The sequence below is a fragment of the Podarcis gaigeae genome, assembly GCF_964106915.1.
Source record: "Podarcis gaigeae genome assembly, chromosome: 4".
Taxonomy (NCBI): Eukaryota; Metazoa; Chordata; class Lepidosauria; order Squamata; family Lacertidae; genus Podarcis; species Podarcis gaigeae.
The window spans coordinates 32818196-33326618 of NC_139677.1; the positions used below are offsets into that span (position 1 = coordinate 32818196).

At 43.0% G+C, this 508423-nt stretch overlaps 15 protein-coding genes, 4 long non-coding RNA genes and 2 pseudogenes across 48 annotated transcripts; 9 read left to right on the top strand and 12 right to left on the bottom strand.

Annotated features, from left to right (window-relative positions):
- Window positions 1-39984: 39984 nt before the first annotated feature.
- LOC310843102 (acetylserotonin O-methyltransferase-like) lies at window positions 39985-52959 on the bottom strand. Of its 2 annotated transcripts, none has more exons than XM_083735657.1 (9): window positions 52849-52959; window positions 51085-51232; window positions 50465-50639; window positions 49240-49369; window positions 43077-43145; window positions 42239-42357; window positions 41829-41969; window positions 41329-41451; window positions 39985-41202 (listed from the first exon to the last, which is right to left on the bottom strand). In XM_083735657.1, exons 2-9 carry the CDS (start codon window positions 51154-51156, stop codon window positions 40994-40996), a joined length of 1038 nt encoding a protein of 345 aa, XP_083591783.1. In that variant the 5' UTR covers window positions 51157-51232; window positions 52849-52959; the 3' UTR covers window positions 39985-40993. The 2 variants fall into 2 exon arrangements, with proteins under 2 accessions (XP_083591783.1, XP_083591784.1); XM_083735658.1 differs by having other exon boundaries at window positions 51085-51244; window positions 52849-52952.
- A 7853-nt stretch (window positions 52960-60812) lies between these two features.
- On the bottom strand, window positions 60813-65631 carry LOC310842809 (acetylserotonin O-methyltransferase-like; the record flags this gene model as incomplete). Its single annotated transcript, XM_083734948.1, has 6 exons — window positions 60813-61021; window positions 61239-61361; window positions 62272-62412; window positions 62672-62790; window positions 64460-64589; window positions 65619-65631. The coding sequence occupies 6 exons, from the start codon at window positions 65629-65631 to the stop codon at window positions 60813-60815; spliced, it is 735 nt and encodes a 244-aa protein (XP_083591074.1).
- A 2845-nt stretch (window positions 65632-68476) lies between these two features.
- Window positions 68477-87661, bottom strand: LOC310842810 (acetylserotonin O-methyltransferase-like; the record flags this gene model as incomplete). The annotated part of the gene is made up of 14 exons (XM_083734949.1): window positions 68477-68933; window positions 69151-69273; window positions 70320-70460; window positions 71515-71633; window positions 73471-73539; window positions 73750-73879; window positions 74653-74839; window positions 80101-80297; window positions 81620-81742; window positions 82077-82217; window positions 82946-83067; window positions 85437-85505; window positions 86802-86931; window positions 87490-87661. 14 exons carry the CDS (start codon window positions 87659-87661, stop codon window positions 68725-68727), a joined length of 1932 nt encoding a protein of 643 aa, XP_083591075.1. The 3' UTR covers window positions 68477-68724.
- Window positions 87662-97745: 10084 nt separating this feature from the next.
- LOC310843103 (acetylserotonin O-methyltransferase-like) lies at window positions 97746-108529 on the bottom strand. Its single transcript, XM_083735659.1, has 8 exons — window positions 107818-108529; window positions 105689-105863; window positions 104619-104748; window positions 104047-104115; window positions 101995-102113; window positions 100871-101011; window positions 99479-99601; window positions 97746-97996 (listed from the first exon to the last, which is right to left on the bottom strand). The coding sequence occupies exons 1-8, from the start codon at window positions 107887-107889 to the stop codon at window positions 97788-97790; spliced, it is 1038 nt and encodes a 345-aa protein (XP_083591785.1). The 5' UTR covers window positions 107890-108529; the 3' UTR covers window positions 97746-97787.
- On the top strand, window positions 102013-152371 carry RFX8 (regulatory factor X8). 5 transcript variants are annotated; one of them, XM_083735587.1, is made up of 16 exons: window positions 102013-102139; window positions 115374-115497; window positions 116226-116287; window positions 121040-121126; window positions 126651-126714; window positions 127719-127811; window positions 128206-128283; window positions 129199-129312; window positions 131198-131348; window positions 131499-131557; window positions 132369-132525; window positions 133706-133800; window positions 135059-135173; window positions 137428-137708; window positions 138589-138862; window positions 152202-152371. In XM_083735587.1, exons 2-15 carry the CDS (start codon window positions 115435-115437, stop codon window positions 138757-138759), a joined length of 1590 nt encoding a protein of 529 aa, XP_083591713.1. In that variant the 5' UTR covers window positions 102013-102139; window positions 115374-115434; the 3' UTR covers window positions 138760-138862; window positions 152202-152371. The 5 variants fall into 5 exon arrangements, with proteins under 5 accessions (XP_083591713.1, XP_083591712.1, XP_083591711.1 ...); XM_083735586.1 differs by having other exon boundaries at window positions 102050-102139; window positions 115379-115497; XM_083735585.1 differs by lacking the exon at window positions 102013-102139 and adding an exon at window positions 113034-113266.
- A 10688-nt stretch (window positions 152372-163059) lies between these two features.
- Window positions 163060-181181, top strand: RNF149 (ring finger protein 149). The gene is made up of 8 exons (XM_083735631.1): window positions 163060-163821; window positions 169259-169509; window positions 170365-170433; window positions 172486-172568; window positions 173448-173544; window positions 175419-175614; window positions 176213-178148; window positions 180006-181181. Exons 1-7 carry the CDS (start codon window positions 163362-163364, stop codon window positions 176269-176271), a joined length of 1215 nt encoding a protein of 404 aa, XP_083591757.1. The 5' UTR covers window positions 163060-163361; the 3' UTR covers window positions 176272-178148; window positions 180006-181181.
- Window positions 180678-194056, bottom strand: CNOT11 (CCR4-NOT transcription complex subunit 11). Its single transcript, XM_083735602.1, is given in 8 exon segments — window positions 180678-183418; window positions 184399-184495; window positions 186009-186211; window positions 186379-186581; window positions 188222-188374; window positions 190184-190348; window positions 193322-193880; window positions 193882-194056. Coding segments are annotated over 8 exon segments (1599 nt in total). The 5' UTR covers window positions 193903-194056; the 3' UTR covers window positions 180678-183220.
- Window positions 193306-199159, top strand: LOC310843128. Its single transcript, XR_014563508.1, has 3 exons — window positions 193306-195487; window positions 195766-196060; window positions 196270-199159. It is a non-coding gene; the product is annotated as an uncharacterized lncRNA (long non-coding RNA).
- Window positions 199160-202604: 3445 nt separating this feature from the next.
- On the top strand, window positions 202605-252994 carry TBC1D8 (TBC1 domain family member 8). Of its 6 annotated transcripts, XM_083735439.1 has the most exons (22): window positions 212471-213789; window positions 214762-214808; window positions 216803-216911; window positions 220792-220902; window positions 229036-229154; window positions 230159-230387; window positions 232978-233218; window positions 238110-238317; window positions 239603-239797; window positions 240520-240690; window positions 242783-242933; window positions 243911-244125; window positions 244956-245073; window positions 245795-246080; window positions 246476-246605; window positions 246804-246902; window positions 247606-247674; window positions 248406-248649; window positions 249274-249339; window positions 249677-249766; window positions 250139-250239; window positions 252097-252994. In XM_083735439.1, exons 7-22 carry the CDS (start codon window positions 233037-233039, stop codon window positions 252544-252546), a joined length of 2775 nt encoding a protein of 924 aa, XP_083591565.1. In that variant the 5' UTR covers window positions 212471-213789; window positions 214762-214808; window positions 216803-216911; window positions 220792-220902; window positions 229036-229154; window positions 230159-230387; window positions 232978-233036; the 3' UTR covers window positions 252547-252994. The 6 variants fall into 6 exon arrangements, with proteins under 6 accessions (XP_083591562.1, XP_083591561.1, XP_083591565.1 ...); XM_083735437.1 differs by lacking the exon at window positions 216803-216911; XM_083735436.1 differs by lacking the exons at window positions 212471-213789; window positions 214762-214808; window positions 216803-216911 and adding an exon at window positions 202605-203271.
- Window positions 252995-253233: 239 nt separating this feature from the next.
- On the bottom strand, window positions 253234-259390 carry RPL31 (ribosomal protein L31). Of its 2 annotated transcripts, none has more exons than XM_083735701.1 (5): window positions 259329-259390; window positions 256701-256807; window positions 254690-254815; window positions 253651-253763; window positions 253234-253302 (listed from the first exon to the last, which is right to left on the bottom strand). In XM_083735701.1, the coding sequence occupies exons 2-5, from the start codon at window positions 256805-256807 to the stop codon at window positions 253271-253273; spliced, it is 378 nt and encodes a 125-aa protein (XP_083591827.1). In that variant the 5' UTR covers window positions 259329-259390; the 3' UTR covers window positions 253234-253270. The 2 variants fall into 2 exon arrangements, with proteins under 2 accessions (XP_083591827.1, XP_083591828.1); XM_083735702.1 differs by having other exon boundaries at window positions 256701-257349; window positions 257690-259350.
- A 2923-nt stretch (window positions 259391-262313) lies between these two features.
- Window positions 262314-356563, bottom strand: NPAS2 (neuronal PAS domain protein 2). Of its 10 annotated transcripts, none has more exons than XM_083735508.1 (21): window positions 355089-356563; window positions 340117-340186; window positions 299355-299408; window positions 295081-295229; window positions 294687-294778; window positions 291898-291987; window positions 291451-291571; window positions 289668-289781; window positions 285877-285995; window positions 284286-284368; window positions 282479-282585; window positions 281201-281348; window positions 279287-279368; window positions 277367-277508; window positions 276442-276539; window positions 275268-275414; window positions 270529-270723; window positions 269845-270032; window positions 268246-268338; window positions 266732-266945; window positions 262314-263557 (listed from the first exon to the last, which is right to left on the bottom strand). In XM_083735508.1, exons 2-21 carry the CDS (start codon window positions 340161-340163, stop codon window positions 263375-263377), a joined length of 2466 nt encoding a protein of 821 aa, XP_083591634.1. In that variant the 5' UTR covers window positions 340164-340186; window positions 355089-356563; the 3' UTR covers window positions 262314-263374. The 10 variants fall into 10 exon arrangements, with proteins under 10 accessions (XP_083591634.1, XP_083591630.1, XP_083591635.1 ...); XM_083735504.1 differs by lacking the exons at window positions 340117-340186; window positions 355089-356563 and adding an exon at window positions 314767-315674 and having other exon boundaries at window positions 266732-266756; window positions 266790-266945; XM_083735506.1 differs by lacking the exons at window positions 340117-340186; window positions 355089-356563 and adding an exon at window positions 314767-315674 and having other exon boundaries at window positions 263419-263557; window positions 266698-266756; window positions 266790-266945.
- On the top strand, window positions 315862-348388 carry LOC310843132. Its single transcript, XR_014563515.1, has 6 exons — window positions 315862-315944; window positions 341442-341544; window positions 343269-343381; window positions 344732-345250; window positions 345701-345827; window positions 346072-348388. It is a non-coding gene; the product is annotated as an uncharacterized lncRNA (long non-coding RNA).
- Window positions 356564-358906: 2343 nt separating the features above from the next.
- On the bottom strand, window positions 358907-368456 carry PDCL3 (phosducin like 3). Its single transcript, XM_083735686.1, has 7 exons — window positions 368259-368456; window positions 366017-366149; window positions 364082-364172; window positions 361815-361958; window positions 360548-360756; window positions 359339-359525; window positions 358907-359237 (listed from the first exon to the last, which is right to left on the bottom strand). The coding sequence occupies exons 1-6, from the start codon at window positions 368262-368264 to the stop codon at window positions 359380-359382; spliced, it is 729 nt and encodes a 242-aa protein (XP_083591812.1). The 5' UTR covers window positions 368265-368456; the 3' UTR covers window positions 358907-359237; window positions 359339-359379.
- A 1483-nt stretch (window positions 368457-369939) lies between these two features.
- On the bottom strand, window positions 369940-370350 carry LOC310842811 (histone H2A-like; the record flags this gene model as incomplete). Its single annotated transcript, XM_083734950.1, has 1 exon — window positions 369940-370350. The coding sequence occupies one exon, from the start codon at window positions 370348-370350 to the stop codon at window positions 369940-369942; it is 411 nt and encodes a 136-aa protein (XP_083591076.1).
- Window positions 370351-374318: 3968 nt separating this feature from the next.
- LOC310843123 (histone H2A.J pseudogene) lies at window positions 374319-374732 on the top strand (annotated as a pseudogene). Its single transcript has one exon. The product of its transcript is annotated as a histone H2A.J pseudogene (transcript).
- Window positions 374733-377461: 2729 nt separating this feature from the next.
- Window positions 377462-397669, bottom strand: NMS (neuromedin S). 2 transcript variants are annotated; one of them, XM_083735692.1, is made up of 12 exons: window positions 397540-397669; window positions 389060-389279; window positions 388078-388490; window positions 386858-386913; window positions 385827-385886; window positions 385698-385724; window positions 385558-385611; window positions 384356-384430; window positions 383412-383447; window positions 381986-382027; window positions 380601-380631; window positions 377462-377641 (listed from the first exon to the last, which is right to left on the bottom strand). In XM_083735692.1, exons 3-12 carry the CDS (start codon window positions 388319-388321, stop codon window positions 377565-377567), a joined length of 702 nt encoding a protein of 233 aa, XP_083591818.1. In that variant the 5' UTR covers window positions 388322-388490; window positions 389060-389279; window positions 397540-397669; the 3' UTR covers window positions 377462-377564. The 2 variants fall into 2 exon arrangements, with proteins under 2 accessions (XP_083591818.1, XP_083591819.1); XM_083735693.1 differs by lacking the exon at window positions 389060-389279 and having other exon boundaries at window positions 397540-397601.
- CHST10 (carbohydrate sulfotransferase 10) lies at window positions 397610-420612 on the top strand. 5 transcript variants are annotated; one of them, XM_083735654.1, is made up of 6 exons: window positions 397610-397880; window positions 406503-406643; window positions 410584-410681; window positions 413005-413239; window positions 414436-414541; window positions 416170-420612. In XM_083735654.1, exons 2-6 carry the CDS (start codon window positions 406544-406546, stop codon window positions 416705-416707), a joined length of 1077 nt encoding a protein of 358 aa, XP_083591780.1. In that variant the 5' UTR covers window positions 397610-397880; window positions 406503-406543; the 3' UTR covers window positions 416708-420612. The 5 variants fall into 5 exon arrangements, with proteins under 5 accessions (XP_083591780.1, XP_083591781.1, XP_083591777.1 ...); XM_083735655.1 differs by lacking the exon at window positions 397610-397880 and adding an exon at window positions 397934-398406 and having other exon boundaries at window positions 406412-406643; XM_083735651.1 differs by lacking the exon at window positions 397610-397880 and adding an exon at window positions 397937-398406 and having other exon boundaries at window positions 406500-406643.
- A 5476-nt stretch (window positions 420613-426088) lies between these two features.
- Window positions 426089-430473, bottom strand: LOC310843144. The gene is made up of 2 exons (XR_014563529.1): window positions 428661-430473; window positions 426089-428541 (listed from the first exon to the last, which is right to left on the bottom strand). It is a non-coding gene; the product is annotated as an uncharacterized lncRNA (long non-coding RNA).
- On the top strand, window positions 429266-469132 carry LONRF2 (LON peptidase N-terminal domain and ring finger 2). The gene is made up of 12 exons (XM_083735525.1): window positions 429266-430467; window positions 450587-450705; window positions 450855-450977; window positions 451833-451994; window positions 452523-452745; window positions 454699-454798; window positions 456410-456524; window positions 458084-458205; window positions 458540-458698; window positions 459400-459562; window positions 462936-463085; window positions 465402-469132. Exons 1-12 carry the CDS (start codon window positions 429690-429692, stop codon window positions 465558-465560), a joined length of 2373 nt encoding a protein of 790 aa, XP_083591651.1. The 5' UTR covers window positions 429266-429689; the 3' UTR covers window positions 465561-469132.
- On the bottom strand, window positions 437519-438205 carry LOC310842725 (U6 snRNA-associated Sm-like protein LSm3 pseudogene; annotated as a pseudogene). Its single transcript has one exon. The product of its transcript is annotated as a U6 snRNA-associated Sm-like protein LSm3 pseudogene (transcript).
- Window positions 469133-474597: 5465 nt separating the features above from the next.
- LOC310843136 lies at window positions 474598-507807 on the top strand. 3 transcript variants are annotated; one of them, XR_014563519.1, is made up of 6 exons: window positions 474598-475061; window positions 492177-492305; window positions 494068-494226; window positions 494931-495111; window positions 504488-504623; window positions 506187-507807. It is a non-coding gene; the product is annotated as an uncharacterized lncRNA (long non-coding RNA). The 3 variants fall into 3 exon arrangements; XR_014563520.1 differs by lacking the exon at window positions 506187-507807 and having other exon boundaries at window positions 504488-505808; XR_014563521.1 differs by lacking the exons at window positions 494931-495111; window positions 506187-507807 and having other exon boundaries at window positions 474759-475061; window positions 504488-505808.
- Window positions 507808-508423: the final 616 nt, after the last annotated feature.

The window sequence follows — 508423 nt, forward strand, 5'->3', positions numbered from 1 at the left end:
AATAGCCCCCACTGTTTTTGTTTTTATTTTAGTGACAAGGAGCTGCAGGAAGCTGCAGATTGAAGCAAACAGCAAAAGCAATAAAAGAAATACCCCTCTTCAATTCTCTCTAGTTTGCAGTACTATGACACCATGTTATGTACCATGTATGTTACTGGTCTGAATGATGCTGTAGAGATGCATAGCACAGTACAGACCTGGGAGATCCACTGCATGCCACAATTTTTTCCAGTTGGCGCATAACAACACTCTTGAGATGAGATAGCCCTGAAAACTGTTCAGCCTCAAATCAACTTCATGCAAATGGAATCAGTCCCATAACCCAATTTAATTTCCTAAATGAAGCTTCAGTGAGTGGGGGCCAGTCACACAGTTTCACAGATGAATTAATTCTATGATGACTTCGAAACAAACTTTGTATGTAAACAAGTGCATCTGTGGGTAAGCAGGATGTGTTCATTTTTCTTAGTGTCACTGTTTTAGCTGCATCTTCCTCTCATTTGGTTACAGAAATACAAGCATGGCAGAGATAAACCAAAAGCACAATGAAGAAAATAGAGCACTTTTCAAACAGTTTTTAACCCACCTTTTCACTGCACTATTTTTTATTTCTTGCAGTCTGCTAACAGTTGTGATAAAACATCCTTTACTTCCTTATTAATATTTTTAAAGGCTAACACAGTTGTGCAATTAATAATTGTTGAGTTTTCTGTTTCTCATTCACCAGTAAGCAACAGTGCAACGCTATACATGCCTACTCAGACGTAAGTCTCCTTGAGTTTAACCTGTATTACTTTCAGGTAAATGAGCACAGGATTGAAGCCTAAGTGGCTTTCATTCAGAGAAGGATTCCTCTGTAAGTACCGGTAGTTCTGGTGAAAGACACCTGCATGGTTATTAAATGACTTCCTTGATAGCCATTTTTAGTAATTAATCTCTGCTTAAAGTATCCCTCTGACTCCGTAAGTCCCACTGTGCACATCACTGAGCAAACCATGCATGGTCCCAAGACAATCAGTAAGAGGAAATGGGAAAAGTCCTGTTGCACAAGAACATGGTTCTTCTGCCCCTCATTTTATCCTCACAACCACCCTATGAACTAGTCAGAGATTCTAACTTTCCCAAAGTGAGCTTCATAGCTAAGAAGAGATTTTCAGGCATACATGGTCAATATTGTTTTCATGTATAACTTGATTTCTCAGTTTGGATTTCACATTAAGTTTCCGTAATATTGAAATCAGGTGTTAGATCACCACAAGAGCAAACTGGGGTATGACTGAACTCTTATGTCAGGGATGTAAACAGAGCCATCTGCTTGGCCACCTGTGGCAGCAGGATGCTGGACTAGATGGGCCTGGTGTAGTAGGCCCAGTCTTGTGTTCTTCACCTCCGCTGTCATCATCCACCCTCTCAACTGACGCTCCTGAGGAGGGAAAATAGATCTGTCAGGAATGGTTCAAAGGAGGCATTGAACTTATAACCACATCATCCCCCCAAAAAAAAATCCCCCCAAAAGTACAACAACTCATCCACAGGTAGCATTGTTATCAATTTACAATGGAGTGGAAGGTTTGAAAGCTATGAAGGACTTACTCACAAATTTATTGACAGCTGCACGAGTTATTATAGCTAGGAAGTAGAAGGGCAAGGTGAATATAAAATGGAAGAATGGTATAAAGAGGTGTGGGGGTATAGCTATGAATGATAAATTAACATGTACTATTAAGGAATATGCAGGAGAAATGATTCTGAGGAGATATGGAAAGTATTTCTAGAATTTGTACTGTTAAAACAGAAAAGGGTCAAACCATCGCAAGAGGTGTTGACATTTTTGGAGGTTGGATAGTTACAGTGGAATGGTCTCAGGGGTGGGGTGCACATTTTTATTCTTATTTATTTATGATTATCCCTTCATCAAAATAAACAAAACAAAACAAAAGTGCAAGAAGTCAGGAGCCGGTGCAGTGAATTTCCCTCCTACCAGAACCAATTGGGAAGAAATAGCAGGGGAAGTAAGAGAACTGGCATTAACCTTAATAAAAATAAAAACAAACAAACCTCTAAAATATGGTATGGTGGTTCCTCTATCATGAAGTCTCCTCTACCCACCTCGGTAGGATTGCTTTGCCTGATCAGATCAGCTTTGCACACAGAGGGTTTAAGGATTCAATTTGGCAGCCCCTGATATAAGCTTCCTTTTTTACTTTTCACCGGGCACATATTCCCAAATGCTCAAAGAGGAGCAACCTGTGGTTTTGCGGAACTCTTTTGGCTGTCTTGCCTTCTGTCTGGCAGAACAGAGGGCAAGGATGGCAGATGGTGCCCGACAAGGTTGTAACGGTTCACCTCAGACACTCAGAAGTGTGCCACCAGTCACCAAAGCAGATACTTAATTTAAATGTTTCAGGTTGTTAAACAATGTTAAATGACCCGGCGGTGTAGTAGTCTATGAAAAAGAAAGCTAAATTGGTTGCTCTTGCCTTTTTTTTTAGGCAGACATTTATGCTTTCCATGGGAGCCTTTATATGGTAGGCCCAATCCATACACAGATTAAATTAAGAATGCCTGGGTATAAATGGATTTTTAGTCCCAGTCCTGTTGATGGGGTTCGGCAGCTTTATCCTGAACATGTTTGCACAAAAGTAAGTCCCACTGACTTACTTGCTAGAAAATAGGCTTAGGGTTGGGCCCAAATGTATATTTCTTATTTAATTTGTGCTTCTCCTTTTCTCTTGAGTTTAAGGCAGCACACACAGAGTTATCTCACTTTTGAGCTGAAGACATATGTGGTAAAAGGACCCAGTGTTCCCATTTTAGTTTCCTAGCTGTGCAGGGATTTGAACCTTGCGAGATCTGCTCTTTAGCATTAAAGAATATGAAGAAGACTTGCAGAAGGGACCTGGAAAAGAGTTAAGAGCCTCAGACATAAGATCTCCAGGTTGATGGACTATATAGATTTGACGGAAAGGACAGGCAGAATCCGAAACCAGGGAGAGGAGATGGCGGAAGAAGATTGGAAAATTTAAAGTTTATATATAGAAATACTGTAAAATTAATGAGTGATAGAAAAATGGTGGAATGGAATTTTATGGCCTTAGCAGAAATGTTATAAGGAGTTAAGCATATATAAGTATTTTAGTTTTAATGGAAAATAAGGTTAAAAAATATGTTAAGATATTTATAATATGATAGAAAATAGAGAAAGATGGAAAGGATTTGCTGAAACAATTAATAGAAGTGGAATACAAAAAGGGAGGTGTGAGGAGGTCGAGGAAACAAGGGAATGAAAGATAGAGTATGGAAAAGGTGTGATGTATGTTTTTAAATTGTTTTTGTTTTGTTTTATTTAGGGTTAGGGTTGGGGATAGGGTTTAGTTTAGTTTAGTTTAATGTGTTTAGGTTAATGTGCTTAGGTTGTGTTTTGTATTGTCCATATATTGTATTGTATTGTTTTTTTTTCTCACCTTCTCTTCTTTTCTTTTCCTTTTTTGTAATTTTTGAACCTTGATCTTCCTGTTCCAAGTCCCACACTATATCTATGCTCTTCTTTCCTTTTAATCCAGATTTACAGGTACCGATGTGGTGGCCAGGAACAACAATCCAGAAAACTGTTGTGCAGTCCACCACATCTTATTGAGCTACTTATATTGTGAATAGAAGCCCCAGAGTCATGTGCCTAGATATATGGGGAGGGAGGCAGGTTGGGGAGAGAGAGGCTTATCAAAGAAAAAAATGCTTTTGAATTCCCCTGTTTCTGAGGAAAACAAGTGAGAAAAGTATTGTTCCAGGGCTTTTCTTCATATCATCAATTCCAACTATGCACCTCCAAACTACTTTTATACAGCACAGCTGTTGTTGTTTTTTAGGGCTATTTTTTTTTTTTTTTTTTAGTTCATAGAAGCTTTAAGAGGTTTGGAGGAAAGCACCGGTTTAAAATACGATGCAAGTTTTTAACTGTTCTTCTCGATTTAGTCTAGTCCTCAGAAATATCATGGTGGTATAAACCCTCTGCCCTTTCCAGAATCTGGGTGTAGATATTTGAGGATAACATGCAATGCTGTCAGATACATATTGTAAGCCACCAAGCCAAACGCAGCCCACCTACCATACAGTCTTATTTTTTAACAGGGAGGGAAAAAGCAACAGGTGGTCTGTTGAGACCCAGACGGTTGCAAAGGGCTTTGGAGTCTGGTGAAGACATGAGTGTCTATCAACCTGCTTTGTGTGTGTGCAGCCAGTCGGACTTCTATGGCTTAGGAAATGTGACACAGCAAGTTTACCACATGCAGGAAGGCCTCGTATTATGCCTGTTGCAACGCTGGCTACCTCTTCCCTCTTCCAATTATCAAAAGTTAGGGCACTGCCAGGATGCTGTCCGTATGCTGCTAATGCCAATTTGTGTGTACATCTTCCAGGCACTCTTCCATGCTGATGCATTATAAGTAATCCAAGCAAAACTCCCCAGACAGTTACTAAGGTGCTTTTGTAGATGCTCAGACGTGGTTAATGGTGATTGAATGAATCCAGGAGATGTTACACAGATAGGAGCGTCTTGCTTCTTAGTAACAGTGAAGATGCCAATACGAGCAACAGACTCTGAAAGCATCCCAGGTCATATATAGAATAAATTCAAAGTAGAGGGTTAATTGTAAGAATGCAATTAAGGTGCATAGTGTTGTTGTTGTTGTTGTTTATATAGCAGCTGAAGGGAGGACCGTGATGGGGAAGGGAGGTTTAACTATCTCCCTGCCATGGTTGAGGGAAAAAGTCCCTCTCCAGAGCTTCTATTTGCATTTCAAGGGGCACTTCCTTTGGTGTTCCTTGAGTTTTTAAAGAAACATTCAAGTAGGGATTCATGTATCTCTAATGCAGCAAGATCCATAGGGTCCAGGAGAGTCAATGTCAGCACCTAGCATCTTGAAGAGCTGCCTGGGCCCAATTTCATCTTGGCAGGGCCCATCATTAATACTTTCCATGGGCACCCATTAAAAAAAATATCTGGCACATTACTCTGACTAATCTGGGTGGCTGGCCCACCATTTAAATTTCTCACTGTGCCCCTAAGTTATGCAACATGTGGGGAATAAAATGGTGATTAGATTCAGCTAGTGCACCCTGGCACTTTCATTTGGTAGAAGCTCTAAAGAGCAACGCTGTGTTTCCCAAACTTGGGTCTCCACCTGTTGTTGGACTACAACTCCCGTCATCCAGAGCTAGCAGGAGCAGTGTTCATGGATGGTGGGTTTTGTAGTCCCAAAACAGCTGGGGACCCAAGTTTGGGGAGCCCTGGTCCACACACAGAGAACACTGCAGGAACAGGATTCTAAACCTGCACAGGAAGCTTGTTGGAGTGGAGAAGGCTCCACTCTTCAGTCTTTTCCTCCAAACACAAGGATATGATACAATACGATACGATAATCTTTATTGTCATTGTCCCATACAGAACAACGAAATTGAAAAAAATCTACATCAGACATTCAAAAACCAACAAGCCTGCTATCCCAGCTATCCCAGCCTGGTTAACCCTCTAAAAACTCTGATACCCCATAATTAAATACAATATACTCCCACAGAGACTACCTTACACTGCGTTTAAAACCAAAATCGCATTGGTTAAAGCTGTTTCTCAGGCGGCTAGTCCTAGTCTTTATAACCCTGTACCTTCTTCCAGAAGGCAGAAGCTGAAAGAGAACATTTCCGGGTTGTGCACTATCCTGCACTATCTCTGCAGCTTTCTTATGACACCTGGAAGCATAGATTTGATCCAAGGTGGCAAGGGTGCACCCAATTATTCTCTCCGCAGTCTTTACAACCCTGGACAGCATTGTTTTTTCCATGACCATGCAGCTCCCAAACCATACACACAGACCATAAGTTAATACACTCTCAACAGTACAATGGTAGAATGCCATCAACAGGTCCTTTGAGAGATTATTTTTCTGTATAATGAAGCGGGGAAGGGAATGTAAAAGTGGGAGATGCACCAGGAATCACCCCCCCCACTCTCCCTCTCATCCCCAGTCATGTGCATATGAATAAACAGGGCTTCCTCACCCTGGTGCCATCAAGATGTTTTACACCAGAGGTGGAAAGCCACAAGGCTAGGGGCCAGATGTAGCCCTCCAGGCCTCTTTACCTCAGGGCTCTCCCCAGTCCCATCACAGTCCCTCCTTTGCACCCAGAGTGTTATCGCCTGGCAGGAATGGGTCCTTGAACTCCAGTAATGCCCCTTGCTTCTCTGGATGGAGGATGGAGAAGACATGAGTGTAGAAGCCAGCCTACTCAACAAAGGGAATAGTTGCACACATGCCTCCTGCTCCTCAGAAGGTTGCCTGGAAGGGAATGAGGCCCTCAGGTGACTGGAAAATATTGGCTTTCCCTGTTTTAAACTACAGCTCCTATCATCCCTTGCCACTGGCCAGGCTGCCTGAAGCTAATGGCCACTGCGTTCCATGCTGAGGGCACCACACTGGGAAATGCAGACTTAGAACTATGTAGGAGAGCATGGAGAAAATGGCTGATTCCCCTCTTGTGTTTAGGGTTGCCATATTCCCAAAAGTGAAAATCCGGACAAGGTTGTTGAGTTTTTATTTGTTTGTCAAAGTTGTTCAGCTTTTTTGGTGTGGGGCAGAGTGGTTGAACTTGTCTTGGGAACATCTGCAATCTCCACCCCAAAATTAAGTTTGGGGGCTTTTTTTGGGATTCAGCAGGGGGGGGGGGAAACATGGCTGGACGGCATTTTGGGGCAGCCCGATTCCCAGATGTGTCTGAGAAAACCCGGACGTAAGGCAGCCCTAGTTTATATTCCCCCTATCCCAGACATGGAGGACCTGTGGCCCTTCAGACCTGTGCCACCATTTCTAACCATTGGCCATGCTTGCTGGGGCTGATGGGAGTTAGCTCAGCAACTTCTGGAGGGCCTGCCTTTTTATTCCTGTTCCTTCCCTGGCAAACATTTTCTTTGCTGCCTTTGTAATCCCCCCAATACAAATTTGTTATTGGCATTATTAAAAGCAGAAATAAGTTCCCAAGGGTACTGCCTCTATTTGTGTTGCACTATTGACATCACAAGACTACATTCTCAGCTTCTCTTCCAAGTCAGTTGTGCAGTTTGGATTGGTCCGAACCAGGCGTATTTTCTGCTGTTTTACTGGCAGGGTCATGTAGCCAGTATAAGAACCTAAAATGTAAAATAAAATTGTAAAACTGGGGGGGGGGGGAGAGGGGGGAGAGAGTAAGCATGCACAAGCAACAAATGTGACATTTACGAAATTAGGCTGTATTGCCACAATGTCGCATCTGGGATTTTCGGCTTTGTTTTGCTTTTAAAATCCAATTAGTTTTAACTGTGGTTACTATACTGGTCCTAATTCAGTCCCAAGAGAACTATTGCATCAGATAAGAATGTAATGCAATTACCACAAAGAGAGCTTCTATAGGACGCTTGACATCAGTGGTCTTCCTCTCCATCCCCAAGAGCAGAAAAAGGAAGGAGATCTAGATTTGTGAGCGAAAAAAGAACATGCACATTCTGAATCCCACTGATTTCAATGAGTGAAGTACCTGCTTAATTTCCCCCTCACTGAAATAAATGAGAATTCTAAAAAAAAAAAAAAAACAACCATTTTTGGCTGAATTGTGTTCATAGTGAACAGCACATTTCAGTGCTGCAAATTAAAACATTGTGCTAGTCTTCCTAATCCAATCTTAATTCATTCCATATTGTGCTATGGTAAGAATGTTGGAGTAGGACCTGAGAGACCAGGGTTCGAATCCCCACTTGCTCATGAGGCACACAGAGTAACCTTATAGGTCAAGCTGAGAGGCAGTGACTGGCCCAAGGTGAGATATATATATAAAGGTAAAGGTACCCCTGACCGTTAGGTCCAGTCACGGACAACTCTGGGGTTGCAGTGCTCATCTCGCTCTATAGGCCGAGGGAGCCGGCGTTTGTCCGCAAACAGCTTCCAGGTCATGTGGCCAGCATGACTAAGCCACTTCTGGCGAACCAGAGCAGCGCATGGAAACGCCATTTACCTTCCTGCCGGAGTGGTACCTATTTATCTACTTACACTTTGACATGCTTTCGAACTGCTAGGTTGACAGGAGCTGGGACCGAACAATGGGAGCTCATCCTGTCGTCTGGATTCGAACCGCCAACCTTCTGATCGGCAAGTCCTAGGCTCTGTGGTTTTGACCACAGCGCCACCCGCGTAATATATATATATATATATATATATATATATATATATATATATATCAGCACAACTTATTCATCTACAGTGTTGTGGTTTCCTGTTCACTATGGGCACAACCCACAACATCAGAGATCTCATTGAATCCAGTGGAAATTATTTAAGTCGATGAATAACATGTTGTAATCAGTCTAGACACATTTACAAGGTAGTAAGCCCCCCTGAAGACAATGGGGCTGAATTCCAAGTAAAACTGAATGGGATTTTGGCGGTGTTGCACTCTTTTTTTCGTTCATGATCTTTCATTTGTTTCGGTTTAGCTGTGACCTGCTTTGAGTAAGTGTTTGAAAGTCAGAGACTTGCATTTTAAAAATAAATAAACGAAATTGATATTCAAGAACACCAGAACTGAGGTGTCAGCTTGTTTTTTCGGACAGGTTCTTTGTGCCTTTAATAGCAAGCCAAAATATCCAGTCATGGAGACAAATTGATAGGGAAACATTCACCTGCTTAATTTCCAATTGTCAGGCTGCTGTTAAAAGAACAGAGAAACAGATGGCGCCCCTAAGCCTGGGGGGGGGGGGGGCGGTGTTCAAGTGTTGTTCTCCTGCCCCGAATTGGCAAGACTCATTTGGCAACAAGAAACCCAGCTTTAGTTTCATTGGTCCAGTGTTGTGCAACACTCTGCCAATAGAGATTCAGCAGAGGCGCCTTCTGTTTTCCATTTCAGCAGGTTTATGCCGGCCATCAAGAATACACCTTTCCACAATAGCTACCTGATTTCTGATTTTAGCTTTTTGATTACAGTATAGGGTTTTTTTCATGTACAATTATTATGGACTGCTCTGTTTTTTAAAAACAGAATTAGCAGCGAATAAATATTTTTAAATAAATAAATAAATAGAAACAAGAATCTCTGATCAGAAACGATCATGAAAAAGACAGTATGTCAAGAGTCCAGGTTCCCAGCTTGATAACACAGTAAGTGTAGCTAATTAAAAAGGTGGATTTATTGCAAAAACAGATAGCTCCAGGTGGCTCTAACAAAGCCTCTGGCACCATTACTCAAGATGACCCTTCTGAAGCCTGCTTCCGGTATCTACAGAAGATATTGAACTTTTGCTTCTTACGTCTTACATTTTGCTTCCTATCTTGCAGGTCTCCCATTCGCTGAGTCCTCAGACTGAGGGGGTCAGCTCCCACCTCTTCCCCATTCTCTGAGAGGCTGTCTCTTAACCCTTTCCCACCTGTTTGTGCTTCTGGTGAGCTTTGACTACATTCTAGCCTGCTTTCCGCTACTGTCTTATTAGCTTGCACGTCAAGGTCAGTAGGAGCCGGAGTATGCAGCTGTTGGCTCTCCCCTGTCTGACTAACATCAAAGCAGCCTCTCTGTTCCTGGCTGCTTTCTGCAGTTGGCTGCAAAACTTTGCTTGGAGATGGCTCATTCATGACACAGTATTTGCTAACTGCTATAGTGGACCCCACTTCCTAACCCTTATCATTATTGCCAGTATTTTCCCTAGTACCTTTGCCTTTGTGTGGCAAACATTGAGTTAAATGGGGCTTTTTCACAGGTACTGATGTCTGTCTTGCAAGCTGTCATAGGATCATAGAGTTGGAAGGGACCCCAAGGGCCATCTAGTCCAACCCCCTGCAATGCAGGAATCTCAGCTAAAGCATCCATGGCAGATGGCCACCCAACCTCTGCTGAAAAACCTCCAATGAAGGAGAGTCACCTGACCTCCCTCCAGCTGATGTTGCATGCTGGGACTGAAAGGGAGAGGGGCAAGGCAGTGGCAAGTTTAAGGTAAAGGGATCTCAGACCATTAGGTCCAATTGTGACCGACTCTGGGGTTGCGGCGCTCATCTCGCTTTATTGGCCGAGGGAGCCGGCGTACAGCTTCCGGGTCATGTAGCCAGTATAACTAAGCCGCTTCTGGCGAACCAGAGCAGCGCACGGAAACGCCGTTTACCTTCCCGCTGGAGCGGTACCTATTTATCTACTTGCACTTTGACGTGCTTTTGAACTGCTAGGTGGGCAGGAGCAGGGACCGAGCAATGGGAGCTCACCCTGTTGCGGGAATTTGAACCCCCAACCTTCTGATTGGCAAGTCCTAGGCTCTGTGGTTTAACCCACAGCACCACCCGCGGGCCAATGGAGCCAATCTAGTGTTCTTGCCTGCGTGTTTGCACCGCAGTGACCTCCCACCACCTTGCTCTTCCCCCTTTCTGTTCCAGTATGCAACAGAGATTCAGCCAGAGGGAGGTTGGGTGAGCGCCACAGCCCCACCATGCCCCACCAACCACCACTGTGCACATTGTGTTGTGTTTATTATCACTTGGGGTTGCAGCCAAAAGTAGTCATACTCAGAGTAGACCCATTTAAATTAATAGCTATGACTAACTTGGGTCCATTAAGTTCGCTCTGTGTCCTCTGCGTATGACTAATGCTGGATTCAACCTTTACTTTCTGCGTGCTTGCTTTTTCTGAATGAACACAGAGATGCACTTACAGAATGAACTCACCCGTCATTTCAAACTGCACCGCCTAACATGTTTCCATCGTTGAACCCCAGAAGCAAAACAAACCAGCAACTGTAATCCATGCGTGGGGAAATTAAACATATGTTAATTCCCATTTGTTACCTCTGTAGTTCATACTAAAGATAGTTCCTGCCTCTGAGAACGTAGGGAAAAAAGCTCCGCCCTTTCAGTAAAAGAAAGCAGTGTAGGGGAGGGAGAGAACTCAATGACAGATGAATATTTGAGAGAGAGAAGTTGTTGGGTATTTATTTGTGTGAGTATTTGTGGTTCGCCCAATGGAAAACACATTGCATTAAGTTGGCAGGTTTCAATTGTGCCACCGCCTTGCTAAATGGCGATAGAGCCCTGCAGGGAGCTCCAGGATAATTACTCTCTGGTCTAAGAATGACTAAGTAGACCCCACCCAAAAAACAAGGAAGGTGAGAGTAGCTCTGGGCCAGAGAAAGGGAGAGTTTGCAACAAGAGTCAAGTTTCATGATGAAAGCTAGTTAGAAATAATTGTAAGGTCAGATACTAGGTTCCTGTCTCATTCAGTGTTTTGAATTTTTCAAGGGATATAACTGAGTCCCCAACATTCTTCTTTTTTTAGGCTCTTAATGGCTTGTTTCATTCATTCATTCATTCGTTCGTTTGTTCGTTCATTCGTTTGTTATTCTTTATTCTTTATTTTAATGGATCCCAGCAAGAATAATCTAACCAGAAGTAAAATGCGGGGGGAGGGCAGGATCCACCAAATTTATAAAATTGAACACAGTGTGCTGCCAACTTCACCTGCCAACTTCCTGCATATATTTTGTCCTGTTATTCATCAGTTTTGCAGAATGCTAATTGAAGTAACTGAATAAATCATTTATTCTTCTATGCAGCAGGGCCAAAGGGTCTTCTAATCCTACAGTGCTAAAGACTAATTCAGAACTAGTGGTTTAGCATGTTGACTGATCAGCACCGCAAGCGACTGGAAAACAGAAGATGCTTCCCCAAACTCACATTGGTATTTGAAAATCCTGTTTGAGGCACTGAAACAATGTTATTTCTTGAGGAATCAAGAGGAGGTAAACTGGTGGATTTACAAAAAAGTAAATTTTCTTTGTGGCATTTTGAAATGATGTATTCCATGGCGTTCTGCAGACATTTATTATATACTGTTGTATTTAATAAGTCAATAATAAATGTTACATGAGTTGTAAATAACATAAGTAGTTCTGTGTCATTTGTATATTTCTGTTATAAAAAAATAAAGCACCAACAGTATGTAGAGAAAGGGAAAGGACTCTGGTGGAATCTCTATGGTTAAGTCCAGTCAAAGGTGACTATGGGGTTGCGGTGCTCATCTCGCTTCACCAACAGTATATAGGGAAAGGGAAAGGGCTCTGGATGAATCTCTAAGTCAGTCAAAGGTGACTATGGGGTTGTGATGCTCATCTCGCTTCAGGCCGAGGGAGCTGGTGTTTGTCCACCGACAGCTTTCCGGGTCATGTGGCCAGCTTGACTAAACCACTTCTGGCACAACAGAACACCATTATGGAAGCCAGAGCGCACAGAAATGCTGTTTACCTTCCTGCTGCAGCGGTACCTATTTATCTACTCACACTGGTATGCTTTCGGACTGCTAGGTTGGCAGAAGCTGGGACAAAGCAACAGGAACTCAGCGCAGCACAAGGATTTGAACTGCCGACCTTCCAATCGGTAAGCCCAAGAGGCTCGGTGGTTTAGACCACAGCGCCACATGCATCTGTCTACGGTATACGAATAGGAATAAAAGTCAGCAGGCCATGCCCACAAGTTCATAATCTTCTTCCTTTGCCTATATGTTTTGGGGTAAGAGAATTCCTTCTTGGGACACAAATATGAGGTTTGCTCATATGTTATCTTCTTAATATATTATGCTTGTGGTGGAATTGTTTATTTTCCAGACTGGAGTATTTTTGCCTCCATTTTACCCACAACAAAGTGGTCAAAAAATGGTTTTGCCACAGCCTCAGACCACCTTTGATTAAACAATCACCAACAGTTTAAATAATGGTGCGTTACTCAACTATCATCTCAAGCCTGCAGTCACATCATTCATAAATATCCTAGGCCTCTTTCCCAGACCCTTGATCATCTGGGTTGCCCTCCTCTGCATACATTCTAACTTGTCACTATCCTTCTTAAATTGTGGCACCCATTATTCAAGAAGTGGTTTGACCAAGGCAGAATGTTCATGAGTTAGAGCAATGAGCCTTTTCCACAAGACGGACCTCTTCCTGCCTGCCTCTGAACAGCAAGGTTTCCCATGCTGCATTGCAAGCCCCTTTGGACGGCATCTCAATGTTTGGGCAATGCATCATGGTCAGGCCAGGAAGCTGCTGTTCAGAAGAAATAATCAAAGTGTTGCTGTGCATATGGCTTTCTCTGCATACTCATCAGGCTTGTGACTAATATGTTTATGACTGCAGTGTCAGTCAACCGTACAAATGAGAAGTCTGAAAATCTCTTATTCACAGAATAAAAATGTGACCTTCTGCATCTTTTCTGATAACAAATTTTATTAACTTGCTTGGGGGAGGGCATACCCTTGGCAGGGTCTTCAAGGGTCGAAAACACTCAAGTGCATCCCAGGGCCTTTCCCATAATTTAATTTTGGCTTTCATTTGTGTGTCGTCATATAAGGAAAGACATGCAAGCAACCCTCTACCAATTTGCTCAGTCAGAAGAAAATCTGCTCTGCCTTGGTGGGCATGTGACATTTCTTTTTTTAATTTTATTAAATGTTTAATTTTGTTACCATTATTACATTACATAACCGTAAAAACTCTTAGACCGATGTACATTAGGCCCAGTTTTATTTTATCACTCGGTGAGTTGTTGTCATCTTCCTGTTACCATTGTTTCCCAGCTTTCTGTCTAGTAATGTAAAAAACCTAGGTAGGGGAATGATGTTCAGCTGCACGATGTCACTTAATCAATGTTCAATTCACTGAGGTTGCAGCTATGACAATTAACACTATTTCCATTCACAATTATTGTTGATCGGCATGGTTGAGCCAACATTAAGTGCCTCTAAGGCCCACTGACTTCAGTGGAAGAGTTAAATCTTGCCTACTGAAGCTTTCTTAACTTAGACTAAATTGCCTTCTGCATGCTTTGTTTTTTGAAGGGGATGAGGAGAAGTGTGAAGAAGGGACAGATAGATGTACAGTGGTACCTCTGGTTACGGACTTAATTCGTTCCGGAGGTCCATTCTTAACCTGAAACTGTTCTTAACCTGAGGTACCACTTTAGCTAATGGGGCCTCCTGCTGCCGCCGTGCAATTTCTGTTCTCATCCTAAGGTAAAGTTCTTAACCCGAGGTACTAGTTCCGGGTTTGCGGAGTCTGTAACCTGAAGTGTTTGTAACCCAAGGTGTTTGTAACCCGAGGAACCACTGTATATCACATAAACCATTGTGCAAAATGGGACACTACAATAGTACACATACGGAGATGCACTTGCACCTCAAATCTCTCTCTCCTTTCTTTTTACTTCTCACTTACTCCAGCTCCAATCATCTTTGGCCACGCTAACTGGGGCTGATGCAAGCTGGAGTCCCACAACTCTGCACACCCTCCAACATTTCTCCAATGAAAACAGGAATGTCCTATTCCATCATCATCATCATGATTCCCTGCCCATCAGACTCAGTTGCCCCAGCCACTCTGGACAGCTTCCCACATATATAAAAACATTTAACATTAAAAAAACTTCCCTAAACAGGGCTGCCTTCAGATGTCTTCTAAAGGTTGCATAGTTACATGTCTCCTTGGCTCAGTGGTTGCATAACTCCATACCCTCCAACACTTCTCCAAAGAAAACAGGGACATCTTAAGGAAAAGCAGGACATCCTGGGGTCAAATCAAAAAATGGGGCGGCTTCTGTCAATCTGGGACTGTGCCTGGAAAATAGGGACAAATGGAGGGTCTGCATCTGAAGGACCACTGTTTCTTCATTCTTGCTTTAGACTGTAAGCTTCTCGAGGTGAAGACCTGTCTTATGAACAATATCTTATGATACTGTTACAACACTTCTTCTAATGAGGGCCTGGCTTATTACAGATGCCACTGTAATAAAATAGTGATGATGATAATAACGAGGATGGAGCTTTCAGAAGCACACAGAAGCAGGCATCCATTTAAATGTCAATATACTTCATTGTCAGTGGTGCCCTTGGAAGCTTTGGAAATCCCAGTTGCAGGGGTGGGGGACTGAATATTTATTTTATTTAAGCTAGCAAATGCAATTAAAAGAGATCACTAGCTCTACAGAGAACAAGGAGCCATGTATATTTAATTACAGTGTAACACCATGTATACGAACTGAACTCTACAGTTAAACCATTGTTGGCAAAGCAGCGTGGCCATGTTTACAAAAGTCCTTTCTGAGGGAGCCCCTAAAGGGCTGATCAGGTGACCTGGCCATTACAGTCAAGTTCCTTTACTACTATTCCACATAAATAGATAAATTAATCTTGAGTACCTTAATTATGTTATTGTTGTTTAGTTGTTTAGTCGTGTCCAACTCTTTGTGACCCCATGGACCAGAGCACACCAGGCACTCCTGTCTTCCACTGCCTCCCGCAGTTTGGTCAAACTCATGCTGGTAGTTTCAAGAACACTGTCCAACCATCTCATCCTCTGTCATCCCCTTCTCCTTGTGCCCTCAATCTTTCCCAACATCAGGGTCTTTTCCAGGGAGTCTTCTCTTCTCATGAGGTGGCCAAAGTACTGGAGCCTCAGCTTCAGGATCTGTCCTTCCACTGAGCACTCAGGGCTGATTTTCTTTAGAATGGACAGGTTTGATCTTCTTGCAGTCCAGGGGACTCTCAAGAGTCTCCTCCAGCACCATAATTCAAAAGCATAAATTATTTTGCGATCAGCCTTCATTATGGTCCAGCTCTCACTTCCATACATCACTACTGGGAAAACTATAGCTTTAACTATATGGACCTTTGTTGGCAAGGTGATGTCTCTGCTTTTTAAGATGCTGTCTAGGTTTGTCATAATTATACTAGTGTCATTTCTAGGGAAAAAGTCTGGAGCCATGCTCCATTAGGTGAGCACCACTGTTTTGACACCAGCCTTTTAGGGGAAGCCTAGATCCCACACAGATGGCTAAAGTACCTCAGGGTAGAGTTCCTTCAGGCCCAGGGTGCTTTAGGCATCCATACCACCTTCCAACTAGTAAGGAGAATTTTGCACACACCTGGGTGGTTGAATATAGTGTAAAGTGTCATCGGTACCCACCCTGAGATGAACACTCAGTCACATGTTGTTGTTCTTCCTGAAGAGAAGATGAGTCAAATTTCCATAGATATTTAAGCCACAATTATCTAGAGAAAGCCTTAGAAGTCAAGATCAATATTATCTTAACTTGATACTTAAGGCTTGCTTCCAGAGATAGTATTGCAGTCATACAATTGTAACATGTATCCATTGTATATCCTAGGCTTTAATTCAAAAATGTATAAATGATAAAAACATTTTAAAACTAACTTTTATTTTGTTTCTTACATAGCTATCAGAGGCCTCATTTGCATGTCACCATAAACCATAGTTTGTCAAAAACCATGGTTTATTGTGAAAGTATTCCTCAGACTAACATACAATGGATTGCTTTGTCATGACAAACCATGAGCAGTAAAGCCAGAAATAAACCTTTTTGAAACAAACCAGTCACAGTCCTGGTTCAGACAACATGACAAGCCATAGTCCTAGCCACATGGACCCCATGCCAGGAGGGAGGGAAAGAAGCTGTGCAGCATGCTCTCAAACAAACAATGGTTTAAGACAAAATGTGGCTTATCATGACATGAAAACAAATTGGTTTGTCCTGTGCTAAAGAATGCCAACGGATCTGAGTGCATCAGTGAAACAATTTGGCTGCTGGTACTGCAGTTTCCTGCTTCTTCAGTTTCTGGGTACTGTTGACAAAACCTGGCAAGTCAAAAATATGATGTAGTAGCAGTTTTATTCATTATGACGCATTACCACAATGAGCTTGCTAAGTCCAGCTTGACTAACGCTACACATCACTCAGCATTGCATAGGTCATGGTGTCTGGGCTTTCTCGCATTGAATTGGGGAAGAAAAAAATGTGGGAATGTTCAGGGATGCAGGAGAGGATATATTGTTTGATTATATCCTTTCCAACTTGTGTTAACAAGTTATGCAGTTTAGCAGAGTAACATTCCCCTTTTTAAACTTGCACAGCGGATTCGTTTGCTCAGGCTGCTAAAGCCTCTAAAATTCCCCCTTTAGTCCCTCATAAAAGAAATTGTGATGGCCTGGGATTCGGACTCGGATGCTGAACCTGAGGGATCCCAGCCTGCACAGGACTCCCTCCCACCAGAACCAGCTGAGCCGGGGCTGGGGCTTGAGCCTGAAGGGTCCTCACCTGTGCTGGATCCTCAGGTGCAGGCACCAGCTGAGTCTGTTCTGGCTCCTGAGGTGATGGAGGACCCATTGCCTGCAGGTGCTCCACTCTTAGCCCCGTCAGAGGAAACTGAGGTTGCCTCTGGGTCCAGTAACCCTCCGTCCTCTCCTGAGCTGCAGAGGCTCAGGGGCAGAGAGGCGGAGGGAACTAAGTTCCCGCAGGAGGAGTGCTCACCTCCAGGCCAGGAGGTGCAAGACACCAGAGGATCGGGGCCACCCTATGCCTTGGGGCAGATAAAAGCTGGCCAGCCCCAGTTCCAAGTTGCAGGAGCAACATTGTCAGTTGATAGTTCCTGCCTGAGCTCCTGACCTGCCTGCCTGCCTGGCCTCCCTGCTTGCAAGCCTGTTCCTGACTTCACCCGACTCTCTGCCCTGCACCCAGCTTCAGCTACTACAGACTGCTTCCACGTTGCACCTTTGACCACGGACCGGACTTGGACCTCGTCTCTTGGGTAACCCACGGGACCAGCACAGAAATAGACACAACACAGTCTTCTATAAAAGTATAAAAGAGTTCACTCACTCACAGTCTGTTCACAGATGGATCCCAGAAGGCAGACTTAAATTACAAAAGTAATATACCTGGAAACTATCCCATAAGGAGACAGGTCCTTTGTCCTCTCTTGGAAGCCAAGAGACCATCTTAGGCTAAGCAGATGTTGCTTCTTTGATGAATGTAGTTACAGAGAGAGAGATGGCGGCCAGTCCTATGCTTTTGTTACCTGCATAGGTGAGGCCATGCCCACCTCTGGTCACATATAGAGGAAGTCTGTCCCAGCCTAGGAGGAAACAGGAAGTTCTGACTGGCTGGTCCAGATATCCCCTTTTTATGTCCACTCTAGGGATGTTGTACTTGATTGCTCTGTGTTTCACATCCCACAAAAAAAAAAAAAAACACCTTTGTCCAGCTATACACCCAAATGGGACTTCATTTGTTTAGGATTGCAATCTTGGTTCCCTTCCAGCCACTCCTAGAGGTGGGGTGGGGATCCGAAGTACACCTTTGCCCTTTATCACATTTTCTGTCCCTTTCCAGCCACCATAATGTGGCAATTATACTTTCCCTATTGGGTAAGATAGCAAGGGGAAAGAACTGGAGATTTCACCAAGTGATGAAATTGGCACAACACTCTCTACTTTTATATTCTAAAGAAGTGTGTGGCCTATAGCACTGGAGAGGAGGAACTCAATGATTTCCATAAAAGAGCAATTTAGACTGTAAAGCTCATTTGTGGCAGTGACTTTCCCACCTGCTTATGAAAACCTGTATTTTTTTGCCTGTACATGGACATATTGTTTGCATACTGTAAAGCAGTAAGTACTTGGCTGGTTGGGTCTCTCTTACATATTCACGGATGTCAGGGGCTCAGGAGCAGAGGCACAGGAGAGGGAGGAAATGGAGAGCGAGGGGGAGGAATCCGAGGGGAGCGTAGGCGGTGACAGTGGTCCGAGGGATTCCATGAGCCTCTCCAGCGAATCGGAAGATTCACAGAAGGGAGCGCCGATGGCCAGGGCAAGGGGGGTGCCAAGGGGGAAACCCCAGAAGGAAGCGGCCAGCGGGGACTCCCAGAGCAGCAGTTGGAAATCAGGACCAGCTTCCCCACCAGAGCGCAGTGGGGGGGGGGAGTCCCAGGCATCGGGACCAGTGTTCTCACCACCAGCGAGAGGAGATGAGTCAGGATTGACCACGCCTCCATCGGAGAGCGGGGAAACGGTCAAGAGGAAAGTTACCGGCTGGGCGCACGCGCCAAGTTCAAATGTACAGGCGAGCGGCACAGCAGGTAGCCCGGATAGGGAGCCAGGTCCTAAAGCCCGCCGGAAGGAGGGGCAAGACTCAGGGGGGTCAGCGTCAGAAGAGTCCAGAAAGGAGGAAACCCCAGGGGGCAGAAGGACCCAGAGGAGGAAAGAACAACGGAAGAGGTGGAGTAAGGCTAGAGTCTTAAACTGGTGTCTAGGAGGCGGAGACTCAGATGGAGCTTCGCCGGTCTAGGTTCTAAGACGTAGAGTTGCACGCTGCGGTTTGGAAATGGAAACTAATCTTCAATAAAGACTTTTATACGTTATTACTGACTAGCGTTGGTCCTCTGTGAGCTGGGACCTAGAGGCAACTCTGACAACAGATATAGTAGAAAGGAAAGGGGGGGGGAAATAAAAATAAAGTTAATATGTTGTTGGATGCCCCAAACTATAAAATGTGGTTGTATCTGGATAGCTCAGTTGGTTAGACCATGGTGCTGATAACACCAAGGTTGCAGGTTCGATCCCTGTAGGGACCAGCTGCATATTCCTGCATTGCAGGGGGTTGGACTAGATGATCCTCAGGGTCCCTTCCAACTCTACAGTTCTATGATTCTATGATTCTATGATTCTATGATTCTATGATTCTACTCTGATTATCCCCTTCATGGATCACTGCCTTGTCGTGGTGAAGGGGCTTGAATAACTCCAAGAAGCTCTGAGCTATGCCATGCAGGGCCACCTGAGATGGACAGGTCATAGCCGAGACGCAGGGGTAGGCAACCTAAGGCCCGGGGGCCAGATGCAGCCCAAGCGCCTTTTCAATCTGGCCCACGGTCGGTCCAGGAATCAGCGTGTTTTTACATAAGTAGAATGTGTGCTTTTATTTAAAATGCATCTCTGGGTTATTTGTGGGGCATAGGAATTCGTTCATCCCCCCCCCCCAAAAAAAAAAAATATAGTCTGGCCCACCACATGGTCTGAGGGATGGTGGACTGGTGCACGGCTGAAAAAGGTTGCTGACCCCTGGCCAAGAGTTTAGACTAAATGTGATCCACCTGGAGAAGGAACTGGCAAACCACTCCAGTAATTTGCCAAGGAAACTCCATGGACATAAAAAAGGAGAAGCTTTGAGAAGCAAGTGAGAGTTTCCAAGGCATGCTCTGGTTCATGGGGTCACGGAGAGTGGAACACGACTAAAGAACAACACTCTGATTATGTCTTAACTGGATTCAGTCCTTTGTCTTCTAAATGTGATCATGTACAGTGGTACCTCTGGTTGCGAACGGGATCCGTTCCAGAGGCCTGTTCGCAACCTGAAAATAACGCAACCCGCGTCTGCACACGTGCGGGTCGCGATTCGCCGCTTCTGCGCATGCACATGACATCATTTTGCGCCTCTGCACATGCGCAAGCGGTGAAACCTGGAAGTAACCCTTTCTGGTACTTCCGGGTCGCCGTGGGATGCAACCTGAAAACGCTCAACCTGAGGCAAACGTAACATGAGGTATGACTGTATTTGGGGTGGGCAATACCTCAAAATTATATTACTTAACTTCAAAGTGTATATAGAGTTTTTACCAAATCTCATGGAAATGACTTAATTTATTTCCCTAGTCCCTCACTTGTCGACTCCTTTGCATTACAAACATATACTATTACTTTAAAGTAACCGTTTTGTGCTGCCAGATTTGGAGGGAATGAGATACCTGCTGTGTTATGCACTTGTGGGATAGATCACAGAGCATTGTGTATTGATTTATCTCAATAAAGGATTTGTAGAAGGGTCAGCATCTGTTGACAAAGCTGTATAGCTGTTGGCAGGCTTGTTTCTTTCTCTAAACCTTATTCTAGGTAGACTTTTCCTTTGTTCATAGCAGTCCTTGACCCAGTGATGAGTCAAACTGATGGCCTCATTGCACAAACATTTCATCCAAAGATTGTTTGCAGACGATCTGATCAGACACAGGAAGGAGGTGGGGAAAGGCCAAGGGGACACCTTTACCCAACATCCTACAATTCAAACTGAGTCACTGTTTTCTGTTCCCACTCCCCAAATAATGTTTTTTTGTGTTGTTGTTTTCTAATTTGACTTAGAGTCACAACTACACAGCTCTGATACTTATTTTTGCAGCACAGACAATCAATGATCAACTGCTCATTTCATTGTGTGTGTGTGTGTGTACACATACATACATATACTTAGGAATAATAATTTTAAAAGCAGCCACCCAAATGCACACAACCAAGGAGAGAATAAAATGAACATTTATAGTACATGGAGGAAAGAAACCGTGGGAGGAATTTAACGCCGTGCCAAGTTAAAGTCCCTTAGCAGTGCCATAGTTGCACGAGTGGCATGGCTTGCACCAAGCAAGGGCAGGAAGCCAGTCACATGGCTGGTTGTGCAACAGATTGCAGTAGCCCCTATTCTTCCTGTTGCACAACAAGCTTCTGCTAGCACAACATTGTGCCCCTTGTGCTGGTGGCCAGAGAAGGTTGAATGTGGGCCTGTAAATGTGATCCATGTAAATTATGAGCCTTTCTGATCTATAATCAACTTCATATCAACCTACAGGGATGTCCAACTTCCAAGTGACTGCGATCTACTCACAGTATTAAAAAAATCTGGCAGTGATCTACCCATTGTCAGTGGAGGATGGACCAGAGTTGCTGAGCTGAGCATTTTTTGGGAAACCAAAGTTGTTGAGCTTTTTTGGGGAGGGAGATCGACCTGGGAGGTGGGCATCTACCTGGGACACCCCCATGATCTACCAGTAGACCACAATCTACCTGTTGGACATGCCTGAACATGATGGAACAGACCATATCCGTCTCCTAGGCCAGCCTACCAACCTGGTAAAGGTAAAGGGACCCCTGGCCTTTAAGTCCAGTCGTGGCCGACTCTGGGGTTGCAGCGCTCATCTCGCTTTACTGGCCGAGGGAGCTGGCATGCAGCTTCCAGGTCATGTGGCCAGCATGACTAAGCCGCTTTTGGCGAACCAGAGCAGCACACGGAAATGCCGTTTACCCTCCCGCCGGAGTGGTACCTATTTATCTACTTGCACTTTGATGTGCTTTAGAACTGCTAGGTTGGCAGGAGCAGGGACCGAGCAACGGGAGCTCACCCCATTGCGGGGATTTGAACTGCCGACCTTCTGATCAGCAAGCCCTAGGCTCTGTGGTTTAACCCACAGCGCCACCCCTGTCCCTTACCAACCTGGTACCCTCTAGGGAATTTGGACTCCAAGTCCTATCAGCTCCAGTCATCAGAACACTGCCTATGTAACTTTCACATTTTGTTAGGAGTTGCAACAGGAACGTACAGCTTGTGAGCTAAATGCACTCTACCAACCACTTATGCTGCCTCAAGAAGCTTCCGAATTTGACACCCACCTGGGTTTTCATACACAGAGCTTTCCTCAGAACACGGCAGGCTACATTGCACTGCTGGTTGATACCAAGCTTGGTTGCACAGTGCTCCTGTGTAGAGCACACGCTGTTGAAGCAGCTATACCCACAAGTGCCCATCCGTTGAGAGGACATACCTGTAAAGGAACCCCTAGGCAGGAGCAGTTGTGCATACAGAGGGAATCCATGCAGTTGGGGTGCCCTTGCACTCAACACATAGACATTTGGGCCAGAGCCAGTCTGGGGATCCAGGACCAGCACAGCAGCCCCACTCCTGCTGCAACAAGCGAGTCACCTTTGTGTGAGTAATTCCAAAATAAGGGCTTATGTTTGGCTGGCTGGACACACGCAGTGCAGGCCTGGAGAATTATTCCAGCCAAAAGAAAGACACTAATAAATCAATTTCCTGCATTATTAATGGCTTGCCTGCCATTATTGATCTTTTAATTGAGGAACCCCTCGGTTTCTTTGGAACACAGCTTGCAAAACACAGGCAGGATGTTTTTGGAACGAGGAAACCCTTAGCTGGGCTTGGTTTTAAAATGTTTTCTTCAGCAGGGCGATTTGACATACAATCAGCCCCTCCCCCCTTTTAGTTCAGATTCAATAATGCAGCAAGGAACATTCTTCAGGCTCCATATATTTACACGTCTTAATATTAGATTTGCTATTTTTAGGCTACAATCCTTTATCTACCTGGAACTAAGTCCATTGAACTCAGGAAGGCTTGTTTCTGAGGAGACAGGCATAGGATTGCACTGTTAACCAATTTAAGGATTGTATAAGCTTGTGACTGAGCAAAAGGCAACTCAGATAGTCAGGGAACACATTTTTATAAGGTACTTAAATTTAGCACAGGCATTTGATGTATCAGCAGCTAGTGGCAGACACCATCTCTGAGGAAGCCATACAGTGCGTTCCTGCTGCAACATCCTGGATAGCTCAGTTGGTTGGAGCGTGGTGCGGATAATGCCAAGGTTGCAGGTTTGATCCCCGTGTGGGACAGCTGCATATTCCTGCATTGCAGGGGGTTGGACTAGATGATCCTCAGGGTCCCTTCCAACTCTATGATTCTATGAAATACATGCACCATTCAAAAGAAATATAGTATGCCCTTTTCCTTTGAAAATAAATATTTTTATTCACATCAGATTTGCACAAATGAGTTTTAAATTGCAATCCTAAAGTGGGAGGGAAAGGAAAAACAAAGGCAGCAGAACTGCCCATTCAAAATGGCTGCCAGGATCACATTCCTCTGTCCTTTTTTGGCGGCGCCCCCCTCCCGGCATGGTGTGCATGAGCGCCCCCACCCCGGACACCGGCAGCCGTCACTACAACACTGGCCAGACCATACATTAATGCACACAGCTTTCCCCAATAAAGCTGTTATGTACTGAAGTTCTCACCCTGGGCCAGCAGGGGGATACTGTAGATAGTTTTCACTCAGGTCCGCATATGCAAATAAGGAATGGGAAGTGACGTTCAGTGATTGGATATGTACAGAAAGTTGTTACTGTTGCTTTGTAGTTGAGCTGTTTGAAGAATCACTGTGTTGTCTGATATCTTCACCCACAACTTAACAAAAGCTATGATGTATTAAAGGTGCTGGGAATTGTAGCTCTCTGCAGAGGGGGGAGGGGACTGTTGTTCCTAGGATTCTTTGGAGGGAAGCCATGTAATTTAAGTATACAGTGTGGATGGGAATGGCAGCAGTGAGTTTTTTGGAGGATGAAGCTCCATGTGCCTGCTCCCTCTAGGCTAGCCGGCTAGCCTCAGGAGGATACTGTTCTGTTGCCACTGTTGCAGTAACAGTCTGGTTAGAACCGGCATAGGAAAACTTGGCCCTCCCACTGTTTTGAGACTACAATTCCCATCATCCCTGACCACTGGTCCTGTTAGCTAGGGTGATGGGAGTTGTGGTCCCAAAACATCTGGAGGGCCGAGTTTGCCTATGCCTGGGTTAGAACCTCTCCGTGGAAATGGGTGGGGAGGGCCTCTTGAAGCAGCGAAGGGTCTTGAGCCACTACTGATAGAGAGAGGAAATAGGTCATTTCATGGGTTTGGGTTGTGGTGCTGGGGTGTCAGAGGACTGGAAGGGCACTGGATGCCCACCACACTTTTTTATTTTTATATTTTTGGCACTACCAGAGGTGTGGCTATGGTAGAGCGAGGGCTGCAGAAGTTTCTGTGCTGGACACTTCCCACTTTAATTTTCACTCCAGTGTTTAAGGATAAAAGATCTGAAAGATCATTACCAGCTGCAGAGTCATCTGCGACCTTGGTGTTATTTCTCGTCGCAAATTGGCCAGAAAGGTGACCCTGCCTTGGCCGAAATGCTGTGCCATTTCAGCGAGTAATTAAAACTAAGGCATGGGAGCTTCTGAGAAACCACCCTGATGTCATGCAGTTCTGGCCACTATGAAGCTTTTAGATGCTTCATCTATTTGTCTTTTTCTGTTTTTGGTTTTTGTTTCCCCATCACATGCTAGCAAAGCTCGTCTTACTTAATGCACACTTGCAGCAGGAAAGTACTGAAAGTGCTTCAGCCTGGCAGAAAGCCTTCTGACATCGACACCAGAGAGCAATTCTAGGAGTACAGTGGATATTCATAAAGTCCCACTTAAAATTTCAACAAGACAATATATAAATAGTATTTGCGTATAGCTGCGGATTTATTTTTACCACCCAATTAGCTAAACTGAAGGCCTGAAGCTCATGAAGGTTCCATGAGCTGGCAAAGAGGAGGTGCTGTGTTCCCTACATAGGGGTGAGGAACCTGCGTTTCCTTCAGACACTGCTGAACTCCTATCAGCCCCAGGAAGCATGGCCAATAGACAGGGATGATAGGAGTTGTAGTCCAACAACACGGGCAGGAGGGCAGCACAGGTTCCCCACCCCTGCCTACATAGAGAATGGACTGGAGTCTGGTTTTCAGTAGCCCATTTGTCAAAAATGAATTCTTAACTGGTTAAGTCACTTAGCTGAAAAATCACCTAGCTCAGCAGGGGACTGGTTTTGCCTATGCAAAAACCCCTTGGCACTATGAAGGAGGGAGCAGGCAAATCAGAAAAATGTGCTACCATATACCAAAAATTCACAATACAGGCCATGGCAGAAAGTGACTGGAGAGCAGCACCAAACAGAGACCTAATGTTTAAAGGAATTGGGGGGGGGGGGGGAGAGATGTCTGTTTATAGATCAGAAACTTTTGTAGGCTGTTGGATGACCACTGGGAACTGAAATGAATCTATCCTAAATACCGTATTTATTTATTTATTTATTTATTTTTAATATTTTTATTAAGGATTTTCTTGTTTTACAGAAGTGTAGTGCCTCGTATTTTTTTTCTTCTTCTTCTTCCATGTAACGTTTTTACAAATCCGTTTCATTTGTTGAGGCATTAGGGGGAGACGAAAACAGAAAGAAAAAAGAAAGGGGGGTGGGGAGAGGGAGGATGGATGGGGGTGGGGTCGGGTGGCGGTGTTTCTATTATGTTTAATGTATGTAGAGTTTGGTGTCAGCGTTGCTTGTGTTGTTCACTTGTGTTCCTTTGGTGGTGAGAGAGGTTGGGGTTGGCTTAGGGTGTGATTGTTTGCTTGTGATTGGCTGTGGTGATCTTTGTTTTCGTGTGTGAGTGAGGTGGGTGGGTGTTTTGGATCAGGTTAGCCATATTGATTTGTATGCTGTTGGTGGATTATTGTCATTGTCCTGTTGGGCTGTGTATGTGATAAAGGGGAGCCATACCGGGGTGAAGGCGTCTTCTTCTGTTTGTCCCCGTGTCAGTTTCAGTTTATTAGTTAATTTTTCTAGTAGGGCTGTTTCCCATACTATTTGGTACCATTGGTCCATGCTTACTCCTGACAGGTCTCTCCAGTGTCTGGTTATGATGTTTCTGGTTGCTGAGAGCAGGTGGGTTATAAGTTCTTTGTGGTGTAAATGGGCATTGTTGTCTTGGAAGATGTTTAGTAGGGCCAATTCTGGGGTGATGTCTATTACTTGCTTAGTTATTTTACATATTTCTTGTATGGCTGTTGTCCAGAATAGTTGAATTTTGGGACACTCCCACCACATGTGGAGGTATGTGCCTGAGGAGGTGCACCCTCTCCAGCATTTTGGTGAGGTTCCTGGGTGTATTAGCGCTAGTTTCCTTGGTGTTAGGTACCACCTGTAGGTGAGTTTCAGTGTGAGTTCTTTTCTTTTTGTTGATATGGATTTAAAGGGGGGTTTAGACCACATTCTGGTCCATTGAGTGGGGTTAATCTCATAGCCTATGTCATTCTCCCATTGTTTTTTGATTGTGTCTAGGGGATTTGCGGGATTTTGGAGTAGTATTTTGTATATTGCGGATACCGTCCCTTTACCATTTCCCTTTGTTGTTAGGAGGAGGTTTTCGAAGGTTGTCAGGGGCCTAGTTGCTGCTGATTTTACTGTTGGGTTGTTTAAGAAGGCATGTAGTTGGTGTTGTGTTAACCAGGTCATTTGGGTGTCTTCTAGTTTGTCTTGTATTTCTTGTGTTGACAAGGGTTTGTTATTTTTATAAAAGTCTATTAGGCGATATAAGCCTTTGGTTCGCCAGGTTTTTGTCTGGAGGTTTTGTGCTGCATGGTAGAATAATGGGTGGTACGCCAGGGGGATTAGTGGGGATGGGGTTGGGGATAGTTTGCCTATTTGTGTTTTCCATGCTTTGAGCATGGTCTGTGTGTACCTGTTAAGTGTTGTGGGAATTTTCTTTAGTTTGTTTGGGAGGAGTGGGTATGTTGTGGTGCAGGTGTTTTCAATTGTGTCCCTCTCTAGGTGTACCCATTGTTTTGTCTCATCTTCTAGTATATATGGGATTATATGGCGTATTTGGTTGGCATTGTAATATGCTTCTATGTTGGGGATTCCCCATCCTCCTTCTGAGGTGGGGAGGTGCAGGTATTTGGGGCTTATTCTTGGTTTTTTATGTGAGAAGATGAAAGAGTGTAGTTTTCTCTGCCAACTGCGAAGTTGGGTTGAGGGGATCCAGATTGGGAGGGTTTGGAATAGGTAGGTTAGTTTTGGGAGTGTGATCATTTTGATCATGGCTATTTTGTCTGAGAGAGTGAAATTCGTGTTATTCCATCTCTTTAGGTCTTTGTTAATTTGTCGCCACAGGGGCTTGTAGTTGTGGAGGTACAGTTTATTGAGGTTTCTGGTTATTTGTACCCCTAGGTATCTGAACTTGGTGTGGCAAAGTTTTATTTTGGTGACCTTCGTGAGTTCTTTTTGGGTGTGAGGAGGGGTGTTGAAGCACATTGCTTCTGACTTTGTAAAATTTACCTGTAGGCCCGACACCATTGCAAATGTGTTGAGTTCTCTGATTAGGGAGGTTGCTGTGCTTATGGGGTCTGGTGTTGTGACCATTAGGTCATCTGCAAAGAGCCCTAATTTATAGGTTCTGCCTTTTATTTCCACTCCCTTGATGTCTGTGGCTGCTCGGATGCGGATTGCTAAGGGTTCCAGAGCCAGGATAAATAAGAAGGGAGACAGTGGGCATCCTTGTTTCGTGCCTCTTTGGATAGCTATAGTATTAGAATCCATATTGTTAGTTCTGCATTTTGCTGAGGCTTGGGAGTATATTTGTTTGAGGATTTGTAGGAAGTTGGGGCCAAATTTCATGTTAGTTAGTACTGCTAATATGTATTTCCACTCCAAGCAATCAAAGGCTTTGAGGATGTCTAGGGACATAATTGTCAATGGGAGTTTGGTTGCCTTGCTGTGTTCGATCAGGTTCAGTAGTTTCCTGATGGGGTCTGTTATATTGCGGCCAGGGACAAAACCAGTCTGGTCTGGGGCTATTAACTTGTGTAGGAAGATTTTTAGGCGGTTGGCCAAGATTGATGTGAATATCTTGTAGTCTTGGTTTATTAATGAGATTGGGCGGTATGATTCTACTTTGAGGCTGTCTTTTAGTGGTTTTGGGATGGAGACTATTTTGGAGTGGGTCCAGGTTTTGGGGATGGGGGCCCCTTTTATGATGTCGTTGAATAGGCGGGTCATGTAGGGCATCAAGGGTTCTTTGAATTTCCTATAGAATTCTGCTGTGAAGCCATCTGGGCCTGGGGCTTTGTGTGGTTTCAGGTTTTTGAGGACCGCATCTATTTCCTCTGGGGTGATAGGGCTGTCCATGAATTCCTGTTCCTCATCAGTTAGGGTAGGCATGGTCAGTCCTGCTAGAAATGTTCTGATTTCCTTCTCTGGTGGGTTATGGGAGGTGTATAGGTTGGAGTAGAATTCTGCAAATTCTGAGGTTATTTCTTCGGGGGAGAATGTTATGTTGCCGTCTTTTTTGGTGATGCAGTGTATTCTTGTTTTGAGTGCTTTTTTCCTACATCTATTTGCTAGTAATCTGGAGTTTTTCCCTCCATATTCGTAGAAACGTTGTTTAGAGTATAGAATGTTGATCATTGTTTTGTTAATTTCTAGGGAGTCTAGTTCTCTCCTTTTTTGTTCTATAAGTTTGAGGAGTTTTTTAGATCCTGTTTGTTTGTAGCGTGATGAGAGGGCTGTGATGTCTTGTTCTATTTTGCTAATTTTTGAGGAGGTTTGTTTTTTAAGGAATGTTTTCTCTTTTATGCAAGCTCCTCTGGTGACCGCTTTCATTGCGTCCCATAGGAGGGGGGTTGTTATATTGTTTACATCGTTTTCCTTGAAGTAGTTTTGGAGGGTTTTTGTGAGGCTCTCTCTAATTTGTTTGTTTGTAGTTAGGATGGGACTGAAGGACCATGATGGGGTGGTTTGTGTTCCTTCTCCTATTTTAACGATGACTTCTACTGGGGCGTGATCTGTGATTTTAATGTTACCTATGTTTGTTGATTCCACTGAGGGGATCAGACCCTGTGTGAGTAGAATGCTGTCCAGTCTGGACACTGTATCATGGCGTCCTGATTGGAATGTATGGCTGATGTCTCCCGGGTTTTGCTCACCCCAAATGTCGTAGAGACCCCTGTTTTTTAGCATTTTTAGTAACTTGTAAGAGTTCCTAGTTGTTGGGGGTTTCCTTCGGAGGAAGGTTGCCCATGGGGTTGTGGGGTGGATATCTTTCAGGGATAAACCTTTCATATTTAGATTGAGGTCCCCTCCTAGGATTGCTTCCCCTTCAGAGAAGGAGAGGAATTTGTTTAGTGTCTTCTGGAAGAATTCTAATTGTTTCGTGTTTGGGGCATATATGGAGCCGATTGTCAGTTTGATTTTGCCATCTAGTGTCCCTTTAGCGAAAATGAATCTGCCTTTTTTGTCCTTGAGGACTGTTGTGGCAGTGAAGTTCAGGTCTCTACTGAGTATTATGGCTACACCACGAGCTTTCCCTGAGCCTTGTGCGACCCACTGTTGACTGAAGCGGGGGTCGCTCAGGAGTTTGCTGCCTTTGGGTGGGTTGTGTATTTCTTGTAGGAAGGTGATGTGTGGTTTCATGGTGTTTATGTATGAGGTGATGCGTTTTCTTTTGATGGGGTTTCCCAGCCCCCTCACATTTAATGTAATTGCTTTTAGGTTAGCCATCTTGCTTATCTATTATGTGGGGCGATTCCCTGCCAACCCGTTCGGGTTGTCTTGTGTCTCTCTCTTCGTGTTGTTTAAAGAACCAGTGGGGTTGCGCTGACCTAGGGTGTGGTGGGTGGGGGGCTAGTGGGAGTAGAGTGAGATTTGGGTTAAAGAGTAGGGGGTAAGTTGTAGGGAGTTTCCTATATGTAGTCATATAGGTGTTTGTTTGGGGTATTTTGGGCCATCTGGCATTTAGCCGGTTGGTCCTAGGTCTCAGCTGGTGTGGAAGGCCATGTTCAAGGACAGGCCATCCCCCCTGTTGTCTACGATAGGGGGTGATCAGCGAGACAGTGTGAAGTGACTTTGTAACGTCGCTGTCAGGTATAAGGTTCGTAAGCAATGTTGCCAATGTTATAAGCAACATTGTTGGTGTGTTGGGGTGGGGATGTGGGTGCTGGTACGCTCTGGTGCCACCATATTGCTGGTTGGGTATCAGATTTTAGCCTGATTGTGGGTTGTGTTATTAAGGTTGGAGTTGTTTTTCCTTAGTATGGAGTATGAGGATGTTGAAGGCGTGGGTGATGGGGAATGTGGTTGAGGTCGTCTGGACTGGTGTTGAGGTGGGGGTTTCTGTGGGGGTGCGGGGCTGGGGGGGATGTTGATGGTGTTAACTAAATCTATGTTTTGGGGGGGGAGAGAGGGGGAAAGGGGGGGAGAAATCACCAGTCCTTCGGTTTGTGGGTTTTTTTTCCTGGTTGCTTCATTCAGCTGCAGTTGTTGTTGTTGTTGTTGTTGTAGGGTTGTCCATCTGCGATGAATTGGTTTGGTTAATCTTGGTCTGGTTTCTTGTGTCGTATGGCCGGCGGGACGGTTCTGAGCGTTGTGCTTGCCTGTATTGGTTTGCGTTGTTCTGCCGCTTCTGTTGTTTCTTTTTGCTCTGTACCGTCGTCCAGTTGCTTGCTGTTGTTTCCTCGTGGTTGGGGCTGTCACTTGGTGGGTTTGTCGGTTGCCATTCCGGTGGGAGGTCGAGTTCAAGGTTCTTTAGTAGTTGCAGGGCCTCAGGTATGTTGGTAACCATGTGTTGTGTTGTATTGGTTGTTACAATGAGACGGAAGGGGAAGCCCCATCGGTATTTGATCCCTGCTTGTTGGAGACGCTGGGTGCATGGGCGCAGGCTTTTCCTCCGGTTTAGAGTATCCTGAGATAGGTCCTGTAGGGCCAGAATGGGGGTTTCTCCATATCGAAGGTTGGTTGAGTTTCTGAGGTTGTTCCATACCTCTTCCTTCTTTTTGTAGCGCGTGAAGCATACAATGATGTCTCTTGGGGGGGCGCTGAGTTTTGGCATAGGTTTTAGGGCTCTGTGAGCCCTCTCCAAGTCATCTGCCTCAAGTTTCAGGCCTGGGATTGTGTTTTTCAGCCAGCGTATAATTAGGTCTGTTGGGCTTTTCTCCTCTGCTTTTTCAGGAAAGTTGCGGAAGCGGATGTTACAGCGTCTATTGCGATCTTCAAGGTCGGCTTGCTTAATTTTCATCTCTCTGTGTTCTGCTTCCATTTGGTTTACCAGTTCGTCCAGTTTCTTGTTCACACGTGCGTTCTCCTCCCGGTATTGCTCTATTATTTTTTCTTGCATTTGGTTTTTGTTCTCTAGAGCTTCCACTTTGGAGGTTAGATTGTTGATTAGTACCTGCATGGGAGCCATTGTGGCCTTCAGTGTTTCTTCTAATCTTGCTTCCATTTCCCTCAGATCTCGTTTCGTTATTGGGTGGTCATCATCTTGAAGGGGAGTGGCCATCTTAGCATTGTTTGCCATCTCCCTGGTTGGTGTCATCTCAGTCTCCCTGATAGTTTTGGTTTGAGGTTGGCTTGGCGTCCACTTGGGGTAGGGCGTGTGGTGGTTAGGAGTTGTGCCAGTGGTGATTCCTGGGTATTGTTGGGTTGTTGAGCTGATCAGGCTTTGTTGGCTGGTGGCTTTTACAGAGCGTTTGGATTAGGCGGTCATTTGTGTCACTTCTAGCCTGTGTTTTAAGAACTTCTCTTGGGTTTTCTGTAGTTGCCTCAGCGGTGCCGCCGAGGCTGGGGGGGAGGGCAGGTAAGCAGAGGTGGGTAGACTAACGGACAGACAGTTCATATAAAGGGAGGGGGGTTAGCAGGTAGAGATGCAAGAGATTAGAGGGGTGGGGCCAGGGGGAATATGTGTTTAGGAGGGGGTTGTATATACCCAAAAGGGGTACTGGGGTCCAGTTAAGGTGGAAATTGGGGTTGGGAGTGCGCTTAGAAACAGAGACAGACAAATAGGCTATATGTAAAGGGTGGAGGGAGAAAAGGGAAGAAGAAGAAGAAAGAGAGAAGAAGGGGGGAGGCGGGGGGAGAGGGGAGATTGGAGTAAGAGAGAAGAGAGAGAGAGAGACAAAAAGAGTTGAAAGAGAGGAGAGATGGTACAGTAATATCAGAGGTATTAGATTGCAGCAGTAGTTTTAGCTATAGTATGAGGGGGCAAATTATGATAGGGTGATATGAATGTGTGTATGTGTTTCCTTTAGGGGAAGGGGGGGATAGAGAGAGGGTGGAGGGAGAGAGAATGAGAGGAGGAGGGGGAAGGGTGGGGGAGGGAAGGAGAAGAAAAGAGAGGGGGAGAGGGGAGGAGGGAGGGAGGGTGAGCTGCTGCAATGGTATGGGGGAAAGTCTTATTTTAAAAGAGGGGGTGGGGGGAAAGGGCTCCCCTCTCAAAAACAAACTGACGGACAGGCTAAAAAGGGGGGGGGTTGATTTTAAAAAATAAAAGGGATAGAGAGAAAAAAAATTGGGGATGGAAAATGAAAGGTGGGATAAGGGGAAAAAATGAGGAGGGGTGAAGAGAGAGAGGGGAGAGCAAAAAGGGAGAGAAAAATAAAAGGGGGGAGTTGAGGGGGAGAGTATCAGTAACAATAGCAGTGATCTAGAGGAAATTTTTGTTTTAAAAGAGAGTGGTGGTCGTAGCTGGGGGCGAAAGATTCCCCCCTCAAGAACAAGCCAACAAATAGACAAGAACGGGCTTTAAAAAGAGAGAGGGGGAAAAATGTGTGGTTTTTTAAAAAATAAAATAAAATAGATAATAATATTTCCTCCTAATTATTGTTATTATTTTTTATTTGTAAAAAAGTAATTAAAAATGTACAGGTAAAAGATAAAAATGAGAATTAAAGGTAAAAAAAAAGGGGGGGTTGTCTTTAGATAGATAGATAGAGCTTTTTATTTAAAAAAGAAAATAAAAATGAGTAAAGTATAGGTAAAAGAGGATAGGTAAAAGAGAGTGGAAAGTCTGGAGCGAAGTGGCAGTCCCAGGAAATGGCCTGTGATGGTTCAGGGCTGTTTTCTGGGTACTGCCATTTTAATTCTTAAGAGGGGAGTTTGAGGTGAAAATAAAATGAGGTTTAAATTGAGGGTGTGTGTGTGTGGAAAAGTGTGTCTTTAAATAGTGTGTAGAAAAGATAGAAATAAAAATAAAGATTCAAATAAAGGGTGGCTGCAGCAGCAGTGGCCCCTCTTTTAAAAAGAAAAATGATAAAAGTAGGTATATGGGGGGGGGGAATAAAAAAGAATTTCTTTTTTAAAAAAGGGGGAGAGGGGTAGGAAGGGGTTAAAAAAGGGTTTTGTTTGTTGGTTGTTGTTTTTTATAGAAAAAAGGAGAAAAGAAGGGGGTAGTTTCTTCCTTTCTGTGATCTCCTTTGTCATGCGGCTTTGCATGGAGGGGTAGGCTCCGGTCGGCTCAGCCACGTGTTTTTTCGCAGCGTCCTTTGCCTTCCCGTGTTCACCTACCTCCCCTCTTCCTTGTCGGCAAAGCTAGGGCTCCTCTTTCTTTCTTTCTTTCTTTCTTTCTTTCTTTCTTTTTTTCCCTTCTTCCTTCCCCCTTCTCTTTTTCTCCCTCTCTGCGTTAGCTCCACTGTCTTCCTGGATTTGGAGCTCCTCTCGGCTGTTGGGGGGGGGGTCGGGTGCCTTTCCGGCTCAATCAAGGTCGTGGGGGGGTGTTTTGGCTCCCTTGAAAGACGCCCCGGGCACCCCCGATTCCTCTCCGTTGGCAGTGTTGGCAGCAGCAGACCTGGGAGCCCGGGAATCGGCCAGACAGAGCCTTTCACTCTGGCTGGCTTCAGGAGCTCTTTTCTGCTGCTGCAGCCGCCATGCTGCCTCCAGAAGTCCACTCCTAAATACCGTATTTAGGCGAATCTAATGCACCATTGACTCTCACACGCACCTCAGTTTTCAAAATCTTGAAACCAAAAAAGTAAAAATGCGCCATCAAATCTAATTTTCAAGATGGAATTTGGCCAAAAAAGGTGCACATTACATTTGAGTAAATACAGTACTAATAATGAACTGATACGTGGATCTCCATGTAACCAAAACACAACCATCCTTGAGGTGGAAAGTACTAGTAGGCTTGTGGAAACCCCAAGGTTTGCAGAGGTTATTTTAAAGGAGGAGAGGTTTTAGAATGATAATTTCAAAACACTTGAAGACCTCTCATTTTAATTTATTTGATTTCTGGGACCAATAAATCTGACAGATTGTGCTTGTGGAATGTTTATTCTATAAACCTTTGAATAGATGTCGATGTCAAAAAAATCTACATAGTCCTTCTGCAACTATGGGAAATTGTGGACGACCATACTGGGACGCTCAGAAATTATTGAAAAGCAAATGAGATGGACCATACCTATGACAACATGATGTACAATTTCATGACCACTCCCACTTGTTTCCTCACTTCTTGTTATGTGTTTTTATTAGAGAGAGATAATCTTCAACCATTGCTAAATTGGCTGGAAATATTGGAAATTGGAAGTTCAACAACATCTGGGAGTCCATTGGTTTCCTCTATCCCTGCATTATGTTCTAGCAAAAACATTTTTGCAGCTGCACCCTCAACTAAAAAAGACAGACAAGTCACAAGGCAACCTGAAGGAGAAAGCCCTTTACATTTTAGACTACCGTATGTGGCAAGCGTTTTGCACATTTGAACATTGTTTCGCCAGCCTGTGATTTAAGAAGGCTGGCCTTTGATGCACTCAACATCTACCCTGTACAGCGAAATCTCTGTAATTAGTTGCTTTCTTTATGAAGTGTGTTTAGTCATCACTGAAGGGACTGTAGCAATTCAAACTAATTATAACATTTTCTGTCTCTTTAAAGAGCACCGAGCCTACCGTTTAGGTTGCTTCCTACAAAAAGCTCTATTCATCCAAACCGGGAGTTATGGATGGCTGACGTCAGTTTGCTTGGACAAAGTGCTGCGATTAAATGTGTTCCGACAGGCAAAAAAAAAAAATTAGACCGGGCCATATTATTATTTTTTGTCATGCAAAGAAATAACGAAGTTGAAAGGGCAGGAAAATATGCAACACGTAGCTGCGACTCTCGGGTCTTAAAACCCAGGCGGGAAGAGATCACACGATGTGCTGAAATGGGGGGGGGGGGTGATCTTTGTTAAACCTGCGACTATTGTTCTTTGAATGCAGTTTTGGAAAAGAACAAGGAGACAAGAGTCGGCGCCAGATCAAAGCACTAAATACCTACAAGGCTCCTGGCACCTCTTCTAATGGGAGGACTGGGATGGTGGTAAAAGATTAACACGTGATCCCTTTATTGGGGCTGTTCGGCTCTCTGAACGTCCCGATCTTTTTGTCAACGTTCTTTTTAAAGCCACGCCCTTCGTGACGCGCGCCCGGCGGCTTCCACGCCGCCTCTCCAATTAGACGCGCGGCGCGGTCCCGGTTCCCATTCGCGCCGCTTCCGCAGCGGCCCCTAGCGGCAGCTCGAATCAAGCGCAGGAGGATCTCATCGCGGCTCATCCGTGCCACCCAGTGGAGCGGACGCAGCACACTCGCGCGAAATTAGCACCCTGTTTTCGCAGCAGCGCGTTTCAGCGTGCGGGGAATGCGCGGAAAGGAACGCTGAACCACAAACTCTCGCAGTTCCCGGCCGTTGTTCGTGCATGCAGGGGCTGAGGGGAGTTGTAGTTCGGCAAAGTCTGGAGGGCAAAAGTTTTCTCCATTGCAGAAGGGGCGGACCCTGATTTGGTGCTGCCAGCCGTAGGCGAAGTACGTAAAACACAGCATTCAGCTTGAAATTTATTTTTTAATGTATCCCACCTTGTGCTACACTGCGGAGGGCAGAGGTTTCCCCCATTTCCCCTGAACAACAAGCCTGCAAGGGAGGGTAGTGATTGGACACCACCCAGTTGGTGGCTGAGCGGAAAGTTGGATATGGGATCTTTCATGGTAAAAATCAGGGGGAATGAATGGAATTGATGAGGGGTGGGCTATGCATTGAAGGAATAAAAAGAAAGGTAAGATAAAAAATTTGGGTTATGGTGCTGGAGGAGACTCTTGAGAGTCCCATGGACCGCAAGAAGATCAAACCTATCCATTCTGAAGGAAATTAGTCCTGAGTGCTCACTGGAAGGACAGATCCTGAAGCTGAGGCTCCAGTACTTTGGCCACCTCATGAGAAGAGAAGACTCTCTGGAAAAGACCCTGGTGTTGGGAAAGGAGAAGGGGACGACAGAGGACGAGATGGTTGGATAGTGTTCTTGAAGCTACCATCATGAGTTTGACCAAACTGCGGGAGGCAGTGGAAGACAGGAGTGCCTGGCGTGCTCTGGTCCATGGGGTCAGGAAGAGTCGGACATGACTAAACGACTAAACAACAAACAAAGATAAAAAATGGCAGGAACAAACAGCCACATCTCACTCAAGGAGAACATTTCATACCTGTGCATCAAGGGAGAGATTTCCCCCCATTCTTTGAGGAAAAAGAATATGTTTAAAATGTGCTTTAAGGTTATAGTGGGTGCCCACCCCTCTGGAGCTAATGTGTACACCTAGCAACAAAGCTTAGAACGCTTCCTGAAAGCAGTGTGTGAGAGAGAAACAGAGCAACAATTTTTAATATTAAGTCCGATAAAAAAACAGGAAGCCACCTACTCTCAGAATCATCCTAGCCAGGCATTGAGAGACCTGTCAGGAGTAACTATGGACCACTGGTATCAAGTAGTATGGGAAACAGCCCTATTAGAAAAATTAACCAATAAACTGAAACTGACACGGGGACAAATAGAAGAAGAGGCCTTCACCCCGGTATGGCCTCCCCTTTATCACATACACAGCCCAACAAGATAACGACAAAACTCCGCCAACAGCATACAAATCAATCTGGAAAACCTGATTAAAAATATATACACAGTCACACACCCTGCTCACACTCACAAATAAATCTCACTACAGCCACCCTAGGACAACCAATCACACCCTAGGACACCCTCTACCTCTCTCATCACCAAGGAAACACAACAAGTGAATAGTAAAAAAAAAAAAACCATACAAGTAACGCTGACACAAAACCCCACACATACACTAAACAGAAGAATAGAAACATTACCACCCCACCCCACCCACCATTCCCCCTCTTTCCCCCTCTTTTCTTCCTAATCTAACATTGTATGTACAGTGGTACCTCAGGTTACAGACGCTTCAGGTTACAGACTCCGCTAACCCAGAAATAGTACCTTGGGTTAAGAACTTTGCTTCAGGATGAGAACAGAAATTGTGCAGTGGCAGCAGGAGGCTCCATTAGCTAAAGTGGTACCTCAGGTTAAGAACAGTTTCAGGTTAAGAACAGACCTCCAGAACAAATCAAGTTCTTAACCCAAGGTACCACTGTATCATTAATGTCTCATAACAAATGCAGCTGGATTGTATAAATCATAACTTGAAGAAAGAAACATCACACTTTTTTTGTATACTTAAGAAATCTCTAATAAAAAACAAACAATCAGGAAGCCATCCAGAACAGAATTACAACGAATGCATATAGCATATTCTAGTGCAGAACTTTAAGGAGTGCCAATCAATTGTTTAAATGCTCCCTTCATGAAGGGTGAAAAAGACCTATAGAGAGAATATGGTGTTTCTCTGCAGTTCCACTGGTAATCAGGTTGATCCCATATATTGAGGCTGCAATGACAGGCTTTATGATTTAGGATATTCCTTTACAATTCAGAAGTTGGTAACTTGAGGACTTGTGCTAAAGTCACACAACTCAAGCATTTCTAACAGTCTTATTGATTGCTCCAGAAGTTTCCCTTAGGGGTTCTAACAATAAAGTTGTTTTAAAAGTAAATATTTCCTTCTGGCCTCACCTTATCTGGTATCTGGCCTTGGAACCTTTTAAAGAGAGGCTCCTCTGCAAAGTCAAGCTAGACTCTCTGGTGCCAGAAGGATTGCAAAAACTCAACCCCCCCCCCCTTTCCAACTGTTTCAGTCCTAAGAGTACAATGGTGATAAGATAACTGACTCTTAACTAAAAATTCACCCCTTTTTTGTATACCTCAAAAGGCAACCCAATCCTTCAATGACAGGTATGGTAAGATAATAATTTTATTAGGACCTTCTTCCCTAGAGTTCACAAGGAATGTTTAATCAGACAAAAAGCATTCAAGTTTTGCCCATCCTCTCAAATACAAGACCCACAAAATGCTATTTTTTAAAACAGCACATAGCCTCATAGCTCCCTTGAAGTGAAGTGCCATATATTTTACCAATCCGGTCCCCCCCCCCCCTTCACTGCTTTAATTGGATGATGCTTGAGCTGTGCAACTACCGAGGTAATCTTCAGGTTCATCCCTTCACACTATACTATTCTTACAATACATGTTGCCACAGTTGACTCTAGCAGCCACAGGTAGACTTGTTTGCTTATTTTTGTGTGTGGCATATGCATGCTACCCCTAAGCAGAGTCCTGAGAGTGTCTTAAGTAGTTTTGGTGCTTCACATTGGAAGCGGAGTCATTAATACTATCGCAGACCCTCCAAGTGTCCATGCTTTCCAAGGACAATCCCAGATTTACCGAAGCCGTCCTGGTTTCTGATATGATCCTGGAATGTCCTACTTTTCCTTAGGATGTCCCTATTTTCATCAGAGAAACATAGGAGGGTACAGACACTAAAATTGCCGAGCTTTTTTTAGTTTTGCCCAAAGATTTCAATCTATTTTTAAGGAAATTAACCGAAATCTACATGGACATTTAAATGATATCCACTCAAGCGCTGTTTCCAATAGCTATGTCTAGGAAATTCCGGGTGTATGGCAGCCCCGAGCCAAAGAGTTAAGTAACTATTCAACTTTTAGAAGACATCTGAAGACAGCTCTGTATAGGGAAGTTTTTTAATGTTTAATGTTTTGTTATGTTTTTAGGCATGTTGGAAGCTGCTCAGAATGTGGCTGAGGCAACCTGTCAGATAGGTGGAGTATAAATAATTTTTTATTCTAGTTACAGCTAGGTAGCCGTGTTGGTCTGCCATAGTCGAAACAAAATAAAAAAATTCCTTCCAGTAGCACCTTAGAGCACCTTATTGGTATGAGCTTTCGTGTACATGCACACAAAAGCTCATACCAGCAACAAACTTAGTTGGTCTCTAACGTGCTACTGGAAGGAATTTTTTAAATTTATTATTATTATTATTATTATTATTATTATTATTATTATTATTATTAATTATTATTATTCTCCCTATTTTCATTGAAGAAATGTTGTAGGGTATGCTATTGCACAGATAAAATGATATTGTGAAGGCAGTCACAAGGCTGAGGTTTATAACATCTTCCATTATGGCAAAGGATCCAGCAGAAGTGGCTGGTGCCCACTGAGACTTATAGGGTGAGAGGCAGGAAGGCCAAATGGAGGTGGACCCAGAGCCAATGACTGATGGAGCCAGAGCCAACTCATTCCAGCTTTGTCCCCATCCTCCTCCCTGTCGGAGATGAAAACACTGAGACCCAGTAGGAGGAAAAGGAAAGTCACTGCCATTCCCTGGTCTTCCTGCAAGTAAGAAGGCAGGCAGGGGATGGGGCCTGTCTGAATGGAGAGCAGTGCCTTATTTGCTGTACTGGTTCAGTCTCCACTGGGATCAGGCAAGCAAAGGAATTTGGCAAGCAACATGAGGGTCAAGGCAAGTTTGAATGCAGTCCTTCCTGCCACAATGGAACCTACTGTGGCGATCACACAGGGTCCCCAGACATTTCACCATCTATTGATCCCTGTGCCACCACTTTATTTCTCACTGCCACCACCCAGGCTCTACTTAGTACAATACTGAGTCCAGTCAGGGTTAAATTGGAACATGAACTTCTGTTTATTTATTGCAGTTTAACAAGCGTGTGGTATCATAAACGGTATCGGTCAATTACAATCATGGGGTGCCTATCCAGACCTATAACTTCTGCTACCTGCTCTCACTCACTAAAACACCTCTCAGATATTTACTTGTCTTCCTAGCTCCTAACAGTTCCTGACTCAGCTTATTTTGCTACACTAACTCAACCTACCCACAGACTCTATCCCAACTCACTCCCACTCCAACCACCCACCCAACTCCCAACGAACTCCTCCCTTCGCCCCTCCCAAAGCTGGTTTTATAGTCCCTCTGACTCCACCCCCTGGGGTTCTGATTGGGTAACCTGTTTAACTATTTCACCTCCAGCACTCATATGTCAACCTCACACCTACGGCTTGTAGGAATGGTCTAGCCAGAGCCCACAAGGATGATGATCACTGACTAAATCACACCTTCTCTACTTTGCACATGGGAGCTTCCTGTGGCCCTGGTCCAATACTCTAAGACAGGGATGGGGAATTTGTGGCCTCCCTAATGTTGCTGGACTTCAGCTCCCATCAGCTCCAACCAGCATACCATCTAGAAGAAGGAAACTGCTTCAAGATCTCTCTATAAATCTCCAACTTGCTGTTTTGGAACTACAATTCCCATCATCCCTGATCACTGGTAGCTGGGGATGATGGAAGTTGTAGTTTAAAAACAGTTGAAGAAACACTACTATGAAAAAATATGATAACTACTAATACAACAGTGGTTTAGATGTAGCCATTTTTATTATTGTCCTAGCTTCTCTTAGAATTCTACCGTAATGCTAAAGGGTGGGATATATTTCCACATAGCGAGGATTTGCCAAACAAACTATAGCGGTTGAACACGTTCAGTGCCATCACTTCTCAGCCTTTTGGCTGAGATCAAGGGTAGTAAGTCTGTTCAGTTATGGCTGCAAAGAATCAGGCTGAAATATATCCATTCAGTCATGGCACTCATAGAATGTTCTTGGTCAATGTTATTTTCTTCCTAAAATGGCATCAAAGAGGATTGCTTTCTTTTGCTGAATATCCTTGAAGCCGGCGGCACTGAGAAGCGCATTGTACTCTGACAGGGTCCGTTCTTTTCCTGCAGTACAAAGCAGCATAACCAAGCCATATATATGAGCTTCCAGTGGCCCCGTTCTGTCTTCGTTGAGAACTATTTCCACTACTAGAACTCCACCACCTGTTTTAGAATAGGACATGGAAGATGCACCGTTACATATTAAGAAGCAGTATGTTACTGGAAATCCAAGCAGATTAGTATCAGAATCAGTTCCCACAGGAAACACCTTTGACACCATGCACCTACCAGGCTTGCAGGCCCTGTGCAGTCTGGTTAGCAGTTGCACACACTTCTCATCTGTAAAGCAGTGTAGGGTCCTAACCAAAATATACAGGTCAGCTTCTGGAATTGGATCTTTAAAAGCATCACCTGAAATAAAACAAGTAGAGAACCGGTGAAATAATTATTATACTTCATTTTATTATATTATTATATATTATACTTAGTATAAATAATTAGTATACTTCATTTTATCTTTCTCAAATTTGTAGCTATAAGGTGTGCACTTTTGTCTCTTGGTGCTTCTACTGTAAGGAGGGAAAGCTGAACATAAGAGTCCTGGGAAGATCTGTTCTCATGGTTTCCAACTCCCATCAGCCCCAGCCAGCATGGTCAGGAATGATGGGAGTTGTAGTTCAACCATAACTGAAGGGTCCCTGATTCTCGACCCCTGCTTAGTGCATGGTTGCCTTGTTTGTTAGTGGAAGAAAACACCATAACCTTTGTAGAATAAAACAACATTTTACCTTTGTGAAAAGTAATTCTGTGTTCCTCTGAGGAGACAAAATGCTTCTTTCCTGTTTCCACTACTTCAGGTAGGTCTAAAATGGTCACTGTAGAATTTGTATACAATGAAATATATTCCTTTGCTACGGCTCCACTACATCCTTAAGGGGAGAACCAAAGGGAAAAAATGAACATGTTGTGCATATCAAAGTTTTCCCCAAAACGTCATGTGCAAAACTCTAAGATAGTATACCAAATAGGTGGCTGTCCAGTCATTTCATTCAGTGGCAAGTATTTACCACTTTTGTAGTTCTGAGGATTTGATAGTTCAGAGCTTGGGTCATTGAAGGATGTTTCCTGTTCTACAACAGCAGCCTTATGATTTCGGGGTGCCAGCATAGGAAGACATGTGAGAATTTATGGTACTTACCTCCCACATCACAAACTAGTGGGAAATTAGAGAGATCAAATGCATTGAACACATCTCGACCACAGAGGCTCCACATCTCATGCATAAACTCCATGAATTCTCGCAAGCTGCTCTCTGATCTAGTAATTCAAAATTGCGTTGTCAGTTAACAGAGGGCATATCTTTGAACAGAGGATGGTTCTAGACAGGAGCCATATTCCACATAATGCTGTTGCTTTTTAGTTGTGTGTGGATTTCCTTTCCTTTCTTCAGCCTCATCCTTCTTCCCATTGTACCGATCATGATGGGATGTATCCATAATCCATACTCAAATTTAAATACTACTACTAGTAGTAGTAGTAGTAGTATTAATATGAATAATACATCATTTACTGTAGCTGTTCCTCTCACCCGACTCAGAAAAGGCTGTTTGCTATGACTAAAAGCAGTTGTGCTTCAACCTTCCAAAAATACTGAAGGCAAACAAGGCAGGGTCTTCACAACTAGTCTGTTAGGGTATACCAACTTGAATATAATATAGTGTGCGCCCAGGTAAGCTCCACCCCTCATAACTGATCACATAACACAGTGCATACACACTATTTGAATGGGAATGCCCATCAACCTGGGGGGGGGGACCTACCCCCTCAAATATTTTATTTTGGGGCCGAAGCTCCCGTGGCCCATAGGAGTTGGCTCCTATGTAGTTTGTGTAATGTAACACCTGATAGCAAGGAATCTAATTTTAGACATCAGGTGAATACAAGTTAGCAATAGGTTTCACACAAATTGCAAAGGGAAAGCTTTGCCCATTCTTTAAAAAGAAACAAGATCTACAAAAATGCATTTTTTTCTGTACCTGTACGTAGCCTCATAGAAATCTTTTGTAGAAATGTCACTTAATCTATATGTCTGAGCCTCTCCTTCCCTGAAAGAGAATATTTGTTTTACTTTAAGAAAGAATGAGCATCAAAACTACAGAATTAAATTTCAGTCTCTTCAGCAAAACAATTAAACCAAGTTTACTACTCATACAATTACATTTGTTGTCAAAGCTGTGTCTAACACAGGTTTGTTTATTTGTAACGTCTGTGAGTTTTACCATTTTATTACCCTTTTTATCAATCTTTTAATAATCAGTAAAAAAAAATGTAAACAAAAGTGAGGAATAGTACAGTATTATAAGATAAATGCTATAAAGCTCCTTTTTTATATATTTTGCTATAGTACTAAAATATCATAATACAATACATAGAGCATTATAGCATACTACCCAAAATCCAACCTTAAATTCACAGCCATTTTAACAACATGGTTAATTGCAGCAGCTGCTATGGTAGCTGTTATGTAGTGAAGTTTCACCCTGGGCCAGCAGGGGGATACTGTATATAGTTTTCACTCAGGTCTGTAGATAGTTTTCACTCAGGTCCACGTCAGTTATTTTTGGCGGGAAACTCTGGGCTGTTGTTGCTACAATGTTGACAGCCGGCTGCTTATAAAAGCAGGCCGGCTGAGCTGTTTGCAGTCAGTTCTATTCCAGCTTACAAAATAAAGAGCTACTTGGAGAAATCGTTGTGTCGTCTGTCATGTCTACCCACTATTCAACACTGGCGACGAGGATGGGATTGATGGACATCTGAGCACAGCCAGATGCGGCCAGCCTCTGAACTGAACTGAATCACTGAGCTGAATCACAGAGCGAAATCACTGAGCGAAATCACTGGTCAGAACCAATTCAGAGCTGACTGTTCTGGCTAAGAGCACTGTGTTCCATCCATCGCCCTTCTCTCCGGCATCGGAATCATGGCTTCACTTGTGCCTCTACCGACGTTTGCGCCAGCCTCTGAATCATGGGACTCCTACCTCGCTCGGTTCGACTGCTACCTCCAAGCCAACGAGCTGACAGCAGTATCAAAGGATCGGAAGCGGCCCGAGCATTGGTTGCGCCTGAAGCAGTCCAGGCAACGCCATGGGACACGATCCAAGAGAAGCTCCGCAACCACTACGCACCAAAGCCGTCCAAGATTGCTGCCTGCCATGCGTTCTACCACCGGAACCAGGCAGAGGGGGAGTCAATCAACAACTACACCACCGCCCTGCGACAGGCTGCAATGCACTGTGAGTTCTGAGACTTAGACGATGCCCTGATGGATCGAATCGTCTGCGGGGTCCGGGACATCCATCTGCAACGGCGTCTCCTCGCCAAGCCAGACCTCACGCTACAGAAAGCCATTGAGGAGGCTGTGGCCTCAGAAGCTGCTGAACGCTCCGCCCAGGAGATCCGCAAGTCCAGCAGCTCGCGTCTTGCTAGGGAGCCAGTTCCGGTGCATCATGAAGAGGCCAGCAGTGATGAGGCATCCTCCAGTGAAGACGATGACGTGCACCAGACAAAGCGGGAGCGCAGGAAGTTCCAACAGAAGTCCAAGGGCCAACCGGAATGTGCCGGCTGCGGAGGCAACCATTCCCGTGCCAAGTGTTGATTCAGAGACGCCATCTGTAGGAAGTGTTCCAGAAGGGGCCACATCGCTAAGGTCTGCCGATCGGCTCCGTCTGACACCCCCCCTTCATCGACTCGCAAGTCCAAGTCTTCACTCCAGTCTGCCAAGGAAAGTTGTTTTGCTCTCACCAACTGCCGCTGCCCGTCTGGAACCACGATTGGCCAAACCGACTCGCCTACGCAACGCAAACTGAACGTCACGGTGCTCATTGAAGGAGCTCCATGTGACATGGAGATAGACACCGGGTCTGCCCTGTCCATCGTGTCATGGAGCACCATCAAAAGACTGGTACCCAGAGTGTCCAAAAGGCAACTCGACTCTCACCGCGTACACCTGAGAGACTACCAGGGAAACGACATTCCCGTGGTAGGCGTTGGCCGGTTCCGGATCGCCTTCAAGGATTTTTCGGGCCCGCTCCGGTTGGTGGTGGTCGAAGGTCAGCAGCCAAGCCTCCTAGGGCTAGACTGGTTTGATGCCCTCGGCCTGGAAGTCACCGGCATCAACTGCATCTCTAACGCAGAGACTGAGGGTCTGGTCAAAGACTTTGCCGAGGTTTTCGACGGCACCTTGGGGCAATATACAGGTACGCCCATCTCCTTTAGCCTTGATCCACAAGTCGCCCCCATCAAGCTAAAGCCACGCCAGGTTCCCTTTGCTCTCAAGGCTAAGGTGGACGAACAACTGGACAAACTGATCGCCCAAGGAGTTTTGGAGCCGGTTGACCACGCCAAGTGGGAAACCCCCATCGTCATGCCTGTCAAGCCAGATGGGTCGGTGAGAATCTGCGCTGACTACAAGTGCACGATCAACAAGGCACTTCAGCAGCACGCTTATCCGGTTCCTGTTGTCCAACACCTGCTGCATTCCTTGGGTGAGGGTAAGGTCTTCGCTAAGCTGGACCTTGCCCAAGCCTATCAACAACTGCCCGTCGATGATGCCACTGCTGAAGCCCAGACGATCGTCACCCACCGGGGGGCATTCCGTTGCCGCCGGTTGCAGTTCGGGGTGAGTGTGGCTCCTGGCATCTTCCAAAGCCTTATGGAGCGTCTCCTGCAAGGGCTTCCGGGCGTGGTACCATATTTTGATGATGTCTTGGTGTCTGCAGACTCACACCAGCAGCTGTTCGAGCGCCTCCGTGCTGTGCTGACCAGGTTCCAAGAGGCCGGGCTCAAGGTAAAGAGGGAAAAGTGCCAGATCGCCGTTCCACAGGTAGAGTTCCTGGGCTATCTTATCGATGCCTCCGGCCTTCACCCAACCACATCCAAGATCCGCACTATCCAGCAGGACCCCACCCCAAAGAACAAGACGGAGTTGCAGGCGTTCCTGGGGCTGCTGAACTTTTATAACATGTTCCTGCCCCACAAAGCCACAGTGGCTGAGCCTCTTCACCGACTCCTTAGCACAAAGACGCCTTGGGCCTGGGGTCATCGGGAGATGGCGGCCTTCAACGCGGTCAAGGCTCTCCTTTCACCAGACAGTATGCTGGTACAGTACAGTGAATCCAGGCCGCTGGTCCTTGCCTGCGACGCCTCACCTTTTGGCATCGGTGCTGTCCTTAGTCACCGTTTTCCAGACGGAAGAGAAGCACCGCTTGCCTACTTTTCCAGGACGCTATCTCCGACGGAACGGAATTACAGCCAGCTCGACAAGGAGGCACTGGCACTTGTGGCTGGAGTGAAGAGGTTCCATGAATACCTCTATGGCAGGACTTTTGACCTCATCACTGACCACAAGCCACTCCTGGGCCTCCTCGCCGGTGATCGTCCAACTCCACCGGTCCTCTCGCCACGCATGCTGCGATGGACTGTTTTCCTGGCTGCCTACCACTACCGGCTCATCCATCGCCCGGGGAAATCGATGGGCCATGCCGACGCCCTCAGCCGTTGCCCTCTTCCAGCATTTGTGGAAGACCCGGCTCCAGCTTCATCGCTCCTTCTGATTGAGGATCTTCCGGCAGCGCCTGTATCGGCTGCCACTGTGGCCTCCGCGTCTGCCCAGGATCGCACCATCAGCCGGGTGCTCAACTGGGTGTGGAGGGGGTGGCCACAAGGGCCTTTTGCATCGGAGTTCCAGCCCTTCGCAACCAGACAACATGAACTCTCGGCTCATCGCGGCTGTCTGCTGTGGGGAGACCGCGTCGTGATTCCCCAGGGACTCCGTCAGCGCGTCCTGGAGGCTCTGCACGTTGGACACCCGGGAATTGTCAAAATGAAGGCGTTGGCTCGGTGTTACGTCTGGTGGCCTAATATGGACGATGCCATCACTGCCTGGGTGTCCGCCTGTCAAGCGTGTCAAGAGTCGAGGCCTGCACCACCGGCAAGTAAGGGACACACCTGGGAGACGCCAAAGACACCCTGGTCGAGGGTGCACATCGATCTGGCTGGCCCCTTTCACGACCGGACCTTTATGGTAGTGGTGGACGCCTATTCCAAATGGCTGGAGGTCGCCCTGATGCCCTCCACCACTACCGAAGCCATCATCCGGGTGCTGCGAGGCCTGTTTGCAACGCATGGGTGTCCTGATGTCCTTGTCTCTGACAACGGACCGCAGTTCACGTCAGGCACGTTTGAGCGGTATCTTTTGGGACTGGGCATCCGCCATGCCCTAACGGCACCCTTTCATCCATCCAGCAACGGGCAAGCGGAAAGAATGGTGCGTTCGGCAAAAGAGGCACTGGCGCGCCTGGACCGGGGAGACTGGCATGAGCGGGTCGCCGAATACTTGTTCGTGCAACACATCACCCCTCATGCAGCCACAGGGCGGAGTCCTGCTGAACTGCTTATGGGCCGCCGCCTCAGGTCACCGCTCGACCGGCTACACCCGGACTTTGCCGTGGCTGAACCCCCAGGCTGTGCCAACGCGCCACGGTCATTTGTCCCAGGAAACCAGGTCTTTGCCCGGAACTATGTGGGGGACATTCCTTGGGTGCCAGCCACAGTAGTGGGAGTCACTGGACCTCGCTCGTACCAGGTGGCACTCGAAGACGGACGCTTGTGGCGACGGCACATAGACCAGCTTAGGCGCAGGGTTGGGGACTTGGACACTACCGTGGTGCCCCCAACTGCGCTTGTGGCTCAAGAAGAGACACGTACAGATGGCGAGGCCCCACCTACACCTCCCTCGCAAACTGCCAGCGTGGAGCCGAACCAAGCCACTTCAGAGGGTCTGCCAGACTTACCACAGACTCAGACCACTCCACTTGCGGAGGCTCCACCCACAGCAGCGGATCCAGGGGAGTTGGTTCCAACGCCACCTAGGGTCGCACCACAGCCTCAGCAAGAACTGTGTGGCCCTCCGGACTTGGCTACCAGTCCCCGGCGGTCTGGCAAAGTTTCCAAGCGCCCAACTTATTTAAAGGACTATGTTGTTGGACATGTATCACTGTTGGTCTAAGTATGGGAAATGTAACCGATATGCTTTTGTGCCTAATTGAACCATTACACGTAGTGCTGTATATAAGGAAACCATTACGATTGTAACTAACGCCTTATCTCGGTGGGGAGGGGTGTTATGTAGTGAAGTTTCACCCTGGGCCAGCAGGGGGATACTGTATATAGTTTTCACTCAGGTCTGTAGATAGTTTTCACTCAGGTCCACGTCAGTTATTTTTGGCGGGAAACTCTGGGCTGTTGTTGCTACAATGTTGACAGCCGGCTGCCTATAAAAGCAGGCCGGCTGAGCTGTTTGCAGTCAGTTCTATTCCAGCTTACAAAATAAAGAGCTACTTGGAGAAATCGCTGTGTCGTCTGTCATGTCTACCCACTATTCAACAGTAGCGGTCTCATTTTGTTGAAAATAACATCGAATCCTAATGGTGTTGTAACACACTTTCATTATAAAAAGTGTATATCTACAACCTAAGAAGTGTTTCAGCAATAAATAAACATTTTGAAGAATAAATGGGTGTCGTTAGATAGTATTCACTGTAAGGGTTATACAGTATAGTGAATATGTGCTAAGCTTCAAATGGCTCATCCCATAGTAGCTATGTCATGCCAGCTCCTACTTAGTATTTTTCGCTCTATAAGACGCACCAGACCACAAGACGCAACTAGTTTTTGGAGGAGGAAAACAAGAAAAAAAATATTCTGAATCTCAGAAGCCAGAACAGCAAGAGGGATGGCTACGCAGCGAAAGCAGCAATCCCTCTTGCTGTTCTGGCTTCTGGGATAGCTGCGCAGCCTGCATTCACTCCATAAGACGCACACACATTTCCCCTTACTTTTTAGGAGGGAAAAAGTGAGTCTTATAGAGCAAAAACACGATAGCACAGCGAGAGGCAAACAGAACAAGTACAAGATAACTGACAAAATAGAAAGGCAATTGTAATTCTGTTTGTAGCTTACAGTGGGTGAGCAGCAGGAAGGTTAGTGTTTGTGATTGCTCATCTGGAATTATCCCTACTGAGGAAGGATCCATTACCATTTTACATTTACAGGACAATCCTGTATTATATAGGACAGGTGGCAACCCTACAACACTGTGACATTAAGTTCCCCACTTCAGTGCTATCCTTCTCCTCACCTCACAGAATCAGCCAGGTGCTGTGCTCTCATATAGACAAATTCAGCATTGAACTTCAAGGAATAATACTGAGTCTTTGGGCTTCTTTTGCCAAGGTAGAGATTGGCAAGGTCAGTATTTCCATAAAGCGCTTAAAATGAAGGGGACAAAAGATTAACGTTTTCACACCTCTGTGCAAAGCCCCTTTCCCTCCCCAATTTTGCAGGGACCAAATGCTTGAAACAAGGCTAATGAGGCAGAAGACACATTTCTATGATTCCATGGCATGCTGCTTGCATTGTAAAAAAAGTGCAACACTGAGACTGCAACTCTCCAGCTTTTCTTCCAGAGAAAAGTATGGAAAGACTAGACCTCCACCTGCTGGCAGTGGAACTTCAGGGTGCAAAGCTGCCACATGGTCACCAGTGCTATGAACCAGGCATCGGCAAACTCAGCCCTCCATCATCCCTGACCACTGGTCCTGTTAGCTAGGGATCATGGGAGTTGTAGTCCCAAAACATCTGGAGGGCTACGTTTGCCTATGCCTGCTATAAGCAGCTATTAGGAGTGGCCATTCTGAGATCTGGAGTGAAGTATTAGAAATATATGAACATCAGGCAACTTTTTTCCATTGTAACACCTAAGTCAGGAGGACAGAGTATTAATGTCCTGAGCTGCATTGGTGCTTAGTAAAAAGGTAAAAAGGTAAAGGACCCCTGGATGGTTAAGTCCAGTCAAAGGTGACTATGGGGTTGCAGAGCTCTTCCCGCTTTCGGGCCGTGGGAGCCAGCATTTGCCCACAGACAGCTTTCCGGGTCATGTGGCCAGCATGACTAAACCGCTTCTGGTACAACGGAATACCATGACAGAAGTCAGATCACAGGGTAATGCCATTTATCTTCCCACTGCAATAATACCTATTTATAATTGCTTGCACTGGCATGCTTTCACTACTACAAGGTTGACAGGAGTTTGGACAGAGCAAAGGGAGTGCACCTTCTGATCAGCAAGCCCAAGAGGCTCAGTGGTTGAGACCACAGCACCACCCGCTTCCCTGACAGCTGCTTAGTGACCTGCGCTAGCTGTCTATTTGCTAATGAGCTTTCTCACTGACATTTGTAAACAACAAGGTACAAGCACATCCAACAGATCATCTCTTCTGCTTACTGGGGGGGGGGGGGAGAGAGAATTAAATGGTATTTTGACTTTATAGTGTTGGTTAAATTTCCAGATAAAGAATAAATACTTTGGTTGTCCTTCCTCTCCACTTGCAGGAACTTGTAGCCAACACAGGCGTCCAGCAGTCTCTCCATCCCAAAGGGACTGGTACCCAGACGTTCAGCAATAGACACTGAAGTCAACGGTTCCTTGGACTCCATCAGCAGATCAAATACACCAAGATCAGAGGCAGTAAACATAATCTGGATGCAAACAGGGTGAGGGAGTACACAAGGAAATAGTTACAAATGGTCTATAGTTACTGACTTTGCAAAAGGAACAAGATACTTTTGAAATACAAAAATGTTATCATATATATAATAAATATTTCTGTTGAGCGTCCCCTTGAATTATATAAAAAAAAGTGGGACATAGGTATCTTAAGCAAGTTAATTTTAAATTATTGCTGTATCCCACCTGTGCTATGGGTCCCAAATATAGACTCACAGTTCTTCTCATTTTCTTATTAATACATTCAAGTGACATTAACAATATTTGAAGTTTCTGCCTTTGTTTGTGCTGGGTTGACCCCTGTAACTGTAAGATTTGCCTTGCCATTTAAAGACATGTTTGATTCTACACATCCATTTACAAGCTGAAAGTTTCAAAGTCCTTGCAAGCATTAAATTTTGCAGACAATACTTCTACCTTTGAAATTAGAAATGAATACTGATTCCGAAATAACATTTTCAAAGCTTCAGCTTCTTCTGTAGCACTCATTGTTCTTTACTTCTCTGTCAGATACCTCACAGTTTTCCTCTGATGAGCAAGTTGTAGTCCTTTTATTCAGAATTCACTGAAAATGACACTGAAATGATAAATGTCCAGGTTAAAATCAAACTTAATGGACTTTGTAAATGACTGAGGCCAGAGATGTTTATGGGGAAGTCCCCATCTGCTAAGTAAAGGCATAGGAGGAAAAAGGATTTCTTTCTCACAAGTGCAAGAGGAAGGAAGTACCTGGAAATTATTGACTTTGCCGATGTGAGGAAAATGTGATATCAGAACCTGACAAATGAGAGAAAATCAGCTGGGGTCTGGAAATGCAAAATTAAGAAGTTATTGGAGAAAGTTCATCAGAAGAGAGAGAGGGGGTTTATGGAAAACACTCTTGCTGAAATGAGGCCATTTGGAAATTCTTAAAATACAGAAACACGTTAACAAAGAAGTGTCACATACAAGTCACATAGTGGTAGCCATTTTTGTGCCCAAGTCAACAATGTTAATGACAAAAATTACCAAGAAGTTCACTAAAGAACTCACTTCTCAAAATGAATTATTTGTGATAACGATATAGAGAAATTCAGGAAAATATACAAATAGTAAAGCTGAATGAGGATAGGTAGAGCCTGAAGAAGAAAAGTTAAGATTTAAGAGATTGGAACATGAGAATGGAAACAAGGGGATTCCAAGAGAAAGAATATGAACAATGAGGGAGAACCAGGGATGTCACATGAACTCCTTGAAGGAATGGTAAAAGGTAAAGGGACCGCTGACCATTAAGTCCAGTCGCTGACGACTCTGGGATTGTGGCGTTCATCTCACTTTATTGGCTGAGGGAGCCGGCGTACAGCTTCCGGGTCATTTCCCCCCCCCCCCTCAAATTTTTTTATTAATTTTTCAAATTTATAACAAACATAAACAACATAAAAGAAAAAACATTACAATATACAAAACAGACAAACAAACATACAAACATTTATCCTAGCTGTTATAATCATACTTTTATAACCATTATTAGATGACTTCCTCAAATCCCTCAAGCTGTGTTTCGATATAGCTCATTGTAGCAGTTTTCCAATACTAATTTCCAATAAAATTAACTTAATCAATTAACATCTTTCTTTCTTATCCTACTTCACTTATATCCATAATATTATAAAATTTAAAACATTTAAGTCCTAAGCCAATTTGGTACTCACAAATAATGCTACTTATATTATCTTAGAATATTTTGCTAAATAGTCCTTAAATTTCTTCCATTCTTCTTGGTAATCCTCCTCCTTCTGTTCATGGATTCTACCGGTCAGGTCAGCCAGCTCCAGAAAGTCCATCATCTTCATCTGCCATTCCTCCACTGTTGGTAATTCTTGTAATTTCTAATATTTAGCTAACAAAATTCTTGCTGCGGTTGTGGCATACAAAAACAGCCTAACATCTTTCTTGGGCAATTCCAAACCCATTATTCCAAGTAGAAAGGCTTCTGGTTTTTTAATAAAGGTATATTTCAACATCTTTTTCAACTCATTATAAATCGTTTGCCAGAAGTCTTTCACCTTAGGGCACGCCCACCCAGCTTCCGGGTCATGTGGCCAGCATGACTAAACCACTTCTGGCGAAACCAGAGCAGCACACAGAAATGCCGTTTGCCTTCCCGCCGGAGTGGTACCTATTAGTAGTGAAAGGACTAACCTCTATGTGGCTTGCTCCCAGGTAGCAGCTGGAATCGTATGAGGCACAGGTCCCAAGTTGCCAGTGTTGTGATGTGCAGTCCTTTGGCTACTCAGAAACCAGCTGCATTGGATTAAATAGCATGTAGCCATCCCCACCCACCAAGTTAATTGGGTTTAGGATTGCAGCTTTGATCAGGAGCTAATAATGGATTTGCTGAATCAGTTGCTCTGAGGAGAAACAAGAAGAAAAAAACCGAGAGAGTCCTGAAGCACCTCAAAGGACCACACATTTGTTATTCTGGCACAAGACGTGCTGAACTAGAGTCTATTTCATCACATACATGGCATGATTCTCAATTACGGAGGTGTGAGGTGGGCAATGGGAGGGGAGATGGATGCAGTGGGGTCAGAGGGAACTGAAATGCTAGAAACACAGATAGGAACCATTCAGATTCGAGCTACAGTGTAGGCAGGATTAGCACAGCGACATAGCCATGATAGGCTTGTTAGTGCTAAGTGAATTTACGTCTGCAAACCATTGTCTTTATTCAGACCCAAATGAATTGAAGCTAATGTCTTCAATACTCTGGGCCAAATGCTCATTTTCCACCTCAATGTCTGGCCTTTTTTTTAAGCTCTTCTGCAGCCCAAAGAGATGTTGTCTTTCTATTTATTTATTTATTTATTTACTTACTTACTTACTTACTTACTTACTTACTTACTTACTTATGATAACATTTTATTAATTGTCCAAAACTAACAAAAATAAAGACAATACAAAATCAAAAACAAAAAACAAAAAACAGATTGACTTCCCCCTAGTCCCTTCCTTGGTTCCATTATTAATCAACATATCTCATGTTCATTGTTAAATCCGAAAACCATTTAAGTTACTTATTGTCCATTCATAACAAAATTACAAGTAATCCTTGAACCCTGCTAATGTATTAACCTGTGTACAATGCTTCTGTATACAGTGGTACCTCAGGTTACATACACTTCAGGTTACATACGCTTCAGGTTACAGACTCCGCTAACCCAGAAATAGTGCTTCAGGTTAAGAACTTTGCTTCAGGATGAGAACAGAAATTGTGCTCCGGCGGCGCGGCAGCAGCAGGAGGCCCCATTAGCTAAAGTGGTGCTTCAGGTTAAGAACAGTTTCAGGTTAAGAACAGACCTCTGGAACGAATTAAGTACTTAACCTGTATATGGAATAAACATCTTCCATTCTTCCTTAAATTCATTTTCGTCTTTTCTTCTTAATTTCATTGTCAGTTTTGGCATTTCAGCATATTCCATTCATTTAACTTGCCAATCTTCTTTAGCTGGACTCCTTCTTCTTTCCAATATTGTGTTAGTAATGTCTGTGCGGCCGTAGTTGCATACATGAATAAATTCTTTTGTGATCTTGGTAAGTCCACTCCTGTAATTCCTAATAGGAAAGCTTCTGGTTTTTTAACAAAGGTTATTTTAAACATCTTCTTTATTTCATTATAAATCATTTCCCAATATTTCTTTATAATTTTACAGTCCTACCACATGTGAAAAAAATGTCCCTTTACATTTCCAACACTTGCTTTCCTTAGTTTTTTACATTTTTTCTAATTTGACTGGAGTTCAGTACCATCTATACATCATTTTCATATAATTTTCTTTAATCGCCACACAAGCTGTAAATTTTAACTCATTCTACCATAGTTTTTCCCATTCCTCCATTTGAATATTGTGTCCCACATCTTGTGCCCATTTAATGATAACTGATTTAACCTCTTCATCTTTCGTTTCCCATTCCAGCAACAGATTATACATTTTTGATATTAATTAAGTATCATTTTCTATTATTTCTCTCTGAAAAGTTGAAATTTCATATGGAAATCCTATCTTTTTATCATTCTTAAATATTTCATTTAACTGAATATATTGTAATCAATCTGTTACATTCTCTCTAACTTTGTTAAATTATTTCAATTTTAATTGGTTTTCTGATTCAATTAACAACTTTCTATATGTAGCCCATTTAGTGTCCATAGTTAATTTTCCCCCTGATATTGCCTCTAATACAGAAAGCCACCATGGTGTTTTTTGTTCTAATAATCCTTTATACTTCTCCCAAACTGCTTTCCTTATAATATTTCAAAAGCTTTGATGTACTCTTGCCTTTTCATACCATAAGTACACGTGTCAGCCAAATCTATTGTCATGGCCTTCCAAATCTAATAAATCTGTATTTTTAAATTCCATCCATTCCCAGATCCAGCAAATACAGGAGGCTTCGTAATATAATTTCAGATCTGGCAGGGAGAAGCCTCCTCTATCGTTAATATCGGTTAATAAATTATACTTTATTCACAGCTTCTTGCCCCGCCATACAATTTTTGAAATATCCTTTTGCCAATCTTTGAAGCATCCCATATTGCTTGTTACCAGGATTGCCTGGAACAAAAACAACATTTTTGACAGTACATTCATCTTAATAACTGATATTCATCCTAACAAAGACAAGTTCACTCTATTCCAAATTTCCAAAAAGATTTTCTCAGTTCTGACAGCTCCCATGGAAATCTGCAGCTAACTGAAAAGAGAGGCCAGCTTGGCACTGATACCGGGAGGGAGCTTGGGGTGTAAGAAGAGTCACCATGCCTAACTGAAAGGGCTAAATCGGCCCCAGCTTGGGTGTGCCAATGCCAGCATGCATTACATAACAGAGGGATGTCAGCATCAAGGAGGCCAAGGGGCCTTTCAGAGCAACAGGAGCAGGTGTGACCCAGAGTGACCCTTGGATGTGGAAAGAGGTGTGGGGTGGGCATTGGAGTTGTATGCAGTGGGGTCAAGGGAAATGGAATGCCAGAAACACAGATAGGAACCGTTCAAATTCGAGCTACATTGTAGGCTGGATAAGGACAGGGACCCTTTAGGATAGCGATGATAGGCCATGAAGGAAACCGACTTGGTAGTGCTGAGTGAATTTACGCCTGCAAATCATTGTCTTTATTCAGACCCAAATGAATTGGAGCGAATGTCTTCAGTACTTGTGATGTAGCAGTTTCACTCCGGCAGAGGCGTAGCGTGGGCAGGCTGAGGGGGGCCATTGCCTCAGGTGCAGTTTTTTTGAAGGAGCACTTTGCTCCTCACCAAAGCAGCGTGGGGCTGGCAGGGAATGAGGAAGAAGCAAGGGTCTTGTGCTCTTCCCGTTGGACTGATTGGAAGGCGGCATGCCCTGCCTGTCGTGTCCTCCTATGTTGCCCTCCATGCCCCCTGGGGCAACCATCCCGGGCGCTATGAAGACATGCTAGGACACTGCACTTTGGGGTTTCCCTTTGAAATTCCTCTCTAAAAACAATCATTGACCTCTCCACAACAGCCAGCAATGCCACCTATTCTGTTAAGTGAAACCTCAGTTTGACAACCAAGAATTACAGGGCTAAGTGAGGCGCCTCATGTGGTATTTAGAGTAAACCCCCCCCCCAAACTTCAAATACAGTGGTACCTTGGGTTACAGACGCTTCAGGTTACAGACTGCTAACGCAGAAATAGTACCTCGGGTTAAGAACTTTGCTTCAGGATGAGAACAGAAATCGTGCAGCGGCAGCCCCATTAGCTAAAGTGGTGCTTCAGGTTAAGAACAGTTTCAGGTTAAGAACGGACCTCCGGAACGAATTAAGTACTTAACCCGAGGTACCACTGTAGTATTATTACCTCCATATTACAGACATGGGGTGTGTATGTATGAAGGCTGGGAAAAAGAAGCTTGCCTAAGGCACCTTAAGGATGTTTTCCAGATTGTAGCTCAGTGTGGAATCCTGCACACACACACACACACACCAGGGAGCAAGCCCTGTGAAACTAAATGGGACTTACTGTAGGTGGTATGATAAATAGCGCATTTCACATGTAACGAGAATCAGGGAGTGTGCTTTTAGAATTGTAGAACTGTAGAACTTGAAGGGACCCCAAGGGTGGTCCAGTCCAGGAATCTCAACGAAAGCATCCATGACAGGAGGCCAGCCAAGCTCTGCTTAAAAACCTCCAAGGAAGGAGAGTCCACAACCTCCCAAGGGAGTCCGTTCCACCTTTGAACAGCTCTTACTTTTAGTTTTCCCTCACACACCAAGCCCTTACAAATCCCCACGACATATCTGGTATGTCACCTTCTGGCTTCGTCTCCTGAGCTCCTCTCAAATCAGTTTATGGGACAGTTGGGCTACAGGCTGAATGCTTGTATTCCACCCCAACCTCCAGCCTTGCTCTTCTGCAGCCCAAAGAGATTTTGTCCGTTCTGACAGCACCCGAGGAAATCTACAGCTAACTGAAAAGGGATGCCATCTTGGCACTGATACCGGGAGGGAGCCTGAGGTGTAAGAATATTCACCATGCCTAACTGAAAGGGCTAAATCGGGCCCAGCTTGGGTTCACCAAGGCATTACATTATGTAACAGAGAGACGTCACTGTGAAGGAGGCCAAGGGGCTTTTCAGAGCAACAGAAGCAAGTCTGACCCAGAGCGACCCTTGGATGTGGAAAGAGGGAACATTTTAAGGAAATTTAATTTCAAATCCCAGGCAGTAAACAGGGCAGGACAGCCAGCTTCAAAGGTTCTGAAATTTCAAACCTGAACCCCCTGGGAGAGTACATGATGGAGTTCCTGGAAATAATAGTAATATAAAAACTGGAACGCCTGGTTCCTGGGGCTTTGGGTTAAATGGGGACTTGGTCTGTTGGCAGGTTTGTGCTCCAGTTCCGTTCTGGGCAGCGAGTGTCCCCAGACGGTGACGGATAGTTGGCATACGAGTGCTTATCCCATTTGTCTCATGTTGCTGCAAAGGCCAGCGAGGTTATCAAGTGTGACTCCCTTGGCAGAAGAAGAGAGAAGGTTGACTTGCAGAATTTTCTTCGTTGCAGAAGAAGAGAGTTCAACTCCCTTTCAGGATTTGTCTGATTTGCAGAATAATTCAAAGTTATCTGTTGGTATTTCACACAAATCTCTCTCTCCCCCCCCCCCCCCGTTGTCTGGCTTGCATATCATGGTAAGCCAAAGTGTAGCTTACTGGCACTACACAAGCAGGCAGGCTTGTAGCTGTTTGTACCCCCCCCAGTCTATTTTACTCCTGCACTGTGCTGAGCTTGGCTTAATGTGTTGTCCAAAGCTGCAGCCAGTTCTGTTGCCATAATTAGGAACTAATGAAGGCAAGAGTTACCCACGTTGTAGACATTAAGACCTGAGGGTTTTGCAGGGAAGAATCTAACCATTGCAGTTAAAGGTTATTGACAGGTGTGGAAGTAGTTACTCATGAGTAACCAGGCAGGACGCCAACCTGTCTTTGCAGATTTTTATTGGTGCAAACTATTTACAGTGCAGAACCCCAAAATTCATGTCCGTCTTAGTCACTTGCAGATTCCGGGAGTGCCCCCTTCCGGTTTCTCCCCCAGCATAAGAACTTAGACACCCCAAATCTCCGCCTCCCCTACTTACGTTTTACCCTTCTGCACAAGCAGGGCAACGGAAGCAGCATGGGTGCCTCCTGGCCGGCTGGGCTAGGTGAGGTGCTTGGGCTCTCCATAGCATCTTTGAGCCTTCCCTTCACCTGGCTACCCCCTTCCCCCTCTGCTTCACTGGAGGTGTGGCTTTCTCCACTGCCAGATGAGGAGCTACTTCTCAGAAGCGCTGGAGACTCTCTGTATCCCCCTGCCTCCCTCCCCCATTCCGATGGCAATACCCTGACAGTTATTTATATGTTTAAAGCTGTTTCACCCTCCTCTTTGGCCAAAGAGGTTGCCAGAGCTGGTTGCATAAGAGGGCCTGCAGGTTTACAGTCAAAAATTCATGAAGCAAAAGGAAAATTTGCAGGGAGGGAAGAGGAAAACCAACCAACCCTGGCCCCTGTTTTTAAAATTCTGAAGTTCTTATAACGATGGAATGGAGAGTTCAGCAAGAGGGGGAACTAAATGGAGCTACTCTCTCAGGACAGCTTGAATTCCCAGATGTGGTTGGACTACAACTCCCATCATCCCTAGCCAGCATGAGTTGTAGTCAGCGATGAATCTACCATTCTTGGGCAAGGTGATTGAGTGGGTGGTTGCTGAACAACTCCAAGCACGCCTGGAGGATGCGGACCATTTGGATCCCTTCCAATCAGGTTTCAGGCCTCACCATGGGACTGAAACTGCCTTGGTCATGCTGGTTGATGATCTCCGGCGGGCTATGGACAAAGGTGAGAGCTGTTTCCTAGTTCTGCTGGATCTCTCAGCGGCCTTTGACACCATCAACCATAACAACCTTCTGGATCATCTAGAGGGGCTGGGAGCTGGGGGAACTGTTATACGGTGGTTCCACTCCTTTCTCCTGGGCCGTGACCAGAAAGTGGTGTTGGGGGATGAGTGTTCAGACCCCTGGGCTCTCACTTGTGGGGTACCTCAGGGTTCCGTCCTCTCCCCCATGCTTTTTAATAGCTATATGAAGCCGCTGGGTGAGATCATCAGGGGGTTTGGGCTGGGTGTTCATCAGTATGCAGATGACACCCAGCTCTACCTCTCTTTTAAATCAGAACCAGTGAGGGTCCTGTGTGAGTGCCTGGAGGCGGCTGGAGGATGGATGGCGGCTAACAGATTGAGGTTGAATCCTGACAAGACAGAAGTACTGTTTTGGGGGGACAGGGGGCGGGCGGGTGTGGGGGATTCCCTGGTCCTGAATGGGGTAACTGTGCCCCTGAAGGACCAGGTGTGCAGCCTGGGAGTCATTTTGGACTCAAAGCTGTCCATGGAGGTGCAGGTTAATTCTGTGTCCAGGGTGGCTGCCTACCAGTCTACCTGGTATGCAGGCTAAGACCCTACCTGCCTGCAGACTGTCTCACCAGAGTGGTGCATGCTCTGGTTATCCCCCGCTTAGACTACTGCAACGTGCTCTATGTGGGGCTACCTTTGAAGGTGACCCAGAAACTGCAATTAATCCAGAATGTGGCAGCTAGACTGGTGACTGGGAGTGGCCGCCGGAAACATATAACACCGGTCCTGAGAGATCTGCAGTGGCTCCCAGTACGTTTCCGAACACAATTCAAAGTGTTGGTGCTGACCTTTAAAGCCCTAAATGGCCTCGGTCCTGTATACCTGAAGGAGCGTCTACAACCCCATCGTTCAGCCCGGACACTGAGATCCAGCGCCGAGGGCCTTCTGGCAGTTCTCTCATTGCGAGAAGTGAGGTTACAGGGAACCAGACAGAGGGCCTTTTCGGTAGTGGCGCCCACCCTGTGGAATACCCTCCCTTCAGATGTGAAGGAAATAAGCAGCTATCCTATCTTTAAAAGACATCTGAAGGCAGCCCTGTTTAGGGAATATTTTAATATTTAATGCTGCATTGTTTTTAACACTCGATTGGAAGCCACCCAGAGTGGCTGGGGAATAAATAATGAATTATTATTATTATATTATTATTATGATGGGCGTTATAGTTCAACAACATCTGAGGACTCAAGATAAAGAGTTAGTCAGGAGTGACCTGTGTGCAAAGTTTGAGAAATGCTCCTCTCAAGCCACACAGGTTGGTGATCATAGCTTGCATATTATCTATATTTATTTTGAAATATGGATTAGTAGCTCTCATTGTTTCCAGCAAGTTCTGATTACCACAAAAATCCTGATGCAATATGGGATACAACCTCTTTCTTTTTCCTGGTTTGGCTCATGTGCTCCCCACACTCCAATAAAAGGCAAGCAGGCAAATAAAGGTAACGATTACTACTATTACAATGGTGTTTAACATGTAACTATTATTATTATTATTATTATTATTATTATTATTATTATTATTATTATTATTACTTCTCTTCGTATTCAACCATAATGAGAAGCACGGGGATGAAGGAGATATTTCCACAAGGTGAGGATTTGCGAAAAAAGTATAGCGATTAAGCATGTTCAGTTATGGCTGCAAAGAATCAGGCTGAAATATATCCATTCAGTCGCGACGCTCACAGAATGTTCTTGGTCAATGTTATTTTCTTCCTAAAATGGCGTCAAAGAGACCTGTTTTCTTTTGCTGAATCTCCTTGAAGCCGGCGGCACTGAGAAGCGCATTGTACTCTGTCGGGGTCCGTTCTTTTCCTTGAGTACAAAGCAGCATAACCAAACCATATATATGAGCTTCCAGTGGCCCCGTTCTGTCTTCGTTGAGAACTATTTCCACTACTAGAACTCCACCACCTGTTTCAGAAAAGGACATGGAAGATGTATCATTACATATTACAAAGCAGCATGTTACTTTTCCCAGGTGTCCTGGCATCAGAAGCTCAAGAAATAAAGGAACGCAGCTGAGCCAGAGTGGGACACAGACATAAGGGGAAGGGGCCATGGGGAAATCCACACGGCTTGGAATGAGAATCAGTTCCCACAGGAAACACCTTTGACACCATGCACCTACCAGGCTTGCAGGATTTGTTCAGTCTGGTTAGCAGTTGCACACAGTTCTCATCTGTAAAGCTGTGCAGGATCCTAGCCAAAATATACAGGTCAGCTTCCGGAATTGGATCTTTAAAAAAATCACCTGAAATAAAACAAGGAGAGTTTTAATTTTGTATTTCTTAGTATAGAAAGTATTGATCTGATGTGTAGAGTTCTTTTCTATTCTAACTAATTCAAGAGGGTTCTGGAAGCTTCTCTGTGTGAAAGAAACAGTTAGAAGGTTCATGATGTTTGGGTTATTCCTTCAGAGAAGAAGAGTCCAGCTGGTTTATACTGGTTCTCTTATATCTTTCTGTCAAGGTCACGCTGAGTATAAAAGTATGGTTAGAAGGAGCCTGAGTTTCACTATACTTTCTATCTCTTTTCCTTCTGGTGTGGTGTTCTGTACATAGTATGCTATAATATCAAGGTTTAGACTAATTATATTGTAAATTTAAGTTAAGTCTGCTGCAACTGGATTTCTTATGGACAGGGCCAATCCTGAATGTATTGGATTTGTCATCTTTATGCTTATTTGCCTTCAGTAGCAGTAAAGCTCTGTTGGATGAAATACAATCGCCTCTGGTCTATTTTTTGAAATCCTGCAAAGTTTTTACTCTGAGAACTATCCCTGCAAAGTTTTTACTCTGAGAACTATATGCTGGATCAATATTGAGTAGAATTCCATGGTGAAATAATTATTATTCTTACAGAGACTGGAGGCAGATCATAACCATCACGGCTAGTAGCCATTGATAGACTTATCTCCAGGAATTAGCCTAATTCCCTTTAGAAACCATCCAAACTTCACTGCCTCCTGTGGGAGTGAGTTCTATAGTTCAACTATGTATGTGCTCCCATCAGCCCCAGTCAGCATGGTCAGGAATGATGGGAGTTGTAGTTCAGCCATAACTAAAGGGTCGCTGATTCTCAATCCCTGCTTAGTGCATGACTGTCTTGTTTGTTAGTGGAAGAAAACGATGTAACCTTTGTAGGATAAAATAACATTTTACCTTCATGAAAAGTAATTCTGTGTTCCTCTGAGGAGACAAAATGCTTCTTTCCTGTTTCCACTACTTCAGGTAGGTCTAAAATGGTCACTGTAGAATTTGGATACAATGAAATATATTCCTTTGCTACGGCTCCACTACATCCTTAAGGGGAGAACCAAAGGGAAAAAATGAACATGTTGTGCATATCAAAGTTTTCCCAAAAACTTCATGTGCAAAACTCTAAGATAGTACACCATATAGGTGGCTGCTCAGTCCTTCATTCAATTTACAACTTTTGCAGTTCTGAGGATTTGATAGTTCAGAGCTTGGGTCATTGAAGGATGTTTCCTGTTCTACAACAGCAGCCTTATGATTTCGGACTGCCAGCATAGGAAGACATGTGAGAATTTATGGTACTTACCTCCCACATCACAAACTAGTGGGAAATTAGAGAGATCAAATGCATTGAACACATCTCGACCACAGAGGCTCCACATCTCATGCATATACTCCATGAATTCTCGCAAGCCGCTCTCTGATCTAGTAATTCAGAATTGCATTATCAGTTAACAGAGGAGATATCTTTGAACAGAGGATGGTTCTAGACAGGAGCCATATTCCACATAATGCTGTTGCTTTTTAGTTGTGTGTGGATTTCCTTTCCTTTCTTCGGCTTCATCCTTCTGTTTCCCATTTTAGCGATCATGATGGGTTGTAGCCATAATCCATACTCAAATTTAAATACTACTACTACTAGTAGTAGTAGTCGTAGTAGTCATAGTACTACTAGTAGCAAGTACTATTAGTATGAATAATACATCATTTATTTTAGCTGTTCCTTTCACCTGATTCAGAAAAGGCTATTTGCTATGACTGGAAGCAATTCTGCTTCAACATTTGAAAATACTGGACGCAAACAAGGCTAGATCTAGAAAAATACAAATTTTCTGTACCTGTACATAGCCTCGTAGAATTTTTTTGTAGAACTGTCACTTAATCTATATGTCTGAGCCTCTCCTTCCCTGAAATAGAATATTTGTTTCAGTTTAAGAAATAATAAGCATCATGACTACAGAATTAAATTTAAAACTCTTCAACAAAACAACTAAATCAAGTTTACTACTCATAAAATTGTCAAAGCTGCATCTAACAATCACAGGTTTGTTTATTTGTAACGTATGTGAGTTTTATCATTTTATTACCCTTCTTATCAATCCTTGACTTATCAGTAAAAACGTTTGTAAACAAAAGTGAGGCATAGCACGGTATTATAAGATAAATTCTTTAATGCTGCTAGTGTTTTGTATTTTGCTATACATTCGTACCTTGCTTCTCAAACATAATTTGTTCCAAAAGGCTGTTTGACTTCTGAAAACGTTCAGAAACCAAGGAGTGGCTTCTGATTAGCTGCAGGAAGCCGCATTGGATATTTGTGTACCAAAGAACGTTCAAAAACCGGAACAATCACTTCTGGGTTTCTGGCATTCGGGAGCCAAAACGTATGAGTACCAAGGTGTTCCAAGAACCAAAGTATAACCGTAGTGCTAAAATATCATAATACAACACATAAAGCATAATGCCATACTACCAAATATCCAACTTTAAATTCACAGCCATTTTAGCAACATGGCTTATTGCAGCAGCTGTTATGGTAGTGGTCTTGTTTTTAATCATTTTGTTGAAAATCACATCAAAACCTAATGGTGTTGTAGCACTCTCTTTCTCTTTCATTATGAAAAGTGTATATCTAAAACCTAAGAAGTGTTTTAGCAATAAATAAACATTTTGAAAAATAAATGGGTGTCCTTAGACAGTACTTGCTATAAGGGTTATATTGTGAATATGTGCTAATTTTCAAATGGCTCAGCCACAGTAGTTATGTCATGCAGCTCCTACTTACAAACTGAACACAGCGAGAGGACAGTTGGGAGCGATTATTTTTATTCATCTGGTGCTGAAGTGACTTCAAAGCAATCCAGTACCATCTATTGCAGTCTAATAGGATATCCCCTCTCAAATTTGTCACACACACACAAACTTGCAGTTTCATTTGTAAATCTTTCTGTGCTTGGCTACCCAGGACAAAACTTTTTCAATGCAGGACATAGCATTTTACATTTTACATTGATACGGGAAAATCCTGTGCAGGTGGCAACCCTACAATACTGTGACATTAAGTTCCCCACTTCAGTGCTATCCTTCTCCTCACCTCACGGAATCAGCCAGGTGCTGTGCTCTCATATAGACAAATTCAGCATTCAACTTCAAGGAATAATACTGAGTCTTTGGGCTTCTTTTGCCAAGGTAGAGATTGGCAAGGTTGGTATTTCCATAAAGCGCTTAAAATGAAGGGGACAAAAGATTAACGTTTTCACACTTCTGTGCAAAGCCCCTTTCCTTCTCCGATTCTGCTGGGACAAAATGCTTGAAACAAGGATAATGAGGCAAAAGACACATTTCTATGATTCCACGGCATGCTGCTCGCATTGTGAAATGTGAATCGACGAGGCTGCAATGCTCCAGCTTCTCTTCCAGAGAAAGGTATGGAAAGACTAGGCCTCCACCTGCTGGCAGTTGAACTTCAGGGTGCAAAGCTGCCACATGGTTGAAAATGCTATAAGCAGCCACTAGGAGCCACCATTTTGAGATGTGGAGCGAAGTACTGTGGACCCTCCAGATAGGAATTAAATTCGTTCGGGGGGTCCATCCGCAACCCGAAAAGTCCGTAGGCAGAAGCACCACTTCTGCACACATGCACAGTGCGATTGAGCGCTTCTGCACATGGATGTAGGCAAAACCCAGAAGTATACACTTCCGGGTTTGCAGTGTTCGTAACCCGAAAGTTACATATCCAGAGCGGTACGTAACTAGAGGGCCCACTGTATTAGAAATCTATGAACAACAGGCAACTTTGTTCCACTGTAACATCTAAGTCAGAAGCACAAACTCTGAATGTCCTGAGCTGCATTGGTGCTTAGTGACCTGCACTAGCTGCATATTTGCTACTGAGCTTTCTCACTGACATTTGTAAACAACTAGGTACCAGCACATCTAACAGACCGCCTCTCCATCTCACCCTTTACAATCATGAAAGGAGAGTGGCACCTGCATATGTATTGGAAAGAAAGCCCTTTCTGTTTATAGCACCGGCCCTCTGGAATGCTCCCCAAAGAGAGATATGGGAACTTCCATGTGCTTCAAATGTCTCTTTAAAACCTCAGATGTTTCCCTAGGCTTATTTGGATGCTATTCTGTTCAGTTGCTGGCTTGATGGTTTAAAGTTATTTACTGGGGGGGGGGTTTGTAGAAATAAAAGTAGGATACAGGTATTTTAAGCAAGTTAATTTTCAATTATTGCTGTATCCCACCTGCTGTATCCATTTACAAGTTGAAAGTTTCAAAGTCCTTGCAAGTATTAAATTTTGCAGACAATACTTTTACCTTTGGTATTAGAAATGCATGCTGATTCCGAAATAACATTTTCAAAGTTTCAGCTTCTTCTGTAGCACTCATTGTTCTTTACTGTTCTGTCCGAGACCTCAGTTTTCCTCTGATGAGAAGTTGTGGTCCTTTTATTCAGAATTCACTGAAAATGACACTGAAATGATAAATGTCTAGGTAAAAATCAAACTTAATGGACTTTGTAAATGACTGAGGCAAGAGATGTTTATGGGGAAGTCCCCATCTGCTAAGTAAAGGCATCGGTGGAAAAATGATTTCTTTCTCACAAGTGCAGGAGGAAGGAAGTACCTGGAAATTATTGATTTTGCCTATGTGAGGGAAATGTGATATCAGAACCTGACAAGTGAGAGAAAATCAGCTGGTGTCTGGAAATGCAAAATTAACAAGTTATTGGAGAAAGTTCATCAGAAGAGAGAGAGGGGGTTTGTGGAAAACACTCTTTGCTGAAATGAGGCCATTTGGAAATTCTTAAAATACAGAAACACATTAGGAAATGGTCGCAGCTTAACAAAGAAGCAGGACATGAAAGTCAAATAGTAGGAGCCGTTTCTGTGCCCAAGTCAACAAATACGAATGGCAAAAAAAAGGTGATTCCTAGAGAAAGGAAATGTACAATCAGGAGTTTCCCGGAGAAGGGAAACAACATGATAGAGTTATTAAGAATCAGAGAGTCCAGAATCAGAAAGGTTTGAGGCAGGGGTGAAGAATAAAGGACCGCTTACCTGTGGAGAAGCAGCAAAAACAGATTTGTTGTGCAGTTTCACTCCCCTTTTTATAGGTTTGTCAGTGGGAAGTGGAATGCTAGCGCCCCCCCCCCCTTCTGTCAGCTGGCTTTATAGTCTCTTCCATTTCCTTGATGTTAGGAGGCGCCCACCTGGATGGACTGTGGGTCAAGATGCTTTTTCAAAGTATAGTATTTGTGTTGTGCAATAACAACAATCTCTGTCATCACCAGTGCTCATTATGTGCCTGGTTCATGGTAATTTATCTCGCCCTTGCAAAGTAATAAATACTTCATACTACAGGTAATAAATACCTCATGACGTGTATCTGATGTATAATCCAACTTTTCAGATTACTTTGGTGCTCTCTTGCAAACAAATGTGTTAGAGGCAACTGTTTTGTTTTTTTAAAAAATCATATAAAAATCTCTAAGTGGTTTACATAAAAACACCATAGTGTTCAATACAGATTTTCTAAAACAAGATAAAAACAGAATACAAGTGTGTATTACAAATAAAACTGATCAGTGTACGAAATGGACAAAATTAGAAATTTTAGAGTTAGGATCCCTCCAAAGCTTTAATGAACCAATATTTCAAAAAGGCATTTAAATGTCATTACTTTCTCCACACCACACATTACTTCTGCAGGATATTGCCAGGGTGGGCACCATCACTGAAAAGTTCTGCTTCCATGTTTTCACTAAGTGACTATCTACTGGGAGCATGCAAAGCCGTCTTGGAAGATCTTAAAGATTAGCTTGGCCTTTACTGTAGGAGGTGATCTGCTGGTATCCTGAACCCAAGTTGTTTAGGGTTTTAAATGTCCATACACACAAAAAAGGAAACTCTTGAACTTGGCTCTGTAGCAACCACTGCAGATGTGTGTAGAGCTGGGTGCCCCACTAAGCATCATGCAGTGGCTATTGCAGAGCTTTCCAAACTGTGTGTCACAACACATTAGTGTGTTGGCTGCAATGTGTAGGCGTATTGCACAAATGCTCCCGGGGCCCCCCCTGGGGCTGGAAAGGGGTTAGTTTAACCTCTGGTTTGCTAGTAAAGCTAAATTACTGTGTTGCGAAATGATGCATGTCTAAAAAGCGTGTCACCCTCATGAAAGATTAGGGAAGATTTTAATATTTATTGCTGCATTGTTTTTAACACTCGATTGGAAGCCACCCAGAGTGGCCGGGGAATAAATAATAAATTTTTATTATTATATTATTATTATGTTGTGCGTTATAGTTCAACAACATCTGAGGACTCAAGATAAAGAGTTAGTCAGGAGTGACCTGTGTGGAAAGTTTGAGAAATGCTCCTCTTAACAGGGTTGGCATCTCTCAAGCCACGCAGGCTAGCTGATCATAGCTTGCATATTATCTATATTTATTTTGAAATATGGATTAGTAGCTCTCATTGTTTCCAACAAGTTCTGATTACCACAAAAATCCTGATGCAATATGGGATACAACCTCTTTCTTTTTCCTGGTTTGGCTCATGTGCTCCCCCCCCCACTCCAACCCACTCTGGGGGTTCCTGCCTTTCCCTGACATTTATATGTTTAAAGCTGTTTCACCCTCCTCTTTGGCCAAAGAGGTTCCCAGAGCTGGTTGCTGAAGTTCTTATAACGATGGAATGGAGAGTTCAGCAAGAGGGGGAACTAAATGGAGCTACTCTCTCAGGACAGCTTGAATTCCCAGATGTGGTTAGACTACAACTCCTCTCATCCCTAGCTAGCATAACCAGTGGTCAGCGATGATGGGCGTTATAGTTCAACAACATCTGAGGACTCAAGATAAAGAGTTAGTCAGGAGTGACCTGTGTGGAAAGTTTGAGAAAGGCTCCTCTTAATAGGGTTGGCATCTCTCAAGCTACACAGGATAGCTGATCATAGCTTGCGTATTGTCTATATTTATTTTGAAATTGTTTCCAACAGGTTCTGTTTACCACAAAAATCCTGAGGCAATATGGGATACAATCTCTTTCTTTTTCCTGGTTTGGCTCATGTGCTCAAAAAGAAAAAAAAAAGGCAAGCAGGCAAATGAAGGTAATAACTACTACTATTACAATGGTGGTTAACATGTAACAGTTAGTATTATTATTCTAGCTTCTCTTAGTATTCAAGCATAATGATAAACAGGGGGGTGAAGGAGATATTTCCACATGGTGAGGATTTGCAAAAAAAAAAAAGAGAAAAAAAGCGATTAAGCATGTTCAGTTATGGCTGCAAAGAATCAGGCTGAAATATATCCGTTCAGTCACGACGCTCAAAGAATGTTCTTGGTCAATGTTATTTTCTTCCTAAAATGGCGTCAAAGTGGCCTGTTTTCTTTTGCTGAATCTGCTTAAAGCCAGCAGCACTGAGGAGCGCGTTGTACTCTGACGGGGTCCGTTCTTTTCCTTGAGTACAAAGCAGCATAACCAAACCGAATATTTGAGCTTCCACTGGCCCCGTTCTGTCTTCGTTGAGAACTGTTTCCACTACTAGAACTCCACCACCTGTTTCAGAAAAGGACATAGAAGATGTAGCATTACATATTGCAAAGCAGCATGTTACTTTTCCCAGGTGTCCTGGGATCAGAAGCTCAAGAAATAAAGGAACGCAGCTGAGCCAGAGTGGGACACAGACATAAGGGGAAGGGGCCATGGGGAAATCCACACGGCTTGGAATGAGAATCAGTTCCCACAGGAAACACCTTTGACACTATGCACCTACCAGGCTTGCAGGCTTTGTTCAATCTGGTTAGCAGTTGCACACAATTCTCATCTGTAAAGCAGTGCAGGATCCTAGCCAAAATATACAGGTCAGCTTCTGGAATTGGATCGTTTAAAAAATCACCTGAAATAAAACAAGTAGCAATCTGGTGAAATAATTATTATTCTTACAGAGAGAATACATGATTTTATCATTCTCCAATTTGTAGCTATACAATGAGCACTGCTGTCTCCTGGTGCTTCTACTGTGAAGAAGGAAAACTTAGCATAAGAAGAGCTCACTCTCCTTTCCTCCTCCTGCGGTTTCAAGTAGCTACTATTCAGGATACTGTCCCTGATCATGGAGGCAGAGCATACACCATGATAGCTAGTAACCGTTGATGGACTTATCTCCAGGAATTTGCCTAATTCCCTTTAGAAACCACCCAATTTGGTGGCCTTCACTGCCTCCTGTTCTGTTCTGTTATCACGTTTGAATTCTATGTCTGATCTGGCAAGAACTCCCCTGGAAAGGCTGATTTATGGAGCAACTGGTCTGGGAAAATTAATGAGCAGACGCTTAGACTTTATTTCATCAGAACTGTCAAAATGGTGCCTGCCGCCCGAATAGGATTTTTGGATCAGCGTGAAAATCCACACAGGAAGATAATAATGTTTGCTTCAACTCACTTGTGGAAACAACTCAGAGGTTATTAAGAAGAAAAACGATAACAACAAGAAGATTGGAAGATGGGACTTGTGAACATCAAAGCAGCAGAAATATGAGATGATTGGACCCTTACTGAGCTTGAAGCATGGGTACCCCCAACAAATAATTTAAAAAATTTGGCAAAATATTTGGATTTTATGATTTTATGATATGTATTGGTATAATTCAGATTAATTAATGTGATATGATTGGATTGTTAAATGGAAAACTTAATAAAAATTATTTTTTTAAAAAAGAAACCACCCAATTTGGTGGCCTTCACTGCCTCCTGTGGGAGTGAATTTTATAGTTCTATGTATGTGCTCCCATCAACCCCAGACAGCATGGTCGGGGATGATGGAAATTGTAGTCCAACCATAATTGAAGGGTCACTGATTCTCGACCCCTGTTTAGTGCATGGCTGTCTTGTTTGTTAGTGGAAGAAAATGATCTAATATATGTAGGATAAAACATCATTTTACCTTTGTGAAAAGTAATTCTGCGTTCCTCTGAGGAGACAAAATGCTTCTTTCCTGTTTCCACAACTTCAGGTAGGTCTAAAATGGTCACTGTAGAATTTGGATACAATGAAATACATTCCTTTGCTAGGGCACCACTACATCCTTAAGGGGAGAACCAAAGGGGAAAAAATGAACATGTTGTGCATATCAAAGCTTTTTGCAAAATATTCTGCGCATATCTCTAAGATAGCACACCAGATAGGTGGCTGTTCAGTCATTTCATTCAGTGGTAAGTATGTGCCGCTTCTGCAGTGGCGTAGCGTGGGGGTGCAGGGGGGCCGGCCGCACCGGGCGCAACATCTGGGGGGCGCTCGCACTCGCAGCTCTCTGCCCCCACGGGTTAGGGGGCGCAAATTACTTGCCTTGCCCCGGGTGCTGACAACCCATGCTACGCCACTGCGCTTCTGCAGTTCTGAGATCTGATAGTTCAGAGCTTGGGTCATGGGTTATCAGGGGGTGAAAGAACAATATTGTACTTGCACAATACCAAGCAAAACCTTGTGCTGCAATTCTATCCTGTTTAGCAGGAGCAATGAGAATACAGACCAGAGGAATATGAGAGTGTGCCAGGCAGGAGCGGCCAGAACTAAGGCCAACACACGTCTTTTCAGTGGACCTAATTGAGACTTTGGTAATTTGAACTCAAGCTCGGTATTTATTACCCCTGCTATGCAAAAATCTCCAAATGAATCCAAACTTCAATGTCTAAAATCCCTGGTAGAGGACAAGGATCCTGAGATCACGTTAAGGGTCTGTGTGATTGCTATAAAACTTAGGGAACAAGCTGTGCTATCATAATGATTAAGGCCTTCAATGATAATTTTAGGTTATATTTTAGTGGCTAAGATTTAATTTATATATTTTTTAACTGTTGCTATATTTGTATTGTCTCTGTTATACCTGATTGCAAATTCAAATGTATCCCTATCATGTTTATGACTTCCTTGATGTTGTATGTGAGCTGGAACCGGTCTGTGACTGAAATAATAAAATTCACAGTTCACAAACTCAAGTCATCTACTGCCCTTCTCCCTACCCTATGCCACCAAAATATACAGTGGCTACAGCTCAGGACAAAATGGGATGTTCTACAACAGCAGCCTTATCATTTCAGAGTACCAGCATAGGAAGACATGTGAGAATTTATGGTACTTACCTCCCACATCACAAACGAGTGGGAAATGAGAGAGATCAAATGCATTGAACACATCTCGACCACAGAGGCTCCACATCTCATGCATATACTCCATGAATTCTCGCAAGCCGCTCTCTGATCTAGTAATTCAAAATAGCATTGTCAGTTAACAGAGGGCATATATTTGAACAGAGGATGGTTCTAAACAGGAGCCATATTCCACATAATGCTGTTGCTTTTTAGTTGTGTGTGGATTTCCTTTCCTTTCTTCGGCCTCGTCCTCCTTTTTCCCATTGATACCAGTGGACAGATCACGATGGGATCTATCCATAATCCATACACAAATTTAAATATTTATTATTATTATTATTATTATTATTATTATTATTATTATTAATACATCATTTACTGTAACTGTCCCTCTCACCAGTATGTCAAACCCTCAGTTTTTAAAATTACCTTTGACAAATTCCCTTCTCCATTTTTCTGACTGCATTTCCCTTGTGATCGCATCTTCCCCTGTGAATTGGACAACTAAGGCTTCCTCCAACTCTGCTGTGTGTGGCATGACATTGTTAAGAACTCGACTAAGGACTGTTTAGTATGCCCAAACTCTTGCATCTGAATTCCATCTGGATAAACATTGCATATCTTTGTTTCCATCAGTGGCCTAATTTGTTATTAAAAATGGAACAATTCTACAGGCTGTGGTTCCTAATATATGACCACTTAGACGAGGAGGAGGAGGAGGAGGAGGAGGAGGAAGGGGAGGAGGAGAAAGCACCCCTCTTCCAACCTGCTCCTCTGCATCCTCAGTGGAGGCACTTAATTTAATAATGCTTCACATGGAGGGGTCTGGGTGTAGTAATTGATGGGCAGAAGCCTATATTACTAGTCATCCTGAGGAATAATTAAGCATTCCATACAAAAAGAAGGGTTGAAGTGGACTGACTTCTCCTCATTATTCAATTGATATTATATGATATGATATTAATCATTTTATTTTATTTTATTATGCTATGCTATATTATATTAATTATATATCAATCCCATATTGCACTACTATTTATGCTATGTTTTCAATTGCAATAAATACTATAACTTTGAATTCTCTTTACGCATTTTTCCTTAACTCAGTTTTTTTACTGACCAGTTTCTGGCCAAGGATAATTTTGGCCATGGCATAAGCTGCCTCTTGGCAGTTGAATTTGATCAGTAGCCCCTATCCACATGTTTCAAACCTTCTTTCTTAACTATTTCCCCAACTATCACAATATTCCAACTCCAGGAATTGTTAAATAGCACAGGGTCTCTACTGCCTGTACAGGATTCCCCCGTAATGAGCAAGTGGGGATGTCTGTTGACATGTCTGAGCACACATTGACCTCTGGATTGTGGAAAACTGCACTGAAGCAGTGATAAGGCTCAGGAAAGGCTATTTGCTATTTGCTGGAAGCAGTTCTGTGTCAACAGTGCAAAGTTCAAGAGGTAAACAAGGCAGGGTCCTCACAACTAGTCTGTTAGGGTGCCAACTTGAATAAAATATAGTGTGATCGCATGATAACTGATCACATGATGCAGTTCATACACATCGTTTGAATGGGAATGTTCATCAACTTGGGGGGGGAGAGACCTGCCCCCTCAAGTATTTTATTGTGGGGGCTGAAACTCCCACAGCCCCCAGGAGTAGTGGCCTCCTATGTAGTTTGTGTAATGTAAGACCTGCAAGGAATCTATTTTTAGACATCATGCTTAAATGGGGGGGGGGGGGACCAGGAACCCAAGTCTGGCATGTAGTAAGGGATCTCCCAATATCATTAAAGATAACTATCAGAGAGGGAAGAAAGCAACACTGGATAGAAAAATGCTGGAAAGGTGAATACAAGTTAGCAATAGGTTTCACACAAATTGCAAAAGGAAAGCTTTGCCCATTCTTTAAAAAGAAACATGATGTAGAAAAACATAATTTTTCTGTACCTGTACGTAGCCTCATAGAAATTTTTTGTAGAACTGTCACTTAATTCATATGTCTGAGTCTCTCCTTCCCTGAAATAGAATATTTGTTTTAGTTTAAGAAAAAATGAGCATCATAACTACAGAATTAAAATTCAGACTCTGCAACAAAACAACTAAACCAAGTGTGCTACTCATACAGTTACATGTGTTGTCAAAGCTGTGTCTAACCTACACAGGTTTGTTTATTTGTAACGACTGTGAGTTTTACCGTTTTATTACCTTTTTTATCAATCTCCTCACCTCACAGAATCAGCCAGGTGCTGTGCTCTCGTATAGACAACTTCAGCATTGAACTTCAAGGAATAATACTGAGTCTTTGGGCTTCTTTTGCCAAGGTACAGATTGGCAAGGTCAGTATTTCCATAAAGCGCTTAAAATGAAGGGGACAAAAGATTAACGTTTAAACACCTCTGTGCAAAACCCCTTTCCCTCCCCAATTCTGCTGGGACAAAATGCTTGAAACAAGGATAATGAGGCAGAAGACACATTTCTATGATTCCACAGCATGCATTGTAAAAAACCAAGACTGCAATTCTCCAGCTTCTCTTCCAGAGAAAATTATAGAAAGACTAGGCCTCCACCTGCTGGCAGTGGAACTTCAGAGTACAAAGCTGCTACTAGGAGTGGCCATTCCGAGATCTGGAGCGAAGTACTGTATTAAAAATCTATGAACAGCAGGCAACTTTGTTCCACTGTAACATCTAAGTCAGAAGCACAAACTCTGAATGTCCTGAGCTGCATTGGTGCTTAGTGACCTGCACTAGCTGCATATTTGCTACTGAGCTTTCTCACTGACATTTGTAAACAACTAGGTACAACAAGCACATCTAACAGACCATCTCTCCTGCTATGGGACAAATCACCCTTTACAATCATGAAAGGAGTGTGTCACCTGCATACCTAATGGAAAGAACGCCCTTTCTGTTTATAACACCGGCCCTCTGGAATTCTCCCCAAAGAAAGATATGGGAAGTTCCATGTGCTTCAAATGTCTCCTAAAACCTCAGATGTTTCCCTACGCTTATTTAGATGTTATTCTGTTCAGTTGCTGGCTTGATGGTTTAAAGTTATTTACTGAAATTGATTTTTAATGGTATTTCTACTTTATAGTGTTGGTTAAATTTCCAAATAAAGAATAAACACTTTGGTTCTCCTTCCTTTCCACTTGCAGGAACTTGTAGCCAACACAGGCGTCCAGCAGTCTCTCCATCCCAAAGGGACTGGTACCCAGACGTTCGGCGATAGTCACTGAAGTCAGCGGTTCCTTGGACTCCATCAGCAGATCAAATACACCAAGATCAGAGGCAGTAAACATCATCTGGATGCAAAAAGGGTGAGGGAGTACACAAGGAAATAGTTAAAAATGGTCTATAGTTACATATGTTCTAAAAGGAACAAGATGCTTTTGAAACACAAAAAGATTACAATACAGTTCAAGTCCATTTGAAGTGTAGAAATAAAAGTAGGACACAGGTATTTTAAGCAAGTTAATTTAGAATTATTGCTGCATCCCACCTGTGCTGTGAATCCCATACACAGATTCACAGTTCTTCTCATTTTCTTGTTAGAACATTCAAGTGACATTAACAATAGTTTCTGCCTTTGTTTGTGCTGGGTTGACCCCTGGAACAGTAAGATTTGCCTTGCCATTTAAAGGCATGTTTGATTCTACACATCCATTTACAAGTTGAAAGTTTCAAAGTCCTTGCAAGTATTAAATTTTGCAGACAATACCTTTGATATTAGAAATGAATACTGATTACAAAATATCATTTTCAAAGCTTCAGCTTCTTCTGTAGTACTCATTGTTCTTTACTGTTCTGTCCGAGACCTCACAGTTTTCCTCTGATGATCAAGTTGTGGTTCTTTTATTCAGAATTCACTGAAAATGACAATGAAATGATAAACATATAATGATAAATGACTGTGAGACTAGATATGTTTATGGGAAAGTCCCCATCTGCTAAGTAAAGGGATATGTGGAAAAGGATTTTTTTCTCACAAGTGCAGGAGGAAGAAAGTACCTGGAAATTGTTGACTTTGCCTATGTGAGTAAAAGTGATACCAGAACCTGACAAGTGAGAGAAAATCAACTGGTGTCTGGAAATGCAAAATTAACAAGTTATTGGAGAAAGTTCATCAAAAGAGAGAGCAGGTGGTTTGGGGAAAATACTCTTGCTGAAATGAGGCCATTTGGAAATTCTTAAAATACAGAAACACTTTAGGAAATGGTAGCAGCTTAACAAAGAAGCAAGACATGAAAGTCAAATAGTAGGAGCCATTTCTGTGCCCAAGTCAACAAATATGAATGGCAAAAATTCCCAAGAGACTCACCAAAGAACTTATTTCTAAAAATGAATTATTTGTTATGCTGATATAGAGAATCATGTGAAAGAAAAAAGGTGATTCCTAGAGAAAGGAAATGTACAATCAGGAGTTTCCCGGAGAAGGGAAACAACATGATAGAGTTATTAAGAATCAGAGAGTCCAGAATCAGAAAGGTTTGAGGCAGGGGTGAAGAATAAAGGACCGCTTACCTGTGGAGAAGCAGCAAAAACAGGATTGTTTTGCAGTTTCACTCCCCTTTTTATAGGTTTGTCAGTGGGAAGTGGAATGCTAGCGCCCCCCCCTTCTGTCAGCTGGCTTTATAGTCTCTTCCATTTCCTTGATGTTAGGAGGCGCCCACCTGGATGGACTGTGGGTCAAGATGCTTTTTCAAAGTATAGTATTTGTGTTGTGCAATAACAACAATCTCTGTCATCACCAGTGCTCATTATGTGCCTGGTTCATGGTAATTTATCTCGCCCTTGCAAGGTAATAAATACTTCATACGACAGGTAATAAATACTTCATGACGTGTATCTGATGTATAATCCAACTTTTCAAATTACTTTGGTGCTCTCTTGCAAATAAATGTGTTAGAAGCAACTGTTTTGTTTTTTTAAAAAATCATATAAAAATCTCTAAGTGGTTTACATAAAAACACCATAGCGTTCAATACAGATTTTCTAAAACAAGATAAAAACAGAATACAAGTGTGTATTACAAATAAAACTGATCAGTGTATGAAATGGACAAAATCAGAAATTTAAGAGTTAGGATCCCTCCAAAGCTTGAATGAACCAATATTTCAAAAAGGCATTTAAATGTCATTACTTTCTCCACACCACACATTACTTATGCAGGACATTGCCAGGGTGGGCACCATCACTGAAAAGTTCTGCTTCCATGTTTTCACTAAGTGACTATCTACTGGGAGCATGCAGAGCCGTCTTAGAAGATCTTAAAGATTAGCTTGGCCTTTACTGTAGGAGGTGATTTGCTGGTATCCTGAACCCAAGTTGTTTAGGGTTTTAAATGTCCATACACATACAAAAAAGAAACTCTTGAACTTGGCTCTGTAGCAACCACTGCAGATGTGTGTAGAGCTGGGTGCCCCACTAAGCATCATGCAGTGGCTATTGCAGAGCTTTCCAAACTGTGTGTCGCAGCACATTAGTGTGATGGCTGCAATGTGTAGGCGTATTGCACAAATGCTCCTGGCGCCCCTCCTGGGGCTGGAAAGGGGTTAGTTTAACCTCTGGATTGCTAGTAAAGCTTAATTATTGTGTTGCGAAATGATGCATGTCTAAAAAGCGTGTCACCCTCATGAAAAGTTCAGAAAGCTCTGCGCTAAAGTCTGGGCATGTATGATGGACAGCAGAGGCAGACTAGGGTCTGGTGATGAAGTCCCTCAAAAATTCCACCAGAGTGCTGGAGCTTCTCTCAAGACAGCTAGATAGCAGGGGTTGAACAGCACTTTGGGATGGAGAATAAAAGGAGCCATTTCTGACGAAGAGGGTTGGAAAGGGCTTGAGATCGGAGACAGGGTTTAGCTTGAGAGTTAGGGACAGAGAGGGATCAGGGTAGGATTTACTGAGGAGAGCTGGTTCTGGTTTGAGTAGAACATCTACACTGAAGAGACTATCTATAGCAAGAGGGAAGAGGCTCACAGCTTAGATAGGAAGACTGGCTTGAGTGTCTTAGGAAGGTATACAGTCACCTGGAAGGCTGCGTCTGACCCAGGAGAGGTAGAACCTGTGGGAATTCAGTTTACCTGGGCCTCATTCTAGCTGAGGGGAGAAGAGTTCTTCTAGGTAAAGACAACTCCCAAACCAGTAACAAGGGGTGAGGTGATCCCCTGGGTGTGTTATACTAATTGCAATACCTCAGGAGTGGCTAACTGGCAAAATGTGTCCCTCGCTCATAAACCAAAGTATTAGGCTGTGAAGGCAGCTGTGTTGTGTCCAAAGTATTTAACTGTAAGCCCAGTCATAACTAAGTAAAGGAATGAGAATGAAGTAACAGAAACTGAGTTAAACATTTTACCACCCATTCTAGAAACCAGAACATCTACCTGATTTTTAGCAACCAAAGTTTAAGAAAAGCTGTGCATATACTACGGTGTTTAGGCCTGTGAAATCTTTATATTGAGCTTTAAGTAACAGGTTAACTTCTACCTGAAAGAATGCATCTCCTGACCCAACTTTGTTTCACAAACTTTTTTTTGTAAACAAAACTTTTCTTGTTTGATCAACTCCTGCCTAAGACTCTAAATCACCAAATTTTCCCTCACAGAAGACCTTCACAAGATAGCTTGTGGTAAATTGTAGACATTCGTGTAATTGGCGTACCATGCAGTGGGCCTGCAATATTTAACTGGGGGTAGTTAGAGGGCCAGTCTGCCATATATTAATTGGTGGTTAGCGGTGGGATCTGCCACAGCATGGCTGAAATCTCATCTCAACCATGAGGCTCACCTTTAACAACTCTCATCCTAACCTGCCTAACATTGCAAGAATAAAATGGAAGTAGGGAGAACATCAACTTAAACTCCTCAAAGAAAAGGTGGTGGGATCTAAATGTGATAATGAACAATTTCCCACTAGCTTCCAAACCAGACACAAGAGTAGTCCCACATACAAAGCATTGCAGTAGTGTAATTAGGAGGGTACCAATGTATGCAGCAACATAGCAACCCTATCTCATAGTCTCCACCTTCCCTGAAAATGCCAGGACCCTTAAGCCATCTCAGCTCCTTACTTTCTCATGCAGAGTCCTAAATTCCCAACACAGCCCAATGGCAGACAGCGGTGGGTTGTGTTCCCAGGGCTCTGCCTTAGCTGAGAGGAAGAGCTGAGAGGTGCAGACAGCAGCTGGGCAGCGAGGCAGTCAATGGGAAGCCCCAATCTGCATGGCTTGGGGTCAGAGGCACTGGGGGTTGTAGTCTGGTGGCATGTGGAAGGCCACAGTTTCCCAGGCCTGGTCTACGTTGGCAGACACGGCAAGAAAAAACTTCTCAACCAGCTTAAGCTGAAATGGGGATTGGCTGGGCTCACATAATGGCCTTCAGGAGCAGCATGAACTTTCTCTAAGGGTAGGATGTTTTGTTGGTTAAAAACTCCAGTTCAAACTGGAAGCAATAGCGATGAAGAGCATTTGTTTGGTAATAAAGACATTTCACCCATGCTGTTTTTATTTATAATAATGTTTATTTTTATTATGTTGTATTTATTGTTAATGTTGTGTATGTGTACACCCAGTTAGTGGTATTTATTGATTTGGGGTTTTCTTTTTCCCCTTAGGCTTCCCTAAATGCAATACAAAAATTCAAAGATTTCTGTGTTTAAATACTACAGTTTTGTGTGTTTCCTCTAATAACTTTTGTACTCGACTAGGAGGAAATGCTCAAACAATGACAATGATGGAGAATGGACTGTTCCCCTTTTCATCTGAGGAATGTTGGAGGAAATGATATCTCCTTCCTAGGACTGTTGTAGCTGGTACACCAACCAAAGTTGGTAAAGAGCACCCCAGAGGTCACCTGGGCCTCTAGTGACAATGATGGATCTTCATACCTGGTCCTTCAAAGAAGGGTGCATAAGCCATCCAGAGGGATTACGCAGCTCAAATCCCAGAACTGGGAGCTGCCTGTTTATAATCAAAACCCTTTCATGTGAAAACAAGTTCAGTAAACTTCAGGCCTTCCACAGCTATTTGATCCTCCACAGAGATTATGTATCGCTCAATATACATAGCAATCTTTTATTCAGATTAACATAAGCAAAGACTGGTCTCTATCCAAAAAGGCATAAACTGACTGGGAGAGGCAATACTGGAATGCTTCTAAGCAGTGCTATTTTTCTAGAAAAAGAGGTGCTGGAACTCACACTGAACACCTCCCTTGTTCTCTTATAATGGCAACCAGCCCATCTGAGAGGTGCTGGAGCTCCAGCTGAAAAAAAGTCCTTCTTCCAAACTATCCTGAATCGAACAAAACTATTCAAGGGAGTATCTTACTGCAAGGGATATTACAATTTGTGAAATAAATACAGTGGTACCTCGGGTTAAGTACTTAATTCGTTCTTAACCTGAAGCACCACTTTAGCTAATGGAGCCTCCTGCTGCTGCCGCGCAGCTGGAGCCCGATTTCTGTTCTCATCCTGAAGCAAAGTTCTTAACCTGAGGTACTATTTCTGGGTTAGCGGAGTCTGCAACCTGAAGCGTATTGAATTGAAGAAGAATGAAGTACGGTCAATATTATTTTCTTGCTAAAATGGCATCAAAGAAGCTTGTTTTCTTTTGTTGAATCTCTTTGAATCCAGCTGCGCTAAGCAGCGCATTGTACTCTGATGCGGTTCGTTCTTGGCCTTCGGTAAGAAGCAGCATCATCACAGAGTATAGTTGGCACCTTACCGGCCCCTTTCTATCTTCATTGAGGACCATTTCCACTATTAACACTCCACCACCTGTTTCAAAATACGTTTCACCAAGTTAGGACAAAGATATATATCATTAGCAGAAAATGCCTGACACTGTCCAGGAATTCAAAGAAACCAGAAAATATTATGATTTTCAAATGGATAGTGTAGTTTGTGAATTTCAGGGTTGCACACAGACACATGCACACACATACCAACTCAGTGCTTCAACCTGACCCAGGGAGCCAAAAGTCATGTTTTAGCCTGCCATCTTGATTCAAAATGGCTCCCATTGTCCAAACATCAACAAAGACTGCCACCCCACCTCTGGAACCCTCATGCCAAGTTGGGTGATGATATCTTGAGAGGTGGGTGGACCTATGCCAACAAATGGGTGTTTTTTCAATTCGCCATCTTGATTCAAAATGGCACCAGACACCCAAACATCAGCTAAGTCTGCCACCCTCAGTTCGGTAACCCTTGTGCCAAGTTTGATCTCGAAAGGCAGCTGAACCCATAGAATACAGATGGACACAAAGACATACCCCTTTCCAAAATAGCAGATTACTTAGTTCAAAACTGCATAAGGAAATAGTTCATCTGAATTTATCCAAGCATTCTGGGATGATCAGAAGCGATGCAGTTGAACCCGAGTGACATGGGCAAATGTGGGACAGTGCAGCAAGGCTTTGAGTAACAAGGGCCCAATTTCCATGGTACCTTTAGCTCTTCTGTCACTCTGCCTTCTCTGAAGAAAGGCCTGAGCCTCCCATTATTGTAGCGAGCAGGCTAGGATTAGTTCAATTTTAGAGTCACAGAGCTCGGGTTTATTTTGTATTCCGTTTTGACATTCTGCCTGCTTCCCCCCCACCTTTTACTCTTAATAAAGTTTCTTAATTTCTCTGCTGAAGTGTGTCTTATTGCCATATGTCCGGGTTTTCACAGACACTTTGCTGATTCAGTGAAAATCGGGCGCCATTTTGCTACTCGATTCCCAGACTTGTCTGGGGAAACCCGGATATATGGCAGCCCTACACATGCCTAGATGCTTGGCACTTAGGATTGGAGTTGTAAGTGACCAGCAGAATCTGCAGAGTCAAGAGGGAGTGTTGACCATCTTTGCACTGTAAGTAACATAAGAAGTGTTTGAAATGCAGTTACTTTAGTGCATCCCAGGTCCCCTCCCATCTGGAGAGGCAGGAGTAAGTGGAAGGGCAGTGGCAGCAACCCATTGGCAGCCCTGAGGGGCTGTTGTGTTGTAGTTGGGCAAGGAAGGGTATGTGAGAAGCTCTCTTGGGCTTCCGCCCTTGGTTACTCCTGCCCCATCTTTGCACTGTTCATTGATCTGTTCACTGTATAAATACATATACCTGGTTTGCAGGCCTTGTGCAGTCTGGTTAGTAGCTGCACACACTTCTCATCAGACCAGTCGTGCAGGACCCTAGTCAAAATATAGAGGTCAGCTTCTGGAATTGGGTCTTTAAAAAAGTCCCCTGTAATAGAATAGGTAAAAAATAAGCATATTTTCTTAAAGGAATGCAGTAATACTTCACTGTATCTTTCAGAAATCAGCAGTTATTAAGGCCCAGCTGCTGCCTGCTGTTTCTTCTAGTGCATGGATGAGGAATCTGTGGACTTCAGATGATGTTGGACTCCAACTCCCATCAGTCCCAGTCAGAATGGCCAATTGTCAGGGATGCTGGGAGCCGTAGTTCAACAGGCTTTGGAGGAGCACAGATCCCGATTCCTACCCTAGAGTTTTGCTATCTTGCTTGTTAAAAGAAGAATGATCGAACCAATGTAGGCTCTTGGGAAAACACAGTTTACCTTTATGGAAAGTAATCTGGTGATCTTGCGAGGACACATAATGGTTTTTCGCTTGTTCCACTATTTCAGGTAGGTCTAAAATTGTCACTGTAGAATTTGGATATAATGAAATATATTCCTTGGCACATGCCCCAGTACATCCTTGAAGGGAGAGCAAAGAAAAAATGAAAATGTTGTGCACCTCAAAGCTTTATCCAAACACCCCTGTGCAAAAATTTAAGAGTAGCACATCAGATAGGTGACTGGCAACTTAGGGTTGAATGATGTCTGGTTTTCAACAGCATGATTATCACCAGCTAAACATCACAATATATATCATGATATATCATGATGTCTAAAATAAGGAAGGACCCATGGAGAAGACATTTGCTTGTGTGCTTCTGCCACTTTCTAATTTGTCAGTTCTTTTATGCCAATTAAGTACCAAATTTCCAGGAGAAAAGCATGTAGATTCCAGCTGTTAGAGCATTTCATCTGTTGTTAGACATGGGGGCTACACAAATTAAATGAGGATGCAAACAGCTGCAAATGCACAGTAATCTCCAGTGTGGACAAACCCTGTTTCTCCCATTGCTCTTGATACTGCAAGCCTAAACACAAGTAGCATCAAAGTACTGTAGTTTGAAAGATGTTAACGAGTTTCTATTTGTCTAATTCATTCTCTTGTTTTGCAACATTCTTCCTGCTTGGCTTTCTCCATCACTCACAGTCATGGATCCTTTCACTTTGAGTGTTATCCACTCCACCCATTTTTGCCTTCCCTTCACAAATCAGAAACACACCTGTAGCACTTTCTCATTTCTGTTCTTCCCGCTATATGATTTTGAGCTAGTAGTAAAGGACGATATTGTGGAATTTACAGCACTTACCTCCCACATCACAAACAAGTGGGAAATGCGAAAGATCAAATGCAGTCATAATTTCGCGGCCAAACAGATGCCACTTTGCATGCATAGCACCCATGAAGATTTTTTGCATCCCACTCTCGGATCTAGTAATTCAAAATTGCATTGGCATATAAAAGACATGAACGTTTCATACAGAAATTGCTTCCAGACTAGAGCGATATTCCACAAAATGCTCTCGCTTTCCCATTGTTAGCTGCATGTAGACGTTTAGCAATTCTAAAAATCTTCACCCCTGTTGGTAGATTTTATTTTCTTTGGTCCGATCCTGTTATTCCCCACTTAGACCAAGGGGCAGATTGTGAGCATATCATACTGATCCTGGCCTGACTGCACTGGCTGCCAATTAGTTTCTGGACCCAATTTTAAAGTGCTGATTTTACCTTTAAATCTTAACAGCTCTGGGCTGCAATACCTCAAGGACCGCCTCTCCCCATACAAAGCAGCCCAGACCCTGTGATCATCACCTGATCACATGAGATGCTGGAGGGCAGCAACATGAGAACAGGCCATTTCTGTGGTGGCTCCCTGCTCTCCCTAGGGAGGCTCACCCACTGCCTGCATTAGTAAAGCTTTAGGCACTGGGCAAAAACATTTCTCAAGCCAGGTAGATTAAACATTCCATGGCATTTTAAATGTGTTTATGGGAAGGGGGTGATTGGCTTGTTTTGGTTTTGTTTTATTATGCATTTTGTGATCTCATTTTGTTTTTTTATGTTGTGAACCACTCTGATCTTTGGAAGAAGGGCAGCATACAAATTTAATTAATTAATGATGTTCCTATAATTCATTAATACCTCTTATAGGCAAAGGTAAAGGGACCCCTGACCATTAGGTCCAGTCGTGACCAACTCTGGGGTTGTGGCGCTCATCTCGCTTTATTGGCCGAGGGCGCCGGCGTACAGCTTCCGGGTCATGTGGCCAGCATGACTAAGCCGTTTCTGGCGAACCAGGACAGCGCACGGAAACGCCGGAGCAGTACCTATTTATCAACTTGCACTTTGACGTGCTTTTGAACTGCTAGGTTGGCAGGAGCAGGAACCGAGCAATGGGAGCTCACCCTGTCGCGGGGATTTGAACCGCCGACCTTCTGATCGGCAAGTCCTAGGCTTTGTGGTTTAACCCACAGCGCCACCCGCATCATAGATTCCTATAATTTATCAATACCTCAGAATGGTTTGTTTGCTCAGCATTTGCACAGCTGTTCCCTGCACCTCCATAACCTGCTACTTTGGTTAAACCCCGCTTCTCAATTTAGAGCACGTCAAAACTTCAACATTCTTCTTATTACACTTTGCAATAATATTACACTCTTTTATTTTTTACAGACTTTAAAAACACACACACACACACACACACACACACACACACACCAAAACAAAACAAAGTGAGACAGTCATCGTGTCACATGCAGGTTTACAATGCAAGAACTTTGAACTACGGCACAATGAAATGAAAACTTTCACCCATTATGAAGACACAACTGAAGCTAGTGAATGAAGTGCTTTGTCTCTTGCATTAATGTAACAAATTAAAATCTGAGAAGGTATCTGTATCTGTCTGAATTACTTCCCTAAACATGTTGCATCACTGGTTGCATTCTGCACCAGATCTTTGAATATTTGGCTCCTTAATTATATCCGAATAAATATTGTGTGTGCATTTTTAATCTATATTTTAGTTAAGTTGTATACAAATGCTGATAAATGATATTGCCTGTTAAGGATTTGACGCAGAGAAAGAGGGAGGAGAGAGACGGGATATCTCTCTAATGAATCCTTAACACTGTCCATTCAGGACCCCTGAACGCAACGAAGGGCTGAAATGGAGACTTTTATCTTCCTCATCAGCAACCCTTGACATTTTCTGACACATACCGGTACTTTCAGATTCTCTTTCCCAACTATCACAACATTCCAACTTCAGGAGTTGTTAATTGGCACAGGACCTCTGTGCTCCACCAGTAACGAGAGCTTGAACATCTAATTCCAATGCAGTATCCTGATGCACATACCCAAAATGAGGTGCAGATGCATCTGGACTGAGCATAGACTGATCTCTGGATAATGGCAAACTGCATTGTACCCATGATAAGACTCTGAAAAAGCCATTTGTGAAGACCAGATGCAATTCTGCTTCAATATTGGAGGCAAACCAGGATATTCTGCACAACTAGGCTGCATAATATAAGCCCTGGTTGCAGACATCACCCTCAGACATGCATAAAACAGGAACCCAAGTTTGGCATGTGGTAAGAAATTTCCCAATAATCTGATAACATTTGGAGAAGGGAAATGCAACAATGAATAGAGAAAACACTGGAACTGTGAATATAAGCAAGCAATATGTTTCACACAAATTGCAACGGCAATGGTCACTTTGACAAGAAGCATCCCAGGTTTTCTCCATTCTTCCAAAATCAAGATCTAGAAAACCTTTTATTTTATTTTTTTACCTGTTAAGAGCATCAAAGCAATCTTTTCCTGAAATGCCATATACTCTATCAGTCTGACTCTTTCCTTCTCTGAAAAAGAATATTTGTTTTAATTAAATGAAAATTGAGCGGCACGCACACACTCATACCATTATCATGTTACCTGTCTTTTTAATGAAAGATTTATACTATTGTATAAACAGTTTAGAGGGGTTTTTTATTAGGTAATATGTAAATATTGCCTAATAAAGTACATTAAAAAAATTATGTGTTGTCAAGGTTGACTAACAATCACAGGTTGGTTGGTTTGTTCGTGACATGCATAGACCACCGTATAACCAGAGTTATCTGAGTAGCTTACATATCTCAGTGATTCCAAATCTATTTTTAAATCTCAAATTAATCACCAGAGAAGAATTGAACCAATTTCACCTGGATGTAGGTATATATTCTTAGACTTCTAAGCAGTTAACATAAAACAATATAAATTATTAATTAAAAATAACAGAAAACCAAACATTAAGCAGTGACCTAAATTTATCAACATACAATTAAAACTAACAGTTTGAATATATACCAAATAAAATAACTTATACTACAAAAATATATAAAAAGAAGAATGCTACACTACAAAAGAAAACCCTTTTCGCTTCCATTTTAGCAACATGCCTAATTGCAGTGTTGCTCTTTCCAATCACCGTTTAAAATAAGATCGTAGTATTTTTCGCGACGGGGCACGATATTCCTCATTCACTTAAAATCTCTGGTAAGTGGTTTAGCAGATATTCAGAGATTAATTTTAAGCCAATCAACGGGGGTCCTGAAAAGGCACTCTCCACAAGGGAGACCGTGAACTCCACCCACAACAGTTATGTCAGGGAAGCTGCTGTAGACAGAAGACAGTAGCATGCAGACAGAGAAAAGGCACCATGCTGCCCCAGCAGAGTCAAAAAGCAGTTGCGGTTCTGCCTGTACCTTTCAACAGATGAGCAACAGAAAGGGAAGCACTAGGAACTGCTCAATGGAGCCAGCCCTAGTATGGAAGTGCCAATGCAGTGGTACCTCGGGTTAAGTACTTAATTCGTTCTGGAGGTCCGTTCTTAACCTGAAACTGTTCTTAACCTTAAGCACCACTTTAGCCTATGGGGCCTCCTGCTGCCGCTGCGCGACCAGAGCACGATTTCTGTTCTCATCCTGAAGCAAAGTTCTTAACCTGAGGTATTATTTCTGGGTTAGCGGAGTCTAACCTGAAGCGTATGTAACCTGAACTGTATGTAATCCGAGGTACCAGTTTAGTTGCATCTGGCATATGGAGCTAGCCAGCCTTGGCACTGTGGCACAGCTTTAGGTGGCAATTTCCTGCTTTAGTGATATCCTTCTGCTCACCTCACAGAATCAGCCAAGTACTGCATACCCATATAGACAAATTCAGAAGTGAACTTCAAGGAATGATACTGAGACTTCAAGCTTGATTTGGCAAGGTAGAGATTGGCAAGGTCTGTGTTTCCATAAAGAGCTTAAAAAGAAAAGGGACAAAAGATTAATGTGTTTTTTTTTTGCAATGATCGCCAAAACACAAAGCCCTTCCCAATTATGCAGGAACAAAATGCATGAAATGACAGGCATGGCGGCATGAAACATCCCTCCCCCCCCCCAAAAAAAACCCCACCTGTAACCTGTTTAAAGTTTATACAACACTGCAGCTGCAAAAAAAGGGAAGCAACTACAGCTCAGTGGGAAAGCTTTTTTTTATTATTGCTGAAGAGTAGGGTAACAATGCTTTAAAGAAACAAGCTTTTCCTCTTGAATACTCTCCAAAGTGATTTGGGACGTTCTGTCTGCTGTGTGCTTCAAATGTGTCCTAAAAACTCAGATGTTTCGACAGGCTTATTTGAATGCTACCCTGTTCAGTTTCTGGTCTGCTGGTATAAATTTATTTACTGTATTCCTGATCTCTTTCTTGGATTGTATTCATTGGCTTTTGGTTTATACAATTTGGTTTGGTTTGATTTGATAATTTGGTTAACTGCTTAGGGATCTCCCCCAGAGAGGCTAAGATGTAAGTAATTAATACTTTGGTTGTCCTTCCTCTCCACTTGCAGGTACTTTAAGCCAACACAGGCCTCTAGCAGCCTCTCCATCCCAAAGGGACTGGTACCCAGACGTTCGGCAATAGTCACTGAAGTCAGCGGTTCCTTGGACTCCATCAGCAGATCAAATACCCCAAGATCAGAGGCAGTAAACATAATCTGGATGCAAAAAGGAGTGAGGGAGTACAAAAGGAAAGAGTTCAAAATGGTCTATAGTTAGGAAGTTCTAGAAGGATGCTTTTGAAACAAACAAACAAACGAACAAAGTCACCATAAATTATTTTGGCCCTTCAGATGGTGTGGGTTGTGACTCCCATTGTTCCTGATCATTGGCCATGCTGACCAGAGCTGAAGGGAACTGGAATTCAACAACATCTGAAGGGCCACTGGTTCTTCATCCCTGCTGTAGAAAACACTGGCAGAAAGCACTGGGGGGAACAGAATTCTTCCATTTTTTGTTTCAGAGTGGTACAACAGGTTTGGGCAGAGGTTGACACTTCCTCTAACAGGGGAGCATCTCCACGGGCTATGCTTACTGGGTGAGCACAGAAAAACTGCATTAGAAAAAGGAGGAATTTGAGAAGGAAGTGCTGAAAAGGTTTTCAGCAAATCCAAGAAAACGTGTTTTAGTTTAGATTTTTTTAAAGCTTAAGATTTAAAAAGCTGGTTTTTTTGTAATTTTGCAAATATACTCGTTTACCACATGAAAGCTACTGTCTGATTTTTTATTATTATTATTTAGCTTCCTAGTTTTCAAATGACTGAAAATTTGACAGATTTTTTACCTTTATTGAACTAACAGAACTGGACAACAGAGGCAAAGCAACTGCTTCTGAAGGTCTGGGCCACTCCCACTCACAACATGACTGGCTGTCTAAACTCCCAAGCTGCAAATTGTAACTCATAGTTTAAGGGGCAATGGCAGTGGCCCAAATCCTGAAATGTTCTGTGATTGGATATCATATATCGAATCGGAATGCAGCGGCTCAGAATCCTTCGTCCAGACTCAAGTTCAGGCAAACAGAGACCACTGAATACATAACAGTCGAGACATTTCATTCCGAATCTACTAGACAGAGCCAAGCAGAGGATGATGTCAGGAATGTGTCCTGCAGCTGCCGCCCCCCAATATAAATCCTGGTTAAGCCCACCATCCATTAACAAGCTGAAGGTTTGAAAGTCCCTTCAAGTTTTAAACTTTGCACACTATACCTATCACAGAGCTTACCTTTGGGATCATAAATGCATACTGGTGCTGAAACAAGATTTCCACAGCGTCAGCGTGTTCTGGAGCACTCATTGTTCTTCACTGCGCTGCCCAATACCCGACAGCCTGTGTCCGAAGAAAAAGTTGCTTTTGACAGCACCAAGACCTCTCTGCTTGCGATGTTGCTATCCAGTGTTAGCTGAAAGTGACCATAAATATTCAGGTAAAATCAAAGTAGACACAAGAGCCTTTGTAAAATGACTAAGATCAGAGGTCATGGAAAAGTCCCAATCTGAGAAAAGGGCAGGCAGAGGTGGAAAATTAATTGCCTCCCATAAATAGGGAAGGGATCTAATTGAAATGATAACCAGCTTCCTCCAGAAATGCCTGCAGCTACATTGCCATGACCCTGCCGAGTAACTTGCTAAAAAAAAGGAGTATTTGCGACTGGGGGGGGCAGTTGTTAAATACCAGAAGGTCTGGAGTGCTTCCCCACCCCCTCTGCCCAGGAGCAGTCATGCTATCACCTCCTTCAAGGCTGTAGAGCCAGCCATGCCCCCCACAAACTACCTTTCATTGGCCATGAAAAGCAAGTGTCCCAAGGGCATATTGTTGAGTACATACTCAAAAGTGCCCTGTCCTCAACATCAGGCTGCAAAAACTGAAATGGAGCCCACAAAACATGGATTTATGGAGTGCTGGAAACCTCACCAGGGACTGCATCAATTATGGCATCTAGCTCACTATGGAAACATACAGTATTGTCCTCAAACGTCCTAGCAAGCAACTCACTGAGGTGTCATGGGCTCCATGGAGAGATGCATATGTCAGCAGACCACAGACCACCCTGAAGAGCTCCCCTGGCTGATTTCTCAAGGACGCAGTGGAAACAATGAAGTAGGCCTTCTTTGCTGATTTTGCCACCACACAGTAGGCATGATTATGTGATCTAATAGATGTTTGGTCATTACCACACCTCCTGTACTCTATTATCTTTCCTGTTTCATCACATATAGCTCCTCAGCATACCAGGGAGCCAAATGTGTGAGAGACACGGCACTCAGGAATAATAATATCTATGGCCTCCACATATTGTCGATTCATGGTGAGATGAGGGCTTCAGCAAGTTAAAGTAGTGGAAAATCCCTGAGGGCATTCAGGGATCCATTGAACTCCCTAAGTTTCCAGGATTAGGCTACCCTAATGGAGTCCCAACTCTTACAGGGAAAGCTGATACTGTTAATTCCTACTTCTCAGGAAGTGGTCTGATCATGATAACGGGATTACGAAACCTTCCCTCTTTCCAGACCATCAACTTAAACCAAAGTGTCAAAAACCAAGTTGATGGTCTGTCCCACACCATGGGCTGGGCCAGTGACCACTTGAGGCAGTCCCATGGTTGTCATGTTGACCATGAAGTTCCAAGGCAAAACAACGAGAGCAGCCGCAGCAGGGACACTAATCCTGGGGCTTCCCAACATGATGGTCAAGGAAGCAGCTGGGCAACAGGGTGCCCAAGAGGCCAGCAGCACCCCCAGTCTCTCTCCTTGCTTTGACATGAGGTGCAGGCTGTCCATGTCAGCCCTCAGTGAAGAGGTTTCCTGGTAAGTTCAAAGGTTTATAGACCATAGTGAAAACCCCACCCTATGGGCATAGCCAAAGGGAGGCAGGGAGGCAGCTGCTCCCCCTAAATCAAGTACCGTATTTTTCACTCTATAAGACGCACCAGACCATAAGACGCACCTAGTTTTTGGAGGAGGAAAACAAGAAAAAAAAATATTCTGAATCTCAAAACCAGAACAGCAAGAGGGATCGCTGTGCAGTGAAAGCAGCAATCCCTCTTGCTGTTCTGGCTTCTGGGATAGCTGCGCAGCCTGCATTCGCTCCATAAGATGCACACACATTTCCCCTTACTTTTTAGGAGGGAAAAAGTGAGTCTTATGGAGCAAAAAATACGGTAAATCAATAAAAATACTTAACTGAGGTTCTGCTCCCCCTAACATGAAGCCCGCCCCCCCTAACATAAATCCTGGCTAAGTCCATGACCCCCACCTCGACCTTCAGGACTCTGCTGATGCTGCACTGAGTATCCAGGCAACCAAAGCTAAATAAGGTCCACTCCTCCCAGCTTGCCCACCCAGGTCTCATGATGAAGGCCAGATCAGGTCCCTCATCCACTACTAAGTTACTATCCACTATCCTTACTCAACTCTTCACTTCCTAGAGAGATATTGAAGACACAAAAGCACTCTCACGCAGCCCAATCTTCAATACCAATAGGTCTTCTTCTAGCAAACAATGAGGAGAGACATCAAACTGGGAGGCACCCATTGCACAACAATATCAAGCTTAACCCACCCCCAGCTTCTGACCCAGTTCAATGCTAAAAGGACTGTCATTCCAGGAGTGAGGAACTTTTTGCACACAATACTTCAGGCAGTCTCTCACCCTAGAAGTGGTGCAGACAACAAAAAAAGCTCACCCACCAGCGTTCGAAATTCCCATTGCTCTAGGTGCATTTTGCGACAGGGAATTTCATTGATGCAAGCTCTGGGAGCAGTACTGCGCCTAAGATTTCAGATTAAAACGGCCACTGCTGGAAGGAAAGGAGGACCTTTTTCTGCCTCCCCACTTCCAGCCACCCTCTAAGGGATCCTCTTAAGAATATTAGAGGGAGTATGGCTTTGTTTTTTGTTTCTGCAATCTTCAGATGAGGACTAGACCATGTGAAAAATGAACATATGATTTTAGCTGCAGTTCATTCGTTTTCAGCTTTGCATTCTTGTTATTAAAAAAGTGTGCCTAGATATTCTGTTGTGGCGCCCATAACCTAGGTTTAAGGTGCCATTTAGCTCCTAGCTTTCATATCTCAGTTTCTACATAACACTGCCACACACAATAAAACAAATTCATTGTGATATTCAGTAACTCACAGAACCAGAAGCTTCTTGGAATAGGACACAGGACTAGGTTTTAAATTCTCTACCTCTCCCTGCTCCTCCAGGCTCACCTACCTCCCAGTCACCTCCTTCTGCTGTCTATGAAGTCCCTAGCTTGTTTGGTTTATATCCTCTCCTGTTTGCTAGCTTGGGTGTGTCCTGGGCAGCTGTAGCTTATCAAGCAGATGGAACACAGCCTCAGCCAGGCCAAGTCCTGCTACAGTGGTACCTCGGGTTACATACGCTTCAGGTTACATACGCTTCAGGTTACAGACTCCGCTAACCCAGAAATATTACCTCAGGTTAAGAACTTTGCTTCAGGATGACAACAGAAATCGTGCTCCGGCGGTGCAGTGGCAGCAGGAGGCCCCATTAGCTAAAGTGGTGCTTTAGGTTAAGAACAGTTTCAGGTTAAGAACAGACCTCTGGAACAAATTAAGTACTTAACCTGAGGTACCACTGTATACAGTGTCTCACAGGAACTGCCACTTTTTGGCAGGCAGCTGCTTTTGTAAGAGGGTAGGGGGCCTAGGGAGCCATTCCCTCCCCCTCCCCACTCCTTGCCTTCTGCCAGAGCAAAAGTGATGCTAAACCAGGATAGGTAAAGGAGGACATGGGAAAATAGGGAAGGAAAGAAAGAGGCTGAAGTGGGAGGAAAATGAACAAGTGGAAGTTTCCTAGAGGAAGCAAAAATAAATAAATCCCGAAGTCTCCTAGAAGTGTAAAAAATGGGGGAGGGGGTTGAGGAAGGGGTGAAGGGCATGTGGTTGCTCACCTGCAAAAGCGGAAGAAGCGAAAACAAAGCAGGATAGTCGGATGATTCTGCACAATTTCAACCTTATTTTTATAGCCTCGTCCTGTGTGGGCAAAGGAATGTTAGCCCTCCCTAATTCCTTTGCCCTCTGTTAGCTGTGCTGTCTCCTCTATTTTCTTGGTGTTAAAGGCCCTACATCTGAAAGAACCCTTGGTCAGTGTAGAATAATTGTGCAACGATGGCAATCTCTGCTATCTATGTTCTTTATGGTGGTTTATATTATCAGTCCCAATCTACAGGTAATAAATACTTCAAGGTGTATCTGTGTGTATAATCTTACTGCTCCCATTATCTTGTTAAGACGTGCAGTTTTTCAGTTATTGGAAGTTCTCCTTAGTTTGCAAAATCTTTATGAGTGACATCAGGAATGTGGATTTGGGGGTATAAAATGGACCTCAAATTGAGTCTATCTAGGTACAGTGGTACCTCGGGTTACATACGCTTCAGGTTACATACGCTTCAGGTTACAGACTCTGCTAACCCAGAAATAGTGCTTCAGGTTAAGAACTTTGCTTCAGGATAAGAACAGAAATCGTGCTCCGGCGGCGCGGCAGCAGCAGGAGGCCCCATTAGCTAAAGTGGTGCTTCAGGTTAAGAACAGTTTCAGGTTAAGAACAGACCTCCAGAACGAATTAAGTACTTAACCCGAGGTACCACTGTACTGAAATCCAACTCTCATCATCTCCAGGCAGAATGGTTATTGGTGGGATGACAGGAACTGTAGACTAACTACAGTTGGAGGACCACAGGTTCCTCGCCATCTTCACTCCAAGTAGAACACTATTATGAAAGCCAGTGTGGTGTAGTGGTTAAGAGACTTGTAATCTGGGGGACCGGGTTCGCGTCTCCGCTCCTCCACATGCAGCTGCTGGGTGACCTTGGGCTAGTCACACTTCTCTGAAGTCTCTCAGCCCCACTCACCTCACAGAGTGTTTGTTGTGGGGGAGGAAGGGAAAGGAGAATGTTAGCCGCTTTGAGACTCCTTCGGGTAGTGATAAAGCGGGGTATCAAATCCAAACTCTTCTTCTTCTTCAACTAATATACTTTTCTTTAGATGGCCTGATGGGAGTTCATAGGGAATCATTCTTTTCTCTTGGTGCAAACTGCTCCCCCCCTTTTGCCATGCTCTTTATTGATTTTATGAAGTATTACAGCTATTCCATTCGTTATTCAAAATAAACTAAAATACAAAAAGGGGAGGGAGAAAAAAATGAGAAACACCAATACATAATAAAAAGATTCAACATTGTATGTCACCTATACATTAAATTACCAATAAATAACCTACTCTTTAACTGTGACTTCCAGCTACCTCACTGTGGGTCCTTTCTTCCTTTTTTAACTGCTTCCTTTTTTACCTTGTAATTCACCAGTATTGTAGGAAATACACTATCTGTCTGTCATATAATTTGCAAAAATTAATAGAAGCAGATTAAGGATTTTACTTGGGAACAATGTTTTTTCTAAATACACTCTGTAACACTCCCACTCTTTTTTAAACTTTTGATTTGTTTGATTCCTGATTACTTCTGTCATCTTTGCAAGTTCCAAGTACTTGCAAGTTCCAAGGATAACTAAAAATGTGAAGAAAATATTTGAATATAATTATAAAAAAACTTGGAGCAGTATTCAATCAAAGTTGAAAATATGGGAGAAAAGGAAGGAATCAATTAGTACAAGAATTGCATTAGTTAAAATGTTTTTGTTACCCAAATTAACGTATATTTTTTATGTATTACCCTGGCACATATCGGAACGGATATTGAAAGGGTGGCAAGGGAAAATTGATAGGTTTGTTTTTGCATCCAAGAAACCAAGGACAGCAGGTAGATATAGGTATCATAGGATCTAAGATGGAGGATGGGGATTCCCAATTTGGCTTTATATTACGAAGCCTACCAACTGAGACATCTTATGATTTGGTTGGAGGGAGAACAGGGGGAAGATTTGGGGTGTATTGAGCAGAAGAATTTGGAAGCAGTAGGAGGTAAAATAAGATTATTTGATAGGAGGAAAAGGAAAAGGGAAGTAGATAAAATATCAACATTTACGGGGTCCATCTGAGTATGGGAGAAGTAGAGAAGGGAACTTTTTTCTGGCTTCTCTCCCATCACCAAAATGTGGTATTATGGTAAAATGGCCCCATTAAGGGAGCTCATCCCAAAGGAGGTAGGGGATAAATTAAAGGAGATCTCAATTGAGGAGATGGGGAATATAACAGAAGGTACAATGGAACAGGAAAGTATTTGGAATACAATTAATTGGTTACAGAAAAGACAAATTTCCTCTCTGCTAAAAGAAGAAGTTAAAAAATGTAGTAAAAGAATTATTACACCCTTCAAAGAATTAGTGAAAGGATATAGGACAGATAAGGCCAAGAGAGTCTCAAAATTGTATAAGGTGTTATTAAACAAGGGGAAATCACCAAAGGAAAGTTTGAAAGAATATTGGAAGTTAGATACTCAGGAACAGATTTTATATGAAGATTGGGAAAGAATCTTTCGGCAACCACCCTTTGTTGCGACCTCTAGGATAATCCAGGAACAGGGGTTGAAGCTGGTACAAAAATGGTATTATACACCGGTAAGGTTATATCATATTACAAAATCTGGAAGTAAGAATTGCTGGAGGAAATATGGAGTGATGGGAACGTACAGTCATATGTGGTGGGACTGTCTGTTAGTTAATGAATTTTGGAAACATATTGGTATAGAAATATCGGTAATTGTGGGAAGGAATGTGGAAATATCTAAATTAATGGTTATTACCCTGAGTCGACGCGGGTGGCACTGTGGGTAAAACCTCAGTGCCTAGGACTTGCCGATTGTATGGTCGGCGGTTCGAATCCCCGCGGCAGGGTGAGCTCCAGTCGTTCGGTCCCAGCTCCTGCCCACCTAGCAGTTCAAAAGCACCCCTAAGTGCAAGTAGATAAATAGGTACCGCTTTATAGCGGGAAGGTAAATGGCGTTTCCGTGTGCTGTGCTGGTGCTGGCTCGCCAGATGCAGCTTTGTCACGCTGGCCACGTGACCCGGAAGTGTCTTTGGACGGCGCCGGCTAACGGCCTCTAGAGCGAGATGAGCACGCAACCCTAGAGTCAGACACAACTGGCCCGTACGGGCAGGGATACCTTTACCTTTACTATTACCCTGAGTAGTACCTAGTTAAAAACAAAAGAGGAATGTAAATGGGTAAAATTGATGGTAGTTGCAGCCAGACAGGTTATAGCAAGTAATTGGGAAAATGCAGAAGAGCTAGGGGTGAACCAATGGAGGAAAAAACTGGATAATATTATAATTTTAGAATACTGTTAACTGTGAAGACACATAGAATGAAAGGGCTTAAGGTCAGTGAGAAAGAGGAGGATTGGTAGATATAAGAAATTAGATTTATTAAGAATAAGTTTAATTATGATAAAAGTGTGTATTGGCAATAAGTAATATGAAATTGAAATATGGAATAGACGGGAGGTCGGGTCTTTAGTCTTAAGACCAATATATGTTTTATTGTTTGCTAAGAAAATTATGTGTCTATGGTTATTCTTGTGTGTAATTTGGTACTTGTGTTTGTTTTTTTGTTTTTTCTATCAATAAAAATCTTTTTAAAGAGAGAGAAAGAGGAGGATTGGTTTGAGATGATATTGAATTATTTGGGTAGGTTTGAACAATTTGGGGCAATTAAAATGTTAAAAGTTAGGAAATGTAAAGAGAATGAAGGTACATTCTTTCACCTTTGGTGGACGTGCCCAAGGATTAAGGCTTTTTGGGAAATGATTTATAATGAAATGAAAAAGGTATTTAAGTATACCTTCTTGAAGAAACCAGGGAAAAGAGTCGGTGGAAGAAGACTGGAAGAAGTTTAAAGACTATTTGCAGAAACACTGTAAAATTAAGGAATGTTAGAGGGATGTTGGATAGTAACTAAGTGGTTTTCAGCTGTAATGCTTAAGAGATAGAAAATAAGGATTTGAAATAAGCAAAAGATCTAATGGTGAGGACTTGCTGAACAAACAATTTTGAACTGGAATATAAGAAAGGGTGGTATGAGGAGGTCTGGAAAGTAAGGTAAAAGAAAATATGTAAATGGAATTTATACATGTTCTTTTTGTTTTTTCTTGTTTTTAAATTGTTTTTAATTTTCTGTATTTTTGTATTTCTGTTTTTTCTTCTTTTTTCTGTTATTATGTATTAACTCTGAAAACTTTAATAAATTTAAGATAAAATAAAATAAAATGTTAAAAGTTAAATAAACCTTGTGGAAGGAGGCGTGTTAAGGTATATAGAAGTGTACATATGGTTGATTTGAATATGTTATTATTGAATATTATTGAATATGTATATTATTGAATATGTATACCCAATGTATCAGCCGTCTGGGGGGGTTTCACTGTTTGTGTTTTGGTGGTTGGTAAAAAATAATAATAATAATCTTTGCAAGTTCCAAGTACTCAAATAGTTTTATCTGCCATTCCTCCTTCGTTGGAATTTTCTTTCCCTTCCAATTTTTGGCAATCAACATTGCAGCTATTGTAAAAATGTCCTCTTCTTATCACTTGGGATGTCTGTTGACAAAATGCCTAGGAGGAAAGCTATCTGGGGTTTTTTTGCAAATGTTTGTTTGAACATTTTTTAAAGCTCCTCATAGATGGTATCTAAAAAGTTTTTACTTTTTTTACAGCCCCACCACATGTGGTACATTGTTTCCTCAGCTTGTTTGAACCTCCAGGATATATTTGAATTTGTGTTGCACATTTTTGTGAATTTGCTGGGGGTCATGTACCATCTATAAAACATCTTCATGAAGCTTTCCTTTAATGTATAACAAGCAGTGAACTTTAGATCTTTATTCCATATTTTTTCCCAAGCTGCCATCTGAATGGTGTTACCTGTCATTTACTACGGCGAATCTTTTCGTCCCTGAACAGACAAAATGGAAAGATTTGCAAACATTCTGGAATCAAGCACTTCAACCACACTTCAAAAGAGTACAGTGGTACCTCAGGTTACATACGCTTCAGGTTACATACGCTTCAGGTTACACACTCCGCCAACCCAGAAATAGTGCTTCAGGTTAAGAACTTTGCTTCAGGATAAGAACAGAAATTGGGCTCCAGCAGCGCAGCAGCAGCAGGAGGCCCCTTTAGCTAAAGTGGTGCTTCAGGTTAAGAACAGTTTCAGGTTAAGTACGGACCTCCGGAATGAATTAAGTACTTAACCTGAGGTACCACTGTATCTTGATATTCAAACTCTACTGCAAGGGACCTTGGAGTTTATGAAATAAAAAGCATTCTCTGGACAATGCACAAGAATGATGCAGGGGAAACATTATTTTCTTCCTAAAATGGCATCATAGAGTTGGCATTTCTTTAGCTGAACCTCCTTGAAGCCAGCAGCACTGAAGAGCGCATTGTACTCTGAAGGGGTTCGCTCTTTTCCTTCGGTATGAAGCAACATCATCATGGACTGGAGGTGTGCTTCCAATGGCCCACTTCTGTCCTCGTTGAGAACTACTTCCACCACTAACACGCCACCACCTGTTTCAAAGTATATTTCATTAAGTTAGGGAAACGAAAGATAGACCATTACTTCTTTTGAGACAGCATGTTCAAAGAGCTCGGCTTCATCTTTCCAAGCATCCTGGGATCAGAAGCTCAAGTCAAACGAAAAGCAGTTTAACCTTGAGTGGCCCTACTGTATAAAAATGGAAGATCTATGTGGCAACCAAAGCAGGCTGTGAATTATAATTCATAGAATGTCCTTTTCCCCACCACTTTCGCTCCAGTAGCCTGCCTGAAATGTGCTCAGCATAGGTGCAGCATTTTCCATAGTCACTGAATTTTGATAATGCAAGTTGCTACAACTATTCACCTTGAGTTCCATGGGCAGGGGTGGCACAAATGAAACAGGAACCTTGTTACCGTGAGAAAAACCGACAACAACAGAACCTTAACAGCACAAACTTAATTCCCTGATACAGAAGTGACATTCTAGTCAGATTGTGATGGAGGTGCTCTTTTATAAGAGAAAGAATGCACTTATGGAGCAAATGCTAAGATTTGTAGTATGAGCTACAGAGGGAGACATGGTGCCTCCCTATCATATATACACTCTCTCCAGAGTGGCTGGGGAAACCTAGCCAGATGGGCGGGGTATAAATAATAAAATCATCAACAACAACAACAACTACAAGTCCCAGATCTTACTGGTATTTTCTTATCCTGGGCAGGAGGAGCCAATGGACTATAGTGGCAGACTGGTAGCGGGATGGAGCGTCAAGCACCAGAAAATAATCAGAAGCATTGAGATCTCACTGTAGGTGCCAATGTGTCAACAGATGAGTTAATGATTGAGGCCTCTGGTCTCTGGACTGCTCAGAATAACTAGGACTTGAACAGGGCTATCTGTTCCAAGGCCCAAGCCATGACTGTGCACATACATGTTTCCCAACTTTGGGCCAAACTCTCTATATATTTTTGAAAACATTTCAGTCCCACTTTTTCTGTTCATCCAGGACACTCAAAGCACCTACAAATGAAACCTCAATCTTGACCCAATTCAAGACTTGTTTTAAAACCTTTCTGTAGGCAATGCATACAGTGAGCTCTGGCTCACTTACAGACCCTCCAAGTGTCCCTATTTTCCAGGGATGCCTCTGATTTAGAGAAGCTGCCCTGGTTTCTGATTTGATCCCAGAATGTCCCACTTTTCCTTAGGACGTCCCTATTTTCATTGGAGAAATGTTGGCGGGTATGGAGTTATCCAACCCCATAGCCATCGGAAGGCAATCCTGTATAGAGAAGGGGTTTTTATGTTTAATGTTTTATTATGTTATTATATATATTCAAAGCTGCTCAGAGTGGCTTGGGCAACCCAGTAAGATGTGTGGGGTATAAATAGTAAAATTATCGTTATGGAATGGGACGCTCCAATTTCCATCAGAGAAATGTTGGAGGGTATGCACTTATTGCCCACCACAGCTCCAATTTTGGCCAGTCCTGCCTTATAAGCACACGTACCAGGCTTGCAGGCCTTGTGGAGTCTGGTTAGCAGCTGCACACACTTCTCGTCGTCCCAATCATGCAGGATCCTAGCCAAAATATAGAGGTCAGCTTCCGGAATTGGGTCTTTAAAAAAATCCCCTGTAATAAAATGGGTAGATGGTAAACTAAAGCAAGGGGTTCAATTAAATAGTTGAGCTCCACCCTTCAAAAATACCCTGATTATAAAGCTGGTGCCAGCAGAATATGTCATTCTTGATTTCTAAGGCTTTTTACACACCATAACTTCAAGGCACGTTCAAAGGACATTCTTCCCCTCAAAGAGTTCTGGACGCCACAGTTTGCTAAGAGTGCTGGGAACTGTAGTTATGTAAGGTCAGCAGCCTGAACAAACTAAGCTCTCAGGACTCTTTGACTGTTAGAGTGGTAAAGAGAGATTTAAATGTAAGGCATGGATATGACTATTATCTAACACAAAGGAATAAGCAGAATTATGAAGCAGAATTCACCGCTCAAAGCACAACCACACTTGGATTTTGTTCTGAATCCATTTTACTCTCTAGGAGGTGAATAATAAGGTATGGGGTGTTTTATGTCTACCCATACCTCCTTTCCTTTCCAAGATGATCTAATGATCTGAGGCGCCAACTTCTGAGGGAACAGGAGTGCCAGATTGGCCCTGTGACTGTGGGTGCCATGCAGTGTGCATGGCCCTGGCACTAAAATTTGTGGGTGCCCAGCCCCTTCATGGGTAATTTTGTGGGTGCTTGGGCACCCAAGGTCCCAGAGAGTTGGCACCTATGCGAGCGAGAATGGAGGGGCAATGTCCCAATGTTGCACGTGTGATGTCAAGAAGGAGCCAAACATGGTGCCAGTGCAGCTTCAATGTCTGGGGGGGGGGTCCTCCTCCTCTTCCTACCACCACGACTGGTTCTGTGCTCCTTCCTCTCCGCAACAGGCAGAGGAGGAGAAGGAATTGGTCACTGAAGTTGTGCAGTGCTTAGCCTCCTCCACCTCCTCCTCTACCTGAGCCAGTGTAGTGTAGTGGTTAAGAGCGGTAGACTCGTAATCTGGGGAACCGGGTTCGCGTCTCCGCTCCTCCACATGCAGCTGCTGGGTGACCTTGGGCTAGTCACACTTCTCTGAAGTCTCTCAGCCCCACGCACCCCACAGAGTGTTTGTTGTGGGGGAGGAAAGGAAAGGAGAATGTTAGCCGCTTTGAGACTCCTTCGGGTAGTGATAAAGCGGGATATCAAATCCAAACTCTTCTTCTTTCCTTCCTCCTCCTCCTCCTCCTCCTTTGAACATGGGAGAATCCCGGCCCCCTCCCCAAAAATATGGGGAGGGGAGGGCTCAGCCCCTAGGACATGGTATTCCTGGTAATGACACATCAGAACAAACCACAGTTACCCTCATGGAAAGTAATCCGGTGTTCTTCTGGGGATACGAAATGTTTCTTTGCCATTTCCACTACGTTGGGTAAGTCAAAAATCGTCACCGTAGAGTTTGGATACAATGCAATGCATTCTTTAGCCAAGCCGCAGCCACTTCCTTCAAGGGAGAACAAGGAAAAACAAAAATGAAAACCTCTGTGCATCTCAAAGCTTCTTTCAAACACTCCTGTGCAAAATATCAGGACATCACCTCAGGTAAATGCCTCTCCAACAGTTTCATGGGCAGGGACACACGTCACCACCTGAGTAGCTTCAGGGATTTGACAGGATTGAACTTGTGCCGCAGATTATTCAGGATATAAGGAGATCAAAATATGTGAACACAATACATTGGAGGAATACTTTATTATTTATTTATGGCATCCATATCCTCCCCCCCTCCACACCGTAACACAATATCTTGGAGTAGCATAGAATAGAACATTTCAAAATTAAACTACAAGATTAGGATATTGCATTGGAAAGCAACACAATTCATTGCGTACAAGGAGGGCGGGGGGAAAGACTGCAGGTAGAATAAGGATAGGCAGAAATGATTAGCAAGGATAACCCTTGATATCAAGTTTGTGGAGGAGACAGAGCCAGTGTTTCCCAAACTCTGGTCTCCATTTGTTTTTGGACTACAATTCCCATCATCCCTGACCACTGGTCTTTCTAGCTAGGGATGATGGGAGTTGTAATCCAAAAACAGCTGGGGACCCAAGTTTGCGAAATACTAGGTTAGAATGAACAGATTCAAAACAGATAGTCAAGGAGAAGAACGCTGCAGGACAAGAGGATGAACTTGACCAAAAAAATTACTCAACATGTCCTGACATATGAAAACTAATAGAGGAAAACAGCTGGGAGGCAAATAGAGTAATACCACTGAAGGATGTTTTCAACAGGAGAGCAGAAACAATATGTTCCTTCTTGTTATCACCCATCTTTGGAATTTTTGTGGCCTTGTTTTGAATCTTTTTGCTGTTAATGGCTAAACTGTACCAGAATAGGGCACACACGAGACACCCACATGATGTTGACAGGCAGAAAAAGAAAGACAGATGAGGCCTTTTCAGCTTGCTCCTGTCTGGAACTCACCTCCCAAATCGCAAATGAGTGGGAAATGAGAAAGATTGAAGGCAGCCATCACATCTCTGCCCCACAGATGCCAATTGGAATTCATGCTGTGAGAGAACCTTTTCATCTCGACCTCTGACCTGTAGATTCAAAATGACTTTGGCAGGTAAGTGGAAACAATACCCACATGCAGCCTGATTTGTAATTTAGGGCTTGACTCTCAATCACACAATCACACTCTGGGCAAACACCACAAAGCCCCAGTTGCTCTGTCAACTGCTGTGGTGGAAGGAATGATTTCAGGAAATTCTTGGCCTGAAGCTATATATGACTTATTGCCACCTCTAGACTGTCATTGTTTTACAGGAGGGACTGAAGAGCATACTGGGAAATTCAGTTTTACGGAATTAAAATGAAATAAAACGCTCCAGTGCAGCAGACCCACTTTAAAAAAGAAACTGATTTTTTTTTGCAGTTTGGAAAATGATGGGGAAATAAACTGAAATGTGTGGAAGGAATAACCTGGTTATCTGGAAGGATGTATGAACAGCCTGCAAGAAAATCAGGAAGGATGCAGGAAGAATGTTCATTGTCAAATACTGTATTTTCCGCTCTATAAGACACACCTAGTTTTTGGAGGAGGAAAACAAGAAAAAAAAATTCTGAATCTCAGAAGCCAGAACAGCAAGAGGGATCGCTGTGCAGCGAAAGCAGCAATTCCTCTTGCTGTTCTGGCTTCTGGGATAGCTGCGCAGCCTGCATTTGCTCCATAAGACGCACACACATTTCCCCTTACTTTTTAGGAGGGAAAAAGTGAGTCTTATAGAGCAAAAATACGGCAATCTCCCCACAACCAGACAAACAGGAATGCTCCTAACAACCGAAGTGCTCAATAAATAGGTCATCTGCAAGAGTCCCATGGCATCCGGTCCCATGGTGTCTGGGTGACTGAAGTGCTTTAACCAGTTGTGATTGAAATCCAACCAGAATTGGCCCAGGATGTGCAAATCCCAGGCAAAGGCCACTGAAAACATTGTTCCCAGCATTGCTGGAGAAATACTAAAAACGCTAGAAAGGGGGGCAGTGGGGGACGTCCAGTACCCTTTCAAATGTCTGGATTGTAGGATTGTATGCACATTCCCAGAGATGTTTCCTACAACTACACAATTGTTCAGTCTGACAAGAATGACCATTCCCCACATCAAATGGCCACCTTTTGCGTGGTCATGCGCAGCCCCCCAGATCCCAGTGCGACTCCTAGTAGTTCAGGCTGGCTTCATCCTCCCCAGGCTGGATACCTGGAGGTCTCCGCCTACCTCAGCCAATCGTCCAATCCCGCCTGGGGAGGCATTGCCAGGGGATCGGCCAGGTAAGGGGAGGGACCACCCTGCCCACACAACAAAAGATGAATCCTACCTGCGAAGCGTCAGTTGGCTTCAGAGCTTCTCCCACCCTGCCCTCCCTCAGTTAAGTCTTCTTTTGCAGGTTAACCTCTTCTCCACAGGTACGCAGGCGCTGCTACGTCAGGGCCAGAAAGGAATTTTCCTGCACTGGCAGGTTTTGCCTTTTCCGTAGCAAAACGTCACAACTTTGGCAGTTTCAGGCCTTGGGCGGAATCCTTTAGTCTATCTTCCTAAATGGGGGGGGGGGAATGAACCAGTGACCCCCCCCCTTGCGGCGGTGATACCAGGGTTCCCCATTGAGGGGAGGCATTGGCCATACGCTGAGAGGTTGTCATTGCTCTCCCCTCCAACGGCAGCAAAACGGGGGGCTGGCTCTCTGCTTGAACATATGTTCTCCAGAGCCAGCCCAATCCCCACACATTCTGGATAACCCTGATGTCTCCCAGATCCCCGGCTGGGGACTGGGAAGGATAAACGCCCAATGCCTGAGCCAAGGTCTCCCTACATCTGAAACTTAATAAAGTTGTGACCAGTTTTAATCCCATAGCACGTTGTCTTGAGTCATTATTCCGCTTGGGGGCTGCCTCGGGTTGGGGGCCGCCTGTCCACGCAAACACCCATTCCCTCAAAGGTAAGAACTCCCGCCTCTTAAAAAAACCCCTGCTTTTACCTAAAAAGGACATCAAATAAATTGTCAGATGGATCGCCATATATTTTCCCAACCGGGCTTTTTCCTTGCCTGAAACAGAACATTTGTTGTTGAGTGAAAATTAGGTAGCATGATGACCAAAGAAAATTCCAGATGTTCCCCACCACCACCACCTGAAAACAGAATACATTACATGTATTGTTTTAAACCAGTTTTTCCCAGACTTGGGTTGCCAGTTGTTTTGGGACTATAGTTCCCATCATCCTGGACCACTGGTCTTGCTAGTAAGGAAAGATGGGAGTTGGAGTCCAGAAACAGCCAGAGACCAGAGTCTAAGTAACACTTTTAAACTGTAGCTGTAAAAATCACAGGGTTCTTTCCCAAACCAGCTTTTATCTGAATTGAGAAAAAGAACAACCTAGATGCATTCTAAGCTAAAAATGTCTACACAGTCTTAGCTTTATCACTTTCAACAGTTGACATCTTGACTTCCCTCATGGCAATCATCTTCCAAAGGCAGCTAAGCATTTCATTGCACAGAGCCATTTTCTACATGAGTACACAGAGCTAGACACCCACACCCACCCTCTTACCTCACTGCATCTGTCAAGTATTTCAAATTCGGAAATGTGATTTCAGAGAAGAACATCATATGATGATACTGAGACTTTGGGCTCGATTCAGCAAGGTAGAGATTGGAAAAATCTGTGCTTCCATAAAGAGCTGATAGACGGGGAAAAAGAAATCATTGTTTTCACACCTTTGTAGAAGGCAAGTTTTTCTCCCTAACTGCAACTGTATGAACAAAATGTCTGAAGCAACAACTCACAAATAAATTATCTAAAGCCCTGAAAGTAGTAAGATGAAGCCAAGTGAACATCCCTTTCCTACACAAACTAGTAATTCTTCAGAAATGAGCAAAGCATCAAGTTCGTTAGCTATAATTGTGATGACATTCCTTTCCATTTCATTTCCTAATGGGTGAGCTCAAAAGCTTATTATTTAAGACAATTCAACTTAGATTTTAGCCAGAGTTTCAAGCTTTGTGTTTCAAGGTGCTTCCAGGCAGAGCTTTAACAAACATCCTCCTGTTCCTACATCCTCCTCTGGCTTCTGCTACTGCTACTCTAGGAAAGTCCCAGGTAGGGGTGCTCAACATTCCTGCCTCTGATAATTAAGTACCGGTAATCAAGCATCCTCAGCAATGGTGCTGCCTGCCAAGTGCTGAAGCATTAGAGCTACGTCTGCATTTTGTGCTCTAACTTTCTTCAGAAACGTCCGGTTTTCCTTTTAAAAAAAGTCTGGGGGCCCCTGCTAGCATGTGCACCCCTTTCACGAGCCCTCCTGGGAAAGACCCCATCTGAAACCCTGAAGAGCTACTCCCAGTCAGAGTGGAGACAATACTGAGCTAGATAGACCAATGTTAGCTTCCTGCGCCTCTAGGTTCTTAGGTGTCTCCCTTATTTAGATGGCAATGTTCATGACTTCATCTGCTTCCAGTTATGGTAGACCTGCTCCATTTGGGCATCTGTCCTGAAGTTGCGTCCTGATGGCACCATTGCACACTTTAGCAGATAAGATGGCTGAAAACAGTCATCTTCAGCTACAAGTGAGTCAGAATTTCGAAACAACTTGAGTTGTTTCCTCCTTCCAATGTGGTTACCTTGGCTGCCCGTCCTCTCCACTCGCAGGAGCTTTAAGGCCACACAGGTATCCAACAGCCTATCCATCCCAATGATGCTGGTGCCCAGACGTTCAGCAATAGTTGTTGAAGGCAGGAGTTTGCCTGATTCCAAAAGCAGGTCAAATACTCCCAACTCAGCAGCAGTAAACATAATCTGGAAATAAATGGGGGTGGGGATTACAAAAGTGAATCCAGGTCATCCACAGCAAGGATAGAAAACCTGTGGCCATCTACATAGTGGTGGTTAACCCATGGACCTCTGGAAGCTGTTGTGTTCCCCATCAGCCACAGTCTGTATGTAGTCCAATATCTAGAGCAGTGTTTCCCAACCTTGTGCCTCCAGATGTTTTTGGCCTACAACTCCCATCATCCCTGACCACTGGTCTTGCTAGCTAGGGATGATGGGAGTTGTAGGCCAAAAACATCTGGAGGCACAAGGTTGGGAAACACTGATCTAGAGGATCATGGGCTCCCCATCCCTGATACACAATTATGAAGGAAGAAAGGATGTTGAGAGAAGATGTTTTTGAGACACAAAGGCTGTGTACACATTACCATTTACGCTGGCTCCAGCACGCTTCCACCTCTGGTGTTTAAAGTCAAGTACACATGACATGAACCACAATCCATCTGTATCTTGTAGCTTTTTGAGAAACACTGTTGTTTGATGCATTTCCTTTCAAACCAGCTTGCGTCCGGTTTAAAACCGAAATACACAGTTAAGCGGCGGTGTGTACGTTTCAGTCTGCACTGCACATGCACAGTTGGGCAACCTCATTTGGAGCACACAGAGTCAAAATATAGAGCTTACTGGTTTCTACTGCATTGTATTACATCTGTTGTTAGTTACCTTGAATGTACAAGGAAAAGTGGAACCAAAGAACTTTTAAAAAATGAATGTAGTAATTGCAGATCACCTGAATGAAGCTCACAGGCTGCTTGTGGTCTGCAGATCACAGTGTGGGAACCTCTGGCAATAGGGGATTGCCGTGCTAGTTTATGCCTGAACACAAAAGCCTAAGACCTGACTATTGACATTGTGCAATTAAAATGTACCTGTCTGTTCTGAACACGTTTGCTTCCCCTTTTGGAATCTGGCCTAGTTTTGACACTGAAAACATAAAGCCATTCTGTACGAAGTTCAGAGTGGCGCAAGGTGTTTTGGTGAAGCTAGGCATTTGTGACAGTCATCGGCTGCAATGTGTTTTGTCTAGCCTATCCAAGTCTCACGCGTTCCAACAGAATAAATGGAGAATCTGGTATTTCTTCCCTATTTCTATTTCCCGTGTACAAATCATACCATAAGAGCAGGAAAACAGATCTTGATTGCTTCAGTGCTTCATATATTGGAAGCAGATTGTTAGCATTGCGTCCTTTAAACTGTGATTAAATGGCATTGCAGAAATTAAAATATTGAAATGTGGAATGGAGTTGACCAGGCAGTTGCCCCTTCCCTAAATCGAGTAAAATAAAATTAAAAAAATACTTAACTAACTGAGGTTCTGCCCCCCCCAACATAAAGCCTGCCCCCCCAACATAACTATGCCCATGGAAAAACAGTCTTTTTAAACACGCCCTCAGTTTGTATGACCTAGTTGGAATGCACATTTAATAAAACCTTTTTAAAAAATGCATTAAATTTTGCTATAATGAACGTGTTGTACCCACATTAACATTTTTTCAGGGTGCTTCCAGGTGACGTGTTAATTGAACATTCATTCCTATTGTTTTCAGAGAGATTAGATAGCACTATGTCAAAGAAAATGTTATCTCACCCTTTCCTATCACATTTTCCTATGACTTTACTTATTGCAAAAAATCCATCCTTTGGGGGGAGCAGGATTGTTGTGCAAAACCTCCCAATGAATCAGCTGTAACTGTGTAACCTGCATTTGCTGGTATTTTACATGAATCCCGCCCCAAATTAGTAAGAGTCTGGAAGTGCCTTCACTTTATGTTACCACAAAGAGAAACATCAAAACTAGGCCAAGTTCCAAAAGGGGAAGCAAATATGTTCAGAAAAGACAGGAATTTTAACTGCACCACCATTCATATGTAGAAAACCCTTGAGAGTTTCATTATTCATAGACATTACCCACAAATCATACCTTTGAGATTAGGCATCCGTACTTGTATTGAAGCAGGGGCTTAATACATTCAATATCTTCTGTAGAGTCCATCGGTTTTCAGTACTCTTGTCAGACACACGGAAGTCTTCCTCTGCTGTTTAGACCACTCTTGTCTCAGTGCCACACTAATGCTTGCAATATTGCTGTGCTGTATTCACTGAACATATCAAGAGAGCCTTAGATGGAATCAAAACAGACTCTGTGGATACTTGATAAGTTTCCTTCGATGAATTAATTGCGACAACTAGATCATAAATACCAAAAGTTATTTTCTGTGGAACTGAACTTGTTTCTTTATTTAGGTATTTTTATACCACCCTTGATTCATGATCCCAGGGTGGTTTACAAAAAAAGAATAGCACAACAGAAATGTAAAACACAAACAGTACATTTTGCTACACCCAGATATTGACAACATATGCCCTCGCTGCAATATATGCTTGCACCAGCCTCCAGGTAGTATAAAAAAAATTTTGCTTCCCACAGAGCGATGCCTCTGTGAAGCTTAAGATATTGGCATGATAAAAAAAAATCCTGTTGTTGTTGTTAGATACATAACACTTCCACAGAGCAGCAAACATTTATAAGTACATGGATGATTTCCAGGGGCAGGGAGAAGGGGGAACACAATAAAAATCACCACTCTTAACAGTATCAAAACTAATATATTTAAAAAGTAGTACAGTGGTACCTCGGGTTACATACACTTCAGGTTACAGACTCCACTAACCCAGAAATATTACCTCAGGTTAAAAACTTTGCTTCAGGATGAGAACAGAAATTGTGTGGCGGCGGCGCAACGGCAGCAGGAGGCCCCCTTAGCTAAAGTGGTGCTTCAGGTTAAGAACAGTTTCAGGTTAAGAACAGACCTCTGGAACAAATTAAGTACTTAACCCGAGGTACCACTGTATATTTTGGTGCATCCATATTGTAACATATGCAAGCTAAATGAAACAGCTCAACTAATAACCTCCCATAAACTTTGGTCTGCAACAGGTAAGTCAGCCTTCACCTACTTAGAGACTACAACTCCCATTAGCTCCAGTCACCATTGCTGCAATGACTGGGGCTTATGGGAGTTAGAGTCCAAATTACCCGGAGTGCACCAAGTTAGCAAAGGCTTCCTGTCAATTGCATGCAATATGCTAGCAAGGGACTACTTTTCCTGTGCCCTTTAATTTCTTCCCACTGCACTTTTCCTACTACCACTTTGCTGCTTTGCTATCACTATCCCATTTTACCTGTGTTGGGGCGCCAAGGAAGAAGTGGCAAAGCCTACATACATCACGGAGAGCAAGGCTTATAGCCTCTACACAGAGCAAAGTTCAACTAAATATCTAAACTCTTCATCTTCACGTGAGACAAAGTGGCCTTCCTTTCTGCTTTCCTTTTGATAATTTGACAGCAAGGGGTTTTCCTTTGTTTTAAATCCTTTTTGCGAGCTGATATATTGCTTGCTCTTAAACCCCCTCCACCCCCAAACAATCCATTGTTTTGCAATAAGCAAAAGACCCTCTCATTATGATGGCTCTCTGTGTGTGTACAGTACTCAATTGTGGGAGCCGGCCCTACCATTTGCAAGCCCATTTTGACAACTGTTGTAAATAAAAATATGCCATTTTCCCTTATGGGGTATCCAAGAGCCCATATAGAGTCCTTACATAGGTTCTCTATTGGTAGGAGAGAATAACAGAGGCCAACCAGAGAATATTGAGAAGCAAAGCAGCTAGTAAGCTTGATCTTTATTGATCTGTTGCAACAGGGTGCTCCCCTCACACGCAGGAGAGGAAGAGGACCCCCCAAAAATGCTATGCAAGGGCTTATAAAGACTTTTGAAATTCCCATCCTCTAGATCAAGACCACCCCCAGAAACATTATGCATTCATCACAAAAGGGGTGTAACCTAAGACCACCCCTCAGATAAGGCGGTCTAAAGCAGAACATTTGCATGTTGTTTTCTCCTGTCGTTTTGTTTATTTCCTGTCTGGCAGGTTACTTGATTGGATTTCTTGGGGAGCCTGGGCAGTCTTTTGTAATGATAAGGCTCACACCCTTATTCAAACACAGATTAAGACAGGATTTGTGAAGGAAGAGACAATGGGGAGGCTTTTCCATTTTGACCATGCAGAGAAACATTTGCTCAGTTTAGGAATCAAAATGGTTCCAGGTTGGCTTTCCTGTGCTGATCTATGTACGTGTGGTTATGAACGTTGCCATGTATCTAAAACCATAAAATTCCTATCACACAACATTGAAAGGAGAAGCAGTTAGCAAATTTAATTATGATTCATAGTGGTTTTAACTGCTAAGGAGAGGGAGTCTTTGGCTTCTGATGACAAAATAATTTGGGTAGCATGCACCTTAACCGGGGTGAAAGGAGACACACCATTTGCTGCTTCAGGCATTGAAATGTCTTGTCTGGTCCTGCACATTATCTTTGCCATGGAGACTTCAGAAACACCCCCTGGTGAAAAAATCCTATGTGAGCTAGGCTTAATATGGAAAGTGGATTGCTATTAGTGATACAGTTGGGAGAGGAATGAAGCCTGTCCTGTTACCTAGACATTCATGGGCATAGCCAGGATTTTTGTTGGTGGGGCAGGACTTTAGTTGGGGGGGGGGGGAGGCAGAACCAAAGTGAGTAGTCAGTTAGTTAAGTATTTCTATTGTTTTACTTGACTGGGGGGGGAGCTGCCCGCCCCTTGGCTACACCCATGTAGACATTGTAATTATAGATCACATTTATGCAAAAGTAAGAGAAAATCCAGAACTTTTATTTTATCTTTTATTAGGTATGTATGTATGGTGCAGCAGTGGGTTGCCATGGCACTTCAGCAATCAGCACATAGCCATATGTTGTATTCTTCAATCCCTGTTCAGAAAATTCTCCTCCAAAATGCCAACATATATACTCGGAATGTGATAGGAATTTTATGGTCTTAGATATATGGCAACGTTCATAACCACACGTACATAGATCAGCACAGGAAAGCCAACCTGGAACCATTTTGATTCCTAAACTGAGCAAATGTTTCTCTGCATGGTCAAAATGGAAAAGTCCCCCCATTGTCTCTTTCCTCACAAATCCTGTCTTAAGGACACATTTAAGATACAAGGTGTGAGCCTGTGACCTGGCTCAGGAAATAAGTATTTTACCACTACAAAAGAATGGCCAGGCTCCCCAGGAAATCCAATCAAGTAACCTGCCAGACAGGAGATAAACAAGGACAAGAGAAAAACAACATTTAAATTTCTGTGATGTAGGTGGGATGTATCTGAGGGGTGGTCTTAGGTGATGTATGCATAATGTTCTGGGGGTGGTCTTGATCTACAAGGTGGCAATTTCAATAGTCTTTATAAGGCCTTGCAGGCCATTGTTCTGGGTCCTCTTCCTCTCCTGCGTGTGAGGGGAGCACCCTGTTGCAACAGATCAATAAAGATCAAGCTTACTAGCTGCTTTGCTTCTCAATATTCTCTGGTTGGCCTCTGTTATTTTCTCCTACCAATAGGGAACCTATGTAAGGACTCTATATGGGCTCTTGGATACCCCATAAGGGAAAAGGGCATATTTTTATTTACAACAGGAACGCAATTGAACTGTATACCTCCCAAGGTGGAAAGCAAATTACAATGGCAATTGGTGATCCTGCCTGAAAGCAGTAGCCCAGCCCCCTGCAGAGCCTAGTAAAGGTAAAGGTAACCCTGACCGTTAGGTCCAGTCGCGGATGACTCTGGGGTTGCGGCGCTCATCTCGCCCCTTAGGCCAAGGGAGCCGGCATTTGTCTGCAGACAGCTTCCGGGTCATGTGGCCAGCATGACTAAGCTGCTTCTGGCGAACCAGAGCAGCGCACGGAAACACCGTTTACCTTCCCGCCGGAGCGGTACCTATTTATCTACTTGCACTCTGACATGCTTTTGAATGGCTAGGTTGGCAGGAGCTGGGACTGAGCAATGGGAGCTCACCCCGTCACGGGGATTCGAACTGCTGACCTTCTGATTAGCAAGCCCTAGGCTCTGTGGTTTAACCCACAACGCCACCCGCGTCCCTAGTATGATTCCTTAATTCCCATAGTGTATTTCCATAACTGAAATAACAAAATGCACCTTCTTCTCAAGTTAAGTGTGCTGAGGGGCATGTAACTTGGCCCTATGCACATAACCACCCAATCCTATACATATACATTTAGAAGCAAGCCCCAAGGAATTCAACCCAGCTCACTCCCAGGTAAGTGCTAATACTGGATTGCAGGCCAGATGCATTAGTATACCCAGTGCTTTTTTCTGGGGGTACACATACCCCTAAACATTTCGTGAATCTTTGTACTTTTGTCCATTTACTGTATTTATTTTTCCCGATTTGAACTATAAAATGGTGGTTTTCTTGAGTCAAAATGAGAGTACCCATAAACATTTCTTTTAGAAAAAAAGCAGTATACCATGGGATCAGGCTGTTATTTATACCCAGTGGGATTTAGTTCTGAGAAACGCTGTGGGTTAAACTACAGAGCCTAGGACTTACCAATCAGAAGGTCAGCGGTTCAAATCCCCGTAATGGGGTGAGCTCCCGTTGCTCATCCCTGCTCCTGCCAACCTAACAGTTTGAAAGCACGTCAAAGTGCAAGTAGATAAATAGGTACCGCTCCGGCGGGAAGGTAAACGGCATTTCCGTGTGCTGCTTTGGTTTGCCAGAAGCGGCTTAGTCATGCTGGCCACATGACCCGGAAGCTGTACGCCGGCTCCCTCGGCCAATAAAGCGAGATGAGCGCTGCAACCCCAGTCAGTCACGACTGGACCTAATGGTCAGGGGTCCCTTTACCTTTACTTTTACATATGCATCGGATCAACCAACAAGTTTATTCAAGCTGGCACCTCTGCCTCTATTAGATTTTAACTCTTGTTGGCTCCACAATTCCGGGGATAAGAAGATACTCATTATAGAATAACCCCGTCCAACTCACAATAATATTTTCTCCAGGGACAGGGCCCACAACCCAACCTTATACAAGCCCACTCAGAAGTCAGTCCCATTGAGCTCAGTGCAATTTACTACCCCCAAAACGGCGGCTGCTTTATTTATGAGCCACACAGCGGGTAGGAGCGAACGCAGCTTCTGCTTCGGGTGCATGCTGTGGCAACAGACGTGAGAAGCGGCGCCCCCCCCCCCCCCAGCGCGGTTTGCTCGAGCGGCCCAATCAGCCGGCGCAGCGATCGATGGAAGGTTGCAACGCGCGGCTGCCGTCCAATCAGCGAGCGGCGCGGCTTTCCAAAGGCGGGCGCGAACGGGCGCTAGGTCTAGAGCCCGGCTTCTAAAATAAACAGCGGAGAAACCAGCGGCGCGCGCGGAGCGGCTCGGGACGGCTGTGCGCAGCGGGATGGCCGAGCGTTTCCCCGGCGGCTGTAGTAACATATACCAGCCCATTACTCAGTGGTAGGTGTCCTCAGCACCACCACGACCTCATTTCCTGGAGCTGGAGGCGTCTCTTTATCAGCAGTCCTGCTGCTTTTTAGCCCCGCGAGCTGCGCGTGCTGCCTGCTTCTCATTGCAGCAGCAGCAGTAGCAGCTGAAGGGAAAGCCGAGCTGCTTGGCTCTGGGGTGGGCGGACAGAAAGCGAGCGACCTGATAAATGACGTGTCAGGAGGAGGAAATTGGTGAATAAGTTTGTTCCTCACCCATTGCCGGATTTACGTATAAGCTAAACAAGCTACAGGTTAGGGCCCCACTTTCTTGGGGGCTCCCAAAAAAAATTAAAAGGGAAAAAAACACACACAACTGCATGTACATTTCCAAAGTATAAGTTAAATAAAATAAAACCAAAATACAGCAACAGTGTTTTGTGTTGTATAGGCTCCTATGATGTAAGTAATGCCCTGCCCCACCCCACCCCAAAAATAAATTTCAAGAGACTCTGCGCAGTGCAGTATTACAGCTGCCTCTAGACCATTGTATTGTGCAGCTCAGAATCTGCATGCTTTGATGAGGGGTAGCATCTCTCTAAAGTCCTGGGCAAAAGTCTCTCTCCCAGCCCAACCTTGAGATGCTGTGCTCTGCCAATGAGCTTGTGGCCCTTCCCTCACAATACATTTGCAAACACGGATTTTGTCACAGTGTTTCCTGAAGGGGCATTTAGCTGCATTTAAAACAAAAAACAAAAACACCTAACACAATTTGCCATGTGGTTCAGTGTTCCCACCAGCTCCGGAAGTTGGAAATAATTGTGCTGTTTGTTTTGGTTGTTGAATAGATAGCCCTCAAATGGCATCCTTCAAACCTGTTTTTAATGACACCCATGCTATTGTGTAATACCTTTGATTGGGCATAAGCTGAGAACAAAAGTGTGACATCTGAGGAAACCAGCTTGTTAAACCAAAGTAGGTTTTGGTCTGGTCAGTGTCTGAATGGGAGATGCCACAAGTTCCATGATGGGGAAAAGGTGGGCTATATATATATAATCGTTTATTTATTAAATAGGGTTTTTCTGTTTTTGGTATCAGGTATGGTTAGTTTGAATTGTGTGCAGATTACTGGGTAAGAAGCATAAGAAGAGAGAGCCATTCTGGATTAGCCCCGAATATAGCATTTTGTTCCCCCCAATAGCTGACCAGATGATCTAGCATGCATAAATATACCATATTTTTTGCCCCATGGGACGCACCACCCCATAGGACGCACCTAGTTTTTTGGGGGGGGGGAATAAAGAAAAAAAAATTAATTTCCACCCAGGCACGGGGCTGGCGCGAGGGAAGCCCGAGCTTCCCCCTACCCCAGCCCCCAGAACAGCCTGCTGTCCGCAAGCCTAGGGAGCCGTACCGGTCTCCCCAGGCTTGCGGAGAGCTGTGCGAAGCCCGGGCGTGCTCTTCAGCGCACCCCAGGCTTCGGAATGCAGGCAGCTCCGTGCAACCTTTGGGAGCCTGGCACGAAGCCGTGCCGGGCTCCAGAGGGTTGCGTGGAGCTGCGCCGAGCCCCGGAGTGCAGGCAGCTCCGCGCAACCCTCCCTAGGGCTGCGCAGAGCTTCCTGAAGCCTGGAGAGTGAGAGGGGTTGGTGCGCACCGACCCCTCTCGCTCTCCAGGCTTCAGCGAAAGCCTGTATTCGCACCATAGGACGCACACACATTTCCCCTTCATTTTTGGAAGGGAAAAAGTGCTTCCTATAGGGCGAAAAATGCGGTATGTATTTACTACATTTTAATGCCATGTAACAACTGAAGTTCTGTAGGCAAAATGAAGGTTAAATGATTAAAACAGATTGAAATAAAATGAAATAATAAAATATAAAAGCGTTAAAATAGCTGCAGAATGCAACCAAAGTGAAACTCACAACCTTGAGATATGGAGACACTGTATTCAAACAATTAACAATTTTATGGAATTCAATTTTGTTTCACAAAACGCTTTGTAAACCCAGGAATTCCAAGTTATAATATTATTTTACCTGCTGCAAACCTTCTGTCCTTCAAAGTAAACATGGCAACCTGCATCTTCTGAACATAAATAGGCATAACATTTGTTTCCTCTTGGTTCTTTTCCCCCCTCCAAGGATAGCAGACAATTTCTTTGTATGCGAAGGATGCAGTGTGCCACGTTGTCTGCTGTACGAAATGTATGTGGAGAACTGCAGACAGGAGGCCCAGACTCAAGTAAATCCAGCTACATTTGGAAAGGTATACACAGTGTGCTGCTGCTACCTTAAAATGCTATCGGTTTCGGATGGAACTGTACCAGTTTTTGCTCCATTAGAAGCTTTGGGCTCTGGGAGCTGATTTTAGTAGAACTACTATTCATTTGTTATAGAGATGCAGTGGTGTTATATTTGTACATACTTATCAAAACAAATCTTTCCTTCTGTTCAGTAATCACTTGGTATTGTATATCGTGTTGAGATATGTGCAGGACACTCATATTCATAATTGCTCAGTACAGTTCATTTCAATGGGAATTAACCCCCTATTAAATCTGCATACAATGGCAGCCTTAGATTCAAATTAGACCCAGTGGGCGATTCAATATGGTGGTTTTAATATGTGTCCCACTCACAACTGCTGTGAGACGTACACAATGTATACTTGAGTAAACATTCGTATTTCTGGATATAAACTGTCAAGTGAAAAATGGCATGAGGCTGCTGTCCTAAACACACATTCCTGGGAGGTCTTAATGTGGCTTACTTCTGAGTAGATGATGTGTACTGAGGAATGCACTATAAAACATGTAAAATATTCCAGATAGGTTGACAGAATGTGGGAAATTACTAGCTGTTCAGTTCAGTAAATACCAGGTGAGTACATCAGCTGGTGATAACTAGAAAATGGGTTGAAAATGTTCTGAGATGATACAGGAAGCACACAAATATTTACCAGTGTGACTAACTTTTCTGTGCATTTCTTTTAAGCTTGTTCGGTTAGTGTTCCCAGACTTAGGAACCAGAAGACTGGGCACAAGGGGAAGTGCAAGGTACATTATCATTTCATTTGTATTAATTGAAGATTTAGAAGCTATCAGAAAAGTCTATAGTCAGCTGCTTATTTGTGCATTTAAGAGTTCACGGGTACTGTAATATGGAAGGTGAACTTTCATGCAAAACCATGGTAGCAACATCTGTAAACAGTGAAATATATTCACAGTAAGGTAAAGGTAAAGGGACCCCTGACCATTAGGTCCAGTCGTGGCCAACTCTGGGGTTGCGGCGCTCATCTCGCTTTATTGGCCAAGGGACCCGGCATACAGCTTCCGGGTCATGTGGCCAGAATGACTAAGCCACTTCTGGCAAACCAAAGCAGCGCATGGAAATACCGTTTACCTTTCCGCTGTTTACCTATTTATCTACTTGCACTTTGACGTGCTTTCGAACTGCTAGGTTGGCAGGAGCAGGGACCGAGCAATGGGCGCTCACCCCGTCGCGGGGATTTGAACCGCCGACCTTCTGATTGGCAAGTCCTAGGCTCTGTGGTTTAACCCACAGCGCCACCCATGTCCCTTTATTCACAGAGAAATCTTCAACTCCCTCCCCCTTCTGTATCTCTTTCCCTTAAATGTTCTGTGGGTGTTAAATCATTTCCCCCGTCAATCCCCGAGTCTCTCTCTGCCTAGTTTATTGTACTCTTTTCTCCAATTTCTTCGCATCTAAGATCCCTGTCTCTGTTCCTCGCTTCCCCAGCTGTTCTCACAGTCCTTGACCTCCTGGCTTCTTTTCCTTTCTGAAAACAGCACACCTGTTCTCTTCCCCTCCAGGCAGTGTGTGTGCATTCACACTAAATTCAATTTTTACTTTCCTTATAGGAGCTGCAGTTTGTTAATATTCTGCCGGTGGCAGTTGACTGCTGAATGGTGCTAATGTTCATAAATATTCTAAGATGGAACAGAAGGATCAGTCAATGCTTGTGGTTTTTAAACCACCCACCCTCATGTGACATTAGTCTATAGGCAGAATTAAATTTATCACTAATTGGCAGAGCTTCACATTGGAAAACATGGTGATCTTTAGAGCAGTTTTCATATGATTATCGAAGAGAAACTATTTGTTTTAAGTCAAATTGCAGCAAATAAAAATCTGGCCTGTAGCTTAGTGCTTCTCAAGCATTTTGAAGTGGGACCCACCTTTAATTTTATTTTTCCTCAACACATTGAAGAATATCTCATCAGGAGTCAACACTGCACAAGTTTATATTTTATTTTTTATTTTTTTAATAATATTTATTGAACATTTTCAAATATAACAGAAAAAAGAAAAAAGAAAAATAAAACATCCATTTTATAACCTTATTTTCATTAATATCCTTTCAGGACTTCCCCGCCCCACCCCCTTTTGTATTCCAATTCCTTCATATAGATTCAGCAAGTTCTTACCCCAAATTTTAAACTTATTATGATTAACCCAATGTTAACAGTGTTTTTCCATCCCCTAAAATCGACCCCGCTCCCTTCCACGAGTTCCCCTCTTTAATATGCAGAACAGATAAAAAAAAAGAAAAAAGGAAAGAAAAAAGAATAAAGTATAGTTTAACACCCTTTGGATTCCAAATTCCCCCCCCCCCTTCCCGGTTGCGTTCCCCAGTGTCCATCAATGCCTGCTGTCATCCTGGAGATCCCACATCTAGGCCAAAATCCTTCACAAGTCCACTTTGCCGTCTTTTTAAAAGTCTTTGCCGCCTTTTTGGTCATCTTTAATTTCGAACGTCCAATCTTGGAAGAACTCTATCTCAAAAAGGTCCATTTTTTCCATCCAGATCTCTATATTTAAGAGCAAAAACTCCAATCTTGTTTCTTTAGGCCTTTCAAATCTGGATGTCCCAAATGTTCCCACTTCCAGCTTTGTCCAATTCTTGTTGTTCATGTTGTTCTTGTTATTCTCTCTCCTCAGTTTCCTCTAGTTTCATTTCCTGCTCCCCTGCAAAAATGTTCTAATTCCAAAAGCTTCTAAATCCTCTACAGAGGCTTTGTTATTCAGGAACCAAACTTTACATCAAGTCCCTTCCATTCTTCAATAGATAAATCTATTGTCTCCTTTAGTGTAGAGACCTCTGTAGACAAAATAGTATTCCATTTCTGCAGTTTCCCAGGAGATAAAGAGTCCTATTCAAATTCCATACCAGCAATACTTGTAGTGTCCCACAGCCCCTCTAGAGGGATTATAGTAACTCAGTTTCCTTCCAGATCACACCCAACAGTCAAAGTAACTTGTTATTCCTTATTTTAAACAGTTAATATCCAATTTGTAACGAATATAACCGGCAAAGTCCTCGTAACAAAGTTCTCTTTTTATTCTTCAGCTTTGACAGCTCCTTTGACAGCTGTCAAAGCCTCTTTTGCTCCTCTCTCGAATCACTCCCGGCTCCCGGGGGGGGGGTTGCCTTTTAGCTCACATTCTACTTTTTTCCTCCAGCCCAATCTTATAGTTTTCCATCGTGAAGTTAATAGTAAAAGGTAAAGGTAAAGGTACCCTGCCCGTACGGGCCAGTCTTGACAGACTCTGGGGTTGTGCGCCCATCTCACTCAAGAGGCCAGGGGCCAGCGTTGTCCGGAGACACTTCCGGGTCACGTGGCCAGTGTGACATCGCTGCTCTGGCGAGCCAGAGCCACACACGGAAACACCGTTTACCTTCCCGCTGGTAAGCGGTCCCTATTTATCTACTTGCACCCGGAGGTGCTTTCGAACTGCTAGGTTGGCAGGCGCTGGGACCGAGCAGCGGGAGCGCACCCCGCCGCAGGGATTCGAACCGCTGACCTTTCGATCGGCAAGTCCTAGGCGCTGAGGCTTTAACCCACAGCGCCACCTGCTTTATCAAAATATGGTAGCACTCGATCTTAGTTGTCAAATCCTTTGCTTTAGATCCTCTACAACCGGGGGGAAACTGACTTCCTTTTTGCGCCTCCCCCGCTCGCTCCGAATTTAATTTTTTTCCCCCCTTTTTAAGTCCAGTTTCCAATTACTCACGGGTTGTTCTTTTTGATCCAAATTTTCAATAGAAGAAGTCAGCGCTCTCCGCCGAATGGCATGCGGCTTCGCTCGGTAGGGGAAGCGGAGGACTGACCACACACCCCCCCCGGCACCCGCTCCACAGCCTTTAAAAAGGCTCCTTCGCGGGTCGGGGGGCGCAAACGGTGCCCGCCGAGTCACCATGCCCATGGGTTTCAGCACCCATGGTTTTTGATGGTCCCCGCGTCGCCGGCGCGGTAGAACCCATCCCCTGCCGAGCAGGCTCCCTCCGGAGCTCGGAGGGAGTCCGCCATTCGGCGATGGCGCCAACCCGGAAGTCCCACAAGTTTATATTTTATATCCATTTTTAATGACAACATAGGTATATCTAGTGTCTTCCAGATGCTGTTGGTTACAACTCCCATTATCACTGACCATTGGACGTGCTTCCTGGGGCTGTTTTGTTTATTTTTTTCCACTTGTTAATTGCTTCCTATGAGACATTGCAAAATCATTTAACACTGGAAACCTCAACAGTGAAAACATATATAAAACACTTGACACAGTTCTGTATATAAAAACAATTTCAAATCCGAGACAGATGGGGACAAAAGTTTCCCTTAAAAGGCTTGCTGAAAGAGGGAGGCATCAAAACGACAATACAGTAGGTGGGAGGGTGGCTGTCTGATACAAAACCGAAGAATAGGTTACACCACTCTAGAAGCCCAGTTCCTATGTCCTGCAGAATAAGCCCTCCTGATGAGATGTTATCTGCAGTTGACATTCTCCTGCAGAGCACAGTGATCAGTCAGGTTACATAAGGAGTGATAGGGTATTTTAGGTTTCCGGGTCCCAAACTGCATAGGGAATTGTGCACCACTACCAGCACTTTGAACTTAGCCCAGTAGGCAGTTAGCTCCCAGTGTAATTCTTTCAGCAGCAATGTAACATAATGGTGATCGTTTGCCCCAGTGAGCAGCCACATCCCTGCATTTCAAAGCCGCAGCTTCTGGGTCAACATCAGGGGCTGCTCTACAACTGATGGGAGTTGTATTCTAAAACATCAGAGTACATACATTGGCCACCCATATTCTAGGCAGTATAGGAATAGAATAGAATTTAAGCTGTGACATAGAGCAACAATGGGGAAACTGTGCCCTCCAGATGTTGTTGGAATTCATCCCTCATCAACCCCAACCAGCATTGGCCAGCAGCCAGGGAGGTTCACAGTTGTAGTCCAATAACATCTGAAACGCCGCAGGTTCCCCACTCTTGTCAAGAATGGAAGGAGCTTATTTATTAATGGGCTCGCCCAGTAGGAAGGGTGTGCTGTCTGCCTGATGAAGGAAGGAAGGAAGGAAGGAAGGAAGGAAGGACCTAAGACCTGCGGGAATGGGGCAAGGGAGCATGTCATTCATTGTGCAACCCAGGCATAGGCAAACTCCAGCCCTTCAGATGTTTGGGGCTAAAATTCTCATAATCCCTAGCTAACAGGACCAGTGATCAGGGATGATGGAAATTGTAGTCCCAAATATCTGGAGGGCCAGAGTTTGCCTACGCCTGGTGCAACCCAACAGGACCACATCAGGACCCACAGTTTTGGTTGCACTGGCTTAGTTGATTATCAACAAGGTTGTACATAGCATATTAGGTGGTTAAAGGTGTCGCAGGAAGTATCCCATTTATTTATATATTTTGAATCTTTGACAGATATTTACAGATTATGGCTGAGAGTTCGCCACGCAACTGGCCTCTTCATTAATCTCTTAAATTTGTCTGTTATTCTTCAGGTATCATTATGATGGAATACAGATAAAGAAGAGCTCACCCTTCTATGCCTACTATTGCTATCTTTTGGCTGAGAAAAGGGAGAACAGGTTTGGTTCTTAAATATGTTTCACGACAAAATGTGGGTACGGATAGCTGAAATTGTATTTCCAGTGAATTTACGCCAGTTGGTTGGATAATGATAACCCTGGCACTTTGAGGATCGGGGGGTCCCAGTTTGCTGTGTAGTTGCAACAGAAGCTGTAAAACAGTATGGGATTAAGAGTCTCATGCTGTACCAACTGAGCTATCCCAGTGTGATCTTGTTATTCACAAAATGTCTTGGTTCAATCCCAGGTCTAATGGGTGACATTTAGTTTTACGGTCAACACATAAGAAGAACCAAGCTTGCAAAGGTCAGCTGGTTTAACTGAGACCGTTTAATGAAGTCCCAGGCAAGAGGACTTCAGATAGTTTTCCAGTTACTGATTCAGCTATTTGAACAGCTGAGGGATCAGAGTGGGACCCCCTTTGCTAATTAACTCAGATTTTGGATGTGCATTGTTGAGCAAACAGAATATATTTGCAAGCTCTAGTCGTCAGTTACAACCTGTTTGAGCAAGATTCGGTTTGGCAGATTTTACTCTTAAATGTCAAAACTACTGCTGCCAAGTTCTGATTAAACTTAAAATCAGATTTGTCGCACATTGATCACACACACACACACACACACACACACACACACACATCTTCTGCAATGAGCTACACATCACAGTAGAAGGATGCAGATGCCTACAATAGTATATATGGATGAAGTGTGGGTTTAAAAAATTGCTTCAAAATGATCCACTTAACTGAGTTGTGCAGCATGATGGGGATGTGCAGTGTAACCTGACATGACTCACAGCTAGTTACTGGTTCCATCCATTTTCCTTGTTGGGGTAGGCATTGCTATATAACATCCACTCAATTTAGGGGCCCTCCATATGTCGTTTTTATTGTGAATTCATGATTATTCATGCTCATGGTGCTATTGGAGTGGTTATAAATGAGCCCACTTTCAGAAGTGTTTGTGCCTGCAAACATCTCGGGCTGCAGTTGACTTGCTACAGTGCAAGAGTCCCTTTCCGTATGGCAGTGATCACAGCGCAGTCACAGGCCGAAGCCATTCCTGCCTCACCACAGGCCTCATCCCTGGTTTGGAGAAAGAAATCCAGAAAGGATTTATATGGGAAGACACAAATATGCATTGGGAAGCATCACAGGGCAACTAATAATAATAATAATTTATTATATATACCCCGCCCATCTGGCTGAGTTTCCCCAACCACTCTGGGCGGCTCCCAATCAGTGTTAAAAACAATACAGCATTACATATTAAAAACTTCCCTGAACAGGGCTGCCTTAAGATGTCTTCTGAATGTCAGGTAATTCTTTATCTCTTTGACATATGATGGGAGGGCGTTCCACAGGGCGGGCGCCACTACCAAGAAGGCCCTCTGTCTGGTTCACTGTAGCCTCACTTCTCGCAATGAGGGAACCGCCAGAAGGCCCTCGGCGCTGGATCTCAGTGTCCGGGCTGAACGATGGGGGTGGAGACGCTCCTTCAGGTATACAGGACCGAGGCCGTTTAGGGCTTTAAAGGTCAGCACCAACACTTTGAATCGTGCTTGGAAACGTACTGGGAGCCAATGTGATCTCTCAGAACCGGTGTTATGTCGTCCCGGCGGCCACTCCCAGTCACCAGTCTAGCTGCCGCATTCTGGATTAATTGCAGTTTCCGGGTCACCTTCAAAGGTAGCCCCACGTAGAGCGCGTTGCAGTAGTCCAAGCGTGAGATAACTAGAGCATGCACCACTCTGGCGAGACAGTCCGCGGGGAGGTAGGGTCTTAGCCTGCGTACCAGGTGGAGCTGGTAGACAGCTGCCCTGGACACAGAGTTAACCTGCGCCTCCATGGACAGCTGGGAGTCCAAAATGACTCCCAGGCTGCGCACCTGGTCCTTCAGGGGCACAGTTACCCCATTCAGGACCAGGGAATCCTCCACACCAGCCCGCCTCCTGTCCCCCAAAAACAGTACTTCTGTCTTGTTAGGATTCAACCTCAATCTGTTAGCCGCCATCCAACCTCCAACCGCCTCCAGGCACTCACACAGGACCTTCACCGCCTTCACTGGTTCTGATTTAAAGGAGAGGTAGTCTAACAAAGGGTCCCTCCAGGCTGGTGGTTTATTGTGGCTGTATTCTGCAAGCTGTTCTTGACAAAATAATAAGCGGAGCAAGGCATGCCATGTAAACAGCTCTGTCCGACAGAGAGGAACAGCAAGAGGGCTGTTGCCACCCGCCAGCATCTGCCACCTGAGGCGGTTGCCTTACTTGGCCTGTGATAGGGTGGGCTTTGCCTGTTTCCAAAAGCCCCCAGTGTGGTATGGCGGAAGGTTGTGGAAAGAAGAAGAAGGGAAGAAGCAGCCAATGGGTCTTAGGGATGCATGTGAGGGAATGTGGGTGACGGAAGGAATCACGGAGTCCACGGAGGCACATGCCCTCACAGTGACTTTCGGAGGTGAAGCGTGGTGTGAGCATGCTCCTCTAGCTTTCTCCTCAGACTCAGGAGGAAACAAACAAAACACGTCACACAAATTTCCTCACACAAGGCAGCAGGGAGAGGCCATTGCAGGGTGATCACTGGACTCAGAGGGCATGCTCTCTGTGAGCCCTGCTCCCTCATCCCTGCTTGTAAAAGCGTGATCCTTTTTCCATCTCTTTAGTTCTCTCATTCGACTCAGACTGTAAGCACTCTGAGGCAAAAAAAATATGGTTTGTTTTTTTCAGTTCTCTAGGATATTCTGAGCACTGTTGGGATGGATGTTTGCTAGTGTTCTGTGACTACATATGGCAAGCTTCTAGCAGGTGTTCATGTTTAGGGTGCTGACATCACCGAACAGAGGGATGAGTTCTCCTGCTTCGCTGTTTCTAGGCAGCAGCTGCAGCCACAAGACCATGCGTATAGCTCAATTGGCTCTTGAGGAGGAGCAGGATGGCAGCCCAAGAGCTGACAAGCTATGCCAGCCAGCCTATTGAGAGAGAGCACCATCCGTGCATGTTGCTATAGTAGCAATAGTCGATTGGGTGGAGTGGTCTTCCCAGAGAAGCAGGGACTGGGAATTCTCAAGCAACGTATTACTACACTCCCGGCAGTTTATCCTAGAATTCAAGTTGAGCTGCTCCAAGGCCTTATTAAAAAGAAAGAAAGCAAAGTCCCAGTCTTGAAAACCTAGTTTTCCAAGAAGGGTTGCCTGCAAAGCAACTTATACCCAGCTTGCCAGGTGTGCCAACTTGAATAAAATATTGGGGGGGGGGCAGGTAAGCCCCACCTTGCGTAATGGATCACAAGATGCGGCACACACACACCATTTGAACATCAATGCCCATCAACTTGGGGGAGCGGTGGCCCCTCAAATATTTTATTGATGGGGTCCGAAGGATCCTCGGCCCTTATGTGTTGGCTCCTATACAGCTTGTACAACCTATTATCCAGCCCTATTTTTCTACAACAAGAGGTACCAGAACTGACCATGAACAACTCTCTTGTTTTTGTATAATGGCAATGGGAGGTGCCAGAACTGAATTCTGGCTGCAAAAAAAAGCCGTGCTATTATCCACCAAGCTGAATACAGCCTGCTAGTTATGTATGGCACCCCAATGAAAGCTGCTGTTTGCTGGCACTGCAAAAACAGGATGGTGGTTTAAAACTTGGCAGGCTGTCATAGAGGAGTACTGGAGTGCCTTTGTCACCAGTTGTGCAGGCCTTCTTTAATTTGATTACGGCCAAATTTGTTTTCTTTTTTTGTTTCTTGCTTAAATAATTCTTGCTGCATTGAAAACTACCTGGGGGCCAAGCATAATAAATCTTAACAGCTCTGGCGTTTGCTGCCCTATAGAACTGCTCCCTCAAGTTCTTAGAAGTTCACAGTAAGCCAGGGATCAGAAACCTGTGACCCCTGGGCTGTGCTTAGAGTCCCAACTCCCACCAGCCCCAGACAGGATGGCTTCTTAATGGTCAGGCATGATGGGAATTGTAGCAGCAAGCCAAAAAAGCTTGTGCGCTCCCAACGTTTCACCAAATACATACATACATACATACATACATACACACACGTTTGTGTCTGTTTTCATAACATGGATCACTCACTTCCACTGTGAATTTCTACATGTTACAGCAACATTCGTTTGATTTGTAGCAGTCCCGTCCTCTGCTAGCTTAAAAGCCAAGTGGGCGACTTTTCTTTTTATTAATGTTGAACAACGAAACCATAACCCTCGTGCCACAATGCTAACTTGCTTCGGGAGCTGCGGTGTGTGAAATGGTAGGCTGCGTTTAGTGCCATGGTATCCAACTAAACATTTCTGCTAGCACAAACACTTTGGGTTGTACAGTGACACTCACACTCCTCTCTCTGTGTGCCCCCATGTACCCCCTAGGTAAATTCTGGACATTCCCCCAACTCAGACATAGGGGACATATGAGGAGAAGAGAGGGAGGTAAAGTTCCGTTGCTCAGTCCAAAGTCTTTATGTTACTGGAACTGTTTGTTGGGCTATCACCCTGTGCTTATGCCATTTATATGAATGTGCTCCAGACAAGAGGGAACCACCATCCCACAGAGCTTTGAGTTATAAATAGCTGAATCCTGAAGGATGACAGCTCTAGCACGCTAACAAAATGTTAACAAGGCGTTTCCCCAAAGGCAAAAATAGGAAGAGGACTTATTGTTTGATAGGTACTAGAAAACAGAAGCTGTCCCTGGTCAGTAGGGGCCAAGGTTGACCTAGCAAAATCCATGCATGAAGCTCAGAGGGTAGGTGCCACCAGTTCTGTGGTGCTTTTTAGATGCTTTAAATTGTTTTGAAATACGTCTTTATTTCATTTTTAATTGCCTTGTTTTATCGGGGATAATAATAATAATAATTTATTATTTATAGCCCGCCCATCTGGCTGGGTTTCCCCAGGGATGTGTTTGCCATGTGGGGAAGAACAGCAAAGCATAAATTAAATAGACAATAAATTAAATAACATGTCAGCAGCAAGCTCTTGAATCTGGTGAGCTTGCAAAGAGCCAGCCAGTTCAATTCTTTCAGCATGGATGAAATAGCTAAGTGCTCCTCTCAGCATCCTAGCTGCCGAATTCTGCCCTAGTTGCAGATTCTGGACCAGATGCAAAGGCAGCCCCACAGAGAGTTCATGCCAGCCATCTAATTGTGAGGTTGTCAATGGCCAAGCTACCCTTATTAAGGAGAAAACATAGCTGTCGTACCAGCTGGAGATGGTAATAGACACTCCTTGCCGCTGAGATGTCCTTGGCCTCTAGTGGCAAAGATAATTCCAGGAGCACCTTCTGAATTTTGTACCTGTTCCTTCAGAAGGAGTGCAACCCTGCCCAAAACAGGCAAACAACCTAATTCCTGAACCCAGGAACCACTTGCTGCCAAGGATTCAGAGAGATTGTTAGCCCATCATAGCACCCAGGCATTGGTACATACACTTGCAACCTGTCCTGATTCAGACATTGTAGAGAAATAGTTAACCAAACAGAGCTATTTCAAAGTAGGTTTTGTTGTTGTCTGTCCTACCACAGTGGGGAGGTTTGCAGTCTTGAGAATGCGGCAAGTTATCAGAGCAGTGGCTGCAGAAAAGAGACAGTGAGTATTTGTTCAAAGCAGATTTAATACGAGGCGGCTACGAGCCAAGGACTGTTAAAACATCCGTCTGTGATGGATCAGTGAAATGCAACCTGCCGAGAACGCTTTTTAAAAAAGCATTTTTCTTCCTGGCTATGATTCTGCTGTAGGAAGTTGGCAGGAGCCATGGCACTGAATCAGTAAGCACATAATTAAATCCTGTATGCGAGAGACTTTAAGTGTGGTGACCCATTTCTTCGCTTGCTTCCTGGTAGGATCATTATTGTACCTCAGTCCATGTACTCTGCTGTGTTAGTCGATCTCAGGGGAGATTCTGCTGCTACCTTTAAGTACACAGCTGCATCACTTGTGAAACATAGACCCATAGAATCATAGAACCAAATACAAGAGTGTGACTTGCTGCTCATACCCTTTTAAAGGTGAAGTCAGGCGTAACAATTTTAGAGCCGTAGGTTCACTCTGAAACTGCCTCTTCTGTGTTCAGTCCAGTTGTCTCTTTTCCACTGCATGATGGAATTCGGAGTGGGGTGGGGGGATAGATTTGCAAGTTTGAAACAGAAGCTGGCTATACGCAGTGCTGATTGACTGCCCAGCATCATGTTCCCAAGAAAGCTTTCTGTTCGAGCCCTGGAGCAGTTTAGCAAAGGAACAAGCAGGGGCTAGCCATACATGGGTGTGCACTTCGCAACTGACAGTGATGCCCATGTATTTTGTGTAAGAGTATCAAACCAAGTGTGAGAATCCTTTGATCAGGCTAATGGGAATGTGAGTTGGATTAATGGATAGGAGTGGCTCTGGAAATACTCTGTAAAAGCACAATGACAGTCCAATCCACCCAAAAAATCCTTCATGTCAAGTTTGCTCCAGATCGATGTGGCTGTTGCAAATACACACCAATGCCAAAGGACCCCACTCTGTTGTTTCCCAATGTTGTGCCACCCAGTAGTAATAAACATAGTTGTAAGTGTGTGTTGTAAACTTAATAAACTGTTGTCGTCTTGCAGAAGGACCAAGAAGCAGTTGGATATCCACTTCCTGAATTCAGGAGATTTTCTTCATGGGAGCAGGAGCTAGAAAAGAAATATTCCTGTAAAATGGTGTGTTTGATAGCATAACAACCCTTCCAGAGCTGAGATCAAATCAAGTGATGAGACCCTGTTGTAGCTACAGCCACCAAGGACAGCAAGATTGTGAGAAGCATTGACTTCTTGGTGGTAGCCCCCATATTGTGGAAATTACCCCAAAGGGAAACCTACACCCTTGTCCCTTTAAGGTTGACAAGTAAGATCTTCTATTTTTATTATCCCAAACCTCTGAGTTGCAATAGTCCGCTTCTGATTATTGAATAGATTTTTGTATGATAGGGTTGACCTGTTTGGGTCTGTTTTGGTTGTAGATTGTTCCATGGTGCTTTGAGGACTGAATAAATGGAGCAATTATGAATTCTTGACCACAGTGCTTTCATGTTGCCTCGATTTGTATATATTCCAGGTTTCTTTATTTGTTGATGCATATTGCACCCACTGCCAGGAAGTGTTGCAGAATGTAAAAAACAAGGATCTTGACCAGGTAGGTGTGATGTTTGTGTTAGGTCTCTGCGTAAGCCTTCCTTCAGATCAGCCCATTCCATGTTTATTTGATAGGAAGTTCCACATAATTTCTCTGGCTGTATTTAGGCCAAAGGTGATGTGAGGTTAAATATGTCTTTGCCCTTGCCATATAGTTTTGTTTTAGTTTTTAAAATGCAAATATCAGATGAGAGAGGCTGATGAAGAGGAATTCAACTCTTTCTTTCCGTGCTGTGGTCCTGAAGAAAACACCTCCTCTGAAAGAGGCTTGGGCCACTCTGGCTACTGTGGGAGCAGAATGCTGGAATAGGTGGGCCTTTGGTCTGATCCAGTAGGGCTCTCTTGTTCTTAAGATGCTATTTGCTTTGAGGGGGGGGATGCCTTTACTCCCAAGGAAACATGCATATATATATATATAAGATTGTAGCCTTCCCGTAAAACTCATTACTCCAACTACTTTATCCTAAATCTCTGCTTGATTATGATGATATACAAGCAGGCAAAATAAACAGTCCCGTAACCTCTGTTTTTTTCTAGATTTCATTGCTAATATTACATGCTTTAGACACCCGAGACTTTTATTTTGCCTCGTTTTTGGAGACAATGGGGATCACTACCGATATTTTACTTCCGTCTTCTAGGCCAGTTGGATTAAATTTTTTAAAGCCAAACATGAGTAGAGCAAGTCTTCTTCTACCACCCCCCCGCCCATCACCATTATGTGGAGATGCATGTTCAGGAGCAGTGTAGCCGTTGCATTAGGGGAAGGAAGCATTCCAGGGGATTCCCAACATCTGGGAAGGCAGCAGAAGCACATGGTGGGTTCTGGGCTGAGCAAATGTCCTTAAGCTTCTTTTCCCAACAATAAATGACTTCAATGTTGCAGTGAAAATTCATTAAGTATGTGCTCCTTTAGGTGGAAGAGCTCTTCACTTCTTTCTGGAAGTCTCTGAAGCCTGACGCAATAATGTTCGTGTCCCAGGCAGATGTTTGCCAGCTGTTTCAATGCTACGACAGGCAGCTCTTCCAGGTACCACTTTTCATATATTAGACCAGAGGTTCCCAAACTTTGAATCAGACCTTCTTTGGGAGAAGTGGGGCAAAAGTGTGCAGATACAAGTGAAGTTCTTCAACCAGATGGGCATTTCCTTGCTTCTGCAGCTAATACATGTATGACTTGAATGGCCCCTGGTTGACAGAGAAACCTTGTATATTCATACAGGATTTGTGGGGATGGCTGCCTTCCTAGTCCTTCATCATCTCAACCTCACTTGAGGAGAAAGAAACCCCAGAAGGGCTGCTCTCGTATTCCAATGATTGGTGCTCATTTGTGATTTTCAGAAGGTGGTGTACATGGTTTTCCTCCCCATTGCAACCTCACAACAACCCTGTGAGGTAGGTTGGGCTAAGAACAGACAGGGAGTGGCCTGAGGTCACCCAGTGAGCTTCATGGCTGAGTGGAAATTTGAATCCTGGCCTCCCAGGACCTAGTCCAGCACCCTAACCACAACACCACACTGGCACTGAGATTTTCTGAGGAGACCTTATTATGAGCCCCTTTGCTGCTTAGTGTGGCCATGTGTCCTACTTTACAGTGGAGAGTTTGAAGGAGTCCTCTATTTGAAAGCCCCTGCAAGCAGTTTCAGGTTTAACATCAAAGGCTCTGTAGTTGCCCGTAATCAGTTAGCACCAAGACAGCAGACTATACAGGCACGCGTATATTACCTAATCCCTGTCTTCTCCATCATGGTGAGATATGTTACTTGCATTTCTATTTAAATTGTAATCATCATTTCTAATTTTGCATCTGTACATATAAATTTGTAAGTGCAAATTTTATTCAGCTGCTTGTTGCCTTCTATATCCTCATGAAAATTCATCAGCATTTTAGTGAGAATTTCTCCTAATGACTAACACACATATTTTTGTATGTTATTGAACAATATGTGTTTTGTAGGTTATTTTCACTAACATTTATTAATAATACAGGCATATATATTTTTGGTAAACATTGTGTGGTTGGAGAATTTCATTGCAAAATTCAGGTAAGTGCAGCTTTCTAAGGAAAGATGTGTGTTGGTTTGCATATTGTTTCAGAAGGTACTGATTTGATAGATTCAGCTTTAAATGCAAAATGGATTCTCGTCCAATCCTAGTTACAGCAAGAAACCACGCTTCTCCAAGTTTGTAATGCAGAACTGTTTGTAATGTGCCATCGGAGCCAGAGGAGGAGGGAAGGCTCCAGAGGGATGCCGGAGAGGGTCCCAGTAGGGAGAGAGGCAGCCCATCTGCTGGGGAAGGAAATCAGCGTAGCACCAGTGGAGAAGGGGGCAGAAGGGGGAATCGGCGAGGGGGCTCCAGGACTCCTCACCGGAGACCAGCGGGGAGAGCACGGGTCCTCCGCTGCCCACACCCTCCCTGCGCAGAAGACTTCTGCGCAGGGAGAGTAGGAAGAGACTTGGCGTCAAAGAAATTCTTTGCTGGAAGAAGTTCAAGAAACGCCCACTGATGGATTCTGCCAGCGATTGAGACAGCCACGGGTGAGTGGCTGTCCAGACAGAAAGGGTTCACCCAGGTAGCCCAGCCAGGTGTGGTGACGATTTACGCACGAGCAACCCCTATAACCATTACATAATGTAATGCAGAATTGTGGCTTCCACTAAAGTGAAAGCAGAAGCTTTCATTTTTCTCTTGCACATTAAAAGGAAGAGGGGGCTCACTGTGGTCATTCCTAATCTCGTAAACCTAAACCACGGTTTAAGTAATTGTCTGAACTGGGTCGCTGTATTTAATCCTCAAGAGGAAAGTAATTCCTAGTCCCTTCAGTGGTTTGGGACAATCTGTTGGGAAATAATCTGTTTTCATGTTGTGTTCATTGCATTTGCCTTTGGGTAAGAACTATCCAATACTTTTAGGAAATGGAGAAGATTCTGCTTCATGATTTTCTGGAAGATGTCTCTATACAGTACCTCAAACTGGTCAGATTATTCAGCAAAAATATTAAAAGCTGGCTGCTCGCAACTATGGAAGACCTCCCACCGTTGTTGGGCGCCTCTAAAATCAAAGGTATGTTCAAGTATTGTGAACTTGAAAAGCAGGGTCAATATTCATAGATATGAGCTGCTCAAACTGTTTAGTAATGCAGGCTGTAACACAAGTCGTTTAGAATTAAAGTGGTGGTGAATGATGATCATTTGTTTCTTCCTTTCCTCTCAGAGGTGACTTTGTTTATAAAAAGACTTCGGAGGAAGACTTACCTTGCTAACATGGCAAAGGTATGTATCCCAAAGGTGAAAGCTAAAGTCAGTTGCAATGAATTAATTGACAAAAACGCTCTGTAGGATGGATCAGTCACAGGCCTATGTTTACAGTTATGTTGTGTTGCTGGACATAGTGCAGTTATGAGATGCTGCCTCCTTCTGGACAGAATGTGGAATGGGTGGAGGACTTGGGCAGGTTGGTGGGGAAAGTAAGCTGTAATACAGAGCTTTGGAGCAGTACGAAAATCATTTCCCCTATGTTCATTGCTGAGAACCAAAGTGAAATATACTCGGAGTCGAGTGTGGATTTCATGCTCTTTATTCAGCTCATAGTAGTGAGGAATGCAAGTTCCCCCGAAATGTCTGCTTTATATACATTATTTATACAATTGGCCCCACATGATTGGCTAATTCCGGGATTCTCCTGTAGGCCAATCAGGTTGCAGATTAACTTCCACCTGGAGTTGGATTGGGTGGCTCCTGCAGACCAATCAGACTGCTGCATTTTGGATCCTATTCAACTCAGTACATAACACAAAGCATCTTCACCGCTGCCACCACAGAACCCCTCCAAGACCCATTTCTGGTTCAATGCTAATAATAATAGTGACTGTATTACCAGTTATTAATTGATCATGATAATGGTGATGATATTGTGTGTTATGAGGAGGTGAGAGGGATCATCAGCAATCTGATAAGCCTGGGTTGTATCCAGTGTTAGCTATATACTGAGATTAAACCCTTTGAAAGTGAGTGGGGTTATTGGTTTTGTCTTTGCTTTTCCCAAGACATAAATCACGTGCACTTTTTCTCTCTTCATTTACAGACCATGAGAATAGTCTTGAACAACAACAGGAGGGTCAATGTTTTGAAATCGGACATGAACGCAATCATTACTCAGGGGTTTTCGGACATTCCTGGAAGCTCGCTGCAAATTGCATTTAGAAATGTGGATGAAATTGAAAGTGGCACAGAGCTGAAATGTAGCAGCACAGGCTCTTACTATTTTCCTATTTGATGGAGTACTTTGTTCACTTTTTCTGCTAGAATTTGATAGAGAACCTCTCCCTCTTTCCTTGATACAAAATGTTTTCCTTATGTGGATATCACATGAGGATTATTTCACAGTTTGTTCTTAGTTTCAAATGTGGATGTTCTTCTTCCAAATTCTTTTGTGACATTTGGTTTGGTTTGGTTTGGTTTGGACCTCTTGTTGAAGTTTTATATGATTAATAAGGTTTCTCTTCATATTAATTACAGTGGGCATGGCTGTGATGAAAGGAAGTTAGCACTTGGGAGAAATTCCCGTGCAAATTAGGGCAATTTGCATCAGAAAGTTTTCAGTTTGCTCTGGAAAGTTTTCTCATGCCCTAGAAAATGCTCATGTTCATTTTACCTGTATTTAGTGATTTTTTTTTGAAACTGACAAGCTTGCCCTAATACTGTGTTTGCGTTGTTGCTAAGGAACTGACGAAATAGGAAAATTTTCATGCCACATCACTGTTGAAATTATATGTTGCTACTTGAACTAACACCCTTTGTTGTACACTAATATCAGAAGACCTAATTGATCAAAGTAGATAATATTCATGGCAAAGCTTCTTGCTTGCATGTGAATGGGGAAGTCATAATTTTATCAACGGACACAAGGCGTGTGTGTCTTGAATCACTGTAACCTTAGTACAGAGATGCAGTCCTACACATCAAAGTATCATATGATGCAGTCCTTTGCATCAAAGAATAACATTTTCATTGACGAAGCTTTCATGGTTTCCCTGCCTTACATTTTCATAAGACAACAACAGTTGACACGGTCCAGCCCAAGCTGGATTCAGTAGGAACACTAAGTTGATTCTTAATCTCATTCAAATGAATTGAACATAAAAAATGTTGAATTTCGGCTGCTCTGTGCACAGTATTTTTCACATATAAGAACAAACACAGATTGACTAAAGCCCTAGCTCTTCTTAGAGGTTGCAGTGAAATTTGGAATCAACAGGCCGTAAAAACAAGATCCTATTTAACTAGAAGCTGATAAGAAAACATTATTGTCTTCATATAGTTGTTTTTAATATGTTTTGTCTCTGTTAAGTATAAAGAGATTTAAACTAAGGAGCAGCCTTGAGCCATCTATGAGCCAGTGCATATTCACTTGTTTTATAGGCTTGAATAATCTGATGTCTTCACTGGACACTTCAACAGATATTAGGGTTTTGCTAAATTGTTTGTCCTCGGACCTTGAGGCTTTCGTGATTCAGGTACAAAATTAAGCAGTCTTAGAGATACTGTGTTTATTTCACGAGAGAGACGGTGCTGCTCCTGAAATGAAGCTGGTGTGTGTGCATCTATATGAGAGAAAGGTGAAGGAGGGAGAATAGGGTGACCCTGCTCACTACCAGCTCTGGACTTGTCCACTTTGCCCTCCCAGTGTCAATTTGGCTCTGCCCACTGCGGGCATGAGGTTCCTGGCAAGTTGATTAGCAGAAATATAGCCCTTGGTCTGGGGAAGGTCAACCCATCCCCACTGCGTACTTTGTACAATGACCCACACACACTCTCTCTCTCTCATATGTATATCTATGAGAAGTTTCTACACTAATTGAAAATAGTTGAAGTGAAATATTTGTGTGCTTGGAGTGTGGGTGAGGATCAATGCTAAAATAGAGGGACCTTTCAGTATGATCTCAAACACATAAATGCAGTATCTGAAGAAGTGTAAAGGTAAAGGGACCCCTGACCATTAGGTCCAGTCGTGGCCGACTCTGGGGTTGTGACGCCCATCTTGCTTTATTGGCCGAGGGAGCCGGCGTACAGCTCCCGGGTCATGTGGCCAGCATGACTAAGCCGCTTCTGGCGAACCAGAGCAGCGCACGGAAACGCCATTTACCTTCCCGCCGGAGCGGTCCCTATTTATCTAATTGCACTTTGATGTGCTTTCAAACTGCTAGGTTGGTAGGAGCAGGGACCGAGCAACGGGAGCTCACCCCGTCGCGGGGATTCAAACCGCCGACCTTCTGATTGGCACGTCCTAGGCTCTGTGGTTCAACCCACTTGAAGAAGTGTGCATGCACACAAAAGCTCATACCAATAACAAACTTAGTTGGTCTCTAAGGTGCTACTGGAATGAATTTTTAAATTTTTTTTCGACTACGGCAGACCAACACAGCTACCTACCTGTAACATAAATGCAGGTATACGTTCAACCCTGTTCCCAAAGTCTCATTCACTAAAGCAGCCCCTATTTCTTTATAAGCACATCCTGATGGCATGCCAGAAACCACTAGACAGCTGTCCCATGTCTGAAGAAATTTATCCATAGTGGAAGAAAAGTACTACATTTATATCCCAACTTTCTTCCACCGGCAGAGTTCCCAAACTCCTAATCATATCAAAAATGAGCTCACTGGAATTTAGTGGGACTTAACTCTCAGGGAGGCTGGTATAGGTTTGAAGCATTTGCCTATGCAGTCTTTGGGGCCATGTTACAATGAAATGTCTTTGTGTGACTCTTTGCAGCCGAGCAAGAATCAAGAAGAGTTCAGAAAGCTCGCTGCTAATTTCCAGCTGAGGTGGAACTTCCTCTTGACATCTGTCAGCAAGGCAATGACCCTCTGCCACACTGAGAGCTTTGGTCAGTGATGTCCTGCAATGGTCTTTTGTAGGTCGTATTCTGCTGTGAAACATATTTGGTGGTCAAGAACTTGGGATCTTGAACAAGGAGCCTTACGCCATGAGGGCAGGACTCTTATCTAATGAGTCACCTGCCTCAGTGTGTGCTTATGACTTGTGTCCTTGAGGCCCACGATGGAAAAGGAGTCTGCTTTCAGGTGGGGAGGGGGCCTTCAGATTGCAAAAGGGCTGTGGAGATATTGCAAACAGATTGTTGAGGGGGTTTGGGGGGGGCGATCGTCTTCCCCCCAGAAAGTGTAAATCCAGATTAAATAAGGAGGGTTGGCATTTGGATGGCAGCTATGTCACGGGGGGCTTCAAAAAAAAGCTTGCATGCATCATAAGCATGGATCCCACAACAAATACCCCCTCTTTATTGCTCAGAGTCAGGCATGGCATGGCATAAATCAGCCTGCCATACTTCGAACCTCAATTTCTGCCCTTAATGCTGGCCCTACTACCAGTAATAGCCCTTCCCATCCTTCTCAGACATTGTGTTGGCAGCAGTGATACTTGTTTGTTGCTGGCCTGGGCAACCAGTGTGGTGTAGTGGTTAAGAGCGGTGGACTTGTAATCTGGTGAACCAGGTTCGCTTCCCCGCTCCTCCACCTGCAGCTGCTGGGTGACCTTGGGCTAGTCACACTTCTCTGAAGTCTCTCAGCCCCACCTCACAGAGTGTTTGTTGTGGGGGAGGAAGGGAAAGGAGAATGTTAGCGCTTTGAGACCCCTTTGGGTAGTGATAAAGCGGGATATCAAATACAAACTCTTCTTCTTCTTCCTGCCTAACCACATTCCCCCAAAAGTAAAATAGATGCATTGTTGGGAAGTCTAGTAACTGAACAAAGAGAGGCAGGCAACACAGGCCATTCAATCCAACAGGCATTGTACATTGCTCTGTGCATAAGACGGATGGTGCACATACTGTAAATGCCTGAAAGACCACCTGCTTCCCTACAGACCCTTTTGGGTGCTAAGACTGGCAGACAGGGCAGCTCCTTTGTCCTCAGAAGCTTGGGGTGGCAGCCTCAAAGTTGTGGCAATTCTTCGCCACAGAGGTGTGTCTGGCATGTTCATTATGCAACTGCCTGTGAAGGCTGAAGGTGCACCTCTTGTGATCTTCCAGATGTTGTTGAACTCCAAGCCCCGTCCCTGGCCATTAGCCATGCTGATTTGGGTTGCTGAGAGTTGATGTCCAACTGCATACATCTGGAGGGCGTCAGATTCCACATTCTTGTTGTAAACAGTAAGGCAAGAGGGAAATGAAATGCAGGAAGTACAGACAGTGATAGCTGTGTTACAGACAGTGACCACAAAACAGCTTTGATGGTAATGCATTCTGGCACTGGTAAGCTGATTGACACATGTAGTGTGATTTAAAAACAAAACAAAGCACTTGATAAAAGATACAGATTTAGAATCTTTTAAAGAAGACTGGAAACCATTCCTAGTTTATATGTAAAATTATTTGTTGAGCAACAAATTACTTTCTCTATGGGAAAAAGAATAAAATATTATTTAAAAAACAAACAAACCCAACCACTTTGTCCCAGTGCAAACTTGTGCAGTTTTCATTTGAAGGTTCTTTGCTCCAGGATGACCACTTTAAAATCAGTTAAAGTCAGTCTTGGTGCATCTAGACAGAGATGTTTGGAGGTGTTGGGGCACTTCGAATCCATACAACAGTCACCTGCAAAACAAGGGGAGGTTTGTTGCCAGTTCATTTACTGCCCTCTGGAAATACAAATAGAGTCAGCAACTCCTCGCCTGTTACAATAGTGCTGATAAGTAGGTTTTCTGATATGTACTTCGTCTCTTAACTACATCTTGATTTCATCCAGAACTCTGGGACTCACCCAACAGCTCCTCACCAGGGAGCAGCTAAGAGGGGAAAAGCCCTGTTGTTGTGCAAACCATGCAGTTGTAACTCCTTCCTTTGCAAGATCTGCTTGGGGAAGTTCAAAGCAGTGGGAGAAATGGCTCTGTAGTTCTGCCCTTTGCAACCAGGCAAAAGTGTCCATGTACTTTTGTATGTAAAGGACAACACAATTACCCTCTGATTGTGAGGTCACTGGTTGATTTTTAGAGCTGATTGCCATCTCCCCATTCCTATCTCAATGCTAGCCAATGCACCCCTTTTGCCTTTTCATCTGACTAGGAAGGTCGAATAGATGGCTTCACAATTTATCCCATCTGTTTTTATTTTTTAAAAAACCTAGGCTCCTGGCATTTGTTCAATCTGCTTCTGCTTGAATATGTTATTCACATACTTCAAACCCATGTGGAGGAGGAAGGAGATGGGACTCTGTTGACGATTCCGCAGGATCCCTTGGCTCTTCAACCAGCCTGTCTTCTGGACGATTTTGCAGCTGAACAGCCTGATGGCGGGGAGGCAGCACCAACTCGAATCGTTCTGACCCAGAGTCAAAGCGACATTAACTTAAGTAGCATTATTCTGAAGGTCCTCAGCTGCCTAGTTGATGCTGACACAGGCAACAAGGTAAAAACCCAGTTCTTCATATTTGCTTCTGAATGAGAAGTGGAAAATCAGATTGTTGGAAATGGATGCATGCTTGAGACGTGTGCTTGTGATATCTGTGAACAACATCAAAAGGTATTCCCAGCAGCTATGATCAAGTGTAGGTGAATTTCATTTCAGCTTTGAAGTAGGCCACCCTGGTGGGCTTTATACCAGACCATGAGGAACTTCTGGTGTCCCATCATCCCTGGTCATTGACCATGCTGGCTGGGGATGTTGGGAGTTGATGTCCAGAAAACATCTGGAGTGCCACAGGTTCCCCTGGTTTCAAGTATTCAGATTACTACTTTCAGCCAATAAATCCTCCTATCTGCTACAGTCCTTTGGAGGCTTCTGACTATGTGAAAGCTCTGAAAGTTCCCCAGCTTTTATAAGCAGCAAAAAGGCTGGTTTTAGAAGAACTAAGACATACTGCCCCACTGCTCTTGGGTGTTATCTGCCTTGCTTTTGCTCTGGACACTTCCATTTCAAAGTTTTTTTAGAGGAGAAAGAGAGAGAATAAACAGAATTGTGTTTTGGGGCTCCTCGTCGAGACTTCCTTTTGTGCTGCGTTTCTAGGCACAGGTCTGTGCTTTAAAACTCAGTGTCTAAGCTGTGGAAAACCAGAATTGCTTTTTTTTCTGATTCAGCATGAATGAATGGAAAGTGCCACTAGGGAATGTGGCAGAGTGGAAAAAAAAGGTGTGCTTGGATGCAGAGCTTTAAAACACTGACCTGTGCCTACTGTGAGCACGGGGGGAAAGGTAAGTGATAGTAAGCCCTGAGTCAATCCTGTCTTCCCACAGCAATGATAGTAATATTGCATCTTTCTTCCTTTCTTCCTTTCTTTTTTAATGTGCAGCTTATCCAGGTAGTTCTGGAAGACAAAGCATCTAAATGTTCGGTTAAAGTGAATCTTCCAGTTGGACAGGAAGCACTTATTACTCTAAAAGATGGGCAGAAATTTATCATTCATACGTCTGACCCGCAAGAAGACTGCAGCAGTGCTTCAGAGGAAACAAAGCAGATCTGAAAGACTGTTTGACGACCATCTGCAAAAAAAAAAAAAGAGCGAGTTTTGTACATAGTTGATTTGAACATAGATTTTGCACAGCCTCGGTGTATATTCTGTTGAAGTAAGTAGTTTTTATGAAGAGCATGCATACATTTTTAAAATTGTGTCATTTTTCTGATGTATTTTAGCTGCCTAGCATGCATAGTTAATGAAATTTCCCCCTCCTTACGTTCTATAGCTGTTGTAGGAAGTAACACTAACAATTTTGTTAAATGTAGTAAATAAATTTCAGGTGACATTCCCGCTTCAGTTGCAATTGTAATGCTGAAAGATGCAAATCAGTGACAATATGTATTGGTTGAGCCCTATAATATTAATACATACAGCACCATGACTGTACATGACATTTTATAGTATAAACGATTCTTCCCACCCACTCCCACAAGAAACCCTGTTCCATTGCAACCTAAAGTTTTAATAGCAAGGAAAGGCATTTTGCCAATACAGATAGTCCCAGAATTATGCCGTCTGTACCTAAGGCTACCAAGTGTGGTTCATGTCCCTACAGGAGTCTGAATTTCGAGAAGTCCTATTACAAATCCTGTATATGTAGAATGTTCCAAAGCCCAGCAGTTTAGCGACAGCATTTTAATCTGAGCGAACTGTCTCCTCAAGGTGGCAGTCAGGACTTAATTTGAACCAGAAAGCCCAGGTACTTTTTAAAGTCCTGGAGCAGGTAAAGAAGTAATAAAACAGATGTCTGTGCAGAGTTCACTGCAGAGTAGCCACACATCAAGGATTAAAAAACAGGGGTCTCAAAATCAAAGCATGTGTGGATTCCAGGCAGACTCAAGTCCTGGTATAATTATTATTATTCTTAGATGTCAACTGCTGCCTGCAGCCCTCAGATCAATACTTGTAGGGCAGGCATAGGCAAACTTGGCCCTCCAGATGTTTTGGGACTACAACTCCCATCATCCCTAGCTAACAGGACCAGTGGTCAGGGACGATGCGAATTGTAGTCTCAAAACATCTGGTGGGCCGAATTTGCCTATGCCTGCTGTAGGTTTAGAAGGGTAGTTCCTTTGACATCAGTGATGCCATTCCAAAGTGAATGGGTTGGAGATTCGCTTAGGTAGCTAGTTTACATAAAATCTTACTATGAAAGCTGTATGTGTGTAGTGTTGTTTTTGCAGAGTCTTTTACGCAGTGGAATAATGAGCAGTACGTGCCACATACTCTACATTACTTTATTTACACTTCAAAGCTGAGAGATTGCATACATGCATCTTGCTTCTGCTGCGAGCAGAGAAGCATCCTCTCTCTTCGGAAACACAGAGAGAACTGAGAAAAACAGGAAACCAGTGTACGTCACATCCAGTCTCCCTTTCCCGTGGGAAGCCCAACAGTACGCTGACTGTGGAATGTAAACACCTGTCTCGTGACAAGCACTTCGCGGCACAGTGAAGGAAGCAGAAACCAACATCCTCCCCCTTTCTGTGAACATCACTGGGCAGCGTGTTCGTACAATATCAGTACAAACCCAACTTCTGCACATAGGTACAGTGTTGATCCCTTGATACAATCTTGGACAATACATCAGCAGGAATTTCATTACCTGGCATAAAGGACACCGTTACGAGTCCCTTCTGAATACGTTCCCTAGCATGTTGCAACTTCAATTGCAAGTGCTTTGTGCTTTGCTTACAACCTTCAGAATTCAGCAAAGCCAAACATGCTTTGTTGTCCTGGTAAACCTGGATTGGACATTTGACAGGAATTTTCATGTCTTTGCACAATTGTAACAACCATTCACAATCCTTAAGTGAATAAGACAGTGCATTCAGTTCAGCTTCACAAGTACTTAAGCTAACTGTTGTTTGCTTCTTGCATGACCAATCAAATAGACCCTGATTGTACATATAGCAAACTCCAGACATACTTTTCCTGTCTGTAGTGTCACTTCCAAAACTTGCATCTGCAAATATCTCAAGACCACCAGACTTCTGATTGTTAAATCTCAGTCTGTAATGCATAGTGCCTTTCAAATACCGCGCTATGCGTTTCAGAGCTTTCCAATCCTTAACAGTAGGATTGTTGACTTGTCTGCTTAGCAAATTACAGCTGACAGCAATGTCAGGTCTTGAACATCTGGCAATGAAGTTTAGCTTGCCTAGCACACTTCTGTACAGTGTAGTGTCAGAAAATGCTTCTTCAGTGTCATCTACCTGATAACCTGTTGTCATCGGTGTGTCTACAGGGTTAGCATCCATCAGGTTTAGTTTGCTTAACACATCAGCAATTTTCCGTGACTGGTGTACTAGAATGTTACCATATTGATCTCTCTCTATTTCCAGAGATAGGTAGTTGTTTACCTCACCAAGATCTTTCATGTCAAAGTGCTCTTTCAGTTGAGCTAGGGCGTTATTGTACATTGTGACATCTTCCCAAAAGAATAAAATATCATCAACATAAAACAAACAATACAGTTTCTTTTGCCCCTCCTCTTTGACAAATACACATGGATCAGCTTTCCCTTGCTGAAAACCTAGAGAAAACAATACTTCAGTGAGTTTTGTGTGCCAACACCGTGCACTTTGTTTGAGACCATAAAGGGACTTCTTCAGAGCACAAACATATCCCTGTTTTACCTGTACGCCATCAGGTGGAAGCATATAAAGTGATTCACCTAGAGATCCGTACAAAAACGCTGTATTCACATCGTGGTGACTAACGTGTAGATTTTCCTCTGCAGCTAACTTGAGCATAAGCCTAATGCTCTCATACCTCACCGTGGGTGAGTAGGTCTCGTGATAGTCTTCACCTGGTACCTGTGCAAAACCTCTGGCTACCAATCTGGCTTTGTGTCTGACTACCTTGCCATTTTGATCAGTCTTCGCTTTGAAGACCCATTTGCTTCCAAGCAGTTTCATTCCTGGAACTACTGGAACAAGCTCCCATGTTTTGTTCCTTTCTAAGGAATCAAGCTCAGCCTTCATGGCATTTAACCATGGCTCAGCTTCCTTTGAATCCAAATCCTGGATTTCTTGGAAACTTGAAGGTTCAAATACCTTCTTGGAGCTTTTAACAGCTGTTACTGCTATCTTAGCAAACTCATCAGCAAATCTCTTTGGAGGTCTGCCTTTTGTGGCTCTTTGTGACCTACGAATTAGCCTTAAGTCTTCAACACTCTCCTCTTCCTTCTTGGGAGAAAAGTGACCTATTGTGAACAATGGTTGTTCCAATTCCTGATCAGAGCTTTCAGAGGGTTGCATAGAGGCTTTCGCACTCTTGAAATCCTCTGAATCACCCGATTCAGTTTCAGACTCAGAATCAGAACCTTCATCAGTGGGTGTGGGTTGTTGCGGTTGCTTTTGACTATCCTCAGTCTCATCACTGTCATCAGGATAAAATTGGAAAATTCCCACATTCTCCCCCCACTTGGCATTGTACTCAACACTTCTTGTGAGCTTAATTGTCTTAGAGTCAGTCATCATTATTCTGTAAGAACCTTTCTGATAACCTAGAAAGATACCATGCAATCCACGCTTGTCTAACTTGGAGCTTTGTGGTGAGTGAACCCACATGTCAGAACCAAAAATTTTCATGTGTTTGATGTATGGCTTCTTGCCAAACATCTTCTCATAGGGGGTACAACCAATCGCTGAAGATAACCTGCGATTATAACTGTAAGTAAAACACGAGAGAGCCTCAGCCCAATAACTCTCTGGAAGATTGGCATCATGCAGCAAGGTTTTTAACCCTTGAAGCAATGTTTGATTTGCCCTCTTGCAAAGTCCATTCTGCCATGGCGAGCGAGGACTAGACAAATCGTGTTGAATTCCTTTCTCAGACAGAAAAGCTTCAAACTGCTGAGAAGTGAATTCTCCCCCAAGATCAGTGAAAAAAGTTTTTATCTTCTTACCATGCACATTTTCCAACCAAGCACGGAATTCCTTAAACCTTGGAAAAGCCTCTGATTTCTGCTTGAGATTATACACATAAATATACCTGGAAAATGCATCAATGAGAACCATGAAGTACCTGTTTCCACCCAAAGAGGGCGCTAGTGGTCCAACCAAATCAGCATGAACAACCTGGTATGGTTCTGTAGCTTGACTACTAGACACCTTACCTTTCGCAGCCATTTTCACCTTGTTTGCTGCGCATGCCTTGCACTTCATGTGGTACCTGCAGGGTTTAATAGTTATACCTTCAACCAAGGCAGGCATTTTAGATACTGCCTCAAAATGCAAATGACCAAATTTCCGGTGAAAATCATGAATACATCTGCATGCAAACTTTTGTTAGTACCTGCAATGCAACAAGTTTCATCCTGCACAACATCATCAAAATACAAAACAAACAAACGATCAACATATTCAGCATGCAATACATAATCGTTTTTCTTTGTGATGATGCATTTCTTGTTCTTGAAGGAAACGTCAATGTTCCATTCATTCAGCTGCGCAACGCTGAGTAGATTATGTTTGGCATCTGGTACATAAAGTACATCTTTTATCGATAAGTCCAAACTGTGAAGAACAACAGTTCCGTAGCCTTTACTGGGGATTGTGTGGTCATCCGCCTGGTGAATCGCACCTTCCTGCGGTGTAAAAGACACGAACAGTCGCTTATCGTTGCACATGTGGTGCGTTGCAGCCGAATCCACCACGAAAAAAGATCTAGACGTCTTCTGGACCTTTGCAACCTTTGGAGTGAAGCGTGAGACCATTGCCTTGTGCTGCGTTGTCCTGGACACCGGACCTTTGCCTTTGCTTTGGCCTTTTCCACGCGATGAGCTTTCGCTGCGCTGCTCTGTCTTGGTCCTGGGATATCTGCATTCCCTCTTCATATGGCCTAGACGTCCACACGAGTAGCATTTCACTGCCTTCAAAGCTTTGGCGCCATCTGGTGGTTCCACTGCACTCTGGGATGACGTCTGTGAAGACTCCCCCTTAATCATGCAGCTAGCACCCCGGCGGTCTGCTTCATTCTGAATCACGGCAGTATCACAGGCTACTCTGAGCTGAGCATGTGGCTGATTGGCATCAGATTCCCCACTTGCATCAGCCAGCCTTCTGCAGCTAGCCATCATGACTCTGGCATTAGCCTTCTGCTGCATCTCTGCTGCTTTAAATCAAGCTGCTTTATACAAGCTGCGTCTGTGCTGCTTCAAACCTCATTCCAATAGCAAGTTCAAAATTGCTTTCGGTTTCCAGCCTCCCCAAACCTATAAGCTTGTGCCTTTGAGCCTTTGCCTGTGCCCAGCAAACGGCTCTAAAAGTTCAAAGTCCAGCCATAAAGCCATTAATTAGGAGCTGGCAGGCTGCCCGGAGCATGAGCACATACCTCTCATAAATCATCTTGACGCGCAGAGCGATCCGTCGCTCTGCCGCTGTTCCAATCCTTTGCTCCTTTGTTCCTCTGGAGTCCATAACCAAATGACTGCGTTTTTCTGGGCCCGGAACCAAAAATGTTGTTTTTGCAGAGTCTTTTACGCAGTGGAATAATGAGCAGTACGTGCCACATACTCTACATTACTTTATTTACACTTCAAAGCTGAGAGATTACATACATGCATCTTGCTTCTGCTGTGAGCAGAGAAGCATCCTCTCTCTTCGGAAACACAGAGAGAACTGAGAAAAACAGGAAACCATTGTACGTCACATCCAGTCTCCCTTTCCCGTGGGAAGCCCAACAGTACGCTGACTGTGGAATGTAAACACCTGTCTCGTGACAAGCACTTTGCTGCACAGTGAAGGAAGCAGAAACCAACATGTAGATGTACGTGTTTCTTAACCAGGCTTCTCTGGGGATGTCCAAATGTATTCAGTCCAATATACCCCATGTGCTTCTGACTCAACGTCTTCAAACTTCTTCAAACATCTGACTCAACATATTCAAACTTTTGGGGGGAGGGGGGAATGTTCAGTGTAACCCTTGCCCCAAATTGTTACTCAATTTTTCATCCTGGAAGTGGCTATTTGATAAGTGTTTTCTAAAATGGATTAGTCCCAAGGCACCTAAAAGAGATGGTGGTAATGCTACTTCTGAATAAACCTACCCTGAACCCAGAGGATCTTAATAATTTTTGACTTAAAGTAAATGTCCACTTCCTGGGCAAGGTTTTTGAGTGAGTGGTTGCCAATAAGATCCAGCAGTCTTGGATGAAACTGGTTTTCTGGATCAATTTCAGTCAGGATTCAGAGCTTGGCTTGACACAGAAGCTTCCTTGGTCTCCCTTTATGATTACTTGTGTCAGGTAATCTCAGCAGCGTTTGATACTATTGGCCATGGTAGCATTCTGGGAGAGACTGTGTGAGTTTGGTGTAGGGGGCCCTGCTTTGAAGTGGTTCCACGCCTACTTGGACCAGAAGGTAGTGCAAAGGGAATATTGCTCTGTCCCGTGGGTTCTCCAGTATGTTTTTTCTGGCCTCCCCATGCTATTTTAAATCTACAATACATGAGACTGCCGTGTAGGGTCATGCAGAGTTTTGGAACACATTGTCATCAGTGTGCCCTGAGGAAGGGCAGGGTATAAGACTATTGAATCAATCAGTCAAATTACTTTGACATCAACATGATGCATGATGCATTTTGAGAGTTAAAAAGGCTTCACAAGGATAGCTCGGTCAGTAGAGTGTGAATCTCTTAACCTCATGATTGTGGGTTCGAGTCCCACGCTGTGCAAACAATTCCTGCATTGAAGGGGCATTGGACAAGACTATCCTTGTGGTCCCTTTGAACTCTGTGATTCTATCTCAATAATCTTTACAACAGCTGTTTTATTGTTAATATTAGTTGTACACTAATATCAGAAGACCTAATTGATCAAAGTAGATAATATTCATGGCAAAGCTTCTTGCTTGTATGTGAATGGGGAGGTCATAATTTTATCAACAGACACAAGGCGTGTGTGTCTTGAATCACTGTAACCTTAGTACAGAGATGCTGTCCTACACATCAAAGTATCATATGATGCAGTCCTTTGCATCAAAGAATAACATTTTCATTGACTAAGCTTTCATGGTTTCCCTGCCTTACATTTTCATGTGACAACAACAGTTGACATGGTCCAGCCCAAGCTGGATTCAGTAGGAACACTAAGTTGATTCTTAATCTCATTCAAATGAATTGAACATAAAAAATATTGAATTTCAGCTGCTCTGTGCACAGTATTTTTCACATATAAGAACAAACACACATTGATTGACTAAAGCCCTAGCTCTCCGTAGAGGTTGTAGAGGTTACAGTGAAGTTTGGAATCAACAGGCCGTAAAACAAGATCCTATTTAACTAGAAGCGAATAAGAAAACATATTGTCTTCATATTATTAATAGTTGTTTTTAATATGTTTTGTCTCTGTTAAGTATAAAGAGATTTAAGCTAAGGAACAGCCTTGAGCCATCTAGGAGCCAGTGCATATTCACTTGTTTTATAGGCTTGCAATGCAGGAATCTTTTTGCCCAACGTGAGGTTTCGAACCCATGACGCTGCGATTAAGGGCTCTTAAAAATGTAAGAAATAGTAACGCGGAGGATGCTTAAGGGCGGGATGCCGAGTCATAACAAACAAGAGAATACCGATGATCCCCTGCTGCTGGCGATTTGCCAGCTTAGGCATTTTTCTCAGGCCAGCCCGCTCTCCTCCGCCTCAAGGGGCCGCTGCTCTCGAAGCCAAAAGCTCCCTCCAGACTGCTGGGCTTCTGCGCGTTCCGGGCTGCGGAGCTGGGCGCACGCAGCTCGGGGAGGCTTGGCTCCAAAATGCCCGCGTGCTCGCCGGTGCCCAGGGCCGCCGCGTGCCCCGGCTGGCTCTCGTGGGCGCTGCTGTGGTGCAGCTTGGCCTTGGCCCCGGCCGGCGGCTACGTGATCGTGAACTCGGTGTCGTGGTCCGTCACCAACGAGGTGGAGGAAGAGCTGCACAGCTCCTCCAACGAGGAGGTTCTCCCCGCGCTCCTGGAAGACACCACGGGCATCTGGAAGCAGAGCTACCCGGCCTCGGTGTACAAGGAGGAGGAGGAAGAGGAGGAAATGAGGTCCAGGCCGGGGGCGGCGAGGCCGAAGCAGAACTCGTCCCCTTCCCGCATGTTTTCCTACCGGAGAGCGAGCGCCAAAGGGGGCACGGAGAGCCTCGCGCCCCACGAGCAAGCGGCCAGGGCGGCCCGGTTCCTGATCCATTCCAGCAGCTGGGGATTCCTGGCCACGAGATCCGCTCAAGAAAAGGTACCACGCCTCTGCTAGAAACCATATATATATATATCCTCCATATATACCATATTCACAACAAAATACAAAACTGCAGCATCATAAAATGAGGCTATATATAAATATATATATATATATAAAATAATATACCGTATATATATATATAATATAGCCTCATTTTATGATGCTGCAGTTTTGTATTTTGTTGTGAATGTCCTCCACCATCCTAAGAACTCTTGTTGAAGGATGGTTTGCTAAACGGGAATAATGATGATAGCACAGGAATGCTGTTTGGGAAGGGATGTTTCAATCTAGGCTTCTGTGCACTCCCTCCCTCCCAACAGCATCTTGTCACTACGATAAGCGATTATTCTTGCTCCGTGACAAACCTTCCGATACTAGCTATATAAATGGAACAGCTTTTAATGGATCGTTGCTGTCTCAATGGAGAAATTGCAGAGTGGGGGGGGGGGTGTTGTTGTTTTACATCTTTAGGAGCCATTTGCAAGGGGCATCATCTGACTGTAAACATAGAGGAGAAGTTGGCATATTTTAACTAAGGATATACAACAGAGGAATTCTGGTATTGCAAGTTGAGTATTTTTAAAATGATGTAAAAGGTAGTTGAAATATGGACCAAATTCCTAAAAGGTGTACGCTGTGCAAGATTAGTTTACTACAGTGACACTACAGTCTAGTGCAGTGATGAATTTTGAAGCCCAGGAGCTTAACACAACAGTCCCCACAGCCACACCCCCAAGGAATGTCCGAAAATGCAAATAGCTGAGTTGATCTGTCATTACAGACACTGAAGCGTACGTAGCATAATGCCAAATTTATCGGAATGCCTACAATCCAATGTATATTTTCCTGGGAGTAAGTTCCTATGTTTTACTGCATGGATTTAATTTGTAAAACACCCTGAGCCTTAACAAAAGATCTCCAGCCATCTTAAATGCATTCTTTATTTCTCAATTAGGCACGCACAACCTTACAAAGAAGTGCTAACATTTAAACTGCTAGGTGCCTCTTCTTGATTGTTTCCCTCATTCTCTGAACCCTCCATGCAAACAAACTTGAAAGCCTCATGATCACCTCAGTCACTTGACAGAATAAGAAGGCTCTGCCCATCACCCCGATGCTCTAGCAATGCTCCCTTGCATACTGCCTTTTGCTGTACCAGCATGGGCGTAGCTGGGGGAGGGGGCAGCTGCTCTCCCCTAGATCCATAAATATTACTGAAAAGCATTAAAAGTACTCAATTATCTGAGTACAAATCATCTGTCCAAGTCATCTGTCAAGAGAGCTATTTGCCGGCCTGGCTAGGACGCCGGCCCGTTATACCTTCTGGGCTTGATGTGGCATGTGACCCTCACCTTTCCTGAATGCCTATTCCAGCTGAGGAATCACACATCTCCTCCCCAAGGTAGCCAGCCCCACCTGAGCTGTGGGTCCTTGCCTGCCTTCCCTCAGAACTGACAGCTGTAAGTGCTGGAATCCTGAGTTCAGGGGTAGTACGTCCCATTCTGCCACTTGAGGCAAAACAGGAAGTGCCACACCACCACAACCTATGGGACACTGCCCACCGCTGCGCCACCTGCCAGTGGCACTGCAGCTGTGCCACCAGCTGTGTCACCACTGCCGCTTCTTGAGCAGCAGTGCCAGCATGGGCGCCAATGCCCTGAAAGAGCTTGCCAAGATCTCACCCAGATCTCATAAGATCCTTTGCTCTCCTTGACGCCTCGCAAGACTTTGATGAGATCTCGCAAGATCTTGCAGGAAGTCCGCACCTATCCTGGCACCGCTTCTCTGGCAGAGGTGAGGAGGGCATGGCAGGAGGCGCTCATGAGGGTCCTGCCTCTGGGGCACCCGCTGTCTGAGATAGCTACTTCATGGGTGGGCTGGCCTTACCTGAGGTCATTATGGGCATGCACACTGGTATCTGTTTACCTGTAAGCACACACCTTCATTTATTTTAATACAAGTTTCTCAATCTCCCAGATTTGCACAAAACAGCAGCCATTTGTGTATGTTGCTCCAAGCCAGGAAACCTGAGATCCACAGGTATTTGTTTACATGTGCACATACACCTCTTATGATCTACCATGCTTGCACAAAAGAGTAGTCCAAAAATAAGTGATGCCTCACTCCAAAGGAGGTAAGGATTTGGAGATGTTTACATGAAAGGCTGGCTGTCGCTTCATTTCCTCCCCATCTCCTGTACCCAATATTTTCAATATTATTGAAAAGCATTGAAAGTACTCAATTATCTGAGGTTCTGCCTCCCCAGCCGAAGCCTGCCCCCCACAATGCCCGTGATTCCCCAAGAAAAGCTCAGCAGCTTTGATTTCCTAAAAAGAACTCAACAGCTCTCCATTGCATGAAGGACACAGATTTTCCTAGTGAGCTGTGATCTTCTTTCAGGTAGTCTGTGGCACGTCTATAAGAATACAAATAAACATTGTACAGCATTTAGCACGGAGCACTGCAAATTGCCACAGTAGGCAGAAAAATAATTGAGTGATCCAATGAGACCGTCAGCCATTTTCAAGTAGTCTATGAGGAAAAAAGTTTGGGAACCACTGTTCTAAACCATTGAGCCTTTGTGGATAGCAATGGTGAACTGTTTCTAGCTGTGCGCTAAATGCGGCTGCAACAAATAGAAAAAGTTGTATGTGGACCACGTTGCACTGAGGCTTCTCCATCAAATTTTAAAGCATTTAAAACATATTTGCGGAATGCTGCTTCAGTTATGATAGATGTGACTTCCAATATAACATTCTTCCTAAACTTGGGGGTGAGGGAAGGTTCCCCACAGCTAAAAACTGAAATCTTGCTACTGAACTAGGGGTGGTTAGCCTATGACAGGCTTCTTCAACCTCGGCCCTCCAGATGTTTTGAGACTACAATTCCCTTCATCCCTGACCAATGGTCCTGCTAGCTAGGGATCATGGGAGTTGTAGGCCAAAAACATCTGGAGGGCCGAGGTTGAGGAAGCCTGACCTATGACCTTCCAGATGTTGTTGGAGACCAGCCCACATCAGCCCAAGATGCATGGTCAATATTCAGGGGTGATGGGAGTTGCCATACAGCAATATTTGGAAGGCTGCCAGTTAGCCGCCCTATGATAATACATTATGTACAAACATTATTTGTAACAGCAGGACATCATTGTTTTATTTTCATGGGGTATATTTTAAAGCTCTTGCTTTTGAAATACATTGGTTTACACAAGTAGTTAATGTGAATATTTTCAGGGTCACCGCAGAGAAGGATTTTATATGTAAAAAACAAAATATGCTCTTCTTATTTTTCTCCCCCTACTTCCCAGCTTTATTCTCCCAGATAAAATTAAACATTGTGTTGGATGCAGTGGAAAGGTTTAGTGTGTGCTTTAAATGTCCCCATTGATTTCAATGGCATTTAATTTGCTTAACTTTGGCTCCATCGTCCTGGTGTTTTCTTTTTTAAAAGGAAATGTGTATATAAGCATCAGCCTTAGCAGTCTCTAGAAGGCGCTGTTAACGCAACCTTCTTTCTGTGTGGCAGTGAAATGCAGCGGGTTAGTTGGTAACAAAAGGTCATTAATGAAATATTAATAAAATAAAATATTCCCCATTGTACAATAGAAGTCTGTGCAGCAGAGGTCTGTAATACCATCTTAGGTCTCCGATAACATTATTGGACTATAAAGCCTCAGGTATTATCATTTGTTTTCTTGCAAGGTCTTTCAGTAGAAGTGCAGACTTGATGTTAGATGAACGGTTGCCTGCAATTATAATACATAGCTCACGGGGGGGGGGGGGGGGGCAGAAAAAACTTTGGACTTGTGCCCTTTAAAACTGGAGATTTTCTTGCCTCAGAGTGAACCTAAAGCAGTTCTTTGAAACTAGATGTAAGTTACAAAAAAAGCATAATTTGCCATCAGATTTCTAAATAATGGGTTAACACATTTGCTATGAATTGCATTTTTAAAAAATGAGCATTGACGATGTAAGATTATTCATATATCTCTGAGCAACTGTCAGATTTTTTAAATTATTGATTGCAGTGCATTACTAATCTGAAATGTTTCCTCTTCGTTGGTTATTTGGAAGACAAATTGCATTTAGATATATAAGAAGTAGCACGTTATGTATGAGATGCACACACAGAGGAGTATTTGTTTGCACTGCAAATTTCTATTTTCTACTAAATTGTTTTGAAGTATTTGTGGGAGGGGGGGTTGTGAGCTGCCTTAGGCATTGCACAGTGGAAAAGCAGGATAAAAATCTTCTTTTTTTAATTAATTTTTTTAACTGACATTCATTATTTTCCCAAGTGAATCATGTGAAATATAGTTAGGTGAGAATGCTCAGAATTCTGTGTTAGAAATCTCTAGGTCATCTTCACAGAATTACAGTCCTCAAAGCAATATGAATCTTTACGGTAAATATATTCAGTTTTATAAAATCGCCACAAGCCTTAGTGATTCATGGAGAAACATCATTTTTTTTTTAAAAGAGGGTGTATTATTATTTGCAGTACAAACACACCTTTTTAACAAAATAAAAAAAAAATCCTTCCAGTAGCACCTTAGAAACCAACTAAGTTTGTTACTGGTATGAGTTTTCATGTGCATGCACACTTCTTCAGATACCTGATGCATGCACACAAAAGCTCACACCAATAACAAACTTAGTTGGTCTCTGAGGTGCTACTGGGAGCATTTTTTTAAATTTTGTTTCCACTACGGCAGATGAACACGGCTACCTACCTATATCTACACCTTTTAAAATTATTTTTGTAAAATGCCTGTTGTTTTTTATTGAGTCTGGTTTAACCTGAAAAGGTGAGAAAGCAGGTGAACGATCTACCTGAGCGAGGTTCTAGATTCAGGTAGGTAGCTGTGTTGGTCTGACGCAGTCGAAATATATATTTAAAAAAATTTAAAATTGTCCAGTAGCACCTTAGATACCAATTAAGTTTTGTGTGCATGCACACGAAAGCTTATACCAAGAACAAACTTAGTTGGTCTCTAAGGTACTACTGGACATTTTTTTAAATATATTTCTACCTGCGCAAGTGAGAGAGATATACTCTGTGTGTGTGTATGTTATCAATTCTGAACAACAAATCTAATGAAGTACAAACCAGTGGTAGTCAGGGAAGTAGAACTGAATATACTACATTGGTTCTTTTAATTTCTGGCAAGCATCTTTGTAGAAGACATTTGCAACGCTTTCTAAGCACAACTTACTTGGAATTTTTCAGATCCGGGGAGCACCGTTTGGGAATTGCTTATCTATTAGCGATGGCCCCACAGACAATAGCACTGGAATTCCTTTTTTTTATGTCACTCCAAAGGACAACACAGTAGCTGATCTGATGAAAAATTCCGTTGCTTCCCTGACATTGCCAGAGGCAGAAGGCGATATCTGCAGGTACAATGATTATGAGAGCATTAGGTGGTTGTATTACATAACATGAAGGCTCTTTTCAGCTTAAATCACAACAAATATGGTGCTGTTTACTCATTTGCTGTGGGAGATTTACATTTTCTTATAGCGTGTGGATGTTGCACTTTCCCAGTGCTCAAGCTGAAATGAGTTGTATTGCTGTTGTTTGCTGAGAAAAGGTGTTTTCCAACTCCCGAGTTTGTATATTCTAAGTGTAACCTATCAGATGGTGTCTGGGACGTCACTGATGTTGACAAGTACCAAGACATGCACATCCATACTTATGCCATTTTGTTAACAGTTACGAAAGTTGTTTGCATTTGAAGCAGAGCACTTCACGGCTGTCATATTTAAGTGAAGATGCTCTGGTCTAGCCCCAGAGGGACTATATGTTTGATCTCAGAGCAGATAAAATATACACATGGAGCACCCCAGGGTTGTGTGTGCTGTCATCAGCACAGATTGGGTCAATGCAGCCACCTGTCTGGTTTTGAGGCCTGGAGGCAAAGCAAGCTCTGACAAGTCCACGGAATCAGAAGGCAAGAAGCCAAACATATTCTGAGAGCGGCTTGACCATGACCAATTGCTCAGCCTGGGTTTTATAGGACCAGATGGGCCTTAACTCACCCATTCCGTCATGCGACAAGTGCTGAGCAGCTTGGGGGACAAGTGATCGTAAAGGGAAGGACTTTCTCCACCTGCAGTTTTCCTTCTCCAAGTCATTTCCTCAGCTGCTCTCACCAGACAGCGTGCCAGAGGCATGCTTTCAAGAGCAAACGCACATCTAAAATGCTGTGAGGGCAAGGTGAAAAAGTAGTTGGGCGCGTCAACAGCAGCCAATGGGAAAGTAATGGAGCACTCCCTTCTCTGCTCAAACCCCTCCTTTCCCAAAGCTGGATTTCTTTAGAAAAAACATCCAGGTTATAGTTGGTTCCATGTGCCTGGATCTAGTTGTCATGCCACCTGATTAGAAACCCAACCTTTTACGTGTGTATGTATATATATAACATTTTATTTTTCAATGCACATCTGAAATTGTGTTTATTTATGCCTGGATACATACAAAAACTCTTTACGCCACTAACACACCGGCTTCTTTGATCTTCTCTTGTGCCTTTCTGCTGAAAAATTCTGCTTTCACTATTACAGGCTGTCTGGGCAGTTTCCTCATGCCAGGACTTCATAGTAACCCGAGCATACAACATCAATAACTGGAACTAATCCTGCCTGATTTTCTGGCATAGTTGAGCCTCGTCTGCTCACTAACAGATTTCCAGAGCTTATTCAGATTCACCGTAGGACAGTGGTGCCGGTTTTTCTTCAAGTGGTAATGTCTCATACCAACTTTTTCGAAATAACCAGGATGATATAGTTTGTCAAAATTAATTATGTGGTGGTGCATACCCCCAGCATCACCACAGCCTCCAGGATACTCTGTTTCCTGGTCTTCCTTCGTCAGGAAGGCATCCTTCTGGGCCAGAGTCAAGAGGAAAGAGGGAGGCTTCTCGGGCGAGGAACCCAACCGGATGGTTGTTGCGGTCAGCTTTGAAAGTGCACATAATGCCTCAGGGCATATGGCAGGAACGGAATCCAGAGTCCGTCTTCTGCCCAAATAGGTGATCATTGCTGTCAGACAACTGCCATCTGTTCTGAGGAAATCTTAGCACGTAGCAACAAGGAGAAATTAGCAGATGAAGAAACAAGCAGATTCAAAACTCTTCAACAACTCCATCTGCAGCATGCAAGTGGATGTGAACTCAACTAGAAAAGGGAATTCAATCAAGTACAGGCGTCTCATTTTTAGAGGCTATTGGAATTTTAACTCAGAGCTTTGAAATGTGGTGTGTGTGTGTAAGAAAAAGAAAGCTCTTTATCGCAAAAGCTGCAGCAGCAAGGAAGTTAACAGTGCCCGGAAGCACAAAGCCAAAGATCAAGAGAAGCTTTTCAGATTATGAATTTTGCTTTCAAGTGAGATTTAGTTTGATGTCCGTACCACAGAGATTAGTAAAGCTAATACATGCTTACTAGCTCATATCCTTTAAGGGTGCGTTACGATTTATGGGCCGCAGAGGATGCATGTAAGGTATGCAGTTGTGCTTTTCAAAACATAAAATGAATGTGATGTGGGTTTCTGATAAATTAGCTGCAGTATTTATCTGTTAATATAGCTTTGCCTTCTGTACTGCTGTGGTGGTGGTGGAGGGGATTCAAAATATTTGGGAACCTGGTTTGCATCAAGCTGAGTCATGTTTGAAGACACCCATATCATGCCAGCCATTGTTTGTCCACATATTCTGAACTATTTCGGAGTGAAGATTGCTTAGCACTGGGTCTGAACCCATAAGAGGCTAAATGGGAAAAGAAAAATTGTAGGACAAAAAATTCCACAGAAGTGTTTCAAAAGGCTCAAACTAGGAGCTAATTTCCTGCTCCCTATGCTATCAGCATAACTTCCAACATTTCTCTGATGAAAATAAGGACGTCCTATTCAACAACAGGGACGTTGGTGGCACTGCGGGTTAAACCACAGAGCCTAGGACTTGCCGATCAGAAGGACGGCGGTTCGAATCCCCGTGACGGGGTGAGCTCCCATTGCTTGGTCCCTGCTCCTACCAACCTAGCAGTTTGAAAGCACATCAAAGTGCAAGTAGATAAATAGGTACCGCTCCTGCGGGAAGGTAAATGGCGTTTCTGTGCGCTGCTCTGGTTCGCCAGAAGCGGCTTAGTCATGCTGGCCACATGACCCGGAAGCTGTACGCCAGCTCCTTCAGTCAATAAAGCGAGCTGAGCGCTGCAACCCCAGAGTCGGCCTTGACTGGACCTAATGGTCAGGGGTCCCTTTACCTTTATTCAACAACAAGAGGAAGATTTTTACTATTTCTGCTATTTCTACCCTGCCCATCTGACTGGCTTGCCCCAGCCACTCTAGGCAGCTTCCAACATATATAAAAACATCATAAAACATTAAAAAACCTCCCTATACAGGGCTGCCATCAGATGGCTTGGGAGTCGGTCTGCTGACTAGAGGGAAATTTGAACTAGAATACTGAACTAATACACCATTCTTTAGCCCTACTCTCTTGGGGACTCGTATATAACACTCCAATATCTGATCCTTTTCCTAATCTCTCTGACTGAGCCATTTGTTGGTGAGAGCTACCACCATGTTTTCCTTTTGCATTGCCACACTGCTGGTTTTCGGCCTGCCTCAAGTCTATGCAAAAGTTGTGTAAAGAAGGAATTTCAGGTTGTAGCTTGCATGACAATCCATGCCCATCCATTTGCTTGCCTTGTCTTTTCCGGGACATCAGTGCAGATTTTGAAACCGAGCTGTCACGGCTTCTCCCCCAAAATCCTGGGAATGTCAACCTTGAGAGGGACCTAGTTGTGGGGAATAGAAGAACATGGCCTAGAAAGGAATGCAGAGATTCATGGACCACTTTTATTGGTGCAGCCCTCCATGCTGAGGTCTGCTATAGTACACCAGCATAAATAATCTTAGAACTGTTTCATGACAGCTATGAATGATCAGGTGAAACATTCAGTGAAACTCCAGCAGACACTAATAAATTTGATGTTGACAGGACTCTCGTGTAGGCACAGACTTTAATAAGCAGGTGGACAGGCTCCTTTCCTGAGTCATTCTCAAACTGGGAATTCACATGTGTGAAAGAAGAGGAATAAGTAGGTGGAAAAGAAACAATGCTTGTCAACACATCCTCCACCTAGAATTGCACAACTGTTTCGTTTGGTTTCTTCACAATCTGGAATTTATCCAGATGTTTAGGCTGCCATTTTGTAACCTGAGAGTAAGCCCCACTGAACTGAGCAGGACTTACTTCTGAGAAGATACATCTAGGATTGTGCTTTAAAACTGGGGGCACTTCCAGACTGTTGCCTTTTCAGGTGCAGATTCACAATAGCATCCCAGCCGCATTCAGGTTGGCAACTAAAGTTGATCTGAAGGGTATGCACAACAAACCGGTTCCCTCCCTGCCCCTGCCCCTGCCCCGCCCCCCCATGTGATAAGGACAGAGTTGGGGAAAGGCATTGCAAAATGTGGGATAACACTTGCTTGAAGCAATGTTGCGTAACTCCCCCCATCCACCACCTCTGCAAATTCAGAATGCATGCTCAATAATTGGCTAATGTAATCTAACCTCCCTGCAATCAAACTGGGATGAATGCCCAATAACAGGTTACCTGTTATTACCGGACGCACCCTAGTTTAAGCATAAGTACTGTTGTTGTTGTTGTTGTTGTTGTTACTATTATTATTAATTAAATTTCTATACCACCCTTCATCCGACGATCAAAGGGCAGTTTACAATATAAAAGCACAAAAATACATAACATAAAGGTAAAGGTAAAGGGACCCCTGACCATTAGGTCCAGTCGTGGCCGACTGTGGGGTTGCGGCGCTCATCTCGCTTTATTGGCCAAGGAAGCTGGCATACAGCTTCCGGGTCATGTGGCCAGCATGACTAAGCTGCTTGTGGAGAACTAGAGCAGCACACGGAAACGCCGTTTACCTTCCCGCCGGAGCAGTATCTACTTATCTACTTGCACTTTGACATGCTTTTGAATTGCTAGGTTGGCAGAAGCAGGGACCGAGCAACAGGAGCTCACCCCATCACGGGGATTCGAACCGCCGACCTTCTGATCGGCAAGTCCTAGGCTCTGTGGTTTAACCCACAGCGCCACCCACGTCCCTAGTACATAACATAAGGTAAAGGTAAAGATACCCCTGCCCGTACGGGCCAGTCTTGACAAACTCTGGGGTTGTGCGCCCATCTCACTCAAGAGGCCAGGGGCCAGCGCTGTCCGGAGACACTTCCGGGTCACGTGGCCAGCGTGACATCGCTGCTCTGGCGAGCCAGAGCCGCACACGGAAACGCCGTTTACCTTCCCGCTGGTAAGCGGTCCCTATTTATCTACTTGCACCCGGAGGTGCTTTCGAACTGCTAGGTTGGCAGGCGCTGGGACCGAGCAGCGGGAGCGCACCCTGCCGCAGGGATTCGAACCGCCGACCTTTCGATCGGCAAGTCCTAGGCGCTGAGGCTTTAACCCACAGCGCCACCTGCGTCCTAGTACATAACATAGTAACAAGCAAAAACAATGTCCCCCCGCCCCTCATCGTTCAAAAGACCACAGACTGTTGAATTAGCCAAAGACCTGGATAATACTGAAACACCTCTTACATTGCCCCGTGACAGTGGTATCCAACCTGGTGACTCTAGATGCTTTTGGACTACAACTCCTATCAACCTAAGCCATCAAGGTGATGGAAGATCCAACATCTTTTCAAGGGCACCACAATGGGTTCCAGCGGTCTATGAGAATTTAGTACAAGCTTATTTCTCTCCACTGCACTAAACTAAATGCTGTTCATAAAACAGGCACACTACAGCTGCCTAAAGAGGTGGAACATAGGAGAAAAACAAGCTATTCTAGACAGACGGAAGCAGTACGCTATTATTCTTTCTTGGAGGTATGCTAATAGTGAAGTGCTGCAGGAGGTTGGACCTGCAGTTTTGGGATGCGGTGCACAAAGCATTTAATCTGGAGAACTCGCATAAATTTCAGCTGGATGGTACAATAGAGAAACTAATCCAGAATATATGGTTTATGAATGACAGCTTTTATTGCACACAGGTTGCAGCTCCCTAAATCAGATTTGCTAGTGTCATCTTCTTATATGATATAGTGAATACAGTGCAGCATGCATTCAGCGGGGCTTACTCGCATGAAAGTGTGCCTAGAATGGCAGCCTGAACCAAGTATAGTTCAAGTGAGGGGAAATTAATTCCAGTTTCTTATTACTCAGACATATATTGCTACGAGCAGCTTTTCAAATCTGTAAAGTTAAGGATGCGGTCCTATGCAAGCTTATTCATGTGTATTATTATTTACTGAATTTATATACCGCCTTATAACCGGAGGTCTCAGGGCGGGTCGCAGAATAAAAGTGAAATATAAAACAACAAAATACATACTCAAAATAAAAACAACAATCCAATAACACCCCCCCCCCCAATAAACACAATGTGACTTTGATTTATGCCTGCATAATAAGCAATACCCTTCCAATGCATGTGGGATAAAAGCAGAAACGAACAATAAATAGAAACTGGTATTAGTTCTACTGAACCTGTTGTGACTTCCTTTGCTGGTATTGCTATATGTTACCCAGTCGTTTATGTTGTTCTTACATAAAGAGCAACAAAGAGTTTAGTATAAATTTTTTATAGTAAGACAGATAACCTGAATCTTTAGGGGATCAGCATAGCAATACCTCTTTGTACCAAACATTAATAAAACTATTTTATTTCAGCAAGGGTTGTGATAGTGTTAAAAACAAATGGTTTGTATCCATTCCTTCTTTTTGAGAATACAATGCTGGTTAATATTTGTCGTGGGCATCTGCTTGTGTGTCTCAATGGTTCCCTATTTTTTTTTTATAACAGATAATGGAATTTTGTTGAGAATCATTGCCTTCTGTGAGACAGGATATAGACGTCTTCATTCGCCCTTATATTATTGCCTCCGACACCCCTATCTATATCACTCATATCAGAAATGTGTAATATCTGCCCTTCACAATAAACTAGTACGGTCTGATCCATATTTTGAAGACTGCTTAAGTTTACATATGAAGTTAACGCATGTAGATCTGCAGGTACAAGTTCTGAAGTGCAGTAACACAACTTTTGAACAAATGGACTGTAGTCCACTAAAGTGTACACCAGCCTTCAGCAAAGAGGATGCACTCCCATCAGCTCTAGCCAGTACAAGCTACTCCTGGCTGGGATTGATGGGAATTGTAGTCCACATGGAAGGTGCCATGTTAGCAAAGACTGGTTTACGCCATAATAAATTAGTTACGGTAATCTTTAAGCTGCCATATAACATAAGCACTTTTCTTTGCTTACAGAAAAACAATCGTTGACCCTGATGATCCACGGTGTGTCAGACTTATTCTTACAGGGCAGATGGTGACAGTACCTCTGGAAGAAATGGAATTTGCCAAGCAAGCATTGTTTTCTAGGTCTGTATGAATCTAATGTTACTGTGCTAACAGGAGGGGTGGGGGGTGAAATGTAAAATAAGGCATTTGGACCAAGAACTGAAGGAATAATACATGAGCATTGACTCCCGCCCCCAGAACAGAACTTCTCCCAAACGCATCTGCTGGCAAGAGCCAAATGTTAATTGAAAACCTGGGTTCCTCCCAGGCACTTTTTAAGTACTTGTAAATCCTTATGGTCAGTGCTTAACTCTCGTATTTGAAATCCAGGGGTTTTAGAGATGCTTTAGCATTGATTGAATAATGTCCAAGGTTAATGTGAGGGAATGCTCAGCAGTACACTAGCTGGCACAACATCACAATCCTACTACACGTGTCAGGACGCAGAACTAAGTCCTATTGAATTTAGTGGTGCTTACTCCTGGGTAGGTGTAGCTAGTATTGCAGCCCAACAGAGCAATCCAAACAGAAAGCAAGGGTAATTTATGCCAGGGTAATTTGTGTCGTGTGCAATTTACCCCTGTGGCATACTCAGTTCAAGAGTGGGGCTACCGCTAGCTTGAGCCGGTCTGAGCCTGTAAGGAAAAACAATAGAGTTATAAATAGTTTTAAAGCAGAGTTTTACTTAAAAAGGTAAAGGTAAAGGTACCCCTGCCTGTACGGGCCAGTCTTGACAGACTCTGGGGTTGTGCGCCCATCTCACTTAAGAGGCCAGGGGCCAGCGCTGTCCGGAGACACTTCCGGGTCACGTGGCCAGCGTGACAAAGCTGCATCTGGCGAGCCAGAGCTGCACACGGAAACGCCGTTTACCTTCCCGCTGGTAAGCGGTCCCTATTTATCTACTTGCACCCGGAGGTGCTTTCGAACTGCTAGGTTGGCAGGCGCTGGGACCGAGCAGCGGGAGCGCACCCCGCCGCAGGGATTCGAACCGCCGACCTTTCAATCGGCAAGTCCTAGGCGCTGAGGCTTTAACCCACAGCGCTACCTGCGTCCCACCACCCTTTTTTACCACTGTAGTTTCCGTTGGGTTGCTGGGTCCCATGGCTGAACTGAAAGAGTTTGGAACAGGAGTAAGTCTCCTCCTGCCTCCCCATGACCCATAACACCCCTTTTTCAGGACGCACCCTGGCCTTGGTTCAGCTGAGCCAGAATGGAGGACTTACAATGGCGTATCTACAGCTGATTAGGGACATTAGCTAGAGAGCCACCTCTTCCAAACGCCACTCATCCTGGCAAACCTTGGGTTTGGACTGCTCCCTTAGTCATACTTAGTGCTTCCACCTGTCCTGTGCTTAAAAAGAATGGGTCTGTGAGGTTTTCTGCTTGTCCCACTGCTTTTCCCAGGCAAACCCACTGTTTGCCGCTGAATTGGAACAAATGCCAGTCCACAGAAAACCAGATGACATTTGCTCTGATTCAGCAGTAAACAGCAGGTTTCCCCCGGGGCAAAGCAGCAGGAAGGGCAAGCGGAAATGTGGAAGATAAACACACTCCTACGTCTCACAGTTTTCAGTGGGACTACTCTTAAGTATTACATAGTCTGGATTCATCCCTGAACGTTTAGGGTTTCTTGTTGTTTGTGCCATGCACATATTGGGGCTTAAATATTTGCTGTCCTAAAGGATAGTAATTACTGCTAGTGTTGAAACTCACATTATTTCCAGGGACCATTGGCTGGAAGAAGCCTTCTGGACCTGCCTTATTCTAACCTGTTTGGCTACCTTTCGTTCTTCCAGGCACCCAGCAATGAGAAAATGGCCTCGCAATTATGAATGGTTCTTTATGAAAATGAACATTGAACATGTCTGGCTTCAGAATTGGTATGGAGGAATTGCCGCCATTGCAGTGGAGGAGTATTTCAAAGCAGTTCCCAGTAAAGCTTGATCAAAATTCCAAATAAGAGGATTCAGTGTTTCATATTTACTTTGGGGGGTGGGGGTGCAACTGTTTTATATTCTATGGTACCGACTATTTATTTAACAGTATTTTTGTGCAAAGTACTTAAAATGGCTCCATTTCTCTTAAATGGAGTAGGTTGACACAGTAAGGGCCTTTGAAATGAAAATGAATGTTAAGGCTGAAGACAGGTTATACTGGATTCTTCTTTAAGGTGTTTAAATATTCCTGGATTTTTATGAACATGTATACCACAGGATGTGCTCATTATAATTTTTGAAACTGGACAAAAATTGCGACCCAAAATGAAATGGCTGGTATACATATATGGTGGTTATATTACTGCACCTAGTTGTTCACATGAAACTCGAAAGAGCTGCTTAAAGTATGTACAGAATTTTAATTAAGTTGACATTATAGATTCCACCTTTCCTTAGGCACACATTTGTCTTTAATTATCTTACCAAATGCTATACTCTTAAGATGCTTTCAATATGGTTTTGGGACAACTCTGTATCCTAACATGCTTTTCTGGAAGACTAAAGTAGAGGTCAAGTCTTTAACTTTGCTTTAAACATTCATATTGTGGCTGCATTCACATTTAACTGTTGCCTGGTATTGTGAGCCTTAGTGTTGGGCTCATGGACACGCAGTACGTTTCAGTACATCATAGCTAATGTTAACCATGGCTCATAGTTCGGTGGACAGTGCACTGTTTTATTGTTTGGCAGGGACCAGGCACTGTGGTCTTCCCACCTCCAGGTTGCTTGACATAATAGGATTTTCAAAATGTCTTAAGGCCATCCATGTGTTGGGATAAAGCCAAAATGTACTCGTAATTGTAACTTTTGCCCAGTAGCTGAAGGGAGAGGATATAGATTTTATTCTTCTCAAGGTGCCATAGAAATGTGGCCAAGCAGTTGCCCACAGGAAGCCCACAAGCACAACATCAGTCTCCCGATTTACGCTTCCCAGCAACTGTCTACATTGTGAAGAAGATGGAGTGAACTAGCTGCAACAGCTGAAGTTTTTGAACATTTTCAGAGGCAGGCCATGCCTAACATATTGCCATAATCTTACCTAGAGATACTCATTTCTAGCATATTCCCCACCCCACCCCCAATTAAATGTTATGGATACATCCACACCATACATTTAAAGTACATGATGTCGCCAAGAGTCCTGGAAAACAGAGTTATCGCCTCACAGTTACAATTGCCAGCACCCTTAAAGGACAGTCGCCAGGAATCAAGTGCCACATAACTAAATAACCAGCACCACACACACAAAGAAGAATCCTGGGAACTGTAGTTTGGAAAGGTTGTTGAGAGTTGTAGCTCTGACTACAGTTCCCAACATACTTGGGAAAGGGGAAATTGATTTATTATTTAAACATATATCATGTATACAGCCCAAGGGACAACTTGAGAAGTATTTAATGTTTGATTTTTTGTTTTTAATATTTTGTTGGCAGCCACCCAGCATGGCTGGGAAAACCCAGCCAGATGGGTGGGGTATAAATCATTTTATTATTATTATTATTATTATTATTATTATTATTACCCTGATAATACCTACCCAGAAGAGAGTCCTATTGAATTCAGCGAGGCTTACTCCCAGGTGTGTGGGGGCTGCAGTTTTAGGCTGCGAGCCTACGCACTTGGGCGCGAGCCGGACAGAATTCATGGACGACTCCTGAGTAGGCAGGGCTGGGGTTGCCTGGGCGTGCGCGCGCAGCCCTTTGCTTTCTCCCCTGGGGAAGAAAAGGGGCAGGGGGCGGTTCCCAAACGAGCGCGCGCGCCAGGCTGCATTTATGAGGGAAGGAAAGAGGACGGCTTTGCTTGGACGCAGGAAGGAGGCCTGGCCGCCGAGTCCCCGCCTCTTTGCCTTTCTCCTGGCCGGGGCGGGCGGGCGAGCGAGCCGGGCCGCCTCCCAGGGAAGGAAGGAAGGGGCGGGAACGCGGAGGTTGCCGCTTGCGCCGGCGCTGCCGCCTTTCGGTGCAGGCGGGCTGGGCGCTCCATTCGCCAAGCGCGCGCGCGTGTGGGGTTTGCCATGGTGCTGTTGCGCCGCGTGGCGCTGCCTCTGCTGCTGGCGCTGGCGGCGGTGGGGTGCCCGCGGGTGGCCTGGTCCCTGGTGTGGTACACGGCCTGGGTGACCACCATGTACACCGAGCCCGGCACCAACCGCACGGTGCAGGAGAGCACCGAGAGCGGCCGCTACGGCGACGGCTCGCCCAAGGACAACGCGCAAGGCCTGGTGGGCATCCCCCGCGGCGGAGCGGGGAGCGGCCGCCACATGGAAGGCTGCGCGCCGGGGATCGACTACGAGATCCCCAGGCCGCCCGGAGCGCAATTCGCGGGGACGCCTCCGTCGTGGATCGCTCTGGTGGCGCACGGGGGCTGCAGCTTGAAGGACAAAATCGCCAACGCCGTGAGGAAGCGGGCGGCTGCCGTGGTGATCTACAACGAGCCCAGGTTCGGCAACTCCACCCTGACCATGTCCTATAATTACGGTGAGTGATGCTGAAAGGGAAGAAGAGTTTGGGAAGTGGCAACTCGGGTAAGCTTGGAGTGGAGGGACCTTTAGGGTTTGGCGCATCATGTATTCACATCAAAAGGGGGGGACAAGGCTGCAGAAAACTTCCCTGGAAGCAAGTGCCGTATGAATTTAGGGCTGGTGTGGTGTGCCATGTGGCAGGCAGTGCCACAGGCTGTGCACAGGTGGTGGATGCTACTTTTGAGTCCCATGTGAATGCACACACTCCTCTGGCCCAGTCTGCCCAGTTTGTATTGTGCTTGTTTTCAGAGGACATCTTCAAAAAGTTCTCTCCACCACCTGTAGGAATTGTCTGTTTTACTACCTCATTTGTGTAGGCAAGGCCTTAGTTTGGACCAAGCATCCCTCACATCTGGCTGCACATGTGAAGCAGCAGAAGTTGACTTGAGTTAAGAACGAATTAGCCCTGCTGCATCAAACAAAAGGCAGCCCAGCACCTTGGTTTGTGTTCTATCCTTTCTCTTCTATCATTTTCTTTCCTCCAAGAAGCTCAAGGTGCAATGATTGGCCCCCTCCCTTTATTTTGTCTTTATCATTTCCCTGTGAAGTAGGTTTTGGTGTTACAGTGACTGGCCCAAGGTCTACCAGTGAGGTTTAAAGGGTGGGGATGTGGACCTGGTCCTCTCATCATGCTTCTCACAGTGCCACACAGTTGTCAACTGAATGACTCCCAAGAAGTTCACAAATAGGGATGAAGCCTTTGCGGGTTGCTGATCTTAGCAACTGGTTTTCAGTGGCACACTCCTGTGGACGTACTATATCTTTAAAGCACTTTTGAGGCACATCTCCAAAAGAATTCTGGGCACTATAGTTCTTCCTTCATAAAGTTACAATTCCCAGCAAACCTTAATCAACTACAGTGCCCAGAATTCTTTGTGGGAGGAAATGTGCTTCAAATGTGCTTTAAACGCTGTGTACACAGTATTGCCTTTGAATATGGAAGTTCTGTGTAGCCATCGTTTCTTACAGCCATTATTCGACTTATCCACCAATAATTTGTTTAGCATTCTTTTAAAACCACCTAAACGTGAGTGTTCCTGCCATCCTAGCAGTTCAAAAGCACATCAAAGTGCAAGTAGATAAATAGGTACTGCTCTGGCGGGAAGGTAAACGGCGTTTCCATGTGCTGCTCTAGTTTCTCAGAAGCGGCTTAGTCATGCTGGCCACATGACCCGGAAGCTGTACATTGGCTCCCTCAGCCAATATAGTGAGATGAGCACCGCAACCCCCAGAGTCATCCGCGACTGGACCTAATGGTCAGGGGTCCCTTTACCTTTAAACGTGAGTGTAGGCTGTTGCTGCATCTTGTGACAATGAATCCTATAAATTAATTATGCACTGTGTGAAGAAATGCTTCCTTTTATCTGTCCTAGGTCCTAGTTACTGTGCAAGAATAAATATTTATTTCTGTATACTGTGCATAATTTTATTTCCCTCCCACCCCCATTAACTTCTTACCATGGAAATGGAAGCCTAAAAAGCCTCAAACTAGAAAGTACTTTACTACTGAGCTACATAATCAGGAGTGCATACTGTAAACCGCCCTAAGACCTCCGGGTATAGGATGGTATTAAAATAATAATAATAATAATAATAATAATAATAATAATAATAATAATAATAGTGCTTAGCAGAGAACCAAGAGGAGCAACGGAAGCTGTGCAAAAGTTACGCCAGGTTTTAGGGAAGGTAAACTCCTTACTCAGGGATCATTTGCCAAGTCTCTGGAAATAGGAACGGGGCTGAGCTTGTACAGCAGGTTTGTTTGGAGATGTGATTTGGTTTAGCAGGTTTGACACAGAAACAAGAGCAGCTGTGGGGAGGAGCAAGGAAATGAAGATGCTGAATGGGAGGCCTACAAATTTGTATTGTTCCCTTTTATGAAAATGTGATATAAGTCTTTTCAAATACAGTGGTACCTCGGTTTACGAACTTAATCCGTTCCGGAAGTCCGTTCTTAAACCGAAACCGTTCTTAAACCGAGGCGCGTTTTCCCTAATGAGGCCTCCTGCCGCCAGTGCCGTTACACCGTTCAGCTTCCGTTCTTAGACAGAGATAAAGTTTGCAAACCGGGACACTACTTCCGGTTTTGCAGAATTCACAAACCAAATCGTTCTTAAAGCGGACTGTTCTTAAACCGAGGCACCAATGTAGCTGAAAGAGAAAATGGTCAGTGCTTCTGTATAAAACACTGAATAAACTGAAAAGCAAGTTGTTTGGATCTAGTTATTTCAAAACACAGTAGCTTCCTGGATCCACATCCTGTATGCCTGCTACCTGTTTGCAAGTTTCTCTAAATATTTTTTTGGCTTTCTAGCTTGTGCAATTATACAAGAGGTGCAGGAAAGAAGCCTCAGCAGGCAGATACTATGTGCGCTTTTATAGGACACAGCATTCCATCAGCATTCAGAAATAAATGTGCTGTACTCAAAATGACCTGCATAAAGATGCTGAGCATGATTTTATAACTAACATATTTCTTTTTTGCGAGGACAAGTATAAAGCCTCATCTTGGGTGCATTTTGGTGTAATGGAGTGGAAAGCAGCATATGAAGTGATTGCAAGAATCGTTTGGGGAAAACAGCCTCAAGGAGACTGCATATGTATGATTCATCGCAGCAATATTTCAGGTTTCCTAAGTATTTAAAAAACTCTGTGGCTTGTTGAAAGCAAGACATAATGGAGCCAGATTGCATGAGCAGATGGGGGCATCATGTACAATAGAAGCCTGGTAATATACAGGTGCACTTTTGATGCATATTGGGATCAAGGGAGGACACAGGAAAACCAGCTTGGGTGCTGTAATGGTTATATGGGGTTGCTCGTGGGTAAGTTGCCGCCACTCCTGGCTAGCTAGCCTGGTTAAACCTTTCCTGGCTGGACAGCCCTTCACTTCGTGGCTGTTCAGTCGCTAGCAGAATCCGTCAGTGGGCGTTTCTTGAACTTCTTCTAGCAAAGAAGTTCTTTGATGCCAAGTCTATGCCTACTTTCCCTGCGCGGAAGTCTTCTGCGCAGGGTGGGTGTGGGTAGCGGAGGACCTGTGCTCTCCCCGCTGGTCTCCGGCGAAGAGTCCTGGAGTCCCCTCTCCGATTCCCCCATCCGCCCCCCTTTATCCCTGGTGTTACACTGATTTCCTTCCCCAGCCGATGAGTTCCCTCTCTCCCTGTTTGGCCCTTCTCCGGCATCGCTTGGGAGCCCTGCCTCCACTTCTGGCTCCGATGTCAGTTCCCTGACAGGTGCCATTCAGAAAAGAAAGGAAACTACACAGCAATAATAGAATAAAAGCACAACACCCAAAGCCAAGGACAGCAGAGTTAAAACTTTAAATATAAGATCAAACACCAAGAGAAATAAGAAAATGTTTTCGCTTCCAGTCTAAAAGTTACAGGGCAGCATAGCATTCCTAGTAGGGATTTCATAGCCAAGGTGCTTGCCCGGATCTGTATTATTCCCAAGTGAAATTTCGATTGCAGGCTGACATATAACAGGGCTTTCAAATATTTTCTGCTACGGGCAGATCTCCATGGGAGGAGGTGGTCCTTCAGATTCTGGTAATGTGGCTCTAAGGGACACGGGTGGCACTGTAGTCTAAACATCTGAGCCTCTTGGGCTTGCCAATTGGAAAGTCGGCGGTTCAAATCCCCGTGACAGGGTGAGCTCCCGTTGCTCGGTCCCAGCTCCTGCCAACCAAGCAGTTCGAAATCACGCCAGTGCAAATAGATAAATAGGTACCTCTGCGGCAGGAAGGTAAATGGCATTTCCGTGTGCTCTGTCACTCATCACGGTCCTCCGTGCACCAGTAGCATTTTAGTCATGCTGCCCAAATGACCCGGAAAACTGTCTGTGGACCAATGCCGGCTCCCTCAGCCTGAAAGCGAGATGAGCCCTGCAACCCAATAGTCGCCTTTGACTGGAGTTAACCGTCTAGGGGTCCTTTACCTTTACCAATGTGGCTCTAAGCAGTTTGTGTACTAGTTGCCAGCACTTTGAATTGGACCCAGAAGCAAAACTGGAGTCTATGTCTACACACGGATTGTTTCCCATGACCTTTTTGTGTGGCACCTTTTCTTCTGTCCTGACTTTTGTGGGGTGGGGGAATTGCATGGGGTTGGTTGATGCCTAGCTTGTAGCCCTGAGGCCAGAGTTTCATGCGTAGAGAAGTATGAAGATCTCTTCCCCAAGCCCCAAATGCTACATATATGGAAATTGGAGCTGAGGAAGGTTGATAAATGGAGGAACTGGTTGAGGGAAGCATGGTTGAATCATGAGTGGCCTGTTTCATCTTTGATTGAAAACAAACATGTAGCATCTCTGGATTGCAACATTTGAGCTTCCTGATTGACATCCTGATAACTTAAGAGGCCAAGATACGAAACTGCTTCTTAAAAGTAGGTCACTGGAACTGTTTATATGCACTATATATTTTTCTCGAACGCAGCCCTTCTCTGTGTTGTGAAATTAGTTATTGCAGCTACAATGTCTGCAATCACTTTAGTCAGTGTTGAAGAATTTGCAAAATCAGAATATTGTCGGTTACAAACTTAATGTGGAGGAGGGATGTTTTTCTTATCGGCTTACTTATAGCAAAACAATGCTGTTGATCTTATTCCGCCTCTTCTGGGTTTTAAGCATACATATAGGAAGTACAGTAAAAGTTGAGCCCAAGTGCATGCCATTTAAAGTTTGGGAACAGGTGGGTGGCACGTAAACATAGTTACATTGCAGGTCTATTCACCATCATTCATTGTATTTATATTTTCAAAACGAACCTTAATCTCAAGCTAAATTTATGCATGATATGGCCTCTCATCTTTATGTGTAATCTATCAAGTATGGCAATCTCAATAAGCCAACAATCCAAAACAACAAGGGTTTAGTAGAGAGGAAAACTCAAATATCAAGACACTCTTACGGTCCAAATGTCTCTTGACTGCAGATTTATAAACCATTTCACAACAAGAATTTACCAAAGTGGCATCGAATGAAATAAGATGAAATACAAAATATTACAAACAGAAGAAAGTACCCTCCCCCCGCCAAAAAACAACAACCCCAAATTGGCATGTGGGAATCTTGATAACCCTCAAATAGAAGGAGGACATGTGAGGAGATGAATGGCACAGAATGTATAGAGTGAAAAGATTTCTGGATTCTAAGATTTTACTATAATTTAAGACTTTGTTTTCTCTATTATAAGGGGGAGAGCATGGCAGTTGTAGGACTTGGTCTTTCATCATATCCAACAACATGCTGGGTGGGATCTTGAAGGAAAAACTACAGCAAAATTACTTCTGGTGTACTTAACTTTACATAAGGTTGCCTGGATTTCATACAGAGAATAAAAAAGTTGTGCAAGAGCCCACATGACTCCTGTTTTTCTTTCCCCTCGACAGGTACTGGCAATGCAGTTGTAATTATGGTTGGATATCCCAAAGGCATGGAGATCTTGGAACTGGTGCGAAGAGGGATACCAGTGAGGATGTCTATTGGTGTTGGCAAGCAACACATGCAAGAATATATCAGTGGACAGTCTGTTGTATTTGTATCAATTGCATTTATCACCATGATGATCATATCGTTGGCATGGCTTATATTTTTTTATGTACAGCGCTTCCTCTATAGTGGATCGCATTTTAGAAACCAGGTAATTACATGGGTGATTTTTCTTCTTCAGTTTCTTTAGTGAAAAATGTTTGCTTGTAATTAGGGCTGCGAATCCTGTACTTAGTATAGAGAGAAGCACTGTTGCAATGGTTTTGATCTGAGTCTTACCTTCATGTGCATCTTGCACGTTTACTAATATCCTGTGCTGTGGCGATCACACAGGGTCCCCGGACGTTTGACGGTCTATTGATTCCTGTGCCACCACTGTGATTGCCTCTTCGCTGCCACCAACCCATTTCCCTCGGGTACACACAGAGTCCAGACAGTTGATAACATTAACTAATAATCAAGTTTATTGTTATAAACATGAACAAATTTATGGTTTCAGTTAGTTTTTCTTGTCAGTTTCTTAATCTTAATTCCTTAACTGTCCTATACGTTCCTAACAACTTCAAACTGATTCTCCCAACTGTCTATCTGACTCCACCTAACAGTTCCTCTCACTCTCTCACAACACAACTCGACCAACCCACAGACTTATCCTCTCTCTTCCTTCTCCAACTCCCAACTCTCAGCTCGCAACTGAACCACATGACTCCGACTCTAACTTTGACCTCTCCCCTCGGGTTCCCACTGGCCAATCACTTCACACTCATTTAACCCTTTCCTTATGACCCACCTAGGAGGCAAATGCCACATGTGCACATTCCCATTTCATGTGTTAACACTTGGCCAACATAGGAAACAGGATTGCTTTTGTGCCTTTCAGTTAAAGGGAACTCTTAGATCTTGGATAAGTGGAGTTGTTAGATTACTCAGCGTCTCAGGTGGTATCTCATATAATCTCATTTAAATATGCACTACTGATTGAATTGGTTGTGTTGTTGTTTTTTAGGGCCATAGAGAAGAAACCATAAAAGCAATTGGCCAGCTTCCACTGCATATTGTAAAGCATGAAGATAAGGTAATGTCAATCAGACGTCTTCCATTAGCACAGTTTCTTTAAAATGAAATGAAAGATAGCTTGGTCAGAAGAGTATGAGACTCCTATTTTTAGGGTCATGGGTCTGAGCCCCACATTGGCCAGAATATTCCTGCTTTACAGTGATTGAACTAAATTGGGCTTAGGGCCCTCGTATTTACAGGACCGCCTCTCCTGGTATGCCCCGCAGAGGACCCTAAGGTCCATGAATAACCATAGTTTAGAGGTCCTGGGCCCTAAGGAAGTTAGGTTATCCTCCACCAGGGCCAGGGCCTTCTCAGTGATGGCTCCGACCTGGTGGAATGCTCTGTCCCATGAGACCAGGGCCCTGCAGGATTTAACTTCCTTCCGTAGGGCCTGTAGGACAGAGCTATTCCGCCTGGCTTTCAATTTGAACTTAGCCTGATCTTTTCTTCCCCTTCCTTCCCTCCCCCTCCCCTTTTTATGAAGATTACCCGCTCTGGGATCCCACAGCTAATTCTCCCCTGGTCTCCTCGCTGGCCCAAATAGGACTAATTTAGACAGCTATCCCTGGTGATCATCTAATGTTTATTGGATGGATTTCCCCCCTAAATTAATTTTTGCATTCTGAATTTATTGTTATTCGCGTTTTATACTGTATTTTATGCTGTTTTTTTGTTGCATCAATTAAGTGTTTTAATTTGGTATTAGCTGCCCTGACCCCGGTTTTCTGAACCGGGAAGGGCGGGTATAAATAAAAAATTATTATTATTATTTATTATATTAAATGACCCTCACGGTCCCTTCCAACGCCTCAATTGTGTGATTCTGCGAACTTCCTTTGCCTGGTTACATACACGGGTAGGTGTATGTAGAATCTCGTTGGTTGCTCCATACACCCAAGGGAACCATCAATAGCAGCTTGTGATGACACATTGTAAGCTGCTTCTGAAACCAATGAGCTTTTTTAAAAAAAAGTCTGTGATATGGCAAAAACAGAACAATAATAATAGAACAAGCATTCCAGAATGCAAACCCAAGGTCTTAGGCATGCCAAAAGTATCTTTAAAAAACAAAACAAACAAAAAACAAAACCATGCTGTTTCTGAGAAAGGGAGTCTCATGTTCTTGTTTGCTCTAAAACCCTAGGTCATGAGTCTATAATTTGTTCAGTGCACCACATAATTGTACAAGAAGACACACAAGTACAAAATTGTACATAATTGTTCTTAGTTATGGGAACTGCTCTGAATTTCTGGCACTAACACAGTAATATAATAATATCAGTTGGACTTTGCAATAATTTGTGAAGATGATCTAACTGATACCAAATGCTAATATGACTGAGCCACGCCTGGATACTTACAGCAGAGTGTTCATAATTGCTCAAACAGAGTGAATAGGTTTCTCTGGGCAGAGCCAAAAGCAGCAAAAGTCTTGCTGTTGCTATTTGGCCGAGTTAAACCATTTTATAGCTATGTATTTTAGCATCAGGTGTCCTGATCATCATGTGAACCATATATGAGTGGCTTAAGAGATTGCATAAAATAATGCCAAGCAACATATATTGCTTGTGGCTGAACTTTATAGTCCAGTGTCCTGAATAATTTGGTTTACTTGATTTCTGCTCCTGACTTAGAAACTACAAATATTCTAACAAGTCTCACTCTATTTGAGTATCAATGGGAATTTCAGGGAAGAATTGTATGGAATACCTCATGTAGCTTGCTGTATTTTTCACTTGGCTTGAAATTGATCAGCTCACTCCAGCCAATTTTTGTAATCTGTTATGGTATGTCAACATTTAGAATTTGAGTTGGCCGCTTTGCAGATGCAAAGATATTTGCTGTATGTTCTTAACATGGTATTTCAGATTACGTTAGTCTTTTTGTATCATTTGTGTGCTCTGTAACGTTGCATTTCTTTAGAATTTCTTGTTCTGGTATCTGAATTGCTTCCCTGCTTATTTTCAAAGAAATGGCTGCAGAAGACTTGGATACTTATAGTACCTTTATTTTACAAAGTTGTGCAAGGCTTAACTTCAACATTAACTATACTTTTGTTCTTCTAAAGGGCTTGAATGTTGATGCTGAAAATTGTGCTGTATGCATTGAAAACTACAAACCAAAGGATATTGTTCGAATCCTGCCTTGCAAGTAAGCTTATTAGAATTTGCTTCAGTGGGGTATCGTTACTTAGGAACTATTTAACAAAACTCATTAAAAAAAAAAATCGAGTCCCCAGTATTTTTAAGATTGGAGAAAGATAAGTGCACAGTAGCTTTTTGATTTATTTTTCATTCAAGCCTATAAACTCGCAGGTGATGCATTCTTGTTTTTACAATGCTGGTGATAGGGAGGCGTTCATTCAGTTCTTCCAACTTATGTGCCCTAAAAAACAGGGATGAGGAACTTGTGGTTGCTGGACAGCGTTTCCTGAAAAGTTGTCCAGGGTGGGTTCCATGAAGTGGGTGCCACCACTTTGAAATGTCCTGTTACGAGTAGATTGTCAAAACCAACCTCAGGGACATGTGCTGGCAGCAGAAGGGCCTTTCCCAGTTCAGGGACTGAATAGGGCACTATGGGAGATCGCAGCTTCTCAAATTACCAGGTCCTAAGTTTTTTAGGGATATCAATATCTATCTTGGCTTGCTAGCAAATTAGCAGCCAGACCAGATCCTTCAAAGGGGGGCATTATATGCTGGTGATACGGGGCCTCATTCAGCTGCCAAGCCACAGCATTCTGTGCTAGCTGAAATTTCCAGACCACCCCCCAGGCGCAACCCCATACAGTCTTTCAGTGGTCCGTGTGCCACTATTAACTACAGATTTAATTTCTGTGGGAGTTTGAATTGCATAGTTACCCTGGATCTTGTCAAGGTGGGGATTGTTTTCGGCCTGCTCAGCAAACGCTGTAATGCTGCCTTATCGAAGTTTTGCTTTAGATAAGCTTTTTGTTCCTTTAATTTTGCCAAATTTCATTGCATGAAAGAACAGCCCTTATATTTGATTTCAAAAACTACGATGTCTCTTCAGGCACGTCTTTCACAGGCATTGCCTCGATCCCTGGCTGCTGGAACACAGAACGTGTCCAATGTGCAAACTAGATGTCATCAAAGCGCTCGGATATTGGGTAGGTTGGAAATGTGTAACTAAATCTGTGATAAGGCTCTAGGCATCCTGTTTGGGGCCAGGTAATACCTGCGCCAGCCAAGCATCCAGCCAGCCACGGCATATTACTTTTTGCAGGGAGGAGCCCAAGCTGGTTTTATCTAGAGAAGGTGCCTGTTGTTATGGTCAATTCAATTCTGCATAATCAGAAGCCGGAAATCTGTCTCGTTGAACTTCACCAGTGAAAACTTGGTACATGTTGACGAAACAATCTGGCAAGAGCAACCAAACCAAGATCCAAACTCAATACTGCTGACTGCAAAGTACCAGCTTGCCCCTCTCACCCCCCACCCCCATCATATGTTCTCCTTGTGTAGGACCAAATCTTTTTAGAAAGGCTCAGGCTCCTCCTTGTCCCAGCGGCTCATTTCCTAAATCACTGTAGTTGGGCAGACATTCAGCTCCTCAGTGAGAAGACTCATTGAGTTAGGTCTGCTGCGCTACAATCTCTTCCAGCCATTCAGGATGTGAGCCTGAACCAATACGTTCCCGAGCACAATTCAAAGTGTTGGTGCTGACCTTTAAAGCCCTAAGCGGTCTCGGTCCAGTATATCTGAAGGAGTGTCTCCACCCCCATCGTTCTACCTGGACACTGAGGTCCAGCGCCGAGAGCCTTCTGGCAGTTCCCTCACTGCGAGAAGCCAAGTTACAGGGAACCAGGCAGAGGGCCTTCTCGGTAGTGGCATCCCCTTCTGGAATACCCTCCCACCAGATGTCAAAGAGAACAACTACCAGACTTTTAGAAGACATCTGAAGGCAGCCCTGTTTAGGGAAGCTTTTAATGTTTGATGTATTGTGGTATTTTAATATTTCTTTGGAAGCCGCCCAGAGTGGCTGGGGAAGTCCATCCAGATGGGTGGGGTATAAATATTATTATTATTATTATTATTATTATTATTATTATTATAGCAGAATCCATGTTTGGTCTGAAAAGGTCTTCATGCTCAGTCCATAGCATCTCATTTAGCATGGCTGGGGAAGCTTTTTTCTCCGATTGACAACCCTGGGAAGTTTCACCAGTCTGGATATCTGAGATGGATTGTGTGTGTTGTGATTGCTGAGCTACCACAGGCAGTTGTCTAAAAGCAGCTTGGCTCGGCTCAGTTGCTAATTTCATCTATGTCCCCTGAAAACGGATGTGCTTCTATAAATGAGTGGCTGCCACTGTTGAGATATGTATATAGCTGCCCCTGGTGGTGCATTTATTTGGCAAAGCAGTTTTGCTGATTTAGAATTAAGTGTGGGGGAGCTCATAGCTGCAGTGTGCCAACATGTGGGCTTGGGAAAGCAGTTTGACCTCACCCCCCAAAGGCACATGCCCTGATTTTCTCCCGGAACAGGCAAATACCAACCAAAATACATGTGTTCTCCCCCATCCTGCCTTCTGGCTATGTTACAGTGTGAAAGGAGTTAGGAAATTGGCTTATAAGTTTTGGTTTTAAAAAGAGTGTGTGTGTGTGTGTGTGTGTGTGTGTTCCTGGTACATTAGCTTGATCTTTTTTCCCTTCTCCCCCACCCCTTTTCAATAACAGTCTTGCTCAGGGGTCAGCAAATCTTTTCAGCAGGGGGCCGGTCCACTGTCCCTCAGACCTTGTGGGGGGCCAGACTATATGGGGAGGGGGGGGGAATGAACGAATTCCTATGCCCCACAAATAACCCAGAGATGCATTTTAGATAAAAGCACACATTCTACTCATGTAAAAACACCCTGATTCCCAGACCGTCCGCAGGCCGGATTTAGAAGGCGATTGGGCCAGATCCGGCCCCCAGGCCTTAGTTTTCCTACCCATGGTCTTGCTGGTTAACACTTCTCCCCGCCCCCCTTCAACTTCAAAGGGAGGGCCTGCAGATGAACAAGAAGTTGCCATGCCTGAATCAACAAGTGGCAGCATATTGGCCGAGAGCTGGAGTATTGCTGTGCCAGAAGAGAACAGAAATGAAACAAGTGACTTATCAGCATCTTCTGCTAACGGATCTGCATCAAGTAGTAACGGTTTAAAAGAGGATGCAGGTGAAAGAACAGCCTTACTTGGTATGTAACCTTATGTCATGTTTCTTTTTTGTAGGAACTGATATCCTAGAAACCAGATGTCAGATTCAGCATCTGAGTTGAACTGTGGATATACTTAAAAACCTTGATTATCTCACTCAGCTGGGCAGATCAAAGGAGGTTCCCATGCTGTTTTTTGTAGATCAGAGCACTAATCCCAAACTCTTTTGCATACTTTATGAAGGTCTTTGCTGTGGTCATTCTGCAGGAAGAGCATAACACAATTGTAAACATGGATCAACAGAAATGATACTAAAGGGGGGATATATGTTTCACTCTTTGAGGATAGAAACTCAAGCTGAACTTAGATGAGGAGAGGCTGACTTGAAAGAACAATATTTTCTTCTAGGAAACTGCCCATAACCCTGAATAGTGTTTGTTTGTTGTTATGATAAATGTTTTGGGAATTCAAAATTCATTTGCCTTCAAGGCTAAACCATGATGCTTTTGTTAATGCAAATTGTTTTTAGCTTAGATGACTTGGTTCCCAATTAAATGATGCACTTTAGGCATGTGTTATAATTTCTATACTATAGACAGTGGAACTCAAAGAGTATTAAACATGTTATGTATTTTCTAGAAACGGATGGCAGACATATTCGACTTGAAGAACACCTGTCTAATGGAAACACTGTATGAAAGCTTGACAGTTTGAACTGGGAGCAAAATGTCTATTTTGTTTTGTTTAAATGCTGTGGACTTGTGTCTAGCTTAAATGTGTTACTTTTCTAATTCACGTTTCAAAAGGGCTAATAACTAGAGGCTTTGCTTTGTAAGAAGAGTAATACCTGATACATAATGCAATAACTCTAGTATGAGTTCCTTCTTTTGACCAAAAATGAGAGTTGAGAAATGAGACAAATTTATGAGCTTGGGAGGCTTGGTGAGAACCGGAAGGGAAAATATCTGTTGCTACTTAGAAAACTCGCCTATTTTTTAAAAGCTCATTTGGCACTTGTTGAGATTGCTGCTCTTTTTCCATGGAGATTTCCCTTTGCAACTTCTTTTGTAAGAAACAGTTTCCCTTTCTTCGCTTGGTTTCCTTGCCCCTTGGTTTGTAGGGACACAAATCGAGTTAAGGAAGGAAGCTCCCAAGTGAAAACTCCCCCTGGAAAAAGAGTAAAAAGTTCAGAAATAATCTCTGTGCTAGAACAGCTATTACAAGATCAATACTAGGAGTACAAATTGCACAGGTTAACAGATAAATGTGGGTGATTTATGATAAATGTACATATAGCACATATGCAACACTGAGGTTTACTTTTTTAAAATTGTGTTTTGAGTGCATAATATGGACTTGCAAAGTATTCCAATAGTTTTGAGAATTTCTGCCACGTGCTTGCCGAAAAACCTGATGACTTTTTCATTTGCCTGTTAGGTCAATAACTTTAAGGTGTGCCACACAGTTATTGTAGCTGGCAGGCAATCTATTAGTGCCTCGGGCAACGCAAACGAGCTACCTTTGACTGTGAAACACAGTGGTGCAGCAGTTGTTCATGTTGCACATGGAGAGTAATTTAACTTAAACTCTTCTCCACTCTTTCCCTTCACTGTTGTTTTTTTGTATGCTGTTTTTGGATTTTTCTCTACCTTAATTCATTCCTGAGATGTTCGTAAAGATATTGTTTCTGTTATGCAAAGGATTGTTAGATGCTTCCAAGTAGAGGTTTGCACAATATAGTTACTGGGTTTTTTACTGTGCTAGATTAGCAGTATTGTGCCTTAGAGTAGTTGAAAAGCACTAAGCCTGAAGTGTATAAAATAGATACCACTGCACTGTTTAATTTTTACCTCTGCTTCAGGTAAATCTATATACAATAAGCTCTAGAGGAAAATGGTGAATTGTGTATTTATAGTTCTCTTAAGCGTTGGATGAACATTTTAGAATTCTAATAGTTATAAATGAATGTACGGAATCATACCGCCAAGTCTGTAAGAAACGTTTTGCACCGTGTTTAAACTTAGATATTTGGTAAGGTGCTTTTTTTAATGTCAGAGAAAATATGCAACCTAGTACTTAAATTGGATCAGTATTTAATTTCAGTATTTTCAAGTTTGGGGAAGAGGAATTCAAACATGGGTGGGGGCAGATGCAGGAAGAAACAGGGCGAAAATTCTGATAGAAATCCTACCAAAATATTCCGGGGACCTCGCCACCTTCTCTGATGAGAGTAACCCAGCCACATGTCATGAATTAAAATTGACCTCTGCAAGACCTGCCTGCATCTTACAGCCAGCACTTAATGGAGTGGACCATGCCATGACTACTCCCTGCGTCTTCAAACAATATGGATGCTGCTTTCAAAAAGGAACTGCCTTTGAACTATTCAGTCACTCATCTTTCCCTACATCCTTAGCACAAAGCGGAAGTGTTACTTGGTTAGTTGTTTTCAGCACATCACAACTCCGGCTTAGCATCACGGAAAAAGCGGGACGTCGTTTTTTGTGTGCCTTGAAAGTCTCCAGATCCTTCCTAACATTTGCAATGTAGCACCTGCCTCGGAGAAAGCAGTATGGTGAGTACCAACTACATTTCCCCCCTGTAAAAAGAGTTGGGTTTATGATTGCGTTTCTTCCTGGGTTTATTTCTTAAAGGCCAATAACAGTCATATTAAAACTTAACGGAGCATGTGAACCAGAATTTTGGACTATGGAGTCCACATCTAGCTGTTAGGCACTAAATGTGCTTTACCTGTCCCTCTCTGAATATAGCATCTTGCAAACTTGGCTGTAGGTAGATGTATAGAAACATGCAGGTGGTGTCTGGTGGGAAGGGAAGAGTTTCCCATGGCAACAGGGTATGATTGCTGCGTTATGTGCAATTTAGTTCCTATCCTAGAGCTGTTCTGTAAGCTTTTTTTGCTCTCCATGCCTTTATCCATCCTCAATATTGGAAGGAAGGAAATATTCCCAAAGCCCAATATTGGAGGGAAGGAAACAGGCATCTTGGAAGCAGACTCAGTTATGCAAATTATATAGGTAAATTATCTAAAGTAAATTATAAGTAAGCAAATTATATAATCTGAACACGGCATCTGACCTTGGACAATTAGAATTGTTTGTTTTTTCTGAGATGGGCTGCTAATCGTTCGATTTCTGTATGGCTTTGTGCACTGCTGAGGAGTGATGACAAAAAAGGCCGAATTGCAGTGCCTGCTAACAGTTTTCTCTCTAAAAGGCACGATGACAAAACCTCCTGAAGCGACCTTTTCGTCTGACCTCAGTAACGTCACACAAAGTAAAATGGCAGAGCTATGTGAACCTTAAAATTAGACCATCTCTTGCCTGCAAATGGTCAGTATTGCCTAAGTACGGATAGATGCTGCATTCAAATATATCTGCAGCTGACCTTGTGCTTCTGCATTCCCTCCTTCCCTTTCGCTAAATGGGAGAGGTCTGAAGTCAGCAAGCCAACAATGAAACTTGGTTTGGGGGTTTTAGTTTGGGGAAACCCAATAATGGAAACTTACAAATCTTCCCTCCTTGCATGTGGGATGGTGCCATTATGTTTGAGCAGTATCTTTAGGCCCACAACTGATTCAAGCCCAAGGATTAGCCTGCCTTGACTAATGTTCCAAAATACCCCTGCCTAGGCACTGATTGTAGGCATCTCTTCCTAGAGCAATTCCTTAATTGTCGCTGGCCATATACTACTTTAAGACAATGGTGGGGGGACCCTGTGGCCTTCCAAAAGGTGCTGGATTCCAACTCCCATCAGTCGCCGCTTGCATGGCAGATGGCCAGAGGTTAGAACAGTGGACTTAGCTGTGTTAAATTCCTTTCTTGCAGTGTATTGGTGGTTGGGCAGGGGGACATCCTTGAATAGGATGGGCTTCCAACTTGCTCCTATAGACCAGGCTATGCAAACCAGGCTTGCAGCTGCCATCTTGTGTGAGAGTCAGAAGCAAGCAGGGCCTGAATGCCGTTGATTCCCAGCAAAAAGGGCGTTCAGAGGCATCCTATCTCCGTTGGTGGAGGCAGAGCGTAGCCTTTGTGGCCTGTAGCCATTGATAGCATTTTTGGGAGTTGTAGTCATGGAGCATTTTGATGGGCAACAGGTTTCCCTGTCCCCTTCTTCAGGTACCGAGTTGAAAAACCTTGTAGCTTGTTCTGTGAATGGAAGAGGTCTGTGATCTAACAGAGGTTCCTACCTGCAGAAGTTGAGGAAGTGATTTCCCCCTCTTTCTTGCAAAATTTTCAGGGAGCTGTGTGGGGGACAGTGAAAATCACTTATTCTCCTTTCTGTGTGTTGAGCACAGCTCCCTGGATCATCGTTCAACCCTGACTGTGGACAAACTATGGGCTTGAAAAATTGTTCCTGCTAACTTGTGGTATGGAAATTGTTTCGACAACTCTTTTCTTTTCTCATCTAGGTGTCCCGTCCCCCCCGACAAACTCTTCTGGAACTTGCCCACACGGACTCGGCGCTGACTTACTGCTGCTACATTCTTACTTTTTATCTGTGAGACATCCCTTCTTTCAACTATTTTAAGGCAGAAAGATTCCATGTGTGGTCTGAAAAAGATTGACTTGCCTGCAGGTGTTGTCTCATATGACAGACATGGACATTTTGTATATAGGGCACTGGGTTTAATTTAAAATGTGTGTGTGAAAATGCACCTTAAAAAAAGGCTTGAAGTACAGTAGTAGGTAAATTGCCTTAAACCAAAATAAGCCAGTTGTCAATAACGAAAGCTGACTTTGCTCCTTTTGAATGTCCAGTTTTTTAAGACAGTTGGCAGCAAAGCAAACTAAAAGTGTTTCTGACTGGCCCTGTTTCAAGTGGGCCTTTCTGCTATAGTGGTGTCCTGTCAGCTGAAAAGGCCTCTGTGTCCATTTATTGGAGCGTAGTTTAATATTATTCCTGAACAGAAAGCTACTGATAACAGTTTGACTTGTTGCTGTACAAAACTGAGGTTATTGAGGGTTTTGTGCTTGAGCCTGGTTTTAATTTTACAAGGCAGTTTCTGTGGCTCAAGTTTCATGTATAAAACAATCTCTACACGCTCTTAAAAGCAAAATTCAAGTTTACTGTTTTTTAAAAAAAGCAAGCTGCCTACATCGTCTCTGCACCAACGGTGTAACTGTTTAGAATACTTCTAGTGTAGAAGCTGTTACAGACTAAAATTGAACATGGCACCCTTCGTTATCAAAAATCTTGCCAGGGTACAATGTGCTTAATCGTTTTTTGAGCTGAACGTTCTAGCGGTGGGGTGAGGGGCACATTGAAGTTTTTGCTTGTGCTGAAATAAAAATAGTAGTTCCTTCAGCAGGACAACTCAGTGAAGGAGCCAGCCTCCTTTATCTTGTCTACTGCTACCTGGTAAGCATTCAGTCCTCCTTGAAATTTCCAGCGAATAACTGGTTATCATTGTTTATTACCTCTACCACCCTAGTCAACTTTTTTGTTTTTTGTTTGTTCATGTCTTTTAAGATTGTATGCCTGAGGGCAGGGACTGTCTTCATCGATCTTTAAGCTTTGTGAGGAGCCGTTTTTGGCTAAACAGCAGGATAAAACATTCTATAAATAAATAAAAATGTGGAAAGTACTTAGCTCATTCTGTATTTCTATCATTAGCCTGTTCCCCTTCCTGATTTTTAAGCTTGCATCTAAAAGCCACTTGTAGATCAACATTTGCCTGGTAAGTGAAATTATGAGAATTATCCCAAACATAGATGTTCAGCATCCTCACTTCTAAATCCTTCCCTTAGCATAATTTCAGCTATTAAGTGTTGCAACTGGATTTTTCTAGATGAGACTGCTCAAGTTTTCCCTATGGTCAGGAAAAATGAACTAGAATGGTAAAGCAGACATAGGAATCCTCTGGCTCATGAATCAAACTAGGCCCCATTTTACCTAAAAGGCTTTTCCCCAAGCTGTGCCTACCTGACACCAGGTGTTGAGATAGGTAATGGTGCTGCTGCAAAGGAACACATTGAATCCTTTAAATGTGCTCTGATTTTGTCCTGGGCCAAGGGGCTTGCATGCTATTATACCTTTAAATTTGACACCCAATGTAAGCCTTGCTGGGATTAGTTAAGAGGTTGAGCTGCCAATGCAAATGTGGACTTTGAAGTTGGAAAACTCCTTTCCTTGGGGATCTTGAGTTCAAACTCAAATTTGACATCAGGCAGGTGACAGGTGGGGCCCCTTGCCCATCTCTCAAGGCAGTCCATGGATACTTGTGGGAGTTGAGGGTCTGCTGCAAGCCATCAGTTCAGACACTGGACGCAACTGTAAAGTCAACTTCTGAATGCTTGTAATGTGACTTTTATTTATTAAGGTGAAGGTAATGGGACTTTTCACTTCATTGTGCTTTGGAAATGTTTACTTCTATAGATTTAAGGAGAACAAGGTACCTGGCTCAGTGGGGCACTTTGTTGCCTTGGTGGGGCTACAACGAAAGTAGCTCTCATGCCCTATTTGAATTTCCATATCCTCTACCCAATTGCAAAGGGAAATTTTACACGCTCTCTGCAAAGGGTACCTTTGGACTCAAGGGCTGGGCTGAAACCATTAGAAAAAGAACTTAGGCTTTGGACCCCCACCAAATAGACCATTAGTTCACCCAGCCCACTGTTTGTCTGCTGTCTAGAAGTAGCTCTGAATCTGCTGAGCAAGGTCATTCTTGATGGAATGTAGATGGAATATAGGACCTTTTGAATTCAAAGCGTTTACAGAGCTACATTTCTCCCCCTCTGCAGAATCCTCTGAGTTGAGCCCTTTTTAACTCTAAAATGAGCTGAACAGAAATAATTTGGAAGGGTTTCTGTGTAATGCAGTTGAGGAACCTTTAACCTTCAGGTTTTTTCAGGCACGGGGTGCTGCAGCCTATGGAAACTGTTGGAGCAGTAAGTCATGGGGGAAAGCGGGTCCTTGATAGCAGCCAGTTAGGGAGTGGCCTACCTCAGATATTGTTCTTGGGAAGATGAAGTTATCAGCATCCCAAAAATATTCCTCACCATTGCTTCTTAGGTAAAAATCTGCAGCTTTTTCAACTTGGTTCGGCCTTGTAAGACAAACAATACCCTTCACTTGTGTTGCGATAGGTTTGATTATTGTTCTTTAATTCCGATAAGCAAGTAAATTAAGATGCTAACACAACACTTGCTTACTGGAATCGAGTATCTTAGCAGTCAGAGCAATACAGTACTTATTATCTCACATGGCTGGTCTGCTATGGAGCAGTGGAATTTTTAAGAAGGTCCATGGAGGCTAGTGACATCTTTTGCACCTCTTCTCTGTTCAGAATCTTGGCGTCCAATCAAAGAGGCATCTCTGAGGAGTGCTCAATGCTGAGGCCAAGTAAGGAGAGCAAACAGTCTCCTGCATTGTGAGTTTGTGACAGATCACTGAAGCCTTTCATGGGTACCTGCATTAGGGAGCTCTCCAATGAACACTTCAGGCCACACTAATAGTAGGTTAGGTTCAATATCATCGACTCATCAACATCATTCAAACTTCTCCAGCAAGAAAAAGCAATATTTAATACAGCACAAATAGCATCTTAATTGCAAGCAAATAGTGAACTATACAAAAATCATACAGAATCCTAATCCGATATAAAGCATTCTTCCAAATGAAGTATTATTTTGAAGTCTTCGTCTCTGAAGGATTTTCACCAGTGTCAAGTGTCTTCAGCAATCGAAAAAGGCCAGCTGCTTCTCTTATCCGGCTGAATTCAATACAAAAGGCTTGCACTTCTATAAATAAGTCCTGTACATTAATTATTTTGTTCCGAATCAAGGATTGTAGAAAGACGCACACAAGTCGTACTAGCCGGTTCTGAAACATAGACGACACATGGGTTATATCTAATGTTAGTAGGCTCACTGAAATTACAGTGGTATCTCTGGTTGCGAATGGGATCCATTCTGGAGGCCCGTTTGCAACATGAATAGAACGCAACCCGCAGCAGCGTGTCTGCGCACAAGCAGGCCCCGATTCGCTGCTTCTGCACATGACGTCATTTTGCACACATGTGCGAGCGGCGAAACCCAGAAGTAACCCGTTCTGGTACTTCCAGGTTGCCATAGGACGCAACCTGAAAATGTATCATGAAGCAAACGTAACATGTGGTATGACTGTAATGGAGACGACAAACTTGTGCTAACACTATATATTGACTGTTGACCCAACAAAGCAGCAACTCACAAAGTAGCTTCAGGGAAATAAAATCTCTTTTAAGAAGATCAAAACTGTTCATTTTATAAGCTAGTTAAAATTTACAGCCCTCACTTTTTAAATTCTGCAATAAGTAGCCTGTTTAAAAATCCCCCAGCCCAGGTGTCAATTTCAATCATCCAATGGTTTTCTTATTACTAAAAGCCACAATTCAGAAACACAGATTGAATTAGAGTATTTCATTTTAATTGCATGGAAAATAACCCTAAAAAATAGATTGTGCTTTCCTTCTCCTCCTCTTCTTTTGCGTCCTTTTATATACCTTTAAGTGTGGGGGACCTTTTGACCTTCCAGGTGTTGCTCATCCTTGGACCCTGGCCAAGATGGCTGGAGACGATGCAAACGAGTCCAGCAATATCTGGAAGGCCATAGATTAGCCACCCCTACTTTAAAAGTATGGAATAGTAAGAACAGTAAGACACCAAAATACTGTGCTCCATGAGCAAGGCAAATATTTCAAATTCCCAGGTACAAATTATGTACAGGGTTTCATAAGGATATTCATCCCCCGCTCCAAGCCTGGGTGAACCAGTCCCGGGATTTCAATAGTTTCTCATTTTGAAATGCTTCCAAAAACCTACCTGCATATACTTGTCCTTAATTTGCTCACAAGTAGAAATACAGTTGGAGATATAAAGGTGAATAAATTCTGGAGGAAGATCAACTGCTGTGGTAAGACTGTTGGAAACGGAAAATAGTTGATTAACTATGAGTAGATCACCCATCAATTCTATGCTGGGGGGTAGGAATTGATCCCATACCTCCTTAGCAACTACAATTTAGTTACAATGAATTTTTGCAAATGTTCACACAGCCTCCTACATTTATGGTGTGATATTAACATGAGGAGTGTGAAAAGGAAATATACAACTGCAGGTGTGAAAAGATCAGAAAGAGAATTTATTCTTTCAAAATGTAGGGCTGATGCTTCCTTTGGGCTACTTTGTGCACAAGTCAGCTTAAAATTTCAACCCACCCCCAATCTTATGGTTTATTTTTTAATGGTACCGTATGATTATTCATTTCATTCATATCCCTCTTCTACAGTTGCATATATTCTGAGCTGATCTCTCTGCCTGAGTCTTTAGAATGAAGTCAGTGGGAGGGAAAGAATGAGCCGATTTTGAATTAATGGATTTGTCAATTGCCGTGCTACACATTTATAAAACCTTTTATCCTTGTTTGTTTTAAGAAATGCCCATGGTAGCTAACAATGCATCACTAAAGCACATTAAAATAGTACGTTGTACTGAAGTTGGGAAGGAATTATTGTTTAAGAGATTATTACTAAGAACTAGTCAATCACAACTAATGGGATAACGACCCTCTTTCACTGTGGATGGTTATACATTTGCTGAACATGAAGTGGCTGTACATGTTTACTTTCCTACTACACCACCCCAATTTAAAACGCCATCTGTCCCTTCATAGGAATGGACACAAAGACTCAATAACATTTACAAACAGCCAGCTGTTTGGTTTCTACCATCCTGAAAGTGCATAGATGGGTATCTTCCTCTGAGCTTGCACTGGCTCTTTCCAATGACTGTGGCTGTCAAAGACAAAAAGGAAGAAGAATCCAAGGATATGGAATACTCCTAAAGCTGCTCCCCACTGAACTATTCACAGGTCCACTGTCATGACATTCTCTCCAATTTCATGAGCTTAATTAAAAACTAGCAAAATTAGGACAGGAATGGGAAGGGGGCTCATGTATATGGAGAGTCCAAATGTTGTAGGGATTCCTGTTTATGTGCACGCATGCAATTCATCCACATGCCCTGTACATAGGACACAATATACCTCCCTGCCCCTATGTAGTCCCTGAATCTGGAGGCCAAAACACTAAATCTGAGAGATAAAGGAAAGTTAACACTGCCGATTCACCCCACTGCAGATATTTTCTTATACTGGCAAAGCAAAGGGTAGGCTGGAATTAAACCTACCCTTAATGACAGCATTGTAAAGGATTAGGTCCAAATCCTTTGGACCAATCCAGCAATTCTGTTTCTGATTGTATCTCATGTACTTTGTCCGTAGAACTGAGTGCAAAACACTGAACTACACCAACATTTAGATACAGGCACCCATGATACTGTTCCTTGATGGGACCAAACTGGCTGCATGGATACTAGAAATCAAGCTCGTTCCAAAATGCCAACAAAGCAATCTAAAGTAGACAAATAGTTACCGATTGACAACTTCCATTGAATGCAGAGACATGTCCATGTTGACCAAGACTGAAAAATACTCTGTTATCTGACTTGACTGCATAAGTTTAAGCAGCATTTCTATAGCAACCAAAGGATTATTTTCCACTAAATCAGGCAATTTGGCAGGAGTGAGGCCAATGTGGTAAACAAGCTTGGGGTCTTTCTCCAATTCTCCAAGAAGCTGCAGAGAGAAAATAAATAAATGCACACCTTAAGACTTAACAAGGCACAACAAAATATAGGTGACAATACTATATACTACTTTCAAGTTTAAGGATACTTTAAGCTCACATTAGAAAATGCACAGTAATAGAATTGGACTATGTACCACCTGACTACTACACACACCTGTGTTTGCTGTGCTGATGACAAAGGACTTTTGAAAGCCTTGGCCATGATTCGTTTGATTTCCACTCCAGCACTGTTTTTCACACACATTGACTTGTCCCACTGAATGGCATGATCTGGCTCTATCGGGTTCAACCAAGCGAGCTCATCCTCACAAATGTGAAGTGGAGGCGGGGGTCGTATGAATTCTGGACGAAAATGGCCTGGAAAAATAATTTGCATTCATATCATCAATCTGAAATCACCTGGTACAGAAAGCCTACTAAATATTATGCTCACTTCTCCCTAAGCATTACATTCTGAACACATAATGAAATACACTATGCCATACTGTCAGGCTCCGTGAAACAATCGTAATAGTTCAGATACGATAGTGGTGCAATGTTTGCAGCTGAGAACTTTCCTAAAACCTCCAATTCCAAAACAGGGTAATTGATAAACCACCATAAAAACCTGTGGGCAATCTGTCGCATGGTGATCTGGATGAATTCTACGGCGACACTTAGTGCATGATGAAAAATTACAAATCCATTCAGAAACCTGATAGTATAAACTGGAGTATAAGGCCCCATCTTCACTATTCTTTCAAAGCAGTCTCCTACCACTCTAAACATGGCTTCCCCCAAAGAATTCTGGCGACTGTAAAGGGGTACTAAGAGTTGTTAGGAGAACGCTATTCCCCTGAAAGAGCAACAGTTCTCAATAGCATTTTGTCAATCAATTCCTCTTCCCAAGGAACTCTGCCTCTGTGAAGGGAACAAGGGTCTCTTAACAACTCTCAGCACCCTCAACAAACTACAGTTCCCATGATTCTTTGGGGGAAGTTGTGACTTCGTTTTACAGAGATGAAACGGCTTTATGTGCAGTGCAGATCGAGTCCTAAGTATACTCTAGTTCTTCGTTCATAGCTAGAATAATGGTAGAATATAGCACAGGACTGAACCATAGTACGGTGGTACCTCAGGTTACATACGCTTCAGGTTACATACACTTCAGGTTACAGACTCCACTAACCCAGAAATAGTACCTCGGGTTAAGAACTTTGCTTCAGGATGAGAACAGAAATTGTGCTCCGGCAGTGCAGCGGAAGCGGGAAGCCCCATTAACTAAAGTGGTGCTTCAGGTTAAGAACAGTTCCAGGTTAAGAACGGATCTCCAGAACGAATTAAGTACTTAACCTTCTTAGCGTTCTCCTAACAACTCTTAGTACCCCTTTACAGTCGCCAGAATTCTTTGGGGGAAGCCATGTTTAGAGTGGTAGAAGACTGCTTTGAAAGAGGTACCACTGTACTACTTATTAGAACTAAGGTTACAAACCTAGGTTAGTTTATAGTTAGTGTGGAGAGTCTAACCATAAACAAACCTGGATTTGGACAACATACTAAGCCAAACCACGGTTTTGCTCAGTGCGGTGCAGCTGCAAAATGACCAGGGAGGAGCCAAGCAGCCACAATCTCCTTCCTGGGAGCTAAAACATGGTTTTGCTTAGCATGACCTGCAAACCAGGCCAATGTACAGAAACTATTTTCATTTAGGATGTGTTTGCAATATAACAGGACTCTATGACCCTCAACCTGCAGAAGTTAAAAGCATCACACCAACTCAGCTATTCTAATAAACTGGAAGTGCAGGAAAAATCAACCTAAACTATTTTGTGGCACATACTATTGGTCATGGCTTTGGAGAAAAGCTTTCATTGCAATCAAGTAGGGTTTTTTTACAAGTTTTAAAGCTTCCTACAATCAGTACAATCACAAACAGAAATGAAGTGCTGGGATTATAACTAATGTTATAGCTATTTTATGCTGTAAGTGGGTGAAAGATTACAGAAAGTAATGCATACTTTCAATAGGTGGTTTTGGTCCACTCACTAGAGCTTCAGTGATCTGGGAGGCAACGGAGCTGTCAAAACCAGAATTTGAAGAATCCGGGTCAGGGTCACTGAGAATGCTGGGGAAACTCGCTTTACTCTGTGTCGGCAGTTCAGACTGACGTTCTAGAAGGGAAAATGGTTAACACAATGTTCAGTGCATGTGATCTTGAGTAAAACAAACAAAATTGTCAACTGAGCAACACCACTGGATGAAACCCATACTCAACATGAGTAACCACAAGAATCAGGATTCATAAGTTTGAGCAGACATCATGAACTATAAATCTGATCAGAGGCTGTTTTTACTTTTTTATGCACTCATCTCACAATAAGGTAACAAGGCTTACTGTAATTCAAGGGCACTGTTTGGAAGAGCCTGAGAACTTATGAGTCTAAGTCTCAAGTCTAAGATCGAGAACTCACAAAAGCACTTGTGAGCTCAACACTGGTTGAGATGAGCTAAGCACAAGTTCTGAGAGAATTATAATTCTTCTCTAGGCATTGAAGAGGCTCTCTCTAATTCTGCAGTGCTTTCCAATTGCTTCCAGAGCTCAGCACAGTATCAAGGAGAGGACCACACAGAAACACAATATGAGGGCGGAGGCAGGGTTGGTGCTAAGTATGAATCTGTGGTTCCTTGACTGTAATTTTAGGTAACAATTTGTGTGCACAGCTGTGAACCACAAGCCGTATTTTAATATACTTTTCAGAATTAGAAACTGACACAGCAAAGGCTTTTTGTAAAAAAGAGCTCTGGGTGTATTTTATAGTTCTTACTCAGGCTTCCTCAACCTTGGCCCTCCAGATGTTTTTGGCCTACAACTCCCATGATCCCTAGCTAGCAGGATCAGTGGTCAGGGATTCTGGGAATTGTAGTCTCAAAACATCTGGAGGGCCGAGGTTGAGGAAGCCTGTTCTTACTCATGTGCACATACAGCTTTTTATATCATATTCTAAACAAGTATGTAAAATAATGCCTGAAAATATTTCTAGAAATAGCAAAATATGACCTCAGAAACATCTTCAAGTTAAGAGGGGAAAGCACTACGCACTATTCAAACTGAAAACAAATTGAGATATTTTAGTGCAGTAGTTTCCTCTTGTTCGTCAATTCCAGGAAGTCTCCTTTGATTTGAAAGGGAGGCTGCTGGAAAAAATCTGATTTCAATAGAGGTCACTGATCCTTAATCAACTAAGTCTTCCATCAAATAAACAGTTAGTACTTAACACAGTACATTGCCAGAATACTTTTCCTTTTCCAAAGCAACATATGACACGTAATTGACAAGAAGCTTAGTGACAAAACTAGCTACAAAAGGCACAAAATGAGAATTTATTTGAAAAATTATCCCAGCAGTGTGAAGAGCAAAATGCAATCAAGACATACTGTTAGCTCAACTTCTCTTTGTAAAAGTTAGGAAGTTTGTTTTAACATCAACTGTCCAAGTGTAAATCAAATTCGAATAATTTTTTCTGTTCCTCTTTGTTTAGCAACATGGAAGTTCCATTCTGATTCCTGCAGAGTGCCTTGCCTATTCACCTTAGTAGTGTTCTAGGGGGAACAATTAAATCAACTGTTTTCTCTCCTTGTTCTTTCTGGCAATAGCTTTTCTTGCCCACATCTTAAGAGGCAGAACTGCCAGAATACACAACCGCTGACCAGAAAGAATCATTGTTCCACCTTTCAGCATGCCAATAATTGCTTCTTAAAAGCCACACACTGACAAATTCAGTGTGACGAATTCATGTTCAAATTCAGCAAAGTACTGTAAACACGTACTATAAAAATACAAACATTAGCTTGCAAGCACAAGAACACAGCCACTTTCTTACGACTCTTCTACGCACACACTTAGCACAAGAACAAAGGTAGTGCAAATGTCATTCATTCTAGAGCAGGATCAGATCTCAGCAAGAACAATAAATTTTTACCTGCCAAAGCCAGCTGAAGGCCGCTGATATCTACAGATTGGCCCATATTTCCTATATCCATTGATGCAATCTGTCTTGGGGTCTTTTTGAAGAGCTCTCTAGGTGGGGCCAACATCAGCTGGGAAAGAAAGAATTTCTCTGGCGGGGTTATAGGAGGCAGAAAACCTGGAAAGGCAACATCATTTCAGGATTTCATGTGCTAAAAATAGTACTTTATACATACTGAAATACAAATATTAACTTGATGTAACAAATGGGTAGAAATATTTTGCACTCTTCTCTAACAACTGGGTTCACGTGAAATGCAAGTGATTTATGTATAAACATACAACCAAAAACAGAAAGTTTTGTTTGGCTGTAATTTAAACTAGCTAAAACAGCATCTGTTTGCACAGTAACTGAATACTCAGAATTAGAACAGTATTTTTAAAATGAATTTTCCTCACCTCAACTTACATATTCTGAAAGACTTTTAAAATAACCTTTTAGATTGGTACTTTTGCTACATTGTCCTCATATTTTACACATTTCCTTGGCATCAACAAACACATCCTCATATTTTGCAAATTACAATTAGGGTCACAAACATTATTCTCCCCAACTTATATATAGGAATTAATACTTTCTTACTCATCTAACCAACTCATGACATGTTTTACAGGTTTTTGTTGTTGCTACTAATAAGAACAGTAACATATTTATTTATATCCCAACCTTTCTTTCAAAGGAGCCCAGAGCAGCAGTGATAAAAGTTTTTAAAATTTGTTTTTAAAACAACATTCTCAACTAAGGATCTCAAGGTTACCAGGAACAGTGTCTTTTAGCCATCAAATACCTAAAGTAAACATGAATGTTTTAAAATTTGTCCTGAAAGTCAATGAGCCAGGCGCGCCTCACTTGGGGGAAGGAGAATTAGGTTATCAATGGCTACTAGTTATGACAGCCATGTACCACTTCCACTTTCAGAAGCAGTAAGTCTCCAACCTACTGGAGAGCACGAGCAGAAGTGGATTACTGTGTGCAAATCTTGCATGTGAACTTCCCACAAACATCTGACTAGCAACTGTGGGAACAGAATGCTGGACTAGATGAGTCATTTGTCTAATCCAGCAGGGCTCTTATATTTTTAATAAGAGACTTAATTATGACAGAAGGCACTATTGCCAAAGTCAGGCCCTGGCTTCTTAAACACAATTCAAAGTTCTGGCTTTAATAAACCACTGAAACTGGTTGATTTTCATACATATATAATTCTTGTTTACAAAAAAGGATCTATTATGATCACACAAATATCTTCAGTGGTACCTTGGTTCTCAAACACCATGGTACTCTAACAACTTGGAACCCAAACACTGCAAACCCGGAAGTAAGTGTTCTGGCTTGCGAACATTTTTCGGAAGCCGTACATGTTCCATTTTGAGTGCCACACTTCCGTTTTGAGTGTTACGCTGAGGTCTGTCTGCTTTTGCTATTTATTTTGCATTTTTGTATTTGCAGCTCTTTTGTTTTTGTTTATGTGACTGTGTGGAACCCAGTTCGGCTACTGATTGTGTGACTGCAGTACACTGATTATTACTTTCATTTTATGGCTCAATGGCCTTGTTAGATAGTAAAATTCATGTTAAACTGCTGTTTTAGGAGTTTTTTAAAGTCTGGAACGGATTAATCTACTTTGCATTACTTTCTATGGGAAAGCGTGCCTTGGTTTTGGAACACTTTGGTTGTGGAACTGACTTCCGGAACGGATTAAGTTTGAGAACCAAGATATTACTGTATTTTGTTGCATGTGAATTTAGTGAGACGGCATGACTGGCTATCAATGTCATCATGCGTGAATGCATACACACTTTTCCTTACAAAGCCATAATATTAAACTAGATAAATATATTTATTTAATCCATTTTTACCCTGCCTTTCAAATATTTTTTTTCAAGGTAGCTTACATTAATTACATTTTTTAAAAAGTGTTCCTCGTTTCCAATCTGTGTAAGCAACACAAGTTTTCACCTAAATTTAGATGAGCCTGTGCACTGTAACCAGGGAGGGGTCACTTTGCAAGATGGGTACCTATTACCCAATAGGTTCAAGATCACCTAACACAAAAGTGTTAAACCCCTCTAAAACCCTTCCCTACTCACAGCCAGCATGCTAGAAACATGAACGTTTCATAATATTTCACAAGGGCATTTCCCCCCAGGGGCTCTGGCCCACTTATGTGTGATGCTATGTGACTGACTGAGTAGGGAAGTGATGGAGGCTGTTTACTTGAGAATAAACAATGATGATTAGGAAGGCAGTATGACAGCCATTAAACCAGGGCCACCCAAAAAAAGCATGCCACACACATCCAAAGGCAATACCAAAGTTACGACAACAAGAGAGTAAAGCTGCATTCCTATACAAGTACATTCATGGGAGCAAGTCTGATTGAACTCAATGAGACATGCTTCTGAATCAACATGCACAGGACAAGCAGTAACTGAAATGAAAATGATGTGGGTGGAGGGATCACAGGTAAGAAAGGAGTTCAAAAAAACCACCTTAAAATCCTGACATACTTGTAGTGGTGGGGAGGAAAAATGCATCTATTCCTTTTAAGTCTTTGGTGAGGAACCTGTGGCTCTCCAGATGTGGGAGCTCTAAGTATTATTATTATTATTATTATTATTATTATTATTATTATTATTATTACTAATCACTGGGGCTAAAGCTGCAATCCTATACTGTATAGGCACATTCACGGCTGGGGGGAGCAAGCCTGATTGAACTCAACGGGACATGCTTTTGAATCAACATGCACAGGACAAGTAGTAACTTAAATGAAAGAAAGGAGTTCAAAAACAACACCGTAAATCCTGACATACTTGTGGTGGATGGGGGAGACGGAAAAATGCATTTATTCCGCTTTAAGCCAGGGGTGAGGAACCTGCGGCCCTCCAGATGTGGGAGCTAGTAGTAGTAATTAGTATTATATTATGATGATGATCACCGGGGCTGGAGCCCAGCAGCATCCGGACGGCCACGGGTTTTCCCCAACCCCGATTCAAACGTACAACTAAGGTGTGGGAAAGGAGGCGCTGCTGCTGAGGAGAAACCGCTCTTCTCCCCCCACGGGGAGAATCGTTCGGCCGGCGGTACCTGAGAGCGGAGGCCTCTCGCCGTCGTCGCCGCCGCCTCCGCCACCCCCGGCCGGGCCTGTGGCGGCGCTGGCGGCGGCGGCGGCGCTGCTGGCGGTGGTTCTCTCGGGCGGCGCGGGGTTGAGGAGGTGCGCGAAGATGGCGGCGAAAGGGTTGGCGGCGAGCGGCTCGGTGCGGTACATCTCCCACAGCAGGTAGAGGGCGGTGAGGCGCTGCGGCGGCGTGGGCAGCAAGTCAGGCTGCTGCAGGAGCAGCACCAGCACGGAGCCCACGCGGAAGTGCTCGGCCTTGCCGAAGTAGTGGTGGAAGGCGGTGGAGAGGCCTTCGAAGGTGCCGCCGCCGGCCTCCTCCGACACGATGCTCAGCAGGCTCGACAGCTCCTTCGGGGAAAGGCTCATCTCTCCACGAGGCGGCGGAGGAGGAGAGAACTCCGCCTCGGTGCTGCTATTACTATTGCTATTATTATTACTACTACTATTGTTACTACTACTACTACTACTACAACCCCCACCGGGTATCGAACCCGCGGCCTCCGTAGCGCAGCCGGGCTGGGGGACTAACGCTGGCCCCACCCGCCGGCATCCAGCTCCGCCCCCTTCCTGTCTCGCCTCGCCTGCGCGCGCTACCTCGCCCGCCTACCTACCTACCAGCTACTCCTCTCATTATTCATTTACCCCCTGCCCCGTGCGCGCGCATGTTTCCGCAACGTTCTGCCGCCCACGCTCTATCTAGACACCGCGGCTATCGCTCCGCGCGAGCGGGCTCTACCGTAAAGTCGCTCGCCGCCGGATAGCGGGCCCCGCTTTCCAACATTGTCGCAAAGCTTATATAGAGGGAAGGAGCGGTGAAACCCGGGCAACCAAAGGGAGGCGGCGGGGGAGCAGCGGAAGCGAGCGGCGATCTTCCAGTGGTTCCCGTGGCTCCCCCTCGGCAGAAAGGGATTGGGCTCTTCCGAACCCAGATACTGGAATGAGAAGCGGGATTGGCCGCTCGGAGACCTAAAACTTCAAGGGAGAGGGACGGGATTGGCTGTTTCCTCCTTTGAGGTGGAGCGCTTTCCGGGACTGTTGAGTAATGTGTTGCTTCGATGTTTGTAGTCTGATTTCCAAGCAGGTTTTTTTTGGTTTTTTTAAAGAAGAATGGTAACTGAACCAATGCAACTTTAATGTGCAGAGCTGAGGCCTTGAGAGTGTCTTTGCGCGTGAGAAGTGCAGCCCATGCCGATTTCAGTGGGTTATGCAGTGATTCTTGACTCGCAGCACCATCTTGTGCACGTTTACTCCGAAATAAGGTGCACTGCCGGCTTAAGATGCAGCGAGGTCTTGAGAGATAGCTCAGTTGGTAGAGCATGAGACCCTTAATCTCAGGGTTGTGGGTTTGAGTCCCACGTTGGCAAAAGATTGCTGCATTGCAGGGGGTTGAACTAGATGACCCTGGTGGGGGTCCCTTCCAACTCTATGACCGTTCTGTGTTTCAAATCAGATTTGCCCCTGCAGTTGGATGTGTTTCCAAGTTGCCCGCTGTCTGTCCACGCTGGTGGGTGGAGAGAGGGTGGAGATTCTGGCTTCATATGGCTTATATTTCAAAGCTGCTTTGGGAGGAAATGCATCAAAACACAGTGTTTAGATGTGGATTGTGACTAGCATCCTATATAGAGGGCTTCACAAAGCAGCTGAGGGAGTGCACAGGATATAGAAGACAGGAGTGTGTACACAAGCCGGCCCACCCTTGAGGCGAGGTGAAACAGACATCCACTAATCTCATGGGATATGCAGCCCCTGTGTGTACAACCTAAGTTCAACAGGTCTTACCCCCCAGATGAGTTTCCTAGAATTTGAGCCTCTCAGTTAATCTTATAGTCAAATTTTGATTTTTGAATGTCTTGGCTGCCGAAGGTTTCAGAAGCTGAATGCTGAAAACCTGGAAGTGAATGCTTCTGTTTTCGAATGCACTTCGGAAGTCGAACGGCTTCCGAAGCATGTTTTTCTATCCCCCTCCCCCTTGACATTGCTGACAGCCCTTTGATCCTCGGTTTTTGAACGTTTTGGAAGTCAACCAGACTTCCAGAACGGATTACATTTTAAAACAGGTTCTACTGTAATGCATACTTCAAAGTGAGTCTCTTCAAGTTCCAGTGGCTTACTCCGGGGTAAATAGTTACAGATAGGTAGCCGTGTTGGTCTGCCATAGTCAAAACAAAATAAAAAAATTCCTTCCAGTAGCACCTTAAAGACCAACTAAGTTAGTTCTTGGTATAAGCTTTCGTGTGCATGCACACTTCTTCAGATATCTGGTATCACACTTCTTCAGATATCTGGTATCCATGGTATCTGAAGAAGTGTGCATGCACACGAAAGCTTATACTAAGAACTAACTTAGTTGGTCTTTAAGGTGCTACTGGAAGGAATTTTTTTATTTTGTTTTGTCCGGGGTAAATAGTTATAGGATTGCAACATCAGTTTTGCAGCATGATTATTTTTGAGTAAACATGGTTTAGGATCAGGCTGTGGTGGTAGCTTCCATGCATGTCAAATCGGAATATGTCACCTACATCTGTCCTCAGTTTAAACCAATTTGTTTGTTTTTTATTCTGCATTAAACCACATACAAATAGTTCAATAACGGTTCAGATGGGCCTAAGTCAGAGGTTTTCAACCTTTTTGAGTCCATGGCTCCCTTGATCAACTACATTCTTTCTGCATCACCCCTGTGGGGCTCAGGAGCCCAGTTATGTCACTCAGTCTTTTTTAAACAGCCTCCCTCGTGGAGCGTTCCCTTAGCCTTCTCTCTTTGGGAGTCCTCTGAGCGGCCACAGCTGCCACCTCTGGTCTCTGAGCTGCCACCCCCTACCCCAAAGAGAGATGCCTCCTCACACTGCCTCACTGAGGCCTGGGAAGCACCTCCTGGCCAGCCCCAGAGGCACCATTCGCCTGGGGAGCTTGTAGCCAGGGCTGCGGCAACAAACAGCTGTGCAAGCCTTTGGGAGGCAGAGACGCAAGAGGGCATCAGAGGAGGGAGGGAAGGAAAGAGGGGCAGAGGCCAGTGTTGCCCGCAGCACCCCTGACTATCATTCAAGACACCCCAGGGGGCCACGGCACCCTGTTTGAAAATCACTGGCCTAAGTTAATCATAAACCATTAAGTTCAATGGATCTACTTTGAGTAAGACTAACATTGGAAACATGCCATATTTCCACAGTCAGTTCTTTGGTGTTTTTGAAGTGTGATGTAGTTTTAGTGTATCTATGCTTTTTCCATCTTACCTTAATGCTGAAAGCCATTACACATATTTGTACGATATATTGCAGTGGTATAATGCATGTAATAGAAAACTATTGATTTTCTTCAGCGGCCCGGCTATTTGAACACTGCAGTGAGTGTTCATATTTAAAACAGAGCGGAAAGTTAGTAGAACAAAGTATTTTTACTTGTGGGAAGGGGACTAATTTAAGTGAGCCATTAAAGAGGATGTGTTTTGGTATCTTCATTATAGCGACATTGACTGTTATTTCTGAGCAGTGAGCAGCCCCTTATAAAAAGCCAATGAAGAAACAGTGGCATGAAGAGTGTGGCAATGGCAAGTGTGGGAGGGGCTGAGTAGCCTTCCTGCCTACTGTTACTTCTCCCAATAAGTGCCCCTCTGTGTCCCCATTATGTCACCAAATATGGGTTTAGGAGGACATGTTGGCCCAAATTATATCTAGCTCTTTCCTCTGTATCAAGTGACCATTCTCAGGTACTGAATGAGTCCTCCTAATAAACAGAAGTCACATTTAGTAGTCCTTACATAAGGGACGTGGGTGGCGCTGTGGTCTAAACCACAGAGCCTAGGGCTTGCCAGTCAGAAGGTTGGCGGTTCGAATCCCCGTGACAGGGTGAGCTCCCATTATTCGGTCCCAGCTTCTGCCCACCTAGCAGTTCAAAATCATGCCAGTGCAAGTAGATAAATAAGTACTGCTCTGGCAGGAAGATAAACGGCCTTTCCATGCGCTGCTTTGGTTTCGCCAGAAGCGGCTTAGTCATGGTGGCCACATGACCCAGAAGCTGTCTGCAGACAAATGCCAGCTCCCTTGGCCTATAGAGTGAGATGAGCGCCGCAACCCCATAGTCATCTGCAACTGGACCTAATGGTCAGGGGTACCTTTACCTTTACTTTTTTACATTTAAAAAGTCAAAATGTAGAAGTGTGATAAGCAAGCAAAGCTAAGAGCTATGTAGATAGCTAATGGTAGATATGGGACCAATTGCAGGCTGATGACTTGAGGAAAGATAATGTTGGAAGGCATGTATACAGTGGTTACTGCATTTGGATGAACCCCCCTCCTGGCCTCTTCCTCCTCCCATCTAGCCAGGACAAGGAGGTAGTAAAAAGCTTTTGCTAACTGCTGTTAGTCATTCTAACTATGGTTAGTTTAAAACAAGCCAACCTAAGTGGCTTATTTTTTTATATTTATACTTGCAGTACAGTTTTTTTTCCTAACATATAGCTCAGAATAAGAGGAAAGAAGGAAAGGAGAAGGGAACGGGTTGGTATTAGAAAAAAATGCAGATAAATAATTGTTGGTAACAACTATATAAAAAAATAAGAGTGCTTTACAAAAGTCTACTAACAGACTGTCTAAGCATTAATATCATTATCTGCCATTCAAATGCCCCCCTTGGAGTCTGGAATCTGTTGTCTGTTAAAAACTGCATGTCCAAATGCGGAAAGTACATTAATGTCCTCTGTCCATTGTACAATTGCAGGTGGGGATTTATCTTTCCAGTGCTGGAGAATGCATCTTTTTGTTGCCACGAAAGCCCTTGGGACCTATTTATGTTTTCCACCTGAAAGTTCCCACAGTGCCGGGATGTAATTCAAAACTGAATATATATCAGTGAATTTCAAAGAAGATTCTAAAACTAGATTGATATGTATAATGATCTCAGTCCGGAAGGAAGTCACCATGGAACACCATGGAACAATAATAATGCCTTTGGTGCAGTGTGACAACACCAGGGTCAACAGTCAGAGAGGGTTATCCACTTGGAAATGCTTTTTTTATTATTAATTTAAACTGCAAATCTAAGGAAACACAACATACTGAGGCAAGGACATCTTTTCATTGGCACTTGTGAAGAAATCCTATCTATTTTAATTGTGTTTTAATGGATATTGTGTAATATATTCTGCCATTTGTATTGTAATGTGTTTGATGGGGGAATCCTCTGGTTATGTGGAAGTTGGTTTAACTGTCACTGGGAGATCTCAACTGACAGCAAGGAGGAAATAGAACTCTCAGTATGCAAAAGAAAAATAGAAAACTTGCATATTCAGATTGGTTACTGCAGATTTAGAATTCTTAGCTAATCGGTACAGTTGACTGGTAGTAATATATATATGGCTATGTGGTGGTCAGCAGGAGGGTTAGTTGGTTAGTCCATTCTGATTGGCGCTTGGTGTTCAACCAGAAGATGAAGACAGCCGAGAAAGCAGATTGCAGAAGAAAAAAGAACATCTGAAAGGAAGGCAGAGAGTGTATTGGTGACCGATGACTTGCCTGGGGTAGCTGAATCACTTGGATCAGACTGAAGAGATGAGAAGAGCACCTGTCTACGCCACTGAGAGAGAAGGGAGGGACACTATGGAGTGCTAGGCTATAGTGTCTGTCTGGTAGGAGAACCAGAGGAAGATTCCAGGACAGGCAGCAGAAACAGACCTACACTTTACTAGGGGCTGAATCATGGGAATTCAACAAAAGCCCTCAATTATAGTCAGCTGGTGAGGCTTCACTGAAGTGGACCAGTGGGAGTCTGGAAAAAGTGTTTGAATAAAGTGTTTTAATATAGTTACTAATGGGTAACCACGTATAGTGTGGTTACTAATAGGGTGACTACACTTGCTGTGTAGGTGATGTGCAGAAACTAATGTATAGGGAGGACTTGGTTTGGGTTGAATCTTCTACAGGAAAGATATACTGGTTGCAAGAAAGGAAGGAAATGCAAACGAGATTCCAAGGATTAGAAAATGAGACTAAAGGAAGAAATAAAGTGCACTAAAAGAGAGCAGGTGCCCAGTGAGTGATTCCTATAGCTTAGCAACTTACTTTTCAAAACTCTGACTTCACTGAAGTCTGGCTAAAAATACTGACATGCAGGAGCTGGCTCATCTCACAGAACTGGTTGCCTGCACATTTTGCTTTCTAACTTTTCTTCCAGGATGACTACATGCTTACCTTGTTTTTAAATGGAAGGTCAGAGTCTGGGTGCCCTTGCAGTAAAGGACCCTGGTGCAATTACTCCAATTGCACCATTATAATCCACCCATGGGTGCAACATTATCTGCATATTTTTCTTATGTTTGTAAAGAAAGGAACTAAAAGTGTGTATGTATCTTAATGAATGATGGAAATTTAGGGAAGGAATGTGGAGTTTCTCTGCATTCCTTGGTTATGGGCATTTTCCTTTTGGTGATATTGTCATTGGCCAATAATATTAAAGAAAACCAATGGATAAAGTTACTGAGACACACAATGCATCTGGCAAGATAACAGAATATGTTTATTCCATGTTTCTGCCCTCTGCAGCTACTTTCTACTGTTGCAATTTTGAAATCCCCAGGTGGCATGTTAGAAATGTAATAGGAAATGTCTTGGTGTAGCAGGATTGCAGGACAAGGCATACATTTTCCATATTGCTGTGGACAGTAATAACATTGATACAAACCAGATGAATTCTGACATTGTTCAGATTTTGAGCACGACCTTGAAATTTGATGTGTGCTATTATTATGTAAGTGCTGTTTAGAGACTGTTTGCTGCACAGCTGCCAAATAGTCATAATGGGATATAATGTAAAGAAAATGTGTTATTGTGAGGATTCATGAGCACTAAAGAATTGTATATGCCTATTTTTTTCCATCATGCTAAAAAGAGGGAAGGGAAATCAGCTATATTTTAGTGCAAGAATTATGAAGCAAGAGTATTGTAGATTAGAACATTCCCACAGAGCTGCATGAGAAGATATATAATATCTTGAGCACGGTAATATTGTACCTATTTAATCTCTGAGGCAACAAGTTCCTTTTTAATTTCAAAATCCTGTTGAGTGATCTTAGCCAAATAAGCAACATTTTGGCAGGATAATGGTCTCACAGAAATAATACATGGCCTTAGGAGAAAAATAAGTCAACTAAAACCACTGATGTTATGAAACAGTTCAGTTTGCTTCCCACTTGCGTTAAGATTCAGAGAGCAATAATTTTTCAGCCTGATCCTACAATGGCCCCCACTTTGACTGAGACTCATCACTATTATATGTGGCACCAGCTTAGCAGCATAACACAAATACAGCAACAGCCACTCATAAATCCTCTTCAAGCATTCACACAAGTTAAATAAACACGTGAGAGGAGGCATGTGGATTAATGTTCTAGCGCCACCCCTGGACACCCTCCACAAGTTAGAGGGCGCACTTCTGAACTGGAGAGGCTTTTGCTCATGGAGATTCCTTGCACATTGCTTCTGTGAGGAGAGGCTATCCACTTCAAAAGTTCACTCTCCAAGTCATGGAGGGTGACAGGTGATGGTGGTGGTGAAACTACTGTAGTGTGCTGAAATCCATTACCCCTCTTTTATGTTTACACAGGAAAATAACACTAGAGGGAAGGATAACAGGACTTTGGCTTCTGCTTGTTCTGTTACTATGGATACCTTTTAGATGTGCAGCCTAAGGCTTGCTCCTTGCTCCTTTTGTTAATTACAGTAGCTGCCAGAATCAGAGTGACTGGTTGGGTTACAAAGAGAATGCTTCTTTGAAAGAAGGTGCAGTAATCAATCTGTTCAGATGATGCCCTTCTGTCTGTGGCACAGTCCATCTCACAGTAGCCCTCCATGGTAAAGGTCTATTTTGCGGTGGCACTCAGTTTGTGGAATAAACTCCCCTCTACAATAAAAGCCAGTTGTGATGCATTTTTGGTGCTTTCTTAAATACAGCTGTTTGCCCAAGCATTTGATGATCATTACCAACCTAGCCTCTTGTGATGTTTCTGGCAGTTGCTTCTTGTATTTATTGCTTAATGTGCTTAATTGAGTTTGTTCAATATTGTTGTAAGCCGCAATCGAATGTTTAATGAACGGCAGAATAGAAAAGTCTAGATGATGACTATGAGACTTGCTACCTTAAAGGAAGGTATGTATGGCAAGAGCTTTTGATAAATTAGCCTTCTTTAGATCTTGGAGTTCTGGATTGTTACCATGTCATTTCATGTGGTTTCGGGGTAAGTGTGTGGTCCAGTGCCAGGTATTTTTGGATAATACTGACTATATCCATTTCCAACTCAGTTTTAGGACGGAGGCAACCTTGGTTGCTCTAGGGTAGGGGGCAAATGTCAGCCTCTTCTGGCTTGCGGGAACATTGCAGGGTGTTGGACAAATGATCCTTGGGGTCTCTTCCAACTCCAGAACTCTCTGTGCAAACCTGAGAAATACAGTAAGTCAAACCACAGACCCACTACAACCAAGCAGACACCACATCCAATTTTAATGGTTGCAATAGAATGCTTCTTTCAAACTAGATTTCAGCTGGGGAAGGGGACCCTGTGAGTGCCAGGGAAGTATTCTGTAGGCAAAATAGTGCAACACACCCTGCACTGGCAACCCTTGTCCTGGGTAGTTTTGCTTGACTTCTCAACAGCTTTCAAAATGATCAACTATGAAGCTCTTCTGAACCACCTGGATGAGATAGGATGGGGGCATATTACTTTGTGGCGATTCTGGTTCTTCCTAAGGAGCAAGTCTCATAAAGAGGTCCTGATGGATCGCTGCTGAACCCCATGGGCATTGGACATGTTTCACACCATGCAGTTCTTCCCTTTCCCATGGTTGTGATGGATCATCACGTTTCTCTTTTCATGAGTGTGGTAGATATAATGTGCATCTTTGCACATTAAAGTAAAACCATACTGGAGCCTCCCTCTAGCTATTTGGGAATGTTAGAAAACGGAAGAGAGCCATTTAAAACGTCAAATAAACATTCCGGCTGGCAGATAGAAGCTTTACATTCACAATAGTTTACATTCACAAAAGGTGCGTTTAAAGTAACTTCTCAAAATTCCCTCGACGGATTTGTCGTCTCAGCATTCTCGCAGAAGTCCCATTCCCACGGGCTCTTTTCCCAAAAAAAGAAAGAGGTGTGCCAAGGTTTGAAAGCCACCTACCCTCTTCTCTCTCTTCCTTGGAAGCAGTGCCCTAGTTACACGCACGCCCAACATAACCCACCCAGTAACCGCGCATTCTGCACGTGCTCTTGCCCCGTGGGCGTTTCAACCTCCACGCCTCTGGGATTTAAGGAGGCAATTAGTCCTATACCCCCAGGAAAACGTCCCCGCCATCGGCGGCGGCGTTGCCTCCTCCTTCCCTCAGCTGCTGTAGGGCGGGCCTGCTCTAGGTCGGCCGGGACGAAGAAACCAAGGCCGGGCGGTGTGTGGAAACGAGGCAGGGGGTTTCCTCTTTCGGCTCCTCCCGCTCCCATTTCCCCCACCCGTCCTGGAAAGGCCAGGCCAGGTTTCTTCTCCCTCTCTCGTTTCTGAGGAGAAACTCCTCTGAGGCGGCAGGAGGAGGACGAGGGCGCCCTTCGCTTCAGGCAACCGCAGCAGCAGCAGCCGCCGCTCCCCCGGGAGGAGGAGCAGGCTCTCGGGCCCAGCGGCGAGCTCCTCCCCGCGGGGCGGGCGTTGGCGGAGGGCGCCCCCTTCGCCTTGCCGCCGGCGAGTGGACGGGCGGCGGGGTCCGGCGGCGGCGGAGCGGGCGATGTGACCCCTGGCGGCGGAGGGGCTTGGCCGGCGTCAAGATGTGGCTGAAGCCCGAGGAGGTGCTGCTAAAAAACGCCCTGAAGCTGTGGGTCACGCAGAAGAGCAGCGGCTACTTCGTGCTGCAGCGGCGGCGGGGCCACGGAGGCGGCGGAGGGCGCTTCACCGGTAAACGGCGGGAGAGGGGCTTGGCCGGGGCTGGAAGCGGGCCGCCACCCCCGCCGGGAAAGCTCGTCTACAGGTCGGCAGGCGTGGAAGTGCGAGCCGCCCTTTGCCTTCCCAACCCCTCCGGGGGGAAAGGAGTGGGTCTGTCGTGGCCGCGATATTATTATTAGCCTCCAGGAGGATCCCTCTCCAGGCGTCCCCCAAAGTGGGGACTCTCTCTCTCTTTGTTGCTTTTCTTTTATACTTCTGTCGTCTTTTGACTCCTTGGTCGGGACTGAGGAAGAGGAGGAAGTAACTCCCATAGTGTGAGGGGGCACCCCCTGCCTTGATGGACTGGGTGGAGGGGCTTTTGCTGCTGCCCTGCACCCTGGGGTGGGGGAAAGGAGATAGACGGGGGGGGGGGGGAGAAACCAGGCTCTTTGTTCAGGGACAACCTGAATTCTTACCTCTGCCCCCCCTCCCCGGCTGTGCATTGCAAATAGTCACTTTCCCCCACACCTTATAGTTGGGAAAAGTCACTGTGGAGGAGCTGTAACCTGCGTGCAGATAGAAGCTCCCCTTGCCCATATTTTGTGGGGGTTTTTTTGCTAAGCCTCTTGGCGTGTGATAAAAGGTTTCTGTCCTCTGAACAACTCCATTGTTTTCAGAGTGGGATTCAACTCGAGTTTTTTGTTCAGGTGCCTGCGGCAGCTGTTGTTAATGGGGGAGAAAGGAGGAAATCCGATAGAGAGGGAAAACGTGGAAGAGCTTAGCCTGAGCCCATGAGATGCTGGATTTTACCAGCTTGCCAAGATAAGATATGTAGAATAAGAAGGCAATGGAAGGCTATATTTAAGACGGACTGCGGCTTGAAACAAAAATACGTGACATTTTGAAAAGAGCTCTGCATTTAGGACTCTCCATATGGAACAGCATGGGCAGGGCTGTATATATTGTGTATAAGGTTTTAAAGCAGTGCTTAATTTGGTACTTAGAACGCAATGATGCCCATAAATAAGCTAATAAGCATTGTTTTACTTGAGCTAATTTAATGGTGGCATAATAGAAAAGGCGAATACTGTAGTAAAAACAAAATATGAAGGACATTTTTCCATATGGAACAGATTATTTGGGGAAAGAAGAAGAGGACTTGTAAGTTGGAGAGTGAAATGAGTGCCCCAAAAGTCTTAATTATTGCTTAGAATAAGCACATTGAGTGTGTAAATCAGGGATGGGGAAGCCGTGACCCTCTAGACTCAACTAGACATTGTGGGTCTACATCTCCTGTCATCCCTGACCTAGGCAGAGTTGCCTAGGGCTTGATGAGAGTTGCAAGTCCAACAGAATTTGGAGGGCCACAGGTGTTGATAAACAGTAAGGCTGCAGTCCTGTCCATTTGCAAGTGAATAGTAAGTTCCCTTTATCCCAATGGAACATACTTCTGAGCAGACAAACATTGGATTGCACTGTAAGACACTCAAAAAACTTCTGGTGAATTAATTCAGGAGTACATTTCTGCTGTACGCAGGTGGCGCTGTGGGTTAAAGCCTCAGTGCCTAGGACTTGCCGATCGAAAGGTCGGCGGTTCAAATCCCTGCGGCGGGGTGCGCTCCCGCTGCTCGGTCCCAGCGCCTGCCAACCTAGCAGTTCGAAAGCACCTCCGGGTGCAAGTAGATAAATAGGGACCGCTTACCAGCGGGAAGGTAAACGGCGTTTCCGTGTGCGGCTCTGGCTCGCCAGAGCAGCGATGTCACGCTGGCCACGTGATCCGGAAGTGTCTCCGGACAGCGCTGGCCCCTGGCCTCTTCAGTGAGATGGGCGCACAACCCCAGAGTCTGTCAAGACTGGCCCGTACGGGCAGGGGTACCTTTACCTTTTACATTTCTGCTGTACAATTATGTAGGCTAATAATATAAACTCTCTTGGCATGTTTAATTATGTTGACATTTCTGTTAATATATTGGTGCTTTGGAAGATAATGGCCTACTGGCTTTCCTTCTGAAAGTCCCTTTGATTTTCCACTATTGGGTAACCACAGGCACAATTCCAGTACAGGATGCCTGTGTAGCAATTAGGCTAGATAAGTATTTCTAACCTTGAAGTGCCAGTACAACTTTTTCAGGAGACCAAGCTATTACGCTTCTGGGACTTTCTTCACATTTGAGTACAGTGGTACCTCAGTTTACGAACTTAATCTGTTCCGGAAGTCCGTTGTTAAATCGAAACCGTTCTTAAACCAAAGCGCACTTTCTCTAACGAGACCTCCCACCGCCAGTGCCCTTCCACCATTCAGATTCAGTTCTTAGACGGAGGTAGTGTTCACAAACCGGGACACTGCTTCGGAGTTTGTAAACCGAATAGTTCATGAACAGGGTTGTTCTTAAACTGAGGTACCACTGTACTTGTAGTAATAAGCAGTGCTGATCGTTTTATTTTTTTTAAGCAACAGTTGTTAATAATAACTTTTATGGCCCAGTGCAGGTCCAGCCTGTAATTCAATTAAATCACACTGAACATGCAGCAGGGTAAGTTAGTGCTTTCAAAATGTGGGAATGCTAGAAGTCCAGTCTGTCCTACAGCATCTGGGCCTATAGCTCAGTGGTAGAGTATCTGCTTTGCATGCAGAAAGTTGCAGCTTCAATCCCCAGCATCTCCAGGGTAGAATTGGGGAATGAGCCCTATCTGAACCCCAGAGAGCCGCTGCCAGTCAGACTATTGGTGTCCACTTGGTGGGTCAGGGTGCACTACTGGGTTGCAGTCTGATCTCAGATGGGCTGCAATACAGCACTTCCAGCCTACAGATACATGGTTAAAAAAAATGAGAAATGGGCTCCAAATGCATGTTTAGGTAAAGGTGAGTGCCAGGTCTGAAAATATTGAAGACTACTGGCATAGACTAGTGGTTTCCACACTTTTCCAACTCTACAATTCTAGGATTCTATTATTTTCCTCCCAGAGACCTCTTGAAAATTGCTGATGGTCTCAGTGGACCACTTGATGGTTTTTCTGTCTTTTGCAGCAGTTGTAATGTGCTGCACTAGATGATTTTAAATAGTATTTTTATTGCTGCTTTTATATCTTACATATTGTAATTTATTGCATTGACACTGACATTCCATAGAACTCAAATTGTAATGTGATAAAACACAATATTTAAAAAGAAACAAAATGTAGAAATCAATATGGATATGCTGCAGACCTCTGGTGGTCCACGAATCAGTCTGGGAGGTAGATAATACCAAAATAGATGCACCAGTGGTCTGAGTTAGTCTAGAATGTTGAAAAAGATGAAAGCAAGTGCCTTACCTAAGGCCACAAAATAGGATAGAAGATACTGTCTGGGCCCTAAATGCCATTGGCTGTACCTTTGACCTCACTTTTGCTGTTCAGACTAACAAAACAACACACTTACAGAAGGCAAGCAGTCAGGCCTGAGAGACAAGCCTCTTAAGCATAAACTGACTACAGAACATAGGGTGGCATTCAACTAATTTTTACTTGGAGTGGATCCATTGAAATTAATGAACCTGACTCAATTAAGTCCATTAATGAAACTTAGTTAATGAATTAAACTTAGTTAAATACTGCCCATAGTTGGGGTCTGAGTACCAAACCCCTAAACATAATGTTCTGTACCCACTCCCAACCCAACATTTACTGCAGTGCCATGCTCTGAATTGCTCCTGGACCACAATCTGCTCCATCAGATACATGAAATTAAGCTGCACTGCACACATAATTGAACTGATGGAATTCACTGCCTCAGGGTTTGGTAATGTCCACAACCTAAGAAGGATTTGCAAAATGAATGAGAGATTCTTGGAAAATAAGTCTTATCAACGGTTATTACCTGTGATAGCTAAATGGAATCTCTCTCCAAAGGCAGTATACATCTGAATACTAGGTAAAGGTAAAGGTACCCCTGCCCGTACGGGCCAGTCTTGACAGACTCTAGGGTTGTGTGCCCATCTCACTTTAAGAGGCCGGGGGCCAGCGCTGTCCGAAGACACTTCCGGGTCATGTGGCCAGCGTAACAAAGCTGCATCTGGCAAGCCAGCGCAGCACACGGAAAAGCCGTTTACCTTCCCGCCAGTAAGCAGTCTCTATTTATCTACTTGCACCCGAGGGTGCTTTCGAACTGCTAGGTTGGCAGGTGCTGGGACCGAGCAACGAGAGCGCACCCCACCGCGGGGATTCGAACCGCCGACCTTTCGATCGGCAAGCCCTAGGCGCTGAGGCTTTTACCCACAGCGCCACCCGCGTCCCTACATCTGAATACTAGAGACAATCAAAAGGGAAGTTCCTTTGCCTGCTCTTACTTGTGAGCTTCCAGAGACATCTGTTGGCCAGATTCCACTCTAAATCTATTTCCTTCCCAGAGCTAAATACTGTATTTCCTTTTCCAACAAATCCTCTCATTACTCTTTTCCCCCTCCCCTAAAGAAAAGGCCAAAATACCATCCCTACCACCACTATTTTCACCCACTAGTGTTATAAGGAGGCAGCCTAGGAGCTCCAGATCTCCTACTCCTTTCCCTTGCTTTTTTATACCGTAAAAAACCAACAAGAATAGTGTACATATTAGGATGGTTGGGTGTACTTAAATTGGGGTTGGGGAAGCTTTGGCCCTTTCAGGTATTTTTGGGCCCAGCTTTCATCAGCATCAGCTGGCTTGGTTAATGTTCAGGGATGATGAGAGTCTCCAATCCGTTACTTAGGTTTGGTCTGAAATGTGTTGTGCTTAACAGTTTTTATCTTTGACTGACTCGAGCCCTTAATTTTGAGTTGTTAGAATTTAAGCATCAAACCTGGTTTTCCAGAGGCACTCAACATGATGTATATGTGTTTCATAATAAAAAGTATACGGCACTCTGTGGTTTTGATACCATTATATTGGGTTTACCTGCTGTGTTAGTGATGAAATGAAAAGTAGAAACAAGGGAAACATAATGTAGAAACAAGAAACAACAGTCCACATTCATTGAAATGCGTAAAGCATAACACATTTGTAGAATTTTGAGACACATTTTTGATGAAATGGTGTTTGACATTAGAAGTCTCATAAGGCATGCATGAGTCAGACTTGATGTGGACCTTTTTGACTTGTTGAACTTTACTATTGAACTTTTAACTACCAGTGCTCCCAGTATCTCACTTTCAAAGCTATGCCTTGCTTAACCTGTCTGGGAGGTTTTTACTGGTCTCCGTATTTCACCACGTTCTTTTGCTCTTCCACGAAATATACGTAGAATTGGTTGTTTGTTCTCTCTTTTCCATTTGCCCCTTTTAATTGCTGTGTTAAGAGAGATTAATTTTCAGATCTAAAAATAGTCTCTCAGCTGCTAGAGTTAGGCCCCGACCAATGACTGAAGTATCTTAATAACTGACAAACGTTATGACTGTGCCACTGAGCCTAAGGGTGTGAAGTTGAAAAATAAAGTTGCTTTGGTAGATCATACTTTTTGGGGTTTTTATGGAAGCTACTATATGGTTTGCCTTAGGCAGTCCAAGTGGGTTTTAGCTTTGTCTTATCAAATTGCCCTTTTATTCGCCGTTTGTTTTCTGTCCCAGAAAAAAAACACTCTCAAAATAAGAGTCAAATGAACAAAACAATGGTAGTGTTCTAGAACAAAAATATTTTCCATCTTTGGCGTTCACTGTGGAAAAGAGTACATAATATTAATTTAATGGCATTCTTTTTTTATACAGAAGTTTGAGTAATTAGCAGCACAATTATGTGTATTTACTCAGAAGTACGTCCCACTTGTGCTGCTTAAATTGACTGTGAGGATATAGATAAATAGAACAAAAACATTGTTTTTAATTATCAATACTAGAAATCAATAAAAGGTTAACATGAATCCCAGCCATAAATAAATAATGAAAGCCCCCCCCCCACTGTTTTAAATTTTGTTTATGTACTCATTAGTTTTGCAGTCTCAGGGGGATCTTGTCACCTGATCTCTCCATAAGTTTAAGTTCAGAATAACATGGTGATTTAGTAATTCAGCCCAAATCTTTTGATAGTCTTCCTATACTTCCTTAATAGCTAATGTTTCTAGTTTTATTTAGATTTATAAACTTTTCTTGTGTAAAAATGTCTATTTATAGCATGTGCCTTTTATTTCAACTGATCCTTTAGGGAGTTTATTTCCTTTTTTATTATCATTGGCATGTCCTTAGCAATGGAAACAGTTCCACAGATAAAATCTAATACTGATCATTACAAAATGTCAAGATTCTCCACACCCAAACTGTTGATTATAAATAGTAATTTAGCCTTATAGTCTTCAACTTCTCAGATCCAAGACCCACATTTAATTCCACTTCACTTTTTTACCATATGCCTGGTTTTACACCTCTTTTTAGGGTGGCTATATGTAAAAGAAGATGGGGCTTCTATGTTTTTAATAGTAGCACAAAAGGAGGGTTTTTTGCTGGTTGAGCCTGTTATGCAGTTGTAAAAAGCCACACCTACCAAAATACTGTACCTTCTACAAAGCTATTAAAGGGCAAAGAACTTTGTCCTTTGCGTCTGTCTGTCTGTCTGTCTGTCTGTCTCTCTCTCTGTCTGTCTGAAGAAGTATTTGAAGTGTGCATGCACACGAAAGCTCATACCAATAACAAACTTAGTTGGTCTCTAAGGTGCTACTGGAAGGAATTTTTAAATTTCGTTTTAAAGAGAAGAATTTGACAAATGGTCTAGTCCACTCTCAAACAATTGTTCTGTCTAATTAAATCTAAAGTCTAGATAAGAAGTCATTCCGCCCTGCCCCCCGCAGAAATAAGATCCTTAGGGACATTTCTCTGCATCCAGAACAATTAGGCTGCAATTTTATAATATGATATAAACACCATTGAACCCAATGGTGCACATTTCCAAGTAGATATGTGTAGGATTGTGCTGTTGGAAACAATATTGCTGCCAGCAAAGGAAAGGTATTTTGATACCAAACATATTAAAAGGTGTTGTGAGATGAGAATAAGCAAAATTGGAGAATTCCAGACAGAGATACTGCTTTCAGGGGAACACATGGGAGGAAAGATGAGAAGTTCATCACCATTATGGTGGTATATACCTTTCTTTCATAAAATGAAATAGGCATAAAAGTATTTTAGGTCTAATTAAAATACTGATTTAAAAATTAGGGTGATGAAGTACCCGTCACAGGGGTTATGGGTGATGCCAGCTTGGAAAGTAAACTGCAGTTCCACTTGCAGCTTATAGTGGAAGAGCAATAATTTTATAGTGAGTAGAGCTAGGAGCCACCAGTCTAGAAGCAGCCTTGATTCTCTGATGCTGATCAACATGTTAGTTAGTCCATGTGAAGTTAGTGGGTATAAATTGACTTAAATGCCAGTTCTTGACTTTCAGGTTTGTGCACCTAGTTATCACAAAAAAGAGACAAGCCTCAAATAAGCTGCAGCTAGATAGGAAATGTTATTCTACCAGAATCAACATTATTTTAAAAATCCAATACATTTCAATAAAATCTTCCTTGGGAGTAGAGGTATCTTATATCTTTCTTTCAGAGAAGGTTATTTGGGAGGTATTGCTTTTAGAAAGGATTTTATCCTTATTTTGGAATGTAATATCTTGTTGCTCCCAGGTAACATTATATTGAAAAGTGTTGGGCTTTTTTATTATCTTGATTTTGATAGAGTCATTTTGTTCTTCCTTGAGAGTTGCCTTCCATGGTGGTTTTCTTTTCTTAGTGCTTCTGCTTTATTTTTTCCTCTCCTTACGCTTTCCGAACCCAAATTATATTCTGTAATTACGTCTTTTCCAAGTTGGTGCTACAGTGATTTGTAGCTATCAAAAATAAAGTTTTCGTTGTGTTTCAAAATATCAAAAACTTAGTTACAACTTATTACTATTTTTATGAAGTTATTACACAAGGGAGGACAATGTGATACTATTGGTAGAAATAGATTAACATATTTCAATATGGTCCTAATTTTCTTATCAATGACCCTTTTCGAAGGCTTTATAATATTTTCCTTTCATCACAGAAAATTATGCTTACAAATAACTTTGGAGGATTCATGGCTTTTCAAAATGTTAATTCTAAACCTGTCTGTTACTGGAGTTCAGAGATGAGAAGATTTTCCTTAAACACTCTTTGATTTGTATCTTTAACTGTAACATCTTAAGAGTTAATACGGTAATAGGATCACCTGTTTTCCATCAGACCTCCACCTGAAGTTGATAACTTACGAAGTATAGCTGGGGTGCAAATTATAATACTTTATCATCAGCCAAGGCAGCAGTAAGAAACACAGATAACTATTCAGAAGGATACAAAAATTTCTCATGTAATTTTTATTGGTTTTAGTTTACATGAAGTGAGATTAGTAGAAAAAGCCACAAGTTTTGCATACTCTACTATAAATATTTTCTCAGCAATGCTTCCCATGAACCACCACCTCCTTTATGGGATCCTTTTTTCCCCTTCTCAACCCAGTTACTTCTCTACCACAGGTCTTTCACTGAAGAAGTATTGGCAAAATGTCTATACTATATCTATTGTACATGGTGAATTACTGAAACTAACTTCAGAAGCGATATAGGCCTGTTTTTAATTTTATTTCCGCCTTATCATTTCTCTCACACTTTATCTTGACGCTAACAATATACTTAAATTAGAACTTTGGAAGTTACTAAGTGTTTTGAAAACTCAGGATAGTTTCCACTGCAGGTTTATCCATTTTGGGAATAGGAATAATAACCAGGATGAGTTGCTGGGAGAGACCAGCAGATTTGGAGTGATACTTTGCTACTCTAAAGAAATTCTGTAGCTATGACTTTGGTTTCAAAGCCAGGGAGATCACGGAGGTAGTGACTATTATTTCTTTTTTATGAAAGAGGTACATCTCCCTTGGGAGTGCCCTGTTGTTGTCATGTGGGTGCTCAGAGATGCTTAGTTACACCATAGTGACAAGGCCAGTCTTCCTCTGCCTTGGAACGGGGATCTTCCCTACGGTTGTGCTGGGCTCTCAAGTTGCTTTGCATAGCTTCTTCCATGGAATACATTGAACAAGCCATTTGTGGCTCACCTAATTTGGACCTAATTTGTTTTTTAAATGTGGAAGTCTTACCCTAATGCTTCATATCCTATACACTTGTAAAAAGCTGACACGTCTAAAACGTGAGGCATGCTTTAAAAAAAATCCTGGCATTTGGGTTCTTTTCACTCCCTCCCTCCTTTTATCCACAGAAAGGCCTTCTCGGTAGTGGAGCCCGCTCACCCTCCCATCAGATGTCAAGGAAATAAACAACTATCTGACTTTTAGAAGACATCTAAAGGCAGCCCTGTTTAGGGAAGTTTTTTAATGTTTGATGTTTTTTTCTGTTTTTAGTCCTCTGTTGGGAGCCGCCCAGAGTGGCTGGGGAAACCCAGCCAGATGGGTGGGATATGAATAAAATATTATTATTATTATTATTATTATTATTAGCTGTGATTCTCTACATATGAGACCTTTTTCACATTTAGCCTGGAAATATTGGGGCTATAACTTCTGTCTTCAGCTTTTTACCTTAGGAGATCCAGGTGTGACAGCATAAACTTAAATTGAAAACAGTGCTATTATTGGTCCTTAGAAAAAGTGTTGTGAGGACTTTAAAAACATCTGTAAGTCCTAGATCCTATTAAAACTTTTGTCATAGTTGCTCTCCACCCCCCAACACACACCCCTTGGTCCAGGCTCTTCAGGGTATTGTCTTTTGTAAGGTAAAGACTAAGGCAGCTGGTTAAACAGGTTTTCTGAACTCACTGTGTGGCATTGGAAATACGGGGGGGGGGGGCGAAGACTACAAGATTTTGTAACCCTGAAACCTCTTTAGTTACTTGCTCTCATTTTTCTCTCTCAGTTATGACTTTCATATAGTTGCTTATCTTTAATATCATTTAAAAAATGAACTTGCTTTCAAAATGCATGGCTATGTCAAGGTAGGGGGAGTAAGGCACAAATACAGTTATTACGAAACCAATAGCAGGATATTGGTTTAGCCTGGAAAAGAGGAGACTGATAGGAGATATGCTAGCCATCTTCTAATATCTCAAGGGCCGTCACATGGGAGAGGGAACAAGCTTGTTTTCTCTTGGTCTGGAGGGTAGGATTCGGACCAATGACTTCAAGTTACAAGAAAAGGAGATTCTGACTAAACATCAGGAAGCGTTTTCTGACAGTAAGAGCTGTTTGATAGTGGAATGGTCTCCCTCGGGAGAGTTGTGGAGGGTTTTAAGTAGAGGTTGGATGGCCATCTGTCATGGATGCTTTAGCCAAAATTCCTGCATTGCAGGGGGTGACTAGATGACCCTTGAGGTCCCTTCCAACTCTACAGTTCTATGATTTTGTGATATCTTTTGTGTAAACTATTCAGATGTCTTCTAGTTGAAACTGAGATCAGAGTTGGACTGCCTTTCAGGTTACTTATTTTAATTATTTTTTGCATTTATATCCTCCCCTTTTCTCCATGGAGCTCAAGGTGTTTTCACTGTTCCCTCACTCCTCATTTAATCTTCACAACAGTCCTGTGAGGTAGGTTAGGCTGAGAGGCAATGACTGGCCCAAGTTCACCCAGTGAGCTTTATGGCCGAGTGGGGAATTGAACGCTGGTCTCCCAAGTCCTAATCTGACACTGTTAACTACTGTACCACCACTGGTTTTCACCACTGCTTGGGGTGAGACTGCTTGCTATTGGATTGAACAGGCAATTTGCTTATGGTGAGCAATAATATAATCAGGGGAAAGGACCAATTCAGATGCTGAAGGAAATTAGATAGAGGCTAACAACAACAATGTGGGAATAGAAGGGAAGGATAGAAGAAAGAAAGCTGTTATGGTGGAGTAAAGGGACCCCTGACAATTAAGTCCAGTCGTGAATGACTCTGGGGTTGCGGCACTCATTTCGCTTTACAGGCCAAGGGAGCCGGCGTTTGTCCGCTTCTGCAGACAGTTTTTCCGGGTCATGTGGTCAGCATGACTAAGCTGCTTTTGGCGAAACCAGAGCAGTTCACGGAAACGCCATTTACCTTCCCACCAGAGCGGTACCTATTTATCTACTTGCACTGTGTGCTTTCAAACTGCTGGGTTGGCAGGAGCTGGGACCGAACAACGGGAGCTCACCCCGTCGGGGGGATTCGAACCCCCAACCTTTCGATTGGCAAGCCCAAGCGACACAGTGGTTTAACCCACAGCGCCACCCGTGTCCCCTGCCACAAAAGTTACTATCCTCCAAAATAAATTTGTTAGCATGCCAAGAAGCTCTCAGCTCATTTCCATACTGGCTGCAGAGGAGGAAAAGCCCTCTTAGCTGCAGCTGGTTGGTGGGCTGATTTTTTTTCATTGCCTTTTCCCAAGAGGACTGGGATGAGAGATCCATTATCCTCCACCAGCTCACTGCATTTCTGTGTTGGTTACAAAGGGAAGGGGCTTTTCTTCCTCTGCCATTGCCAAAGAAGCTAACTGAATTGGCAGATGAAATGAAGTGATCTGTTTTTCTTTCACCAGCTCACTAATTTACCTGCATTGGATTCTTGATCCCCTTTGGCTAACAGGTGGGTGTTTAATTTGCTGTCTTTAGCTGCTATTTTCAAAAGGCTATTGGGTGGATGTTTTAGGTTTTAACCACCGGGAGTCAGAGGGAGGTTTCTGAGATTTATTAACGATTCCCCTACCTTGCCCCCTATAATCCAAGCACTAATTGTTCTTTTTCAAAACAACAAGTACCTTGCTAAAGTGAGTTGAATGGTAATGTTGAATTACCTCTCTGCTACTCAAGATAAAATGTCCCCATGACTGCTTTATGATTAGTATGTTGAAACCTTGGCTAAAGTGAACACCACGTCAAAATTTAAGAATATGTGAGTGCTGCAGCTACCTTGACCGTGGTTCAAAGGTAGGTAGTTGTTGTCTGCAGTGGAAGAAAGGTTTGTTAATGATCTCCTGTATATAGAGAAACCACACAATTTGAGCTGCTTTTCCTTTAAAATAATTCTGGCATTAAAATAGTAAAGCATACTTGATACTGCCTATGGAGAATTTGACAAAAGTAAGGTTTTGTGGATTAAATGTGCTTAGCTAATATGAGGTGGGGTAGCTGTTTGAAGAGGACAATTTAATTACTGGAGGACTGGAAGCTTCGTTTGGGTTTGGGAACTTTAAAATCTCAAGTATATTTTATATTGATGTTCATGTATGCAATTAATTATACAAAAATGTGTGATTGTCATATTTATGAACTATAATGGTCTTATGATATTTTCTAACTACATAGGATAAGAAATATGAGTAAAGATACTTTTCAAACTGCAGAATCTAGTATTTTGAAAGCTGAATAAAAAATTAATGACATCTTATCCAACTAATACGATTATCACAATCTGTATCCCTTCTTCCATTGGAGTGTGTGTTTATGTAACTGAGATTAAATTGAATGTAAAATAGTTAATGTAGCAGGCTGTGCAGTTTTTTGCTATTTGAAATAGACTAATATCATTACCCTTCCAGAATTTTTTCAAATAAAATGCCAAGTGTTCTCGTCACTTTTTTTCCTCAGAAGAGATACGTTAAAGCCATATTTTCCACCAGAACTTTAATGGCTGAATTCTTAGAAGATTGTGTTTATGGGAATAAATCACATGGTGTTTCAATGTCTTTGAAGTCCTTGCTGCTTCACATAGCTGAAGAATCATGTTACTAAAACAGACACACAGAAGACCTTTGCCAGTTCAGCAGAGTGTGTGGCTGAAGTAGAAATAATAATAATAATAAAGCTTGGCAATTTGAATATTTGAAAACTACATTATCTATCTGTAATCCTTGCCTTGCAATAACCCTGGAAGTCTAATAAGTATTATTATCCCCCATATGGCAAATGGGGGGGGGCGGAGGGTGTGAGACAGTAAGCTGCCCAAGGCCACCTAAAGAAACAGAAGCACAAATTGAAATTGGGACTTTCTTATTGGTAGTTCAGTCTCTTTATTGCATCAGCTCAAACTTCAAAGATTTCTTCAGCTGTTCTTTACTCTCTTAAAACAAAACAAAAAAATTAAAGATTTTCTTGGTTTACAGAAGTACGCGCATTGTCTCCTTTTTCCAGGTGGTAAAGTCTTTTCTGTAGTCCCTTTGGCTGCATGTATGCTCCCCACCCTCTGCTTGCAGCCACAGCTTTCTAGCACAGAAGCTAAAAAAATGTAAGCAGACCTAATCAGGCAGTTATGTAGCATATCAGATTACATGCAGCTCCTTGTAAAGCAGGGACTGTCTGTGCGGTTGCAAGGTCTGTAAATAGCCTTCTCTTGCCTGCAGGTTTATGTATAGATACTTAATGTGCTCACACAGTATGGTTTGCAGGATTTTGATAGTGCAAAATGTGTACAGATGTTGCTGCTTCAAATATTAGTGTTTTTTAAAAAGGTTTGGAAATACAGGATATCTAAGGAGAAAAACTTGTGTCAGTCTTCCTTTAGAGGATTTCTTGTATTTTCAATTTCCATTAATATTCCAGATGTAAATGAGGACAATGAAGTAGATCAAGTATTTTCAACAGGTGCATGTGAAGTCCCAGAGCTGCTGCTGCTGCTGAGTAACTGGAAAGACATTACTGGAATTGTGCAGATGGAGTAACCAAATAGATATTTCCCAACATTGTTTCTAAGGTGTGCAAATCCTTGGTGGTTTGGCAATACTTTAAACATCACAATACATCGACCAGGTGTCTTGTGTAAAATGCTGTGAGACAGAGGTTTCTAGAGTTTCTGTTGCCTTTTAGACTCCAAGCCAGTTAAAACTAAACTTTAAAGTTCAGTTTAATGAAACAAGACAAATCCTATGTGCAGTTAGTTGTGAATATGTCTCATTGTACTTGAGGTCTCCTGAGTAAACTTTAGCAGGCGTGGGAAAAGGGGAGAGGTCCTCTTGTGGATTAGTAACTGGTTAAGAAAAAAGAAAATGTGGGTGGCTCTGGGTTAAACCAGAGAGCTTTAGGGCTTGCCGATGAGAAGGGATGAGCTCCTGTTGCTTGGTCCCAGCTCCTGCCAACCTAGCAGTTTGAAAGCACGTCGAAGTGCAAGTAGATAAATAGGTACCACTCCGGCGGGAAGGTAAACGGTGTTTCCGTGCACTGCTCTGGTTTGCCAGAAGCAGCTTAGTCATGCTGGTCACATGACCCGGAAACGCCGGCTCCCTCAGCCAATAAAGCGAGATGAGTGCCGCAACCCCAGAGTCGTCCATGATTGGACCTAATGGTCAGGGGTTCCTTTGCTTTTAAGAAAAAAGGAAGCAGAGAGCCAGAATAAATGGCCAGTTCTCCAAATGGAGGAATGTTGAAGGCGGAGTCCCCAAGGATAGGTATTGGGACCATTGCTTTTTAACTTGTTCCTAAATGGTTTAGACTGTAAAGGGGTGAGCAGTGAGGTAGCCAAGTTTGCTGATGTGATCAAAATGTTATGGGTGATTTTTAAAAAGGGATTGTGAATGGGCATTAAAATGGCAAATGCAACTCAGTGTAAACAAGTATAAAATATTGCAGTTGGGGGGCAAAAATATATATCTAAATTTCACATATATCCTCATGGGGTCTGAACTGGTGGTGACTGACCAGGAACAAGACTTTAACACAGCACACAGTTTAAGTATATAATTCTCCTACACAAGAAGTATGATGGCCACCAACATAGATCCTTAAAAAAAGGATTAGACAAATTCATGAAGTAGAAGGCTGGGGTGGTGCCAAAAACAATATGGTGGTGGATGGAAGCTGAGTTTTTCCTGATCAGCTGGTAATTGCTGGCATCACTGATATCTAATCTCTCCTTAACAATTGTGATTTGCTTGGGGTAAGGAGATAGAATTTCATAGTTCAGTTTTCTTCAGGCAAAGCACAGACATTGGTTGTGTAGGTATCATGATTCAACCTCTCCATTTTAGGCAGAATTTGAAAATCCAGAGACTTTAAGTGAAAAAGGCGTTTAATTTTATATTTTCCCTCTGCCCACATGCCATTTAAAGTATTTTTACTCATCTGTCACTTCTTCTCCCCTTAACCTTTCATACTTAATTTGTTTCATATATGTACCTCAAAACAAAATCATTCTTTTTATAGTCTTTTACTCCACCATAGAGACGTGGGTGGTGCTGTGGGTTAAACCACAGAGCCTAGGACTTGCCGATCAGAAGGTCGGCAGTTCGAATCCCCACGACGGGGTGAGATCCCGTTGCTCGGTCCCTGCTCCTGCCAACCTAGCAGTTCGAAAGCACGTCAAAGTGCAAGTAGCTAAATAGGTACCGCTCTGGTGGGAAGGTAAACGGCGTTTCCGTGCGCTGCTCTGGTTTGCCAGAAGCGGCTTAGTCATGCTGGCCACATGACCCGGAAGTTGTACACTGGCTCCCTCGGGCAACCCTACAACTGGACCTAATGGTCAGGGGTCCCTTTACCTTTACTCCACCATAACAGCTTTCTTTCTTCTATCCATTCTATTCCCACGTTGTTGTTAGCCTCTATCTAATTTCCTTCAGCACCTGATTTGGCTCTTTTCCCTCCAACTGAGCTTCTCTTGTTTTTCGGCCACTTTTATTCAGCATGTGGGCAGTCAATCCAACCAGAAGACTATGGCACAGCCAGCAAATGGGGTGAGGAAATGAGCAGGCAGTGGGTGGTTTGTGGCACTGGTGCCCACCTGAAAGTGGCCCACTGCTGATCCCAAGCCCAGTGTTTGAGAAACACTCCCATAGGGCTTCTAAGTAAACATGTATTGTGTAGGATTGGGCTGTAAATGTATGAAGTGCATTATCCGTTGTAGTACTTCTGCAGTGATGATCAGGCAAGGGAAATTATCCAGCCCTTTTTTCTGTCTCACTTTACAGGCCCCTTCTGAGGGCTACAGTAGGGAGGAAGTTGTCCTTCTTTGAATGCTTCATTAGTTGCAACCATGAGACTGCAATCGTACGCATACATATTTGGGAGTATGCCTCACTGGACTCTGACTTACCTCTGAGTATACATGTATATGATTGTGCTGCATGTCCTACAAAAACAAGCACAATTTTTGGGGTAAAGGGCCAATTCAGAAATTATTTTTTCTGACATTATTATTATTATTATTATTATACCCTGCCCATCTCTGGGCAGCTTCCAGCAAAATATATTATTACTGTCCTGTCCACACAATTCTTTACACCTTAGATTTAATGTGGTGGAAGGTTTGGGGGAAGTGCCACCATGTCAAAATCATTCTCAATTTGTACAATGGGAAATGGAAAAAAAAAATAAAACAAGTATGCAGAAACACAGATTCTGTTGACTGGAGAATTCCTTTTACACAGAAGGTTTCATGTGTTTTAACCAAAGATGGAAAGGTTAGTTTGAAGTAAAATAAAACGAGGAACTGGCTGCTGAGTCTAGTCATTCAGTAGGAGGAAGAGGAATTAAATGCAATAAAAAAAGAGAAGTGTAGGTAGATGTGTGACTTTCCATGATGAATTCAGTTTTGATACTTGTCAAGCCTACATCCTTGTGTCTGAGTTTTAAGATCATATAGGATGAGGTACTGATACAACTTATGCCTGTGCTGTATGTTGATTGACAGTGGCTGCCTGCCTGGCATTTGATTTCCAACAACAGGATGCTATAATGCTTTGAGGGGTGCAAAGAATACTACTTTTGACAATTAACTGGTTTCTAATTATTGTAATAATAAAATAAAATAAAACCACAGTTCATCCTTTTAGCTGAGTTTAAGTATATGTGTATTCTGCAGTGAGGTAGGTTTTAGTTCCCCATCCCATGCTAGTACAGGTGTTTTGATATGATTTGTCATTTTTGTCACATCTCTGGTTGTAGTCTTCCAGACATTTGCTTGAAAGTAATTCCCACTGAAATTAAAGACCCTTCTGTTGGTTTACTATCAAACCAGAAGCATAAGGCATAGTCTCAGTGGGTGGACTTGGGCAGAGGCAACATGTCACATGGGAGTTTGAAACATTCCTCTGTTCTGCTCATGATGAGGTACTTTGGTTTGCTATGTGAGCCAATGGGGATCAGTACAATGGCTTGTAAGCATCAAATGTCTTGACTAGCATGTCTGAATCCAAACAAAAATACCTAGTGTGCGCATATGGCAATGAGACTCAGTCCTGGACATATAGAGAGAATTGGAGTTTTGGACTTGACAGTAGTTTAATAGGCCAGTAGTAATGTCTTGGAACTAATGCATCTCAAGAGCCAATTGTTATCTTCAATGAGAGAACAATTTTTTTTATAAAAATAATAATCAAGGTTTAAGTGTTCTGACTAAAGAGTACTGTGAATTTCAGAATTTATCAAACTTCGATCAAATTTTTAAATCAGATGTTACCTTGTAAACTTAGTACACCTGGGGGTTTTTGTTTTGCTTTCTTTTATTAATCTTTCTGCCCATATTTCTCTTAGATCAGTCAATTTTGAAGGAGCAGTATGTAATTTTCATTTTAAAAGGTTAGATTGATAATGAATATTCTGTTTCTAAAACATGTTTTCCTCTCCTTTGTATATTTATTTAGGCCGTCTGGTAGGTGCTTTGGATGCTGTGCTCGATTCTAATGCCCGTGTCGCTCCATTTCGAATTTTGCTTCAAGTTCCAGGATCACCTATTTACTCTGCCATAGCATGTGGTGAGTTATTGAATGGATCAGAAGTTTACTGGGCCATAGCCATTGGTGAGTTGCATACCAGTCAAAAAATAAAGTCTGAGCATGCTGTGGTTTGCATGTCAAGAAGCTGAAGGTAACTCAAATTAATAACACAGCAGTGTGCATAAGTGCTTATTTAACAACCAACATATAATTTGTAACTTCCATGTACGGGTAATATAAATGCTTGTTGACACAACATTAGAAGGGCCCAAAGCTTTCAGTTGTGGGAAGCGGTGTAGCTTTTCATACTGGAGCACGCACATTTTTTTTATCCTGGGAACTGCTGAAACAGTTAAAGGGGTGGGGGGGAAGCTTTATAATCTTCTCCCTGATATGGTAAGTTTCTATACCATAGAAGTTTCTATACCATAGAAGAGTGACTAGTGGAGTGCCACAGGGTTCTGTCTTGGGCACAGTCTTATTCAACATCTTTATCAATGACTTGAATGATGGACTCAAGGGCATCCTGATCAAATTTGTAGATGACACCAAACTGGGAGGGGTGGCTAACACCCCAGAGGACAGGATCACACTTCAAAACGACCTTGACAGATTAGAGAACTGGGCCAAAACAAACAAGATGAATTTTAACAGGGAGAAATGTAAAGTATTGCACGTGGGCAAAAAAAATGAGAGGCACAAATACAAGATGGGTGACACCTGGCTTGAGAGCAGTACATGTGAAAAGGATCTAGGAGTTTTGGTTGACCACAAACTTGACATGAGCCAACAGTGTGACACGGCAGCTAAAAAAGCCAATGCAATTCTGGGCTGCATCAATAGGAGTATAGCATCTAGATCAAGGGAAGTAATAGTGCCACTGTATTCTGCTCTGATCAGACCTCACCTGGAGTACTGTGTCCAGTTCTGGGCACCACAGTTCAAGAAGGACACTGACAAACTGGAACGTGTCCAGAGGAGGGCAACCAAAATGGTCAAAGGCCTGGAAACGATGCCTTATGAGGAACGGCTAAGGGAGCTGGGCATGTTTAGCCTGGAGAAGAGGAGGTTAAGGGGTGATATGATAGCCATGTTCAAATATATAAAAGGATGTTACATAGAGGAGGGAGAAAGGTTGTTTTCTGCTGCTCCAGAGAAGCAGACACGGAGCAATGGATCCAAACTACAAGAAAGAAGATTCCACCTAAACATTAGGAAGAACTTCCTGGCATTAAGAGCTGTTCGACAGTGGAATTTGCTGCCAAGGAGTGTGGTGGAGTCTCCTTCTATGGAGGTCTTTAAGCAGAGGCTTGACAACCATATGTCAGGAGTGCTCTGATGGTGTTTCCTGCTTGGCAGGGGGTTGGACTCGATGGCCGTTGTGGTCTCTTCCAACTCTATGATTCTATGATTCTATACATGGGCAGGGAATAGTTTATGTTGATAGTATTTAAACATTCAGACCCTCCTTACAACCTGAAATGGTACAGCCTAGCAACAGATGCATTACATGGGGCTTCTATAGTAAATTGGCTGCTTTAGTGTATCGTTCTTTGTCTCTTTATCTATTTTCTGAATGAGTGTTATTATTGTAAAATAGATTATCTTTGGCCTTGAAAGTATTCTGGAAATCCCTTTATGTCCATAAGTCATTGGTACTTCTTGAAGGCTAATCAGATCCAAGCAGAGAGGGCTACATCAGGCATAGGCAAACTCAGCCCTCCAGGTGTTTTGGGACTACAACTCCCATGATCCTTAGCTAACAGGACCAGTGGTCAGGGATGATGGGAATTGTAGTCCCAAAACATCTGGAGGGCAAATTTTGCCTAAGCCTGGGCTACATATTGGATTTTGGTAGAACCCACATCACCTTTCACACAGAGCCTATTCTTAGGATTCTTTTGGAAGTGGTGCAAATGTTCTTGGTTTTCAGATTAGCAGTTTTAAGTTTAACACAAGTAACATACGCTCAGAAGGCATTGGGTTGCATCTTACACTGCACACATGGAGTTAGTTCCATTTGCACCACAGGACTTCCTCTCCCTATTCTGTCCCTGTGCACCCACAGAAGCTACTCTGTAGGGTCCCCCAACACTCTGGAGCAGATTTTGAGGGTGTGTAGCGGGCTGCAGGGGAAAGTTCATTGTACAAATGAAAATCTGTTGTGCAAGTGAATCAACAGCATGGGATACAACCCATTCTTGTTATTTGTCATTACAGTAGTACCTCTGGATGCGAACGGGATCAGTTCCGGAGCCCCGATCGCATCCTGAAGCGAACACAACCCGTGTCTGTGCGTGCGCAGGTTGCAATTTGCTGCTTCTGCGCATGCGCCCGACGTCATTTTAAGTGCATGCATGAGCGGTGAAACCCGGAAGTAACGTGTTCTGTTACTTCCGGGTCGCTGGGGGGCATAACCTGAAAATGCTCAACCTGAAGCTACTTCAACCCGAGGTATGACTGTATGTTAAAACGGAGAAAGTGAGTTTAGTATACTCTGATTTTTTCTTCTCTTAAAGCTACTCAAGCCCTTTGATTAGCAGAATGCATTTTAAGGCTGTAGGGAATTTTACTGCTTTCTTTGGGTTTAAAAGGATTCCTTGCCTTGCCACATTTGCTGCCAGCATGATTCAGTTTCTTATTTGAAAGCAACGTTAATAATATTTGGTTCCCTTGTCTGTTGTTCACATCACTGTAGACAAGGACTTCTGGCTTATCATGGTTTATCCCAGGCACAGATGCAATTGAAATCCAGGCTAAGTTACCACTTTTCAGTTTCCACAGCCTGCAACAGAGTAGGAGTAAAGTGGGAGCAATTAGGCAGCATGCACCAGAACACTGCTCCTGCACATTAAACCAGCAACCCTGGCTGGTTTACAGTGCCGTGTAAACAGCCACAGTTTGTATACTTGTGTCCCCTCTCCCTAAAGTGTGTAGCTTCCTATGCTGCATTACAGCACCCTCTTTGAATCAGTCTCCTGTCCTTTCTTTCTCCTCACTAGAGCTTGAAAATCAAGGCCTTTTCACTGCAGAAGATTATGATAAGTTAATTTATATAGCTAGTGGGATACTAATTTATAGTTATAGGATCAATGTTGTATCGATCATAAGTGTGCAGCTGAAGCAATTTTATGACTACATAGAGGTTCGTGAGATAGTGTGGAGTTGGATCATAAATTATTTAAATTTGCTTGCCATTGCATGCTGCCACCAGCAGCATCAAAACAGGTGGGCTCTCTCTCTCAGCCAGGAGGATCGATTTTTGCATACTGCTTCTTTGACCTTGCAGAAAGTGAAGGGCAAAAGCACCAATATTGTCTCTTGCATTCACTGCAAGTGACTAGATCTTTTTGTGCTTGGTTTAGATATGTCACTATGTTGGTAATGAAGGGTACACATGTGCAGAAAGCGCTTTTCCTTTAAAATATAAGTGGTAAGCCAGAAATAATCCATGCCTCTGATTTCAAGTATTTTTAACTGACATAATACATGTGTATCTTGCATTCTGGTATCTTTGCTTTACTTCAGAATGTACTGTAAGAGGCAAGATGAGGTCAGCCCTGTAAATAATTATAATTATGTAGATGCAGTGGTGTAGCGTGGGGGGTGCAGGGGGGGCCGGCCGCACCGGGCGCAACATCTGGGGGTTAGGGTTAGGGGGCGCAAATCCATGAGTTAGGGGGCACAAATCCATGGGTTAGGGGGCGCAAATTACTTGCCTTGCCCCGGGTGCTGACAACCCACGCTACGCCACTGTGTAGATGTCAGTCTCCCCCCCCCCCCCGCTTACTTGTACTGCTCCTTCATCCTTTCCTCCTCCTTGGACCAATGTAATGATGCTAGATACAGTTATGTATCTTCCTTTTTTGCCCTCTCATAGTTCTTGTTTCTAACAACGCTGCTATTGTTAGTGTAATGAGATTTGCCACACAACTTTAGATACAGCCGGAATAGAAGTTTGAATTTTGTACATCCTGGAACTGTTTAATGATTCTCAACCTCTGATTCTGCAAACCTACTCTGTGGAATGCCACAATGATTGTAATGCCAAAATAATTGCAATTTCCAGCTTGGAATCTTGAATGCTATGTTGCAGGTAGAAATTAATCTTTTTTTCTCCTTATCTTGTACAGTGAGATAGGAAGGTGAGTGGGGGGAAATCCAAAATGATTAATTCAGCTGTTTGATTTAATAACTACATATGGAATTGAAAGAGGAACAGAGTGAAAATCTGGACAAAGAGAAGTGGTTGAAATTTAGCTCATAATGAAAGCGAAAAGAGACTTGACTCTGGCAGTGGTAGCATGCAGATGTTGTTTATTTATAAAATTAATGTCCATCCTTTCATCATAAAGCAATCTTGGGGCAAGTTACAACATACAGAAACATGAAACCAATAAATGAAACAATTCCAAACCAATTGGTTGTAAAATTAAGCATATAACTATAATCTATCCTTAGCCCATATGTCACTGTTGTTTGCTCAAAAGTCACTTAAAGCAGATTGCAGTGATAAAGCAAAAGATCAACAGAATTTAAAGCTGCTAATAATACAAAACATAAAAGGTAAAGGGACCCCTGACCTTTAGGTCCAGTCGTGACCGACTCTGGGGTTGCGGCGCTCATCTCGCTTTATTGGCCGAGGGAGCCGGCGTACAGCTCATGTGGCCAGCATGACTAAGCTGCTTCTGGCGAACCAGAGCAGCACATGGAAATGCCGTTTACCTTCCTGCTGGAGCGGTATCTATTTATCTACTTGCACTTTGACATGCTTTCGAACTGCTAGGTTGGCAGGAGCAGGGACTGAGCAACAGGAGCTCACCCCGGCACGGGGATTTGAACTGCCGACCTCTGATCGGCAAGTCCTAGGCTCTGTGGTTTAACCCACAGCGCCACCCACGTCCCATAATACAAAACATATTAGTTGCTAAAATATCAACCCTTCCATTAGCATTAAACATTTGCCCTGTTTCATATTGAGTTTAAGGATGATCAAGAAACAAACCCTTTTTGCCTGTTCCCAATTTTGTATAAGGGCCTTCCTACCTACCCCTTATTCTTCCCCATACTAAGGAATAAAAGCATAATCAATACATGTATAAATACTTCCGTGGGAAAGCTTTCTGCTTCCATCTCTTCTCTTTCATATAAAGGTGTTGTAAGAGGCAGCAGTTCTGTTTGTTTTGTTACTGAGTTCAACATTGGTCAGATACAGCTCCACAGCTTCTAACAATGCTATGCAAGCTTTTGTAAAAAACAAAAAAAAGCAAGCTATCAAATGCCATTTTTAATACTAATGTTTTTGTGTGTGTGCATGTGTTTGAGCAGGAGTTATCTTGATTAATAGTGTTTATCAAGAGCCATCACGAGGTCTTCCTGTTGAGGAAGTTAACTCTTGGAAAGTTTCCCTTGCAATTGGCATTCTCTGTGGGAAACCTACCAGAGGAAAGTGGAAAAATATTTAACTATATTTATCATCTCTGCTGTGTGAGGCAACGTGCAGTATCTTTAATGGTTGCAGTACTTGGGTCTGATTATGTTTACCTGTCCCCCTACCATCCTCAGATGTTCTCTTTTTCCTCTGTCACTTGGGGTAATGGTCTGGAAAGGGTGACTGTTACTTCCTCCTCTTCCTGTAATCCAGCTAATTCACAACACAGTACTTTAGGTACCGTAAATTTCGCTCTATAACACGCAGATTTTTTCTCCTAAAAAGTAAGGGGAAATGTCTGCGCGTGTTATTGAGCGAATGTGTGGTCCCTGGAGCTGACTCGCTGGAGCGCAGGGGCAAAAATCAGGCAAAAATAAGATCTGGCGGGTGGGCGGAGGGAAGGCGGAAGCTGCTGCTTTCCTGCATTCTGCCTCAGGGTCTTACTGCCCTCCCGCTTCTGTTGCTGCGTTTGCTCAAACTCAACAAAGAGCAGGGAATCCCCTGCCCTCCTGGCAAGCAGAGGGTTAAGGAAAGGATCGAGTCCTTCCTTCTAATTCTTTCCTAGTCACACTGCGTGCAGGCTCCAGCCCACCACCTCCTCCTCTCCGTGCTCTAGGGACTCGCAGGCAGCCGAAAAACATGCAGGTGGGAGAGAGAGAGAGAGAGGGCTGGCTTGGGGGGGGGGACTTTTGCCTTCCTTTCCTCCCCCCCACCCCGTTAAACTCCTCCCCTGCATTCTTAGCCAGCTGCTTCTCTGCACACCCCTCTTGTGCTTCTTGTCCCTTCTGTGTTTTTCCTTCCCTCCCCATTTAAAACGTGGTGACAAAGCACGGATCCACATGGAAAATCACGCACCCACTGTTGCCTGGGGCTGCAATGGTGCAAAAACGTGGTTACAAAGCATGGATCCACAGGATCTTTGAACTGGGTCACCCCAAATTCACCATCAGATAACATAGCATGTCCATGGCTACAGCCTGCACCAAAAAAATCACGCACCCACTGTGGCCTGGGGCCACAATGGTGCAAAAACGTGGTTACAAAGCACGGATCCACATGGATCCTCAGGATTTTTGCATTGGGTCACCCCAAATTCACCATCAGATCACATAGCATGTTCATGGCTACATCTTGCACCAAAAAAATCACGCACCCACTGTTGCCTAGGGTCACAGTGGTGCAAAAACGTGGTTACAAAGCACGGATCCACATGGATCCTCAGGATTTTTGCATTGGGTCACCCCAAATTCACCATCAGATCACATAGCATGTCCCGTGGCTACATCTTGCACCAAAAAAATCACGCACCCACTGTTGCCTAGGGTCACAGTGGTGCAAAAATGTGGTTACAAAGCATGGATCCACATAGATCCTCAGGATTTTTGCATTGGGCTACTCCAAACTCACTGTCAGATCACATGTCTGTGGCCACAGCATGAACCACAAAAATCATACATCCACTGTTTCATTTAGAATATTTTTTTCTTGTTTTCCTCCTCTAAAAACTATGTGCGTGTTATGGTCGGGTGCGTGTTATAGAGCGAAAAATACGGTACTTTAGGTGTTTGTATCCCACTGTATTTAGTGGGATCTATTGCCATGTCTACAGGATTGTAGCCTTACTTATTCTCTGCAAGTAGGTGGATGGTTGTTTGCTTTGTAGTAATCTTGCTCTTGCATTCATTTTCTATTGCTCTCTGTCTCTGTCTGTGTCACTTCGTGTTGTGCTCATTTTCTACTTGCCGTATGGGTAGGAAGGCTTTCCTACCCATATAGCAGAATGTGGTGGCAGATTGGACTGTACCATTGCAGAATGCTCCCCTACGTGAAAATATCCTTGCAAGTAGAAAATGAGCACAACACAAAGTGACCCAGGCTATAACATTAGTTCCTAACATGTTAGTTTTGTTCTGCATTTACTTGCGGGGAGGCTTCGTGTGGCATTCCAGTTATCATGTGGCAAGCACTCAAAATGGTATTCAGTGCCTGTTCCTTTTTCAGCATAATATTATATGTCTGTTCTGCCCTTTAGTCTGCCATAGCCATAGACCAGACTTCGGTAAATAAGAGTCTGGAGTCAACTTGGCAGATAGTGCCTCAGCAATACCTCGTGTTTTGCTCTGACGGTTGCTGGGGAGCAGCACCAGGAAAGGGCTGTTGCCCTCATGTCTTGCTTGTGAGATTCCTAGAGCCATCTGGCTGGACACAGTGGGGAACAGGATGCTGGAGTAGGATAGGCTTTTGGTCTGATTTGGCAGGTGTCAAATAACCCAAGTTGCTTCATCTTCAAAATGTCTTTACGAGGAACCCATCCCTTAATTATGTCTACCTGATGGATTGGGTAGTCAGGTAATATTTCAGTGCTTTTATATTGCTGCTTAAAAAATACCGCAGTAATGAAAGGTCACAATAACCGAAGAAATACCACAGTAATTCACCATAACAGAGACTACCTTCAGAAGTGAAATAACAGGTTCTGCTGCCCCAATTGCATTCAATAGTGGTATGCATCTACAAAGGGCTATTGAAGCAGGCATTAAACTACTAAAACAGAAAAAGTCATGGGCAGTTTGTTACTAAAGTTTGTATGTTACTGCAGATTCTTGGATTGGTCTGAATTTGTTTGTACAACACTCACTTTCAATATACTTTTGTGTTATTTTTCCTTTTGAATTTGAAAACTTTCCTTGCCACATTTGGTATCTTGCTCAGTTCTCCCCTCTCTTCCTTTCTTATGTCAGGTGCCACAACCGAGGAAATAAATCATCACTGGGAGTGGCTGGAACAAAACCTACTCCACACCTTGTCTGTATTTGATAATAAAGAAGATATTGTTAGCTTTGTCAGAGGTAAAATAAAGGTAGGCCTTCATTCTTTCCACTTGTTTTATAAGGGGCAAAACAGTATTGAGGAGCAGAGACATCTATTCCCCTAGGGCAGGGGTCGGCAAGGTTTACCTTGCCTGGGCCGGTTCACTCCAGCAGAGATCCCTCCTTGGGATGGATCGTGAGCGCACATGGGCACAATTTCCAGCGTCTGTGCAGACACAATTTCCAGCGCCTGCATCTGCGATTTTCAGTGTCTGAGCATGCACAGATGTGATTTCCGACACCGCGGAATCAAGTCCCCGTGCCGCGCTGCACCGGTTCAGTGCAGCAGGCAGGGACTCATCAAGCGGGCGGTGCGGTTCGGGGGCAGCTCGTGGACTGGTTAAATGACCCCCGTGGGCCGCTTGTGGCCCATGGGGCTTAGGTTGCCTACCCCTGCCCTAGGGTATTTCTTGGAGCAGAAACATATTAGCCATTTGGTATATGATCAGACTCTACACTTAAGGAATTGTGGCTTTGCATTCTTGAGTATTATGATGATAATACCAACTTAATTTCAGGATGATTGAAATTGTACCTTGAATGTTTCCCAAACAGGATTTCCTAAACTTGGGTCTCCAGCTGTTTTTGGACTACAGTTCCCATCATCCCTGACCATTGGTCCTAGTAGCTGGGGGTGGTGAGAGTTGTAGTCCCAAAACAGCTAGAGACCCAGATTTGGAAAACCCTGTTCTAAAGGATGGGAAACTTGTTGTCCTCGCATGTTGTTGTACTCCTTCTCCCATCATGCCCAGCCAGTACTCAGGGATGATGGGAGTTGAAGTCCACCAACAGTGGGGTGGCCAAAAATTAACCACCCCTGCTTTAAAGCACTATACAAATACCAAGTTTTAATTTATTAGTTGCTATTAAATATGTAATGTAAGCTATTAAGTTGAATAGCAAATCTTGTAAATCATTTAGTTGCTTGTAACTATTAAGTTGCATGTGGTCACTTCAGTTTCTCCTCTAATGCATTAATTTGCCATTGACCTAGGCATTAATAGCAGAAGAAACCAGCAGTAAGCTAGCTGAGCAGGAAGAGGAGCCTGAGAAGTTCAGAGAAGCACTAGTGAAATTTGAGACCAGATTTAACTTCCCCGAGGCAGAGAAACTGATAACCTTTTACTCATGCTGCTGCTGGAAGGGCAAAGTTCCTCGGCAGGGATGGCTTTATCTCAGCATCAATCACCTCTGTTTCTATTCCTTCTTTCTCGGCAAGGAATGTAAGTATGAGCAATAATGCATCTCACTGATTTGTATGCTTGCTTTTCAAACTGCTGAATTGGTTTCCCTAAGGAAGAAGTTAAAAGTGTAGTTATTTCATCCTTTGGCTAAATCAGAGATTACCAGCTCTATTTTAAGTAGGCACATTTTCATAAGAGACCATTTATTTGCATTTGTAACCTACTCTTACTTTGGGTATTCAGGACAAGAATATAACAGTAGCTGTGCTGGATCAGACCAAAGGCCCATCCAGTCCAGCATTGCGTTCTCACACTGGCTAACCAGATGCTTATGGGAACCCACATAACCCACTTGCAATTCCTAGCAACGGGTATTCAAAAGCATACTGCCTCTGGCAGTGAAGATAGAAAATATCTGTCATGGCTAGTAGCCTTTGGTGGACTTATCCTCCATGCATTTTTCTGATCCTGTTTTAAATAATGTCAAGCAAACATATTTGTAAAGTCATTATAACATGATTAAAGCAAAAAAGAATGCTTGTGAATCAAAGAGGAGCATTTCCTTGTACTGGGATGTGTGTGTATGTACACACACTTGTGCACATATTTCTGTCTACTTGCACACATGTATACACACACAGCAAACCACCAGGGAACTTTCTGCTTATCCTTGTAAATTAAGGCTCAGGTTGCATGTGTCACTAGACCAAACTATGGCTTCTCATGAAGACACAAGTTGTGGGTTCCTGGGAAGAAAATTGTGGCTGTTTTGCTCTTCTGGTCCTGCTGCTGCACTGCTGTGAGCCAAGGCTTAGTGTGTTGTCTGAATGTGGGTTTGTGGTTTGTTTGAATCCAGACAAACCACAAGCTGTGTAAACCAAGAAGAAACCTTGGTTACAGTTCATGGTTAGAAACATTATATTCTTAATTTCCAGTTGATGTTGTGTAGTTTAAAATGTTGTCCTACATTTAAAGACTTAAAGGGGTAAACTAAAAATATGTGAATACATTTTGTATCTGTTACCAGTACTTTTTTCTTTTAAAAAATGTTTAGGGGTACTCTCATTTTCCTACTCATATTGAAATACTGCCCCTCAATGAGGCCAAACTAAATGTTATGGGGTATGTGTATCCCTGTGTCCCCCCAGAAAAAAGCAGTGTCTGTTACTATCAAAATAAATTAAAAGAATTTCCCCAGAAGTCAGTATTATATATGATCAGCTGTAATTTCTCCTTCTCAAGTATGTATAGATAAGGAGGGAAACTCACTCTAGATTTGGTGTCTAAAATCAGTATGTTGATTTTAGGACAAGGAGTAGGACTGGTGGTAAGGGGATGGGATCATCTTCCAAGCCTGAGACATAGAATTTCTGGTGAGGTGACCTGGGGCTTGCTCATTCTTTTCTAGTTGAAAACTGTTTGTAAAACTCATTTAACTGTATCTCCTAAGTTTTTAAGGTAAGAAACATTACTGCATACATTAAAAAAGCTGATGGTGATTGTAGCCAAATTTGTATGATAGACGTTGTCCCTTGTTTTATCTTACGGCAGCTTCGCACAGACTTGCCACAAAGGATTCATTATCCTTGTTAGGCTGAAGAATATAACTTTGTATCATACTGAAGCCTTGTGACTATAAGGAATCATCCAATTTGCATTACTGCTCATTAAATCTCCTGAAAGATAAATCTATGCATCCATGGTTTTTGACAGAAGTACAGTTAGTCCTTGCAGATGTTTTTGTTCTTTTATCATTTCTCCTCATTTACCAAAGCAGCCTTTCACATTCTAAGCCTACTCTTAACATGGGTTCACCAGAAACAGAATGGATTTTTGTGCATTGCAACGTCCTTCTGTTGGCACCCATGGCCCAGTTTAGCTTTTTAACTACATTGTATAAAGTTACCTAAAATTCTGCCTACAGGGGCTGTAGATTTAATTGCCATGGAGCAGGGCGAATATTTTGCCGCTTGAAGCAAAAGCCTCTGGTGGCTTGTCAGTCGCTTCATCAGCTCCCCACCACCTGCTGCCTCCTCCTTTTCCACTGTTGCTACTTGGAGGCAGCCCAGGGAAGCCCTGGCATGGTCGAGTGGCTCACAGTGGTTGGGGGAGCTTGTGCAGAGGAGGTGGCATGGCTGCAGAGCGGCATACTAGTCAGGCCTTGATCTGAAGCCTGAGGTGACTGCCATATTGTAAGTGTGCCAGTCCTCGCATGGAATTATCTGCATATGGCCTGCTTGGATTAATACTGTTTTACTGACTGTTTAGAATAAACGAAAGTGAGGAGAAAATACCCAACATGAATTTTTACTTCCTTTAGGGACACCCTGTTTAGGGACGTTTTTAAGGATTGATGTTTTTAGATATGTTGTAAACCATCCAGAGTGGCTGGGGAAACCAGGCCAGATAGCCAAGGTATAGATAATAAAATTGTTGTTGTTCTTGTTGTTATTATTGCGGCAATCTTATATATACTTACTTGGAACAAAGTATCACTGAATCCAGCATGAATTTACTTTGAAGAAGATATGTAGAGAAACTGTGTGTATATATGTATGTGTGGGAGACATAAATTGCTGGATTCTGATGTTTACTTCAATAGATCTTTTTTGTGTTTCCATGGTGGCAGTAAAACTTATCATTCCCTGGGTTGATGTCCAGAAGTTGGAAAGAACCTCCAATATCTTGATGACTGACATTATCCGCATCACCACTCAAAGTAAAGAACGTGATTTCTCTATGTTCCTTAATATTGATGAAGCATTCAGGATAATGGAACAGTTGGCAGATGTAACTCTCCGCAGGCTACTGGATAATGAGGTCTTTGAACTGGATCCAGGTTTGCAAGATCCTACTCTGATCACCAAGAGGTAAATAGTGACATTGTTTTTGTTGAAGGGGTCTCATATTTTAAGTAGTATTCCACCACGACCCACTCCACTACTACCTTTGTGTCATGAAGTCTAAATAAAGAGCAAATCTACCTGGGAAAGAGCGGGGAACAAAATACAAAAATAACTTCAATCAAGTAAGTCCTGTGACCCTTGTGGTATTATTCAGAACCAGTCACATCTTTAGCATTTCTCTGTAATGCAGGAAGACACACAAGCTTTTTCAGCCCAATGGTCACATTTTGTTGTGGACAGTCTCCTGGAGGCCACATGCCAGCATTATTGGATTAAAGGGGAGTCTTAATTTGTGCAAGATCTGCGCTGAGTAATGCCTTGTTGTACAACTTCACACACTGCATTTATTTTGAAGCAATAATAACAGTAATAATAGTAGTAGTAATTTTTTTATATGCTGCCCATCTCACTGGGTTGCCCCAGCCACTCTGGGCAGTTTCCAACACATTAAAACACAGCAAAACATCAACCATTAAAAAACCTCTCTGTACAGGGCTGCTTTCAGATGTCTTCTAAAAGTCAGGTAGTTTTTTAATTCCTTGATATCTGATGGGAGGGTGTTCCACAGGGCGGACGCCACTACTGAGAAGGCCCTCTGCCTGGTTGCCTGTAACCTCACTTCTCGCAGTGAGGGAACCGGCAGAAGACCCTCGAAGCTGGACCTCAGTGTCCGGGCTGAACGATGGGGGTGGAGACGCTCCTTCAGGTATGCAGGTCCAAAGCCGTTAAGGACTTTAAAGGTCACCAACACTTTGAATTGTGCTTGTAAATGTACTGGGAACCAGTGTAGATCCTTTAGGCCTTGTGTTATATGGTCCCGGCAGCCACTCCCAGCTGCATTCTGCATTAGTTGTAGTTTCCGAGTCACCTTCAAAGGTAGCTCCGCCAAAGCAAACACATTTCCCCCATTATGTAGTATAATATCTTGCCTTGCCGGTACATTTTCCTTTAAAAAGAAAGAAAGAAAAAGTAAGAAATATATTGAGTTGAATCCAGGCTTGATTTGGCAGAACTCTGCTGATTCCATGCACCCTGGGACAGAAGAATGGGGAGACAATTTTCAGCAACTCTTCCTTCCCCCAACCCCAGATGCCTCCCCAGATCTGCTTTGGATGGTTTGAAGACCCTCCAGAACAAAGTGGATAAATGGCACATGGATTTGGAGGGGGAAGGAGGGTGCTAGAAAATGCCTCCTCCCACTTCCATCTGCAACAACCTCCACTGAATCAGGGTCCCATCCACGAATGGAAACAGTGGTTCCATTTGGAGTGGGATATGTCTGGATTTATTCCAGTTGTGTGTTTCCCTGTAGTTCATCATTTGGGAAGAGATGAGATTTCCAGCCAACTTTCGCTAAAGCAGAGATGGAGAACCTGCAACCCTCCAGAGATCGCTGAACCCTGAGCAGCAGCCAGCATGACCAATGGACAAGGATGATGGGAGTTGTGGTCGATCAAAATCTGAAGGGCCACAGGTTCCCCACTCCTAGGTTAATAAAGGATAATGCTCAGGCAGTGAATTACAGAAGAATTAACCAGCATTTGCTCCCAAAAGCAAAGAGAGATTGAAGTATTGCATAACCACAAAAGCTCTTTATTTTAAATGCCCCGAAATGCTTTCAACAGTACCCAGACATAAGATCTTCTTAATATGAGTGTTTTAAAACGTCCTCTTATTAATGGACTCTGTGTGACTGTTTGCCCAGAATGTGGAAAGCACAAAAACGTTGTTTATTATATTTTGCTACATATGTGATACTGCTTGTACATTTTATTTTGCTACATTATGTGATATTGCAACTTATAATGAACATTTTCTGGTTTGAATTGCATGATTGAGCAGCTGCTTTCTTATAATCTTGCCTGGATTTTCTTAGTGTGTATAATTAGTGCAGTAGGCAACCACACTCTAAGGAGTCCTGTATTAAAAGCAGCAGTTTGGGGGCACAGCTGGACTTTCTCCAAAGTCTACCTTTCCTCATTGAAATTCTGTGTTCAGAATAAGTTAGAATGGTTTTGAAAATCTGCAGCATGAATTTCTTCGTTTATATGGTATTAAACAAAATGCCATCTTAAACTTCAGAATTCTTTATATGTTATACTATTTATGTCACATACCTGTGGTTCTTAAACGTTTTAGTACTGAGGATTATTATTCTGTTTTGTTTGCTCTTTGCAGCCCAACACATTTTCTTCCTTTATAGCTATTGTGTGGGACCACACTTAAAGCTTTCAAATTGATTTCTTGCTTAGAAGGAAATTTCAAGCAAAGGTTTACAGAGTGGACAAAGAATTATGGAATTAAGTAAAGTTGCTATAAAGGATTACTTCTTTCTGTTGGCCCAACACATTTCCAGCTGCTGCAGCTTTTTCAAAGAGTACAAAAATAAGCACATTCCTTATAATAGAGCAGGTCTCTCTCATATTGAACCACATAAAGTCTTTTTAAAAGCAATGCCTTAAATACAGAGATGTTCACTCCTTGCGTGAGTGGAAGGCACTTCCACTTATGCAAGAAGTCGTCTCTGATTTTTGCTGATTTCCCCTTCCCACCAAAGCCCCTTACACCTCATTCCATGGCGCACTGCAAGTTCCATCACCATCAAGTTTGACTTGAAGAGCAGGGAGAGAGATAATCGCTGCAGCCATGCTGCACTTTAGAAGTCCTATGCACACCTATGTAGCTCAGCACAAATGGAGGGATGGCCCTCCCAACAGATGTAGGGACCATGTCTTTCTGAAATACTGAGAGCCTGTTGGAAATGCCACCCCAGTGCAAGGCTCTGGTTTGTGTTGTGCTACACTTTAGTTTGTGCTACACTTTAGCCACTCAGCAGTCGGTGATATAAATTTTTTTGGTCAGCTATTCTCTGTATTTCCTCCTTGTTCAATGCATACTGCTAATGCTGTATTTAAATGCACAAAATAGAATTTTAAAAATGGGAAGTCGTCACAACTCTCCCATAAAGTGTAACAAAATCTCTTCATTTACACTGAGCATGAGTGGCATCTAACAGCTCAACTCTGCTATAAAGCCCTAAATTTAAAAAGTACTATATAGGTGTATTTTATACACATATTTAAAGCTTAATATATACTGTGATTGTACAAAGTATACTGTGATATCTGTTGTCTTTCGAAGAACAAGCATTTTAGAAACTATTTTTGTGGGAGAGTAGTTCACCTACCCTTCATATAGATACTGGCAAAGAGGCTTCTACAAAACGAACTGGAGATGTCACTGATTCAACTCTGTTTTGGGCAGAATGGAAAAATATTTTTGTGCTGAGCCAATGCAACACTTAGTCATACTAGCAGATTGTTAGTGGACTTTGTCAGGTGATTATTATTTTTCTTGTGAGGAAACTTTGACTGTAAACAGAATCTTTTCTTCCTTTGAGTACAGTTTTCTGTTGCTTGTCTTTAAACAAAATAAAAACTTTCTGACTTGCTTCAGAAGCCCAGCTAGTCTGTTCTAGGGTTGCCATACATCCAAATTTTCCCAGATGTATCTGGAATACCGCAGTTGGCAGCAGTGTCCAGGTAGAAATTGGGGAAATGTCCAGGAAAATCTGGACATACGGCAGCCCATGTCGGCAGTGCTGTTTTTGCCGTTTTCCCATAAAGTTAGCTCAAAAACAGCATTTTTTTTTTGCTCCCCCCCCCCCAAACTAAACAACTTTGGCAAATCATTCAATCAATCTGTGGATTTTCACTGTTTAAAATATGGCAACCCTATCTGTTCTGGATTTTGAAATAGTTGCAAAACTGTCCTCTGTACTAAGCAAAATGGCCCACCAAGCTGTTTTATTAAGCTGTTGTCACAAATGAAAAAGGCATTCTAAATTCTTAAAACTACTTGAGCAGGGGGAGTTGATGGATTTCTGTTGTCAAATGAAGCACAGATGCCAGAAGGCACTCCTTAGATTCTTTAGCCCACACTTTGCATTCTTTTACTGAAACAGAGAAGGAAGCTATTTCTTCCTTAAAGCGAACTGTTTTGAGGAAAAAAAGAATGTGCTATGAAGAGAACTGTAGAACTTAAGTGATAAACTGGTATATTCATAGGCACCCATACCATACTTGTGTTGCTTATATAGGGTAAGGGGTTTGTGTGCATACGCATAGGTGCCTGCTTATCACATGAGAACCCTTGAGACAGATTTTGCAGGTGCATGGGGAGAGGAGGTGAAGGGGAACTCTAGTTTCGTGAGTGGAGCGCCCCACTTGCAGCGTTGAATACAACATGAGGTTATTCAAATCCTGGCTAATAGAAATGGATCTCATTTGCCACTGCAGTAAATATGCCAGTGAGAATCTTCCGAAGGCGGGCAAAATGCCATTAGCCTGTTGAAGCTGAAGCTTAATGGAAATGATTTTTTTAAAAACTGCTTCTACTCAGGACATAAGACTCAACAAACAACAGCTTGCCGTGAATGAGCAAGTGTGCTAATACATGCTGCTCAAATTGTGCCGCGCCTCTCCTCCCAGAACACTAGGGTGGTGTTAAGTGCCAACCAGTGCTCTTGGTTTATCTCTCGCCAAACCAACCATGAAAGGAAGCAAAGATTCATTCTTTGGTAGGAACAAACCATGAGTGCTGGTTCATATGTAATATTAAGCTTCTGGTTTGCTTCTTCTGAGTACATCACGGGGAGAAGGGTGGGGGAAGTGAGATTCGAGCCCTGGTTATCGGCATGCTTTCTTGCTCATGGTAAGGAATCTGTTGTTGAGCATTATTGCTTACCATGACATGTGAACTGGCCTACTGCAATTTTGTTAAATAAGAAAGCAAATCAAGTTGCTTTAAGTTTCAGCCTTTGAAAAACGTTTTGTTCTGTTGCTTCTTTCAAAAGAGATCTTGAGTTCAGAGCACGGAATGAGTACTTCAGAGCTTTCTTCCGGTTACCAAAGAAGGAAAAGCTGCACGAAGTTGCAGATTGTTCCCTGTGGACTCCCTTTAGTCGCTGTCACACAGTTGGAAGGATGTTTGCCTCAGATAGCTATATCTGTTTTGCTAGCAAAGAAGATGGCTGCTGTAATGTTCTAATTCCACTTGTAGAGGTTAGTCTTTTGTTGCTTTTAAAATCCATAATTCTTCTAATGAACCACCTTTCTGCTTACTTAAATGTGAAAACAGTTCTATCTATTTGTTTATCCTAAGCTGTTTATCAACTCATTGCACGTATGCTTCAGGTAATGTTAAGCAGTTATGTGGTACTTAACAATCAGTCCAGGGCTGCCAATTAAAAAGTAATTGGCTTCTCTCGACTGAGCAATATTAATCATGGATGTGCAGCTCTATAAAATGTGTTCACAACAAACTTTGCCACCAGCTAATGTGAAGATGCTGTAGAAATTCTTAATTCAAACCAGTTACACTCTAACAATCTTTAGCCAATCTGCTATGCTCACAGTGAATTTTCCCTACCCTTTCCATGCATGCTTATGTGTTGAAGTGGGATTTCTAAAATCTGCTTGCGGGGATGAAGGTAGGGAGTTCTTCTGGTTTGCACCTTTGGAGTCTGGTAAGCGATCTTGCTTAGATCCTTACACACATAAAGAGCTACTTCAGGCACTCCTGAGTACTTAGGCAAGTGGGTTCTTTCGTCCTTTGAGAGGCAGACCCTCGTGCAGAATCAAATTATTTGTCATACTTTTCTGGGTTTTAAAAAAAGGGTTTGCTGTTATGTCTAAAGATCTCTTGGGCAATGGAACCAGTATGATGGTCCTTTGGATGCAGACCTTGGTGTTCCCCATCATAAAGTTTATCACAACCTACCTGAAGAAAAGCATAGACATTCAAGTTTGTACATTATTTGTTTATTCTATTTATATCCCACCTTTTATCCAAAGAGCCCAAGGTGGTGTATACAACTTCCCCCCACTCTCCATTTTATCCTCACAACAACCCTGTGAGGTTGAGCAACTGTGACTGGCCCAAGGTTGACCCAGTGAACGTCATGACTGAATGAGGATTCAAACTCTGGTCTCCTGTGGCCTAGGTCTGGTAACTCTAGCCACTACGCCACACTGACTCTCACACTGGTGATGTCAAAGGCAACCAGATCCTCTCTGGTTTACTTCAAAAATAAAAAGCATATTGAGTTAGAGGGGGTTCTTGACATGGGAAGAATGTACAGCACAAGATTTTCAAAATAAAAAAATAGTTACCTTAGACAGGTTTTTCTTGTTTCCACCCCTACATTCCCTGACCCATTAACAAACAGCACAGACATATTTGCTGTTTTTTTTCCCCTGTACCTTATACTAGGTTTTCAATTTTATTGGCATTTGGGCAGATCTCTGATGTGAATATATATATATTGTGTTCATTTTTTTTAAACAGGTGGCTAGTATTGAGAAGATGGAGGACACTAGCCTTCTTCCCAATCCCATCATTATTAGCATAAAAAGCAAGACGGCCTTCCAGTTCATTGAGCTGAAGGACAGAGATACCCTGGTGGAGAATCTGCTTCTAAGATTAAAGAAAGTGAAGGCTAGCAACACATCGCTCCGTAGAAATTTGAAAAGCAAAGAGACGGTATTAAATGTCTAACCTGTTCCAGCTGTATGCCCAGTATATTTTGCTAGTACCTTTTAAACTAGAAGAAAGGCTTACTAGTATTATAAATGGGTTCATTTTTTTAAAGATAAGGTGTAACAAAAAAAAGTTTAAACATGTTCCCTTTCCCGATGTGGCTTCAGAGATAAGAAATGCAGGTCTCGTAGGGAAAAAGCTGGAGGATCACCCGGATTTGTAATCCACTTCTAGCTAGAGGAAAGAGGATGGTATTATATTTTGGAGATATAAGGAAGAAAAGTTGGTCGTTGCGCTCATGACATCTGCTTAGTCCTGTGTGTGCACTTACTATAGTTCTGTGTAAATTTATAGCTGTAACACTCCTTAGTTTATATTTTCATCATCTACATAATTAGTTTCACATCTAATTTGCCAAATAGTGTAGAAGAGCAAAAAAGTATAGTGAGCATAGTTGAAATATATATCTAAAGAGATGGCATGACAGGCTTGCGTTTACTAGAGGATTAAATTCCTTTTACTTGCTATGGATTTTGTGTATGGATTTGAGGCAGTTCATGGGATCTTTTATTAATGTGCTTTCAGCTGGCTTCAGGTGCTTCTTATTCCAAAGCAGAGAAAGTCAGTTGATAAACAAGTTTAGTAGATGTTTAGTTGTTGTTATTGATCTACACAATAAAGCTTTCAAACTGATTCTGTTTGCCCCCCCCCCTTTACTTGTGCAGCAAAATTCTCATTCAACACATGCCGATTATGAACTTGGGAACGTGGGGATAGTAGCTTCACAAAGCAATAACGGGAATGAAAATGACAGCAGCAGTAGACACCTGCTGAATGCAGAGGCCCTGAGTTCAGCATTTCATCCTTCTGGAATAGATGGTCTGGATTTTAGGATGGTATGTAAAACCACCATTTTAGTTATTGGGGACATTTGAAAAGCTTGTTCACAGTCTCTCCTTGCATTATCTGGCATGCTATTAATATTACATATATTTAGGTGCCAGGCAAAAACGTTCCTCTCCCCCCAAGTCTTTGGCTAATTAAACAATCTATGGCCTTTTAAATGGGGTGGGTGGGTTATTGCTTCTGTTTGCTACTATGTTATATTTTTGTGGGTTCATATTGTGATCCTCGGATGAAGGGCGATATAGAAATCTAATTGTTGTTGTTAATGATGATGAACCTTTCATTTTAATTATTATTTGGGAGGTGGCATTCTGAAATTCTTCAAAGATAGAGAGAGAAACATCTGTCTGAACTATAGGACTGAGGCCTTCCTTCCTTTGTTTACATTAATGACTTCTTTCCTTCTGCAATCTATTCTCCTTAGCCCATTCCTTTGTAGCATATATAGTATATACTTCCTACAGTACATAGGAAATGTTATAGGTTCGAGCAGATACCGTCTGTATCTGAGCAAGGACCATTTCTTCATTTTGAAATTCAAGTTGTAGAAGCGGTTTTGCAAGTTGTTCCATAGGAATGATTTAATACCTCCTCAAAACAGATGCAGGTTATGTTGAGAATATGATAATGAGTTGTTATAAAAGCTTCTCATTATAGCGTCTTAAAAATGTAGTGTAGGAAATAGTCCCAAGAGACTGTGTGATGCTCTGACTTTTCTTTTGGTGCATTTCATCATAATTGTATAAGATGGTTTGTGATTGCATAGAAACTGTTTCACAGTCGAAAGCTGCTAAAGTGGTGTATAATAAGATAAAAATAAGATATAATGCAAATGATTCAGTGAGCTTAAAAAGCAATAAAACAATATCTACAATTGTACAATTATTATTGGATTACATGAGATGTTTAGTTAGTTAAATATTGATATGTTACTGCTGTGTTTTATATAAATTGTTCTTAAGTGTTATATGTTAACTTGTATTTTGTATTTGTAATATTTTGCAGCCTTTTAAATGTGTTTGTGGGAGGGGTGGTTATTGTTTTTTGTTTTACTTGTGCTTTAGTAAAGCAGCTTTACCTTGTATTTGTATCCTGTGAACTGCCCTGAAATCTTGTGATGAAGGGCGGTATAATAATAATAATAATAATAATAATAATAATAATAATAATACCCCACCCATCTGGCTGGATTTCCCCAGCCACTCTGGGTGGCTCCCAACTGAATATCAAAAACACAATATAGCATGAAACATTAAAAACTTCCCTAAACAGGGCTGCCTTCAGATGTCTTTTAAAAGAAAGATAGTTGCTTATTTCCTTGACATCTGATGGGAGGGTGTTCCACAGGACAGGCACCACTACAGAGAAGGCCCCCTGCCTGGCTAATAATAATAATAATAATAATAATATGATGTTAGTTTGTCACTGTGAATCTGGTATGGCTGGGATGGAGAACTTGTGGTCCTCCAGTTGTGGTTGGACTTCATGAGCATCTGCATATTCACTTTCCCTGTGCTATTGTACTGAACTATTTTTTATTGTTTAGAATGATAGCTCAGTCAGTAGAGCATGAGACTCTTAATCTCAGAGACATAAGTTCAAGCCCCATTGTGGGCAAAAGATTCCCACATTGCAGGGGGTCGGACTAGATGACCCCTGTGATCCCTTCCAACTCTACAATTCTAGGATTTTCCTACATTGATTGTAATTTTGATATTTAAAATTGATGAATTAGCACTTTTTGCCAGCTGTTCTAGACTTCTTGCTAGAAGGAAAAAGCAGGATATAAGTATTAAAGGAAATTAGACATTTCTTAATTTTCTGCTTTCCCTGTTGCATAACTGGATAATGGCTCGCATACAGGCTTTCCAGATGATATTCATATTTGCAGCTGTCTTCCTGCTGCTTTGGAGCAGCATAAATATTGACCAATATACAGGACTGTAATAGCATTCTGTAGTGTATTTTTTGTTGCATTGTCCATCACTACAAACAAATAGCTTTCTCTGAACGAGAGGCTATTCCATTGCATCATGGCTTGTATAAATATGATGGATTTAACATTCCTCTCTTGGCTTTCAGTCTAGGGAGCAAATCAAAGAGAGCCTGTGGAATGATCACTTTGATGAGTATGGCAGAACTGTCTGTATGTTCCGAACAGAAAAAATCAGGAAACTGGTTGCTATGGGAATTCCAGAATCTTTACGAGGCAAACTGTGGCTCTTTTTCTCAGGTGAGAATTCTGTGGTGTGACTTTTCCAAGAAACCTGGCCAGGTACAGTGGTACCTCAGGTTACATACGCTTCAGGTTACAGACTCCGCTAACCCAGAAATAGTGCTTCAGGTTAAGAACTTTGCTTCAGGATGAGAACAGAAATTGTGCTCTGGCGGCACGGCAGCAGCAGGAAGCCCCATTAGCTAAAGTGGTGCTTCAGGTTAAGAACAGTTTCAGATTAAGTACGGACCTCCGGAACGAATTAAGTACTTAACCCGAGGTACCACTGTATTTCACCATGGAAAGAAGCAAGTGAGAAAGGGAAATGGGCTAGATTTATGGCCCCATTTAACTTTCTAGTAATGGAAAAGAACCAGGTGATTTGGGTATAGCCCATAGAGAGAGAAATGTTTCGCTGCTAGCTACTTAGGACTATAGGTAATTAAATTATACCCATTTGTTTCATACAAATGGTAAGTAATAAAGGTCTTTATACCAAAATAATAGCCTTTATATCAGCAGACATTGCTGAGATGTTATACTTGGCACAAAAAACTGAAATGAGAAGCTTAAGACTTCCTCTGCCATTTCCTTTGCTACAAGCTAAAAGCAGGACTGTTGGAATAAGATAACAATCTCTGATACCGTGTTTGTGATTCAGATATGCAACACTTGCACGATTAAACCCTTCTATTTGAAATGGGATTTAAGACAGAGAATCTTATACTGCTGGCCCCATATTTATGTAAATTAGCAAGTTTTACCATATATAGCAAGTTAGGTTATTGAAGTATTTTCAAACTCACATTCCTTCTTCTGCACAGTGTTTCATATTACAAAAATGTAGTTGTGTGTTCCTGAGTAATTTTGATTTAGGAATATGTTTGATATTCAGTATCTAGTTTCACATAGTTGTTCCTTTGACAAATAACATAGTTTTAAGATTATATTTGGATTCATAACTAATTTTCAGTTCTTGCTTTTCTCTTCTTCAGATGCTGCAACAGATTTGTATACCCACCCTGGTTACTATGAAAACTTAGTGGAGGTGTCCATGGGCATGTGTTGCATAGCAACAGAGGAAATAGAACGTGACTTGCATCGCTCGTTACCTGAGCACCCTGCCTTCCAGAGTGAAACGGGCATAGCTGCATTGAGGAGAGTTTTGACAGCTTACGCACACAGAAACCCCAAAATTGGGTACTGCCAGGTAAAGAAAGATCCGTTACGCCACCAATTTGCAGATGAACTCCTTCGAAAATCACAGGCTTCAGCATGTTAAGGGAGATGCACTAAGGCAGGAGGGTGGTCAGTAGAAAAGGCGACAGCTTCTGTCTCACCGTTTCCCCAGTGTCACTTTCTATGTGAAGTGTAATTGGACAGCTTACTCTCTGTGCAAGTTAAGATAGATCCACTGTGCTGTGCTTCATTTATTTCTTCCCTTCATTAGCAATGTGGCCATTAGAGAGACTACCTGTGAAATGCCTCTCAGCGTCTGTGAGTTCTTTCTGTTTGTAGGTGGCTTTGAGCAAAGGTTTTTCTCAGCTCTGTATCCTGAGATCAGTTAAATGGAGATGCTAGAAAGCAGCTATGCTGTTGCTGAACTCTAAGACCCCTCGCCTTGAGGAGATATTTTATCTTAGGTTACAGTTGAGGAGACCCACACCATATTTTTGTCACTTTCAGAAGCTTGTAGTGAAAGAGTGAGAACTCAATTCTGGAGCAAGCTTTTGTTGTCTATTTCATTACTCCTACATTGTTATACAAACACTAAATTAACAGAAGTCCCTCGCTATGTAGGTTGAAAGCTATATCCATAAGTTTTGTGCTCCTAGTGGTGCAGCAATAAAACTGCTAGCACCTTTTCAAAGCTAACCAGGGTCCAGTATGGTTTCAAATTTGATAGGGAAATGTCTGTACATAACCTTTACGTGGGTTATTTAACTTCAGTTCTAATGATTTTATTTTTTTTAAGCTCTCATTACATGTTTTTAAAAGGTGTCGCGGCAACTAAAATTGTCTTCTTTGACTTTCTAACAGTCCATGAATATCTTAGCCTCTGTTTTGTTGCTATATGCCAAAGAGGAAGAAGCATTTTGGTTGCTCGTCGCTGTGTGCGAGAGGATGCTTCCAGATTACTTTAATCACAGGGTGATAGGTGAGAGTCTCCTGTTCGCTTCTTACTCTCTTTACTGATTCCCAGGGAAATAAAACAGTCAACACGCTGTATATCAGGGCTTGGGAAACGTTGGTTCTCTAGATGTTGTTGGACTCCAGTCCCCATAGCCAGTGCTCAGGGATAATTGGAGTTTTTGTCCAGCAACAAAAACTGGACAGGTTCCCAACCCCTCCTGTAGATTTTCTGTTAACTGAATTTGGTGACATAAACTCTGTTCTATATTAAACCCTTTCTTTTCTTGAAGTTTTTATATGGGCATTATATGGGCATCCATTATATGGATTCTTTATATTGGGCACTATAAAAACGGCTCCATGGCTTATTTTTCATAGTTGAGATTAGGTTGCGTATTGTATGTGTAGCAGAGGAAAATACTGTGCTTTGTTTTTATTGCATCAATCCCCTGTTGCCACTTTCTTTTGACAGTCATTTTAGATAGTACTTACATTTTATTGCACTTTTTATATTGAAGTGTTAAGTTCTGCCATATTATTATTTCATAGATGCTCCCCAAAGGGTGTTGCAGATGCTTTCCCCACCCCCCCCTTTTATAAAGCTTTGAAACCATTCTATAACTCAGTATTGTGATCTCTTAAGAGGAGGAATGAGGCTTGAATCCATAAAATAATTGTATTAAATTATAAAGCTAAAGGAATTATTTATTTCAACCTTGGCTAACGTTATCTGCTGTGATTTCCAGGTGCTCAGGTAGATCAGTCTATATTCGAAGAGCTAATCAAGGAGCGGCTGCCAGAACTGGCTGAACATATGAAAGACCTTTCCACACTGGCTTCCGTTTCCCTGTCGTGGTTCCTCACTCTCTTTCTCAGTATCATGCCCCTAGAAAGCGCTGTTAATGTTGTCGACTGTTTCTTCTTTGATGGGATCAAAGCCATTTTCCAGTTTGGCTTGGCTATCCTTGAAGCCAATGCTGTAGAACTGTGCAACAGCAAAGATGATGGACATGCCTTGATGATTCTGAGCAGGTATTGTTCTGACTACTATGTATCAGTGCTGCAACGCTAACACTGCTGCTTAAAAAAAAAATTGTTTATTTAACAGTAATAAAATGATAGAAACTTGTTCCGAACATGCTTTTTAGTAGCTATTTTCAAAGAAAAGAACCACATATTCCAGAAACTTGATAAGTCGTTGCTACTTTTAATTTCTTCCCTAAAGCAAAAAAAATTTGCAGTTTCTGGCTTCATAAAGGGGTATGATCACCTGGGAACAGCTTCTAGGCAGATAACAAGCCTGATCTGGTTCAATAAGGTGCCTATTTAAAAAATAAGAAGTGAAATCTAGCACTGCTTTACACTGAGTGTAACAGAGTGCATTAACAAAAAGTGGATTTAAATGTTTTCCCCCCCCTTTATTTCAGGTTCTTAGATCATGTTAAGAATGAGGAAAGCCCTTTGCCCCTGATTGGCAACCAGCATGCCTTTTTCAGTGATGATATAGAGCCCTGTCCTACAACAGAAATAGCAGACCTAATTCGGGATTCTTATGAGGTAACAGTGAAATGGTAGTTGGAAGATCTGGTTGGAAACTCACTAAGTGTTTAAATATTAGTTTTATGTTGAGTCAAAATACAGATAGCACAGCTATGGTGAATATAGTACATGTTCTGATTTAAACATACTATATTATATATTTTAAAATGTACACTGAGATGCAGGCTGAAGCAAAAATCGATTCTTGCATTTTAGAAATTTGGAGACCATTCTGTGGAGCAGATTGAGCACATGCGCTACAAACACAGAATCCGTGTTCTGCAAAGCCACGAAGAAACCACTAAACAGAACGTGGTGAGAATGCTCAAAAGTTAGAATGTTTCATTTATTTTAAAAATGTGTTAGGCACATGCCATAAGCAGGGTTTTCTACAGTGCTCATAGATTGAAACATATGAAAATCTACCTAACGATTAATTTTGATTTTTAAAAGGAGCAAAATGTGACACCAAAAAATACAGAGCTCTTCAGTATTGTGAATGACACCATCCATATGAAATGTCTCTGCTTTAAAGCTGCAGAAGGAGAGGAGTTAAGCCACTTGAGATTTGTTATTTCTGTTTCTTGTCCAAATGGGAAAGTGCTTCTCTGCCTCGCAAATAGGGCAAGGGGACAAAATCTTGGCAGGTAAACTTGGTAGCTCTGGTTGTGGGCAAATTAATCCAGCAAGTGGCACACACCTTGCTATAAACTGAAAGGGCTAGGGATCTTGGCACTGGAGGACAGCAATAGATTATCTCTCATTCCCTGTTTTTCTGCCATGTAGGAGAAAGTTGTTGATACTTAAGTGTTGGGTGGGCAAGAGATGTATAGACAGGAGATGACTTGATAAAACAGGTGTCAGGATTATGATTCTAAAACAAGACAAGAAGGTAACACACAAGAAAGGTAGAATACCTAATCATTCCAGATTTTAACTATACTAAGTTGCTGTGAGAAGTGATATTGCCAGCAGCTATGCCAGGTTGCCACTAGGCTCACTCCTGTTTTCTCTTAAGCTTAGAGTTGTCATCCCGGATGTCTCCATCGCTCCAGAAGACTTGGAAGAACTGTATGGCTTGTTTAAGGTATGCAGAACACTGAAAAAATGCATGTAATCCCAGAAAAGAAAGGTTATATCCTGTGTTAACCATACTCAGGTCTATCTATAGATCTGTATCTAAGCTTATGGACAGATATCTTAGAAATCAACCAGACAATCCTGTCTTGCTTACTATTAGTTTTGCTATTCCCTTTTTATCCTTGGTACCTTTTTCAAGGATGGAAAAAGTGTGTGTGTGTGTGTGTGTGTGTGTGTGTGTGTGTGTGTGTGTAGAACCTGCATGCTTTCAGATGTTGTTTGACCCCAAACCCCCATGGTCAATTGTCAGGGATGATAGTTCAACAGCAACTGGTGGGTCAGATTCCCTGCTCCTGTTCTAAACTGCTCCTTTTCCCTGTCAATGTCTACTTTTTTTTAAGGTATAGGGTAAGTTGGATGGAGAACACAGGCCCAGAGTGCCATATGCAGCCCTCCTCTGCCCAGCTTTAGCGACTTTCAGCAGGCCATAGCCTGCTCTGCCCCCTTCATAGCTGCTTTTGTGCGGATGGAATGTGTTCTAGGGTGGTGAAAATGCCGCCTACTTGGCTGGATTGCGAGGGGTGCACGTAGAAAACATACTGGAATGTAGTTACCGTGCAAAGGCAAGAGCCAAATTCAGGAGCGCCTGCAGGTTCATTGTTTTACGTCCAGATTTTGTAATTGTATCTGGGTCTTTCCCCCTGTAATGTTTCATTCTTTTTAAAAAATTCTCCTTAGAAAGAACATCTAATAAGCTGCTACTGGGAATGGAATAGTGCAGTTGTAATTCAGCGCCACAATCCAAGCAGACCTTATGCAGAGCAATACAGAATTGACTCTCGGCAGTTCACTAACCTGTATAAACTTGTTTCACCCTGGACATGTGGTGAACATACTGAAGTTCTAGCAGAAAGGACATTCCGGCTTTTGGATGAAAACTTGGACCATCTCATTGAATTCAAAGCCTTTGCTGGCTGCTTAGGTAAATACATCTCTAAAGATGCAATGGCCATTGGGAACTTATATACACCAGTCAGGATGACCAAATATCATGTGGTGTGCATGTTCCTGGTAATTTGTCTCTTTTTAGGATTCTTCCAGGTCACAAAACGTTTTGTGACACCCTTGCAATGGGTCCTGAGATTTTATGCTGTTGTGTACAAAGAAACAGTGGAAGCTTCAAATATGCTTTTCCACAAGACTTACATTAATTTAACAGTCCTCTTTTTGAATCCCTTAGTGCTTGTGGAACCCTTAAAATCTTAGCCTGGCCAAAGGATAGGCAGTAGCTTCCCTTACAGGTGGCTTAGATTGGTATTTAAAATCTGCAAGTGTTTTGTTTTTCAGCACGAGACCTTATTTCTATCTGAAACTCTTGGGAGGCTTTTGAGATGCAAACTGGGGACAACAGGCATTCTTAATCAAGTGCCTTCCAGCCCACAGTTCAGTTATATGACTTTTGATATTTACACAAGGGTCAAGCGTGTAGATTAGGTTCTAAACCAAATTGCCTGCAGATACTATGATGGTTTCTCACATAAAGTTTTATTCCTTTGTGCTTCAAGTGTGAAGGTCAAGCCTCTGATACACTTTTTTCCTCACACAGATATTATGTACAATGGAGAAATGAATGAAAAGATAAAACTGTTGTACAAGCTGCACATTCCTCCTGGTAAGAATCTTACAGGATCCCCCTCCCTTTTCATACTGCTTGCATCATCCTATTTTTGTTATATTATGGAAAGCTAGTGTGTTTAAAGTGCAGTTGTATACATAGTGACTCAGCTTTGATATCCTGCAGTTTCTTCCTGCAGCACCACTTGCCCTCCCTTTATATGAACCAGTAACATTCCTCCTATAACAGGCTGTTCATGGTGGGTCCAAAATGTTTGTATGAAGTGAGGCTTTTGAGCCTCTCCCTAGGGGCCACAAGGGAAAACATAGGAACCCACAAGGAACTGTTACGCCTAAAATAAACATTTTGTGATCATCAATGGTCTTTTTTGTAGCCCTCACAGAAAAAGACAGGGACAGCCAATCACCATTGAAGAATCCTTTGTTGTCAACTTCAAGGCCGCTAGTAATTGGAAAATCAAATGGTAAGTGATCTGGTTTGCAAATGGGTATCTGCTTCCCCCTACCCTGCCCCAATGAAATTCATTGCCTGTGTTAATGACCACCACCTTGGATGGTTTATAAAAGGGCTTAAAACAAAAGCAAACTGTCAGTGACGGATGGCTATATCCTACACATGATACCTGCAGGTTCAGAGGCAGTAAGCCACTGAGCTTGTTCCTGGAGAATCTATTTCCCTCACGTCCTGTATTTGAGCTTCACAAGAGGCATAGGAAACAGGATGTTAGACTAGACTTTCGTCCGATTCACCAGAGCTCCCTAAATTCATTTTATTTACATTTTCCTTCCTCCTTTGTTGAAATGAATTATAATGTCATTCATATCCTGCTCTCCAGGTGACACCATAGATTATCAGAAACAATTGAAGCAGATGCTAAAGGACTTAGCCAAAGAAAAAGATGCCAAGGCTGAAAAAGAGCTACCAAAAATGTGCCAGGTAAGACATGAGATGTTAAGATGCATTCTCAGGAGTTTTGACAATGTAAGCATCTATTGGTCTGCCTAAGCTACTTCTGCATTTGGTCGCCTATCATTATACTCATGAAAATGCTCAACGCTCAAGGGAAGTTGGCTTATTTGGACAAAATGTATGTTCAGGGATGGGAAACCTGTTGACAAACATGTGGTGGGGTGTGTGGAGACAGTTAAAACTACCATATTTTTCGCTCTATAGGACACACTTTTCCCCCTCCAAAAATGAAGGGGAATGTGTGTGCGTCCTATGGAACGAATGCTGGGGGGAGGCAGGCAGGAAAAGCCCCCAAAAGCCGCACACAACCTCCGTGCGGCTCTTGCGGGCTTTTCCCCAGGAGGGACAAGGGACTGACGCGGCCAGTCGGTCCCTTCTTCCTCCTCATAGAAAAGCCCACAGGAGCCATGCACTCCTTAAAGGGTGCGCGGCTCCTGTGGACTTTTGCAGGAGGTGGGGGCATTGCCATAGCCGCGCGCCACCTCACCAGCCGGGAGAGGGTCGCGGGGCTAAAGAAGCCATAGCCCTGGGCTTCCCCAGCAGCCCCGAGGAGCTCATGGAGCAATGGGAAGGCTGCGCGCCTTTCCGCTGCTGCTCGACCTACTCTTTGGGGCTGGTGGTGGGGGAAAGCAGCGCTTCCCCTCACCGCCAGCCCCACAAGCTTCCCCCCGCCAGTACCCACAAGCTTCCCCCCGCCAGCCCCAAAGAGCAGGTCGAAAGGAACCTGAAGTCTGGAGAGTGAGAGGGGTTGGTGCGCACCGACCCCTCTTGCTCTCCAGGCTTCCAAGGTAGCCGCCTGAAGGCAGCTGAACGCACCTTGAACAGCATCTTGTTTTAGAGGGGGGAAACAAGGGGGAGGGAATCCTCCCCCTCTCTGCACAGTGCCTCCTGCCGCTTCGCTGAAGGGGTGCTGGGCAGAGAGGGGGAGAATTTTTTTTTCTTGTTCTCCCCCCCTCTAAAACAAGGTGCGTCCTATAGAGCGAGAAATATGGTAGATGTCACCATATCAAAACTGGAACCACTTGCAGTAATGCAGGCTAGTCCCTGACCCAACATAGAGAGAGAATGGATGTCTGAAGAGAAGCCTTTCCTTGGAGGCTTGCACACTCTGGTCCTAGTGCAGTCCAATTTGATTCCACAGAAACCTTACGCATCTAGGCTTCCCTTCTTCCACTGTCCCATGTACAATTTGGGGAGGTACCCAATGTCAGGGCCCCCCAGATGTATAGCCCTCCTTCACTTTAACATATGAAGTGGGCTAATGAAGTATCTTTTTGGGGCGGTGGATAAATTAAATAACTTCTGTTGCCTTACTATTTTAGGTATGTCCAATTGATACGCAGGTCCTTTTGGGACCTAGAATAGGGCAGAATGGGAGCAGGGCATGCCAGGAACGGAACCCCACACAAAATGGTTGCCACCTGTCTTAGGTAGACTTGTGAGAATTCCTGAAAAGTGCCAGTCATTGTGTTTGCCATGTATCTTCGAACACTGCATAGCACCAGCAATTGAGTTTACTCTGGGAGTTACCACTGTGTGCCTGTTTCAACAGTTACTCCCAGAAACATTAAACAGGGATTTCTGAAGAAGTGACATTCTAGTACTTGGTCCACCTTGGTTCCCAACGAACTGCTAGGCGACTGATTAACAGTTAAACTGCCTGTTCGTGAACCATATAAGCAAAAGTTTGTGTAATTGCTTTGAGGATTATAAATGTGGATGTTAACTCATACCTACCTGCAAGGGAAAGGAATTATCTATTAGTCTTTCCATTTTTAAGGCTGCAGGCAACAACAACAACAAAATGCATGTCATGTTTTTCAGCGAGAGTTCATCCAATTCTGCAAGACCTTGTACAGCATGTTTCATGAAGACCCAGAAGAGAACGAGTTGTATCAAGCCATTGCCACTGTGACTACTTTGTTACTTCAGATTGGAGAAGTGGGTCAGAGAAGCAGCAGTTCAGGCTCAGATGACTTTACTGAGGACTTCCAGGCTGAGGCATCTACCTCTGATCAAGATGTGGTTTTTACTGACACTGTGAAGACCCCAAAGAATGCAGAATCTTTACCAATAACTGATGGGGATTGGATTGTTTCATTTGAACATATCTTGGCTTCACTATTAACTGAACAGTCACTCGTCAACTTCTTTGAAAAATCCTTAGACCTGAAATTAAAACTGGAGAATGCAAGGGTAGCTCAATATACCTTCCAAAGAAATGGCACCAGCCAATCATCACGAGGTGAGACCGAACCTTTAAGTGTACCATAGCAAATCTCCCAGGCAGTTCATGTTACACCAAAGCGCATCTTGCAACATTAAGTTTTTTGGACTATTTTGATACATTTTCAGTTGAAGAGCTTTAAAACCAAAACACATTTAATGTGGTTTTGACATTTGTTTTCTTGAATGTAATTTAGGAAGAAAAGGCCATCTTCCCTATGAATACTGCTGCAGATGTGTTAATATTTCAAAGACAAAAAGCTGAACTCCTGGTTTGAAAGTGCCGTCTGGCTACCGACTACAGGTTTTATGTATAGTTGCCTTTTTTGCACTAATACCGAATACTTGTTTCAATGCTGGTAATTGAAACCATTAATATATTAATATATACAAATCAAGACATCAAGATTTGTATGTCTTGCTGAATGTTCAGTGTACATGGACTCTGCTTTTCATGTCTCTGTGTGTGCACATTTCAATAAAAATGCCTTTGTAACTTTTGCTTTTCAAATAGCACCTTCACCTTCAAAATGAATCTGCAGTCACTCACTCTTCCATATTGCTGTGTTGCTCCTGGACCATCAAAGGGCTGAGGCTGACAGGAGTTGCAGTCAACAGAAGACCAAAGATTTAATTTCACATCCTAGGGAGCTTTGTGAAGAAATATTAGCCAGCCAGTTTGGGAGCCAAAGCAACCTGAATCGCCTCATAACTAGACTTTAAAAAAGACTTGCGTAAAGTAATGTCATAACATTTTTATTGTAATGAAAGATTAGTTTTCATCCACATTAACAGTCTGTAGGCCTGTAAAGAAGGAGGAAGTTGCATTAGTTAAAGTTGAATACACAATCCATATTCAGCATGCATTAATTTTAGATTATAGTGTGGAATGGGGAAGGAAGGCAATTTCCCTTCCTGCAGGTTCCCAAAAGTCCCTAACTCTCTGGAGATTTTGAGAGAGGAAATGCTACAAATTGCCTCCCCTCCCTGTTCTGCAGATAGATACCATTCATCAGGGTAGGGACAACAAATGGCAACCAGCCACACAGACAACTTTACAAAGTATCTCTGACATTGTGAGAAATACAATCCGGGGCAGCAACCCACCTTGTTATTCTACAATCGGGGGGGGGGGGGGGGGGGGACACTTACTTTTGAAAGTGGTAACTGGCACATATGTGACCAGTGTATACAGTTTATTAGGTGAATCCTCATCTTCATTGCGTTTTCTGGATAAACGCACACGGATACGGTAAGGAACATTCCTAGAAAAAGGGTGAAAGTATGATTGCAATACAATAAAAGCATGGGTGGGTGTGGTTTTTTTTTTGCATATTTCAACACCAACATTTACTGAAGTTCCACTCCACCTATTTCCAGTTCTGCAATCCTAACATTTAATAATTTCCCCTTCAAGGCTCTTCTTCATGTCCAAGGGCAAGAAAAGCCATTTTTTATTTTTATAAGTTAACATGATGATTTATAAGTAGCATGAATTTGTTGGTTCTAAAAAAAAGAACTCGACTATTGGCCATGCTGGCTGAAGATGCTAGTTGGAGTGCAGTAGCATCAGGAAGGTACCACTGTGGCTACCCCTGGATCAGACCCACTCTTGTCACATACCCTGTTAGCCCAGAAGCGGTGTATTCTAAAAGCAGCATTAGTTCCACAATCCATTTAAGAGTGAAGATTGCTCCAGTGTGAAGCAATTCTCGAGAAAATACAGAATGCTCAGCCCAGAGAACATACTTAGAGCCACAGTTCAAATACTAGCTGTTTCTTCAAGGGATTTGAGAATCCTAATCCTAGGTAACAAAGCAACATTATTCCAATTTGGCCTGGTACCAATAGATTGATAGAAACCCCATGCAGTTGAGTGAGGGCTGGCATGACAGAGAAGGGTAATAATTCTCTCTTCTGTACTAAGCATAGAAATGCAGCTCCAATCCTCTGCCAATCCCTCCAGTAACTTGTCACATGTCTCAATGCCAAAGTGGATATTAAATAAAAATAGAAATAGCAGCAATGCCTAGATATCTGAACTGCCACTAAGATGACTGGCAATGGTACATTTTTGAAATATTGCACCAATATACAGTGTAATGTCTTAACCCCATATCCTAAGCACATGTGTACTAGTGCAGTAACACTAGAGTGTCCCTCTGTACTAAAAAAAAGTTCGTCACAATACCTTACTCCTTTTGCCCAGACAGCCTTGTTCAAGCGGGTGTCAATGCGTACATCAGGAGTCCCCATCTCCTTCATTGCAAATTTACGGATCTCCTTGAGAGCACGAGGAGCCCGCTTCTTGAAGCCCCTGAGAATACAGAAAATATCCAGTAGGCGAAATGAAAAAACAACAACAAAAAAACACTGCTCCTAAACCTCAGGAACCCCTGTTTGTGCCTAGACTTCAGCATCTGAATAGCATATCCTAGGGATGAGGAGCCTCAGGAACGGGGGCCAATTGTGGCCATCCAAGCCTCTTTATGGACTCAGGACTCTCCTCAAGCCACACTCCCCTATCTTTCTTGCTCAAGTACTTTCGCCTGACTAGAATGAGTCCTAACCCTGTGAGAGGAGTAGGGTGGATGTGTGCACATATACAACAGCCTGGGTTTTGTGTGGCTGAAATGTTCCCTGCCCTTCAAAGGCAAGTTGCATCTCTTGCTCTGCCCACTTCTGACTTTGGTCTCACCACTATCAGCATGTAGCTCCTAGAAGGGAACAGGGTCCCTTGTGAAGAAAGTTCCTCATCCGCACCTACAGTGTATAAAACCTGCATAAAACCACTAGTTACCCAAGATGGGCTGGTGGAAGGCCTAGAAGTAATTTGAGGAGGCTCAGCAATGATAATTGGGCTTACAAAGGCAAAATTTGAGTTTCTGATGAATCATAAATTTTAGGGTCTCCTTATTTGCCTTCTAATACCCAGCTCATTCTGGGCCTGCTGTTGGGAAGATTTTTCAGAAAAGTCAAAGCTAAAAACGGACTTCTGCAAAAATTTTGCTCTTTCACACTCCATTAACTATATTTCAAACACAAACTAAGCCAGCTCAGCCAGAGATGAGATGAAAGCACAGAAAGATTCAATCAGCTTCACCACAACTCATGAATGTACAGAAATTAAGCTACTGTTTTTTCCTGTTCAGATTTGTGACTAGAGCATGAACTCCAAATACCTCCCATTATAAACAGGAAGAACGCTAAACCTGTTCCATTGTACATCAACAGTACACCCAAGAGACTATTTCCCCCTCCATCATAGTGCTAACATTACACAAGTTACCCAATGTCTCTTGAATTTAACAGTGACCTTGCATCCTAAACCCAAAGCCAGGATACCAGTGAGTTTAACTACAATAGAAGTGTCAACATATTTATGTCATTTAGCCAAGCATTTGCAACACCTCATTATAAGAATTTACTTATTGGCTCAAGCTGTAGGTGTTTTCTATCAGGCTTTTTACTTGTCTGTCCGCCCCCAAACAATCACACATCTTGGAACACTGAAGTGAGGCCCAAACACACACACACAGACACACACAAGTACCTCTAGTTACAAACTTAATTCGTTCCGGAGGTCCGTTCTGAACCTGAAACTGTTCTTAACTAGAGGCGTGCTCTCGCTAATGGGGCCTCTTGCTGCCGCTGCGCAGTCGGCACACAATTTCCGTTCTCATCCAAGGGGAAAGTTCTCAACTCGAGGTAACTCGTCCAGGTTAGTGGAGTTTGTAACCTGAGGTGTTTGTAACTCGAGGTACCAGTGTGTGTGTGCGTGTGTGTGTAGGGTTTGCAGTTTTTCAGCAAATAAGTATTCATACTTATTTTCACAATCAAATGCTTTCTTTAAAACCCGTGAATACAATTCCTGTAAACTATAATATTAGGTAACTATTTCTAACTCCAATCAGTACACTTTTGGTTAACTTAAAATCTGGTACAGCTGCATTTTCCTTGCACCTGAATATAAAAGGGCCGTAAGGATCACCCGTAACCCTTTTGGCTTACAACAGAATGTCAGATATTCTGTAGTACAACTGATTCTTTACATGGGAACAATCAGTATGGTACTTCTAACAAGATAAAGCTTTTAACTCCAATGTTTGATGATACAGTCACTTGGACCAATTTCTGCACTGAATAACAGTGTAACACATTTTCAAAAAATGAAAGAACAAAAAATAAGGACTGCCACTTACACGCCATGGATCCGTTTGTGAATGTTTATAGTATATTCCCGAGTAACCACCTCATTGATAGCTGATCGTCCTTTCTTCTTTTCACCACCTTTCTTTGCAGGAGCCATCTGCACATGTCAAAACACAAAAAGCCTTGCTTTACACAGCACAATAGTAGCTCCACAAAGCAATGATAAGAGCAAAAATGACAGAAACAGACATCTGCCAAATGCAGAGGCTCTGAGTTCAGCATTTCCTCCTTTTGGAATAGATGGCCTAGATTTTTAGGCCATCCAGTATGTAAAGCCACCATTTTAGTTGTTGACTAAAATTCTAAAAAGACTTTGAAAAGCCTGGTCGCAGTCTCTCCTTGTGTTCTCTGACATGCTATTAATATTTAGATGACAGGCAAATACATTAGTCTTCTTCCAGGCCTCTGGATAACTGAACAATCCATGGCCTTTAAAACTGTTGGGGGAATTATTGTTTTCGATTGCTACTGTTATGTATTTTTTTGTTTCTATATTGTTAACCACCCTGTGATCCTAATCATATAAAGGAGTCCTTCTCATCCATGACACTTGTCTCTGACCATTCATGTGCAAGAACACAGTACCTGAACAGGTAACAAATACCTCCACAGAAGTGAAACTAGCTCTGCTAATACCTTCTATTTACAGTTTTTTCGCCCCATAGGACACACTTTTCCCCCTCCAAAAATGAAGGGGAAATGTGTGTGCGTCCTATGGGGCGTATGCAGGCTTTCGCTGAAGCCTGGAGAGCGAGAGGAATTGGTGCGCACCAACCCCTCTCGCTCTCCAGGCTTCAGGAAGCTATCCGCAAGCCTTGCAAGCCCGGCGGGAGTTCCCACGGGCTCACAAGGCTTGCGGGCAGCAGCCTGCAGCCCCGCCGAGTGTCCGCAAGCCTTGCGTGCCCGGCGGGAGGTCCCGCTGAACACGCGAGGCTTGGGGCAGCGGAGGGCTCCCCGTGCTTCGGGCGACGAAAAATACGGTATATGCAATGCCTGTAGCATGTCAAAGCACTTCAAATAGACTACCCCATTAATGCTAACATAAACTTTGTGAGCCAGGTGAATATTATCATACTTCAACTGTGGGAGGATTCAGAAATAGTGGCTTACCTTAGGCCACCAACTTGTTCATAAAATTCAGCATGGCTCCCACTCTTCACCACCACTGCACAAATCCCCTAAAGCTTCCAGTTTATTAACGCCAGTGTCTTATTTTCTCCCAGCCTCCCTGTCATGCTGAGAGTCCACAGTTGCTAAAATTACTTTACTACACAACAAGCAGCTGACTCTGCTGCATCTCAAAAATGTTTTTTTTAACAGAACAGCCCTGTCGGATCATGCCAATAGCCCATCTAGTAAAATATCCTGTTCTGACCAGATGCCTGTGGAAAATCTGCAATCAGGATCTGAGCATCTAATGTGGACATTTAAAAAAAGACAGAAAAAGAAAAGGCAGATATACTTTCAAACTTGTGCCACAATCTGAAAGTACGCTTGCAACTCCAGCATTGTGAATGGAAAGATTCTTCCTTTGTGCCATCTACTCCCTGCCTTTACTCTCCTCTATATGCTCTAGTTCCACTAATAACAGGAAAGTGCCAACAAGATTAGAGTTGCAATGGTGTGATTTAGGGACAATGGGGGGACCCTCCTACCCCCCCAAAAAAATATAGCCCGTGAGGGAAAAGCAGAGCCAGTAATCCAAGAACGCTGAGTATCAGCTAGAATGCCAAGATGAGCTCTCCTGGATCAGGCCAAAGGCCCATATAGATCAACATGCTGCTCTCATAATGGCCAAGCAGGTGGTTTATGTGAAGGCCACAAAGAGAACCAGAGTGGAAGAGCTGTTGCAGCTGTAGCACTTTTTTTTTGCGGGGGGACATAAAAATGCTGTGGTTGTGTGTGTATACACACACACACAGACAGAATTTATAGAACAGCAGCAGCTTTAAGTTATCTTATGCCACACAGCAGTCTTGGAGTAGAAAGCCCGGTTTGAGTTTCTTACACCTTGAGTTTCGTGAAGGGAGGCCCGGCTCAAACTCTGCCAGAAGATACAAACTAATATTCTGTTGAAGACCCCCCCTTTATGAGAATATAGTACTGCAAGTTGTAAGAATACAGCACTGAAACATGATTCAGCGCCATACGCACAACGTGCAAACGGTACCAAACTATTGCTTCCTCACACAAAATGTTAATTAACACTAAAGGCGAAAACTCCTGCCCCCAATTTTCACTAATATGAATGGAATTGCCGGGTTTTGTTTCAGTTGGCTTTTGAGGCTGCAAACACACATCCCCATGTCCTCTACGACACGCGTGCCCAAAAAACAGTCCTTCTGGACCGCCTCACTTCCCTCTAAGTCCTATGGCTTTAGTCCTCACTGCCTTTTCAGGTAATATCAGGCCAGGCTGGAGCCACGGCGGCAGCGGCGGGGGGAGGGAAGGAATCTCAATCCCGCCAGGCGAGATTTCAAGGCCAGGCCTAGAAATACCCGTCCCCCAATACTCCTCAGCGCCCCAGTCAGCCACCCAACCCGGGCTCTCGCCATTGCGAGGCCCACAGAAGCGGATGGCTTCGGATAACAAGAACCGCTCCCAGCGCAGCTACTTACCCTGCTCAGGACCAAACCAGAAAGGAAGGCGCCGGGGCTTATGGGAGGAAACCAAGGAACCCGGAACAGCCATAGAGACGGCGAATGCAAATACGAGGAGCGCTTCCGGGTCAGGAACCACCAGTTGCTAAGCGGCGCTCCCAGAGGGGATAGCGGCAGGAGGTTGGGCCGTCTCTATGGCGGGCACGTTGGAGGAGGAGGAGGAGCTAGTAACGCTTTAAAAAATTGTTCCCCCTCCCCGCCCGCGCACCATTTCCTTAGAGGTGTCAGCTGCTTAATGGAGTCTTAATGGTTTGGTGGCGGCGGTGATGCAACATCATAAAGGATCTCTACTGCCTGTGATAAATGTGATTTTAAAAATCACGGCGGTTTTTTTTTGTTTTGCTTGATTACCGTGGTTATCATGAACACCCCCAAATTGCAAACTAGGGCAGAGAGCGGCTCACACCAACTTTGCACTGTATGCAATTGCAGTCGGCTGCCGTTATTCCCACACTGCGGTCCAATATTTTGGTGTGTGTGCATTTTTGTGGTGCAGTCCTATGGGAATCCCATGCCAAGATATGAGCGGAACAGGCCCCCACTCCTGTTTTTATAAAGCCCAGTCACAGATATTCAGAGGCATACACTGGAGGAATCATCATGATATAACCTTTAAAAGCTGCCCTAGCGGTTGTGCCATGTGAAGAACCAAGTTTGGTCTGTCCTGAATCCCCTGTCCTTCTTAAAATCATAGACACACTGATTCTGGTATCATGACAGAGGATGGAAACACCTGCTTATCCCCTGTCTCCACACCAGTATCCCATCTCCCAGTCCACTTTCTTTTCCGACTCCTGTAACAGTGGTCAAGCAGCTTCCTTGCAACTGGATTGGCAGCCCAGTATATTGCCAATCTCCTATTTACTGAAGTCAGGACTGAAAAATGGGACCCTGATTTCAGAACAGTTATGCATCTGGGACTCCCCCACATGCTTGTCAGCTGTAGCCTGGGCTTAATTTGTTCCCTTCGAATTATGACTGCGTGCATGCTTCTAAGTAAACCACGGGTGGCTAAACCTGTAGTCCTCCAAATGTTGATGGACTCACAATTTGCATCCGCTCCAGTCAGCATTGTCAACAGCCATGAATTGTGGGAGTTGTAGTCCAGCAAGATTTGGAAGACCACAAGTAATTAGCCACCCCAGTAGACGATAGAAGAACCCAAGACGCTTACTTTTTAAAGGTACACTTATGCCCCCTCTCTAACCTAACACACAACTTGGGAATCTTTACTTTTATTAAGCATGTTTAGAGCTGCAGCCAGGATCTCTGGATGCAAGAACAACAATCTTACATCAGAAATGTGCTCTGATCTCAATACATTTGTTTGACTTTTAGATGTTTTGAGACTTTATTATCAAGGTTCCAATGTGTGATAACTGCTTTTCAGCCCTATAAAAAGCTTGTTTGAGAGGGAGCCAAATTCTAGATTAAAGGTGTTAGACATCAACTCTTCATCCTTTGCTAGGGACAATTGCTTGTTATTCCTAGAGGATTGTTTAAAGCAGGAATACAATTCTTCCCTCCCAGGTGTGTGCTTGCAGTCATAATTTTCTCAAGGTACTGATAGAAACAGATATGCACATCCAAATTGTGATGCTCCTCCAGACCCTATCAACCTATGGTGGTTTGAAATGGCATGCACAAACTCTACAATGGGATCAATTGTTGTGCAAAACCTTTGTTGTGTGTTGTGTTGAGGCCGGTGAGTTTGTTACAACCTAGCTGGAAAGGCTGTGATCAGGCAATGCAATTCAAAATTACCTATACAGTGGTACCTCTGCTTAAGTACTTAATTCGTTCTGGAGGTCTGTTCTTAACCTGAAACTGTTCTTAACTTGAAGCACCACTTTAGCTAATGGGGCCTCCCGCTGCTGCTGCTGCTACCGTGCCACCGCTGCACGATTTCTGTTTTCATCCTGAAGCAAAGTTCTTAACCCGAGGTACTATTTCTGGGTTAGTGGAGTCTGTAACCTGAAGCGTATGTAACCCGAGGTACCACTGTACTATGCGGCAAAACTGATTGATCTACCAGCCCCAACAAAGCATACACAAGTAAAAGTAACTAAATATAACTAAATTTTTACAAAATAGTGTTTTACTGCAGAATGCATTGCATACAGCCTCATGTACCATTTGCAGTAGCCACAGGTGTAGTAAAATTCTCACTGCATGGAAAGAGGCTATGGACAAAAGTGGTATGTAAGTAAAAGAGTAAACAGGTAAAGGACCCCTGGATGGTTAAAAGTCCAGTCAAAGGCGCTCCTCTCGCTTCAGGACTAGGGAGCTGGCGTTTGTCCACAGACAACTTTCCAGGTCATGTGGCCAGCATGACTAAACCGCTTCTGGCGCAACAGAACACCGTGACTGAAGCCAGAGTGCATGGAAATGCCGTTTACCTTCCTGCCGCAGCGATACCTATTTACCTACTTGTACTGGTGTGCTTTCGAACTGCAAAAGGAGCTCATCCCCATCAAGCGGATTTGAACACCTGAACTTCCGATTGGCAGTGATTTAGACCACAGCGCCAGCCACATCCCATAGCGGTATGTATGCTGCAGTAAGTTCCCCGTAGTAACAAGATACTTCTATCCACCAAACACCATACCAAATGCTCAATACTTCATAAATTGTTGCATAAATAAGCGCTGCAACAGACCCTACCCATCAAATATCAACATGTCAACAGACTGTAAAACAATGAAAAATGAAAAGGAAAGGTTAGCAAAAAGCCCACCTCAGGCTAGTCACTTGTTTCATATAAGCTTGGTGCAAAGGGTGCTGTATTAACAACTCTCTGCAGGCACCCATATGTCCAAGCTAAAAGCCTGAAGCTATAGTTCTATATTTCAGTTTGTTTTTTACAAACTCTTAACTCACAAAAAAGCATGGAGGGGAAAAAGCTTTTCGCTTGTGAAATGAGCTCGTCTTTCATAAACAAAATAATGTTCACATAATCCCATATAATTTTATTTTATATAGAAATAGGTCAAGGTTGGGGTTTCGTTTTGTTTACAACAACTTTTTTTATACGCTACTTATTGAATAATTACATAAAATCTTTTTTTAGAAACATCAACATAAAGCATACAAAAGTGCAACGCTTTGGAGGAAAAGTCAAACCTAAACGTAGTAATGAAAGATATGTAATACAGTTGCAGCATTTTTCCACTTAATGGGCTGTAACACAGTGCATATTCTTCAGGTGTTTGTTCTATGAACAGTTGTGAGGGGGCTGTTCAGTTAGTAGAAAAGATTCTCTTGAAAGTGTTTAAAGAGCATGACTAGTACATTGGAATAATAGCTGCATGATTGTGCTTCGGTTCACTGTTTACAATTGTAGTTCACTAAGTAAATAGGAAAATGTCCAGTGTAATTTCTTTGAAACATTAGAAATAGCAAGAGGGAGAGGTAACAAGTTTAATACTTTCAGGTTATGAGTCCAAGGTCTATAAACTGCAGGGTGCTTTTTATTTAAATAATGGACAACATGTTCTCTCTCTCACTGGAAGTGCTTATCTGGCCATCAGAACAAACTTTTATTCACCGAAAGTGCTAAGTTATGCCTTTTGTGCAGTTGTGCAAAATAATAATAATATTAATAAAAATAATCTCTCATTCTCTCAATAGATTTTCTCTGAACCAGTGCTTTTCATATTCAAAAGATCAAAATAGTGAAGGCCAAGTAACTCTTTTTCTTTTTTGGAACAGCCAGAATACTTTCTGGTCAAAATAGTCAGACAAATCGGCTACCAACACATACCAGTTTGCACATGATGGTATGTATTAGCATTAATATACATAATGTAGTCACAAAATAGTGCAAACATCTGCAAAATAATTCCCGTTCCTTTCCTATTGCACTATCCACCAAGGTCTGTGCTTGGTAATCTCTTTACATCACAAAACTCTGAAATGAACACATATGCAAATGCTGGCTTCCCTCCTGCCCAGTCACCCACCATTCAATAAAGCTAAATGTGTACTGATTGTTACAGCAGATTCTACTGCAGATGTTGTTGCATGTTGGAGGATTCAGGCAAACCGGCAGTCCTCCTGGCAGCAGGTTCTTGCTGCTGTTGCTGTGACTGCATATGATGGTACTCTACGCTTTCTTCCTGTTGAGGGTAGGAAGGCATGAGCAAAGAATCTGCCTGCTCACTGTGCAAAGGGCCTGCAGTCTCTACCTATATGTGAAACAAAATTGGATGCCGTCAAATAATGGTTTAGCAGATCAAAAACAGTAGTTCTGTTAATTAATAATAATAATTTATTTGTACCCCATCCATCTGCCACTCTGGGCAGCTTCCAGGATATATAAAAACACAGTAAAACATTATACCTTAAAATTCTTCCCTTTATAGGGCTGCCTTCAGATGTTTCCTAAATGTTTCATAATTACTTATCTCCTTAACATCCAATGGGAGGGCATTCCACAGGGTGGGCGCCACTACTGAGAAGTGCCCTCTGCTTATATGGAAAAACTTTGCTATGGAACTGTTGCTGATGGACTAGGATCAATAGTTTGCAGAACACTTAAAATGTGCTTAGCTAAGTCAATGAATGAAGCTTTGCGCCATTTATGCAAGGATTGCAAGGTTGGTGGCCCTTGTATATTTTTTGGATTTTATATTGTTAGAAAAAAACAATTCTTGGGAAATGGCAATGGTCGTGTGTGTGTGTGTGTGTGTGTGTGTGTGTGTGTGTGTGTGTGTGTGAAAGAGTGAATGTGATGGCCCCTTTGTGTATTTTTTCCCCTGGTACTGCAGAATGCTCCCTGTTGTCATGAGCAACAGCACTCTTGTGTTTGTGGAACATCAGTATTGTGTGATCTCCGCAATCAGGACCAGGAGAACATAGGTGACTTCCTGTAGCAAATAAGAGGTAGTCTGTGGAGGGAGGATGGGAAACAGCAATGACTGTACTCTCTCTAGTTTTGCGCCATGCCATGCCTCGCCTCCATGGCTGCCATGTTGTGTTATACTGCACTCCCATAGCAGTCATTGTGTGCCAGGGAGGCAGTGGAAGACAGGAGTGCCTGGTGTGCTCTGGTCCATGGGGTCACGAAGAGTCGGACACGACTAAACGACTAAGCAACAACAACCACTGGTATGAAAAGGTTGTGGCCCTTGATTTATGCGAACGAGAACTTTTTGATAAGCTCTAGTTGTCAGAAATTTAGTCAATCACAAAATGCAAGTGGATTTTCCCTACTCATTTCGTCCAATAATTGGGCTTCCTTTTCTGTCCTCCATTGGCAATGCTCATTAATTCCACTTTCTCTTTCAATGGTTTCATCACAATCATGTTTGTCATGGGCACATATGAAAATACTTGCAGCACAATCCTAGGTATGTTTATTCAGAAATATGTCCCACTAAGTTCAATGGGGCTTAACTTAATTCATAGTAAAAAAAATTAGGACTGTAGTATTCAAATTTGTTATATAAACTGCCCTTGGCTAATGGCCTCTTACTGTCAACAACCTTCTGTTGTGGGCATGTTTTGTATTTCTATAGTATAAATGAATAAATTATTTATTTATTCATTTATACCCTGCCTTTTCCGCCTATGGGACTCCATTTTATCTTATTGCCACACTTCATGTTTACCATTTTAGTGGGAGGAATGATGGCTGTTTGTTTTTTAAAAGGGAAGTTACTGGCTATAAAGCCAAAAGCAGTCAATGACAATACAATAATTATTCAGGGAGCTTTTGTGTTGCAAAAGGAAAAAAACAAAAGGAACAAGGAAATTAGCAGGATCCATAAAACAAAAGGAAATACACCAGACACTCACATTGTGCTGGAGTTAGATTTAGAACCTGGTGTCCCAATGCAAAGTTTCCAGCATAATCAAATGTGTCTGCTCCAGATCACATATTGACGTGCATAAAATGTGAGCAGTTGTTTCCAATACACAGAAGCCACAATCTCCTGAAACCTAACTTCCTCAGTGATATTCCAAATCAGGAGCACAGTCAACTCAGAATTGTATCCAAAGCAGAGGCTATTATTGACGGGGAGTCTGAGTTCCTTCATCATATTTAAAAGGCACATAGAATTATATAGACTTTTATATATAATTATATAGAATTATAAAAGGCACATAGAATTATATAGAGTCAGCTGAGCTTTGGACTTATGTTGGTAAGAAAACAAAATGGATAGAATATTCAGGTAGGATTTTAAGACACCCTTGGTAATATGCCAAGACACTCCAGTGTATTCTGGGCCTGAGTTGGGAGTCACTAAGAGTTTTGTATAGGGATTATTGGTTATGAAACTCCATTTGTCAAGGTTCAATGGTCTAGCAGCTGCTTTGTGTGCAGATGATCCCTGCCATCTGAAATCTTGGAGAGTCGCAGAATATACTGAGCAAGATGGACCAATAGGCAGCTAGCTTCCTGTATTCCTATTCCTGCCTATGGTTACTTTATTTGGGAATATGAGACCTAACATTAGACTGCAACCTAGACAACTATCGACTAATTTACAGAGGGTATTTAAAGAAATAAAGAAAACATCTTACATCAAAAACCTGACAGTACCTAACTACCGAAGGCTTTTCACCAAAGCCAGACCTAAATGTCTTTCCCTCTGCAGTGTTGGATGGTAGGTTGAGAGGAGTTCCCTACCAGGACAGACTTTGCTTGTGTGCTCAAGACATCGATTCCATAAATCATATTTTGTTGCATTGTGCAAAATATGAGCAGGCAAGGGCTGAACTGATACTACCCTTGCTGGCACCTTTCCTGGGAAGATCGGAGGCCCACTATGTCAGGTTCCTACTGGAGGACCGGACAAATGCTGGAACGTTAGCAGTGGCAAAGTTTTTATCGGTGGTTGTAAGAACAAATGAGCCCTAAATTCTGAACAAAATGCTTGGTTAACTTGGAGGTAGGCTGTATGAATTGTGTATTGATTTGTAATGATTTGTTGGGTCTCTGGACCGTAATAAAGATTGATTGATATTAGAACTGCAATACACCCCTAAAAATGTACATCTAGAAGTGCTAGCTGTCGCTCAAGAACATTAATAAATCAGTTGGACATCTGATATAGATAACTGAAGAAATATTTTTGTTGTTTATGTACTTCCTGCATTTTCATTGTGAGTTCTTGTATTATTATTTTTTAACATTCCTAATAAAAAAAGGTTTATAAACAACCATGTCATATTTCTTCTGCCATTCTTAAAATAATGTGAGGTTCTTTATCACTTTATGAATAACTACACAATTTAATTAAAAATATTTTTTAAAAAACAAAAAAAAACCCTGTATGCCGCCCCTGCAGCTGAAAAAAATACTTTCAGGGCGGCTTACCCATTTAGGTACTGTCAGTTCTGTTGCAGCCCACCTGAAGGTAGCCTTGCTGCTGCTGCTGCTGCTGCTGCTGCTGCTGCTGCTGGTGGTGGTGGTGCTGATGCATAGGTTGCAAAGATGAAGGCTGAGATGGCTGTGCTGCAGAGAACCCAGGGGGCAACACTGCTTGTCCCATCAGCACTATAGCTGTACTGCTTCCGGAGGTTTGCTCTTCCAAACTTTGGAACGCTTGTAGGCTTTGAAAGTATCTATTCAAAGAAACAGTCCTAAGTTTTTCAGCCAAGAATTTGCAACTAAAACACTGGTGTCATACTGCAATGTATTATGGACAACGGTTGGGAGAAATAGCAGGTGCTGCTGCTGACTCAGGGACTATGCAGATATGCCGATCGTTGGGAGATGCATTGAAAAAGCCATACACATTCATTACTACACATAACTCCTGGGCATATATATTGTGCATACCTAGTGGCATCTTGGAAGTGGAGAAGGCTGACCTGGGGTGGGGCAGTGTAGGAAAAGGAAGAAGCTGATCAGAGGGTGATGCAACTAAGCATTTTTGTTTTAGTTGCTGCTACTGGGGTAGCCATGGGATGCGGGTGGCGCTGTGGGTTAAACCACAGAGCCTAGGACTTGCCGATCAGAAGGTTGGCGGTTTGAATCCCCATGATGGGGTGAGCTCCCGTTGCTCGGTCCCAGCTCCTGCCAACCTAGCAGTTTGAAAGCACATCAAAGTGCAAGAAGATAAATAGGTACCGCTCCGGTGGGAAGGTAACCGGCATTTCCGTGCGCTGCTCTGGTTCGCCAGAAGCAGCTTAGTCATGCTGGCCACATGACCCAGAAGCTGTACGCCGGCTCCCTCGGCCAATAAAATGAGATGAGCGGCACAACCCCAGAGTCGGTCACGACTGGACCTAATGGTCAGGGGTCCCTTTACCTTTTTACTGGGGCGGCCCAGAGGATTGAGAATATGTGGACACATCTTTAGAAATGGCGAGTTTATGGGTTAAAAGCAAAGAACCAGCCATAGGAGGTAAATTAGAAATTTCTGATACAATATCAGCAAGATAATGTTCCAAGTAGCAGGCTCCAGATTTCCTTGATTTCACCAAACCTGGTCCCTTTCATTCTCCAGCTGGCATGACAGAACCCCAGTACATGATGGCAGGGCATTTTTCCAGCCAGAACCTGTTGGAACTCAGTTCCGGAGCCTCTCAGGTAGGTGCCATTGCCATTCTAAGAGAACAAGGGTGCTGTTCATGGTGAGTTCTGGCACCTCTTTTTCTGGCACAATGTACTGGGGCAACTGGGATCTGAAAAACCGTGCAATTGCGGGAGCTTGGCAGTGGGGCAGATAAGATATGGCAGGACAACATCTGGATTTTCAAAATATGGAGCCACCCTTAATTCCATCTCTGACATAGACTGCTTAACTCAAGTACTACCTCTGGACGAGTTGCCGTTCTACCACCTCCATCTAAGTGGCATTTCTCAGTATAGGTTCAAACCTTTCCTTCCTACCCCTGCCCCCAGTAACATGCTACATACTTAGCTTCGTGTCCAGTCACATCAACATCTGTTGTCTGCCTCGCATGGCAGGAACCAGGCATCATTGGCTGAATAGGCTGACTGAGTAACAGTCTAGGAAACAGGAAATTAAATAATGTCAGTGAAGAATGACACTAACCTGCAGATACTGAAAGGGTTGGAAGGATTTTTTCCGTGTGAGGTAGTTGCATGCTCAGAAGCCAGTAGAGTTAAATCTGCAGTAGGCTCAAGGATAGAGTGTAATTAGTTGTAGTTAAAAAAAGGGTAGCTCAGGATTTACTATCAAATGTGGCCATTCTTATACAGTGGTACCTCTGCATGCAAACGGGATCCGTTCCGGTACCCGTTCGCATCCTGAAACAAACGCAACCTGTGTCTGCGGGTTGCGATTCGCCGCTTCCGCACATGCGTGTGACGGTACATTGACCATCTGCACATGCGTGAGCAGCAAGACCTCGAAGTAACACACTGCATTACTTCCGGGTCGCCGTGGGGCGTAATCTGAAAACACTCAACCTGAAGCACATTTAACCCGAGGTATGACTGTACAAGGAGTTTCATTCTTCTTAGGAGTGGATCTACATACTGTGGTTGGCAAACAAGGATCGCTGAAATTCCCTGTGGCAGATTATCTGCCACAGAGCTTGACTGTAACGTTTTCATGCTCTCAACCTGTGATGCAGTGGATGTTCCTGCCTCAAGTAACAGCCATCTTCTATGACAGTCCTGCATTCTGATGAAATCTAGTGAGCACTGGGCTATTAGATTTTAAAGTTGGCTATTAGAGCTTCCATTCAGTTTGCCAGTCCAGAACATAAAGTAGGCTTTACACGCTTTCTTCTGCTCCAGGTAGTTTGAAACGACGGCTAACTTTGTGTGGAGATGTAAGGTCCTCCCTCCCCCCCCTTCACATTATGTTTCCTACAGGGACATGTTTTCTATTTCAAGCTACTTATTGTTCCTTGTATTTTCTTTCCAGTCACCAGTTTAAAAAGTTTTTCAAAACTTTTCTTTCTCTTTTTAAGGCAAATACATAGCGCTAACATCATTTAGAGAAAACAACAACTCACAAGTCTCGTATCTGAAGAACCCACAAGTCTGTATCTGAAGATGTGTATCTGAAGAAGTATGCATGCACATGAAAGCTCATACCAATAACTAACTCAGCTGGTCTCTAACATGCTACTGGAAGGAATTTTTTTTAAAAAATTAAATTTTATTTTGTTTCAACTACAGCAGACCAACATGGCTACCTACCTGTAACCCACAAGTCTGTTTGCTCCATCCCCATTCTGATACTGTTTTTAATACTGAATTTTTCATTTCTGTAACCCAACCCTGGAACCTTGTGGTAAAGGATGAGTATGAAATTGAATAAACAATAATAGCACCACGTTCCTCTTTTTTTCTTTCAAGCTTACTAATAATCTAGCGCTGTAACTTGATAAAATGGAGTATTTTCTTAATGTTCAAAGTACAGTATTTACCTGTTATATAGTAATAAACTAAACACGCAAATTTAAATAGTGCCATTGTAAAAAATAGTATCTAATTCTTCAACTTTTTTTTTTTAAAAGTAGGTTACTTCAATTATTTTACCTCAGTTGTCGATCATTACTGAAATCTGGAGTGCTCTGCTGGTGGCTGTTATCCTGTAGAATGGCATCAGGTGGAGCTGTGCTCAAAGACTGTGGGAGCACAGAGGCATTGCTAAACTGTGAGGTTAAGCTTCTGGAAGATTGACAGCTATCCTGCATTCCTTGTGAGGCTCTTGCTGATTTCTGATCCTAGAACAGTTAAAAATAACAGCACCCACAGAAACAATAACCAAAAGCTTTGGGTACATTGTAAAAACACAAAGAATTAAGTTGTGAATTTTTTTTTGCCAAATTACCAGATCCAAATTTAGTTCATTCCATCCTCTCATAAAGGTGTAATTATGTAAAGTGACCGATAAGTAGGGAAATAAATTCATATTCATTGAATGTAGGTCTGGTAATTTACCTTTTTTAATTTTTTTTTTAAACAAGAATGGTGATTATGGGTAGGTAGAACAAACACACAGATTCACACAAAGCTTACTGGAAAGAGCGAAAGGGCAGGCGATATTGCCGTAATACCTAAAGGCAAACAAGAACTACAGTACAAGAAATGCTGGAAGAACTAAATGAAGAATCAAAAGAAGTAGGATTTAAGATGAACCTAAGACTTAAAGTAATGTTTAAAGAAGAGAACATTTTTTCCACAAAAATATTGCTGTAAGACCATTGCAGGTCTGCTTACCTGGTTTGATAACACATTTTCTTCTCCTAACATCTGATGGTCTGTTGCTTGAGGAGCCGCAATCTGCTCTTGGAGACAAGGCCTCGGAGGCCTCGGGACAACTTTCTGCTGAGAATCAACCGCTGGCTTCCCCTGAGGTTCTGGCTGCTGCATGCCGCTGAAATTCAGAGATGCTGTTGGCTGCTGTAAAAACATCTGGAAGAGAAAGGTGGTTCCTTTTTCAATTTCCTTGTTAGGCAAATCAATGGAAGAAATACATTCACAGTTCCAATTTCAAGTTGTCATATCTTAACGCTTATAAATGTGTATCGTTAGGGAGCTCAGCTTGATCCAGGCCTCAGTTGCTGAAAATGCTTTTAATGCTAGAAGACTGTGTGAAGTTGCTTGTGAGTACACAGAGAGTCCATTCCCCACACAATTGCATAAGCACAACCACCTTTCACACATCTGGGACTGTCAGAGAAGTTTCTACAGGGAATGTCGCTTGTCACCTCTTTCCAAATCAAGCATTGGATAAGAATTGCTCAAATATTATGTGTGCAATGCACCTTAAACCAGCTGTGGAAGGACTGACACTGTTTAGAAAACCAAATCCACTATTCAGGAACAGAATACATTCGTCATCCTATTCACTCAGAAACCTGACATACATGTCTAATTCTTGCAAATATTTGAAGGTCAAACTAGATGTTACAAGCGAGCACATGTTACTAAATTGCAACTAACACTTGTGTTATGTACTGAAGTTTTCACCCTGGGCCAACAGGGGGATACTGTAGATAGTTATGCAAATGAAGGATCGAAAAGTGACGTTCAGTGATTGGATAGTTTTAGTTAATGGCAACAGTTGCATTGTTCTGGAGCTCTATATAAGCAGGCTGACTGAGCTCCTCAGCCGAGTTCTGTTCTGGCATCTGAATAAAGAAGAGCTGTTTAAAGAATCGCTGTGTCGTCTGACATGTTTGCCCACAACTTAACACTGGCGACGAAGGTTTGGTTTATGGGAAATGAGCTTTCGGAGGGAGCAAATAAGAGCAGAGAAGTGATGGCTGCTGGTGGTAAACTCTTCCCTGTCCCCAGTTTTTCTGCTTCAAATTGTTTTCTTCTACTTCCCTCTCCATGGGATTCCAGGTGGGAAAATGTGTGTGCAACCTCACAGGGGAGAAAAGTCGTTATCAGGAAAGGGGGTTAAGCACACACACTTTTCTGCTGACATTATCCCCATCTCACCCCAAGATAGAAAAAGCTTCCACCAGAATTTTAGCAAATCTGTTCCTGTCCAATAAGTAGCTTGGTTGTTTATGGAAGACAATTTTTCTTGGCTACAAGTGATCACTGAAGAAGAAGAAGAAAGCCTCCAACAATCATATCCCTATACTTTTTTCCTGAAAAGACAACTTCCTTTTGCCGGCTATGAAAACAGGGTGGATTGTGCCTCTGTCCAGAAAAAACTTCAAGATAATAGAAGAAGAAAAATATAAAGCATGAGGCTTCAACTTAAGGAATTCTAGCTATCTAGCAACATAAAAATGTTGAAAAACAAACGGAAATACAGAAGATGAGAAGCCATTGAAATGGAGCACGAGAGAGAGAGAACGTGTGTGCAAAGATCCTAAAACTAAGTGTGAGATTGTTGCCTCAGTACATATGCATGATCCCATGAGCTACGAAGATAGTACAAACAAATACATTGGAACCTCGGTTTTCGAGTGTCTCAGAAATCGAACGTTTCAGCTTTCGAACGCCGAAAACCCAGAAGTAACTGCTTTGGTTTTCGAACAATTTTCGGAAGCTGAACGTGCCACGCAGCTTCCGTTTTGAGTTTCCCTGTTGTATTGAGGCTGCCACTTTCAGTTTTCGGACGTGTCAGAAACTGAATGGTGTTCCCGAACAGATTACGTTCAAAAACCAAGGTTCCACTGTAATAGGAGTCATGCTGTTTAATTTCTGTACTGTGACAGATTGCCTCCAACCCATCATATGATAATGAGCTTTCATCGTGATTTGCTTGTGGGGTGTTTATAAACCTTTCCATTATTCTCATTCATTCACTCACACTTTTCAATGCATTTCCCTGTCACTCTCCTAACAGCAAACAGTCCGTTGTTTTCTTTAAGTGCACTTGTTGCACTAGCCCACTTCTATTGTGCAAGACTAAATGCACTTGGAACCTCTCATGCAAAATACTGATAGTCAGGCACCTCAAGAGTGTTAGCGTCAAAATCTTTCTCCTCAGAAAAGGACAACACCAAAGTGCCAACACAGAAAGTATCGGTATTTCATTCACAGCGGCTTTGCCCAAGATTCTTACCATCCTGTCATGACTGGACCACTGAAATGCCACTGAATAGAAAGGATTCCTCCCCACACCCCCTTCAACATCGTAAACAAGTCTAAGTAGATAACGCCACCGCAGAATCTCACGACTACTTTTTCAGGGTGTCAAGACATGAGAAGAGTATTACTAATCTCTTCTAATTGGCAGTCTCATTAGTATTCTCATGAAAGAAGCAAAAGACATGAAAGCACAACACCTCTTGCATCTAGAAACAGACAGCATCATATTAGGGAGACAACGGAAGAAAGCTGTTCTATGGAAACCAGACATTTTAACCATCTGCGTTGATCGAACCAGGAAGCTCTTATCAACAGCAATTATTTTTACAATGTATCGGAAGCAAGGATGCCACGCTAAATTTATAGCTATGAGACATTTATTTCAAAGATACCTTTTCTAACAAACTGCTGAAGGTGACATTTTCCCTGTAAGGCTTGGTTCTACGCATATTATTTCCTTTCAACAATATTGCTGGGCTGCTTTTCTGCTACATGCCAAATATAGCCCCTTAATTCTCTTTTTGTGGTCCCAGCAAGTCTCTTCAAATTGCATTAATAAATTGCATACATTCCATGTAGCCCCATGACCAACGGACTCATTGTTAAAACCGTGTTTATGGAAGACAATCTTACTCGGCTACGAGCGATCGCCAAAGAAGAAGAAGATATCCCTAACAGTGCTGTAAAAAGATAAAGGTAAGGGACCCCTGACAGTTAAGTCCAGTCGTGAACAACTGTGCGGTTGCGGCCACTAATCTCACTTTACTGGCCGAGGGAGCCGACATTTGTCCACAGAACGTTTTTCCGGGTCATGTGGCCAGCATGACTAAGCCACTTCTGGTGAAACCAGAGCAGCGCACGGAAACGCCGTTTACCTTCTCGCCGGAGCGATACCTTTTTATCTACTTGCACTTTGACGTGCTTTCGAACAGCTAGGTTGGCAGGAGCTGGGACTGAACAACGGGAGCTCACCCCGTTGCAGGGATTCAAACCACCGACCTTCCGATCGGCAAACCCTAGGCTCTGTGGTATAGACCACAGCGCCACCTGCGTCTGTAGCTACAGTTACAGTGCTGCAGCATGGGTTAAAATTGAGCTCTTGTGTTTCATTCTATATTTCTCTCTCTACAAGGTACTATTAAGGAATAATGACCATAAGTCTATCCCAGGGGTGGCCAACTTCCAAGAGACTGCAATCTACTCACAGAGTTAAAAACTGGCAGTTATCTACCCCCTTTTGGGGGGTTCAGGCAAAAAAAAAAGTTGTTGAGCTTTTTTTAGGAAGGAAAGCCCTGTTTTTGGTGGTTCATGTCATTTTATGGGTGCAGGGCAAAGATGTTGAGGGTTTTTTAGGGGAGCCAAAGTTTTTTAGCTTCTTTGCAGGGAGCCACTGATCTACCAGTGATCTACCACAGACTTCCAATGATCTACTGGTAGATCATGATCTAGCTGCTGGACATGCCTGCTCTATCCAATCCTTTCATTTCTTTCACTCTTGAAGTCTCTGCTGAGTTTTTTGTCCTCCTTCAGTATGGATCAGTATGGTTGTTAGACTAACTGGAAGCATTAGGGTTAGGGTTAGTCCATTCTCTGCTATGTATCAGAAACAAAAGTGTAACCAAAGGGGCTCCTGACCAAATGAATCTGGAAAGCTGCCTTATATGGAATCAGATCATAGGTTCATCTATCCCAGTATTTCCTGCTCCGACTGGCAACAGTTCTCTCAGGTCTCAGGCATAAGTCTTTGACAGCTTTGCTATTTCCTAAGTGAAAATGCCACAAATTGAACCTCAGACCACGCACCTACACTTTTCTCTTAAGTCTTTCAACGCCAATCCTCTTATTCTGTCATTGGGAACAGAGGGCTTCCAATACTACGTATTCCTATGTAAACTAGGGAAGTGGGGAACTGCAGGATGAATAGCTGGCAGAAGGTGTTGTTTTCCTGAGCCAGGTTCCGAAACCGGAAGTGAGCAAAATGCCCCTTGAAGAAGCAGGTGTGTAAGCTGGACTGCTGGATGCAGGAAACCCTTCTCTGTGGTGCATCAACCCTATGGTGCATCAAGATGATTTGGGCGTGGAAATATAGTTCTGCTCAAGAACTCTGCTACTCGCTTCAAGAAGCATTGTAAAACTCTAAGAGGTATCGTTTAAAGAAAACAGAAAAAAGGAGGGATGATAAATGACAATACAATTAAAGAAATGTCTATTGAATGGTAAAAATGGATGATTACCAGAGAAGCTGAAGGAAGACAAAAAATTGAATTTTGTTAAAATTAGGTAAAATTTGGATAATATTGTATGATTGTATTGAAAATTAATAAAAAATTATTTAAAAAAAAGAACTCTGCTACTCGCTGAATCAAGAGTAATTTGTCTGAAAAATACGTTCTCCCGCTAACCTGTATGTTGGAATCCTGCACGATGCACAGCTGTTCCTGGATTTTCTGCAACTCTTCCTGCTGCCACTGAATATTGGCTTGCAGTATTCGAGTCCTCTGCTCAAGCTGGTCTTTGATAGTTTGGAACATGTTAAACTGGGATGAGAGCTGAAACAAGAAAACCAAGAGCAATGTTACTTTTCTAGTAAGTACGGTAACTTTTGTTCCACGAGGCTGCTTTGCTGTATTTCTAAGAATATTGGTACCTGCATTATACTACTGCTCTTGCATAAGGAACGGTGCACGTCCGAGACCTAGAAGCTGTAAGTAAAGCATTTTAAACTTACTTTGCAGTCTGTAGGGTTTCACTGAAAAAGTGGCAAAATGGGGGTCAGCTGAATGGAGTTAAAGAAGGTTTAATAACCTATTCCTATGCTTCATTAATATGCATAATGACTGGGTTTAATACTCTGCTACTGGGGCTCTCTATGTGCTAGCCCCATGTTTTTAAAAACAGGCACCAGCCATTTTTCTTTTTCTTTTAACCCACACATGGGGGTACCTAGAGGGTTAACTATAATTAATATCTTCTCTTAACAATTCCCATCGTTCGCAAGATAAGCACATACTGATTACTGGTGTTACAGCACTAATATCTCTTTGACCACAAGTGCAGACCACCTGTGGTCAAAATAATACAAGAGTGTGAAAGGAGGAGGCTTCAGCAAATATTCCTTGATAGCTAGAAAAAAGAGCCTCGACAGAAGAGTTAGAGCACCTATCTCTGATCATAATAACCCCAGTGTGTGTGTGTGTGTGTGCGCGCGCATTAATGTGTGTGTGTGTGTGTGTGTGTGTGTACCTTCCTCTCCATACAAGTGTCTTGCCAATTTTTTTTATTGTCTCTAACTTCAGGGGAACCAGTGGCAGAGAGGACTTCTTAGACATAGAAAAGCCCTTGATTCATCTAGACACTCCTGAGCATGCTCAAGAGGGTCATGTCATGCCAGTATGAATGGAAAAGTTTTGGTTTGCTATGCCTCCCAGTTCAATTAAGTGAAAACAAAAAAATCGTTTTACTCTCACTAACTTAAAACCCATTTAAAGCTCCTGTCCTCTGTCAGTCCTGTGTCCCAATGTATTTCATGGAACTTCTCTTAATGTTTCTGGAACTCTTTTTTCCCCTCTACCTTACCTGAGCAGCGGCAGGTTGGCTAGATCTCTGCAAGTCCTCCTGCATAGTGGGACTTCTTTGCAGGGAGGGAGACTCTGGGATGAGCTTTGTTCTTGTGGCTATAAAATAACATTTATTTACTAAATTACCATTTAGAACAGAGTTATTAAAAGTTTCTATTAATGTATACAAAAAGACTGGATCGCTGGAATGGCAATAAAGGAAGTTGACTATAGGACAAAACCACCAGCTTTTGTCAACCTGCACCCTCTAATTCTGGACTACAGCTCTGGCTGGAGCAGATGGGAGCTGATATTGTAACCCGCTCTGAAATTGCATTCCAATAACTAGCAGGTAGTAAATGTTTCAAGTAAGACAATGCTCTGTTGTGTTAGAATTATCCTTTCTGTTGGTCATGATCCATGCGTGCAGGCCTGCGTTACACTTTCCGTACCATTCCGGCTTATACTGGCAGTAAGGTAAAGGTACCCCTGCCCGTACGGGCCAGTCGTGTCCGACTCTAGGGTTGTGCGCCCATCTCACTTAAGAGGCCGGGGGCCAGCGCTGTCCAGAGACACTTCCGGGTCACGTGGCCAGCGTGACGAAGCTGCTCTGGTGAGCCAGCACCAGCGCAGCACACGGAAACACCATTTACCTTCCCGCTATAAAGCGGTACCTATTTATCTACTTGCACTTAAGGGTGCTTTCGAACTGCTAGGTGGGCAGGAGCTGGGACTGAAAGATGAGAGCTCACCCCGCCGCGGGGATTCAAACCGCCGACCATGCGATCGGCAAGCCCTAGGCACTGAGGTTTTACCCACAGCACCACCCGCGTCCCTTTATACTGGCAGTATAACAGTACAAAATTCTCAGTTTCAAAGTAGTATCTGCATAGAGATCACATCTGAAGGGCGGTTTACAAATTTAATAAATAATAACAACTTACATGCTGTGTCAGGCAAGGATGTAGGCAAAGATTTGTGTGAGCCCTGAGAGGATACAGAAAGAGTCTGACTGGTGTCGAGGATTGACGTGCCTAGTTCAAGAGCGTTAAAGTGCTGTTGAGGATCCAGTTCTGATCCACTGTCCTTAAAAAACAAAGCAAACATCCTAAACATTTCTGAAAGTTTCGAACTTACAAATGAGTTTGGTTATAAATCATTTGGTTTTATTGAGGGAGAGGTCTTTTTTCGGTATCAGCTATGCGCAGCACAACCCTATATACACACTTACTCAGAAGTAATTAAGAAATTCCCAGTGAGCTCAACTGTTCATTGGGACAGAATACTGCCACCATGTTTCTCTGCTTCTGAAAGAATAGCACTGGCTGCCAACTAGCTAGCAGGCTAAATTGAAGGTGCTGTTACTGGTGTACTATGCCCTATGCAGCTCGGAACAAGGATACATAAAAGATTGCCTCAACCTGTGCAGGACAGCATTGCATAGATGCAATTTCATCAGGTGGTCTGTTCCGCACAATGTCTGAATCATGCCTTTAATGTGGCAGCACCTGGCCTTCGGAACTCCCTGCTGTTACATATCACTCACGTGTCTTGTCTATTGTCTTTTCAGAGCCTACTGAAGACCTTCCTTTCCCCACAAGCCTTTTGTGTAGAGTTGCTTATCCAAGTACTGGATTTGAAACTGTTTTTAGTGTATCTTTTAGGGTTTTATGTCTTCATTGTTAATTGATTTGAGATTGTTTCACATGAAGTGATTCATAAATTGAATTAATAACAACAACCTCAACAATAGCAATAATTACAATAACAATAATGTGTGTCTAGAATTGCAGTTTTAACTCCATGTGTCACATGGTTAAAGTGCACCCATTTTTTACAGTCTTCAGTATGCAATACAGCGTTTAACGTCACATCTAGCCTGGCCTTTTGTATCCACGTTTCTGAGCAACAGAAGCTTCAAGTAGTTTTCTGTAAGATACTCATAAAAGACTCAGTTATTAACTTCATTAAGCAGTGAAAATCACAAGAACTCAGTCCTTAGATGCAGCTACTGTATAATCTGCTTTAATAGGAAGCTATGTACCCAGGAATGAGCCCAGGCCAATCCCCTGAGAACTTCAAAAGAAATGATTCTTAATTCTTGGCTTATAATGCATCTGCCTTTCATTGCCTGCTTCTTCCTATATGCTCTAGTATCAAATTCGCATATTCTTTCAATTTTATAGTCAACCATGAGATTATGTGGGCAGGGGGGTTTGCTTGTCTGTCACCTCCCGTGATTGGTCCTTCAAAAATCAAAAGAGGTATACATCTGCACAACTGCAGTAGCCTTTGTATTGACACAGGGTTTGAAAAAAAAATTGCATTAGAACACCACACGCAACCAATCAAGAACACCCTCAACATAAATCAGGTGGAAAGTAGGCTTATCTGAGATTACTCATCGCCTTATAAGCTAAGGGACAGTGAACCTAGCAGGCAGTGACCATGGTGAGAAACAGGCAATGAAAGACATAAAGAAAACCCCAGGTCCATCTATATGGGACAATATTAGTGATCAAATCAATACACATTATTACCATCTGAACACAGTAGCTAAAGTCACCCTATGTGTCTTACCCGTTACATTTAAAAAGTTATTCCCTTTCAGAGGCACATGATTGTCCTAAAGGTCATAATGGATATCTCTTATTTTGCAAGCTACCATTCCCTCATTTCTGCAATTGTATTCTGGAAAATAGAACAGGAATGTATTCCCAGCCATGTCTTACTCCACTAAGTTAAGTTCACATAGACATTTATACCACTTAAATAATGATACGCAAGGTTGGTGATTACCGGCATATGAGCTGCATAAAATAGAAAACAAAGAAAAACCTCTGAAAACAGCCATTTTATCATACCTTTAGTACTGAAGAGATTATCTCTGAAGGTGCATTTTCCAAAATCATATTCCGTCGCCTTTCCACTCGAACATCTGCATAACTGAACATTATTATTTTCTGTGGAGCTCTACATTCCATTCCACTATTCTGAAAGCACTATTAAATGCAACTGGCAGTTTATTACATGATTAACTCCAGAAATTATTTGCAGTTAAAATCCACAGGTCATATAATCCAAATGTGTATAATAATGTAATAGATTACATTTTATGTTTAGCTTCTGCCCACTTTTACCCGGTTCTCAAAACAAAAAGAAAACATTATCTGTAATCATATAATTACTTGAGGCTAGGTTCCATGGCTTTACACATGATGCTCTTCATACATACTTGGAAAAAGTTCACGTGTAAACACGTATTTGCAACCTTGTATACCATTTTGGTACATGTACTCATGATTAGCCTTGTCACTACCACATCCCAAGTACAGGTTAGCAATTGCAGAAAGGCTTATGTACAATGCATGAAATTGTTCTACCTCCCACATTAGCAGGTATAGGATTGTAATCAGAGTATTTCTCTAGAGTCCAATTAGCATGCCAATACAGAATTAATGTTTGTAACTGTTAAGTTGTGGGTGAAAATATCAGACGACACAGCGATTCTTCAAACAGCTCTTGTTTATTCACAGGCCAGAACAGAACTGAACTGAAGGGTTCAGCCAGCCTGCTTATATAGAGCTCCAGAACAACGTAATTGTAACAACTTTCTGTAACTATCCAATCACTGAACGTCACTTTCGATCCCTTATTTGCATATGTGGACCTGAACTATCTACAGTATCCCCCTGCTGGCCCAGGGTGAGAACTTCAGTACATAACAGTAACAAAATATTGGGCTCTTTCCAACAAAGTCATCTTGTCTATACAAAGTCTTCTGCTTGCACAACTGAACTTCCCCTCTGTCTTCACTTCCCGCGTCCATCCTTGGAACAGATTTGGAGGGTATACACGGGGGAGAAAATCCAATTTTCAAGCAGAAGTCCTTGCATGAAAGGGACAATTTGGCTGGATAACAATTGATTATATCATAAAGCATATGCCTTATTTCCAGACAAGAGACTATCAATGAAGCGAGCACCTCAGCAAGATGGCCTTAGTCTAACTACAGTGGTACCTTGGTTCTCGAATTTAATACGTTCCGGAAGTCTGTTCAACTCCCGAAATGGTTCGAAAACCAAGACGTGGCTTCTGACTGGCTGCAGGAGCTTCCTGTACTCAATCGGAAGTGGTGTCGGATGTTCGGCTTCCAAAAAACGTTCGCAAACCGAACACCCATGTGTTGGGGAGCCGATTTGTTTGGGAGCCAAGTCGTTCAACTACCAAGGTACCACTGTACTCCCTGTGACCCATGAGTAGTTTTATTCCATTGCACCCAGCATGCTCAAAATCTCTAAGACTGCCCTTAAAAGTTAGATTAACTACCACAGAACCAAACTAGGGCCCTGATGAATTATATATTTCCTCAAAGGCTACATTAGCACGTGCAAGAAATGTTGTGGTGGCTGCTTGTAATGCAACCGTATGCAGATTTCTCCGTGGAGCAAGACATTTGTGTGACATTATAACGCGAGGCGGCACTGGCAATGTTTATCTTTGCAGACTAAGAATAAGATGAGGGTGGGATGCTACATAGTTGGCCAATCGACACACTGGTCAGCTTCACACCGCCTTTGCTGTGTTTATTCTTGCAGTAAGCTCAGTAAGAAATCCCCCCTAACTCAGCATATTGGACGTTCCTTTTCAATGTGACAGAAAATAAGGAGAGATGGTTGTCCTATGTGCATCTCTTAACCAAGCTTTTATTTGCTCTTGTCCTGCAATGAGGACTCTACCGATCGGCACAACAGCAACGTCACTCAATTTCTCCATACCTTACTACCGTGTGGGTGCATACGATGAATTCTGGTTTGGAGTTCCACTGGTGATAGGTGATATAATAGTGTGTTTGCAGCCAGATCCACTGCTGTCCTTTGGTCAGAAACCGGTAGCAGCAAGACTTCCCTTTGCCAAACTGCATCACTATTTGTGGACACACACAAAATGCACACTGCATCAAAGATTTCAGGATCTGAAAAACATCCTTTCAAAAAAATGATTTTAACTGATCTACATGCAGTCTAAGAGGGGCTTTGGAAACTTCAGTTCGGTACAGGACACAGCAGCAAGAATGCACATGGGAGCACGTTTTCTATTGGTTAGAATTACACTAGTTTCTAAACAAGAAATGTACCATTTAGGGTGTGTGATTAAATCCTCCATGATGGTGATTGGAGAACAGAATTTTGCCACAAACTCTATAAAATGGATTCATTCCTAAATTATTCATAGGTATATGTCAGGGAACTGCCATCGGAGCTAGAGGCGGAGGGAAGGCTCCAGAGGGATGCCGGAGAGGGTCCCAGTAGGGAGAGAGGCAGCCCATCTGCTGGGGAAGGAAATCAGCGTAACACCAGTGGAGAAGGGGGGCAGATGGGGGAATCGGAGAGGAGGCTCCAGGACTCTTCACCGGAGACCAGCGGGGAGAGCACGGGTACTCCGCTGCCCACACCCTCCCTGCGCAGAAGACTTCCGCGCAGGGAGAGTAGGAGGAGACTTGGCGTCAAAGAACTTCTTTGCTGGAAGAAGTTCAAGAAACGCCGACTGATGGATTCTGCCAGCGACTGAGACAGCCACGAAGTGAAAGGCTGTCCAGACAGAAAGGGTTCAACCAGGTAACCTAGCCAGGAGTGGCGGCAACTTAGGCACGAGCAACCCCTAGAACCATTACAGGATATTAACTGAGAATACTGAAGGATATTTGAAGAAATAAAAAGAGAATAGAATTTGGAATCCTGTATAACTGATAATTCGCTTAAGAAAGACTTAAAGGAATTAAGGCATTTTAGTACTTCTGCAGTGGAAATTCCATTCTTGTACAGTAACAATGAGAGAGAAACAAACAAACAAACAAAATATAATTCACTAACAGGTTTACTAGTATCATCAGCAGGCTCTCTCTCTGTGTGTGTGGAGGAGGGGGAGCTGCATTGCTAAAACCGATGGTTTAATTGAGTTGGATGCAACCCAGTGTCTTCAGATTTTTATTTCTATCTTTGCTATCACATGGAAACAAACTTAATTGCCCTTAATGTAGGTAATGTCATACTCACAGTGTTCGTGGCACAGTGCCAAGAGCTGAAGGTCATCTATATGATAGTAATCATATCCAGAAGTTCCCAGCACTTCAAAAGGCAAATATCCTATAATCGGTGGTGCTCTGTATCACGGTAAAATGCAAATGATTTTATTAAACCGTTAAAAATATCATCAGCAGTGCTCAACCCTTATTCTCTCTGCCCACCCCAAAAACTCTGGAAGTGACTCCACCTAGGCACTAAAACAACAAGCAGGGCAACAGACTATTTGGGACTGCTTCGTATTACTGGAACTCAGCAGGGAGGGAAAACCTCTTGTGCACAACTCACAATTTTTTTAAATAAAGTGCTTAAAATAAATGAAGGAAAGCAGAAAGGTAGAAATAAAGCAGGAAGGTTTACACAAGTTCACTCTGTAGAGCGACAGGACTGGTTAATTCACAACTGTGCACAGTATGTTGACAGGCCTCCAAATATGTCTCCTCAGAGAAAGGAACAAACATCCTCCAGGTTGTTGTTGTCTCGTAAGTCACTGGTTTAGACTGAGATGCCATGTAGCAATAAAAACTTCCAAGCGCTGCTACAGTGGCTTTGGGAAAATGCTGCAATGAGTTTTTAAAGTGTTTCTACCTTAAAAAGGAAGGGACGCAGGTGGCGCTGTGGGTTAAAGCCTCAGCGCCTAGGACTTGCCGATTGAAAGGTCGGCGGTTCGAATCCCTGCGGCGGGGTGCGCTCCCGCTGCTCGGTCCCAGCGCCTGCCAACCTAGCAGTTCGAAAGCACCTCCGGGTGCAAGTAGATAAATAGGGACCGCTTACCAGCGGGAAGGTAAACGGCGTTTCCGTGTGCGGCTCTGGCTCGCCAGAGCAGCGATGTCACGCTGGCCACGTGACCCGGAAGTGTCTCCGGACAGCGCTGGCCCCTGGCCTCTTGAGTGAGATGGGCGCACAACCCCAGAGTCTGTCAAGACTGGCCCATACGGGCAGGGGTACCTTTACCTTTACTTTACCTTAAAAAGGCAAAAGGTAAAGGACCCCTGGACGGTTAGGTCCAGTCAAAGGAGACTCTGGGGTTGCGGCGCTCATCTCACTTTACAGGCCAAGGGAGCTGGCGTTCGTCCACAGACAGTTTTTCTGGGTCATGTGGTCAGCATGACTAAACCGCTTCTGGTGAACCAGAGCAGCGCACGAAAACACTGTTTTCCTTTCTGTCGGAGCAGTACCTATTTATCTACTTGCACTTTTTGACGTGCTAGGTTGGCAGGAGCAGGGACCGAGCACAGGGCCACCCACGTCCCTTGTTTCTACCTTAAAACCTATTAAAGCAATATAACTCTTCATAGTTGTAAGTAATAATAGGGGGACAGAGTACACGGAGAAATAGGTGAAACTAACCACATTTACCTCAGATGTATGGACAGCAAGATGCATGGTACTGCACATTAAAAATGGAAACATGAAGACAGAAGATGACAGTATTTTTTTCCCTTTAGTATTATGGGGTTGTTGTTTTTTTGCCTGGTCTGGATTTTGTTGCTTGTCAAGTCTGTTAGTTTAACTATATTATTGGGAGAGATCCAACACAACTATATGGAACACATTTTGGGGGCACGCAGAAGGCTGGATGGTGCAATCAGGCAGATGTTGTCATAGGTCACCCATTGCATAAATATATTGTGTCTGAATCATTCTCACACTTTTGAACACTGCCCCGTAATCCTCTGATGAAGGACAATTAAGTAACTTCAAATAAATATGATAAATAAACAGTAGTAAATTGTCTAACAAAACATAAAGTATAGTCGTTTTCTTTTTTTTAACCAACCTGGGATCCAGAAACAAAAATTTCCATTCCAAACTGTGTCTTGAAGTGAATTCCTCTAAAGGTTCTTCAACGATGCACATTTCCTGTATTAGAATAAAATTCTGAGTGACTGTAGTACCTTTATCGCCATTTAATTTGCTTTTTTTTCTTAAATGTTAGCGAACAACATGTGAAAGGAATAGAAAAGAAAAATTAAATATCTCCGCCTAATAGCTAAATAGCAAATCCATCCAGTTTATTAGTTTTAACTGGTGCTGGGCTACTTATTCTGTACCTAATGACAAAACAGCTTAAATGTTTTCATTCCTAACATAGTTCAGTCTGGATAGCTCAGTTAGGAAGAACATGGTGCTGATAACACCAAGGTTGTAAGTTTGATCCCTGTATGGGACAGCTGCATATTCTTGTGTTGCAGGGGGTTAGACTAGTTGATCCTCAGGATCCCTTCCAACTCTACATTTCTATTATACTATTAATTGTTTTGGAAAATTTTACAGCTAGATGGCTACTGATGAAGACGACCTCTTTCTGTTGAGTGGAGTCCACTCCAGCTAATTTTTTTAAAAAAACTTACTTAACACAGAGTCTGGCATTGTTGAGAGTCCCTAGACCCAGCACTTTTTGGCATACGTATTTGGAGACTGAACACGAGGATGACAAATCCTATGATAAGCACTCCTAAACATTACTCCTGAGGCAGAGATCACTCGCCACAGGGAGGTTTGCTCTTGAAGCAATGTAACATGTGCATTGGCCCATTCTACTCCACGAAGAAAGCCCCTCAGATTGCTTTTGCAGACATGAGACAACAACTGCATTCCATCCCTAGTTCCGCATACACGGGCAGATGTTTTGGATAAGTATCAAATTGACCAGGCTCAGATTATCAGCTGACTTACCAGCAGCAGAGGGATGGGGTGATGGCGGCAATCTCAGAGAGGTATTTCTAACAACTTATTTACTTAGAACATTTATATCCTCCCTTTCCGGTCTCCGGCCCAACAATACCTGATTTTAGCTTCAGCAAGATGCCTGCATTATTATCTGCAAGATGCCTGCTGGCAGTTGACTTGAAAAGTTGCATGCATTGCCTCACGGAGCCTCAAGGTGCTCCCCTGCTGCTTTTTGTACCGGTTTACCTTCAGGAATATTGAACACCTTACCGATGGCCATTCCGTTATTCCAAGGTACCATGTATGTCCCTGCTCTGCAAGCCATGGCTTTGGGAGGAGCCACCATATACGGAGAGAGGAGGCACCGCCTATCCCTAACGCCTTGAACAGTGGTACCTCGGGTTAAGTACTTAATTCGTTCCGGAGGCCCGTACTTAACCTGAAACTGTTCTTAACCTGAAGCACCACTTTAGCTAATGTGGCCTCCTGCTGCCGCCGTGCCACCAGAGCACAATTTCTGTTCTCATCCTGAAGCACTATTTCTGGGTTAGCGGAGTCTGTAACCTGAAGCGTATGTAACCTGAAGCGTATGTAACTCGAGGTACCACTGTACACACTCCTGAGCGGGAAGATAAGGGACTGAAAGGGCTGATACGACTACAAAGACTTTTAACAGACTCTAAGACATACACACTTGCCTTTAGAAACTGAGGTGTTGCCAGTCGAACAGTAGCGACAAAGCAGACTTGTTTTCCTAGTGGTGTTCTGTAACCCCTTGGAACAGCACCATCAAAGCCATTACAAGTAGATATAGGCACTGGATAAGAAAAGTGCGAGACAAAGAGTTGTGCCTTTTAGTGTATTTAGCTCCCACTATTTTATACATATAGAAATGCGCTGATATCACTCAGAGAGATATGTGTCTGGGCAGTGCTTTTAAGGTTATGTATGTGTATATGTATGTATTATTTTTTTAGGAATTAGCTGAATAAAAAAAAAATGAAGTCACAACTTAAAGTCAAGCCAGAAAGTAAGCTGGAGGGTATTCAACACTAAGCTTTACTCAGTGTAGGCTTTCTGAAATTAATGGCCCAAACGTATAGTCTTCATTCATTCATTTCAATGGGTCTACTCTTGAGTGAACCTTAGTTGACTACCCCCTCCCTGCCAATAAATTGTGTCTTTAAAAATTGGTCATTGCTGAACAGCAGTATAGCAGATGGGCTAGAGAAGGATGTCAAGTGAGAAGCAATAGGTGGGAGGAGATGCTGAACCCCCTCAAGATAGATGGGAGGGGTTGGGATAGATAGAAGTAGCAAGAAGAGATGGAGATCACTATTCCCCTCAAACTCAGTTTCCCCCCCAGGAAAATCTCTCCTAGCTTTACAGGTTTTCAGCACAGCACAGATTTGAAATGTGTGACCATGACGTCTCATTCCACTCTCGGAGAAGCTTCCACTTCCCTATTAGCGAAATGTGTCACTTTCAGTGCTGTGGAATATGATTCTGTTTTTCCTGCTCTATCCAATTCTGGCTGATATTTACCTCCTTTATTACAGGCTAGTTGTGTGCAGATATATTTTCTGCCCTGCCCATGAGTATTGAAATATGCAATCTGCTACCTACACTCTGAGTTGTACACTTCTGGAAAAAGCACAGCATGAGATTCTGGCTGCTAGCCTGAAACCAAAAGGTTATATAAAAAAACCCCTAGAGGATATAGTTTTTAAAACACTTGTTTTCATGTCGAAATTATATTCCATTTGTTTCCGCGCTGAATTCTGCATCTATTTCATCAAATAACAGTACCTGTCTATTATTTCACATCTTAATTCATTTTGCCATGTTCCTAAGACTGAAGAAAAAAGGCTCAATTCACAGAGACATGCAGCCAAATAGATATCGCTTCTCATGCAGAAATGCATCTGCATAAAAAATGCAGTTGTGTATTTGCTGTTGCATCACCCCTGTGCCCATTTTCACTTGTGCATCACAAAGATGCTTTTAAACATTTATGTAATGGCTAAAAGGGGTTTCTGCATTGGTGTGCGTCTGATAAGATGGTCCTTTTATATTGGTAAATTCAGAGTCATATGAAACTAAGAAAAAAGAATGCTTCACCACAATTTTTTTAAAAAATGCTGCTAGTTATATGGTCTGGCACTAACCAGTTATGCAGCGCTTATACAGTCTTGCAGACAGTGGAATTGTGAGTTCTGACAAGCACAGTGTGAATACGATATGACAATTTGAGCTAATATCAACTTTTTAAACATTACTCCTAGAATATATTCAGGCAAACAACTGAAGCGAAATCCAAGAAATAGTTGGAAGTAATTAAACAAATTATTACTTTCGTTATTATATTGCCACAAAGCAGCCTTTTAGTGCATACTAGAAATACAAAGCTGTTTTCTATTCAGTAAGAATATTCTACTGTATGAACACACAGTGTTGAGGAAGTGGGGCAGGGATATGGAATATGATATTTACGCCACTTATGCTCTAACCCTATAACAGTCCGTTTTAATAAACCACAGTTCCTCAGTATGCCAAGGATCACTGTGAATTGGTTATGGTTTACAAAACAGTTGCCTCTGGTTATTTGTAAATTGCTTGGCATGTGTTTTCTTTTTAATGCTGTCTGCATACCTACCTCAATATTTTATATTTTTCTGAAGCCACTGGGATGTCCCAGACCATATATGCATACATATAACTTTCCTTCCTTAATTTAAAAATATTATCTCAGTAATTGGTGGATGCAAACTGCCCTACCTTTATAGCACCAGCTTCTTATGGCTACGCAAACATTACACTAAAGAGAGGGAAATCACCATAAACTATCCTAAAGCGCAGGTTAATAAGGAATTTTTGCAAAGTTAATCTAGCTTGCAGTAAAGAATACTTTGATAGGATGGAATTTTTTACTTGCTATGTAAACTATAACTGACCAAGACAAGGGACCGAATCCTGCATAGTATAGAACTTCCAACACTGCAATTCTATGTTTCTATGATGCCCATTGACAGAGGAGCTGAAACCATTCCTAGCTGAATGCAGCAACATTTTAAATTCTCTCAATGGGTCTTTCTAGAGAATGCTAAGCCTCACCTTAGACTTTGTGCTAACATTCATTTTCAGCGACATTAGAGAAATATTTCGTGCAATGGAGTGCGCATTCAAGTGTGGAAAGGAACGACTGGCTGTGGGGAAGAAAGATATGCTATTGCTGGCTTTTAAAAATGTGGCTAGCTGCATGCTCCAGCTTAAGATAAGGGGAATGAATAATTTCCAAACCATTAAAAAGAACCCCAAATAAAGCTAAATAAAATGGCTGAGCATTGTTGTGGTTCTTCGGTAACCAATATAGTGTCCTCCAGATGTTGAGTTCCTCTCTCATCATCCCTGAGCACAGACCATGCTGGCTGGGGCTGATAGGACTTGGAGTCCCTCAACATCTGCAGGGCACCGTGTTGGCTATGTATGCAGTGGATGATCAGCTTTGCTGCTGTTTGGTGCAATAAAAGAAATCATTGGATAAGTGCTCCTGCACAGCGGCTACATGTGAACATGCAGCACCAAGAGAATTTTAAAATCAAACAACAACCACCAGGAACAGGTTGGGGGAATTGTTTTGCTCACCTCTAGTTATAACACAGGAAATAATAATAATATTTTTTTTATTTATACCCCGCCCTCCCTAGCCAAGGCCGGGCTCAGGGTGGCTTACAAGCAATAATAAAAACAAGTTGAATGATTACAACTTAAAAACAAAATTAAAATACAACATTAAAATATTGAAACATTAAAATATTAAAATGTAGCCTCATCGGAGGAGGAGAAGGAAAAGAAAAAAGAAAGAGAGGGAGGGAATCAAATTGGCTCCAAGCCAAAGGCCAGGCGGAACAACTCTGTCTTACAGGCCCTGCGGAAAGAAATCAGATCATGTAGGGCCCTGGTCTCATGAGGCAGAGCGTTCCACCAGGCCGGAGCCAGAGTTGAAAAGGCCCTGGCTCTGGTTGAAGCCAATCTAACTTCCTTAGGAAATAAGAAATGCCTCTGACATCTGCGCAACCATATTACTACACACAACACACTAGCAATTAATGTGCTATGTGGAAGGACTACTTCGTTTTACTAGAATGAAAATGTTACGACTATATTCCACAGAAATGTTACGTACTTGCAACAGAGGTGGATCTCTGTCACATTCATTACACAAGAAAATGGATCAAGTGCTCTGGGTTTGCTTAGAACTGCAGCTTTGGAGTCATAACAATGTTTACTCATAAGTAAATCCCACCTAGTTCAATGCTTGGTATTGTGGTCTAAGCAACTGGTTGTTGTCATTCTGGTTGTTGTCATTCTGTCTGAAATTGCTCTGTTGATGTTGGAAATGTGCATGCACACACACACAGAGAACGCTCAACCCCCTATATACATTTATTTAGACACTGGTTATAGTTACAGAATAGCTGAGACTTACCATGACTGTAAGACAGAAAGTTCCCTACAAATTTTATATATTCGTATGTTGGAAATTCCTTTGGGTTCAGACTTCCCCTCAAAAGATGACAGCAAAATTCCAAATCTTCGTCAGCTGGAATTTTTAAAAAACACATGTCAAAAAAGACAAGATAAATATTATTTGTAAACTAAACGCAATGAGATTCATATAATGAGGCAAATGGAAGAACCGCAATGAATTCAACAATGCTGTCTGTAGTCACAAAGGCCCACAGTCTGCTGGATGAATCTCTGCATAAACCTAGGCTGCTCAGAACTATAAATAGGTATTTCTCATGCATACTTAAAGCCAGGGATTGAGTTTGACTCTTAATCCCATTTTTCAGTACCATTCCATGAAATAAATCACGCAAGCTTAATATACATATATGTGATTGCAAGCAATCCAACGCAAAAAATCAACTTCACATTGCAATTTTAATTGTCTTTTCCTTTTCCTGCATAACAAAATTATTATTTATTTATTTATTTATTCTGAAAAAAAAATCTTTTTTAATTAAAACAGTTTCTTACACTGCAGCAAAATAAGAAGAGTATCTTGTGGCACCATGCATCTGATGATGTAGGTTGCAGACTATGGAAGCTTATACCATTATAATTTTGCTAGTCTTTAAAACAGGTTAACCATAGATAGAATTGATTAAAATGAATCTATCTTATTAACTAGTAATCCCTGATCCTTCTCCCATGCCTGCCCTTTTAATAGTTCAAAGCACTGTGATTTTAAAACCAATATGTAAAAAAATTCCACAAGTTCTCATGTGTATTAATAAAAATAATAATTTATGAACAGATGACTACAACAGGATCTGATTAAAGTCTCCTTATATGTATATCCAACTAAAATAACAATTTTCCTTAAGATTCAACAATGTATTATTAACATAGCTGCGAACAGTCCCATTTTTTACTACAATAAGCGCGATTATTATAGATTTTAAATTGCACAGAAGAATAATTCTCTATAGACTAGTTCCCTTAGCTTCAAAATGAAAAATATAATACATGAACTATCCTTTCCCAAAAACATATGTAATGTCATTGCCAGCAAAGCATTCTTTCAAGTGTACTGTACAGACCCTTAAGAGATAAATAAATCTTAGAGCCGATGGGTGGGATCCAACTAATATGTCAGGGCAAGGATTTATCCTTGTGTAGCAGAACTTCACCTCCTCTCCTCTCCTTGTGCACCCCATAAATCTGTTCTAGTGATTCCTGCAACAATCCACAGCAGATCTGAGCAGGGTGAGGGGCACACACTGGGGAGGGAGGAGGTGGGGAAAGTTCTGTTGCACTAGCATAAATCCTTGCACTGACCAAACCTATTAGATGGATACTATTAAAGGTAAAGGGACCCCTGACTATTAGGTCCAGTCGTGGCCGGCTCTGGGGTTGCAGCGCTCATCTCGCTTTATTGGCTGAGGGAGCTTCCGGGTCATGTGGCCAGCATGACTAAGCCACTTCTGACAAACCAGAGCAGCGCACGGAAACGCTGTTTACCTTCCCGCCGGAGCGGTATCTATTTATCTACTTGCACTTTGACATGCTTTCGAACTGCTAGGTAGGCAGGAATAGGGACCGAGCAATGGGAACTCACTCCGTCGTGGGGATTCGAACCACCGACCTTCTGATCAGCAAGTCCTAGGCTCTGTGGTTTAACCCACAGTGCCACCCGCGTCCATTGAATACTATTACTGCCCTGTTAATTTTTGTCCCATGAACGCAGTAGAAGTAATACTCACATTTTAAGTACTCTGATGAGACAGTATCCATCAGTAGCATGTGAGATGATAATATTTTATAAATGTCTGAATGTTCTTGCTCTGGGAGGAAATTCAACAGGTTCTGATCCATCACGTCAGACTGTAAGTAACAAAAGTGTCCATTACAGAAATGACCAAAATATGGTATTCCTATTCTTTGCCATCACTTCACAATTAAATAAATAAATAAATGCAAATCTACAAAAACCATGCAGTGCATTTTGGCCTGACAATCCCATGGAACTCAAGAGAGCTCCTTTCTGAGTAGGTATGTATAATAAGTCTGCATTCTTAATTCTCAAATGTTATGTTAGGCATGCAGTTCCAGGATTTTACATTAGCTGTACTCACAGCCAGACCCCTTTGTTGCATGCGAGGAACCCTCATTCAGAGATCCTCAAATATGGAACCACAAGAGCTACTCACGGGTAAATGTCCAAGAAGAGGTGTGATGTTGTCAGAAACATACACAATGCTTCCATCTGTTGTAACAGCTATTACAAATCCATCTAATGCCTGGTAGAAAGAAGAAGAAAGAAATAGAATGGGTGGGAGTATTGTTAGGTGAAAACTGGGGGTTCACACCTTTCAGCTGAATCCTTTTACACAGAATATTTCCTTATTTCAACTTTGTAGCTCCACAGAAGCTCTCGGAGATCAGACAGGATTTGTTTTGTCTCCTAAGAGCCTTGGTTTAATTGCTCTTCAGCACTTGAAGCTGTTGCAAATGGAGCTGGTCTGTCTGGTCGCACAGCTACACGCTTGACTCTCAAGAAAAGAAAAGAAATATGTTGAAGAAAAGTTAAGGGAAAGGGTGCTATTTATACTAAGAACCAATTGAAATTTTATCACTGGTAGCTTTATCTTTCTCCCCTCCTCTTTTTTCCTTACCTCTGTGTTCCCATATATATATTTTGCATTTTTAAACTGCTTCTGCCACTACCACAACTAAACCCTTAACTTAAAAAAATATATATAAAGAAAAAATTCCAGTCAGAATCTGTGGGATGCACAAAAGTGGCCCAAGAAATTAATTTGATCCAGCCTCTGGACACTTACTGCCTGCATTTGTAGAGCTCCTCATTACAGGTAAAGAGTGTCTCATTACATCATTTACTCATTCCCTAATTGGCTATAACCAAAAAAATCTATGTAACAACTTAGGGCTCCTTCCTCAACCACCCAGCAGGACAGTCAACACCTTTCTTCTTTTGTATCACTTTTTTTCCAAGTTTTTCTTTGCAGCTGTAAATGCTCAGTTCTCCCAGAACTGAAGGTGAAGTGCCTTTGACAGCTACATTAATTAAGCTCATGGTCCACATTTGGCTAGAACACATTTTTCTACTCTTGAAATACTTAAATCTTGAGAAAAAAGAATCCTCCAGAGATAGCTGTCTTGAGCGCGTTACAGTGGAGATTTGTTTGAGTAAATGGTTTATTTATCTTTAATACATTATACATTTTGCAGATGGGTTCTCATTAGGATTTTATGGAAGAATCTGATCAATGTATCCAAACATGAGACTATTTTTACTTCTTTGTTTGCAAACAGTTTGTGCAACAGAAGGATGGCCCACTTTTCTGCAAAAACTCTGCTGAAACTGCCTCGTTTGTACAAAAGCAAGCTGGTTACAGCTGTGAGCCAAGCTGTGAGCCAAGCAGAAATTCAGCAGGTGAAGCCTTTTTTTGCCAAACAAACATAGTGATGGAGAAAATTCGCTTAAACACAGAAGAGCAATTCCAGAAAACGTTAGAAACTAATAATATCATCGTAAGAGAATTCAAGGCAATTCAGTTCACTGCTATCAATACACTCATACCCCAGGATGGAACATTCAGTTTTATAATTTCACTTGTAATTCATATGTAGACCACACAACAAAGACTGGCTCAGGGCTGCAGTATCTCAAGAACCGCCTCTCCCCATATGAACTGACCTAGACCCTATGATTGTCAGCTGAGGCCCTTCTTCATGTGCTTCCTCCACAAGAGGTCTGGAGGGCAGCAACACGAGAACGGGCTTCTTCTGTGGTAGCTCCCTGCTTATGGAATGTCCAGGGAGGCTCATATCTTTGTTACATATCTTTAGGCACCAGGCAAAAACACTCCTCTTCAATCAGGTCCTTGGCTAATTGATCCATCTATGGACTTTTATACTGGGTGGTGGGGATATTGCTTTTATTTGTTATTTTTGTGTTGTTATATTGTAAACTGCCCTGTGATTCTCGGATAAAGGGAGTATAGAAATTAAGCAAGCAAGCAAGCAAATAAACAAACAAACAGTATTGCAGGATTTTCCCTGAGGCATCTCAGGCTTGGAAAAGACATTCTCTGAACATCTACTCTGTATCTAACAATAGGCCTTCAGACATTTTGATATTAAAACGCTACTGGGTTGTGTCCAGATAGCCATGCTTAGACTGGAACCGTTGAAAATGTGGGATCTATGTGAATCTGTAACAGAACCCACCACCTCAATTTATTAACGGGATGTCAGTTATAAGACTAGTCTAATGTGTAAGGCATTTTGGAACACAAAATTGTTGCGCGCGTGCTACATTGAAAAAGCTCCTCTTCCTCGTATGAAAATATAAAGTACACTGAATGCCAGTAAGCATGTGGTATAGCGTTCCAAGCTTTGAATTTTTATTTTCAACGTTAAATTACATCACATGAGGTAGTGAGGTCACTGCTGCTTACTGGGTAGGAAAGACAGGGAGGTCAGAGTAGTGTCTACTGCTTCCTTTGGCGCACTGACCTCTCTACATCCTTGTACCTCAACCTCTCCTTCTTCTTAAGCAGCAGCGACACTGCAACACTTCACCAGGTGAGCTCCTTTTGAATTTTTCCCTACAGTACTCTTGCTTTCCAGTTAGTGGGGTTGCCTATTATTATCATTATCCATCCTTCACCAGAAGATCCCAGATTGGTTCAGTTGTATGCACACAACATTAAAACAAAATTTTAACAGTTAAAAAACAATAATTTTGCAACAGCCAGCTTGTGTTTGCTTGCCAGGAAAGCAATCAAGCAATGAGCATGGGCATAAGTAATCACAAGCAATAAGCTGTGGTTTTGATTCCCTCTCCTCTCTTGCTGAGCTCTATCGACCTATAGAAATGCAAGTGAAAATTATCTGGCTTGCAGGGCTGTAGCCACAGTTTACATTGGAAGAACACACACATTCACAACTTTGCAAAAATTGAGTTTTTCACCTCTAACATCAGCTGGGTGAATTCTTCATTGCTGAGAAAGGAAGGCTTCCATTCCTGCTGAGTGTTACAAATTTCTGTTTGTGTCGAGAATTCTAAACAAATGAAAACATTTCTGTTATATATCTACCAATATGTTATCCAACGGGGGGTGGGGTGGGGAGGGGCAAACTGGAACTTTCTTAGGCAAAAAAAAAAAAAGAACACGACTTCTGTTAATAGTTCTAGATGCTTGTAAGTCTGTGGAAAGACCTGTTGGAGGAACTATATAATTTCGGAAACGGGCAGTCATCTATCTTGGAAAACTTCGACGATGAAATTTTGACTGTTTGAAGAAGCCTCACCATTACCCAGGACAGTAATTGGATGAATAAGTGGGCATGGCTCTGTTACCTACCATTGTGTTTCTGAAGAAAGCCAATGACTTTTTCAAGTACTGTAGTTTTGTCCATTTTGCGGGTGTTTCCTGGAAGCATTGAGCTGAGCTCCTTGATAAGGATATTGAACTGGTCACGCCTCTTCTTCTCAGACTTGTTACGTGAAGCCCTACAAACAGGAGAAAACTGTTAATACACACACACACAGCGTGGTTATTCAAAATTATTTCTCATTATGGTTCATCACTAAGAAAAGCAAAGAAAGCTGACATAAAACAAAAGTTCTTCTTCATGTAATTTTATATTCATTTTTACAACAAATAAGATTTTCTAAAGCTATGCTGTCTTTTCTCAGGGATCACAAAAAGGAGATGTACTACAAGGAAAAGATAAACTTGGGGAGCAGCCCAAACCCAAGAACCACAAGGATGAGGGAGGTTTGGAATAAGTGGATCTCTGGCTGAGCCTACATTCCTTACACCATCTCAACCACAGGTACACTGGTCTAGGTTCTCCATCCTCAGCCAGCTCAGCTTGAAGCAAGTTCCGAAAAAGAGGGGTGGCAGGAGGAGACCATTCCTGTTCCAAATGTTACATGACATAGCAACCCACTGGCAAAAAGAGTAGCACAAGTCAAACTCTATTTTAAAGACCTGTTTTCTGTCTGCCAGAGCTTGGAAAGAATGAATTACACTGGACTGGCATAATTTAGCCCAGCATAAATTACACTGGCTTCCTATAGTTTGGATTGCTCTACAAATTTAGACGCTACACTAGATTGACACTGAATAATATTATTGCCAAAGTTGCTCGACCACCACATTCAGCGGCTAACACAGGGGTCAGCAAACTTTTTCAGCAGGGGGCCAGTCCACAGTCCCTCAAACCTTGTGGGGGGGCTGGACTATTTTGGGGGGGGAATGAATGAATTCCTATGCCCCACAAATAACCCAGAGATGCATTTTAAATAAAAGGACACATTCTACTCATGTAAAAACACGCTGATTCCTGGACCGTCCACGGGCCGGATTTAGAAGGCGATTGGGCTGGATCCAGCCCCTGGGCCTTAGTTTGCCTACCTATGGGCTAACACGACCAAACCTCATACCACTTTTTAAACTTGGGAGTGTTAGGTGAGGTCTGTACTTCTCCTGCCCGCCAACTGTCCCCCCAAAATAGTACTTCTGTCTTGTCAGGATTCAACAAGATAGGGTGTGCTATCCTGCACAAGAAGTATTTCCAGTAAGAAAGAATGGCAAATGGGTGTTTCTTGTTTATTTGATTACTACAAGGCAAAGGAAAAGGCTCAGGCCCATGCGTTAATAATAAGCATGAATAAAGAAAGCTGAATTCAAGTTCCTGTATCTAGTTGTATCATTTATGCCCAATCTTGCTTGTCGACTCTAAGGGAATGCACTTATTCACCCCATATTCGGCACATTATCTAGCACACTCTTTTTTCATATGGAATAGTGGGCTTCTGTGTCTTGAAAACACATAGATTAGAAAAAAAGACAGTTGATCTAAGCAGCAGAATAGCATGACCTATATTAGTAGAGGAAAGCTGCAGGGAACAAAGAAACTAAAAAAGAGATGATGCTAAATCAAATAGTGGCCAGACTAGAAATTCTTTCATTAAAGAAAAGCATCATGGTGAAAACTAAACCAGATGCAATCTAAGGCTCTGTATAAGCCAATTAATCTCCTGTTTTCACAAAAATGAGAAAGTATCCAGGAGAGAAAACTACTAGCAAACAGCTGCTGTGAAACTCCAGATGCCAGTCAGATCTGACAGTTATTATAGCCTCTCATTTCAACCATCTTTTACACTTCCTCGGGCACCCCAAATGAGATGATAGCAATCTCCTTTGTGTGGATTTATCAGTGTTGTTGTTGTACCAGCATGTAATACCAGATACTTGTGCCAATTTCAGGCACAATATAAAATATGTAATGTCCCCCTGATACAGAGAGCATTTTCTGTGTCCCTAGCTTTTAATTTCCCCCCTCTGGTCTGCCCCTGACCAGAACATAGTTATTTTACCTAGTATAGCAGTCTAATGCATCTTCCTTCAATACAGAAGAGCTCACCTAAGTTTTCTCCCCATAAGAGATGAATCACCTCTTAAACAATACTTGTTTATTACGTTTATCTTGGCTGTTGTATATTGTTGCTGTAAGCAACTTTCTGAAAACCTTTATGCTAGAGCAGCCCCAGCCTTCTCCTGTCTCCCACCTAGGGCTTAGAACTCAAGCCCCATTAAAATATTAGATGCCCTCCTACAAAGTTTTGTCTCTACCTATTGGAAAGAGTGGAGGAAAGACTAAGGGCACATCCAGACTTTCGCTATTTTGCAGGTGGGATTCAGTCACACCTGCAATATAGGAGACAATAATGCGGACTTACATAACAGGAATGTTGAAAGGACTGCACTTATATAATGCATGTGCAGTGTATTGACCCCCCCCCCCATGAAAGTGCTATACAAATGTTAAGTATGACGATGCTGTATGATGATATATGATTTTTTTACTGCTCCTTTTTTTTACAGAACAATCCTAATACATCTTGCACTATTTACTATATACACTGGGTCCAGGAGGCGATTTCTCACCCTACCGCCCATACAGGAAAGATGTCTCTCCGCAGCAGAGAAGGCCCTATGGTGTCAGACTGCTGCCAGCAACTCCTGGCCAGTTGCCCAGGAACATACAAAGACAAGGAAACGTTTCTTACAGTCCGCTTTTTATTCAGTAGTTACAGAGAGAGGCTACAGAACCCAGCCCCTTGGATAAGTAAATCTCTACACCCCCCGCCCTGTCTCTCCCACTTCCTCATTCGTGAATCACATCGTCTCTCCTACAGGTGCTGATAAGTGCCCTCTGTTTTTGAGCTCTTTGCCCTCCTACTTTCAAGGCTCACCGGGTTATAAGAGTGGGGGTCTGGAATGCTTTCTAAAGGCACTGTCTGTCAGCTGTCGCCGCCCTGGTGCTTCCTCCTCCTCCTCCTCCTCCCCCTCTCCCATTATTTCCCAGCTTTTCCCCTCAACCTGCCTCTGAGCTGGGACCTCCCTCAAACCCCTGTTGCAAATCTAAACTGTCTCCCACTTCCTCCTCCCTGGAAGGGTCAAGCTGGGGAGACGGTCTCCACCACTCCTCCTCTGCCCAGTCCCTGACATCTGGCTTCTTAGAAATGTAAACGCTTCAGCGACTCACAAAGCCACCCTTTTTGCTCTGGTGGCCAAAAAGAACAGAAAGAGGACCATGGACAAAATAGCATTGAATTGTAAGGGAGACACAGAGATCTAAATAGAGACTATTATCTGTGGCGTGACGTCCCTTTACGTGTGTTTATTTTTGATTCAGATTAGTCATGGCCACTGGACGTTATTTGGATTGGTACTGCAGAACACTCCTAACCCCTTATATCTGTACTGTTGAAGGGGGTTAGGAAGAGGCGGAAGTGCCCCTTCCTTCACCAGGCTCTGCCCCCCCCCTTGCACCTGCCAAGATTGCCACAGAACAAAGGCTACTGCTGGTGGTGGTCCTGCCACAGTAGTCACCACAAGGCCCTGAAATGGGGCACCACAGTGGCAGGCACAGAGCAGGGCCAGCAAAGGATCTGCTGGAAAAGATCCTGAGGAGTCGGGGCAGCAAAAAAAGTGGAAAATAAGGGTCACCCAGCCAGCTTCCATCCTGCCAGGCACAAGCAGTGGGGATTTAAGATACAGTGGTGGGTCCACAGCTCTGTTCCTGTCTGCTGCTCGCGGCCAGGATTGCTTTCTCAGTTCTGCAGTGCCTGACGTAGTCTACTTCAGGGAAGATAATTGAATCCGTTTTAAAATAAGCACCTGCATCCCATTTACCCTGTACTGTTTTTCAGGTAATTAAGACACAGATAACCTGCCTTTTAATGTTTTCCTTTGTTGGTTCTTGTAGGTGCTTTTAAAATACTAGAAAGATGTGTTTCGTGTGAAGCACGAACATTGCCCGCGGGTGTCTCTGTTTCGCTTCAGATTCTAGTCTCTCTTAAGGGAACCAAGTGCAGCATTTGACATGGGAAGGGCTTCCCATGGCCCTTTGCTTTTAAAGAATGGCAAGAAGAATCGCGTGTTTTGAGATTCAGCTGTTTTTCATGTTGCGCCAGGTTTTATTTTCTCCTTAGCTTGGTCAAACGAGAAAGAGAGACAGAGAGAGTAAAATAGCTTTGTTATGCATTAAAATTAGGCTCTCATGAAGCTGACAATTCCCAGTATTGAAGGAAAAGGAGATGAAGAGGGGAGAGGGTACTCACCTCTTTGCCCTGTCTTTTTCATCCTCATCCATTAGATTGTCTAAGCAGCTTTTCCTGTTGAAAGAATTCAGGGTAGCTTTAGCACATGTTTCCACTAGATTTCTAGAAAGGTTAGGTTTCAAACAGAATCATTGTTGCTTCACTTAATTCATCACGACACCTAAATGTATTTTAAGCCAGTGGCTCTATGATTCATCATTCTCTCTGCTTGTTTTGGCCAACATTTGGACTGCAATCCTCTGCAAGCGAACAGGGTGTGGAGGGACTCCACATAGGCATCTTGAAGCATTCCCAACAGCTGGCTTGTTCTCAAGGGTCCCAACACAAAAGCTGCTTGCAACACAGCAGCAGTGAGGCCACCTGGGCACCAGGGAAGAACAAGCTCCTGGTTAACTTAAGGTGAGATGCTGGGGAGCCTTGGCTTCCCAAAAGTGGCAGTGAAAGACTCCGGTGTGCTTGAAACAAGCTTATCTAATTAAAGAAAAACTGTTCAAATCTCTCCCAAGTACAACTAATGACTTGTCGACACTTCCGCTCGTCCTGTGTCCAGAAACCACAAACGTGATTGAGCGGTTTTCTGATTTACCTGCACCATCTAGGCAATGCTCTAAGAAGTTTCCCCTTTGGTCCGCTCATTTCCCCAGGAAAAGCTGCTCTTTAGTGTTAAATCAGAATAAATGGCAATCTGGGGGGAAACCAGAATTGCTGTTTGCTCCAATTGAGCACTAAAAAGCAGAGTGGGGGGAGCAGTGGAAGTGTGGATAGGCCCTAAGACAAGCCAGAAATAGTGTTTCATACCAGCCTGGAATAATAATAATAATAATAATAATAATAATAATAATAATAATAACTACTACTACTACTACTACCCTGCCCATCTGGCTGGGTTTCCCCAGCCACTCTGGGCGGCTCCCAATAGAATATTTAAAACACGATAAATACATCCACCATAACTGCTTTTGTTTTGAGCTATTAAATGACCACTTTACTCTCCCTGAATATTTTTCAGTAGCAAATCAAGCTGCTGCCTATCCCTTATCAGTGATGCAAAATTAAGCCCTGAGTTAGAAGAAGAAGAAGAAGAAAAAGAAGAAGAAGAAGAAGAAGAAGAAGAAGAAGAAGAAGAAGAAGAAGAAGTCTGCTTGTCTGCTTACTTACACCTTCCTGCCCAATAGTTTGGGGAACTCTCTCTGAAATAAAGTTATAGTGCTAAATCTATGAACTTCTGTTGCAAACAAGCCCTGTACAAATGGGTTGCTTCAGCCGTCCGAGATAACCCTCTGCGCTAAACTTTACATACAGTATAGGGGGGAAAAGAGAGAACAAATTTAAACGAACATTCATCGGTGAAGACTGCCATCTGCACAACTCAAAAGAACTCTTTGGTGTGTGCCCGTTCCCTCCTCCCAGCAATGGTAAACAGGATTAGCCTTCTGAACGCAAAAACAGGGGAAAAGTAGGTCACTTCGGCAACACTGTTCCATGTGATAAATTGATGATGCGATTGTAATGGTCTGCTCACAGTCATCTCTCTCTTTCTCAGCTGACTGCAGTTAACTGAAGGACCATACAAAGATACGTCATAGAAGGTTTTATAAAGGTTGCATGCGCTCCATACATTCATGAGCTTGTAATTCAAGTGGCACCTGGTGTTCTGATTTAAAATAAACAAATAAATAAAAACAAACATGTGTTAAGCCTACATAATTGCTGAGAAATTTTTATGGGCAAAGTTTGGTAAAAGGATGAGAAATGGGAGGACTTTCCATGTTCAGAATGTGGGTCCTGCAGGTTCCCAGTTGTCTTCTGACGCTCCACTTGTTGGCAAAACAATGCATATCCTTTCATTCTGCCCTACCTTATGAAAGAAGCAAACCCAAATAAACTGAATCATGGGCATGGGATCAACCACGTGTTAGTATTACAGCATGACGGAATAACTATGACCAAATTCAAGCGAACAACCCTGCTTAGCATTAGGTTCATACATGGTTATTTTCCAAGGCTGTCTACACATTACCTGCTTAAAACATAGCTAGATTTTTATTTTTCTCTATTCAGTTTGAAATTGGTTTGGGGGGGGGGTGTTTGCATCAAAACACAGTATTTCCTATCAAACTACAGCACAGAAACAGAATAGGTATGGATTGTGACTAATGTTGTGTGTACACTGCTTCCCAAAGCCAAAGAGGAACACCCCCATGCTGGAAGCCACCATTATTTAGTCAAATAAAAATGGGGACTCAGATACCCGAACTAAACTATTCTGCAGCCCTAGGCAAGACCATCTGGATTATTTAGGTAATTTATACTACTGAGCCCAAGTATAATAGATTCAGTACATTGACAAAACCTTCGTTTTGCCACCTATTCATGCACAAACAGTCACAACATTTTGAGAGCAGTAGAGCCAATTTGGAAATGAACTCATTGTGCTCAATTAAAAAATAAACCTTTCCTCAAATAAAGTAAATTTTAAATGGTTCTGTGAGTTTGCAGCAGGAGCTGGCTGTGGATGGAGCTAATTGGCTAGCAGCCATGATTTCACCAAAATAACTCATCATAAATCCCCAGAATAGTTTTGCATTTAAAAAAAGGTTTCCCATTTCCCTATAAAAAGAAATCTACAAATGAATAAAGTACTTGCAGTGCTTAAAAAAACACACAAAAAAGCAGTAACCCACTTGAAGCATGGGAGAAGGGCAAGGCTGATAGCTATAACAGCACTAGGTTCACTGATAGGTATGCCTCCCATTTTAATTGTGAAATGGAGCACAAGGTGGTTACACTGAAGAATCTGCTGCGAGCTCTCCCTTTCTCTCCTTAATATTACATCTGTCTTTGCTCTATCTTATCCCTGTTTGATTTTCATAATTGGGTGCTGCTGGGTTCTTGGTTTCTAGAACAAATGCCACACTGTAAATCGCCCAAGAAAGGTTTGGCTGAAAGTTTACACCCAACAGTAATGCATTTCATGTCCTGGAAAATGGTGGCCGGCAATTTGGTAGCAAGCAGCAGAATAAAAACGGGAAGTGATTTTTAGAGTTCTCTTAAAAACTGTACAAAAATATGAAAAGGCACAGTTAGGTGCTTTTGTTTCAATTAACTCTGGTGTATAACAATGCAAGAGACATTGCCAGTGGGTTGTGGATTGATATTAACTTCTGTTGCTAGGTTAATAAAATTATAATGTGGCACTTTGTACATACAAAGGGCACCCGTCTTAAAATAACTGCTTGAAGCTGAAAGCAGTTGACATGACATGAATAACTCCCACAACTGCCCTGTAGATTTCTGTACACTTTCTGAATCATCAGTACAGTAGTGATGATTTGTAGATATAATACAGACTGTGGGAGCTAGTTCTATATAGTTTATTGGAGATAACTGATGCAACGTAAGGTCTGACTATACTGCAAAAAGAAAAGCTAATATGAAGATTGGATTATGAAAAGAAGAAATGAGAAGAGAGATTTATTTATGTGCCACCCTATAACTGTTATAGTTGTTCTCAGGAAGGCTTAGAGGATGAAAACAGTAAAATGAATAATATAATACAATGTGATACATGCTTAAAATTAAGCTCCAGATCAAAGACTGGGGAAGCATACGAGCAAAAGCAGGTTTCGTAAGGGTTCAGGAAGAGTTGAAATGCCTGGGGAAATAAAAACGTGCTTGCCTGGCACTGAAAGAACATCTGAGCAGTCAGCAGGCAGTTTTCTTCGGAGGGCAACTGATAACTGGATGCCACTACCAAAAAGCACCTTTCACTAGTAAACAACTGTCATATCCCCATCAGGTGAAAACAGGTGAGAGTAGTAATAATACCTGGAGAAGTATGGCATGGTTATTTGGATCAAGGGTAGCCAACACAGTGTATTCCAGATTTTGTTCAACTCCATCAGCCCTATCCAGCGTAGTCAATGGTCAGGGATTATGAGATCTGTGGTCAAACAACACCTGGAGGGCTAACCCTGATTCAGTTGACCCCTGATCTACTACCCCAGATTTAGACTGGCCCTCCTCCTCCCCAAACCAACACTCGCCCTCTCTTTAGGCATCTGACCTCTGACCCTTCTTGATCTGAGACAAAAAGCAAGCTCCACCCAGACATCTACCAATCTGATCATCACTTCTAGAAGGAACCAGGAGAACTCCCAATATTGACTAGTTTATCCCATCCAATGGCTACAAAACACAGAGGGTGGGAAGCAATTGTGGAAAACTAAGAAAGAGTTTATTGATGATGCAGTTGTAACGAACTTAACTGATAACACAAACTATGAGTGAGGACAATGGAAGTCTTGACTGCATACAAAATAGCTATATTCCAGAAGGCAAAACCCTAGCCTGCATCTCTCTCACTTGATGAAGGTGCCTATGAGTTACTTCAAACTTTCTGCTGTATCGCTCCTTCTTCTCTCCTTTCAGGCTGATATAAGCAATCTCATTGTCTCTTCTCTGTATATTTCTAATGTCAAACAAGCCAGTTGAGTATGACATCTGCCTATTGATCCCATTTCCTGTTATATTCATGTTCCACCCTCATAAATTCCTTAAGTTACATGTGAGGACAGGTGGGCAAGTGGGTATGGTTTGCAGAAAAATGTCTTGTGGGCCAAACTGGGTCCTGTAGAGAGCTGACTTAGGCCCATGGGCAGGAGGTTCCTAATTATAATTATCTACCACAGGGTTCCAAAATGCTTGGTCCACACACTTGACTCAAGTGGTTTGTGGTAGTGTATAAGACAAATGGCACCTTAACTGTCAGTTATGATCACCACAACAGAATATCTATTCACCAAGGATTTGGACTAGATGACCCTTGGGTCCCTTCCAACACTACAATGCTACGATTCAACTACATTGCTTGACTGCAGCTTGCTCTTACAACAATTCACTTGTCCCAGTATGCAAGAAGGAGAAACACACACAGTGGAAATGGAAATGGTATTAACCATTATCTATGGCAGAGGTTTTTAAACCATGGTTACCAACCTTGGAGCCAAGAAATCTCAACGTGGTCGCAATTGGACCTGTGCCAGTAGCAAAATGCACCTGGGGAATTTCATCGCATTACAATTTGAATTCTATGAAATGCAAACTGCAATACAATAACACACAAGCATTAAAGTAAGTATTAAAAACATGTAATTTCTGAAAACGCATACCTGTAACTTTTGGTAGCAAAGCACTTCCCAGTTGCATATTGTAAGCATGCCATCAAACTCCTGAGACAGCTGGAGATACTGATTACCTCAAGGTAACGCAAGATATGTTGTGACATGCATTTCATTTGATAGATAACTGGGATAGTCATTATGAGTCTATAAACAAACACTGCAGAAAGGAAATGACCTGTCTTTGTAGACTACTACCAGTAATGTCATGGAATGTGCATATCATTCCATGTTTTTTGCTACTGGAATGAGAAAGATTTCTCTTCTCCTAGCAAGTGTGTGTACAGGTGGTTTAGTAGCTGTTCCAGTTCTCCCATCATTCATTAAGTAATTTGTCTACTGAGCTTTGTCTACAGAAATATCATCCCTCTGCAACCAAGCATACCAATGGCTTGTTTGGAATTGCAACATATTGCTGATGGTGTTTATGTGACCAAATGAGAAATGAAATAAAAACTGAGGCGTGTAAGTTTTGTGGCTGTGTGGAAGGCCAAAGAAGGTGAGTCATGTTATCATGTAGTCCCACAAAGGTTGAAGACAAAAGAGTAATCCTGAGGTTGCACATTTAAACACACACACACACACACCCTCAGTTTATTATGAAACAAATATTTGGCAACTATGTCTCACATCACACCCTTCTTAAACTTGTAAATATTTTAAATCACTGTACTGATTTCAAGTAGGAATGGGAAGAAAATTGTTTCAATGCTTGTAAGAATACAAAAACCAAAATGTAGCTGTCTCAAAAGTCACACTTCTACAAATGTTGCGATATGGTTTTCCAACCAGGATGCATATAGAACAAGAAAACCAATGCATGTATTAATGAAAATAATATACAAAAGTTCAGGTTGGGGGAAAATGCATGCCAAAATGTGTATCTTAAGCAGAATTTCAAACAAAAACTTGTACATTACGGGAAGAAGAATATGAAACTGCTGACTAATTTTCATGAGGACTTTTTTCAAGTGCAAAATGATGTAGGAACCAAACTCAAGATTAGACAAATGAGAAGTTCGAGAGAGAAACTGAAATTCGCAGATTCCTCTATGCCTAATTCTAATCTAAATGATTAGACATTAGGATTTTATCCAGCACTAACATTTACTAAATGCTGTTCACAGATTAAAAGCAAGACAGTTCATGTCCACAGGCTTAAAGTGTAAAAGACACAAGACAAAAAGCATACTCAGGAGTAGACCCATTGAAAGCAACGGGCATAACTGGCTGAAGTCCATTAATTTCAGTTGGTCTGCTCTGAGTGCGACTGAACTGGATATCACCCTAATTCTTCGCAAAACTCTTATGCAAAAGGCAGATAAGAAGAGGGGGGCACATGAATAACAGCAGTACTGGCTCATTCAGGGTGATAGGTTCAACCTAGGTGATAGGTTTCTACACCTAGAAAAATAACACAAAAGTCCTGCCCTAGATATTCTCTCACAAACTGCTGAAATGTGTGAACTAAGGCCATCAAGGCAACGCCTTACTGTTCCACGTAAGTGCCTTTAAAATAAACAAATAAAGCTGTGTACTAAAGTAGGCATAATAAAAGTTGCCACAATGACATATATCATCTTCTAGATGCCATATTCAGCAATGCACTTTTTCATGCAACAGTAAGTTTGCATTGTCCCAAAGTAACTGTGAGTGAGAATGTGCAGTGACCTGCTTTAGTGGAACCACATTATCTGCCAGGATCAAATGGGATGATGAGACTCTTAAGTATAGTATATTTATTCCTTATTCGTCTGTAAACAGCAGCAGAAAATGAATTTGTAAGAGCCGTTCTATCAGACCTGCAACGTTTCCCTACTGTATTCTCTCAAACTTATCTCACTTACTACTAATTATTATTATTTATTTGTACCATACCCATCTGACTGGGTTGCATACAGCAGCATAAGGAAGCATTTGTTTTCTCAGAGATGGGTTGTTGTCATCACTGTGCAGGAAAAGGTTATTATGTCTACCACAAAATTGGCTTTATATAGCTATTCAAAACATCAGGTTCAATGGAAGAAGTGGTTTTCCCTACAACCCAGAAGTATTTTTTATTACTAAGAAGAGATCATCTGTCAAGATAACAACAGACAGTAATTAAGGTTCCTTAAAAATCACATCGGGAATTCCTGTGGTGTGTTCTTCTCCTTTGGGATGCTTCCCTATTATCCTCAGAATTACTGTCAGAATTACAGACTGGTTTGCTCTGAAGTTATTATCCCAGGTAGAGAAAAATACACGGGAAATGTTTATATCCAAATACTTAATCTACTTGAGGAATTGAGTTTACAGAAAAGAACCATGTGTCTCACAACAGGTGGTGAGAATGAATATGGTATCCATATCTGGCAGCCTTCAGAAAGACTATGTATTCTGACCTAATATTCCCACCCCCCATACTACCTACGTATAAAATGCTGCTGGCGAGGGTCCCTGGTAAGCTTTCAAACAGGGCATTCTGGGGTCAGGAGGGGCTGAGCCAGCCTAGAATCCACTGGATGCCAGGCCAGCCCCACTGCTCTCATGCAACAAGATCGGGCCCAATTAGCACACTAACTCCAGGCTGGCACAGCAATTTCCCTGCTTCCTGCCTTCTGCTCTAGCCAGCATGAGCAGCAGGACTCTGGATGAGGCCATGGTAGTCCCACTGCTACCCAACTGGGGTTTTTCAGATTGCAGCTCAAATCTCAAAGCATCAGAGAGTAAATTTTTGTTGGCAGCATTTTTCTTGACAGAAAGACAGGTACAAACGAATTTTAAAAATGGCTTGCAAAACACATGACGGGGGATTCTGAACAATCATATCTTGTGTTAAAAGCATGTGCAGACTGGTCACCCACCCACTGGGATTCAGCGTGCTGGAGGCGTGTCAGAGGAAGGCTATGGATCTGCCACCTCATTGCCCAGACATGTTCCTCCAATGACCCTGAATTATACCAGCCCTAGAGCTGGTGAAGTTGATTCCCAGCCAGGGGAAGCCATGGAAGGGGAAAACGCTCCAGCAGAAAACAGGGATTAAGATTTGCTAACAGATCGACCATGGAACCATCACCTCAGGTTACGATTGCCTTGAAAAAGTAATAAAATTTATCCAGCAAAGAAAAATTGCCCAGGTTTTCTGCCAATTTATTTATTATAATACAGCAAAATCCACAGCTATCACTGAGCGGTTCAAATAAATGCTCTCTAGGGTGAACAGTAAGAATAGGGTGTTTCTTTTCACAGTTTGCACTCTAATAAATATTATAAGGACAAGCTAAATAATATCCTGTATAGGGACACACATTTGTCATTGTACTTTAACTTTTACAGTACATGTCTACTCATAACTAAGTCCCACTGAGCTCAATGGGGCATACTCCCAAGTAAGTAGGTAAAAGATTGTAACTGGGATGTCTTTTAGTTTTAAACTAGCACATGGTTTTGTTTTGTTTTTTAAAAATAAAATTTTTATTAGTTTCCAAAGTACGTGCATTGCCTCTTTTTCAGATTGTGTTTTCTACAGAGCAATTACATTTGCTGTGAGACATACTATCTATATATTTCCAATTATGAAAATATGTCTATTTTTTCTTAATTTAAATTACTCATCATATAATTGTATATACATAAATGGGAATGTGATCTATAATATATTTATTTCTAAATGGAAATGGATATGGAAGACTAGTCAAGCAGCAGTGTGCAGCAAGGTCAATTCCATTGCTAAGATCACAAACAAAAAGGTGAGCAGAGGGATGGCCTTTTGTAAAATCTTGCAGCCTCCCAAAAAAGCCCAACCCCTTCTTCTGAGCCAAAAAAAAGTTCACTTTTTAGCTCAGCCCTATTAAAAAAATCCCCACCTACTCACAACGAAATACAGATCCTTCCAAGCAGCCTGTGCAGATGCTTTTTGTAATGCATCATGAAAGAAACATGACTCAGCATTACACAGAGACTGGCCCTTCATTTGCATATTTATTTATATAATACTTAAAGCAGCTTAAAAATGAACAGCTCAAGTGTGTTTCTATGCAGACACAAAACCAACTAAGGACATATCTGTTCTTCCGTTTTAGATCCAAGGTAAAACTTTTCCTTTTACAAAGAACAGGGATACAGGGAGATTCTTGCCCCCTTCAGATTTTTGACCAATGCACAGTGGTACCTCGGGTTAAGTACTTAATTCGTCCTGGAGATCTGTTCTTAACCTGAAACTGTTCTTAACCTGAAGCACCACTTTAGCTAATGGGGCCTCCTGCTGCTGCCGCGCTGCCAGAGCACAATTTCTGTTCTCATCCTGAAGCAAAGTTCTTAACCCGAGATACTATTTCAGGTCTGTAACCTGAAGCGTATGTAACCCGAGGTATTCAGCGGCGTAGCTAGTCGCTCGGGTGTCTGGGAGGCGCACCCATCCTACCACCAGGGGCAAGGCAAGCTGCCCACGGGGGCGGGGTGAGCCAAGGCAGGGCGCGCTGTGTGGAGCCTCTCTGCAGCCCCCCCTCAACTGTAGGGCAGCTGAGGCAGTGGGCTCGAAAAAGCATCACAGAGCTTGCAGGCAGTCCACCCACCGCATCCCCCTCAGGAGAGACGCGTGGCTCAGGCACGCTGCAGGCCCTGCGGTGTGGTGCATAGTGCCCCCCGCCTCACCAGTGGTGTAGGAAGGGGGGGGCGTGTTTTTTTTTTAAAAAGTGTTGCGAGCCCAGTTTTTATTAAAAAACCCCAACACATATTTTTGCCATTTTATCACCACCACCACCACCACCCCAGTAATGACACCAGGGGTGGTCCAAAACCACCGCACCCTCCTTCCTATGCCACTGAATGTATTACCATGACAACAATGAACCGACATATGATGCAGCTGCTGCACTTACTTCACAAAATGTTAACTAGCCTTTTTGTTCAGGTTTCTGCTCACTAAACAAAACTCTCTTGGCTGAGTAATTAAGTAATTCCAAATATTCCCAGCTCTTTAGCAGGAAATTTCAACTAACTTCAACGTAGTTTTAAGTAAAATAATGTTTGTAGCAAATAGGGAAACGCCAGGAAATCTCACCGGCTTTGTTCACATGCCACATTAAGCCATACTTAAAAAGCAATCTGTGGTTTAAAGTGAACATGCATCATACTGGTGCATGCTACTTGGAAAGCTCTTATTCCATTCCTGCCCCACTTATTCCAGGAATTAAGCTGGAATCTGGCATGTCATGTAATCGAAACACAAGCGTGCAAACCAGGTCATTCTGTGATGCAGCAAGGAATCTCAAGGTTAGCTCGTTATTCTCAACTTGAAACTCTTAGCTCTTCCAAAATCGTAACATTAGACAAGCAATCGTGTTCTTCTAAGGCACTCTCACCAAGTTTGTTTCTGCCCATAACTTCTGCTGAATTTAGACCCTAATGGTCAAATTGTGTACTGCAAGCAAAGAGCAAAAGCAAACAATATTTATTATTTATTTTTAATAAAAGATTATACTTCTTTATATAATAATTAAAAAATCTCTAGGTAGCTTATACAGAAAAGCAATAAAAAATACAACAACGCTATTCAGATCGATTTCCTTTAAATAAATAAAAACTATGGGAGGAAAATGAGATAGCAAACAATGCAAAACTATGTATCAAAATAAAACTGCACCAAGACCAGGAATGTTGTACTACATATCCCATCATCCTTGATCACTGGATGGGATCTATAGTCCAACACCTTCTGCAGGACCGCAGGTTTCCCAACCCTGACCAAGGTGCTACTAGATGTAAAAAAAGGAACAGATTGGTAGAGCATTCCAAACTACAGGAAGCCAGCACAAGTTACACTGGGGTTAAATTATGCCAGTATAATCTAGCCCTATCCCTAAACTCTGTTCAGCAACAGCGCTACTGCCAACTGAGCTGGCCTGAGCCTGGCAGGGAGGGAGACAATCCTTTAAAATAGTGATGATGTGACTGAGCTGAACACAATCTAGAGTAGTGGCAAGTGTCTCACTGTCCCATCCCACCAGACCCCCAGAACACCCTGGTCTTGGGTGAACTGGTTTTAGCTGAGCCAGGTGACCCCAAGCCCAATCTGTGCGTACACAGAGAGCGCTTTCTCCAATCACCTCTTATTGGGGCAGGCCTATGGATGTTGTTTGAATTATGGTGCTGGAGGAGACTCTTGAGAGTCCCATGGACTGCAAGAACATCAAACCTATCCATTCTGAAGGAAATCAGCCCTGAGTGCTCACTGGAAGGACAGATCCTGAAGCTGAGGCTCCAATACTTTGGCCACCTCATAAGAAGAGAAGACTCCCTGGAAAAGACCCTGATGTTGGGAAAGATGGAGGGCACAAGGAGAAGGGGACGACAGAGGACAAGATGGTTGGACAGTGTTCTCGAAGCTACCAGCATGAGTTTGACCAAACTGCGGGAAGCAGTGAAAGACAGGAGTGCCTGGCGGGCTCTGGTCCATGGGGTCATGAAGAGTCGGACATGACTAAATGACTAAACAACAACGGATTTTGCAGCACTATGGCAATCTCCTTTGCCTTACTTAACTTGTTTATGAATGAAATAGCTAAAAATGGGAAGCAGTACAGTAGTAACTTTGTCACTTCTATATACCAATACATAAGTACATCAGTATATCACTCAGCACATAGGCTTCCATACTCTCTTTTTCTAAAGACGGTGAAAAATGTTTTGTGTTTTTTTTTGTGGGGAACACCTGTGGGAACACTAATTGTCGAGAGAGAAATAGAGATACCCTTTGCATAGATAGTAGTTGCCTCTTACTGCGTGAAGGTATAGACAACTGCAAACTGCTATTTACAAAAGCACACTATGTAAAAATGACCCCTGAACATTTTGAAGCCTACATGTGTATAGAGCCCAAGAATATAAAAAATACATTTTAAAGCATAATTATTCTATCCTGCGTGGCACAGAACTTCAAAGAACCAAAGATCTCTCTGTAAACTCTGCCCTTAATAAATGTGAGAGTACAAACAACTATTATATTACACAGAATATGTGCTAAAGGCAGAATTTTTTCCTACCTGTTCTATTTACAATGAGCTAGAGCATAGAAGACATTTCTAACTATCTTTTTAAAAGTCATTTAAATTATTTCCCTCTTCATGCAGCAAAATACACATCTAGAGTCTAACTCCTCTTGTTACAAAATGTTTAAAAATAATAATTTCAGAGTCTGAATTGATTTAAGCATTGCAGACAGAACTGTTCATGCTACATTTTGTCTTCCACACACATTATATGAAGGAGGAGATGATTTTCTTTAAAGCTCACAAAAAAAAGGATTTGGAGGCTATTCACAGTGTAAATAATAAGCATCCTGCATATTTTCAGACCTAGCTGTTACAGAGGACTTTTGCAATTGCTCTGTCAAACTGAACTTATTTTAAAACCTAAATATGTGCACCTTTCAAAGGCACATTACACAAATGAGACCTACAAAAAACTGTTATATTTTCCCCCTTTTCAACAAAACATACAGAAAACTCCAGACCATTGAAATACTGTAATGCTTCTTTAACTTTGGCACAGTGATCCCAAACATAGACAGGATTTATTTTCAATTATTCATGGTCTGCAGCTATTTCCCACCTCCATATGGGAACCTTTAGAAACATTTGTTTGTTTTTCTTGGGCCGCTAAGGATGTAGATACGTATAGACAAGACAATCTAACCCTGTAATAAAAACTAGTAATATCTGTGGACTTACCTACAATGTAACAATATAATAAATATCAACATGAAATCATGAATTTTAAAGGAAAACTTATTAAGCATTATCTTATACAAATATCTTATAACATACTTTACAGTATTGTAAAGTATATTGTAAGACATTTTTACAATCCTTGCCTCACACCCACCCAGCCTTGCCCTGCCTCAGTATTTAACCTCTCTGTGACTACAGCCTCTGTCTCTAACCCTCAGTTTCTGCTTGATGACAGCAATTTATATAAAAGCTTCTGAAGTGAGGAGAACATAAGTGCTTCACCTGTTGGCTATTCAAGCATACCCAAAGTAGCCCAGAAGCTATAAGAACCATAAGCTGAAAATACATGAAGATGGTTTTGTTTTTGTTTTTTGTTTTTTTAACTGAATCATTTTATTGACAGGTGTACTTAAAAAAAAAAGCCTTCCCTGTTAGAGGCAAATGCAACAAAATGCAAAGTTGCATACTGTCATAGTATAGGCAAGTAACAAGAGATTGCATGTGCACTGTCCTTTCAGAAATGTTGTTTTGGAAATAAAGAATTCTCAGAATCTACAACACCCAAAATGCATTTCTAGAATATCAAATAAACTGTCATTGGTAAATGTAATGCAAAGTCAATACTACTCACATTTCAAGCCCCACCCCCAACAGCTGAATGTTTTGGGTGTCCTCTATAAGGTATGGTTGGAGATGGTTTTACCACACATATCTGAAAATGCCTGAGCTGGTCATCATACAAAGAAACACAATGGGACAATAACATAATTTGGCCAAATCCACTGCTGCGATGCAGGATTGTCTCTTAGTAACAGAGATCCATTTGCTTTTGGAAAGGATTAATCCTTATTCCTTAATATTAACCCCCTGAAACAATGTTAACATATATTCTTTCAGAACAATTACACAGGCCTAGGCCAAAATGAAACAGACAGCCTTTATTTAGAACACACCATTTCCAGAGCCAGTCATAGATCCAAGCACTAAGGCAAAGGTAAAGGACCCCTGGACAGTTAAGTCCAGTCAAAGGCAACTATAGGTTTGGGCGCTCATGTCGCTTTCAGGCCAAGGGAGCCGGCATTTGTCCGCAGACAGCTTTCCGGGTCATGTGGCCAGCATGACTAAACCGCTGCTGGTGCAACAGGACACCATGACGGAAACCAGAGTGCACAGAAATGCCGTTTACCTTCCCAACGCAGCAGTATCTATTTATCTACTCGCACTGGTGTGCTTTCGAACTGCTAGGTTGGCAGGAGCTGGGACAGAGAAATGGGGGCTCACCCTGATTTGAACCGCCAACCTTCTGATCAGCAAGCCCAAGAGGTTCAGTGGTTTAGACCACAGCGCCACCTGCAATCCAAACACTATTTAGCTTCCAAGGAGTCAATGTACGATGAGAGCTAAGAATTAGGAACCAATAAGTCTTTCCCTCAACTGTAATCTCTGCCACAGACTCACTGAGTGGTCATGTCTCAGGCTTCCACTGACAACATGATACACCAATATTGGCCTACCTTCCAGTACTGTTGTTAGGACTGCCGAGATAATTTATGGGAAACACAAAAAGATATATACATAGTGGTACCTCTGGTTACATACTTAATTCGTTCTGGAGGTCCGTTCTTAAACTGAAACTGTTCTTAACTAGAGGTGTGCTTTCACTAATGGGGCCTCTTGCTGCCGCTGCACTGCCAGCACATGATTTCTGTTCTCATCCTAAAGCAAAGTTCTTAACCCAAGGTACTATTTTTGGGTAAGCGGAGTCTGTAACCTGAAGCGTTTGTAACCGGAAGTGTATGTAACCCGAGGTACCACTGTATGTATGTATTATGATGATCTTTCTTAAAAACTTACACTGAGGTGTTATTTTTAAAAGACCATGACGCACAAAATTAACCCTCACAGCCTCAGGCCGTTTTCACAACTGCATTTTAAAATCACCTCTCAGCCTCACTGCGTTGTTTGTGGAACATAGATCTGTAGAGTTGGGAGGGACCATGAGGATCATCTAGCGCAGTGTACCCATTTGAATACTATTCATATGATTTCTTTATATATATTTTAAAAAAGAGTTGTATTTAATACAAAGTGTGTTCTGGCCAACGTGGGAATTACATCTGAACTGCAGCTGCCAGGAAAAAAACACAACCAAATTCACAGCCTCTGGTGAAAATTACCCTGACTCAGCACCCCTCAAGAATTATCATCATCAATTTGCCTGTACCATTGACTTGGCGAAGCATCTTTATCAGCTTTAAGGTGCTGTTCTCTGTGTATGTGTCTGTCTCATGCACGACCCTCGATTTCGGCGCGCGGCGGAGGAGCCACGTTGCCAGGCCAGCTCCTCCCTCGCCCTTGCACCTAACTTGAGCTGCCGCCACCTGTGCACGCGCGCCCCCCCCCCTCAAAGAAAGCGAGGGCGCCCCCCAACGCTTGCCGCGCGAAGAGGCGGCCGGAGTGACCCGCTGCTCTTGCTGTTTATCTGTGTCACTGTGTCAGGCGCCACCTGCTTGGGCTTACCTGAAGTGCCTGTACTGGGAGAGGTGGGCGCGCGCCGCCAGCACGCGCCAGATGCTGCTGCTGCTGCTGTCCGCGGTGGCGACCTGTGCGCCGCTGCAGAGCTTGCTACGGCGGCCACTTTCCCCGGGGCCGTCGCCGCCGCTGCTCTTCCACTCGTGCCAGAGGTCTCCGGACCAAGTCTCCGTGGCGCACGCCAAAGCGGCGGGAGAAGACGGCTGCGGCTCCGCTTCTCGACCGGGGCTGCTGCTGCTGCTGCTGCTGCTAGCGGCGGTGTCTCTGCTGTTGTGGCACCTCCGCCGGCTGTATCTCATGGTGTGAGGGGAGACTCCGCATGCCGGGCTCCCGCTTCCCCCTCAGCGCCGGCCCAGCCTGGAGACTGGCGGGAAAAGCGGCTCGGCAAAGGCGCGAAAGCGGCCGGGAGCCTCCAGAGGAGGGAGACGCAGACTGAGGGCGCCTGGGTAGCTGCTGCTAGCGCGGGCTTCTCTCGGGGCATGAAGTTGCGAGCGCGCCGGCTCCAGCAAGGGCTCCCTGGGCGGGAAGTTGGTGCCCCGGGGCCAAGAGCGGGGCATCCTCCCCAGCAGCGCCTCATCCGCGCCCGCTCTCAGCCGAGCGCCCCTCAGACCATCGGGGGAGCCTTGCTCGAGCTCCCTCGCCGGCGTCTCCAGTGAGAGTAGGAAGCGTGCGCTTCCCGATTTAGTAGGGCGGGGAGCAGGGGAGGTCCCTGCTGCTGCTGCTGCTGCTGCTGCTGCTGCTGTTGGAGAGAGAGAGAAATAAACCAGGCTCTTTAGCAAAAGGAGAGCGGGAGTCGCCGGTGAGCAGCAGCAGCTCCGAGCCAAGCTGCGAAATGGGTCAGGGAGGTGGAATGGGACTCTCGGATCGCCGCCTCCCGTCCTCGCACCCAGCCTTCCTCCCCCACTTTCGGGAAAAGTGGGTGGGCTTAGATTTTTGGAGGGGGGGTAGGGAAAGAGAGAGAGAGAGACAGCTGGGGGGGGAGAAAAAGCGGTCTCTCCTCTTGTTTTTGCACAAGTGCAGGAAATGTTCCACTGACCTACATATTTTAGCAAACATTATACGTGACCTGCCCCCACCCCCACCCGAGTCTGGGAGGAAGAGGAGGAGACATGGGAGGACCTAAAAGGAAAAAAGAATTTGACCCTTAGTGTGAGATCGGAGGGAAGGTAGGTTGTCGTTTCTATAACAAACTAGAACTTGCGCGTGTGTGTAGCATATATCTCCGTCTCTCTATATAGTCAAATAGACTGACTGCACGACGCGAATGTTGAGGATCAGATAAGTATACTGGCCATTGCATAAGGCATTCTTAATCCTGGCCGTGTGCTGCTTTCTCACTTCTGCTGTTTGAGTGTTCGGCAACCAGCCATTGCCACCTGATGCCATAACATCTGTTTCAGGAGATTGCTTAAATGTGTTTAGATATCTGAAGTGAACACTTGCTGAAAGACTGTATAAGCTTTTTTTCAGGAAAGCCTATGAATGGCTAGTACAACCCTGGACACACCTGAACCGGCTAATGCAGGTTAAATGAAACATACTTGGATGTCAAGTATGCCTGTGTGGAAGCTTCTGTTTTAGATTTTGAATGTTCATGCATTAAAAAAATAATAATCAAAGGATTCCCAAACTCATATTTCAAATTTGTGGTGTCTAAGTTTTGATTGACTTATATTTTAATAAGTCCCTGTGCATCAATTCTCTAACGTAAGTGACCAAAACCTCAAGCTGCACTATATTTATCTAATTTTAGATGGCAAATATCCCCCCTAAGCACACAAGCAATATGTGTGCTTCTTTTTCCTTATGGGAAAAGATTTGTTCATTGTAGATTGCATCAAGTCTTAGTCATGCTCAAACCATCAATGGACCTAAGTCCAATGAGTCTATTCTCAGCATGACCCATTGGATTCAGTGCTGGCATCACACACATTCAGTATTGCAGGATTTGATCTTTGACTTCCAGGTCCTGAAGGTCCGTTGACCAAGTTTTGATAAGTGCTGGCGTCAGGCCTTCCAATATTGGACAGTAAGATATTTAGCTATTAAGGGAGCTTGAATGAGACATGATGTAACCTCCCTCACATAGATAGTTATATGGGTTGTCTTCAATGGACCTAAGCTAGTCATAGAGCCATTAGTTTCTATAGGGGTAGACTGAGTAAAAGTTAGTTGAGATTCAACTCACAAGTCTTGTCAGTGGCAACCCTGCACAGGAAGTTCCATTTGTGCAATGGAGCTTTCCCCTTTCTCTCCGCTTGCACCCCACAGATTGGTTCAGAGCAGCGGTTGGGAGAAGCCCCAGAACAGCGCATAGACGGAGGCGAGGAAAGTTCCATCTGAGAAGCTTGCCTTGACGGAACAATCAACATAGCTCAACACAATTCCACCCTGTGTCTTCAAATTAAGTTAAGAGATGAAAATCTGAAGCCTAAATAAAAATTAATATAATTCTGCCCTATATTTCACCACAATAGAACTATAATAGGACGTCCTAGTATATGAGATAAGAGTTCCACCAGGTGTAGCATCTATTCAGCTGGAGGTGTTATCTGCAAGCCCAAGCCCATGGATTAGTGTGAACTATAATTAGTTGGCAGACTGATGTTTACCCATATCACCTGTAGCCACAAACCCAGTTCAGTTCTGATTGTTCTTATTTTTATTAGATGCTTGACAAACATACAGGCAGTCAACGAAATGTCATGGTCTGGTCTACACCCAGCTGAGGGTGTCAGGACCAGGGGCAGGATGGCGGGGTGGGAGCAGGAACGAGAGTCCAGAAGCCAAGGTCCCAGGATCAGGAAGCAAGAAGCCAAACGCAGCAAGGCAGGAAACGTATTTCTGTGGCGAAGAGCTGAAGGGAAATGCTGACCTTATATCCCTTCCCGGCTCTTGCCACCAGGTGCAGTGAGTTACCAAGCGGCCTCACCTGTGCAGCCGCGCCTTGCCTCTCCAGAACAAACTTAGGAAGGCCCCAGTCCTGCAAAGCCTTACTGGTCACAGGGCCTGGCTCCTGCATGCACTCCTGACATGAAAGGAAATCTGGACATGCAAACAGGTGGCATTAATGATGTGATGTTCATTTTGCAATTACTCTGAACAGCAGCCTGTTGTTAACATATCTGCAGCTATAATACCATTGCCACCATATACATGGCTCCACGGGGAAGGGCATAGTGGCAAACTAGACCAGGTCCATGTCCAGCAGGGACTTATTCCAATGGGACTTTCTCCCAAGTAAGTGTGTATAGGATTACTGACACAATTCAAGAAGCCATTTGTTCAGAAATGGAGCCTCCTTTTCGAAACATGCCTCAACTGAAGTTAATGGATGGGGTGTTGCTGTTTATTCCAGTAGGAGCCATGACAAGGCAGAAAACGACTTGGTGCTACTCAAAGCATAAGGTTATATGATGCCACACTCCCAGACCTATTTTGTGGGGCAAATAGGGTAGTTGATATATTTCTCACCTGCATTATTGTGTCCAACACTCCTTTTGGAAACTAATATATGATACAAATAAATTCAGTAGAAGCTGTATCATTTTAGGATTACAACCTAAGTGGGTGGGTTGTTTTGTACACATTGTTTAGTTAATGGTGTTTAATTATTTCTTTCACCAGTTCAAAAGTTGCTGTTCACCACTGTGAAGTGTTTTTTTTTAACCCTTGCTTTTAGAATGCTGACTGTAATCAGAATCAGATTAAACCCACAAAACACAAACACAAATCTCCTTTCTTCATTTGGCTGTGGCTCAACTTTTTTTTTTCTTTATTGGAAATTACAAACAATGATTAAATTATCCTTTGGCACACTAAAATGAATGCCTGAGGGTATAAAGCATGAGGTTAAACAGGAGTGGAATAAAACTTTTTATGTGGTGCCTGATGAAATTTTCCATGTGTTGCACAACAAATAAAATGTAATTTATTCCTATTGTGTCAAGTACGGCCGCAAAAGTGCATGGAGTACTATTCACAGGCAAAACTAGCCAGATCCAGAGGCAAAAATGGGCAGATCAACAGATAACAGAGTAAACCAATCCCACTAGGATAAAAGAGTTTGGATTTGTCTGATTTTTGGCTTTCCTGACTTAGTCAAAGCTACACTGGCATAAATCGTTCACCCCAACTGAACTGGAGATATGCTTGGGGCATAAGCCCCTCACCCCAGCTCTGCCGGGACTCAATTGGAAGTTAAGCTGTATTCCTAAACCTGGGCCTGTGTATGAACACTGATGCACAGATGATATAGTGACTTGGGATCTGAGCTAGCACAGCTCATCACAACAGCAAACAGCTACACAACCAGCGTTTTCCCTACCAGGATAGCACTGTAGACAAATGAGACCAATCTGACAGAACCTGAGATGTCTAGGTAATTTGCTGGGCTAGAGACAAACAAAAGCTCAAATGCCTTTTCAGCTTTGCTAAGTCTGTTTTGCAAGCGCAAAAAGCACTAGTGAGGCTGTCAAAAACAAGGCACAGATTTGCCTCCAGGGAGATGAGTTATGTTGAGGCAGCCTACTTTATGAAGGCCAGTGGAGTTACCAGTTAAAAAAATAAGAAGGTGTCTTTTTGGGTTTTTTTTAATGTTAGAGGAGCAAGCATTTTCTCTCTTTAAGCTTGAGATAATGTGTTTTTAACACGATCATCTTGCTCATTGTTTCCCAGTTAATTAATCAGAAAATCAATTACAAACTAAAAAGGGGATTCTGTTATAATAATGGCATTATAACGCATCTTTTACCTTACGTTTAGCAACATGATATAAATACACAAAAGGTGCCGTGTTATTATTAGCTTTTCTGAAATCAGAGATCAAGCACTCCATTATCAGTGAGAAGAACCTATATTAAAACCAATCTTTTTTCTTTTCCAAAGTTGGCCGGTACAGTAGACGCTCTTTGTTGCATGCTGAACACAGCCTAGGGCACCCTGCCATTCAAATCAAGAACAAGTTAACCTACCTAACTGGTAATTCTAGTCTCATTTGGGGAGATCAAATACTCATAATGAAAGAGTCTCTGCATTGTTGTCCCTGCCTTCTAGAATAAGGCTTCACATACTTGACAATATAAAGCTGCACTTGTGAAATGCCACACCTTTGTTTAACTTGGGCTGCCCCCAGACTGCTTGTGTTTTGTGGGAGGGATTCAGTCGCATACTGGAAATATAGGTTTACGCAATTCATGTGGATTAAAGAGCTTTGTTGCCAAAATAAAAACCCACTTTTTAAGGAAACAGCAATACAAAAGCTTCTTAGAGTTCAGAAAGTGATGGAGGGCACTAGGGGGCATTGATGCGTGCTAGGGGCTTTCTTGCTGAAAGTTCAGTCTTTTAAGCCATTATGCTATTTTAGATATTATATACTAGGGTTTATGATTTTCCTTTCTCCCCAATTCAGAGATATAAAATCTGAAAGAGCGGAACTTTGTCTTCCCTGTTCAATAGTTGGATGGTAGGGAGGAGGTGGCAGAATATGTTTGACTGATTTATCCCCCCAATAGATAAAAGGAATACTTTGTGTAGCAACTCACATATCGCTGAATCAGCACAATCCAAAAACAAGATAATCATTCCATCTCAGTAACCAATTGTGCTTGCTGTGGGATGGCATGGCTGTAACAATGCATTTAAGTTGCCATGGAACACTTACCATTGGGAGGCTCTTATCTAGATAAAGGTAAAGAACTCCTGGATGGTTAAGTTCAGTCAAACGTGACTGTGGGATGTGGCACTCATCTTGCTTTTTAGGCTGAGGGAGCCGGTGTTTGTCCATAGACAGCTTTCTGGGTCATGTTGCCAGCCTGACTAAACCGTTTCTGGTGCAACGGAACACCGTGACAGAAACCAGAGCGCACAGGAACACCATTTACCTTCCTGCCACACCTATTTATCTACTCGCACTGGTATGCTTTCAAACTGCTAGGTGGGCAGAAACTGGAACAGAGCAACTGGAAGCTCACCCTGCCGTGCGGATTAGAACTGCCAACCTTACAATCTGCAAGCCCAAGAAGCTCAATGGGTTTAGATCACAGCGCCACCCATCATGGGTGACTAACTTGTAGCCCTTCATACGTTGGATTTCAAGTACCATAAGTCCCAGCCACTGGTCAGGGATAATGGCAGTTGCAGGCAGCAATTTCTGGAGGCGCACAGATGATCCACCACTTTTCTAGAGCCTCCCCATAAGTAACACTAATATATATATATATATATATATATATATATAAACTTCCTCTCTTTTCCAACACATGAAAGAAACAGGACACGAAATTAATTTTGCAGATTCCAAATTGCTCTTTAACACGGAACATCACCACAAGAGAATAATCATGGAAGCCATCGAGATAGAGAAACACCCTCACAACATGAACAAGCGTGACGACACATCCCGCTTGCCAGACATCTGGAAATTAGCCCTCCCCACAAAAACTGACACCAGATCCAGAGGCACACAGAACGCCAACACCAATCAACCACACCAGACCCAAACCCAGACCCTCTCCACAGATGAATTACTGACACCATCCAGTAGCCAATCCATGGTGGCACCTCCGGATGCTGCACCCCCCTGCAATCCCTACACAGATCTGGCTGACACAAGCCACAAAACCACAGCTCGCCCCTATACACGAAGCCAAGCCAAAGCACAACTAAGTGCAATACAGCCATCTTCTCAGGAAAACTCTTCACAAAGTTCAAGAGGTCAAGACACAAAGACTTTAGCAACTAATCCACACCTAATGACCCACCTAAGTGGTACTCAGGATATCACTCAAGAAATCACTCAAGGTATCTCTCAAGTAATTAAGGAACAAAAGAAGAAAAGGCACACTAGCCTGGGAACTTCCTCTCTGCCCAGAACATTGGAGGCTAGACACCACACCCCCTCTACAGTATTTATAGGAACTCAAACATTGAGATCCCGCTCTGTTCCAGTAACAAGAAGCCGAAAGCACCAGCCTGAAGATGACGAGTGAGACCTCGTCGAAACGTCGCCTAGACACCCCAACTTTTACACGGCAACTGGCACACAGAGTCATACTGTTTCTGGCACTGGGGGTAGAACATAGCCATTGATAACCCTATCCTACATGAATTTGTATAATCCTCTTGTCAGAGTTGTACTGTGCTGAAGCCTTCTGTATTGTGTCACAGCATATAAAGATAAATCTGCAGGCAGATTTCAGTGTAATAGTTTTGGACGCATGGCACATCTCTATTAGGTATTTGGCATTAAAATATTATTATTATTATTATTATTATTATTATTATTATTAGTTGTTGTTGTTGTTGTTGTTGTTGTATACCAACCTATACCCGCAGGTCTCAGGGCAGATCACAGGATAAAATCACAATATAAAAACACAAAATGCATAATCAAAATAAAAACAAAAGCAACCCAATAACGCACCCCCCCAAATATATTTTGAAGGGGCATTGGATGACATCAGCTGTTTCAGAATAATGATGGGGTAAACGGTGTTCTCCCTCCACCTCCCCATAGCTCCTTTCCTGTTTCTTTCAGCTGTTGATATTTCTAGAGCACATTGCCAGAATGTGGTACTAAGGCTATGAAGATTATCTTTGATGACAAGACAAGTGATAGAGCAACTATTCTAGTGCTTGTTGGCTATTCTGAAAGCTCAGTAAATAACTTTAGGCTTCAGCTACTTTGTCAGCCTACTTTGTCAGATGTGTGAAGTGCTGTCCTCAATTGGCAGGGGTGTGTGTGAGTGTGTGTGTGTGTGTGTGAGTGTGTGTGTGTGTGTGTGTGTGTGTGTGTGTGTGTGTGTGTAAGGGAATGGGGAACCTAATGTCACATTTCCTCCTGGGCAACCAGTCATGGACAGAGCCAGAGGCAAATGTGAACAGGACAACAAATGTAAATCTGACCCTTATATAATAGGCTAGTTTCTGCACAAACACCGCTCTCCAACCTCCATCCAGACAAGCAAGAGGTATTATCAGAGCTTTAGGAGACTTTTCTCCAAGGCAAATATGATCAAGGAGGGTGTGAAGAAGGGCCAGTGAGGGATGTGGCTGAGGAGAGTTTGTGGCCACATAGACAGGAGCCTGCCTGATATCAATGGGCAGTGTAAGTGTTGCCACACCAAAGGATAAATTTCTTGCAAAGTTCAAACGTGGCACTTCTAAAAATGCCGGTTGTACAGATTTAAGTAGTCCAGACGGCACATATGATGTGAGGCAATCCTTCAAGTAAACTGACAAAGAGGTCAGAGGGTGATGAGATGCAGAAAACTACAGCCATGGTGTTTATGTAATTAACGGCTGTCGTTCACAACAAACACTTGTGCTGGTATTGCAGACATCCTAACATGATAAGCCATTGAGTAAGTATAGTGTGGTAAATTCATGGTGTCCGTTCATTCCACAAGTGGTAGCACTGAACTTCTTGGTCTATTGCAATTCAGTGGTTTCATGGTGTTTTCGGCAATTCCCCTGCTCATTTGAGCAGCAGACTGGGGAAATGTAAGGCTGGCGTGGGTGCCACACTCCGTCTTCACAAAAGTTCTTCGATCGTGGTGATTTCTTGGCATTTTGGCACCTTCCCAGCCCTCTCCCCTCTGAAAACATCAGTAAACGTTTTTTGATGCCAAAGTGTGAGTCAGTGTCAAATTAATTTGTAATTGCACACTCTACAATACAGAGAGAGAGGCAGAACGATTAGTCACCTCCTTTTCTGTCAAATACAACTGAATATGTAGTGAAAGAAGTCCATTAAAAATGTGGGCATTGCAGCTAACAGAGATTGATGTAGCTTGCCCTAACCCTACCCTCACGGTGCCCTTTTCAGGTTTCATTTCTGCTGCCACCGAAATTCCTTCCTTTGAAATGCTTGTTCCTAATCCCAAACAACTCCAGTGAGTCAGGTCGTGAAGGAGACAGATCACTGTTATTAGGAACATGTTTATTTATAACAAGCAATGAGACAACAAGATGTGACAAGCTGCACTTTACCGAAGGTCTAATGTATTGCCACGGGTGAGTTACGAGGCACAGGATGGAGCGCAGAGGCCTTTCATTTCCTTGCCGCCACCCCAAAAATGCAGGAAGCTTTCAGGAAAGGTGTTGCCATTAACATCTGCTGATGTGATTGGCTGTAAACAATATTAGAACAAGTTTGTTCCTCCTTGTGATGTCAGGAATAGCACAGTACTGGAATCTAAGGAAATGGAAGCACAGGCAAAAGGTAAAGGACCCCTGGACGGTTAAGTCCAGTCAAAGGCGACTATGGGGTTGCGGCGCTCATCTCGCTTCAGGTTGAGGGAGCTGGCGTTTGTCCACAGACAGTTTTCTGGGCCATGTGGCCCGCTAAACCGCTACTGGCGCAGGGAGGACCGTGACGAGTGCCAGAGTGCACAGAAATGCTGTTTACCTTCCTGCTGCAACGGTACCTATTTATCTACGTGCACTGGCATGCTTTCAAACTGCTAGGTTGGCAGGAGCTGGGATAGTGACGGGAACTCACCCCGTTGCGAGGATTCGAACTGCCGACGTTCCAATCAGCAAGCCCAAGAGGCTCTGGTTCAGACCATAGCACTACCCACATCCCAAAATGGAAGCATAGGGACCTGTCTTACACTGAGTCACACCATTGATCCATATAACTCTGTAGGGTTTTTTGAAGCCCCCCCACCAAGTCGTGTATAAATTTTATGAAATTATTATTATTATTATTATTATTATTATTATTATTATTTATTACACTAACTGGCAGCAGCTCTCCAGATTTTCTGGCTGGGGACATTCCCAGCCCTACCCTGCTGGGGATTGAACCAAACCTTGCAAAACAGATGTTCTGTCACTAAGGGCCATGTGACATTTTGGTGGATCCACCCTTCACATTTGAAAAAACAAATATTTTATGTAAGTATGCTATTTACAATCAATCTGACTGCAATGCACACACACACGTGCGCGCGCACACACACACACAGTAAAAACAAACACTAAGTTTCTGCTACATAGCTGCACAAGACACACAGATCTTAGTCTGACGGCCACATACCACGTTTTTAGTTATATGGTAAATGTCACAGGTCTACACTGAAAATGTTTCAGGTAACATGCAGCCAACATGGAACTGGAAACATCTATAATACAGGTGTAATCAGAGAGGCCTGAGGGATATATATACAATGGGCTCTCACCATTTGCCTTTTCATAGCCATGGGAGCACTATGGGATTGAAGTCACAGGCCAGGCTGCCCAGCCCCACCCTCAGCAGCTACACATTGAGCATTAAGAAGAAAAAGATGCTATGTGTGCAGGGCAATCGGGGTTTGTTTTTTTGCAATAAATTATGGTTTGGTTTCCAGAAGTATGAAGGGCTGCACAGCGAACCTTTCTTTCTAATGTAGGGTGGTACCGGGGGCATGGCCAGTGGCACATCAGAATCAGAGATATGGCCAGCGCGCATGACTATACTCTTCTCTCACGCACTCAGTGAATGCACAAGGAGCTGAGCTGTGTATGAGCTCCTCTATCAAGTGTGCCAGCTCCTTGTTGAGTATATTCTCAGTGGCAACACAGGTTTGCCTTATCATCATCATCACCACCATCATCATCATTGTGTAATGTGTGAAATGGAATTAAGCAGAACATATCCATTGTCGCCCACCAACAAGGAGCGTGTGAAAGTGTATTGGACTTAGCACTCATAGGACCGTGAAAAGCAAAGTCACACATTCTAACATTATGAGGGGCACATCACAGGAGTTTTTTCCAAGAGGATCTCAGAAAAGCCTTTGCTAATTTGCCTGTGTTGATTGCCATACAGGCATGCATGGTTTCATTTGTTTATTACCTATTTGCAGCTGCCCTTAGAACAACAATGACAACCTGAAAAGGCCCTATTAAGTTCAACAACAATCTGGAAAACCATACCACTTACTTTCTATTCCTCCTCATCGCAATGTCTTTGTTTCTATTCCGTACAATTTATTTTTCTGACTTTGTTAAAAAAAACAAACTGATGGGGTTTCTTCAGCATTTAGGCACACTTTTTTCAGTTTATGATTTAGGTTTTTTTTTTTAAATTTATGTCTTGCATTGAGTTTTCATTGGGTTCTGGTTGCCCCAGATTCCTCCCAATTACTTCCCTCCTCAGATCTCCCACAACATTCATTCCTCTCCAGATCCTCTTCAATTAATTATCCCCACAGACCCACACACAAAAACAACAGCCCAGTGTTCTTTTCCTCACTCACACCAGGATTGTATTTCTTCATACTTTAGCCCTACAGCCAAATATTTAGCTAGTTCTTTGAATACAATCATTATTTCTTATCTCTGTAATTCTCTCTGGGCTCTTTCCTTAGTCCATTTTCTTTTTCTTCTTGGATTTGACTTCTGGCCATTTCTCCCCTTCCCCTCATTCCTCTGGTCGGTTCCCTCTCCCAAACCTCAAATCCAGTTTCCAAAAATTCCTCCCCTTCTTTGACCTGTAACTTCCCCAAGCCCCTATTTTACTGGGCCTTTGCTTCTCCTACTTTTCAAGTCTTGTGCTCTCTTGGATAAGAGGAATTTGGTCAATGGCAGCCAGAGGCCCTTAAGCCCAGAGCAGTCCTAAATTCTTCTGCTACTCCTTTCTTATGTCAGCCAATCGTTAACAGAAACTTCAGTGCCACTGCCACAAATGTTATTACCTAAGGCTGTTATAATATATATTTGCATTACTTCCAGGTTTCAATCCAGAGATACCCAAGCAAGAAAGGACACCGTAACAAAGCCAGCCACATGATTAGTGATATAATATAGATGCACAATAGTAACTGCATCCAGATCCAGAGTTAAATAGCCATTTGCAATGGAGCCAAGGGATCAGTCTTATGAGTCACAATGTGTCTTGTTTGCTCTCCCAAGATGGCACCCTGCTCTGAGATGTTTCAGAAATTAGTAGCAAATGCTTGCAATAGTGTTTCTATATAATTAGTATGATGTACAAATTCACTGTTGTTTTTGGAATCTGTTTGGATTTAATCTATGATGAAAATGAAGACAGGATGTATGAAACTGTTCAAATTCTGACTCTAGGCCAACTCTGCCTTCTACCAGTCTTTTGTTCAGACCAGTTTTGATTTTGGAAATAAGATAAATGTGTGCACATGATGCCTACATCCTGTGCTCTTTTAAAACAAAGTGTTGCCCTGGATCTATTTAGTGCTTTACTTGATATATTTATATAAATAACTAACTCCAGGCTCAGGGGAACAGCTGGAAAGGCTGAAATAGTCTTAATCTGTATAGTCTTTAAAAGGCCAGTACAGAAAGAATTAAGTTTGTAAAATCCAGGAATGATTTGATTGCACCCAAAATTATTTGGGAGACGGTTTAACCCCTCGTCACTCTGACTAATGCCAGCTGCTAGACACTAGGAAAGCAGTTCTTAAGTACTTGAAATAAAGGATGCAGCTGACATGACATGATGCCAGTATTGCAGCCAAGTTGCAGCAGTGAAGAAATCAAATGCATCCAATCTGATGAGATGCGTAAAAAAAGCTTATATCCACAGCTAACATTAGCTATTAGTAGGTGAAATGTTTCAAATGTAAACACTACCCCCATTGGTTTTAATTTATCTACGTTTTTGTTTGTTTAGAAGCTGCTTTGGGTAACTTTGGGGAAGATAAAGTGACTACCAAATTTAAATAATAATAATAATAAATAATAGCCTCAGTGGAATCAGGATTGCACTTTAATATTTTGGAGCACATCCTGTACATTGAGCATTTATCCAAATTTGTTTGCAGGGATATTGGCTACTAAATGAGCATTCAGTCTGAACTGATTCAAAGAATACTTTCTCTGTTGTTAGTACATTTCACCTTGAGACAACAAGGTCCAGAGTGTGGCCCAGGCACCCCCAACCTTCAGCCCTCCAGATGTTTTGGACTACAGTTCCCATCATCCCTGACCACTGGTCCTGTTAGCTAGGGTTCATGGGAGTTGTAGGTCAAAACATCTGGAGGGCTGCAGATTGGGGGTTCCTGGTGTGGCCTGACACATGCTTTGGAGCAGTGACATGTTGGGAGAGCCCCACAGCCATCATGGCAGCCATGAATTCCTGCCAGTTGCCTTGGCATGGATGTTGAACTCTCCCAAAACCAGCAGCCTGGAAGTCCTCAACACCACCTCTGAGACCAGCTCTATTAGCTCAGGCAGGGAGACTGCTGGAGAGCAACCAGGAGAAAATCTAATCTGTCCCAACTGCCCAGTGCCAAACATACACTCGAGATACCCCCACAACTGGACAGAGAGCCTGGAGAGGGAGGGAGGGAGGGAGGGAGGGAGGGAGGGAGGGAGGGAATCTCCACAGACCACTGCAACTCCGCCTCATCAATCCTCAAGTCTGCTCTGATGCTGCACTGAGTACACAAGTGGGCACAGCTGGATAAGACCAACTCCACCCTGTTCACCCACCCAGGTCTCAGTGATACAGACCAGATCGACTGCCTCATTCATAATCAGATCAATGACTCAGTTCCCTGCCCAGAGTAGTATATAATTAGTAAATGACAGTATGTACTAGAAACAAGGGAACACTTGGCTACTTTAAATGAATTCAGATCTCCAGGGCCTGATGAGCTGCACCCAAGGATACTAGAGGAGCTTGCGGATGTAATTGCAGAGCCTCTATCTATAACCTTTGAGAATTTGTAGACAACAGGTCAGGTCCCTGCAGACAGGAGGCAGGAAATTGTCCCCATCTTTAAAAAAAAGGGGGGGAAGACCCAGGTAACTACCAACTGGTGAGCTTGACATCAACACCAGGAAAGGTCCTAGAACAGGTAATTAAATAGTCGGTCCCTGAGTACTTAGAAAAGGATGCTGTGATTACATGGGTTTCTCAAAAACAAGCCATGTGAGAAGAATCTTATTTCTTCTTTTTTAATAGTTACAAGTTTGGTGGATCAGGGGAATGCTGCAGACACAGTTTATCTTGATTTCAGTAAATCTTTTGATAAAGTCCCCCAATGTATTACTGTGAGGAAGCTAGTAAAATATGGGCTGGACAAGGTAACTATTAGGTGAATTTGTAGCTGATTGCCTGATGGAACCCAAGGAGTGTTCATTATTGGTTCCTCGTCATCTTGAAAAAAAGTGAAGGCATGAGGTGCCACAAAGTCAGATTGGAGAACTGGGCCCAAACAAACAATATGAATTTCAATAGAGACAAATGTTCTGCACTTAGGCAGGAAGAACCAGATGCACAAATACAAAATGGGGGCCACCTGGCTTACTAGCAGTATATGTGGAAAGGATCTAGAGGTCTTAGTGGACCACTAGCTTAACAGTGTGATGCAGCAGCAAAAAAGAAGGCTAATGCTATTTTAGACTGCATCAACAGAAGTCTAATGTTCAGGTCAAGGGAAGCACTAGTACCACTCTATTCTGCTAGTCAGACCACACCTGGAGTACCGTGTCCAGTTCTGGGCGCCACAATTTAAGAAGGATGCTGACAAACTGGAATGTGTGCAGAGCAAGGCAACCAAGATGATCAAGGGTCTGGAAACAAAGCCTGGAACAGTTGAGGGAACTGAGTATGTTTAGCCCGGAAAAGAGGAGACTGAGAGGAGATATGATAGCCATCTTCAAATATCTAAAAGGCTGCCACATGGAGGATACAGCGAGTTTGTTTTCTCCTTTTCTGGAGGATAGGGCTCAAACCAATGACTTAAAGTTACAAGAAAGGAAATTCTGACTTAACATCAGGAAGTACTTCTGACAGTTGTAGTCTTAAAGTGCTACATATGGTTCTTTATAACTGAGCTGTTGATCTGGGATGAGGAATAAATAGTCAAAGACTTGGAGAACATATAGCTAGAACTGCAAATGGACTTCATATTCCTGGAAGCAGGATGGTGAATTTTGTAATGGGTGGGAGCAAGGGGAATTAAAATCACAGAGTTGAAAAGGTACAGTCTTGACCCCTGCCCTCCCTTTTCAATATAGAAAACCCAATACCTGGAAATCAGGTGTTCTTATTGAAAAATTTATACTTCTTGCTTTTTAATTTGTATAGCAAAGTTTACTGAAATAATAGCAAAAAGTGACACTACTCAATGGAACATGCTAATGACCATTTGCCTTTGATTAAGTATTGTTTTTATTGTACTTGTGGTATAGTGCCCATTCCTCTTAAAATGGGGTCTGAAATTTTCAGAATTCTCTATCATTGACTTTTGGGATCTATTGGGGTAATTGCTTTTTTAAAGAGCTGAAGTGTAAAGGTAGATATGGTTCTGTTCAGAGGATGAGAAGCCATCAAAGCTATTAGTTTCAGTTGCTGCTGTTACCTCTACTTGCTCTTTGCTTTATGCTAAAAAAAATGATCGGTGGGTGGGACAAGGTTGCAAAGGCTTCCATCAATATATGCGTGGGACTCCTTAAACTGTCAGGTTCCATCGCGCACGCTAGGGAGATCATCGTCAAACAATTGTAGATATAATTTTTTTGCCTGAAAGAGCACACCATGATGCCATTTAACTGGAACCCGAAGCTATTGATATCCCGCTGTGGTATCATGAACACCAAGGCCATGCTATTGTCCTCCCGAGGCAAATGTTACATGCGACTTGTTAACCTTAGCATGGTAAAAAACCAACTCCACTGCTGCTTGACCTACTTTATCATAATGCAGAACCCATTCAGTTGTTATAACATACTCCATCTAAAAAAAACTTGCTGGCAAAGGCACCATGATTACATGAATACCAATAATAATAATAATAATAATAATAAATGTTATTTATATCCCGCCCTCCCCAGCCGAAGCCGGGCTCAGGGCGGCTAACAACACTAAAACAGTACAACATTATAAAACATTATAAAAATGAATTAAAATCAAAATTGATGGCAACCATAAACTAAAGTTTTGTAAAGTTTGCCAAAGGAGGGAGTCAGGCTGTGCCCTGACCAAAGGCCAGGTGGAACAGCTCTGTCTTGCAGGCCCTGCAGAAAGATGTCAAGTCCTGCAGGGCCCTTGTCTCTTGTGACAGAGCGTTCCACCAGGTTGGAGCCACAGCCGAAAAAGCCCTGGCTCTAGTTGAGGCCAGCCTAACCTCTCTGTGGCTTGGGACCTTCAAGGTGTTTTTATTTGAAGATTGTAAGTTCCTCTGTGGGGCATACCAGGAGAGGCGGTCCCGTAGGTACGAGGGCCCTAGGCCGTATAGGGCTTTGAAGGTTAAAACCAGCACCTTAAACCTGATCCTGTACTCCACCGGGAGCCAGTGCAGCTGGTATAGCACCAGATGAATGTGATCTCTAAGCGAAGACCCCGTAAGGAGTCTCGCTGCAGCATTTTGCACCCGCTGGAGTTTCTGGGTCAGTCTCAAGGGCAGCCCCACGTAGAGCGAGTTACAATAATCCAGTCTGGAGGTGACCGTCGCATGGATCACAGTGGCTAGGTCAGGGCGAGAGAGGTAAGGAGCCAACTGCTTAGCTTGGCGGAGATGAAAAAATGCCGCCTTTGTTATAGCTGCAATCTGCGCCTCCATGGAGAGGGAGGTATCGAAGATTACACCGAAACTCTTAACGGACGGTGCTGGCACTAATTGCACCCCCGCAAGAGATGGGAGTTGCCCCCTCAGTCCCATGTCGTCCCGTCCCAGCCAGAGGACCTCTGTCTTCAAAGGATTTAACTTCAACTGGCTCCCACATAACCATCCAGCCACAGCCTCCAAGCATCTGATCAGTGTGTCTGGGGCCGAGTCCGGGTGGCCGTCCATCAACAGATAGAGTTGGGTGTCATCAGCATACTGATGGCAGCCCAGCCCAAAACTCCGGACAAGCTGGGCGAGGGGGCGCATAAAGATGTTAAAAAGCATCGGGGAGAGTATTGCACCCTGGGGCACACCACACACCAAGGAGTGGCGGGATGACAATTCCCCCCCAAGCGCCACCCTCTGTCCCCGACCAGAGAGAAACGAGCGCAGCCATTGAAGGACTGTGCCCTGGATCCCCACGTCGGCAAGGCGGTGGTCCAGGAGTTCGTGATCGACCATGTCGAAGGCTGCTGACAGGTCTAGAAGAATCAGCAGCCCCGACCCGCCTCGATCCAGCTGCCTGCGGAGATCATCTGTTAGGGCGACCAGAGCCGTCTCGGTCCCATGACCAGCGCGGAAGCCGGACTGGAATGGATCCAGAGCTGATGTTTCATCCAGAAACCTACCAAGCTGTTCAGCAACCGCTCTCTCAATCACCTTACCCAGGAATGGAAGATTCGAAACCGGGCGGTAATTGGATAGATCTAAGGGATCTAATGATGTTTTCTTTAAGAGCGGGCGCACCACTGCCTCCTTCAGTTCCCCTGGGAATGTCCCGGTGCCAAGGGACAGATTGATGATATCCCCCAGGGGGGCTCGCACCTCGTCTGGACACGCTCTAATCAGCCAGGACGGGTACGGGTCGAGAGGACAGGTGGTGGGCTTTCCAGCTCGGAGGAGTCTGTCCACATCGGCTGGGGATATCCAGTCAAAGTGGTCCAATACTGAACCCGAGGACAGTCGAGGGGCCTCCAGTTCCTTTATTGTATCCAAATTGGCAGGGAGGTCATGGCGGAGCAACAAGACCTTCTCCGCAAAAAAGCTCGCAAATGCCTCACAGCTGTGTGTCAAATTGTTATTTAAATTTGGCTGTCCTTCGAGGGACGTCAAAGACCGAATTATACTAAATAATTGCGCCGGGCGAGAGCTAGCGGATGCAATGGAGGCCGAGAAGTAGGACTTCTTAGCGGCCTTCACAGCCATCTCGTAGGTTTTCATAAAAACCCTATAAGATGTTCTTGAAGCTCCGTCACGGGCAACCCGCCATACTCGCTCTAGCCGTCTGAGGTCCCGCTTCATTTTCCGAAGCTCCTCGGTAAACCAGGGAGCCCGGTTTCTGCGGGGTCGCAGAGGGCGCTTAGGTGCGATCTCATTGATGGCTGCCAGGAGCTGGGTATTTCAGGCCTCAACAAGCTCAGTCAATGAGTCGCCAGGAGGAGAAAGGTCCCGCAAGGCTTGATGGAATCTATCAGGGTCCATCAGCCTCTGCGGGCGAGCCCAAATTGGCTCGCCACCCAAGCAGGGTGGGGGTGGAACGTCAATCCTGGCTTTCAGAGCATAGTGATCAGACCATGGCACCTTCATCGAAGGAAACATGATCACATCTATACCGATGCCAAAGATCAAATCCAGCGTGTGGCCTGCTTGATGTGTGGGGCCCGAAACAAACTGGGAGAGCCCTAGTGTCGCCATGGAAGATACCAGGTCCAGAGCCTGTGAGGAGGGAGTGGTATCAGCATGGACGTTGAAGTCCCCCAATACCAATAGGTTAGGGAACTCCAAGGCCCAGCCGGCCACCGCCTCCAGCAGGCCCGACAGGGTGGCTGCTGGTGCGCTAGGTGGCCGGTACACCAGCCAGACAGCCAAGCTCACCTCGGAGCCCCACACTAGGCCAACACATTCAATGCCGGGGATCGATGGCGATGGTAGAGCCCTGAAAGAACAATCTTCCCGGATTAATAACGCCACCCCTCCCCCCCGGCCCACAGTCCGCGACTGGTGGAGGATGGAGAAATACCAAGCCACTAGGCTCAGATTTTATTTATCCAAGAAAGGGTCACATTGTTCAAAATAGGCCTAGTGTTTTGATGACATGTGCACTTGAATAGACCAAGAAAGCCCAGATCAAATTTATTTTTCTTAAAGCCAATAATCTTTTGGGAGAACATGTTGCATATAGCGTTGTCAGACACACTGGCTGTTTATTGAGAGTTGCTTTCCCAGTAATTTGACCAAAGTATTTATTGGGCAAGAGAAAAAATTGTACAGAAAGGCCTTTAATGAGAATAGTGCTTTGGCTTCCTCCAACGGCTATATTATAGGGTCTATAATACTTTCTCCCCAGTATGACTTAGTTGTATGGTTTCTATGGAAACAACCACAACTTGTATCATACGCAGGTGCAGCATATACGTTTGTATTAAATATGCATCGACCTTAAAATAAAAATTGAAAATGTGCCCACTCTCTTGGTATCAACAAGCTGGCTGATCCAGGAATCATCAACAGCATTTCTAGTATGACAAGAATAGGCAGCTAGTATAATCAAAGCATGCAGTTATTTATTAGGGTAAGAGCTATAGCTCAGCAGAACAGCATCCAGGAGGTGAGAATCATAGTAATAGTTAGATCATCACTTTCTGAATGACTGGGTTTTTTTTTTAAAAAAAAAATAATCTATTATTTATTTCTGCACACGTTAACTGCTGTTTTTCATGATGCTGTTTTATGTTTATGTTTTATATCTTAGTAAGTTATGCTTTTTGTTACTGGTTTATGTTTTGTTTTGTTTTTTGTTGTATTTATTTAACAGGCTTTGTAAACTGCTTAATCAAAAACAACAATAACCCCTAAGCAGCTAATTTGGCTGTTTTATTGTTGTAAAATGCCTCAAAACGTTGTGAGATACATTTTATTTTATTTAACAGGATTTATATACTGCTCGTTTAATCACTGAAACCTCAAAGAGGTTATTTGAGCATTTTACTCTTGCAAGATTCCTTGAGATCTTTTTAAAAATAAATAAATAAATAAATAAATAAATAAATAAATAAATAAATAAATAAATGTGGAGTGTATGTTTTTAAAACTAATGTAAGTGCATTACATTATATTACATTACATTACGCGGGTGGTGCTGTGGTCTAAACCACTGAGCCTAGGGCTTGCAAATTGGAAGGCCGGTGGTTCAAATCCCCACGACAGGGTGAGCTCCCATTGTTCAGTCCCAGTTCCTGCCCACCTAGCAGTTCGAAAGCACATCAAAGTGCAAGTAGATAAATAGGTACTGCTCCAGCGGGAAGGTAAACAGCATTTCCGTGCGCTGCTCTGGTTCACCAGAAGTGGCTTAGTCATGCTGGCCACATGACCCAGAAGCTGTATGCCGGCTCCCTCGGCCAGTAAAGCGAGATGAGCGCCGCAACCGCAGAATCGTCCGCAACTGGACCTAACAGTCAAGGGTACCTTTACCTTTTTAAGTGCATTTTACACAGTACTCATGTGAGTACTGTACCTATTATGAATTCCAGAAAGAAGGAAGTACCGGACTACAGCTTTTCCATCCATAGCAGAACTCAAATGTGTTTCTATCCGTGAAAATGAAGAGAACATACTCTGACCTGCTGATTTAATTCCAAGAGATTGTATCAGCTTAGCTCACTTGGTACAACTGCTGTGATGTAGAACTGCAAAGAATAAGGTGGGGGGGGGGGAGAGAAAAGGCATTTCTTTTAAGGCATTCAGTAGTTCTTTGCTAGGGCACAGAGCATTTACTGTCTTTTATGACTGGATTAAATCATTATTGCAGCTAGTTTTTAGCTTGAGTGTTACAGGCAGTGACTCATGCCTGCTGAGCATGTAATCTAGAGGATATTGCAGAGGCAAAGGAGAGTAGTAGCAACAACTAAACTACGGGACTCTGATCAGGTCTGATCGCCAGATTTCCTTTTTTTCTTGCTTTCTGTGACATGGTTGCTCTATATAAAATACACACAGTCTGGGAGGCGTGGATCAGCGCAGAATTTGAAAAGATCAGATGCTTCAAGTTTTCCTAAGAAATAAGAGCCCTGCTGCATGAGTACAATGGCCTATCTAATTCAGCATCCTCTTCTGACAGTAGCCAACTGAACGCTTCTAGGAAACCTTCGAACAGGACATAAGTGCACCTGTCCACTTGCAACTGGCACTGAGAGGCATGCTGCCTCTGGCAGTGAAGGCAGAACATAGCAATCCCTACCTTGGTTCTGTACCAGATCTCTCCATTAAGTCCATAAGGCAACTTCGGCCAAACCAAGCCACGCTCACCTGCCCACACCCGATGTTGCGCATCAAGCATGGGACTGACTGGTAGAGACGTAGCTGTGCTTTGCAACCGCTGACAATCAGCTCTAGAATCTGCACCGTAAAGCGTCTGCAGAATTCACTCTGCAACATAAAATATGGTCTGCAAGATTCTGCCCTGCGGCAACACTAGTGGCAGGTTGACCCTAATGCATGTGATTTGATTGTGCACATTGAAGTGTTGTGTTGTGGTACTTTCACGTTTCTCTATGCCGGAAAGTTTATGTTGTTATAATCCTTCAGAAATATTTGCAAGAGCTACAAGAATTTCCGAGCGGAGATTTCTCGCGGCGAGTTTGAGTCATGTTTAATCCACATCATTCTGTGTTTCTGCAGTGAAGAACTAAGTTTAGCTCGTCACTATGCTTTCCCACAGAACGTTTCTGAACACAGTAATAGTAACATTAAACTTGATGCCCGAAGGACCAATTGTAGAGGAGGGTCACATTTGCCTTCATTTCAATTAACCCACTTGTCAGATGCAATGCTATACATACTCAGCAGACTGCCCCAAAGTATTTCTTATGCTCTTTTAGTGGGGTGGACTAAAATAATACTGTTATTTGCTCCGCACATGTAGCAATCAGCCTTGGTTTAAATTAACTTGAGAACAAAAGCATTTGGGAGCACATTCCTGTGCATGTACATTAATGAGTTCAATGCAGCTTTGCGTCCAGTTCAGCTTACCCCCTACAGGAAGTGTTTAGGAGCACAGTCTTAATTCATATAATTTGTTCATGTGCACTGTAGCTTCAGAAGGGATCTTCCTTGTTTAAGGGGACTGCAAATTCACAGAATATAACTGAGCAGATGCCACAGTCCCACAGCATTGCTTATTTTAACCCACAAATACTTGTATTCGACTCTATTTTATTTATTGTAACACATGCCGACTTCTTTTCATATAAAAGCAAATTCTGCATTAAAACAGAAGGAATCCACAGACTACTGTTTTCCGCAGCCTGCTTCCTTGCAAATTTTACGCAAAGCATGTCCATGGTATGCACAGATTATAGAAATTAGCTTCTCGTGGTCCAGTAGTGCATGGAACTGAGCTAATTGTCTCCCTCTTCGTGACTTACAGTAAATAGGATATGCTGAATAAGGAGATGTCCATGAATATTATGAATATAATGTTACAGATCTGGGATAATTGAGCTTGGGGGTGCAAGGGCACGTATAACTGCTAGAGTTAGTGAATGTTAGAAATGAATAAACTGTAGAATTTAGATAATATTTGGAGTATTGAAGAAGGGAAGATGCCAGGCCAGAAGTTGCAAATAATGGCAAAAGTTGCTGGAAGCAAGTCATTAACCTATCAATAAAAAACATCATCAGGGCAAGAGATTCTCTTCCAGTGGACCAAGCAGGGAGTTCCCATGGTTACCATTGATGGTGGCGGGGGAGGTTTAGGATTTCAGCAGGAAATCCACAGGAAAACAGTGGAGGGGGCAGGCTGTTTTCCTGCCCTACAAGGCTTGGGTTTTTCCGGTAAGGATCTTTGGGAAGCAGAAGAGTAGAGCCAGAACTCCAGGCAGAACCCTCTTAGCAAGGCACAGAGCTGGGATACAGGATGCCGTGGACTCCAATGCTGCACTACTGAATCAGAGCAAATGTCAAATCTGCAGAAAACCCAGTGGATCGTTTCAGCAATAAAGAGCAGGTTTCCCCAGGAGAAAGTGGTGGGACAAGTGGAAATGTGGAACCCTTCCTTCTGAGTGGAACCCTTCCTTCTGAGGGTTACCTGTTGGGTAAGAATGGGATGCCTTGCATGTTCTAGCTGCCATGAGGACTGGGAACCCAGGAAAAGGAGGACGGAGCCTATAATGTTTTAGATACCATTTTTATTTCACGAACCCAACCCAGACATGTACCGGTAATTTTGTTATCCGCGATTGTTTCAAAAAGTTTTACTGAGGTTTATTGATAATCATTTTATGTATACTTGGGTTTTTTTTACAGTTCTGCTGATTTTATCTGTGTCATATTGATAGTTCTATTAGCCAGTTTTCTGATTCAGCAGCCCATAAAGCTTTCTAAACAAATACATACATGTTGTCTACCGCTCTGGGACGCAGGTGGCGCTGTGGGTTAAATCACAGAGTCCAGGGCTTGCCAATCAGAAGGTTGGCAGTTCGAATCTCCGCAACATGGTGAGCTCCCGTTGCTCGGTCCCTGCTCCTGCCAACCTAGCAGTTTGAAAGCACAAAGTGCAAGTAGATAAATAGGTACTGCTCCGGCGGGAAGGTAAACGGCATTTCTGTGTGCTACTCTGGTTCGCCAGAGGCGGCTTAGTCATGCTGGCCACATGACCCGGAAGCTGTACGCCGGCTCCCTTGGCCAATAAAGCGAGATGAGCGCCTCAACCCCAAAGTCGTCTGCAACTGGACCTAATGGTCAGGGGTCCCTTTACCCTTTACCTTTACTGCTCTGACTGGCAGCAGCTCACCAACACAAGATCCTGAACAAAATAATCTACTCCTGTTTGCTAACAGAAGTCAAAAGCCCTGCTCTTATTAATTCTGAAAGGGCTCCATTCTCTCTACAGCTCACCCCAAGTGATGCCAATTGGAATCAAAGGGATTTTCACACTGAGATATATTAAATGAAAGGAAACTTTAGATGAGAAGCAATTTATTTTGCCAGCAGCTTAGAAGTATTCCCTGGGCTATTACGGAAGATATATTTGTCATAAAGAAGAAATATCACTAGCATTCTCCTCTGCTTGATCCTGAAAAGAAGATTAATCTTGTTTTTAATGCTTATATCCTCTGACGTGAATGTGCACGCTGCAGATTGCTTCCTTTGCTTTGGAAGAAGAGTGCCTTAATACATGGTACAGGTAGCACTAAATGGCAGGCCCAGACATTAGCAGGGGCATTGATTCCTGCTCTTTTTCCAGATGTCTAAATACTTAGAACTGGCTTTGCAGAGTCTCATCTATGTGCTTGGAAATTTCTCTGTGGCTCTCAGTTTGAAAGGTGTCCCCAGTGTAAATGCATCTCTTTTAATACTGTACTCGGTTCAGGGAATTTATTTCCACCCTATTGTCTCCGTGCCTTCTGGAGACACAGCCTAGAGGCAAGTTCCCTTGCAGCGCTGCCTTACTTTGTTGTACTGTGTGATGCACGTAGTCATCTTTGACAATTTTAACTCTGCACAGATTAAAGCGTTTCCAAGCCAGCTGCAAGGAAAGCTAGTTCTATAGAAAGGGAACCGAGCTGAGAAAATTCTAGCTTGGGCTTTGCTGCAAAATTTGCAGGCTAATTAAAAATAGTTCTGTGCTGCCTTTCAAGCACATCAACAAGACGGTGCACAACAACCTTATAATTCAGGATAAAACTGCAGCTGCTAGATCAACAGTTAAAAACAAGCCAACTGGTAAAAACAGCCAGCAGAGACCTCAGAAAATAAATGAATTTTCAGAAAGCACTGAGAATGCCTCAGTTTAGTCACAATTCAGAGGGTATGGGTTTAAGATCACAACTTCCCGCCAAGCCAGTCACATAAATAAAGCAGATGGGTTCTAATCTAAGAAACTTCTACATGGAATGGATATTGGCTTGCTTTAATATTCTTGTTCAGTTTTGGTTCTAATTTTATGTATTAGCATGCTGGGACCCTGGGGTGAAGGGTAGTCTATGAAGCTGGATCTAGACACCTCAAAGAAGCATTTCAGTTAAATGCATTGTAAACATTGCATGAGAAATCGGGTTGGCAAAAACAGAACTCCACAGCGCCACCTGGTGCCACAGTGTTATAATGCATATACAAAGCATATAAAACGCTTTTTCTTTGCCAATGTAGCTGGTCCTACAGCTCCCATCATCCCTGATCATTGACTATGCTATCTAGGACTTATGGGAGCTGGAGTCCGGCAATATCTGGAGGAGGGCACCACATTGACTACTCCTCCTGCTCTAGCTCTATATGACTTTTAATGAGCCCTCTTTTTCAAATGATGAGGTACAGTTACAGTTGCCATAGAAAGGATGGTTTATTAATAATCATGATGTCTTTTGAACAACAGGCATGGGTGTTACTTTTATTCTTGGATATGTGAGTCATAACTATTGTATGCACATGAAATACTAGGGTGGTTTTCTGTAATTAGGAGATTAGGCATCCATGAAAGGTGCAGGCATGCATTCTGGAGACTCAGGAAAGCTCCATTTCTATGCAGGATTTTGTCACTTATTCCTGTGTTGCTCATTAATTCTCCCTCCCCCTTAAATAGCAACACATTTAAATGTAATGAGGAAACATGTTTTCTTGCAAGCATCTAGTGAGGACCTTCACATGTTTTAAAACAACAACCCTTGCACATGAAATAATGGAAGCATGTTGTGTATACTTCAAATGTCTTCTGAGGTGATTATTTCTCCTTAGAAACGTTCAAGGGGTGGGGATTAAAACTTACTGTTTCAAAGGAATCAGGAAAATCACCATTCTCTCTTCCCAATACATTTGTTCCTCTTCTTTCCTTGTCTCTGGAATGGAAGGAAGAGGTCAAAATGTAAGAAAGGAGAACTGGGTGAGGAGTATCCCTATTCTTATTCATAATCACCGCATAGAAGATCTTCATGGGAAGAGGAGCTCAAGAGCAAAATGTAATAAGGTGGATGAACTGCAATAAAGGGGGAGAAGGGAAGGGTTAAAATGAGAGAGAGGGAGCTAAGCTGGTCAGTGCCCAGATGGGAGACTTCCTGGACCCCTATGTTGCCCTGAAGTCTGTTAAAGAAAGGAAGGATATAAATGCATCAAATAAATGAAACAGTTCTTCATTTGAGAGCCAGTGTGATGTAATCATGGTTGGGGTGCTGGACTAGGGTTCAAATCTCTACTCAGCCTTGAAGCTGGGTGTCCCTCAGCCTAACCCACCTCGCAGGGTTGTTGTGGGAGTCAAATGTACATCACCTTGAGTTCCTTGGAGGAAAAGGTGGGACAGCAACACAATCAATCCAATCCAAAATTAATAAGAAACTGGAAATTTCCCTAGCATCTAACAAAAATGGTAACAGCAGCCTCCATTAACTATTGCAAAAGGAAGTTAGCACTCCAGTGCTTTCGTAATATTAAACCTTAAAAAAAAGCCATCCAGATTCTTTTATTTGGCTCACTTAAAATATGCTGTTTGATGTTTTCATAGGCACCATCTTAAGGCATTACTTCAGCTTTTTCTCTAGAGCTGCCCTTTCTGAAGTCATTATTACTCATTAGGTATATTGTGCAGGAAGCAGAAGTAGGTCAAGGATGAAAAGCTCCATCTTAGCGAGAAGCACACAAGTATTGTACAAAGCTATTTTCAACTTTTCATGGGATTAAAATGTTTTTTTTAAAAAAATGTTTCTGTAGGATAAAAGCTGTCACTGCCGACTTAAAAATCAATGCCCCACATGGCAAAACCTTCATTTCAGATTTCTAGCCTTTCATATGTTAAACATATTGTTTTATAATTCTAATCCAAAAAAACGATTCCATGCCGTGCATTCCATCAGGCTCTATGTACACTAAATCAAGTGTCCCTAAATAGAAGTGAGGGATATTAACAGGTCTGCCTGTATCCCTGTTTACACATGCTCATAACCCCGCAGAAACATGGATTTGCGGGGCTTTTTTAATCAGGAGATAATTGCACACCACAGCAGCTCTCGTAGTGTGCCTATACACAGCTACTTGAATTAGCATTAAATATAATATTTATTGTTTGTTTGTTTGCTTGTTTGTTTGCTTGTTTGTTTGCAGTGCCAAAATGGTTGTCAGCAAGTAAAATGGCTTTGCCACTTCAAGCATAAAATGAAATGTTATGCAATAACAAGAGAGCCAGCTAATGCAAGTTTATACACAGGTAATTCATAGAACCATAAAGTTGGAAGGGACCCCGAGGGTCATCTAGTCCAACCCCCTGCAATGCAGGAAGCCTGCCCACAAAATGGTTTCTCAGAGGCACCCCATACAAAAGAGGATTGCATGGAGGATAAAGCCAGAAGGAAGAGACATTGAATGACAGTAGGAATAGGTACTGAGTCATGACAAGTAGAACAATGCAGGTCTGGTTGAGCAGTCTGATGGATTTCCTGAGGCAGCTGAAAGAGGTGGTTTATTCCCAGTAAATTCAAATGGCAAGTTGAATAAGACGACTTTGTACATGCCAGGTCTAATGAATGACTAAATAGAGGCATATGCTTGTATTAACACTAGCAAATGGTAAGGTAAAGGGACCCCTGACCATTAGGTCCAGTCGTGGCCGACTCTGGGGTTGCAGCGCTCATCTCACTTTATTGGCCGAGCGAGCCGCGTACAGCTTCCGGGTCATGTGGCCAGCATGACTAAGCCGCTTCTGGCGAACCAGAGCAGCACACAGAAACACCATTTACCTTCCCGCCGGAGTGGTACCTATTTATCTACTTGCACTTTGATGTGCTTTCGAACTGCTAGGTTGGCAGGAGCAGGGTCCGAGCAACGGGAGCTCACCCCGTTGCGGGGATTCGAACCGCCGACCTTCTGATTGGCAAGTCCTAGGCTCTGTGGTTTAACCCGCAGCACCACTCACGTCCTAGCAACTGGTAGAGGCCCATAATTAGGCATTAACGTACACCCAGAGCCTGTACTCCTCTGAACCCCATGGGGGGTTCTGAGTGTGAACCCGTGCTTACTTCCCCTGTTGTATCTGCAAGAACACCTGCTCATTCCAGACCAAGCAAAGTTAAAGGTGTTCGGTGGTTTGGGATCATGTTCTGAGTGTTAGCAAGTGAGCCTCTGCATTGAGTTCTGTGTGGCTGGGCTTGGACACAATGCTAATGGTGGTGTTGGGGGGAGAATTAATGTGTGAACCTAGAAATGTAGTTAGTCTATAATTTACAGGGTGGGAAAACTAGAATCAAAAAACATTAGAAGTTGGCTTGCTTACCCTAAATCGGTGAATGAATGATCTGTCTAGAGCTATTATATTAGTGTAATTATAAACAATTAAGTATTGTTGACAGACTAGTGAATGCTGAAAGTCCTTTCTCTAGTGTTCATTAAGAATCGCCAAGAAAATAACTATTAAATGGTGATAATCTCCTATTTCTGTCATCCACCGTAATGTATAAATAGATTGTGTTGGCTTGTTGGCTTGTATTTGCTAGAATACTCCATGCCAAGCTAGAAATAATTAGATATGTTTATTAAGAAATATGAACTACCGGTTTGTTAATAGTATCTAAGGAAATCTTTATAACTGTATTATTTTAAAGAGAAGCACCGGAAGTAGAGGCTTAATTTCTCTACCGTCTCTTCATAGCAACACTATAATAAATGTTCTAGGTATGCCCACAACACATTGCTAGCTATGGACTTTAATTTGCCCTGGTTTTGCATCAAGATAGGGGACACTGTAGAACCTTGAAAAATGGGCAAAGCACAATGACACTGATTTGAGCCTAATTATTGCACCGAGTCACAAGATCCACCCTTTTAAGAGTTTTAGGATGCAAGCAAAGTTGCAAAATCCAGCTCTTGAGTAAGAACATAGTCAAGGTTTAATCTGAACCAACAAAAATTTACTTGGTACTTACCTGTTCTTTTCAGTGTCTCCCTGTTTTTGTATGTCACAAAAATGTTGGGAAAAGGAAAACCAGAATTAGCTACTAGCCTCTGACATTTGTTTCATTTAACAGACGTGCTCAATCAGACACTTGTAAGTTAAGTATGCTTAGGACTGCAGCCAATAACACATGAAGCAATGGTAAAGGAACTGTTTTCCGAGCAGATGAAAACTGGCTTTCCCTTAGCATTGAACAAGTAACGATAACTTACAGCAAATTTGGAATGATGGAAGAGACTACCATGGTATCTGCTGACCACTTGTGATTTAAGACATTAAACGCTTTGGCTAGACTTGAATCAGCTAAATTAATCAGGACAGTCAGTTTCAGTATAAACAACAGGCCACATGTATACTAAAACTAAATGTACACCAAGAACATAAAAATAGGTACATTGCCAATGTAAAACAACAAAACAAAACAAAAACAAAATCCTCCAAATTCTCCAGGAGAAAGGCATGATAGATACCCATATATGTGTGAGTCCATGCTGTGAAAATGGCAACTGCATCCATTAAATAAGAAAAAAAATGGAGGTAATTATGCTCTTGAAAAGCAAGAGGGTCCAGGAACTTCTGTAACATTTTGGCAGTGAAATCCCCCCCCCCTTTTTTTAATTAAATGCTTTCTGCTGCTATGGTAACCACAGTAGCATGAAATCAATTCGGAAGTAAGTTTTCCCTCATGACTGTTAAGTAAAGATATTTCAGCCCCTAAAATATTCTACTCAGGAATTGGTTTTTTTTAATCTTTTATTACTTACACTTTGAGATAAAAATGCCATGGAATTTCAAAGCGCATGCTGTATTTTAAGAGTGCTCTGAATATCCATCTTCTTTCCCACCCTCTGCCCAATACAGCAGGTCAGGAATGTTCTTTCACTTCAGGTTTATGTTAGTGACCTACTGACCTACTTTTCGGGAGCTGACCGCTACTAGTCAGTTTCCCTGAAAAATTGAGATTTCAATTCATCCATGGATTGGTTACATTTAGATTTAGTGACAGAAAGCATTAGGAGAATGGCATTTTGTTGGAGGGGGGAATCAACTGTAGCAGTTGGTGCTGTAAGTATATTCCTATTTAATTGCTAAAGTGTTGTCCATCACAACTCTCAGCTTTTATGTTACTGTAAGATTGCTTTCCATCAGCCTGAAGTGAGAAATATGATGGAGATGGAAGCCTTGCTTCACTGTCAGACACATGCTGCGAGTAAGGGGAAAGCAGACCTAATGGATCAGTGAGGGAGAGCAATCTTCCCCTTGTCTTAAATCATCCTTGCTAGAGCTGTTGAAACTGTTGGCTAGAGAAGGGGGCGGGCAGGAGTTTGAGAACGACCTACGGAACAAACAATGTTTTCCAAGTGCTGTAAATGTCACAGCTGCAGAATATATTTATACATCCATAGCAATGGGAGCTGACTGAAGACTTAATTCTTCTCCCTCAAAGTTACGTTGCAGGAGATCTTTAGAAATCAGAGTTCACCTACATAAGAAGCAGAGCGAGCCAATCACATGAAAAACCAAGTATTTAAAGAGCCAGAATATGTACAAAAGAACAGCTGACTACATCTGCAAAAGTCATTCTTCCTTTCTGAATTTCTACATAAACACTGACAATTGATTAAACACCTTCTGAAAGCACTTTCTGGTTGCAAGTAAGTGGCTGTCCATGACTAAAATGTAGCATGTGTCTTGGGGTGTGTGGTTGTCCAATCCTGACAACTGTTGCAGTGATAGAACAAGAAAGGAATGTGATTTGTTTTTGTTTTTTAACAAAACTTTGAGGTCATCTGTTGTTTATATTGAAAATATACAGAAAAGCAAAAATGAATTAAATCCTGTGTGTTTTATTTCTCCCATTAGTTTTAATTCTTTTTCAGTTGCTTTGCAATGGAGGCACAATTCTGCATGTGATGTATAATCTGAAATACAGTGTATAGACAGGTCACAAGGAAGGGGAAGAAGAGTTTGGATTTGATATCCCGCTTTATCACTACCCGAAGGAGTCTCAAAGCGGCTAACATTCTCCTTTCCCTTCCTCCCCCACAACAAACACTCTGTGAGGTGAGTGAGGCTGAGAGACTTCAGAGAAGTGTGACTAGCCCAAGGTCACCCAGCAGCTGCAGGTGGAGGAGCGGGGAAGGGAACCCGGTTCCCCAGATTACGAGACTACCACTCTTAACCACTACACCACACTGGCTCTCTCTACCTGAAGGAGTCTCAAAGCGGCTAAAATTCTCCTTTCCCTTCCTCCCCCACAACAAATACTCTGTGAGGTGAGTGAGGCTGAGAGACTTCAGAGAAGTACGACTGGCCCAAGGTCTGCATGTGGAGGAGCGGAGACGCGAACCCGGTTCCCCAGATTACGAGACTACCGCTCTTAACCACTACACCACATTGGCTCTGGGGAAGAGAGGCTCGGCAGTGAAATGGACAGACTGGAAATATTTATTTAATTTAGATAGCTGTTGGGCTGTGTCTGTACAGCTATTAAAGTTGCTTATATAACAGGGACTCCCAATCTCATCTTCCCCAATACAGTGGTACCTCGGGTTACATATGCTTCAGGTTACATATGCTTCAGGTTACAGACTCCGCTAACCCAGAAATAGTGCTTCAGGTTAAGAACTTTGCTTCAGGATGAGAACAGAAATCGGGTGGCGGTGGCACGGCGGCAGCAGGAGGCCCCATTAGCTAAAGTGGTGCTTCATGTTAAGAACAGTTTCAGGTTAAGTACGGACCTCCAGAACGAATTAAGTACTTAACCCGAGGTACCACTGTACTTAGCTAGTCCATGTTGGAAAATCTCATGCCAATTCAATGGAAAACACCAAAAATACAAAGGAATCAGTGTAGCTGCTGCTAACTCTTAAAAGGGTATAGCAAGAATCTTCCATGCTATATCACAAGTAGACTACAGATCTTCCCTGCACAACACAGAAAGATCAGGGAGTTGCTGTGTGGGGAGAGCATGCATGAAGGCACTTGTGCATGAACACCTAAAACTGCATGACATTTATATTACGCAGAGGTGCCTCTCAAATCCGAGACAATGGCAGTTACCTGAGTTGACAGATAAGGCAGAGGTAAAACAAAGGTCAAGCAATCATAGCAAGACACACTCTTGTCCCCCAGGAAGGTAGGCAGGCTGGGGTCTGGGTGAAACAAAGGTTAAGGAATGACAGGAATATACACTTTTGCCTCTTGGGGGTGGAAAGCTGCAAGTCAAGTTGAGGGTCTAGGTCAAACAAAGGTCAGAGATGTATAATTGGAAAGTTTCTAACTCCTAGTGAACCTGTTTCCTTCATGCATCCTCAGAAGAAAGCCATATGTGCATGGGCCATGCCAGGAGAAAGCGTTTGTCTTCTCCTTCAAGCATAGCACAGTCTGGCCTCCATCTCCCTTGAACCAAGTTGGAGGAAGGTCCATGCCTCTTCTGCCACCCACTCCCTTGTGTAGCCCAGTTTCCCCAGCACAGCTAGCCTTTCTCTCTGTGTGTGTTTATGCAGAAGAAAAATAGAGCAATATATTGCCCAGGCCCATCCAAATGAGGATCAAACTGGTCCCAGTGGCTTATTTCCGCCCAAAGCAAATAGCAAATTCAGAATCAGGACCTTCCTTAGGACCACAGGAAAGGAGAGGAAAGCAATATCCTCTCTCCACTTGCTACCATCCCTATAGCCACTTGTTAAATATGAAGATGCATTTGTATCTAGTTGTGGCCTTGATGAGTACTTTGCCGGTAGCATCTTAAACGCGCTGTTATGAGATTGGGAGGGACTCAAGATTCCCCAAAATCTCTGGATTCAGTAAAGCATTAGAATTTAAGGAAACCCCCAAATCCTTGGATCTAGCAAGAAATAACACAGGCCAGCTTCCTCATGAGATAATCACTTGATAATGACTGAGCTGTTGATCTAACAAAAGGTAGGTGGATGGGACACTGGGAGATGTAGTGCCAAACAGCCAAATGATGGGTGAAGCTCGACCCCAGACCCTGGTTTTCAGTTAGCAAGACAAAAGGCCAGTGTTAGTTTTTTAGGGGGACAGTTGGCAGTGATGTGCTAGCAAAACTGTGACAGGCTGGAAAAAGGAGAGAGAGAACATGGCTAGTTTTTGTTTTGGATCTAAGGCCATTGGGTCTATGGGAGAAGCAAGAGACTCTCTTGGAGTATAATGCTGGGAAAATCTCCACTGTAGACACAGGTTGTATATATGTGTAAATAAATCATATATCAAAAAGACACTACAATCTCCGCTGTGCCTCATTTTCATAAGGAAACACAAATCCTAGGTAAGCACTTGTAACCCCTGGAATTTCGCACTGCTGTGGAGATTGGGGTGGTGGCATGTAACAATACCCTCTCTTCCAAATCAATAATCAGACCAAAGTAAATGCAAACCACTCAATCCTGGGCATAAAACCAAGGGGGAAAGTTGAATTTAAGGCTCATTATAGTTATCAGATATCTGTAGTGTACAAGATGCTTCCCAGCACGGAAAGAATCTGTTTTGTACTTTTGTTTCTTCTAACAGGGAAACATCTGTGACTGGCTTCTCAACAGCATTTGAAATAAATTAAGCTACATGTCAAGGAGAGAGAACTCCCACTGAAATAAACACGCACCTAGATAATGTGTTCATTCCTTAGTGCGCAAATTGCTTACCCTCAGAGCCCACTGAAAGAAAGATATAAAGCAATCCTGTTTCTACAGTGATGGCAAAGAGTGAGATTGCATTTTCAGTGCTCATGTTTCCTCTCCTTTCCCCAATTAGTTGTTTTTCTTACAATGTTATCCATGTCTTACAATCTGACTCGTAGGTCTGGAGGTTTATGATGTCCCTTGCTAGCAGTCTTCTGTGGCACCTTCAAAGTTAACCAATTCAGCTACAGTCCTATACCAGCTTATCAGGGAACAATCCCTGTGGAGCTTAATTCTGAGTAATTTATGGTTATCGTCACATGAAACCCACACTAAAAATTGGCTGCCACTTCACCCCATGATCTAGTAGCCCTAGTGGGCACCAAGTTGGCCTCAAAAGCTGGGAGTGGCCTGGGCCTGCTCATGTAACTCTAAAAAATAATCGAGTTTTTGCTGAAGGAAAAAAACAAAGGCAAAATCAAAATGGTTTTATAATTACAGGAGATTAGTTTCAAAAGTTTTTTTTTTCAGCCACTTCTCTGGATGCTTTGCTATAAGTCTGGAACCTAATCGCAACAAACGGAGGGTTGGGAGAATCCCCAGAGCAGATTAGGTGGGGTGCATAGGGAGGGAGACAGAGCAGACGTCCTGTTGCACTCATGCAATGACTTCATTGAATACAACCTGCTTCTGTGCACTGCCCTGAGAGTTCCAGCATAGCAGTATAGCTCAGTCAGGACAGCATGAGACTCTTAACCCCAGGGTCATGGGTTCAAGCCCCTTTGAGGGGGGGTGGAAATCCTGCACTGCAAGGTTTTGGACAAGATGACACTTGTGCCCCCTGCTATGATATATAAACATAGTAAAGTCAGTACAAGAAGATTATAAAGGAACTTTCTAAAAGTTTATGAGGCATGTGAAAACTGAGACACCATCTGCCTGTCTAGTGAAATATGTCAGTGCAGATAATATGAGGTGTAAATTAGTTTACTGTTCCTTGGATACTAAAAAAGAAGGAAGTCAGAACATAGTCAATTATAGTTTAGTGCAACATTAGAACAAAGTGGCCATAAAAGAACATTTACAGAGCTATGCATGACTGCATGCACCTGAGAATTCAGACTGAAGCATCCATGTTGAAAGAACTCAGAAAATGGAAGGTAGAATCAAGACATTCCTTCCCTCCTTCTTTCATATGATCATGAGATCAGGTTATTTCATTACCTCAGCAATGACATGGGTGGTGTTTTGGCACAGCTGTTTTCTAGGCCGCTCTGGTACCATATGTAATTGGAATACCATGGGGGGGGGGGAGGACAAAAAAAGTATTGTGGCACCTTAAAGGCTAACAAATTTACTAGGGCATAAGGCTTTGTGGGCAAAATTCCACTACATCAGATGCATGTTTTTGCTGCGGTGGTGGTCAAACATGACTGCTACCCTGGGAATTGTTACATGTGAGAGGAGCTTCTGAAGCAACTGCTTCCTATGCCAGCAATGCCCTTTCCCTGGGGTTGACAAGATGAGTATAGGAAGTAACCACTGGGTTTCCCCATTGCATAAAATATCAGAGTGATGTGGGCAGTTGCCATTTAATATAAGAAGTTGCTATAGGTAGCTGGCATGTACACAGTCTTGAGTTCCATGCAAAGAAGGCTGGGTATAAATTCAATAATCAGTCAACAAAGTACATCCTCAATGGTAGTGCAGCATCAATCTTTTGACAACTCCTGTGCCCAACACTCACTTAGCTTTCAGGCAGGTAAGAATGTCAGGTGAGCACAAGCCAATATGGCCTTGCTTCATGGTTTGCAAAAGAGCACCATGCAAAAGCTTCCAGGTTGACTGGAATTACATGCATCGTGCCTGCTAACTAGCTGCGTAGCTAGACATCTCTTTCTTCAGACTTGTGCTCCAAACTGGACAGTTTGAGCAGCAGTGCATCCATGCCTCCATCAGCACATTTAAGCCCACTCTTCTGATGTAATGCACACAAGCAACCGGAGCTTCTCCTGTGTTGCATTTCCAGCTGCTCCTATCACTTTAAACCACTCATTGTTCTTGGAGGCACTGGGGAAAGGGACTGGGGCAATTCTAATGGCCCGGCTCTCTCTGGGATTGACTCATCCACCTCTGCACCTTCCTGCAACTCTTTCCCCACCTCCTCCTCTCACGTCGCTGACTGCTAAGACTCTTCCTCTTCCCCTGCCTCAAACGTTGCTTGGCACCCTGCCTGCCCCACTGCCTCCTCTGCCTACCCTTCGGTCACCTGCCTGTCCCTCACACTGTGGATCGTGGACCATCAGTGGTCCATGAGCTTAATTCAAGTGCTCCATGGCACATCTTTAAAAATACAAACTCATATACAGCACCTTGCATCATACATTACAGGCAGAAGCATCCTTGTGAATTTTAGAGCAGTCTGTGAGGCAAGAAGTTTGGGAACCACTGCTTTAGAGGTTAAGTAAGCAAACTGCAACATTTATCCGTTAGCATAACTGACAGGATTCATTTTGTGAACTGTTCTGTTCAGCTACCTGCATTCCAGAGTTCACAGAGCATTAGCTAACCCATTTGACAGCTTCTTCATTTCATACAGGTACCATTCTTCAAGCAAAGTTTCTTCTCCTTCTTCTTCACTTTTTGTTCAGTGTGTGTGTGAATGTCTGTTAAATTACTTCTCTTGGAATGCACGATGTTCAAAGGAGAAATAAATTCTTAACAACATATTGAGTAAATCCTTCTGACATAGTTTCCACATTTCTGCTGAAGACAAGAACAGATTTCTACAAAGTAGGTCAGGAACTCCAGGGAGACATTGTCACTGCCTTTGATTTTTCTACCTTGAAGTTCAAAGAGCATGAGTAAGTTCATTGAAAAAGGAAGTGCAGAATTATTTGAAGGCTAGGCTACCGTGTCACATACTGAAGATTTCAATGGCATTTTAGTAATGAAGCGTACAGTGTGGGGGTTGCTATATAATTTTGATCCTGGAGCTATTAAAGCTTGGGCATCCTTTTTATCATTCGCACTTAATGTTTGCTATTGAGGTTAGTGCTTGCACACAACCTACACCTCATATACAAGTAAGCTATCAGCATCCTTATCTCGAAACATCACACTGAAGATGTCTTTTATGCAAGTAGGTTATGGTGCTGTACACCTTGCATCTAAGCAGGGAACGAGACAAGGGCCACCTCTCATGTAGGTTACATTTCACCACATTCCTGCAAGCCTATGTTCCTTAAACTGCTATACTCCAGGGGTTCTTAAGCTCCCACCAGCCTTTTATAGATTGTTTCTAATTCTTCTCAGAGGACTTGGAAGCAGCCCTTGCAGGCATAGCTGAGAAAGACAGGCTTGGAGCAGCTTAGATATCCTGTCTCTTGTGCCTGGTCAGCCTATGCATGTATCATACATGTTGTTTAGTTGTTTAGTCATGTCCAACTCTTATGAAGATGGTTGAAGCATATTTATTTATACTTTAAAAAAAAATAAATCTGTCCTTCCACCAAGGAATAGAAAGTAGCATAAATGGCTGCCCCTCCCGTTGTCTTCACAACAACTTTACGAACCTTGCAAAGTAAGTTAAGCTGACAGAGAATTACTTATCAAAGTCATCTAGTAAACCTCGTTACTGTCCAAATGAGAATCTGTATCCACATTTCCACACTCTTAAGTCCAACGCTTAAGACACTTAACCACATTTGCCGTAGAATCAAAATAGTATTGCCAAAGGTTTTTGATTTTAAGTTTATCCATCAGTGTAAATGCTGACTAAGAAAATATAAAGGGAAGCTCTGCAATACACTATAAGGAGCACAATATAGTAAGTCCACATTGTCAAGGCCTGAATGAGCAATTCCCCTGGTGAACAGCATATGTATCTCAGAGTGCCTTTTCACCAAAGATGGGCCATTTAATTCCTAGGATCTATAATTTAAATGCAGCAAATGCACTTGATAAGAATATATATAGTTTGGACCCTGCCCCACATCAACAAAAGCACACAGGGCACAAATTATTATTATAATGGTTTATTTATTAAATTTTAGTATCCTACCCTTCCTCCGAAAGGGGCCCATGGTGGCAAACAAATCTATAATAATAGTTTTATCTTTTTTGTAAGCCACTTTGATGTTTTTCTACAATCACGTGGCATATAAATTTCATTAAATTAAATGATAAATAAAATAATGAAACATTTTCAAGCATTCTAAAAACAGCACAAATTGCATAAGAAAGGCGGCTTAAGAGCACTTTTTAAATGTCATATCTGAAAACCATATTTGCTATTCAAGCCAGTTCCACGATCATGACTAACCTTTGAAACTGAAACATTTGAGATCAACTCATAATTATTTATGATCTGTAATCCCCCAGTAAGTTCTCAGGGACCAAATAACTTTCATAGTTAAAGGGCTTAGGTTTGAAGGACACATGGACCCTAAACATTATCCTGTTATATAGCATGACCTTTGCTTTCCAGTGCCACTCAGATCCTGCTTTCTGACCTATATTCCAAGCCAAGTTAGATGTGATGTGTGAGATTTGTGATTAGGATCGCCTATGGCTTTTGTTTTGCTAATTAGGAGTCCACTGGGGTTGAGCTGGGTGTTCTGGAACAAGTGCTTAAGCCTGTCCTCCATTGCCCTTCCCAGATGTACCGGTAAATCCTGAAGCTGCTATTAGCTGGATGCTGGTAGTACAGCTTCTATGACTGCGTCTCCTCGCTCCACCAAAGCTAATAACAGCTTCAGGGCCTAGGAAAGGGTAACACTTGAACTGGGATCCTTTTGGCTCTTAGCTGTTGCTTAGCTACTATATTATGCCTATGATGCTGAAGCCCTGATCATTTCAAAGTACCTTGCTGCTGCAACTGTCTGAAATGTTGCAGCAATATTCCCCCCATTGATTTGCCATTCAAATAGTGAGACGCAAGCTGTCTACCTTGCAAATCCACTAACATATCTAGTTTGCTGACACTGCAAGGGTCAATGTCATGACAATTATCAGTGTTCTCTAAAGCCCCAACAACTACAACTGTATACCATGAAGGAGACAAAATTGTTCCCACTCCACCATCTTCTTCACTGAAGAAGCAACAACTGGAAAACCAGACACACAGCTTAAGATAACTCATACTGCACAGATGTAAATATCCAGTAATAACAGTGGGCTCTGTGGACAACAGTGACATCTTCTGGATACAGTATAACTAAACTCTGCTGTGCTTGTGTGTTGAATGAGACACTGAGCCACATACGTGCAATGTTCATAGCAATGCTCATTCAAGATAGGAGAAAATTTTAATGTGTCTTTTCACAAATACACACAATTTTAAGGAAAAGCTGCCTGGGTATTTTCCCATTATGAAACAGAAACTGGATTTGAGGGTAAATTAAGTTGTTAAAATGTAAACAGCATTTAAATGAGACCAGCAAGTAACTTCGCGCTTGCTCATTAATAAGGACATAGATAACATGATTTATATATTGCTGTTTTATCGTTTTATACTGATTTATTGGGGAGGGCTGTATGTTTCTATTTTGTATAATTCTCTTTAATACAAAGTTATAAGGTGGTATATAAATGTTTTAAAATAAATAAATAAATGGTTAGCAACTTGGGAGCTCCAGATACACCCCCAAAAGTTAGATTAATTTCTTCGGCACCTGGCTGCTGAGATTTATTTTTTTTTAATAATAATAATAAAAACTTAAAACAAAGAAAGAGGAACCCAGTTTATGTTTTAAAATCCATATCCTTCCCCAGCCACACAAGAAGGTGTAACTACAATTTTTAGGCAGCACCATGAGGGGAGGCTAGATGAAGGCAGAAACTAGAATCTGAACGGTGCTGTCGGTGATGGGCAACCATTTGAGCTCTGCTTCAGACAGCAAAATGTCTTGAGCCTGCTCTGTCAATGACTGCTTTTTATCCTTGTGATTTTTTGAAATAAAAAACCTGACACAATTAGCATTTAAATTATGCTTTTATAAAAAATATAGGCACATGTCCTTTTAAATGTGTTTGTAGAAGGGGGGTATTGGTTTGTTTTGTTCTTGTTTTTATTATGTATTTTGTGTTTTTGTATTTTTATGCTGTGAACTTCGGATGAAGGGCAGTATACAGATTTAAATAATAACAGTAATAATAATACAACCAGCATTCTTCAACTGACTGATTTATAAAATGTATATATCACTTGATATAAAAAAAATCTCTAAACACAGGTGTATAAGGACTACATATATTTTAAAAACAAACCAGCCAGAAGATGGCATACTTACACTGCAAGAGGCATTGTTGTGGTAGTGTTTTGTTTTGTTTTGTTTTAAAGATATTCATTATTTCATAAAATTTATATACCTCTCGACTGGATAAAATCTCAAAAGCAGTTTACAAAAATGGTATCTACAAAGCAACTCTAATTAAGTAGCTATGTTCACATAGATTGAAGACACATGGTAACAAACTGAAATTCTAGAAAGCTCTCACAATTCATTTTGGGTACTGGAATTAAAACTTTAGCCTTCGTGTTGTTGTTGTGTGGAAAATACTAATAACATTTATATTAAAAAACCCCCACCACTTTAGCCTTCCCTTATGTGGGCCCCAAACACTTGCCCCAGGGCTGGCCCAATACATTTTACAGCCTGAGGTATTAAGCCTTGAGGTGAAGAAAGGAATGCCATTTTCTATTCCACCTCAGGCTTTAAAATGTCCTCTTCCTCCTCTGGTTTTGCATTTGGGATGCCTGTGAACTCAGGTTTTGAAACATGCCATTTGCTGAGGTAATTTGTGGTTCCACCTTTACAAAATTGCCCTGCCTGAACAAATGAAGGAAAATAGAAATGGACAGAATCCTCTTCCATGAATATAAAGTATTCATTATTTTTTTATGTGGTCATCTTGTTGCACTGAATTCCCTGCATTAATCAGCAGTTAAAAGTAGCATATGCTCATAGCATATGCTGCTTTTTACCGCCACAATATCATATTGCAAGACACTTTCCTTTGTCCAGTGGTATTTCCACCTAAACATACTGTGAGGGATTTCAAAATGGCTTCATTGTTTTAACCTGCCTAGATCTCCAAGGAGTTTTTAAATGAATATAAAAAAGAGATTATCGGTGTCGTCAATTACAGTTAACTCACCATTTGTCCTGAAGTATTTACTGATTTGTATTTCATCTTGATTTTTGGCCGAGGGATGATGTCTTCACCCCCTTGTTCACATGATGTTCATAAAACAGTGAGCCTTTTAAGTAGAATCATAGCCCTGCCGCCGCCCCCCAATCTGTACTGTACATTTAATACAGTATCAGGATTCATCCCACAAAGTATCCTGGAATCTGTAGTTTGTTAAGGATGCTGAGAGTTGCCAGGAGTGGTTTTTAGTTCCTAGGGAACTGTGGGAATTGTAGCTCTGTGACGGAAATAGAGCTCTCCTAACAACTCTCAGCACCCTTAACAAACTACAGTTCCCACAATGCTTTGCGGGGAGCCATGACTGTTTAAAGTGGTATAATGCTGCTTTAGTTGCAGATGGGGCCATGGGAGTTGGTCAGGACCGGAAAGGTCACACTGTTCAACCCACTGCAGGAAATAAACTACAGTGGCAGCCCTGACAGATATCTAACCAACCTCTAAACACCTCCAATGAAGGAGAGTTCACCAGCTACTGAGGCGGACTGTTTCACTGTTAAACAGCTCAGGCTGACAAAGGTGTTCAATTAAAATCCCCTCTTTTCATTTTGAACCCATTGACTCAGGCAATGTAACTTTGAAGAGGTCATTAATGACAGCAAAGCAAAGTTAAGTTCCATCCAGGGCTTTTTTTTTGAGCTCAGCTCTGACACCTCTCAGGTAGGTGCCATTGCCATTCTAAGAGAACAAGGGAGAAGCTCATGGTGAGCTCCAGCACATCTTTTTCCAGAAAAATAGCACTGGTTCCATCCTTTTCAATGGATGATGATATAAGCCTATTATTCACCTGTCTTCATTAATATCAGGACTCTCAAAAATCCTGAATGTGGGTTTCGTGACCCAATTATCTCAGACACCCAGCATTAAAAACAGCCCTGCAACTTCAGACATAAAGGTCCATCTAGTCAGCACCCTGCTTCATGCAAAGGCTAGTCAGCGGCTTCCAGAACATCAAAAAAAGGACATGAAAGCAGTAACCCTGCTGTGCCCTCAATCTGGTACTCAGGAGCTATACTGAGGCTCTGAACATTTTGCTAATCATAACCAAGCCACTGAGGGAACTCTTCGTCATGGATTTGCCTTAATCCCTGCCATCACTGCAATTTTGTGACAGTGAATTACAAAAATTAACTAGGCATTGTGTGAAGTATTTTCCTCAGAACATCCCATAAAATACGGCTCTCACCAACACCCATATTGCACTGTATCACTGTAAAGGTAAGCTTGTGGCAGATTCACATTAGAGGACAGTGATGGGGAGCCTCAAGCCTGGGGGCAAAATGCGGCCCTCTAGCGTTCTCTACTGGCCCTCCAGATCCTCCCCAGGACACAGCTATTACAGGCTGTACTTTGCACCTATCCTCTTGAGTCTTTTTGCCTGGCTGGAATGTGTTCTCAAACTCTGATGATAACCTCCTGCTTGTCTGGATTGGTATTATGTCTAGAAACTACTCTACAACACAAAGCTAAAATTTACTGCTCAGTTCTAGCCTAGTCTGCCACTACCATGTGGCCCCTAAGAGGTTTCCCAGAAGGGAATGCAAAAGGTTTCCCACTTTTGCTATAAGACATTTCCCCTGGGTAACAAATGTAAACCATATTGATTTGCAAGGACTCATTAAAACACACACACAAACCCAACAAGCAAGTTTTTCCTCTGTGCACTTCTAAAGCTTCCACTGTGCTGTGACGTTAAAATGATCTCTCATTAGCCATGTCCTGCAGATATCTCATTTTTACTAAAAGCCTTTGATTAGCTTGAGAGAAATGGCGCACAAGACAGGAAATTGTTCTTGCACAGGTGTAGGAGTGAAGAAGCAGGGAGAAGAGATATACAGTATTGCAGTCTTCTCTAACTGCCCATTTCTATGGCTTCTCACATAGGCTCCTTTCAGAATGCAACCTCTCCTAAGCTTCTTAAACCAAATATTTCATATTTGTTCTCCACAGTCATGTTATATCCTTATGGTTGATGATGATATTTTTATGTTTTTATTATAAGCCACCCGGAGAACATTGTTGTTGGGCAGTGTTTAATACAGTACTGTTAAGAAATATTAAGTTCATCTGAGACAGGAAATCAATTTTTAAAATGCCTTCTCCAGTGATGTAAAATACTAGCACATGCAAAATAATTATGCAAAGGCCCAAATTTAAGATTTTACATAAACACATAGAATACCGTAGAAATGGTACCAAAGTGTTTTTTTAAAATGCCACCACTTGTTGAAAAGTGTAGATGAATTTAAACGGTCACTGTAATGCGCCCCCAACACCCCCTCCAACGGTCAGAGGTCAGGATCCAATGGGCTTAAATTACAGGAAGAAAAAATCTGGTTGAGCATAATAATTTCTTGATAGGGAGAACAGTTGAACAACGGAACCGACTACCTGGGGCCCCGGGGGGCAACTTTGCCTTTCCTGGGCCTCTTCAAGCACAGAACCATCTGATAAGGATGCTCAAAGTTTCCTGCAGGGAGTTGGGCAAGATGGTCTACAAGACTTCCTCCAACCAAATGGTTCTATGACATGAGGGCTCAATCCTTCTAGACATATTTGCAGATAAAAACTAGCTACCGTATTTCAATATGTACCTATGGCAGTGTGTATCCAGTTTCAAAATGTTACATGAAAAGTCACTCTTAAAGAGTTGAGGAAGGCTCAAATAATTTGACGTAACTTTTTGCAGAGCTCTTTATTAGAGTAGAGTAGTAATATAGTATAGTATTGTAGTATGTCAGGCTACAGGTGAATACTCCCTCACATGAGAAAACCTTTCCTGCACATGGAAAGCTAGCATGTCAGGAAAGAGGGTGTTTTATCTTTCTCTGAGCAGTTTCTTGTTTTATATGTGAAGCAATTTTGCAATATGAATCAAGTTGGACCAGATGATCTCCAGAGTTCTCTGCAATCTCTAAAACTGTATGATTCTATGCTGATTCCTCACTTCCAGTCTAAAATGGCACAGTCCAAATGGTCTTTCTGCATGTTTGGATTGGCAATTATATTTACTCAATAAAATATCCAGAAGCCTGAAGATTGAATGCATTCTACTGCATTTTTTTTTACAGCTTTAATGGGCAACAAAAAAATATTTATAGGGGTCATAATTTACCTACTTTCAATACAAGACTAAATAGCACTTTTTCATGGGGGGCAAAGGGGCGGGAGAAAGATGCTCAGCCACTAAAGCTGCAGTATATACTGTACATGTTTACTTGGGAGTAAGTTCTACTGAGCATGGAGGGGGACGTGCCTCTGAGAAAACATATACAGTGGTACCTCGGGTTACATACGCTTCAGGTTACAGACTCCGCTAACCCAAAAATAGTGCTTCAGGTTAAGAACTTTGCTTCAGGATGAGAACAGAAATCGTGCTCCGGTGGCGCAGCAGCAGCAGGAGGCCCCATTAGCTAAAGTGGTGCTTCAGGTTAAGAACAGTTTCAGGTTAAGAATGGACCTCCAGAATGAATTAAGTACTTAAGCAGAGGTACCACTGTATGCAATTGCACTAGTTTTACCAAAATCGAGAACATGTGGTGCAGGACAAATTTAACTGTTTAAAAATATCCTTCTGTTACATTTCAAGAATAGAATAAAACACACTGCATCTCCATGAGACAGTCAAAGAAATTTCAGAGTTTTCAAGATTTTAAGTAAATATATAAATACTGTATTCTCACTTTAATTCTGAGACCTTGGAAGCAATATTAGCCTTCTACAGTTGGATCTGCCCAATAAAATATACACAATGTTCCACACAACCCTTTAAAAATTAATCATGTATTTTTATTTGAGAATCAAGAATTGCATTATAGCCTTTTCCCAACCATAATGGAGTTGTTGGCCTTTGTCAAAAGCATAGAAATGACCAAGCACTCTCTGTGCTTAAAATGACTCTGGTACAGAGGAGAGAGTTGTCACCCAACAGAGGAAAGAGAACAAGCAAAACACCCAGAGGGTGAATGTGCTGTTAGTAGTTATGTCCACTGTAGGGAATGTCCACAACAAGCGCCTGATTCATCAGGAAGCCTTTCCAATTTCCTCCAATTTACTGCTCTGCAAGCCTCCACATAACCATGACTTTTTTAGTAAAATCTAAAAGCAAAAGCAAAAACCCATCAGTGGTATTTATGGGGTTGCAATCACATGCACTCTTTACATGGAAGTCAAGTCCCACTGAATGCAGTCAGACTAACTTCAGAGTAATCAGGCCTAGAACTGAGCTTCACACGAGGCCTTAGTCATCTTCTGGGTCACTTTCCTCCCTCCTTGCTGGGACAGAGCACCTGATGGAAGTCATCAGCTGGTCCTGGATCTGCTTCCTGGGGTTCTCCTCCAGGTCTGTCTTGATGGCGCCTGACTCGGAAATCTTCCACTCCAATTCTAAAACGCAAGAGAGAAGCATGACACACGGCAGTGACTTACAAGCTGGAACAAAGAAAAGCATCTCTGTGTTCCTGCTCTTCGGAACGTGCGCTTCCCATCTGCTGTTTTCAAATTTGCTTTTACTACAGTGCTAAGTTCCACACGAGCTCTTTGAAGAAAATGGAAATACGGTTAATTGCCTCAAAACTCCAGCATGTTCTCAGGCAGACAAATGCAAGGTCATCTTTATAACTGTTGTCAGGAGAGGCAGAAGCAGCTGTTAATGTTTCATCTGCTGTTTTAAAGGGAGATTTGAGAAACAAAAAGCAAGAATGTGTACACACGGCTCCCCATTACTTCCTGCTTCTTTCTTTACTGCCCCAACCCAGAAACACTTTCCACCTAGCAGCAGGTCTTTATTACATGGGCTCAAATTGGCTTACACCCCAGAAGTTGGAAGAAAGTCAATACTTCCAAGTTAATCAGATGTCTCACTGTTAACTGTGATGGCAATCTAACCAGCCAGCCTCAATTATGTTAGGCAGAAAGAACAAAAAGGAAGGGGGGTGGGGAGGAAATTAATGTGATTCTGTTACGCAAGTTGACTTGTTCCACAGAGTCAGGGACAAAAACCCACAGAGACTGTGGCTTGCAGAGCTTGACTGTGAGGTGGAGACAGAACCAAATTAAGTGGACAATGTTCAGCAGTGTCTCAATCCGGTATGTTTTTATTGTATTTCTTTATAGGATTTCTTACCCACTTGTACCATAAGGAACCTGGGCAGGTTACAATTATAGCTGGGTACATAGGATGACTCTTAATCTTATGAGTCGTCTTTGCTGCCTTTGCATTCTTAAGAGTTTCTACGTACTTTGCAAAGTGCTTTGAGTATCGGTTTAGTACCAAAAAGCAACCTATTGATGTTTTAAACACATAAAAGGGATCAGCCGCCAATCAACGCAAACAGGGCACAAGGAGACAGTGCCATGGGTTGTGTCCATTTGGGCCCTTTGTCAAGGTCTAAGTGGCAGCTACTTACCATCACTTGTCAGGTTCATGCCTCCAAACACCAGGGGTCCAATAAATTGGGCCTTGATGTCCCCTCCAAGGTAGACGAAGATTGTGGGGAGGTTTCTATCTGGATAGTTGGGTATGCAGGTTGTTGAAATGGCTTTGACAAACTTGACATCAGGGAACTTCCTTGCAAGTCCGTTTAAGTGTTGATTTATCAAGGCACAAAGGGGAATACTTTATTTTTTAAAAAGGAAAAGGGGAAGAAATCCATTAAAGAGCCATGTTTTTTTCCCCTTTTTTGTTTTCTTATTAATAAAAACAGCCATAAGAATAGGGAGAATGAAATTACAAGATAATAAAATAATAAAATGCCATGTTTTCCATGTGTCTCTGCAAAAGATATGCTCTGCAAAAAAACAAAACAAAATGCCCATTTCTAGAATAGGTAACCTAATAGGAACATATTTAACCTTGCAAATGTGTTCTCTCACACAAAGGGGTGAATGCATCTTTTAAAACGGAGGCTGCTGTGATACATACATTATTATTGTATTTTTATGTCATCGTTTCTCCAAGGAAGTCAAGGTTGTACACACGCTTTCCACTCTCTGAGTTTATCCTCACCACAACCCAGAGTAGTAGGTTATGTTAAGAGAGAGCTACTGGCCCAAGGTCACCTAGTGATCTTCTTGGCTGAGTGGGGATTTCAATTCAGGTCTCCTTGGTAATCCAGTTATCCAGTCACTACACCACACTGGTTCTCAGATCTACGCCTACCATTGCAAAGAAGAGAAATTTCCCACAACCTTTAAAATGTTTCCCCATCCAATACAGGCACCCCCGATTTTCTTGGTGGTTGCATTCCGGGTCATCGCACGTGATAGCGGAAAATATTTAAGTCCATTATGGCCCTGCCCTGCAATGCTCCCTTTTCCTGCCACCACTTGGTTTCAGCGATAGGCACGTGCTTTGAACACTTGCAAAATGATTGTTGCCTGTACACAACTACCCTCCTTCCTGGTTTAATGGCTAGAACAATGAAGCAAATCAATTCCTGCTGATGTCACTGAACTGTAGTTGGGTGACTTTGTATTTTAAAAATTCCTTTCATTTGCACAACAGATACCAACATCAGGGTTCTGAAAGAGCAAGGAAGGCTCGTCTGCCGAAGCATGTTTAGTTGGCTAAAACACAAAATGCAAGATCACCAGTTTGGGGACAGTTTCACAAGACCAAACCTGCTACAGAAAAAACTGTGTGCAAACAGCAGTCATCTTGAAATGCTTGCTTACCCTTGTTTGTACAGGTGTAGTATCACCCATATATCCTTGCCAGCTTTAGTAATTTCTTGGATGTAATCCTGTCCCGAGATCTCTAAAACGTGTCCAAATTTATTCTTTGCTTGCAAGGCTTTCAATTCAGCTAACCTTTGCTGCCTACACCATGGGAAAAGAATTAGAAAAGGAAACATACAGATGGATTTGAGACCAGAGATATAACATTGAGTGTTTAAGGCACTTCACATTTGTTATCTCAGTAAACCATGGTTTACTTTTATCCTCCCCTATCCCACACAAGATAAAGGAATGTTGAAGGCTTCCTGCACAGCTCCTGCATTAGGGAAGACAGAACCAGGATCAGGTCCTAGGTTCACAACTCATGTCTCACCACAACCACTATGCTTCCATCAAAATGGAAGGAGGCAAGAAGTTGAGACAAAAAAGGCTTGATGACTGGTTTTGAAATGAGCCAAAATGTAAGTAACAAGGACAGTTGCAACTAGTGAAAAATGAACCTTCAAAGGGGCTGAGGTGGAAAACCCAACCGGCAGTTTTGTGCTGGAGATGCAACAAAAATCTCCCAGTTCCCATGCAGCTGTCTCTCTTTCACACACTAACCTAGGATTACACTGTAACTACATCCACGCTGTCACCAATTCTGATCCCCAGCAACCCAGAGACCACAGCTGTTTGGAAAGCCATTGCTGTAAATGTAAGAGCACAGGAAGTGGCGCTGTACCATATTAACTCAGCACTGTCTACTCTAGGAGCAGGGAACTTCATACTCTTGGGCTACATGTAGCCCTCCAGGCACCTGTATCTGGCCCTCAAGACTCTCCCCAGTCCTAAAAGACCTACATTGGCTCCCAATATGTTTCCGAGCACAATTCAAAGTGTTGGTGCTGACCTTGAAAGCCCTAAATGGCTTTGGCCCTATATACCTGAAGGAGCATCTCCATCCCCATCATTCAGCCCAGACACTGGGGTCGCGCTCCAAGGGCCTTCTGGTGGTTCCCTCATTGAGAGAAGTGAGGTTACAGGGAACCAGGCAGAGGGCCTTCTCAGTAGTGGCACCTGCCCTGTCGAAAGCCCTCCCATCAGATAAGTATACATAGCATTGCAACCTTAATTGCAGAGCCCAGGCTCGAATCTATGCTGGTGCAGCCAAAAGATTTAGGAATTCACCTGCCTGGCTGCTGTCTTAATAACACTGACTGTAAGCAAATCCCACTGAATGATACTTGCATCCAATGAAGCATAGGACTGCAGTGCCAATCCCTTTTTTTTTCTTCTATAAAGGATCACATCTCAGTTGCAAATTATGAAACCCAGTTTCCAAGCTCCTGATGAATACAGGAAGGATTAGTGGAATTAGTGGGATCATAGGTGAATGTCAATATCACACTGTTCTATTGATTCACAGATTGAAAAAGCAGGTGAGAGAACATAAACCACAACAGTATTGACAAACCTGCAGTACTGAGCAGTTGCTAAAAACTGGGCACTTATCATTTCTAAGCACAATATTCATTTTGCAGATGTTGATTGCTAGAGGTGTATGTAATGATCTTTAGAGCTGAACTGTAATTTGCAAGGTCAGATGTTTTAAAGAATTCATTTTAGTTGCTGCATTTAACACAGTAAACACTAATAACATGAGTTCTAAGATAACCCTAAATACAGAGAGATGAGAAGTTATTAAACAAATCCTACTGCCACTGCGAATATGCTGTCTAAACTTTTAGCCTTTGATCCTCCAGGAAGAATTTGCGTCCTCTTATTTTTTGTGATAGCCCTTTCAGCTACTGTTTTTTAGAGGGCTACCAAGAGGCAGCCTGATTTGGCTAAAACTGGAGGAAAATCAGGGGGTGGGTCTTGAAGATTTCATTAATTCTCTTATCTATTGCAGGGGTCAATAAATCCTAGCTGGCCTTCCTGGCCAGCCCAACCTGTTTTTGCCCATCTTCTCCAACTGTGGAGGAGGATGAGCCATTGCAGGGAGAGATGGGGACTCCCTCCCATTCTGCTGAGCCACGGACACTAAGAAAACAGCAAAATGTCACATGGCTTTTCAAGTGTCTTAGAGGTTCAATGCAGTGTCAAGGAGAGCGCTTTCCTTTCTCCTATTCTTCTCAAGTCAGCATGGCATCAGGGAGAGTCCTCCTACTGCTCCAGGCTTGGGGTTCTCCCTAACTACCTGCTCTCACTGGAACAAAAAATGTACACACCAGTGCTTAACTGGCAATCACATTTGTGGGTCTTGGACAGAGTGCTCTAACCTGTACATTTCCATAGCCCGTTCATCTTCCTCACTGAATTCATCTTCATTTTCTTCAAGTTCTTCCAGGGTCATGTCTTCATATGTTTTCACTGTTTGTAAGAAATGCAAGGTCATCAGTATGGCACAGAATAAAAGCCAACCATTACCGGAGCTCTGAATGGGTACACATGGGTTGATAAGAGTCTTAGAAATGTTTTTAAATGTTTTAGTTGTTTAATTACTTTATCACTGTGTTTGCTGCTCTGGGCAATATAAATTTAATAACAACAACAGAATCTCTTTCATCATGCAAATAATTTCCAAATGAGAGATCTTGGTAATTAAGAACCAATTAAAGTATTATACGGCAAGGAGTATCTACCTCATGCTTGCAAAGATAAACATTTTGCACAATAAAACCAAGATACAAATCTGCCAGATGTTACAAAAGAGAAGTGAATTGCATCTTAAATCCAGGCCCTCACAAAATCCAGGATTCCAGGCACCACACTATCTCAGCAACTCTGCTCCCGTAACTTACATCCTGGGAGTTATCATTTGCTACAAGGCTGCAGCTCCTGCTGAGTAAGCTCTTATTTTAGGCAGCTATCATCAGTTCACTTTCTAAATGATGTGAAATATGGAAGGCAATTAGTCCAAACCAAGGGATGCACTCTTGTCCAATAAAATATTTTCTAATGATCGAAAGAGCACCCCACAAGGTCAAAGAAATCTCTCCAAAGAGAAGCATTTTCTTTACCAAGGCACTTCGGAGCCATCACGCTAATTCCCACAAAAAGACCTGCAGGTGCATATGATGATGTAAAGCAGGTAGTGGGCTGGACGGAAGACCTTCCTGAGAATGAGGGGGTTGCATTCCTTATAGAACAGCATTGTGAGGGCTGCATGCCACTGGTGTGTAGGAGCCAGAGGCAAAAAGAGTGGGATCAGAGGCATATGGAAACCCAGCCAGATGGGCGGGGTATAAATAATAAAATCATCAAATCATCAACAAAAGTAGGTGAGCAGTAGAATACATCCCAGCCATGCAGTTTCTACATCCCCCCTCCATATATACATCTAGGCAGTTCAAGGACTCATAACAAAAGCACTAGAGGAGGGGGTGCATCAGATCCAACGAGGGTTGTGGCCTGGGAAGAGAGACGATGGCCTGAGGAGGCAGGACTTGAAGGAGATTCTGAAAGGCTGGGCAGAGAGATATGAAGGTTTACATTTGCCACCTAGGCCTGAGGTTCTGTGCCCCTGATGTGAGGGGAAGTGTTGCAACGCAGGTCCACAGTTTTAGATCACCCCATCAGAGTTGTCAAGAGAAATTTATCCATCTATATTTTTAAGTATCTATTCAAGATTCTATCCCAGTTTGCACAAGTTGCATCCCACACTGAGCATTGGGGGGTCCTGCAGAAAAATATACTGCTGACTGTGCTGAAAAATAAAAGAGCTATAATTTACAATAATTTAAACTGATTTACAATGATACAAAAGTGCAACAAAAAGCGCAAGAACAATTCATTTTATACCTCTCCTAGGTTCATAGTCTATCACTGAACAAGAAATCTGGATCCAGATTCTGTTTCATCAGTTGTCCTTCCCTGGGGGATAAAAACCCTAATGCCCACCCAGGTTGTAAGGATTTCACCTGGGAGTCCCCCAAAGCAAGCCTTATGATTTCCCAGAAGCCCTGGAACTTCTATATGTCTCTTTGAATGTCCTCATAGCTCAGTATGATGCTCTGTAAGGACTAATCTTAATATTTTTCAAGGTCACAGAGGAGGCGAGGAAGTACCAAACTCCTTTCTCGAAGGTTATCCATACCTCAAAATGCAATGAATGCACCATGAGGCCTTGGTGTGCTCTGTATAGGTTGATACATTCTGGTGACAAGGCAAGGTAGATTACAGAAACATCACATTAAATCAACTGAAGGGCTTACCAACAGATTTTTGCTGGATTATCTGCTGCTCCCTTTCCTCTTCAGCTTGTTCTTGCTCTTTCAGCTTTTCTTTTGGAGGAAGAATGCCTTTTTTACGTAAGATGTCATTCCACTCTGTGTCCGCATTAGGATCCTAAAGCACATAGAATTGTCAGAGCCGAAACTTACAACCAGTGGGTTTTTTTTGTGATGGTACCCACCATTAGGGCAGAGCAATATATCAATATATTGCCCCAAACTGGTTTGAAGTCCATATTGTGATACTGGTTTCATAGTTTTAGACCTGGCAATATAATTTGAATCGGGGGGGGGGGGGTGCGTGTGTGCGTGAGCTATGAGAAAATCACAATGTGGGAAAGCCAACATGTGAAGCCAGCCTCTACACAGCCATCCTTATTTCAGACATTATCCTTATTTCAGACATTGTGATATATCAGTATATCAGACATTGTGCTATATCAGTATATCACAATGTTTAGCTGGTAATCTATTGCGATGTTGAAAACCAGATATAGGCCAGGTCTACCAACCAGTTTGAGACGCGGGTGGCGCTGTGGGTTAAACCACAGAGCCTAGGGCTTGCTGATCAGAAGGTTGGTGGTTCGAATCCCCGCAACGGGGTGAGCTCCTGCCAACCTAGCAGTTCAAAAGCACGTCAAAGTGCAAATAGATAAATAGGTACCGCTCCAGTGGGAAGGTAAACGGCGTTTCCGTGCGCTGCTCTGGTTCACCAGAAGTGGCTTAATCATGCTGGCCACATGACCCAGAAGCTGTACGCCAGCTCCCTCGGCCTATACAGCGAGATGAGCGCCGTAACCTCAGAGTCATCCGGGACTGGACCTAACGGTCAGGGGTACCTTTACCAACCAGTTTAGAGTACTGTCACATCCTTTTTTTGCTGCCCATGGCAGCCATCTTGTGTTGGTACCCATAATTGTTTTATCAAGATGTGAGTGCCAGCCCTTCATTCTTTACCCCCCCCCCCCCCAGCACTCCAGCACCTTCACTATCAAAACCCAAGTTTGGCACTGAAGAAACTTAACCCTCCAGTTGTTCTGGACTGCAACTCTCACCAATCCTAGCCAGCACGGCCAATGGTTAGGGAGTTATAGTCCACAACATCTGGAGCCATGCTGGTCACTCTGGCTTTTTTTCTTTTAGGATTCCAACAAACACTATACAAAACGTATTCTACATAAGTATGCAGGCTTCAATCCAATGTGCATATATGTGGGAAGAAGTATCACTGAAATCAGTGGGCTTTTTTCCGAGTATGATTCATCTCAGTTCCACTTTCCAGTAGAAAAAAAGGCCTGAGCTGCTTAAATAAAACAAATACATACTGGAAAAAGCAAGTAAAGTTTTGGATTTCATACACGTACCCAGGACTACATTAAACTAGTGTCCAGAGGGTAGCAGGATTAGTCTGTTGAAACAAAAACGGAAAAGAGCATAGAGCAAGATGCCATTAAAAAAAAAACCTATTATGGCATAAGTAGTTTGTGGACTAAAATCGACATCATCAGGCACATGAAGAAATATCCTGAGTTGCTTGTATAAATAGACATGGATTGGTGTGTGTTGTAAACAGTGAGGCAGAGGGAAATGAAATGTACTAACTGTGACCATTGTATTAACAGTGACCATTCACAAAGAACGTGTAAGTGATGTCACAGTTATCGTACCACTGGAAAGCAAGGCTGCTACACATCACTCAGGCTCAATTAGCAGTCACAGTAGCAGCCTGCCAACTTTACTCTCCCCTATCCCATACAAAATGACAGTTCATTTCTTCAGTGCTAAGTGCAGGAAGAATGACTTTTTTAAGAACTCAGAAACAATTCCAGCTTCCCCACCTCCTGTGTTTGAAAGAATACCCGCCCCCCTTGATCGCCTCCGTTTCTTATCCTGCAACTAGCAAATGCAACGCAGCCTGGAGCGCATGCTCGCGAAAAGAAGAAAGCCGACGGGTGGAAGGGAAACACGGAGGCCTTTCCTTCCCCGACAGGAAGAACCACCGCGTGTCATCTTTGCAACCGAACACACGGGAAGCAGAAAGCGAGCTGATCTTCCGGGTTTCAGCTACCTTGGGCAGGGATCGTTCGTGGACCTGCCCAGACCGTGCTATGTCCCACTCGCGTCCCCAGCCCCGTTTCCCCTTCTCCAGATAAAGCGATCCCATTACGCAAAGGGGTCTCCCGGCAGGTGACCAGAAGGGAGGATCCAGCTCAGAGTAGCTCACCTGCATGTTTGGGGAGCGGGGTGTCCCAACTTTGCTGCTGTTGCTGATTGAGGCAGGTCCTCCTTAGGTGCTCCACGTGGATCCCGGGGGTCGCTGAGCCGGCCACCTCCAAGAGCGCACAAGCTCGCGTTACACGCCCAGCTGACGCGCCTGCCCGAGTTGCCCGTATTAGGACTGATCCGGGCACTTTCTCTTGCTGGTCGGAGGAGGGAGCAGCGAAAGGCTCTCGGAGGAGGCGGGGTGCCGAGAAGGGTGGGTGACGGGAAGGAAATCAGTAGCAAGGGACCGCCCACCTTTCCCTGGGCTCCGGAAACTCAGCACGTGTTGTTGTTTTTGTCACATTTGCTGGTTGCGCATGTAATAATAATAATATGCGTGTGCGTTTTTAAAAAAGGAGATCTGTTATAATAGAATCACCATGGCATTTGAATAGGGTTGTTATAGGAATTCTAAGGTCATATATATATATATATATATATATATATATATATATATATATCGAATAAATGTTCATAAATGTACAAGGCAAACACACATGCATAAGTACAGTGGTACCTCGGGTTAAGTACCTAATTCGTTCCGGAGGTCCGTTCTTAACCTGAAACTGTTCTTAACCTGAAGCACCACTTTAGATAATGGGGCCTCCTGCTGCTGCCGTGCCGCTGGAGCCCGATTTCTGTTCTTATCCTGAAGCAAAGTTATTAACCTGAAGCACTATTTCTGGGTTAGCGGAGTTTGTAACCTGAAGCGTATGTAACCTGAGGTACCGCTGTATAGTGTCTGAAACAGTACAGGAGAGCAATCCTGAAGCCATTTTGACTCTCCCAAATTCACCTCAAATATTTCTCTGTAGGGACTCGGGTGGTGCAGTGGGTTAAACCAGAGTTTAGGACTTGCTGATCAGAAGGTCGGCGGTTCGAATCCCCGTGATGGGGTGAGCTCCCATTGCTCGGTCCGTGCTCCTGCCAACCTAGCAGTTCGAAAGCATATCAAAGTGCAAGTAGATAAATAGGTACCGCTTTCAGTACAGGGGCACAAAAGTGCAGGATATTTTGGTGTGCCCTGCTGGGTCAGATCTAAGGCTCACCTAACCAGCATTTTGTTCTCGCAGTGCACACTTGTCAAAATGCGTATTAAATTAACAGTGTGGGAAAGGGTGAACATGGGGGTGACCAAAATGGTACCAGCAACAAGCACTGAATGCACATCATCGCACAGCATTTGCACACCTTAGCTATGTGGAAACAAATCACTTGCTGTTCAGAGACAGCTGTCGCAAGCTTGTAGCCAATGTCCTCCCAGGAAAGTTCATTAAGATGACAATAGACCATAACCTGAGTTTATTCCCAACATCATGTAGCCCGATTATGGCATCTAATTCCACTAGCAGGCCCTGAATAATCGGTGAAGAGTACAGCTTCATTCCACATACCATACCATCGGGCCTGCAAAAGGCCTCTAGTTGCCCCCAACAAGCTCCCATCCCAGTTTTTATTTTTTAAAAAGTTTTGAATCCGTTCTTTGCTTACAAAGAAACCATGCCCAAGCTTTATATTGCACAATTTATTATTACAAAAATATTATTAAAACACACAAATATAGAGTTCATCCTAGCGAAAGTGCTACATGAAAAGGACGAGGAGCTTTTTCAGACAGTAAGAGACAGAAAAGTCACATGAGGTCAGGTACCCTTATAAGGTTCCTCCTGGGGAACAGTGGACGGTGCTGTTTTCTTTGGAAGAAGCAGAGCATTGATGTGGGGGAGAACTCCACCTTCCGCAATGGTCACATGTGCAAAGAGCTTGTTCAACTCATCATCGCTTCTGATCGCCAACTGGATGTGGCGTGGCCCAATTCGCTGCCTCTTGTTTTCATGAGCAGCATTTCCCGCCAGCTCCAGTAGCTCTGCAGTCAGATATTCCAACACGGCAGCCATGTACACCGAGGCGCCAACACCCACTCTTTCTGCATACCGACCCCGTCTCAAAAGACGTCCAATGCGGCCCACTGGGAACTGCAAGCCTGCTTTTGCACTCTTGTTTTTTTGTTCCCTGGTTGCAGGCTTTGCCGGCTTCTTGCCCCGCCCAGACATCCTGGATCCTACAAGTAAGAGAGGAGAGCCCACCTTCGTTACACAATGCAAATGGTTTTGTCATATTGCTAACAATATGGAAGGAAGAGTATTTGGAGAACCAAACGCCTAAGAATTTTCTGTAATAATGACCTAGAATGTGGCCAACAGACCAATTTTCTCCAAGTTCAGTCATGTTAGATCCAGGTCAGCCAAAGGGAAGCCCCACAGCAGTTGCTGGACTCCAATTCCCATCAGCCACGGCAACTATGACCCAGGCTGAAGGATGAAGTGGGCTGCAGGCCGAAAACATCCAAAGGGCACCAGTTGGGCTATACCTGTTTCAAAACAATCCCACTACTCCATGGTAAGCGATAGAAAGCTAGGGAAATCGAAGGGTTTTGCCCCTGATAACACACAGCTACATGGTGTTAAACCAATGCAGGAGCCATGCCTCCCTATTAGGAATATTATAATGTGGCTTGTTCTCAAGACATTAGAGACCCTAATGGTTCACCATACAATGAAAAGCTTCATCTACTGCAGGAATCCCCAACCTTTGGCCCTCCAGATGTTTTGGACTACATCATCCCTGGCCACTGGTCTTGCTAGCTAGGGATATAATGGGAGTTGTAAGCCAAAACATCTGGAGGGCCGCAGGTTGGGGATGTCTGATCTAGTGGATTTCTAAAACTCATACTACTGATTAATCTACTGTTAGCAGACCAATATGAGCATTTTTGGCTTTATACATCACATTTTTCTAAAAGGCTTATGCAAGTCAAGGGAGGGAGGGAATTCCAGTAGCCCTCAGCAGCATACATAGCTAGCTCTTTAAACCTAATATTTATTATTAATCTTACCTTATAATTAAACCACTAGCATGTTTTTAAAAATAAAACCACTCACCTCCTTCAGTGAAACACTTGAGTTATGACTCTTCTCCAGTCAACGAAAGAATTTTATCCTTTTTGAACATGGCTCTCATTTTAAACTCCTCTGTTGATGCTAATGTGGGAGTTTGATCAGCTGTGTTTGAATGAAAGTTCCCTCAGCTGTATCCACTTTCCCAGTAGTTCTGACTGAATTGGTTTCAACTTGGCTATTTTGGTGGCAGAACTCAATTCTCTTACTTTAGAGAAGTTCCCTTGTGATCAGTAGGTTGTTCAATAGAATGATGATCACACTTTCAGAAAGCTACGGTAATTTCAATTCTGAAGGAGGGTATAGCATGATTAACACTAAATATATTTTCTAGCTACCAAGGAAACTTTGATTTTTACTTAAAGATGGAAACAAACATGGCTAAGAGCCACCTTTTCATACCTTTAAATAAATGGAGGATAAACTATTCCTCCTGATTTACTTGTGTGTTTACATGTCTTGTTAATTATTCATTCCTCTCACACTTTTCAATTCATTTCCTGTCACTTTCCGAAGTGCAAAAAGTCCATGAGAGGATATGTTGTGTTATGGCAGCAGAGTATTTTAATCCACTTAAATTGCACAAACCTAAATTTCTGTTATGCGCTTGAATGCCTCCTATAATTTGGAAGCACCTTGTGACTAAATGCAGACTCAGCCAGTTGGGTGTGTGGTTTGTTTGTTTTTTACTTTCCCCTGCCTTATTTACTACCAAGCCCCATTGATTTAAATGAGGCTTACTCCCAGGATTTAGGCTTTTAACAAATGCTGTCAGGGCCATTCCAAAATCCACCATTGGGCACTATCTTACTGGCACCAACCAAAATGTCACAGAAGAGTGGCAACTGTTTTTCTCCAGAACTCTTCATCTGGCAAGATGTTCCACAAAGCAAGTGGGTAGAAGGAAGAAGGTAAAAGCAAAACAAAACAAAACAAAAGTACAGTACAGTACAGTACATAAGGTAAATTAGGCTGATGTCTATAAGCTGATCTCATAGCTCTTCATTTATTTCTTTGTTCCAAACTCTACTGTATGTTTCCAAGGAGAGTTACAATAATATAAAAATATAAGATTAATATCATTTAATTATTTGCACTTTCTCTTCATACGCAATGTTGCACAAAGCAGGGGAGGAGGTAAATGTGGGGGATTTTAAAAAAATAGGCTGATGTCAACAAGCTCATCTCACGGTTACAACTTTTTGTGTGTACTCCCCCACAAAGAGCTATAGAGAACTAAAATACCAGCTGCCACACTTCTACATCACTTTATTTAGTCCTGCTGTTTAGCACACGGGCCGTGAGAGGAGATAGCAGATGTTCAAATTAGGCTCCACCAGGTTCTGTGCAGGTTTCAGGTTGTCACTGGGATTGCAGGGGTAAAATAAAACATACCATAGTTTATCCCCCATTGTTTAACATATAAAACCCAGCTATTATCCATATCTCTATTTCCGTCTCTCAGTGGAAAGTTTCCTTGGTAGGTGGAAAACATATTGAATGTGGTCTAACCAAGGCAGAATAGAACGGTTCTATTACTTCCCTTGAGAATTAAAATTAGCTTTCTGAAAGTGTCATAATTGTGGTAAAATAGCCTCTCAAACCCTATTGATCGCATTGGGACTTATTTAAATTAAAAGGATTGGTATCCATTAAGTCAGAAATACTGACAAATTGGATGCAGCTGTTCTGAACAAATTGGTTTAAAAAGAGGGTTATGTCAAAGGAGGAGAAAACTCTTGTCTTTGTAGTTGTCTGCTGTAATAAGAAGGTGAGTGGGTTTTTTGAAATGAAAAAAATGCAAGTGGTTTAATTAGTTTATAATATAAGAGTAATACATATAAGTATTACCTATGTTATGCTTAAAGATAATATGTTATGAATAATAAATACATTATGCTTAACAATAATATATATTAGCACACATATATGATGTGTACTACTAATTGCTGTTAGATTTTCCTTTCCTTTTTAATTTTTAAAAGCTTTTTAGGGGGGTGGGAAACCCTGCTTGGCCTTTAATGGTAGGCTAATCATGTTTTTAAAGAAATATAGCAGATGAAACTTTTAACATGGTGAGACATAAGGCCTTCTAAGCTCTGAGGAGCAAGCCACCATTGGAGGTGTACAATAGCATTCCTAGTAAAGAGGCATAGATCCTGCATTGACTTAACACCATGTAGCTGTATTTTAGGGAATAACAATTATATACCCACTTAGTAATTATTTTAAAAATTATATGACACTGACATCTTTTTTGATGAAGCAGAATTCTCCAGCAGCTTTTTGTCCTAGCACTTTTTGCTACTGACTGAACAAACTTTGTGCTATCAGTGGCAAAAATTCCTTCTTCCTCTCTTTCTATACCTTACTATGGGGTGGTAGCATTGTTTTAAACAGGGATAGCAAACATGGTGCCCTTTCGGATGCAGGCTCTCCAAGTGTTTCTATTGTGTTCCAGGGACGTTCCCGATTTAGAAAAGCATCCCAGTTTCTTACTTGTTCCTGGAATGTCCCATTTTTCCTTAGGATGTCCCTATTTTAATTGGAGAAATGTTGGAAGGTACTGAGCTATCCAACCCCCAAGCCATCTGAAGTTAATCCTGTATAGGGAACGTTGTTTAAGGTTTTATTATATTTTTTATATCTATTAGAAGCATGGAGTATAAATAGTAAAATCATCGTTATGGAATGAGACGTCCTTATGTTCATCGGAGAAATGTTGGATAGTATGCAGATGATGTTGGCCTACAATCCTTCAGCCTGGATCCTAGTTGCTGTGGCTGATGGGAATTGGAGTCCAGCAACTAGTGTAGAGCTCCTCTTTGGCTGACCTTGTCCTAAAATGGCTGAACTTGATTTGGCAGAAAACCAGTCTGCTTAGAAGAATGTAAATCTTAAGGCCACATCCTAGGTCATTATTACAGAAAATTCTTAGGCGTTTGGTTCTCCAAATACTCTTCCTTCCAGATTGCAGGAAGGTCACCTAGGCTTTGGACACCTCACAAAGCCATTTGCATTGTGTAATGGAGGTGGGCTCTCCCCTCTTGTTTGTAGGATCCAAGATGTCTGGGCGGGGCAAGAAGCCGGCAAAGCCTGCAATCAAGGTAAAAAAAAGCAAAAGTGCAAGAGCAGGCTTGCAGTTCCCAGTGGGCCGCATTGGACGTCTTTTGAGACGGGGTCGGTATGCAGAAAGAGTGGGTGTTGGCGCCTCGGTGTACATGGCTGCCGTGTTGGAATATCTGACTGCAGAGCTACTGGAGTTGGCAGGAAATGCTGCTCATGAGAACAAGAAGCAACGAATTGGGCCACGCCACATCCAGTTGGCGATCAGAAGCGATGATGAGTTGAACAAGCTGTTTGCACATGTGACCATTGCGGAAGGTGGAGTTCTCCCCAACATCCATACCCAGCTTATTCCCAAGAAGACTCTGCAGCGTAAGGAAGCCACAGGACACCCCGAATCCCAGGAATTATAAAACTTTCAGCATTTCAGTATCTTGCAAGAACAGACTCTGCCAGAAAGGTTGTATTGTCAGAAGCTTAGCTTTTGTTCTTTGGGGCATTCATCATTAGTATGGTCTGTTGTAAAAAACAAAAACTTTAAATGTTTATTAAATATTAAAATAAAGGCAAATTCTATAATGTACAGAGAAACGTTGTATGCTTTTAATTAGCCTTACCGGTTGTAATGACTTTCCATTACAGATCCACACAAGTTGTTGTGTGAAGCAATTGAGTTGTTATTTTTAAGACCTATGGGTTCCCAGCCACTGACCTATGAACTTAGACATTGGCCAGCTTGATTGCTTGCTTCACCACCTTCTTGACCCTGCAGTAGCGCAATTCTTGTAATGACCTTGGGCTGTGACTGATCTCAAGTATTATATACTTGATAATAGGACACGGGTGGCGCTGTGGGTTAAACCACAGAGCCTAGGACTTGCCGATCAGAAGGTTGGCAGTTCAAATCCCCGTGACAGGGTGAGCTTCCATTGCTCGGTCCCTGCTCCTGCCAACCTAGCAGTTCAAAAGCACGTCAAAGTGCAAGTAGATAAATAGGTACCACTATGACGCGAAGGTAAATGGTGTTTCCATGCACTGCTCTGGCTTGCCAGAAGCGGCTTAGGCATGCTGGCCACATGACCCGGAAGTTGTACACCAGCTCCCTCAGCCAATAAAGCGAGATGAGCGCCGCAACCCCAGAGTCGGCCACGACTGGACCTAATGGTCAGAGGTCCCTTTACCTTTTATACTTGATAATGGTGGAGTAGCTAGAGGTGGTGGCCCCTAGCATCCGACAAACAGCCACTTTGGGGTACAGAGTTTGTGTTTTCCATGCAGCCTGCTCTGTGCCCCCTAAGCTAGCTGGCTGCCCTCAGGCAAGGTGGAGAGTACTATCTCATCAGTCCTGAGGTAAGATTAAAATGCCTGTTAGATTTTGGTATGTAGAATGGAGCAGGCCGGGCAGCATCTTCTCTTTCACTTCAGGTTTCAAAATTTGTTTTAATTGACCAAAATCATCTGCTGCTTGATTGTAACAAGCTTTCCAATCATTTTACCAGAAATGTCTTGAGCTAGCTTTGGAAGCAGCCAAGTAATATCACAGTTAGAAGTGTGCGCCAGTGTGAATCAGCTTCTTGCAGAATGCAATCCTAGCCAGATTTGCTTGCAAGTCGTTCTTGCTGATTTGCTTTCAAATAAGCACACTTTGGACCACAACCTTAATGCGTACAATTTGCACTGTAATGGCTGAGGCAGATGGAGGTGATATGTTCCGGTTTGCAGCTTCACCACCCGTACCTTCAACCCTCTAATTTGATGTAAAATGTGTTAATTAGAAGAAAGATATATGTTGAAATTAACATACCGAAGTGTTTACATCTCAGGTTTTCTGCATGTGAGTTTGAAATGTACAACTTCAAATATATTTTAGATCCCTATGAGATAAAACCAAGATGGTGTTTGGGAACCTTCTGCAAGGTTTTAATATACATTACTAGTTCAGCTTCATGTGGCCCCATGATGGAGATGAAATTGTGTTTTGCTCGCGAGTTAACTGAAAAACCACAGGATGACTTCCACCAATCTTTTACAATTAAGGAACAGGGCTTGACCATTAGAGACCTTTAAAAAAAGGGTTGTCATCCTCTGTTCTGTTCCCTTTAGCAACTGGGCTGTGATTCACTTCCCTAGGAATGAACAGGAGGATTTGGCCATAGCTGAAGTTGAATTCGGACTTGAAAGCTGTTGTTTTAATTAATACCTTGTGTGTTCAAGAGGCTTCTGCCACTGAAGTCTACTGTGTGTTGAAAATACTGTTGTGGGTTTGGGTGGGCAAAATTCAAAGTTTGAATTTTCTTACAGTTTTAAAGACTTTTTGACCTATATCAAAATAGTTCACCCTACTCTACTCTTGGATTATTGTGTAATGGTGGGCCAAATCCAGAACTGGCCCACTCTCTCTGGGTCATTTCTGATAGGTTTGTGGGGCCATTAATCTGTCAATCACTTGATGGACAGAACCTATCCCAGAGGCAGACAGAATCCATATTTGTCCTTCCTGTTCTGATTTCGTTCATGTGCGTCTTAAATTATGTCCCAAGGAGATTTTTAGGATGATTCCAGGAAAATCTTTTAAAATCTGAAGATTAAAAACAGTAATTAAAAAAATAATAAGTGAGGAGTCCACATGAGTTGTACCAAGGGCAGTTCTGCATCTCCACTTCTGCTGCTTTAAGCAGTTTAAAGCTGAGGCCTGGAGCAGCTTGAAGGCACATCACTTGTGCCATACCTGATAAAAATGCTTTTTAAAATCATGCAGGAACCATGCTACTTCATGTGTACTTTTATGTGCTGAGGGCCATTGCATGTACAACAAAATGGCTGCCTCTATGTTGTACTGATGGGGACAGCTTCTCTTTTAAACTGCTGAACTCACAAACGTAAGGAAGGAAGGATAACATCTAATAAATATATCCTCCCCAAGCAGCTATTCACATCCCAACAACTTGTGCCTTTATCGTGACTTATGCCACAAATAAAGCAGACATATCTGAGTAACTATTCACTGAATCGTAATTATTTCTTTTTAACAAAGAACACATTTGGGTTTCTGCTAAATGAGGACATGGCAAATGTAAATGAATATTCAGCTGGGTACATATGGGGATTGGGGGTATAAAGGGAGGGCATGAACACACAGAGAAACCATACAGGTATAATTTATGGCTGCAAATTTATTACATGTAACTTCACAGGCTTCAAGAGCATGTCTCTGAACAGCGGACTAGTAGTCCAAACGTTTATTTTCAGAGTTTAAAGTGATAGAGCGAGGAAGTCAAGTGACCCTTGGGTTTTCTCTTTCCTTGAAGTCTGAAAGAAAAGTCTGAAAGAAAAATAGTTAGTCTTTGAAGGAATCTAAGTACTTAAGGCATCCACCAATCAACTGTTGAAGCCTTTCCTCTCCGTCCCCTAATGAGGATGATGTCCTCCATGCAAAGATGCTCTTGCAAGAAGGCTGCACATAACTACTGCAGTATGCCTCTATGGACAATACAAGTTGCAAGAACACTGCTGCAGTCCAGCCTCCTTGCAGGCATGCCATGGACATCTGGTTGGCCACTGTGAATAGAGAATGCTGGACTAGTCAAGCCTTTGGTCTGATCCAGAAAGGCTTGGTACTGTGATAGCTCAGTTGGTAGAGCAGAACTCTTAATCTCGGGGTTGTGGGTTTTAGCCCCACATTGGGCAAAAGATTGCAGGGTCTTGGGACTAGATGACACTTGTGGTCCCTTCCAACTCTACAATTCTATGATTCTACTGGATTGGACCCTTCATCTTTAGGGCAGTTGTGTCAATTCTGAAAGCTTTAAGCCTACCAGTACTACAAAATAATATCTGTATGTAGCAGCTATGATTTTCAGTACTTCAGCTGAACTGGCTGGTAGTTAAAATAAAAAATATTCACTTGGATTCAAAAAGGCTAAAACATGTAGTTAGCAAGAAGCTTTTTGGTAGAGAAAAGATTGTAATTTTCTGACGATGGCCAAGAAACACAACAAACAGGAGATGCATCACATTGTTAGGCAGAGCACAGATGCGTAGAAGTTCCAGTCAGTGCACTCCTTATGAGGAAGTTGGCATACATAGCAGTATATGGCGTAATGAGTCTGGTTCTAAAAGCTAGAGCTCCTTTCTTCTTCCTACATGGAAACTGCTTGTTGGCAGTAACACCAAATTATTTTAAAACACAGCAGGGATCTTATTAGCAATCTCAGATATTGGAACCATTTAAAAAACATAAAGCTATTTGTCCAAACACCTTCATGGCAAAAACAGTCCTTTAATCCCAACTCTTCCCAGCCATTTGGACACAAGAAGTTCTATTCTGTTTCTACAAAGGTGCCTTGATTCATGCAAAAGGTAATGGATTGTGAAATGGTGTCATGGACTGGCTGGATGCAGAGGAATAGTGGGAGGCACCAACTAGAGAACCCCCAAGGGAAGAAGGATCAGAGCTAGGCGACTGGTGGTGGTAAGATGAGCACACTGGGGGAAAGTGTTGGAAGCTGAGACAGTAACAGGGCTTAGTGAGCAGGGGGAGTCTGTGGTAGAGAACAGTACAGAAGCATAGACTGGAGATGAGAGAGGGCCAAGAGGAAGAGATGAGTAAGGTTAGTGAAGAAACCAAGGTGTCTTCTCTTCCTGCTGTGACAAGTTCCCCTTCCTCCTGGTCTCCCAGAACCAAAAGAAGCGTGAAGAGAGTAAAGACAGCTCTGGCGATATAGTCTCAGATGGCTTGGGAATGACCCAGAGGAGGAGAAGACTTAGGGAACTGTGGGACGGTGAGGACCTTCAGTCCCCACAACTGCCTCATAGAGGCAAGATCTACTGGGACAAGTTGCTGTGCTCACTAGGCCTGGTCTCCTGAGCCAACCATGTTCCTTTGAATAAAGAATAAACTTCGCTGATCTATTTCCAACCTGTTCCTGACTCCCTCTCCTGACAGATGTGCTCTGCAGGGGTGCTGTGAGCATAAATCTGTGTGCTGTAGCTGCACATGGTGTTCCAGATCACGTAGCACGAGACCCATGTGCAGCTCCAGTCAACTTTTGATGATGGTGATCACATGACTGAAGAAGGGGATGAAACCCAGCATCACCTGCCCCTAGTGGCACTGCTAATGCCAATAACACAGACCATGTATTGGGGAGCAATTTTGCCTGAGTATGTGAAGTAGTATATTGTCTCCCTGCTTATTTAACTTATATGCAGAATTCATCATGCGAAAGGTTGAGCTGGATGAATCCCTAGCCGGAACTAAGATTGCCGGAAGAAATATCAACAACCTCAGATATGCAGATGACACAACCTTGATGGCAGAAAGTGAGGAGGAATTAAAGAACCTTTTAATGAGGGTGAAAGAGGAGAGCGCAAAATATGGTCTGAAGCTCAACATCAAAAAAACGAAGATCATGGCAACTGGTCCCATCACCTCCTGGCAAATAGAAGGGGAAGAAATGGAGGCAGTGATAGATTTTACTTTCTTGGGCTCCATGATCACTGCAGATGGTGACAGCAGCCACGAAATTAAAAGATGCCTGCTTCTTGGGAGAAAAGCAATGACAAACCTAGACAGCATCTTAAAAAGTAGAGACATCACCTAGAGGTCCGTATAATAAAAGCTATGTTTTTTCCAGTAGTGATGTATAGAAGTGAGAGCTGGACCATAAAGAAGGCTGATCGCCGAAGAATTGATGCTTTTGAATTATGGTGCTGGAGGAGACTCTTGAGAGTCCCATGGATTGCAAGAAGATCAAACCTCCCCATTCTGAAGGAAATCAGCCCTGAGTGCTCACTGGAAGGACAGATCATGAAGATGAGGCTCCAATAATTTGACCACCTCATGAGGAGAGAAGACTCCCTGGAAAAGACCCTGATGTTGGGAAAGATGGAGGGCACAAGGAGAAGGGGACGACAGAGGACAAGATGGTTGGACAGTATTCTCGAAGCTACCAACATGAGTTTGACCAAACTGCGGGAGGCAGTGGAAGACAGAAATGCCTGGCGTGCTCTGGTCCATGGGGTCATAAAGAGTCGGACACGACTAAATGACTAAACAACAACATGTGAAGTAGTACTATACATGTGAACTGGTTCACTGACATCAACATGCTTATAAAAATATTCTCCCCCCCCCCACCAGCTACATCCATGTCATTCCATGCTCATTTTATAGAAGAGGATACATGCACCCCATTGAGATATCATCATTACCGCCACAAACAAATATGAATGTTGTAAATAAATAAATAAATACACGACCTTTTGACTGTCCTATTCACCTCCATTATCCACTGTCCTTCCATTCCTTGGCTAAAAATTTAACACGCAAAGAAAAATAAATTAAACACACTGCAGTGTTACTCATGAAATAACATTGAGAAGCATAATCTCCAGCTTTGCCACAAAGTGAACAGCAGAAAAGAGGGGCAGAGTTGACTTTGTTGGCACACCAGGTGCTTCTCCAACTCAAGGTCATTCAAAGGTGTGAGTTTGCAAAAGAGCATCACTTTGCTGACTAGAACAACTGCGCTGCATTCCACTTGGCTGTCAGAATGTTTTGTCAGCATGCAGGCATGTGGTTATCATTCCATGCCTCCCATTCCTATATGCTGGTCTGTGGGCAGGTGCCCTCTACTTGCTTGCACTCCTCCATATAAGCAGCATATAGGTTGCACTGAAGCCATGGCAAGGGTGGGTGGGAGGCAATTCTTTGCCAAATATTTGGGGTGGAATTAAGCATTTGTATTATTATGAAGGTCCCATTTGCGCAAGCGTTCCAGCTTTCCAAGCGGAACAATTTCCTCCTGCTGTGTGCTGTTTTGTGGGTTCTTCAGACCCTTATAAGCCAATTTGAGGGGATGCAAGGGGAGGAGAGGGAGAGAAGCCCTGCTGTAGAAGTGAAAGTCCTTGCACAGAAGCAACAACATTCTAAAACAATTGAAACATTCTAAAAAACAATTACAATAATGTATTTGTTTTTGTAGCTCCTCTGGCTTTTTAATTATTTAAATTCTCTAGATATTTAGGATAAGAAACAGATGTAGTGATACACTTAAGTAATTTTAGATTTTGGACCTAATGATCTTACAATGGGGAATGACTCTGTATATAGTCAATACATATTATTCCCCAGTCCTGTTGCATTTGTGGAGTGAGGGATAGCTGTAGCTCATTCTGTTGAGCGGGGCACTGGACTCCTGCCCTAATTGCTGCCTTGATAGCACCACTAAATATATTGTATTGCGGTAAGGAAGCCTGATGCAATCTTCAGTGAGACCACAGTGTAGGGTGAACTGTAGATTTTAACACATGCTAGTATCACATAATGCAGAGCGTTCCAAACTTTTCATGTTGGTGACACACTTTTCAGACGCGCATCATTTCACGACACAGAATTCAGTTTTACTAGCAAACCGAAGGTTAAACTAACCCCTTTCCATCCCCGGGAGGAAGGCGGACAGCATTCACACAACACACCTACACACTGCAGCCGACACACTAACGTGCTGCGACACACGGTTTGGAAAGCTCTGATATAATGGTGTGTGTTTCGGGCTTCAGGCTTTATAAATGCTGTTTTCATTTTCATTTTTTTATACCAAGAGGGGAAACTATGTATGGTTCAATTTTATTTTTCTGATAATGAACAAATAAAATTAGATACCCTGAAGAGAAAAAATGGTCGGCCCAAGGTATCCATGCTGTCCTGTAAAAGGAAAGAAATAAAGCAGACTTGGCAAAATGTTTCTAAGCCTATTGTGCACTTTGACATAGGTCAGGAGTTCTGAAATATTGCAGTGTAGTGGGGCCCAATGGAGGCAGTGAAATGCACAAGAGATTCTGCAGCCAACAGAGCCAGAACTTTCCTCCCAGCAATATAGGGGGTTCAAGTGCAATCTTATGAATGTTTACTCAAATGGGGATCACTCCCGGGTAAATATGCATAGGAAGGTAGTTGGTCAAAGCAATCCAACTCCCCCCATTTAAACTAGACTGGGGAGGGCAGTTGGAATGAGTAGCCTTACGGTATCCCTCCACCCAGCTCTCCTGACTAAGCTGGCTCCTGCCACCCATTACCAAGGGTCATTCCCTTGGCTCTAAAATCTAACAAGAATCATTCCCTTGGCTCTAACCTCCCGCTTCCACCTGCTGAATGTCTGGATGGGTGGTAGCCAGGAAAACACCACAATGTGGTGTTCTGGGGCAAGGAAGAGGCAGGATTGAGCTGGTCCACGATCCATTGGATCCTGAGCTCTGGTCTCACTGCTGTTGTGTGACAGGGTCCGGTCCGGTTGGTGCACTAGCCTGGAGCATGGATCTGGGCACATCATCATCTCCTCTGCTTTCTGCACATAGGAGCCAACTCCTAGGAAGCCAAGGTCCCTCCCCCCCAATAAAAGAGTTGAGGGGGCCAGGTTCCCCAAAGCTGATGGGCGTTGCCATTTAATTTGTGCCCTGCACCGCGACATGTGGTCGATGTTGTGGGGCAGGGTTTACTTGCCCCCCCCCAAATAATTTAATCAAGTTGGCACGCCTTCTTCCGCCACAGACTTTCTGAGCAGCAGGGCTTCAGATGCATTGGTGGCCCTGCCATTCCAAAAAAGCCCCACCAGCTGGGTGGTGGTGGATAAGTTAGGACTGGAGCCTTAGTATAGCAAACACCAACAGAGAAATAGGAACAAGGAGGAGAGGAAGATAGAGATGACACTGTGACCCCCATTAAGCATATTAAGAAGGTTAGAGATGCCCCCTGAACAATTTAGGATGGCATTCCGAGGGCTGCTAAGGGAGGGCAAAATTGCCCCAAATTGAGCAAATCTTTGCCTTCCTATTTTTCTTATGAACCATCATAGCTATGTCTGTTTTGAATGTATAAAGAGTCTACCCCGTGCTCACTCACAAAGTAGGAGAAGCAAAGGGCAGAGCATTTAAACATTTACTGTGTTGCTGGCATCACCCATGCCATTCCTTGCCTTCTGTCTCTTTGATATGCTGACCCAGACAGCTCACAGGGTGGCAAAACAAACTAACGGAGCATTGGGAGCTGTTTGTAACACATATGCACGATAATGCCAGCATTTTAAGCCTACCTTCTTCCCGAATTCTTCGGCTGCAAGCTGAGATTCCTGCAAGGTGATAGTGCATGTTAATTTCATCATCTCCTAATGCTGATAGGTTGATGCCTTTCAGCAGAAGCTAACAGACTGCTCCAGTACATGACATTAGGCTAAAGCATTCGAAACACAAAACCACAGGCAATGTTGGAAACAGAAAGAGAATGCTAAACACCTTGAATTCATCTGAGGTTTTTCTTTGGCCAAGCAACATGTATAGCGCATGCTTCTGTCTCTTAAATGGAAATGGCGTGATCATGCTCTTGAGCACAACACCAAAGCTCAAATGGAAAGTTAGATCTTAGTATTGATTTTTGAAAGTGCTATTATTTATTCTGTAAATTTGTTCCTAGTACCATTCTCTACATTTTCACTGAATGTTAAACTAATCAAATGATGCAGCTGGTAGTTTACATGGCTACAGAGTTGTTGGGTTTTTTTGTATCTGCTACACCCAGTCTCCTACAGATGTCAGTTGCAATTGACTGCAATGGGAATGAATTATTCTACCAGTTAAGGATATTACAGTGCAGAATGTTCCTGCATGCAAAAGCCCTTTGCAAAGTTGCTTCAGCATTCAGCACCAATACAGGAGTTATACTGGAGATTTTGACCATCCTTTGGGTAGGGATAGTGTATGTGCCTAGCAGTTCACAAACACTAGAAGAATTAACTAACAGGAATAGTCACATCAACAATGATGGTTGTGACTTATTGAATAAACATTTAAAAATGGGGTACAATAAGGAAATTCATGGGGTGGGGAATGATAGAATGTTTTAAGAAAAAGAAAGGGATATAAGGAGGAAGTGAGAGTAGACAAATGCACACAATTTCACCACCAGGCTTTTTAAAAGAAAAGGAAAAAGTCAAAATGAAGTTTTTGTGCCACAAAATACTACGATGAAGCAAGTGCATACAGGATCAAGGAATCTTTTCATTCTCCTCTCCGAGAGCTTTGGAGCAAGGCTCATTAAAGGATGCACAGGGAAAGACTGTAACAAAGAGATATCATGAACACCAATTTTATGCAAAGACAAAAATTAGAAGGATAAATGTGTAAAGCCTAGATGACAGCTATATGGTTCACTGACAAAGTGACATTCCTAATCTACCAGTAACATCATCTCAACATAGATGACTTTATAAGGAACTGGCTCATTCAAAATATGAAGTCCCAAAATAAGTTTATCAAGAAGTTTCAGATGCAGCCAGAAAACCATCTCTTGGGGGATTTGCCAGGATTGTAGAGCAGTGCAGAGGTGCTGGGTAATTAGGAGCAGATCCCTCATGCTGTAATCCTAAACGCACTTGCTAGGCATAAAGCTCCATAGAACTAAGTGGGGTTTGTTCAGGGCAAACATGCATTGGGCCATACTGTGGTTCAGGACACTTCTTGCCATTGTTTTAATGAAGTGAAAACCATTACTAATTATATATGTATACACACAGAGATATACTAAATAATAATAAGAATAATTCATAAAGTCGTTGCGAAGGCTTTTTGTGGGTAAAGTCATTCACTAACTGTTCGAAAGAGAGGGTTGTATTAGGCTAATGAATTTTCATCCCCCCCCCCTTGATAGATGGTTCCCATGTTACACTGAAGGGAGTGTGGCTGTCTAAAACCCTACCGGGCTCTTATGAATCTAGTTGCAATATTTTTTCAGATCCTGATAACTTCCTCACTGTACATTTAAAGCACTTATACCACTTTGACCATCATGACTTCCCTCAAAGATTACTGGGAACTGTAAGAGTCCTGAGGACACCCCTCACACAGCTACAGTTCCCATGATTCTTTGGGGGAAGCCTGGACTGTTGAAGAAGTATGAGAGTGCTTTAAATGTATGGTCCAGATATGAGATAAATCTTGTTTGACGTTATTTGCCTGGCTTAAGGTTCAGCCTGCCCTTTGTGGACTTGAGTTGCAATCCTATGCACAATTCCTTTGTCATAAGCGCCATTGGTTTCAATGGGTCTTAATTCCAAGCAGACATGCATAGGCTTGCATTGCTAATAAATACACTCAAGGGACATGAAAGATTTTATATACTGTTCTACACTGTTTTGTATGTTGTGATGTATAAAATATAAAATATGCTTATGTTAAAATACTAACCCCGGTTTTAAGTGGATATGTTGGATCTTGAGCTCTGGAGTAGTGAAATAAAAACTGCATAGAAAGAGCTATTTTAGTATGTTTCATTATTTAAAGAAAATCAGGTATTGTGCATATTATAAAGAAAGGTAAATACTTACCCTTTTATATATTTCCTGATTATTTTCCTAGTGAGGAGAAGCATATCAGATTACATGAGGATTGATGATTACTTAACTACATAAATACTGTGACAGAGTTTTCAGAGAAAAGAAAAAATCGGATCATACCTCATCTATCTGCATGCCATTAAACATGGAATTACAAAGATCCATAACAGAACGGCAGATCTAAAAGACAAAAAGAGCTTAAACTAAATATTGATGTGTTTGAAGCAAATAATAAAAAATACAAACATCATTTTAAAAAATCATTCTAATATACATTATTTTCAAACATAGTTAGTCAAGCATTACATATTTTGCAGTTGTTTTGATATAAAATCACCATGTCTGATTGTGGCCATAAAATTTATTTTTATTTAATTTAGAATGTTGCCGCAAGAGTCAAACAAAACATTAAAAGTGTAACTTCTAACTGATCAAGGTGGTCTAGTGGGCCCATAAAGGATAAGGTGGTTTTTTTTCAAGTAAACTGGTTCCAAGCTAATTAAGCTTTTATAGACTAATAACAACACCTTGAATTTGGCCTAGTAACATATCAGTGGCCAGTGCAGATGTTTGAGCAGAGACATGATGTGCTGACAGGATCACACTCCAGAGTCTTTATTTGGTTTATTTAGTTTGAGTAATGGTGAACTATGTCAGTCGTGTTTATGTCAAACTCTGCTTCCATCCACTGCTCACAACACCTCCATTTTGTGACTGGCAGGCCTCGAACCCTTTCATGTCTGCCCCGGGGATAGAAACTTCAAAAACCCCTAATCTATGCCACTGAGAATTTATTACAACTTATTTTTACATGGGGTTGTTCAGACAGTTCCATCTACTGACAGAAACACCATGCTAGTTTCTAAATCAGAAGTGGAGGGAGTGGGGTAGAGAAATTGGAAAGTTTATTATATTGGCAACATTTTTGAAGATTTTCTTTAGCTTATATATACACTAGATCAACAGATTTTGTTCCTGCAGTGAACATGGGGATGCAGCAACCAATTGTTCTTGTTACATGCATCAGGCATATACCAGGTTGTCTTCCCTCTATAATAGCGGTAGAATTCACTGTTCCCATGGGATCTCACACACTTTTGGGCTAGGTGTTCCAAGCACAGGCATGGAAATTTATTTAAAAGTTTGCATACCTTGCTTTTAGGAATGTCTGATTCGCCTAGATAGTCATCAAAGGGCTGTGGAAATCCTGTTAAAGTGAAACAGTAAGAAAGCATTAGATACACTACAGCATGGGTTTAATTAACGGGCATTAATTGCATAAAGATCTAAAGAAAGACAGGGCAAGTCCAACAGAAGGCATTTAAGAGAATTGTACTACTGTCTTCGGTTGACTCTTTGAGTGTGCACATTTTTAAAAACCTATTATACAGTACAGTGATAATTAGCCTCTTTTGATTTTTTTTTTAATAGTCGGTAGATCAGAATGGCATAAATAGATGACGATGAAACTCGACATAGTTTCCTCACAGAGAAAAAAGACACACACACACACACACCAACTTAACATCTATTTATTACCACCCTTCTCACAATTCACACACGCTTAAGTTTTGTTTTAAACCTGTGTCCCGATACCTACGTTCTCTCAGGCTTTGTGCTAAATACAACACATTTTCTAAAGAGACGAGACGGTCATCCTCGTTTCAGTACCTTGGAGAGCAGCGCAGGTGCTGGAGCTTCTGAACCGTCTCCGGATTCTTTCAACTGTACTATTAAAAACAAACGCCCTGGACCACGTGGAGCTTTATCTAGAGAGAAATTTTAGAGGCTCTACTTCTGCTTCTCCTATTTAAGTGATTGGCCGCTCTTCCATTTACAACTTTCCTCCTCTTTCAGGAGAGATAAAGACCCCGGTGGAAACCCTAACCCACTGTGGCAAAAGCTCGCAGCCTTTTTACTCTTATATTACTACTAGATCAGGAAAACTTCCCAAATGCTCTTCCCTCCACAGGAGAGGATTCTTCCACTTCACGCAGAAACAGTCTTGGAGTTGTGCGCGTGGGGAAGCTATTGCTCATTTCTTAAAGACTGAGCCAGATTAGGAAAAGTTAAAGGAAGCACCCCCTTTTTTTTTGTTTACTTGCTACAGTAAACAGTACAGTACAGTACAGGAGATTCTGACTCCCTCATGCACAAGATTCCTGGGCAAGTTTCCTCTTACAAGTAAGCTTGGCTTACAACCAAGAAACCTCTCGTTAAACGGACAGAAAACCTGCGAAGCATTTCTTCCATTTTTCCCGGTCCTGCTGTAAACTTTCCAGATCGTCCATCCATAGACATAATGAAGGTCGCTGTATAAAAAGTCTTAAGTATCTAAAATAATGCACAATGTGGGGCACGCGGCTCCTACCTGAGGTGAATCGTGCGGTGCAAACGCAGTAGATAACGAAGATCAAGGGGAAGGGAGGCGCGTGCCGTTTCATTTTCAGCGGCCGAGACAGGCTGGGCTTTCTCTGACACAGTTTCTGCATCTTCAGTCCAAGCTGCCCGGCCTTTGTCTGACTCTCCCGAACTCGAGAAGCATCTTTATTTGTAACAAACTTCCCCTCGGAAGAAGAGCCAATCAGCACCTCGCAGGCTCCTCGTTGTCTCATTAAGCGCCACGCTGCGCTTTCATTCAGGAAGTAATTGCTCCCTGCTCGGCGCTTGGCGCACAACGATCTCAACTACGCATTAGCCAAGTTTCCGAGAAGAAGAATATACAGAATGAACGTTTCTGAAAGATCTTGGGGATGGACGACTAAAGGCGGAAGGAAAATGTCCCTAAAGAAAGCAAGGTAACAGTTGTATATATTTGCAACCTTTCTGTTGCAAAGTCCCATAAATTCTGCTATGCAGAATTTTAAAAAGTCCTTTATATTCGAAAGCCTTGCAATATGTAACACGCCAGTGCTATAAATCAATATGCAGCCCTTTCAGCCACATCTCTACTTTAGATAAAATGCGCTGGACATAAAAACCAGCCTCTGTGTAATATCAGTACTCAATTGAAATTCAATAAAGAATATTAACAGTAAAATGTGTGCCGGATAACAAAAATGCCATCAGTGATCATTCAAAGCTGGTACATAATTTTTGATTGTTGAAGTCACTTTTTAAAACTTATTTTATTTTTAAAAATATATAAAATGGCAGGAAGCAAATAGTTTTAAATTATTCAAAAGAGGCAGTTCAGAGATGAATGGGAAGGTGTGTGATTTTTGTACAATTCAACCTCCCTTCTTCCACACCCTCTACACTGTACCTGATACTTTAAGCAATACTTCTTCTATGTTTTCTACACCAATACTGTAGAATTTACAGTATAATCTCAGATACAGTAAGAAACTTACCTGAAAAATCTGTTCATCCATTTTATGCCACAGGAGTGGGGAACCATTGATTCTCCAGCTGTTGTTGACCTATATTTTCTGTAATCAATGGCCATTGGCGATGCTTGCTAGGGCAGATGGGAGTTGTAGATCATCAATATTTGGCAGGTCAAAAATTTTCAAACCTGGCTGTACAGCTTAGGATCCACTTCCTGGAAGGAATGCTTGATCCTACACCAACCTGCCCAGGAACAGAGGTTATGGTGGGTGGTGATCAGTGAGAGAATGTTCTGTATGTGAAATTCCCTCCCTAGAGAGGTCTCCCTGGCACCAACACTGTTTTAATTTCAGTGCCAGGCAAATACTTTTCTCCCAAGCATTTTCATGTATTATTTTCATCTAGTTTTCTTTCTTAACTTGTCATTATATTTTACTTTGTATTTCATCTTCTTGTTATAAACCACTCAGAGTCCTGCTGAAAGGTGGACTAGACATCTTTTAAATAAATAATATAGAAAAATATACCTAAATCTTTCTTCAGTCAAGGTTGTGCCAATATACCATTCCTTCTTATGTAAATTGGGACCCTGAGTGATCGAGCCCTCAGTAAGTGATGCCTGTATTGATACCATAACATTTTTTTATGTGCTGGACATTGCCTAAGCTTAGTCAATGTCAACTTAGTCATATGTCAACTTAGTACAACTGAGTTATCGAAATGCAAGAATTCCATATTGGTTGTAGATCAACCAAGCTATCAATGAATGGAAAGGCAATTTTACATAATGCTTTTTTGGTTTAAATCCTGGGATTACCAACTAGCAGGTCAGGATCTACCAGAAGATCAGAGTGAATCACATACAAGGTGTGCTGGCATCTTGTAAGATACCGATGAGGATTATGAGGGAAAAACTGAATATATAATTATAGCAGTTTATGATCTGTTAAAGTCCTATCCCCCCCTTTTTTTCTAAACACAAGATGAGTCAAAGTGCTGTGTAAGAAAGTCACCATGGTGTAGTGCTTAGAGTGATGGATTACAATCTGGGAGATCAGGGTCCAAATCTCCATTCAGTCATGAAGTCCACTTGGTAATGTTGGATCAGTGACATCAATTGTAATGTGATTACGTACCCTAGGGTCATGGAATATAGAATCATTCTACAGTAGTCATTCTCAAACTTATTTTATCTTTTGGTAGACCACCACATGAAAATTTATTGGCAGACCACCTGAACTTTTTATTTTCTTCAGCACCAGCATTATCATTTAAAAAAAAAGTGTTGTATTACAAAAACCAAAAGCCCTAAGGGAAAGATGCTGAAAAGGGTCCTTAAACTGAAAAATTTGTAGTGGAGAAGAAATAGACCACACCAGCACCATATTATGTAAATCATAGGCCTTATGCCAGGGTCTTGTTAGCTTGCTTGGAAAATCCAGTGCTGCTGACCTTAATCTCCATTATTTGGGTGAGGGGGAATAAGTTTCATCATTCAAATACAGATTAACCTTTCCATATAGACCACTTGAATGGAACTTGTAGAACACAGTTCTTCTCTACAGCAGCCTTTGGTACCTGAAGGTGCTATGTAAGCTGATCTGATTACATCCCAGGCATCAAAATAACAGGGTGGGTCCTAAAATATCTATATCTTAAGTGTCTAAGGTCAGGGTAATGAGATGTGTCTTCAGTATGTGATGCAAACTACATAATGAAGGTCCTCTGTGGGTGTCTTGCCTTTTGCTTTCTGCCTGTCTGGATTTTATTAACAACTGGATGTAGCAGCCCACTTTACTTCTGCTTTCATACTTTGTGGGACCTGATTCTAGAGGAAAATCGTTATCATTTTGAAACCCCTGATAGGGTGCCTCATTTCAGACATAATTTAATCTGCATACACTCAAGAGGAATCATTCCTGGAGGCATTTCGTGGATGCAAAATACTGCCTTGAAACTGACGCTTTTGTTTTTGATCTTGCTGAACATCCATTAAAAATTAGCTTATGGTTCTTGGAATTTATAAAACCGCAATTTAACCAGATAAGGCATTTAAACTGTTTCCTTTAATCAGAATAGGTTCTTTTCCTCACTTATTCCATTTCAAAGGTGTGTGCTGAGAGTTCAGTATCGTCAATGGCCTCGCCAGCACCACATCAGTTTTAATGAGCTGCATTTGCTGTACAAATGAAATAATGCCTTGGGGAGGTCTTGCACTTCCTGTACTTTCCCTGTGGAGAACATGATGCTGGAAATCAGGTTGGTAATTCTGTTGCCCTCAGCCACATGCAACTTGCAAAAGCGAAGAGATTAGATGGAATTGAAAAAGGGGCAACCATTATCACCCTTGGTAGATACTTCATATAAACTTTCCTCCCTGCTATCTCAACTCTGATTACAGTCTCTGATTAAACACAGGAACCATTTTGAAATGGAGGCAGAAGCAAAGGCCCATTATTCTCAAGACAATTCAGTAAAAAGGTTAGCATATGCATCACAGAGTTTTCCAGTCATGTGATTCGCAATGGCTTTGGAGCTAGAGAAAGGTGAGGCAGCAAATGAAGCTTATCTAGAAGTCAAGGTGCATAGTAGCATAGCTGTGAACTTTCAGATTTGAAAATAAGGGATCAGCAGCCTCGAAAATAAGGGATCAGCAGCCTCACCTGTCCCAGGGACAGTCTATGGGATATCTAATAATCCAGGATAGCAGCGAGAAGCAGCAGGAAAAGGTGCTGGAATAAGAGAATTTCCCGCAAAAAAAGGGAAGGTTAACAGCTATGCATAGTAGGCATGTGCTTCTGCAGCCAATGATGCAAAAACACTACTGACTCCAGCAGCCACTGGAACATCAGGGAGCAATGCTGGCACCAGGCATACTTCCAAGCCTCAGACCTGCTCCTTCAGAGGGAGTACAACCTCATCCAGAACAGGCTGTGCTCCCAATCCTAGATGGTCCATTGATGATCAGAGTCTCTGATTGTCTGACTCAAGTCTCAGCTTGTTGGCCCAAGTGGTGTGGTGGTTAAAGAACTGGAGTTCTATTGAGAAGACTTAGGCTCAAGTCTCTGCTCATCAGGTTAACCTTTTTCATAGACCAGTTGTAAAGATAAAATTGCAGGGAGCCAAGCACCTTGGAAGAAGAGTGGACAAAAATGTAATGAAAGAAATTCTATGGGTCACATGATATATATTTTTAGATTTATAAGTAAGGGTGCCGTCCTATCTCACCTGTAAGGCCTAGGAGCATAGTAGAAACTGTACATAGGGTCAGGTTGTTCAATTTTATCTGTGTACACTTAAGAAATGTAAAGTGGAAGTGAAGTGAGGTCAGCCCATGACACTAGAACCCTGGTCCATCTCAAGTGGTCAGGGCATGGTGTAAGCCATAATGTACACTGTGACATAGTGCCCTTTGCTGACCCCTCCCCGCCCCATTGCTTTGCCCCTCTTTTCCACTGACATGAACAGAGGCTCCTGCAACCTAGCAAGAGATTTCATTGCTCACTGGGATATGGATGTTCAACAGATATATGATGCAGTGGTCCCTACCAGCTGCTTGTAGCAGAGCAAATAAACCTATGCATTATAAAGGTGGAATTACCTGAGACTGGTTGTGGCTCCCTATTTTGAGTGAGCAAGCCTAGGTTTGTACTGTATAAAATGCTTCCAATAAAGGATATGCTGGAGTTACTATCAGCTTTGTCATACATAAGGGACACAGGTGGCACTGTGGTCTAAACCACAGAGCTTAGGGCTTGCCGATCAGGTCGGTGGTTTGAATCCCTGCGACGGGGTGAGCTCCCGTTGCTCAGTCCCTGCTCCTGCCAACCTAGCAGTTCGAAAGCTTGCAAAAGTGCAAGTAGATAAATAGTTACTGCTCCGGCGGGAAGGTAAACGGTGTTTCCGTGTGCTGCTCTGGTTTGCCAGAAGCAGCTTAGTCATGCTGGCCACATGACCTGGAAGCTCCCTCAGCCAGTAAAGCGAGATGAGCACCGCAAGCCCAGAGTCGTCTGCAAATGGACCTAACGATCAGGGGTCCCTTTACCCTTTACCTTTACATGAAGCAGCAACCATCATGTTGCTTCAGACATCTTGTAAAAAATTATCTTTTCCCCCAGGCTTTCACTGACTCAAAATATTTGACCTTGTTTGATATGATGAATTTATTTGTTTTTATATGCTTATATTACTCTTAAAAACTTGGCTTTAGGTTGTATTTTTGTTTTAATGATACGTGTGTGTGTGTATTACACTACTTAAATACATTTAAAATATTAAGTGGTTTACAAATGCTTTTAAATAAGTGACTAAATTTCCTATCATTCCTATTATGTCAATTCATATATTCTAATTAAACCTTACTGCCTAGGCAAAAATGTGCTGAGAAAATGTGCATTGGGTTGTATAAAAGCAGCAACCAGAAGAATTGCCTGAAAATAGCCTGCCTTGGTAATGAAGTTTTCAATTCCAGGCTAGCAGCAAGGCACTGAGCAGAAACAGAGGCTAGTTATTACTTGGAACAGTGGGAAATAGATAGGCTGACAGATGAAGATGGCAAGAAATTGGCCACGATGTCCTTGAACATATCCAATTTATTGCTGGAGATTTAATCCAGTGGAACATGATTCAGAACATAGGTTTTCCATGAGAGTTTGGCTTTATTTGTTATTATTATTTAATTTATATCCTGCCCTTCCTTCCAAAGGAGCCTGTGCAGCAAGCATTCAAATGATAAAACAATTAAAATATCTACAAGCTATTTGAGATGCAGACTTGGAATGCTTATTTTCAATATTGCACTTCAAAATGGAAAGTGCAGAAAAAGGAAATGTAGGTTGTCTGGGTTTTTGCTTGCTTGTTTTAACTTGTAACTGAGCTTTTGATGTGCCCTGGGCTAGTACTTCAGTGATTGCGTTAGATTTCTTTTGCAATAGGTTGCTAGATCTACACTTGTACTCAGCAGAATTCTCCTTGCACAAAAGAGAAGGAAGGAAGGTGATTTTTACTGATTTCCCCCCTCCTGTCTGGCTTCAGCACTCTGTGCCCCTTACAGATCTGCCAGGGAGAACTGGGGTACCCTCCAAAGCAGCCCAGTGGCAAGGGGCAATCAGCAAAAATCACCTCCCTTCCATCCAGCAGGGAGTGTCTGTTGGATCTTGGTGCCTTCTGTCAACAGAAGATTATATTCCATTCCTCTAAGTTAAGCAAGTCTGATCTGGGCTAAGGAAAGCAAATAGGTTTAAATCAATGTTTCTAGTGCAATTAATTTACCTTGGCCAGATCTTTCACTGGATACTTATCAGTTTGTTGTACTAGTTTGGAATCAACAGAATGTCAGAGCTGGGATTTCTGACATTAACCAAACAGAAAATACACATAAACATACACATAAACAAGTTCAGAAAATACTGTATGCAACACACACATGATGCAAGTTCTGCGTAGGGTCCACCTATGGGTGAACCTGAGTATTGCCTAGTTACAAGAAACGACCCTGTACAGAAAGTCCACACAGTAACAAAAGGCAAAAGGCATATATGTCCTGATTTAGGATTCAAGAAATTTGCTTAATTAATTACATTAACAAGTAAACACTAAAGTGTATGGCTAGATCCTTCGGGAACCACTAACAACCACAAAGCGATACTACCAAAGAGTGGTGGTGATAGTGAGAAAAACTGTCACAAATTGTTCTTTGTCTTCCGTCTTCCATCTAGGCCAGTGGCCAAACCTTCCAGCTAGGAAGATTTGAAGAGGCCGAGAACTTCCACTTGACTGCATATGGAGAGCTAAAATAATATGTGCATGCATGCAGAGAACCTAATGCAATTGCACAGATGATGGCATATCTCAGATGTCCGCTTTAGTAAAAAAAAACCTGAAATTTTCTGTCTGTTAAACAATTACGTTTAGCCCAACTTAGAATGAAGCAAAATGAGAATAGGTGGAGGCTGTCAGCCTTTCAGACCACACACCAGACTGCCACAGGCCATGACTGACAGTTCAAGGGCTTAGCTTCTAGTACGGTATGTCTGCCCTTCTGGATCACAATCATGCAAACGTGCACCTCAGAAAAACACCAAACAATAGCCCCAAATCAAGCAGAATTGCATCCAATTTTGATTGCTTGGTATATCTGCCATTCAATAGAGCACTGGTGTGAATGTGGCCCTCCAGGTCTTGCTATCAGGCCCTCAGGCTCTCCCCAGCCCAAACCCCTCACTGGCACTGCTATGTACCCTCCTCATGTGCTTTTGCCTGGCTGGAGTGAAGCACTGGCAAAATGTCTTCATTACCTAAAGCAACAATAACAAGAAGAATAATGTGCACAAAGGGCATAGTGACATCCATTTTAATCCATCATGGCTGCTCTAACGCATACATAAAACATAAAACAATTGCTGAGTGCAATGGATGCGTAGGCCTAGCAGGGCCCAGATTAACACACACCTAGCCATATCCACAAAGGGACACGGGTGGCACTGTGGGTTAAACCATGGAGCCTAGGACTTGCTGATCAGAAGGTTGGTGGTTTGAATCCCTGCGATGGGGTGAGCTTCCGTTGCTCAGTCCCTGCTCCTGCCAACCTAGCAGTTCGAAAGCAATGCAGTGCAAGTAGATAAATAGGTATCGCTTCAGCAGGAAGGTAAACGGCATTTCCATGCACTGCTCTGGTTTGCCAGAAGTGGCTTAGTCATGCTGGCCACATGACCCGGAAGCTGTACGCCGGCTCCCTCGACCAATAAAGTGAGATGAGCGCCGCAACCCCAGAGTCGGTCACGACTGGACCTAATGGTCAGGGGTCCTTTATCTTTAGCCATATCCACAGCTCTCCATGGACCCACTTGGATGAAAACAGGACTTAGAGGAGCATCTGAATTTGCTGTTTGGGGGCCTCCTCCGTGAGGCCCGAACCAAATGTGAGGAACCCTACTCTGCTCCTGATGATTGACTGTTTTATCTGAGGCAGGGCTGTCTTAAGCATATCCAGTGCCATGGTACAAAGCTCCCTCCGGTGCCACCCCCCGTCTCCCAGAGTTTTTAAGGTAGGATGGCACTGCTGGTGGGGCTGGAGGAGGCGGGCAGTAGCTGGAGGGCAGCTCCTCCAGCGGGGATGAGGCAGAGGCTGGACGCGGCGCCTCCCGGCTCAGCTGGCCGCTTCGTGCCGTGGTGGCCATGGCAGACGGAGGCTCCAGGCGTGGCACTGCTTCTGTGTGGCATGGCGGAGGCAGGTGAGGGCGGCGAGCTGATGCCGGGAGATGCCGCGTCCAGCATCCGCCTCTTCCCTGGCGCCCTCCAGAACTTGGTGGCCTGGCGCCCCGCGCCACTAGCCTCTATGGGTAAGATGCCCCTGATCTGAGGACAGCTTTGCAGGGAGAAGACAAGGAGTCTGCAAAGGCAGAGAAGTTAGAGGAGAGTCTCTGAAGCAGAGCTTAGATTTGGGGCTGGACCACCTGGCAGGAGGACATGGCCCATTTGGAAAAGCTAAGGAGAAGGAAGGGATCGCTTTTTGATTGTGGGTGGCAGTGGCCTACCTCTTTAACTTGACCAGCCCCCTGATTCTAAGATGCTCTGTTCTCCCACAGAACCTGTCATGGAAAATTGGTAGGAGAGACAACAGGCAGACAGCAGCTTCCACTTGCTGTTGGCCTATTCTAGGAGGGTCTCTGAGCTATCCATATGAACCTCAGCTTTATTTATTAATTTCTTTGGAATATTTACATTGCACTTCATAGCCCCAAGGGGCTCCCAAAGTGCCCTCTCCCTTCCATCTCTGCCTAGTAGGCTACAGGGCCCACTGAAGTCCTCTAGGGCAAGGGACTGGGGCCAAATAGATGGCACTCACTCAGCCCATAATGGAGGCGAAGCCCACAAGCAGGACATGAGTGCAAAAGCACTTTCTAGCTGTTGTTTCCGATCATCTTGTATTCAGAGGTAGACTGCTCCTAGGCACTGATGCTCTGCTATCACAAGAGATCTCCTTAAGAACCTGGTTGCTGGATTAGGCCAGTGTCTCACCTAGTCGTGCAACCTAACCAAAAGTATTTCGGCACCTTAAAATACTTCTTGGGGGATGTACTTTTGCATACTAGAGTTTGCTGTTAGGTGTGGCACTTTGCAGGAGAAACGCAAAAATTCCCCTGTATCTGTATTTGGTCTGCAGTAGGTCCTACATCCATTTACCTGGAAGTCTCACTGAACTCAATGGGACCTACTTTTGAGTAGCCATGCACTGGACTGCCCTGTGCCTATGCATAAGCATTCCTTACTTAATTATCCAGCTAATAATTATCCAGCTAATATTTTCCACTTCTGCTAAAAACATTCCTTTTCAACCACGCTGTCCCTGAAGCCTTGACCACTTTTGTTGTTACTGCCGTTCTGACTGCTGAAACCTGAATAGATTTTAATCCTTCTGAAGTTTCATATGAGATTCCCTTCTACCATTCACCGCGTACAGAAGATTGTTTCTTGCGCGGCTCACCATACGCGCAAGACTCACATGCAATTGGCCTGTTCGCCGTGGCGGGCGAGGCTTCCTTCGCATCCTCCCTCGGCCGCCCCCTCGGGGGGGGGGCTGAGTCAGCGTCGTTCCCGGGAGGTGCTCTTCCTTCACCCCGGGCCCTCACGCCTCTCCCCACCTCCTTTCCCCCTTCCCCCCCGCCTCCTCTGTTGCCCGCCTGCTTGGGAAGGCAGCGCAGCTTGCGCGCCGCGACGGCGCCACCTCCGAGGCGGCGCGCAAACATGGAGGAAGAGGCTGCGGAGGCTGCTGCAGGAGCAGCAGGACCGGGCAGCGGAAGCTGAGGAGAATACACGGTCCTACTGCTGTTTGCAGCTGCGGAGGCAATAATATATCTATATCTATGTATCAAAGCGGGGAGCGGGGGGGGGGGGCAGCAAGCAAAGAAGGCGATGCAGCTGCAGCCCGGGCTGCGCGTCTGCGTCGCCTGCTGAGGGGAGACGCTTTTCCCGGCTCGCGCGGCTGCTGCACCAGCAGGGCCTGGTGGCGGGTCTGTGGGAGGAGCGGAGCTGTAGGCGGGCAATGCATGAGAGGAACGCGGCGGCGGGTCGCTGAGCGACTCAGGCCCCGGAGCGGGGGGGGGGGGGAGCCGCCTTTCCCTTTGGGGAGGAGAAGAGGGTGGCGGTGGAGCCGGCGCGCCCGGCCGGCCGCTTGCTTGCTTGCAGCAGTGGCCCCAGCTGGGCGGCAAACGGGTGAGCACCGGCTTTTGCAAGGAAGGACGCATCTTCCACCACGGGAGCCCCGGCCCTTGGCCCTCTTCCCCGGGAGGGAGCGAAGGACTCTGCCCCACCTCGAGAGGGGCTGGCTGTTTCGACGAGCAGCCCCGGGCCCTCTCCCCCCTCCTCCGGAGTAAGTACCTGGCTTTTCAAGCCGCGTTTGTTAACAGGGGGGCGGGTCTGTTTGTTTTCAACCAGGGTATGGGCGCTGTCAGAGCGGTGGTCCATTGAGCATTCCCAGGCTCCCAGGCCCCTCTGGAGACGCCACGGATTGAACCTTGCGAAACATCCCTGAGCCACAGCCCCCTAGGTGTAGTGAGACCCTAGTCAGTGTTTTCACAAAATCCCCCACAAGGAAGGTACTTTTGATAAGGTGTCTTTAATCCGTATATACGGTCTAAAGTTGTGAGGTGGAAGATGTATTTTCCTGTATGTGCAGAAGGATTCCTCCCCCCTCCAACTTGGTTGACTGGACAAGAGAACAGCGGGTGGATTCCTTGGAGGTGAGGGACGACGATTTCAGGAAAGAGATCTTGATGTCTTGGTGGAAGGTGCACTGCATTTGCCTCCCCAGTTTGCTGCAGTAGTAAAAATAAATAAATAAATAAATAAAATTGATTCAGGGAATTGTTAGGAAGGGGGTTGGAAATAAAACTGTTAGTGCCGTATTGTCATTTTCTCTAAATATGCCATGTTTAGCACAGCCACTGTGAGGAATTTTGTCAACTCGACTGAAAAGAGCAATGAGTACAGTGGTACCTCGGGTTAAATACGCTTCAGGTTACATACGCTTCAGGTTACGGACTCCTCTAACCCAGAAATAGTACCTCGGGTTAAGAACTTTGCTTCAGGATGAGAACAGAAATCGTGCTCTTGCGGCACGGCGGCAGCAGGAGGCCCCATTAGCTAAAGTGGTGCTTCAGGTTAAGAACAGTTTCAGGTTAAGAATGGACTTTCAGAACCAATTAAGTACTTAACCCAAGGTACTACTGTAGCTGAATCCTATAGAAAGGTCACATGGTTTTCCAGTGGGCATCCTGCCTCGTAAGTACCGGTATGTTTAGGACTGTCATTTGAAATGGTCAGCGGGCTAGAGGAGGGTTATCTTTCTTAAGGAGGCAAAACAAACGTTAAGGCATGAGTGGCGTGTACAGAGTATCTAGGTGGACATTTTCCTCTTCTACGGTTCTGGAACTTGGCGCCTCATCCAATGAAATGAACCGTTTAAAGCAGTTGAATGGAAGCATCTTGACATAATACATGATAAGACACAGAAATTAATTGGATGCGGTGGTGAGCCATGTGCAGGTGCCAGACTGCTACCTTTCAGGAGCAGGTAACCCCTAGCATCAATTGTACAAGTGATATCTGAACCGGCCTAAAGGCCCTTCACCTCCTGTTAAGAATTTTTGGCTAGGGAGTTTTTGAGCAGGATTTCATCTGATGAGATGGGGATTGTAGCAGTAAGGATCAGGGTTCTTTCAGCCATGTGCCCAAGCGCTTGACATGAACTCCTGGAGAAGGTAAAAGAACACACCTCTCAGGTGTTTTTCAGAAAGAAACCTAAAGGCCATTTGCTAATGCAGGCTTGGAGACGGTGCAAACCTATGCACCTTTACTCAGAAGTAAGTCCCATTTACCGTTCAGTGGGGTTTACTCCCCAGATAAATGTGCACAGGACCATAGCTTTGGAAAACTAAGACAAGGCTGCTGTACAATTTAATTATTTTATGACATTTGTTTACCCTTTGCTTGCATTTCACTTACAGAGAGGGAGAATATGACCATCTTGAACAAACAAATAGCATTTATGAGAGCTCAGAAATGTGATCTGCCTAGTTTTATACAGGTTCTTATCTTTATAGGTTTGCTTTTTTAATGTATAAAATGAAAAGATAGCAGCTGCTCTTAAACTTAGTTTATTCTCAGCCTGGGTCTCGAAGGTGAGCAACGAGTACCTGCCAGGGAAAGTGTTGGAATAGGTTTGAAGCTGAAATTCACTATGTATAGGGAAGGAATTTTGGAGCAGAGAGGCCAGTAAAAAAAATGAGGTTTGAGAGCTGGTTATCAGGGGCGCTAGGTCTGATGTTGATGAGAAGCAAACATCTGCCTGTGGTTTTTTGTTTGACTGCCACCTGCTTAAAAGGCAATCTGGAGTCCAGATGTAGCGATTACCATCTAAAATATTCGACAAAGTCATAGAAGAAAGATAAACTGGTGTCTGCTATCTATCAACAACCTTCCATGTTAAGGGACCTGTCAGTGCCAGGTGTTTGAGACAAATAAGAGCAGGAATGGGGAACCTATGAATATCCAGATGTTGGGCTATGGCTTCTATCATCCCTGACAATTGGTCGTGCCTGGTGGAGCTGATGGAGGGCTTGGGGATGGTTGTCACCCTTGTGTGCTGCTTGTAATGGATACATCTCCCAAAGAAATCAGTGGCAATTACTTCCGGGTAAGTGAGGTTAAGATTGCTGCCAAAGTGTGCAATCCTATAATGCTATAGGAGTAAGACCCAGTGCCCTGTAAACAAAGCAACCTCCTTGAATATATTAGGAAGAGGTCAAACCACAGAGTGGTGAGCACTGAGGATTCAGTGGAATAGAGTGAAATAAAAAATGCTATTTGCAATAACTAGGATTTCTGAATGTTTTTTTTACATGTTTGTGTATGTAGAAAGAACTTGCTGAGTTCACACTATGATCTCTTCACCATAGACCCACAACTTCAGTTCTCTAGAACACCAATTAATGGGAACACATTTAGTGGAGATTCATGCTCCATATCAATTTGTGCAAATTGCATTAAATTGGTATGCATCTTATACCAATTGTAGAATTGAAAAAATTGGACATATGGTGCAGATTTTATGCTGGGCGGGGGAAGCCTTAAACACCTACTTTTGCAGAATGCAGTAGTGCAGTTTTATAGCTACACTCTGTTTCCTTACTTACCGGTAACCTTGCCCATTTGTATGACTTGTTATTACCATAGTTTTATGAGCATGATTATATTATAAAATGCAACTTGCAGTCTACAAGTGTAGCTTTCATAGACGCCATATAACTTCCTTACAACCTGAGTATTGTTAGTGTGCAAAGGATGAAATATCACATATATATGACTTTTAAAATTCATGTTCTTGGCTACTATTGCAGTCTTCTGCCACTCCCCTCCCCCGATTGTTGAGAATTCAATTTCATTTTTGCCTTAGCTTATTATCTGCTACAGAATCCCAAAACTAGGTTATCTGCTGCTGTTTTCGTGAGATGGCCTTTGTATCCTGTGTTTTGAGTGGGTTGGGGATTCCCATTTTCTTATTTCACTTAGTAATTAGGGATGCAGTTGACTAGACAAGTGTCAGATTTCAACTTTTCATCTGAGGTTGATGCATCTAAATCCTTTAGGATCCCTTTATCATTTAATGAGTCAGGAGCAATCCACACTTATCTGTAGCAGCTGCTTTCTCAAAGTGTGATGCTGGGCTGCTTTGGGATTGTGAGTACTGGCAGAAAGAAAGAGTTCTTCCTTGCACTAGCTTAGTTTGATGGGAAGGAACCATGAGCCATGCTTACTAAGGGTCAGACTGCTAAAAGCCCTTGTTGACATGTTAATGCTGAGTCGGAGAGAACAGTCAAATGTGCAGAACCCTGGAATGAAAATCATGGCTGTTTCTTTCTTTCATCAGCCCTGCTGTTACCATGCCACATAAAGCTAAGGCGTGCTTTGTTTCAGCACTACGTGCAAACCATAGCTGTCAACTTACAGATTTGAAAATAAGGGACCAGCAGCCTTGAAAATAAGGGACCAGCAGCCAAAATAAGGGACCTGCAGCCTCACCTGTTCCAGACACTCCAGTCTTCCTGTCCTCCTGCAGTCTGGTCAAACACATGCTGGTAGCTTCGAGAACACTGTCCAACCAACTTTGTAACCAGAGGTTCAACTGAAGAGAATCTGAATCACATGCACCACAAGGCCTATGCAGCCTCAACTTAAGATGGCTCCCCGGCCTGGCTTTGCACTGCAAAGTTTGCAGCAGCACGTGCAACAAAATGGCATCCAGCATTCAAAAAACCTCTCAGCTTGCATTAACTAGCCACACACAAGGCATGCAAGCTCCACCATCCCTATCATTCTTAGACTTCTTATTGGGTGAGCAACACAGCCAAGCAACACAGTTGGAGCCTCCCTGGCCGGCAGGGAGGGAGGGAGAGGAGCTGCTTCCTTTAAAATTTAAGGGACATCATTTAAGGGACAGCAGCGGGACATAGCGCTGGAATAAGGGACTGTCCCTTCAAATAAGGGACACTTGACAGCTATGGTGCAAACCCAGGCTCATGGTTTGTCTCATGCAAACCACGAGCAAGACTTTTCCCTCTTGTACACTCACAGCTGTTATTTATTAATTAAATTTATATACTGCCCTTCATCCAAGGATCACAGGGCAGTTTACAGTATAAAAACACAAAAATGCCGAACAGTACCCCACCCCAAACTATGTTGCTTCCATAAATTTGCCTATGAGGGAATTTGCCTCCCTCATAGGCTGAAAAAGTTACCCAACTCGGAGTTAGACCCAGAGTTTCTTCAGTGTGGTATAATGATTAGAGTTTTGAACTAGGACTTGGGGGACAGCAATTCATGTCCCCACTCAGTTATGAAGCTCACTGGGTGACTTTGGGCCAATCACTTTCCCTGTCTGGCCCACCTCACAGGGTTGTTGTGAAGATGAAAAGGAAAGGAGAACCTAGGTGTATATGTGATATCATGGTGCCCAGCCAAGTGTATTTTTATAATTGCAGATGCTGAAAATTTTAAGTGGGTCACATATTTCTCTCCTTATGATTCCACAATCCTATAAGAATGAGCTCAGGGGAAAGAAAGCAGTCTGTCTCGCTGGACCCTGTTACTTTAAAGAAAATATTGCATGAAGGGAGATGTGTAATCTAGGTCATGGTTTAATGTATTGCAAATAAAAGCAATATGTTTCTGGGTTCCTTACTCTTGTCTGCATTCAGATCATCCTATTGAGCGTAGCAGGAAGTAAGAGTAAACTTGGCCAGAAATTTAATGAAAGACATCAGGATTCCTGTCTTAAACCAGCAAGAGTTGAAGGCAGCTCCATACGTCACACAGCTGATGCACGTGTGTACAGATTTTACACTGGTGTTTCTTCCAGCACACACTTGATATGTGGAGGGATATGTCTGTGTACATCTGGCTCTGGCCCAGACTCACCAGATATGCGTACTTGGGGTTTAAATATATGTGCATGCATGCATATACGTATATTCTACAGTGCAGAACTGGTGTACCTGCAGCATGCTTTTAGAACTTCTTAAACGTGTTGAGTTGCGGCGGCATTGAGAACAATGAATTGCTTTGTAGGCTCAGTGCAATTCCGAAGATTTTTATTTTTAAAAAAATTACATAAAATCCACTTTTTGTGGTGTAGGTATATTTAGTAGAACTTCTGTGAATGGTTTGTTTTGTTAGAATTTTATGCATGCAGGGGACGCAATTGTTTGTTCTGTCTTAGACTGGCACCCATTTAAGACTGGCAAGAGCATTTCAGAAGCTTGAAAGAGAACTCAGGTCCAGACTTCTGTGACGCTGTCTTGTTCATGGCTTCCGCAAATGTGCTCAAGCGTGATTCTTAAAAGCTTGTACAAAAAGTGCTGTAGCATCTTGGAGAATAACTGGCTTATTGTGGCATGGCTTAGCTTTCATAGGCTATTGCCCACTTCATCAGATGTTTAAGGCAGCTTTTACAGGCCTTTGCGTAGAAGGGGGAAAGACTTGCACAGCTGAATCAAATGTTACAAAAATACACGGTATTCACAGCAAACAGGTTAATCTCCATCTTTGTTCCATTTGTCCTCTTGGTACTGCAGATTAGCACGGTTCCTCTACTAAACTTTTATTTTACACTGACAAATCTATCCATTTTGAACAAGGGTACATTCCTCTAAAAAGTCTGCAAGCTCATTTTTTTAAAAAACAAACAAACCACAGAGTATAGTCCATTTAATATTTGCCTTATGTAATCTGTTGAAATGATTTTGAGACTCGTTGCTTAATTGCTCCAAAATCCACAATTTGGGCAGCCTTTATTAGGAGCAACCAAAATGTCAGAATAGTGACAAGTCTTGTATCGGGACAGCAAAAGCTTTATATACCCGTGTTCTCTTTGATACCCGTGTTCTCTTTGATTTGTGTGCACAATACAATTGTGCCAAGCCATATTTGTCATATTTCCTTTGGTCCTCTAGACACCTTCATAACATGGGTTAACCTTCCCAGGTGGGCAATTTGCCACACCTGTCTGTACCTCCTGTTTAAAGAAATTCCTTCCATTGTTTCCCAGGCCAAGGCCATCTCTGCACACGCAACCAGTGAAAAGTGGCTGATCCATTATTTGCACTTTATACTTCAGGCTGCATCAACTGAAGTCAATAATGTTAACTGGGGTAACTTGGTAATAGTTTTCAGGTTGGCCTTAGTTTCTCGAAACAATAGGGAACAAACCTTGTGGGTTTCTTGGCTTGTGGTTTGCTACTTCTGGTGAGGTGTGGCATTGAGCAGTGGGGAATCCTGAGCAGTTTGCGTTGTCGTTTAGTCGTGTCCGACTCTTCGTGACCCCATGGACCAGAGCACACCAGGCACTTCTGTCCTCCAGTGCCTCCCGCAGTTTTATCAAACTCATGCTGGTAGCTTCAAGAACACTGTCCAGTCATCTCGCCCTCTGTCGTCCCCTTCTCCTTGTGCCCTCCATCTTTCCCAACATCAGGGTCTTTTCCAAGGAGTCTTCTCTTCTCATGAGGTGGCCAAAGTATTGGAGCCTCGGCTTCACAATCTGTCCTTCCAGTGAGCACTCAGGGCTGATTTCCTTCAGAATAGAGAGGTTTGATCTTCTTGCAGTCCATGGGACTCTCAAGAGTCTCCTCCAGCACCATAATTCAAAAGCATCAATTCTTCAGTGATCAGCCTTCTTTATGGTCCAGCTCTCACTTCCATACACCACTACTGGGAAAACCATAGCTTTTACTATACGGACTTGTGTTGACAAGGTGATGTCTCTACTTTTTAAGATGCTGTCTAGGTTTGTCATTGCTTTTCTCCCAAGAAGCAGGCGTCTTTTAATTTCGTGACTGCTGTCACCGAGCAGTTCTCAGCAGCATGCTATTGGTTCGTGTGAAACTATAGTTAAACATTTAACTATGGTTTAATGATGTGCAGACTGGGCTACTGTCTTTTACAGTTCCATCCATTTCTGCATAGTTTTCTTGTTATTCTAATGCATGGGTGGCTAACATTTTCCAGCCCTACGGCCACATTGACAGCTACCCCTGTGAGGACCGTACGCCAGCAACGGATGTGGACCATGCATGTACACATGCATGCACGCTCACTACACATGTGCATTGCCCACATTCAGCGCACACAGAGTCACCGCACATACACTGTCGAACAACGTGCAAGCAAGCATTTAAATATAACACTCTTGCACACAGGCACACACACAATTACAGTCAGCATTCCCACTCCAGCAGTGGGGTGTCTCGAAATGCTGCCTTTTGCTTTGCACAGATAATTTGCTGATGGTACATAGAAAAAGACCCTTCTGGCTGCTCTTTAGAAATCCTTGCTCAATGGCAGCTGGAGAAATCTCTTTATCTCCTGATTTGGTAGATAACGTGCTCTCTTTGCTCTTTAGAGATCTCCATCTACAGAACAGACAAAGCGTTTTAGCATTGGATCAGAAGATAAAGCTGTCGAGGACTGGCAGGCCACTTCCTATAGCTTGGAGGTCTGGAACCGCCAGCCACCTCTCTTAATTTCAACATTTCACCTTTAGTGTGTATGTATTTGTACCGGAATTAGCATGTGGGAGGCAATCTCTTTTTGAAGATAGCTTTGTAAAATAATGAATTCTAGTAATTCTATAGCTGAGGGTAGTTCAAGGGCTGTACTGTTAATCCTCTTACTGGAGTAGACTGCAATGGAAGGAGATGCTTCTTTAGTTATAGAAGAGGCTACTTCTCAGAAAATAAAAAAGTACATATGAAAATTGATACTTTCATGCTTGCTTGTTTATGATGCATTTAAATGTTTTATTTCTTCCTGTTTTATAGCTGCTTTGGATCTGTTACAGATAGCGACAGGCAGCATAGAAACTCATAAGAACATTTTATTTTTCATTTTTGTTTTGTTTTGGAAAAGCAGCAGGAACCAACGGACGTTATATGGATCATATCTGAAACATCATGCACCGCCAGTGGCTGCTGTTAGCTGCATGCTTTTGGGTTGTATTCATGTTCATGGTTGCTAGCAAGTTCATCACGTTGACCTTCAAAAATCCTGATGGTAAGTTCACATATATTTTTCTTTTTACTGATGCACATTCTGGAACAAAAAGAACACCTGGCAGTGTTAACGTCCAGAGAATTATTTTTATATGCTGCTGCTGCTGCTGCTGCTGCTTGTCTTTTCTACAAACATTACAGAATGCATAGTATAAATAATTAGTAAATGAAAATGCTTTTCCTTTAATAACGTGCTTTCCCACTTATAAATCACATGTTGGAAAAATTACCTGAATTACACTTGTTGAAGATGCATATTTTCCCATGACTTGCTTTCCTTAAGGTAAACGAATCAAATATGCTGTGCAGCAATGGAGGTTTGTGCAGCTTAGAAAAAGTTGAAAGAAATAATACAAATCTCCTGAATTTGCTTTCCTTTCCCCCTGCCTGCTTTTTTTCATTGTGTTTGTTGATTTTAGAACAAGTAACAGCTTGTCTACATGAAAGATAGGTATAAAGCAGTATACATCTTCAATGCAACTGTATTATCTGCAAAAAGAAATAACTTGTCTAGCTGGCAACCAATATATACCTTTAGAAATTGCCATATCTAAAAAGTTGTCATTTGGCAAGTTGCTACAGAATGAACACTTCGACTCTTCCTTGCTCCAATTTGCTAACACTGGGCCATGTGATCTTGGATTGAAGGTTCCAGGTGGTGAGAAATGGACCCCTTTTTCTGAAATAATAAAAATAAAAATAAATAATTTTATGCCGCCCATCTGACTGGGTTTCCCCAGCCACTCTGGGCAGCTTCCAATAAATTAAAACACAGTAAGACATGAAACAATACGTGTGATAATGAGAGTTAGATGCAAAAGATTTTGTGTGCAACATGAACATTTATATGGAAAAGTACAAATAGTGTCGTTCTCTACTACGTACAGCATTTACATGTTAATCCCGAGTAGTGATTTAAATGCTTGGTTTTCAGGGGCATGTTTGCAAGGTATTTTTTTGTGCTTTATCCCAAATTGGCCCTGTATTGCTTCTTATTGATTTCTGTCCTTGGCTGCTTAGTTGAAAAATAACAGCTAGTCTTTTGCTTATCTTAAGTAGCCCAGATGGTATTAAACTGTTAATGAGTTTAAATCCATTTGATGGCACTGTCTTGTTCCCTCCTCTCTCTCTCTCTCTCTCTCTCTCTCTCTCTCTCTCTCTCTCTGATAAGGTCTTTAGAGAGACTAGGCAGAAGTCTTCCATTGGCAAGGGACATAGTGAGTTTTGTGTGTGGATATGTCATGGTGGCAATTTCTGCATTTTCCCATAATAAGCCATTTAGTGGTGATCGAATTGATAAAGGAAGTATTATGTACTGCAGTGGCTGAAAGAGGAAGATTAATGCCAGCAAACTATGAGACTCCTCGCGTGACTTTGCTGCATACACTTCAGTCGTCTTCACTTATGATAGAATTATTGTTGAGGGAGTTACACATTTTCCATACACTCAACACACAGTGTTCACTTCCATTCAGTTTTTACGTTAGTTAGTGAAAAGTGACATACAAATGCAAACAGAGACCTGCGGGCATGCAAATTTTAATAATAATAATAACCTACAATGCATTTGTTTCAACAGAGTCTTACTCTGAAGTTCTGCTGTTTCCACAAACATTCTTTTTCTTCCTGGTTTTAATGCATCTCTGTGGGTTTTTTTGGTCTGTTTTGTCTGTAAGTCACGTTGGGTTAACTTGGGCAAGATAAAGCGATGAACAAATAAAAAGTCATCCATCTATCTATCTATCTATCTATCTATCTATCTATCTATCTCTATCATCTATCTATCTATCTATCTATCTATCTATCTATCTATCATCTATCATCTATCTATCTATCTATCTATCATCTATCTCTATACACACACATATATATATACATAGACATACACACAAGGAAATAAAGCTAAAATAATTTAATTCTATCAAATATAACTCAAGGCAAAATTGCATATTATACAGTAAAGGTGGAAGTAGTCATTTCTTTATGAATATTCATGGTGATGAATACACAGATTCATGCAGTGACTTCAGACATGATGGTTGTATGGCATGTAAAGCATTAACCCATACCCTAAGTAGATTCATGAACAGGGTTCTCAGACCATAGCTGGGCTTGGTGGTCAGCTATTATTTCTTCTAGACATGGAATATGCCAAAAGTGTTTTAGAGCGCATGCTGAGTGCCTCTCTTATTGAGCAAGTGCAGCTGCCCACCCTCAAAGCATGTGATAAATGATACCAGAGATTGGTAATAATATATATATATATATATATATATATATATATATATGCAGGTTTTGGTGTCCTCGGGTGTCTTCCCGTGTAAAAGTTGGGGTGTCTAGGCGACGTTTCGACGAGGTCTCACTCGTCATCTTCAGGCTGGTGCTTTCGGCTTCTTGTTACTGGAACAGAGCGGGATCTCAATGTTTGAGTTCCTATAAATACTGTAGAGGGGGTGTGGTGTCTAGCCTCCAATGTTCTGGGCAGAGAGGAAGTTCCCAGGCTAGTGTGCCTTTTCTTCTTTTGTTCCTTAATTACTTGAGAGATACCTTGAGTGATTTCTTGAGTGATATCCTGAGTACCACTTAGGTGGGTCATTAGGTGTGGATTAGTTGCTAAAGTCTTTGTGTCTTGACCTCTTGAACTTTGTGAAGAGTTTTCCTGAGAAGATGGCTGTATTGCACTTAGTTGTGCTTTGGCTTGGCTTCGTGTATAGGGGCGAGCTGTGGTTTTGTGGCTTGTGTCAGCCAGATCTGTGTAGGGATTGCAGGGGGGTGCAGCATCCGGAGGTGCCACCATGGATTGGCTACTGGATGGTGTCAGTAATTCATCTGTGGAGAGGGTCTGGGTTTGGGTCTGGTGTGGTTGATTGGTGTTGGCGTTCTGTGTGCCTCTGGATCTGGTGTCAGTTTTTGTGGGGAGGGCTAATTTCCAGATGTCTGGCAAGCGGGATGTGTCGTCACGCTTGTTCATGTTGTGAGGGTGTTTCTCTATCTCGATGGCTTCCATGATTATTCTCTTGTGGTGATGTTCCGTGTTAAAGAGCAATTTGGAATCTGCAAAATTAATTTTGCAGATTCCAAATTGCTCTTTAACACGGAACATCACCACAAGAGAATAATCATGGAAGCCATCGAGATAGAGAAACACCCTCACAACATGAACAAGCGTGACGACACATCCCGCTTGCCAGACATCTGGAAATTAGCCCTCCCCACAAAAACTGACACCAGATCCAGAGGCACACAGAACGCCAACACCAATCAACCACACCAGACCCAAACCCAGACCCTCTCCACAGATGAATTACTGACACCATCCAGTAGCCAATCCATGGTGGCACCTCCGGATGCTGCACCCCCCTGCAATCCCTACACAGATCTGGCTGACACAAGCCACAAAACCACAGCTCGCCCCTATACACGAAGCCAAGCCAAAGCACAACTAAGTGCAATACAGCCATCTTCTCAGGAAAACTCTTCACAAAGTTCAAGAGGTCAAGACACAAAGACTTTAGCAACTAATCCACACCTAATGACCCACCTAAGTGGTACTCAGGATATCACTCAAGAAATCACTCAAGGTATCTCTCAAGTAATTAAGGAACAAAAGAAGAAAAGGCACACTAGCCTGGGAACTTCCTCTCTGCCCAGAACATTGGAGGCTAGACACCACACCCCCTCTACAGTATTTATAGGAACTCAAACATTGAGATCCCGCTCTGTTCCAGTAACAAGAAGCCGAAAGCACCAGCCTGAAGATGACGAGTGAGACCTCGTCGAAACGTCGCCTAGACACCCCAACTTTTACACGGGAAGACACCCGAGGACACCAAAACCTGCATTCCTGTACCCGTGAAAATCTACGAAAGCATATATATATATATATATATATATATATATATATGCCTTACTTTCTATTATTCTGTTTTCTTCTTACCTAGTGTATGGTGTCAAGCAAGAGCCGTTAACATTGACAGCTATAACTAAAGTAGAGAAAATTCAAGTGACAAAATCGAAAAGGTTTCCTGGAGAGATTCAGGTATGTGCTGCTAACCCAGAGTAAAAGCTGTATTCTACCAAAATAAGCTTGGTTGGTAGGAAGGAAAAGATAGGACCTCTCTTGAGGCATTTATAGAATTCCCCTCAGAGATGCTAGAATTACCCCATCCCTGAGGGATATGAGCTGAACAATACAACACATGCACAAACATCCTATATTTTTAATCGTTCTTAATATGGAATTGAAAGCCATCACCACAACTTGTTGTAGTGAATCCTGTATATCAGTTACACATTGTCTGAAAAAGAACTTTGTATTTTCTGTGCCAAGTATATGACTTACTTTATTTTATTTTAATACAATCCCAATGTCCTCCTTGTCTATATGATACTGCAGAGAAGCTATAAGGTATACAGCTTTTCAGCACAACTTGTAGCAGCTTGTTTGCTGGATTCTAAAACCCAAACAGCTTTATCTTACAAAGGATTAATCACTAGGCCTGTTCCAACCGTTCTCTTTATTCCGGTAGGAATATTTGGGGAAGAATATGTCCTAAATATTCTTAATTTCCTCCCGCATCCACAGAATGGAAATTTAGGAGCCCAATGTAACCTTAGGCAAGTATACACTATTAGAATTCTGAAATCCATTGTGCAATTATATTGTGGAAATAATGTGCATAAATTCAAGGAAGACGAGAAGGTGGGATAATTTTTCTATAAAAAGTTGTGTTCCAGTGCTTAGTGCGTCATAATTTCAGCATGGGGGCAGGGGGTGGGAAAAGGCTTTTCTCCCACTGCAGTATGTATATAGCCTGTCAACCAACACATGGAAAGGTATTGATTTGTTCTTCTTCTGATGAAGGCAAACTGGAAAGTGTGCTGTGTGCTTAGTGGAAATCCTGTACTTAGGGCCAAGACTGAGTTTTCACAGAGGCTTGCATAATCACAGTCACTCAGAAAATGAGCAACTTCACACACACAGACCCAGTAGAAGCATAAAGGTAAAGGGGACCCCTGACCATTAGGTCCAGTCGTGACCGACTCTGGGGTTGCGGCGCTCATCTCGCTTTATTGGCCGAGGGAGCCAGCGTACAGCTTCCGGGTCATGTGGCCAGCATGACTAAGCCACTTCTGGTGACCCAGAGCAGTGCACAGAAACGCCGTTTACCTTCCCACCGGAGCGGTACCTATTTATCTACTTGCACTTTGACATGTTTTCGAACTGCTAGGTTGGCAGGAGCAGGGACCAGTGGCGTAGCGTGGGTTGTCAGCACCCGGGGCAAGGCAAGTAATTTGCGCCCCCTAACCCGTGGATTTGCGCCCCCTAACCCTAACCCCCAGATGTTGTGGCCGGTGCGGCCGGCCCCCCCTGCACCCCCCACGCTACACCACTGCCACAAAGTAGTGCGAGGCTTAATCACATGGCGGGGAAGAAGGCAGCAACTGGGTCCCGGGGGCGTCTCTGATGTGGCCTTACGGGCACCATTTGCAAGCGGGGAGCGGCACCCCATCCGCGCGAGCGCGCCCCCAGACGCAGGAGCCGCGCAGGCAGGGCTGGGGGCTGAGGCGCCAATGGAGGGGAGATGAAGGGCCTGCGAAGCCCTCGAGCACCAGAGAGCTGCTCCTGGTTTCGCGGGGGGGGGGGGCTCGGCCGGGGGCGGCAGCCCTTTTGTCCGCAGGATGGCAGCGGCGCCACCGGCCAGCCCCATTACCGGCCCGGCCAGCCTCCCGGGGCGCCAGGGCTCCGCCGCAACTAACACCTTCCCTCCAAAACTGGGCTGGTCGGATGTAGTTCTCTCCCGCGCTCAGCTCTGCGCTGGGCGGCCGCTGCATTTTCCCTCCCCCAGATAGTCCCTCCCTCGCTCGCTCTCCGCTCCGCAACGCACGCCTGGCACCCTCCCCCTCCACAGTGGGCGGCGACCCGGCAGCTCGGATCAGATTCGCACAGCCAGCACTGTGAGAGAGAGAGTGAGCCAGGACCAGGTAGGGGCAGAGAGCTCCGAGTGCGCCCCCAAAAATGTTGCGCCCGGTGCGGCTGGCACCCCTTGCACCCCCCACGCTACGCCACTGGCAGGGACCGAGCAACGGGAGCTCACCCCGTCGCAGGGATTCGAACCGCCGACCTTCTGATCGGCAAGTCCTAGGCTCTGTGGCTTAACCCACAGTGCCACCCGTGTCCCTTAGTAGAAGCATAGGATGCCACAAATGGGTGTTCTGCATGAGACCAGTCCAGAGTAATTGTGCTGTATATGTCTAATTTCATGTTCCTTTAAAATGTGAACTGGAAAATAAAATTCTTCCTTGTGCTCTCCTTTCCCCCTCCCCTCCCCCTCCCTCCTCTTCTCCCATTTTATACCAAGACAATAGGTAGAGGTCTATCTGAAGACATTATACATCAACCTTTGGTCCATATGGAAAGGCTTGAGCTACTCAGGAATGTGTGCCAAGATGCATCGCTGAAAAACCTCACTCACACTACTGTTTCAAAATTCGTTTTGGATCGGATATTTGTATGTGACAAGCACAAGATCCTCTTCTGTCAAACTCCAAAAGTTGGCAATACTCAGTGGAAGAAAGTCTTGATTGTTTTAAATGGTATCTGTTTACTTCTTAAAGCTTCTGACATGTGTGCTTGGTTGGCTAGAGAAAAAAAATTAACTAGCATAGTATAAAAATAGGTTGTTTCTGTCCACTGATTTATTTATTTTTTATTCCAGCATTTCACTCCCTCTTCTTTTATAGTCTGTTTTTTAAACACGTCATTCAAAAATAAAAATCCTGAAGTCTTCCAATACTCACCTTTGCGCCACCTGCATAACCTGTGCCAAAACCATGGCAATATGGTTGGTGCACTGCTGTGGTTATTGGGAGCTAATTGCAACCTGAGCTTTAAAATTAAATCTACTGCTGTGCCCAGTGCAGCTTAAGCAAGAGAATCGAACTATTCCAAACATAAGATACCATGCCCCCAAAGTTTTAACCAAAGTTTACTGCAATGTCAAATTAGCATTTCAGTTTGACTTCATTTCATTTCAAAAATCTATAGTCCATAGGCATTCCCAGCTTAGGATAAAGTTACATAGTTATAAAGCTAATACCGTACTTTTACGTGTTTAAGACTAGGTTTTTTTACTCTAAAATAATGTTAAAAAATGGGGCTCGTCTTATACACAGGCAGTGTATTGTGGGGCTGGGTGACTGGTTGCAACCGCAAGCTGCAGCTTGTCAGCAGCAATTTGGTGGGTGATTGTTTGCTGCAGCAAGGGCTGCCGTGGATTGGCTGTCGCTGTGGCAATTGGGCTTTCGATTGCCGGCTGCTGTAGACGAGCGGGCAGATGCTTCTGTGGTGCAGTGGTTAAGAGCGGTGGACACGTAATCTGGTGTCCACGCTCCTCCACATGCAGCTGTTGGGTGACTTTGGGCTAGTCACACTTCTCTGAAGTCTCTCAGCCCCACGCACCCCACAGAGTGTTTGTTGTGGGGGAGGAAGGGAAAGGAGATTGTGAGCCGCTTTGAGACTCCTTAGGGTAGTGATAAAGCGAGATATCAAATCCAAACTCCTCCTCTTCTTTTGCAACGCGATCTTTTATGAGTGTTTGCATTTGGGTTAGTGAATTTTTGCATTCCTCCCCCCACAAAAGCTCTACAACTCTGGGCATTCCTCCCCCATTTTCTTAAATTTGAGTCCCCCAAAATAGGGGGCATCTTATACATGGAAAAGTACAGTAATTTTCTTTCTTTTTTAAAAAAGAAAGGTACCTTTCTAAAAACACGTACTTACTTTTTCCCAGGAGCTTTTTCTTCCATTGAGGAGATCCCCGAGAACATTGTGCATGACCACGAGAAGAATGGTTTGCCACGCTTATCTTCCTTCAGTGACTCAGAAATTCAAGAGCGGTAGGTGATAAATTTTAGCTTAACTTGGTGTCTGAACCAAACAGCTGTCTTGTTTTGAAAAGCCACACTTAACCAAATTAAGTGGCGTGTATGAAAAATAAGCATGCTAAAAGGAAAGGTAACCCATGTTGACCTCTAAGGCAAAATCTTTGTTATGCTAACCAAAATGTCACATGATAGTGCACACGCTTTTGAGTGATCCAGAACATTATTAGGCTGTAAAGGTAAAGGGTAAAGGAACCCCTGACCATTGGGTCGAGTCGTAACCAACTCTGGGGTTGCGGCGCTCATCTTGCTTTATTGGCCGAGGGAGCCAGCGTTTGTCCGCAGACAGCTTCCGGGTCATGTGGCCAGCATGACTAAGCCGCTTCTGGCGAACCAGAGCAGCATAATAATAATAATAATAATAATAATAATAATAATAATAATAATAATAATAATTTTATTTATATCCCGCCCTCCCCAGCTGGAGCCGGGCTCAGAGCGGCTAACATCAAATGTATAACACATTAACATAAAATCAGACAATCAATTAAAATACATCCTCAAATCAGATCAGGATCAGAATAAAATCCAATCAGATGGCAACCTGCAGATTAGGGTTGGGGACCTTAAATGCTCACCAGGCCCAACTGATTGTGCTGAACTTATATGGGCCTGTGAGAAAAATTGGGAGGCCATTTTCATGCAAGTTCTTATGAAAGGGGAGAGGGAGTCAGACTGAACCCCGACCAAAGGCCTGGCAGAACAGCTCCGCCTTGCAGGCCCTGCGGAAAGATGTCAAGTCCCGCAGGGCCCTAGTCTCTTGTGACAGAGCGTTCCACCAGATTGGAGCCACAGCTGAAAAAGCCCTGGCTCTAGTTGAGGACAGCCTAACCTCTCTGTGGCTTGGGACCTTCAGGATATTTTTATTTGAAAACACTACCGCTATGCTGTCACATTTGGGACATGGGTGGCACTGTGGTCTAAACCAGTGTTTCCCAACCTTGGGCCTCCAGCTGTTTTTGAACTACAGCTCCCATCATCCCTGACTAGCAAGACCAGTGGCAAGGGATGATGGGAATTGTAGTCCAATAGCAGCTGGAGGCCCAAGGTTGGGAAACACTGGTCTAAACAACTGAGCCTCTTGAGCTTGCCGATTGTAAGGTTTGCGGTTTGAATCCGTGCAATTGGGTGAGCTCCTGTTGCTTTGTCCCAGCTCCTGCCAACCTAGCAGTTCTAAAGAATATCAGTGCGAGTAGATAAATAGGTACCGCTGCGGCGGGAAGGTAAACGATGTTTCTGTGTGACCTGGCTCCCGTCACGGTGTCCTGTTGTACCAGAAATGGTTTAGTCATGCTGGCTACATGAAAGCTGTCTGCAGAAAAATACCAGCTCCCTCGGCCTGAAAGCAGAGGTGAGCACTGCACCCCATATTCGAATTCAACTTAACCACCCAGGGGTCCTTTACCTTTATCTACTGTTGCATTCACACATGCAAGTCACCATTTGCTGCTGCAGCCATCAAGTGAGGAACATGCATGTGTGGACCATTGCTTATTTTATTTAGCTTTGTGAATTTCTGGCAGATAACAAATTCTTAAAATTGCCACGTACAACTTGTTTCCTCTTTTTCTTACCTATTTCAGGCTGAAATTATACTTCAAGTTCCTTATTGTAAGAGATCCGTTCGAGAGGCTTATTTCTGCATTCAAAGACAAGTTTGTCCGCAATCCTCGTTTTGAACCTTGGTATAGGCATGAAATTGCTCCCGGCATCATTCGAAAATATAGAAAGAATCGCACTGAGACCAGGGGGCTGCAGTTTGAGGACTTCGTGCGCTACTTGGGTGATCCAAATCATCGGTGGCTAGATATACAATTTGGAGACCGCATCATTCATTGGGTGACCTACGTGGAACTTTGTGCCCCCTGTGAAATAACATACAGTGTAATTGGACATCATGAAACCTTGGAAGAGGATGCACCATACATCTTGAAGGAAGCTGGAATAGACCATCTGGTGTCTTATCCTACTATTCCGCCAGGGATAACACTGTATAACAAAACTAAGGTGGAACGCTATTTCTCGGGAGTTAGCAAGAGAGACATCCGCCGCCTTTATGCCCGTTTTGAAGGAGATTTTAATCTTTTTGGCTACCCAGAGCCAGATTTCCTACTCAACTGACACCTAGGAGCTGTGGATGAATGAGTATAGTTGATTAAAGTGTACAAAATAATATTCTGCGTAACTGAGATGGTACTGTATCTTTTGTAGGTTTCAGAAACTTGTTCCTTATATCTGTTGGAAGATTTGCTATGTAGGAGCAACTAGGGATTGCAAATCGCTAGCTACTGAAAATAGTTTTTTAATACATGGCACTGCAATATGTCAAAAGCAAAACTTGTTAAGATAGAAAATGTCAAACGTTCCTCTTTCCCTTAACCAACAGAGGATGGACCAGTAATCTATAAATGAACTTGAAAGTGATTGCATTTATAAAGAACATTTAGAGAGGGAGGCAGCTTTCTCTAGAGTTCATGGGCTAAGGACCTGAATATGAAACTTGGATGTCAACATGGGACCAAACATTGGAAAGCATTTTATAGATGAGGAAAAGCCTTCCAGATTCTGATGTCGATCTGAAGGTCTTTTTTTCTTGGGTTCCTTTGCCATAGCCTTATGATAGCAGTGACTAACCATTCAAGTCAAACAGTCGTGCATTTTTCACTGACAACCTTTGAGGTCATAGGAGATCAGAAATCTTCTGCAAGTGAAGCTACAGATCCTACTTGTTAAAAATGTGGGGAAATTTAAAAACGTGATGTTTCTTGTATACGCTTGAGTGACTTGGGTACCATTACTGCTACCAAGCCTACATGTGTCCCTGACCACGTATTCAGTGTGAGCACACAAGCAAACACCTCAGACGTGAAATTATTCAACAACTTGAGCCAAAGTCCCAGTGTGCCATGGAGACAGTGCCTTGCACTTTGGCCACAAAGGGGAAATAGCAGTATGTAGATGCACAGAGTCCCTCTTTGGATGAAAGCAGAGGTTGCATTTGGATAGAGAGAACAGCAAGATCAGGGGAAAGAGCAGAGAAGCTTCAGTGTTGAAGCATTAATAATTATCTGTTACAAAGCCAGGGGAAAGAGTAATTTCCTGTGATTCACAGTGAGTAGAGAGTTTGGGGTTCTAGATGGATGCCAAGGTTGTTGGGATGATTGACACCCTGGCTCTGAGATAACATGCAAGCAAGCAGGAAAAAGACTATGATGGGGGACCAAAGACGAAAGGCCTTTGTAGGGTGTGTTGAGTCCCAAGTGGTGCAGTACTCAAGCAAGCAATCTGGGTTCTTCTGGAACCTTCCCAAAATGGCTAAAGGGATATGACACCAGGCTTTAAGATCCTGAAGAACAAACATTGAGGAGAGGCAAGGGAACAGGGTAGAGGAGGCAGGGAAGCCAGCAACCCGTTGGAATCTGAACCAATTGAACTGTGTGTCCACTTGGGGACAAGAACTTAAAAGGTTCTGTTTCTTGTGGGTGCGGGCTTAGCTGAATCAAATGGGAATATTGCAAATATGGCTGAAAGACGGATATGTTTCCAAAACAAGGTGTATTTGCATGAAATGAGAAGAAGCAGGATGCTTTTAAGTCTGTTCCCTCCACTCCTCAGGGCAGTTAGGGGTAAACTTAAAGGTGTGTGTAAGATTGAATGCCAAGTTTGAAAGTACTGGTTGCAAAAATGCTAAACCAAGGCAATGGACCCCTGTCTTAAGAAATGCAGCATGGACAGTACTTCTTGGAATTGCACTTTAGTTCCCACCTTAGGCTAATGAACAGCCAAATTGAGCTGCATGCCTGCATTGGCTGTGTCCAGCAAAAATGAGGCATTTGTAACTATTCTGGGCCCTTGTTTCCCATGGTAATGAGATGGAGCCTAAGTTGTGTTAGGGAGGGGAGATAGTGTACACTTTGTACAATCATTTGTAGAGCAAAGCTGAAGGAGTCAAAAGTGAGGCTGAACACCTTGGTAAAAGATATCTAATGTGCATTTTCAGGGTTTGGTAAACATTGCTATTCTTAATTTTATTTATTTTTAAATGGTGCTGGCTATCCTAATGATCGCACAAGCCGTGAAACTTATAGAGTGCTGCCAAAGTAAATTGGATCAATATTCCGTTCAAACCAGGTATCGTCGCATCTCCTGGGACCAATTCTTAATCTTGGAAATACCCATGCATGCAATGGGGCAGTGGGACTCCCTTAAGATCTCCACTGCATGTGCAACACTAACATAGTATTGTAAGACTTAATGTCCGATATTCATATCCTTACATTATAAAAAAAGGATGGTAAGACTCAGAAATGGATGTTGATGAACATGTGCATATTTCGTCACACTGAGTTATATACGCAGAGGGGCTGCCCAGGTGCACTGGCGGAGGGAGTGCACAGCCCCCGGTACCATTGAGGAGGGGGGTACCATTGCGGCTGCCCCCCCCCCGGACACGCGCCACAAACACACCCCACCGTGCCGGGTGCCAAGCCCCTGCAAGCAGCAGGCCACGCCCCTGCAGGCGACTTCCCACGCCCCCGGGATGCGCACCAGCCACACCCCCACCTGCTCTCCGCCCCCGTTGCCAGAGCATGCAGCTTTGCCACTACCCAGGTGCAAGCATGATATTTCCAGAACTGAATGTGTAAATTGACCCTTTCAGCAGGCAGATTTGTTGCATCAGAGGGGAGAACACAAATTCCTAATCTTTCCACAAAAGAGCCCTGTCTGTTTTTTTTAGGGTTTCTCCCCCCCCCCCCCCATATGAATAACTGGCAAAATTCACCGGGAATATAAAGAGATGTTCTGTCTGTATAATATACATGTACTGAACAACAACAATAATACTTCTGATTTGTGCTTGTGTTGTCATTGTTCATAAGAGGCAACTTTTTCATTTTATTTTTAGGTTCACCAGCAATAATAATAATAAAAAACTCCTGTTGATCAGCTTTGCTCCACTGTGATGCCAGGAGAAAGGAATAGTTGCATTTTAGTTTTCAGTGGGTCAAAAGCTGATTTTGGTCAACACAATTTCGACACTTGACATAAATGTTGAAATCCTGCTATAGTAGTGTCTTAACTTTATTGGTCAGGAGTAGTCAGAATGGTGAGAAAATTGAGAAAAACCTCCACGTCTTCTCGTAAGGCGTGTTTCGTAAACTTGAAGAAGAAAAAATCAGTGCCAAAATTGCTGCTTCCCATATATTCTGTTGCCAGTGGGAATCTTTTAAAGACTTGAGAGCCATTCTATATATTGCACAACGATTGAGATGACAGAGTTCTACACTATATACCACTTCAGACATTAGGTTGGGAATAGCTATATTTTTCTTTGCGCCCTTGTATAATAATAACAATACTCCCTGAAGGGAGCATGTTTGGAGCAGGGGATGGTTTAGTTTCACTTCTTCCTTTCTATAGCTGATAGCTGGCTGGGTTTGATGGGAACTGGGAGTCCACAACATCTGGGGGCTGCCATGTTAATTCCCTCTGTTGTAATGTGTAGAATGGCTCCAGTTTATTGGAGGAGAATTAAGGGCTCTTTCTGATATGGAAATTTCTCCCACAGAGATCTCTCGCCTGTGTAGGAAAACCATATGCACGTTTGTGTGCGCAGTGGGGATGTACATCTATATTGCCATGTTTGTACATACATGCAGCTTTCCTACACAGAAGTAATATCCATGCCAGGAAATAATTGCATGTGAAGCTGCCCTTAGTTACCGTTGATAACAAGAGATATGTCCAAGATGGCAAAGCTTGAAGCGCTCTTGTCATTTTTTGGGGGGGGGGAGTGGGGGGCACATTTACAAGATCTTCGGTATACAATAGGTCTTAACTGATGTTTAAAAGATGTAACAGCTCAGTTATTTTTATACGACATGTTAGAAAATAAATTGCAATTCAGGACTAATGAGCTGATCAAGTTACCTTTCTGCTGAATTAAAATGTAACAATGTGAGAAATGTATAGCAAAATAAGGCCTTAAAGCTAATTCTAATAAAAAAAAGCGAAGATGAAGTCTATTTTCCCTCATTCTCTCTGTGATCTGATTGCCCAGAATATTATTGGTGTGTCCTTGTGCAATCTTCGTATAGAATCCGGGTGCATTGCAAATTCCATGGTAAATATTTTTTTTCCCCCTTTTGCTGGTGCTTCTTTCTCTAATAAACTCGGTGTATCTTTTGATAGATTCCCATGTAGTGAGAGGCTAAACTTGAATAGATTCTGGTTTCATAAATTAATTTTGGTGTCTGTTTGATTGTGGTTATTTTCTTCTAGTTTGCAGTTGTTATGTTTGCTCCTATGAATTTCTTAGCTTTTTATATACTTAAATATCTATCTATCTATCTATCTATCTATCTATCTATCTATCCATCCATCCATCCATCCATCCATCCATCCATCCATCCTATGTTTGGAGTTTTTGTTTTAGGTATTTATTTGGTGTCCGTTGTTAAAGTGCATAGTCCTTCAGAAGGAAAATGGCATACAACTGACAGTAATGACTGAGGTGCATGATACAAAAAGAACAGTGGTTCAGGTAGGTCATTGGGCCTTTTGGGCCCACAAATGATATTGGACTACAACTCCCATCATCCACGTGCAGCTTAGCTAATGGGAGTTGTAGTCCAATTATATCTTAGCACCCAAGATGGAAGAATGCTGATTTAAGTAACATTAAACTCTGGACATAATGGTCTCACAAGGGGGTGGGGGACAGGATTAGGTTATCATGTATATTATCATGTATTTTTTTTTCACTTGCTTCAAAATATGTTAAGCCCGTTTTGCTGTCTTTGAGGGTCCTCCTGCTCATTCTGCCCTAGTCTCTTGTGGGACTGGGCGATATCTGGTTTTCAACATTGTATAGATATGATAGATATACATATCACAATGTCTGAAATAAGGGTGGAGCTACTTGGAGGCATTGGCTTGCTTCATGGTTTTCCCCACACTGATTTTTTGCATTGCTCTCACACACACACACACATATAATTCTCAATATATTTCCAGGTCAAAAATTATGAAACCGCTATCACAATATGGATTTCAACAGGATTTTGGATGATGTAGTGATATATCAACCAGCCCTAGCCTTTCACCACAAATTCCTGTCCCGATGGCACCAGTGAGTAGGGAAGAGGTAAATAAGCAAATTTAGACTTCACTCTTTTTTGTGGTGTTACATTATGTAATAAAGTAGCAGGAGACAGAACGGGAGAGGAGGAGCTAAATACTAATCTAATGGATTTCAAAGGTCCTTCTGCAAGAGGTCTCCCAAGTTTTTCATGCCCCCATTAAATAGTGCATGGTTCTTTAGATACCTTGACAATTTTCTTTCTCTTAATAAACCTATCTCCAGCTTTTTAAACTCCTGCCCTGGTACTGGCTGAGCACTGCTTATGGCAGCAATTTCAAGGCCTAGCAGACTGCCTTCATTGCCTTCTGATGCCTTGCGTCAAAATATCAAAAGCATGAAAATATCAAAAGCATTTATTGTTGGCATGAAAGACTAGCACAAAAAACAGATTTCCAAAAAGGAAGGTGATGGTGAATTCTGTTGCCCATGTGCAACTGTGGTAAATTTCATGTCTTTTTTCCAGTCTATGAGACTGAAAAGTATAGCCCAGTACAACCCTGTCGACTGATTTTAGATCCAGGCTACGCAATAGTGGTTCAGTATTTTTCCCCGTTTAGCAACTTTGCTTTTTGTAGAATGTCCAGGCTTTCAGCATCCTCTGAATAAATTCAGGATTGCTGATTCCAAGTACAGTATATGATATCCATGCCCTCCATTGCACTGTTTTGGACGATCACAGGAGGGCCCTCTAGTGGCCAAAACATTAATAGTAGACCAGTACTGTGCTACTGAGCGTCAAAATCCAGTTTGTTTGGTGACAACAAATGCCATTTTAATCCTCTTTTTTATTTTATTGGATGGTGCCATGCGTTAGTCCCATAAAGTAAGTTTTTCTCTCAAGAGTGCCGCCAGGTTTATGGGGGCAATGGGCAACATGGAATCTTTTAAATCACAGATGGTGTTGCTGGTTACCTCAACTTCCCATATTTTTTTATTTATATTTTTACATTTATATCCAACCTTTCCTCCAAGGAACCCAAGGTGGCATACATATTTCTCCTCCCCATTTTATCCTCACAACAAACCCGTGAGGTAGGTTGGGCCAAGAGACAGTGACTGGCCTGAGGTCACCCAGTGAACTTCAAGGTCAAGTGGGGATTTGAACCCTACTCTGTCAAATCTTAGTCCAGCAATCTAACCACTGCACCACCAATGACATATGAACATCAGCCTACTTTACAGGGTTTCTGTAAGAATGCCTGTGGCAATGTATGTGAGGCGCTGTGAAAATTTGGCAACAGTGAAGACTTAATACAATGATTTTTCTACTAGTATTTTTTCAAGTAGAGGAGCATATTTTAAAATCTCTCAAGCAAAGTATCACACTGGTCTGAATGATTCAGGGCACTGCTTAAATTTCAAGGATGTTTAACGTTACACTGTTTTTCAGTAAACTAAATGTGGATTTCTATCGCCTCAGCAATAGCAAATATAACACAATATTGGGCAGTGCTCTTGGTGTTGGGTTGAATGACAAAATAATGACTAACTTACACTTTTGTTTTAGCAGCCAAAAAAACTATTTAGTTAACCTCCATTGTTGGCATCCATTTTTGTTTCTCATAGTGGTGTAAGGAGCTTAACAGCTCGAAAACTCATTCCAACAAATCAGCAAGGCTGTGAAATCTCAAATCTGCCTAGTGCCCGTAGCTCAGTGCCAGCTTGGCCACCTCACTGGGCCAATGGCTGAGTGTTGGGTGATTCACCCAAATTAGCTGCCATGTCTGTAGGATTTCTTGGACAAGTGAAATGGCTGCTTACGTTCCACCGCTGTGAGTCACATCCAAATTACTGCCTCGTAGATCGAAGAGCTCTGTGTGTGAGTGAGAGATCACGTTTTGTGTTTAAAGGAAGTGAAAAGAAAATTCTAAATGACAGGGTCATGCTAAATAAGGCTGCTTCTTTTGCTCAGCTTCTTCATATGAGTCATGCTTCAAGAGGGTTCGAAGCAAATAGGCAGTGGAAGCCATGCAGATAAGGGGGGGGGGAGAGAATAGATAAAATTAGTTGGCACTCCCTGAACTGAATATTTGAAAGAGAATGCTTTTACAGATACAGGCATTCTTGTCTGGTTGTGTGTGGGCAGAAAAGATGTTTGCATTCCTGGCTCCATGTCCTTGGCAGACGCCTTGGTTGCACCAGGCTCACCAATCACTTGCACACACCGAGCTGTGTGAAAAAACCTGCATGAGACAGTTTGTGGGGCAGAGGGTGTTTTAGAAAAGGTGCCGGCTCACGGTCATAATGTTTTAAGTTGGTGGATTTTAATCCCGGACCCTAACTTGCCTCTGTATATTTTAGGCTCAACTCCCCATAATTTCTTTCGGATATTTATCTGATGATGATGATGAAAGAGGACTATAATAGAATTGTGGAGTTAAAAGGGACCCTGAGGGTCCTCTAGTCCAACCCCCATTACAGGAATATGCAAGTGACCCTTATGGGCATTGAACCTACAACCGTGGCGTTATCAGCACCACGCTTTAACCGACTGAGCTATCCAGACTGAGATGCAATACATCACACAGCATTTGCTCCTGAACATAATTCTATCACATTTCTGTAGTAATAATCAGGATGATTTTCTTGTTTATAAAATAATGATAATAATTAATAACTTTTTAATTTTTTTATACCCTGCCCACCTGGCTGGGTTTCCCCAGCCACTCTGGGCGGCTTCCAACAAAATATTAAAAATACAATAAAAACCTCCCTAAAACAGGGCTGCCTTCAGATGTTTGATTGTATCTATAAGGACAGAATCAGGCATGCAATCTAAGTTAGTGATGGCGAATATAAAACCCAAGGGCTAGCAAGGAGTCAAAAAGGATAACATCTTGCTTACAGGTCCCAAAACTAAAATGCATTTGGCAGTTGCTTTGCTGCAGGTAATTTTATGATGCCCTTTTTGCTTTCACAGCAAAGGATTGTAACATTTGGTACCTCTTTTCTGATCCTGCGGTCTAGTGCCAAGGGAACCGGACATGGATCTTGAAAGCTTGCCTTTAATTACCACCTTGACCATGGACTCCCTGTGGAGCCTTGGAAATGTCAGGATTTAGCAAAAATCCTGTGTTAAGTTAATCAACCCAGAGAGTGATTATGGGTATTGTGCTGAGAGTTTGCAAGGCCCTGTGTTATGCTAATTGATCATTAGGATGGTTATGGCTTTGGTATTCAGACAATTGGGAGTAAAGTAGGGAGCCAAATCTTGGTGAATTGGCAGCTGGGGTTTATGGTTAAACTTCAGGACCCCTGGGAAGCTTTCCATGGAGAGAGATGTCACAGCACTCACATCTCAAGAGGAGCTGTCCTTCACTGGATTCCCAGACATTTATGTGCTCATCTCCAACCTCCCTTCAGGCTCTCGCCAAGAAATGAGCAGCTCTTAGTTCTCCCCCTTCTTCTCCAACCTCTATAAATTTCAAAAGGACACATTTTTCCTGTGTGACATCACACCTCCTGTAACATCCCTCTCCCAACTCTGCTATTTACCCAGACCTCAGGCAGAATGTCAGTGACTGGCCATTGTCCGTAATGACACCTTGATGGTCCTTGTCCCCAGGTGACTTCCTGGTTTAGTCTGCTTGTTAAATCTTAACGTCTGGCATCTTCCCTTCAATACTGCAAATACTATCTAAATTCTGCCATTTATTAATTTCTAACATTTCCTAATTCTAGCAGTTACAGGTGGCCTTGCACCCCCAGACTTTTGTTACCCCCAGATCTGTAAGAATATGCTGAAAGAATAAATTATGTTAAAACATTTTTGGCTTCCTGGACTCGTCATCTTCAATTATCCAAATTTGAGCTATTGTTGGGTACAAATTATGATTACGCCATCACTCTTGTTCTGCAACCAGCTAGAGTAACCTTTTTCAAGATTTACATTCTGAATTGACAAGTCTTTTTTCCAGGTCAACAAAGAAGTGAGAGCTATTTTGATCCACCACTAGATGTCTCCAGTAAACAACTCTTAAAACATCTCCAGACCCAGCCAATTCTTTTTACAGTCACATATTAATTTAGTGCTTATGAGGCAAAATACAGTACAGTGGTACCTCGGGTTAAGTACTTAATTCGTTCCGGAGGTCCGTTCTTAACCTGAAGCACCACTTTAGCTAATGGGGCCTCCTGCTGCCACCGCGCCGCCGAAGCATGATTTCTGTTCTCATCCTGAAGCAAAGTTCTTAACCTGAGGTACTATTTCTGGGTTGGCGGAGTCTGTAACCTGAAGCGTATGTAACCTGAAGCGTATGCAACCCGAGGTACCACTGTACGTGATTTAATAGTATATCTTACTACAGGTAACATATGAGCAACTACTGTCATTGATAATGATTTGTCATGCACCTTAATAACTGTAACCACTGCAAGTATTTTATTTATAAAAGTACATACTGCAATATTAGGGTGCTTAATTAAAAACAGCAAGAAGAAATCATTAAAATGACTGGCCAGCCAAAAAAGCTTCAAACAGAGGCATAGGCTCTTCAGCATAAAAAAAAAAGATTCCTGACAGTGGAAAAAAAAGCAAGGACGTCTGCCAAATCGCTGTTATAAGAGTCTTCCAGACAATACTGGTGCATCTTGGTGTATATAATCAATGCTGACTGGTGGTGTAACAGCAGATGATAGGGAGGGAATTACAGGATCTCTGAAGTCGTCCTAACCCAATTAAAATCAGCCCAGTGGACCATTGTTTCAGTCACTGAGAGCATGACCCATGCAGTACAGTAGTAATACAGTACAGTATTAGTCAAAAACTGTTATGGTGCCGGACTGCCAATGACTATGGTAACAACGACAAGCAAATGAATATGTGCTAAGCTGAAGCCAATGAAGTTCAACAGTCAAATTGTTGAGATTCCTGCATGGCCGTGTGTGTGTGTTGGACTTAGATTAAGGTTACCAGATGTCCCCATTTCCAGGGGACAGTCCCCAGATTTTCAAATCAGTCCCCATACAAAATCCATTGAAGTTGAAAAGTGACCCCAGATTCATTGAAAAAAATCTGGTAACCTTAACTTAGATGACCCTCAGGTTCCTTCCAACTCTACAATTCAAGTTAAAGTATATGAAAGCGAGCGAGGCATAAACTATGCTTTTGCTGTTTCACACCATAGCAAAAGCTTAAATGTCCATATCACGTCCAGGTCAATAATGTGGCAAAAAAAACCCTGGAACTGTACCATTTCAGACAGCGGGTGGGAGTGATCACATAAATTTCTTGAAATCAAAATATTTCTATGTATGAAAAGTTAGCTTTTCGGCGACAAGACTCCTTATCCAACTTCCTTGATACGTCAAGTTTTCCATGTGCAAAGGCATTGTTTAAAATGAGGACATATAGTCCCCCACTCTTAACTCTGTAACTCTTCATTTGTGTGTAAATGAATTGGGCTTGAAAGGAATTTCCTGTACTCAAGTTTGTCAGAGCTTTATGCAATTGCACATTTACTCAGTTGTTGTCCCACAGCATTCAGTTTTGCACATTGTTGTTTTGGGTTTACACTTTCGTAAGGGTGTTTATTATTGTAGTCGATGAGTGATTCAGGCAGTGCTTAAGGGCAATTATATAGTTATGCTATGGAATTTTATGCCCTGCAGCGCACCAGGAAATGAGGTGGCCGGCACTCATCCATCACTTCCCCAATTCCAATGGAGGCTGGTCCATCCAGGCTCAGTTTGCCCTTAGCCAGCCTCCACCTGCTTATCTCCTTGCTTGCCATCTTCCTCCTACTCCTAAGTCTTGAATGTTTGCCCTTTTAGAACTCAACAGGGAGGAAGATGGGAGACAAAATCAGAATTTGTTGGTTCTGCCTGCCACGGGCTCTGGCTTCCCCTATTGTTGGTCTCCCTGGTGTCCCCTGGGCACCAGCTACCTCTGGAATCAAAGGTCTACTTTTGCTGCTTCGGGAATGGACCACACTGTATTTATTATCCTATCCCACTTTTATAACTGGTGGCAAAGGGTATATTTCGCATGGCGAATTGAGGCTCAGATCTCTTTATTAGCAGCAAAGACAGTGGAGCTTGCTTCAGTTAAGGCTACATAAATACACTTGCCTGGGAGGGAGCAAATCCTGCTGAATTCAGTGGAGCTTAAAACAGCCACAGGAGCGTGCTACAAATCTAATTCATACTAAAGCGCCGCCTAATCTCACATAAGACACTATTAAGATACTAAAACACATGTTTCCTGTGTTGTTTTACAGCTCCGAGTGTGCAGATTTGCTGGAGATTTACGCAAGAGTCCAAACTTCTCTTCTGTAGAACAATTTAATGCAAAATCTACCAGTGCAGCTGCAAAGTTAATCCTTTTTCACATTTTAAAGAAGCAGGCTATTGAAATGGGCGTGGTGTTGCTCCTAGCTTCTGGTTTTTGTCTGCCCCTGTTCCACTACAGCTTCATTTGCAATATTTGCTCATCCTGCATTACTATGGATGGTGCATTCCAAAAAAACAGCCTTTGCCAGCCTGAAATCTTCCAGCTGCTTTGGACTATAGCTCCTAGCAGCCCCAAGCCAGCCAACATGGCCCACGCTGGCTGGGGTTGATGGGAATTTCAACAGACCTTCAGTAACCCCAGGACCATCAGCGCTGCCTCTGGAAACAGAACTTGAAGAAGGTTACCTGTTTTGACCAGGGCTTCACTTGGCCCAAGTGACTTGGGGCCTTAAACGTGAGGGAGCAGCTTCAGGTGATCATTTCCCATAAGTTACGGAGGGAGAGAAGCAGCAGCCCAGTAGAACAGGTGCCATTTTAGTGTGTCAGGCAAACGTCAGATCCATTGCAGAGTTCTTGATTTCTAAATAACCCATTCAAACAGATGGCATTTAGCGTGGGTTTTAAAAAAAGTGATTCTAGCCATACTGTGGATAACAAGGGAAGTTATCTGGGTGTGGAGATGAGCTAAGCCTGTCTCACCTGATATGGAAACAGGAACAAGGCCTCGGTTCAAGGTTCCCTTGGTGTAAGCCCCACTTGGGTGCCCTCTTCTGCTCTGACATGCATAGGATTGCACTGTGATAGGTTCACAGTGGATGATGAGACTTTGTCCAGTCATACCAAGAAGCCGACTTACAACCAGACAGATGAGAGGAGTGGAGGATGGGTTATTATATAAATATACGTGCTTCCCCTCTCTTAACCCTCTTTAGATTTCTGCTGGCCTCTCCTTGCACGTGAAACTGCGCTGAAAAAACACAAACTCGGCCAAAATTACACCCAGCGGTCTGTGAAACTTTACAAAAGGGAGCATCGCAAATGCGGAGCTGCCGGCTTAAAATCGAGGGTCACGGCAACACGGTTCATCCTAGTTCTCCTTTGTGGAGAACTGAAAGCCACCCCTCTCCACGCAGAACTGTGGCTGATGCGAGGAGGAGACGCAGCCAGTTTGGAGAGGAACAGAAAACCAGCCGCGCCGCCGCTTCCCGGAAGCCTGCGAGGCGCTGGCCGGCCTCTCCCCCGTCACACACACGTGCGCTGCGGGCGGAGGGGCTGTCGGAGGGCATGTGCGCTCGGCTCACCAGGCCGGGGACTGGGGCGGGCGCTCGGCGGGGCGGTGCTGCCCTCAGCCGGGGAGAAGGAGTTATACAACCGCTCGGCGTTGCATAAGCGCCGGAGCCCGGAATAGTCTCAGCTGCCTGCTGGCGCGCTCCGGGAGCGAGGCCAGCGCCGCCCTGCTCTCCTCCCCCTGACCCCGACGCGCTCGCTCTCCTCGGGGGACGCCCCAGACGGAGCTGGCGGCGCGCCTTCCCCCCCGCGCAGCCCTTTCATAACGGCGTCCGTCCCAGCCCTGGCGGCCACCAGGCTCCTTGAGCGAGGCGCGGCGGCTGCGAGGGGCCGCCTCTCCTCTTTCCTGCTCCTCGCGGAGGCGCTGAGCTCGACGATGAAGCCATAGCAGGAGCGCTCGCCGCCACCACCACACCCACCCAGTCAGCCAACCCGGCGAAAATGGAGCTGGGGGCCGCGCTCGGGCAGCAGGCGCAGCAGCGCGCCCACCACCACCAGGCCCCGGCGGCGGCAGGAGGAGGAGGCGGCGGCGGCGGACCCTGCGCGGAGATGTTGCAAGTGGCCGAGGAGGCTTTCCGAGGCGGGCAGTTCGCCCTGGCGGCGGAGATCCTGAGCTCGCAGCTGGCGGAGCTGGCGCAGCCCGAGCGGGGCCTTTTCCTCCGCCAAGGGGACGCGCTGGCCCGCGCGGGGCGCATGGCCGAGGCTCTGGATGCTTACAGCGCCGCCGCCAGGCTGGCCCGCCTGAGGCCCGAGGAGCTGCGCGAACTGGCCGAGAGCTTCGCGCTCAGCCTACGCGACAAAGAGCTGCGCCTGCCGCCGTGGCGGGGGCCTGGCGGCGGGGAAAAAACTCCCGAGGGAGACGACCCGCTGGCGGACCCGCCTTGCTGCCGACCCCCGGAGCCGCTGGGCTGCCCGGTGTGCCGCCGCCTGCTCTGCGAGCCGGTGACTCTGCACTGCGGGCACACCCACTGCAAGCGCTGCGCCCAGAGCGGCGGAGGCGAGTGTGCCCGCTGCGCCGCCCGGCGCCCAGCCTCTGCCGCTGCCCCGGCCGCGCAGCCCCCCGCCGGTCCCCGCGTCAACGTGGTCCTGGGCAGCCTGCTGGAGAAGTGGTTCCCGGCCGAGAGCAAAGCGCGCCGGCTGGGCGCCGAAGGGGACGCGCTGAAGGAGAGGCAGGAGCTGGCGGCCGCCCTGGAGAAGTACAACCAGGCCTTGGACCTCGGTGAGTGCTCGCCGTCGCGCACGCCCGACTCCTCCCCACAGAAGAAAGCTGCCCTGTCACTTTTGGAAGCAGCAAGGGCAAAAACCTTGTCAATATGCTCGGCGACGCTGCGCCACAACCCCGACCTGTGTTGCTTTGGCTCACAAGGGGAGAAACAGGCCCAGTTGCGTTCCTGAGCTCCCTCCCTTATGTGGGAAGCGTATTAGGGATTTCCCGACGGGGAGAAAGCGCAGTGTAATGGGGGCCATTTCCAGGAGTGGGTGTTTCTGCCAACGCTGGGCAGCCAGGCCTTGAGAAGGAATTCGACAATAAGGGGTCCCTTCTCAACACCTGGGTGGAAAGTGCGTTGTGGCGCTTTCTGCACTGCCTGGTGTTTTTGCAAACTATACGTGAAGTGTAGGAAGTGGCAGGAAGTGTGTCACTTTCTAAAAAAAGAAACAACCCCCCCCACTAAGCTTGTGCTTCCTGGCACTGTGCAATTGGGGTTCCCAATATTCTGTTGGGAGGTGCCCCCCTCCCAACTGTTGCAGTTTGTGAAGGAGAACAGGAATCTGTTCAGTTCTTACAAACTGCTGTGTTGTGGAGCTTGGGCTGTGTGACAGCCCAATGGTGAAATGATTTCTAGGGGTCAGAAGGGTCTGTGACATAGGCACAGTTGTGTTTCGGTGTTTGGAGGGCATGTGTATTGGGGAAATAGGCTGTGGGGTGTTGGGTAAAGGTTAATTTGACTTCTAAAGTTATGTGGGAAATGAATTCTGTTTAGGTGGGTTCCAGCTGCCTTGCCCATTCAGAAAAAAAAACTGGGTTTTTGTTAACATTGACCAGAAGCAGCCATGGGGTTTATTAGAATGAGGTAAGGTGTTCTCTTGAGGGCTGGCAGTTACAGCCCCAAGATGCTTCCCAGCTGAAACCAGGGCAGGGGTGAGAAGCAAGTACTGGGAATAGTCAACATCGGAACACATATTGTATCTTCTGTGCATTGCTTTGTGGAGAATGTTAAGGGCCTTTGCAACTGCGAGAAATCGAGATTTTCGTCCAGGAGTTAGAAAAGTTCATGCCCCACATGGTTTTCTCAATCCTGGTGCCTTGTGGCTCAGAGGTTCAAATTAGCTTTCCTTTTCTCTGGAACAACTTAAGCCACTTAATTTGTATTGGTTTCTGACTTCCATTTGACAGGTCAGGCACCAGTAAGAAAACAGCTTTGTGGGAAATAATTCTAGAGAGTTTAAAAATTGTATAATAGTGAAAGTTGAAATGTAATTGTAGCCTAGGTGTGGCAATGCTTTGTGACATTGTCAACACAGAGGTTTGTGGAGCTTTGAGCATCTTGGAAACTCAGAAAGCGTGTATGGCGTGCACTGGAAGATACGAGCTAATCCTTCCTCGTCACATACCTTTTCTAAGGCAGCAATACATCTTCATCTACTGCCCTGCCAGTACCCAGGAGGTACATACTATTTTCACTGCCAGCCTTTTGACTAGCCACAAAAATAGCTGGGAATATATAAGATAACACTTCCTGCTTGGCAGAATCTCTAAAACATTTGTAGTGTGGGTTAAAGTCATTGCCAATCGTCTTTACCCAAACCTTGGGAAATTAATAAATGACTTACTTCTCTTACCTCAGGGACTTCCTTACAATTCAAAGCAAAACTTGCAGCAGCTACTGTATCCACAGAACTTAGGGATACGCAGTTGGGCACCCTGCAGATTATCTGTGTGTTGTTCATTTGTTCATGGTGGGAGATGGAGGACTTATTTAAAAAAAAAACAAAGAATTTACAACGTTCCATTTTCATATACAAATTTGTGACAATCGAGAATTTGAGAATAGATTCTGTGTAATTTCTGGGAACAGCTTCAGAATTGCATAATATTGTTTCCCTGAATACTCATCATCGCAACACAGTGTAAGAGAGTGTGACTTCTTTAAACACATTCGGAACCTTATACCTAAGATGTTGACATGCTTACTGTAAGACCACCAGAACTGATTGCATAATATAGATGGATTTCAAAACCTTTTTGGTATCTATGTGACTAAGAAAAGGAAGCCATGTCTCCAGAAACATCAAATAGGTGCATTTGGACAGGCAGAGTGAAAGTCTCACTGTTGCTGGTTGTGGTTAAAATTTCAGAAATATGGGTGTGTGAGAATTAATGCATGAATCAGAGAGTCTGGAACACTCTGGAATGCCATGGTTCCAGGTTTGGCTGTGTATGCTTGATGTGTAAATTTTCACAGGTCATCCTGACCTTTTGAAATGCCGTAGGGAGGAGTACTGTTGGTTCTCTTCTGATAGGCTGTTTCAAAGTTTTTGGAGCTGGGCCTTTCTTGGTTGACTTCAATAGGCTGAGAACAGAGCTTGTATATAGGGAAATATGTTTTTCCTTCCTTTTTCAGTTGTTATTTTGCTAACATTACATGCAACTGTTTAGACATAACAAACGAAAACCTTCCCAAGTAGAGCAGGTGTTGGCAACCTTTGGCTCTGCAGATGTTGCTGACCTCTACAGCTCCCATCCTTCTTGACCATTGGCTGTGCTTACTGGGACCAATGGGTCTGGATGGCCAGAGGCTTCCTATACCTGCAATAATAGAGAGAACCATTGGAGTTGAAATTGTCTTCCTTTTGTCATGTCAAGCAGCAAAACTACATTTGTTTCATGCCTCATTGTTTCATTGGAAAACACATTCGGATATGAGGAAAGTTTCTGTAATTGTACGTCTCTGCATCTTGAATTATCTCTATATTGTGATACCAAAGTGCCCTCTTTTTAACCCAGTAAAACAAATCAGTGGGATTGATTTACCTAGCTGTGCCTCCTTTGTCATTGTCAACTTAACCATGGAGAAGTTCTTTCTCTCACAAGTGTTAAAACAATGCTGCATTTTTCAGTTTTGTAATGAGTTGCGGGGTTGTTTTTTTTAAGAATAAAACTTTTGGGATAAATTTTTGAAAAGTACTTGGTTAAAACCTAACACAGATCATTAAACCCAAATAGAATTTCCCCTGGGAAAGCTTGATTTCTGTGGTCCTTCTTGGGCCCATCTCAAACTGGAAAGCATTTAGCTCAGGTTTAGGGAGATTTTTAAAAACTCATCTTCTCACTCTCCCAGTGCTTATATGGACAGTGAAACAGTACCTAAATACTAGCAGTCATAATGCACAATGGGTTGGTAAAGGGTTTTAAAATATTAATACTTAATATTTAAAATATTAATATTTAAAATTTTAAAATATTGTTTTGCCAGAGGATTGATAACACACCTAAGGCTACTTGGATCTGTATTTTTAATATTGAGTGGAGTGTTCAGCACATAAATGCAGCTGAAAGTTTGATTCTGGAACTATGCATTTAGTTTGAGGCTGCTCTAGAAGTATAGATCTATAGCAGCTTTTTTGCTAGAAGTGTTTGTAAAAGTAAGGAAGATACCAGAGCTTGCCAGGGAACTGGCTCTGGCAAGGAAAATGCTCACACACCCCTTATTTTCCTGTGTGTAGAACATGTATAGTCTGTAAAATGACTCAACTGTAAAATGACTCAACACATTCAAAGTTCGGAAGAGATCATAAAATTATATAAATGTAGAGCTGGAAGGGACCCCAAGGTTCATCTAGTCCATCTGATTCTCTTCCTCAGCTTCCTGCCCCTCCCTCCCTCCCTCCAGAATTTCTTTCTCAAACCTGAGCAAACCCACAGGGGATCCTATCTTCTGCTTCACTGGGGAGAGCCACACAGCCTCTTCAGATTTTCCAACTCTCCCTTTCCCTGCAGTGTGTTGTAAATGAGCCTTCTACGTTTCCGAGCACAAGTCAAAGTGTTGGTCCTGACCTTGAAAGCCCTGAATGGTCTCGACCCAGTATACCTGAAGGAGCGTCTCCACCCCCATCGTTCAGCCTGGACACTGAGATCCAGCGTCAAGAGCCTTCTGGCGGTTCCCTCATTGCGAGAAGTGAGGTTACAGGGAACCAGACAGAGGGCCTTCACGGTAGTGGCGCCTGCCCTGCGGAACACCCTCCCTTCAGATGTGAAGGAAATAAGCAGAAATCTTCTCTTTAAAAGACATCTGAAGGCAGCCCTGTTTAGGGAAGTTTTTAATATTTAATGGTGTATTGTTTTAAACACTTGATTGGAAGCCACCCAGAGTGGCTGGGGAAACTCAGCCAGATGGGCGGGAAATAAATAAATTATTATTATTATTATTATTATTATTATTATTATTATTATTATCATCATTATCATTATTAAGCTTCATGGGTAAAGGGGAAGGAAGGCTGCCATCACTTTTTCATCTTCCTCTCTGGCTGAAGCCCAGACATGCTGGGAGCCTCAATGGCACCCCTCTGGCAGCTTCACCCAGAGGCTTAAACCCTGGCTAGACACCCCACCCCACCCCTAGCTATGGCTCTGCAGAGACCATCCACAGTAGGAAGGACCACAAAATTGCAGTTGCCTTCCAATAGTCGAGTTCTCCTCTGCGAGTATGTTGAACAAGCTGTAAATAAGTATTTGCAAAGGGTAAAGAGTGTAAAACAGGAAGTTAGTCACTGGAACTCCAGTGGGGAAAGATGGATTTCAGGGAAGCTGGTGAGATTTTGACCTCTAACTGAAGTTACGCCTTTCCTAAACATACGTCAGTTAGACAAGGTGAATAAGCTCTCTCTCTCTGTGTGTTACACAGCATTGCCTATCATAAGATTAGAGCTATCTTGTGTACAGAAGGTCAGTGACATACATAAACAACTTCCTACTACACATACATAACCTAGCTGCATCACAGACAAGCCTATGCTTTAAAATGGGCGAGATAGCAGCCTGGTAAATGGAACAAAAAGGAAAACAAAGCCTGGCTTAATCACACTGCATCAAGTTATCAACAGTGAAATGCTTTACTGCCTTGCAGTTTATGACTCATCCTGCAGCATTTCTAGAAAAGCCTTTTCTCTGGTCTGTGACGAAAAGAGCCTTATGTAAAATGTGTTGATGTTTCTACTCTGAGACAATAGGCAGTCAGAGGCACATTAGAACCATTCCTTCACATTTCTGCGTGGCAAAATGGTAGTTTGATCACTGAAATAACTTGCAGTGGTTTAAATCAAAGCTGCCAACCTTTGCTGGCTTGTGGGCAACAAATTGCAATATGGAACAAGCCTCAGCCAGCTTGGATAAGCTAACAAGAATCATACATTGCTTTTCCCCCTTCATTTTGAGGGGCGGGGGGAGCTTTATGTCAGACTATATGCTGGTGGCTAGATCGGGGTTCTACACATTGTGCACAAGCGAAGTGGAGTGTGTCATCAAGTGTACACTCAACAGGGAGTTGCGGTTGGTCTCAGCTTGCTTGACACGTGTACCTGCACGACACCTCTGTGTTTGCAGAGTTACATCTGTTATGTTCCCTGCCACCCACCCCATTACAAATTTAGGCACACACTTAAAACACATTAGGAATATATCTAGAAGTGCAATGTAGGACTTGGAAAAGGACCCAAAATGAAACCTGTATCAGTGTGCAGAAGCGGTGTCATTCTTAATCCTTCTTCTTTGCAAGCTCAGAACACAGGGAGGCCTCTTTAGTTGAAGAATAGTCCAGTTTCTGGCCTGCTTCAAAATTCACTTAAGGAGTTGGGCCAGCACTCCTTGCAAGCGATGTGGCGTTGCTTTTGTGGTAACACAATTAAGCATTTTGTGGGGAATTGGAAAACTGCAAGTCTGAGAAAACCAGTGGTGACAGCCCTTTACCAACCAACCAAGTGGTAGTTTATCGCGAGGTGTGTGGCAAGCTCTTGGCTTGTGTTTCTTTGTGAAGTGGGGAGCAGAAGCCTTCCACTTCTACCTTTGGATTTCAAAACAGGCACAGAAGTCTGGAATAAAAGTTTTCCCAGCACTTGGCAGGAAAATGCAAGCTTGCTTTGGGGTTATATGCACCCTGCATAAGGCCATTTTTATTAGCATTGTACATGCCTGTACAAGCGCCATAAGGTCTTTCTGTTGCAAAAAGATTTAAATACAGCTGGTGATAAGAGGATGTTTACCTCCAAGGATAGTTAATTCTCCTTTTTGGGGGGCGGGTTCTTTTAAGCCATACTCCTTGTAAGAATTCTGCTCAAATCTTCATCTTAATAGAAACCAATGAGGTTATGAAAGCCCATTCCCAGGGTTCTGCCTTCAAAGAGAAAAACGTAAAGAGCTGTTAGGGGAAACCATGCAACTGACGTGCTGTTCTGTACTACAGTATTTTAGTTCTTGAGCTCTCGCATCCTATTTGGTGCTGTTTGGACCATCAAGGTGGAGAGATCCAGTCCTGGAAATAAGGACAGGGCTTCACAAAAGGATAGGGAAAGGAGTACAAATGAATATTGGGGTGATGATTTGGTTGCACTGATTCTAAACACGCTCTGTGGAAGCTGTGGGGTTTTGCGGGGAAGGGGGATTTGTAGGGGGAAGCATTAACCTGATGGAATAACTGGAATTCAGTTCTGTGTATGACAGGAAACACCAAGGTGAGAAAGGAGACAAGAGGGTTGGAGTGAGCAAATGAGAAAGTGGAGGTTGTAAAAGAAATCCAGGTAGGGATTGCTGGAAATTAAAGACCAGCATCTTGAAGATGATCTTGGTGCAATGGGGAACAGTGCAAAAACTATAGAAAGAGAAAAATCCTCATAGCAACAGAGATTATCTAAGTTGAGGCATCCCTAAGAACTGGCAAGTAGAGGGAGCTTCAGCAACTAGTTGCATACAGGTTACCAATGTTTGAACGAGTTCTTAAGTGGGATTTAGTAGGGTGACTTAGTAATTCTAGATCAGGGGGTCAGCAGCCTTTTCAGCCGTGGGCTGGTCCACCGTCCCTCAGACCATGTGGTGGGCTGGACTATATTTTGGGGGGAAAAACATGAACGAATTCCCAGAGATGTATTTTAAATAAAAGCACACATTCTACTCATGTAAAAACATGCGGGCCAGATTGAGAATTGGACCACATCCGGCCTCCGGGCCTTAAGTTGCCTACCCCTATTCTAGATTGTTCCAGAAGCACCAGCAGATCTTTCTTTCTTTTTCTGTCTTTCTGTTCTTTTCTTTTCTTTTCTTTTCTTTTCTTTCTTTTTTTTTTTTTTACAAAAAACCCCAAACAAATTTATTTCTTTAAAAAGATCAGTGGCCACAAGCGCAACTAAAATTGTTATATCCACTGATTTGAAACATAACGACACCTGCACTTAAGTTATTTCAGAAAAAAACCCCTTATATCAACTTATATGCCAAATGATCTTATGCCTTCACAACAATCAGGTTTGGATGGTCTTTCAGAATTAAGGGCAGAATCTTAATGTTTAAGGGTATCAGAAGACAGTGTCCAGAGGTCCAACATTTTCGAAACGATGACCATTTTTCTCATGGTTTCAGCCAACCCTCAATGGAGGAGCTACAAGTACAACTCCATCTCCTCGGACAAACAGCATCGGAATATTCCTTTTGGTAGATTTATAAATCTCTTCATAGGTTTCTTCATCAATTTCTATTGTTGTCACAGTCTCTTCAACATCACCCAAAATCATATTTAAGTGCTGGTCATAAGCATGTAATCTGCCTCGAAGTTCTCGGTCATTTCTCATTTTTACATAAATTCGTTCATCATCAAGACTGAGCCTGATGAGATCCAAGGGCTCTTCTACAGTATTTGTGGTTTGTTGCTGGTCCACCTCGTCCGCCATTTTTTCAAAGCCAACTCCAGCCCCTTTCTGTTCTTTTCTGTCTTTCTATTTCTTTTCCTGTGTAATTTGTGACAGGCTACTACTGTACAGTGATTATTATTTTTTTAGAACTCCTCCCAAATGGCATTTCCTTCCAGTATTAACCTATATGTAATTTTGAGTAATGTGGGGCAGTAAAAAAAAAGAGAGAGAGAGAGCCATTTTTATTTTAGAAAAAGAGAACAGAAATGACACCTGATTGAAGGTAGTTCTTAGATGCTGGATTTTAAAACCCAAAACGAATCAAAGAGGGTGGGGGTGGGGAAATGGTGTAATGAGAGAGAAAAAAAGGACTGAAGCGCAGTATAATGAGGCTTCGCTTCTCCTCCCCCAACAATGCTAGACAACAAAAGAACAGGCCCTGCTTTTAGAATTTGAAATAAGATAATGCCAGTTCTGCAGGGACACTCCTGGCATTGTAACTGGCATGATTCACAGAAGTTTGAATGGATAAATGTACCAGGATTGCCTGATAGTACAAGGGAAATTGCTGAGTTTTGTTGTTGTTTTTTTAAAAAAAGATTTTTTTTTGCCCAACTTAAATTGCTATAAATAGGCCCCCTGCTATTATATTCCTAGATAGCTTTTTGTAGCTTGGACCTTCATTGTGTGTCTCAGCAGGCATTCCTGTGCCGCAGTAGCAAATAACACTGTTTTTTTAGATTCCACCCCCCCCAACCCAGTTTGGTTTAAGTGTCTCAGTGTGTGAACTACTTTAGGAGGTGACTTTTGACTGTAACATTGCTTTTATATTGTTGACACCGTTATTTGAGGTAAGAAGAGCACCAAGTGTAGCTAAGGAACATGCAAAACCAAATTTAATTAATACCACCCGGAAGCTCTGAAATATATTGGACTAAAGGTGCATGTGTAATATAGTTCAGAAGCGACATTTCCTTTCCTCTCTTCCTGTGTGTTTTTGGGGAAATGTGGGAGTAGATTATGCTCTGTTTGGAGCGCTTCCTAAAAATAGTAGTGGAGGTAGACAGGAGAAAATTAGAGGTGCAAGCAAGTGGTTTCTTTCTTTATGTGAACAAAGAGACATTCAACTCAATGTACTCTTCACTGGATTGCCTTGTCGATTTTCCTCAGATGTTAAAGGTTGAGCTAAAATTGGCCGGATGCTGGGTGTTCAGTGCAGGGTGGTGGTTCTGCATAAGGTGACTTTCCAATTTCAGCTGTCAGTTCATTTTCTTTCTGACAGTAATAAACAAATATTTCCCTGCATAGTTGAGCACGGTGATACCCATATGGACACTGCTATGTTTTTCCCATATAATGACCTTTTTTAAATAAATAAAAAAGGCCAACACAAGCATGTGGTACGGTGCAATCTCTGGAGCTCGAAAAACTTTTTAAAAGCCGGGGTGGGGTGGGGGAATTGCTGAAATGTTTTGGAAGGTTGAGCTATTGTAGCTTCATGGCTAAATTTGTTAATTGGAAAGTCCTTGCTTGAAATTTCACCTCTGCAATTACCGTATTTTTCGCCCTATAGGGCTCACCGGCACATAGGGCGCACTTATTTGGGGGAGGGGATAAAGAAACAAAAATTATTTCCCGACGAGCCCCAAATTGCAAAGAAGCCAAAGAGCAAAGAAGTCTTGGCTTCGTTTTTAGCCTCGGGCCTGGGGTTCCGGGAGCAAAGGCGAGGTTATGCTCAACCTTGCCATCGCTCCCGGAGCTTGCTTGTGGGGCTGGGGGCAGGGGAAGCCTGAGCTTCCCCCAACCCCTGCCCCTGCCCCAGAACGGGTCCGGGAGCGATGGCGAGGTTGCGCTCAACCTCGCCATCGCTCCCGGAGCTTGCCGGGCTGGGTCGGGGGAAGCCCGAGCTTCCCCCGACCCCAGCCCCCAGAACAGGCTGTTGCTCCCAAGGCTTGCGGACACCAGCGCGAAGCACGGGGCGCGCTCTGGAGTGCACCCCGGGCTGCAGGCTGCTGCCCACAAGCCTTGGGAGCCCGGTGGGCACTCTTGCCGGGCTCCCAAGGCTTGCGGATAGCTTCTTGAAGCCTGGAGAGCGAGAGGGGTTGGTGCGCACCGACACCTCTCGCTCTCCAGGCTTCAGTGAAAGCCTGCATTCGCCCCATAGGGCACACACACATTTCCTCTTCATTTTTGGAGGGGGAAAAGTGCGTCCTATAGGGCGAAAAATACGGTAATTCACCAGGTGGCAATATTGCAGCTTTCACTCTCATCCTCTTTCACGATGGCAATAGCAAGCCTACCTTGCAGGGCTGTTTTCTGCATGTGTAACAGTTGAAATAACACTATCTAAATTCTGTGCACTAATAACAAGGAAGTTATAACCCTAGCTTATTCAGTATTGAACTCTTACGATTTTGTGACTACATGCAGAAGTGGGAAGAAGCTATCTCTACCAGCTAATGCCGTGCAATTTTCTCAATGTTGCATTGTTTTATGTGCCTAAGTTTAAGTCAACCACTATTGCGCCTTTTCTCTCTCTTCCTTTTCTTTCTGAATATGGTCTTTTTCTTCTTCTTTGGTGTTAACTGCTTGGTTCGCTTCCTACATGTTGCTTCTAAAGCTAGGAACGCACTAAAGCTGCAATCCTACACACACTTTCTTGGAGGTAGAAATATATGGGATAAAGGAATGTAATGTTGGTTTTCTTGAGAAGGTTTTGATCCTTTCAGCTCTTGTTAGCTCTCAGCAACTTCGTGACCTCTTTTAATATGCCCATTGCTGGTTTGCACTAAGCTGCCAGCTTCCTGCAGGTCACGTGCAGCTGAATAAACGGTTTATTGCAGCTGTTTGGTAATTAATACAGATACAAAAACAAAACCTTGTGTCAAGCCATTTGGAATAGAGTGTTTCAATTACCCTTGGAAAGAGACTTATTGTTAAATACTTGATAAAGCTGGCATGTCCCAGAGATAATGTGCCCATCACTATTGCTAATAGCAGGAAAAGTTCTGCTACATTTCCACATTGCCTAATTTTTGTCTTCTTCTTTGGTGATCACTTGTTGCCGAGTAAAATTGTCTTCCATGAATATTGTCTTAACAGTGTGTCCGTAAGATGACTATCTTTGTAATCCTATATGAACACGTGTTTTAACTAGGTTAGAGTGATGGGGAGAGAGCCAGTGTGGTGTAGTGGTTAAGAGCAGTGGACTCGTAATCTGGGGAACCAGGTTCGCGTCTCCGCTCCTCCACATGCAGCTGCTGGGTGACCTTGGGCCAGTCACACTTCTCTGAAGTCTCTCAGCCCCACTCACCTCACAGAGTGTTTGTTGTGGGGGAGGACGGGAAAGGAGAATGTTAGCCGCTTTGAGACTCCTTAAAGGGAGTGAAAGGCGGGATATCAAATCCAAACTCTTCTTCTTCTTCTCTTCTTATGTGACCTTGTGTGGTTTTATTTCAATCATTTGTTAGTCATGGGAAGGTGGGATATAAATGTGTTAAAATAAATGCTTGGTAATTTTCAGTGGTGGCAGGTATCAAAGCCATCAAAGCAAGTATGATTCAAAGCAATTTGTTCTACCCAGTGCTTTTTTTCTTTAAAAAAATATGTTTAGAGGTACTCTCATTTTGACTCAGGAGAATCACCATTTTATAGTTCAAATCGGGGAAAATAAATACAGTAAATGGACAAAAGTACAAAGATTCACAAAATGTTTAGGGGTATGCGTACCCCTGTGTTCCCCCGGGGGGGGGGGGGGACATTGATTTTACTACTAGGAAGATTGAGAAAACCCTCTAGAGTTACCGTATAATACAAATACTGCTTTTTCCAAAATGGGGATCTCTTAGGATTTTGTTCCTTAAGCCCAATGCTGCTGGGCAGAGATGAGTCGTTGTTGTTGTTGTTCTCCTTGTTGTTGTTCTTTTATTTGTATTCCACCCATCTAACTAGGTTGTCCCAGCCACTCTGGGCAGCTTCCAACAGATACAAAAACATAATAAAACATTACACATTAAAAAAAAGACCCTATGCAGGGCTGCCTTCAGATGTCTTCTAAAAGTCAGATAGTTGCTTATTTCCTTGACATCTGATAGGAGGGTGTTCCACAGGGCAGGTGCCACTACCATGAAGGCCCTCTGCATAGTTCCCTGTAACCTCACAGTGAGGGAAACCACCAGAAGGCCCTCAGAGCTGGACCTCAGCAGATGGAGATGCTTCTTTAGGTATATAGGGCCAAGGTACAAGAACTAACCCCTGGGAACCAGTGGTGGAGGCAGCATAGTTCAGTGGGTAGAGCATGTGTATTGCATGCAGAATGTCCTAGGTTCAGCCCCTGCTGTCGCCAGTTAAAGGGATCAGGGAATGGGGAAGACTCCTCTCCCTATGCCAGCAGAGAGCTGCTGGTAGTCCAAGTAGACAATGCCAGACCGACAGACAAATACTTTGACTGGAATTATGCAGCTTCCCGGCTGAGGTTGATAGTGTGGAGTCTTCTTTTCCAGTAGACAGCCTGTGCCATATGTTCTCACATGTTTTTGGGCCAGACACTTCGTTGACACGCTTCAAAACAGAGGGTTGAAAAAGCAAATCTCTGTGCCACTGCCCTATCGTTGTGAATGGTTTCTGCTGTTTCACGATTGGGGCATGGATGGAAAATTATATTACAGTGGTACCTCAGGTTGCATATGCTTCAGGTTACAGACTCCGCTAACCCAGAAATAGTGCTTCAGGTTAAGAACTTTGCTTCAGGATAAGAACAGAAATCGTGCTCAGTGGCGGCACGGCAGCAGCAGGAGGCCCCCATTAACTAAAGTGGTGCTTCAGGTTAAGAATAGTTTCAGGTTAAGAACGGACCTCCGGAACGAAATAAGTACTTAACCCAAGGTACCACTGTATATTCACAGCGTTTTTATCTGGCCATCTCTCCCTTTTCCTCCTTCCTCTTTCTTTTCCCAACAAAACTGAAAGAGCGTTTTGGGGGGTTTTTTTTGGTTTTCCCTTAAAGAATTGGTTAAAATATAACTCAGAAGCTGGAAGTGCTTATGTAAGTTTGTTTTTCTTTCCCTAGCTTCCCTTGATAACGTGTATGCAAACATTGTTCACGTGGCAATGAAAAGATGTCCCACATGCCTTTTGGACTACAGGCATTCACTGACCCAGCAAGCATGTTGTGTCTTTTCCTAGGTCTTAGTTCAGGCTTTCGTAATCTTTTCAGGGTCAGGCCTACAGATGCTGTCTTCAGTGCTGCTTGTCCAACTGGCCGGAGCAATCCACTTTGAACAAAATATTTAATTTCTGCTTTAATACAAGGTAGGTTTAGGTAGACAATTGGGGGTTTGCCTCTTGCTCATTCCTCCTCTGCCTCACAAAATAATAATAATAATAATAATAATAATAATAATAATAATAATAATGAGCCTGTCAGATTTCACGTAAAAAAGAAGTGATAATCAGAGCTTAAAATGTTTTGTTATACTGCCTCAACGTGACCGAGAAGCAGACAAATGTGTCTGGTGTTTTAAAACGGGGTTGATGCAACCTTTAGAAAAAGAACTGATCATCCCACTCCTTTTCAAAAGCATCACATTTGCCATCTCTGAAATCCGCTCTTCCACTGGGTACATGTGCACAGAAGAAAGATCATGCAGTGGGAGTTGTGGTTACCTAGAGACTGTCAGTAGCTCTCATCTTTATGAAGCTGTATTACATTTTTATGTTGGTTTAAAATAAAATAAAATTGTACCCATATGGTTCAACCTTCATCTGTAGCTAGGAATGTTACCACTGATTTAAATGGGAAATAGATTCCACACTCGATGAATCTACTACAATAATTAGGTAACGTTTCTATGAAATCTAAGAGTAGTATATCCCAAAGCCTTGACATGACTTCAATGCACCCCAGGTGAGTTTCTTTTATCTTGCTCACATAGAAGGTTAGCCATTTCCTACTGTACTTTCCATCCTGCCTTAAGTGATAGGCTGTTATTTCTGGACAGACATGTGCCTTTGTAGAATCATTTGGCAGATAAAGAACATGTGTGATGGCTGGCTTTCTAGTTTGCAGCTCCTGGGTATGAACCTGCTCTTCTACTCTTACGTTTCCCTTTGTTTTAGCCAGCATTTAGCTGAATTTTTAGCAGTTGATAAATACTGCTGAATAAACATGGTTGCTTCTGGGACAGCAGAAGGCTAATGTAGGGCAGACAGGAATGGACTATACAGAATGAACTTAGAGAGCAGCTCTAGAATGACTGTTCTGTTAACAGCATAGGCTGGGTGTGCAACATATAATTAAAAGACTCCTAATGATGCTTTAACCACAAGTAAACACTGCAGGTGAAGGAAATGCAACTGGCTACCTGATTATATATTACTGAACTATTTATTCTTTCTGGTTACAAAAGACATTCCATAAGAGGGGAAGCTTGGGGCAGAATAGGCCTTCCGGTCGGTGTACTGATTGCCTCTTGGTCTCCCTGATGGAGCTTGACAGAACATTGCTGGATTTGTCCCAGGTTGTGGATATGGGGAGACTTTTATCTCCAGTTGAGACCTCCTTAACTGGTGACTCTCAACAATCCCAGGAACCCCATGACAAGTGTGGGCTTTGTCCCAATATATGTCAGGCAGTTGTGTGTGGGGCGGTCACACTCTGGATGGGATTTTTCTGTATTGGGTGAGATGGGATTATCTGGAGTTGGCGAGCCTTTAATTACTCCTTTATCGTAGGTGGATTACTACTACCTGCTTGAGTGGGGGAAAGCTGATTACTTTTGATCTCTGCTTTTGATATCAGTGGCAGTGATTGTCTTTCTGGAATGTTGAGGAGTGCTAAGAGATGGCACTCGGTTGCAATGTTTCTGTACCTACCTTGCAGGGCAGTTCCTGAAGGTGGTATTTACATTTCTAGTGGGAGACAACCCTGTGCAGTTTCTCAAGGTTCTGCCTGGGCTTCTTAACACCCGAGTGAGACAGCTTCATGGATCTTCTAGGGATTTCCTTCTATATCCAGGCTGGCAGGGTCTTCCATGAATAAGATTCATAATGAACTGAATAAGGGTGAGAAAACTAAAGTTCAGTCAGATAAGATGGACCTGTTGATGCTGGGCGGCGGGCCTTTTCTTAAATGGGAGTCTCCTTTCAATTAAATAAAGAACAAACATATCGGTGGAACGAGGCTTCAGAATCAGAGTCCTCAGATTCCTCGAATCTTGATTTCTTGTAGTCCTGTAACATGTTCGAATAAATTCAACTTGGTTATTCAAAAAAATAAAAAAATAAAAATAAAGAACAAGCATGCACCTTGGGAACCTGTAGCTGTTTCATGATACCAAATGGCAGCCATTACCAGTAATGCATTCTTCCAGCTTTTGAGTAGCACATAGACCTGCATCACATCGACCTAGATACTACACAACTAGATGTTTGGCATGTCCCTGGTAGCAACACCTCTGGGCTACTGTAATGCAGTGCTCTTCAACCTAGCCTTGAACTAGTTTGCAAGCTCCAGCTGATTTGAAGTGTGGCAGCTTTACTTCCTTCAGAGGTTGCTGAGCTCATATAAAAGTTATTCTTGCTGGTTCTAACTCTCCCTTAAAAAATAATAATAAATCATGCCCTTGAAAGGTACCTATTGAACTCCTGGTCCTTCAAAGGACTTGATTCCCTCTTTCCCAGCCTGCTACTAATGGCCTGCCCAGTGAAGGGATCTTTTAATTGAGAGAAGTGTTTTTTCTAGTATGAGGGAAAGACTATGGCAAGGCATGGATGTTGCTAATTTCTTTTTTATGCTGGGAATAGTGGGAAGTTGTAGTTCAACCCCTATGATTCCATGGAGGAAAAGGACACTAGCCTAAGATTTTGGACTTCTACCATAAAGTGAGCCCTCCATCACCTAGCATTCCCCTGGGTGAGCAGGGTGCAAACAGAATCATGTTGAGAAAGTTTCCTTACAGCAGGCTGTGCTCACCTTAATTCTGTCTGTTGTGGTTAAACACCCCTGCTTTGAATTTTTGCCCTATTCCAAGTGTTACAATGATGTCACCTATACTTTTAATTATTTCACTGTAAGCTGCAGTAATGTTTTTTATTTGCATTCCTGCTATAACAGAGAACATTCATTTTTAGTTGCACTTAGATGTACCTTGCAGATGCATAAACTGGTATATTTTTTGCAGCTCCCTTTTATAACTCTGAAAATTTGTAGTGGTGGTGAAGATTATTCAACGCTGACAATATTTTAGGGATAAATGCAGTACTTTTTTTTTAGGCTGAATGCAGTAAAAATGAAATGTTAAATTTACTTCACTCTGTTCTGAATTAATAATTAGTAATACCGTTCCCTGAATAAGCCTTGCACCAGTTTTATTGGTTCTTAAATCTAGTTTTCTTCTTGCGCTGTAGTAATGGGAATTAAATAGAGTTCTATTTAAAGATGCCCTTGAAATGTTGTGAAAACATTCCTTACTTATTCTAGAAAGTCACAGTGCAATCATGAATCCCAGTATATCCACTGTATCCTCTACATCAGTAATATCCTATACACTGGAGCTAATTCCAGTAAGAGAGAACAAAACTGTCAACCAATTTGTTGTTGTTGTTGTTTAGTCGTTTCCGACTCTTCGTAACCCCATGGACCAGAGCACGCCAGGCACTCCTGTCTTCCACTGCTTCCTGCAGTTTGGTCAAACTCATGCTGGTAGCTTTGAGAACACTATCCAACCATCTTGTCCTCTGTCGTCCCCTTCTCCTTTTGCCCTCCATCTTTCCCAACATCAGGGTCTTTTCCAGGGAGTCTTCTCTTCTCATGAGGTGGCCAAAGTATTGGAGCTTCAGCTTCAGGCTCTGTCCTTCCAGTGAGCACTCAGGGCTGATTTCCTTCAGAATGGATACGTTTGATCTTCTTGCAGTCCTTGGGACTCTCAAGAGTCTCCTCCAGCACCATAATTCAAAAGCATCAATTATTTGGCAAGCGAAGTCAAACTCACAATAATAGCTGCATGGTTCTATGAACATGCAGAGGTCTTCCAGCACCTGTTATGTGATCCCTTTTAACTGGAGATGCCAGGAATTGAACCTGGGACCTTCCACATGTAAAGCAGATTCTCTCCTACTCAGCTACGATCCCTCCTCAAATAAACTGAAATCTGTGTTCGATTTTTACTTGGACTACTCCTTTTGCAGAACTAGAGTTTTGTCATTGTTGGTTGGGGGAACCCTGTAATTAGCATGTAGAGATGTGATTTTTCTACTTGCCCGCCACCCTGCCCCTTGCAAAACAACAACAACAACAACAACAAACCAACAACTTTGCCCAGTTTCCCTCCTTGTGCTGTAAGGGCCTCAGCAGTCTCCTTTTGCTGCTTCCAGTGTGATTATTTCCTGCAAGCCTGGCATTGCACTCTGCCAGCATATGGGTTTAGGAGCAATCCTGACCCACCCGGGGCAGAATCTCTGGCACAGCATTTTGTGAAACGGGCAGGATGTCAGTGTGATCTGTGCAGAATAAAGTGAGGATTCGCTTCAGACATACTTGAATAGTTTCATGAATCGTAACGGCATGAGTGTTCAAGCCCATGGAAGCTCTGGCATATTAGCGTTTAGTTTATGTGTCTGGTTAATGAAAGTCTACCTCTTTGCCGCAAATAGGTTTCCCCCTATAACTTTGACAGCAGTTGCTGGTCTGCACTCATGATTATGGAGAAATCGCCAAAAGGGATGTTGTTCCAATATAACACTCCCCACCTCCCCACCCCAAAAAAGTTCTTCAAAATCTACACATAAGAAATGCTGCCAGTTACTTAACCCATTCTGCAGCACAGTGTAGTTTCCTAGTACCATTTATGCCCGGATCCAATCTAGTATCAAACAACGTGGGTCACCTCCCAACCTTTGCTGTTTTGTGTGTGGGATTCAGCTGCACACCTGCAAATTCAATGGATTCGGCAGTCTTGTACAACCAACACGCTTCCAAAAGCCAAAACCTTTCTTTAAGTAAGGAAAGTGATGGGAAGATACACTGGAAAATGTGGGATAAGGGTTGAAATGACGCAACCTCATACAACCTCAGGTTGAATGTTCGGACCGAGTTGTCTGGAAACAACCTTAAATATATTTCATATGCTTCACACAGCTTGTATCCCATTATGGTGGCATAATGTGGAGATCAGATAACAAACTGTATATATAATTTAATTGAGGCCAAAATAACGCATGGCACGAAGTTGTGTGGATCTTTTGTCCAAAAGGAGCTTTGAGAGGCTCTGCTTAACCTTTCCGCTACCAGCTGTTCTTTCTGGTCAAAATCTCCTCTCTGTAGTTTCAGACAGGAAGAAATATATGAGCATGTGGTTTTACCCCCTGTAGTGAGAAAAAATGCCTAGGCGAGGGGCATTGGGAGAAAGGATAAGCAGATTCTCCCCCATTTGTTCCCTCACTAAACCTAAGGCTTTTTTAAAGCTTGGGGGTGGGGGGGGGGAAGAAAATACATTTAGGGAAAGACTGATGTAACTGCATATTATACACAGTCTCAGTCTGTTTTAAAACGCTTCCGTTGTGCTTGCACAAACATGTTTTGAATTGTGCTGAAAAATATATTAAGTGCCCATGTCTGTCACGTAGTTAGTCATGGTAAAACACATGCTCCTTGTAAGCTTTGGTAGACTGTGTGTGTGTTCCGTAGGTGATGTTAAAGTACTTGTTGAAAACATGCCACACCTTCCTTAAGAGCGATCCTTGTTGAACCAGAATGGTTAAGACTTCCCCAACAAGTTAGCCAAATATTTCTTTTCTGATTCACCCTTCATTGCTATAGATTTCAGGGAGGAAAAAGACCCCCCCCCTTTTTAAAGCATAAACCTTAAGAGATCCACTAGCATATGTAGAACATATGTAGAAACGCCTGCAAAACTGTGGTTCAGAGCATTGGGGACAATGCTGATACAGAGTGTGGAAAGTTCAGCCTGAAATCTTACACCGACCAGGGTGGTTAGTCCAGATGTGATCCTCCAGATGGCCCTAGCTACCATGGCCAGTGGGATAATGGGATTTGTAGTCCAACAGCATCTGTAGGGTCACTGGTTAGCTGCCCTTGCTGTACATATTTACCTGGCAGTAAGACCTGTTGAACTCAGTGGGACTTAGATTTGAGTACAAATGCATAGGATCGAACCATCAGAGTATTTTACAGAGTGTCTACCTGACTTGTTTGCTAAAAGGCATGAGTACCTGCTAGAAGCATAAAGGACTAGCAGGTGATTCAATAACTTGACCATCAATGCTGTCATTCACTTTTTCATCTTCATCTGTTCGTACCTGTTGTCTAGCTTTTCATTAGGAACTGAGATGGTTTAGTCACATGCCTACTTAATTAGTTCCCTTTCTAAACATCTTTGTTCACAAAACTTGAGTACAGTTTCTAAGGACAGACTAAGAGAACTGAGCCTGTGGGAGGCAAAGAGGAGCTGTAGACTTCAAAGTTCTGAGAGATATTAATCACATGAGTGGAGTCTTGCTGAAGTAGGTTTAGAGACTTAGCTCTGGTTTTCACCGGTGACCTTCTGTTGCTTAATTAAGGAAGCCAATAAAGCCTTGAGTGCTTATCCCTATCTTTGAAGGGAAGCAGAGGGGTCTCTGCTTATATTGAGGTCACTTCCAGACAAGCTTTGGTACAAGGTTTGTGGGGAGGTTATATGATATTGGCTGCTTATTGAGCGTTCATCCTAATTTGTTTGCAAGGAAGGCTATATAACATCGAACCAAGCAGTTGCTGTTCCAAACTTTCCAGTTGATTTGATGCTGATTTTTTAGTATATATAAAGAAAACCTTTATCAAAAGAATCCTCCTCCTAAATATATATGCATTGGGAATTTAAATTATATAATTCAGAAATAATAATGTATGAAAAACAATAGTATACTGATGGCCTCAATCTGGATGAAGGGCCAATAATCATTTTAATGATTTAAAAAAATAAATACTGTTGCTTCTAAGCCTTCTTGTTTCTGCAGAGGAAGAGTTTGGTCTTCAGGAATTGTGAACCGTGAGCTAATACAGTATTACCAATTAGTAAGCTTGCCAGCTACTAGAAACTTAAGCCCAAGGGTCATAGTGAAATGGCATGCCAAAGTGTTCTCATGTTTTATAATCCTTACAGAACCTGATGTCACACTGATCTCGAACTTGCCACATACACCCCTTTTGAAAGCTGCCTGGCGATTAGCTAGGTAGCTCTAAAAATACAATGCTTTATATATGCAGTCTTTTAGTAGAGATGTGTGTCTCAACCATCATATTCTTAAAAAGGAACAAATGCTATTATAAACAAGAGAGAGAGGAACTGATTATGTTTTGATTGTGCCTGTGTAAAACTAGCAAGATTTAATAATGCTAGACAAAAGTTTCCCTTACATTTTCTCATCTGCTGCTTATATTTCAGCTTCCTGTAAATGTTCGTTAATAGCACAGCGGGCAGAACTTTGTACAGCTATGAAGAATTATCAACAGGCTCTTTATGATGCAGAGGCACTCTGCCGAAATAAACCCCATTGGCCTAAGGTACAAGGTTCATAAGCTGCTATGGGGGAGGTGGCAAAAGTTTTTGTTTGCCTATGGGTAGTAAATATGAAATAATGAAATGCATGTTTCCCACATTTTTTTTGAAACTGAAATACATTGAGGTTTTTCTGTGTGTTATGTTCACACAGGGTCATTATGTGAAAGCACAAGCTCTTTCTGGATTAGGAAGGATTGAAGAAGCATTGAAGGAATTTCTTTATTGTGTTGCCTTAAATCCTGAGTGGAGCTCAATGAAAATGGAAGCTCAGAAGGTAGGATAACTGTACCAACTTTGCATGTGGTCAGTGCAGGGAATAATATATGCACTGTATATATTATTGTGTGAGATTGTGAGTTAGTCATGGGTGTGGTTCTCACTGCCATGTTAATCAGCTCATGATAATTAGCAGAGGGATTTATAGCTTGAGTAGCTTGATCATTCCAATGAAACAATAGCCACTGTTGCCTGTGGATTTGCCCGCTGGTTAAAATAATCATGAAGACCGTGGTTTGCAGCTAATAGCCTTTGAAACCGTATCTAACCTGTGGATGTCCTCCAACTAGCTTACCAACCAGTGAAGGTCTCACATACACCACTACTGCTGCAGCTTTGCAGCTGATCTCTATAGCCCCCCCCCCCAACCTATAGTTCCTTCATTTCTAGTGTATTATACTGTTCTGTCAAAGACCTCTAATCATTCACTTTATCAGATAAAACTATGTGCAGCCTGATTAGCACAGGCATTGGGCACAGCACCAGCACTGCTAACCAGAAGTTATTTGCAAGCTGGGTTTCTTACCCAGGAGATTCCAACTAAACATCAGGAAAAACTTTCTGACGGTAAGAGCTGTTTGACAGTGGAACGGTCTCCCTCGGAAGGTTGTGCACTCTCCTTCCTTGGAGGTTTTTAAATCAGAGTTTGGATGGCCATCTCTCAGGGATGCTTTAACTGAGATTCCTGCATTGCAGAGAATTGGGGTTCCTTCCAGCTCTACAAATTCTGTGATTCTATTAAAGTCCTGAGAATAGGGTGAGATTGTTTCAGCCCCAAGACCACTCTAACCCGAGTAACTGCAACAGCATTTCAAAACTTGTTTCTTTCCCCCCTCTTTTTTTCTTTGTTTAGATAATGTGTGAGATGTTTTTCCCAGCATTTGAAAACGTGCACGATAATCTAACAACACCTTTTTGTAATCGGACCTCGTATACAAGGTTGAAACCTGTGTTTCTAAGTAGCATAAACACACAGTCTTCTGGAGAAGATGGGTCAACTGCAGAGACCTCAAAGGTAAGGCTTACAACACGTATGCTTCAAAAATGAAAGTTGGGGATCAGAATATCACCTCCCTATCTGACTCTTTATTTACTGAGGTTTAGAATACACCGGCAAAGTGATTACACCAGCACTTTGGAGCACAGTGTACAGAAGTTTCTCAGCTTTGGTCCTAGATCAGTAAAAGTCAGTAACATGGTAGTTCACAAAGGAAGTGTTTTGCTAATGGGAAGAAAACGAAGTGAAAGAAATTGCCCACAAAAAACCGAAACTGTAAAGTTTTGCAAATTTGAGGAGTCCCATTTAAAGCATACTGGGGAGACTTGCAGTCTTGAGATACAAGCCAGAGCTCGTCTGTTCCAGTAATTATGTAAATAGAGCCCTGCATGAGCCACTGTTCCACTGACTTGGATAATTATCCACTTAGTCCATTTTTATGTAACGGGTAGGGGATGATTTATAAGCAGCAGTTGTAAAGGTCATGCAACAGCGGTCTGTGAAACTGTTCCTGAATTGAAGATGCTGTTGTTGTATCTGTTTCAGGAGGCCAGCTTGAAGCTAGCTAAAAACCTGTCCCAAGAGACTGATGCATATCGAAGTACAGAGTCTTCTGTTTCTCATCATATACTGGACTTCTCTTTTGAAGACAACAAAAAAACTTTGGGAACGGTCCTCTCCAGTCTGCCTGGCGCAAGCTTAAAAAGAAAGTTTTCTAGTGAAGGAGATTTACAGAGCTTGGGCGTCCCTATCAAAATTCCTCGAAAAGGTGTGTTTTTTGAATGAGGATCTCTCCTTTTCCTTGCTTTGTAAGGAAATTCGCACTACTCTGCTTCTGTGGTTGGTAGGTTATTTTTCATTAAGAGCACCTGGGCAATTTTTGCCATGAATACTGTAAGTTAAAAAGTTAAAAGTTTGTAATATATACACTGTTTAATGTAATAAGAGAGTGCTCTTGCTGTAGAAAAAGGGTCACTAACCGTTTTTTGGGACCAGCGGGCAAGTTTTGAATTTTGAGAAAGTGCTGTGGGCACCATTCACACCTGTGCCATGGAGGTGTGGCACAATGGCACATAGCTGCTGTGGGGTGTGTGGCGTAATTAAAGAGAGTACAATAATTTGCTTCTCTGCCCCTTCCTGCCCCAGAAAATTTCTGAAAGTCATCCATTTCCTTCTGAACCTGTTTCTGAAAATCGCACGATATTGATTTTTCTCTCGCTCACACATGCTGTTGTTGTCAAATAAAAGGGAGCATTCTCCAGAACCATAAGAAACGCGGCAGGCGACCACAACACACACCCCTCTCTCATGCACATGTACACAATTGCTGCCCACATACAGGTCATGGATACATGCCTCTCTGTTTCACACACACACACACACACACACACACACACAAATCACGTGTTCATCTCTCCCTCTCTCACACTCAGGTGTCTACAGGAATTTTTCTCAACTTAGGGTGTGGCTCAAAACGAAACACTGAATAGGGGAGAGCTGGCTATTTTTTCACAGAAAAATGAGAACAGTGGTGTTGCTACACCTCATCTCATATCTCAGGGTCTTAAAATAGTAGAAGGTGTTTGGTTTTTTAAAGAATTTGTGGAATTGGGGCATTATCCACAGGCACCAGGTTGGCAGCGTCTGTGGGATGACATGACGTGTCACAGCAGGCAAAGGCAAACTCAGCCCTCCAGATGTTTTGAGACTACAATTCCCATCATCCCTGACCACTGGTCCTGTTAGCTAGGGATGATGAGAGATGCAGTCCCAAAACACCTGGGGGGCTGAGTTTGCCTATGCCTGTGTCACAGCTTTTGAATTTAATTTGATACTTGGTGATAAATTTGTAAGATTCTTTTTTAAAAAAAAAAACACTTTATGAGTTGAAATAGTATTTTAATTCATTGTTCGTTCACCCTAAGGGCCCCAAGGGCAGCTGATAACAATTACAGCACAATGTTGAAAACAATTTTAAGACAAAGCCCAGTCACATAAATAAGGTTGGTTGTAAAATTATGCATCTCGAAAGCCAGGGTAAAGAGTGTGTCATTGGCATTTGCTGAAATTTGTTTAAAGAAAACGCCAGCTACAACTCTTTGGAGAGAGAGGTTCACTCCTAACCACCAAGGTCATATACAATAAACAATAAAGTGGGCAACATGTGAAATTTTACAGCCAGACCTGTGTTCCTTCTCTGGAGAGCAGTTTTGATGCAACTCCCAGTTTACAGTATTGTTCTTTTGCAGCAAAAACGATGAACTTGTGGCATATTAAAGATGAACACATTAGTTGTAACATAAGCTTTCATGGACTGGAATTTACTTCATCTGATTCAACAAGTTACCCAACTTCATTGGTTTTGTTCTGCAGCAGCTTTCATTTGCTTTTGATGTTTTTCAGCAATTTCAGATATGAAAAATTAATTCATTATCTGTTCCTCCGGAGCTGGAGATAGCAATTCCAAATTATGTAAACACATGATTTTTCTGATAGGAAAATGGGTGCCTTACGCTGTGCTCTTTCCAATATCTACTTTAGCCTGCCCTTCTCTATAATACTCTAAATTCAGTACTCCAGCAAACACTTTGTGAATTGTTGGTTTAGTTAGTGAAAAAGCTCTTAATGCAGGATGACCTTGAACAATTAAAACTAATAATAGGGCCCTTCAGTAAACCTTGCTGATTTTCAATGTGTGTGTGTTCTCTCTCTCTTTTTTAAGATGGAGATGCTTCTTGCGAAAATCCCAACTCTCTTCCCTTAACAGCGATACCCGCAAGCCTTGTGGATGCATCTGATTTTGAGTGTTCCCTTTGCATGAGGTATTAGCAATAAATGGACTAAATGTTGTTTGGAAAATATTGTGTGGCATTTTAAAGGCGGAGGAAAGGGGGAAAGATCCTGTCTTATGCACACTAAGCTATTTAATTCATAATCTATCGATCTATCTACCCATGGAGGTGAGGAACCACTCATCAGCTGGAGGGCTGGATCTGAAAGTGGTCAACTTTCAGGCCACATTGACAAGATGGCCAACCTGCCAGTCACCCGATGCCATAAAAACCCAGAGCTCCTGAGTGCATCCTATACCCACTGAAAGCAGCATGGCGGTGTAAGGTGCCAAATTCAAGCAGTGCCAAAGATAAAGGATCCGTCTGGAGTGTGCTGCAGGTTCTCCTGTTGCGACAGGGGATTTACCTTTGGGTGCTGCTCGTATCTGGCACCTTGCCCTGCTGTGCTAATTTTGGCAGGGATCAGGTATGCTTGGAAGTGACCCGGAACTCCTGAGTGTATTCAGTCCCTGCCGAAAGCAGCACAACAAGGTGCGGTGCCAAAGGAACGTCCTGTGAAATTGGGTGACAGGCAGGTGGGCTGTAGCTCAGTTGAAAGGGCCTTGCAGGCCCTGAATGGAGAGAATCGGCGGTCCTCATGTTGATGCCCCCTATCTTCAGCAAATCAGCACAACATTTTTTTATAGTGTATTTGTTGATTTGCAGAACTCGTAGGATTGTTCAGGCCAACAATGTGTCCTCAGAGGGCTTTTTTCTTCTTCAGCCTGAACTCTCCAGAGCTCAGTTCTGGCACCTCTCAGGTGGGTGCCTTTGCCATTATAAGTGAACAAGGGAGGTGTTCCTAGTGAGTTCTGGCACCTCTTTTTCTAGAAAAATAGCACTGGTCCTCCAGATGTTTTTTGACTCTCAGCTCCCCATCAGCCCTAGCCAGCCGTGCCAGTGGTCATGGAAGTTAGGTGCTGCAGTACAAAAACTTCAGGAGGGCATCACATTGATTTCCTGTGGAATATGTGCTCTATAGCTATGCTCAAACTCTTTTTAAAAAAAGAACTCTCAGTCATATAGCTTACGAAATTACTTGCCTCGACAAAAATTGTACAGTTGAATGTACCAGAGAGTGAGTTACTGCCACTGACATTTTGGGAGCAGCAGCATTCAAAATTCATCAAGCGCCAGGTGCGCTTTGCACTTGCCCATTGGCCACTTGCGACCAAGTGAAGATGCCCAGGTGCCAGGATGGCGCCTGATGTCTCCACCATCTGGAAGTGCATGCCTGGGGGTCCTTGGATCTTGACTGTTTTCACACACTACTACCACATCCTGTAGAATTCTATCCATTATATTTTATCTGCAAAGTCGGAATGAATTTCAGGAACCCAAAAGCCGTATTGAAAAATACGACTTTTGAGCCGTCTGGCCCAAAATAGCAACTAGAATTTCTGTTTTGGCACCTGCAACCCTGGTTTAAGGAGCAATTTGGCGTCTACCTTATATATCTGAGTATCTTAACACTGGGGAGCTGTTATTTGTACCTCATGAAATCACATATGCCTTTATTAACGCATGTGAAAAATCTGGAGTTGTGCTTTGAACGGAAGTGTGGAGTGACCAGTTGTTTTTTCAATGCTCACGATTGTTCAGGTTATTCTACGAACCTGTTGCTACTCCCTGTGGACATACCTTCTGCCTCAAATGCCTTGAACGTTGCCTGGACCATAATCCATACTGTCCGCTTTGTAAGGAAAAGCTGTCTGAAGTAAGTTTTCCACTATCTCCCATGGGTTGCTTAAATGGAAGCCTCTTGGTTGGGTAATACTTACTGTTAGCAAACCAGGTGCGGGGGGGGGGGGGGCTGGCTTGCAAACTAAGGAATTGGTAATGCAGAAGTAGGTGTGTTCCAGTGATAAAGGCCCTCAGGGTATGCAGGAAAACTTTTGGGTGTGGCTGAAATACCCTCCACTCAAAATTGCAGCAGGACACAAGGCTAGGCATGCTCAAGAGTTGCACAGCTCAGCTTAGTTTTATTTATATTTATTTAATATATTTATGTCCTTTCCCCCCCAAGTTTGGGAATCAACGTGGCTCGCAACGTTTTTAAAGCATCATTATAAAATGCAAAGAGTGTGGGACTCTTAATCTCCGGGTGGTGGGTTTGAGCTCCATGTTTTGCAAAACATTCCTGCATTGTAACGGGTTGGACTAGATGATCCTTGAGGTCCCTTCCAACTCTATGTGTGGTTCTAAACAGCTGTGAATAGAAGTTAGGCTGAAAGGAAGCAAGGTGTTTCTTATGTGCTACCCTTCAGCCTAAGTTCCCAGAGCGGATTTGGAGGCCAAGAGATCAAGCTGTACGCTATCCCCCCAAAATTATTGCAGGGTCTGGAAGGCTTTCCTCTTGGGGGAACAACTAGGTTTTTCATTTGATATGATGGCAAAGTGAAGGGAGGAAGCTCATTTACACACTCTTTAGCCCAGACACCGCTGAAGGGATTGGGCTATTGTGGACCTCCTGAGACTTGGATCCACACACCCAACTCAAGAGAAGGTGTCAAATATTTCTGGAACTGGCCTCATGAACACTGAGCCTGCAGGGACTTGCCACACTCCTGCTATGTCTGAGCTGGACTCCTCCTGGCTCCAGCTGCTGCCCACAGAGCCAGGAAACGTGGGGGAGGGATTAGTAGAGGAGCAAAACAACAACAACCCTCTTTTGGCAAGCTCTGTACCTATTAATGTGAACCTCATTTTATAGCTGGGCATCTCAAAGAAGCTTGGCTAGCAAGATGTGAATATACTGTACAGCAGTAGTTAAACATGAATTATTTCCTCCAAGGTCGTTTTTTACTACAAAAAAGGAAAGTAATTGGAAATTTCTTTGCAGTACGGCTTTACCACAATAATAGAATGGTTCCTGTTCTTTCTTTCTTTTTACAACATCTTCTGTAGATACAGTAATGAGTGCCCCCCCCCCTATTTTCCTATCCCAGGTATCTGTCCTGGCTGTTGAAAACCCTTCACTGCACTATACAGGATTGTGCCATCTTTGTGTATTTTGCACACACTTTTTCTTCTTCTCTTCAGACTTTAAGGCAAGGATGGCAGAGCCTGGGGCCTACAGATGATGTTGGAAGTCAGACTCCTGTCAGCATATCTAATGACAAGGGATTGTAGGAGTTGCCATCCAACAACATCTGCAGCCCCCCCCCCCAGTGCTTTTAAAATATGGAAAGGTTTGGCTAACCACACTAACTTCATCACTAGATTCTGCCCCTAAGCCAGCTTTGTTACTGAGATCTTGAATGCTTTCATTTTTAGTTTTTGGCCGGCCGAACTTACAAGAAGACCATCCTTACTGAAGAATTAATAGTTCGCTACTTGCCAGAAGAGTTGTCTGAAAGGAAGAAAGTTTACGAAGAAGAAATGAAGGAATTGTCAAAGTAAGCAGCCTTCCTATGAAAGAGAGGAGGGCAGGGGCGAAGGGAAAAAGCCTGTTACGATGTGTGCCTTGCTCATGATTGTGCTGGCTCATGATTTATTTCCTTCAAGCGCACCACAAGCAGTAGGCCAAGAACAAACATGGAGTGCAGGCCTGCTCCAGTTGATTTTAAAACTGTGGATTAATGTTGCATGTGGGTGTGTCACTGATAGAAGGAAGGCCTAGGAAATAGGGAATAATAATGTCAACACAGCCAAGCTTATTTCATGGCAGGTTTCAGAAAATAGCTTTTGGCTGCATGCGCTGATTTAATATGACTCTTCGTTCTCTTACAGCCTGAATAAAGATGTCCCCATCTTTGTGTGCACCATGGCATTCCCTACCATTCCTTGCCCTCTTCACATCTTTGAACCCCGCTATCGGTTAATGATAAGAAGATGTATGGATACTGGCACCAAGCAGTTTGGCATGTGCTTAGCTGATGAACTGAAAGGGTAAGCAAAGGATTTGGAAGCAGACTTGAAAATACTAAATTCCCGAAAGAGGTGCTAGTGTTACGGAGTGTGTGTGTCTGAACCCACCTGTGTGTCCAGCGCTCAGGTGTATTCATACACACACTGCCAAGAACTTTTAAGGATCTATGGCTAGAGTTACGATGTGTGTTCGTTATGAATATGTGTTTATCCATAACCATGTGCCGACAAGAAGTTCTCACCCAAAAGGAATAAAGAAAGATTGTTTTATTACATGTGTTGAAAGTGACTTGTGTGTATTACATGCTGACTCAGATGACAAAACGACAATTCAAGCAGGTAGCAAATCCTGCAGAACATACACACCTTGATCTAAAGAGTTAAAGAACTCCTAACTGTTCCCCCTCAAAAATCTCATGGGGAGTTGCAAAGTACTAAGAAAATCCAGCCATCTGAACGTAGTCCCTGCAATTCTTCTAACACCAATGTTGCAGCCTTTCATCCGTCACAGAATAGGCAACCTAGTTCCACGTGCGTTGCATCTCTCTGATCACGTATATGCACAATTTCTGCAAGAACCTTTTACAGCTTGATTCTAGACATGCTTATGCATGGAACTGATGATTCCATATTGAATCAATGAGACACATTCCTTAAGTATGCTTAGAATTTTTAGGTATACTTAATGCACAGGACTAATATGGCTCTCTTTGTCCCTTCAGGTTTGCTGATTACGGCTGCATGTTAGAGATCAGGGATGTGAAGTTTTTCCCTGACGGACGTTCAGTTGTTGACACAGTTGGTGTCCGGCGTTTCAGGGTCTTGAGCCATGGTCAGAGAGATGGGTATAATACTGCAAACATTGAATACATGGAAGATAAAAAGGTAACTTGTATAGTTTTGTGAGGCTTTTTTCTGCACTTGCCTTCCAAGTATGCATCCTTTTATTTAATTAACTGCAAAATAAATTATGTTGGTTTTGGGTCTCCCCACCATTAGACAACCCCATCCTAACCTCTTAATAATAACCTCTCTTCATCCCTTGCCATTTTCTCCTTCTCTACCAACCATAGAAGCTTCTTTCCCCAGTAGCTTAAGCCGTTTCCTTCCTCTCCCCTGCTCTGCATATTGGTCCACTAACATTAGGAAATTTAATATTTGATTACTTTGAATTGAAACACTATGCTCAACAAGTTTTGAAGAGACAGCATCATACCAAACTTCACAATGACTGGAAGCATATTCCTGGAGATGTTTATAACTTTATTGTGTAGCATTCCTAGTTGTACATGCCCTGCACAGCCTGAAAAATATATTGAGTGAGAAAACATGAATTTATAGCAGCAGCAGTTTGGGGAAACAAGCAACATGAGAAATGGGAATTTCACTAAAATTGGTGGTTATAGGTACTGCTAGTAGTATTTAGTGGACAAATGTTAGAACTGGCATATATAATCTGCCTGTAATTTGTATCGTGCCTCTTAAATAGTGGTGCTCTGCTTTAGATTGTGATAAGGCATTAGAAAGCTCTATATCGGATCACACGTTCCTCAAGCATGCTTTGGTCACTGGTGCTTAATCCTGTTAATTTCTGCAACTGGTTTCTCCAGCAGCACAACGTAAAGTTGTTCTCAGATAGAAGGAACAGATGAAGGCATAGAGAATAGGATATCATTCTGATCTTGAAGGTTAAAATAACTTGAGCTACTGTGTTGAGTTTTGGACAGAATACTAGAAATAGATCTCTTATTACATGCAGAGCAAGAGTTGGCAGCAGAAAAAAATCATTTGTTCAAATATACTCAAATTACAACTCATCTCGTAAGGGTCTTTTACCAGTTTATTTGCCTAATATCCACTCTGTAAAAAGACTTACCTCCCATCCTCCACATCAGTCATGGGCATCGGGGAGAATACAGATGACTGTTTAGCAAGTGGCATTTCAAACAGCGTGCATATATATAATCGCTCACTGTTTATTGCCATCTTTCCATCCTTCAAAAGGAGGATTGAAAGCTTACCAGCCCAGAGGTTGCTAATCTGCAACACGATTGTGTAAATAATTGAAAGCACATACACACATTATTCACTGAATCAGAAGGGCACTAATGCAGCACTAAACCATGAGAATAACAAGCTTTGGAAATGCTTGAGGTGAGAGGGAGTTGGTCCCTCCCAGAATCTGGTAGAATTCCACTTTTTAGTTTGCACATTCCGCTACCTCAAAATATGGCAGAACCTTCTTTTGTATCAAGGGCGCCATTTTGATTTCCATGTGAATGTCTGGACAAAAGCTTTGCCATAAAACAGTGGCTCGAGAAGTTTCCACGTGAAGCAGATGTGTGTAAAATTGTACGCTTGTGCTTCATGCACTTTGTTGAACTCTCTGCTCTTCACTTTCCATCCTTCCCCTAAGAAGGTTGTCCTTGTGGATGACTGTCCCTTTTAAATACAGTGAAATCCTCTTAATGCAGAAGCCACATTGAGTCAAAGAGGTTTGATCTGCCTTAAGAATAGCACCCAAATGCATGAAGGCTATGGGAGAGCTCGCAGACCCATTGCGCTGTTGGAAGCAGTCGCTGAGTTTAAGGATCTAGGAGGGGAGATAGCAAGTTAGGCTCAGTGGTAAGAGATGGAAGTTTTGACTTTTTAGGTGGCTGCCACAAGTTTCCAGTACAAAGAAATTGCTTCCCCATGCTAGCAGGCCTTGGGGAATACAGTCATACCTCGTGTTGTGTTAGGTTCATGTTGTGTCTTTTCGGCTTGCGAACGCGGCAAACCCAGAAGTGTCTACTTCTGGGTTTTGCCGTGTGTGTGTGTGCGCGCGCAGAAGCGTTCTGCGTGCTTCGCACATGAGCAGAAGCGGTGCTCCAGTTACGGGCTTTTTGGGGTGCGAATGGCACCCCGGAACAGATCGAGTCTGTAACTAGAGCTACCACTGTAATGTTCTTCCTTGAATAATTGGGAGTAGCCACTCATTTCAGTCAGAAAGTTTCTTCTGTATGACTGCTTCTATAAGGTGTGGGTGTCATGCTTCCGTTACGATGGTTTTTGAATTATATTTAGTTTATTGTATTGTGTTGAGTGGTTTGCTGTTAATCTATTTTGGGGGGGGGTTGCAGATGCCTGTTTTATTGCATTGATTTTAATAATCTGATTTGGAATATTTTTTACTGTTACTGTTGAAGTATGGTGGAGCTTATTTTTTTTACAGTTGTTTTTAATGTTCCATTCATTTTTGAAAAAATATATACCCTTAATGAAATATCTACACACATCAATTAATATAAGGTGATCAATAATACACAGATAAGAACCAACATGTTAAAAACATGCATACATAATAGTGATCTGTGTCTGGATAGGTTTGCTGAATTAAAAGTTTTAGCTGGCTTCTCAAAAAGTATAGAAAGAGTTCCTGTCTAACATTTAAAATATACATATATATTTGTAACCTATGTTTTAAATTGTTTTAAAAAACAATTTATATTGGTCTTTAAACAAATACAATTAGCATTAAACACTGATCCAGCAGTACATCTGATGGTGTTCGTTTTATCCATTGTCTCTAGACATACACTTACACATTCAACATTCAGACGAAAAGTTATCTAAAGCAGTTAGTATAAAAAAACCCAAACGAGATGAACACCTTTACCACCCAAAGGATCTCTGTTTCGCTTTTGAAGGAGAAAGTTTGTGGCCCTTGTGATTGCAAAGCAAGTGTTGGTGGGTTTTTTACAGAAACTTATTGCAGTTTCTGCCACACACGTAGGGGACAGAATGGGTCTGAGTAGAGCTTTCAGGGAGTACACCTTCTCTAGGCTACACTGTCCTCTGCCCCAGTGCCCATTTTAGCGCAAAAATCAAGTTACTGTGGCCCAAGTCATTTTGAAAGTGGTTTAACTGTTTAGGCAGCACTTTAAGGCCTTAACCATACTTACCCTTTGCTCCGTTTTTTTCCAGGCACAGGTCCACACTTTCCTGGTCTGTGTCCAAGTGCTCTTCCCCCCCACTCCGATCTTTACCAGTTTAAACCCACTCTTTAAAGCTGAATCGGAGCAAACAGCTATTCAGATATTCCCTGGATTGCTTTTTGCTCCAATTCATCTTTCAAGAGTGGGTTTTTGCGGGGAAAATTCTGAAGCAAAAAAGGGGGGCACTCGAAATAAACCCTAATTTATATTATCTGCCTTGTTTTTGTCACGCTGCAAATGAGAGAAACATGACTTTGAATCCCTTTTTGTGCATTGTGCAGGTTGAAGGGGCAGAGTATGAAGAACTTGTCCGCCTTCATGATTCAGTCTATGATCAAGCTGTCGCCTGGTTTACTTCTCTTAAAGACAACATGAAAGCGCAAATTCTGAACCACTTTGGGTCCATGCCAGGGAAGGAGCCTGAGCCACAGGTAAGTGCTATACATACCACAAGTCTCCATTCAAAAAGATGTTCATGGATCAGAACATCTAAGATCACGGAGTTTTGCAGGGAGGTGGACCAGAGGTTCCTTTCACCCTTCCTCTGAAAGCGTGGGGAAATTCCTGGAGAACAATCCTGCAGACCAAAGCTTGCTGCTTGAAAGTGTGGAGCAGCAGGGCCCAGGAAATGTGCAGTATAGGGATAGGGTCCATGCAAACCACATCCCTAGGCCCCAACAAAGGAATATAAACCTAATAGACATCAAGTGATGACACTGCAGTGTGAGTAGAACAAAATATTCCATTTTACACCGACACATACACACCCCGTCCCTAAAACAACAGCAGAATTCTCAGAGCTGAAATTTGTAAGAAGTTCAATTTACTAAATTGAGAAAGGGTCAAAGCTAGGAGCGTGCGGAGTACGTTTTTCACCAGGGGCCAAGTATGCATTATATGCAAATGTGCCTTAGAACCAACCCCCTTTCTTTAAAAAAGAAAAATAACTTTGGGAAGAAGAAATTTGGAATGGAGAGACAGCAGGGGAAGTGCTTAACCCCCACCGCCCACCCCTTGCCGCTGCCAAATTGCTCCCTGACTGCTTTTCCCTCTATGAGGTTCCAGCACACATTTATGAGGCAGTTAGGATGAGAAAACGCCTGCCAACCTAGCAGTTCGAAAGCACCCCCGGATGCAAGTAGATAAATAGGGACCGCTTACTAGCGGGAAGGTAAACGGCGTTTCCGTGTGCGGCTCTGGCTCTGGCTCTGGCCAGAGCCAGCGATGTCACGCTGGCCACGTGACCCGGAAGTGTCTCCGGACAGCGCTGGCCCCCGGCCTCTTGAGTGAGATGGGCGCACCAACCCCAGAGTCTGGCAAGACTGGCCCGTACGGGCAGGGGTACCTTTACCTTTACCTTTAGGATGAGAAAACCTGCTACTTCTCTCTGCTCCAAATACCTCCTCCCAAAACTGTTTTTCTGCCAAAAAAAAAAGATAAATTAGAGGGGGAAGGGCTCTAATTCATGCTGTTGTTCAAGTTGGGGGAAGTGTTGCAGGTACTCCACCGTTAGATTTTTCAAGAGAGAGAGAGAGAGAGAGAGACTGTCCTTCTGCCCTAAAAATACATATATTGGTAGCTAGTTGCTATACTAAACTGTGGTCTATGCTCACTTGCTTCTGGGAGTAAAACAACAACCACCACCTTTAAAAACATCTAGTTAAATTTCTGCCACCAATAAATCTTGCACATTTGGATTACCACCCAGGGAGAATCCATTAAGATGTTAAATCCTCATTTGTGTCATAATTACATTTGGACTTGCTCACATAGACTGATAACTCATTTTAACAGACAGACATTGGAGCAAATTTTGTACGGGCTTCAGTTTAGCTTTGTTTCCTTGGTCTGTTTTTGTGCATTAGCTTTTTCTGAGATTATAAACCAATCATTTTGTGCTAGTACAGGGTGAAAGTACAGCCTTATCAGTAACACGGGACTGTTCTATCGAAACAGTTACAGAGATCTTCCTTTGACGATTGCACTTGAGAGACCACATAGTGAGTGATTGGGGTGTGTGTGTGTGTGGAGAACACACTCTGGAAATTTTAGAAAGGAGCAAATCTGCATGAATGATCAGTGTTGTTCTTAGTTCAGCTTTTAGTGCTCAAAACTGCTTAAAGCCAGAATGGAAAAAGCAATTCTCATTAAAGGAAAAATCTCCACCCGTGTTATTCTTCCTATTTCATCAACAAAGATTGTGGGATGGCCTCAAGATGTCCATTCCTATAATGCCAACTGTATGATTTCACATGGGCTTATAACCTAAACATGGTAGTGGATGACTTAGATGTACATTCAGTCTCTTTAAACAAATACACATTCTCTGTCTCTCTGTCTCTCTCTTTCTCTCTAACTATCATGATAAACACCAGTATTACAACAGACCAAAGGTTATTGTCATATTATAGCTTTGTTTGTTCCTATTCTGTGCCAATTATTTTTAGCCAGGTATAATTTTGTCTTAGACAGAGATCAAGCTAGAAATAGAAATAGTTTCAGAAAAGAGAGTGCTCTTTTGGTTTTGGGCCGACTCCCTGTTATAGTACTGTTTTCTCCAAAAGATGGGTTGGTGAGAGGAATAGAGGGTCTGTTCTCACTGTCGGTCGCCTGAGGATTTTGCAGAATGCGGTATTTTGGATCACCCTATAAATAGTAAGACATTTTAGTGCAGAGGGTTGTCGTTTAGATTTTTCTATAAATATTAAAGATGTTAAGGATGTATTGTTTCGTTGTTCCCTTTGCAGAGCAACCCAAGTGGTCCAGCTTGGAACTGGTGGCTGTTGGCAGTATTGCCACTGGAGAACAGGGCCCAATTGGCCATTCTTGCCATGACTTCACTTAAAGATCGTCTTATCGCCATACGGCGCGTATTAATATTTGTGACACGCAAAAGACCTAGATGACACATCCTCATTTGTGAACAGACACTGAAAACAAATGGTTGTGAATACTCCTAAGTATTCTCAAGAGACCGACGCATTCTTCCCTTTCAGTGAAACTGATCTGCTCATCTAAGCACTCACAATTTTTTATTTTTTATTTTATTTTTTTGCACACACTATGCCCAGTAGTTAACCAAGCATTCTGTGCCTCTTGTCCTGGAGAAATCTGAGCCTCTTAGAAGCTGCGCCACAATCGCAGCATAGCCGATCGCTGCAGGCAACAACTTGGAATCGCTACTTGCAACCAACTGTCCATTTTATCACAGGGGGACAACTGAGTCACAAGCCCTGAGATGCCCCTGAAGCCCCAAGCAGCCATTTTGAATTCTACACAGCAGAACTCGGAACAAACAGTGGATTAGAAACTGAAAAGAAACTTTGAAAAACAATTCTTAGAGGTTGCCAGTTGAAGGGAAACCCCCCAAAATATCCTCCAGAGGAAGAATGCACAAGACAACAAGTGTTAAATGAACAGGGGGCAGTCTTTTCGTCTGTAGCATATTGACAAAATGATTGATCTGTGAAGCAAAATGTGTTTTCCTGGACGTTCGCCTTGCAAGACAGTGTTTGACCAAAAGAGTAGCTGGTGACAGCACTGCGGCTGATCAACCCTCCCTGTCTTTGTAACTTGCATGCTGTGTGTAATGGGAAATAGTGTTTCGATGTATGTATAGGATGGTCGGGTTCCCCTAAACCGCCCCCCCACTTCCTACAAATAGAAAAAAAGAATAACCTCAGGTGACCCGTGTTACAATATGGAAAAAAGTTACTTATGGATAGCCTGTTGTCAGTGGTTGTGACTTAGATATCGGTACGCATGAGGATCCTGCAGCCTCCCGTGCCGGATGGAATTCCCTGTGTGCGCGGGATGCTTTTTTTTGCTGCCATTGGAGCCACTTGAGCATGCTGAGCTTCATTGCTGGATCATGGCCAGCATTTATAGCATATGTACATATATACTTGGTTCAAGCAGTTCTGTGGTAATCTCTCAAAAGGCCGCTGAGATATAGAATTGCCATTTCAAATTACCCTTCCATGCTCATTCTGTAAGTATAACTCAGAACAGGTAAGATCCAGTTTCCACCTATATTTTCAACAGCCATGCCAGCCTAACCTGTTATACTGGAACAATGTTTGTTAGCAAATTTTTTAAAAAACCAAAACGATAATATTATTACTCGTTATGTACCGACCACTGTCTGTGCTTGGAGTCTTGGTTCTCAGTGACAACTTTGAGAGGAGGCACATACTGAAATCTGTAAAGGCAAATTTCAATGCAAGCTTAAATCAGGTGTTAACCTTCAATTAGTTGTTGGTTCTGTAAATATAGCTGTATTTTGATGTCTCAGTATGTATTGTTAATAATTTTCTTTTTTAATTTTTTTTTTTTTTAAAAAAGAGGTCTGTCAGCCTGTTGGAAAGAATTTTTAAGCAGTGAACGTGAAGCTGCAAAAGCACTGTTGCAAACTGCTGAACTCTCCAAATTGTAGAAAACAATTGTGTTAACAACTTGGGAGAAATAACACCGGTTCAAATCTCGGAATGCCGTGTGAATTGAAGACACAGGTTCACGTGCAAATAAGACAGGAAGGTGAAAATAGTGGCAATACCAAAATATTTCAGAAGTGCCTCCTCCTTAAATTACAAAGTGTGTTCTCTTTTGACGAAGGTGTGAACACTTGCATGTGAATTCAGGAAGCAATATCATCTAAAAGGTGATTGACTGCATTATCCGTACCGTAATTGTAGTCCGAGTGGTATTAGATGATTGGCAGAAGTATCTAGTCGGAAGTTGCCAGTAGCAGTTGCCTAGGAACTGATCAACACACACCCTGAATGTACTGTAGTTGCCTCTACCTTGAATTCGCCTTTTGTAGTAAAGTATTGACCTGTGACCACACTTTTAATTGTAAACTGCATAACTTGCAACCAATGATCTAATAATCTCTACCATAGCCTTCCTGCAAGTTCTGCTACCTTCTACCAGAGCTGTGTTTGTAATTCCTTCAAGAGAGCTAGCATTAAGCTAGAGAAAGGACCGTCTTGGTGAATTTTCCCTTTAATCTGCTCCCTGGGTGCTATCATACTTTCCGAAACACATCCGTCTTCCTGTAAACCAACCCCCTGAACATTAGAAGCTTCCAAGGTATCTAGTTTAAAAAAAAAAAAAAAAATCCCTTCAAAATGTGCCCTCGTTAATTTTTGGCAGGGAACTTCGACAAACTTCATGATTTTTCACAGTACCTTTGTGCTTGCTTAAAAGTTGTTTCATATATTTTCCCTCCTTGTCTTGTTTTCTGTTAATAGCTGAAGTTACACGGCAGTTGAGCATAAACAGGAAACTTATTTTGTTCTGCTGATTTACTGTTTCAGCACTTTCCATGTTTAAATTCTGTTCTCTACAGCACCGCTGACATTCTTATTTGGTGTTTTGTTTTGGTTGGAGGACTTTTCTGGCAGAATTCAACATGGTACACTTAGCCCTTGAAATGAAAGGTCAGGTTGTCTGCTCTTTTAATAATCAACGTCTGTCAAGTGAGCAGACGCATTAATTGAAAAACATGACGAAAGCCAACATTTAATTTTTTTTTCTCTTAGGCTGATTGGTCTGGCAGCCTAAGAGAAGTGGGGCTTAGGGTATCTATGGTCTGAAAAGCTTTGCAGAAAAATGATCCAGACATGTTTATTGATTATGATAAGGAGGAGAAGGCATTCCGTTCTCCTCTCTAAACAAACATGCAAAAACCTGTTTTCCATTATAAGCCTGCTGTGTAAGGCTTCCATATTAAAAAAAATCATTTTGTAAGTGAAATTAAATCTTCTTTAAAAAAAATAATTCACGGATCATACCAGTTGTTCGCTTTTGTGGCCTTTTATCTACTGCTTTCGAGATCTCCTTTCTTCTTTTCAGTCACTGATATTGCTTTGTGACTCCAGTGAGCTGATAATCAGCAGATTTCTGCTCCTTTGGCTTGTTGCTGTAGTTAATTTCAAAGAGAATCAATGGCAGAGGGTGTTCAGAAAGCTGTATGCGTAAGTCATGCAGTGTCATACATAGCTGAAGGCCTGGTGTTTGGTAGCGCCTTAATTTTGCAGCTCTGGAATGATTGTATCAACAAAGCACCCACAAAAACCAGATCCTGGAGCTTGTGACCAGTTTTTTTTGTGTGTTTTTTTAAAAAAAGAAAACGTATTTTATGTAGATAAAACTTGAAACAAAATCCTTATCTGTTTTGAAGCTAGTTGAAGAAATGTGTGTGTATCTACGTGTGTGGGTGTGTGTGGGTGTATGTGTATATATGTACAAATATAAATTATTAATCGCATTTTTGTACTTGGTTAAAAATAAGATGAAAGACAAGTATGTGTTACAACTATGTTTGGCACTTCTTGTTATATGAAACAAAAGCCAAACCCCTTTTTTTAAATAAAAATAAGAAATTGCTGCAATGTTCATTTCATGTATATTTGGAATATTCATGGGGAAATGTATTTATGTGATATTTGGAATAAATAAATTCTGTTCAAAAGTGTTATCTGTCCTTTTGCTAATTTTGCATCAGGAGTCAACTGTTGTATTATATCCCTTATTGAGAGAACCAGTAGCTCAAGTTATGCATTTCAGGAAATGCTAATAGGTGGTTTAGTGCTACACATGAGCTGCAGGGAGCCCAAGCAAAGCCCTGGGTTCAAATGCACACACTCTCTCCACCACCTCTGTGGCTTGGAGACACTTAGTTTTCACTTTTTAAAGAATCCTTTTGTTATGCGTGGCCCAGATTACAGTTTGAAACAAAACGATCAGTTTCTTTTTTTAAAAAGCCATCTTCAAACCATGGGTTATGAGGCTGATGTATTTAATTAAGCAAAGTTTTCTTTCAGACCACTCTATATCTGGTTTGTGCATAACAAGAAGTCATTAAAGGCTGTTACGCATGTTCAATAACCTGCATGTTGTTTGAATTCTCCTGAAGCTTTTTGAGTATTTAGTGTTAATCCGCATTTGCAGATTAAAGTCTTCTCTAAGCGCTGACACATGTAGCTTACGTGTCACGTCACTGAAGTCCAGGAACTTCTCCACATGACAACTTAACTGAGGAGGCCTAATAGTTCTGTAACTGTTCCTTGTACGGTGGTTTTGTAGCTTTACGGCTTCAACTCTTATGGGATGTTAATTACAGCTCTGCTCTTATAATCTTCTCCCCTTCCTTTTAAGCAGCAAATTCCAGTTTTCTTCAAAAGCAAACCCCCCCCCCCATGTCTCAACTGATTTCTGCTCACACAAACTAGCAGTAAAATCCCTGGATAACATTTCACCTACAACTGCTTTGCCTAGCCAGGCTGATGCTTACCTGTTGCAACATCAGAAGACGTCAACTGCAGGCAGGCAGAAACAAAGGCTGGAAATATTTGCCTATTTAATGCTTAACTTCCTGAATTTTGTGCATATACAAAACCGGCACATACACAAGTGCTTATCTAGTGTTCTCGGAGCGAACCATTTTCAGGAACACTCGGGTGTGTGTGGATATTTTATACATTGTTGTAAACAAAAATTGCCCTTTTCCCTTATCCAAGAGCCCATATAGAGTCCTTACATAGGTTCCCTATTGGTAGGAGAGAATAACAGAGGCCACCCAGAGAATATTGAGAAGCAAAGCAGCTAGTAAGCCTGATCTTTATTGATCTGTTGCAACAGGGTGCTCCCCTCACCCGCAGGAGAGGAGGAGGAACCCAGAAAAATGGTGCACAAGGCCTTATACTTTGGAAATTGCCACCCTGTAGATCAAGACCATCCCCAGAAACATCATACATACATCACAGAAGGGGTGTAACCTAAGACCACCCCCCAGATAGGTAAAGGTAAAGGTACCCCTGCCCGTGCGGGCCAGTCTTGACAGACTCTAGGGTTGTGCGCCCATCTCACTCAAGAGGCCAGGGGCCAGCGCTGTCCGGAGACACTTCCGGGTCACGTGGCCAGCGTGACATCGCTGCTCTGGCAAGCCAGAGCCGCACACGGAAACGCCGTTTACCTTCCCGCTGGTAAGCGGTCCCTATTTATCTACTTGCACCCGGAGGTGCTTTCGAACTGCTAGGTTGGCAGGCGCTGGGACCGAGCAGCGGGAGCGCACCCCGCCGCAGGGATTCGAACCGCCGACCTTTCGATCGGCAAGTCCTAGGCGCTGAGGCTTTAACCCACAGCGCCACCTGCGTCCCTACCCCCCAGATACATCATACCTACATCACAGAAAAGGTGGTCTAAACAGAAATTTGAATGTTGTTTTTCTCCTGTCCTTGTTTATCTCCTGTCTGGCAGGTTACTTAATTGGATTGCCTGGGGAGCCTGGCCGTTCTTTTGTAGTGATAAATCCTGGGCCATGTCACAGGCTCATACCTTATTCATATCTTAAATGTGCCCTTAAGACAGGATTTGTGAGGAAAGAGACAATGGGAGGTTTCCCACTTTGACCTTGCAGAGAAAACATTGGCTCAGTTTAGGAATCAAAATGGTTCCAGGTTGGTCTTCCTGTGCTGATCTATGTACGTGCTTGGTCACTTATGAACATTACCATATATCTAAGACAATAAAATTCTTATCACAACATGCAGTTTTGAGAAAATGCTCCTTTTTGTAGCATAAGCTTGTCCATGGTCTGATTCTTGGGTCAGAATTCCCATGGCTGCTGAATTCTAGGCATTTACAGCTGTGATTTAACAACAGCTTCCTTCTCCTCATCTGCACCCTGTTTGTGTCTAGTGAAAATGTGTGTATGTGCAGTGTAAGAATGAAGCCCATGGTTGGTTCAGAACCAAAATAATATGAGACCGAAACAGAGAGTTTGTTCACATTGACCGCTTGGAGTGCAGTGAAGGTTTGGGGAGGGGAAGTTGTGTGCATTTTACAGTTCTTCTCCCCAACCCTTAGATGTTCACATCAGCATGGCTTATATTCATTTCTGTTTCTATACACACCAGGGGGCGTTGAAGGGCAAATATGTCTTTACCCAAGCAAACATGTTCACACCTTGGCTAGAAGCTAATTAGAAAAGGCTTAAGGACTCCAGTCAGTTTGAAGCTGGTTTGAGAAACACCACATCAAAAAGACGTACTTTGCAACAAAGTACAGGATACACCTGCGGTTTGGATAAAGTATGTGAGCAAGGATTAAAATCTTAGCACTGGAAACTCGGTGAGCACAAAATAATTGGGAGTGCTGCTATTACTTTGTACTATGTAGTATTTACTTCTGTTCCTTATCGCTGTTTTTGTTATGTGCTGGCATTTTCTAGTTCTTTTGTAAAGAAGAAGAGGTGTTTGGATTTGATAAAGCAGCTAACAATCTACTTTCCCTTCCTCCCCCACAACAAACACTCTGGAGGTGAGTGAGGCTGAGAGACTTCAGAGAAGTGTGACTAGCCCAAGGTCACCCAGCAGCTGCATGTGGAGGAGTGGAGACATGAACCCGGTTCCCCAGATTACAAGTCTACAGCTCTTAATCACTACACCACACTGGCATAGTGTTCACACTCTGGGGACATTTTCTGCATCTTGAAAAAAGACAAAGCATACTCCCTGAGTTCTTTTTTAAAATGGCAACAAAGGACCAGCACAAAAAATAGACCTCCCTTTGGAATCTGTTCCACATTGTTTCAGAATGACTTTGGATCTTCTATTTTGATAGATTCAGATTAACTTTGGATCTCCTGCCACATGCATGCTTTGTTTTACTTTGCTATTCTGAGTTGGGATCTGATGAGTGATCATCTATTTAGAAAAATAGAAATGATCCACACTATTGCAATGTCCCTGTGATGACAATTGCCATGGAAAAGTAGAAAAGATGGTCTATCCTTGAATGGGACATGAGGTCCCCTACCTTTCAAGTGTCTCTGCACAACTGATACTAATGACCATGCAACAGGGGCTATTAGGTTCCATGCATACTGGGCCACCCCTATACAGTTTTGCAAAGACTTCTAATTATCATAAACCCAGCGCTGTCAATAGGTGCTGGGACGCATTTGCTACTTCCTTGTGGTGTGTCCACGGCAGGGGTGGATTCCATCCAATCGCCTTCTCAATCTGGCCCGCGGACGGTCCGGGAATCAGCGTGTTTTTACATGAGTAGAATGTGTCCTTTTATTTAAAATGCATCTCTGGGTTATTTGTGAGGCATAGGAATTTGTACATTTTTTAAAAAAAATATAGTTCGGCCCACCACCTGGTCTGAGGGACGGTGGACTGGCCCATGGCTGAAAAAGGTTGCTGACCCCTGGTCCACGGCATCTGAGCATCACGTGGTTGAGAGGCTGGGTGCGCATACATACAGATAAACTGCAATCACATAATCCTAATCTGAGAAAACTTGATTTATTTTGAAATGGTCAATGAATGTCTATGTAATTGGTCTAGTTCAGTGTTTCTGGATTAACTACTTTTGAGATTGGGATGACTGTAGTGGCAATCTGCCCATTCTTAACGGAAATGACTAATGTTCTAAGAGGGAAGGTTCAGGGCATGTGCAGTTACGTCAGAAGGCTCCACTCTTTTTCTCCTACTTGACACATTGTTGGCCTCTAATATGGCAAACTGAAGCAGAAAGGTTTGCTCCTCTTCAAATCAGAAATGTACCGGTATTTAGAGCAACAGCAGCATGCCCATATAAATGCTAGGTATTTTCAAATTGCTAAGGTTAGCATTTAAGGTAGCTGACCTATATTAACCAACCAGTGCAGTGAAGGTTTATGTGAGCGAGGATAGCGATACCTCCTGCAAACCAGAAATCATGCAGTTTAATACCAAGGTCTCGCCTCAGCTCTGTGTTTAGCCAGATGTAACAAAAGTGAGAGGTTAAACGCAGTGCAACAGGCTTTTCTTTCTGCATACTCGCATGTCAAGGGATTACCACAAGGTAAAAAGTAGGTCTTGAAGTGTAACTGTGAGCCCAGGAGGGAGCTGGGCTGGTCACTGCAGATTAAAGTCCATGAAAGCTTATGCCACAATAAACCTGTTTATTTAAAAAAAATTCCCCTATGCTGCTGCATCGCAACAAACCAACATAGTTTTATACTGCAGATTTGTGGTAAAAGTATTGGAGGTGAAAAAACTGGGGTAGAGCAGGGAATACAGTCATACGTCGGGATAAATATGCTTCAAGTTAAATATTTCCGGGTTGTGCTCCACGGTGACCCGGAAGTAATGGAGCACGTTATTTCTGGGTTTCGCTGCGTGCGCATGCACAGATGGTCAAAATGACGTCATGCGCATGCGCAGAAGTGGCAAAACACAACCCGCAGACGTGGATTGGGTTCTCTTCAGGATGTGAACGGGGCTCCAGAACGGATCCTGTTTGCATCCTGAGGTACCACTGTATTGATAAGATTAGGGCTTTTTTTCAACTGGAACTCACCAGAACTCAGTTCTGGCACCTCAGGTGGGCACCATTGCCATTTTAAGAAAACAAGGGAGGCGTTCAATTGTGAGTTCTGGCACCCCTTTTTCTAGAAAAATTGCACTGAATAAGATAGTGGAAAGGTCATATGTACTGGTTGTGTGGCCGAGGCTTGTACATTTAAAACACCCCCCCCACACACACACAAGAAACCTGGGAACTGTACTTTTTTTAAATGGTGCTGGGAATTGTAGCATGATGAGGCCTAAACTGCAGCTTTAAGGATTTTTTTTTTTAGGGGAGGGGATGTGCTTTAAATGCATAGCGTTTCTGTAACGGCTACCAGTCACCACCAGGAAAAAACAAACTACGGTAAACATAATGGAGAGAAAAGAGGAAAATGGCATCGCAATGTCAACTTTTCCCTTTTCTTGCGAGGAATCCTATTTGGAATAAGGGAATTTCCCTTAAAAAGGGGGAAGCGTTGACAGCTATGCATCGTACACAAAGCTGTAAGATTTATTAGAGCTGAGGCCTGGCTTGGAACTGTGTGATCGGGCGGCATGTGCTGGGCGTGAGCTTGGGTCCAAAAGCCTCCTGACCTTTGCGTGGCTGGAATGCACGCTACTGTGCAAAACTATACTGTACAGTACTTGCTATAGAACAGCCTCAAGGCCACGACCGTCAAAGCGGAGGAACTTTCGATGTGCGCGAAGGCTGCAGCGGAAGAAACATCTCGCAGGGCTTGCGCTCTGGCGCAAACGCTTAAGAAACGCAGCTAGTCTGGAGAAGTTTTCTTCCCAGTTTAATTTGGGGGCGGAGTTTCCTTCTGCAGCCTCTGTTCGGAGCCCACGTCGGTCTGGAGAGGCGTTCATTTTACCCGGGGGCTGCCTGCCCGGTGTGAAGGGCTTAAGAGCCGCCTCGCTTTGCTTTGCTTGTATGGCATGAGTCATTTGTCCCCGACGGGGGAGCCGGCCTGCTTTCCCTCACGTAGGAAGGGTTGGAGAGGTTCCGGGAACACGAGCTGGCCGCGCACACGTCGGACGCGCAGCGAAGAAGGCAGGCAGAAAGTAAGAGAAGCAAAAACAAAAAAAACCACCTGGGGGGCCCCGCCGAAGCAGGGAGACACACAAACACACACAGGATTTCTCGCTGGGGGTTTAGCTTAGGACGTCTTGTTCCCTTGCTTCGTTTGTTTGCCAGGAAGGATCTCACACACAAACCCGCCCGCCCCGTCTCTCGGTCGCCGTCCAATGTCTACAAAAGTGTCCATCACCTCACGCTGGAATTGGGGAAACAACAGGTAGCCAGCAAAGCGCGCGCTTCGATTCCAGAAAGCTCCCCTCTTATGGGGAAACGTCTGCGGAAGGGCAGCCTCCGACTCAGCAGGTGCGATGCGAGGCTGTGGATTTTAGATGTGCTAGTGGCCAGAGGTAATATCTCCTCCAGTTGACGAATCCTCAAATCGAAAGGGAAACCAGACTCAGGCTGCAAATCCTGTGTCATCTACATTGGGAATAAGCCTCACTGAACTGGAGGAGACTTACCTCTGAGGGGACGTGTGCATTGATTGATTGATTGATTGATTGAATGAATGAATGATTTATATACTACCCTATACCCTGGGGTCTCAGTGTGGTTCACAGAATAAAATAAAGATATAAAACCACAAAATACATAATAAAAATAAAAACAACAACCCAATCTCTCCCCCCGCAACAAAAAAGCACATTTTTAAAGGGCATAGGCCTTTTTTAAAAAAAGGAAAGCACATCAGTCATGAATTCAACAGGTAAGAGCTTTCCCCATAACAGATTCTGTGAGCTGGAAAAGATAAGACCTGTTTAATTTCTGCCTGTCATATAGCTGCAGAATATACAATAGTACTGGTGGGAGGGGGAATGATGACTACATCCTACCCTCGTTTTTTGTGACCAGGTGGCGAGATAGGATTCAGGCAGGTGTTGGCTCGTCTTGTCCTGTCCTCTGCATTTCAGCAACTGTCGCCGTTACTGAATTTGGAAACCTAGTGCCAAATATGTGAAAACAAGGATGGATGAAAACAGTTGAGTGGCTGCTAGCTATACGGTGGGGGACTCCCCCCCCCCCCAAGCTGTTGCTGGACTCCAGCTTCCATCAACCCCGGCCAGCATGGTCACTGGCCAGGGATGATGGACATAGTAATCTGGTTGCCCCTTATCACTTTGTGGGGTGGCAGCAAGGTCAGGGCTGCACAGGCATAACAGCAGAGTCAATATCTGGTGTTCCCACTCCTATGCCCACATAGCCTCAACCTTGTTGCTACCCTATTCCACCCATTCACCTTTCTGTTAAATGGTGGATAACAAGTGCTTTATTATTCCGAACTTCACCTTGAGGAGGTGAAATAATAATGGTTCCAAAATGTTGCAGTAACTCAACGAAGCATGGTGTGTATGCGTGTGTGTGTGGTGGGTGAACTTTTGCAGCCAAAAAGGTGAAAGGGAATCAAAACTCAAGAGCCAGTGATGAAATAATAATAAGAATAATTTTTTATTTATGTTCCGCCCATCTGGCTGCATTTCCCCAGCCACTTTGGGCGGCTCCCAGCAGAATAAAACATAAAACATTAAAAGCTTCCCTAAACAGTGCTGCCTTCAGATGTCTTCTAAAAGTCAGGTAGTTGTTTATTTCCTTGACATCCGATGGGAGGGCGTTCCACAGGGCGGGCGCCACCACCAAAAAGGCCCTCTGCCTGGTTCCCTGTAACCTCACTTCTCGCACTGAGGGAGCCACCAGAAGGCCCTCGGAGCTGGACCTCAGTGTCCGGGCTGAACGATGGGGGTGGAGACGTTCCTTCAGGTATACTGGGTCGAGGCCATTTAGGGCTTTAAACGGTTGCGGATTTACTGTAAGTCCGCCATTGTTAGTGCTGCTATAATTGAATCATTGATGGAGATTATTATTTCCTAAACCACATAATCATCACAGATGCACTGTACTTTTAAAGGAGGCATTTCCAAATACATCTTCCCTTAAAAAACAAAACAAAAGGAGAAGCTCACATAATAATTACTAAATCAGAATTATATATGTGATTTACACAAGCTGTGCTGTAAGCCTTTAATGGCAGTTTCTCTTGTTTAGTTCTGTCAAGGTCTCTGGAATATTTTGCAATGAATCATGTATTTGCTTAGACAAAAGCTTGCCTAATAAGGATCTAAATAATGACACATGTGCAACTTAGCTTCAGCATACTGGAAAGGTTTCTATAGGCCCTGGGGTGTTGGTTCTGACTCATGCATGCCCTATCACATTACTTGGGGGGACTATATTTCCCTGCCTACCAACTCCATGCCCACTTGACCTTTGGCCTTCATGGCTGATAACAGGACGGAGAGGGATTGACCAGCTTCTCTGGCAGGGAGTGGTAATAAATCTCCTTGTGAGAGAGGGCAGCCCCAGCTATCCCAGAAGGCATCAGCCAGGAAGCTAGACAATAACTTTATTGACCCTCTTAAACAAGAACAGAACAGATTGCAGAAACCCCTGATGCCACACAGTTTAAGGTCTCCATCTGCACTATAATTCAAAGCAGTGTTACACCTATTTCCCTCAGAGAGCTACAATTCTCAGAATTCTGCGGGAAGATTAACTGGTTTTGTCATTGGCATCCATCTGCCTCAAGTGATAACGGTGAAGTCAAATCACGTTTGCAGCACCAAAGTGACTCCCCTGGGGCGCAAGCCTGACTGTGTATGGAAGTCCTGGTCTGCCCAGATGACAAGACCCCACTTTCGGACTTTCTGCTGTGACCCAAACAAAAGTAGAACAACACGTTTGGTACCAGCTTGGCTGCAGGCGGTGTGCAAAGTGCTATCCAGCCATTTTAAGTACTCCACTCCAAATCCATGAATGGTTTACTCCCATGTCTTTTCTCCCAGAGACATCCTGCAGGGTAGGATTAGCATTAGAGTTTTACCTTTCTTGCATTCCCAAGTTAACAAACCCCACCTGCCCCTCACTTTCCTCTACAACTTGTCCAGAAACCACCTTCTTGACCATTGGACCCTCTATTGGTCTTGTCCTCTCAACCTGCCAGAGCCTGTCTTTGCTTTCAGGGGAAGTCCCTAACTCACTGAGGGTTTGAGACACATCGGCTACCCTCACCTGGTTTAACTGGGCAGTCAAAGCTGTTTCCCCGGTGTTTGGCCCAGTCTCATGCTGACAGCTTCTGGGAAAACTGGTGAGAGCTGTGTGCAAGGTGGGGACCAAAGGTGGACCAGCTACCTCAGAAGAAGCATGATGTGCCCCCCCCACCAGAGGTGCTAACCCTCCCCTAATACCCCCATACACCCCAGTTAACTATTAATGGACTGTAGCTCTGTCAGGGGAATAGGGGTCTTCTAACCACTAGGATCACCCTTAGCAAATTGTAGCTCCCATGATTTGTTTGAGGGAAACCATGGCTTGTAGGGATGCGGGTGGCTCCGTGGGTTAAACCACTGAGCCTAGGACTTGCCGATCAGAAGGTCAACAGGTTGGAATCCCCGCAACAGGGTGAGCTCCTGTTGCTTGGTCCCTGCTCCTGCCAACCTAGCAGTTCAAAAGCACGTCAAGTGCTAATAGGTACCGCTCTGGCAGGAAGGTAAACGGTGTTTCCGTGTGCTGCTCTGGTTCACCAGAACCGGCTTAGTCATGCTGGCCACATGACCCGGAAGCTGTATGCCAGCTCCCTCGACCAATAAAGCGAGATGAGCGCCGCAACCCCAGAGTCTGCCATGACTGGACCTAATGGTCAGGGGTCCCTTTACCTTTACCTTTATGGCTTGTTGAAAGTGGTACAATAAAAGCTTAAATGTACAGTGGTACCTCAGGTTACATACGCTTCAGGTTACAGACTCCGCTAGCCCAGAAATAGTGCTTCAGGTTAAGAACTTTGCTCCAGGATGAGAACAGAAATCGTGCTCCGGCGGCGTGGCGGCAGCAGCAGGAGGCCCCATTAGCTAAAGTGGTGCTTCAGGTTAAGAACAGTTTCAGGTTAAGAACGGACCTCTGGAACGAGTTAAGTACTTAACCCGAGGTACCACTGTATAGGGCAAATGGGTGCCTAAGTCCAGTGCCATCTAGTGACTAAGTAGTAGAATAACACTATCTGATACCATCTGCCTTGAAAGAGATCCTTGCCTAAGGCTGCTTCTAGGAACCCCTTGGATCCCAAGGATTCAGTTAATTGTTGGCAGGTTGCAAATATCTTCTTCTTAGGTAAGGGGCTTGAGTAAGTGTAAGTTGGGCCATTTTATGCTTTATTGTGCCTGAAGGTCTGGTTTCGGTACAGAAACTACACTTATGGATGACCTGTGTCAGGAGAAGACAGACACAGGCAGTGCAACTCCCCTACTCCTTTGAGCGCTTTTATTCTAGGTCTCATGGGTGGAACGCAAGGGTGGGGCAGGCGGAAAGAGAATTTCTCTGGCTCGTTGTGGGAGCCTCTCTTCCCTGCTTTCTGTGCTCCCAATGAAAATCTCCCCACTTCCTGTAAATAAAGAAAAACCACAGATGTCGCTAAAATAACACTGAGTTTTGTTTGCCCTTAGTGGGATTTACATATTGGTAAAGTTGGGATTGGGCTGTTAGCGCTTGCAGCTGTAATTCTGTGGTTGCTCTTACTTCTTTAGCGATTACATGACAAGTAGAACTTGGTAAAGTCTGCAAGCTAGGAAAATGCACCTGCTACATTTTCTCCTTTCCACAGAACTGTGTAAGACACTAGAAAACCCTGCCAGCAAAAATAAATACAGTGGTACCTGTGGTTATGAACTTAATTCATTCCGGAGGTCCGTTCTTAACCTGAAACCATTCTTAACCTGAGGTACACTTTAGCTAATGGGGCCTCCTGCTGCTGCTGCTGCTGCTGCTGCTGCTGCACCGCTGCCGCACGATTTCTGTTCTCATCCTGGGGCAAAGTTCTTAACCCGAGGTACTACATCCGGGTTAGCGGAGTCTGTAACCCAAGATGTTTGTAACCTGAGTTACCACTGTAAGCCCTATTCTTCCACCATCATCATTTAAAACATTCTGTGGTCACATCTGCTATTCTCAGACACCACCCCATTGGAGCCAACTTCTAGGGGCCAAGGTCCCTTTGGTCCCCCAATAAAATATCTGAGGGGGCTGCCCCCACTCAAATTGAGGGGCTTTGCCATTCAAAAGGGGTTGCATGCACTGTGTCATGTGATCAGTTATGTAGGGTGGGCCTTACCTGCCCCCCAATATTTTATTCAAGTTGGCACCCCTGTACCATTCTAAGACTTGGGTCACATGAAGCCATGCTGAAATATATCTACCAATTTCAGCCTGTGGTTTAAATTATGAAAATTGCTTATACTAACCATGTAGGAAACAAACTGCTGTTTGAAGCCTCTAGTTACAGAGGCAGGCTTTTAAAAAAGTATCAGAAGCCATGTGAAATCTCTTGAACCACCATTTGATGAACTTCTAAAAAAAGAAAAGGAAAAGAAAATGTACCATACATTAGAAGTGTGATGGGGGACTTGTTTTCCTTTCCACGTGAAATGGTAGCGTGATATAGACCACCCCCGGTGGAGCATAAGAGTTTAAGTCCTTCATGCTCCAGATTTATAGCATTCAGCATAAGAGAAATGACATGGCTGATTGTCTGTCCCTTTCTATTTGGGGAGCAAGGGATTGCTTGCTATGAATATGTATTAATCCAGAATGTGGCAGCTAGACTGGTGACTGGGAGTGGCCGCCAAGACCATATAACACCGGTCCTAAAAGACCTATATTGGCTCCCAGTATGTTTCTGAGCACAATTCAAAGTGTTGGTGCTGACCTTGAAAGCCCTGAATGGCCTCGGCCCTGTATACCTGAAGGAGCGTCTCCACCCCCATCATTCAGCCTGAACACTGAGGTCCAGCTCCAAGGGCCTTCTGGCAGTTCCCTCACTGCGAGATGTGAGGTTACAGGGAACCAGGCAGAGGGCCTTCTCGGTAGTGGCGCCCACCCTGTGGAACGCCCTCCCATCAGATATCAAGGAAATAAACAACTATTCGACTTTTAGAAGTCATCTGAAGGCAGCCCTGTTTAGGGAAGTTTTTAATGTTTTATGTTTTACTTTGTTTTTAATGTTCTGTTGAAAGCCGCCCAGAGTGGTTGAGGAAACCCAGCCAGATGGGCAGGGTAGAAATGATGTTGTTGTTGTTGTTGTTATCCATGTGTTGTTTTGAGTGCAAAGTAGGTTATTCCAGTGGATAACCCTTTATCAGGAGTGTTGCATGAAGTACAGATACAACTTCAGCCAGTTTTAGAAACCAGCAAATGATCTGTTTCTTTCAGCAAGCCTTTGAATGCAAAAGTTTGGATTTACAGATGGGTAATATTTATTTAATGGCATCTAATTGTTTTATTGTACTTTAATTTTATTGGTGGTGTTTTCATGTGTGTAATCCATGCTGAGGTCTTCCGCTAAAGGGCAGGATTTAAGTTTTAATGACACAATAAAATGACACAATAAAAGAAAAACTGATTGGAAATCCAAGTATATCACACTTGCTGATTCATGCCTGTTCAGATACTTGTTAAATGTTCTGGTCATTTTGATCTCATTCAGCCTACCTTAAATCACAATGGGGGGAAAGGATAAGAACTGAAAACAATTTGTACTTTGAAGTGTGCTATATAATGATCATCGCAGTTTCAAAAGGTTTGCCATACCAAGTACAGGTCAACAAGTCTATCTTTTTTTTGCCACAGTAATTTGCTTCAGAACTTAGCTGAATAAAAAGGCTGAAGTCTACTCACATATTATAGATAATGGACAGTAAGTATATGAACAAAAAACGGGTCCTGTCTGTCAGGATTGCAGGATATAAAGGCAGCATCAGTCAGGTACCAGCTTCCCAAATTACAATGTTTTTCCTTGTCATCTAATATTTTTTCTAAAATTTTGTTAAGCATTCTGTTCTAACTGACATTATTAGAAGGCATTCTGTTATAGCTGAACACATTTTCAGGTATGAAGTTTTTAAATTATTATTATTATTATTATTATTATTATTATTATTATTATTATTATTATTACTGTTTTGCTGTTTTACTTTAATTTAACTGCTTTGTTAGCCACCCTGGGCTCTTTTGGGATGAAGGGTGGTCTAGAAACTACGCTCTGGTCCACATAGCTGAGAATTGTCTACACTTAAATGTGTTTCTTAGGAAGCTATTGAGAACTGAAATGAAATAAATACACAAATGAGTCCAGAAAATCAACAATTCCCACTGTGTGGACTGGGATATACTTGTGTGCTTTGAAAAAATAAAACTGCCCTTCTGGGTGTGCCTCCATTTTTCTGTGCTTCTGAAAAGCAATGGGGCCTCTGTGGCACAGTTTCCTTTTCTTTCTATCAATATACGGGTTTCAACATTATCCCAAGCCATCAGCATTACCCATAAAGCCCAATCCCATCTGTGAGCCCTGACTAACAAGGCAGAGGAGATGTTAGGATGTCAGAAAACAATATTGACTGAGTTGTCCTTGAGCTCAAAGGAAGGTGTCTGCCCATCATTCTATGAGCAGATTGAAGGAGGGGGACAACATTTTAAGCGTGAATAAAACTTGCCTGAAGTTTAAATGCAGGAAGGGGTGGGAAGGGGAAAACCTGTTAACCAAATATTGGCAAATGCCAACTTAATTTTGAAGGCCCCCAAATGAAACAACAACACACAATATTCCAAAAGCGCCACAAGAGGTCACTACAATCACTAGGAATGGTTTGAGTGCAATTTAAACCTACTGCTGCAGAATCACGTTTTTTTCTTTGTAATAGAAGGGTGACAGAGAATCATTTTCCAAAATCAATTGCTTTAACAGGAGCTTGGGCCTCACCTATCCTGTGACGATGAACTGCTAGACAAAGATTCTTACAATGTTAAATTTGCCACGAGAAGTCTTGTATGTAAAAACATGCTCAGGCAGGCCATTGTCTCCCCCAATACAATCACCTTTGCGAAGGAAGACATTTTAATTAAAAGGATTTACAAGGCCAGCCCTGTGGCCCAGCTGGTTACCGCTGAGAAAATGCATGTTTAAGAGGCCATAGCAAACCAGACTGTGCTCTGTAACCCAAAGTAACGTCCAATATCAAAAGATAGTAATGTAAATTAATCAAGTAAATTAATCAAGACTTGATTAATGTGTTTTGGGATCCTAGTATATTTCTCAAAATTGGTCCTCCCTTTCCCTCAGAAGGAACACATTCAATAAGGTACCACAAAATAAGACTTGTGGTATCTTAAACAAAACTGAGAGTTTCTTTTGATTGGAGGGGTGGGTTGATGCCTTTCTGTTTTATTTGTTTTAGAGGGGGTAGGTGTGCCTGGGGTGTGTTTTTTTGGGGGTGTCATCTGAACACCCCCCTTTTTTCTATGCCATGGGTATTTGGTGAGGACCATGGCAGTTTTTTATATTTCCAATTGCGCCCCTGGCCGTGAAAAAGTTGGAGACTCTTAATATAGATTAATAGGTGTAAGAGGAGCCTGGATTTTCAACATTTTTAGCCTGGGCTATAGTAAAACATATTATATCCCCCAAAGAATCATGGGAGCCGTAGTTTAAGGATGCTGAGGATTGTAGTTCTGTGATGGCTACATTTCACATCCCGCGATTCTTTGGGGGAAGCCATGCACTTTAAATATGCTTTAAGTGTACAGTGTGCTTGCAGCCAAAATCAGCTATTAATGTGAATTCAGTTCTGCAAGCATTAAGATCACTAAACACTGCAACAATGCTGTTAGGTAAGTGACAAGGATTAGCAATGTAATATACAGTATTTCCCATCATGTTTTAAACAGGTTTAACCATATGCACTTTCCAAAATGTAGCATTGCTCATTTACATGTACTAATTCAACTATATGCCAATTTCACATTTTTCTGTCATTGTCCAAACACTTAAGTATTTGGATTGGAATGAGTAAACATGTGATTCAGGCTATGGGTGCTGCCTCTAGGCCAGGGAGTGACTAACATTTTGCAGGCCAAGTGCAGAAATGGGTGTGGCCAAGCAAAAAATTTATTAGCTTTCAATCTGTTTCTAATCTTATCAAGCATTTGAAATAATTCAGTATCCATTGTTAAATTAATTGCTTCATTAATTAATCAAGAAAGGACAGACGAGGAATAAGCACCCCCTTCCCCAAGCACAGGATTCTGTGCAGTAATTGTCCATCAAATCATTTATAATTGTCATCAGTAATTTATCTCCAAGGTTTGCAGTGCCAAACATCCCAAGGATGCTGATCAACGGCCGCCTCATTCGTCAACTAACATCTGTGATAGGCTTGTATGGTAACCACCTACTGGCTCAAAGGCAGTAGTGTTTTTCGGGAGAGTTTGGAAGTGAGGACTAGTGTTCTTGAGTGCCAGACAGAAAACTATATAACAGAAATCAATACAGTGGTACCTCGGGTTAAGTACTTAATTTGTTTTGGAGGTCTGTTCTTAACCTGAAGCACCACTTTAGCTAATGGGGGCTCCTGCTGCCGCCGCGCCGCCGGAGCACGATTTCTGTTCTCATCCTGAAGCAAAGTTCTTAACCTGAAGTACTATTTCTGGGTTAGTGGAGTCTGTAACCTGAAGCATGTGTAACCTGAAGCGTATGTAACCTGAGGTACCACTGTAAATAAAACCAGCTTTTGTTTCATCCTAACTGGAGTAGCCTACATACGCAAGAGTATCCTAGTCCTACCGAAGGGAACAAAAAAGATTCACAGTTATCTGTGGAGATATTTTAGCATCTTTGTATTGCTGCTAGCTTGCTAAGGTGAGAATTCTTACGCAGAAGATAACTAACTGTTTTAAAAAGGGGTTCTTCTACTTTTAACACTGGGAATGGCAGGAGTTGAAGGAGAGAGAGATCAGTGACTCTTCATTTACCTCATAGTTTCTGGTTAAGAGATGGTGCAAACCAGAGAAGGGGTGTCCTCTGTGCTAGGCAAAGATGAGCGCGAGATTCCCCATGAGCCACTGAGGCAGGGAATCATTCTGTGTGAGCCCTTATCTGAGTAGCGGTGAGTGTGAAAAACTATGAACAGATCAAGACCCAGTAGCCTTCCTGATCATGTAAAGAAGCCTGCTGCCTGATAGGTGTTGTAGAATTAAAAGCACTGATAGGATATTTCTCCCTGTTCTCCTCCAAGAGCTACAATTACCAGAGTGGTTTAAAAATCCGTCTCCACAGGAAACTCTGGAAATTGTAGCTTTGTGAAGGGAATAGGGGCCTGTTTCACAACGTTCAGCATATTTAACAAACTATAGCTCCCTGAATTCTCGGGGGGGGGGGGAGTCATGGCTGCTTGAAGTCTTGAAGGACATTAAATAGATGGTGTGAATGTGGCTCAAGTCTGATTTAAAGATGGGGAACCATAAAAATGGAGAGCAGCAGCCTTGTAGTTGCCCAGAAACAGTTGGATTCAATCACTCTTGTCCTCCCCCACTGTAGTGGGATAGGGTGAGATATATTGTAGTTTTATTTAAATTCTAGTAATTACTTTTAAATTTGTGCCTATATGTGTAAACTGTGGTATGCAAACATTATGCAAATTGATTCCCTGTTTTGTCTTATCTTTTCGGTGAGGCAAATGCTCTTTCCTGGCAAAGAATAGCTGGCTGCCCTATACAAGACACAAGGAAAGATGCATATGAAACTAGTGGAAAGTTTAGAAGACGCTGCACAAGTTTAGAATGTTTTAATTGTTGCACAATTCTCAAACTGCTTTGAGAATTCATTTTTTGCTGAAAGTGTGTAAGTTATCTACATAAACAAACAACAAGCCAACAAACCAGTACTAAAATAGCAAAGGCACTCAGTAAGTTCAGTAAGTAAGCAAAAAATTCAGTAAGGCTACTGTTTGTCAAAATATTATCTAAGAGACAGCTTTTTCTCTTTTGCATTGTATCGTTAAGGGGAACACAGAATTGTTTGTTCGTTTTTGCATTTATGTCTTCATGGAATTGAAGGTGCTGTGCATGAATATCCTTCTCCCCATCTTATCCTCACAATGACCCTGTGAGGTATGTTAGGTTGAGAGACAGTGACTGGTCCAGAGGCCCCCAGTGAGCTTCAGAGCCGAGTGGGGATATGAAATTTGGCCCTAGTCCAAAACTCTAACCACTACACCATGACAATGACAGCAGTGATGATCACAGCCAGAGCAATGACTACTCTTCTCCTTGGGATGGCATATTATGCCCTTCTGATGGGCAGGGCCTGAGGAGCTGGTCTTTCTGGGGAGCCAGTGTGGTGTAGTGGTTAAGAGCGGTGGACTCGTAATCTGGTGAACTGGATTCGCTTCCCCACTCCTCCACATGCAGCTGCTGGGTGACCTTGGGCTAGTCACACTTCTCTGAAGTCTCTCAGCCCCACTCACCTCACAGAGTGTTTGTTGTGGGGGAGGAAGGGAAAGGAGAATGTTAGCCACTTATGAGACTCCTTAGGGTAGTGATAAAACGGGATATCAAATCCAAACTACTACTACTACTACTACTATTCTTCTTCTTCTTCTTCTTCTTCTTCTTCTTCTTCTTCTTCTTCTTCTTCTTCTTCTTCTTCTTCTGTTTGCAAGGAAGTCATTCTATGGTCTAGTTTGCCCAGGTGGTTGGGGTATAAATAACAAAAATTAAAATTGGTGCTGTCTGCTGCACTGAGCTGAGCTAGTAGGCTTAGTCAGTCACCTGAACCGGGGCTTTTCCTCACTAGCCACAAACTTTAACCAAGAATGTAACACACCAGCCCACAGGATAACATTCAGACAGGCATGACACAGACTTTGTATCACAGCAAATTTCAAAGCAAAAAAAAACAGAGAAATTATGTTTGAGCATATTTTAATTGACACATTAGATTATATAGCATGCAAATAATATCTTTCAAAATAAAGGATGGCAGTCTATGTTAGGAACATCTGGTCCCACTGTGTTGCACTCCACTAACCGATGTAAACAGCAGCATGTGCTATTCATAAACATCCTTCATCTTTCTTTATTTTCTGGATAAGTGCATGCATAGCAAAGTGTGTCATTGCATGTTCTGGAAGATGTTAAAACTGTTCACCTTATACCAAAGTTTCTGAAAATAGTATACTCTATGAAGCTCAGAGTTACAATGGCTAATTTCCCTCCCCAATTGACAAAGGATTGCATTTCATTGTAAATTAGTTTGCAACAAATGGAAGCCATCCACTAAATTAACCCAAGGACTCAACTGAGAAGTGGGATGTTTGGTGGATTTGTCTTTGTGGATACTTTTTTAGCACTCCCTTCTCCATTTTCAAATAGGAAGGAAAATTCAAATACATTTTATCCTAACTTGCTAAATCTCTCCAGAATTTAGGGACATGTTATATGGTAAAGGGGTTGTAAAAATGACTGTAGAACAGCTGTGCCTTAAAAACAATTTCCAGAGGAATAGCCTTGTTAGCCTTGTGGCAACATAAAAACCAACAAATTAATTATGTTTAAACCCATCCCAGCTCAGCTATTGACTTCTAACCTAAAAGGAAATTTTATATGTAATCCCAGAAGTTATCCTAGAATCATAGAAACTCTATAAGAAGAAGCTGGTTGACAGTGAGTACCTGAATGTGAAGTCCAAATTAAGTAGTTGCAGAAGGAGTCTGCATAGTTTATTTACACTGCAATATACTGGAGCCCTACTGAACTTACTAAATTAAAATGATGTGATAGCTGCTATCTTCGGCTGTTTTCAAAGGAGATTCGGCAGATTATAGAGGAGAAGGTGGTCAGCAGTGACTAATCACTATGGCCATATTACCATACCAGAATCGTAGAGCTCTGAATACCAACTGCTGGAAACTATAAGCAAGACAGTACTATCACACTCATGTTCCTGCTTGTGGGAGGTTGCTTCTCAGAGGCACCAGTCAGTTGCCCACTAGGTTGCTAGACTAGATTGCGGTTAATATCTCTAGCTGGAAATCAGAGGAAATTTGAAGAGCACATTTTGCTTCTGTATCAGTGTTTCCCAAACTTGGGTCTCCAGCTGTTTTTGGACTACAGTTCCCATGATCCCTGACCATTGGTCCTGCTAGCTATGGATGATGGGAGTTCTAGTCCAAAAACAGCTGGAGACCTAAGTTTGGGAAACACTGCTATGTATGATGTATGCGATTGGTATCTGTATTATATTGGAAATTGCGTTGACATATGCAATGGTTTAAACTTTTTATATAGGCAGCAGCTTTTTTAAAAAAATATGCAGTTGTTTTAATTATTCTTATATATGCAATTGTTATATATGTGTGTGTTTTTGTCACCTTGTGAAATTACTCTGAGATGCTTCATAGGAAGCAATCTAAAAGAGAAATAATTACGGATAGATGCAGGAGCAGGTAAATGATTTTTTTAAAAAGCGTTTCATGCTTTTGATGCACATAGTTTGTGAAGAGGCTTTAGAACATGCTACGGCAACAAACTACAGATACTCTTACTTTGAGAGTTGGCTTTAAAACAGCTTTACCAAATACCAAAACATACTACAGAGGCCAGAAGTGATTTGGCATTCTGCTTCCCATCCAGTCTCACAAACTGCATTAAAATTCACAAAGCTCTCTCAGCAGTTCCTTTCCTTTCCTTGTCTTCCACTGTTCTGCACTCAGCTTTGGTAGAGAAAGCATGGTTTAAATAAATAATAAACATTACCCATTTCTCCTTAATTACCAAGATCTGCTTCTTTTATCGACTCTTATAAACATGCTAGCAGCCTTTGTCCCCAGCATTGCTTAAGAACAAACAAACAAACAAACAAACACAAAACCCAGTGCATTTTTAAAGTCCTTCTTAAAGCAACTACCATTTTGGTAGGTTTGGCACACCAGCTTGATTCAAAATGGCATCCAATTGTATCCAAACATAGATGAAAAGCTGCTTTTTGATCTCAGGAAACCTTCGTACAAGATTTGGTTGCAATATCCTAAAAGGTGTCCAAATGCACAGCAAATGGACAAACAACTTTCCAAAATATATACCGGTTGTAGGAAAGAAAAAAGAAGAGTGAGGTGAGTAACAAAAAATGAGCAGCATACATGCCTACATGTCAAATGAGGGTTGCTGGGCAGAGTTTTAAATGATAACTGTGCAGGAATTAAGCACCCCTGGGTGGTGGTTTCTTGACTTGGCACAGTTTGCACAGTGTAACAATGATGCTGCCATTATCTTTTCAAAAGTGAAGCCATAGGAGCATTGTTCAGTCCGCAGCAAGAGTCTTTTTTATTTCTGCTAATGTTTGGTTCACAGACAGGCAGTGAGTTGTTGGTGATCTGAATAAATCAGATGGGAATCTGTGCTGACACTTTCCAGGAACTATGGATGTTACTGTCTCGGGACAATGTCTGTAGCTGGAATTGTGAAGGAATGGGACTTTCGGCCATTTTGTGTTTGGTTATGGATTGTTGAACTTCAGTTGTAAATTGGTTGCTTTTTGTTCTAGAGGCTCTTCTGCATAGGAAGGACAAGTGTTTGTGGGTGAAAGTTTTGCACAAGAGGGCCTGGCATTTAAGGAGGAATAGAAATTCAGCTTAACCCAGGAGTCTACTGCTTCTGCCTGAGACAGAAAATACAAAGACTAAAATAATAATAATACAATATAATAACTTTTTTACAATTTGATCCCCTTTTATTGATTGTTCCCCTTCTATGTTTCTAGCTCCCTGACTCTTGGACTAGATTGGATTTCCTCTGTTGCTGAATCCTCAACTGTTTCCTTCTAATGTTGCTCCTAGATCATGTTTTGGACTCAGATTAGTTTCTTGTGCCTGGTCCTGGTTCATCTTTGACTTGGCATGCCTATCTTCTACTATCGTTTGCCAATTGTGTATGGGATGATTCTGTGGCTTATGGCCTACCTGCCTGAACAGAACACTAGTTGACTGGGTATGTGCTTTCAACTGTTTTCTTGTTTTACTATTGATTGACAGTTTGCATGTGTTTTATCAGTAGTGTAACCTGCTGTGGGATCATTTTATAATTAAAACCGGGTGGCAAATCTTATACATTATAAATAAATTAAATGTTGTTATTGCTAGCTGCGTGGGACGCAGGTGGCGCTGTGGGTTAAAGCCTCAGTGCCTAGGACTTGCCGATTGAAAGGTCGGCGGTTCGAACCCCTGCGGCGGGGTGCGCTCCCGCTGCTCGGTCCCAGCGCCTGCCAACCTAGCAGTTTGAAAGCACCTCCGGGTGCAAGTAGATAAATAGGGACCGCTTACCAGCGGGAAGGTAAACGGCGTTTCCGTGTGCAGCTCTGGCTCGCCAGATGCAGCTTTGTCACGCTGGCCACGTGACCCGGAAGTGTCTTCGGACAGCGCTGGCCCCTGGCCTCTTAAGTGAGATGGGCGCACAACCCCAGAGTCTGTCAAGACTGGCCCGTATGGGCAGGGGTACCTTTACCTTTTACCTTATTGCTAGCTGCCAGACTTAAAAATCTGTATGTGGGACAATAGCATAGCAGGGTTTCAGACTTTTTAGAAGAGCTTGATGAAGAACGGAAGAGTCTTTCTGTATTAGACAAAAGGCCTGGAATCATAGAATTGTAGAATCGGCAGGGACCTAGGGGTCATCTAGTCCAACCCCCCTGCAATGAAGAAATCTAGTTCCACATATTATTTTCCACAGTGTCTATGGGAAGCCCACAAGTAGGGTATGACGGCAATATTTAATGTGGTGTCTTATAACAAAGTAAAGTTGAGGAAATTTCCATTCCTATTCCGTGTAAGAAAACAGCAAGCAAGGCTCAGAATTGTGAAGACCAAACTATATATGTGCCTGCTGAATTGGTCTTCTCCTTCTTGCTGTCTTTAAAAATTTCTTTCTTTTCTGCCTGGGAATGGCTTCAGTAACTCAGGGAATAAATGATGCTATGCAGTAGCTAAGGTGAAAAAGGGAACCTGGACATCTTAGCTCAGTAAGCATGATAATGAGTCTACCAAGGAAGAAAGCAATTTGAATCCTCACACGACTTCTACAGTAATGGTCATTAGTACTGAGTTTCCAGACTATTGCATCTCTAGAGATAGAGATACTGAAGTAACTCTTTCCCTCAACCTTCTGCTCTCACACATAATAGGAAAAAATAGAGCAAATAAATTTACGGACTTATATCCTCTACACACATAGGGATGTGTAACCGATACCAGAATTATGTGGATATCAGAAAATATTTGAGGAGCCACACAAGCAGTTTATAGTGGGGCAGCTAAGCCTAAAATTGTATGAAACTAGTTGGCTCAGTTTTATATTGGACCTTGCTAAATATTCTTTGGTATACCAGCAAGCAACAAATTACATAAATAAAGCATTTTAAAAAGCCTTTCCTCCCAGGAGATCAAAATAGTATTCATGGTCCTCTCCTCCAGTTTATCCTCAGTTTGACCTCAGAAGATAGGTTAGATTTTCGAACGGCCATTGAGCGTGTTTGCTGAGCAGGGATTTGAGTTATTCCAACACTCCAACCACTACATAATGCTGACTGTAATAGTAGTAGTAGTAGTAATAATAATAATAATAATAACAACAACAATAACAACAACAACAACAACAACAATTTGTATTTATACCCCACCCTCCCAAGCCAAAATGGGGCTCAGAGCAGCTAACACATATCAAATGTATAACACATTAACATAAAATCAGGCAATCAGCTAAAGTACATCCTAAAATCAGATCAGGATCAGAATAAAGTCCAGTCAGATGGCAACCAGCAGATTAGGGTTGGGGACCTTAAATACTCACCAGGCCCAACTGTTTGTGCTGAACTTTTATGGGCTTGTGAGAAAAATTGGGAGGCCACTTTCATGCAAGTTCTTAAGAAAGGGGAGGGGGAATCAGACTGAACCCTGATCAAAGGCCTGTTGGAACAGCTCCATCTTGCAGGCCTTGCGGAAAGATGTCAAATCCCTCAGGGCCCTGGTCTCTTGTGACAGAGTGTCCCACCAGGCAGGGGCCACGGCCAGTCTAATCTCCTTGAGGCTTGGGACCTTCCAAATGTTATTATTTGCAGACCATAAGGTCCTCTGTGGGGCATACCAGGAGAGGTGGTCCCGTAGGTGCTGACTTTATGGGCAGAAGGATGACAAGTGTGTACTTGTGCTTTAAATTTTGTACTTATCCTGCCGCAGGGCTATGGTAGTTGGAAGATGCCTGCTGCAGTGCGGAATGGGCACCCAAACGATCACAGTCAGGACAACAAACACTATTGTGGTTGTCATTATTGTGTCCTACTTCCAACACATTCCAGTGATCGAGATGTAGGTATATTTTGGTGTGGGCAAACACCACAGGTTAGCAAATGGCAGTTCCAAATGGCTTTGGAAATCAAAGGCACCTTAGCTGTTTCATCCATTAACCAAGCGTGCCATGACCTCTTTTGTTTCTGGGAAAGGCAAAGGATCAGCTTGTGACACCTGGAACACATGGTATTTCCAGATGTCATTTCCGACCAGTGATGGCTCCAGATTTTGGAGGGCCCTTGGGCCAGGACCCTCCCCTCCCATTCTGCCTCCTCACTGCCATTAATCCACAGCTGCTGCTGCTTCCATTCCACCTAATTGTTTCTACCTGCTTGCTTGCCAGGCAGAGAGCCAATGAGCCAGCAGGCAATGGCATTAGCTGCTCCTTCTCTATTATCTGGGCCAGGACGAGAGGTAGATCAGCAAGCAGCTTGCATTGCTGAAGAGGAGGAGAAAGTTCCAAGTGCTGTTTATCTGTGCTAGGGTGTGAGCTTTCAGCAGATGCAGGCGTCCTAACCCTTGATGCTGGTCTTGTTTCTGACACTGGTAGAAGCTCCATCCCATGTCCTTAACAATCCCATGATGCTGCTTGACAGGTTTGTAGTAGTTCTCCCGTGAAAGAAACAGTGGATTTTGCAATGGATCTGACTTTGTATAAGTGAGTGAAGATCTACATCAGGAACAAAGGGGGGTGGAATAAAGATCTACACTGGGACCTGCTGCCTCTGAGGATGCTGCCACCTGAGGCAGTCACCTCAGCTTGTCTCATGGCTGGGCCGGCTCCTTCCTTGAGCTTTGATGGTCCCCTCTGTCAAGGCAATAGCATGAGAATGGGTGTTTGTGGTTTGTCTGCGAAGCAGGAGAGGAATGAATTCGCAACAAACACTTTGTCCAAGGTCCTAGAATTAGGTACAAGTAGCCCTGCTGCTCTTTATAATAAAAGCTTTGGCTTTCCATAGTTTGGGGTTTTGCTTTTCCCCACTTTAAAACCATAGCTGCCTTGCTGTATTATCATAATTGTTTGCCTAATTTATTTAGAGGCTGACAAGTCAGCAGCAGAAGAAAATAAAGGCATTTGATACTATTGCCTCTTAAGATACTCTAAATGCTTAGGCCAGTGCTGACCTACATACTTCTAAATACAGAGTGGAGGATGTTTTTCCTGGAAAATATTCTGACCCACTTTTGAACTACAATAATACCAACATGATTTGTGAAAAACTTGGCTTGTTTTTGGTTTTGCAGACAATTTGTTGAGATTTTTTTTTTTAAGTAAGGTAACAATATGAACTGTTCAAAAATAGTGAACCCTTTTTTTCTTTTAAAAATTGTTGAGTGCCAAAGTACTATTAAGACTTTTGATTCCCCTCCCCAAAGTTACTTACTACAGTGGTACCTTGGGTTAAGTACTTAATTTGTTCCGGAGGTCCATTCTTAACCTGAAACTGTTCTTAACCTGAAGCACCACTTTAGCAAATGGGGCCTCCTGCTGCCGCCGCGCCGTTGGTGCACGATTTCTGTTCATATCCTGAAGCAAAGTTCTTAACGCGAAGCGTATGTAACCTGAAGCGTATATAACCCAAAGTACCACCGTATTAGAATAGAAAGTAGGGTAGTCAATGAACTGCCCTCCACGTCTTGTTGGACTACAGCTCCCATCAACCCTGCCCGTTGGCCATGCTCGTTGGTGCTGATGGTAGTGGAAGTTTGCCCTGATGCAGAGACTTTTTCCTTTGGTTATTGTTAAATTAAATTAAAGTCTTATTTTTTAATTTCACAGGGGTGATCATCCTGAAACATGCAAAAGAATAGCAGTCACATTACAAGAAGGAAATACATCTCTTTATTACACAAAACACTTCTGTATAATCCTGAAAAATTAGTTGAGGACCAGTTGGCTTGGTGAATATTTTGCAACACCAGGAACATCAAAGTCAAGGTAAGTAAGAACACTTACAACCAAAAGAAGAAGCAAAGGTTTCAGTAGTATAGCCTACAATACCCAGGTGAGTGATACAGTTTTAAAGGCAGGATGGAAAATGAATGGTTTAATCTGCTCCAAATTCTGGTCAAGCTTTATTCCTTACAAAATTTGTTACATTAATGTAATATTTCTTCAAAGCAGAGAGACTGCTGGAGGAGACCTAAATACTGTTGTAAATGGCAGTTTGTGTTTATATTACTTTTTATATTTTTATAAAAGGCAGAATTCATTTACGGTAGCTCTTTGGCCTTCTTGATGTATAGAGGCACCAGCGTCCAAGTTAGTATGATTACACATAAAACTCAGTTTAAAAATAAGCAATTATCTCAAATAGATTATCTACTGGTATCTAGCGGTCTAAAAAGCACATATAATGCATACATATGTTGACCTTGAAGTTTGGCCCAAGCAGGCGTGATGATAGTGCAAGCATCTGATCTGGAACAAATTGAAAAAGAGACATAATAAAGAAGAAATTAAATAGCTGGCTTCGAAGCAAGTTAATATGGGAGTTCTGATTAGTCAAGCAACACAATATATATATATTTTTAAAAAAGCTACAATCCTTGAAAGAGAAATCATTGTAAAGAAAATAGAGCAATTGGAGAAACTGCAAAATAAAAAGCCCAGTGACTGAATTCAAATTCAACTTATTGCAGCAATGAGTCATTCAGTAGTCCGGAGAAACTCCTAGAGCTAAAAAGGCACTGATGTGCTTGAGGCATACTTCTTGGGGGAAATGTAATGTGAGAAAATGGTAATAGTCCGAACAACGGAACAATAAATAATGCTGAGGATAGGATCACTGCCAGGACCTCCAGTCAAGCAGGCAAGATGGAGGTAAGTTGTTAAGTTTCACTCACAAAAAGAAAACCCACAAAAATCTAGCTCTGCAAAATATTGGACCTAAACCTGCCTCCAAGATTATCTTGGCCTCTTTACTTGCCCTGATACATCTTGTGACTGCATCTGAAAGAGTCACAGCACCACTTAATATGGAGACAGGCCTGAGTGAGAGCACTTGAAACTTTGCAGCATACTTGCACTGCTGAAATAGGTCTTTGGAGACAGTAATGTTTTTGTGTCTGGTTGGCTGCAGTGGGAGAGAGGAAGTGGTTTCTGCCCAAGGGTGAGAGCCTGTTGGTGGGACCTGCTACTATCTCTTGGGTGAGAAACAGGAAGGAAGTCAGTGTACCCTACATTATGGGTGTATGTGACCTGATTGATGGTTTTTCTGGGCTGCAGGGTTAACTGACATTCTTATTATATTCATTGCCTAGCAGAAAACTTAATTGTAAATGTGAGTGCTCCTTTGTGAGTGCTCCTAAACTGGTAGCACATGTTGAAAGAATTAAGATGAAGCATATTACAGATGAATTTTAAATGTGATTAATTTTTGTTCTTTCAGTTTTATATTACTTTACATTGCAACCGTAAATTATTTTACAAAGGATGTGGGTGGCGCTGTGGTCTAAACCACTGAGCCTCTTGGGCTTGCCGATTAGAAGGTTGGCAGTTCAAATCCCCATGATGGGGTGAGCTCCTGTTGCTCTATCCAGCTTCTGCCAACCTAGCAGTTCAAAAGCACACCAGCGTGGGTAGATAAATAGGTACCACTGAGGGGGAAAAGTAAACAGCATTTCTGTGTCCTCTGGCACTTGTCATGGTGTTCTGTTGTGCCAGAAGCGGTTTAGTCATGCTGGGCTGTGGACAAACATTAGTCATGCTGTCTGTGGACAAACACTAGCTCCCTCAGTCTGAAAGTGAGATGAGTGCTGCAACCCCATATTCACCTTTGACTGGACTTAATCGTCAAGGGGTCCTTTACCTTTACCTATTTTACAAGTGGAAATTAACACGCACACACACACTTTTATAAAAAATGTGTGAATGGAATTGCCCTTTGGCTTTGTTGTACTGTACATTTCCAGCAAGTTATGGCAGAGGGGAAATTAACTTGGAGTATGGGTGGGAAATTAAATGACCCATGGTTAATTTCTAAAAGAAAATTGACACTGGGCATGAATGATGATTTGAATCTTCAAACCATAGAATTGTAGAATTGGAAGGGACCACCAGCAGGGTTGCCATATTTCAAACGGTGAAAAGCTGAACAGAAAAGTTGTTGAGCTTTATGGGGGCAAAGTTGTTGTATTCTAGATATGTATGGTGACCATAAGAAGAGGATCATCGTGTCCTTTATCTCCATAATTCAAGATGTATGATGTTTAATGGAACTGGCTTCATTCTTATTCTCCTTTGGCGATCACTCGTAGCCGATTAAGATTGTCTTCCATAAACACGGTTTTAACAATGAGTCCGTAAGTGACTGTGGAGGCCAATTCTGAACCCACACGTCCTTCCACAGTGGGGACATTGGTTCCTGGCCGGGAGTTGATCACAGTGTGGATTTGCCAAGCGTGCCTTCCTCTTAGCACGTTTCTCCCTTGTGTTCTGAGTTTGAGTGTCTTCAAAGTCAATGACACCTTTGGTAAAGGCTGTTCTCCAACTGGAGCACTCACAGGCCAGTGTTTCCCAGTTGTCGGTGTATAACATTTTCAAATGGCTTCATCTTATGCTGGTGAAGATGTTTGTAGATAGATAGATAAGATAGATAGATAGATAGATAGATAGATATAGATAGATAGATAGATAGATAGATAGATAGATAGATAGATAGAGATAGATGATAGATAGATAGATAGATAGATAGATATAGATAGATAGATAGATAGATAGATAGATAGATAGATAGATATAGTAATGCTATATTTTGGCTGATATTCTGCTATTGTGTGTAGTATGTGTGTAAGAATAAGGTTCTAGTAGACTCAAAGTTGCAACTCAGCTTCTGCTTCTTTTCCAAGACAGAGGATGGCATTGTAGCACTGCTACAACACTCTTAAACTCTGCAAAGGCACCCCCAGAGTGAGATCTTCATTTGATAGTTCTGGGCGCACATTAACAGCTTGAGGTTTTGCATTTTGCTTTTCATCTCTTCGGTGAAACAGATGAATGGTATAATGGAAGCGCTTCCTAAGAGGAAGACATGAAATCCTTACATTTATAACAAAAAGTGTCATAAACCTCATTGTAATTCAAGCTTGAACTGTTCACCCTGTGCATGTCCAGAAACTCATTCTCTAATACTAGATGCAATGATCTCTGGAGGAAGATTTTCCATCTGTTTCCTTATGATGCTAAGCTGTTAGCAGTGTTCATTATTTATTGCATTTACTGGTTTACGTTAAGCTATGATTTTCCTCTTTTCTAGCATTAAGTATTCATCTCAGTAAAAATGGGATGTGCATGTTAATAAAGATTGATATTAAAAAGGGAGGGGGGAAGAGAAAATACTGCCTGTATTTTGGGTAAGATTCTTTTGTTCCATCTGTGAGGTTGGCAGTGAAACTCAGAGTCCTTGGCATCGGACAAACGGTTTAGGAGCAAGTGGCTTGATGATTTTGTCTAAACGTAACCACAATCATACTTTAATAAGACCGAAATTAATGATAAAGATGATTAGTATAGTGATAAATCAGCATGGGCGGAATTGGCAATGTTTGCACAGATGTTCTCAATCTCATAAGTAGCACCACTAACTTTAAATAATGTTACTCGTGTAATAAACTGATGATCTATGAGTACTATGATTTCAGATGCAGGCAGTATAAGCCTGTGTTGCACGACTTCATATTTCTACACTCCCTGAATTCAGTGTTAACAACCGCTTAGGTGTCACAAGCTAGTTGCAGAGGCTTCTTACATTACACAACAAGGAAATAGGAAAGATTGTTAGAAAAGGGGTCATCTGGGGTGTGAATTTGCATGACCCATCTCATTGGAAAGTTTTTTGGAGGAGGTGAATCTGAATTTCAAGATGAATTAGCCACCCAAAGCTGTGTTTGTTGGTACCAGTTTACAGAACTGTCTGCACAGAGACTCTCACAGTTCATTACCCATGTCAGTGAATGCATATACTTAAAGCGTTCCTCTGCTTACCATTATGACATGGTTCACTTGGCAGTATTAAAATCCGCTTTTCATTCTGTACCCGCAAATGAAAAACAAAACTTATAAATGTAGCCACTAGGATAGATAGATAGATAGATAGATAGATAGATAGATAGATGAATGGATGGAGATATATATAGTAACATTTCACTGATATGATTGGCTGTAGCATTAAAAAAGGTATTTAATGGAAAAATGGCAATCTATATATTGTGGTGTCCTATGACCATGTTTTTCTCTCCACAAATATAGCAGCACTAACTATATCCAAGTAGACAGCTAATGGCTGACAGGTCATATTCACACCATTCATTTAAACAGTGCTGTTTTTCTAGAAAAAGAGGTGCCAGAAGTCACCATGAACACCTCCCTCATTCTCTTAAAATGGCAATGGCAGCCACCTGAGAGGAGCCGGATCTCAACTGAGAGGTGTCAGAACAGAGTTCCTGTGAGTTTCTCCTAAAAAAGCCCTGCATTTAAAGCACATTTAATACACATTTAAAGCACATGGCTTTCTCTCAAAGTATCCTAGAAACTGTAGTTTGCTGAGGGTGCTGGGAATTGTAGCTCTGGGACAGTGTGATTTAGTTGTATTTTAGATGTGCTTTAACTACATAGTGTGGGTGTTAACTAACCTTAAAATGTGGATCAGTACCCCAGGCTCTGTAAGATAAGATTAAAAGTAAAGGTAATGGACCCCTGACAGTTAAGTCCAGGCACGAACGACTTTGGGGTTGCGGCGCTCATCTCGCTTTGCTGGCTGAGGGAGCTGACATTTGTCCGCAGACAGTTTTTCCGGGTCATGTGGCCAGCATGACTAAGCTGCTTCTGGCAAAACAAGAGCAGCACATGGAAACGCCATTTACCTTCCCGCCAGACCGGGAAGGTATCTACTTGCACTTTGACGTGCTTTCAAACTGCTAGATTGGCAGGAGCTAGGACCGAGCAATGGGACTGAGCAACGGGAGCTCACCCCGTTGCAGGGATTTGAACTGCCAATCTTGCAATCAGCAAGCCCTAGGCTCTGTGGTTTAGACCACAGCACCACCCACGTCCCGTAATGGAATGGAATGTAAGATTAGTCACATCAGTTAGCACTTAAATGGTCCCTCTTTTGGTTCTCACCTGTCCTAAAAGGCTCTTATGCTGCCCCAAGATTCTCTTGGAGAATATGCAAAAATAAAAAATAAAAAATACATAAAATGAGAGATTGTTATCTCATTGCACTGCAGCTAAAGGAGCAGCTTTCATGCATGAAACATTATGTAAATTAGTCATAGCAAGTGCTCTCAGTATTAGTGACTGGCTCAATATAAATATTTGTGTTTTGCTAACAAAAGAACAGAATAGTTTATCATGTTCTTGCTTGCAGTAGCTTTCTGATGTCATGGAGGATTTCAGATAAACTTGTTATAATTTTGATCCTGTGGTTGTTGTAATAGAAAAGTTGTTAAGATTAAAATCTCTGTCAATATGTACTACTGTGAGAGCCATGAGGCTCAAAGCTCGATGAAGAATGAATACTTTTTTTTTTTTAGCCAGACAAATGTAAAAATGATATCATTATACTCAGTGTTTTTTTCGGGGGGGGGGGATGCAGGGGTACACATACCCCTAAACATTTTATGAATCTAAGTTTGGCCTCATTGAGGGGCAGTATTTCAATATGAGTAGAAATGTTTTTGAAGGAAAAAAGCACTGAGTATACTAAACAAAGAAAATTAAAAGTTCGCCACATGGGAAAGGACTTGGAAATCATCTAGGTCAGTGTTTCTCAAACTTGGGTCTCTGAAAGCAGGGAGACTACAACGCCCATCATCCCTAGGTAGCAGGACCAGTGGTCAGGGATGATGGGAGTTGTAGTCCAAAAATAACTGGAGAACTAAGTTTGGGAAACACTGATCTAGGCTTGATTTCCTGTTGCTCTCCAGATACCGTTTAACTCCAGTTCCCATCAGCCCTAGCCAGCACAGCAAATGGCAAAGGATGTTGGTAGCTGTAGTCCATCAACATCTGGAGGGCACCAAGTTGGTGACCTCTCTTTAACTACACTGAGGCTTGCCCATACCTATATCTATCTCAACAGGTCCATGTACAGGGTGAGTCCTTTAAAAGAGGCCCCGTGGATACAGAGTACGCATGTTCCATGGGGCCTATTTTAAAAGACTCACCCTGTATATTAATGAGCAAAGAAAACTCTAGCGCTAGTATGCCTAGAAGCTCTGAGTTGATTCATGTGGGAAAAGGTGGTCCTTGAGGTATCAAGAGTCCTGAGGTCAACCCTCAAAGAGCTATCGGGTATAGCAGACAACCTTTCCACTTTCCTAGGCTTGTAGGAAAAAACAGCTGAGGATGCCATGGGGTTTTCTGAATGGTATTGGGGGAGAAATCTGATTTCATCATTTAAAGGTGAACTTACTTAGGCACTTTCCAAAATAATATGCAAACAGCCATCCTTTGGAATTTGCATGTTTCCAACTGTTGCAGTAATGTTCTCTAACCAATTAATGTATACAAAACTACATATAATAGGGCAAAGTGTGTGTATAAATGCATGTATTAGCAGAAATAAAATACAGAAATGCATTATATTAGGAAACATTGCTTTATGGCAGTGTGTTATATTAGGCAAAATTGAATTCAAATGTGTATATTAAGATGAATTTTAATGAGAACTTCAAATAAAATCTCGTGGAAATGTGGAGAACTGAAGACTAGAAAAATAAGAAACTTGGAGAAGCCAAAACTGGCAGATTCACTCATTTCCAGGTTTTCAAGAAACACAGGCCAACAGGAAGTCTGCAGAGTGCAGACCACAGAGAGATGGTGTGTAAAATGAATGGAGCACCCATTGGCCACCTTGAAAGGGAAGCATAACAAAAAAAGCTGCACCCAACCTATTTCACCAAATTTTTCTTTTCCATTTCACAATTTTTGGATGCTATTTCTTTTCTCATAAATGGATGGAGAACGGCCAAGGAAAGAAATATTCAGCGCAGTGCTACAAAATACAAATTCCTTAAAGGAAAGAAGAAAACACCCAGGTTCATAAACTATTGTGGGGGCATATTTCTACAGAAATCAACACTAAGCAGAGAAGCAAACTAATAAGAACTGAAACAGCTTCTTAAACAGTAGCACAGTTCATGTACTTCTGAATGACGCAAGACAATTTGCATCTGCTGTTTCTATTTTTCTGGATCCAAGTCACATGATTTATTTACGCATTACTCTCATGGGAAGAAAAGTCTGCTACACTCCTGGTGCATCTTGGATTCCACAAATGTAATTTCCTTAGAAAAAGGCATATTTCACAGAAAGGAAGCCTTGAGGGGACAAAGAGCTTTATGTTATTACGAAGCCAGAAAAATACAGTAGAAGTATGAGCCAGGTAGTCACCACAACAAAGACAGTCTGTCATGAACTGTTTTTCCAGCTTCGTGAGGAAATGATCTGACTGACATATTAGATCAGGCCCCTTATAACTAAGTGGACTAGTGCTGGCTGTCTGATTTCAGACTCACACATTTTTAGCTTTCAGCAACGAGGCAGTCAAGTGAAGTGTCTTAACCACTTGATTGCAATAACAAGATGGAATCTAGTGGGGTTCATTATGAGTTAACAACTCATGCATCACAAATTAACCCAGAGCATCTTTCCCTCTCCCCTTGTTGAACACCTGATAGTCTGGTGATCAAGTGACAACATGTTTTAGTGTGTCTTCCACTGACTGGTCCTTAATGAGGTAAGAAAGTTAATTGCCATACAGTGAAATTGTCCAGTAGCTGTTACTAATGGGAAAGATATAGTTGTACACACGAGTTTTGAGAACTAGTTTCATCAGCCTTCCACCTCAGCTGTCACCAGGAGTGCTCTCAGTGATGGATTTTGGGGTCTTAAATTGCAATGGCGCTTTGTGCAACATGCCAACTGCAACATTTGGCACCCGCCGCCTCTCACCTTCCAGTCTGCTTCATAGTTGCGGCACCCCCAAGGCTCCAGGGCCAATGCAACCGAGCCAGTCGTTCTCCCCTAAATCTACCTTTGGTGCTCTGCTAACCATTGCTCCCACATAAGCCCCACAGGAAGGAATCAGGGAGAAATACTTGCTGCAGGGCATATCTAAGCATCTAGCAAACATAAGGATTGCTTTTCAAATACTTCCTTATCCTGCTTTTCAGATAAGTGGTAAAGGTACAGCTATCTTGCATATTTCAGGCAGGAATCCTAGCCCAACTCACCTGACATTGAGCTCCACTGAATTCAATTCTGAGTAAATATGGTTAGACTTCAGGTAAAAAGTTAAAGTACCCCTGGCAGTTAAGTCCAGTTGCAGACAACTCTGGGGTTACGGCGCTTATCTCGCTTTACAGGCCATTTGTCCGCAGACAGTTTTTCCAGGTCGTGGCCAGCATGACTAAGCCACCTCTGGCGCAACAAAACACCGAAACCAGAGCAGTGCACAGAAATGCCGTTTACCTTCCCGCTGGAGCAGTACCTATTTATCTACTTGCACTTTTTGGGGTGCTTTCAAACTGCTAGGTTGGCAGGAGCTGGGACCGAGCAACAGGAGCTCACCCTGTTGTGGGGATTCAGACTGCCAACCTTCTGATCGGCAAGCCCAGGAGGCTCAGTGGCTTAGACTATAGCGCCACCCGCTTCTCTTTGGTTAGACTTCAGAGGTGAGCCCAAATTAATAAACTGGAATTCATCCCAATCTGATGCAGGTTTCTTTTCTAACACCTTTTACAGGTTAGATTGACCAGATCTATTTACCAAAAATAAAATTCAGAAAGCTTAACTTCAAAACGTTAAATTTGTGTGTATGTGTGTGCATACTGAAAATAAATACCTCTCCCATATGCTATACAAAGCTAGTTCTTAAATACAATAATGTCAAAACTCAGCATGACAAGGCATCAAAGCAAGAAAACAATGCAAATCTGGCAGTCTATCATCCCAAGTAGACATTGGGGTGAAAATTACATTATTGCGGGTGAATGCAATGCACACAGTTATAAGAACTCAAAGTTAGCCTGTTTAAAAACCTGTTTAAAAGGTCCTCTTGTATATACAAAGTAGATGCATTAGAACGCAAAGTATGGAATTTGAGCCCACGAACTTGAGGAGAGGAGGCATAAATATAAATTAGCTGTTTACTGCATAGATAATAATCAAAGCTAAATTCCAAACTAATGTTGAGCTAAAGTGGGAGAGGCATACAAAATGTGCCGCCACCTTCTTTTGGACAAATATTTTGCCCCACTTTGCAAAAGCGTTCAGATGTGAAAGGCAAGAGGAGTGAACAGCCCTCCCTTGCCAGGGCAACTAGGTCCACACTCCTGGCCCCAGTTCTGTCATTCTTAGGCTGCAGCCCTACATATACATACCTGGGAGTAAGTCCCCCATGGGGCATACTTCTGAGCAGACACGGGTAGCATTGAAGTGTTGGGGCAGAATGGGGATGGTGATGTGGATGCACACCCAGCTCCTCATCCCAAAGCAGTGCAGATGAACAATGCCCATATCCAGATGTGCCGCTGAATACAGATGACTTCTATCCCCACTTTGGAGGAATGTGTGTTTGGCTGCACATCAGAATGGATGCACATCCCCATTCACATTACAGTGGTACCTTGGTTTAAGAACAGCTTAGTTTATGAACAACTTGAATTAAGAACGCTGCAAACCCGGAAGTAGGTGTTTTGGTTTGTGAACTTTGCCTTGGAATAAGAACATGTTTCGCTTCCTGTTGAGTGTGTTCCATTTGTAAATTGAGTCTCCCGCTGCTAGGGGAAAACACGTCTTGGTTTAAGAACACTTTGGTTTAAGAATGGACTTTCTGAACTGAGTAAGTTTGTAAACCAAGGTACCACTGTATGTCCGAACTAGTCATGCAGACCTATGCACAACTAAGGCTCGATGGGCACAAAAGGTGGGCGGGCAATGAAACTGTTAATTAACTTCTCAGTTAATTATTTCTGGTACTGATACAAGCTCTCTTCCCTGTGGTTTTTAGTGGCTTCCTCCAATAAGAGATCCAGGATATACAAGCTATTACAAGGAGAACGTTTTCAATCAGTTCCCCCACCCCCATTTTTTACAAGACAATATAGAATTGATTGGTGTTTCTTCTTTTTTTATTTATGTTGACATAATAACTATTTCCTTCTCATTTCCTGCTGTCTCTTTTTTCCACCAGTCGTGATGGATGCAGTGCGAACAACATTTGCACAGTAGATTGCCAGCACTCAGCTCTCCTCTACAAATATCTCTCCCAACTAGTAACTAGCTGATGATTGCAGGGGGAGCAAGTGTACCAGAACAATGAACACCAGGTTTGGAAATAAGAATTTGGCTGTTATAACAAAAATAGTCATTGTGAGTGTTAATCACCAAAATTGAATTTTACTGTGTACTGAACTGTTCACCAGTTTGACACCTTGAAATTGAACTAATCAATTTTTCGTGCAGGAACACCAGCTTCGAAATTGCAACCCTTAATATTCCCGGAATGGAAAGAAAAAAACCACAAACCTCAGATTTTAAGACTGGATTATATTGTGTTTGATAGAGTTAGCACGGCCGTTCTACTGATGAATTTCTCCTCGACTTTCACACTGCATTGGAAGATGATGCACACTTGATTTCTACAGGTGTCAGTGCAAAATGTGGGTGGTTTTTTGTGTGTGTGGTCACAGTAGCTTAAAAAGTCTGTTAGGGGAAACACTATTTCCCTAGCTAATCAGTATTTTAAAAATAATATTGTAAGTGGCCAATCTTCCTTTGTTAGGGAGATTCCTTGTTTACTGCCTAGGATGGGTGGTTAATAGTTTCTTCAACGGGAACTGGTGGCTGGGACATAACATACAAAGAAATCTCTCTTGAATTTCTGGAATGGAAAAGCTGTAAGAATTGGGGTGGTGAGGTAGTGCCACATCTCACCTGTAAGGGAAGTGACATGTGTATGTGGGAAGAAACAAGTGTTGAGGCAGATTTTTGAACAGAGAGAGAGAGGGAGGGAGAGAGGGAAGGAGGGAGGGAACTGATGACAAGCAAGCTAGAGATTACAGGGAATGCATTAATGCGTTTCACATCTCTGCTTTAAAAAAAAAAAAAAAAATTGCAAGAGCAGGGCCATCCCACATAAGGAAGGTAATTAATCTTCCCCGATTGTGACAACAAATCACACCGGTGCTGCTATTTGATATTGCACTGCCAGTTGATACTTCCCCTGAGGTAATTAGTGGCTGGGGCAGAAGGAGTGTTGGGCTTTTTCATCAGGCATGCGCTGAGGAGGGAAGGTTAAACCACCTCTCATGGTGTGGTCCCATTACTGATCACCCACCTCTCCGTCGCTATGCAGGCACCTTTATCCTAGGTTTGATCTGTAGCATCTTCAGTTAACACGCCTGAAGCAGAAGGGGACAGAAAGATTCCTCTGCTTGAGACTCCTTGAGAGCTGCTGCCAGCCAGAGTAGGCAATACTGGCTTCATACATACCACGCATTTAAAGCACATCTCTCCTGCTCTCCACCAAGAATCCTTGGAATTCTAGTTGGTTAAGGGTCTGGGAATTGCAGCCTCTGTGAGGCATAAATTCTTTTTTCAAGGGAGGGGTGTGTGATTTAAATGCATGGTGTGTACACAGCCAAGGTTTAAGATTCTTTGCTTTCCTATGATGTGGATATACTGCCTGGTAGAAGTATCTGCTGCTTGTTTCCCTTTATGTTCTCCTTGTATACTTGCAAAATAAAGCAAACATTACAAAAATGCCCAAAGTCCCCACAGCACTTTCTCTTCCAAAGGAACCACCCAGGCAGTGTTTCTTATCACTCAGGGAAGCAGGGAGCTCACAACAATATAAAACCTTACTTATCCATTATTAAACATTATTTTAGATAAATCATTGTCAACTTGAGCTAGTGATCTCTTCCAGATGCGAATGCTCCAGTGCATATCAATAGATGAAGCTACTCTGCAGAAAGGTACGTTTGCCAAAGAGCTTCTCTCTCCATGGTGGAGACCGTAGCAATCTGCATGAACTCTGTGTGTATCTGAAGTGAATAATGTGTATTATTTAACTATATTCAGGTGACTTTTCAGGTACTGTGCTGAGCAGCCTTATCCTAAATATTTATGCTGATACCTATCTGCTCTGATAGATTTGTTGCTAATCATCAATATATTTCCAAAACATTTGTTACCGTAATTGGTTTGTGCAGGAAATCTTAGGATGAGGCCTTTTTTTGCTTGTTTTGAATCAGGATAATATGGAAGTGTCAACACATTTCCCAGACTCTTATATACATATACAAACTGGGCTCTGTCTGAAAAATCATGCCTGGAAACCAAGGTTGTATGAGTGCGGCCCAGAAAAATCTGGTGGAAATTGCTGATCAGCTTTTTGATGGAGATTCTGAAGCAATGGGACTGAATCTAGTCTTCTGCTTTTTCTCCCAGAAAACTCATCAGGAGTTTATAGCACTAGGTTGTACATAGACAACTTAGTTGCTGAATTAGGTTGGACGATTGTGGATACACAACATCTTTTTCCAAACATAACTCCGTTCAGCTAGGGAAAAATATGCACACCAGGAAAACATGCTTCCATCAACATAATTGGTGATATTATACATATATATATCTGAGAAAGAGAATAATGGCAAATATATTGAATAACAAAATGGAATTCAATTTTTATTTTCCAGACCACTCATAACATTTGACAGAGACTGTGCAAGGTATTTGACTTGATTTTATAAAGCCCCCTCTGCATTATGAAACTGTCACAAAAATCCATTTAAGTCTCAGGTTTTAATATAGATTGGCTGTATTTTCAGATAGCATTTGATATGGAATATTAGAAAGCAATGGAAACTGTCAAGAGAGTATTCTGATGGTCATAAATATATCATTACTATGATGACATACTGCTGAATAGTTTTAATTGTTTTTATGAACACATTTTCAAAGCCCTAGCAAGCAAGTAACTACTCTATTTGCACTTATAAAAATAATGCTCATTATTCACTCCTCCTTGTATCTTTAAAACTGCTCTTAAATCTGAGTTTTAGTGGTCCTCACTTTCAGACAATTGAAACTAGTCTGATTAATTCCAGATTTTATAACTATTCTGAGTTCCAGTTTTTAAAAAAGTTGTTATTTTTCTAGCTAATCAATATTTTAAAATACCAATAGAGGCCATGGAAGAATATCTGCATATATGAATTGCCAGGTTAAGAACTGTTGGCAAAATGTCAACATTCCCCTGGTTTTGGACAAATTATTGGTCATGTCTAATGTGTAAGCCTCATTTTAATGGGATATTCAAACACATGCTTAACATTTACTGAAATCAGCCTAAAATTGTATGCAAATCCACTTTTATGAGACTTTTTTAAAAACACCACAATGTAGCATCTTGCCCCATGTCCCATTACCACTGGGGAGTGTGCTGTTGTGCTCAGGTCGTGCTTTTGGGTTTCACATACATCTGGTTGACTACTATGATAAGGTAAAGGTAAAGGTAAATGACCCCTGGACAGTTAAGTTCAGTCAACGGCGACCAAGGGGTGTGGCATTTGTCTTGATTCAGGCTGAGGGAGCCAGCATTTGTCCACAGACAGCTTTCCAGGTCATGTGGCCAGCATCACTAAATTGCTTCTGGCACAACTGAACACCATGACGAGTGCCAGAGCACAAGGAAATGCCGTTTACCTTTCCACCTCAGTGGTACCTATTTATCTACTTGCACTAGTGTGTTTTTGAACTGCTAGGTGGGCAGGAGCTGGGATGGAGCGATGGGAGCTCATCCCTGTCATGAGGATTCAAACCACTGACCTTCTGATTGGTAAACCCAAGAGGCTCAGTGGTTTAGACCACAGTGCTACCTGTATTTCCCTGCCACTATGATAACAGGATGTTGGAGCAGATGGGCTCTTGGCCTAATCCAGCAGGCTTTTTTTATGTTAGTGTACTATTCGTGTAATTCATGTATGCCTGTGCGATCTTTGTTATTGACATTAACTAGTTGCAACAAACCATACTTCGTATCATGAGCATAAATAGTGGTGCAGGAAACACAGAAAAGCCTTTCTTTTCTTAAACTAGCCAATGGTATGGCTCTGTTATTGTC

Coding starts and splice junctions, on each gene's coding strand:
- NPAS2 (XM_083735502.1), bottom strand. CDS start 315,077: ATGAGATACAGCCGGCGGAGGTGCCACAACAGCAGAGACACCGCCGCT. Junction 291,572..291,897: donor CTCTTCTTGGACATTTACCC/GTGAGTAGCTCT, acceptor TGTTACTTACAG/TCTGACGTGATGGATCAGAA. Junction 285,996..289,667: donor CTTTCTGTCTTACAGTCATG/GTAAGTCTCAGC, acceptor TTTCTTATCCAG/TGCCTATATCTACTTGTAAT.
- RPL31 (XM_083735701.1), bottom strand. CDS start 256,807: ATGGCTCCTGCAAAGAAAGGTGGTGAAAAGAAGAAAGGACGATCAGCT. Junction 254,816..256,700: donor CACAAACGGATCCATGGCGT/GTAAGTGGCAGT, acceptor CTGTATTCTCAG/GGGCTTCAAGAAGCGGGCTC. Junction 253,764..254,689: donor GTCTGGGCAAAAGGAGTAAG/GTATTGTGACGA, acceptor CCCTTTTTCTAG/GAATGTTCCTTACCGTATCC.
- PDCL3 (XM_083735686.1), bottom strand. Junction 364,173..366,016: donor AATCCAGCAAAAATCTGTTG/GTAAGCCCTTCA, acceptor TCTTACAAACAG/TGAAAACATATGAAGACATG. Junction 359,526..360,547: donor CATGAACCTGACAAGTGATG/GTAAGTAGCTGC, acceptor CTTGCGTTTTAG/AATTGGAGTGGAAGATTTCC.
- LOC310843103 (XM_083735659.1), bottom strand. CDS start 107,889: ATGGACTCTACAGAAGATATTGAATGTATTAAGCCCCTGCTTCAATAC. Junction 102,114..104,046: donor TTATTTGATGTCCTTTTTAG/GTAAAAGCAGGG, acceptor TTGAATCTACAG/GTCAGAGGTCGAGATGAAAA. Junction 101,012..101,994: donor ACTCATTTGCGATTTGGGAG/GTGAGTTCCAGA, acceptor TCTCCCTTGAAG/GAAGTGGCTGCGGCTTGGCT.
- CHST10 (XM_083735654.1), top strand. CDS start 406,544: ATGCACCGCCAGTGGCTGCTGTTAGCTGCATGCTTTTGGGTTGTATTC. Junction 410,682..413,004: donor GGTTTCCTGGAGAGATTCAG/GTATGTGCTGCT, acceptor TTTTATACCAAG/ACAATAGGTAGAGGTCTATC. Junction 414,542..416,169: donor GACTCAGAAATTCAAGAGCG/GTAGGTGATAAA, acceptor TACCTATTTCAG/GCTGAAATTATACTTCAAGT.
- RFX8 (XM_083735585.1), top strand. CDS start 113,211: ATGGCCGAGCGTTTCCCCGGCGGCTGTAGTAACATATACCAGCCCATT. Junction 115,498..116,225: donor ATCCAGCTACATTTGGAAAG/GTATACACAGTG, acceptor ATTTCTTTTAAG/CTTGTTCGGTTAGTGTTCCC. Junction 132,526..133,705: donor AAGTGGCACAGAGCTGAAAT/GTAGCAGCACAG, acceptor CTTGTTTTATAG/GCTTGAATAATCTGATGTCT.
- RNF149 (XM_083735631.1), top strand. CDS start 163,362: ATGGTGCTGTTGCGCCGCGTGGCGCTGCCTCTGCTGCTGGCGCTGGCG. Junction 169,510..170,364: donor GATCGCATTTTAGAAACCAG/GTAATTACATGG, acceptor GTTGTTTTTTAG/GGCCATAGAGAAGAAACCAT. Junction 170,434..172,485: donor TTGTAAAGCATGAAGATAAG/GTAATGTCAATC, acceptor GTTCTTCTAAAG/GGCTTGAATGTTGATGCTGA.
- LOC310843102 (XM_083735657.1), bottom strand. CDS start 51,156: ATGAGTGCTACAGAAGAAGCTGAAGCTTTGAAAATGTTATTTCGGAAT. Junction 42,358..43,076: donor TTCTATGAGGCTACGTACAG/GTACAGAAAAAA, acceptor TTGAATTACTAG/ATCAGAGAGCAGCTTGCGAG. Junction 41,970..42,238: donor ACTAGTTTGTGATGTGGGAG/GTAAGTACCATA, acceptor TCTCCCCTTAAG/GATGTAGTGGAGCCGTAGCA.
- NMS (XM_083735692.1), bottom strand. CDS start 388,321: ATGAGACAACGAGGAGCCTGCGAGGTGCTGATTGGCTCTTCTTCCGAG. Junction 386,914..388,077: donor CACCGCACGATTCACCTCAG/GTAGGAGCCGCG, acceptor TCACTTTAACAG/GATTTCCACAGCCCTTTGAT. Junction 385,612..385,697: donor ATCAGGAAATATATAAAAGG/GTAAGTATTTAC, acceptor CTTTCTATGCAG/TTTTTATTTCACTACTCCAG.
- TBC1D8 (XM_083735435.1), top strand. CDS start 203,145: ATGTGGCTGAAGCCCGAGGAGGTGCTGCTAAAAAACGCCCTGAAGCTG. Junction 239,798..240,519: donor ATTTGAAAAGCAAAGAGACG/GTATTAAATGTC, acceptor TTACTTGTGCAG/CAAAATTCTCATTCAACACA. Junction 247,675..248,405: donor AACTGTATGGCTTGTTTAAG/GTATGCAGAACA, acceptor AATTCTCCTTAG/AAAGAACATCTAATAAGCTG.
- LONRF2 (XM_083735525.1), top strand. CDS start 429,690: ATGGAGCTGGGGGCCGCGCTCGGGCAGCAGGCGCAGCAGCGCGCCCAC. Junction 451,995..452,522: donor CAACTGCAGAGACCTCAAAG/GTAAGGCTTACA, acceptor TATCTGTTTCAG/GAGGCCAGCTTGAAGCTAGC. Junction 463,086..465,401: donor GGAAGGAGCCTGAGCCACAG/GTAAGTGCTATA, acceptor TTCCCTTTGCAG/AGCAACCCAAGTGGTCCAGC.